Genomic DNA, 576716 nt, shown 5'->3' on the forward strand with positions numbered 1-576716 from the left:
CAGCAACTTCAGCAACAGCTCTCGGTGGCCTGGAAACAGCCGGATAAGCGGTTCCAAATTCCGCGCCAGTTTTCGTCTAGCTACCCGTTTCCATCATCCATGATGGAGAAGTGGGAAACCCCTCCTCCAGTAGATGCATCTGTCTCCCGTCTCTCAAAGTAAACAGCACTCCCAGTACCGGGAGCTACAGTACTAAAAGATCCGTCGGATCGTAAGTTGGAGACAACGCTAAGATCTATTTATACTGCAGCGGGTGCTCAACTTAGGTCCACACTTGTTACCGCTTTGGTTAACAAGGCTGTAGTTTGCTGGGCCGACCAATTGATTACAGGTTTGGACTCAGGTACTTCCAGAGAAGAGTTACGTCTACTAGCAGCACATCCGTGAATCTGCAGCTTACATGGGAGTTGCTTCAAAAGATATAAGTCAGATTAGTGCTCGCATATCTGCTTCGGCAATTTCGGGCTGCAGAGCCCCTGGCTGCGTGCTTGGCAAGATGATGCAGAATCGAAGCTTGCGGTGCAAGGTCTACCATTCACTGGCAACATGCTGTTCGGACTGGAATTAGACAAATGGATATCCCAGGCCACGGGGGGTAAGTCTTCCTTCCTCCCGTCAACTGCACCGGCTCCCAGAAGATCATACACTGGACCTTTGTTTAACTCCTTTCGTGCGCCACATTCCTTTTGTGGTAGGGCCAGAGGTGCGCCCACACAACCAAGAGGTGGCAGAGGTAGAGGTCGCCCACACACGGTTGCTCTTAGACAGGAGCCTAAACCAGCCGACAAACAGGTGGCATGACGGTCTTCTGTCCCACCTGGGACCATCTGCAGTGGGAGCCCACCTGCAAGGATTTCAGCAAATTTGGATCCAGACTTCTACAGAACCATGGATCCGCAGACTAATTTCCCTGGGGTACCGAATAGACTTCGAAGCACCCCCTCCAGCTCGGTTCTTCACTACAAGTCTGCCAATTCAGGCAGACAAAGCCAGGGTTCTACAGGAGGCTATCCAGTCTCTAGTAGTATCTTCTGTGCTAGTTCCGGTTCCGGAACTTCAACGAGGTATGGGGTTTTACTCAAACCAGTTTGTAGTACCCAAGCCGGATGGCTCGGTAAGGCCCATCTTAAACCTAAAGTCTTTGAACCTGTATCTGAGGATGTATCATTTCGGGATGGAGTCTCTGCAGTCGGTCATAGCGAGCTTGGAACCAGGGGAGTTCCTGATATCCCTAGATATCAGGGACGCCTATCTCCATGTTCCCATTTGGGAACCTCACCAGGCCTGTCTGCGTTTCGCCATTTTGATAGATCATTACCAGTTTCGGGCATTATCGTTCGGGTTATCCTCGGCTCCCCGCATCTTCACCAAACTCATGTCAGTCATGATCGCTCTCCTTCGGTCATTAGGAGTGAACATAGGCCCTGATTCAGAGCCGGACGCCCTGTCAGAGCGCTCGCTCTGAATCAGGGCCATCCCTCTGAAATTAAGAGCGGCCTCATGGACGCTCGCATAGCTGTGGCTTACCACCCACAGCTTATGCGAGCGTCCATGATGATGGTCGCGATGGTCAAGACCATTGCGACCATCGGGCTTGCGACGAGACCCTTGCGGTAGGGTCTCGTTGCCGCAAGCCCTGGAGTGTTTTTATCTCTATCAGAGCCAAAAGCACTCCCACTGACATCACTAGTGATGTCAGTGGGGCCGGCCCCAGACGGTAGGCGTTCCCATGGGAACGCCTCCGTCTGGGCAGCAACGCCCCTGGCACACCCACCAATGGGGGCATGCTGTCACTCACCATCGACAGCACGCCCCCTTTGGTGCGAGACCCATAACGACGGCTTGGCCGTCGTTATTCGGGTCTCACGCATGCGCACGATGGAGCAGCCAACGTCGTGCGCATGCGCACCTGCCCAACATCGACCCGCTTGTGAGCGGGTCTGATTTAGGCCCATAATACCTTATTTGGACAACCTGTTACTCAAGGCTCCATCGGTGTCTCTTCTATCAGATAATGCCATTATTGACATATCATACTCTAATCCAACACGGTTTGATAATCAACTTCATGAAGTTGAATCTCAATCCGTCCCAGAAACTTCTGTTTTTGGGCATGATATTGGATACGAAATCACAGAAGATTTTTCTTCCAACAGACAAGGCCAGAGATATCCGGTTGTTAGTTCAGCTGGTCCTGAGAACAAAGGGGGTGTCCATGCTTCTTTGTCTGCGTCTCTTGGGGAATATGGTAGCTGCTTTCGAGGCACTACAGTTCGGCCGGTTCCACTCAAGGGTGTTTCAGCTGGACCTGTTAGCACAGGTGTCAGGGTCTCATCTGCTTCTACATCAACAGATCCGTCTGAACCCGGTTACCAGAGTAGCTCTTCTTTGGTGGACACAATCCAGCAATCTGTTAGCGGGCAGAAGATTCGGATTGTGGGACTGGATCATCATAACAACGGATGCCAGTCTGCGAGGATGGGGAGCAGTAGTCCTCGATTATCACTTTCAGGGTCGATGGTCCCCTCTAGAACAGAAGTGGCCCATAAATGTGTTGGAACTCAGAGCGATTTACAATGCTCTGATAGAGGCGACAGAGTTTCTAAAGGCTCGTCCGGTAAGAGTTCAGTCCGACAACGCGACGGCCGTCGCTTACATCAACCACGAAGGAGGGACTCGGAGTCGCATGGCTATGCGAGAAGTAACTCAGATCCTCCGATGGTCCGAGAATCAGTCAGTAATACTGTCGGCGGTATTCATCCCGGGTGTGGACAACTGGGAAGCAGATTACCTAAGTCGACAGGATATCCATCCCTGGGAATGGAAGCTTCATCCAGACGTGTTCAACGCGCTGATACGTCGTTGGGGATGTCCTCAGGTGGACCTCATTGCGTCACGATTGAATAGTCAGCTTCCAGTATACGTGTCAAGAACTCGAGATCCGCAGGCGGAAGCAGTAGATGCTCTGACAAGTCCGTGGATCTACAACGTCGTTTACCTTTTTCCTCCGATTCCACTTCTTCCTCGTCTTCTAAAAAGTATAAACCAAGAGATAGCCTCTGTAATTCTCGTGGCCCCGAACTGGCCTCGGAGAAGTTGGTTCTCGGACCTTCGGTCCCTATTGTCAGACAATCCGTGGCCCCTTCCTCTGCGCCCGGATCTTCTACAGCAGGGCCCTTTCAGACACCCCAACTTAGCGCAGCTGCGTTTAACGGGGTGGCTCTTGAAACCGATATCCTAAGACGTAGAGGCATTCCAGACGCGGTTATTCTCACCATGCTATGTGCCAGGAAACCAGTTTCGGCTGCGCATTATCATCGCATCTGGCGTGCTTATATATCATGGGGTCTTCCGTCTAGGACCTTTCGTTTGTCCCGGTTTCTGCTTTTCCTTCAGACGGGTCTGGATTCTGGCCTTCGTCTGGGAACCTTAAAGGTGCAGGTTTCTGCCCTTTCCATTTTCTTTCAAAGGAAATTGGCCCTCATTCCTGAGGTGTAGATGTTTCTTCAAGGGGTATTGCGCGTGCAACCTCCTTTTGTACATCCAATAGATCCCTGGGACCTAAACTTAGTGCTTCTGTTTCTTCAGTCACCCATGTTTGAACCTTTGGAGGAGATTGATCTTAAGTATCCGTCTTGGAAGACGGTCCTCCGCCTGGCTCTCGCTTCGGCTCGTAGGGTTGGCCAGCGTCTAAACAGACTCTGGCACGTTGGATCCGGCTGACTATTCATCAGGCTTATGTGAGTGCCAACCGTCGGCCTACTTCGTCCATTTCAGCTCATTCCACACGTTCTGTGGGTGCGTCATGGGCGGCCGGTAGAGGAGCCTCCACGTCACAATTGTGCCGTGCTGCCACTTGGTCTTCAGTTCACATGTTTGTCAAGTTTTACAAATTTGATACGTTTGCTTCTTCGGCATCACGTTTTGGCCGCCTTGTTCTGCAAGCGCCACAGAGCACTCCCGCCCGTGGGGATTACTTTGGGACGTCCCCAGCGTAAGCATCTCCAGTGTCCCCTAGTGGATGAAAGAGAAAATGGGATTTTGGTACCTACCAGTAAATCCTTTTCTCTGATTCCACAGGGGATACTGGACGCCTACCTCTGCGCTCTTTGCCTCCCTGTTCGGTTTGTTCCGTATGTTGTATGATTCAGTTATTGTGTGTTCTTCTCTCCTTTTTACTCCATTTGTTCTCCATCTCCTCTAGGTCTTCATTTTCTAAACTGAGGGCTGGTGGGGCATAGAGGGGGAGGAGCTTCACACTTTTAAATTATTGAAGTGCCAGCTCCAGCTATCCACGCCTCTATACCCCAGTGTAAGCATCTCCAGTGTCCCCTGTGGAATCAGAGAAAAGGATTTACCGGTGGGTACCAAGATTCCAATATATATATATATATATATATATATATATGTCCAAAAGGGCGGCACTACAGCAATCGAACAGTGTAGGCCCCGGTGCCCTCCTCAACAGACTCAGCCCGTGAGTCCAAAATATACAAGCAGACCAGGCGGCACTCGGGTCAATAAAGAATCACAATAGCAGGTAGATGTAATTAACATTTTGGAGATTTAATTCTCCATCTACAGGATACAAAGATACAAACAAAATCACTTACTTTTATCACCACCCCACGTGAAATCAATTCTCCAGGCATCCAGCAGGACATCGCGTCGATTGACTTCACATTCAATAAAGATATACAATATAGACATAAATATCCATTCTAGCCATCAATCTTATCAGAATCATTATGAAAAACATCATATCAAAATGCACTTAAGACATAAATGTTTTTCATAATGATTCTTAGAAGATTGATAGCTATAATAGATATTTATGTCTATAGTGTATATCTTTATTGAATGTGAATATGTAAATGTTGATGTTTGATTGCGTTATCTTTATATGCTCATACTGCTCCGCATAGCACTATGTTCGTTCTGTATGTATTGGTCTCCTAGGAGACGGTCGGGTGGCTGAGACGTCAATGTGATGCGCCGTCCCGCCGGATGCCTGGAGAATTGATTTCACGTGGGGTAGTGCTGGTGATAAAAGTAAGTGATTTTGATTTGTCTGTTTGTATCCTGAAGATGGAGAATTAAATCTCCGAAACGTTGATTACATCTACCTGCTATTGTGATTCTTTATTGATCTCAGTGCTGCCCGGTCTGCTTGTGTGTGTGTGTGTGTGTGTATAGATATATAGATATATATATACACAGTACCAGTCAAAAGTTTGGACACACTTTCTCATTCAATGGTTTTTGTTTATTTACATTTTCAACATAGTAGATTAATGCTGAAGACATCAAAACTATGAAAGATCACATATGGAATTATTTTGTAAACAAAAAAGTGTTAAACAGATCAAACTATGTTTTATATTTTAAATTCCTCAAAGTAGCCCCCTTTTGCTCGGATGACAGCTTTGCACACTCTTGGCATTCTCTCACTCAGCTTCATGAGGTGTCTCCTGGAATGGTTTTGAATTACCTGGTGTGCCTTGTCAAGAGTCAATCTGTGGAATTACTTGCCTTCTTAATGTGTTTGAGACCATCAGTTGTGTTGTGCAGAGGTAGGGTTAGTACACAGTGGACACCACTATTTGACTACTGTTGTAATCCATATTATGGCACCAACCACTCAACTCAGTAAAGAGAAACGACAGTCCATCATTACTTTAAGACATGAAGGTCAGTTGATAAGGAAAATTTCAAGAACTTTGAATGTATCCTCAAGTGCAGTTGCAAAAGCCATCAAACGCTATGATGAAACTGGCTCTCATGAGGACCGCTCCAGGAAAGGAAGACCAAGAGTTACCTCTGCTGCAGAGGATAAGTTCATTAGAGTTACCAGCCTCAGAAACCGCTACTTAACAGCACCTCAGATTAGAGACCACATAGAGTCTTCACAGAGTTCAAGTAGCAGACAAATCTCTACATCAACTGTTCAGAGGAGACTGCGTAAATCAGGCCTTCATGGTCATATTGCTGCGAAGAAGCCACTACTGAGGATGAATAACAAGAAGAAGAGAATTGTTTGGGCCAAGAAACACAAGGAATGGACATTAGACCAGTGGAAATCTGTACTTTGGTCTGATGAGTCCAAATTTGAGATTCTTGGTTCCAACCGCTGTGTCTTTGTGAGACGCAGAGAAGGTGAGCGGATGGTTTCTGCATGTGTGGTTCCCACTGTGAAGCATGGAGGAGGAGGTGTGATGGTGTGGGGGTGCTTTGCTGGTGACACTGTTGGTGATTTATTAAAAATTCAAAGCTCACTTAACCAGCATGGCTACCACAGCATTCTGCAGCGCCATGCCATCCCATCTGGTTTGCGCTTACTGGGACCATCATTTGTTTTTCAACAAGACCATGAAACCAAACACACCTCCAGGCTATGAAGGGCTACTTGACCAGGAAGGAAAGTGATGGAGTGCTGCGTCAGATGACCTGGCCTCCACAATCACCCGATCTAAACCCAATTGAGCTGGTTTGGGATGAGATGGACGGCAGAGTGAAGGAAAAGCAGCCAACAAGTGCTCAGCACCTCTGGGAACTCATTCAAGACTGTTGGAAAACCATTCCAGGAGACTACCTCATGAAACTGAGTGAGAGAATGCCAAGAGTGTGCAAAGCTGTCATCCAAGCAACAGGGGGCCACTTTGAGGAATCTAAAATATAAAACTTATTTTGATTTGTTTAACACTTTTTTGTTTACAACATAATTCCATGTGTTCTTTCATAGTTTTTATGTCTTCTGTCGTGAAAACCCGCTTTTTTGCTATAAGACTAGTAGTAACCTCAAAGACAATATTGCCAAGTCTGATATAGGTCCGATTAAGAACACCAGCTGGTTACAACCTAAGAAGGGGGTATTTAAATGTCACGGGTGTGTCAATTGTCAATATCTTTGCCTTGGGGACTCCTTTATCAATCCCAGGAAGGGAATTAAATATAACATTTACCACCACCTGGACTGTGATAGCCGATATGTGGTGTATTTAATCAAATGCCCATGCAATCTGCTTTATGTAGGTAAGACTATGCAAGAGCGCATAGCACTACATCGTTCTTCTATCAAAAAAGCCTTGCTAACCTTGGATTCCAACACACCACCAGTAGCTAGACACTTTATATTATTTAAGCATTCTCTAAAGGATTTTCGCTGTATGCCAACTGACTGTATCCCACCACTTAGAAGTGGGGATTGCAATAAGTTACTCCTGCAAAGGGAGTGCCAGTGGATTAACCGTTTGGATACCATTGTTCCCAATGGGCCGAATGAGGGACAGAATTTGAGTTGCTATCTATAAATTAATACTCACTGAATAATATTGTTGCGTTATGATACTAATATGTGTTTCAAGGAATTTTTTCACTTGTTCCGTATCTGTTTTTGTCCCATCGTGTCTATGTATGTATTTGTTGATGTTTGAATCTTATGCTTACGGCCATCACTTTGACTGCCCACCTGTTTTTTCTAGTATTTTTTCTAAGTTGGCTGACATGCGCAGGATCCTATTTTGTTTGGCTTGTGTGTTGCCTAGTGATGTTCTCCTGCGTCGGCTAGATCAGTGTAGCGTCTGTGTTGCTAGGCAACGTGTTGCCGAGCAGCGATGACGCGGTCTGATTCTTGCTGGGTTTGCACTTCCGGTTAGCTGACTGGCGTGTCACGCGGTCTCCGGAGGGTAAGGTGAAGTTGGCGCTCTGACAGGTTAGTGCATTCTTATTGATGGCTGTGGGTATAAGTTTAGCTTCTGGAGTCCTCTTAAGTTAGTTCATGATTAAGGTGCAACGAATAGCACCAAAACAACTGTCGGACTGAGAGTGACATCTACACAAGGATGATATGATGGATTGAATAGGAACTCCTGTGATCTTTATGACCACCCTGACATTTCATGCTGAGTACCCTTTTTATCATACCTCGTCATTCATGTGTTCATGCTGCTACATTTTTATGTCTTTATAAAAAGATATCACTTTTGCAATTAAACTGGATGTGCTGGCTCTTTTCTGGATTTTATATATATATATATATATATATATATATATATATATATATATAAATATATATATATATTTTTTTTTTTCCTATATATTTATCACTTATCTTTATTTAATTATTATTTATTTTTTCAATAATACTTTTGATTTCATAACTATGTATTGCTGTTTCTACTATTAATGATATTATTAACACCACTATTAGTATTATTATTATTAATCTTATGGTATTATTATGATATGTATGGCCTGTTATTATTAGTATTAATATTTGATGTTAGTAGGAATATTATGATTATTAGTACTATTGTTGGTGTTATTAAATGCCATCAATATCAGCACTTTAGTTTATTATTATTAATTCTTATTTTATTTACCATATATACTGATTATCTAATTCCTTATGTGAATATCTATATTACGACATTATTAATAGTATTATAGTATTATTGGTCATATACATAATCTATCATAACCCTATATGTAGATCTCCTGACAATATTAGGTAATATTTCTTGCTGGGACATTAGACTAAATAAACTATATTATTCTAAATGTTTAATTACATTATGTATGTTTTTCATTATCGATTTATGGCAAGATATGTCAAAAATATTTTGCAACAGTTGCTGGCCGTGACCTCAGGCAGTATTTAAATAATCGTGCTTGAATTTTTGAGTCTCTGTGGGTTAAATGAAACCTCAAACTAAATTGATTGACTAATTAACTAAATCTGTTCTAGTGTTATTTGAACTGAACCAGAGACAAGGGAACGTTTTTGGCTTGAAAAAGGCTACGGTGGTAGCCGAAACGCGTTGCTGTTCCCTGGATTTAATACTGGAGATCCATATTGGAGTCAGCTCTATTCATATACCAGACTGTGTGCTATTTGATGCGGTTCCACATATGCCGCTTATTGACTTCCGCTAGATTGCCGCGAGACGGGAGCTGAACTTAAGACTGCAGTGCCGGCATATACGGTCAGAGCACGGACCCTTCTCACACATCATCCACGCCGACATGTTTCCGAGGCGGTTTCCCAGCGGGTGCACCTCGAGTGACTATCACCGCTAACAGCCGTCTCCCTGCAGCGTCCCGGTTATGCTTAAGGTGCAGCATTTATAACGAGGTGTCAGCAAACACTCCACTGACATATCACCCGTTTACCGACGTGATATATGGGTTCCCTCTAAGAACACACAGAGACCTGGTGATTTAGGTGCAGCTCTATATACGGGGAGTCAGTGAATTATCCCTGCTTTTACCCCGCAGTGTTAATTGCAATACGAGACCTATATCACAGTAAGTGTGACAGAAAGAGCACTATTATGCTTTGTGACTGACCACAGATACTATAACTATTTTTGACGGGCTACTGCTAATGCTACCAAACTATTTATTACATTAAGGAGAATGGCTACATTGATTCCTTAAAGGATCTCCAGGGATATCATAACTGATACATTTCAGTATACTTACCATTCGGTCACAATTAATTCAGTACTGTGTTTATTACTTTTGTATATATTTTTTATTCCAACATAATTTATGTCCATTGCATTCATTTAGCTTTTTCTTTTTCTTATTTTTCTATGAGAGTCTGCTCATCTCCATGTAGATGTTGTTGGTTATTTATGTACACCTGTGCTCATTTTCAGCTTCGTTTTTTAATAAATGTATTCTTTATTTATTATTGTGTGAGCTACTAATGTCTCAGTATAGGTAATAGATATACAGGTGTCACATATCACATTACTCAGCGCAGTCCTAGTGCTCCATATACTGACAGTCACACACAGATATACAGGTGTCACATATCACATTACTCAGCGCAGTCCTAGTGCTCCGTATACTGACTCAGTCACACACAGATATACAGGTGTCACATATCACATTACTCAGCGCAGTCCTAGTGCTCCGTATACTGACTCAGTCACACACAGATATACAGGTGTCACATATCACATTACTCAGCGCAGTCCTAGTGCTCCGTATACTGACTCAGTCACACACAGATATACAGGTGTCACATATCACATTACTCAGCGCAGTCCCCTAGTGCTCCGTATACTGACAGTCACACACAGATATACAGGTGTCACATATCACATTACTCAGCGCAGTCCTAGTGCTCCGTATACTGACTCAGTCACACACACAGATATACAGGTGTCACATATCACATTAATCAGCGCAGTCCCCTGTATACTGACTCAGTCACACACAGATATACAGGTGTCACATATCACATTAATCAGCGCAGTCCCCTAGTGCTCCGTATACTGAGTCAGTCACACACAGATATACAGGTGTCACATATCACATTACTCAGCGCAGTCCTAGTGCTCCGTATACTGACTCAGTCACACACAGATATACAGGTGTCACATATCACATTACTCAGCGCAGTCCTAGTGCTCCGTATACTGACTCAGTCACACACAGATATACAGGTGTCACATATCACATTACTCAGCGCAGTCCTAGTGCTCCGTATACTGACTCAGTCACACACAGATATACAGGTGTCACATATCACATTACTCAGCGCAGTCCTAGTGCTCCGTATACTGACAGTCACACACACAGATATACAGGTGTCACATATCACATTACTCAGCGCAGTCCTAGTGCTCCGTATACTGACAGTCACACACACAGATATACAGGTGTCACACATCACATTACTCAGCGCAGTCCTAGTGCTCCGTATACTGACTCAGTCACACACACAGATATACAGGTGTCACATATCACATTACTCAGCGCAGTCCCCTAGTGCTCCGTATACTGACAGTCACACACAGATATACAGGTGTCACATATCACATTAATCAGCGCAGTCCCCTGTATACTGACTCAGTCACACACACAGATATACAGGTGTCACATATCACATTACTCAGCGCAGTCCCCTAGTGCTCCGTATACTGACAGTCACACACAGATATACAGGTGTCACATATCACATTAATCAGCGCAGTCCCCTGTATACTGACTCAGTCACACACACAGATATACAAGTGTCACATATCACATTACTCAGCGCAGTCCCCTAGTGCTCCGTATACTGACTCAGTCACACACAGATATACAAGTGTCACATATCACATTACTCAGCGCAGTCCCCTAGTGCTCCGTATACTGACAGTCACACACAGATATACAGGTGTCACATATCACATTACTCAGCGCAGTCCTAGTGCTCCGTATACTGACAGTCACACACACAGATATACAGGTGTCACATATCACATTACTCAGCGCAGTCCCCTAGTGCTCCGTATACTGACAGTCACACACACAGATATACAGGTGTCACATATCACATTAATCAGCGCAGTCCCCTAGTGCTCCGTATACTGACAGTCACACACAGATATACAAGTGTCACATATCACATTACTCAGCGCAGTCCCCTAGTGCTCCGTATACTGACTCAGTCACACACAGATATACAGGTGTCACATATCACATTACTCAGTGCAGTCCCCTACTGCTCCGTATACTGACTCAGTCACACTGGGTAACTTGCGCAGTATGGCGTATTAGGGCTATCTGTATAATTATACATTTGTATAACCGCACATGACCGGAATGGACCAATCTCTGCAGAGCGCCAGAATGAACTATAGAGAGGGTCTGGATTATCTGGAGATATCTGTGACAAAAAACCCAGAGAGAGACCTGGATGGTGCCTCCACATGGTGATGATATACAACTACAAGTCTCCGGGCACATAGCATGAGAACAATGTCATGTGATGGAGCGGACCAATCCCAGTCAATACATGTTATATCTCCTAAATTATAACACAATAAGGTATAAATAACACACATGATATAGTAAGATAACGGATTAGTGATCTGTATAACGGCAGCGTCACTGGGATCTAGGTCATGTTATAAACACAACATACCATATTGTATAGTGATTATGTTGATATTAGTAATAACGTGCGATAGTGTCCACTAGTGAGTCACATGATATGATCACACCCATGCGCCCAATTACACTAATAAGGGTAGATATAATATATATGTATAAGCAAATTATTCATCCTAGGACCCAATTGGAGACTTATTCTGCAAATATATAGAATATGAAGATCTTAGATTTAAGCATAATGAGAACCACCTGTAAAGTATCACAGTATATTCTGATATTGGAATCATACTGATATATATATATATATAAATAATTCCCTGGGTGTATTCATATTAAAAATAGTATATATTTTAATGCATCTTTACAAGATCTATATTATTTATTGTTGTTTAGATTTCTCTAGCACTGTAAATTCCTCCTCTTTTTATATTAATGACACACATACCAATTATCTGGGGTTTGATAACTTAAAATACTGTGTGACTGGAGTGTTACTAAAACCCTGTTTTGCATCAGCTCATTGAAATACTTTTCTCATGTGTAACATCTGATGTCTAACAAGGCTCATTTTTCGTGTAAAACATTTCCCACACTCAGAGCATGGAAATGGTTTCTCACCTGTGTGAGTTCTCTCATGCATAACAAGATCAGATTTCTGTGTAAAACATTTCCCACACTCAGAGCATGGAAACGGTTTCTCACCTGTGTGACATCTCTGATGTTTAACAAGAGCCGATTTATGTGTAAAACAATTCCCACACTCAGAACATGTAAATGGTTTCACACCTGTGTGACGTCTTTGATGTGTAACAAGAACTGATTTATTTATAAAATATTTCCCACACTCAGGACATGGAAATGGTTTCTCACCTGTGTGACGTCTCTGATGTGTAACAAGATCTGATTTAAATGTAAAACATTTCTCACACTCAGAACATGGAAATGGCTTCTCCCCTGTGTGACATCTCTGATGTATAACAAGATATGATTTCCGTGTAAAATATTTCCCACACTCAGAACATGGAAATGGTTTCTCACCTGTGTGACTTCTCTGATGCTTAACAAGATATGATTTATCTTTATAACATTTCCCACACTCAGAGCATGGAAATGGTTTCTCACCTGTGTGACTTCTCTCATGTATAACTAGACGTGATTTCTTTTTAAAACATTTCCCACACTCAGAACACGGAAATAATTTATCAGGTGCATGAGTTGCACTATGTGTAACAAAAGCTGAGGTATCAGAAGACCAGTCCGGACTATTATAAAAGACAGATGATATAGCTGCACTGTGAGGTACTGAATGTATATTTAGTGTAACTGATCTGTCTTCTGGAGATTCGTGGGTGATGTTATCTTCGGTTTTAATATCTGCTCTCTCCAAGGCATTCCTGCTTGTGCGTCCATCTGCTGGAAATCAAATAACTGTATTATTATTAATCACAGCTCTTCATACAGCGCACACACATTACACAGCACTTTACAGAGAATATTTGGCTATTCACATCAGTTCGCACCAGTGGATCTTACAATCTATATTTCCTACCACATCTACTCTCAAATTTATTATGGTTAATTTGTGTCAGAAGCCAATCAACCTACCACTATGATATTTGGAGCATTAAATGAAACGCATACAAACTACACATAGTATATTGGTTTGGTCTCAAAGTCATGACTTCAGCAATACTAACCACTACACCACCGTGTGATATGTAACTATTATGAGTAAAGATTTTAATTTGCATGTACAAACTATGACCACACTATTACATTTACAAATATACAAACTACAAATAAGACTCTAGATGAACAGATAAAATATTGGCATAAAATGGCACAAGCACATTATCGGCACATGTCATAGACCCAACACCAGGGACAGGCAGATGGAACATCACCAATGTATACCTCCCCCAAATGCAGTCATTGCTGGGTAACGTTCCCTAGCCATCATCGCAGAGCAGGAAGCCTCATTAGCCAGTGACATTGGTGAACCACAATACCCATCTAGACCGCCCTCACACATACACATGGGAAACTTGTGGGCTAATTACCAATATCCACACTACACAAAGTTCCCCAGGTGAATATATATGTAGCAAAAGCAGCCTCTATATGGTCCTCTGGTCATCCTCAGGGAGAGTATCCCCACCAGAGTCATGTTACTAAATTAGGGTAATGAGTCACTGTATATAACCGCTGAGAGGGAAGGATAGCGATAGGACAGAGCAACACAGAGTGATGGCGGCACAGAGTGGGGGAGGCAGCAGGACACAGAGCGGGGGGAGGCAGCAGGACAGGGTAGAGGAATGGTGCAGGGCACAGAGCGGGGGAGGCAGCAGGACACAGAGCTGGGGAGGCAGCAGGATAGGGTAGGGGAATGGTGCAGGGCACAGAGCTGGGGAGGCAGCAGGACAGGGTAGAGGAATGGTGCAGGGCACAGAGCAGGGGAAGCAGCAGGACAGGATAGGGGAATGGCACAGGGCACAGAGCAAGGGAGGCAGCAGGACAGGGTAGGGGAATGGTGCAGGGCACAGAGTGGGGGAGGCAGCAGGACAGGATAGGGGAATGGTGCAGGGCACAGAGCAAGGGAGGCAGCAGGACAGGGTAGGGGAATGGTGCAGGGCACAGAGTGGGGGAGGCGGCAGGACAGGGTAGGGGAATGGTGGAGGGCACAGAGCGGGGGAGGCAGCAGGACAGGGTAGGGGAATGGTGCAGGGCACAGAGCGGGGGAGGCAGAAGGACAGGGTAGGGGAATGGTGCAGGGCACAGAGCGGGGGAGGCATCAGGACAGGGTAGGGGAATGGTGCAGGACACAGACAGGCAACAGCAAAAAGAGGAAGAAAGCAGAAGGGCAGAGCAGGATACAGAGACAGATCAGCAGATAAAGCGCGACAGTACAGAGCACCGAAGCACAGAGACTGGAGGGAGCCATTGTGCAATTACAGGTGTGTGGTTATAGCTGTGTGTGTGTGACAAGTTGGAGTTCATGTGACGTGTGTTGTGATGTGTTGTATACAGTGTATTGAAAAACAGTCAGTCGTGTAATATTACTAAAGGAAGATAATGGGTATTATCACATGTGGTAGTGCACAAGGAGGATCATGGGTAATGTCACATAGGGTATCATTACATTAACCAGTGATTTATCCACTATAGTGACATCTCTTGTACTGTATGAGATACACCAGAGAGTGTGGGGAGGAGACTGGTCAGATCTCTGGGCTGGTAACACACAGTGACATGATGTGAGGGGGAGAGCAGGAGTATAATAGGGGCTGATGGCTCCTGGTGTATGAGATACACCAGAGAGTGTGGGGAGGAGACTGGTCAGATCTCTGGGCTGGTAACACACAGTGACATGATGTGAGGGGGAGAGCAGGAGTATAATAGGGGCTGATGGCTCCTGATGTATGAGATACACCAGAGAGTGTGGGGAGGAGACTGGTCAGATCTCTGGGCTGGTAACAACACAGTGACATGATGTGAGGGGGAGAGCAGGAGTATAATAGGGGCTGATGGCTCCTGATGTATGAGATGCACCAGAGAGTGTGGGAGGAGACTGGTCAGACCTCTGGGCTGGTAACACACAGTGACATGATATGAGGGGGAGAGAAGAAGTATAATGGGGGCGGAGTAGGATGTAGAAGAAGATGATTGTGTTGACTGTATTATTTTTTATTTATAATTAGCCAATCAGTGATGTATGCAAGATATGTAGTCATACCCAAGTTCCATACACATAGGAGTTTACTATCCAAATACCCGAACACACAGGTACATTGTGTCAAAAGTCAATTAACATACCAGTATATTTTTGGTTGGGGGAAGGAAATCCACACCAAACTTGGAGAACAGAAAAACTCCACACATATAATACACTGGTTACAATTAAACCGAACAATATATCATGGTGCAGAGAGAGAATGTGACTATTTTCTGTAATAAGTGTTTTTTACTCACCTGTGCTGATATGTGTAGGGATTTCCTCCTCCTTACACTGATCACTCCTCACATACGTGTCTTCTTCTCCCTCTATATCTTCTGCCTTATTATCAGTCACATACGTCTCTTCTCCTTCTATAACTTCAACCTTTAAAAATGTCAGACCTTCTCCCTAAATAACCCACAACAGAAAAAAAGAACAATTTTAGAAAGTTTGATGAAATTAGATGAAATAAAACAAAAAATATCTGTATAAGACACACACAGCTTCATATAGTGACAGTCACTTTGGTATATTGGTGAGACCCTAAATCCCATCTACCTGATGCTCCTGTGGGATCCTGTGATTCTCCTCTGTACAGTGCTGGGAATAAAGAGAACGGGGACATCTCTCTGGGGTATTTCTGTTACTGGATCCATCTGTAGGAGACACACAGTGACTGAGTACATGGTATATATGTGATTATCAGGTGATGTGTATATAGGGGGCTCCCATACCCGCTCTCCCCTGTACAATAAATAACAGTCTCCTCTTACCCAGTGATGTGAGGGGCCGGTGATTCTCCATCATCACGTCCTTGTACAGAGCCCTGTGTTCCTCTATATACTCCCCCTCCTGCATGGAGACATAGACAGTGACATCCTGACACCTTATAGGAACCTGACACATACAATGATACAGTCATCACCCAGACACATCCCCTGGTGTTACTGTATAATGTCCCATTCCCAGCAGTCACCTCTCCAGTCATCACCCAGACACATCCCCTGGTGTTACTGTATAATGTCCCATTCCCAGCAGTCAATCTCCAGTCATCACCCAGACACATCCCCTGGTGTTACTGTACAATGTCCCCTTCCCAGCAGTCACCTCTCCAGTCATCACCCAGACACATCCCCTGGTGTTACTGTATAATGTCCCATTCCCAGCAGTCACCTTTCCAGTCATCACCCAGACACATCCCCTGGTGTTACTGTATAATGTCCCATTCCCAGCAGTCACCTCTCCAGTCACCACCCAGACACATCCCCAGGTGTTACTGTATAATGTCCCATTCCCAGCAGTCACCTCTCCAGTCATCACCCAGACACATCCCCTGGTGTTACTGTATAAAGTCCCATCCCCAGCAGTCACCTCTCCAGTCATCACCCAGACACATCCCCTGGTGTTACTGTATAATGTCCCAATACCAGCAGTCACCTCTTCAGTCATCACCCAGACACCTCCCTTGGTGTTACTGTATAATGTCCCAATACCAGCAGTCACCTCTCCAGTCATCCCCAAGACACATCCCCTGGTGTTACTGTATAATGTCCCAATACCAGCAGTCACCTCTTCAGTCATCACCCAGACACCTCCCTTGGTGTTACTGTATAATGTCCCATTTCCAGCAGTCACCTCTCCAGTCATCACCCAGACACATCCCCTGGTGTTACTGTATAATGTCCCATTCCCAGCAGTCACCACCCAGACACATCCCCTGGTGTTACCGTATAATGTCTCATTCCCACCAGTCACCTCTCCAGTCATCACCCAGACACATCCCCTGGTGTTACTGTATAATGTCCCATTCCCAGCAGTCACCTCTCCAGTCAGCAGCTGAATGATCTTGTTGGTGAGTTCCAAGATCTTCTGGTGATTGTGTCTCTCATGTATCAGTGAGTGAGGTGGAGGCACCGTGATGGGGCTCTGGTTCCTGCTCAGTCCTCCTGACACATGGGGACGGCTGCTGGGTGTCTCATACTTACCGGATGTCTTCTTCACTATTGTGTAACCCTGTGTATTGGGGAATACATCAATTAGAAGATAAAATTACAAATTCCCCTATTTGTCTTTATAATTTTTAGTGGTTAATTGTTAATACTTTAACATGAAAATGTATACAACCACTAACCTACATGTAACCTATATATATATATCCCCCTATCCTACATGTAACCTATATATCCTCTATACAACCCCCTATCCTACATGTAACCTATATATCCTCTATACACTCCCCTATCCTAAATGTAACCTATATATCCTCTATACACACACCCCTATCTTACATGTAACCTATGTCCTCTATACACACACCCCTATCTTACATGTAACCTATATATCCTCTACACACACCCCCTATCCTACATGTAACCTATATATCCTATATACACCCACCCATCCTACATGTAACCTATATATATTATATACACCCCCTATCCTACATGTAACCTATATATCCTATATACACCCACCCATCCTACAATTAACCTATATATCCTATATACACCCCTCCAGCCTACATGTAACCTATATATCCTATATACACCCCCCAGCCTACATGTAACCTATATATCCTATATACACCCCCCAGCCTACATGTAACCTATATATCCTATATACACCCTCCAGCCTCCATGTAACCTATATATCCTATATACACCCACCCATCCTACATGTAACCTATATATCCTATATACACCCCTCCAGCCTCCATGTAACTTATATATCCTATATACACCCCCCAGCCTACATGCAACCTATATATCCTATATACACCCTCCAGCCTACATGTAACCTATATATGCTATATACACCCCCCAGGCTACATGTAACCTATATATCCTATAATCTTCTGCCATCCCCAGTAGATGGACTGATCTGTGAGCCGGATTCAGCACAGGACAGAACTGCAAATTCTGGAAATGGAGCAGGTGTCCTGACATCTGCAATCCCTGCGGTGCCTCCAAGGTCATAGCTTGGGATCACGATGGTTACCCCATTGGTCAGGCTGCAGTAGCTGAAGCTTACCACAGCATGGCCGGGACCAGTCAGCCTGCAAGGCCAAGAAGTCTGCTTCTATGGATGCATATTCTTGCCATGCCAGACATGGAAGAAGGAGGCACCACGCGCCTATTTCCGGGAACACAGGCCGACATTCCCCGCACCTCCCCTGCCTGTAAATCCGGCAATGGCATACGGGGGCCTGTGTGCGATTTCGTAGGACTCGTTCTGCATATATGTAGAGCAGGTCCTGCACATGCGCAGCCTCCCGATAATTGGGAATCTGCGATCGGCAGTGCAGGCTGATTCAGGCCCTGTGTCCTCTGTCTATGGCAGGCTCCCACAGATGACTCCTATGCTTTATACAGAGTAGTGCAAACAGCGATACTGTAGTGTAAGATTAATAAGAGGACTCAGAACTGCCGCCCACTACACATGGCAGAGACTGCGGCAGAGGTAGGCTAAGACTAATACAATTGATGCTATAAAAGGATTTCACAGAAGCGAATGGACAAAAATAAAATTCACATGCACACGCATGATATACAAAACAGCTATGTAATACTTCCTAAATGTGTCTGACTGGATGCATCCCAGACACCAGAATCGCAAGGGGTAAAGCATCCAAGAATACCTCACCTCCCTAGTCATGTCCCTTTATTATTACTATAGATATAAATGACGTCACTGTGACTCTCCCAGATCCCCTCACCTCCCCAGTCATGTCCCTGTATTATTACTATAGATATAAGTGATGTCACTGTGACACTCCCAGATCCCCTCACCTCACTAGTCATGTCCCGGTATTATTACTATAGATATAAGTGATGTCACTGTGACACTCCCAGATCCTCTCACCTCCCCAGTCATGTCCCTGTATTATTACTATAGATATAAGTGATGTCATTATGACTCTCCCAGATCCCCTCACCTCCCCAGTCATGTCCCTGTATTATTACTATAGATATAAGTGATGTCACTGTGACACTCCCAGATCCCCTCACCTCACTAGTCATGTCCCGGTATTATTACTATAGATATAAGTGATGTCACTGTGACACTCCCAGATCCTCTCACCTCCCCAGTCATGTCCCTGTATTATTACTATAGATATAAGTGATGTCATTATGACTCTCCCAGATCCCCTCACCTCCCCAGTCAGCAGGTAGATGATCTCCAGGGTGAGATTTAGTATCCTCTCCGTCATGTGTTTCCTGTCCTTGTCCATCAGGACACCTCTCACCCTCACCTGACTTCTTGTAAAGACTCTGATTCTTCTTGTGCCTAGGAATAAATATAATACTTATCACAGATTACATATATCTCTGAGTTATCATTAGGGCCATCTTCTTTCCTCAGGTCACATCGATACTACATACGTGAACACACTGATCAATAAACACAGGTCACATTGATATCACAAACTGATCATTATATACAGGTCACAGATATCATACACCTGATACACACTGATCACTATACACAGGTCACACTATCATACACCTGATACACACTGATCACTATACACAGGTCACACTATCATACACCTGATACACACTGATCACTATACACAGGTCACACTGATATCACACACCTGATACACACTGATCACTATACACAGGTCACACTATCATACACCTGATACACACTGATCACTATACACAGGTCGCACTATCATACACCTGATACACACTGATCACTATACACAGGTCACACTGATATCATACACCTGATCATCACTATACACACTAATCACTATACACGTCACACTATCATACACCTGATACACACTGATCACTATACACATATCACACACCTGATACACACTGATCATCACTATACACACCTGATACACACTGATCACTATACACAGGTCACACTGATATCACACACCTGATACACACTGATCACTATACACAGGTCACACCAATATCATACAACTGATACACACTGATCATCACTATACACAGGTCACACTATCATACACCTGATACACACTGATCACTATACACAGGTCACACTATCATACACCTGATACACACTGATCACTATACACATATCACACACCTGATACACACTGATCATCACTATACACACCTGATACACACTGATCACTATACACAGGTCACACTGATATCACACACCTGATACACACTGATCACTATACACAGGTCACACCAATATCATACAACTGATACACACTGATCATCACTATACACAGGTCACACTATCATACACCTGATACACACTGATCACTATACACAGGTCACACTATCATACACCTGATACACACTGATCACTATACACATATCACACACCTGATACACACTGATCATCACTATACACACCTGATACACACTGATCATCACTATACACAGATCACACACCTGATACACACTGATCATCACTATACACACTGATCACTATCATACACCTGATACACACTGATATACACTGGGCCTGATTCAGACTCGGATGGTATCTGCAGTCCGTTCGCTATTGCCGATGGTTGCTAATCTGCGCATGTGCGAACTACACTGTGCGATCACAGATCCCTCGCTCGCCCAGCAAAACCAGCCCAGCACAGCACAGCCCAGCCCAGCCCAACACAGCACAGCCCAACACAGCACAGCCCAACACAGCACAGCCCAACACAGCACAGCCCAACACAGCCAGCCCAGCAGAGGGAGTGACAGGAGAGGCCGTTTGTGGGTGGTGACAGGGGCAGTCCAGTAAAAACGGGGAGTTGGAGATGCGAACGGAGGCGTGCCCGAGTGTTTCAACGCCGTTTTAGAGGCGTGCATAATTAACAGGCAGCGTCATAGTACACGTCACCAGCCATTTTTTTCCTCTGTTTTCCTCGCAATGCTTGCGGTAAAAAAAAGCTACCACAAGCACTGGGTTCACATCCGATAGTGGTCGATGTACCAATGTTTTCATAAACTTCCAGGGGATGACGTGGGGCAGTGGGCGTCTCTGCATACGCTAAGGGGAGTCTGCATACACAAAGTGAACGCTCGTACAGGTACGATGGGCGTGTCTATGCCTTGGCGAGCGATCGCTACCCGCTGCGTCACTTTCAGATATTTGCATACATATCATGCGAGCGTACGTTCATAGCGACCGGGTCTGAATCAGGCCCACTGATCACTATACACAGGTCACACACCTGATAACCAGTGATTATTATATATAGTATAATATACACAACACCATATGACAAGATATTTCCCCAGGCCAGATCCCTCACAACCCACCCACCTTTTCCTCCTCATTCCACCCTCAGGTCTTCTCCCCAGTAACCTAGGATAAAGGACCTCATTCAGAGGCGGTCGTTAGATGCAAGCGGTCGCTCTGAATGAGGGCGGCCGCTAACATCTTGTAGTGCCGCCTCTTGGTCGATCGCTAAGCTGCGGGTTACCACCCACAGCTCTAGCGACCGACCAGGGTGGTCGCGATGGTCAAGACCATTGGGGCTTGTGACAAGACCCTAAGGTTGGGTCTCGGCATTCGCAAGGCCAAGGGAGCTCCCTGCTCTGATCGAGCAGGAAGCTCCCCACTGACATCACTGCTGATGTCAGTGTGCTCTGATCGAGCAGGAGGCTCCCCAGTGACATCACTGCTGTCAGTGGGACCGCCCCCAAAAGGCAGGCGTTCCTTCGGGAACGCCTCCGTTTGGCCGGCCAAGCCCCCTGCCCGCCTCCCAAACGGGGCGAGCTGTCACTCACCATCGACAGCTCGCCCCCTTTGGTGTGAGACCCCTAGCGATAGAGCACCCTTCGCTAGCCGGGTCTCATGCATGCGCATGTCGGAGCCGGCACAGATGTGCAAATGCCCAGTGGGGGAACATCGAGCCGTTTGTGAGCTATCAACGCTTTCGACCGGGTCTGAATGACCCCCAAAGTCTCTGCCCCCATCACCTTACCCTACTTCTCTGCTCCCCCTCCCCCATTATACCTCCGATAGCGCACCACATCTCCCAGCCCAACCTCTGCCCCCCACTACTGCCCTATTCCTCTGTCTCCTAATATCTGGGCGACTTGTGTACAATCACCCATCTTATTATCTCTGCTCCCACATCTGTAATAATTACTGAGTGTCAGCGGTGTTGTACAGTCTGTGACTCTGGAACTGTAGCGGCACCATAAGTCTCAGCATGCCCTGTCATGCTGTAATTCACAGTTATTCTACCACTGTAGGATGTACGTACCATGTGTGACATTCCTGCCGGCCATGTTTATGTAGCATCGGGAAGAGGCAGAAGCATTTCTAGGGGGATAATCACTCACACACTGAAGATCTAGATGCACTGTCATGGTTCCCCGAGGACTGGAGCTGGAAAACGCTGGTCCCCTACACACAGGGCAGTAATAGAGACAGTGCGGGGAGCAGAGGGAGCTCCAAACAGGTTGGTGATAGTTATCTCACTGGTGACTCTGTAAGGAGACCTGGAAAACATGAGCTGTTCCCTAAGAACTGGCACTGGGAAACGCTGGTCCCCTACACACAGGGTACTAAGCACCCTTTATACCAATACCAATACAAAGCCTCAGACAGGTGAGGAGTCAGCAGGGCCTATTACAGAGGTCGTCTGTGCATCTTATACATCACCCGGTGTACACTATGGTGTCTCTGTGTGTATTCTGTCACTTCCACACTAATAACCACCTACTGAGGGTACTGACCGCCAGCTACAGCTGCTACGTTCTGTATGGGGGGTCTGAGTGCTCCGGACACCTCCCTATCTCTATAGTCTGTTACCTACCGAGCACTGACTGCTCCAGCTGTATTATATGTAACACCAGGGTCTGCTCCAGCTGTATTATATGTAACACCAGGGTCTGCTCCACCTGTATTATATGTAACACTAATAACCACCTACTGAGGGTAATGACCACCAGCTACAGCTGATACGTTCTGTATGGGGGGTCTGAGTGCACCGGTCACCTCCCTTTCTCTATAGTCTTTTACCCACCGAGCAGTGACTGCTCCATCTGTATTATATGTAACACCAGGGTCTGCATCACCTGTATTATATGTAACACTAATAACCACCTACTGAGGGTACTGACCGCCAGCTACAGCTGATACGTTCTGTATGGGGGGTCTGAGTGCACCGGACACCTCCCTTTCTCTATAGTCTTTTACCCACCGAGCAGTGTCTGCTCCAGCTGTATTATAGTAACACCAGGGTCTGCTCCACCTATTTTATATATATATATAACAGGGTCTGCTCCACCTGTATTAAATATAACACTAAAGTCGGCTTCACCTGCATGATAATAATGCAGCAGCACCACTGACTGCTCCACCTGCATTATTGTAATAGGGTCTGCTACATCTGTATTATATGTAACACTGGAAGCTGATCTACCTGTATGACAAAAACACAACACTATAGACAGATCTACATGTATTATGATAATGAGGCACCACAGTCTGCTCCTCCTGTACCATCATAATAATAATAATAATAATAATAATAATAATAAACATCTTTACCTGTTACTAGACACAACAATGGTCGCTCTCTGCATCTCACCCGGAAGTTGCTGTTTATAGAAGACACGCCCCTCTGGATAGCCACGCCCCGCCCCTCTCATCTCCTTATAGCTATGGCTCCTGTCTGCCCCGCCCCTCCTATCATAGTGACCGCCCTCCTCTTATTCCCCTCAGTGCGGTGATTGGAAGCAGCGAGTAACCAGGCGGTTACCGCTCACAGCTTCATCACTAGAGTAACAGCTTAATAGTCTAATGGTGTCCTCATGTACGGTGACCGGCGGCCATATTCTTATAGTCTACCAGTCACAGAGCAGAGGGGGCGGGGCCACAGGGGCTTAAGCTGCCATTTTGTCATAGACATTCCTGGCACAGCCGGAGCCAGGTAACGTGTCCTGTGTATAGTATATTATTATTATATAGGGGAGAGGGGACCGTACAGTGATATATGAGGGGGAATAACACAGCTCCCAGCACACACTGATATGTGGTATTATTATATAAGGAGAGGGGACTGTACAGTGATATATGAGGGGGAATAACAGCTCCCAGCACACACTGATATGTGGTATTATTATTATATAGGGGAGAGGGGACCGTACAGTGATATAAGAGGGGGAATAACACAGCTCCCAGCACACACTGATATGTGGTATTATTATTTTATAGGGGAGAGGGGACTGTATAGTGATATATGAGGGGGAATAACACAGCTCCCAGCACACACTGATATGTGGTATTATTATATAGGTGAGAGGGGACTGTACAGTGATATATGAAGGGGAATAACAGCTCCCAGCACACACTGATATGTAGTATTATTATATAGGGGAGAGGGGACCGTACAGTGATATATGAGGGGGATTAACACAGCTCCCCGCACACACTGATATGTGGTATTATTATTATATAGGGAGAGGGGACTGTACAGTGATATATGAGGGGCAATAACACAGATCCCAGCACACACTGATATGTGGTATTATTATTATATAGGGGAGAGGGAACCGTACAGTGATATATGAGGGGGATTAACACAGCTCCCAGCACACACTGATATGTGGTATTATTATTATATAGGGGAGGGGACTGTACAGTGATATATGAGGGGGAATAACACAGCTCCCAGCACACACTGATATGTGATATTATTATATAGGGGGAGGGGACCGTACAGTGATATATGAGGGGGATTAACACAGCTCCCAGCACACACTGATATGTGGTATTATTATTATATAGGGGAGGGGACTGTACAGTGATATATGAGGGGGAATAACACAGATCCCAGCACACACTGATATGTGGTATTATATAGGGGAGAGGGAACCGTACAGTGATATATGAGGGGGAATAACGCAGCTCCCAGCACACACTGATATGTGGTATTATTATATAGGCGAGAGGGGACTGTACAGTGATATACGGTATTATTACAGTGTTTGCAAATACGCGCTATAGCGCGTATTTTACCCACAAACGAAGCCCGGTGACTCACTTTGTCAGAGTGGGTGGGTCCCCGGGGACGCGCTCCGCTGCTGACCATTCCCCTGGCTCCTGCTATGATTGATGTCTCAGGGAGCACTATTAAAGGAGCCATTACGCGGGAGCTGGGGTGTAACTCTGCGGGAGACTTTAGTATTACCGGCCTGTATGTCACACATCCCACACTCGCCGGGAACACCTGGACACCCGCCTGGAACACTTAACTCGCTGTTATTGGTCCTCGGCCTCTTCTGGGTGTTGTACAGACACGTCCCGTGGTTCTCCTCCGTACCGGGCAACTCCGGGGTAGCTGCAGCTTTCGCACCGCGTGAAAGGGCTGCTGTTGGTGTAGGGTCTGCCATCTAACAGGTTGCCCTTCTGGCTGTCTATCAGCCCCTCGCTGTCCTGCTCTCCCTTCTCCAAGTGCGGAGATGTCTCTCTCCGCCGTGGCAGTCTTGCTCTCCCGCCGGCTGCATGTGGTGGTAAAGGGTGCAGCTGCCGGATAGGACGATGATGATGATCAGAGGATAGCGTGAGGAGTAATGTGCCCGACACCCCTGGCCCGAAGACTGGTCCCGGCGGCCCCCCGGCCCGAAGACTTGCCTGGTCCTGGAGGCCCACCTTGCAAGAAAGACTGTGCCCCGCCCCAGCATGAACACTCCGCCCCCTCCGGGTTGAAGGTACTTGTAAAGAGGGGTAGCGAGGCGGGTGGGGAATGGTGAGGCCGCGGGAATTACTGTCAGACACAGACTTCATCCTGTCGAGGTTCATGCTTCTTGCAGCTCCCTGGAACAGTAGGAGCGGAGGTGCTGTCACGCCGCCGCATGCCGCTGGTCTTGCTCGACGGCATGTGGTAGCGTAACAGCACCTCCGCTCCTATTGTTCCAGGGACCTGCTAGGAGCATGAACATCACGCTCTGGCAGTGGGTATGTAGGGGAGCCTGGGGTGCTGGGGCCGGGCGCACTTATCATGTCCCTCCCTAGCTGTATTCACCACTCCTGCCTCCTCCTCTGTAAAAACAGAGCAACGGGGGTAGTTATTGAAGCAGTGAGTAGTTGAGGGAGGGTTAATAATTGATGTTGTGAGTAGTGGTGGGAGGGGTAATAATTGATGTTGTGAGTAGTGGAGGGAGGGGTAATAATTGATGTTGGGAGTAGTGGAGGGAGGGGTAATAATTGATGTTGGGAGTAGTGGAGGGAGGGGTAATAATTGATGTTGGGAGTAGTGGAGGGAGGGGTAATAATTGATGTTGGGAGTAGTGGAGGCAAGGGTAATAATTGATGTTGGGTGTAGTGGTGGGAGGGGCAATAATTGATGTTGGCAGTAACGGAGGGAGGGGTAATTGATGCAGGGAATAGTGGAGGGAGGGGTAATAATTGATGTTGGGAGTAGGGGGGTTGTTATTGATGCAGGAAGTAGTGGGGGGGTTGTTATTGGTGGGGGGGTTGTTAGTGAATCAGGGAGTAGTGGGGGAGATGTTAGCGATGCAGGGAGTAGTGGGAGGGTTGTTAGTGATGCAGGGAGTAGTGGGGGAGTTGTTAGTGATGCAGTGAGTAGTGGTGGAGATGTTAGTGATGCAGGGAGTAGTGGGGGGGTTGTTAGTGAAGCAGGGAGTAGTGGGGGGGGTGTTAGTGATGCTGGGAGTAGTGGAGAAGGGTGGGTTGTTAGTGATGCTGGGAGTAGTGGGGGGATTGTTAGTGATGCTGGGAGTAGTGGAGAAGGGGGGGTTGTTATTGATGCTGGGAGTAGTGGAGGGGATGTTAGTGATGCTGGGAGTAGTGGGGGGGATGTTAGTGATGCTGGGAGTAGTGGGGGGGATGTTAGTGATGCTGGGAGTAGTGGGGGGGATGTTAGTGATGCTGGGAGTAGTGGGGGGGATGTTAGTGATGCTGGGAGTAGTGGGGGGGATGTTAGTGATGCTGGGAGTAGTGGGGGGGATGTTAGTGATGCTGGGAGTAGTGGGGGGGTTGTTAGTGATGCTGGGAGTAGTGGGGGGGATGTTAGTGATGCTGGGAGTAGTGTGGGGGATGTTAGTGATGCTGGGAGTAGTGGAGAAGGGGTGGTTGTTACTGGTACTGGCAGTAGTGGGGGAAGTCCCAGGACTTCTCCCCATTGATGTGCAGCCTCTGTTTCCTATAGATGGGCTCTTTGTATATCATGTGCCTGCATGATAAGCTGCTGATGGTGAAATCAATATTATTAATGGCGTTAGCTGAGGGGCCAATATCTGGAATGCATCGCATTCTGGATATTGATATATCTGGCAGCAATACGTCCCCCATAGAAACCTATGGGGGATGCGGCTGTCAGCGGGAATGGAGGGATCACAGCAGGTATTGGAGATACCTGTTGAGGTCCCTCCTTGACACATCCGGGGGAAACTTAATATTTGAGGTAAACCTCCGAAAACAGGTGTTTATATTATATTATATTCAATAATAAATGGGCCCCTAAAACTTTAGTTGGTTAACACTGGCAGCTCTAATGTTCATTACCAGCACCTGACTCTATTATGGAAAAATGTCTCATTGTGCACTAAAGATTAAAAACTTTAATTCCGACGGGACCCAGAAAAGGTCAGGTAGGACCCCAAATTAGCAAAGTGAGGGCTCCCAGGGACCCACACTTTTTTTGGCTCACCACGATCACTGTATTATTATATAGGGGGAGGGGACTGTGGTATATGAGGGGGAATAACACAGCTCCCAGCACACACTGATATGTGGTATTATTATTATATAGGGGAGAGGGGACTGTACAGTGATATATGAGGGGGAATAACACAGCTCCCATCACACACTGATATGTAGTATAATTATTATATTGTGGAGAGGGGACCGTACAGTGATATATGGTATTAATATATAGGGAGAGGGGACTGTACAGTGATATATGAGGGGGAATAACACAGCTCACAGCACACACTGATATGTGGAATAATTATTATATAGGTGGAGAGGACTGTTCAGTGATATGAGGAGGAATAACACAGCTCCCATCACACACTAATATGTGGTATAATTTTTACATAGGGGGGAGGGGACCGTACAGTGATATATGGTATTATTAATATATAGGGGGAGGGGACTGTACAGTGATATATGAGGGGGAATAACACAGTTCCCAGCACACACTATGTGATATAATTACTATATAGGGGGAGAGGACTGTACAGTGATATATGAGGAGGAATAACACAGCTCCCAGCACACACTGATATGTGGTATTATTATTATTATATAGGGGGGAGGGGACTGTACAGTGATATATGAGGGGGAATAACACAGCTCCCAGCACTGATATGTGGTATTATTATATAGGGGAGAGGGGACCATATAGTGATATATGAGGGGGAATAACATAGATCCCAGCACACACTGATATGTGCTATTATTATTATTATTATATAGGGGAGAGGGGACTGTACAGTGATATATGAGGGGGAATAACACAGCTCCCAGCACACACTGATATGTGGTATTATTATTATATAGGGGGGAGAGGACTGTACAGTGATATACGAGGGGGAATAACACAATTTACAGGTACCTCCGGTTCCACAGCAGTCTGTAATCCCCCTTCAGGTACTACCACAGGCTTTACAGCCACCTTGTTTGGATGCTTTTTCAAATTCAGTACAGAGTTTGGCAGGCTCTATGGCTTTGTAGTCTATGTTACAGGATGCCAAGCCTAGGAAGGCATCTAAACGCCCAGTGGTGTCATCACAATCTACACAGACACAGACGTGTCATCAGATGACGGCGCAGTAGATGATGATTCTGATTCCTCTCCACAGGAGGTGGAGCCTAAGGGGGCGTACACATTGGGCGATATTACTGAGCGATTGCACAATTACGACATTCTAATCGTGCAAATTGGCATGTCCAGGAATGGACTATGGGTCTGATTCAGAGCCGGACGCTATTTGCGCTCGCTCGTTCAGAAAAGGGGGTTGGCTATTTAAATTGACCGTTCGCTCTTTGCGGTCTGTTGACGCTTCCATGTCTGAACGAGCGAACAAAACATGTGGTCGTTATTCTGAAAAAACGCCCCCCTGGTCGCTCGCATCATACGTCATGTCCGCTATTTATGAGATTAATCGAGTACATCGAACGGCGTATGAACTGCTCGCTATTCTTGTGGTTGGTTTTTCCTACCGCAATCATGCGAGCAGTTCTGGCTAAAATACACCCAACTGACGTGGTCGATGACGCTTCTTTGTTAATTATGCACACCCTTAAAACGCCTGTTTTGACCTTTTGGCACGCCTGCGTTCTGATTTCCACTCCCCGTTTTCAAGCACCTTCCCCTGTTACCACCCACAAACGCCTCATCCTGTCACTCAAATTAGTAGGCTTTCGCTATTTTGTGAGCACACGATTTTCGGCCGCACTGACTAGTTCGCGCATGTGTACTAAAACCCGTACACATGCGCTGTTGTGCGAACATCGCTCGGAGCGAACGAGCGGCCGCTTACGAGCGGCTCTGAATGAGGTCCTGTGCCTGCACTGAACGACTGATCGTTCAGTGCAGACACTACAGGTGATCAGGAACGACGGAACGGTTACGATGTCGTATTCGTACATTCTTTCCTGATCGCCCAGTGTTTACACACCTTAAGTTGAGTATTAATGTTCCTGCTTTGGTGCGAGTGGTCCATTCCATTCTACTTATAGAGGATGAAGAACCTACCCCTAAATCCAAGCACCCTCAGTTTAAGCAGGTTAAGGTGACCTCAGCTGTTTTTCCTCTTTCTGACCAGCTAGTTGACCACATGGCGGAAGCCTGGCAATCTTCTGGTAAGAGGTATCTGCTGCAAAAGCGTTTGGTCTCATGTTACCCATTTCCTGAAGGTCACTGCAAGAAATGGGAATCACAGCCTGCGGTAGATTCTCATGCTACGCGCTTAATACACAGTGCTACGTTACCAATGCCTTTCATCTCTTCCCAAAAGGATTCTACAGATAGGAAGGTGGAGTCGATTTATTCTCCCTCAGGAGCCGTTAAACATCCGTCCATGGCTATATCATGGGTAGCCAAGGCGATAGAAAGCTGGGTATATGGTATGGAGGACACCTCCCGGGGTACGCTCCCGACACCCAGAGAGGTTTGGTAAGCCACATTAGAGATGCGGCTGCTTATATTGGTGAGGCCGCTCTGGATTCCAGTTTACTGATCTCAGGAGTCTCAGCTGCAGCAGTGTCTGCTCGCCGCTTCTTGTGGCTACGCTCCTGGAGGGCGGATGCGGATTCCAAAAACTGCCTGGAAACCTTGCCCTTCAATGGGGAGATGTTGTTTGGCCCAGACTTGGACAAAATTGTAGACACATTGGCAAAATTTAAGTCCGCTTTTCTGCCATCAGCACCTTCATAGGCCAGATCCTCTTCCTTTCTGTCCTTTCTTTCTCAAAGAAAGACCAAAGGACAGTCCTTTCCTAGACAGTCAGCGGCTAAATCGACCTCCAGACCTAAGAAACTGGCCTGGAGTGCCAGACGCCCTACTTCCAAGTCAGTGGATAAGTTCTCAGCCTGATGGGATGGGCCCCCTCTGGGGAATCTCAGAGTGGGAGGCTGACTTCTTCAGTTTGCCCAATATTGGTGTCTCACCACCAGGGATGCTTGGGTAAGAGAAGTGGTCTCTCAGGGGTATGCCCTCTCATTCCACCGAAAACCTCCCCACCAGTTTTTCTGCACAAGCCCTCCTGTGGACAAGACCAAGGCCTTGCATATCCCCAGGAGGCCATAGAGTCCTTGCTGAAAGCAGAGGTAATTGTACCAGTGTCACTATCTCAACACAGGACTGGTTACTATTCTACTCTGGTTCAAAAGCCGAATGGGTCTCATGGGCCTATCCTCAACCTTAAATCTCTGAACAAGTTCCTCAGAGTGCCCAGGTTGAGGATGGAAACTTTATGATCCATCATACTGGCTATGGAACCTGGGGATTACATGGTTTCCCTGGATATTCAGGATGCATACCTACATGTACCCATAGCGCCTTCTCACCAGCGTTCTCTGCGATTTGCTATTCTGCACCGTCATTCCAGTTTCGGGCGCTGCCATTTCGTTTTGTTGGGTTCTCAGGAAGTGCTACAACACCTGCACCTGACGATTGCTTGTCTTCGGGCACACGGGTGGCTGATCAATTGGAAAAAGTCCTCCCTAATACCCTCGCAGAGGATGGTTCATTTGGGAGCCTTCCTGGATTCTCATCAGCAGAGTATCTTTCTAACTCCAGAAAAGATCTCCTCACTGCAACAGGGAGTGCGCAGTTGCCTCGGCAGTCACCGGGTTTCGGTACACTCGGCGATGCAGGTTCTGTGGTCCATGGTGTTCACATTCGACATGGTGGAATATGCTCAGTTCCATTCAAGGCCCCTGTAGGGGTTGATACTATCCAAGTGGAACGGATTACCCCACCAGATCAATACTTAGAAGCTGGTACTTTCTTCGGAGGTGTGTCTGTCTCTATCTTGGTGGCTGCAAACGGCTCATCTCACCAACGGTCACCCCTTTTGGATCCCGGACTGGGTTCTCCTGACAACGGACGCCAGAGTTCGGGGCTGGGGCGCAGTGACCGGTCCTCACACCTTTCAGGGTCATTGGACTGCTGTCGAGACAATACTTCCAATCAACATATTGGAACTCCAGGCGGAGTACAAGGCCCTCAAGATGGCTCAGCACTTTCTTCAAGGAAAGCCCGTGCAGGTACGACAATGCCATCATGGTGGCTTACATCAACCATCAAGGAGGCACTTAAAGTCAGGCAGCAATGGCAGAAGTGTCCCGCATTCTGACATGGGTAGAGTGTCACCTCCCAGCAATTTCGTCAGTGTCCATCCCGGGAGTTCTCAATTGCGAACAGACTTCCTCAGCCGTCACAACGTGCATCCAGGAGAGTGAACTCCTACTGGACAAATGGGGGCTCCCAGAGGTGGACCTCATGGCATCCCGACACAATCATAAGTTAACGGTGTACAGGTCCAGAACAAGAGATGCCGAAACAAGCTTAGTGGATGCTCTGTCAGTGAAATGGACCTTCCAGTTTGTTTACCTATTTCCTCCAGTATCCCTGCTTCCTCGGTTCTTCGGAAGTTCAAGCAGCACGGAGGCATGGTCCTGCTGGTGGCTCCAGCTTGGCCAGACGTCATTGGTACTGAGATCTTTGGAGTCTTTCCATCGTCACTCCATTCCTGCTACCTTAACGTCCGGACCTGTTATCTCAGGGTCCTTGCCTTTACCCGGACCTGGATCTTCTGTCTTTAATGGCGTGGCTCTTGAGACATCCCTCCTAAGGTCCAAAGGATTCTCTAGTTCTGTCATCACCACGATGCTTAAAGCACGTAAACCTGCCTCTGCCAGGATCTTCCACAGAGTGTGGCATACATATTTACAGTGGTGTCACTCTCGGGATTACGATCTCAGGTGTTTTTGGTATATCCAGGATATTGGCATTCCTTCAAGCTGGATTGGACCTGAAAGTACATGTCTCTGCACTTTGTTTGGTTCCAACGAAGAATTGCTTCGCTACCGGATGTCCTCACCTTTCTCCAGGGTGTCTTCCGGATTCAACCTCCCTTTGTTCCCCCAGTGGCTCCTTGGGATTTGGCAGTAGTTATTCGGGCCCTCCAGGGTTCTCCATTTAAACCCCTGGATTCAGTTGAACTTAAGTGGTTAACAGCTAAGACTTTTTCTCCTGGCTATTGCATCTGCTCTGCCAGAAGGGTGTCACAATATGGAGCGCTCTCCTGTCATCCTCCTTTTCTGATATTTCACCTGGACCGGGCTGTGCTTCGCACTTGCCCTGAGTTTCTTCCCAAGGTGGTTTCTAATTTCTATATTAACCAGGAGATTATTGTACCGGCCTTTCAGTCACCTGACCTCTCAGCAGGTGAGGCCTCATTGGATGTGTTCTGTGCTCTCAGGATGTATGTGGACCGTACCAGTTCCTTAGGAAATAAGACTCCTTGTTTGTGCTCTATGGATTTCACCAGAAAGGATGGCCGGCCAATAAACAAACATTGGCCAGGTGGCTTTGTATGATTATCTCAGATACACGCAGGCAGGCCTTCCGGTTCCGCCTTCTGTGACTGCTCATTCTACTTGGTCTGTGGGCCCCTCATGGGCAACTCGCAGTGGCGCCTTGGCTGTTCCGCTTTGTAAGGCGGCCACGTGGTCTTCCTTTCAGACCTTTCTAAGGTTCTATGCATTTGATACCTTTGCTTCTCAGGATGCTTTCTTTAGGCGCTGGATTCTCCTCCGAGCACAGGAGCTTCCCCACCCTTTAAAGGACTGCTTTGGGACATCCCCAAGGTCTCCCTGTGGAGCCTATGGACCCTGAAGAAGAAAATGAGAGATATGGTAAGAACTTACCTTTTGTTAACTCTTTCTTCGAAGCCCATAGGGTCCACAGGGCACCCACCCTGACACACCTGGCTTCATATGGGCTATGTTACTGGTCACCGGTTTCCCGTCTCCTTCTCTGCGAGTGTGATTCTTGAGTGTTCCACTCTTCCTTCTCTCTCTTTTTACTCCTCCGGCATGAGGCTGTATAAGGTGTGCCCAGGACTGTATGTATGAGGTGTAATGCTGGGCAGTGACTGGGTATGGGGGGTATATGTGCTGGACATGAGGCTGTATAAGGTGTGCCCAGGACTGTATGTATGAGGTGTAATGCTGGGCAGTGACTGGGTATGGGGGGTATATGTGCTGGACATGAGGCTGTATAAGGTGTGCCCAGGACTGTATGTATGAGGTGTAATGCTGGGCAGTGACTGTGTGTATGGGGGGTATATGTGCTGCACATGAGGATGTATAAGGTGTGCCCAGGACTATATGTATGAGGTGTAATGCTGGGTAGTGACTGTGGGTATGGGGGGTATATGTGCTGGACATGAGGATGTATAAGGTGTGCCCAGGACTGTATGTATGAGTGTAATGCTGGGCAGTGACTGTGGGTATGGGGGGGTATATGTGGTGCACATGAGGATGTATAAGGTGTGCCCAGGACTGTATGTATGAGTTGTAATGCTGGGCAGTGACTGTGGGTATGTGGTATATGTGCTGGACATGAGGCTGTATAAGGTGTGCCCAGGACTGTATATATGAGGTGTAATGCTGGGCAGTGACTGTGTGTATGGGGGTATGTGTGCTGGACATGAGACTGTATAAGGTGTGCCAGGACTGTATGTATGAGGTGTAATGCTGGGCAGTGACTGTGTGTATGGGGGTATATGTGCCGGATTCTTTGATTATGTTTCCCAGCCTGTGTTTCATTTTTGCAATTACTACTTATGTTCTTTGTGATATTTATTATAATTATTATATTCATTCTTAGACGATTGAGCTGTGGTGAAATCACTGTTTCACTGAAGATGGACAAGGACCAGAGTCACAAAAGCCAGAAGATTTTACACCTCACCCTAGAGATAATCTACCTGCTGACTGGGGAGGTGAGAGGTTCTGGGGGGGAAGGGTCACATTGATCTCACTTATATCTATAGCAATAATACAGAGACATGACTGGGGAGGTGAGAAGATCTGGGAGTGTCACAGTGACATCACTTATATCTATAAGAATAATACAGGGACATGACTGGGGAGGTGGGGGGATCTGGGAGTGTCACAGTGACATCACTTATATCTATAGTAATAATACAGGGAGGTGACTGGGGAGGTGGGGGGATCAGGGATTGTCACAGTGACATCACAAATCTATAGTAGTAATAGAGGGATATGATTAGGGAGCTGAGGGGGATGTGGGAGTGTCACAGTGACATTAATTACATCTATAGTAATAGTACAGGAATATTACTGGGGAGGTGAGGGGTTCTCGGAGTGTCACAGTGACATCACAAATCTATAGTAATAATATATTGACATGACTGCGGAGGTGAGGGGATCTGGGAGTGTATGTAGTGATGTTTGCTGTCTCCCCCAATACATAGGAGTACACAGTAGTGAAGAAGACATCTGGTGAGTGTAAGACACCCAGCAGCCATACCCATGGGTCAGGAGGACTCAGCACGACCCAGAGCCAAATCACGGTGCCTCCACCTCACTCACTGATACATGAGAGACACAATGACCAGAAGATCTTGGAACTCACCAACAAGATCATTCAGCTGCTAACTGGAGAGGTGACTGCTGGGAATGGGACATTGGGTGTATAATACAGCCATCACAGCAGCGGGTGTATAATACAGCCATCACAGCAGCGGGTGTATAATACAACCATCACAGCAGCGGGTGTATAATACAGCATTCACAGCAGCGGGTGTATAATACAGCATTCACAGCAGCGGGTGTATAATACAGCATTCACAGCAGCGGGTGTGTAATACAGCATTCACAGCAGCGGGTGTGTAATACAGCAATCAGCAGCAGCTGTGTAATACAGCATTCACAGCAGCGGGTGTGTAATACAGCAGTCACAGCAGCGGGTGTGTAATACAGCATTCACAGCAGCGGGTGTGTAATACAGCCATCACAGCTGCGGGTGTGTAATACAGCCATCACAGCAGCGGGTGTGTAATACAGCCGTCACAGCAGCGGGTGTGTAATACAGCCGTCACAGCAGCGGGTGTATAATACAGCCGTCACAGCAGCGGGTGTATAATACGGCAGTCACAGCAGCGGGTGTATAATACGGCAGTCACAGCAGCGGGTGTATAATACGGCAGTCACAGCAGCGGGTGTATAATACGGCAATCACAGCAGCGGGTGTATAATACAGACGTCACAGCAGCGGGTGTATAATACAGCATTCACAGCAATACAGCATTCACAGAAGCGGGTGTATAATACAGCATTCACAGCAGCGGGTGTGTAATACAGCATTCACAGCAGCGGGTGTGTAATACAGCATTCACAGCAGCGGGTGTGTAATACAGCATTCACAGCAGCGGGTGTGTAATACAGCCATCACAGCTGCGGGTGTATAATACAGCCATCACAGCAGCGGGTGTATAATACAGCCGTCACAGCAGCGGGTGTATAATACAGCCGTCACAGCAGCGGGTGTATAATACAGCCGTCACAGCAGCGGGTGTATAATACAGCATTCACAGCAATACAGCATTCACAGCAGCGGGTGTGTAATACAGCAGTCACAGCAGCGGGTATATAATACAGCAATCACAGCAGCGGGTGTATAATACAGCCGTCAGAGCAGCGGGTGTATAATACAGCAATCACAGCAGCAGGTGTATAATACAGACGTCACAGCAGCGGGTGTATAATACAGCATTCACAGCAATACAGCATTCACAGCAGCAGGTGTGTAATACAGCATTCACAGCAGCGGGTGTATAATACAGCATTCACAGCAGCGGGTGTGCAATACAGCAATCACAGCAGCAGCTATGTAATACAGCATTCACAGCAGCGGGTGTATAATACAGCCGTCACAGCAGCGGGTGTATAATACAGCCGTCACAGCAGCGGGTGTATAATACGGCCGTCACAGCAGCGGGTGTATAATACGGCCGTCACAGCAGCGGGTGTATAATACGGCCGTCACAGCAGCGGGTGTATAATACGGCCGTCACAGCAGCGGGTGTATAATACGGCCGTCAGAGCAGCGGGTGCGTATAATACAGCCGCCACAGCAGCGGGTGTATAATACAGCCGTCACAGCAGCGGGTGTATAATACAGCCGTCACAGCAGCGGGTGTATAATACAGCATTCACAGCAATACAGCATTCACAGCAGCGGGTGTGTAATACAGCAGTCACAGCAGCGGGTATATAATACAGCAATCACAGCAGCGGGTGTATAATACAGCCGTCAGAGCAGCGGGTGTATAATACAGCAATCACAGCAGCAGGTGTATAATACAGACGTCACAGCAGCGGGTGTATAATACAGCATTCACAGCAATACAGCATTCACAGCAGCAGGTGTGTAATACAGCATTCACAGCAGCGGGTGTATAATACAGCATTCACAGCAGCGGGTGTGTAATACAGCAATCACAGCAGCAGCTGTGTAATACAGCATTCACAGCAGCGGGTGTATAATACAGCCGTCACAGCAGCGGGTGTATAATACAGCCGTCACCGCAGCGGGTGTATAATACAGCCGTCACAGCTGCGGGTGTATAATACAGCCGTCACAGCAGCGGGTGTATAATACAGCCGTCACAGCAGCGGGTGTATAATACGGCCGTCACAGCAGCGGGTGTATAATACGGCCGTCACAGCAGCGGGTGTATAATACGGCCGTCACAGCAGCGGGTGTATAATACGGCCGTCACAGCAGCGGGTGTATAATACGGCCGTCAGAGCAGCGGGTGTGTATAATACAGCAATCACAGCAGCGGGTGTATAATACAGACGTCACAGCAGCGGGTGTATAATACAGCATTCACAGCAATACAGCATTCACAGCAGCGGGTGTGTAATACAGCATTCACAGCAGCGGGTGTATAATACAGCCATCACAGCAGCGGGTGTATAATACAGCATTCACAGGAGCGGGTGTATAATACAGCAATCACAGCAGCGGGTGTATAATACAGCATTCACAGCAGCGGGTGTATAATACAGCCGTCAGAGCAGCGGGTGTATAATACAGCCGTCAGAGCAGTGTGTGTATAATACAGCATTCACAGCAGCGGGTGTATAATACAGCATTCACAGCAGCGGGTGTGTAATACAGCAATCAGCAGCAGCTGTGTAATACAGCATTCACAGCAGCGGGTGTGTAATACAGCAGTCACAGCAGCGGGTGTGTAATACAGCATTCACAGCAGCGGGTGTGTAATACAGCCATCACAGCTGCGGGTGTGTAATACAGCCATCACAGCTGCGGGTGTGTAATACAGCCATCACAGCAGCGGGTGTGTAATACAGCCGTCACAGCAGCGGGTGTGTAATACAGCCGTCACAGCAGCGGGTGTGTAATACAGCCGTCACAGCAGCGGGTGTGTAATACGGCAGTCACAGCAGCGGGTGTATAATACGGCATTCACAGCAGCGGGTGTATAATACGGCAGTCACAGCAGCGGGTGTATAATACGGCAATCACAGCAGCGGGTGTATAATACAGACGTCACAGCAGCGGGTGTATAATACAGCATTCACAGCAATACAGCATTCACAGAAGCGGGTGTATAATACAGCATTCACAGCAGCGGGTGTGTAATACAGCATTCACAGCAGCGGGTGTGTAATACAGCATTCACAGCAGCGGGTGTGTAATACAGCATTCACAGCAGCGGGTGTGTAATACAGCCATCACAGCTGCGGGTGTGTAATACAGCCGTCACAGCAGCGGGTGTATAATACAGCCGTCACAGCAGCGGGTGTATAATACAGCCGTCACACGAGCGGGTGTTTAATACAGCATTCACAGCAATACAGCATTCACAGCAGCGGGTGTGTAATACAGCAGTCACAGCAGCGGGTATATAATACAGCAATCACAGCAGCGGGTGTATAATACAGCCGTCAGAGCAGCGGGTGTATAATACAGCAATCACAGCAGCAGGTGTATAATACAGACGTCACAGCAGCGGGTGTATAATACAGCATTCACAGCAATACAGCATTCACAGCAGCAGGTGTGTAATACAGCATTCACAGCAGCGGGTGTATAATACAGCATTCACAGCAGCGGGTGTGCAATACAGCAATCACAGCAGCAGCTATGTAATACAGCATTCACAGCAGCGGGTGTATAATACAGCCGTCACCGCAGCGGGTGTATAATACAGCCGTCACCGCAGCGGGTGTATAATACAGCCGTCACAGCAGCGGGTATATAATACGGCCGTCACAGCAGCGGGTGTATAATACGGCCGTCACAGCAGCGGGTGTATAATACGGCCGTCACAGCAGCGGGTGTATAATACGGCCGTCACAGCAGCGGGTGTATAATACGGCCGTCAGAGCAGCGGGTGTGTATAATACAGCAATCACAGCAGCGGGTGTATAATACAGACGTCACAGCAGCGGGTGTATAATACAGCATTCACAGCAATACAGCATTCACAGCAGCGGGTGTGTAATACAGCATTCACAGCAGCGGGTGTATAATACAGCCATCACAGCAGCGGGTGTATAATACAGCATTCACAGGAGCGGGTGTATAATACAGCAATCACAGCAGCGGGTGTATAATACAGCATTCACAGCAGCGGGTGTATAATACAGCCGTCAGAGCAGCGGGTGTATAATACAGCCGTCAGAGCAGTGTGTGTATAATACAGCATTCACAGCAGCGGGTGTATAATACAGCATTCACAGCATTCACAGCAGCGGGTGTGTAATACAGCAATCAGCAGCAGCTGTGTAATACAGCATTCACAGCAGCGGGTGTGTAATACAGCAGTCACAGCAGCGGGTGTGTAATACAGCATTCACAGCAGCGGGTGTGTAATACAGCCATCACAGCTGCGGGTGTGTAATACAGCCATCACAGCTGCGGGTGTGTAATACAGCCATCACAGCAGCGGGTGTGTAATACAGCCGTCACAGCAGCGGGTGTGTAATACAGCCGTCACAGCAGCGGGTGTGTAATACAGCCGTCACAGCAGCGGGTGTGTAATACGGCAGTCACAGCAGCGGGTGTATAATACGGCATTCACAGCAGCGGGTGTATAATACGGCAGTCACAGCAGCGGGTGTATAATACGGCAATCACAGCAGCGGGTGTATAATACAGACGTCACAGCAGCGGGTGTATAATACAGCATTCACAGCAATACAGCATTCACAGAAGCGGGTGTATAATACAGCATTCACAGCAGCGGGTGTGTAATACAGCATTCACAGCAGCGGGTGTGTAATACAGCATTCACAGCAGCGGGTGTGTAATACAGCATTCACAGCAGCGGGTGTGTAATACAGCCATCACAGCTGCGGGTGTGTAATACAGCCGTCACAGCAGCGGGTGTATAATACAGCCGTCACAGCAGCGGGTGTATAATACAGCCGTCACACGAGCGGGTGTTTAATACAGCATTCACAGCAATACAGCATTCACAGCAGCGGGTGTGTAATACAGCAGTCACAGCAGCCGGTATATAATACAGCAATCACAGCAGCGGGTGTATAATACAGCCGTCAGAGCAGCGGGTGTATAATACAGCAATCACAGCAGCAGGTGTATAATACAGACGTCACAGCAGCGGGTGTATAATACAGCATTCACAGCAATACAGCATTCACAGCAGCAGGTGTGTAATACAGCATTCACAGCAGCGGGTGTATAATACAGCATTCACAGCAGCGGGTGTGCAATACAGCAATCACAGCAGCAGCTATGTAATACAGCATTCACAGCAGCGGGTGTATAATACAGCCGTCACCGCAGCGGGTGTATAATACAGCCGTCACCGCAGCGGGTGTATAATACAGCCGTCACAGCAGCGGGTGTATAATACGGCCGTCACAGCAGCGGGTGTATAATACGGCCGTCACAGCAGCGGGTGTATAATACGGCCGTCACAGCAGCGGGTGTATAATACGGCCGTCACAGCAGCGGGTGTATAATACGGCCGTCACAGCAGCGGGTGTATAATACGGCCGTCACAGCAGCGGGTGTATAATACGGCCGTCACAGCAGCGGGTGTATAATACGGCCGTCACAGCAGCGGGTGTATAATACAGCATTCACAGCAATACAGCATTCACAGCAGCGGGTGTGTAATACAGCAGTCACAGCAGCGGGTATATAATACAGCAATCACAGCAGCGGGTGTATAATACAGCCGTCAGAGCAGCGGGTGTATAATACAGCAATCACAGCAGCAGGTGTATAATACAGACGTCACAGCAGCGGGTGTATAATACAGCATTCACAGCAATACAGCATTCACAGCAGCAGGTGTGTAACACAGCATTCACAGCAGCGGGTGTATAATACAGCATTCACAGCAGCGGGTGTGTAATACAGCAATCACAGCAGCAGCTATGTAATACAGCATTCACAGCAGCGGGTGTATAATACAGCCGTCACAGCAGCGGGTGTATAATACAGCCGTCACCGCAGCGGGTGTATAATACAGCCGTCACAGCTGCGGGTGTATAATACAGCCGTCACAGCAGCGGGTGTATAATACGGCCGTCACAGCAGCGGGTGTATAATACGGCCGTCACAGCAGCGAGTGTATAATACGGCCGTCACAGCAGCGGGTGTATAATACGGCCGTCAGAGCAGCGGGTGTGTATAATACAGCAATCACAGCAGCGGGTGTATAATACAGACGTCACAGCAGCGGGTGTATAATACAGCATTCACAGCAATACAGCATTCACAGCAGCGGGTGTGTAATACAGCATTCACAGCAGCGGGTGTATAATACAGCCATCACAGCAGCGGGTGTATAATACAGCATTCACAGCAGCGGGTGTATAATACAGCAATCACAGCAGCGGGTGTATAATACAGCATTCACAGCAGCGGGTGTATAATACAGCCGTCAGAGCAGCGAGTGTATAATACAGCCGTCAGAGCACCGGGTGTATAATACAGCATTCACAGCAGCGGGTGTATAATACAGCATTCACAGCAATACAGCATTCACAGCAGCGGGTGTGTAATACAGCAATCACAGCAGCGGGTGTATAATACGGCAGTCACAGCAGCGGTTGTATAATACGGCATTCACAGCAGCGGGTGTATAATACGGCAATCACAGCAGCGGGTGTATAATACAGCCGTCAGAGCAGCGGGTGTATAATACAGCAATCACAGCACCAGGTGTATAATACAGACGTCACAGCAGCGGGTGTATAATACAGCCATCACAGCAGCGGGTGTATAATACAGCATTCACAGCAATACAGCATTCACAGCAGCAGGTGTATAATACAGCATTCACAGCAGCGGGTGTGTAATACAGCATTCACAGCAGCGGGTGTGTAATACTGCATTCACAGCAACGGGTGTGTAATACAGCCGTCACAGCAGCGACACCAGTCACAGCAGCGGGTGTATAATACAGCATTCACAGCAGCGGGTGTATAATACCGCATTCACAGCAGCGGGTGTGTAATACAGCCGTCACAGCAGCGACACCAGTCACAGCAGCGGGTGTATAATACAGCCGTCAGAGCAGCGGGTGTATAATACAGCCGTCACAGCAGCGGGTGTATAATACAGCATTCACAGCAATACAGCATTCACAGCAGCAGGTGTATAATACAGCATTCACAGCAGCGGGTGTGTAATACAGCATTCACAGCAGCGGGTGTGTAATACTGCATTTACAGCAACGGGTGTGTAATACAGCCGTCACAGCAGCAACACCAGTCACAGCAGCGGGTGTATAATACAGCATTCACAGCAGCGGGTGTATAATACAGCATTCACAGCAGCGGGTGTATAATACAGCATTCACAGCAGCGGGTGTGTAATACAGCAGTCACAGCAGCGGGTATATAATACAGCAATCACAGCAGCGGGTGTATAATACAGCCGTCAGAGCAGCGGGTGTATAATACAGCAATCACAGCAGCAGGTGTATAATACAGACGTCACAGCAGCGGGTGTATAATACAGCATTCACAGCAATACAGCATTCACAGCAGCAGGTGTGTAACACAGCATTCACAGCAGCGGGTGTATAATACAGCATTCACAGCAGCGGGTGTGTAATACAGCAATCACAGCAGCAGCTATGTAATACAGCATTCACAGCAGCGGGTGTATAATACAGCCGTCACAACAGCGGGTGTATAATACAGCCGTCACCGCAGCGGGTGTATAATACAGCCGTCACAGCTGCGGGTGTATAATACAGCCGTCACAGCAGCGGGTGTATAATACGGCCGTCACAGCAGCGGGTGTATAATACGGCCGTCACAGCAGCGAGTGTATAATACGGCCGTCACAGCAGCGGGTGTATAATACGGCCGTCAGAGCAGCGGGTGTGTATAATACAGCAATCACAGCAGCGGGTGTATAATACAGACGTCACAGCAGCGGGTGTGTAATACAGCATTCACAGCAGCGGGTGTATAATACAGCCATGACAGCAGCGGGTGTATAATACAGCAATCACAGCAGCAGCTATGTAATACAGCATTCACAGCAGCGGGTGTATAATACAGCCGTCACAACAGCGGGTGTATAATACAGCCGTCACCGCAGCGGGTGTATAATACAGCCGTCACAGCTGCGGGTGTATAATACAGCCGTCACAGCAGCGGGTGTATAATACGGCCGTCACAGCAGCGGGTGTATAATACAGCCGTCACAGCAGCGAGTGTATAATACGGCCGTCACAGCAGCGGGTGTATAATACGGCCGTCAGAGCAGCGGCTGTGTATAATACAGCAATCACAGCAGCGGGTGTATAATACAGACGTCACAGCAGCGGGTGTATAATACAGCATTCACAGCAATACAGCATTCACAGCAGCGGGTGTGTAATACAGCATTCACAGCAGCGGGTGTATAATACAGCCATCACAGCAGCGGGTGTATAATACAGCATTCACAGCAGCGGGTGTATAATACAGCAATCACAGCAGCGGGTGTATAATACAGCATTCACAGCAGCGGGTTTATAATACAGCCGTCAGAGCAGCGAGTGTATAATACAGCCGTCAGAGCAGCGGGTGTATAATACAGCATTCACAGCAGCGGGTGTATAATACAGCATTCACAGCAATACAGCATTCACAGCAGCGGGTGTGTAATACAGCAATCACAGCAGCGGGTGTATAATACGGCAGTCACAGCAGCGGTTGTATAATACGGCATTCACAGCAGCGGGTGTATAATACGGCAATCACAGCAGCGGGTGTATAATACAGCCGTCAGAGCAGCGGGTGTATAATACAGCAATCACAGCACCAGGTGTATAATACAGACGTCACAGCAGCGGGTGTATAATACAGCCATCACAGCAGCGGGTGTATAATACAGCATTCACAGCAATACAGCATTCACAGCAGCAGGTGTATAATACAGCATTCACAGCAGCGGGTGTGTAATACAGCATTCACAGCAGCGGGTGTGTAATACTGCATTCACAGCAACGGGTGTGTAATACAGCCGTCACAGCAGCGACACCAGTCACAGCAGCGGGTGTATAATACAGCATTCACAGCAGCGGGTGTATAATACAGCATTCACAGCAGCGGGTGTGTAATACAGCATTCACAGCAGCGGGTGTGTAATACAGCAATGACAGCAGCGGGTGTGCAATACAGCCGTCACAGCAGCGGGTGTGCAATACGGCCGTCACAGCAGCGGGTGTGCAATACGGCCGTCACAGCTGCGGGTGTGCAATACGGCCGTCACAGCAGCGGGTGTGCAATACGGCCGTCACAGCAGCGGGTGTGCAATACGGCCGTCACAGCAGCGGGTGTGCAATACGGCCGTCACAGCAGCGGGTGTGCAATACGGCCGTCACAGCAGCGGGTGTGCAATACGGCCGTCACAGCAGCGGGTGTGCAATACGGCAGTCACAGCAGCGGGTGTGCAATACGGCAGTCACAGCAGCGGGTGTGCAATACGGCAGTCACAGCAGCGGGTGTGTAATACGGCCGTCAGAGCAGCGGGTGTGTAATACGGACGTCACAGCAGCGGGTGTGTAATACGGCCGTCACAGCAGCGGGTGTGTAATACAGCATTCACAGCATTACAGCATTCACAGCAGCAGGTGTATAATACAGCATTCACAGCAGCGGGTGTGTAATACAGCATTCACAGCAGCGGGTGTGTAATACAGCATTCACAGCAGCGGGCGTGTAATACAGCATTCACAGCAGCGGGTGTGTAATACAGCCGTCACAGCAGCGACACCACTCACAGCAGCGGGTGTATAATACAGCCGTCACAGCAGCGGGTGTATAATACAGCCGTCACAGCAGCGGGTGTATAATACAGCATTCTCAGCTGCGGGTGTATAATACAGCCGTCACAGCAGCGGGTGTATAATACAGCATTCTCAGCTGCGGGTGTATAATACAGCCATCACAGCAGCGGGTGTATAATACAGCAATCACAGCACCAGGTGTATAATACAGCCGTCACAGCAGCGGGTGTATAATACAGCATTCACAGCAATACAGCATTCACAGCAGCAGGTGTATAATACAGCATTCACAGCAGCGGGTGTGTAATACAGCATTCACAGCAGCGGGTGTGTAATACTGCATTCACAGCAACGGGTGTGTAATACAGCCGTCACAGCAGCGACACCAGTCACAGCAGCGGGTGTATAATACAGCATTCACAGCAGCGGGTGTATAATACAGCATTCACAGCAGCGGGTGTGTAATACAGCATTCACAGCAGCGGGTGTGCAATACAGCAATGACAGCAGCGGGTGTGCAATACAGCCGTCACAGCAGCGGGTGTGCAATACGGCCGTCACAGCAGCGGGTGTGCAATACAGCCGTCACAGCTGCGGGTGTGCAATACGGCCGTCACAGCAGCGGGTGTGCACTACGGCCGTCACAGCAGCGGGTGTGCAATACGGCCGTCACAGCAGCGGGTGTGCAATACGGCCGTCACAGCAGCGGGTGTGCAATACGGCCGTCACAGCAGCGGGTGTGCAATACGGCCGTCACAGCAGCGGGTGTGCAATACGGCCGTCACAGCAGCGGGTGTGCAATACGGCCGTCGCAGCAGCGGGTGTGCAATACGGCAGTCGCAGCAGCGGGTGTGTAATACGGCCGTCAGAGCAGCGGGTGTGTAATACGGACGTCACAGCAGCGGGTGTGTAATACGGCCGTCACAGCAGCGAGTGTGTAATACAGCATTCACAGCAATACAGCATTCACAGCAGCAGGTGTATAATACAGCATTCACAGCAGCGGGTGTGTAATACAGCATTCACAGCAGCGGGTGTGTAATACAGCATTCACAGCAGCGGGTGTGTAATACAGCATTCACAGCAGCGGGTGTGTAATACAGCCGTCACAGCAGCGACACCACTCACAGCAGCGGGTGTATAATACAGCCGTCACAGCAGCGGGTGTATAATACAGCCGTCACAGCAGCGGGTGTATAATACAGCATTCTCAGCTGCGGGTGTATAATACAGCCATCACAGCAGCGGGTGTATAATACAGCCGTCACAGCAGCGGGTGTATAATACAGCCGTCACAGCAGCGGGTGTATAATACAGCATTCACAGCAGCGGGTGTATAATACAGCCGTCACAGCAGCGGGTGTATAATACAGCCTTCACAGCAGCGGGTGTATTATACAGCCTTCACAGCAGCGGGTGTATAATACAGCCGTCACAGCAGCGGGTGTATAATACAGCCGTCACAGCTGCGGGTGTATAATACAGCCGTCACAGCAGCGGGTGTATAATACAGCATTCACAGCAGCGGGTGTATAATACAGCCATCACAGCAGCGGGTGTATAATACAGCCTTCACAGCAGCCGGTGTATAATACAGCCGTCACAGCAGCGGGTGTATAATACAGCCGTCACAGCAGCGGGTGTATAATACAGCATTCACAGCAGCGGGTGTATAATACAGCATTCACACAGCGGGTGTATAATACAGCAATCACAGCAGCCGGTGTATAATACAGCATTCTGAGCAGCGGGTGTATAATACAGCAATCACAGCAGCAGCTGTGTAATACACCATTCACAGCAGCGGGTGTGTAATACAGCAATCACAGCAGCGGCTGTGTAATACAGCCGTCACAGCAGCGGGTGTGTAATACAGCCGTCACAGCAGCGGGTGTGTAATACAGCCGTCACAGCTGCGGGTGTGTAATACAGCCGTCAGAGCAGCGGGTGTGTAATACAGCCGTCAGAGCAGCGGGTGTGTAATACGGCATTCACAGCAGCGGGTGTATAATACAGCCGTCAGAGCAGCGGGTGTATAATACAGCATTCACAGCAATACAGCATTCACAGCAGCGGGTGTGTAATACAGCATTCACAGCAGCGGGTGTATAATACAGCCATCACAGCAGCGGGTGTATAATACAGCATTCACAGCAGCGGGTGTATAATACAGCAATCACAGCAGCGGGTGTATAATACAGCATTCACAGCAGCGGGTGTATAATACAGCCGTCAGAGCAGCGAGTGTATAATACAGCCGTCAGAGCAGCGGGTGTATAATACAGCATTCACAGCAGCGGGTGTATAATACAGCATTCACAGCAATACAGCATTCACAGCAGCGGGTGTGTAATACAGCAATCACAGCAGCGGGTGTATAATACGGCAGTCACAGCAGCGGTTGTATAATACGGCATTCACAGCAGCGGGTGTATAATACGGCAATCACAGCAGCGGGTGTATAATACAGCCGTCAGAGCAGCGGGTGTATAATACAGCAATCACAGCACCAGGTGTATAATACAGACGTTACAGCAGCGGGTGTATAATACAGCCATCACGGCAGCGGGTGTATAATACAGCATTCACAGCAATACAGCATTCACAGCAGCAGGTGTATAATACAGCATTCACAGCAGCGGGTGTGTAATACAGCATTCACAGCAGCGGGTGTGTAATACTGCATTCACAGCAACGGGTGTGCAATACAGCCGTCACAGCAGCGACACCAGTCACAGCAGCGGGTGTATAATACAGCATTCACAGCAGCGGGTGTATAATACAGCATTCACAGCAGCGGGTGTGTAATACAGCATTCACAGCAGCGGGTGTGTAATACAGCCGTCACAGCAGCGACACCAGTCACAGCAGCGGGTGTATAATACAGCCGTCAGAGCAGCGGGTGTATAATACAGCCGTCACAGCAGCGGGTGTATAATACAGCATTCACAGCAATACAGCATTCACAGCAGCAGGTGTATAATACAGCATTCACAGCAGCGGGTGTGTAATACAGCATTCACAGCAGCGGGTGTGTAATACTGCATTTACAGCAACGGGTGTGTAATACAGCCGTCACAGCAGCGACACCAGTCACAGCAGCGGGTGTATAATACAGCATTCACAGCAGCGGGTGTATAATACAGCATTCACAGCAGCGGGTGTATAATACAGCATTCACAGCAGCGGGTGTGTAATACAGCAGTCACAGCAGCGGGTATATAATACAGCAATCACAGCAGCGGGTGTATAATACAGCCGTCAGAGCCGCGTGTGTATAATACAGCAATCACAGCAGCAGGTGTATAATACAGACGTCACAGCAGCGGGTGTATAATACAGCATTCACAGCAATACAGCATTCACAGCAGCAGGTGTGTAACACAGCATTCACAGCAGCGGGTGTATAATACAGCATTCACAGCAGCGGGTGTGTAATACAGCAATCACAGCAGCAGCTATGTAATACAGCATTCACAGCAGCGGGTGTATAATACAGCCGTCACAACAGCGGGTGTATAATACAGCCGTCACCGCAGCGGGTGTATAATACAGCCGTCACAGCTGCGGGTGTATAATACAGCCGTCACAGCAGCGGGTGTATAATACGGCCGTCACAGCAGCGGGTGTATAATACAGCCGTCACAGCAGCGAGTGTATAATACGGCCGTCACAGCAGCGGGTGTATAATACGGCCGTCAGAGCAGCGGGTGTGTATAATACAGCAATCACAGCAGCGGGTGTATAATACAGACGTCACAGCAGCGGGTGTATAATACAGCATTCACAGCAATACAGCATTCACAGCAGCGGGTGTGTAATACAGCATTCACAGCAGCGGGTGTATAATACAGCCATCACAGCAGCGGGTATATAATACAGCATTCACAGCAGCGGGTGTATAATACAGCAATCACAGCAGCGGGTGTATAATACAGCATTCACAGCAGCGGGTTTATAATACAGCCGTCAGAGCAGCGAGTGTATAATACAGCCGTCAGAGCAGCGGGTGTATAATACAGCATTCACAGCAGCGGGTGTATAATACAGCATTCACAGCAATACAGCATTCACAGCAGCGGGTGTGTAATACAGCAATCACAGCAGCGGGTGTATAATACGGCAGTCACAGCAGCGGTTGTATAATACGGCAGTCACAGCAGCGGGTGTATAATACGGCAATCACAGCAGCGGGTGTATAATACAGCCGTCAGAGCAGCGGGTGTATAATACAGCAATCACAGCACCAGGTGTATAATACAGACGTCACAGCAGCGGGTGTATAATACAGCCATCACAGCAGCGGGTGTATAATACAGCATTCACAGCAATACAGCATTCACAGCAGCGGGTGTATAATACAGCTTTCACAGCAGCGGGTGTATAATACAGCATTCACAGCAGCGGGTGTGCAATACAGCATTCACAGCAGCGGGTGTGCAATAGAGCCGTCACAGCTGCGGGTGTGCAATACGGCCGTCACAGCAGCGGGTGTGCAATACGGCCGTCACAGCAGCGGGTGTGCAATACGGCCGTCACAGCAGCGGGTGTGCAATATGGCCGTCACAGCAGCGGGTGTGCAATACGGCCGTCACAGCAGCGGGTGTGCAATACGGCAGTCACAGCAGCGGGTGTGCAATACGGCAGTCACAGCAGCGGGTGTGTAATACGGCCGTCAGAGCAGCGGGTGTGTAATACGGCCGTCAGAGCAGCGGGTGTGCAATACGGCAGTCACAGCAGCGGGTGTGCAATACGGCAGTCACAGCAGCGGGTGTGTAATACGGCCGTCAGAGCAGCGGGTGTGTAATACGGCCGTCACAGCAGCGGGTGTGCAATACGGCAGTCACAGCAGCGGGTGTGCAATACGGCCGTCACAGCAGCGGGTGTGTAATACGGCCGTCAGAGCAGCGGGTGTGTAATACGGACGTCACAGCAGCGGGTGTGTAATACGGCCGTCACAGCAGCGGGTGTGTAATACGGCATTCACAGCAATACAGCATTCACAGCAGCAGGTGTATAATACAGCATTCACAGGAGCGGGTGTGTAATACAGCATTCACAGCAGCGGGTGTGTAATACAGCATTCACAGCAGCGGGTGTGTAATACAGCATTCACAGCAGCGGGTGTGTAATACAGCCGTCACAGCAGCGACACCACTCACAGCAGCGGGTGTATAATACAGCCGTCACAGCAGCGGGTGTATAATACAGCCGTCACAGCAGCGGGTGTATAATACAGCATTCTCAGCTGCGGGTGTATAATACAGCCGTCACAGCAGCGGGTGTATAATACAGCATTCTCAGCTGCGGGTGTATAATACAGCCATCACAGCAGCGGGTGTATAATACAGCAATCACAGCAGCGGGTGTATAATACAGCCGTCACAGCAGCGGGTGTATAATACTGCCGTCACAGCAGCGGGTGTATAATACAGCATTCACAGCAGCGGGTGTATAATACAGCCGTCACAGCAGCGGGTGTATAATACAGCCTTCACAGCAGCGGGTATATTATACAGCCTTCACAGCAGCGGGTGTATAATACAGCCGTCACAGCAGCGGGTGTATAATACAGCCGTCACAGCTGCGGGTGTATAATACAGCCGTCACAGCAGCGGGTGTATAATACAGCATTCACAGCAGCGGGTGTATAATACAGCCATCACAGCAGCGGGTGTATAATACAGCCTTCACAGCAGCCGGTGTATAATACAGCCGTCACAGCTGCCGGTGTATAATACAGCCGTCACAGCAGCGGGTGTATAATACAGCATTCACAGCAGCGGGTGTATAATACAGCATTCACAGCAGCGGGTGTATAATACAGCCATCACATCAGGGGGTGTATAATACAACCATCACAGCAGAGGGTGTATAATACAGCACTCACAGCAGCGGGTGTATAATACAGCACTCACAGCAGCGGGTGTATAATACAGCATTCACACAGCGGGTGTATAATACAGCATTCACACAGCGGGTGTATAATACAGCAATCACAGCAGCCGGTGTATAATACAGCATTCTGAGCAGCGGGTGTATAATACAGCAATCACAGCAGCAGCTGTGTAATACGGCATTCACAGCAGCGGGTGTGTAATACGGCCGTCACAGCAGCGGGTGTGTAATACGGCCGTCACAGCAGCGGGTGTGTAATACGGCCGTCACAGCAGCGGGTGTGTAATACGGCCGTCACAGCAGCGGGTGTGTAATACGGCCGTCACAGCAGCGGGTGTGTAATACGGCAGTCACAGCAGCGGGTGTGTAATACGGCAGTCACAGCAGCGGGTGTATAATACAGCAATCACAGCAGCGGGTGTATAATACAGCAATCCCAGCAGCGGTTTTATAATACGGCATTCACAGCAGCGGGTGTATAATACGGCAAACACAGCAGCGGGTGTATAATACAGCCGTCAGAGCAGCGGGTGTATAATACAGCAATCACAGCAGCGGGTGTTTAATACAGCCGTCACAGCAGCGGGTGTATAATACAGCATTCACAGCAATACAGCATTCACAGCAGCGGGTGTGTAATACAGCATTCACAGCAGCGGGTGTGTAATACAGCATTCACAGCAGCAGGTGTGTAATACAGCCGTCACAGCAGCGACACCAGTCACAGCAGCGGGTGTATAATACAGCCGTCAGAGCAGCGGGTGTATAATACAGCCGTCACAGCAGCGGGTGTATAATACAGCATTCACAGCAATACAGCATTCACAGCAGCGGGTGTGTAATACAGCAGTCACAGCAGCGGGTATATAATACAGCAATCACAGCAGCGGGTGTATAATACAGCCGTCAGAGCAGCGGGTGTATAATACAGCAATCACAGCAGCAGGTGTATAATACAGACGTCACAGCAGCGGGTGTATAATACAGCATTCACAGCAATACAGCATTCACAGCAGCAGGTGTGTAATACAGCATTCACAGCTGCGGGTGTATAATACAGCATTCACAGCAGCGGGTGTGTAATACAGCAATCACAGCAGCAGCTATGTAATACAGCATTCACAGCAGCGGGTGTATAATACAGCCGTCACCGCAGCGGGTGTATAATACAGCCGTCACCGCAGCGGGTGTATAATACAGCCTTCACAGCTGCGGGTGTACATTACAGCCGTCACAGCAGCGGGTGTATAATACGGCCGTCACAGCAGCGGGTGTATAAAACGGCCGTCACAGCAGCGGGTGTATAATACGGCCGTCACAGCAGCGGGTGTATAATACGGCCGTCAGAGCAGCGGGTGCGTATAATACAGCAATCACAGCAGCGGGTGTATAATACAGCCGTCACAGCAGCGGGTGTATAATACAGCATTCACAGCAATACAGCATTCACAGCAGCGGGTGTGTAATACAGCAGTCACAGCAGCGGGTATATAATACAGCAATCACAGCAGCGGGTGTATAATACAGCCGTCAGAGCAGCGGGTGTATAATACAGCAATCACAGCAGCAGGTGTATAATATAGACGTCACAGCAGCGGGTGTATAATACAGCATTCACAGCAATACAGCATTCACAGCAGCAGGTGTGTAATACAGCATTCACAGCAGCGGGTGTGTAATACAGCAATCACAGCAGCAGCTATGTAATACAGCATTCACAGCAGCGGGTGTATAATACAGCCGTCACCGCAGCGGGTGTATAATACAGCCGTCACCGCAGCGGGTGTATAATACAGCCGTCACAGCTGCGGGTGTTTAATACAGCCGTCACAGCAGCGGGTGTATAATACAGCCGTCACAGCAGCGGGTGTATAATACGGCCGTCACAGCAGCGGGTGTATAATACGGCCGTCACAGCAGCGGGTGTATAATACGGCCGTCACAGCAGCGGGTGTATAATACGTCCGTCAGAGCAGCGGGTGTGTATAATACAGCAGTCACAGCAGCGGGTGTATAATACAGACGTCACAGCAGCGGGTGTATAATACAGCATTCACAGCAATACAGCATTCACAGCAGCGGGTGTGTAATACAGCATTCACAGCAGCGGGTGTATAATACAGCCATCACAGCAGCGGGTGTATAATACAGCATTCACAGCAGCGGGTGTATAATACAGCAATCACAGCAGCGGGTGTATAATACAGCATTCACAGCAGCGGGTGTATAATACAGCCGTCAGAGCAGCGGGTGTATAATACAGCCGTCAGAGCAGCGGGTGTATAATACAGCATTCACAGCAGCGGGTGTATAATACAGCATTCACAGCAATACAGCATTCACAGCAGCGGGTGTGTAACACAGCAATCACAGCAGCGAGTGTATAATACGGCAGTCACAGCAGCGGTTGTATAATACGGCATTCACAGCAGCGGGTGTATAATACGGCAATCACAGCAGCGGGTGTATAATACAGCCGTCAGAGCAGCGGGTGTATAATACAGCAATCACAGCAGCAGGTGTATAATACAGACGTCACAGCAGCGGGTGTATAATACAGCCATCACAGCAGCGGGTGTATAATACTGCATTCACAGCAATACAGCAGTCACAGCAGCAGGTGTATAATACAGCATTCACAGCAGCGGGTGTGTAATACAGCATTCACAGCAGCGGGTGTGTAATACTGCATTCACAGCAACGGGTGTGTAATACAGCCGTCACAGCAGCGACACCAGTCACAGCAGCGGGTGTATAATACAGCATTCACAGCAGCGGGTGTATAATACAGCATTCAAAGCAGCGGGTGTGTAATACAGCAATGACAGCAGCGGCTGTGCAATACAGCCGTCACAGCAGCGGGTGTGCAATACGGCCGTCAAAGCAGCGGGTGTGCAATACGGCCGTCACAGCAGCGGGTGTGCAATACGGCCGTCACAGCAGCGGGTGTGCAATACGGCCGTCACAGCAGCGGGTGTGCAATACGGCCGTCACAGCAGCGGGTGTGCAATACGGCCGTCACAGCAGCGGGTGTGCAATACGGCAGTCACAGCAGCGGGTGTGCAATACGGCCGTCACAGCAGCGGGTGTGCAATACGGCCGTCACAGCAGCGGGTGTGCAATACGGCCGTCACAGCAGCGGGTGTGCAATACGGCCGTCAGAGCAGCGGGTGTGCAATACGGCCGTCAGAGCAGCGGGTGTGTAATACGGACGTCACAGCAGCGGGTGTGTAATACAGCCATCACAGCAGCGGGTGTATAATACAGCATTCACAGCAATACAGCATTCACAGCAGCAGGTGTATAATACAGCATTCACAGCAGCGGGTGTGTAATACAGCATTCACAGCAATACAGCATTCACAGCAGCAGGTGTATAATACAGCATTCACAGCAATACAGCATTCACAGCAGCAGGTGTATAATACAGCAATCACAGCAGCGGGTGTGTAATACAGCCGTCACAGCAGCGACACCTGTCACAGCAGCAGGTGTATAATACAGCCGTCACAGCAGCGGGTGTGTAACACAGCATTCTCAGCTGCGGGTGTATAAGACAGCCGTCACAGCAGCGGGTGTATAAGACAGCCGTCACAGCAGCGGGTGTATAAGACAGCCGTCACAGCTGCGGGTGTATAATACAGCCGTCACAGCAGCGGGTGTATAATACAGCATTCACAGCAGCGGGTGTATAATACAGCCGTCACAGCAGCGGGTGTATAATACAGCCGTCACAGCAGCGGGTGTATTATACAGCCTTCACAGCAGCGGGTGTATAAGACAGCCGTCACAGCAGCGGGTGTATAAGACAGCCGTCACAGCTGCGGGTGTATAATACAGCCGTCACAGCTGCGGGTGTATAATACAGCATTCACAGCAGCGGGTGTATAATACAGCCATCACAGCAGCGGGTGTATAATACAGCCATCACAGCAGCGGGTGTATAATACAGCCATCACAGCAGCGGGTGTATAATACAGCCTTCACAGCAGCTGGTGTATAATACAGCCGTCACAGCTGCCGGTGTATAATACAGCATTCACAGCAGCGGGTGTATAATACAGCATTCACAGCAGCGGGTGTATAATACAGCCATCACAACAGGGGGTGTATAATACAGCCATCACAGCAGGGGGTGTATAATACAGCACTCACAGCAGCGGGTGTATAATACAGCATTCTCAGCGGGTGTATAATACAGCCGTCACAGCAGCGGGTGTATAATACAGCCGTCACAGCTGCGGGTGTATAATACAGCCGTCACAGCAGCGGGTGTATAATACAGCCGTCACAGCAGCGGGTGTATAATACAGCCGTCACAGCAGCGGGTGTATAATACAGCCTTCACAGCAGCCGGTGTATAATACAGCCGTCACAGCTGCCGGTGTATAATACAGCCGTCACAGCAGCGGGTGTATAATACAGCATTCACAGCAGCGGGTGTATAATACAGCCATCACAACAGGGGGTGTATAATACAGCACTCACAGCAGCGGGTGTATAATACAGCACTCACAGCAGCGGGTGTATAATACAGCATTCACACAGCGGGTGTATAATACAGCATTCTGAGCAGCGGGTGTATAATACAGCAATCACAGCAGCGGGTGTGTAATAGAGCAATCACAGCAGCAGCTATGTAATACAGCATTCACAGCAGCGGGTGTATAATACAGCCGTCACAGCAGCGGGTGTATAATACAGCCGTCACCGCAGCGGGTGTATAATACAGCCGTCACAGCAGCGGGTGTATAATACGGCCGTCACAGCAGCGGGTGTATAATACGGCCGTCACAGCAGCGGGTGTATAATACGGCCGTCACAGCAGCGGGTGTATAATACGGCCGTCACAGCAGCGGGTGTGTATAATACAGCAATCACAGCAGCGGGTGTATAATACAGACGTCACAGCAGCGGGTGTATAATACAGCATTCACAGCAATACAGCATTCACAGCAGCGGGTGTGTAATACAGCATTCACAGCAGCGGGTGTATAATAAAGCCATCACAGCAGCGGGTGTATAATACAGCATTCACAGCAGCGGGTGTATAATACAGCAATCACAGCAGCGGGTGTATAATACAGCATTCACAGCAGCGGGTGTATAATACAGCCGTCAGAGCAGCGGGTGTATAATACAGCCGTCAGAGCAGCAGGTGTATAATACAGCAATCACAGCACCGGATGTATAATACAGCCGTCACAGCAGCGGGTGTATAATACAGCCGTCACAGCAGCGGGTGTATAATACAGCATTCACAGCAATACAGCATTCACAGCAGCAGGTGTATAATACAGCATTCACAGCATCGGGTGTGTAATACAGCATTCACAGCAGCGGGTGTGTAATACTGCATTCACAGCAACGGGTGTGTAATACAGCCGTCACAGCAGCGGGTGTATAATACAGCATTCACAGCAGCGGGTGTATAATACAGCATTCTCAGCAGCGGGTGTGCAATACAGCATTCACAGCAGCGGGTGTGCAATACAGCAATGACAGCAGCGGGTGTGCAATACGGCCGTCACAGCAGCGGGTGTGCAATACGGCCGTCACAGCTGCGGGTGTGCAATACGGCCGTCACAGCAGCGGGTGTGCAATACGGCCGTCACAGCAGCGGGTGTGCAATACGGCCGTCACAGCAGCGGGTGTGCAATACGGCCGTCACAGCAGCGGGTGTGCAATACGGCCGTCACAGCAGCGGGTGTGCAATACGGCCGTCACAGCAGCGGGTGTGTAATACGGCCGTCACAGCAGCGGGTGTGTAATACGGACGTCACAGCAGCGGGTGTGTAATACGGACGTCACAGCAGCGGGTGTGTAATATAGCATTCACAGCAATACAGCATTCACAGCAGCAGGTGTATAATACAGCATTCACAGCAGCTGGTGTGTAATACAGCATTCACAGCAGCGGGTGTGTAATACAGCATTCACAGCAGCGGGTGTGTAATACAGCCGTCACAGCAGCGACACCAGTCACAGCAGCGGGTGTATAATACAGCCGTCACAGCAGCGGGGGTATAATACAGCCGTCACAGCAGCGGGGGTATAATACAGCCGTCACAGCAGCGGGTGTATAATACAGCATTCTCAGCTGCGGGTGTATAATACAGCCATCACAGCAGCGGGTGTATAATACAGCATTCTCAGCTGCGGGTGTATAATACAGCCATCACAGCAGCGGGTGTATAATACAGCACTCACAGCAGCGGGTGTATAATACAGCACTCACAGCAGCGGGTGTATAATACAGCATTCACACAGCGGGTGTATAATACAGCAATCACAGCAGCCGGTGTATAATACAGCATTCTGAGCAGCGGGTGTATAATACAGCAATCACAGGAGCAGCTGTGTAATACAGCATTCACAGCAGCTGGTGTGTAATACAGCAATCACAGCAGCTTGTGTGTAATACAGCCGTCACAGCAGCTTGTGTGTAATACAGCCGTCACAGCAGCGGGTGTGTAATACAGCCGTCACAGCAGCGGGTGTGTAATACGGCATTCACAGCAGCGGGTGTGTAATACGGCATTCACAGCAGCGGGTGTGTAATACGGCAGTCACAGCAGCGGTTGTGTAATACGGCAGTCACAGCAGCGGGTGTGTAATACGGCATTCACAGCAGCGGGTGTGTAATACGGCCGTCACAGCAGCGGGTGTGTAATACGGCCGTCACAGCAGCGGGTGTGTAATACGGCCGTCACAGCAGCGGGTGTGTAATACGGCCGTCACAGCAGCGGGTGTGTAATACGGCAGTCACAGCAGCGGGTGTGTAATACGGCATTCACAGCAGCGGGTGTGTAATACGGCATTCACAGCAGCGGGTGTGTAATACGGCATTCACAGCAGCGGGTGTGTAATACGGCAATCCCAGCAGCGGGTGTGTAATACGGCATTCACAGCAGCGGGTGTATAATACAGCCGTCAGAGCAGCGGGTGTATAATACAGCCGTCAGAGCAGCGGGTGTATAATACAGCATTCACAGCAGCGGGTGTATAATACAGCATTCGCAGCAATACAGCATTCACAGCAGCGGGTGTGTAATACAGCCATCACAGCAACGGGTGTGTAATACAGCCATCACAGCAGCGGGTGTGTAATACAGCATTCACAGCAGCGGGTGTATAATACAGCAATCCCAGCAGCGGGTGTATAATACAGCATTCACAGCAGCGGGTGTATAATACAGCATTCACAGCAGCGGGTGTATAATACAGCATTCACAGCAGCGGGTGTATAATACAGCATTCACAGCAGCGGGTGTATAATACAGCCGTCAGAGCAGCGGGTGTATAATACAGCCGTCAGAGCAGCGGGTGTATAATACAGCATTCACAGCAGCGGGTGTATAATACAGCATTCACAGCAATACAGCATTCACAGCAGCGGGTGTGTAATACAGCCATCACAGCAGTGGGTGTATAATACAGCAATCACAGCAGCGGGTGTATAATACGGCAATCACAGCAGCGGGTGTATAATACGGCAGTCACAGCAGCGGTTTTATAATACGGCATTCACAGCAGCGGTTTTATAATACGGCATTCACAGCAGCGGGTGTATAATACGGCAAACACAGCAGCGGGTGTATAATACAGCCGTCAGAGCAGCGGGTGTATAATACAGCAGTCACAGCAGCTGGTGTATAATACAGCCGTCACAGCAGCGGGTGTATAATACAGCCGTCACAGCAGCGGGTGTATAATACAGCATTCACAGCAATACAGCATTCACAGCAGCGGGTGTGTAATACAGCATTCACAGCAGCGGGTGTGTAATACAGCATTCACAGCAGCGGGTGTGTAATACAGCCGTCACAGCAGCGGGTGTATAATACAGCATTCACAGCAATACAGCATTCACAGCAGCGGGTGTGTAATACAGCAGTCACAGCAGCGGGTATATAATACAGCAATCACAGCAGCGGGTGTATAATTCAGCCGTCAGAGCAGCGGGTGTATAATACAGCAATCACAGCAGCAGGTGTATAATACAGACGTCACAGCAGCGGGTGTATAATACAGCATTCACAGCAATACAGCATTCACAGCAGCAGGTGTGTAATACAGCATTCACAGCAGCGGGTGTGTAATACAGCATTCACAGCAGCGGGTGTGTAATACAGCAATCACAGCAGCAGCTATGTAATACAGCATTCACAGCAGCGGGTGTATAATACAGCCGTCACCGCAGCGGGTGTATAATACAGCCGTCACAGCTGCGGGTGTATAATACGGCCGTCACAGCAGCGGGTGTATAATACGGCCGTCACAGCAGCGGGTGTATAATACGGCCGTCACAGCAGCGGGTGTATAATACGGCCGTCAGAGCAGCGGGTGCGTATAATACGGCAGTCACAGCAGCGGGTGTATAATACAGCCGTCACAGCAGCGGGTGTATAATACAGCATTCACAGCAATACAGCATTCACAGCAGCGGGTGTATAATACAGCATTCACAGCAGCGGGTGTATAATACAGCCATCACAGCAGCGGGTGTATAATACAGCCATCACAGCAGCGGGTGTATAATACAGCCTTCACAGCAGCCGGTGTATAATACAGCCGTCACAGCTGCCGGTGTATAATACAGCATTCACAGCAGCGGGTGTATAATACAGCATTCACAGCAGCGGGTGTATAATACAGCCATCACAACAGGGGGTGTATAATACAGCCATCACAGCAGGGGGTATATAATACAGCACTCACAGCAGCGGGTGTATAATACAGCATTCTCAGCGGGTGTATAATACAGCCGTCACAGCAGCGGGTGTATAATACAGCCGTCACAGCTGCGGGTGTATAATACAGCCGTCACAGCAGCGGGTGTATAATACAGCCGTCACAGCAGCGGGTGTATAATACAGCCGTCACAGCAGCGGGTGTATAATACAGCCGTCACAGCTGCCGGTGTATAATACAGCCGTCACAGCAGCGGGTGTATAATACAGCATTCACAGCAGCGGGTGTATAATACAGCCATCACAACAGGGGGTGTATAATACAGCACTCACAGCAGCGGGTGTATAATACAGCACTCACAGCAGCGGGTGTATAATACAGCATTCACACAGCGGGTGTATAATACAGCATTCTGAGCAGCGGGTGTATAATACAGCAATCACAGCAGCGGGTGTGTAATAGAGCAATCACAGCAGCAGCTATGTAATACAGCATTCACAGCAGCGGGTGTATAATACAGCCGTCACAGCAGCGGGTGTATAATACAGCCGTCACAGCTGCGGGTGTATAATACAGCCGTCACAGCAGCGGGTGTATAATACGGCCGTCACAGCAGCGGGTGTATAATACGGCCGTCACAGCAGCGGGTGTATAATACGGCCGTCACAGCAGCGGGTGTATAATACGGCCGTCAGAGCAGCGGGTGTGTATAATACAGCAATCACAGCAGCGGGTGTATAATACAGACATCACAGCAGCGGGTGTATAATACAGCATTCACAGAAATACAGCATTCACAGCAGTGGGTGTGTAATACAGCATTCACAGCAGCGGGTGTATAATACAGCCATCACAGCAGCGGGTGTATAATACAGCATTCACAGCAGCGGGTGTATAATACAGCAATCACAGCAGCGGGTGTATAATACAGCATTCACAGCAGCGGGTGTATAATACAGCCGTCAGAGCAGCGGGTGTATAATACAGCCGTCAGAGCAGCAGGTGTATAATACAGCATTCACAGCAGCGGGTGTATAATACAGCATTCACAGCAATACAGCATTCACAGCAGCGGGTGTATAATACATCAATCACAGCAGCGGGTGTATAATACGGCAGTCACAGCAGCGGTTGTATAATACGGCATTCACAGAAGCGGGTGTATAATACGGCAATCACAGCATCGGGTGTATAATACAGCCGTCAGAGCAGCGGGTGTATAATACAGCAATCACAGCACCGGGTGTATAATACAGACGTCACAGCAGCGGGTGTATAATACAGCCATCACAGCAGCGGGTGTATAATACAGCATTCACAGCAATACAGCATTCACAGCAGCAGGTGTATAATACAGCATTCACAGCATCGGGTGTGTAATACAGCATTCACAGCAGCGGGTGTGTAATACTGCATTCACAGCAACGGGTGTGTAATACAGCCGTCACAGCAGCGGGTGTATAATACAGCATTCACAGCAGCGGGTGTATAATACAGCATTCACAGCAGCGGGTGTGTAATACAGCATTCACAGCAGCGGGTGTGTAATACAGCAATGACAGCAGCGGGTGTGTAATACAGCAATCACAGCAGCAGGTGTATAATATAGACGTCACAGCAGCGGGTGTATAATACAGCATTCACAGCAATACAGCATTCACAGCAGCAGGTGTGTAATACAGCATTCACAGCAGCGGGTGTGTAATACAGCAATGACAGCAGCGGGTGTGTAATACAGCAATCACAGCAGCAGGTGTATAATATAGATGTCACAGCAGCGGGTGTATAATACAGCATTCACAGCAATACAGCATTCACAGCAGCAGGTGTGTAATACAGCAATGACAGCAGCGGGTGTGTAATACAGCAATCACAGCAGCAGGTGTATAATATAGACGTCACAGCAGCGGGTGTATAATACAGCATTCACAGCAATACAGCATTTACAGCAGCAGGTGTGTAATACAGCATTCACCGCAGCGGGTGTATAATACAGCCGTCACCGCACCGGGTGTATAATACAGCCGTCACCGCAGCGGGTGTATAATACAGCCGTCACAGCTGCGGGTGTTTAATACAGCCGTCACAGCAGCGGGTGTATAATACAGCCGTCACAGCAACGGGTGTATAATACGGCCGTCACAGCAGCGGGTGTATAATACGGCCGTCACAGCTGCGGGTGTTTAATACGGCCGTCACAGCAGCGGGTGTATAATACGGCCGTCACAGCAGCGGGTGTATAATACGGCCGTCACAGCAGCGGGTGTATAATACGGCCGTCACAGCAGCGGGTGTATAATACGGCCGTCACAGCAGCGGGTGTATAATACGGCCGTCACAGCAGCGGGTGTGTATAATACAGCAGTCACAGCAGCGGGTGTATAATACAGACGTCACAGCAGCGGGTGTATAATACAGCATTCACAGCAATACAGCATTCACAGCAGCGGGTGTGTAATACAGCATTCACAGCAGCGGGTGTATAATACAGCCATCACAGCAGCGGGTGTATAATACAGCATTCACAGCAGCGGGTGTATAATACAGCAATCACAGCAGCGGGTGTATAATACAGCATTCACAGCAGCGGGTGTATAATACAGCCGTCAGAGCAGCGGGTGTATAATACAGCCGTCAGAGCAGCGGGTGTATAATACAGCATTCACAGCAGCGGGTGTATAATACAGCATTCACAGCAATACAGCATTCACAGCAGCCGGTGTGTAATACAGCATTCACAGCAGCGAGTGTATAATACGGCAGTCACAGCAGCGGTTGTATAATACGGCATTCACAGCAGCGGGTGTATAATACGGCAATCACAGCAGCGGGTGTATAATACAGCTGTCAGAGCAGCGGGTGTATAATATAGCAATCACAGCAGCAGGTGTATAATACAGATGTCACAGCAGCGGGTGTATAATACAGCCATCACAGCAGCGGGTGTATAATACTGCATTCACAGCAATACAGCAGTCACAGCAGCAGGTGTATAATACAGCATTCACAGCAGCGGGTGTGTAATACAGCATTCACAGCAGCGGGTGTGTAATACTGCATTCACAGCAACGGGTGTGTAATACAGCCGTCACAGCAGCGACACCAGTCACAGCAGCGGGTGTATAATACAGCATTCACAGCAGCGGGTGTATAATACAGCATTCACAGCAGCGGGTGTGTAATACAGCAATGACAGCAGCGGCTGTGCAATACAGCCGTCACAGCAGCGGGTGTGCAATACAGCCGTCAAAGCAGCGGGTGTGCAATACGGCCGTCACAGCAGCGGGTGTGCAATACGGCCGACACAGCAGCGGGTGTGCAATACGGCCGTCACAGCAGCGGGTGTGCAATACGGCCGTCACAGCAGCGGGTGTGCAATACGGCCGTCACAGCAGCGGGTGTGCAATACGGCCGTCAGAGCAGCGGGTGTGCAATACGTCCGTCAGAGCAGCGGGTGTGTAATACGGACGTCACAGCAGCGGGTGTGTAATACAGCCATCACAGCAGCGGGTGTATAATACAGCATTCACAGCAATACAGCATTCACAGCAGCAGGTGTATAATACAGCATTCACAGCAGCGGGTGTGTAATACAGCATTCACAGCAGCGGGTGTGTAATACAGCCGTCACAGCAGCGACACCTGTCACAGCAGCGGGTGTATAATACAGCCGTCACAGCAGCGGGTGTGTTACCCAGCATTCTCAGCTGCGGGTGTATAAGACAGCCGTCACAGCAGCGGGTGTATAAGACAGCCGTCACAGCAGCGGGTGTATAAGACAGCCGTCACAGCAGCGGGTGTATAAGACAGCCGTCACAGCTGCGGGTGTATAAGACAGCCGTCACAGCAGCGGGTGTATAATACAGCATTCACAGCAGCGGGTGTATAATACAGCCGTCACAGCAGCGGGTGTATTATACAGCCTTCACAGCAGCGGGTGTATAAGACAGCCGTCACAGCAGCGGGTGTATAAGACAGCCGTCACAGCTGCGGGTGTATAATACAGCCGTCACAGCTGCGGGTGTATAATACAGCATTCACAGCAGCGGGTGTATAATACAGCCATCACAGCAGCGGGTGTATAATACAGCCATCACAGCAGCGGGTGTATAATACAGCCATCACAGCAGCGGGTGTATAATACAGCCTTCACAGCAGCCGGTGTATAATACAGCCGTCACAGCTGCCGGTGTATAATACAGCATTCACAGCAGCGGGTGTATAATACAGCCATCACAACAGGGGGTGTATAATACAGCCATCACAGCAGGGGGTGTATAATACAGCACTCACAGCAGCGGGTGTATAATACAGCATTCTCAGCGGGTGTATAATACAGCCGTCACAGCAGCGGGTGTATAATACAGCCGTCACAGCTGCGGGTGTATAATACAGCCGTCACAGCAGCGGGTGTATAATACAGCCGTCACAGCAGCGGGTGTATAATACAGCCGTCACAGCAGCGGGTGTATAATACAGCCTTCACAGCAGCCGGTGTATAATACAGCCGTCACAGCTGCCGGTGTATAATACAGCCGTCACAGCAGCGGGTGTATAATACAGCATTCACAGCAGCGGGTGTATAATACAGCCATCACAACAGGGGGTGTATAATACAGCACTCACAGCAGCGGGTGTATAATACAGCACTCACAGCAGCGGGTGTATAATACAGCATTCACACAGCGGGTGTATAATACAGCATTCTGAGCAGCGGGTGTATAATACAGCAATCACAGCAGCGGGTGTGTAATAGAGCAATCACAGCAGCAGCTATGTAATACAGCATTCACAGCAGCGGGTGTATAATACAGCCGTCACAGCAGCGGGTGTATAATACAGCCGTCACCGCAGCGGGTGTATAATACAGCCGTCACAGCTGCGGGTGTATAATACAGCCGTCACAGCAGCGGGTGTATAATACGGCCGTCACAGCAGCGGGTGTATAATACGGCCGTCACAGCAGCGGGTGTATAATACGGCCGTCACAGCAGCGGGTGTATAATACGGCCGTCAGAGCAGCGGGTGTGTATAATACAGCAATCACAGCAGCGGGTGTATAATACAGACGTCACAGCAGCGGGTGTATAATACAGCATTCACAGCAATACAGCATTCACAGCAGCGGGTGTGTAATACAGCATTCACAGCAGCGGGTGTATAATAAAGCCATCACAGCAGCGGGTGTATAATACAGCATTCACAGCAGCGGGTGTATAATACAGCAATCACAGCAGCGGGTGTATAATACAGCATTCACAGCAGCGGGTGTATAATACAGCCGTCAGAGCAGCGGGTGTATAATACAGCCGTCAGAGCAGCGGGTGTATAATACAGCATTCACAGCAGCGGGTGTATAATACAGCAATCACAGCAGCGGGTGTATAATACGGCAGTCACAGCAGCGGTTGTATAATACGGCATTCACAGAAGCGGGTGTATAATACGGCAATCACAGCATCGGGTGTATAATACAGCCGTCAGAGCAGCGGGTGTATAATACAGCAATCACAGCACCGGGTGTATAATACAGACGTCACAGCAGCGGGTGTATAATACAGCCATCACAGCAGCGGGTGTATAATACAGCATTCACAGCAATACAGCATTCACAGCAGCAGGTGTATAATACAGCATTCACAGCATCGGGTGTGTAATACAGCATTCACAGCAGCGGGTGTGTAATACTGCATTCACAGCAACGGGTGTGTAATACAGCCGTCACAGCAGCGGGTGTATAATACAGCATTCACAGCAGCGGGTGTATAATACAGCCGTCACAGCTGCCGGTGTATAATACAGCATTCACAGCAGCGGGTGTATAATACAGCCATCACAACAGGGGGTGTATAATACAGCCATCACAGCAGGGGGTGTATAATACAGCACTCACAGCAGCGGGTGTATAATACAGCATTCTCAGCGGGTGTATAATACAGCCGTCACAGCAGCGGGTGTATAATACAGCCGTCACAGCTGCGGGTGTATAATACAGCCGTCACAGCAGCGGGTGTATAATACAGCCGTCACAGCAGCGGGTGTATAATACAGCCGTCACAGCAGCGGGTGTATAATACAGCCTTCACAGCAGCCGGTGTATAATACAGCCGTCACAGCTGCCGGTGTATAATACAGCCGTCACAGCAGCGGGTGTATAATACAGCATTCACAGCAGCGGGTGTATAATACAGCCATCACAACAGGGGGTGTATAATACAGCACTCACAGCAGCGGGTGTATAATACAGCACTCACAGCAGCGGGTGTATAATACAGCATTCACACAGCGGGTGTATAATACAGCATTCTGAGCAGCGGGTGTATAATACAGCAATCACAGCAGCGGGTGTGTAATAGAGCAATCACAGCAGCAGCTATGTAATACAGCATTCACAGCAGCGGGTGTATAATACAGCCGTCACAGCAGCGGGTGTATAATACAGCCGTCACCGCAGCGGGTGTATAATACAGCCGTCACAGCTGCGGGTGTATAATACAGCCGTCACAGCAGCGGGTGTATAATACGGCCGTCACAGCAGCGGGTGTATAATACGGCCGTCACAGCAGCGGGTGTATAATACGGCCGTCACAGCAGCGGGTGTATAATACGGCCGTCAGAGCAGCGGGTGTGTATAATACAGCAATCACAGCAGCGGGTGTATAATACAGACGTCACAGCAGCGGGTGTATAATACAGCATTCACAGCAATACAGCATTCACAGCAGCGGGTGTGTAATACAGCATTCACAGCAGCGGGTGTATAATAAAGCCATCACAGCAGCGGGTGTATAATACAGCATTCACAGCAGCGGGTGTATAATACAGCAATCACAGCAGCGGGTGTATAATACAGCATTCACAGCAGCGGGTGTATAATACAGCCGTCAGAGCAGCGGGTGTATAATACAGCCGTCAGAGCAGCGGGTGTATAATACAGCATTCACAGCAGCGGGTGTATAATACAGCAATCACAGCAGCGGGTGTATAATACGGCAGTCACAGCAGCGGTTGTATAATACGGCATTCACAGAAGCGGGTGTATAATACGGCAATCACAGCATCGGGTGTATAATACAGCCGTCAGAGCAGCGGGTGTATAATACAGCAATCACAGCACCGGGTGTATAATACAGACGTCACAGCAGCGGGTGTATAATACAGCCATCACAGCAGCGGGTGTATAATACAGCATTCACAGCAATACAGCATTCACAGCAGCAGGTGTATAATACAGCATTCACAGCATCGGGTGTGTAATACAGCATTCACAGCAGCGGGTGTGTAATACTGCATTCACAGCAACGGGTGTGTAATACAGCCGTCACAGCAGCGGGTGTATAATACAGCATTCACAGCAGCGGGTGTATAATACAGCATTCACAGCAGCGGGTGTGCAATACAGCATTCACAGCAGCGGGTGTGCAATACAGCAATGACAGCAGCGGGTGTGCAATACAGCCGTCACAGCAGCGGGTGTGCAATACGGCCGTCACAGCTGCGGGTGTGCAATACGGCCGTCACAGCAGCGGGTGTGCAATACGGCCGTCACAGCAGCGGGTGTGCAATACGGCCGTCACAGCAGCGGGTGTGCAATACGGCCGTCACAGCAGCGGGTGTGCAATACGGCCGTCACAGCAGCGGGTGTGCAATACGGCCGTCACAGCAGCGGGTGTGCAATACGGCCGTCACAGCAGCGGGTGTGTAATACGGCCGTCACAGCAGCGGGTGTGTAATACGGCCGTCAGAGCAGCGGGTGTGTAATACGGACGTCACAGCAGCGGGTGTGTAATACGGACGTCACAGCAGCGGGTGTGTAATACGGACGTCACAGCAGCGGGTGTGTAATATAGCATTCACAGCAATACAGCATTCACAGCAGCAGGTGTATAATACAGCATTCACAGCAGCTGGTGTGTAATACAGCATTCACAGCAGCGGGTGTGTAATACAGCATTCACAGCAGCGGGTGTGTAATACAGCATTCACAGCAGCGGGTGTGTAATACAGCCGTCACAGCAGCGACACCAGTCACAGCAGCGGGGGTATAATACAGCCGTCACAGCAGCGGGGGTATAATACAGCCGTCACAGCAGCGGGGGTATAATACAGCCGTCACAGCAGCGGGTGTATAATACAGCATTCTCAGCTGCGGGTGTATAATACAGCCATCACAGCAGCGGGTGTATAATACAGCATTCTCAGCTGCGGGTGTATAATACAGCCATCACAGCAGCGGGTGTATAATACAGCACTCACAGCAGCGGGTGTATAATACAGCACTCACAGCAGCGGGTGTATAATACAGCATTCACACAGCGGGTGTATAATACAGCAATCACAGCAGCCGGTGTATAATACAGCATTCTGAGCAGCGGGTGTATAATACAGCAATCACAGCAGCAGCTGTGTAATACAGCATTCACAGCAGCGGGTGTGTAATACAGCAATCACAGCAGCTTGTGTGTAATACAGCCGTCACAGCAGCTTGTGTGTAATACAGCCGTCACAGCAGCGGGTGTGTAATACAGCCGTCACAGCAGCGGGTGTGTAATACGGCATTCACAGCAGCGGGTGTGTAATACGGCATTCACAGCAGCGGGTGTGTAATACGGCAGTCACAGCAGCGGTTGTGTAATACGGCAGTCACAGCAGCGGGTGTGTAATACGGCATTCACAGCAGCGGGTGTGTAATACGGCCGTCACAGCAGCGGGTGTGTAATACGGCCGTCACAGCAGCGGGTGTGTAATACGGCCGTCACAGCAGCGGGTGTGTAATACGGCAGTCACAGCAGCGGGTGTGTAATACGGCATTCACAGCAGCGGGTGTGTAATACGGCATTCACAGCAGCGGGTGTGTAATACGGCATTCACAGCAGCGGGTGTGTAATACGGCATTCACAGCAGCGGGTGTGTAATACGGCAATCCCAGCAGCGGGTGTATAATACGGCATTCACAGCAGCGGGTGTATAATACAGCCGTCACAGCTGCCGGTGTATAATACAGCCGTCACAGCAGCGGGTGTATAATACAGCCGTCACAGCAGCGGGTGTATAATACAGCATTCACAGCAGCGGGTGTATAATACAGCACTCACAGCAGCGGGTGTATAATACAGCACTCACAGCAGCGGGTGTATAATACAGCATTCACACAGCGAGTGTATAATACAGCATTCTGAGCAGCGGGTGTATAATACAGCAATCACAGCAGCGGGTGTGTAATAGAGCAATCACAGCAGCAGCTATGTAATACAGCATTCACAGCAGCGGGTGTATAATACAGCCGTCACAGCAGCGGGTGTATAATACAGCCGTCACCGCAGCGGGTGTATAATACAGCCGTCACAGCAGCGGGTGTATAATACGGCCGTCACAGCAGCGGGTGTATAATACGGCCGTCACAGCAGCGGGTGTATAATACAGCATTCTCAGCTGCGGGTGTATAATACAGCCATCACAGCAGCGGGTGTATAATACATCATTCTCAGCTGCGGGTGTATAATACAGCCATCACAGCAGCGGGTGTATAATACAGCACTCACAGCAGCGGGTGTATAATACAGCACTCACAGCAGCGGGTGTATAATACAGCATTCACACAGCGGGTGTATAATACAGCAATCACAGCAGCCGGTGTATAATACAGCATTCTGAGCAGCGGGTGTATAATACAGCAATCACAGCAGCAGCTGTGTAATACAGCATTCACAGCAGCGGGTGTGTAATACAGCAATCACAGCAGCTTGTGTGTAATACAGCCGTCACAGCAGCTTGTGTGTAATACAGCCGTCACAGCAGCGGGTGTGTAATACAGCCGTCACAGCAGCGGGTGTGTAATACGGCATTCACAGCAGCGGGTGTGTAATACGGCATTCACAGCAGCGGGTGTGTAATACGGCAGTCACAGCAGCGGTTGTGTAATACGGCAGTCACAGCAGCGGGTGTGTAATACGGCATTCACAGCAGCGGGTGTGTAATACGGCATTCACAGCAGCGGGTGTGTAATACGGCCGTCACAGCAGCGGGTGTGTAATACGGCCGTCACAGCAGCGGGTGTGTAATACGGCCGTCACAGCAGCGGGTGTGTAATACGGCAGTCACAGCAGCGGGTGTGTAATACGGCATTCACAGCAGCGGGTGTGTAATACGGCATTCACAGCAGCGGGTGTGTAATACGGCATTCACAGCAGCGGGTGTGTAATACGGCATTCACAGCAGCGGGTGTGTAATACGGCAATCCCAGCAGCGGGTGTGTAATACGGCATTCACAGCAGCGGGTGTATAATACAGCCGTCACAGCTGCCGGTGTATAATACAGCCGTCACAGCAGCGGGTGTATAATACAGCCGTCACAGCAGCGGGTGTATAATACAGCATTCACAGCAGCGGGTGTATAATACAGCACTCACAGCAGCGGGTGTATAATACAGCACTCACAGCAGCGGGTGTATAATACAGCATTCACACAGCGAGTGTATAATACAGCATTCTGAGCAGCGGGTGTATAATACAGCAATCACAGCAGCGGGTGTGTAATAGAGCAATCACAGCAGCAGCTATGTAATACAGCATTCACAGCAGCGGGTGTATAATACAGCCGTCACAGCAGCGGGTGTATAATACAGCCGTCACCGCAGCGGGTGTATAATACAGCCGTCACAGCAGCGGGTGTATAATACGGCCGTCACAGCAGCGGGTGTATAATACGGCCGTCACAGCAGCGGGTGTATAATACGGCCATCACAGCAGCGGGTGTATAATACGGCCGTCACAGCAGCGGGTGTATAATACGGCCGTCAGAGCAGCGGGTGTGTATAATACAGCAATCACAGCAGCGGGTGTATAATACAGACGTCACAGCAGCGGGTGTATAATACAGCATTCACAGCAATACAGCATTCACAGCAGCGGGTGTGTAATACAGCATTCACAGCAGCGGGTGTATAATAAAGCCATCACAGCAGCGGGTGTATAATACAGCATTCACAGCAGCGGGTGTATAATACAGCAATCACAGCAGCGGGTGTATAATACAGCATTCACAGCAGCGGGTGTATAATACAGCCGTCAGAGCAGCGGGTGTATAATACAGCCGTCAGAGCAGCAGGTGTATAATACAGCATTCACAGCAGCGGGTGTATAATACAGCAATCACAGCAGCGGGTGTATAATACGGCAGTCACAGCAGCGGTTGTATAATACGGCATTCACAGAAGCGGGTGTATAATACGGCAATCACAGCATCGGGTGTATAATACAGCCGTCAGAGCAGCGGGTGTATAATACAGCAATCACAGCACCGGGTGTATAATACAGACGTCACAGCAGCGGGTGTATAATACAGCCATCACAGCAGCGGGTGTATAATACAGCATTCACAGCAATACAGCATTCACAGCAGCAGGTGTATAATACAGCATTCACAGCATCGGGTGTGTAATACAGCATTCACAGCAGCGGGTGTGTAATACTGCATTCACAGCAACGGGTGTGTAATACAGCCGTCACAGCAGCGGGTGTATAATACAGCATTCACAGCAGCGGGTGTATAATACAGCATTCACAGCAGCGGGTGTGCAATACAGCATTCACAGCAGCGGGTGTGCAATACAGCAATGACAGCAGCGGGTGTGCAATACAGCCGTCACAGCAGCGGGTGTGCAATACGGCCGTCACAGCTGCGGGTGTGCAATACGGCCGTCACAGCAGCGGGTGTGCAATACGGCCGTCACAGCAGCGGGTGTGCAATACGGCCGTCACAGCAGCGGGTGTGCAATACGGCCGTCACAGCAGCGGGTGTGCAATACGGCCGTCACAGCAGCGGGTGTGCAATACGGCCGTCACAGCAGCGGGTGTGTAATACGGCCGTCACAGCAGCGGGTGTGTAATATGGCCGTCAGAGCAGCGGGTGTGTAATACGGACGTCACAGCAGCGGGTGTGTAATACGGACGTCACAGCAGCGGGTGTGTAATACGGACGTCACAGCAGCGGGTGTGTAATATAGCATTCACAGCAATACAGCATTCACAGCAGCAGGTGTATAATACAGCATTCAAAGCAGCTGGTGTGTAATACAGCATTCACAGCAGCGGGTGTGTAATACAGCATTCACAGCAGCGGGTGTGTAATACAGCATTCACAGCAGCGGGTGTGTAATACAGCCGTCACAGCAGCGACACCAGTCACAGCAGCGGGTGTATAATACAGCCGTCACAGCAGCGGGGGTATAATACAGCCGTCACAGCAGCGGGGGTATAATACAGCCGTCACAGCAGCGGGTGTATAATACAGCATTCTCAGCTGCGGGTGTATAATACAGCCATCACAGCAGCGGGTGTATAATACAGCATTCTCAGCTGCGGGTGTATAATACAGCCATCACAGCAGCGGGTGTATAATACAGCACTCACAGCAGCGGGTGTATAATACAGCACTCACAGCAGCGGGTGTATAATACAGCATTCACACAGCGGGTGTATAATACAGCAATCACAGCAGCCGGTGTATAATACAGCATTCTGAGCAGCGGGTGTATAATACAGCAATCACAGCAGCAGCTGTGTAATACAGCATTCACAGCAGCGGGTGTGTAATACAGCAATCACAGCAGCTTGTGTGTAATACAGCCGTCACAGCAGCTTGTGTGTAATACAGCCGTCACAGCAGCGGGTGTGTAATACAGCCGTCACAGCAGCGGGTGTGTAATACGGCATTCACAGCAGCGGGTGTGTAATACGGCATTCACAGCAGCGGGTGTGTAATACGGCAGTCACAGCAGCGGTTGTGTAATACGGCAGTCACAGCAGCGGGTGTGTAATACGGCATTCACAGCAGCGGGTGTGTAATACGGCCGTCACAGCAGCGGGTGTGTAATACGGCCGTCACAGCAGCGGGTGTGTAATACGGCAGTCACAGCAGCGGGTGTGTAATACGGCATTCACAGCAGCGGGTGTGTAATACGGCATTCACAGCAGCGGGTGTGTAATACGGCATTCACAGCAGCGGGTGTGTAATACGGCAATCCCAGCAGCGGGTGTATAATACGGCATTCACAGCAGCGGGTGTATAATACAGCCGTCAGAGCAGCGGGTGTATAATACAGCCGTCAGAGCAGCGGGTGTATAATACAGCATTCACAGCAGCGGATGTATAATACAGCATTCGCAGCAATACAGCATTCACAGCAGCGGGTGTGTAATACAGCCATCACAGCAACGGGTGTGTAATACAGCCATCACAGCAGCGGGTGTGTAATACAGCATTCACAGCAGCGGGTGTATAATACAGCAATCCCAGCAGCGGGTGTATAATACAGCATTCACAGCAGCGGGTGTATAATACAGCATTCACAGCAGCGGGTGTATAATACAGCATTCACAGCAGCGGGTGTATAATACAGCAATCCCAGCAGCGGGTGTATAATACAGCATTCACAGCAGCGGGTGTATAATACAGCCGTCAGAGCAGCGGGTGTATAATACAGCCGTCAGAGCAGCGGGTGTATAATACAGCATTCACAGCAGCGGGTGTATAATACAGCATTCACAGCAATACAGCATTCACAGCAGCGGGTGTGTAATACAGCCATCACAGCAGTGGGTGTGTAATACAGCAATCACAGCAGCGGGTGTATAATACGGCAATCACAGCAGCGGGTGTATAATACGGCAGTCACAGCAGCGGTTTTATAATACGGCATTCACAGCAGCGTTTTTATAATACGGCATTCACAGCAGCGGGTGTATAATACGGCAAACACAGCAGCGGGTGTATAATACAGCCGTCAGAGCAGCGGGTGTATAATACAGCAGTCACAGCAGCGGGTGTATAATACAGCCGTCACAGCAGCGGGTGTATAATACAGCCGTCACAGCAGCGGGTGTATAATACAGCATTCACAGCAATACAGCATTCACAGCAGCGGGTGTGTAATACAGCATTCACAGCAGCGGGTGTGTAATACAGCATTCACAGCAGTGGGTGTGTAATACAGCCGTCACAGCAGCGACACCAGTCACAGCAGCGGGTGTATAATACAGCCGTCAGAGCAGCGGGTGTATAATACAGCCGTCACAGCAGCGGGTGTATAATACAGCATTCACAGCAATACAGCATTCACAGCAGCGGGTGTGTAATACAGCAGTCACAGCAGCGGGTATATAATACAGCAATCACAGCAGCGGGTGTATAATACAGCCGTCAGAGCAGCGGGTGTATAATACAGCAATCACAGCAGCAGGTGTATAATACAGACGTCACAGCAGCGGGTGTATAATACAGCATTCACAGCAATACAGCATTCACAGCAGCAGGTGTGTAATACAGCATTCACAGCAGCGGGTGTGTAATACAGCATTCACAGCAGCGGGTGTGTAATACAGCAATCACAGCAGCAGCTATGTAATACAGCATTCACAGCAGCGGGTGTATAATACAGCCGTCACCGCAGCGGGTGTATAATACAGCCGTCACAGCTGCGGGTGTATAATACGGCCGTCACAGCAGCGGGTGTATAATACGGCCGTCACAGCAGCGGGTGTATAATACGGCCGTCAGAGCAGCGGGTGCGTATAATACGGCAGTCACAGCAGCGGGTGTATAATACAGCCGTCACAGCAGCGGGTGTATAATACAGCATTCACAGCAATACAGCATTCACAGCAGCGGGTGTATAATACAGCATTCACAGCAGCGGGTGTATAATACAGCCATCACAGCAGCGGGTGTATAATACAGCCATCACAGCAGAGGGTGTATAATACAGCCTTCACAGCAGCCGGTGTATAATACAGCCGTCACAGCTGCCGGTGTATAATACAGCATTCACAGCAGCGGGTGTATAATACAGCATTCACAGCAGCGGGTGTATAATACAGCCATCACAACAGGGGGTGTATAATACAGCCATCACAGCAGGGGGTGTATAATACAGCACTCACAGCAGCGGGTGTATAATACAGCATTCTCAGCGGGTGTATAATACAGCCGTCACAGCAGCGGGTGTATAATACAGCCGTCACAGCTGCGGGTGTATAATACAGCCGTCACAGCAGCGGGTGTATAATACAGCCGTCACAGCAGCGGGTGTATAATACAGCCGTCACAGCAGCGGGTGTATAATACAGCCGTCACAGCTGCCGGTGTATAATACAGCCGTCACAGCAGCGGGTGTATAATACAGCATTCACAGCAGCGGGTGTATAATACAGCCATCACAACAGGGGGTGTATAATACAGCACTCACAGCAGCGGGTGTATAATACAGCACTCACAGCAGCGGGTGTATAATACAGCATTCACACAGCGGGTGTATAATACAGCATTCTGAGCAGCGGGTGTATAATACAGCAATCACAGCAGCGGGTGTGTAATAGAGCAATCACAGCAGCAGCTATGTAATACAGCATTCACAGCAGCGGGTGTATAATACAGCCGTCACAGCAGCGGGTGTATAATACAGCCATCACAGCTGCGGGTGTATAATACAGCCGTCACAGCAGCGGGTGTATAATACGGCCGTCACAGCAGCGGGTGTATAATACGGCCGTCACAGCAGCGGGTGTATAATACGGCCGTCACAGCAGCGGGTGTATAATACGGCCGTCACAGCAGCGGGTGTATAATACGGCCGTCAGAGCAGCGGGTGTATAATACGGCCGTCAGAGCAGCGGGTGTGTATAATACAGCAATCACAGCAGCGGGTGTATAATACAGACATCACAGCAGCGGGTGTATAATACAGCATTCACAGCAATACAGCATTCACAGCAGCGGGTGTGTAATACAGCATTCACAGCAGCGGGTGTATAATACAGCCATCACAGCAGCGGGTGTATAATACAGCATTCACAGCAGCGGGTGTATAATACAGCAATCACAGCAGCTGGTGTATAATACAGCATTCACAGCAGCGGGTGTATAATACAGCCGTCAGAGCAGCTGGTGTATAATACAGCCGTCATAGCAGCAGGTGTATAATACAGCATTCACAGCAGCGGGTGTATAATACAGCATTCACAGCAATACAGCATTCACAGCAGCGGGTGTGTAATACAGCAATCACAGCAGCGGGTGTATAATACGGCAGTCACAGCAGCGGTTGTATAATACGGCATTCACAGAAGCGGGTGTATAATACGGCAATCACAGCATCGGGTGTATAATACAGCCGTCAGAGCAGCGGGTGTATAATACAGCAATCACAGCACCGGGTGTATAATACAGACGTCACAGCAGCGGGTGTATAATACAGCCATCACAGCAGCGGGTGTATAATACAGCATTCACAGCAATACAGCATTCACAGCAGCAGGTGTATAATACAGCATTCACAGCATCGGGTGTGTAATACAGCATTCACAGCAGCGGGTGTGTAATACTGCATTCACAGCAACGGGTGTGTAATACAGCCGTCACAGCAGCGGGTGTATAATACAGCATTCACAGCAGCGGGTGTATAATACAGCATTCACAGCAGCGGGTGTGTAATACAGCAATGACAGCAGCGGGTGTGCAATACAGCCGTCACAGCAGCGGGTGTGCAATACAGCCGTCACAGCAGCGGGTGTGCAATACGGCCGTCACAGCAGCGGGTGTGCAATACGGCCGTCACAGCAGCGGGTGTGCAATACGGCCGTCACAGCAGCGGGTGTGCAATACGGCCGTCACAGCAGCGGGTGTGCAATACGGCAGTCACAGCAGCGGGTGTGCAATACGGCCGTCACAGCAGCGGGTGTGCAATACGGCCGTCACAGCAGCGGGTGTGTAATACGGCCGTCAGAGCAGCGGGTGTGTAATACGGCCGTCAGAGCAGCGGGTGTGTAATACAGCAATCACAGCAGCGGGTGTATAATACAGCCGTCAGAGCAGCGGGTGTATAATACAGCAATCACAGCAGCAGGTGTATAATACAGACGTCACAGCAGCGGGTGTATAATACAGCATTCACAGCAATACAGCATTCACAGCAGCAGGTGTGTAATACAGCATTCACAGCAGTGGGTGTGTAATACAGCATTCACAGCAGCGGGTGTGTAATACAGCAATCACAGCAGCAGCTATGTAATACAGCATTCACAGCAGCGGGTGTATAATACAGCCGTCACCGCAGCGGGTGTATAATACAGCCGTCACAGCTGCGGGTGTATAATACGGCCGTCACAGCAGCGGGTGTATAATACGGCCGTCACAGCAGCGGGTGTATAATACGGCCGTCAGAGCAGCGGGTGCGTATAATACGGCAGTCACAGCAGCGGGTGTATAATACAGCCGTCACAGCAGCGGGTGTATAATACAGCATTCACAGCAATACAGCATTCACAGCAGCGGGTGTATAATACAGCATTCACAGCAGCGGGTGTATAATACAGCCATCACAGCAGCGGGTGTATAATACAGCCATCACAGCAGAGGGTGTATAATACAGCCTTCACAGCAGCCGGTGTATAATACAGCCGTCACAGCTGCCGGTGTATAATACAGCATTCACAGCAGCGGGTGTATAATACAGCATTCACAGCAGCGGGTGTATAATACAGCCATCACAACAGGGGGTGTATAATACAGCCATCACAGCAGGGGGTGTATAATACAGCACTCACAGCACCGGGTGTATAATACAGACGTCACAGCAGCGGGTGTATAATACAGCCATCACAGCAGCGGGTGTATAATACAGCATTCACAGCAATACAGCATTCACAGCAGCAGGTGTATAATACAGCATTCACAGCATCGGGTGTGTAATACAGCATTCACAGCAGCGGGTGTGTAATACTGCATTCACAGCAACGGGTGTGTAATACAGCCGTCACAGCAGCGGGTGTATAATACAGCATTCACAGCAGCGGGTGTATAATACAGCATTCACAGCAGCGGGTGTGTAATACAGCAATGACAGCAGCGGGTGTGCAATACAGCCGTCACAGCAGCGGGTGTGCAATACAGCCGTCACAGCAGCGGGTGTGCAATACGGCCGTCACAGCAGCGGGTGTGCAATACGGCCGTCACAGCAGCGGGTGTGCAATACGGCCGTCACAGCAGCGGGTGTGCAATACGGCAGTCACAGCAGCGGGTGTGCAATACGGCCGTCACAGCAGCGGGTGTGCAATACGGCCGTCACAGCAGCGGGTGTGCAATACGGCCGTCACAGCAGCGGGTGTGTAATACGGCCGTCAGAGCAGCGGGTGTGTAATACGGCCGTCAGAGCAGCGGGTGTGTAATACAGCAATCACAGCAGCGGGTGTATAATACAGCCGTCAGAGCAGCGGGTGTATAATACAGCAATCACAGCAGCAGGTGTATAATACAGACGTCACAGCAGCGGGTGTATAATACAGCATTCACAGCAATACAGCATTCACAGCAGCAGGTGTGTAATACAGCATTCACAGCAGCGGGTGTGTAATACAGCATTCACAGCAGCGGGTGTGTAATACAGCAATCACAGCAGCAGCTATGTAATACAGCATTCACAGCAGCGGGTGTATAATACAGCCGTCACCGCAGCGGGTGTATAATACAGCCGTCACAGCTGCGGGTGTATAATACGGCCGTCACAGCAGCGGGTGTATAATACGGCCGTCACAGCAGCGGGTGTATAATACGGCCGTCAGAGCAGCGGGTGCGTATAATACGGCAGTCACAGCAGCGGGTGTATAATACAGCCGTCACAGCAGCGGGTGTATAATACAGCATTCACAGCAATACAGCATTCACAGCAGCGGGTGTATAATACAGCATTCACAGCAGCGGGTGTATAATACAGCCATCACAGCAGCGGGTGTATAATACAGCCATCACAGCAGAGGGTGTATAATACAGCCTTCACAGCAGCCGGTGTATAATACAGCCGTCACAGCTGCCGGTGTATAATACAGCATTCACAGCAGCGGGTGTATAATACAGCATTCACAGCAGCGGGTGTATAATACAGCCATCACAACAGGGGGTGTATAATACAGCATTCACAGCAGGGGGTGTATAATACAGCACTCACAGCAGCGGGTGTATAATACAGCATTCTCAGCGGGTGTATAATACAGCCGTCACAGCAGCGGGTGTATAATACAGCCGTCACAGCTGCGGGTGTATAATACAGCCGTCACAGCAGCGGGTGTATAATACAGCCGTCACAGCAGCGGGTGTATAATACAGCCGTCACAGCAGCGGGTGTATAATACAGCCGTCACAGCTGCCGGTGTATAATACAGCCGTCACAGCAGCGGGTGTATAATACAGCATTCACAGCAGCGGGTGTATAATACAGCCATCACAACAGGGGGTGTATAATACAGCACTCACAGCAGCGGGTGTATAATACAGCACTCACAGCAGCGGGTGTATAATACAGCATTCACACAGCGGGTGTATAATACAGCATTCTGAGCAGCGGGTGTATAATACAGCAATCACAGCAGCGGGTGTGTAATAGAGCAATCACAGCAGCAGCTATGTAATACAGCATTCACAGCAGCGGGTGTATAATACAGCCGTCACAGCAGCGGGTGTATAATACGGCCGTCACAGCAATACAGCATTCACAGCAGCGGGTGTGTAATACAGCAATCACAGCAGCGGGTGTATAATACGGCAGTCACAGCAGCGGTTGTATAATACGGCATTCACAGAAGCGGGTGTATAATACGGCAATCACAGCATCGGGTGTATAATACAGCCGTCAGAGCAGCGGGTGTATAATACAGCAATCACAGCACCGGGTGTATAATACAGACGTCACAGCAGCGGGTGTATAATACAGCCATCACAGCAGCGGGTGTATAATACAGCATTCACAGCAATACAGCATTCACAGCAGCAGGTGTATAATACAGCATTCACAGCATCGGGTGTGTAATACAGCATTCACAGCAGCGGGTGTGTAATACTGCATTCACAGCAACGGGTGTGTAATACAGCCGTCACAGCAGCGGGTGTATAATACAGCATTCACAGCAGCGGGTGTATAATACAGCATTCACAGCAGCGGGTGTGTAATACAGCATTCACAGCAGCGGGTGTGTAATACAGCAATGACAGCAGCGGGTGTGCAATACAGCCGTCACAGCAGCGGGTGTGCAATACGGCCGTCACAGCAGCGGGTGTGCAATACGGCAGTCACAGCAGCGGGTGTGCAATACGGCCGTCACAGCAGCGGGTGTGCAATACGGCCGTCACAGCAGCGGGTGTGTAATACGGCCGTCAGAGCAGCGGGTGTGTAATACGGCCGTCAGAGCAGCGGGTGTGTAATACGGCCGTCAGAGCAGCGGGTGTGTAATACGGACGTCACAGCAGCGGGTGTGTAATACGGACGTCACAGCAGCGGGTGTGTAATATAGCATTCACAGCAATACAGCATTCACAGCAGCAGGTGTATAATACAGCATTCACAGCAGCTGGTGTGTAATACAGCATTCACAGCAGCGGGTGTGTAATACAGCATTCACAGCAGCGGGTGTGTAATACAGCATTCACAGCAGCGGGTGTGTAATACAGCCGTCACAGCAGCGGGTGTGTAATACAGCCGTCACAGCAGCGGGTGTATAATACAGCCGTCACAGCAGCGGGTGTATAATACAGCATTCTCAGCTGCGGGTGTATAATACAGCCATCACAGCAGCGGGTGTATAATACAGCATTCACAGCATCGGGTGTGTAATACAGCATTCACAGCAGCGGGTGTGTAATACTGCATTCACAGCAACGGGTGTGTAATACAGCCGTCACAGCAGCGGGTGTATAATACAGCATTCACAGCAGCGGGTGTATAATACAGCATTCACAGCAGCGGGTGTGTAATACAGCATTCACAGCAGCGGGTGTGTAATACAGCAATGACAGCAGCGGGTGTGCAATACAGCCGTCACAGCAGCGGGTGTGCAATACGGCCGTCACAGCAGCGGGTGTGCAATACGGCCGTCACAGCAGCGGGTGTGCAATACGGCCGTCACAGCAGCGGGTGTGCAATACGGCCGTCACAGCAGCGGGTGTGCAATACGGCCGTCACAGCAGCGGGTGTGCAATACGGCCGTCACAGCAGCGGGTGTGCAATACGGCCGTCACAGCAGCGGGTGTGCAATACGGCCGTCACAGCAGCGGGTGTGTAATACGGCCGTCAGAGCAGCGGGTGTGTAATACGGCCGTCAGAGCAGCGGGTGTGTAATACGGCCGTCAGAGCAGCGGGTGTGTAATACGGACGTCACAGCAGCGGGTGTGTAATACGGACGTCACAGCAGCGGGTGTGTAATATAGCATTCACAGCAATACAGCATTCACAGCAGCAGGTGTATAATACAGCATTCACAGCAGCTGGTGTGTAATACAGCATTCACAGCAGCGGGTGTGTAATACAGCATTCACAGCAGCGGGTGTGTAATACAGCCGTCACAGCAGCGACACCAGTCACAGCAGCGGGTGTATAATACAGCCGTCACAGCAGCGGGTGTATAATACAGCATTCTCAGCTGCGGGTGTATAATACAGCCATCACAGCAGCGGGTGTATAATACAGCATTCTCAGCTGCGGGTGTATAATACAGCCATCACAGCAGCGGGTGTATAATACAGCACTCACAGCAGCGGGTGTATAATACAGCACTCACAGCAGCGGGTGTATAATACAGCATTCACACAGCGGGTGTATAATACAGCAATCACAGCAGCCGGTGTATAATACAGCATTCTGAGCAGCGGGTGTATAATACAGCAATCACAGCAGCAGCTGTGTAATACAGCATTCACAGCAGCGGGTGTGTAATACAGCAATCACAGCAGCTTGTGTGTAATACAGCCGTCACAGCAGCTTGTGTGTAATACAGCCGTCACAGCAGCGGGTGTGTAATACAGCCGTCACAGCAGCGGGTGTGTAATACGGCATTCACAGCAGAGGGTGTGTAATACGGCATTCACAGCAGCGGGTGTGTAATACGGCAGTCACAGCAGCGGTTGTGTAATACGGCAGTCACAGCAGCGGGTGTGTAATACGGCATTCACAGCAGCGGGTGTGTAATACGGCCGTCACAGCAGCGGGTGTGTAATACGGCCGTCACAGCAGCGGGTGTGTAATACGGCCGTCACAGCAGCGGGTGTGTAATACGGCAGTCACAGCAGCGGGTGTGTAATACGGCAGTCACAGCAGCGGGTGTGTAATACGGCAGTCACAGCAGCGGGTGTATAATACGGCATTCGCAGCAATACAGCATTCACAGCAGCGGGTGTGTAATACAGCCATCACAGCAACGGGTGTGTAATACAGCCATCACAGCAGCGGGTGTGTAATACAGCATTCACAGCAGCGGGTGTGTAATACAGCAATCCCAGCAGCGGGTGTATAATACAGCATTCACAGCAGCGGGTGTATAATACAGCATTCACAGCAGCGGGTGTATAATACAGCAATCCCAGCAGCGGGTGTATAATACAGCATTCACAGCAGCGGGTGTATAATACAGCCGTCAGAGCAGCGGGTGTATAATACAGCCGTCAGAGCAGCGGGTGTATAATACAGCATTCACAGCAGCGGGTGTATAATACAGCATTCACAGCAATACAGCATTCACAGCAGCGGGTGTGTAATACAGCCATCACAGCAGTGGGTGTGTAATACAGCAATCACAGCAGCGGGTGTATAATACGGCAATCACAGCAGCGGGTGTATAATACGGCAGTCACAGCAGCGGTTTTATAATACGGCATTCACAGCAGCGGTTTTATAATACGGCATTCACAGCAGCGGGTGTATAATACGGCAAACACAGCAGCGGGTGTATAATACAGCCGTCAGAGCAGCGGGTGTATAATACAGCAGTCACAGCAGCGGGTGTATAATACAGCCATCACAGCAGCGGGTGTATAATACAGCCGTCACAGCAGCGGGTGTATAATACAGCATTCACAGCAATACAGCATTCACAGCAGCGGGTGTGTAATACAGCATTCACAGCAGCGGGTGTGTAATACAGCATTCACAGCAGCGGGTGTGTAATACAGCCGTCACAGCAGCGACACCAGTCACAGCAGCGGGTGTATAATACAGCCGTCAGAGCAGCGGGTGTATAATACAGCCGTCACAGCAGCGGGTGTATAATACAGCATTCACAGCAATACAGCATTCACAGCAGCGGGTGTGTAATACAGCAGTCACAGCAGCGGGTATATAATACAGCAATCACAGCAGCGGGTGTATAATACAGCCGTCAGAGCAGCGGGTGTATAATACAGCAATCACAGCAGCAGGTGTATAATACAGACGTCACAGCAGCGGGTGTATAATACAGCATTCACAGCAGCGGGTGTATAATACGGCCGTCACAGCAGCGGGTGTATAATACGGCCGTCACAGCAGCGGGTGTATAATACGGCCGTCAGAGCAGCGGGTGCGTATAATACAGCAGTCACAGCAGCGGGTGTATAATACAGCCGTCACAGCAGCGGGTGTATAATACAGCATTCACAGCAATACAGCATTCACAGCAGCGGGTGTGTAATACAGCAGTCACAGCAGCGGCTATATAATACAGCAATCACAGCAGCGGGTGTATAATACAGCCGTCAGAGCAGCGGGTGTATAATACAGCAATCACAGCAGCAGGTGTATAATATAGACGTCACAGCAGCGGGTGTATAATACAGCATTCACAGCAATACAGCATTCACAGCAGCAGGTGTGTAATACAGCATTCACAGCAGCGGGTGTGTAATACAGCATTCACAGCAGCGGGTGTGTAATACAGCAATCACAGCAGCAGCTGTGTAATACAGCATTCACAGCAGCGGGTGTATAATACAGCCGTCACAGCAGCGGGTGTATAATACAGCCGTCACAGCAGCGGGTGTATAATACAGCCGTCACAGCAGCGGGTGTATAATACAGCCGTCACAGCAGCGGGTGTATAATACAGCATTCACAGCAGCGGGTGTATAATACAGCCATCACAGCAGCGGGTGTATAATACAGCCTTCACAGCAGCCGGTGTATAATACAGCCGTCACAGATGCCTGTGTATAATACAGCCGTCACAGCAGCGGGTGTATAATACAGCCGTCACAGCAGCGGGTGTATAATACAGCCGTCACAACAGGGGGTGTATAATACAACCTTCACAGCAGGGGGTGTATAATACAACCATCACAGCAGAGGGTGTATAATACAGCACTCACAGCAGCGGGTGTATAATACAGCACTCACAGCAGCGGGTGTATAATACAGCATTCACACAGCGGGTGTATAATACAGCAATCACAGCAGCCGGTGTTTAATACAGCATTCTGAGCAGCGGGTGTATAATACAGCAATCACAGCAGCAGCTGTGTAATACAGCATTCACAGCAGCGGGTGTGTAATACAGCAATCACAGCAGCGGCTGTGTAATACAGCCGTCACAGCAGCGGGTGTATAATACAGCATTCACACAGCGGGTGTATAATACAGCAATCACAGCAGCCGGTGTTTAATACAGCATTCTGAGCAGCGGGTGTATAATACAGCAATCACAGCAGCAGCTGTGTAATACAGCATTCACAGCAGCGGGTGTGTAATACAGCAATCACAGCAGCGGCTGTGTAATACAGCCGTCACAGCAGCGGGTGTGTAATACAGCCGTCACAGCTGCGGGTGTGTAATACAGCCGTCACAGCAGCGGGTGTGTAATACAGCCGTCACAGCAGCGGGTGTGTAATACGGCATTCACAGCAGCGGGTGTGTAATACGGCATTCACAGCAGCGGGTGTGCAATACAGCAATGACAGCAGCGGGTGTGCAATACAGCCGTCACAGCAGCGGGTGTGCAATACGGCCGTCACAGCAGCGGGTGTGCAATACGGCCGTCACAGCAGCGGGTGTGCAATACGGCCGTCACAGCAGCGGGTGTGCAATACGGCCGTCACAGCAGCGGGTGTGCAATACGGCCGTCACAGCAGCGGGTGTGCAATACGGCCGTCACAGCAGCGGGTGTGCAATACGGCCGTCACAGCAGCGGGTGTGTAATACGGCCGTCACAGCAGCGGGTGTGTAATACGGCCGTCAGAGCAGCGGGTGTGTAATACGGCCGTCAGAGCAGCGGGTGTGTAATACGGACGTCACAGCAGCGGGTGTGTAATACGGACGTCACAGCAGCGGGTGTGTAATATAGCATTCACAGCAATACAGCATTCACAGCAGCAGGTGTATAATACAGCATTCACAGCAGCGGGTGTGTAATACAGCATTCACAGCAGCGGGTGTGTAATACAGCATTCACAGCAGCGGGTGTGTAATACAGCCGTCACAGCAGCGACACCAGTCACAGCAGCGGGTGTATAATACAGCCGTCACAGCAGCGGGTGTATAATACAGCCGTCACAGCAGCGGGTGTATAATACAGCATTCTCAGCTGCGGGTGTATAATACAGCCATCACAGCAGCGGGTGTATAATACAGCATTCTCAGCTGCGGGTGTATAATACAGCCATCACAGCAGCGGGTGTATAATACAGCACTCACAGCAGCGGGTGTATAATACAGCACTCACAGCAGCGGGTGTATAATACAGCATTCACACAGCGGGTGTATAATACAGCAATCACAGCAGCCGGTGTATAATACAGCATTCTGAGCAGCGGGTGTATAATACAGCAATCACAGCAGCAGCTGTGTAATACAGCATTCACAGCAGCGGGTGTGTAATACAGCAATCACAGCAGCGGCTGTGTAATACAGCCGTCACAGCAGCGGGTGTATAATACAGCATTCACACAGCGGGTGTATAATACAGCAATCACAGCAGCCGGTGTTTAATACAGCATTCTGAGCAGCGGGTGTATAATACAGCAATCACAGCAGCAGCTGTGTAATACAGCATTCACAGCAGCGGGTGTGTAATACAGCAATCACAGCAGCGGCTGTGTAATACAGCCGTCACAGCAGCGGGTGTGTAATACAGCCGTCACAGCTGCGGGTGTGTAATACAGCCGTCACAGCAGCGGGTGTGTAATACAGCCGTCACAGCAGCGGGTGTGTAATACTGCATTCACATCAGCGGGTGTGTAATACGGCATTCACAGCAGCGGGTGTGTAATACGGCCGTCACAGCAGCGGTTGTGTAATACGGCCGTCACAGCAGCGGGTGTGTAATACTGCCGTCACAGCAGCGGGTGTGTAATACGGCCGTCACAGCAGCGGGTGTGTAATACGGCCGTCACAGCAGCGGGTGTGTAATACGGCAGTCACAGCAGCGGGTGTGTAATACGGCAGTCACAGCAGCGGGTGTGTAATACGGCAGTCACAGCAGCGGGTGTGTAATACAGACGTCGCAGCAGCGGGTGTATAATACAGCATTCGCAGCAATACAGCATTCACAGCAGCGGGTGTGTAATACAGCCATCACAGCAGCGGGTGTGTAATACAGCCATCACAGCAGCGGGTGTGTAATACAGCATTCACAGCAGCGGGTGTATAATACAGCAATCCCAGCAGCGGGTGTATAATACAGCATTCACAGCAGCGGGTGTATAATACAGCATTCACAGCAGCGGTTTTATAATACGGCATTCACAGCAGCGGTTTTATAATACGGCATTCACAGCAGCGGGTGTATAATACGGCAAACACAGCAGCGGGTGTATAATACAGCCGTCAGAGCAGCGGGTGTATAATACAGCCGTCAGAGCAGCGGGTGTATAATACAGCCGTCACAGCAGCGGGTGTATAATACAGCCGTCACAGCAGCGGGTGTATGATACAGCATTCACAGCAATACAGCATTCACAGCAGCGGGTGTGTAATACAGCATTCACAGCAGCGGGTGTGTAATACAGCATTCACAGCAGCGGGTGTGTAATACAGCCGTCACAGCAGCGACACCAGTCACAGCAGCGGGTGTATAATACAGCCGTCACAGCAGCGGGTGTATAATACAGCATTCACAGCAATACAGCATTCACAGCAGCGGGTGTGTAATACAGCAGTCACAGCAGCGGGTGTATAATACAGCCGTCAGAGCAGCGGGTGTATAATACAGCAATCACAGCAGCAGGTGTATAATACAGACGTCACAGCAGCGGGTGTATAATACAGCATTCACAGCAGCGGGTGTATAATACGGCCGTCACAGCAGCGGGTGTATAATACGGCCGTCACAGCAGCGGGTGTATAATACGGCCGTCAGAGCAGCGGGTGCGTATAATACAGCAGTCACAGCAGCGGGTGTATAATACAGCCGTCACAGCAGCGGGTGTATAATACAGCATTCACAGCAATACAGCATTCACAGCAGCGGGTGTGTAATACAGCAGTCACAGCAGCGGCTATATAATACAGCAATCCCAGCAGCGGGTGTATAATACAGCCGTCAGAGCAGCGGGTGTATAATACAGCCGTCAGAGCAGCGGGTGTATAATACAGAATTCACAGCAGCGGATGTATAATACAGCATTCACAGCAATACAGCATTCACAGCAGCGGGTGTGTAATACAGCCATCACAGCAGTGGGTGTGTAATACAGGAATCACAGCAGCGGGTGTATAATACGGCAATCACAGCAGCGGGTGTATAATACGGCAGTCACAGCAGCGGTTTTATAATACGGCATTCACAGCAGCGGTTTTATAATACGGCATTCACAGCAGCGGGTGTATAATACAGCCGTCACAGCAGCGGGTGTATAATACAGCCGTCACAGCAGCGGGTGTATAATACAGCATTCACAGCAGCGGGTGTATAATACAGCATTCACAGCAGCGGGTGTATAATACAGCCATCACAGCAGCGGGTGTATAATACAGCCTTCACAGCAGCCGGTGTATAATACAGCCGTCACAGATGCCTGTGTATAATACAGCCGTCACAGCAGCGGGTGTATAATACAGCCGTCACAGCAGCGGGTGTATAATACAGCCGTCACAACAGGGGGTGTATAATACAACCTTCACAGCAGGGGGTGTATAATACAACCATCACAGCAGAGGGTGTATAATACAGCACTCACAGCAGCGGGTGTATAATACAGCACTCACAGCAGCGGGTGTATAATACAGCATTCACACAGCGGGTGTATAATACAGCAATCACAGCAGCCGGTGTTTAATACAGCATTCTGAGCAGCGGGTGTATAATACAGCAATCACAGCAGCAGCTGTGTAATACAGCATTCACAGCAGCGGGTGTGTAATACAGCAATCACAGCAGCGGCTGTGTAATACAGCCGTCACAGCAGCGGGTGTATAATACAGCATTCACACAGCGGGTGTATAATACAGCAATCACAGCAGCCGGTGTTTAATACAGCATTCTGAGCAGCGGGTGTATAATACAGCAATCACAGCAGCGGCTGTGTAATACAGCATTCACAGCAGCGGGTGTGTAATACAGCAATCACAGCAGCGGCTGTGTAATACAGCCGTCACAGCAGCGGGTGTGTAATACAGCCGTCACAGCTGCGGGTGTGTAATACAGCCGTCACAGCAGCGGGTGTGTAATACAGCCGTCACAGCAGCGGGTGTGTAATACGGCATTCACAGCAGCGGGTGTGTAATACGGCATTCACAGCAGCGGGTGTGTAATACAGCAATGACAGCAGCGGGTGTGCAATACAGCCGTCACAGCAGCGGGTGTGCAATACGGCCGTCACAGCAGCGGGTGTGCAATACGGCCGTCACAGCAGCGGGTGTGCAATACGGCCGTCACAGCAGCGGGTGTGCAATACGGCCGTCACAGCAGCGGGTGTGCAATACGGCCGTCACAGCAGCGGGTGTGCAATACGGCCGTCACAGCAGCGGGTGTGTAATACGGCCGTCACAGCAGCGGGTGTGTAATACGGCCGTCAGAGCAGCGGGTGTGTAATACGGCCGTCAGAGCAGCGGGTGTGTAATATGGACGTCACAGCAGCGGGTGTGTAATACGGACGTCACAGCAGCGGGTGTGTAATATAGCATTCACAGCAATACAGCATTCACAGCAGCAGGTGTATAATACAGCATTCACAGCAGCGGGTGTGTAATACAGCATTCACAGCAGCGGGTGTGTAATACAGCATTCACAGCAGCGGGTGTGTAATACAGCCGTCACAGCAGCGACACCAGTCACAGCAGCGGGTGTATAATACAGCCGTCACAGCAGCGGGTGTATAATACAGCCGTCACAGCAGCGGGTGTATAATACAGCATTCTCAGCTGCGGGTGTATAATACAGCCATCACAGCAGCGGGTGTATAATACAGCATTCTCAGCTGCGGGTGTATAATACAGCCATCACAGCAGCGGGTGTATAATACAGCACTCACAGCAGCGGGTGTATAATACAGCACTCACAGCAGCGGGTGTATAATACAGCATTCACACAGCGGGTGTATAATACAGCAATCACAGCAGCCGGTGTATAATACAGCATTCTGAGCAGCGGGTGTATAATACAGCAATCACAGCAGCAGCTGTGTAATACAGCATTCACAGCAGCGGGTGTGTAATACAGCATTCACAGCAGCGGCTGTGTAATACAGCCGTCACAGCAGCGGGTGTATAATACAGCATTCACACAGCGGGTGTATAATACAGCAATCACAGCAGCCGGTGTTTAATACAGCATTCTGAGCAGCGGGTGTATAATACAGCAATCACAGCAGCAGCTGTGTAATACAGCATTCACAGCAGCGGGTGTGTAATACAGCAATCACAGCAGCGGCTGTGTAATACAGCCGTCACAGCAGCGGGTGTGTAATACAGCCGTCACAGCTGCGGGTGTGTAATACAGCCGTCACAGCAGCGGGTGTGTAATACAGCCGTCACAGCAGCGGGTGTGTAATACGGCATTCACATCAGCGGGTGTGTAATACGGCATTCACAGCAGCGGGTGTGTAATACGGCCGTCACAGCAGCGGGTGTGTAATACTGCAGTCACAGCAGCGGGTGTGTAATACGGCCGTCACAGCAGCGGGTGTGTAATACGGCCGTCACAGCAGCGGGTGTGTAATACGGCAGTCACAGCAGCGGGTGTGTAATACTGCAGTCACAGCAGCGGGTGTGTAATACGGCAGTCACAGCAGCGGGTGTGTAATACAGACGTCGCAGCAGCGGGTGTATAATACAGCATTCGCAGCAATACAGCATTCACAGCAGCGGGTGTGTAATACAGCCATCACAGCAGCGGGTGTGTAATACAGCCATCACAGCAGCGGGTGTGTAATACAGCATTCACAGCAGCGGGTGTATAATACAGCAATCCCAGCAGCGGGTGTATAATACAGCATTCACAGCAGCGCTTGTATAATACAGCATTCACAGCAGCGGTTTTATAATACGGCATTCACAGCAGCGGTTTTATAATACGGCATTCACAGCAGCGGGTGTATAATACTGCACTCACAGCAGCGGGTGTATAATACAGCACTCACAGCAGCGGGTGTATAATACAGCATTCACACAGCGGGTGTATAATACAGCAATCACAGCAGCCGGTGTATAATACAGCATTCTGAGCAGCGGGTGTATAATACAGCAATCACAGCAGCAGCTGTGTAATACAGCATTCACAGCAGCGGGTGTGTAATACAGCATTCACAGCAGCGGCTGTGTAATACAGCCGTCACAGCAGCGGGTGTATAATACAGCATTCACACAGCGGGTGTATAATACAGCAATCACAGCAGCCGGTGTTTAATACAGCATTCTGAGCAGCGGGTGTATAATACCGCAATCACAGCAGCAGCTGTGTAATACAGCATTCACAGCAGCGGGTGTGTAATACAGCAATCACAGCAGCGGCTGTGTAATACAGCCGTCACAGCAGCGGGTGTGTAATACAGCCGTCACAGCTGCGGGTGTGTAATACAGCCGTCACAGCAGCGGGTGTGTAATACAGCCGTCACAGCAGCGGGTGTGTAATACGGCATTCACATCAGCGGGTGTGTAATACGGCATTCACAGCAGCGGGTGTGTAATACGGCCGTCACAGCAGCGGGTGTGTAATACTGCAGTCACAGCAGCGGGTGTGTAATACGGCCGTCACAGCAGCGGGTGTGTAATACGGCCGTCACAGCAGCGGGTGTGTAATACGGCAGTCACAGCAGCGGGTGTGTAATACGGCAGTCACAGCAGCGGGTGTGTAATACGGCAGTCACAGCAGCGGGTGTGTAATACAGACGTCGCAGCAGCGGGTGTATAATACAGCATTCGCAGCAATACAGCATTCACAGCAGCGGGTGTGTAATACAGCCATCACAGCAGCGGGTGTGTAATACAGCCATCACAGCAGCGGGTGTGTAATACAGCATTCACAGCAGCGGGTGTATAATACAGCAATCCCAGCAGCGGGTGTATAATACAGCATTCACAGCAGCGGGTGTATAATACAGCATTCACAGCAGCGGTTTTATAATACGGCATTCACAGCAGCGGTTTTATAATACGGCATTCACAGCAGCGGGTGTATAATACGGCAAACACAGCAGCGGGTGTATAATACAGCCGTCAGAGCAGCGGGTGTATAATACAGCCGTCACAGCAGCGGGTGTATAATACAGCCGTCACAGCAGCGGGTGTATAATACAGCCGTCACAGCAGCGGGTGTATAATACAGCATTCACAGCAATACAGCATTCACAGCAGCGGGTGTGTAATACAGCATTCACAGCAGCGGGTGTGTAATACAGCATTCACAGCAGCGGGTGTGTAATACAGCCGTCACAGCAGCGACACCAGTCACAGCAGCGGGTGTATAATACAGCCGTCACAGCAGCGGGTGTATAATACAGCATTCACAGCAATACAGCATTCACAGCAGCGGGTGTGTAATACAGCAGTCACAGCAGCGGGTGTATAATACAGCCGTCAGAGCAGCGGGTGTATAATACAGCAATCACAGCAGCAGGTGTATAATACAGACGTCACAGCAGCGGGTGTATAATACAGCATTCACAGCAGCGGGTGTATAATACAGCATTCACAGCAGCGGTTTTATAATACGGCATTCACAGCAGCGGTTTTATAATACGGCATTCACAGCAGCGGGTGTATAATACGGCAAACACAGCAGCGGGTGTATAATACAGCCGTCAGAGCAGCGGGTGTATAATACAGCCGTCACAGCAGCGGGTGTATAATACAGCCGTCACAGCAGCGGGTGTATAATACAGCCGTCACAGCAGCGGGTGTATAATACAGCATTCACAGCAATACAGCATTCACAGCAGCGGGTGTGTAATACAGCATTCACAGCAGCGGGTGTGTAATACAGCATTCACAGCAGCGGGTGTGTAATACAGCCGTCACAGCAGCGACACCAGTCACAGCAGCGGGTGTATAATACAGCCGTCACAGCAGCGGGTGTATAATACAGCATTCACAGCAATACAGCATTCACAGCAGCGGGTGTGTAATACAGCAGTCACAGCAGCGGGTGTATAATACAGCCGTCAGAGCAGCGGGTGTATAATACAGCAATCACAGCAGCAGGTGTATAATACAGACGTCACAGCAGCGGGTGTATAATACAGCATTCACAGCAGCGGGTGTATAATACGGCCGTCACAGCAGCGGGTGTATAATACGGCCGTCACAGCAGCGGGTGTATAATACGGCCGTCAGAGCAGCGGGTGCGTATAATACAGCAGTCACAGCAGCGGGTGTATAATACAGCCGTCACAGCAGCGGGTGTATAATACAGCATTCACAGCATTCACAGCAGCGGGTGTGTAATACAGCAGTCACAGCAGCGGCTATATAATACAGCAATCCCAGCAGCGGGTGTATAATACAGCCGTCAGAGCAGCGGGTGTATAATACAGCCGTCAGAGCAGCGGGTGTATAATACAGAATTCACAGCAGCGGATGTATAATACAGCATTCACAGCAATACAGCATTCACAGCAGCGGGTGTGTAATACAGCCATCACAGCAGTGGGTGTGTAATACAGCAATCACAGCAGCGGGTGTATAATACGGCAATCACAGCAGCGGGTGTATAATACGGCAGTCACAGCAGCGGTTTTATAATACGGCATTCACAGCAGCGGTTTTATAATACGGCATTCACAGCAGCGGGTGTATAATACTGCAAACACAGCAGCGGGTGTAGAATACAGCCGTCAGAGCAGCGGGTGTATAATACAGCAATCACAGCACCGGGTGTATAATACAGCCGTCACTGCAGCGGGTGTATAATACAGCCGTCACCGCAGCGGGTGTGTAATACAGCCGTCACCGCAGCGGGTGTGTAATACAGCCGTCACCGCAGCGGGTGTACAATACAGCCGTCACAGCTGCGGGTGTACATTACAGCCGTCACAGCAGCGGGTGTATAATACAGCCGTCACAGCAGCGGGTGTATAATACGGCCGTCACAGCAGCGGGTGTATAATACGGCCGTCAGAGCAGCGGGTGTATAATACGGCCGTCAGAGCAGCGGGTGCGTACAATACAGCAATCACAGCAGCGGGTGTATAATACAGCCGTCACAGCAGCGGGTGTATAATACAGCCGTCACAGCAGCGGGTGTATAATACAGCATTCACAGCAATACAGCATTCACAGCAGCGGGTGTGTAATACAGCAGTCACAGCAGCGGGTATATAATACAGCAATCACAGCAGCGGGTGTATAATACAGCAGTCACAGCAGCGGGTATATAATACAGCAGTCACAGCAGCGGGTGTGTAATACAGACGTCGCAGCAGCGGGTGTATAATACAGCATTCGCAGCAATACAGCATTCACAGCAGCGGGTGTGTAATACAGCCATCACAGCAGCGGGTGTGTAATACAGCCATCACAGCAGCGGGTGTGTAATACAGCATTCACAGCAGCGGGTGTATAATACAGCAATCCCAGCAGCGGGTGTATAATACAGCATTCACAGCAGCGGGTGTATAATACAGCATTCACAGCAGCGGTTTTATAATACGGCATTCACAGCAGCGGTTTTATAATACGGCATTCACAGCAGCGGGTGTATAATACGGCACTCACAGCAGCGGGTGTATAATACAGCACTCACAGCAGCGGGTGTATAATACAGCATTCACACAGCGGGTGTATAATACAGCAATCACAGCAGCCGGTGTATAATACAGCATTCTGAGCAGCGGGTGTATAATACAGCAATCACAGCAGCAGCTGTGTAATACAGCATTCACAGCAGCGGGTGTGTAATACAGCATTCACAGCAGCGGCTGTGTAATACAGCCGTCACAGCAGCGGGTGTATAATACAGCATTCACACAGCGGGTGTATAATACAGCAATCACAGCAGCCGGTGTTTAATACAGCATTCTGAGCAGCGGGTGTATAATACAGCAATCACAGCAGCAGCTGTGTAATACAGCATTCACAGCAGCGGGTGTGTAATACAGCAATCACAGCAGCGGCTGTGTAATACAGCCGTCACAGCAGCGGGTGTGTAATACAGCCGTCACAGCTGCGGGTGTGTAATACAGCCGTCACAGCAGCGGGTGTGTAATACAGCCGTCACAGCAGCGGGTGTGTAATACGGCATTCACATCAGCGGGTGTGTAATACGGCATTCACAGCAGCGGGTGTGTAATACGGCCGTCACAGCAGCGGGTGTGTAATACTGCAGTCACAGCAGCGGGTGTGTAATACGGCCGTCACAGCAGCGGGTGTGTAATACGGCCGTCACAGCAGCGGGTGTGTAATACGGCAGTCACAGCAGCGGGTGTGTAATACGGCAGTCACAGCAGCGGGTGTGTAATACGGCAGTCACAGCAGCGGGTGTGTAATACAGACGTCGCAGCAGCGGGTGTATAATACAGCATTCGCAGCAATACAGCATTCACAGCAGCGGGTGTGTAATACAGCCATCACAGCAGCGGGTGTGTAATACAGCCATCACAGCAGCGGGTGTGTAATACAGCATTCACAGCAGCGGGTGTATAATACAGCAATCCCAGCAGCGGGTGTATAATACAGCATTCACAGCAGCGGGTGTATAATACAGCATTCACAGCAGCGGTTTTATAATACGGCATTCACAGCAGCGGTTTTATAATACGGCATTCACAGCAGCGGGTGTATAATACGGCAAACACAGCAGCGGGTGTATAATACAGCCGTCAGAGCAGCGGGTGTATAATACAGCCGTCACAGCAGCGGGTGTATAATACAGCCGTCACAGCAGCGGGTGTATAATACAGCCGTCACAGCAGCGGGTGTATAATACAGCATTCACAGCAATACAGCATTCACAGCAGCGGGTGTGTAATACAGCATTCACAGCAGCGGGTGTGTAATACAGCATTCACAGCAGCGGGTGTGTAATACAGCCGTCACAGCAGCGACACCAGTCACAGCAGCGGGTGTATAATACAGCCGTCACAGCAGCGGGTGTATAATACAGCATTCACAGCAATACAGCATTCACAGCAGCGGGTGTGTAATACAGCAGTCACAGCAGCGGGTGTATAATACAGCCGTCAGAGCAGCGGGTGTATAATACAGCAATCACAGCAGCAGGTGTATAATACAGACGTCACAGCAGCGGGTGTATAATACAGCATTCACAGCAGCGGGTGTATAATACGGCCGTCACAGCAGCGGGTGTATAATACGGCCGTCACAGCAGCGGGTGTATAATACGGCCGTCAGAGCAGCGGGTGCGTATAATACAGCAGTCACAGCAGCGGGTGTATAATACAGCCGTCACAGCAGCGGGTGTATAATACAGCATTCACAGCAATACAGCATTCACAGCAGCGGGTGTGTAATACAGCAGTCACAGCAGCGGCTATATAATACAGCAATCCCAGCAGCGGGTGTATAATACAGCCGTCAGAGCAGCGGGTGTATAATACAGCCGTCAGAGCAGCGGGTGTATAATACAGAATTCACAGCAGCGGATGTATAATACAGCATTCACAGCAATACAGCATTCACAGCAGCGGGTGTGTAATACAGCCATCACAGCAGTGGGTGTGTAATACAGCAATCACAGCAGCGGGTGTATAATACGGCAATCACAGCAGCGGGTGTATAATACGGCAGTCACAGCAGCGGTTTTATAATACGGCATTCACAGCAGCGGTTTTATAATACGGCATTCACAGCAGCGGGTGTATAATACTGCAAACACAGCAGCGGGTGTAGAATACAGCCGTCAGAGCAGCGGGTGTATAATACAGCAATCACAGCACCGGGTGTATAATACAGCCGTCACTGCAGCGGGTGTATAATACAGCCATCACAGCAGCGGGTGTATAATACAGCATTCACAGCAATACAGCATTCACAGCAGCGGGTGTGTAATACAGCATTCACAGCAGCGGGTGTGTAATACAGCCGTCACCGCAGCGGGTGTGTAATACAGCCGTCACCGCAGCGGGTGTGTAATACAGCCGTCACCGCAGCGGGTGTACAATACAGCCGTCACAGCTGCGGGTGTACATTACAGCCGTCACAGCAGCGGGTGTATAATACAGCCGTCACAGCAGCGGGTGTATAATACGGCCGTCACAGCAGCGGGTGTATAATACGGCCGTCAGAGCAGCGGGTGTATAATACGGCCGTCAGAGCAGCGGGTGCGTACAATACAGCAATCACAGCAGCGGGTGTATAATACAGCCGTCACAGCAGCGGGTGTATAATACAGCCGTCACAGCAGCGGGTGTATAATACAGCATTCACAGCAATACAGCATTCACAGCAGCGGGTGTGTAATACAGCAGTCACAGCAGCGGGTATATAATACAGCAATCACAGCAGCGGGTGTATAATACAGCCGTCAGAGCAGCGGGTGTATAATACAGCAATCACAGCAGCGGGTGTATAATATAGACGTCACAGCAGCGGGTGTATAATACAGCATTCACAGCAATACAGCATTCACAGCAACAGGTGTGTAATACAGCATTCACAGCAGCGGGTGTTTAATACAGCATTCACAGCAGCGGGTGTGTAATACAGCAATCACAGCAGCGGCTATGTAATACAGCATTCACAGCAGCGGGTGTATAATACAGCCGTCACAGCAGCGGGTGTATAATACAGCCGTCACCGCAGCGGGTGTATAATACAGCCGTCACAGCTGCGGGTGTATAATACAGCCGTCACAGCAGCGGGTGTATAATACGGCCGTCACAGCAGCGGGTGTATAATACGGCCGTCACAGCAGCGGGTGTATAATTCGGCCGTCACAGCAGCGAGTGTATAATACGGCCGTCACAGCAGCGGGTGTATAATACGGCCGTCAGAGCAGCGGGTGTGTATAATACAGCAATCACAGCAGCGGGTGTATAATACAGACGTCACAGCAGCGGGTGTATAATACAGCATTCACAGCAATACAGCATTCACAGCAGCGGGTGTGTAATACAGCATTCACAGCAGCGGGTGTGTAATACAGCCATCACAGCAGCGGGTGTATAATACAGCATTCACAGCAGCGGGTGTATAATACAGCAATCACAGCAGCGGGTGTATAATACAGCATTCACAGCAGCGGGTGTATAATACAGCCGTCAGAGCAGCGGGTGTATAATACAGCCATCAGAGCAGCGGGTGTATAATACAGCATTCACAGCAGCGGGTGTATAATACAGCATTCACAGCAATACAGCATTCACAGCAGCGGGTGTGTAATACAGCAATCACAGCAGCGGGTGTATAATACGGCAGTCACAGCAGCGGTTGTATAATACGGCATTCACAGCAGCGGGTGTATAATACGGCAATCACAGCAGCGGGTGTATAATACAGCCGTCAGAGCAGCGGGTGTATAATACAGCAATCACAGCAGCAGGTGTATAATACAGACGTCACAGCAGCGGGTGTATAATACAGCCATCACAGCAGCGGGTGTATAATACAGCATTCACAGCAATACAGCAGTCACAGCAGCAGGTGTATAATACAGCATTCACAGCAGCGGGTGTGTAATACAGCATTCACAGCAGCGGGTGTGTAATACTGCATTCACAGCAACGGGTGTGTAATACAGCCGTCACAGCAGCGACACCAGTCACAGCAGCGGGTGTATAATACAGCATTCACAGCAGCGGGTGTATAATACAGCATTCACAGCAGCGGGTGTGTAATACAGCAATGACAGCAGCGGGTGTGGAATACAGCCGTCACAGCAGCGGGTGTGCAATACGGCCGTCACAGCAGCGGGTGTGCAATACGGCCGTCACAGCAGCGGGTGTGCAATACGGCCGTCACAGCTGCGGGTGTGCAATACGGCCGTCACAGCAGCGGGTGTGCAATACGGCCGTCACAGCAGCGGGTGTGCAATACGGCCGTCACAGCAGCGGGTGTGCAATACGGCCGTCACAGCAGCGGGTGTGCAATACGGCCGTCACAGCAGCGGGTGTGCAATACGGCCGTCACAGCAGCGGGTGTGTAATACGGACGTCACAGCAGCGGGTGTGTAATACGGACGTCACAGCAGCGGGTGTAAAATACAGCATTCACAGCAATACAGCATTCACAGCAGCAGGTGTATAATACAGCATTCACAGCAGCGGGTGTGTAATACAGCATTCACAGCAGCGGGTGTGTAATACAGCATTCACAGCAGCGGGTGTGTAATACAGCCGTCACAGCAGCGGGTGTGTAATACAGCCGTCACAGCAGCGGGTGTGTAATACAGCGTCACAGCAGCGGGTGTAAAATACAGCATTCACAGCAATACAGCATTCACAGCAGCAGGTGTATAATACAGCATTCACAGCAGCGGGTGTGTAATACAGCATTCACAGCAGCGGGTGTGTAATACAGCATTCACAGCAGCGGGTGTGTAATACAGCCGTCACAGCAGCGACACCTGTCACAGCAGCGGGTGTATAATACAGCCGTCACAGCAGCGGGTGTATAATACAGCCGTCACAGCAGCGGGTGTATAACACAGCATTCTCAGCTGCGGGTGTATAACACAGCCATCACAGCAGCGGGTGTATAACACAGCATTCTCAGCTGCGGGTGTATAACACAGCCGTCACAGCAGCGGGTGTATAACACAGCCGTCACAGCAGCGGGTGTATAATACAGCCGTCACAGCAGCGGGTGTATAATACAGCCGTCACAGCTGCGGGTGTATAATACAGCCGTCACAGCAGCGGGTGTATAATACAGCATTCACAGCAGCGGGTGTATAATACAGCCGTCACAGCAGCGGGTGTATAATACAGCCTTCACAGCAGCGGGTGTATTGTACAGCCTTCACAGCAGCGGGTGTATAATACAGCCGTCAGAGCAGCGGGTGTATAATACAGCAATCACAGCAGCGGGTGTATAATATAGACGTCACAGCAGCGGGTGTATAATACAGCATTCACAGCAATACAGCATTCACAGCAACAGGTGTGTAATACAGCATTCACAGCAGCGGGTGTTTAATACAGCATTCACAGCAGCGGGTGTGTAATACAGCAATCACAGCAGCGGCTATGTAATACAGCATTCACAGCAGCGGGTGTATAATACAGCCGTCACAGCAGCGGGTGTATAATACAGCCGTCACCGCAGCGGGTGTATAATACAGCCGTCACAGCTGCGGGTGTATAATACAGCCGTCACAGCAGCGGGTGTATAATACGGCCGTCACAGCAGCGGGTGTATAATACGGCCGTCACAGCAGCGGGTGTATAATTCGGCCGTCACAGCAGCGAGTGTATAATACGGCCGTCACAGCAGCGGGTGTATAATACGGCCGTCAGAGCAGCGGGTGTGTATAATACAGCAATCACAGCAGCGGGTGTATAATACAGACGTCACAGCAGCGGGTGTATAATACAGCATTCACAGCAATACAGCATTCACAGCAGCGGGTGTGTAATACAGCATTCACAGCAGCGGGTGTGTAATACAGCCATCACAGCAGCGGGTGTATAATACAGCATTCACAGCAGCGGGTGTATAATACAGCAATCACAGCAGCGGGTGTATAATACAGCATTCACAGCAGCGGGTGTATAATACAGCCGTCAGAGCAGCGGGTGTATAATACAGCCATCAGAGCAGCGGGTGTATAATACAGCATTCACAGCAGCGGGTGTATAATACAGCATTCACAGCAATACAGCATTCACAGCAGCGGGTGTGTAATACAGCAATCACAGCAGCGGGTGTATAATACGGCAGTCACAGCAGCGGTTGTATAATACGGCATTCACAGCAGCGGGTGTATAATACGGCAATCACAGCAGCGGGTGTATAATACAGCCGTCAGAGCAGCGGGTGTATAATACAGCAATCACAGCAGCAGGTGTATAATACAGACGTCACAGCAGCGGGTGTATAATACAGCCATCACAGCAGCGGGTGTATAATACAGCATTCACAGCAATACAGCAGTCACAGCAGCAGGTGTATAATACAGCATTCACAGCAGCGGGTGTGTAATACAGCATTCACAGCAGCGGGTGTGTAATACTGCATTCACAGCAACGGGTGTGTAATACAGCCGTCACAGCAGCGACACCAGTCACAGCAGCGGGTGTATAATACAGCATTCACAGCAGCGGGTGTATAATACAGCATTCACAGCAGCGGGTGTGTAATACAGCAATGACAGCAGCGGGTGTGGAATACAGCCGTCACAGCAGCGGGTGTGCAATACGGCCGTCACAGCAGCGGGTGTGCAATACGGCCGTCACAGCAGCGGGTGTGCAATACGGCCGTCACAGCTGCGGGTGTGCAATACGGCCGTCACAGCAGCGGGTGTGCAATACGGCCGTCACAGCAGCGGGTGTGCAATATGGCCGTCACAGCAGCGGGTGTGCAATACGGCCGTCACAGCAGCGGGTGTGCAATACGGCCGTCACAGCAGCGGGTGTGCAATACGGCCGTCACAGCAGCGGGTGTGCAATACGGCCGTCACAGCAGCGGGTGTGTAATACGGACGTCACAGCAGCGGGTGTGTAATACGGACGTCACAGCAGCGGGTGTAAAATACAGCATTCACAGCAATACAGCATTCACAGCAGCAGGTGTATAATACAGCATTCACAGCAGCGGGTGTGTAATACAGCATTCACAGCAGCGGGTGTGTAATACAGCATTCACAGCAGCGGGTGTGTAATACAGCCGTCACAGCAGCGGGTGTGTAATACAGCCGTCACAGCAGCGGGTGTGTAATACAGCGTCACAGCAGCGGGTGTAAAATACAGCATTCACAGCAATACAGCATTCACAGCAGCAGGTGTATAATACAGCATTCACAGCAGCGGGTGTGTAATACAGCATTCACAGCAGCGGGTGTGTAATACAGCATTCACAGCAGCGGGTGTGTAATACAGCCGTCACAGCAGCGACACCTGTCACAGCAGCGGGTGTATAATACAGCCGTCACAGCAGCGGGTGTATAACACAGCATTCTCAGCTGCGGGTGTATAACACAGCCATCACAGCAGCGGGTGTATAACACAGCATTCTCAGCTGCGGGTGTATAACACAGCCGTCACAGCAGCGGGTGTATAACACAGCCGTCACAGCAGCGGGTGTATAATACAGCCGTCACAGCAGCGGGTGTATAATACAGCCGTCACAGCTGCGGGTGTATAATACAGCCGTCACAGCAGCGGGTGTATAATACAGCATTCACAGCAGCGGGTGTATAATACAGCCGTCACAGCAGCGGGTGTATAATACAGCCTTCACAGCAGCGGGTGTATTGTACAGCCTTCACAGCAGCGGGTGTATAGTACAGCCGTCACAGCAGCGGGTGTATAGTACAGCCGTCACAGCTGCGGGTGTATAGTACAGCCGTCACAGCAGCGGGTGTATAGTACAGCATTCACAGCAGTGGGTGTATAGTACAGCCATCACAGCAGCGGGTGTATAATACAGCCTTCACAGCAGCGGGTGTATAATACAGCCTTCACAGCAGCGGGTGTATAATACAGCCTTCACAGCAGCGGGTGTATAATACAGCCATCACAACAGGGGGTGTATAATACAGCCATCACAGCAGGGGGTGTATAACACAGCACTCACAGCAGCGGGTGTATAACACAGCATTCTCAGCTGCGGGTGTATAACACAGCCATCACAGCAGCGGGTGTATAACACAGCATTCTCAGCTGCGGGTGTATAACACAGCCGTCACAGCAGCGGGTGTATAAGACAGCCGTCACAGCAGCGGGTGTATAAGACAGCCGTCACAGCAGCGGGTGTATAATACAGCCGTCACAGCTGCGGGTGTATAATACAGCCGTCACAGCAGCCGGTGTATAATACAGCCGTCACAGCAGCGGGTGTATAATACAGCATTCACAGCAGCGGGTGTATAATACAGCCGTCACAGCAGCGGGTGTATAATACAGCCTTCACAGCAGCGGGTGTATAATACAGCCGTCACAGCAGCGGGTGTATAATACAGCCGTCACAGCTGCGGGTGTATAATACAGCATTCACAGCAGCGGGTGTATAATACAGCCATCACAGCAGCGGGTGTATAATACAGCCATCACAGCAGCGGGTGTATAATACAGCCTTCACAGCAGCCGGTGTATAATACAGCCGTCACAGCTGCCGGTGTATAATACAGCCGTCACAGCAGCCGGTGTATAATACAGCATTCACAGCAGCGGGTGTATAATACAGCATTCACAGCAGCGGGTGTATAATACAGCCATCACAACAGGGGGTGTATAATACAACCATCACAGCAGAGGGTGTATAATACAGCACTCACAGCAGCGGGTGTATAATACAGCACTCACAGCAGCGGGTGTATAATACAGCCATCACAGCAGCGGGTGTATAATACAGCATTCTGAGCAGCGGGTGTATAATACAGCAATCACAGCAGCGGGTGTGTAATAGAGCAATCACAGCAGCAGCTATGTAATACAGCATTCACAGCAGCGGGTGTATAATACAGCCGTCACCGCAGCGGGTGTATAATACAGCCGTCACCGCAGCGGGTGTATAATACAGCCGTCACAGCTGCGGGTGTATAATACAGCCGTCACAGCAGCGGGTGTATAATACAGCCGTCACAGCAGCGGGTGTATAATACGGCCGTCACAGCAGCGGGTGTATAATACGGCCGTCACAGCAGCGAGTGTATAATACGGCCGTCACAGCAGCGGGTGTATAATATGGCCGTCAGAGCAGCGGGTGTGTATAATACAGCAATCACAGCAGCGGGTGTATAATACAGACGTCACAGCAGCGGGTGTATAATACAGCATTCACAGCAATACAGCATTCACAGCAGCGGGTGTGTAATACAGCATTCACAGCAGCGGGTGTATAATACAGCCATCACAGCAGCGGGTGTATAATACAGCATTCACAGCAGCGGATGTATAATACAGCAATCACAGCAGCGGGTGTATAATACAGCATTCACAGCAGCGGGTGTATAATACAGCCGTCAGAGCAGCGGGTGTATAATACAGCCGTCAGAGCAGCAGGTGTATAATACAGCATTCACAGCAGCGGGTGTATAATACAGCAATACAGCATTCACAGCAGCGGGTGTGTAATACAGCAATCACAGCAGCGGGTGTATAATACGGCAGTCACAGCAGTGGTTGTATAATACGGCATTCACAGAAGCGAGTGTATAATTCGGCAATCACAGCAGCGGGTGTATAATACAGCCGTCAGAGCAGCGGGTGTATAATACAGCAATCACAGCACCAGGTGTATAATACAGACGTCACAGCAGCGGGTGTATAATACAGCCATCACAGCAGCGGGTGTATAATACAGCATTCACAGCAATACAGCATTCACAGCAGCAGGTGTATAATACAGCATTCACAGCAGCGGGTGTGTAATACAGCATTCACAGCAGCGGGTGTGTAATACTGCATTCACAGCAACGGGTGTGTAATACAGCCGTCACAGCAACGACACCAGTCACAGCAGCGGGTGTATAATACAGCATTCACAGCAGCGGGTGTGTAATACAGCATTCACAGCAGCGGGTGTGTAATACAGCAATGACAGCAGCGGGTGTGTAATACAGCCGTCACAGCAGCGGGTGTGTAATACGGCCGTCACAGCTGCGGGTGTGTAATACGGCCGTCACAGCAGCGGGTGTGTAATACGGCCGTCACAGCAGCGGGTGTGTAATACGGCCGTCACAGCAGCGGGTGTGTAATACGGCCGTCACAGCAGCGGGTGTGTAATACAGCAATCACAGCAGCGGGTGTGTAATACAGCCGTCACAGCAGCGGGTGTATAATACAGCCGTCACAGCAGCGGGTGTATAATACAGCATTCACAGCAATACAGCATTCACAGCAGCGGGTGTGTAATACAGCATTCACAGCAGCGGGTGTGTAATACAGCATTCACAGCAGCGGGTGTGTAATACAGCCGTCAGAGCAGCGACACCAGTCACAGCAGCGGGTGTATAATACAGCCGTCACAGCAGCGGGTGTATAATACAGCCGTCACAGCAGCGGGTGTATAATACAGCTGCCACAGCAGCGGGTGTATAATACAGCATTCTCAGATGCGTGTGTATAATACAGCCATCACAGCAGCGGGTGTATAACACAGCATTCTCAGCTGCGGGTGTATAACACAGCCATCACAGCAGCGGGTGTATAACACAGCCGTCACAGCAGCGGGTGTATAATACAGCCGTCACAGCAGCGGGTGTATAATACAGCCGTCACAGCAGCGGGTGTATAATACAGCCGTCACTGCAGCGGGTGTATAATACAGCATTCACAGCAGCGGGTGTATAATACAGCCGTCACAGCAGCGGGTGTATAATACAGCATTCACAGCAGCGGGTGTATTATACAGCATTCACAGCAGCGGGTGTATAATACAGCCGTCACAGCAGCGGGTGTATAATACAGCCGTCACAGCAGCGGGTGTATAATACAGCCGTCACAGCTGCGGGTGTATAATATAGCAGTCACAGCAGCGGGTGTATAATACAGCATTCACAGCAGCGGGTGTATAATACAGCATTCACAGCAGCGGGTGTATAATACAGCATTCACACAGCGGGTGTATAATACAGCATTCACAGCAGCCGGTGTATAATACAGCCGTCACAGCTGCGGGTGTGTAATACAGCCGTCACAGCAGCGGGTGTGTAATACGGCATTCACAGCAGCGGGTGTGTAATACGGCATTCACAGCAGCGGGTGTGTAATACGGCCGTCACAGCAGCGGGTGTGTAATACGGCCGTCACAGCAGCGGGTGTGTAATACGGCCGTCACAGCAGCGGGTGTGTAATACGGCCGTCACAGCAGCGGGTGTGTAATACGGCCGTCACAGCAGCGGGTGTGTAATACGGCAGTCACAGCAGCGGGTGTGTAATACGGCAGTCACAGCAGCGGGTGTGTAATACGGCAGTCACAGCAGCGGATGTGTAATACGGCAGTCACAGCAGCGGGTGTGTAATACAGACGTCGCAGCAGCGGGTGTGTAATACAGCATTCGCAGCAATACAGCATTCACAGCAGCGGGTGTGTAATACAGCCATCACAGCAGCGGGTGTGTAATACAGCCATCACAGCAGTGGGTGTATAATACAGCATTCACAGCAGCGGGTGTATAATACAGCAATCCCAGCAGCGGGTGTATAATACAGCAATCCCAGCAGCGGGTGTATAATACAGCCGTCAGAGCAGCGGGTGTATAATACAGCTGTCAGACCAGCGGGTGTATAATACAGCATTCACAGCAGCGGATGTATAATACAGCATTCACAGCAATACAGCATTCACAGCAGCGGGTGTGTAATACAGCCATCACAGCAGTGGGTGTGTAATACAGCAATCACAGCAGCGGGTGTATAATACGGCAATCACAGCAGCGGGTGTATAATACGGCAGTCACAGCAGCGGTTTTATAATACGGCATTCACAGCAGCGGTTTTATAATACGGCATTCACAGCAGCGGGTGTATAATACGGCAAACACAGCAGCGGGTGTATAATACAGCCGTCAGAGCAGCGGGTGTATAATACAGCAATCACAGCAGCGGGTGTATAATACAGCCGTCACAGCAGCGGGTGTATAATACAGCCGTCACAGCAGCGGGTGTATAATACAGCATTCACAGCAATACAGCATTCACAGCAGCGGGTGTGTAATACAGCATTCACAGCAGCGGGTGTGTAATACAGCCGTCACAGCAGCGGGTGTGTAATACAGCCGTCACCGCAGCGGGTGTGTAATACAGCCGTCACCGCAGCGGGTGTACAATACAGCCGTCACAGCTGCGGGTGTACATTACAGCCGTCACAGCAGCGGGTGTATAATACAGCATTCACAGCAGCGGGTGTATAATACAGCATTCACAGCAGCGGGTGTATAATACAGCATTCACAGCAGCGGGTGTATAATACAGCCATCACAGCAGCGGGTGTATAATACAGCATTCACACAGCGGGTGTATAATACAGCATTCACAGCAGCCGGTGTATAATACAGCCGTCACAGCTGCGGGTGTATAATACAGCCGTCACAGCAGCGGGTGTATAATACAGCCGTCACAGCAGCGGGTGTATAATACAGCATTCACAGCAGCGGGTGTATAATACAGCATTCACAGCAGCGGGTGTATAATACAGCATTCACAGCAGCGGGAATATAATACAGCCATCACAGCAGCGGGTGTATAATACAGCATTCACAGCAGCGGGTGTATAATACAGCACTCACAGCAGCGGGTGTATAATACAGCACTCACAGCAGCGGGTGTATAATACAGCATTCACACAGCGGGTGTATAATACGGCCATCACAGCAGCCGGTGTATAATACTGCCATCACAGCTGCCGGTGTATAATACAGCATTCACAGCAGCGGGTGTATAATACAGCAATCACAGTAATACAGCATTCTTAGCAGCGGGTGTATAATAACCTCCAGGTCCCCATGTATCCGCGGCTCCACCCCCAATTCTTCCCGATCACTGCAGGTCACAGTGATTGGGTAGCCCACGGCACCCCCCACACAGCCCTGTATTCACAGCGCGGCTCTGGTCACAGTGATCGAGCACTTGCAAGACACCCCCCCCCCACCTGGTGCTGGTTGCAGTTTCGCCCCCACAGTGTCCTGATCACTGCTGGTCACAGTGATCGCACAGCCTCTCAGTGTCACCCCCACCCCAGTATCATCACACCAGAAGCAGACCTATGTATATGTGTATAAATGTATGTGTGTGTATAAATGTATGTGTGTGTGTATATATATTTCTACTTCAGGGTCCATAGGGTATCCACAGGATACCTTGGGGTATAGGTGTGACGTCAGTCGCAGGGCACCAAAGAGTTAAGCTTTCAGCCTCCCAGGATGCACTAGGTCCCCCTCCTATACCCCGCCCCCGGGCCAAGGCACCTCAGTTTAGTTTGGTGCCCGGCCGGAGTCGGGTGCACCTGTTGGAGTGGGGGCTAGAAGAGCCCCTGAAGCTTATTCTTCATGCAGCTGTGGCTGCACAACTGGATGAACAGCATGGACAGTCAGTCCTGACGTCCATGCTGTCTTCCCTACACCCCGCCGGTACCAGAACGCCGGTACTGATCCGGGGATGCTGGTGGGCGTCTGGGGTCACAGCTAGCGGTGACCCCAGATGCTCCGGACCATGGCCGGATTCAAGGGGGACAGAGGTAAGCAGCGGGGTCCCGCGGTGGGTCCCCGCTGATCACATGGTCCTAAGTCCCCAGGCAGGGGGCTCCCTGGGGACTGGCTGCAGCGTGGAGCCAGGCGACCAACCTGCGCTTCCACTACCCCCTGGGACAGCGGACCGCAGCAGAGCGGTAGCGCTGCGGCGTCCCAGGGGTTAAATGCATGCCAGGGGAGCGCGCCTTCCCTGTCTCACAGCCGGCGCCTCCCCCGCTGCACACAGCCCTCTCTGCATGTGCCGACTGGTCCTGTGGCAGCGCTCCTCCCCCAGGCCAGCCTCCTCTCTGCTCCTCGGCGGCCATCTTCTCCAGAACGCATGGTGAACGCTGCTGGAAGCGCTGGACGGAAGCATCGTGGTCTGGGTCCCCCCGCATACCTCTCCTCCGCTGTGGTCAGGTCTGTGTATGCAGCGCTGTGTCCTACCAGGCCCTGTGTCTGTGTAGTTGAGTGATCAGCGCTGTTAGTGCAGGAATTGTTATTTTTCTGCATTGTATGTGACTGTGCTAGCGCTGCTGCCTGTAATCTTTTTTTCTCTAAACTGTCAGCTTTATTACTGTCCCTGTTCTTTCTGCTAAAGCCCTTGCGGTGCGGTGCTGCAGGGTGGTCTCTCGCCTATTTAATACTTAATTGGTGAGAGAGGTCACATACGTGGTGCCATCATGTCTGAAAGTGATTTTCCCCTCCGGCTACAGTGTACCACGTGCAAAGTACCGTTAGCGGAGGGGGAGGGTAGCGCGGAGGACCTTTGCCGGCAGTGTTTGTCCATGGCGCGGCCTATTACGGTTACAGCACCGGTACAGGAGCCGCCCTGGGCTTGTTTCGCTCAGGCGTTAACAGCTTTAGTGGGCCAGTTAGCTCCGCAGCCCGCGTTTACTCCGATGGGTTTGTCCCAGCAGTCTGTGGTGTCGTCACCCATGCAGGGGTTCCCACGACAATTGGTGGTACCCCACAGTCTCCCTATTTCCCCGCTCCCGGGTTCTCAGGAGCCAGCGTGGGTTAACTCCCTGACGAGTTCTGTACAGCACTTGTCGGATGTGTTGCAAGGGGAGTCTGTGATGCGGTCTCATAAAAGGCCGGTGGCGTCTCTGTCCGCTCCTTATGAGGATGACGAAGGGACGTCTGATGATGGGGAGATTCTAGATCCTTACGATCAGGAACCTCTCCATACTAAGGACGCTGATGCTAAGTCCAAAGTATATATTCCTGGACTTATTCGGGCGGTCCGCACAGCCTTGGTGATTGAGGACGAAGTTCCCCCAGCGGCTAAATCTAAGTATGCCTTTTTCAAAGATGTGAAGGGCGATGCCACAGTCTTTCCTCTTTCGGGTCAGTTGGTGGACCATTTAGAGGAGGCGTGGAAACAACCTGGCAAAAGATACCAGCCGCAGAGACGCCTGGCGGTGGCTTATCCGTTCGCGGATAATTATTTTGCGAAGTGGGAATCCCCTCCACAGGTGGATTCCCACGTGACCCGTCTTGTCCGTAGTGCCACATTGCCGATGCCATCCATGTCCTCCCTTAAGGATGCTACGGACCGCAAGGTAGAAATCTGCCTGAAGTCCGCTTATTCCCTTGCAGGGGGGGCAGCACGGCCGGCTATGGCCATTTGCTGGGTTGCCAGAGCGATGGAGCGCTGGGCGGATTCATTAGAGGCTTCTTTTGAATCCGACTGTCCGGCCGATCAGGCGGAGTTGATTGGCAATCTCCGTGATTCGGCCACCTACATCAACGAGGCGGCTCTAGACATTAGTACTCTGGTGTCTAGAATTTCTTCAGCAGTGGTAGCTGCTCGTCGCACCTTGTGGCTGCGATCCTGGAAGGCGGACGCAGATTCCAAGAAAGGTCTGGAAGCGTTGCCGTTTACCGGAGAAGTTCTCTTCGGTCCGGATCTGGATAAGATTGTGGCCACGCTGGCGGCAGCCAAATCTGCCTGTCTCCCGTCGGCCGCTGCTCCTTCTGGTTCGGGACCATCGTCCTTTCGGTCATCTAGGGCCCAGGGCAGGCCCAAACCACAGTCGTTTCCTCGACAGGCTGGCCCTAAGAAATCGGTCAAGCCCCGGAAGCAGGCATGGAGTACCAGACGTCCGGCCCCCAAGCCAGATGACAAGCCTGCGGCCTGACGGTCCGGGCCTCCCTTTGGGGGATCCCAGGGTGGGAGGCCGCCTGCTACAGTTCGCCCAGTGTTGGTCGACCACTACGACAGACACTTGGGTTCTGGAGGTGGTTTCCCACGGATACGCCCTCTCCTTCCGGCACAGACCCCCGGCTCGCTTCTTCACCACGGGTCTCCCATCAGACCGGAACAAGGCTACGGAGCTGCGGAAGGTATTGCACACTATGCTCCAGGCTGGAGTTATAGTGGCGGTTCCATTCTCCCAGAGGGGCCAGGGTTTCTATTCAAATCTATTTTTGGTACAGAAACCCAATGGGTCATATCGTCCGATTCTCAACCTCAAAGCACTCAACAAGTCTTTGCGGGTCCCGAAGTTTCGGATGGAGACCCTACGGTCCATCATTCTGGCGCTGGAACCTGGGGACTACTTGGTGTCATTGGACATACAGGACGCTTACCTGCATGTCCCTATTCTTTGGCGCCATCAACAGTTCCTCAGGTTTGCAATCAGCAGCGACCACTTCCAGTTTCGGGCGTTACCTTTTGGCCTGGCAACAGCACCACGTGTTTTCACCAAGGTGATGGCGGTCATGGCGGCTTCTCTGCGGCTGCAGGGAGTCCGCATGTTGCCATATTTGGACGACCTGTTATTGGTGGCAGGATCTCCAGAGCTCCTGTTACGCCACTTGGACCTGACCATTGCACTGCTGCAACGGCACGGCTGGCTAATCAACTGGCAGAAGTCCACTCTAATCCCGTCTCGGAGGATTCTGCATCTTGGAGCCTTATTGGACTCGGGACAGCAAAGGATCTTCGTGACGGAGGACAAGATCTCTGCTTTACAGTCAAGGGTGCGCAGTTGTCTGCACAGCCGCCGGGTGTCCTTACACTCGGCGATGAGGTTACTGGGCTCCATGGTGTCGGTGTTCGACATGGTGGAATACGCCCAGTTTCACTCCAGACCTCTGCAGCACCTGATCCTGTCCAAGTGGAACGGGCTGACTCAGTCTCTGAAGTCCCAGACGATTGTGCTCACCCAGGAAATTCGCCTGTCCCTTACGTGGTGGTTACAGACGACCCACCTCAACAAGGGACGTCCGTTCTGGGTTCCAAATTGGGTCCTGTTGACAACGGACGCCAGTCTTCGGGGCTGGGGAGCAGTTTCGGGTCCACACTTGTTCCAGGGCAGGTGGACGCCGACAGAAGCGGAGCTTCCAATAAATATCTTGGAACTCCGTGCGGTCTTCAATGCTCTCCAGCAGGCACAGCGGTTTCTCCAGGGTCGCCCGGTGCAGGTCCAGTCGGACAACGCTACCACCGTGGCCTACATAAACAGGCAAGGAGGAACTCGCAGTCGGGCGGCTCTCGTAGAGGTCTCTCGGATCCTGGTTTGGGCGGAGCGCAATCTTCCGGCCATATCAGCGGTCTTCATCCCGGGAGTGCTCAATTGGGAGGCGGACTTTCTAAGTCGCCAGGACGTTCATCCGGGGGAGTGGTCCCTGCACCCGGACGTTTTTCAACTACTGGTGGACAGGTGGGGTCTTCCAGAAATTGACCTCATGGCGTCCCGGCACAACAACAAGTTGCCGGTGTACGGGTCTCGCACAAGAGACGAAGGGGCGTCTCTGGTGGATGCTCTGTCCGTCCGGTGGACGTTCCGGTTTGCATACCTGTTCCCTCCGGTCTCCCTTCTTCCACGGGTAATCCGGAAATTCAAACAGGAAGGAGGGACGCTCCTGTTGATAGCTCCCGCGTGGCCCAGACGGCACTGGTTCTCAGACCTTCAGGGTCTGTCCGTGGACATTCCTCTGCGGTTGCCGCTACGACCGGACCTTCTGTCTCAGGGTCCTTGCCTTCACCCGGACCTGACTCGGCTGTCTTTGACGGCGTGGCTGTTGAGACGGCCATGCTGAGGTCCCGGGGGTTTTCCAGCTCTGTGGTGCGTACCATGTTACGAGCTCGGAAACCGTCTTCCGCGAGGATATACCATCGCGTGTGGCATACGTTCTTCCAGTGGTGTCGACCGAGAGGTTATGCACCGCGGGAGTTTCGTCTGTCTCGGATTCTCGCCTTCCTGCAAGCGGGACTAGATCATGGGCTTCGCCTTGCTTCTTTGAAGGTACAGGTTTCGGCCCTATCTGTCTGGTTTCACCGTAGGATTGCTACAATCCCGGATGTGCGCACCTTTATGCAGGGTGTTCTCCGCATTCAGCCGCCCTTTGTTCCACCTGTGGCGCCTTGGGATTTGGCTGTGGTCCTGAGGGCTCTCCAAGGACCGCCGTTTGAACCACTGGGCTCAGTGGATCTTAAATGGCTAACAGCTAAGACTGTTTTCCTTCTGGCTATTGCTTCGGCCAGACGTGTTTCTGAGTTAGGGGCTCTTTCTTGTAGACCCCCTTTCTTGGTTTTTTATGGGAACAGGGCAGTGCTCCGCACTCGGCCCGAGTTTCTTCCCAAAGTTGTTTCCCAGTTTCATATTAACGAGGAAATAGTTGTTCCGGCCTTTAACTCACCGGGTCTTTCCGTGGGTGAGGCCTCTTTGGATGTTGTGCGGGCCTTAAGGACTTATGTTGACCGCACTTCTTCGTTTAGGAAGTCGGACGCTTTGTTTGTCCTCTTTGGCTTCCGTAAAAAGGGTTGGCCTGCTTCAAAGCAAACTTTGGCAGCCTGGATCCGTATGGCTATTTCTGAAGCTTATCTTCATGAAGGCCTACCGGTCCCTCCTTCTCTGAAGGCTCATTCCACTAGGTCTGTGGGTCCTTCGTGGGCAGCTCGACGTGGTGCCTCGGCAGTTCAGATCTGCAAGGCTGCTACGTGGTCTTCTGTCCATACCTTCGTGAGGTATTACAGGTTTGACACCTTCGCCTCTCAGGATGCTTCCTTCGGGCGGCGGATTCTCCTTTCTGCACAGGAGCGTCCCCACCCTTAAAGGATACTGCTTTGGGACATCCCCAAGGTATCCTGTGGATACCCTATGGACCCTGAAGTAGAAAATATGAGATATGGTAAGAACTTACCCTTGTTATCTCTATTTCTACGAAGTCCATAGGGTTCCACAGGACTCCCGCCCTGTCGCACCTGTGCTGCAGATGGGCTTTGCTCTGGTCACCGGTTTTCCGTCTCCCTCTGGTGAGAATGTGATTCTTGTATGTGTCCAGATCTTTGTTCTCTCTCTTCCTTCTCCTCCTCCGGCCTATGGCTTGGTAACTAACTGAGGTGCCTTGGCCCGGGGGCGGGGTATAGGAGGGGGACCTAGTGCATCCTGGGAGGCTGAAAGCTTAACTCTTTGGTGCCCTGCGACTGACGTCACACCTATACCCCAAGGTATCCTGTGGAACCCTATGGACTTCGTAGAAATAGAGATAACAAGGGTAAGTTCTTACCATATCTCATATTATATATATATATATGTAGTTGGATCGCATCCAATTCACCAATCAGCAAAGCTTTGGAGCTCCCAGCATGCATTGCTCCTGCTCCCTATATACTCCGCCCCCAGCCACAGGCATTCAGTTTTTTTGTTTGCCGCGCAGCAAGACGCACCTGTTATACAGCGGGACTGCCCAGGGACTGCCCAGGCAGTCCTAGGCTTTTCTTTTATGATTTACATTAAGTTTTGAATTTCAGAGTTTAGCGGTACCAGGCGCCGTGAATGACACTTGTACTGCGACTCCTTCTACCTCCGCCGATGCCGAAACACCCGTTCCGCTATATGCCCTGAGGTTTTTGGCAGGCCTCAGCGGCTTTTGCTGAGGTCCGGGACTGCAGTCGGGTCACGGAGATGACAGGTAAGTGATTTCCCCCATGGGAATCGTGCGCGAAGCAGTCCTCGTTTCCAGTGTTGAGACTCATCGGAGGCGGCTGCGGGTGAAGGCCTCGTGTAACGTGTCCTCACTAAGGCGGCCGGGGCCATATCGTCTGTCGCCGGGGATGGGTGGTAAGACAAACTAGAGCGCACTAGTTCCCGTCTTACTACTTTAAGATCAGCGTACCCCGCTGTCAAAATGGCAGTCTAGGGGAGATAGGCTGTCCCCAGGCCGCTCCTCCCCCCAGACACAAACTTCCAGGTATAGATACCTGCGTCTGGCGTGCTATAATTGACCACCTCGTGTGTGAGACGCTCGCAGTTTAGCGTTTGTCCCGTGTACTGCTGAAGTGGTTGGTCTCAGAGGTTTAGTCTGTATATACCTCTCCCTTGGGTTTGGTATACAGCGCACTCTATATCCTACCATTTTCCTGGCAGGGCTGGTTAGTTGATTCAGAGTCCATATTGCTTAGGAAAAGTGCGTATTTATGCATTGTATGTGACTGTGAATACTAGCTGCTGTGTGTACACTGCCTGTATATTCAAAGCTGTCAGGTATATCTATCACTGTGTTTCTCCTTATCCCTCTGAGGTGTGTGTGGGGTGTCTCATTGATAAAAGGTCACATTGCATTTATACTGTACACCTTATACCATTTATACATTGTCTGAAGGTAAAGGTGAGGATGAGAACCCTCCAGTGCTTATGTCCTGTAAGTCCTGTTCTGCAGGCCTGTCTGACCAGGATGTTAACCAGAATGGATTGTGTAATAACTGTTGCAAATAGCTACCTAATATATCCGGTATATATCTGCACCAGCACTGGAGTCATCTTGGATGGCCATTACGCCTCAGGTTTTGTCCTATTTAATAGACAAAGCCACAGAGGTACGAACTCCTGCTGCTGTGGTGCCTCATGCTATGGGGTGTTCACAGCATGTGCATCACCCTATGTGTATGCCCCCCATGAATTCATGTTGGGTTAATTCTGCTGATCACTCTAGTCAGAGTATACTGCCGTCTTCAGCCTCTCCGCAGGTGGATAGAACCGTGGTAGTAATAGAGCAGGGGTATAAAAGAGGTTCTCGTCATGTGTTGCCTCAGGAGCTTGACTCGACCTCCTCATCAGACTCTGATACTCACAGTTCTGGGTCTGTCTCAGTGAAAGAAGACCATTGGTCCCTAGTGGATGTTCCCTCTCTAGTAAGAGCAGTTAGATCTGTCCTCAATATAGAGGAGGAGGTTCCTCTGACATCTAAGGAGCCAAACTTTAGACGTCAGAGAGTGACTAAGGATTATTTCCCTCAGTCTGGGCAGCTGACAAATCTCATGTCTGAAGCATGGAGTACTCCTAATAAGCATTTTCTTGCTACAAGGAATATAGCCTCTCGGTACCCATTTGCACCAGGGGAGTGTAACAAATGGGAAGTTCTCCCAACAATAGATGCTTATGTTACAAGATTGATCAGGAGCGCTACGTTACCCATTCCTGTAGCATCCTCTTTGAAAGAGGTTACAGATAGAAAACTTGACATTTATTTGAAATCAATGTTTTCATTGTCTGGAGCTATTACCAGGCCAGCTGCATCTGTAGCCTGGGTGGCCAAGGCTATGGCGAATTGGATAAATTCTCTGGAAAATACTATGCCTGATGCAACCAGAGAGCAGCAGTCTCTTCTCGGTCAAATACGAGAAGCAGATGTGTATATTGGGGAAGCGGCTATTGACGCAGGTATCCTGGCTTCTAAGGTCTCTGCAAGCTCAGTTGCAGCCCGAAGATCCCTCTGGCTAAACACCTGGAAGTCGGATGCAGGGTTCTAAAAGGCTCTAGAATCTTTGCCTTTTACGGGGAAGGTACTGTTTGGACCAGAGCCGGATGACATAATGACTTCTTTGGCAACACCGAAGTCTGCTGAATTGCCATCTACAACTACTCCTAGGAGGCAGTCGTCTTCTCGGTCCTTTCGTCTACAAAAGACAAAAAAAACAGTCCTCCTCCAGACAAAGTCAGTCCTATAGGAAACCGCAGCCCAAGAAATCTTGGTCAAGAAAGCACCCTGCTTCCAAGCCAGACGGTAAGTTTACTGTCTGATGGGGCGGGCCTCCCCCGGATGTCTGGGTTGGAGGCTGACTTTTACAGTTCACCCAGGCCTCGCATCAGACAACTACAGATGCCTGGGTGCGAGAGCTGGTCTCAGGGTTATGCCATCACATTCCTGAGGCATCCCTCTCAAAGGTTTGTGGGTCCAAACCTCCTTCAGACCCGGTCAGAGCTTTGGGCTACCGGGAGTCTATTGGGTCCCTCTTGAGGTCAGGAGTCATAGTCCCCATTCCTATGACGCCACAGGTTAGGGGTTATTCAAATTTATTTGTTATTCAAAAACCCAATGGGTTGTACCGCTCTATCCTGAATCTGAAGTCTCTCAACAGATTCATTAAGGTGCCCAAATTCCCTATGGAAGCCCTACGGTCAATTATGCTGGCGATGGAGCATGGAGACTTCATGGTCTCAATGGATATACAGGATGCATATCAGCATGTCCCGATTGCAAGATCCCACCAGGCCTTTCTCAGGTTGGCGGTAAATCAGCAGCATTACCAATTTCAGGCTCTACTCTTCGGTCTGGCCACAGCACCTCGGGTATTTACCAAGATAATAGCAGTCATGATGGCTGATCTCAGGCAACAAGTAGTCAGGACACTGCCATATCTAGATGACTTTCTGATATTGGAACAGTCTCAGGAGATGTTGCAAGGTCATCTACGGTTGACCATTGCCTGCTTACAGAAGCACGGCTGGGTAATCAATTGGAAAACGTCTTTTTTTCCAACTCAGCAAATGGTGCACTTGGGGGTCTCTCTGGGACAGAGGATTCTTCTACCAGAGGACAAGATTGTAGCACTACAGTCTCGTGTCCACAATCTACTGTGCAAGCAAACTGTCAGTTCACTTGGCTATGCAGGGCCTGGGCTCCATGGTTGCCACATTGAACATATTGGCTTATGCCCAGTTCCACTCCAGTTCCCTACAGCTGTGGATCCTGGCCCAGTGGGATGGTCAGTATCATCGGATAGACATTTAGACAAGGGTCGTCCGTTAAGGATCCCGAAATGGTTACTCCTCACCACGGACGAAAGTCTGCGAGGATGAGTAGCAGTGACGGGTCATCACACCTTTCAGGGAAGGTGGATGGACCAGGAAAGTCACCTGCCAATAAATATATTGGAGCTTCAAGCAGTGCACAAAGCACTCATACTGGCACAGGACCTCCTACAGGGCAGGCCTGTCCAGGTTCAGTCCGACAATGCGACAGCAGTGGCCTACATCAATCATCAAGAAGGCACATGAAGTCCGGCAGCCATGAAGGAAGTGGCAAAGATTCTGCTGTTGGCAGAAGGCCATCTTCCAGCAATCTCGGCAATATTCATCCCAGGTGTTCTCAACTGGGAAGTGGACTTCCTAAGTCGCCAGGACATACACGCCGAAGAATGGGCTCTTCATCCGGATGTATTCCAACTTCTGGTGACAGGTGGGGATTACTAGACATAGACCTCATGGCGTCATGTCACAACCACAAGGTGCCCAGGTATGGGTCCAGAACAAGGGATGCTGAGAGCAAGGAAGCCTGCTTCTGCTCGCATTTATCACAGAATTTGGCATTAATTTTTTCTTTGGTGCTCCCACAGAAAATATGAGTTTTTCAAGTTATCAAGAGTACTTGCTTTTCTTCAGGCTGGATTAGACTTAGGTCTTTGCCTGGCTACCTTGAGCGTCCAAGTTTCTGCTTTGACCGTTCGGTTCCAGTGCAAGATTGCCCCTTTGCAGGGTGTTAGTACATTCTTTCAGGGGGCTCTTCGGGTGCAACCTTCATTTCTCCCACCGGTGGCACTGTGGGATTTGTCTTTGGTTCACAGGGCGCTGCAGTAGCATCCTTTTGAACCCTTGGATAAGGTGGACTTGATATGGCTGAAAGGGAAAACACTTTTGCTCCTCGCCATCTCATCAGCTCGCAGAGATTCTCACTTGGCAGCTCTGTCATGTCGCTCTCCATATTTGATTTCTCATCAAAATAGAGCTGTCCTCCATACCAAGACGGGCTACCTCCCAAAGGTTGTTTCCCATTTTCATATAAATGAGGACATTGTAGTCCCAGCCTTTCAGTCTTTAGACCTGTCTGCAGGTGAAGCTTCCCTGGATGTGGTTTGAGCCCTTCGTATTTACGTGGATCGGACCAGTTCCATCAGGAAATCAGACTCTCTTTGTGTTATATGGATTTCACAAATGAGGTTGGCCAGCAAACAAACAAATGTTAGCTCGCTGGCATCATATGACTATTTCTCAAGTCTATACACAGGCTGGTCTCCCTGTTCCTAACAAGGTGACAGCACATTCCACTCGGTCTGTTGGATCATCGTGGGCGGTAAGACATGGTGCCTCGGCTGAACAGCTTTGCAAGGCAGCCACTTGGTCTTCTGTTAATACGTTTATCCAGTTTTATGTTTTTGATACGTTTGCCTCCCAGGATGCTTCCTTTGGGCGGCGGACTCTCCTCTCTGCGCAGGAGCGTCCCCACCCTTAAGGGAACTGCTTTAGAATGTCCCCAAGGTAATTCCTGTGGACCCTATGGAACCCGAAGAAGAAATACAGAATTTTGGTATAACATACCTTTGATAATTCTCTTTTCTTCAAGGTCTATAGGGTCCACAGGGCGCCTACCCTGACGCACCTGGCCTCGGGATCTGTTCTTTAGCCTTTTCTTCACAGATTCCCTCTTTGAATGTTGAGTGTTTCTTGTGTCATTTTTCTTCCTTCTCCACTCTCCGTCTCATGCCGTGGCTTGTTTACAAATGAATGCCTGTGGCTGGGGGCGGGGTATATAGGAAGGAGGACCAGTGCATGCTGGGAGCTCCAAAGCTTTGCTGTTTGGCACAACTTCATATCCCAAAGTAATTCCTTTGGACCTCGAAGAAAAATAATTATCAATATGTATATAAAAACACAAAACTCGGGCCCAATTCAGACCCGCTCGCTAAGCCGCGATTGCACGCAGCCAAATGGGGCCGGGTGTGCAAATTTTGTGATCACAAGGCCTGGCTTAAGGACACCCTTTATGTCTTAGCGTGCGGCGGCTGTGTGATCGCAAGCTGGTCTAATGCCGCCCCCTTTCCCTTTGCAACACACGTCATCTCCAGGAAGTGTATTAAACCATTGAGAACCATCGAAGGCAAACGCAGTGCTTGTAGTAGACCCTACCCTACCGCAAGCACTGCGAGTGCCTCAGTCAAAAAAAGAGCCAGGTGACGTGTACAATGACGCTCCCATTGAAGTATGTATGCCCTGTAAATGCCATTTTGACGGTCAGACACGCCTGCATTCGCAGCACACCTCCCCCGTTCACAAGCACCTTCCCCTGTTACCACCCACAAACGGCACTTTCTGTCACTCAAACTAGCGGACTGTCTGTGTATTAAGGGCAATCGTTTCCCGATCGCAATGACTGGTACATGAACTGCGAACCATACACATGCGCAGAACACAAAAATCGCCAGCTAGCGTCAAACTTAGCGAGTGGGTCTGAATCGGCCCCTCAGCACTCTGGTCCCGGAAATGGGGTCCCGTGATGTGGGCTGCAGGCTTAAATGCATTGATCAATCCATGAACCAGAACCCCATTATTTATGTATTATAGTGAGTGCTGAGTTTTGTGTTTTTATTTATTTAAGCAATGTGGTCACAAGCCACTTGCACCCCAGGCCTGGGAGTGGCGAGTGCAGGTCTGCTGCACCCCAAATCTGGGAGTGGCGAGTGCAGTGGATTTCTGATAGATATATATATATATATATATATATATATATATATTCCCTCCGCACTGCCATGGCTCCGTTGTAAATATATTAAAGTTAATACAGTGGGGGGTTTTTAAACTATATTATTATTTTTCAATAATTGTTGATTTTTTTATTATCACATTCATCATGTAATTAATAGCTATTTAAACTTGATTTTGCATTTTTGTTAAAAAAAAAATATATATTTTAAATCAGGTTTAAATAGCTATTTAATGTGATCATAAAAAAATGTACAATTTTGGTGACATTTTAGGGAAAAATTTTAACCAGTTAAGTGGTTACATTTTTCCAAGATGCCTCTGCATAACTAGTCTAGACTATGCTATCTGGATTCTTTTTCTTGAAGCATTTGGTTATTGGCGCTGCTTTGGTCACAAAATCCAGATAGTAGCCCACTAACAAAATAGAGGTCCTAAGTTGTGTTTTCCTTTCTGGTTTAGGCCATGAGGATACGGTATCCACTTTATTCATTTAGGGCTTTACTTGTCCATGGCTAACTACATTCTGATGGTGCATTTCTCAGGGTTGGCAGTAAACCTATCAAACCTATTGCCTGGCCGACTTGTTCAGCATCAGGATCCTTGATCCTTGTTCTCAGGAAATCTTTAAGTCAAGCTCTCAGGTGCTGATCATTACCTGACTGATGATCTGAGCAAGCTGCATAACGTCCTACACCCAGGTAACGAGGTGGTGAGTATGTCCCAACTCACTCTGCACCTGAATGGCCTCAGCTGTGGCTCCGGGACTCTCCTTCCACATACCCTCTTTGTGAGATATATTTCTTAACTTTAACTTAACCTTAACTTAGGTGAAGCTGACCGACTTCCAGGCGAGCTTGCCCATTCGCCTACCCGGACGTTACTCCGCATTTGTGATCCACCTTTCCTTCTCCTCCCCTCTGACAAACTGATGGCGCATTTCTCAGGGTTGGCAGTAAACCCATGCGCCCGGAGGGAGTCAAGAACGGCCTCCACCTTTTGAGAGGTGTGACTCGCAGTCTTGACTTCAAATGACAATATGATCTAAGTATGCAGCTGACTTCTCTTGATGAGGCCTCAGCAGTTTATTCATTGCTCTTTGTAATGTCGCAGGGGCACCATGTAAACTAAATGATAATATTCAGTATTGAAACAATCCCTCTGGCGTTTCTGCTAATGGGATTTGCTAAATGCCCTTAGCAGTGGTGGGCCCAGGTGCCAGAATATGCTTTGGGCCCCCCTCTCATTCCTGGCTCTCTGCACCCCAACATCTGACACAAACGCATAGAATATAGGCATGCCGCATATCATAGTAATCAGCAGAAGCTGCTTGGGCTAACAATTCACACAGCTGTGCAAAAAAGTCGCACGCAAAGATGCTCGGCGCTACCGGGTCACGGCATGGCTCGACTAGAAGGGCTGTTTAGCACGCAAGGAGGCTTGATATATGACTCATACAGTATGAGGACACATCTGTAGCTGGCCCCTGCTTAGATCATCTTCGCAGGGGCCAGCTACCAGAAGCACAGCCAGCAGCTGGCCGTGGATCATCACTTTGGTAATCCGATCGCTTCATCACTCCATAGATGAGAGGGGAGGAGATTACAGAATCTCAAAGCTCCCGAGGGTTTGGGCACTAACACCATGGGATTGTTCCACTTACTACTCGTCTCTTCTATTACACCCAGTCGAATCATGTCCTCTACCTCCTATTTATGGCTCCCCGTTTAGCGACAGTTATTCAATAAGGTCCTTGATACACAACAAACCCCAGTGGGGTGACAATATAATGTTTTATAATTTGGGTTCTACCCAGAATGGGGGAGAAAGCATTTTGATTCCGTTTTACCATATCTATGGCTTGTTGATTTTGGTTGTAACGTCTCTTTAATTGGTACAACGCAGTTTATTGAGTTTTATAGTGAAACCTGAGGTTCAGATCATACTCTCTCACCAGGGTTGTATACAGGATAACGTGATAAACCTGTTCTACCTTTCTTTTACCTTCTTGGTGTACCTTGTAATTGAGTTGTCCTACTGCTTCAATAACCTCATATGGTCCTTGCCAAAGGGCATACAATTTACTTTCTTCAATGGGAACATGGACTAACACCTTGTCACCAGGTTTAAAGGACCAAACTACTGCAGTTGTATCATAGTTGTGTTTCTGTCGCTGCTGGGCTTGGTCCATAAGGTCTTTTACCAAGGGATTTATTAGTCCTAAACAGTTTTACAGCTGGGACACAAACTGCACAACGTTAGGGTCCTGGGCTGGTGGCTGTTCCCATCCCTGTTTTAACAAGTCTAGAACTCCCTGGGGCTGTCTCCCATAAAAATGGGCTTAAAGCTGTAGAAGATTGTGGCACTTCCCGGACTGCAAACATCAAATAGGGCAGCAACAGATCCCAGTCTCAACTGTCTTGACCTACAGCTCGTTTAATCGTTTGTTTAAGAGTGTGGTTGAACCGCTCTACCAAACCATTAGCTGTGGGTAGTACACCGAATTCATTATCCTTTCCACCCCTAACCAACAAAGGTCTTTCATCAGATTTAATATTTCAATTTGGTATTTCTTTGGGATATCTAGTAGCATAGTCTAATTTCAACAATATATATTGGTGACCTCGAGCTGACTTCTTAACCGTACCTACTAGATCTATCCCAATCCATTCAAACGGGACTGCAATGACCGGCAGGGGTACCAAGAGCGCTCTAAATTGTGGCCAGGGGACTATTACTGCAAAAAATTACTTTACTGCTGCATAGATGCGAGGCCTAAAAAATCTACATTGTATTCACTGAAGAGTTTTTACTGCCCCCCCCAAATGCCCTCCCCAAATCCGCGTGAGCCATCTGAAGTACCAACGGTTCATGTACCAGGGGAACCAACAACTGGTCTAACTTTGTACCTTGCACATAGGCAACCCGATACAATAAGTCACCTTTCAATGCAAAATATGTGGTGCTCACTGGCATTAGTGTTGTCTTTATTCTGCCATTTATCTTAACCACATTTTGGAAAGCATTCACCAAGTTACTATCATTTAGCTAACCCTGTGAAAAGACCTGTAAAGACATCCTTTTCTATAGGCGACCAGTTATTGTCCATACAATGTTCCCCTGGCCATTCTGTGGCCATTACTGGTTTCACTATGCCCTTGGACAATGGACAGGACGATATGTTAGCCAATTCCTTATCTTCCGGAATATTTCTGAGTCTCCTCCTCAGTTCCCACTTCATGAGCACATTCAAAGGTACTGTGTCCGAAGGGCGTCTTTTTTCGATTGTCGATCTCTGGCTTATCTTTATTGGCCCGACCCATAACAAGGGAAAATCCATCCCTATATTAGGAGGTATGGTGATTTTTGAAAAACTGCTGTTACAATTGTACTCAGGAATGTTCTTCAGTAGCCCCATGTAAACACAGCACCCTCACAGGAGGTTAATACTTGGTCCGCTTCTTTTGTAACTAATTCTCTGGACACCATAAATAGTTTGCTCCCTGTATCCACAAGGGCCCAGACCTCATGGCCTTCAATTTGTAGTGCCACTCAGGACAGAGTCAAGTCCTTAGGAGAGGAAAGCCTGATGCACATGCTGATAGTTGGTCTGGCCACTTGGCCTGTGGCACATTCCACGGGTTAAGAATGCTTTGGACAATGGCGATGAACATGCCCTTACTCCCCTCATTCGCCCCCTAAACCGCATTTGCCTTGGGTTTTAAACATGCTTTACCCAATCTGGCCAACTCTGCTAACTGTATTTGGGGAGCCTGTGAAGGGGAAAACTCCCAGTCATGGAAACTTTAAGCATTGCCAGGTCCCATCACCCTTATCCTAGCAAGTATAGCTGCCTTTAGGTGGGTATATGAAGCTGCTTGCTGCTCAGGTAGGTCAGTGTAAGCTCTTTGAGCTGCTCTTTTAAGTATGGCGCCAATCTACTTACCCATTCCTCCGTAACCCAACCTAGGCGTGTCATAGTTCTCTCAAAGGTGTTGAAGAACGCCCCCGTGTCCTCAGACGCTGTCATTTTCTGGTGTATAATACAGCAATCAGAGCAGCAGGTGTATAATACAGCAATCACAGCAGTGGGTTTATACCTTCGGTCACAGCCGATATACATAAGATCAGTGGACCCTCCTGGTCCCGGCACCATGATGCTAACCACACTCCTACCCAGCATATCGCCTGGCCGACTTTTTCAGCACCAGGAGCCCTGATACTTGTTCTCAGGAAAGCTTTAAGCCATGCTCACAGGTGCTGTTACCTTGCTGATATCTCAGCAAGCTGCAAGACCTGCACCAGACCTGCAAAGCATCCTACACCCAGGTAATCAGGCGGTGAGTATGTCCCAACCCACTCTGCTCCTAAAAACCATCCTACTCAGCTGTGGCTCCGTGACCCTCCTGCCACAAGATGGATTTAGATTTTGAGGGGGGGGGGGTTATCCAAACTGAAATCTAAATTACTGTGTAACAAAGCTGTTCAGTATTTACCCTGCATGCAAAAATTAAATGTTTTTGCCCCCCTGTAATGCAGCATGGTTTGTCTTGGTGCAAAGTTACTTGTTTTTGCTTTACCCCCTCCCCCAGAATCAGGCCCTATATGATGTGCAGAGGAGCTGTGTGTCTATGGCACTGATATTATACTGTTACATTTCATGTAATGACATCAGATATTATGTGATTGTTTTTTCTATGATTTAATTAGGGTGAAGATCTGACTAATATTACAATAAATGATATAGACAGAGAAGAAGAGACATATGAGACTGATAATAAGGCAGAAGATATAGACAGAGAAGAAGAGACATATGAGACTGATAATAAGGCAAAAGATTTAGAGAGAGAAGAAAAGACGTATGTAATGAAGGATCAGCAGTGTGAGAAGGAAATCCCTACAGATATCAGCACAGGTGAGTAATGATCACTAAGTACAAAACAGAGTCACATATTTGCCTTGGTCAGTCACTACAGCAATCTCTTATCCTACACACTCCTCTGTCAGTACAGACTAATGAGGGAAATGTATCAGCCCAGTGGGGGAGTCAGGAGCCATCAGCTCCTATTATACTCCTTCTCTCCCCCTCACATCATATCACTGTGTGTTACCAGCCCAGAGATCTGACCAGTCTCCTCCCCACACTCTCTGGTGTATCTCATACATCAGGAGCCATCAGCCCCTATTATACTCCTGCTCTCCCCCTCACATCATATCACTGTGTGTTACCAGCCCAGAGATCTGACCAGTCTCCTCCCCACACTCTCTGGTGTATCTCATACATGAGGAGCCATCAGCCCCTATTATGCTCCTGCTCTCCTCTTCACTTAATGTGTGTTGCCAGCCCAGAGATCTGACCAGTCTCCTCCCCACACTCTCTGGTGTATCTCATACATCAGGAGCCATCAGCCCCTATTATACTCCTGCTCTCCCCCTCACATCATGTCACTGTGTGTTACCAGCCCAGAGATCTGACCAGTCTCCTCCCACACTCTGGTGTATCTCATACATCAGGAGCCATCGGGCCCCTATTATACTTCTGCTCTCCCCCTCACATCATATCACTGTGTGTTACCAGCCCAGAGATCTGACCAGTCTCCTCCCCACACTCTGGTGTATCTCATACATCAGGAGCCATCAGCCCCATTTATATTCCTGCTCTCCCCCTCACATCATGTCACTGTGTGTTACCAGCCCAGAGATCTGACCAGTCTCCTCCCCACACTCTCTGGTGTATCGCATACATCAGGAGCCATCAGCCCCTATTATACTCCTGCTCTCCCCCTCACATCATGTCACTGTGTGCTACCAACCCAGAGATCTGACCAGTCTCCTCCCCACACTCTCTGGTGTATCTCATACATCAGGAGACATCAGCCCCTATTATACTCCTGCTCTCCCCCTCACATCATGTCACTGTGTGTTACCAGTCCAGAGATCTGACCAGTCTCCTCCCCACACTCTCTGGTGTATCTCATACATCAGGACCCTATTATACTCCTCTCCCCCTCACATCATGTCACTGTGTGTTACCAGTCCAGAGATCTGACCAGTCTCCTCCCCACACTCTCTGGTGTATCTCATACATCAGGACCCTACTATACTCCTGCTTTCCCCCTCACATCATGTCACTGTGTGTTTCCAGCCCAGAGATCTGACCAGTCTCCCCACACTCTCTGGTGTATCTCATACATCAGGAGCCATCAGCCCCTATTATACTCCACCTCTCCTCCTCACATCATGTCACTGTGTGTTACCAGCCCAGAGATCTGACCAGTCTCCCCACACTCTCTGGTGTATCTCATACATCAGGAGCCATCAGCCCCTATTATACTCCTGCTCTCCCCCTCACATCATGTCACTGTGTGTTACTAGCCCAGAGATCTTACCAGTCTCCTCCCCACACTCTCTGGTGTATCTCATACATCAGGAACCATCAGCCCCTATTATACTCCTGCTCTCCCCCTCACATCATGTTACTGTGTGTTACCAGCCCAGAGATCTGACCAGTCTCCTCCCCACACTCTCTGGTGTATCTCATACATCAGGAGCCATAAGCCCCTATTATACTCCTGCTCTCCCCCTCACATCATATCACTGTGTGCTGGCGGACGGTATACTGGAGCCGGGATCCTGACTACTGTTTGGAATCCGGCGCCTGTAGTTAGACCGTCGGCATCCCGTAAGGTGGGATGCTGACTGTATCCCGTTTCTCCATAGTGCCGGCTTCTAGCTGTTCTCAGCCTCGGGGTCTCATTCTCACCTGCACGGCCAAAATTACACAAGCTTGTATCAGTCTGCTGTAATAACAAACTACATATATGGAGTTATTTCTAATTCACATCATATTTTCTATTATATATAGCATTGTGACTTATGGTATTTTATCTCCATACAGCTGCCATTCATTTACTGTTTATATAACGGCTACTTTTATATTGGTCTCTTATTATTCCTAGGATCATCATTCTCTTGTTTCTGCTCTCTGTCTGACTTCAGCTTAATGACATAACAATATGCAGGTTATTCTGTAGGCACCAAGGTCACAGTACCGGCTACTGGTCTCAGCAAGATATCACACATAACTATGAGCATGTGTGACTAACAATATCCTCCCCAGCAAGCTAGCCCACATAACTATGAGCTTGTGTGACTAACAATATCCTCCCCAGCAAGCTAGCCCACATAACTATGAGCATGTGTGACTAACAATATCCTCCCCAGCAAGCTAGCCCACATAACTATGAGCATGTGTGACTAACAATATCCTCACCAGCAAGCTAGCCCACATAACTATGAGCATGTGTGACTAACAATATCCTCCCCAGCAAGCTAGCCCACATAACTATGAGCATGTGTGACTAACAATATCCTCCCCAGCAAGCTAGCCCACATAACTATGAGCATGTGTGACTAACAATATCCTCCCCAGCAAGCTATCACCCATAACTATGAGCATGTGTGACTAACAATATCCTCCGCAGCAAGCTAGCCCACATAACTATGAGCATGTGTGACTAACAATATCCTCCCCAGCAAGCTAGCCCACATAACTATGAGCATGTGTGACTAACAATATCCTCCCCAGCAAGCTATCACACATAACTATGAGCATGTGTGACTAACAATATCCTCCCCAGCAAGCTAGCCCACATAACTATGAGCATGTGTGACTAACAATATCCTCCCCAGCAAGCTGGCCTAACTATGAGCATATGTGACTAACAATATCCTCCCCAGCAAGCTAGCCCACATAACTATGAGCATATGGGACTAACAATATCCTCCCCAGCAAGCTATTACACATAACTATGAGCATGTGTGACTAACAATATCCTCCCCAGCAAGCTAGCCCACATAACTATGAGCATATGGGACTAACAATATCCTCCCCAGCAAGCAGCCCACATAACTATGAGCATATGTGACTAACAATATCCTCCCCAGCAAGCTAGCCCACATAACTATGAGCTTGTGTGACTAACAATATCCTCCCCAGCAAGCTAGCCCACATAACTATGAGCATGTGTGACTAACAATATCCTCCCCAGCAAGCTAGCCCACATAACTATGAGCATGTGTGACTAACAATATCCTCCCCAGCAAGCTAGATCACATAACTATGAGCATGTGTGACTAACAATATCCTCCCCAGCAAGCTGGCCCACATAACTATGAGGATGTGTGACTAACAATATCCTCCCCAGCAAGCTAGCCCATTACTATGAGCATGTGTGACTACCAATATCCTCCCCAGCAAGCTAGCCCACATAACTATGAGCTTGTGTGACTAACAATATCCACCCCAGCAAGCTAGGCCACATAACTATGAGCATATGTGACTAACAATATCCTCCCCAGCAAGCTAGCCCACATAACTAAGAGCACGTGTGACTAACAATATCCTCCCCAGCAAGCTAGCCCACATAACTAAGAGCACGTGTGACTAACAATATCCTCCCCAGCAAGCTAGCCCACATAACTAAGAGCATATGTGACTAACAATATCCTCCCCAGCAAGCTAGCCCACATAACTATGAGCACGTGTGACTAACAATATCCCATTGTGCTGATGAAATATCTATATTCCAATTAGCTAGCATTAAAGTGCAAGGACACAATCCTCCTCCTACGTAGAATGCAGGGCAAAGGTAACATTACCTAATATATACATACGACAGACAAGATGGGGTCTATAAAGCTGGAAAACCTTCATAATATTTTTGTCTGTTATATTATGACAGAAATCAGACATTGATGTGTAATTACTCGGGATAATAGGTACTGCAGGAATAGGTGAAAGATCCTTCATTCACTCAGCAGGCCCTGGACTTATGGGTAATGACTGTGGAGCGCAGCTTACCTGGAGGACATCTTAGTGAATTAAGCAGTAAGCGCTATTCGAAATGAATACTAAATTAAGCTATATATCTGGTGTAATGTAAAGCGAACGCTAATTTGTTTATGATTAAACATGCTTACCCTATATTTTCTCTTTACCAGTGTTCATAGAGACTCATATTTGTTGTACATTTGTAATTATAATACAGTGGTCACAGTTTACAAGTTGAAATTAAACAAATAAACATATTCATTATAGTAACATGTTGGTGTAGTGGTCAGCATTCCTGTCTCACAGAACTGAGTTCCCAACCAAGGCGTTATCTGTGTGGAGTTTGTATGTGTTTACTCCAACGCTCCAAAAATCATACTGGTAGGCTAATTGGCATCTGAAACAAATTAACCATAATTTGTATATGTATGTACATGTGATAGCGAATATAGATGGTAAGCTGCATTTGGGCAAGAACTGATGTGAATGAGTATATATTCACAGTGTGCACTATATAAAGAGCTGTGAATAATAAGTGATATTTTATTTCTAGCAGATGGACGCACAAGCATCAAGCTGGAGGGAGATCTCATTTTGTCTAAAGATATTGAAATAGAAGATAACATCACTCAAGTTTATCTAGGAGACAGCCCTATTATACTAAATATACATCCAGTACATCACAGTACAGCAATATCATCTAACCCCTCTAACCGTGAGGACTGTTCACCTGATACCTCAGCTTTTGTTACACATAGTGCAGCTCATATCGGTGATAAAAACTCTCCCTGTTCTAACTGTGGGAAATGTTTTTCATGTAAATCTCTTCTTGTGACACACCAGAGAAGTCACACAGGTGAGAAACAATTTCCATGTCCTGAATGTGGGAAATATTTTCCACATAAAAAAGCTCTTAATAGACATAAGAGACGTCACACAGGTGAGAAGCCATTTTCATGTTCTCAGTGTGCGAAATGTTTTACAGAGAAATCATATCTTGTTATACATGAGAGAACACACACAGGTGAGAAGCCATTTTCATGTTTTCAGTGTGGGAAATGTTTTACATATAAAGCAGCTCTTGTTATACATCAAAGAAGTCACACAGGTGAGAACCCATTTCCATGCTCTGAGTGTGGGAAATGTTTTACACAGAAATCAGCTCTTGTTGAACATCAAAGAACTCACACAGGTGAGAGGCCATTTTTATGTTCTGTGTGTGGGAAATGTTTTACATATAAATCAGTTCTTGTTACACATCAGAGACATCACACAGGTGAAAGGCCATTTCCATGCTCTGAGTGTGGGAAATGTTTTATATATAAAAATGATCTTGTTAGACATAAGAGAACTCACACAGGTGAGAAACCATTTCCATGCTCTAAGTGTGGGACATTTTTTAGATATAAATCAGCTCTTGTTAAACATCAGAAAACTCACATAGGTGAGAAACCATTTCCATGCTCTGAGTGTGGGAAATGTTTTAGATATAAATTAGATCTTGTTAAACATCAGAGACGTCACAAAGGTGAGAAACCATTTCCATGTTCTGAGTGTGGGAAATGTTTTACATATAAATCAGATCTTGTTAGACATCAGAAACGTCACACTGGTGAGAGGCCATTTCCATGCTCTGAGTGTGGGAAATGTTTTATAAATAAATCAGATCTTGTTAAACATCAGACAACTCATACAGGCGAGAAACCATTTTCATGCTCTGAGTGTGGGAAATGTTTTCAACATAAATCAAGTCTTGGTAGACATCAGATGTCACACAAGAGAAAAGCATTTCTATGAGCTAATACAAGACAGGGCTGTAGCAACACCCCAGTCACATAGTATTTTGAAAATAAATAAGATTATACAATAATTTAAAATGGCTATTATAGCACAGCAGATGTAAATAAACAGACACAATACACAGTATATATTAGCATAAGACATGTTACACAAGCGACTGACATTATATCAAAAACAGGATATACATCATAGTCTTCATCATATATGTAAAGAATATGAAGAGCCCGAACGCGCCTTTCGGGATCATATATCCGTAGATACACATACAAAGAAACTAACCACTTCTAAATATATTGATTGCATATGTAACATTATAGAGTGTCAAATATAAGAGAAAAAAAAGGGGAAACTCCCAGATCTGCCTGGATATCAAAACTACACACATAAATAGAAGAAATTAAAAGAAAAAGATCAAAACAACCCACCCCAAAACCCCCCACCCTTTATAACCTAACCTCAACCTAGGTATACCTGGATCCCTAATTCCCTTCCCCATTCTACACAAACTACCTAACCCCCCCACCTCCATCCACAGAAATACAGGATAACAGAAATCCATGTATCTGATGAGAGCAATAGACTAATGACCCTAAGCTAGGTTCTGCCCAGCTCTACCACATTTCAAAGGAATGGTGTTTCTTCCATATAAAATATGTAACATTGTACTTATATATATGAAAACCAAATAAGAAAAGTAATTAAATAATTCAAACAACTGGATAAATAATAAACAAAATGAAAATATCCAAAGACTTTAGAACTAAATATTAGGTTTCAAATTATTAATCTTAGTCTGTCCAGGCCTCAGCCTCTTGTGAAATTATAGAAATAGTCCCGTCTCCATCTCCCCAAGGAGACACTATGGAGCATGGGAGCAATAAATTCTGTAAACTTTCTGGCATTGAAGAGTAAATAAAAAGGGGCATGAAGTACTTTAACGCTAAGTCCCGGAACTTTAACTTGTATGTTGGAAGTGGGGAACGGATCTCTGTACGAACCTCATCAAATTTGAGACATCCATAAGCCGAGAGGGCTTCAGAATCGGAGGTTAACACAGACCTTGGACAGAATACATCCAAATATTGCACTGTTGCAGGAGACATGTGAACAGCAGCTGCAGAACTCACAGACACGATCATCACATCCTCAAGCTTGGAAGGCAGCCCCAGAGTAAGGGCATTAATAGCCTGGATAATTTGCTGCATAGAGCCAGCCATCTTTGAGGTACGTAGCCACCAGTATAATAATCACAGCAAGGCAGGATAACCTGAGCAGCAGCCAGGAGGGAAATCATTGGCAAGATGATGGAGGCTAGCACACCACCAGAGCTTACCAGCACACAGCCACAAGGAGATCGACAGCTGGGAGGTAGCAGGCAGCAGGTATAAAGGAGAAATCCCAGGAAAAATCCTCAGATGACCACTGAAGTCGAGAACAACAGGGCAGATCAGCCGCAGCAGCAGAGATGTTGGTGCGCAGGGACACTTGCAGCCACCGCCCAAGAAGACAAGATGGCTGATGTCCGCTTCCAATACTCCTCAACTGATACAAATAAGAACCAGCAGGAGACACATACCGGATCCCACAGGACGCAGTCAGGCACCAGGATAGAGTCCACAGGTAAGTATAACAACAGGAGACAGCCCCGGGAGCTGGAGATAAGAGAAACGGGCCCCAGTGAGAGAGGACCTGGCCACTGCAAACTCCTGGAAATACACTGGGAGACACTACTGCAAACTTCCACCTCAGAGCCCAGTTAGTCTAGAAAGGGTAAAACACTGGAATATCCAGTTTGGGGGAGAAACAACCAGGAAAAACAGGATAATTGAAGGATATATACAGGAGATCTGGTAAAATGCTTCCTTCTCCTAGCTACTCCAGGCCACTCCCCTATAGTATTGTCTTTAGTCTATTAGATATCGTCACCACTCCGCAGTAATAACAGACCACGTCATTGTTATATAGGGGATACATATTATGTATATCAGTCATACACAGAGAAGATAAATACATTATTATACTATTAGATATCAGCACCAATCTCTGCAGTAATAACAGACCACGTCATTGTTATATAGAGGATACATGTTATGTATATCAGTCATACACAGAGAAGATAAATACATTATTATACTATTAGATATCAGCACCACTCTCTGCAGTAATAACAGACCACGTTGTTGTTATATAGGGGTTATATTTTATGTATATCAGTCATACACAGAGAAGATAAATACATTATTATACTATTAGATATCAGCACCACTCTCTGCAGTAATAACAGACCACGTCATTGTTATATAGGGGATACATTTTATGTATATCAGTCATACACAGAGAAGATAAATACATTATTATACTATTAGATATCAGCACCACTCTCTGCAGTAATAACAGACCACGTCATTGTTATATAGAGGATACATTTTATGTATATCAGTCATACACAGAGAAGATAAATACATTATTAGTCTATTAGATATCAGCACCACTCTCTGCAGTAATAACAGACCACGTCATTGTTATATAGAGGATACATTTTATGTATATCAGTCATACACAGAGAAGATAAATACATTATTAGTCTATTAGATATCAGCACCACTCTCTGCAGTAATAACAGACCACGTCATTGTTATATAGGGGATACATTTTATGTATATCAGTCATACACAGAGAAGATAAATACATTATTATACTATTAGATATCAGCACCAGTCTCTGCAGTAATAACAGACCACGTCATTGTTATATAGGGGATACATTTTATGTATATCAGTCATACACAGAGAAGATAAATACATTATTATATTATTAGATATCAGCACCACTCTCTGCAGTAATAACAGACCACGTCATTGTTATATAGGGGATACATTTTATGTATATCAGTCATACACAGAGAAGATAAATACATTATTATACTATTAGATATCGGCACCACTCTCTGCAGTAATAACAGACCACGTCATTGTTATATAGGAGATACATTTTATGTATATCAGTCATACACAGAGAAGATAAATACATTATTATACTATTAGATATCAGCACCACTCTCTGCAGTAATAACAGACCACGTCATTGTTATATAGGGGATACATTTTATGTATATCAGTCATACACAGAGAAGATAAATACATTATTATACTATTAGATATCAGCACCACTCTCTGCAGTAATAACAGACCACGTCGTTGTTATATAGGGGATACATATTATGTATATCAGTCATACACAGAGAAGATAAAATACATTATTATACTATTAGATATCAGCACCACTCTCTGCAGTAATAACAGACCACGTCGTTGTTATATAGGGGATACATTTTATGTATATCAGTCATACACAGAGAAGATAAATACATTATTATACTATTAGATATCAGCACCACTCTGCAGTAATAACAGACCACGTCGTTGTTATATAGGGGATACATTTTATGTATATCAGTCATACACAGAGAAGATAAATACATTATTATACTATTATATATCAGCACCACTCTCTGCAGTAATAACAGACCACGTCATTGTTATATAGGGGATACATATTATGTATATCAGTCATACACAGAGAAGATAAATACATTATTATACTATTAGATATCAGCACCACTCTCTGCAGTAATAACAGACCACGTCGTTGTTATATAGGGGATACATTTTATGTATATCAGTCATACACAGAGAAGATAAATACATTATTATACTATTAGATATCAGCACCACTCTCTGCAGTAATAACAGACCACGTCATTATTATATAGGGGATACATTTTATGTATATCAGTCATACACAGAGAAGATAAATACAATATTATACTATTATATATCAGCACCACTCTCTGCAGTAATAACAGACCACGTCATTGTTATATAGGGGATACATTTTATGTATATCAGTCATACACAGAGAAGATAAATACATTATTATACTATTATATATCAGCACCACTCTCTGCAGTAATAACAGACCACGTCATTGTTATATAGGGGATATATTTTATGTATATCAGTCATACACAGAGAAGATAAATACATTATTATACTATTAGATATCAGCACCACTCTCTGCAGTAATAACAGACCACGTCATTGTTATATAGGGGATACATATTATGTATATCAGTCATACACAGAGAAGATAAATACATTATTATACTATTAGATATCAGCACCACTCTCTGCAGTAATAACAGACCACGTCATTGTTATATAGGGGATACATTTTATGTATATCTGTCATACACAGAGAAGATAAATACATTATTATACTATTAGATATCAGCACCACTCTCTGCAGTAATAACAGACCACGTCATTGTTATATAGGGGATACATTATATGTATATCAGTCATACACAGAGAAGATAAATACATTATTATACTATTATATATCAGCACCACTCTCTGCAGTAATAACAGACCACGTCATTATTATATAGGGGGATACATATTATGTATATCAGTCATACACAGAGAAGATAAATACATTATTATACTATTAGATATCAGCACCACTCTCTGCAGTAATAACAGACCACGTCATTATTATATAGGGGATACATTTTATGTATATCAGTCATACACAGAGAAGATAAATACAATATTATACTATTATATATCAGCACCACTCTCTGCAGTAATAACAGACCACGTCGTTGTTATATAGGGGGATACATTATATGTATATCAGTCATACACAGAGAAGATAAATACATTATTATACTATTAGATATCAGCACCACTCTCTGCAGTAATAACAGACCACGTCGTTGTTATATAGGGGATATATATTATGTATATCAGTCATACACAGAGAAGATAAATACATTATTATACTATTAGATATCAGCACCACTCTCTGCAGTAATAACAGACCACATCATTGTTATATAGGGGATACATATTATGTATATCAGTCATACACAGAGAAGATAAATACATTATTATACTATTAGATATCAGCACCACTCTCTGCAGTAATAACAGACCACGTCATTGTTATATAGGGGATACATTTTATGTATATCAGTCATACACAGAGAAGATAAATACATTATTATACTATTATATATCAGCACCACTCTCTGCAGTAATAACAGACTACGTCATTGTTATATAGGGGATATATTTTATGTATATCAGTCATACACAGAGAAGATAAATACATTATTATACTATTAGATATCAGCACCACTCTCTGCAGTAATAACAGACCACGTCATTGTTATATAGGGGATACATATTATGTATATCAGTCATACACAGAGAAGATAAATACATTATTATACTATTAGATATCAGCACCACTCTCTGCAGTAATAACAGACCACGTCATTGTTATATAGGGGATACATTTTATGTATATCTGTCATACACAGAGAAGATAAATACATTATTATACTATTAGATATCAGCACCACTCTCTGCAGTAATAACAGACCACGTCATTGTTATATAGGGGATACATTTTATGTATATCAGTCATACACAGAGAAGATAAATACATTATACTATTATATATCAGCACCATTCTCTGCAGTAATAACAGACCACGTCGTTGTTATATAGAGGATACATTATATGTATATCAGTCATACACAGAGAAGATAAATACATTATTATACTATTAGATATCAGTACCACTCTCTGCAGTAATAACAGACCACGTCATTATTATATAGGGGATACATTTTATGTATATCAGTCATACACGGAGAAGATAAATACATTATTATACTATTAGATATCAGTACCACTCTCTGCAGTAATAACAGACCACGTCATTATTATATAGGGGATACATTTTATGTATATCAGTCATACACGGAGAAGATAAATACATTATTATACTATTAGATATCAGTACCACTCTCTGCAGTAATAACAGACCACGTCATTGTTATATAGGGGATACATTATATGTATATCAGTCATACACAGAGAAGATAAATACATTATTATACTATTAGATATCAGCACCACTCTCTGCAGTAATAACAGACCACGTCATTGTTATATAGGGGATACATTTTATGTATATCAGTCATACACAGAGAAGATAAATACATTATTATACTATTATATATCAGCACCACTCTCTGCAGTAATAACAGACCACGTCATTGTTATATAGGGGATACATATTATGTATATCAGTCATACACAGAGAAGATAAATACATTATTAGTCTATTAGATATCAGCACCACTCTCTGCAGTAATAACAGACCACGTCATTGTTATATAGAGGATACATATTATGTATATCAGTCATACACAGAGAAGATAAATACATTATTATACTATTAGATATCAGCACCACTCTCTGCAGTAATAACAGACCACGTCATTGTTATATAGGGGATACATTTTATGCAGTTTATTTATAAAATACATTATTATTTGAAAAAAATACATTCTATTAGGGAAAGTAATGGGTAGTATCCAGCTTTTGCTGCTTTGGAATGCTGGGTTAATGGTGATGCACTAAGTATTGGTTGGAGGTGGTTAGAAAAACAAAATAAAAATATTCACTTTCTTGCAATTTAATTTAAAAAAATGCCTTTTTGGGGAGATTATCTTTGGCCTTTTTAGGAGAAATAAGGAAACTAATGATTTAAAAAAACAAACCAAGGTATTGTGTGGGCACTGTATAAATAATACAAAGCAGAGACAATTATTGTCATCACCACTGTAACTCTGTATTATCTAGCAAATGACACCATGGTCAGCCCAACGTCCAGGGTTCCTACTCTATGAAATACTCTGCTTACCCCATTAATATGAAGGTAAGATGTGGTCACCTCCCAGATACAGATGGTAACATCTAGGTAAGGGCTGGCGTGTGAGCCCTCTGTATTCGTTAATGGCATTACTAGTGTCACACAGATGGTACCATGTATAATATGGGTAACACCATCCATAGACATTTCTCTTCTGTTACTGCATAAATAAATACTGACATTGAAATGTAATCACCCCAAATAGTGTCAGAATAGGTTCCGCAGAGAAGGGGGTAAAGGATGGAGCATGTGTGTAATTACAGGAACCATCCCGGGTTAGTGGGTGTTGCAGGGTCTATTTTCCCACCGGTAAGAGGACTAGACTATTGCACATGCTTAGAGGTGGTGCAGGTCAATCCTCAGCCTATGCTGTGTTTGGAACCTATTTTGTACCTTCCAGGCTGTATTACTGCAGAAAAGCACATGTGCAAGGACATGAATAGCAAATATGGAATCCCCCAATGACCCCCATGATGCCTGAATATTTGTGTAAGAAAACCATCCTCACCTGCTCGCACATTTCAACCATTATGGTCTTCATCCAAGGCCTTCCCAATGCTGGTTCAAACGCGTCGGCAGGTGAGGGTGGTTCTCTTTCACAACTAGCTGGCTGGGAAAGGCAGCATAGTATAACTGAAGTCCCGGGATGTAACGGTGCTGGTTTATGTGTTTTCTGCGCTCACAACAGCCTAAATCTGGTAGACTGAGATTCAAAGACTAATTATATGCTGTAATTGTGTTTTGAATATTTTTTGTGCTATTAGTATGATTTTTGTGCTTTTGACAATAAAACGGTAATGCATGAGATGGACTCTATTTTCCTGTTTCAAAAATTGAGATGTCTTGGAGAAACATTTAATGTGTGATGACACATTTTTGGAGTCTTGATCTGAGAGGTGAGTTGGAGCTGGGAAAGTTACATATTATGCATCACTGTCACTCAGAATTTATTTTGTATTATAAGTGGACAATTCTAACATCACTGTCATACACACATTAGTTCTTCAGGAGATTGCCCCCTAGCACCAGCAGGTAGCCACATGCAGCAAGCCTCTGCTGGAAGGCAGGGGAGTAATATCATTTATCAGTAACATGCACACGGTTAGCTGGCCCTGGCTACTGCATCACTGAGGCCGCTCTCTCAGGGCTGGATGATGGAGGACACAATGGAGGCTGTGATGGACACGGTATTTCTACCCATGTACAGTATGAATGGATCACTTTCTGCAAAAATAATCCCAAGGCTTAACAGGTGGCGGCCCCATCACATTACATCAGCCATCACCTGCTCATACCTCACTCTGCATAAAGGGTCATCCCAAGACTTACAGGGGACGGCCCCGTCACATTACAGCAGCCATCACCTGCTCATACCTCACTCTCTGCATAAAGGGTCATCCCAATACTTACAGGGTGCGGCCCCGTCACATTACAGCAGCCATCACCTGCTCATACATCACTCTCTGCATAAAGGGTCATCCCAATACTTACAGGGGGCGGCCCCGTCACATTACAGCAGCCATCACCTGCTCATACCTCACTCTCTGCATAAAGGGTCATCCCAATACTTACAGGGTGCGGCCCCGTCACATTACAGCAGCCATCACCTGCTCAGACCTCACTTTTTGAAGATTGGGAGTCTTCCTCATTGGGCTTCTCCCTGAACATGTCAGCTTCACATGACCCCACAGAACAGGGTATCAAGCTATGTCCACTGAGCATAGAGACAGCCAATCCAAAATTGGACAACAGTAACATGAGTTACGTCATATCACACATCTCATTCCATCACACTGATGATGGCAGATTACCTTAGACAAGTGGATACTAAATACTATCCAGCATGGCCTCTATCTACCAGTAATACAGTTCCCATATCAATGATGCCTGGGTGACAATTCATACAGTCATCTATGTGACTATTGGCAGATACTACGATGGTGGAAGGTGGCAGCGGTGTGCGATGGAGGTCAGTACACAGCAGATAGACTTTAGATAGGAAATTGTTTATAAACCGGTAGAAGCAGGTACAGAATAATGAATGGGTAATGCAATACTCAGCAGGTACAGGATACAGTGATAACCAGTTACAACTAGGAGCATGTAAGGGTTATGCTAGTACCTGTAGTGCGCCTATGTTCACACACAGTGGGGCCAGTGGGATGTTGGTATTATACAGAGGTGACAGTGGTATTTGGAGTCTCTGTGGGGCCTCTATATGGTGAGCACTCGGTCACGTCCTATATGCTGAGAGGAGAATGACACGCAGGGAATCAAGCATGCACAGTAGTGCACTTGGCAGGTTGGAGGTAGCTACTTCAGGTCCTAGTGCCCATAGGATAAGGGAGACAGGGTGCAGACCACACTCTCTGTGACATTGGTATCATACAATACAGAAACCAGATGGCTCAGCAGGGAAGAAACTTTAAACAGGTTTTACACCCATAAAGATACAATATGGAGGGTTACAGTACATTACTGCTCTCCCAAATACATAGTTACTTTGTAAACTAGACATCAGAGATTTACCATTCTGTACCAATGCACCCCCATCACAGACACCAACTATGCTGCTACTGGATGGAGCTCCTATACTAATAGGCCATTATAATTATCTGATCAGATGCCCCGTACACATTGTCACAGTGATGGAAGCAGCCATTACTCTGTCAGTAAGGAAGCCAATGCATAGTCTAGCTGACATTCTCACGGCACCTTGAAGTGGGGGTATGGAAATTTCAGTTGAACCCCCCCAAACTTTAGGTATTTTGATAATGGGAATTAGCCTCTGCTTCCTTTTCAATCTCCTTCACCTCTCACTGCCTGTTTTCCTCTCCCACCTCCTTCATCTCTCACTGCCTACTTCCCTCTCACTGCCTACTTCCCTCTCCCACCCCCCTGCTTCTCTCACTGCCTACTTCCCTTTAACACCCCCTGTACCTGACACTACCTGCTTCCCTCTTTCAACCTAACACCTCACAGTGCTCACATTACCTCACCCCAGTACCTCTCAGGCCATCTGCACTGATAGAGACTGGCTGCATCTCTTCCCCATCCCCCTGGCTGGCAGTGGGCTCTCCACGGATGGCTCGGCCCCAAGCAGGGGCATTTCTTTGATCAGCACTGGCTGAGACCAGCTGCTTCGCCCCATCTGGCAGGGAGTGGTCTTTCTGTGGTGGAACGGCACCCAGCAGGAACACACACACATCTTTGATCGACGCTTGGACCGAGTATTGAATCCCCAGCACCAGGGTATGAGGGCAGATGCAGCGACAGTTTAAACATTGTGCTGGCCATGAACCAATCAAAGGTGAGTACCGGCAGCCAATCAGAAGCAGCCGTGCAACTGCTTCTGATTGACTGCTGGACCACAAGCCGTGATTGGCTAGCGGCCAGCGTCGAATTTAAGACAATCGCTGACTTCTCTTTTTAATTGGCTGCCGGTCCACAATTGGTTCACAGCCGGCTACAAGTATACACTGCTGCTGCATCCGCTCTGGCGCTGGATCTGATCCTTCATTAAGCCAGTGCTGATCAGTGGGACACATCTCCAAATAATGCTGCCGCTACAATTTTGGCTCTGGGATTCCATATTTAGTCCCAGCGATGACTGCCAATTGGAACACTGAATGAAGTGGCGGTATGGCATACTACCCTATACTGGCTCACTTTGAGCCCTGCTCATACCTCCTCACAGCATCAGCCTGAATTTATTAGCACCTGGGGTTTATCATACAATTACAGTCAATCTATTTTGATTTTTTTCCAACAGATATTTTTTGGGGAGGAGGGTTCCAGTTAAATACACCTGTTTCTCAGTGTACCCTCAGAGATAGAGCATGTTGAGTTATCCCCAACTGCAGCCATTATGTACAGAACCTCACCATTAGACATCATAGATTACATTAGGGAGGGTGGTGCCAGTTACATAACCCTATTTCTCTCAGAGTATCCTCTTAGAAAGGGCACATGGTAATATATCCAACTGAAGCCATTATGTACAGAATCTCACTCACTCTGATAAGCCAGCTCAGGTTCGGTCTGAGAAATCCCCTCAGGCTCTCCAGGGAAGGTCTCAGGGAGCAACAGAGGTGCTGGAACCCCTCACACAATATAAATGAGAGGCAGATAGATTTAGTTCCAGTCTGATATACTTTTGGCATCTTCCACTAAAGCTGCAATTTATGCATCTATAAGGCCACAAACTACAGCAAGATACAGAGCTGCACATAATGAGCTTATCAGATGGCATTCCCAAATACTGACCTCCTTCTCTACTGCAACTTGTTGTATATTCTCTGGCTTAGACATGGCCTCAGCCACCGTTAGATCATTTGGCTCTGCTCTCTTGCCTTCTCATCAGTGCCGGCTTTACATTCAGCACAGACATTAGATGTGTCACCAATGATATCTCTGGAGTACCGGGCTTTATATTCAGCCACAGACATTAGATGGTCTCACCGATGATATCTCAGCAGTGCCGGATTTACACCTGCAAACACGATTGTAGCATCATTTATGGGGATGTAATGCTGACACTGTAACAATGCTATAGTCACAATATTAGCATGTCAGCATGGCGTGTTACACCTGACCTGGCTGATGTGACCATACATTAGGGTTACGGGAAACCATCGCACCTTGCTGTCATGCCCTGGCCATCACCACACAGGGGTAGACTGAAAATCAGAATAATCATCTATAGCTGGAGACTGCAATATTTTACAGCCATATGAGTTTCTTCCTTCAGGAGATATCATGTTGTGTGAAGCAGCAAATTCATTCATATTATACAAAGCTGATGGTCCAGTGTGGGCAAAAGGGCTCAAATAAGGGGAGACTAAGCCTGTTAGGAGGATGGCGGTGCGCTGGTGCGCAGCGGTTATGGATATAGACACTGTCAGGCATAGAAGTTCAAGCAGCTTACTTTCATGTTGCTGTTGGTTGGTGCATTTTGGTGGAGCTGGGCTGCGATCGTATATCCCTGGGAAGAGCTGTTGTGGCTGCGATGCTGTAGCAGGATGCCGGGTGGTATGGTGCTGGAGGTTGAGTGGAAGTGCACTCGGGACCCGGAGTGGAGACTGCCAGGACAGCAGACCCTACCCCTAGAGACCTGGAAGTTGGGGAGGAAGTGTTCTCAGGACTCCAAGTGGGGGCTGCTGGGATGGCTGATGCTGCCCCTAGAGGCCTGGAAGTCAGGGCAGAAGTACGCTCGGGACTCAGAGCGGGGGCTGCTGGGATGGATGACCCCACTGACGCTGTCCCAGGAGGTGAGGTGCTGCATCTGTCCCAGGATTGGGGATTTTGGGAGCAGGCTGCTAAGCAGGCATGGCAGCGGCTAGCTCCTGGTGGAGAGAATTATAGCCACAACAGTGGTAGAAATGAGCACAGATCAAGGTACGGGGGTCGCAGTTGGTGACCTAGTATGGCAAGTGCTTATAGTTGGAAGCGTTATCCATTTGAGGGAAAGGTTGCAGAAGCAGGGGGAAGAGGGCTGGAGTTAAAAATCAAACTACTGCTGCTCTGCCTCCTAAATCCCCCTTTACCCAGTTTATTTTTAGCAAATGTTCAGTCTCTTCCCAGTAAATTGGATGATATACAAGTGGATCTAGCAAGCAAATTTAAGGAACTGCTCCATCATAATCTTTACTGAGACTTGGTTAAACAGTTTGGTCCCGGATTCTGCTATATGTCTTGTAGATAGGTCATTATTTAGGGCAGACTGGACTGAGCTTCGGGTAAGCTCAGAGGCGGTGGACTCTGTATAGATGTGAACAATAAGTGTTGTTCTAATGCTACGTTTATTGAGTTTCTGTTCAGCAGATTTAGAATTAATTACCTGTTGATTAAATGCAGGCCATTTTATTTGCCCAGGGAATTTGCAATTGTTATAGTGATAGCTGTCTATATTCCCCCACAGGTAAATGTGGGACGCGCACTGGACACTTTATATGTTTTAAAAAAATTGCAATCTACTTATGTAAATGGTATATTTATTGTGGCAGGTGATTTTAACCAGGCGGATTTATAAGTGGTACTGCCAAAGTTTTTTAAGAATGTTATGGTTCCAACACGGGGGCAAATACTTTGGATCAAGTCTATACAAATCTTAAAATGGCCTATGAGACTGTTGTGTGTCCCCATATTGGAAAATTGGACCATGTCTCCTTGTTCATGATACCTTTATATAAGCCCTTGGTCAGACGTGTTAGGCCTATTAGGAGATCTGTTTTAGTTTGGCCAGAGGGAGCAACTGAGAGGTTACAGGACCACCTAACATTTACTAATTGGGAAATGTTAATTGAGGACTCCATGGTAGAAGGGTCTATAAACCTTGATCTTCTGACCATTATGGTCTTGGGCTATATTAGTTGCTGTGTTGAGAGTGTGACATTAAGGAAAACGTTTAGGGTATTCCCAAATGAGTAACCATGGCTAAATAGTGAGGTACGTTCCTTATTTAAAGCTCGGGATAGAGCCTTAAATCTAGTAATAAGGAACTGTATACAAAGGTGAGGTCTGACTTGAGGAGAGGTATTAAAAGGGCCAAAATAGAGTATTCAACTAGGATGGAGAATAAATGTAATCAGTGTAAAGACCCCGAGTATGTGGCAGGGTCTACGTGATATCACTGATTATAAAACCAAAGCGATTGAGTTATGTGGTGTTAGCAGTGCTTTGGTGGAAAACCTGAATATATTTTATTCTAGCTTCGACAAGGAAAATGTGTCCAAAATTATGGTCCCGGAAATTCAACCTAAGGAGTTACCCTTAGTGTTAGATGAATTATTAATACGGAAGTGTTTGCATAGGGTAACCCCGGGTAAAGCTGCAGGTCCAGATGGGATGTTGTAATGAGTTAGGGGAGACTTTTACGTTAATATATAATGTGTCCCTTGCATATTGCCAAGTCCCAAAATGTTTTAAAGAAACAACCATTGTTCCTGTCCCAAAAAAATCTGTGCCTAAATGTCTAAACAACTATCGCCCGATTGCTTTTACTTCCATTGTTATGAAATGTTTTGAGCTTTTAGTGCTGAAACATATTAAATCCCCCTTTGCTGCTGGATTTGATCCTTACCAATTTGGTTATAGGGTAAATCGTTCTACAGATGATGCTGTTTTATCAGTTTTACACACGGTGCAGACTCTCTTAGAGCAGAAGAGGTCTTACTGTATGTTAGAATTTTATTTATTGATTTTAGTTCTGCTTTTAATACTATTATTCTGGCATCTTTGGTCTCAAAGCTTTTTCAGTTAGGTCTAAATGGGCATTTGTGCAATTGGGTTTTGAATTTTTTGACAGATAGGCCCCAAGTGGTTAAGTTAGGGGGATGTGTTTCTGGGGAAGTTTTGTGAAAACCGGTGCCCCACAGGGGTGCGCTTTGAGCCCTATTTACTTATGACTGTGTTACTTTCAACTTCACAGTCTGTGAAGATTGTGAAGTTTGCTGACGACATCGCCATTGTGGGTCTGATAGGAAATGAGGGGAGGAAGCCTATCGGTATGAGGTGCAAAGATTGCTAGAATGGAGTAAGGATAATTATTTACTCCTAAATACAACAAAAACTAAAGAGATGGTAATTGACTTCAGGAGGGTGGATTGTGGACCCAAATTACCAGTGGTTTTGGATGATATGGTCATTGAGGTGGTGGATTCCTTAAGCTTTTATCGTTGTATAATAGAGAGTGTCCTGACCTATGGGATTATTATATGGTGTGGAAATTGTACTGCTGCTGATCGGGGGGCTCCTGAGCGGGTGGTCAAGACTGCAAGCAAAATAATAGGTGTAAAACTGCCCCAAATTCTAGTTCTCTATGAGAGTATTTAAGCAGACTAGAAGCATCTAAGCTGATCCTAGTCATCCCAACTACATGGTTTTTGAAAGATTACCATGAAATGTACTCTTTAGGAGTGTGCGCACACATACAAAGTGGTTATATAATGGCTTCGTTCCATGTCGCTGTTCTCTATTGAACTGTCACAATGCACTGACCTGAGTATTATGGAAATGTTTTACTGGTTTGTTTTATATGCTGAAGTGTTTGTAATTTACATTTCATTGACAATCTAACATGTTTTGTTTTGTTGTTGATGACAATAAAGTGTGTATTGTATTGTATTGTATAACTGCAGGATAGATACAGTATTCATATGAAGAGTATAATAAGAGATACATTGTACAAAACGTTATACTCTGGCTAATATGTCTGTACTGTAAAAGGAATCAGATGATATTCTCTATGAAAAATCTGTGTTGGGATCACCAATGAATGTGATATAGACATAACAGTACAGAGAATAAAACGCTGATAAATATTGAGGAATTTAGAAGAAATAATTTATTATCTCAATATATAACAATATACAAGTCAGAAAGACACGTATATACAGTATATATACATAAATATGAGCAATTAATGGTAGGGCCGTACGGCTCAGAATTTCCTTATTACACACGCTTCATTCTATATCCACATCTCTAATTCTTTCTTTTATTATATCACTGACTGCATATAATCTATGCATGTTACAGCTAACAATAAGTTATATATTATACATGTGCATCAATGACAGACAACCTCTTCTAGTTCTTCCTTGGTGTTAGCAGAACAAGGCAGTGACCCTCCTGATGAGTAGAGGAGACCATTGGGAGAGGCTGAGAGAGGAGGTTACAGAGAGTAGATTGGAGACATGAGGAGATTGGGGACTGTCAGTAGCAATACTGAAATCACCCATGATGATGGTGGAGATGTCTGAGGATAGGAAGTGAGGGAGCCGGGCAGAAATATGTAACAGAAATTGTTGGGGTGGCCCAGGTGGGCGATAGACAGCAACACGCAGAGAAAGGGGTGACAGTCCTGACAGAATGTACAAATGATGTAAATGTGAGTGATGGTACCTGTGGGAGAACTGTGTATGTGATAGATTGGGACAGTAATATTCCAACCCCACCTCCTTTACTAGTACCAGGCCTGGAGGTGTGTGTGATAGTGCTGGTCACTATTTTACTATTACCAGGCCTGGAGGTCCCCGTGTGACAGTGCTGCAGGGGAGGGAGTGTCTGATTGTGTGAGCTATGTTTCTGTTATCACCAGAAGGTTGAGGTTTTTTTAGATAAAGGTCATGGATGGATGTAAATTTGTTGCAGACAGAGCGTGCATTCCATAAGGCACATTATAGTGACTGGGAGGGTGATGGGAGAAACATGATGTTTATGAGGTTTCCTGGATTTATAGTCCATTATGAGTGGGGCCTGGATTTGGAGATATGTTACCAGCTAATAGAAGCAGGAGAGATAATTATAGTTGTAGGAGGTGTATAAAAGATTTTTATGGCGACAGGTTAAGGATGTTTGTCAGTTAATTCAGTGTATATAGATAACAAGAAATCTCATGTGTGTACATAAGAGAAGAGTAGATTCATTTGGTGGCAATGTGTACAGAGGGGTAAGATACAGGGAGAGTGATGGATGTAATAGAGAAGATACCATGGAGTGATAAGAAAAATCTATTTTTTAACACATGTTGATTTTGGATTAAATGTTGAAATTTGTAGGTCAGTACAATACTGTCAAGTTTGATTATTAAATTACCTGATCACGGATGGTTTTCAATGTTTGTTACACTTTTTTTAACTGTTTAGGAGACCCACTTAGTTATTCCACACTTTATGTATTACCACAGTTAGTTGCCCCCTCAGCTAGCTGCCCCCTAAGACTGAATGGTAAGATATAATCTGGCTGATAAGACACAGGCCTACATCTGAGCCAATTGGTCAGTGGAATGAAATGCAGAGTGATGAGAGGACATACATAGCACTGTGTGTGTGTGAGTATATAACAGGCAGTGTGCTACTATAATCTATGCTTCACTGATCCCCATCACACACAGGTAATGACAATTACAGCAACTCATTACATCACATACGTATAACATCAGATGGAAGATGTGATGTACTCCACGATGGACTGACATTGGGAATGTGTCACCACATGGCTTTCTTGGCTAAAATTCAAGGAGACTGAGGACTACTTGCTTTTGATTAGCAATACAAAAGACATCTTTCCCTCCCTGTTCCCTTCAGTTGTCCATGACTGCGTAATATATACTTTCTTTTTATTAAGATTGATTGCTGTGTGGAAAATGTACCAATGTTTGTCCACGGATGGCACTGTGTATTGTCCATTCTGCTATTACTGGTACTCAAAACACAATAGATTATCCAAAAGATTTGAAGCATTTGAATTGCTTAAAGTATTCTGTTTTATGTCTTAAGCTCATGTTTTTTATGTATTATTTGATGTGTAACAAGATTTGATTTCTGTGTAAAACATTTCCCACACTCAGAGCATGGAAATGGTTTTTCACCTGTGTGACGTCTCTGATGTTTAATAAGAACTGATTTTCTGGTAAAACATTTCCCACACTCAGAGCATGGAAATGGTTTCTCACCTGTGTGACTTCTCTGATGTATAACAAGTTCTGATTTCTGTGAAAAACATTTCCCACACTCAGAGCATGGAAATGGTTTCTCACCTGTGTGACGTCTCTGATGTGTAACAAGTTCTGATTTCTGTGTAAAGCATTTCCCACAGTCAAAGCATGGAAATGGTTTCTCACCTGTGTGATTTCTCTGATGTCTTACAAGATTTGATTTATGTGTAAAATATTTCCCACAGTCAGAGCATGGAAATGGTTTCTCACTTGTGTGACGTCTCTGATGTCTAAGTAGACTTGATTTTCTTGTAAAACATTTTCCACACTGAGAGCATGAAATTGGTTTCTCACCTGTGTGACTTCCCTGATGTATAACAAGAAGTGATTTTCTGGTAAAACATTTCCCACACTCAGAGCATGGAAATGGTTTCTCACCCATGTGACATCTTTGATGTCTAACAAGATATGTTTTGTCTTTGAAACATTTCCCACACTCAGAGCATGGAAACGGTTTGTCACTTGTATGACGTCTCAGATGTATAACAAGAGCTGATTTATAAACAAAACATTTCCCACACACAGAGCATGGAAATGGCCTCTCACCTGTGTGACTTCTCTGATGTGTAACAAGATCTGATTTATAGGTGAAACATTTCCCACACTCAGAGCATGTATGGGGCTTTGTACTGTTCTTAGTTGGTTGATCATTAATGACTTTTGTGTTCTGTTGGGCATCTATAGAACAGGAAAATATTGTATCTACTGCAGATGTAATAAGTATACCAATATCTGAGGTATCAGGAGAACATTCCCCATAATCAGAGGGATCAGATGACACATGTGCACTGTGAGGTGCTGGATGTATTATTGTGGTGTTAGGAGTTTGTCCTAGAGAATCTCGGGTGATGTTGTGATCTTCTATGTCACCATCTGTAGATGAGATGAGATGTCCCTCTGAGATCTTCCTTCTGTTACATCCATCTGCTGGGAATAAAATAAATATAAGATAAAAGTAATGTTTCCCTGTAACAGGGATAGCTTTCTAATAGAGACTACGGTGACAGGTCCCCAAATTAGTAACAAATGGGGAAGTTCTGTTGTGTCATGGTACAATGTATAACGGTCACATATTATGCTATGTTATAGTTATCACAGGGGTTACATGTTTATTCTAATACAAAACATAAAGACAATTGTTGTCGGCATTGGCGCCATCACTACAAACCTGGGTACATCTAGCAATCCAAGCACAAGGACGTAAGCAAAAGATTTAAGCTTGCATCCCAGTATCAAGCTTCCTGCAAGTATTTATATTGTATATGCATCAAACACCATTACACTGCTGGTAACATGTGCTCACCTCCCAGATCCAAAGGCTATTGCCTAAACAAGCATAGGCTAGTGAGCCACACACAAAACGGCCTCATATTGGCATGATTGACAGCATTCAGGACTTTAGGTGCAATTTTCAAACAAAATAAAATAGGCCAGTCCTGGATGTTACCCATACGTTACATGGTACCAGCCGCGTGGCAATCGGTTTTTGTTTCACAATGAGCTTCTGTAGCTGGGAGGCGAAGAAGATGTAACTACAAGTTAGTGGTGTATGAAGGATCAGTCATAGAGTAGGAACTAGCAGAAAATTAGGAACTCCTGACGCCGGGCTGCAAGCTTAAATGTTTTGAGCAAAATATGAACAAATCTCTATACTGTCCTTTGCTGGATACACACACAGATTGTCAGCAGAGGTGACAAGCCCCGAAGTGCCAGATGTCCTTGTTCCTCCAAGTGATCGTAGAATTTTTTTGGGCTTCAACACTCCTAGGGATTCCTTCTGTCAGCAACCGCCTGTTACTGACTCCTCCCAATGCCTCCTGGGTGGTGCTGGCTAACTGCCACTGATCTGTCACTGTGGACCAGTCTGCACAGGGTATCTGGCAGAGAGACTGAGCTTGGAGACAATGGGCTCAAACCAGAACAGCTGGAAGTAGTGTTTGGTGCTACTCTGGTAGTCACAGGATATGAGCAGATGCAGGTGTCTAAGGCAATTGGGTATTTATTGCTCATAGGATATGTCTATACAAAGACAGTTACTCCAAAGCATACAAGGTGTTACACAGGTTCTCTCCTCTCAGATAGTCAGAGCGTATACACCTTACAGAGCCACATCAGTTCTTTACATCCAGATAATGTATATAACACAGCCCAAACCTCTACATAAAGTTATCACATCAGGAAACCAAAATTAAATATAATTTCAATATCACAGTAACAGGATAATTATATTCCTCCTGTGATATACCTGACACTTATTACACAGAATATTTACTCATCATGAAGAAAACTAAACTACTGTGACTTACACACAACATGTTACATGACTGGTCTCCTTAGTACAGAAGGCATGAACAGGAAACTCCAATATGCAGGAAGACCAAAAGACAAAGGTGTCACCGGGCAAATGGACAATATGGGTAACCCAGGCGCGGACATGTTTGTTTTAATAATTTACTTGCGCTGGAGATTATTTAGTGCCATCAATGAAGAGTATATCTCATAAAATAGAGATATAATGTTTTCTGACATACTACACCAGGCCTGACCCACCTGTGACTCTCCAGCTTCTGTGAAACTACAAGTCCCAGCATGACCTGCCGCATTTTGGCTATTAGGAAATGCTAAAACTGTGGCAGGGCATGCTGGGATGTGTAGTGTCACAACAGCTGGAAGGTCACAGGTTGGCCAGGTCTGTACTAGACCATGAAAGCTGAAGGCACGTGAACAAGACACTGCTGCCTCAAGGCTTGCAGGAAAGATGCGCAATATCCATGGGATGTACGGAGAGAGAAGCTGGGAATGTGCAGAGGTCACCATTTTGGGGAATGTTTACATGAATTATTTTTGTTATTGCAAATTTCCATTAAGAAAAAGCAGGAGAGTAGTGTGGGTGGCTTTTCATTTCAAAAGACGTGTTCCCCACCCTCATGGTGATCCCTTCAGTGTATAGATATGTTACTAGTCCTTCTTATTAGGAAGTGAGCAAATATATTCAGCATATTATCCTATGTAGTATCAGTAGGGCAGGCCAAGCTTTGGCTGAGCGTGTAGAATAAGGGATTGTTGTAGCAGGGCTGTAGCAGGGCATGGTTACGTCCTGTGCCAGCCCCACCCATTGAGCATGCAACGTCATTACATTACATGGAAGAGGCGTGACCCGCTGCTTCAGTAAGTGCAATAAATGGCTGCATATACTAGCAAGGGATGCTCGTCTGAAGCTTCCACAGGATGCTCCCCGGGTACTGCAGCAGCAATCATGGCTGCATGCATACTGCTAGCCAGGAGCATGGGGCCGGTGGGGGGAGGTTAAAGGTGCTGCCCACAGAGCCTCTGCAACCGGTTGCCCATAGCTAGTTACGGCCCTGTGTTGTAATGCAAGGAGTATGTGACTCTTTTCTGTAATAAGTCTTTATTACTCACCTGTGCTGATATCTGTAGGGATTTCCTCCTCCTTACACGGCTGACCACTCCTCACGTACATCTTTTCTTCTCCCTCTAAATCTTCTGCCTGCATATTAGTCACATACATCTCATCCTCTCCCTCTATATCTTTTGTCTTCATATCAGTCACATATGTCTCTTCTCCTCCCTCTGTATCTTCTGCCTTAATATCAGTCACATACATCTCTTCTTCTCCCTCTATATCTTCTGCCTTCATATCAGTCACATACGTCTCTTCTTCTCCCTCTATATCTTCTGTCTTCATATCTGTCACATACATCTCTTCTTCTCGCTCTATGTCTTCTGCCTTCATATACGTCACATATGTCTCTTCTCCCTCTGTATCTTTTGCCTTCATATCAGTCACAAAAGTCTCGACTTCTCCCTCTATATCTTCAGCCTTACTATCAGTCACATATGTCTCTTCTTCTCCCTCTATATCTTCAGCCTTAATATTAGTCGCAACATCAACCTAAAAAAATTACAAAACACAAAAATATAAAATCCATCCTTCTAGAAAGAAACCCTACTGTGGAAGCAACAAACTTGTGGTGAAACACGTCCTACACCATTATTTATACATATTTTTATTAATTAGAAATGTATGGAGATATATATATATATGTGTGTGTGTTAAATAAACATGCCCCTGATAGTGTAATATAATTAATGAAAGTGGCAACTGATGCTCAAATCAAATGTGCGTGCCAAAAGAATAACTTTAAAGCTTATTTGAATTCCAAGTTGCAAAGTTCACACAGAATGGGATGGGCTCAGGTTGTCATCAGCTGGATCACCTTAAAAGAGCTCATTCAAGCCCATAAGGGGAAGGGATAATATAGTGTATTTCCTTTATATATATTATGGAAAATGTAATAAAGGTTGTGTACCAAATAATGCTATATTTATAGCCTGTAGTAATGTATTTCCAAAGATCTCCTAGTATCCCTTTTAGTACTCCACAGGAATGTATATGATGAGTATACACGAGCTATAGGGACTTCCTCAGGAGTGACCACTCCTGAGGAATGAGTTTCATCCTATAGGGACTTTCTGAGCAGTGACCCCTCCTGAGGAAGTCCCTACAGGACAAAACATGTTGAGGCCAGCTGACCCAGGCTCTCTTTTTGTGGACATTAGTACCTAAGAGGACTGGATACCCTTCTAAAAGATAAGCACACTTTTTATCTTATCTATTTATCTTTGCAAAGTTGTCTTCCTGTGTTATTGTAGCCAAATAAAACCCATGTTAAAAAATGTACTGATAGGGGATCACTTGTATTTGATTTGAAGCTTGTCTGTACTCATATACATTGCTTGCCTGTGTCCACTCTACTCTGTGTTTGTCTGTGTAAATCAGCACCTGCATATATAGCAATCCCCAGTACATGCCTGTGTCCACTTCTCTCTGTGTCTCTCTGTGTAAATCAGCACCTGAATCTGTTGCAGTTCCCAGTACATTTCCCTGTGTGTTCTAGCAAGCCTGCGACTAGGATTTTTACACTCTCAAGTCCACCTCCATTGTTTATATACAATTCATTTAATATAATTCTGATCTTTCTGCCACTCCCAGGTACCTGTTCAGAGGGCCGCAACCTGCCCGCTTGGTGCAGCATAACCCAAATCCCGATTGGAGGGAAGACCACCAAGTGGGTTAGACTCCGTGCCTCTGGGCAGGTCTAGCCAAACCTGGGTTTGGTTGCAATAGGGAGACCTAGTTGTTCCCTAGTCACCCTAACCCCCTAGCTCACTGTCCTCCACAGAGGAACTCTTGCAATTTATACATTGGGCTGAGGGGGAAGACACGGAACATGGTAACAGGATCACCCCAGCTTCAGTTTATACATAAGGCTGAGGGGGAAGACACAGAACATGGTAACAGGATCACCCCAGCTTCAGTTTATACATAAGGCTGAGGGGGAAGACATGGAACATGGTAACAGGATCACCCCGGACCCAGTTTATACATAAGGCTGAGGGGGAAGACAAGGAACATGGTAACAGGATCACCCCGGACCCAGTTTATACATAAGGCCGAGGGGGAAGACAAGGAACATAGTAACAGGATCACCCCGGCTCCAGTTTATACATAAGGCTGAGGGGGAAACATGTAAATAAAGATGATAAAGTGAGAGAACCAGAAACGCTCTGTGATCTAAACATTCTTTATAGAAGAAACCACAAAACTCTATCAGAGGCCTCTGGGTAACCGGGCTAATCGGCAGGTTAGACGCTACGTGGGCACAGTGGTGGAAGGCTGCAGCAATGGCTGTGCGGACTACTGACTGTGGGTGAGCCCCAGGTAAAGGTGGGGTGTGAGTGTGTGGGTGTGGGGGGAGGGGGGGTGATGAGATTGGGCAGAATGGTGTAGAAGTGGTTGGCTCAGATTGTCACCAGGATTTTAAAGTCCTGGTTGGATAAAGTCATTGGTCGGTCAGAAGAGAACATCTCTGAATTTTCTGAGGAGGGTTCATATAGGCTTTATATTACATAGGATATGACGGACCTTCAGTATGGAGGGTAAGTAAAATAGCAGTAAGGAAGGGAACAATGTTGGGGAGCAAGATTGTATAATATTCTGCAATAAAGCCATCAGAGCTGGATAGCTTACCATTATGAAGTGTAAAGATCACCCCCACCTGTTCCGAGATGTCCGAAATCATTTCCAGCTGAGAGGAAGAAAGCTTTGCTAGGCATGGCTCCGGCAATCATTTGTAATGTAATGCAAAGGCGTCCGGGCCAGAATACATATTACATAATAGGACTGATATACTGCAGCTATGGAAAACGCTGTGACCGGCAATCTGATGCAATGCAAGTTAGACAAAGAAACAGAAAGGGGGATGTTCCCCAACACACTAAATTGTACCTGCAGCAATACTTTAAAACTACATGGCAATAGAAATTCAGAGATATATGTTGCATGCATTTGCCAATACGTGGTAAGCCACCAGGCCAACTTCACGGCTTCTCTGATACTGGGGGTCCCTACACTGCCTGATAACAGTACTCACTCTGGGCCATGTAATTGTCTATTGTAAGGCCTCATGATAAAGGCACATACAGAAATACATCCAAATTGAGAGCTAGCTTACCTGGGAGTCACCCCTGGAACCTACAATTAGCACTACAAGTGCCAGCATACCCTCCAATTGCAATACTCTTCAGGTGCATGAAAAAAGAATAGGTTTCAAGTATTGTTGCAGGTACAGCTTAGTGTGCTGGGGGACATCCCCCGTTCTGTTTTTTTGTTTAGTATAACCCCTCCCTTCCATGCACCTGAAGGGTTTTGCCAAATTGATTTCAGCAGCTTCCACTTTGCTTGCAATGTAGGTTAGATAAGATAGCTAGAAGCTTGCCAGCCTGGCATCTACAGCGGGTGAACTTGTGTATGGAGACAAACAGGAACCATTGTGCACATAGCTTCCACTAGTAACTTTCTAGGTGTCGCTCTGAGCTGTAAGTGCCTATATTGGGTTTGATGAGTCCAACACTTCTCTACAATAAACACGTTATCATTCCTCCAGTCACTTACTATATATCCATATATTCTCCTCTCTCTCCACTTATTACATATTATACTTATCATCCCTCCAGTCACTTACTATATACAGTGTTATTATCCATATATTCTCCTCTCTCCCATCTCCATCCACTTATTACATATTATACTTATTATTCCTCCAGTCACTTACTATATACAGTGTTATTATCCATATATTCTCCTCTCTCCCATCTCCATCCACTTATTACATATTATACTTATTATTCCTCCAGTCACTTTCTATACACACAGTGTTATTACCCATATATTCCCCTCTCTCTCCACTTATTACATATTATACTTATCATTCCTCCAGTCACTTACTATACACACAGTGTTATTACCCATATATTCTCCTCTCTCTCCACTTATTACATATTATACTTATTATTCCTCCAGTCACTTACTATATACACAGTGTTATTGCCCATACAGTATATTCCCCTCTCTCTCCACTTATTACATATTATACTTATCATCCCTCCAGTCACTATATACACAGTGTTATTGACCAAAAATTCTCCTCTCTCCCATCTCCATCCACTTATCACATATTATACTTATCATCCCTCCAGTCACTTACTATATACACAGTGTTATTGCCCATATATTCCCCTCTCCATCCACTTATTACATATTATACTTATTATTCCTCCAGTCACTTACTATATACACAGTGTTATTATCCATATATTCTCCTCTCCCTCCACTTATTACATATTATACTTATTATTCCTTGAGTCACTTACTATATACACAGTGTTATTACCCATATATTCTCCTCTCCCTCCACTTATTACATATTATACTTATTATTCCTTGAGTCACTTACTATATACACAGTGTTATTACCCATATATTCCCCTCTCCATCCACTTATTACATATTATACTCATCTCTCCAGCCACTTACTATATACAGTGTTATTATCCATATATTCTCCTCTCCCTCCACTTATTACATATTATACTTATTATTCCTCCAGTCACTTACTATATACACAGTGTTATTACCCATATATTCCCCTCTCCATCCACTTATTACATATTATACTAATCATCTCTCCAGCCACTTACTATATACACAGTGTTATTCTCCATATATTCCCCTCTCTCCACTTATTACATATTATACTTATCATTCCTCCAGTCACTTACTATATACACATTGTGATTACCCATATATTCCCCTCTCTCTCTCCACTTATTACATATTATACTTATTATTCCTCCAGTCACTTAATATATACACAGTGTTATTACCCATATATTCCCCTCTCCGTCCACTTATTCTTATTACATATTATACTTATTATTCCTCCAGTCACTTATATATATATATATATATATATACATACATAGTGTTCCCTCTAGCTCCGGCGGGAGGCAGGGCGCCGGAGCTAGAGAGGGCATGCCCGTGCCGAAGGAAAAGGGGGCGTGTCTATAAGACGCGTCCCCTCTTCGTCACTCTTGGGGGCGTGCCCGGCACTTACGGACACACCGGGCAGCCCCCAAGCCCTGCAGACAGGGAGAATAGATGCCGGGCGCATGCGCCCCGGCGTCTATTCTCCGGCGGTGACCGGGTCACTGCATGTTTCTCCACCCGCGGGACACTGCGTCCCGCGGGTGAGAACGGCTCCCGCAGGCTGTGAGGGCAGGGCGCTTTTTGCCCTCCTCCTGGAGGGCAGGGTGCTTTTTGCCCTCCAGAAGGAGGGCAGGGCGCCGCGCCCTGCTAAAACAGCCTAGCGGGAACGCTAGTGTTATTGCCCATATATTACTAGCGTTCCCGACACTACAGCCCCGATGTAGCCCGCACAGCAACAAGCGGGTGAAACGCTTTGGCCACACCCCATCTTCACTCAGTACACGGACTCCAGAGACGGCCACGCCGACGGTGAACTAGCGTGCACACTCACCACCGGAGCACCCGCCACAGCCGCTGCACCTGGCGCTCAATTCCACCTGAGGTAACACTGCAGCGCATCGGAGGACAGACCGCAGACTGAGAAGTGCACTACCACTGCAGCCGCACAGACGGGAACTCTGCATCAAGCTGACCACACCGCACTTCACTAAGAGGTATGAGGTGCGCGCACCCTCCCACCTCACACACAGCTGTCAAGGACTGTCCATTTGCTACATATTGGGACACCACCACCACCACTCCATATTTACCTAATCTGGACCAACATTTGGACATTGAACCTTTTATTATACCCAGTTTATGTTCAAAGCTACATTGTGGAACATACTGCAAGTACTGCATATGGAATGTATACTGTATCTACTGTACCCTGTCTTATTGTAGTATGCAGACCGGCTTTCATTTAGATCTAAATACAGAGCTACCCTTATATTTATTGTCATTATTATTCATTATTACATACCACTGTTTACCTACTATATGCTGCGCTGATATATTAGACACAGCTGTTACTTTTCACATTACTAGCGTTCCCGCTAGGCTGTTTCAGCAGGGCGCCGTATCCTGCTCTATTTCTAAAGGGCAGAATGCACCCTGCCCTCTGGTGCAGCACCCCGCCGAAACGGCCTGCAGGTTCTGTCCCCTCCCCCGGGCCGCAGTGTCCCGCGGATGGGGAAAACAGTGGTGCAGCGGTCGTCGCCAGTGAATGGATGCTTGGCGCATGCGCCCGGCATCCTTTCACAGTGACCGCAGCGCTTGGGGTCTGCCCGGCATGTCCGTAAGTGCCGGGCACACCCCCAAGAGTGACGAAAAGGGGACGAGTCTTAAAGACACGCCCCTTTTCAATGGACACGCCCCATTGTTGGGCGCGCGAGCAGAAGTGCCCTTTCTCTAGGTCCGGCACCCTGCCTGGCGCCGTACCTAGAGTGAACACTATATTCCCCTCTCTCTCCCGTCTCCATACACTTATTACATATTATTCCTAAAGTCACTTTGTGCAACTTTTCCACTGTTCCTCTCTCCCAGGCTTGGTAGATCTCTCCCTGTGTCACCTGCCCTCAGTGTCACTGTTATCCTGTCAGTGTAATGTTACCTGGACTTATTTAGGCCTAATGGTTACATTCAGTCAGTGTCATTATCTCTTACACCCATCTGAGCCATATTGTCATCTATATTGTTATGTAAACTTTATCCTCTATATATTATATTCCATGTATGTCACATTCCCCCATGTGGTGATTATATAATAATTACCCTTCTGTCCTTACTCCTGTCTGTTATGTATACTTTATCCTCTATATATTATATTCCATGTATGTCACATTCCCCCATGTGGTGATTATATAATAATGACCCTTCTGTCCTTACTCCTGTCTGTTATGTATACTTTATCCTCTCCATATTATATTCCCTGTATGTCACATTCCCCCATGTAGTGACTATATAATAATGACCCTTCTGTCCTTACTCCTGTCTATTATGTATACTTTATCCTCTATATATTATATTCCCTGTATGTCACATTCTCCCATGTTTTGATTATATAATAATTACCCTTCTGTCCTTACTCCTGTCTGTTATGTATACTTTATCCTCTCCATATTATATTCCATGTATGTCACATTCCTCCATGTGGTGACTATATAATAATGACCCTTCTGTCCTTACTCCTGTCTGTTATGTATACTTTATCCACTCCATATTATATTCCATGTATGTCACATTCCTCCATGTGGTGACTATATAATAATGACCCTTCTGTCCTTATTCCTGTCTGTTATGTATACTTTATCCTCTCCATATTATATTCCATGTATGTCACATTCCCCCATGTGGTGATTATATAATAATGACCCTTCTGTCCTTACTCCTGTCTGTTATGTATACTTTATCCTCTCCATATTATATTCCATGTATGTCACATTCCCCCATGTGGTGATTATATAATAATGACCCTTCTGTCCTTACTCCTGTCTGTTATGTATACTTTATCCTCTCCATATTATATTCCATGTATGTCACATTCTCCCATGTGGTGACTATATAATAATGACCCTTCTGTCCTTACTCCTGTCTGTTATGTATACTTTATCCTCTATACATTATATTCCATGTATGTCACATTCCTCCATGTGGTGGCTATATAATAATTACCATTCTGTCCTTACTCCTGTCTGTTATGTATACTTTATCCTCTCCATATTATATTCCATGTATGTCACATTCCTCCATGTGGTGGCTATATAATAATTACCATTCTGTCCTTACTCCTGTCTGTTATGTATACTTTATCCTCTCCATATTATATTCCATGTATGTCACATTCTCCCATGTGGTGATTATATAATAATTACCCTTCTGTCCTTACTCCTGTCTGTTATGTATACTTTATCCTCTCCATATTATATTCCATGTATGTCACATTCCCCCATGTGGTGATTATATAATAATTATCCTTCTGTCCTTACTCCTGTCTGTTATGTATACTTTATCCTCTCCATATTATATTCCCTGTATGTCACATTCCCCCATGTGGTGACTATATAATAATGACCCTTCTGTCCTTACTCCTGTCTGTTATGTATACTTTATCCTCTCCATATTATATTCCATGTATGTCACATTCTCCCATGTTTTGATTATATAATAATGACCCTTCTGTCCTTACTCCTGTCTGTTATGTATACTTTATCCTCTCCATATTATATTCCCTGTATGTCACATTCTCCCATGTTTTGATTATATAATAATGACCCTTCTGTCCTTACTCCTGTCTGTTATATATACTTTATCCTCTCCATATTATATTCCATGTATGTCACATTCCCCCATGTGGTGACTATATAATAATTACCCTTCTGTCCTTGTTCCTGTCTGTTATGTATACTTTATCCTCTCTATATTATATTCCCTGTATGTTACATTCCCCCATGTGGTGACTATATAATAATTACCCTTCTGTCCTTACTCCTGTCTGTTATGTATACTTTATCCAGTACATAATATTTTCCCTGTATGTCACATTTCCCCATGTGGTGACTATATAATAATGACCCTTCTGTCCTTACTCCTGTCTGTTATGTATACTTTATCCTCTATATATTATATTCCCTGTATGTCACATTCCCCCATGTGGTGATTATATAATAATGACCCTTCTGTCCTTACTCCTGTCTGTTATGTATACTTTATCCTCTCCATATTATATTCCCTGTATGTCACATTCCCCCATGTGGGGATTATATAATAATTACCCTTCTGTCCTTGTTCCTGTCTGTTATGTATACTTTATCCTCTCCATATTATATTCCCTGTATGTCACATTCCCCCATGTGGTGACTATATAATAATGACCATTCTGTCCTTACTCCTGTCTGTTATGTATACTTTATCCTCTCCATATTATATTCCATGTATGTCACATTCCTCCATGTGGTGATTATATAATAATGACCCTTCTGTCCTTACTCCTGTCTGTTATGTATACTTTATCCTCTATACATTATATTCCCTGTATGTCACATTCCCCCATGTGGTGATTATATAATAATGACCCTTCTGTCCTTACTCCTGTCTGTTATGTATACATTATCCTCTCCATATTATATTCCCTGTATGTCACATTCCCCCATGTGGTGACTATATAATAATGACCATTCTGTCCTTACTCCTGTCTGTTATGTATACTTTATCCTCTCCATATTATATTCCATGTATGTCACATTCCCCCATGTAGTGATTATATAATAATGACCGTTCTGTCCTTACTCCTGTCTGTTATGTATACATTATCCTCTCCATATTATATTCCCTGTATGTCACATTCCCCCATGTGGTGACTATATAATAATGACCCTTCTGTCCTTACTCCTGTCTGTTATGTATACTTTATCCTCTCCATATTATATTCCCTGTATGTCACATTCCCCCATGTGGTGATTACATAATAATGACCCTTCTGTCCTTACTCCTGTCTGTTATGTATACTTTATCCTCTCCATATTATATTCCCTGTATGTCACATTCCCCCATGTAGTGATTATATAATAATGACCCTTATGTTCTTACTCCTGTCTGTTATGTATACTTTATCCTCTCCATATTATATTCCATGTATGTCACATTCCCCCATGTGGTGATTATATAATAATGACCCTTCTGTCCTTACTCCTGTCTGTTATGTATACTCTATCCTCTATATATTATATTCCCTGTATGTCACATTCTCCCATGTTTTGATTATATAATAATGACCCTTCTGTCCTTACTCCTGTCTGTTATATATACTTTATCCTCTCCATATTATATTCCATGTATGTCACATTCCCCCATGTGGGGATTATATAATAATTACCATTCTGTCCTTACTCCTGTCTGTTATGTATACTTTATCCTCTCCATATTATATTCCATGTATGTCACATTCCCCCATGTGGTGATTATATAATAATGACCCTTCTGTCCTTACTCCTGTCTGTTATGTATACTTTATCCTCTCCATATTATATTCCATGTATGTCACATTCCTCCATGTGGTGACTATATAATAATGACCCTTCTGTCCTTACTCCTGTATGTTATGTATACTTTATCCTCTCCATATTATATTCCCTGTATGTCACATTCCCCCATGTGGTGATTATATAAAAATGACCCTTCTGTCCTTACTCCTGTCTGTTATGTATACTCTATCCTCTATATATTATATTCCCTGTATGTCACATTCTCCCATGTTTTGATTATATAATAATGACCCTTCTGTCCTTACTCCTGTCTGTTATATATACTTTATCCTCTCCATATTATATTCCATGTATGTCACATTCCCCCATGTGGGGATTATATAATAATTACCATTCTGTCCTTACTCCTGTCTGTTATGTATACTTTATCCTCTCCATATTATATTCTCTGTATGTCACATTCCTCCATGTGGTGACTATATAATAATTAACCTTCTGTCCTTACTCCTGTCTGTTATGTATACTTTATCCTCTCCATATTATATTCCATGTATGTCACATTCCCCCATGTGGTGATTATATAATAATGACCCTTCTGTCCTTACTCCTGTCTGTTATGTATACTTTATCCTCTCCATATTATATTCCATGTATGTCACATTCCCCCATGTGGTGATTATATAATAATGACCCTTCTGTCCTTACTCCTGTATGTTATGTATACTTTATCCTCTCCATATTATATTCCCTGTATGTCACATTCCTCCATGTGGTGACTATATAATAATGACCCTTCTGTCCTTACTCCTGTCTGTTATGTATACTTTATCCTCTATATATTATATTCCATGTATGTCACATGTAGTGACTATATAATAATTACCCTTCTGTCCTTACTCCTGTCTGTTATGTATACTTTATCCTCTCCATATTATATTCCCTGTATGTCACATTCCCCCATGTGGTGATTATATAATAATGACCCTTCTGTCCTTACTCCTATCTGTTATATATACTTTATCCTCTCCATATTATATTCCCTGTATGTCACATTCTCCCATGTGGTGATTATATAATAATGACCCTTCTGTCCTTACTCCTGTCTGTTATGTATACCTTATCATCTCCATATTATATTCCATGTATGTCACATTCCCCCATGTGGTGATTATATAATAATGACCCTTCTGTCCTTACTCCTGTCTGTTATGTATACTTTATCCTCTCCATATTATATTCGATGTATGTCACATTCCCCCATGTGGTGACTATATAATAATGACCCTTCTGTCCTTACTCCTGTCTGTTATGTATACTTTATCCTCTATATATACTATACTATACTACATATTACTGCAGTAATCTGTCTGCAAGACATAAAGGCACCGCCCACAGCGCTCCCCCACAAACACAGCAACGTAACACTGGGTTCTAGGTATTACTAGGTGTATGACACAGTGCTGATAGCACACACCACACACTACAGCAGCTATACAACACGTTACTAATGTCAAAGACAGAGATTACACAGTATAATATCATTGTATAAGACACACACAGCTTCTGTACACATCATATAGTGACAGTCACTGTGGTATATTGGTGAGACCCTAAATCCCATCTACCTGATGCTCCTGTGGATTCCTGTGATTCTCCTCTGTACAGTGCTGGGAATACAGAGGACGGGGACATCTCTCTGGGGTATTTCTGTTACTGGGTCCATCTATAGGAGACACACAGTGACTGAGTACATTGTATATATGTGATTATCAGGTGAAGTGTGTATATAGGAGGCCCCCATACCTGCTCTCCCCTGTACAATAAATGACAGTCTCCTCTTACCCAGTGATGTGAGGGGCCGGTGATTCTCCATCATCACATCCTTGTTCAGACCCCTGTGTTCCTCTATATACTCCTCCTCCTGCATGGAGACATAGACAGTGACATCCTGACACCTTATAGGAACCTGACACACACAATGATACAGTCATCACCCAGACACATCCCCTGGTGTTACTGTATAATGTCCCATTCCCAGCAGTCACCTCTCCAGTCATCACCCAGACACATTCCCTGGTGTTACTGTATAATGTCCCATTCCCAGCAGTAACCTCTCCGGTCATCACCCAGACACATCCACTGGTGTTACTGTATAATGTCCCATTCCCAGCAGTCACCACCCAGACACATCCCCTGGTGTTACTGTATAATGTCCCATTCCCAGCAGTCACCTCTCAAGTCATCACCCAGACACATCCCCTGGTGTTACTGTATAATGTCCCATTCCCAGCAGTCACCTCCCCGGTCATCACCCAGACACATCCCCTGGTGTTACTGTAAAATGTCCCATTCCCAGCAGTCACCTCTCCGGTCATCACCCAGACACATCCCCTGGTGTTACTGTATAATGTCCCATTCACAGCAGTCACCTCTCCGGTCATCACCCAGACACATCTCCTGGTGTTACTGTATAATGTCCTATTCCCAGCAGTCACCTCTCCGATCATCACCCAGACACATCCCCTGGTGTTACTGTATAATGTCCCATTCCCAGCAGTCACCTCTCCGGTCATCACCCAGACACATCCCCTGGTGTTACTGTATAATGTCCCATTCCCAGCAGTCACCTCTCCGGTCATCACCCAGACACATGCCCTGGTGTTACTGTATAATGTCCCATTCCCAGCAGTCACCTCTCCGGTCATCACCCAGACACATCCCCTGGTGTTACTGAATAATGTCCCATTCCCAGCAGTCACCTCTCCGGTCATCACCCAGACACATGCCCTGGTGTTACTGTATAATGTCCCATTCCCAGCAGTCACCTCTCCAGTCATCACCCAGACACATCCCCTGGTGTTACTGTATAATGTCCCATTCCCAGCAGTCACCTCTCCAGTCATCACCCAGACACATCCCCTGGTGTTACTGTATAATGTCCCATTCCCAGCAGTCACCTCTCCAGTGAGCAGCTGAATGTTCTTTTTGGTGAATTCCAGGATCTTCTGGTCATTGTGTCTCTCATGTATCAGTGAGTAAGATGTGGGCACCGTGATGGGGCTCTGGGTCCTGCTCAGTATACCTGACACAAGGGGAAAGCTGCTGCATGTCTCACACTCACCGAATGTCTTCTTCACTATTGTGTAACCCTGTTTATTGGGGAAGAAACCAAATATCATTGCATACAGTACCAGATTCCCTCACCTCTCTAGTCATGTCCCTGTCTTAGTACTATAGATATAAGTGATGTCACAGTGACACTCCCAGATCCTCTCACCTCTCCAGTCATGTCCCTGTATTATTACTATAGGTATAATTGATGTCACTGTGACACTCCCAGATCCCCTCACCTCCCCAGTCATGTCCCTGTATTATTATTATAGATATAGGTGATGTCACTGACACTCCCATATCCCCTCACCTCCCCAGTCATGTCCCTGTATTATTACTATAGATATAAGTGATGTCACTGACACTCCCAGATCCCCTCACCTCCCTAGTCATGTCCCTGTATTATTACTATAGATATAAGTGATGTCACTGTGACACTCCCAGATCCCCTCACCTCCCCAGTCATGTCCCTGTATTATTATTATAGATATAGGTGATGTCACTGACACTCCCAGATCCCCTCACCTCCCCAGTCATGTCCCTGTATTATTATTATAGATATAGGTGATGTCACTGACACTCCCATATCCCCTCACCTCCCCAGTCATGTCCCTGTATTATTATTATAGATATAGGTGATGTCACTGACACTCCCATATCCCCTCACCTCCCTAGTCATGTCCCTGTATTATTACTATAGATATAAGTGATGTCACTGTGACACTCCCAGATCCGCTCACCTCCCCAGTCATGTCCCTGTTTTATTACTATAGATATAAGTAATGTCACTGTGACACTCCCAGATCCTCTCACCTCCCCAGTCATGTTCCTGTATTATTACTATAGATATAAGTGATGTCACTGTGACACTCCCAGATCCCCTCACCTCCCCAGTCATGTCCCTGTATTATTACTATAGATATAAGTGATGTCACTGTGACACTCCCAGATCCCCTGACCTCCCCAGTCATGTCCCTGTCTTAGTACTATAGATCTAAGTGATGTCACTGTGACACTCCCAGATCCCACTCACCTCCCCAGTCATGACCCTGTATTATTACTATAGATATAAGTGATGTCACTGTGACACTCCCAGATCCCCTCACCTCCCCAGTCATGTCCCTGTATTATTACTATAGATATAAGTGATGTCACTGTGACACTCCCAGATCCCCTCACCTCCCCAGTCATGTCCCTGTATTATTACTAAAGATATAAATGATGTCACTGTGACACTCCCAGATCCCCTCACCTCCCCAGTCATGTCCCTGTATTATTACTAAAGATATAAATGATGTCACTGTGACACTCCCGGATCCCCTCACCTCCCCAGTCATGTCCCTGTATTATTACTATAGATATAGGTGATGTCACTGACACTCCAAGATCCCCTCACCTCCCCAGTCATGTCCATGTATTATTACTATAGATATAAATGATGTCACTGTGACACTCCCAGATCCCCTCACCTCCCCAGTCTTGTCCCTGTATTATTACTAAAGATATAAATGATGTCACTGTGACACTCCCAGATCCACTCACCTCCCCAGTCATGTCCCTGTATTATTACTATAGATATAGGTGATGTCACTGTGACACTCCCAGACCCTCTCACCTCCCCAGTCATGTCCCTGTATTATTACTATAGATATAAGTGATATCAATGTGACACTCCCAGATCCCCTCACCTCCCCAGTCATGTCCCTGTATTATTACTATAGATATAGGTGATGTCACTGTGACACTCACAGATCCCCTCACCTCCCCAGTCATGTCCCTGTATTATTACTAAAGATATAAATGATGTCACTGTCACACTTCCAGATCCCCTCACGTCCCCAGTCATGTCCCTTTATTATTACTATAGATATAGGTGATGTCACTGACACTCCCAGATCCCCTCACCTCCCCAGTCATGTCCATGTATTATTACTATAGATATAAATGATGTCACTGTGACACACCCAGATCCACTCACCTCCCCAGTCATGTCCCTGTGTTATTACTATAGGTATAAGTGATGTCACTGTGACACTCCCAGATCCCCTTACCTCCGCAGTCATGTCCCTGTATTATTACTTTGGGTATAAGTGATGTCACTGTGACACTCCCAGATCCTCTCACCTCCCCAGTCATGTCCCTGTATTATTACTATGGGTATAAGTGATGTCACTGTGACTCCAAGATCCCCTCACCTCCCCAGTCATGTCCCTGTATTATTACTATAGATTTAAGTGATGTCACTGTGACACTCCCAGATCCCCTCACCTCCCCAGTCATGTCCCTTTATTATTACTATAGGTATAAGTGATGTCACTGTGACACTCCCAGATCCGCTCACCTCCCCAGTCATGTCCCTGTTTTATTACTATAGATATAAGTGATGTCACTGTGACACTCCCAGATCCGCTCACCTCCCCAGTCATGTCCCTGTATTATTACTATAGATATAAATGATGTCACTGTGACACTCCCAGATCCCCTCACCTCCCCAGTCATGTCCCTGTATTATTACTATAGATATAGGTGATGTCACTGTGACACTCACAGATCCCCTCACCTCCCCAGTCATGTCCTTGTATTATTACTAAAGATATAAATGATGTCACTGTGACACTTCCAGATCCCCTCACCTCCCCAGTCATGTCCCTGTCTTAGTACTATAGATATAAGTGATGTCACAGTGACACTCCCAGATCCTCTCACCTCTCCAGTCATGTCCCTGTATTATTACTATAGGTATAATTGATGTCACTGTGACACTCCCAGATCCCCTCACCTCCCCAGTCATGTCCCTGTATTATTATTATAGATATAGGTGATGTCACTGACACTCCCATATCCCCTCACCTCCCCAGTCATGTCCCTGTATTATTACTATAGATATAGGTGATGTCACTGACACTCCCAGATCCCCTCACCTCCCTAGTCATATCCCTGTATTATTACTATAGATATAAGTGATGTCACTGTGACACTCCCAGATCCCCTCACCTCCCCAGTCATGTCCCTGTATTATTATTATAGATATAGGTGATGTTACTGACACTCCCATATCCCCTCACCTCCCCAGTCATGTCCCTGTATTATTACTATAGATATAAGTGATGTCACTGACACTCCCAGATCCCCTCACCTCCCTAGTCATGTCCCTGTATTATTACTATAGATATAAGTGATGTCACTGTGACACTCCCAGATCCGCTCACCTCCCCAGTCATGTCCCTGTTTTATTACTATAGATATAAGTAATGTCACTGTGACACTCCCAGATCCTCTCACCTCCCCAGTCATGTTCCTGTATTATTACTATAGATATAAGTGATGTCACTGTGACACTCCCAGATCCCCTCACCTCCCCAGTCATGTCCCTGTATTATTACTATAGATATAAGTGATGTCACTGTGACACTCCCAGATCCCCTCACCTCCCCAGTCATGTCCCTGTATTATTACTATAGATATAAGTGATGTCACTGTGACACTCCCAGATCCTCTCACCTCCCAGTCATGTCCCTGTCTTAGTACTATAGATCTAAGTGATGTCACTGTGACACTCCCAGATCCCCTCACCTCCCCAGTCATGTCCCTGTCTTAGTACTATAGATCTAAGTGATGTCACTGTGACACTCCCAGATCCCACTCACCTCCCCAGTCATGACCCTGTATTATTACTATAGATATAAGTGATGTCACTGTGACACTCCCAGATCCCCTCACCTCCCCAGTCATGTCCCTGTATTATTACTATAGATATAAGTGATGTCACTGTGACACTCCCAGATCCCCTCACCTCCCCAGTCATGTCCCTGTATTATTACTAAAGATATAAATGATGTCACTGTGACACTCCCAGATCCCCTCACCTCCCCAGTCATGTCCCTGTATTATTACTAAAGATATAAATGATGTCACTGTGACACTCCCGGATCCCCTCACCTCCCCAGTCATGTCCCTGTATTATTACTATAGATATAGGTGATGTCACTGACACTCCAAGATCCCCTCACCTCCCCAGTCATGTCCATGTATTATTACTATAGATATAAATGATGTCACTGTGACACACCCAGATCCACTCACCTCCCCAGTCATGTCCCTGTATTATTACTATAGATATAAGTGATGTCACTGTGACACACTCAGATCCCCTCACCTCCCCAGTCATGTCCCTGTATTATTACTATAGATATAAGTGATGTCACTGTGACACTCCCAGATCCCCTCACCTCCCCAGTCTTGTCCCTGTATTATTACTAAAGATATAAATGATGTCACTGTGACACTCCCAGATCCACTCACCTCCCCAGTCATGTCCCTGTATTATTACTATAGATATAAGTGATGTCACTGTGACACACTCAGATCCCCTCACCTCCCCAGTCATGTCCCTGTATTATTACTATAGATATAGGTGATGTCACTGTGACACTCCCAGACCCTCTCACCTCCCCAGTCATGTCCCTGTATTATTACTATAGATATAAGTGATATCAATGTGACACTCCCAGATCCCCTCACCTCCCCAGTCATGTCCCTGTATTATTACTATAGATATAGGTGATGTCACTGTGACACTCACAGATCCCCTCACCTCCCCAGTCATGTCCCTGTATTATTACTAAAGATATAAATGATGTCACTGTCACACTTCCAGATCCCCTCACGTCCCCAGTCATGTCCCTTTATTATTACTATAGATATAGGTGATGTCACTGACACTCCCAGATCCCCTCACCTCCCCAGTCATGTCCATGTATTATTACTATAGATATAAATGATGTCACTGTGACACACCCAGATCCACTCACCTCCCCAGTCATGTCCCTGTGTTATTACTATAGGTATAAGTGATGTCACTGTGACACTCCCAGATCCCCTTACCTCCGCAGTCATGTCCCTGTATTATTACTTTGGGTATAAGTGATGTCACTGTGACACTCCCAGATCCTCTCACCTCCCCAGTCATGTCCCTGTATTATTACTATGGGTATAAGTGATGTCACTGTGACTCCAAGATCCCCTCACCTCCCCAGTCATGTCCCTGTATTATTACTATAGATGTAAGTGATGTCACTGTGACACTCCCAGATCCCCTCACCTCCCCAGTCATGTCCCTTTATTATTACTATAGGTATAAGTGATGTCACTGTGACACTCCCAGATCCGCTCACCTCCCCAGTCATGTCCCTGTTTTATTACTATAGATATAAGTGATGTCACTGTGACACTCCCAGATCCCCTCACCTCCCCAGTCATGTCCCTGTATTATTACTATAGATATAAATGATGTCACTGTGACACTCCCAGATCCCCTCACCTCCCCAGTCATGTCCCTGTATTATTACTATAGATATAGGTGATGTCACTGTGACACTCACAGATCCCCTCACCTCCCCAGTCATGTCCTTGTATTATTACTAAAGATATAAATGATGTCACTGTGACACTTCCAGATCCCCTCACCTCCCCAGTCATGTCCCTGTGTTATTACTATAGATATAAATGATGTCACTGTGACACTCCCAGATCCCCTCACCTCCCCAGTCATGTCCTTGTATTATTACTAAAGATATAAATGATGTCACTGTGACACTCCCAGATCCCCTCACCTCCCCAGTCATGTCCCTTTATTATTACTATAGATATAGGTGATGTCACTGACACTCCCAGATCCCCTCACCTCCCCAGTCATGTCCCTGTATTATTACTATAGATATAGGTGATGTCACTGACACTCCAAGATCCCCTCACCTCCCCAGTCATGTCCATGTATTATTACTATAGATATAAATGATGTCACTGTGACACACCCAGATCCACTCACCTCCCCAGTCATGTCCCTGTATTATTACTATAGATATAAGTGATGTCACTGTGACACTCCCAGATCCTCTCACCTCCCCAGTCATGTCCCTGTATTATTACTATAGATATAAGTGATGTCACTGTGACACCCCCAGATCCCCTCACCTCCCCAGTCATGTCCCTGTATTATTACTATAGATATAAATGATGTCACTGTGACACTCCCAGATCCTCTCACCTCCCCAGTCATGACCCTGTATTATTACTATAGATATAAGTGATGTCACTGTGACACTCACAGATCCCCTCACCTCCCCAGTCATGTCCCTGTATTATTACTATAGATATAAGTGATGTCACTGTGACACTCCCAGATCCCCTCACCTCCCCAGTCATGTCCCTGTATTATTACTATAGAGATAGGAGATGTCACTGACACTCCCAGATCCCCTCACCTCCCCAGTCATGTCCCTGTATTATTACTATAGATATTGGTGATGTCACTGACACTCCAAGATCCCCTCACCTCCCCAGTCATGTCCCTGTATTATTACTATAGATATAGGTGATGTCACTGTGACACTCCCAGATCCCCTCACCTCCCCAGTCATGTCCCTGTATTATTACTATAGATATAGGTGATGTCACTGACACTCCAAGATCCCCTCACCTCCCCAGTCATGTCCATGTATTATTACTAAAGATATAAATGATGTCACTGTGACACTCCCAGATCCCCTCACCTCCCCAGTCATGTCCCTGTATTATTACTAAAGATATAAATGATGTCACTGTGACACTCCCAGATCCCCTCACCTCCCCAGTCTTGTCCCTGTATTATTACTATAGATATAAGTGATGTCACTGACACTCCAAGATCCCCTCACCTCCCCAGTCATGTCCCTGTATTATTACTATAGATATAAGTGATGTCACTGTGACACACCCAGATCCCCTCACCTCCCCAGTCATGTCCCTGTATTATTACTATAGATATAAGTGATGTCACTGACACTCCAAGATCCCCTCACCTCCCGTCATGTCCATGTATTATTACTATAGATATAAATGATGTCACTGTGACACACCCAGATCCTCTCACCTCCCCAGTCATGTCCCTGTATTATTACTATAGATATAGGTGATGTCACTGTGACACTCACAGATCCCCTCACCTCCCCAGTCATGTCCCTGTATTATTACTATAGATATAGGTGATGTCACTGTGACACTCACAGATCCCCTCACCTCCCCAGTCATGTCCTTGTATTATTACTAAAGATATAAATGATGTCACTGTGACACTTCCAGATCCCCTCACCTCCCCAGTCATGTCCCTGTGTTATTACTATAGATATAAATGATGTCACTGTGACACTCCCAGATCCCCTCACCTCCCCAGTCATGTCCTTGTATTATTACTAAAGATATAAATGATGTCACTGTGACACTCCCAGATCCCCTCACCTCCCCAGTCATGTCCCTTTATTATTACTATAGATATAGGTGATGTCACTGACACTCCCAGATCCCCTCACCTCCCCAGTCATGTCCCTGTATTATTACTATAGATATAGGTGATGTCACTGACACACCCAGATCCACTCACCTCCCCAGTCATGTCACTGTATTATTACTATAGATGTAAGTGATGTCACTGTGACACTCCCAGACCCTCTCACATCCCCAGTCATGTCCCTGTATTATTACTATAGATATAAGTGATGTCACTGTGACACTCACAGATCCCCTCACCTCCCCAGTCATGTCCCTGTATTATTACTATAGATATAAGTGATGTCACTGTGACACTCCCAGATCCCCTCACCTCCCCAGTCATGTCCCTGTATTATTACTATAGAGATAGGAGATGTCACTGACACTCCCAGATCCCCTCACCTCCCCAGTCATGTCCCTGTATTATTACTATAGATATTGGTGATGTCACTGACACTCCAAGATCCCCTCACCTCCCCAGTCATGTCCCTGTATTATTACTATAGATATAGGTGATGTCACTGACACTCCAAGATCCCCTCACCTCCCCAGTCATGTCCATGTATTATTACTAAAGATATAAATGATGTCACTGTGACACTCCCAGATCCCCTCACCTCCCCAGTCATGTCCCTGTATTATTACTAAAGATATAAATGATGTCACTGTGACACTCCCAGATCCCCTCACCTCCCCAGTCTTGTCCCTGTATTATTACTATAGATATAAGTGATGTCACTGACACTCCAAGATCCCCTCACCTCCCCAGTCATGTCCCTGTATTATTACTATAGATATAAGTGATGTCACTGTGACACACCCAGATCCCCTCACCTCCCCAGTCATGCCCCTGTATTATTACTATAGATATAAGTGATGTCACTGACACTCCAAGATCCCCTCACCTCCCGTCATGTCCATGTATTATTACTATAGATATAAATGATGTCACTGTGACACACCCAGATCCTCTCACCTCCCCAGTCATGTCCCTGTATTATTACTATAGATATAGGTGATGTCACTGTGACACTCACAGATCCCCTCACCTCCCCAGTCATGTCCCTGTATTATTACTATAGATATAGGTGATGTCACTGTGACACTCACAGATCCCCTCACCTCCCCAGTCATGTCCCTGTATTATTACTAAAGATATAAATGATGTCACTGTCACACTTCCAGATCCCCTCACCTCCCCAGTCATGTCCCTTTATTATTACTATAGATATAAGTGATGTCACTGACACTCCCAGATCCCCTCACCTCCCCAGTCATGTCCATGTATTATTACTATAGATATAAATGATGTCACTGTGACACACCCAGATCCACTCACCTCCCCAGTCATGTCCCTGTGTTATTACTATAGGTATAAGTGATGTCACTGTGACACTCCCAGATCCCCTTACCTCCGCAGTCATGTTCCTGTATTATTACTTTGGGTATAAGTGATGTCACTGTGACACTCCCAGATCCTCTCACCTCCCCAGTCATGTCCCTGTATTATTACTATGGGTATAAGTGATGTCACTGTGACTCCAAAATCCCCTCACCTCCCCAGTCATGTCCCTGTATTATTACTATAGATTTAAGTGATGTCACTGTGACACTCCCAGATCCCCTCACCTCCCCAGTCATGTACCTTTATTATTACTATAGGTATAAGTGATGTCACTGTGACACTCCCAGATCCGCTCACCTCCCCAGTCATGTCCTTGTTTTATTACTATAGATATAAGTGATGTCACTGTGACACTCCCAGATCCCCTCACCTCCCCAGTCATGTCCCTGTATTATTACTATAGATATAAATGATGTCACTGTGACACTCCCAGATCCCCTCACCTCCCCAGTCATGTCCCTGTATTATTACTATAGATATAGGTGATGTCACTGTGACACTCACAGATCCCCTCACCTCCCCAGTCAAGTCTCTGTATTATTACTATAGATATAAGTGATGTCACTGTGACACTCCCAGATCCCCTCACCTCCCCAGTCATGTCCCTGTATTATTACTATAGATATAAATGATGTCACTGTGACACTCCCAGATCCCCTCACCTCCCCAGTCATGTCCCTGTATTATTACTAAAGATATAAATGATGTCACTGTCACACTTCCAGATTCCCTCACCTCCCCAGTCATGTCCCTTTATTATTACTATAGATATAAGTGATGTCACTGACACTCCCAGATCCCCTCACCTCCCCAGTCATGTCCATGTATTATTACTATAGATATAAATGATGTCACTGTGACACACCCAGATCCACTCACCTCCCCAGTCATGTCCCTGTGTTATTACTATAGGTATAAGTGATGTCACTGTGACACTCCCAGATCCCCTTACCTCCGCAGTCATGTCCCTGTATTATTACTTTGGGTATAAGTGATGTCACTGTGACACTCCCAGATCCTCTCACCTCCCCAGTCATGTCCCTGTATTATTACTATGGGTATAAGTGATGTCACTGTGACTCCAAAATCCCCTCACCTCCCCAGTCATGTCCCTGTATTATTACTATAGATTTAAGTGATGTCACTGTGACACTCCCAGATCCCCTCACCTCCCCAGTCATGTCCCTTTATTATTACTATAGGTATAAGTGATGTCACTGTGACACTCCCAGATCCGCTCACCTCCCCAGTCATGTCCCTGTTTTATTACTATAGATATAAGTGATGTCACTGTGACACTCCCAGATCCCCTCACCTCCCCAGTCATGTCCCTGTATTATTACTATAGATATAAATGATGTCACTGTGACACTCCCAGATCCCCTCACCTCCCCAGTCATGTCCCTGTATTATTACTATAGATATAGGTGATGTCACTGTGACACTCACAGATCCCCTCACCTCCCCAGTCAAGTCTCTGTATTATTACTATAGATATAGGTGATGTCACTGTGACACTCACAGATCCTCTCACCTCCCCAGTCATGTCCTTGTATTATTACTATAGATATAAATGATGTCACTGTGACACTCCCAGATCCCCTCACCTCCCCAGTCATGTCCCTGTATTATTACTATAGATATAAGTGATGTCACTGTGACACTCCCAGATCCCCTCACCTCCCCAGTCATGTCCCTGTGTTATTACTATAGATATAAATGATGTCACTGTGACACTCCCAGATCCCCTCACCTCCCCAGTCATGTCCTTGTATTATTACTAAAGATATAAATGATGTCACTGTGACACTCCAAGATCCCCTCACCTCCCCAGTCATGTCCCTGTATTATTACTATAGATATAAATGATGTCACTGTGACACTCCCAGATCCTCTCACCTCCCCAGTCATGTCCCTGTGTTATTACTATAGGTATAAGTGATGTCACTGTGACACTCCCAGATCCCCTTACCTCCGCAGTCATGTCCCTGTATTATTACTTTGGGTATAAGTGATGTCACTGTGACACTCCCAGATCCTCTCACCTCCCCAGTCATGTCCCTGTATTATAACTATGGGTATAAGTGATGTCACTGACACTCCCAGATCCCCTCACCTCCCCAGTCATGTCCCTGTATTATTACTATAGATATAAGTGATGTCACTGTGACACTCCCAGATCCCCTCACCTCCCCAGTCATGTCCCTGTATTATTACTATAGATATAAGTGATGTCACTGTGACACTCCCAGATCCCCTCACCTCCCCAGTCATGTCCTTGTATTATTTCTATAGATATAAGTGATGTCACTGTGACACTCCCAGATCCTCTCACCTCCCCAGTCATGTCCCTGTATTATTACTATAGATATAGGTGATGTCACTGACACTCCCAGATCCCCTCACCTCCCCAGTCATGTCCCTGTATTATTACTATAGATATAAATGATGTCACTGTGACACTCCCAGATCCCCTCACCTCCCCAGTCATGTCCCTGTATTATTAATAAAGATATAAGTGATGTCACTGTGACACTCCCAGATCCCCTCACCTCCCCAGTCATGTCCCTGTATTATTACTATAGATATAAGTGATGTGACTGTGACACTCCCAGATCCCCTCACCTCCCCAGTCATGTCCCTGTATTATTACTATAGATATAGGTGATGTCACTGACACTCCCATATCCCTTCACCTCCCCAGTCATGTCCCTATATTATTATTATAGATATAGGTGATGTCACTGACACTCCCAGATCCCCTCACCTCCCCAGTCATGTCCCTTTATTATTACTATAGGTATAAGTGATGTCACTGTGACACTCCCAGATCCGCTCACCTCCCCAGTCATGTCCCTGTATTATTACTATAGATATAAGTGATGTCACTGTGACACTCCCAGATCCCCTCACCTCCCCAGTCATGTCCCTGTATTATTACTATAGATATAAATGATGTCACTGTGACACTCCCAGATCCCCTCACCTCCCCAGTGATGTCCCTGTATTATTACTATAGATATAAGTGATGTCACTGTGACACTCCAAGATCCCCTCACCTCCCCAGTCATGTCCCTGTATTATTACTATAGATATTAGTGATGTCACTGTGACACTCCCAGATCCCCTCACCTCCCCAGTCATGTCCCTATATTATTACTATAGCTATAAGTGATGTCGCTGTGACAATCCCAGATCCCCTCACCTCCCCAGTCATGTCCCTTTATTATTACTATAGGTATAAGTGATGTCACTGTGACACTCCCAGATCCCCTCACCTCCCCAGTCATGTCCCTGTATTATTATTATAGATATAAGTGATGTCACTGTGACACTCCCAGATCCCCTCACCTCCCCAGTCATGTCCCTGTATTATTACTATAGATTTAAATGATGTCACTGTGACACTCCCAGATCCCCTCACCTCCCCAGTCATGTCCCTGTATTATTACTATAGATATAAGTGATGTCACTGTCACACTCCCAGATCCTCTCACCTCCCCAGTCATGTCCCTGTATTATTACTATAGATATAAGTGATGTCACTGTGACACTCCCAGATCCCCTCACCTCCCCAGTCATGTCCCTGTATTATTACTATAGATATAAGTGATGTCACTGTGACACTCCCAGATCCCCTCACCTCCCCAGTCATGTCCCTGTATTATTACTATAGATATAAATGATGTCACTGTGACACTCCCAGATCCTCTCACCTCCCCAGTCATGTCCCTGTATTATTACTATAGATATAAGTGATGTCACTGTGACACTCCCAGATCCCCTCACCTCCCCAGTCATGTCCCTGTATTATTACTATAGATATAAGTGATGTCACTGACACTCCCAGATCCCCTCACCTCCCCAGTCATGTCCCTGTATTATTACTATAGATATAAGTGATGTCACTGTGACACTCCTAGATCCCCTCACCTCCACAGTCATGTCCCTGTTTTATTACTATAGATATAAGTGATGTCACTGTGACACTCCCAGATCCCCTCACCTCCCCAGTCATGTCCCTGTTTTATTACTATAGATATAAGTGATGTCACTGTGACACTCCCAGATCCCCTCACCTCCCCAGTCATGTCCCTGTTTTATTACTATAGATATAAGTGATGTCACTGTGACACTCCCAGATCCCCTCACCTCCCCAGTCATGTCCATGTATTATTACTATAGATATAAGTGATGTCACTGTGACACTCCCAGATCCCCTCACCTCCCCAGTCATGTCCCTGTATTATCACTATAAATATAAGTGATGTCACTGTAACACTCCCAGATCCCCTCACCTCCCCAGTCATGTCCCTGTTTTATTACTATAGATATAAGTGATGTCACTGTGACACTCCCAGATCCCCTCACCTCCCCAGTCATGTCCCTGTATTATTACTATAGATATAAGTGATGTCACTGTGACACCCCCAGACCCTCTCACCTCCCCAGTCATGTCCCTGTATTATTACTATAGATATAAGTGATGTCACTGTGACACTCCCAGACCCTCTCACCTCCCCAGTCATGTCCCTGTATTATTACTATAGATATAAGTGATGTTACTGTGACACCCCCAGATCCCCTCACCTCCCCAGTCATGTCCCTGTATTATTACTATAGATATAAGTGATGTCACTGTGACACTCCCAGATCCCCTCACCTCCCCAGTCATGTCCCTGTTTTATTACTATAGATATAGGTGATGTGACTGTGACACCCCCAGACCCTCTCACCTCCCCAGTCATGTCCCTGTATTATTACTATAGATATAGGTGATGTCACTGACACTCCCAGGTCCCCTCACCTCCCCAGTCATGTCCCTATATTATTATTATAGATATAGGTGATGTCACTGACACTCCCAGATCCCCTCACCTCCCCAGTCATGTCCCTTTATTATTACTATAGGTATAAGTGATGTCACTGTGACACTCCCAGATCCGCTCACCTCCCCAGTCATGTCCCTGTATTATTACTATAGATATAAGTGATGTCACTGTGACACTCCCAGATCCCCTCACCTCCCCAGTCATGTCCCTGTATTATTACTATAGATATAAATGATGTCACTGTGACACTCCCAGATCCCCTCACCTCCCCAGTGATGTCCCTGTATTATTACTATAGATATAAGTGATGTCACTGTGACACTCCAAGATCCCCTCACCTCCCCAGTCATGTCCCTGTATTATTACTATAGATATTAGTGATGTCACTGTGACACTCCCAGATCCCCTCACCTCCCCAGTCATGTCCCTATATTATTACTATAGCTATAAGTGATGTCGCTGTGACAATCCCAGATCCCCTCACCTCCCCAGTCATGTCCCTTTATTATTACTATAGGTATAAGTGATGTCACTGTGACACTCCCAGATCCCCTCACCTCCCCAGTCATGTCCCTGTATTATTATTATAGATATAAGTGATGTCACTGTGACACTCCCAGATCCCCTCACCTCCCCAGTCATGTCCCTGTATTATTACTATAGATTTAAATGATGTCACTGTGACACTCCCAGATCCCCTCACCTCCCCAGTCATGTCCCTGTATTATTACTATAGATATAAGTGATGTCACTGTCACACTCCCAGATCCTCTCACCTCCCCAGTCATGTCCCTGTATTATTACTATAGATATAAGTGATGTCACTGTGACACTCCCAGATCCCCTCACCTCCCCAGTCATGTCCCTGTATTATTACTATAGATATAAGTGATGTCACTGTGACACTCCCAGATCCCCTCACCTCCCCAGTCATGTCCCTGTATTATTACTATAGATATAAATGATGTCACTGTGACACTCCCAGATCCTCTCACCTCCCCAGTCATGTCCCTGTATTATTACTATAGATATAAGTGATGTCACTGTGACACTCCCAGATCCCCTCACCTCCCCAGTCATGTCCCTGTATTATTACTATAGATATAAGTGATGTCACTGACACTCCCAGATCCCCTCACCTCCCCAGTCATGTCCCTGTATTATTACTATAGATATAAGTGATGTCACTGTGACACTCCTAGATCCCCTCACCTCCACAGTCATGTCCCTGTTTTATTACTATAGATATAAGTGATGTCACTGTGACACTCCCAGATCCCCTCACCTCCCCAGTCATGTCCCTGTTTTATTACTATAGATATAAGTGATGTCACTGTGACACTCCCAGATCCCCTCACCTCCCCAGTCATGTCCCTGTTTTATTACTATAGATATAAGTGATGTCACTGTGACACTCCCAGATCCCCTCACCTCCCCAGTCATGTCCATGTATTATTACTATAGATATAAGTGATGTCACTGTGACACTCCCAGATCCCCTCACCTCCCCAGTCATGTCCCTGTATTATCACTATAAATATAAGTGATGTCACTGTAACACTCCCAGATCCCCTCACCTCCCCAGTCATGTCCCTGTTTTATTACTATAGATATAAGTGATGTCACTGTGACACTCCCAGATCCCCTCACCTCCCCAGTCATGTCCCTGTATTATTACTATAGATATAAGTGATGTCACTGTGACACCCCCAGACCCTCTCACCTCCCCAGTCATGTCCCTGTATTATTACTATAGATATAAGTGATGTCACTGTGACACTCCCAGACCCTCTCACCTCCCCAGTCATGTCCCTGTATTATTACTATAGATATAAGTGATGTTACTGTGACACCCCCAGATCCCCTCACCTCCCCAGTCATGTCCCTGTATTATTACTATAGATATAAGTGATGTCACTGTGACACTCCCAGATCCCCTCACCTCCCCAGTCATGTCCCTGTTTTATTACTATAGATATAGGTGATGTCACTGTGACACCCCCAGACCCTCTCACCTCCCCAGTCATGTCCCTGTATTATTACTATAGATATAGGTGATGTCACTGACACTCCCAGGTCCCCTCACCTCCCCAGTCATGTCCCTGTATTATTACTATAGATTTAAATGATGTCACTGTGACACTCCCAGATCCTCTCACCTCCCCAGTCATGTCCCTGTATTATTACTATAGATATAAGTGATGTCACTGTGACACTCCCAGATCCCCTCACCTCCCCAGTCATGTCCCTGTATTATTACTATAGATATTAGTGATGTCACTGTGATACTCCCAGATCCCCTCACCTCCCCAGTCATGTCCCTTTATTATTACTATAGGTATAAGTGATGTCACTGTGACACTCCCAGATCCCCTCACCTCCCCAGTCATGTCCCTGTATTATTATTATAGATATAAGTGATATCACTGTGACACTCCCAGATCCCCTCACCTCCCCAGTCATGTCCCTGTATTATTACTATAGATATAAGTGATGTCACTGTGACACTCCCAGATCCCCTCACCTCCCCAGTCATGTCCCTGTTTTATTACTATAGATATAAGTGATGTCACTGTGACATTCCCAGATCCCCTCACCTCCCCAGTCAGCAGGTAGATGATCTCCAGGGTGAGATGTAAGATCCTCTCAGTCCTGTGACTTTCATCCATGTCCATCCTCAGTGAATCAGTGAGAATGCAGAACGTGTGACGTGAAATAAATACTTTGGTTCCTCACAGCAGGACAGTCTAGGAATAAATATAATACACATCACAGAGAACACACATAACACAGTCAGACATGTAACACTGAGTGACCAGTAAGTCTCCCCGTCCCCCCCAGCCATAGAGCCCTGGTCAGTGTCTGTCAGAGGTTCCTGTGACCCAACCCCATAAGGCTCCTCAGAGGCCGTCACACAACGCTGTACTGCATAAGGTTACACCAATGCTCCTCTCCTGGCCGGGGGTCTTATTCCTCCAAGACATATATTTGGTGCAATTTGCTCCACGTGAATCTTTTACAAACACATGAATTAGGGATTTGGGGATTTTTTACTTTTGTTTTAAATTTATTCCAGATACTGAGAGAGTCTGTGACTATACTGAGGTCATACAGATAACAGGGGTGTGAGGGGAGAGTACACAGGAGAGCAGAAGGGGTGCAGATATGGGGAGAGGGGAAGTAACATAGGAATACAGAGCACACAACAGGGGGTATAACAGCTGTACAGAGGTGTCAGTAACACAGGGGAGGGGGAAGGGAACAGAAGAGGTTAATAACACAGGGATAGGACAGCAGGCAGCCCAGGGGACACACAAAGGGTTACACAGTACAGAATCCCATCAGTCACTCTGCACAAATGATGAAATGACAAATGACCGCACCTCAGATGTATGTTACATGTGTGACCAGCCTGCCGGCCGTGTGTGTGCAGCGTAGGGTGGGGTGAGACATGTCCTGGGGGATAATCAGTGACACTCTGAGGATCTGGGGACTGTCACAGCCACTGGCTGTCTCTGAGAGAGTCTCTATTGCTCAGGATAACAAGACGCCATGACAGACAGTCTCAGCTCAGGGAGTGCAGCCCTTTATTACATGGCCTGTCTGTGTCCTTCTCACACATCCTTCCCCAGCTCCTGTTATGTATCATATGGTATATACTGTACATACGTATTATACCTATTATGTATTATTCCCTGACCACTCATTACTGTTATTATCACTCTGCAGCTATAAACACAGGCTGCTCCCCCTGTAAAATAATAATAACAGGACACCACAGGCTGCTCCCCCTGTATAATAATAGTAACAGGACACCACAGGCTGCTCCCCCTGTATAATAATAGTAACAGGACACCACAGGCTGCTCCCCCTGTATAATAATAGCAGGACACCACAGGCTGCTCCTCCTGTATAAAAATAATAACAGGACATCACAGGCTGCCCCCCCTGTATAATAATAACAGGACACCACAGGCTGCTCCCACTGTATAATAATAGTAACAGGACACCACAGGCTGCTCTCCCTGTATAATAATAATAACAGGACACCACAGGCTGCTCCCCCTGTATAATAATAATAACAGGACACCACAGGCTGCTCCCCCTGTTTAATAATAGTAACAGGACACCACAGGCTGCCCCCTGTATAATAACAGTAACAGGACACCACAGGCAGCTCTCCTGTATAATAATAACAGGACACCACAGGCTGCTCCCCCTGTATAATAATAATAATAACAGGACACCACAGGCTGCTCCCCCTGTATAATAATAATAATAACAGGACACCACAGGCTGCCCCCCTGTATAATAATAGTAACAGGACACCACAGGCTGCTCCCACTGTATAATAATAGTAACAGGACACCACAGGCTGCTCCCCCTGTATAATAATAATAGCAGGGCACCACAGGCTGCTCCCCCTGTATAATAATAACAGGACACCACAGGCTGCCCCCTGTATAATAATAGTAACAGGACACCACAGGCTGCTCCCCCTGTAAAATAATAATAACAGGATACCACAGACTGCTCCCACTGTATAATAATAGTAACAGGACACCACAGGTTGCTCCCCCTGTATAATAATAGCAGGACACCACAGGCTGCTCCCCCTGTATAATAATAATAACAGGGCACCACAGGCTGCCCCCTGTATAATAATAGAAACAGGACACCACAGGCTGTTCCCCCTGTATAATAATAATAACAGGATACCACAGGCTGCTCCCACTGTATAATAATAGTAACAGGACAACACAGGCTGCTCCCCCTGTATAAAAATAATAATAACAGGACACCACAGGCTGCTCCCACTGTATAAAAATAGTAACAGGACACCACAGGCTGCTCCCCCTGTATAATAATAGTAATAACAGGACACCACAGGCTGCTCCCCCTGTATAATAATAGTAATAACAGGACACCACAGGCTGCTCCCCCTGTATAATAATAACAGGACACCACAGGCTGCTCCCCCTGTATAATAATAATAATAACAGGACACCACAGGCTGCCCCCCTGTATAATAATAGTAACAGGACACCACAGGCTGCTCCCACTGTTTAATAATAGTAACAGGACACCACAGGCTGCTCCCCCTGTATAATAATAATAGCAGGACACCACAGGCTGCTCCCCCTGTATAATAATAATAACAGGACACCACAGGCTGCCCCCTGTATAATAATAGTAACAGGACACCACAGGCTGCTCCCCCTGTATAATAATAGTAATAACAGGACACCACAGGCTGCTCCCCCTGTATAATAATAGTAATAACAGGACACCACAGGCTGCTCCCCCTGTATAATAATAGTAATAACAGGACAGCACAGGCTGCTCCCCCTGTATAATAATAGTAATAACAGGACACCACAGGCTGCTCCCCCTGTATAATAATAGTAATAACAGGACACCACAGGCTGCTCCCCCTGTATAATAATAATAATAACAGGACACCACAGGCTGCTCCCACTGTTTAATAATAGTAACAGGACACCACAGGCTGCTCCCCCTGTATAATAATAATAGCAGGACACCACAGGCTGCTCCCGCTGTATAATAATAATAACAGGACACCACAGGCTGCCCCCTGTATAATAATAGTAACAGGACACCACAGGCTGCTCCCCCTGTATAATAATAGTAATAACAGGACACCACAGGCTGCTCCCCCTGTATAATAATAGTAATAACAGGACAGCACAGGCTGCTCCCCCTGTATAATAATAGTAATAACAGGACACCACAGGCTGCTCCCCCTGTATAATAATAGTAATAACAGGACACCACAGGCTGCTCCCCCTGTATAATAATAATAATAACAGGACACCACAGGCTGCTCCCCTGTATAATAATAGTAACAGGACACCACAGGCTGCTCCCACTGTTTAATAATAGTAACAGGACACCACAGGCTGCTCCCCCTGTATAATAATAATAGCAGGACACCACAGGCTGCTCCCCCTGTATAATAATAATAACAGGACACCACAGGCTGCCCCCTGTATAATAATAGTAACAGGACACCACAGGCTGCTCCCCCTGTATAATAGGAACAAGACACCACAGGCTGCTCCCCCTGTATAATAATAGTAATAACAGGACAGCACAGGCTGCTCCCCCTGTATAATAATAACAGGACACCACAGGCTGCTCCCCCTGTATAATAATAGTAATAACAGGACACCACAGGCTGCTCCCCCTGTATAATAATAATAATAACAGGACACCACAGGCTGCTCCCCTGTATAATAATAGTAACAGGACACCACAGGCTGCTCCCACTGTTTAATAATAGTAACAGGACACCACAGGCTGCTCCCCCTGTATAATAATAATAGCAGGACACCACAGGCTGCTCCCCCTGTATAATAATAATAACAGGACACCACAGGCTGCCCCCTGTATAATAATAGTAACAGGACACCACAGGCTGCTCCCCCTGTATAATAATAGTAATAACAGGACACCACAGGCTGCTCCCCCTGTATAATAATAGTAATAACAGGACAGCACAGGCTGCTCCCCCTGTATAATAATAGTAATAACAGGACACCACAGGCTGCTCCCCCTGTATAATAATAGTAATAACAGGACACCACAGGCTGCTCCCCCTGTATAATAATAATAATAATAATAACAGGACATCACAGGCTGCTCCCCTGTATAATAATAGTAACAGGACACCACAGGCTGCTCCCACTGTTTAATAATAGTAACAGGACACCACAGGCTGCTCCCCCTGTATAATAATAATAGCAGGACACCACAGGCTGCTCCCCCTGTATAATAATAATAACAGGACACCACAGGCTGCCCCCTGTATAATAATAGTAACAGGACACCACAGGCTGCTCCCCCTGTATAATAGGAACAAGACACCACAGGCTGCTCCCCCTGTATAATAATAGTAATAACAGGACACCACAGGCTGCTCCCCCTGTATAATAATAGAAATAACAGGACACCACAGGCTGCTCCCCCTGTATAATAATAGTAATAACAGGACAGCACAGGCTACTCCCCCTGTATAATAATAGTAATAACAGGACACCACAGGCTGCTCCCCCTGTATAATAATAGTAATAACAGGACACCACAGGCTGCTCCCCCTGTATAATAATAGTAATAACAGGACACCACAGGCTGCTCCCCCTGTATAATAATAATAATAACAGGACACCACAGGCTGCTCCCCTGTATAATAATAGTAACAGGACACCACAGGCTGCTCCCACTGTTTAATAATAGTAATAGGACACCACAGGCTGCTCCCCCTGTATAATAATAATAGCAGGACACCACAGGCTGCTCCCCCTGTATAATAATAACAACAGGACACCACAGGCTGCTCCCTGTATAATAATAGTAACAGGACACCACAGGTTGCTCCCCCTGTATAATAGGAACAAGACACCACAGGCTGCTCCCCCTGTATAATAATAGTAATAACAGGACACCACAGGCTGCTCCCCCTGTATAATAATAGTAATAACAGGACACCACAGGCTGCTCCCCCTGTATAATAATAATAATAACAGGACACCACAGGCTGCTCCCCTGTATAATAATAGTAACAGGACACCACAGGCTGCTCCCACTGTTTAATAATAGTAATAGGACACCACAGGCTGCTCCCCCTGTATAATAATAATAGCAGGACACCACAGGCTGCCCCCTGTATAATAATAGTAACAGGACACCACAGGTTGCTCCCCCTGTATAATAGGAACAAGACACCACAGGCTGCTCCCCCTGTATAATAATAGTAATAACAGGACACCACAGGCTGCTCCCCCTGTATAATAATAGTAATAACAGGACACCACAGGCTGCTCCCCCTGTATAATAATAATAATAACAGGACATCACAGGCTGCTCCCCTATATAATAATAGTAACAGGACACCACAGGCTGCTCCCACTGTTTAATAATAGTAACAGGACACCACAGGCTGCTCCCCCTGTATAATAATAATAGCAGGACACCACAGGCTGCTCCCCCTGTATAATAATAATAACAGGACACCACAGGCTGCCCCCTGTATAATAATAGTAACAGGACACCACAGGCTGCTCCCCCTGTATAATAGGAACAAGACACCACAGGCTGCTCCCCCTGTATAATAATAGTAATAACAGGACACCACAGGCTGCTCCCCCTGTATAATAATAGAAATAACAGGACACCACAGGCTGCTCCCCCTGTATAATAATAGTAATAACAGGACAGCACAGGCTACTCCCCCTGTATAATAATAGTAATAACAGGACAGCACAGGCTGCTCCCCCTGTATAATAATAGTAATAACAGGACACCACAGGCTGCTCCCCCTGTATAATAATAGTAATAACAGGACACCACAGGCTGCTCCCCCTGTATAATAATAATAATAACAGGACACCACAGGCTGCTCCCCTGTATAATAATAGTAACAGGACACCACAGGCTGCTCCCACTGTTTAATAATAGTAACAGGACACCACAGGCTGCTCCCCCTGTATAATAATAATAGCAGGACACCACAGGCTGCTCCCCCTGTATAATAATAATAACAGGACACCACAGGCTGCCCCCTGTATAATAATAGTAACAGGACACCACAGGCTGCTCCCCCTGTATAATAGGAACAAGACACCACAGGCTGCTCCCCCTGTATAATAATAGTAATAACAGGACAGCACAGGCTGCTCCCCCTGTATAATAATAGTAATAACAGGACACCACAGGCTGCTCCCCCTGTATAATAATAGTAATAACAGGACACCACAGGCTGCTCCCCCTGTATAATAATAATAATAACAGGACACCACAGGCTGCTCCCCTGTATAATAATAGTAACAGGACACCACAGGCTGCTCCCACTGTTTAATAATAGTAACAGGACACCACAGGCTGCTCCCCCTGTATAATAATAGCAGGACACCACAGGCTGCTCCCCCTGTATAATAATAATAACAGGACACCACAGGCTGCCCCCTGTATAATAATAGTAACAGGACACCACAGGCTGCTCCCCCTGTATAATAATAGTAATAACAGGACACCACAGGCTGCTCCCCCTGTATAATAATAATAATAACAGGACACCACAGGCTGCTCCCCTGTATAATAATAGTAACAGGACACCACAGGCTGCTCCCACTGTTTAATAATAGTAATAGGACACCACAGGCTGCTCCCCCTGTATAATAATAATAGCAGGACACCACAGGCTGCCCCCTGTATAATAATAGTAACAGGACACCACAGGTTGCTCCCCCTGTATAATAGGAACAAGACACCACAGGCTGCTCCCCCTGTATAATAATAGTAATAACAGGACACCACAGGCTGCTCCCCCTGTATAATAATAGTAATAACAGGACACCACAGGCTGCTCCCCCTGTATAATAATAATAATAACAGGACATCACAGGCTGCTCCCCTGTATAATAATAGTAACAGGACACCACAGGCTGCTCCCACTGTTTAATAATAGTAACAGGACACCACAGGCTGCTCCCCCTGTATAATAATAATAGCAGGACACCACAGGCTGCTCCCCCTGTATAATAATAATAACAGGACACCACAGGCTGCCCCCTGTATAATAATAGTAACAGGACACCACAGGCTGCTCCCCCTGTATAATAGGAACAAGACACCACAGGCTGCTCCCCCTGTATAATAATAGTAATAACAGGACACCACAGGCTGCTCCCCCTGTATAATAATAGAAATAACAGGACACCACAGGCTGCTCCCCCTGTATAATAATAGTAATAACAGGACAGCACAGGCTACTCCCCCTGTATAATAATAGTAATAACAGGACAGCACAGGCTGCTCCCCCTGTATAATAATAGTAATAACAGGACACCACAGGCTGCTCCCCCTGTATAATAATAGTAATAACAGGACACCACAGGCTGCTCCCCCTGTATAATAATAATAATAACAGGACACCACAGGCTGCTCCCCTGTATAATAATAGTAACAGGACACCACAGGCTGCTCCCACTGTTTAATAATAGTAACAGGACACCACAGGCTGCTCCCCCTGTATAATAATAATAGCAGGACACCACAGGCTGCTCCCCCTGTATAATAATAATAACAGGACACCACAGGCTGCCCCCTGTATAATAATAGTAACAGGACACCACAGGCTGCTCCCCCTGTATAATAGGAACAAGACACCACAGGCTGCTCCCCCTGTATAATAATAGTAATAACAGGACAGCACAGGCTGCTCCCCCTGTATAATAATAGTAATAACAGGACACCACAGGCTGCTCCCCCTGTATAATAATAGTAATAACAGGACACCACAGGCTGCTCCCCCTGTATAATAATAATAATAACAGGACACCACAGGCTGCTCCCCTGTATAATAATAGTAACAGGACACCACAGGCTGCTCCCACTGTTTAATAATAGTAACAGGACACCACAGGCTGCTCCCCCTGTATAATAATAGCAGGACACCACAGGCTGCTCCCCCTGTATAATAATAATAACAGGACACCACAGGCTGCCCCCTGTATAATAATAGTAACAGGACACCACAGGCTGCTCCCCCTGTATAATAATAGTAATAACAGGACACCACAGGCTGCTCCCCCTGTATAATAATAGTAATAACAGGACAGCACAGGCTGCTCCCCCTGTATAATAATAGTAATAACAGGACACCACAGGCTGCTCCCCCTGTATAATAATAGTAATAACAGGACACCACAGGCTGCTCCCCCTGTATAATAATAATAATAACAGGACATCACAGGCTGCTCCCCTGTATAATAATAGTAACAGGACACCACAGGCTGCTCCCACTGTTTAATAATAGTAACAGGACACCACAGGCTGCTCCCCCTGTATAATAATAATAGCAGGACACCACAGGCTGCTCCCCCTGTATAATAATAATAACAGGACACCACAGGCTGCCCCCTGTATAATAATAGTAACAGGACACCACAGGCTGCTCCCCCTGTATAATAGGAACAAGACACCACAGGCTGCTCCCCCTGTATAATAATAGTAATAACAGGACACCACAGGCTGCTCCCCCTGTATAATAATAGAAATAACAGGACACCACAGGCTGCTCCCCCTGTATAATAATAGTAATAACAGGACAGCACAGGCTACTCCCCCTGTATAATAATAGTAATAACAGGACACCACAGGCTGCTCCCCCTGTATAATAATAGTAATAACAGGACACCACAGGCTGCTCCCCCTGTATAATAATAGTAATAACAGGACACCACAGGCTGCTCCCCCTGTATAATAATAATAATAACAGGACACCACAGGCTGCTCCCCTGTATAATAATAGTAACAGGACACCACAGGCTGCTCCCACTGTTTAATAATAGTAATAGGACACCACAGGCTGCTCCCCCTGTATAATAATAATAGCAGGACACCACAGGCTGCTCCCCCTGTATAATAATAGTAACAGGACACCACAGGTTGCTCCCCCTGTATAATAGGAACAAGACACCACAGGCTGCTCCCCCTGTATAATAATAGTAATAACAGGACACCACAGGCTGCTCCCCCTGTATAATAATAGTAATAACAGGACACCACAGGCTGCTCCCCCTGTATAATAATAATAATAACAGGACACCACAGGCTGCTCCCCTGTATAATAATAGTAACAGGACACCACAGGCTGCTCCCACTGTTTAATAATAGTAATAGGACACCACAGGCTGCTCCCCCTGTATAATAATAATAGCAGGACACCACAGGCTGCCCCCTGTATAATAATAGTAACAGGACACCACAGGTTGCTCCCCCTGTATAATAGGAACAAGACACCACAGGCTGCTCCCCCTGTATAATAATAGTAATAACAGGACACCACAGGCTGCTCCCCCTGTATAATAATAGTAATAACAGCACACCACAGGCTGCTCCCCTGTATAATAATAGTAACAGGACACCACAGGCTGCTCCCACTGTTTAATAATAGTAATAGGACACCACAGGCTGCTCCCCCTGTATAATAATAATAGCAGGACACCACAGGCTGCCCCCTGTATAATAATAGTAACAGGACACCACAGGTTGCTCCCCCTGTATAATAGGAACAAGACACCACAGGCTGCTCCCCCTGTATAATAATAGTAATAACAGGACACCACAGGCTGCTCCCCCTGTATAATAATAGTAATAACAGCACACCACAGGCTGCTCCCCTGTATAATAATAGTAACAGGACACCACAGGCTGCTCCCACTGTTTAATAATAGTAACAGGACACCACAGGCTGCTCCCCCTGTATAATAATAATAGCAGGACACCACAGGCTGCTCCCCCTGTATAATAATAATAACAGGACACCACAGGCTGCCCCCTGTATAATAATAGTAACAGGACACCACAGGCTGCTCCCCCTGTATAATAGGAACAAGACACCACAGGCTGCTCCCCCTGTATAATAATAGTAATAACAGGACACCACAGGCTGCTCCCCCTGTATAATAATAGAAATAACAGGACACCACAGGCTGCTCCCCCTGTATAATAATAGTAATAACAGGACAGCACAGGCTACTCCCCCTGTATAATAATAGTAATAACAGGACACCACAGGCTGCTCCCCCTGTATAATAATAGTAATAACAGGACACCACAGGCTGCTCCCCCTGTATAATAATAGTAATAACAGGACACCACAGGCTGCTCCCCCTGTATAATAATAATAATAATAACAGGACACCACAGGCTGCTCCCCTGTATAATAATAGTAATAACAGGACACCACAGGCTGCTCCCCCTGTATAATAATAATAATAACAGGACACCACAGGCTGCTCCCCTGTATAATAATAGTAACAGGACACCACAGGCTGCTCCCACTGTTTAATAATAGTAATAGGACACCACAGGCTGCTCCCCCTGTATAATAATAATAGCAGGACACCACAGGCTGCCCCCTGTATAATAATAGTAACAGGACACCACAGGTTGCTCCCCCTGTATAATAGGAACAAGACACCACAGGCTGCTCCCCCTGTATAATAATAGTAATAACAGGACACCACAGGCTGCTCCCCCTGTATAATAATAGTAATAACAGGACACCACAGGCTGCTCCCCCTGTATAATAATAATAATAACAGGACATCACAGGCTGCTCCCCTGTATAATAATAGTAACAGGACACCACAGGCTGCTCCCACTGTTTAATAATAGTAACAGGACACCACAGGCTGCTCCCCCTGTATAATAATAATAGCAGGAAACCACAGGCTGCTCCCCCTGTATAATAATAATAACAGGACACCACAGGCTGCCCCCTGTATAATAATAGTAACAGGACACCACAGGCTGCTCCCCCTGTATAATAGGAACAAGACACCACAGGCTGCTCCCCCTGTATAATAATAGTAATAACAGGACACCACAGGCTGCTCCCCCTGTATAATAATAGAAATAACAGGACACCACAGGCTGCTCCCCCTGTATAATAATAGTAATAACAGGACAGCACAGGCTACTCCCCCTGTATAATGATAGTAATAACAGGACAGCACAGGCTGCTCCCCCTGTATAATAATAGTAATAACAGGACACCACAGGCTGCTCCCCCTGTATAATAATAGTAATAACAGGACACCACAGGCTGCTCCCCCTGTATAATAATAATAATAACAGGACACCACAGGCTGCTCCCCTGTATAATAATAGTAACAGGACACCACAGGCTGCTCCCACTGTTTAATAATAGTAACAGGACACCACAGGCTGCTCCCCCTGTATAATAATAATAGCAGGACACCACAGGCTGCTCCCCCTGTATAATAATAATAACAGGACACCACAGGCTGCCCCCTGTATAATAATAGTAACAGGACACCACAGGCTGCTCCCCCTGTATAATAGGAACAAGACACCACAGGCTGCTCCCCCTGTATAATAATAGTAATAACAGGACAGCACAGGCTGCTCCCCCTGTATAATAATAGTAATAACAGGACACCACAGGCTGCTCCCCCTGTATAATAATAGTAATAACAGGACACCACAGGCTGCTCCCCCTGTATAATAATAATAATAACAGGACACCACAGGCTGCTCCCCTGTATAATAATAGTAACAGGACACCACAGGCTGCTCCCACTGTTTAATAATAGTAACAGGACACCACAGGCTGCTCCCCCTGTATAATAATAATAGCAGGACACCACAGGCTGCTCCCCCTGTATAATAATAATAACAGGACACCACAGGCTGCCCCCTGTATAGTAATAGTAACAGGACACCACAGGCTGCTCCCCCTGTATAATAATAGTAATAACAGGACACCACAGGCTGCTCCCCCTGTATAATAATAGTAATAACAGGACAGCACAGGCTGCTCCCCCTGTATAATAATAGTAATAACAGGACACCACAGGCTGCTCCCCCTGTATAATAATAGTAATAACAGGACACCACAGGCTGCTCCCCCTGTATAATAATAATAATAACAGGACATCACAGGCTGCTCCCCTGTATAATAATAGTAACAGGACACCACAGGCTGCTCCCACTGTTTAATAATAGTAACAGGACACCACAGGCTGCTCCCCCTGTATAATAATAATAGCAGGACACCACAGGCTGCTCCCCCTGTATAATAATAATAACAGGACACCACAGGCTGCCCCCTGTATAATAATAGTAACAGGACACCACAGGCTGCTCCCCCTGTATAATAGGAACAAGACACCACAGGCTGCTCCCCCTGTATAATAATAGTAATAACAGGACACCACAGGCTGCTCCCCCTGTATAATAATAGAAATAACAGGACACCACAGGCTGCTCCCCCTGTATAATAATAGTAATAACAGGACAGCACAGGCTACTCCCCCTGTATAATAATAGTAATAACAGGACACCACAGGCTGCTCCCCCTGTATAATAATAATAGCAGGACACCACAGGCTGCTCCCCCTGTATAATAATAATAACAGGACACCACAGGCTGCCCCCTGTATAATAATAGTAACAGGACACCACAGGCTGCTCCCCCTGTATAATAGGAACAAGACACCACAGGCTGCTCCCCCTGTATAATAATAGTAATAACAGGACACCACAGGCTGCTCCCCCTGTATAATAATAGAAATAACAGGACACCACAGGCTGCTCCCCCTGTATAATAATAGTAATAACAGGACAGCACAGGCTACTCCCCCTGTATAATAATAGTAATAACAGGACACCACAGGCTGCTCCCCCTGTATAATAATAGTAATAACAGGACACCACAGGCTGCTCCCCCTGTATAATAATAGTAATAACAGGACACCACAGGCTGCTCCCCCTGTATAATAATAATAATAACAGGACACCACAGGCTGCTCCCCTGTATAATAATAGTAACAGGACACCACAGGCTGCTCCCACTGTTTAATAATAGTAATAGGACACCACAGGCTGCTCCCCCTGTATAATAATAATAGCAGGACACCACAGGCTGCTCCCCCTGTATAATAATAGTAACAGGACACCACAGGTTGCTCCCCCTGTATAATAGGAACAAGACACCACAGGCTGCTCCCCCTGTATAATAATAGTAATAACAGGACACCACAGGCTGCTCCCCCTGTATAATAATAGTAATAACAGGACACCACAGGCTGCTCCCCCTGTATAATAATAATAATAACAGGACACCACAGGCTGCTCCCCTGTATAATAATAGTAACAGGACACCACAGGCTGCTCCCACTGTTTAATAATAGTAATAGGACACCACAGGCTGCTCCCCCTGTATAATAATAATAGCAGGACACCACAGGCTGCCCCCTGTATAATAATAGTAACAGGACACCACAGGTTGCTCCCCCTGTATAATAGGAACAAGACACCACAGGCTGCTCCCCCTGTATAATAATAGTAATAACAGGACACCACAGGCTGCTCCCCCTGTATAATAATAGTAATAACAGCACACCACAGGCTGCTCCCCTGTATAATAATAGTAACAGGACACCACAGGCTGCTCCCACTGTTTAATAATAGTAATAGGACACCACAGGCTGCTCCCCCTGTATAATAATAATAGCAGGACACCACAGGCTGCCCCCTGTATAATAATAGTAACAGGACACCACAGGTTGCTCCCCCTGTATAATAGGAACAAGACACCACAGGCTGCTCCCCCTGTATAATAATAGTAATAACAGGACACCACAGGCTGCTCCCCCTGTATAATAATAGTAATAACAGCACACCACAGGCTGCTCCCCTGTATAATAATAGTAACAGGACACCACAGGCTGCTCCCACTGTTTAATAATAGTAATAGGACACCACAGGCTGCTCCCCCTGTATAATAATAATAGCAGGACACCACAGGCTGCCCCCTGTATAATAATAGTAACAGGACACCACAGGTTGCTCCCCCTGTATAATAGGAACAAGACACCACAGGCTGCTCCCCCTGTATAATAATAGTAATAACAGGACACCACAGGCTGCTCCCCCTGTATAATAATAGTAATAACAGCACACCACAGGCTGCTCCCCTGTATAATAATAGTAACAGGACACCACAGGCTGCTCCCACTGTTTAATAATAGTAATAGGACACCACAGGCTGCTCCCCCTGTATAATAATAATAGCAGGACACCACAGGTTGCCCCCTGTATAATAATAGTAACAGGACACCACAGGTTGCTCCCCCTGTATAATAGGAACAAGACACCACAGGCTGCTCCCCCTGTATAATAATAGTAATAACAGGACACCACAGGCTGCTCCCCCTGTATAATAATAGTAATAACAGCACACCACAGGCTGCTCCCCTGTATAATAATAGTAACAGGACACCACAGGCTGCTCCCACTGTTTAATAATAGTAATAGGACACCACAGGCTGCTCCCCCTGTATAATAATAATAGCAGGACACCACAGGCTGCCCCCTGTATAATAATAGTAACAGGACACCACAGGTTGCTCCCCCTGTATAATAGGAACAAGACACCACAGGCTGCTCCCCCTGTATAATAATAGTAATAACAGGACACCACAGGCTGCTCCCCCTGTATAATAATAATAATAACAGGACACCACAGGCTGCTCCCCTGTATAATAATAGTAACAGGACACCACAGGCTGCTCCCACTGTTTAATAATAGTAATAGGACACCACAGGCTGCTCCCCCTGTATAATAATAATAGCAGGACACCACAGGCTGCTCCCCCTGTATAATAATAGTAACAGGACACCACAGGTTGCTCCCCCTGTATAATAGGAACAAGACACCACAGGCTGCTCCCCCTGTATAATAATAGTAATAACAGGACACCACAGGCTGCTCCCCCTGTATAATAATAGTAATAACAGGACACCACAGGCTGCTCCCCCTGTATAATAATAGTAATAACAGCACACCACAGGTTGCTCCCCTGTATAATAATAGTAACAGGACACCACAGGCTGCTCCCACTGTTTAATAATAGTAATAGGACACCACAGGCTGCTCCCCCTGTATAATAATAATAGCAGGACACCACAGGCTGCCCCCTGTATAATAATAGTAACAGGACACCACAGGTTGCTCCCCCTGTATAATAGGAACAAGACACCACAGGCTGCTCCCCCTGTATAATAATAGTAATAACAGGACACCACAGGCTGCTCCCCCTGTATAATAATAGTAATAACAGCACACCACAGGCTGCTCCCCTGTATAATAATAGTAACAGGACACCACAGGCTGCTCCCACTGTTTAATAATAGTAATAGGACACCACAGGCTGCTCCCCCTGTATAATAATAATAGCAGGACACCACAGGCTGCCCCCTGTATAATAATAGTAACAGGACACCACAGGTTGCTCCCCCTGTATAATAGGAACAAGACACCACAGGCTGCTCCCCCTGTATAATAATAGTAATAACAGGACACCACAGGCTGCTCCCCCTGTATAATAATAGTAATAACAGCACACCACAGGCTGCTCCCCTGTATAATAATAGTAACAGGACACCACAGGCTGCTCCCACTGTTTAATAATAGTAATAGGACACCTCAGGCTGCTCCCCCTGTATAATAATAATAGCAGGACACCACAGGCTGCCCCCTGTATAATAATAGTAACAGGACACCACAGGTTGCTCCCCCTGTATAATAGGAACAAGACACCACAGGCTGCTCCCCCTGTATAATAATAGTAATAACAGGACACCACAGGCTGCTCCCCCTGTATAATAATAGTAATAACAGCACACCACAGGCTGCTCCCCTGTATAATAATAGTAACAGGACACCACAGGCTGCTCCCACTGTTTAATAATAGTAATAGGACACCACAGGCTGCTCCCCCTGTATAATAATAATAGCAGGACACCACAGGCTGCCCCCTGTATAATAATAGTAACAGGACACCACAGGTTGCTCCCCCTGTATAATAGGAACAAGACACCACAGGCTGCTCCCCCTGTATAATAATAGTAATAACAGGACACCACAGGCTGCTCCCCCTGTATAATAATAGTAATAACAGCACACCACAGCTTGCTCCCCTGTATAATAATAGTAACAGGACACCACAGGCTGCTCCCACTGTTTAATAATAGTAATAGGACACCACAGGCTGCTCCCCCTGTATAATAATAATAGCAGGACACCACAGGCTGCCCCCTGTATAATAATAGTAACAGGACACCACAGGTTGCTCCCCCTGTATAATAGGAACAAGACACCACAGGCTGCTCCCCCTGTATAATAATAGTAATAACAGGACACCACAGGCTGCTCCCCCTGTATAATAATAGTAATAACAGCACACCACAGGCTGCTCCCCTGTATAATAATAGTAACAGGACACCACAGGCTGCTCCCACTGTTTAATAATAGTAATAGGACACCACAGGCTGCTCCCCCTGTATAATAATAATAGCAGGACACCACAGGCTGCCCCCTGTATAATAATAGTAACAGGACACCACAGGTTTCTCCCCCTGTATAATAGGAACAAGACACCACAGGCTGCTCCCCCTGTATAATAATAGTAATAACAGGACACCACAGGCTGCTCCCCCTGTATAATAATAGTAATAACAGCACACCACAGGCTGCTCCCCTGTATAATAATAGTAACAGGACACCACAGGCTGCTCCCACTGTTTAATAATAGTAATAGGACACCACAGGCTGCTCCCCCTGTATAATAATAATAGCAGGACACCACAGGCTGCCCCCTGTATAATAATAGTAACAGGACACCACAGGTTGCTCCCCCTGTATAATAGGAACAAGACACCACAGGCTGCTCCCCCTGTATAATAATAGTAATAACAGGACACCACAGGCTGCTCCCCCTGTATAATAATAGTAATAACAGCACACCACAGGCTGCTCCCCTGTATAATAATAGTAACAGGACACCACAGGCTGCTCCCACTGTTTAATAATAGTAATAGGACACCACAGGCTGCTCCCCCTGTATAATAATAATAGCAGGACACCACAGGCTGCCCCCTGTATAATAATAGTAATAACAGGACACCACAGGCTGCTCCCCCTGTATAATAATAGTAATAACAGCACACCACAGGCTGCTCCCCTGTATAATAATAGTAACAGGACACCACAGGCTGCTCCCACTGTTTAATAATAGTAATAGGACACCACAGGCTGCCCCCTGTATAATAATAGTAACAGGACACCACAGGCTGCTCCCCCTGTATAACAATTATAAATACCATTACCTGCTTTTTCTTTCTGCTGGGATCATCCGGAAGCTGCAGTAATAGGGTTGAAACGCCCCCTACACATAACCACGCCCCTCTCATAACCACGCCCCAACCCTCATTTCTCCGTGTAGCTATGGCTCCGGTTTGCCCCGCCCCTCCTATCATAGTGACCGCCCTCCTCTCATTCCCCTCAGTGCGGTGATTGGCAGCAGCGAGTAGCCAATCAGGCGGCACAGAGTAGAAAGACGTTCTGTAACTTAGCAGCCACCGGCACCTGCCGCTCACAGCTTCATCACTAGAGTAACAGATTTATAGTATAATGGTGTCCTCATGTACAGTGACCGGCGGCCATATTCCTATAGTCTCCCAATCACAGAGCAGGGGGGCGGGGCCACAGGGGCTTTAGCTGCCATTTTGTCATAGACATTCCTGACAGCCGGAGCCAGGTAACGTGTCCTGTATATATTATATTATTATTATATAGGGGGAGGGGACGGTACAGTGATATAAGAGGGGGAATAACACAGCTCCCAGCACACACTGATATGTGATATTATTATTATATAGGGGAGAGGGGACTGTACAGTGATATATGAGGGGGGATAACACAGCTCCCAGCACACACTGCTATGTGGTATTATTATTATATAGGGGAGAGGGGACCGTACAGTGATATATGAGGGGGAATAACACTGGTGTGATATGTATTACCGCCTGCCCGACAAAGGAGTAAATCCCGATCGTCCAAAAGGTAAGTATTTACTAACCTAACACCCCTAACCCTCCTAAGGGGTGCCTAACCCTAACCTCCCCCCTCTAAGTGCCTAACCATAACCTCCCCCCGGGGGTGCCTAACCCTCCCTCCCCCTAGCCTAAGCCTAGCCTCCCGGGGGGGTACCTAACCCTAAGTCCCCCCCCCGGGAGCCCTAAACCTAACCCCCCCCCGTGCTCGGCTGTCCGCTGCGGCGCCTGGAATCCGCCCCATCGGGATGCCGGTCTCCGACGTCGGGCAAATGACAGGCGTCTAAAATTAGACGCCTGTCATTCGTCCCTAGTCGGGATAAAGTAGTCTGGAAGCCGGCGGTCGGCATTTAGACCGTCAGCTTCCTGACTACATCCCAATAACACAGCTCCCAGCACACACTGATATGTGGTGTTATTATATAGGGGGGTGGGGACTGTACAGTGATATATGAGGGGGACTAATACAGCTCCCAGCATACACTGATATGTGGTGTTATTATATAGGGGGAGAGGGGACCATACAGTGATATGAGGGGGAATAACACAGCTCCCAGCACACACTGATATGTGGTATTATTATTATATAGGGGGAGGGGACCGTCCAGTGATATATGAGGTGGATAACACAGCTCCCAGCACACACTGATATGTGGTATTATTATATAGGGGGAGAGGGGACTGTACAGTGATATATGAGGTGGATAACACAGCTCCCAGCACACACTGATATGTGGTGTTATTATATAGGGGGAGAGGGGACTGTACAGTGATATATGAGGTGGATAACACAGCTCCCAGCACACACTGATATGTGGTATTATTATATAGGGGGAGAGGGGACTGTACAGTGATATATGAGGTGGATAACACAGCTCCCAGCACACACTGATATGTGGTATTATTATATAGGGGGAGAGGGGACTGTACAGTGATATATGAGGTGGATAACACAGCTCCCAGCACACACTGATATGTGGTATTATTTTTATATAGAAGGGAGGGGACTGTTCAGTGATATATGAGTGTGGATAAAGCAGCCCCCAACACACACCAATATGTGGTATTAGTATTTCATAGAGGGGAGTGGACTGTACAGTGATACACCTCACGGACACAGTATCCTCACCTCCTGGCCTCAGTATGTCACCTCAGGTTTGCTGTAGGTGCAGGGTGCTAGAATGATGACTAGTAATGTCAATGCTGATGAAATGTAGACGTGATTAGAATGTCAACAAATCATTGCTGGTGGTTCAGCGGTGTAACCGGCTCTGGCGATGTTTTGTGGTTTGCTGACGCGGAGTGCCAGCGGAGGCATCTGATGAAATAGTTCTGGTGGTGATAGTTCTGTCCCTAACCCTCATCTACCGCAGCCTAACCCTAATGTTAGCATTGTGCAGAATGTCAGCAGTTCATTAATGTCAATATTAGAGATTATTCTAGCACCCTGCACCTGTCACAACCCATGCACTTCCTCTTTTCTGCCTGGGGTGTCGCTCTCTGTTTCTGATGAAAGAAACTGCTTTGATACAGACTAGACTGTGCTAGAAGCACCAGAGCAGACAGCGACACCCCAGACAGGAAAGAGGAACAGCATGGGTTGTGACAGGTGCAGGGTGCTAGAATGAACACTAGACATTATAATCTGGGAGAGGGGTAGTCTGCACTGAGCTAGCCAATCAGGACTAGGAGTGACTGGACTAGTGCATAATGTGAGCAGTGTGGCCAGTCTGGGAGAGGGGTAATTTGAACTGAGCTAGCCAATCAGGACTAGGTGTTACTGGACCAATCCTAGTGCTCAGTGTGATCAGTGTGGCCAATCTGGAAGAGGGGTAGTTTGCACTGGGCCAGTATTTGGGGTACAGTATGGTAACGGATAGAATAGGGGCTGTTAATGTAAACGATAATTTCCACCTTTTAAGTCGTTAAAACAACTCACAATAAAGTTTATTTCCATTTTATATTCTATCTCCCCCAATACACAGGATTACACAGTAGTAAAGAAGACATCCGGTGAGTGTGAGACACCCAGCAGCCATCCCTGTGTGTCAGGAGGACTGAGCAGGACCCAGAGCCCCATCACGGTGCCTCCACCTCACTCACTGATACATGAGAGACACAATGACCAGAAGATCCTGGAACTAACAAACAAGATCATTCAGCTGCTGAATGGAGAGGTGACTGCTGGGAATGGGACATTATACAGTAACACCAGGGGATGTGTCTGGGTGATGACTGGAGAGGTGACTGCTGGGAATGGGACATTATACAGTAACACCAGGGGATGCGTCTGGGTGATGACTGGAGAGTTGACTGCAGGGAATGGGATATTATACAGTAACACCAGGGGATGTGTCTGGGTGATGACTGGAGAAGTGACTGCTGGGAATTGGACATTATACAGTAACACCAGGGGATGCGTCTGGGTGATGACTGGAGAGGTGACTGCTGGGAATGGGACATTATACAGTAACACCAGGGGATGCGCCTGGGTGATTACTGGAGAGGTGACTGCTGGGGATGGGACATTATACAGTAACACCAGGGGATGCGCCTGGGTGGTGACTGGTGAGGTGACTGCAGGGAATGGGACATTATACAGTAACACTAGGGGATGCATCTGGGTGATGACTGGAGAGGTGACTGCTGGGAATGGGACATTATACAGTAACACCAGGGGATGCGTCTGGGTGATGACTGGAGAAGTGACTGCTGGGAATTGGACATTATACAGTAACACCAGGGGATGCGTCTGGGTGATGACTGGAGAGGTGACTGCTGGGAATGGGACATTATACAGTAACACCAGGGGATGCGCCTGGGTGATTACTGGAGAGGTGACTGCTGGGGATGGGACATTATACAGTAACACCAGGGGATGTGTCTGGGTGATGACTGGTGAGGTGACTGCAGGGAATGGGACATTATACAGTAACACCAGGGGATGTGTCTGGGTGATGACTGGAGAGGTGACTGCTGGGAATGGGACATTATACAGTAACACCAGGGGATATGTCTGGGTGATGACTGGAGAGGTGACTGTTGGGAATCAGACATTATACAGTAACACCAGGGGATGTATCTGGGTAATGACTGTATCATTGTGTGTGTCAGGTTCCTATAAGGTGTCAGGATGTCACTGTCTATGTCTCCATGCAGGAGGGGGAGTATATAGTGGAACACAGGGGTGTGTACAAGGACGTGATGATGGAGAATCACCAGTCCCTCACATCACTGGGTAAGAGGAGAATGTAATTTATCGTACAGGGGAGAGCAGGTATGGGGGACCCCCTATATACACACATCATCTGATAATCACATATATACAATGTACTCAGTCACTGTGTGTCTCTTGTAGATGGATCCGGTAACAGAAATACCCCAGATATATGTACCCGTCCTCTTTATTCCCAGGATGGTACAGAGGAGTATCAAAGGATCCTACAGGAGCATCAGGTAGATGGGATTTAGGGTCTCACCAATGTACCAAAAGTGGCTGTCACTATAGGATCTATATACACTGTCTTATACACTGATTTTATACTATATACTCAGTTAATGAAATTAGACATTAGTAAGGTCTTATTTTATTGTTTTGTGGGTTACTTAGGGTGAAGGTATGACTGATATTAAGATTGAAGTTATAGAGGAAGAAGAAACATATGTGATTGATATGAAGACAGAAGATACAGAGGGAGAAGAAGAGACGTATGTGACTGATGTGAAGGCAGAAGATATAGAGGGAGAAGAAGAGACATATGTGACCCATATGAAGGCAGAAGATACAGAGGGAGAAGAAGAGATGTATCTGCAAAGTGATCAGCAATGTAAGGAGAAGGAAATCCCTAAAGATATCAGCACAGGTGAGTAATAAACAGTTATTACAGAAAATAGTCACATACTCTTCTTGCTCAGTCACTACAGCAATCTCTTATCCTACACCCGCCTCTGTCAGTACAAACTATTGAAGTAAATATATCTGCCCAGTGGGGGTGTCGGGAGCCATCAGCCCCTATTACACTCCTGCTCTCTCCTTCACATCCTTTCACTATGTGTTACCAGCCCAGAGATCTGACCAGTCTCCTCCCCACACTCTCTGGTGTATCTCATACATCAGGAGCCATCAGCCCCTATTTTACTCCTGCTCTCCCCCTCACATCATGTCACTGTGTGTTACCAGCCCAGAGATCTGACCAGTCTCCTCCCCACACTCTCTGGTGTATCTTATACATCAGGATCCATCAGCCCCTATTATACTTCTGCTCTCCTCCTCACATCATGCCACTGTGTGTTACAAGACCAGAGATGTGACCAGTCTCCTCCCCACACTCTCTGGTGTATCTCATACATGAGGAGCCATCAGCCCCTATTATACTCCTGCTCTCCCCCTCACATCATGTCACTGTGTGTTACCAGCCCAGAGATCTGACCAGTCTCCTTCCCACACTCTCTGGTGTATCTTATACATCAGGATCTGTCAGCCCCTATTATACTTCTGCTCTCCTCCTCACATCATGCCACTGTGTGTTACAAGACCAGAGATGTGACCAGTCTCCTCTCCACACTCTCTGGTGTATCTCATACATCAGGAGCCATCAGCCCCTATTATACTCCTGCTCTCCCCCTCACATCATGTCACTGTGTGTTACCAGCCCAGAGATCTGACCAGTTTCTTTTCCACACTCTCTGGTGTTTCTAGACCTCCATTAGAGATGTTCTTTGCTAGCGAGATACTGTTACTTTTGCAGAAACTGAGATGGAGAAGCAGAGTGCAGCTAGTATGACCTGTGTATGAGATAATGTATAGACCATACCTGCACTTTGTTAGTAGTGACAGTTTTAGATTCTTGTAATTTCCATTACAGTTTGGTGTAATCAATCAATTACTGAAATTGCATAGATGCAAAATAATTTTTTTTTTGTGGGGGACTCTTTTTATTAATATTTGTATATATTTAAAACATTTTATTGTTGTACCCAGTGGTCGAAGTCGGGCGGTATACGGCGGTATGATATACCGCCAATTACTTTTAGCTACAGAAGAGAATACCAGAACTGGGGTCCAGTATGAGATTCCAGCGCTGGAACAGCAGTGGCATTGTGTAGAGATGTGTCCCGTTGTGGACACATCAGGATCGGTGGTGGTGGTGCTGGCACATAGCCGGGACGGAGTATCTGGTCCCTGCTGCACTGCAGATTAGAGTAAGCACTTGCCAGCCAATCGCGCTCATGGGCCACCATGCCAATGAGAAGCTGCCAAGTGCAGCTTCTCATTGGTTCGCACCCGGTGCCGGATTTAAATAGCCTCTCCTTTTTTTTATTGACTTTTTGAGCCGGTCCGCGAGCCAGGATTGGCTGACAGCTGGTCGTACTGTAAACTGCAGTGCAGGAGCTGCTAGGACCCGATGTTCCTGCGGTGGCTCCATTCCCGCGCTGACTCAGAAAGACAGGTTAGAGAGAATTAGAAGGAGGGTGTGAGAGAGGGAATAGAGAGAGGGGCAGACAAAGGGAAGCAGGCAGTTAATGGTGTTGGGGGTGAGGGAATCCGTTAGTGAGAAGGACAGAGGTGAGAGAGGGGAGCAGGCAGGGAGAAGTGTGAGGGGTAAGAGGTGCAGGGGATGATATGGAAGCAGGGGCCATAGGTAGGCAGAGAGATTCAAATCTCCATATCCCCCACCTCTAAATTCCCACTCTGAGTACTGATTGTACCTCTAATCATATTTTTGTTGTTGTTGATTATAACATTATTTTAAGTATAATCAACAAAAAAGTATGATTTTTTTGAAGACTGAAAATCCCAACATTTTATCACCTGGCAAAATTACATAAGGGCAAGAATCACCCTCCTGGACATCCTATATTTTCGAGAATAGGGTCCATTGCTTACAACTTATCAAAATATACTAATATTTTTTTCCAACCACTTGTAACCAAGCAGTGAAGTTATCTAAAGGATATTATGAGTATTCTGCAAGAATAAAAGAATCATACATTTTGGGAACAAGTGATGTGAAGTCCCCTTATATATGCATCGACCACAGGATTCTTTCACCCCAGACATTACCTTTCCTCCATGAGCAACATTCCAAATCAACAGATACATTTCCTTATGTAATTAGAAATGTTAAATTTGAAAATATTGCATTTATTTTAACCTATAATTATATTTGGTTCAATGGAGTGTTCTTCCTCCAAAAATGTGGTATAGCCATGGGTACTTCATTTGTACCCTGTTTTGCCAATTTATTTGTGGCAAAATGGAAGGAGTTTGGCAGATCAATGCATACAGTAAAAACTTAATTTGTTGGTATAGATACACCGACGATATATTCTTCATCTGGAACGGATCAGAGAAAGACCTACAAGGCTTAATCAAAAAATTAATGATAATAACTTGAAACAAACACGAGCAAAGAAAAGGTAAAATTTCTTGACTTGGAAATTCATATAAAAGAAAACGGTAAACATACAAAAATCTACATAAAGGAGGTGAATGACAATAACTTACTACAGGTTGAGTCTCCCATATCCAAAATGCTTGGGACCAGGGGTATTTTGGATATCGGAATATTCCGTATTTTGGAATATTTGCATAATATAAAGAAATATCTTGGGTATGGGACACATATCTAAACACATAATGCATTTATGTGTTATATACACCTTATACACACAGCCTACAGGTCATTTTATACAATATTTTTAATAATTTTGAGCATCAAAAAAAGTTTGTGTACAAACATGAAATTCATTTACGTTTCATATACACCTTATACACACAGCCTGAAGGTTATTTTATACTGTATTTTAATGATTTTGTGCTTTAAAAAAAGTTTGTGTACGTTGAACCATCAGAAAGCAAAGGTTTCACTATCTGTCATGCTAAAAATCTTCCGTAATTCGGAATATTCCGTATTTCGGAATATTTGGATATGGGAGACTCAACCTGTACCAAAATCCAGCAATCACCATAGAAAGTGGGTTGCCAATATTCCAGGCAACCAGTTTAGACGTGTTAAGCAAAACTGTACTGAAGAAGCCAATTTCATGATCCAAAGCAAAGAAATGAAAGACAAATTCATTGAAAAGGGATATGGTGGGAAGTTTCTTGAAGAAATTGGGAAACAGCCGAGATGGATAGAAGTTCACTTATACAATACAAAAACAAAAATATGGCAGAGGGGAAATAGTCCACTGCTTTCATCACACAATATAGTAGCAATCTCTATTTTATAGAATCAATTTTACAAAAACATTGCAGCATACTACTTCTGGATTAGGAGCTTAAAACTATCCCCACATAGAAACCCAGAATTATTTTTAAAAAGGCAAAGAACCTCAAACAGGAAATGGTTAGAAGCTACACTGAAACAGAAAAATATTAAAACAAAATGAAAAACAGATTCTACCATTGCTTAAATTGTCTAGCTTGTACAAATGAAAGTATCAGAAGCGCTAAACCCTTAACAAGCCTTTAAATCAAACCAAACAGGAAAACATATTACTGTACATTACGGAGCACCTCACTTGTAAAACAGAGGAGGCCATATATCTGCTTGAAAGCCATTGTGGATATCAGCAAAAAGAAAAGTCAAAACATGCCTGGCCAAGCATATTTATAACATCAAAAGAGGACTTACCACTCATAGGAGTCAATTCTATTAGTTGCGAAGTGCGAGTTGCGATTTTCACTTCAAAATCGCATAGCGAATTCATTTTACAATCCAATTAACAACTCGCACTGATCAGTCAGACTGAATTCGCAACTTTCCACTCGCACCTCCCTTAGGGTGAGAGATGGAAAGGAAAATCTTTATTTTAAGGTTAACATGTGGGAACACTGAGCTCAACCCCTTGGAAACCCCCCCCCCTAATGACCAATTAGGCAATTGGATGTTTCTAATTAGGTTATTTAGTCCAATAATTACATGTCATTTTTTGAGGTTAGAAAAAAAAAAATGCCCTCAAATTACCCCAAAAATCAACTTTTTTCGTTAGTTTAGGCACCCCAAATTTAATTACAATAATTTTTTAGTTGAAAAATAATTGTTTTAATAATTTTTTTTCCATTTTTCAAGGTGCCCTCAAAGTTCCCCAAAATCACCTTTTTCAACTTTTTTTTGTATTATTCGTTTAATTCGTTTAAGATTAAACGAAAAAAGTTTGTTTTTTTATCATTTTCTTACCTTTAAAATAGAAAAAACACAAATCAGCCATTTGACACCATTTCAAAACCTACAGTAACTTCCTAATGGCCACAAACAGCCGTCTATACAGTCCTGCTAACGAAATTATCCATTTTGGGGGGTCCAGAATGGTCTCCCCATATTTTTATGCATTTCTCGCAATTCTCATTTGGCAGTCAATTCGCACCCCTCCGCTGCGAGTAGTGCAAATAGGCATTTTTCATTGGATTGGAGAATTCATGGCGAAGTGTGCCAGTTTAAAGAAACAAACTCGCTACTTGCAATTCGCACCTAATTGGATCGAGCCCATTGTGTTTCAAAACACTTCCTAGAAGTACAAAGACACTATGAGACTCAAATGCCTCACCCTACAAAAAGTCAATCAGATTTGGAGAGGAGGAAGTCTTACGAGAAGTTTAAAACAAGAAAACCCAAATAGATTTATAAGCTGAAAACGCTACAACCTTCTGGTCTTAACATTGACTTAGTACTGAATGCATTTTTATAACCTTTTACGATACTGATGCTTTTTAATACAATTCCTACAACATTATACATTTTTTTTTAAAAACAGTGGCACTTTAATTGTTTATCTTTATACATTTATATTTATTTTTTAACAAGCATTTTTTACATATATGGATTCCTATGTTGGAACCTAATGTGCTTGCGCTAACGCTATATAAGGACCATGCATGTGGAGAATAGGCCTACTTGAGAAAGTGCCAACATGGCACAAAACATGATGGAAGCCTGAGGGACATCAGGGAAGTACGTGCATGTCGTGTTCCGGGACCCATGGTGACATCGTGAAGAGCGACCAATCGTCGCCAGACACACCCCGAATTTCAACTCCATGGAGTTTTGAATTGGAAATCACCATAAGTAGGGTAAAATAGGGCTAGTTTCTTGCCATTCTATTCAGACTCCTTCCAAACTATCACCAGAAGGGCTATAAACATAACCTTTGCTTTACAGGTGCCATTACATATTATTCTTTTTAGTGCTCATCGTCCTCATCTTTTATATTATATTTTAATGATCTGCTTTTACATTACATTTTAGCGCAGAAATATATAAATTTTTATAGTAACACAGTGTGGTATAGTTCTGCAGGGAGGCTAATTCCCATATAATTATTCTGTTCCCAGCAGATGGACACAGCAGCAGGAATAACTCGGGGAGACGTCTCATATTATCTCCAGATTGTGATCTAGACAATGATAACTTCTCACAGGACTCTCCAGGAGAAAACCCCATTATCCCCAGGATACATCCAGCATCTCACAGTGCAGATATATCATCTGATCCCTCTAACCATGAGGAATGCTCCCCTGATAATCCCAGTAGTGTTACACACAGCTCAGATCACACAGGTGATAAACCATTTTCATGTTCTGAATGTGAGAAAAGTTTTACCAAGCAGATGATTCTTTCTATACATCAGAAGAGAGTTCACGCAGCTGAAAGGCCTTTTCCGTGTTCTGAATGTGGGAAATGTTTTATACTGAAAGGTGCTCTTTCTAGACATACAAAGATTCACACATATGAGAGACCATATTTATGTTCTGAGTGTGGGAAATGTTTTGCACAGCAGAGAACACTAGATGTACATCAGAGAACTCACACAGGTGAGAAACCATTTCCGTGTTCTGAATGTGGGAAATGTTTTACACAGCAGGGAACACTTGATATACATAAGAGAACTCACACAGGTGAGAGGCCATTTCCGTGTTCTGAGTGTGGGAAATGTTTTACACACAAATCAGCTTTTGTTGCACATCAGAGATATCACATAGGTGAGAAACTATTTCCATGTTCTGAGTGTAGAAAATGTTTTACACATAAATCAGCTCTTGTTAGACATCAGAGAAGTCACACAGGTGAGAAGCCATTTTCATGTTCTGATTGTGGGAAATGTTTTACACAGAATTCACATCTTTTTACACATCAGATAAGTCACACAGGTGACAAACTATTTCCATGTTCTGAGTGTGGGAAATGTTTTAGACAGAAGTCAGATTTTGTTAGACATCAGAGAAGTCACACATGTGAGAAACCATTTCCATGTTCTGAATGTGGGAAATGTTTTAGAGAAAAATCAGAGCTTACTAAACATCAGCGAGTCCACACAGGTGAGAAACCATATTCGTGTTCTGAGTGTGGGAAATGTTTTACACGAAAACCATATCTTGTTTCACATCAGAAAAGTCACACTGGTGAGAAACGATTTCCGTGTCCTGAGTGTGGGAAATATTTTACACACAAATCAGATCTTGTTAGACATCAGAGAAGTCACACATCTGAGAAGCCATTTTCATGCACTGAGTGTGGGAAATGTTTTGGACAGAAATCACATCTTATTGTACATCAAAGAACTCACACAGGTGAGAAGCCATTTCCATGTTCTGAGTGTGGGAAATGTTTTACAAAGAATTCTGCCCTTTGTAGTCATCAGAAACATCACACAGGAGAAAAACAATGCGTGTGATCATATAGAAATTGCAGCGATATTTGCAGTACTGTAATTTTATTGAAAATTTTCATTACCATAAATACAATTTTAGCCTAGATTACTGTCTGTGCTTAATGAAGGGTAAATGGCATTTACATTATCATACTATATACTAGTATATTATAATTTAACAAAAATCCACACTAATGTCAACCAACATAGGGCTCCAACAGATTCCTCATGTAAATGGCTTTGTTTCCTTATTCTATCACAGTTTTCCAAATTCCTCTTTCTTCATCACTCCATAGGGGACACAGGCAGAGACCATGGGTATAGGGTGGAGCAGGAGGAGCCTGGGCACCAACTAGTTAAGCTCTTGACAGCCTCATCTACTTCCCCCTCCGCTCCTCCCCCCGATGCTGGACACCAAGGGGAGCATGGACGGTGCCCAGAAGGTGAGAGCGGCTCCCTGCTAGACCACCAGGGCACAGGCAATGGGGCAGGGCCGCAACTAGGGAGGGGCTAGAGGTGCACGTGCACTGGGTGCCAGAATGCAGGGGGTGAAAAAGGGATGACTCACGGTGGCTTGGGGGCTGGAGAGTCAGAAAACGGTCATCCAAAAATGGCCACCACCAAGGAGTTGACAGATGCTAGAGGTCCTTACTGGACTTCTAGTGTCTGCAAGGCCAGCGCAAGTGCCAGGAGAAGATGCTGAAAGCTGCATCTTCTCCTGTATAAACTCCATGGCAATGAGCATGTAACCCCTGTCAATGAGCATAAACCTCATAGCAACGAACATAAACCCCATAGCAACGAGCATGAATCCCCCTGGCAACGAGCATGGAACCCCCTGGCAATGAGCATAAAACCCTGACAACGAGCCTGTAATTTTAAAGTAATTAGAAGCCTTACTGTGGGGCATAAAATGGTGTCAGGCAAATATGTAAGTGGCACTTTGGTAATAGGCATTACAGTGTGTGGCATAATGTGTAATGGGCATTATTGTGTGTGGAATAATGTCACTATACCAGGGATGTTTGACTAGTGCACTGCCTTATGGAGGAGCAAGGACAAAATCCAGGTACGGGAAGGGAGGGGGCGCAAAATTGCTACCTTGCACCGGGTGACAGATATCCTAGTTTCGGCCCTGAATGGGGCACTCCATTAGAAGCAGCCATTGCCCTGGGGGTTCTTATTCAGCAAGGGGAGGGGGAGGTAAGCTCTCCCCATCAGCCCCCCACTCACTTGGTGCACTTGCTCATTGCGAAAGCCATGCCATAGAGATTCTCCATTCCTCTCCCCTCATAATTGGGATGCTTAGCAGCCATTTTATCCTGTGCCTGCTTCAGTCAGTCTCTGGAGAACAGTAACGGGCTCCTGTCTGTCTGTATACCTATCCCTCTGTGGTCAGGTTATACACTAAGCTCCTTCCTGCCAAGTGGGGTTTGGATTGTTGAGCATTAACTACCCATTGTTGCTGCATTAGTTTTTGTGTGCCTGTATTTTTGTTTAGGAGTACAGTTTATTTCTCACCTGTTCTGTTTAGAGCTATTTAATAAACCCTCATCTGTAAAGCCCCACTTATTGTTGTGGTGAGGTCACATTCACTCCCCCTTTTATTGCCCACAGTTGTTTTCCTACTGGGGACTGCCCTGAATTGCGGTACCATGTTTCAAAAGGACAAAGCACCCAGGGATGGGTGTGTTTCAGTATTGTGTAACTGCAGGACTTGTACCACTCTACTTTCTCCTCAGGTTCTGGACCACGATGGTCTCTGTGTCTGATGATTTGCAGATTCGCAGACAGAGGGTCAGTCAGCCATAACTTCCACCTGGAACCTGCTTGAGCTACCTCTCACAGGTAAGGTTGCAGTTGAATAACAGACTGGCAACCCCAGAGCCTGCTCCCCCACTAGTATCCCTACAGGGGCCCAGCTTTCCCTAGTTGTACCATCTTAGAGTAGCTTACAGCATTCTGCCTTAGGACCACCATGGATGCTGTTCCCGCATTTAGCGTAGGCGCCTGCATCTTTCTAGCAGGGGCTGGACAGGGATCGCACTTCAGGCACAGACCCTACAGTCGAGATAGTTCTGCACCTCTGTCCGGTTATGATTTGGACTCTAAGGTTCCTCAGCTCATTAGACATTATTTCTAATATTTCAGATGCTGAGACCTTCGTCAATCCTGGAGGACTCCCTACCGCAGATAGATGTAGCAGCCCTGTTCTTCACATCAAGGATGCAGAGCAGGCCCCTAAGGCTAGTGCTCCAGTCTTCAAGCATCAGTAGATGGTTTCTGCAGAATTCCTTTTTCCAATTTCAGGCATTGCCAAGTCATGGCAGCTCATTTATGCCACAGGGGTATAAGAATTCTACATTTTCTAGATGACCTTCTGATCCTTGCCCATTTTCTGGATGATCTCAGGGAAAACATCAGCCTCTCAATAGATCTCCAGTCCTTTTGGATCATGGTTTATCACTGGGGGTTGCCAGATATCACCTTGATGGCATCTTGGCACAAACACAAGCTATAAAGTACTGCTCCCATGCCAGGTATACGGGAGCCCTTAAGGTGAACACCTTGGTGATCTGGAGGGAGTTAATTTCTTGTATGTCTTTCCTCCGATCTCGTGGATTCCATGGGTCTTCCACAAATTGCTGTGGTAGGGCGGCAAGCTAATCCTATTTGCCCCCTATTAGCCATAGCAAGCTTGATATGCAGGTCTTCTATCAATGGTCCACGGTATTCCTCTGCGGCCAAATCTTCTGTCTCAGGGCCCGTGCTTCCATACGAATCTGGCCCTTCTGATTATTCTTGACACCTCAGTCTTGAGTGCTAAAGGGTTCTACAGTTTGGTCATTCGTACAATGCTATAATGCCTGTAAGTCCTCCTCTGCAAGGCTTTGTCACTGCTTTGGCAGATTTACTTTGCTTGGTGTTCTGACAGGAATTTTATTCCCAGAGTGTTTCTCTCTCTTGGGTCATCTGCCTTCTGCTGGTGGGTCTGGACTTAGCCCTCCCTAAGGTGCAGACTTCCGAACTTTCTGTCCTCTTTCGGAGACAGATTTCTCCGATGCCTGGCGTACAAACTGTCCTTCAATGTGTTCTCGTATGGCGTTCCTTGGCTGCTCGGACCTTGTCTTTGGTGCTTTGAGCTCTTCAATCATTGCCCTTGGACTCTGTTGACATTTGTTGGCTTACGTGGATGACAGTTTTCCTTCTGGCTAAGCCTTCGTCCTGGTGGGTATCTCACTGGGGCTCGTCCTATCTCCATTGTAGGATTTTTGCTTGGACCAGACCATTCTTTGAACTTGCTTAGGCTACCTACCTATGGTAGTCTCTTGGTTCTCATCACCCAGGACATTGTGGTCCCTGTGTTTGAGGCACCTGATTGCTCTATGGAGGAGGCCTCTTTGGATGTTGTGGGGGCCTTCCAGATCTCTGTGGATTGGACCCCCTTTTTGTCCTCTACAAATTTCATAAACATTACTGGCTGGTCACCATACGGACTTTGGCCAGTTGGCTCCATTTGATTATCCATCATGCTTCAGCTGTGGCGGTCCTCCCTGTTCAATCTTTGATGTTGGATCATTTCACAAGATTGGTTGGTACTTTTGGCAGCTCACCAGGGGCGCCTCGGCTGAGCAGCTTCTTAGAGCTGCCCTATGGTCCTCCTCCCATACTTCCCTCCAGTTCTGTTCATTTGACACCTTCGCTACAACGGAAATGGCTTTTAGCCAAAGGATTCTCAGCGCCGCTTCGGCATGTCCCCTCCTGTAATAGGATAGCTTTGGGACATCCCATGATCACTGCCTTTGTCCCCTATGGAGTGATGAGATTTATGAGCTTACCTGGTTAAATCCTTTTCTACGAGATCCATAGGGAACACAGGCCGCCCACACTAATGCACTGGGCTTGCAGGGTTTTTACTTTGTTCCAGTCCTCCTTTTAGTGTTTCTAGGTGTTTGGACCTGTATGTGTGTGTTGGTCTTTCTTCTCATCTTTCTCGCTCCTGCCTTGGGCTTACTAACTTGACTGGCCTGCCTGGGGCTGGGTATAGGAGGGAGGATCCGGGGCTAATGGGAAGCTTAACTAGTTGGTGCACAAACTCCTGCACAACCCTGTACCCATAGTTTCTGCCTGTGTTCCCTATGTATCTTGAAGAAAAGGATTTAACCAGGTAAGAACATAAATCTCCCTATCAATGTCCAGGTCTTCATGCTTTAGTGCAGGGGGCATAATTACTATCTCAGTCAATTTGAATTAACCATTTGGACTCAAGCATGAATATCCTTAAAACCTGACCTGTAATGGTTGAGATTGGGAAGCTCTGTATTAGATTATCATTGTGCTATTGGCCTATTTGTGCAGTAACAAGACCACATGATGTAATATAAGGACATAACTAATCTGTCATCATGACAATGTGCTGGGGATGTAATATGGGAAGTGGGAAACTATGACATCATGTGATGACTGGGCTGTAAGTGACGGGGTGAGATGGGCGATATAATGACATCTGTAACCTCTGATTTTATCTCACTGGATCCAGTATTCTCTGGTTGGGTTTCCTGGTAAATGGATCTCTAATCTCCTTACAGCAGTCTGATGTCTGGTTCCTTCTAACTAGATCCTCTGTAACCTACTATTTACACTATTCCAAAAGTTAAGAACATTAAAATCATGATCCCTTATGTAATTTATACATTATTAGATAATGTAACTTGTGTTGGGGCACAGGAAGTGTCATGGTCTTAGTATTCTGTAGATGCGGCTCAGGACCCTCAGGTGTCATGATTGTGCATAGGAAACGAAAAGGTTTAATAATACTTTGGCTCATGGGTATGAACAGGAGTAAAGGAACATTAGTGATGGTGTAGAAACCACAGACGTGTGATATTATTATTATCCTTTATTTATATGGCACCACAAGTGTTCCGCAGCACCTTACATAGTACATAGAACTAATAAGTGAACAAGAAACAAGTAACTTGCAGGACAAGGACACAATTTATATACATTGCTGCAATAGCGATTAAACACTCACAATAAGCAGCAGGGGGTTGGCAGTAACGTGTTAGGTGCCCTTATGGGGAGTAAGGAGTAGAAGAAAATGTAAAGAGAAGCACATGAGGGAAGAGGTCCATGCTCATGTGAGCTTACATTCTAAAGGGGAGGACTGCAACCGGAGTGAACAGACCAGGTCCACTTGGCGACCCCTCGTTTAGTGACCAGTGAAGACCAGCAAGACCAGGCATACACTCCAGGGACAAAGGTGACCTCAGGAACTCAGAACAGTATAGTACGGGTAGATAGGAACTCAGAACTCAAAGAATCGGAGTCTAATGTAATCAGAGTACAGCTTAAGAAAGCTGCAACTCTGGTACTGCTCTGACACTAGACTTGGAACTAAAACCCAATGAGGAACTCAGGTACTGAGAGTCAGGAGAAGTAATACAGCTTCCTGAGTGCACCACAGTGCACAGCCCATATACTGCACACTAAACTCCAGCCCTGGAACCAGCACCCTTCTCTGTACTAGCCCAATACAATTGCACACAGTGCAGGGAAACCAATACATGGTCAGCACAATAGTATAACCCAACAACCAGAACAAGCACAGAATAATACAGCATGCACTGTCCCAGCGATATGATGGAATGAAGACCACGGTTGCACTCGCCATCTCTGCACTGAGTAGTAGCAAGTTGGTATGCAGGGTAGAAGCTGCCATGCTGACAGGTGATGATACTCAGCTGCAGATGGTAAATAGTGAGAAATCCACGAAGTTGCAGATAGAGTCACAGAGAACACGATCACAGGAATAAACCTTGAGCCTAGAATTATCCTGGGAAAGGTACTGTTCAGGCAATGGGTTACTCCCAGGAACTGGTTTAGGAAGTGGTGACTAGCCATAGACCTGGCTGAGCATTTAGTTAATCACAGGGAGGCGTCCCTGAGATGTCCTGGAAACAGAAATAAAAGAATGAGCTTGTAAGGGATGCTAAGACCACGATTCCTGACGGGAAGATTCTGGTTTCAGTATAAACAATTAACAGTAATGTCCATTAAGTGCATCAGGCTCCCGATATCCCCAGCAGAATACAGATGTGAGCAGGGTACGTAGTAATAGAGGAATAATACAGAGACATCACAGGATAAGTAGGATCAGTACAGATTGTCCTCAGTATGTCCTGCACTGTCTCATCTCCCACAGTGGTGACACCACCAGTAATGTGCATCCAGCTCCCGATATCCCCAGCAGAATACAGATGTGAGCAGGGTACGTAGTAATGGAGGAATAATACAGGGACATCACAGGATAAGTAGGATCAGTACAGATTGTCCTCAGTATGTCCTGCACTGTCTCATCTCCCACAGTGGTGACACCACCAGTAATGTGCATCCAGCTCCCGATATCCCCAGCAGAATACAGATGTGAGCAGGGTACGTAGTAATGGAGGAATAATACAGGGACATCACAGGATAAGTAGGATCAGTACAGATTGTCCTCAGTATGTCCTGCACTGTCACCTCCCACAGTGGTGACACCACCAGTAATGTGCATCCAGCTCCCGATATCCCCAGCAGAATACAGATGTGAGCAGGGTACGTAGTAATAGAGGAATAATACAGAGACATCACAGGATAAGTAGGATCAGTACAGATTGTCCTCAGTATGTCCTGCACTGTCTCATCTCCCACAGTGGTGACACCACCAGTAATGTGCATCCAGCTCCCGATATCCCCAGCAGAATACAGATGTGAGCAGGGTACGTAGTAATGGAGGAATAATACAGGGACATCACAGGATAAGTAGGATCAGTACAGATTGTCCTCAGTATGTCCTGTCTCACATCCCACAGTGGTGACACCACCAGTAATGTGCAGGGTCAGGAGATGGAGATTATTTGGTAGTGAGGAAATCACAGAAAGAATAATACAAGCTTTGTTATACACCTACAAATATATGAGTTAAAGAGTTTGGTAACAAGTAAGAAAACCAAACGCTGCACAGACCTCTCTGACGTCCATGTGGGGTAACACAGCTGCGTGTGGCGCTTGTTTGTTAGTATTTACCACACTTTTTGACCTGAACGTTTTTGTACATTGTTAGTAAAGCTGGAATAGTGACCAGTTGTCCTCTCGGTGGTGCACATGTTCTGTGATGGCCTAGGTGTAAGACTTAGTGATTTGCTATAAGACGGGGATTAGTGGTAACACTGATGTTACCAGAGATGTCACAAGGAAGTATAGAGGTTTCTGCAATGAGGGTGAGTTGTGTCTCACGGACTGGTCACACTAGGCCACAGCTGGCAGGAGAAAATAACATAGATAGGGCCAGGGCAGTCAGCTATAGACCAGGGTACGAGCCGAAGTCAGGGCCACAGAAGAACAAATGTCAGTCATAAGCCGGGTCGCTATTGGTCAGTCAGACAATTACTATGACTCATTCAGAACTGAATATAAACTGACATAAAGCCGTATTACTCTGTCACTTTAGGTACCGGTGATTATAGATATATATATATATATAGGTGATTATAGGTATATATTGGGGTGATTATAGGTATATATTGGGGTGATTATAGCTATATATTGGGGTGATTATCGGTATATATTGGGGCTGCACCAGCTCTTCCTATTCCCAGGTTCTTGTTATGCAGTTTTTATTCTTTTGTGTTTTAGCTTTATCCTAACTTTGCTCTTAGTACCTTTATACTGTGACTGTCTTAGTATCCATTTCTCATACCCAAACAAGAAAGGTTTTGTCTTACACGTGTGCCCCTCTCTCCTGTCACTGTGACACCGCTCTGGTGTTGGGGATTTGCTCTCTGATGGGCACCTGCATGGATACACTGTCCTGTCCTGTTATTACCTCCTATCATGATATATATCAGCATTATGTTAGTACATATGTATTAGATAATATGTCATCTCTATTGTATGTGTGTCATGGAGGGAATGACAGCACTGTGCGAGTATCATATCCTGCAGCTTATAATACATGAGTAATACAGAAATGACACATTGTACACAAGCCATGAATAATAACAGGAATTGCTCTGTATGAGTAACTGGACGTTACAGGACTATTATGTGCAGGATGTTACTCTCATCATTAATGTAAGGACCATATTATACCAAAGAGAGAAAGCCAGGACAGCTATTCCTCATGGATGCTCCTAATACGTACAGACCCCACCTGATGGAAAATGCCAGGATGCTGCACATCTCTGAGCGTTGGATGTATGATCTGTTATCTATATACAGGTGCACAGCACAGCATCACTACTCCAGTATGCCGGGAGCCTCACATCATTACTCTGTTCTGTTACCTAGCTGTATCCATGTCAGTCTTGTCTGATCATAGTTGTAATGGAGTTATATGAGCTGACATACTCTGTGCTGCTGTTACCATTCTCTTTTTAGTTACAGATATCCATCTTCACCCACCTTATCTGCTGCTTGTGTGTCTGCCCCCAGGTTTGCAGGATACAGCAGCTGCTCATTTTATATTCTGCTTTTCTTGCTGCTTTCAATAACACAATATTATAGTAAATAGTCATAAATATTCAATAAATAACATTCCAAGTGTTACTACAGAAGGAAACTATATTCTTGTAAACTTGCAATAAAATGACTCTGATGTAGAAAATTCTGCCTCACTGCTGTGTTTAGTTATAACTTGTGTATAAAGGAAAAGGTGGGGTGTGGGGGGAATGAGGGAGACCTGTAGCCATTATTATATTGGGATGTAGTCGGCAGCGCTGCGGCAAGATGCTGGTGGTCAGAATCCCAGCACCGGAATTACCGCTGACATCCTGATGGTAAGTATTAGGTTAGGTACAAGGAGGAGGCTGAGGGGGGATTAGGGTACTTACCTCCAGGCATCGGGATTCTGACTGGATGCCACTGTTAATATACTGACCGCCAGCATCCGAACCGCGAATATCCCATCCCCAACCTATTAATACCGGGGTTCCCATGTAGTGTATAGTAATGCCGGGGTTCCCGTGTAGTGTATAGTATAGTAATGCCGGGGTTCCCATGTAGTGTATAGTATAGTAATGCCGGGGTTCCCGTGTAGTGTATAGTGTAGTAATACCGGGGTTCCCATGTAGTGTATAGTATAGTAATACCGGGGTTCCCATGTACTGTAAAGTATAGTAATGCCGGGGTTCCCATGTAGTGTATTGTATAGTAATACCGGGGTTCCCGTGTAGTGTATAGTATAGTAATATCAGGGTTCCCATGTAGTTTTTTGGATTGTAATACCGTGGTTCCCGTGTAGTGTATAGTATAGTGTTACCGGGGTTCCCGTGTAGTGTATAGTATAGTGTTACCGGGGTTCCCGTGTAGTGTACAGTATAGTAATACCGGGGTTCCCGTGTAGTGTACAGTATAGTAATTCCGGGGTTCCAGTGTAGTGTATTGTATAGTAATACCGGGGTTCCAGTGTAGTGTATAGTATAGTAAAACCGGGGTTCCCGTGTAGTGTATTGTATAGTAATACCAGGGTTCCCCTGTAGTGTATAGTATAGTAAAACCGGGGTTCCCGTGTAGTGTATAGTATAGTGATACCGGGGTTCCCGTGTAGTGTATAGTATAGTGTTACCGGGGTTCCCGTGTAGTGTACAGTATAGTAATACCGGGGTTCCCGTGTAGTGTACAGTATAGTAATTCCGGGGTTCCAGTGTAGTGTATTGTATAGTAATACCGGGGTTCCAGTGTAGTGTATAGTATAGTAAAACCGGGGTTCCCGTGTAGTGTATTGTATAGTAATACCAGGGTTCCCCTGTAGTGTATAGTATAGTAAAACCGGGGTTCCCGTGTAGTGTACAGTATAGTAATACCGAGGTTCCCGTGTATAGTATAGTGATACCGGGGTTCCCATGTAGTGTATAGTATATGATATTGTTCAGTAATGAAGAAATGTGTAACATGGGAGAATCTACCACACGGGATCCATAACAGCCCATATGGGGGATCATGTAATGGGTACAAGGACCTGTGTATGAGCCTATCTGATGGGTCACAGCGTCTCCCTATGTCAGTAATGTGTCTGCTCTATGTCAGTCATACAGATATAATAGGACAGTTCCCCCTTATACATGGACTAATGTACCTTCCCCTCTGCACATCCCCAGCTTTGGTCTGAGGACTGGAGGAGGATGCTGGGAATTGTCACTGGAACCATCTCTGGTAAATCATCTCCACATTTTCTCTGATGACAACTTAGATACTATTACTGATGTCTGTATTACAGTAAGAAATGGACATAAAGAAAACATTGATAGTGCCGATGTATTTAGCTTTGGTCACAAAACATTTAGTTTTGATGTCTCTGCACAGGACACTTCATGGTTACAGCAGGACTGGCTGAGCTGACCCACCACCTCCTAATAATGGTAGGCTGGCTGTTACTGTGCTTCATGCTCAGCAGTGATCACACACTACTCCACCACCTGTAACACCCATGAGATTGCCCTGATCGACTCTGAGCTTAGCCAATCAGCAGTGATCACACACTGCTCCACCTCCTGTGATACCCATGTGACTGCCCTGACAGTTTCAGAGCTTAGACAATCAGAATGTGCACTTCATAATTGCCAAGCAGAGTTGCTCTGTAGTGACATGCTGAGTTACCGTCATGTCATAGACACCTGGCCACCGCCCAAGATGTGAGTCTGGTGGAAGAGTCTCTGGAGTAAGTGGGTGATGACCAGGCCATGGGAGTCAGCCACAGTGAGCCAACATTGGAACTAAATTGTCGATGATGAGGAAACATTGGAACCTCAGCCTTGTTGGGTAAACCATTGAACATTGGAACCAAGCCATCGATGGTGTAATCTGGCCACATGTATAATGTTGACATGAGAATGATGACATTAGCCATGTCGATAGTCATCATGTAGATCTGTAGAAAGTCACCATATTCTCCATGGTGGCCCAGCAGCTACTTACCTACTCCTGATGGCTGCAGCGGCTTCTGTGCCCCGGGGGTCGTGACTTCACACCTGGCATCCTCCTGCATTCCAGTAAGTATCCTACTAATCCTCCATATAGTGACAAACTCTACCCCCTCACAGCCTAACTATCCCCCCACAGCCTAACCCTATCCCACCACAGCCTAACCCTATCCCACCACAACTTTACCCCATCACAGTCTAACACCATCCCCCACAGCCTAACACTACCCTACCACAGCTTAACCCTACCCCTCACAGCCTAGACCTCACAGATTAACCCTAACCCCCACAGTCTAACCCAATCCTCCCACAACTTAACCCTAGACCCCCCACAACCTAACCCCCCAAAGCCTAAGCCTTGCACTCACAGCCTAACCCTTTCCCCCCACAGCTTAACTCTAACCCCCCCAAAGTCTAAGTCTCACACCCACAGCCTAACCTTAGTTATTACAGTGCCCTGTATAGACTATGAAATAAATTCTAGGCATTGTCCTCACTAGCATATGAATAACAATAATATTACCCTATACTTTTATTCTATGCAATCCCAATACCAAATTCTTACCCCAATAGCGCAAACATTATTCATAGCAAAGTTTTTTACAAAATTAAAGATATTATATCTTCAATGTCTAAATATACTAATATACTGCTGTTACACTGACACATATTCATTACCCATTATCATTAAGGATAAAATGTGTGTCTGTGCATGTATGCATGTGTGTGTGCTGTAATAGGATCGGGGTAGGAGGTCCCTCTCCTGGGGTAGATGGACACCTCCAAACACACAACTGCCAGGAAATAACACACCAGACCAGGGTTTTCGTGCAAACTAGCCGCAGCTAGTTTTTATTGTGTAGTATAAAAAATAAATAAATAAATAAATCTTTTCCCGTCTAGGCACTAACTAGACAATAAATTCCCTCTCTCAAAGTGGTAGGGCCTACTGCCTTAACCACCAACATAGGCATATGCCCAGTACTTACAAGTGGTACATCACAGTGTCTGTGAACAAGCCTGCTGCCTGCTCTCCCAGGTATGAGACCCTGAGCCAAACCCTGACACAGCCATTAGCCTCTCACAGCTGCAGTCACTAATTAGACTGCTCTCAGGCTGAAAGCCTCAACACCTGAACCGGCCTTGTGGATGGAGCCCTCCCTTCTCTCTCACATCCTCACCCCCAGGACCCATTATCTGGCTTTTACTTAAAGCCCAAACTGTAATCAAGCAGACACAGACATTTCCTGGGGGTTTAATACACATAGGTCAGAAACCTTGGACACACATAAATGCCATTTATCACTTTACCAGTGCTTCTCTCACAGTATATACACTCTCTAATGATATGTAACAATGTACATTGTAATCAAACATTTGTCACAGTTCACTGTAACTTGCAGGAAACGAGTATAAGAAATCTGGGGTTTCTGCTATTTATACTTTAGTGCAGATTTTATACAATGCAGACAGCCTCCCCTCCCCCACCCTTATCTGCAGCTGACTGACCCCTCTCCCCTTCATCAGGGGCAGGCAGCTGTCTGCTATCACTCAGTCACAGTGGCCTCCGCATCTTGCTGGTGCTGCTGTCACTGTGACTGTGAGGCTCCTCATCGCTCTTCTCCAGCAGCACAATGTGACTGAGCACACACAGAGAGCTCATGTGCAGTGACATCACCATGTGCAGTGACATCACCATGGGAGTTAGCAGCTGAATGCCCAGTGATTGAGGTGGGGAGGTGGAGCTTGGGAGCTACTAGGCAGACTCTTTCCTCCCGGGCCAGGATGTGTATGTAAATCCTTTCCTGACCGGGTGGATGGTAATTACATTTATTTACAGGGAATTGGGTGATCTGGCTAATGGGGGGCTCAGTGCACACCCGGACCACCCCTTAGTCTCACCTATGATGCTATAATAGCTATAATCCCAGGCTGTAATCAGTGTAATAGGGATAGATGTGACTGTATAGATCAAATGGGTTTATTATAAGGGGAAATTAATGAATTAACAGTTTGGAATGGGGTAAAATGGCCGCCACCATGTGGCTAAACAAAAGGATTCCATGCTGTCCTCCCCCTTACATTTCACTGTATTATAAGGGCACAGTCATGTATATACATAGGCATAGTGGTGTATAGACATAGGCACAGTGGTGTGTAGACATAGGCACAGTGGTGTGTAGACATAGGCACAGTGGTGTGTAGACATAGGCACAGTGGTGTGTAGACATAGGCACAGTGGTGAGTATACATAGGCACAGTGGTGTGTAGACATAGGCACAGTGGTGTGTAGACATAGGCACAGTGGTGTGTAGACATAGGCACAGTGGTGTGTAGACATAGGCACAGTGGTGTGTATACATAGGCACAGTGGTGTATATAGCCTATGGGGGATATTTGGGAAGGTGTAACTCGGGGTAGGGGTGGAATTTAGACTTGGGGTTTGTTTTATTAGGTAGCTATTGTGCCAGGGTAGGGCCTTTTGGGGTTCAGGTAAATTAGAAAGTTACAGTTTTTAAACTATTACCTCAAGAATGCGCTATTGAATAGATCGGACTTTTCAACTTGTTGCGCAGCTGCAGGAGCCTCCAGCAGGTGTAATCACTGTGGCTTCACCTGGGTGCACAAAGATGGCCGTCGTTTGCGGGCTTTAGTAGTGGGCTTTGGGGAAAGAAGCTGGCGTTAGATGCAGCGGGAGCCAGCGGAAAGGTGCGGAGGTAGCGGGCGTTAGCTGCGGCTAGAACCTGGGTACAGTAACGTGCTTTAGCAGTGGCGGTGTGCGTGGCAGTGTGGGTGGTGGTGGGGCAGACGTTAGGACCTGGGGGGAGGCAGCACACAGATGGAATAGCCATAATACCTGCATCTATGTTTACAAAAAACAAACACAGAAGCAGGGACAGGTCAGTGAGATCCCTCTGTGCTTCTGTGTTTAATTAAAATAAAAAACCTGTGAAAAAAAATATGGCGTAGCCCCCTCCCCAAAAACAACAACCAGCACCGGGCTTTGGAAAGCCAGTACTGGTTGTGCTAAATACGGGGGACAAATGACATAAGGGTCCCCCCGTATGAAGCACAACAAGCACTGGCTCTGAAAAATACAGGTGGAAAAATGCAAAGAGTCCCCCTGTATTTACCAGAACCAGCACCAGACTTTCTACCGGGGGGTGATGCCACAGCCAGGGGAGCCCTTTCACCAGGCCCCCCAGCCAAAGCATCACCCCTGACCGCTAGTCAGCCCAGGTTGATGATCCCTGGGGACCCGGGGACCCCCCTAATAAAGGAGCGCCCCTCTCCAGGGCACCCCAGGCCCAGGCTGATAGCCTGAGGCTATCCCCGGCACCCCTGGGCGGTGGGTGCCGGGTTGATTGCGTAAAGTGTGATGCAAGTAAAGTTAAAATATTGTCTTTTGCTGTGGAACTACAGTTCCCAGCAACCCTCCCCTGCATGCTGGTACTTGGAGAACCACAAGTACCAGCATGTGGGGCATTACGGTACTGCTGGTACCTGTACTTCCACAGCAAAACCATACAAAACACACACTGTAAAAAAGTAAAATTTTATTAAAACATACATGCACACACACATGTACTCACACATGCACACACTATCTCATATACTCACCTATGTATCCCTGGAGGGAGTGATAAAAGGTGAATTGAACCTAGAATTTAAAACAAAATGGTTTTTGTAATTTTATATGCATCATGGGTTATTAGTTCATTTGAGAGCTTTTTTTAAAGTTCCCTTTGTATATTATCTTTATTGCCTTTTTGACTTTTGATGTAGTCTACAATTTTTATATGAAAAACACCTGATTTGGGAAAGTCTTTTAATAGTTTTATTGTATTTTTCCATATCCCTTTTTATGTGAGTTGTAGATATTATAATAGTAGTTGTTTCATTTGTATGTTTTGTATAAGATTTATGGTTACAAATGAGTATGCATAAGACTTGGTGGAACGCACAGACATCACTTCTGCTTGCCGTGTGTTCCGGGATGTGGAATGCACAGACAGGTTCTCCAGACATTAGGAGCCGGTATGATGAGGGTTTTTACCCACAAGGGAGCTGATGGTAGGCTGACCCTTTCTATGTTCCAAGTTACAATTTTGCTATTTTTTTATTGGTTTAATTATACGAAAACCACAACCCCCATTATTACAACTTCTGGTATAGGGGTATATAAGTCTGCTCCATTACCCTAACACACCAGGAATCTGTGACCATTGGAGGACTGTCCGGACCTAGAACCTCTAACAGGTCATATTGTTCCATCTCTTCCTGTTAGATCACCCAGTGCACCTTTGTATATATCTGTTGATTTTGTTATGAATAAAGAAACTACCTTTTATCACTCCCTCCTGATCTGACCTTTTATTCAGTTGAAGGTTATGGACACTTGGTGGATTGGGGAAAGAAAAGGGACACAAACGATACCTTTATGTGAATTATCGGCCATCATTAATTGTGAGTAGCGTACGTCCCACTTACATTTGTGTTACTGTCTTGCCACATGGGTGGTGCACTTTTTTTGAGTCTTAATGATACGTATTCTGCACACAAAGATATCTTCATGGGAGGTTTCCTCTGTGTCACAGGGTGAGTACGGTATAGTTATTGGCCTTTTTATGGATTGACGATTCACATCCTTTTATAAAGGATTTCTCATGGTTACAGAACTACTACACTATTCTTTTCCTTATTATCTTTGAGGATGAGCATTTGAGAAGTACCTGAAGGAAAAAGGTCGTTGAGTTCATCATTGTGACAATAAGGAAACATCACATACTGTCCATCAAGTAGTATAGTGGATTTGGGTTGAAGATCTCACTTCTTTAGACCCATTGTGACTTATTGTTGTTGTTTATGTCGTCTTCCCACTTAGAAGATTCAGTATTTTGTGTTTAGGTTATTGTTTTCTGTAACAAGGAAAGCGCGGAGAGTCTATTTGCCTTTTACTTAAGACACCCATATATGTTTGGCATCACTACTGTCAGTGTAAGTGAGGTACGCCATCATCACTGACTGCTAATACCAGTCACATTACTTATACCAGCTAATGATACCTGTATATTAGAGGCAGAGTATGCATAGTGGTGAGTACTGTACACATGTGATTTCCATCTGCCATTTGCATAGACACACATACATGTTTGGTATCACTACTGTCAGTGTAAGTGAGGTATGTCATCATCACTGACTGCTAATACCAGTAACATTACTTATACCAGCTAATGATACCTGTATATGAGAGGCAGAGTAGGCATAGTGGTGAGTACGGTGCACATAATAATTTCAGACCCTCCAACTATACCGATTTAGCCGGTACAGTCGTTTTTTAACGGTCTGTACCAGCAAACAGGGGCAGTACCGTTTGTACCAGGTTAGTACAAACACCCGATATCAATAGCAGCGCTGCAGGAGTCTTTGTTCTGTGCACTTGTTCCCCTAGAGAGGTAGGTAGTCCGCCCACTATTTACATAGTAAATGTAAAAAAATTATAAACACCCCAAGTGAAATATATAAAATTGTAGGCACTCAAAAAAAACAGCCAGCAGTGAACCAGCTGCCTCCAGTGTACAGTGCCTGTGGACACGCCCCTTTTTGGTGACCACGCCCCCAATATATGTGGCCACGCCCATGTACCGGTTTTTACCTTTGAAATGTTGGAGGGTATGTAATTTGCACCTTGGGGGTGATACACGTCACCTGTACAATACCCCAAATGAAGAACTGAGGTTACTGTGATCAGCCTAAAACACTACACATTGCTGGATCCTCTTATATATTACATGTATCTGTGACGAGCACACGCTGATCAGTATAATCCATCCATGGGAGAGAAATGGGGAATAATGACCTCGGGATGAGTAATATATATAAGGAACGTACAGTTACAGTCATTATCTGTATCACCATAATATACATCACATAGTCTATGTACCTTCACCAGTGACCACCTTGGCAGCACCGCTCTTCAGCACTATACACATTATATCACATAGTCTATGTACCCTCACCAGTGACCACCTTGGCAGCGCCGCTCTTCAGCACTATACACATTATATCACATAGTCTATGTACCCTCACCAGTGACCACCTTGGCAGCGCCGCTCTTCAGCACTATACACATTATATCACATAGTCTATGTACCCTCACCAGTGACCACCTTGGCAGCGCCGCTCTTCAGCACTATACACATTATATCACATAGTCTATGTACCCTCACCAGTGACCACCTTGGCAGTGCCGCTCTTCAGCACTATACACATTATATCACATAGTCTATGTACCCTCACCATGACAACCTTGGCAGCACCGCTCTTCAGCACTATACACATTATATCACAGTCTATGTACCCTCACCAGTGACCACCTTGGAAGCGACGCTCTTCAGCACTATACACATTATATCACATAGTCTATGTACCCTCACCAGTGACCACCTTGGCAGTGCCGCTCTTCAGCACTATACACATATCACATAGTCTATGTACCCTCACCAGTGACCACCTTGGCAGTGCCGCTCTTCAGCACTATACACATTATATCACATAGTCTATGTACCCTCACCATGACAACCTTGGCAGCACCGCTCTTCAGCACTATACACATTATATCACATAGTCTATGTACCCTCACCAGTGACCACCTTGGCAGCGCCGCTCTTCAGCACTATACACATTATATCACATAGTCTATGTACCCTCACCAGTGACCACCTTGGCAGTGCCGCTCTTCAGCACTATACACATTATATCACATAGTCTATGTACCCTCACCAGTGACCACCTTGGCAGCGCCGCTCTTCAGCACTATACACATATCACATAGTCTATGTACCCTCACCAGTGACCACCTTGGCAGCGCCGCTCTTCAGCACTATACACATATCACATAGTCTATGTACCCTCACCAGTGACCACCTTGGCAGCGCCGCTCTTCAGCACTATACACATTATATCACATAGTCTATGTACCCTCACCAGTGACCACCTTGGCAGTGCCGCTCTTCAGCACTATACACATTATATCACATAGTCTATGAAGGTCTGCGGGATGGATCTTGTAGTGTTATTAGGAGACAGCAGCCAGATCACTGAGGACTTTATTCCCGGCCCTTGTAGTGTAGATTTGTGGTGCTGACAATAATTGTCTCTCTGCTTTGTATTATTTATGCAGAATACACACAATTATTACCTTGTTTTGTCAAGAAATTACCATAAGTTTCCTTATTTCTCCTAAAAAGGCCAAAATAATCTCCCCAAAACAGGCAAAAACATTTTTCATTGAATTGCAAGAAATTGATAAAAAGTGAATGTTTTTATTTATGTTCAGTAACCACCACCATGAAATACTTTGTGGTTTGTGCGTCACCATAAATCCACCATCCCAAAGCAGCAAACAGCTGGATTCTACCCATAAGTTTCCATAATAAAATCTTTCAGAAACGATAATGTATTTTATCTTCTCTGTGTATGACTGATATACATAAAATGTATCCCCTATATAACAATGACGTGGTCTGTTATTACTGCAGAGAGTGGTGCCGATATCTAATAGTATAATAATGTATTTTATCTTCTCTGTGTATGACTGATATACATAAAATGTATCCCCTATATAACAATGACGTGGTCTGTTATTACTGCAGAGAGTGGTGCCGATATCTAATAGTATAATAATGTATTTATCTTCTCTGTGTATGACTGATATATATAATATGTATCCCCTATATAACAATGACGTGGTCTGTTATTACTGCAGAGAGTGGTGCTGATATATAATAGTATAATAATGTATTTATCTTCTCTGTGTATGACTGATATATATAAAATGTATCCCCTGTATAACAATGACGTGGTCTGTTATTACTGCAGAGAGTGGTGCCGATATCTAATAGTATAATAATGTATTTTATCTTCTCTGTGTATGACTGATATACATAAAATGTATCCCCTATATAACAATGACGTGGTCTGTTATTACTGCAGAGAGTGGTGCCGATATCTAATAGTATAATAATTTATTTTATCTTCTCTGTGTATGACTGATATACATAAAATGTATCCCCTATATAACAACGATGTGGTCTGTTATTACTGCAGAGAGTGGTGCTGATATCTAATAGAATAATAATGTATTTATCTTCTCTGTGTATGACTGATATACATATAATGTATCCCCCTATATAACAACGACGTGGTCTGTTATTACTGCAGAGAGTGGTGCTGATATCTAATAGTATAATAATGTATTTATCTTCTCTGTGTATGACTGATATACATAAAATGTATCCCCTATATAACAATGACGTGGTCTGTTATTACTGCAGAGAGTGGGGCTAATATCTAATAGAATAATAATGTATTTATCTTCTCTGTGTATGACTGATATTCATAAAATGTATCCCCTATATAACAATGACGTGGTCTGTTATTACTGCAGAGAGTGGTGCTGATATCTAATAGTATAATAATGTATTTATCTTCTCCGTGTATGACTGATATACATAAAATGTATCCCCTATATAACAACGACGTGGTCTGTTATTACTGCAGAGAGTGGTGCTGATATATAATAGTATAATAATGTATTTATCTTCTCTGTGTATGACTGATATACATAAAATGTATCCCCTATATAACAACAACGTGGTCTGTTATTACTGCAGAGAGTGGTGCTGATATCTAATAGTATAATAATGTATTTATCTTCTCTGTGTATGACTAATATACATAAAATGTATCCCCTATATAACAATGACGTGGTCTGTTATTACTGCAGAGAGTGGTGCTGATATCTAATAGTATAATAATGTATTTATCTTCTCTGTGTATGACTGATATACATAAAATGTATCCCCTATATAACAATGACGTGGTCTGTTATTACTGCAGAGAGTGGTGCTGATATCTAATAGTATAATAATGTATTTATCTTCTCTGTGTATGACTGATATACATAAAATGTATCCCCTATATAACAACGACGTGGTCTGTTATTACTGCAGAGAGTGGTGCTGATATCTAATAGAATAAAGACAATACTATAAGTGTCACTCGAGTGATCTATTCCAGTCTTATATTAATGACACATGGAGGATTAGGAAAGATTAGATCTGATAGGTGATGCCTGAGGAGTTATACAGCAGCTATACATAGATGGGGGGTCATCCTCTAATAAGATATAACACATTATACAAATCTAAAAACAATAATTAATTCACATGTGGCTTAATAAAGATGCATTATAAATGAAATGTACAGTATTTAATATGAAAATATTAATGATAGAAATTACAAACATAATACATATAGATCATATAAAACACAGGTCACTGATATTCAGGCTAATTCTGATTACAAATAAGTGGGCACCAATAATAGTAAATAGAGAACCAGATATTAATGGTAACGTCACAAGCTAATAGGTGATGGAAAGAAGTTTGGTGCATCCGGGTAATGGCCAGTTGGCAGATAGTTATATTACCAGGTTGCTGTGACAGAAGTCCGTCCAGTCTTTAGCAGGAAAGCTCGCAGTGGGTGATGGTTGGCCGGTGTAATCGCTGGATGTCCCAACATTCCTGCTTTCAGTCCTGGTCCAGATAAGGAAGGACAAGTGGCCCAACCGTGTCCAGTGGATAAAGTTACTAACGCATTTCGGTGTGGAATTAGACCCACAACCTCATCAGAAGCGTGTATTATACAGTATAATATGGCTGCCTTATATACCCAAGGAGCACATCAAACAAGCATCAGGAGGGGAACCATAATTAGTCATGTGATATGTAAGACCAATAAATATATTACATAGAAAACAATCAGTATCTAATGTATAATCAGCAAATGAGTTTGTAAAAACAATATAAACCCTAAGAATAAAAAGGTCCATTTACCAATTAATGCAGCACAGCAGCCGGGCCCAAGTCCGTGTCACATGATGTATTCAACAGCACATGATCGGAACAAACCAATCATGTTAATCTCTGCAGAGTTCCAGAATGAACTAGAGAGGGAGTCTGGATAATCAGATCCACCCGGTCATGTGATATAAACACACACACATGACTGGAATGGACCAATCAAGGAGATATCTGTAGAAAAACCAGCAAGAGGCTTGGATGATTTGTTCCACCCAGTCACATGGTAAACCGCAATCACATGACCGGTTACACCAGTAACAGTGAGTAAGAGTTGTCATGGGGAAGATATAGAAATACAGGTCTCCAGGAACATAGCATGTGTACAATGTCACATGATGGAGCTGACCAATTCCAATTATCACATGTTATATATATCATAGCGATTCTCCTAAGTTATAACACCATAAGGTATAAATTACATACATGATATAGTAAAGATAACGGATTTGTGATCTGTATAGCGGCAGCATCACCGGGATCAAGATCACGTTATAAACACATTATAATATCATATTGCATAGTTATAAGGTTGATAATATTAGTAATAACGTGCGATAGTGTCCACTAGTGAGTCACATGATATGATCACACCCACGCGCCCAATTACACTAATGAGGGCAGATAGATAGATATCTATCTAAGCAAATTAATATTTGTCCTAGGTCACTATTGGAGACTTATTCTGCAAATACTTAGAATATGAAGAGCTTAGATTTAGGCATAATGAGAACCACATGGAAAGTATCACGGTATATTCTGATACTGGAATCATACTTATATAAATATATATAATTTCCTGCGTGTATTAATATTAGATAGTATACATTTTAATGCATCTTTACCAAGCCCTATATTATTTATTGTTGTTGAGATTTCTTTAGCGCTGCACGTTCCTCCTCTTTTTATATTAATGACACATACCAATTATCTGTGGATGAAGAACTTAAAATGCTGTGTGACTGGAGTGTTACTAAAACCATGTTTTGTATTAGTTCATAGAAAAACTTTTTTCATGTGTGACATCTGATGTGTAACAAGGTTCGTTTTACGTGTAAAACATTTCCCACACTCAGAACATGGAAATGACTTCACAACTGTGTGACTTCTCTGATGAATAACAAGATCTGATTTATATGTAAAACATTTCTCACACTCAGAACATGGAAATGGTTTCTCATCTGTGTGACTTCTCTGATGCACAACAAGATTTGATTTCTGTGTAAAACATTTACTGCACTCAGAACATGGAAATGGTTTCTCACCTGTGTGTGTGACGTCTCTGATGCACAACAAGATATGATTTCCGTGTAAAATATTTCCCACACTCAGAACATGGAAATGGTTTCTCACCTGTATGACTTCTCTGATGTGTAACAAGAACAGATTTCTGTGTAAAACATTCCCCACATACAGAGCATGGAAACAGTTTCTCACCTGTGTGACTTTTCTGATGAATAACAAGATCTGATTTATATGTAAAACATTTCTCACACTTAGAACATGGAAATGGCCTCTCACCTGTGTGACTTCTCTGATGCACAACAAGATATGATTTCCGTGTAAAATATTTCCCACATTCAGAACATGGAAATGGTTTCTCACCTGTGTGACTTCGCTGATGTGCAACAAGATATGATTTCTGTGTAAAACATTTCCCACACTCAGAGCATGGAAATGGTTTCTCACCTGTGTGACTTCTCTGATGTGTAACAAGATGTGATTTCAGTTTAAAATATTTCCCACATTCAGAACATGGAAATGGCCTCTCACCTGTGTGACATCTCTGATGTGTAACAAGATTTGATTTCTGTGTAAAACATTTACTACACTCAGAGCATGGAAATGGTTTATCACCTGTGTGACGTCTCTGATGAAAAACAAGATCTGATTTATATGTAAAACATTTCCCACACACAGAACAGGGAAATATTTTATCAGGTGTATGAGCTGCACTATGTGTAACAAAAGCTGAGGTATCAGGAGAACATTGGTCACAATTAGAGGGATCAGATGATATAGCTGCACTGTGAGGTACTGGATGTATATTTAGCATAACGGGATTATCTCCTGGAGATTCCCGTGTAATGTTATCTTCTATTTTAATATCTGTAGACAAGATGAGATCTCCCTCCAAGTCATTCCTGCTTGTGCGTCCATCTGCTGGAAATACAATAACTATTATTATTATTATTATTCAGAGTTCTTCATAAAGCTCACACATTTCACAGCGCCTTACAGAGAATATTTGTCCAATAGGCTTACAATCTATATTCACAACCATATCTACTAGCACACACAATATGCTTTATTTGGGTCAGAGGTCAAACTCCACTCATCACTTTAATTTTCTACCAAACTCATGAACTTAGTGCTGTGAGGCAGCAATCCTAACCCCACTACACCACCATGTTATAAATGAAGAGGTTTAGCTGTTTAATTTTATGTATAATTTGCATATACAAACAGTGACCACATTATTACATTAACAAATGAACCAACAAGAAACAAGACTCTCATTGAACAGATAAAATGACACAAGCACATTATCTGCACAAGTCATAGATCCAGCCACAAGGACAATCTCAACCAGTGATGTTGGTGAACCACAATATCCATCTAGACCACCCTCACACATAAACAGGGGAAACTTGTGGGATAATTACTAACAGCTGCGTCCACACTACACAAAGTTCTCCAGGTGGATACATAAATAGCAAAAACAGCCTCTATATGGTCCTCTGGTCATCCTCAGGGAGAGAAGCCCCACCAGAGTCATGCTACTAAACTAGGGTAATGATACACTGTATTTAATTGCTCAGAGGGAGGAAGAGCGATAGGACAGAGCTACACAGAATGATGATGGAACACAGAGGGGGAGGCAGCAGGACAGGGTAGGGAATGTCCAAGGGCAGAACGGGGGAGGCAGCAGGACAGGGTAGAGGAACGGCACAGAGCGGGGGAGGCAGCAGGACACAGTAGGGGAATAGAGCAGGGCACAGAGGCAGCAGGACAGGGTAGGGGAATAGAGCAGGGCACAGAGGCAGCAGGATAGGGTAGGGGAATAGAGCAGGGCACAGGGCAGGGGAGGCAGCAGGACATGGTAGGGGAACGGCACAGAGTGGGGGAGGCAGGACAGGGTAGGGGGAACGGCACAGAGCGGGGGAGGCAGCAGGACACAGTAGGGGAATAGAGCAGGGCACAGATGCAGCAGGACAGGGTAGGGGGAATAGAGCAGGGCACAGAGCGGGAGAGGCAGCAGGACGGGGTAGGGGAATAGAGAAGGGCACGGAGAGGGGGAGGCAGCAGGACAGGCTATGGGAACGGAGCAGTACGCAGAGTAAGGGAGGCAGCAGGACAAGGTAGGAGAACGGCAGAGGGCACAGAGTAGGGGAGGCAGCAGGACGGGTAGGGGAATGGCACAGAGCGAGGGAGGCAGCAGTACAGGATAGGGACTGTCCAAGGGCAGAGTGGGGGAGGCAGCAGGACACAGCAGAGGAAAGGCACAGAGCAGGGGAGGCAGCAGGACAGGGTAGGGGAATGCCCAAGGGTACAGAGCGGAGGAGGCGGAAGGACAGGGTAGGGAATGTCCAAGGGCAGAGCGAGGGAGGCAGCAGGACACAGTAGAGGAAAGGCACAAAGCAGAGGAGGCAGCAGGAGAGGGGAATGGCACATAGTAGGGGAATGCCCAAGGGTACAGAGCGGGGGAGGCAGGACAGGGTAGCGGAATGCGCAAGCGTACAGAGCGGGGGAGGCAGCAGGACAGGGTAAGGTAATGCCCAAGTGAACAGAGTGGGGGAGGCAGCAGGACAGGGTAAGGTAATGCCCAAGTGTATAGAGAGCGAGGGAGGCAGCAGGACAGGGTAGGGAATGTCCAAGGGCAGAGCGGGGGGGCCGCAGGACAGGGTAGGGAATGTCCAAGGGCAGAGTGGGATAGGCAACAGGACACAGTAGGGGAATGACACGGAGCAGGAGAGGCAGCAGGACAGGGTAGGGGAACGGCACAAAGGCAGTAGGACAGGCTAGGGGAATGGCGCAGGGCACAGAGTGGGAGATGCAGCAGGACAGGTTAGGGGGAATAGAGCAGGGCACAGAGCAGGGGAGGCAGAAGAACAGGGTAGGGGAATGGTGCAGGGCACAGAGCAGGGGAGGCCGAAAGACAGGGTAGGGGAATGGCACAGAGCGGTGGAGGAAGCAGGACAGGGTAGGGGAATGGCATAGAGCGGGGGAGGAAGCAGGACAGGGGAGGGGAATGGCATAGAGCGGGGGAGGAAGCAGGACAGGGTAGGGGAATGGCATAGAGCGGGGGAGAGAGCAGGACAGGATAGGGGAATGGTGCAGGACACAGATAAGTAACAGCAAAAAGAGGAAGACAGCAGGATACAGAGACAGGTCAGCAGATAAAGTGTAACAGTACAGAGCATCTAGGCACAGAAAGTGAAGAAGGAACTGTGCAATTACGGGTGTGTGGTTGTATCTGTGTGTGTGATGGGTAGTACACAGTATACTGACAATCACATAATATTCAAAAAACATAGTGGGTGCTGTCACATGTGGTAGTGCACAAGCCAGAATCATGGCTGTTATATGGGGTTTCATCAAATTGACCAGTGATTTATTTAGTATAGCTACATCCTTTGCACTGATGTATGAGATACACCAGAGAGTGTGGGGAGGAGACTGGTCAGATCTCTGGGCTGGTAACACACAGTGACATGATGTGAGGGGAGAGCAGGAGTATAATAGGGGCTGATGGCTCCTGATGTATGAGATACACCAGAGAGTGTGGGGAGGAGACTGGTCAGATCTCTGGGCTGGTAACAGACAGTGACATGATGTGAGGAGGAGACCAGGAGTATAATAGGGGCTGATAGCTCCTGATGTATGTTACACCAGAGAGTGTGGGGAGGAGACTGGACAGATCTCTGGGCTGGTAACACACAGTGACATGATGAGGGGGAGAGCAGGAGTACAATAGGGGATGATGGCTCCTGATGTATGAGATACACCAGAGAGTGTGGGGAGGAGACTGGTCAGATCTCTGGCCGGGTAACACACAGTGACATGATGTGAGGGGGAGAGCAGGAGTATAATAAGGACTGATGGGTCCTGATGTATGAGATACACCAGAGAGTGTGGGTAGGAGACTGGTCAGATCTCTGGGCTGGTAACACACAGTGACATGATGTGATGGGGAGAGCAGGAGTATAATAGGGGCTGATGGCTCCTGATGTATGAGATACACCAGAGAGTGTGGGGAGGAGACTGGTCAGATCTCTGGGCTGGTAACACACAGTGACATGATGTGATGGGGAGAGCAGGAGTATAATAGGGGCTGATGGCACCTTATGTATGAGATAAACCAGAGAGTGTAGGGAGGAGACTGGTCAGATCTCTGGGTTGGTAACACACAGTGACATGATGTGAGGGGGAGAGCAGGAGTATAATAGGGGCTGATGGCTCCTGATGTATGAGATACACCAGAGAGTGTGGGGAGGAGACTGGTCAGATCTATGGCCTGGTAACACACAGTGACATGATGTGAGGGGGAGAGCAGGAGTATAATAAGGACAGATGGGTCCTGATGTATGAGATACACCAGAGAGTGTGGGGAGGAGACTGATCAGATCTCTGGGCTGGTAACAGACAGTGACATGATGTGATGGGGAGAGCAGGAGTATAATAGGGGCTGATGGCTCCTGATGTATGAGATACACCAGAGAGTGTTGGGAGGAGACTGGTCAGATCTCTGGGCTGGTAACACACAGTGACATGATGTGATGGGGAGAGCAGGAGTATAATAGGGGCTGATGGCTCCTTATGTATGAGATAAACCAGAGAGTGTAGGGAGGAGACTGGTCAGATCTCTGGGTTGGTAACACACAGTGACATGATGTGAGGAGGAGAGCAGGAGTATAATAGGGGCTGATGGCTCCTGATGTATGAGATACACCAGAGAGTGTGGGGAGGAGACAGGTCAGATCTCTGGGCTGGTAACAGACAGTGACATGATGTGAGGAGGAGACCAGGAGTATAATAGGGGCTGATAGCTCCTGGTGTATGTTACACCAGAGAGTGTGGGGAGGAGACCGGTCAGATCTCTGGGCTGGTAACACACAGTGACATGATGTGAGGGGGAGAGGAGGAGTATAATAGGGGCTGATGGCTCCTGATGTATGAGTTACACCAGAGAGTGTGTTGAGGAGACTGGTCAGATCTCTGGGCTGGTAACACACAGTGACGTGATGTGAGGGGGAGAGTAGGAGTATAATAGGGGCTGATGGCTCCTGATGTATGAGATACACCAGAGAGTGTGGGGAGGAGACTGGTCAGATCTCTGGGCAGGTAACACACAGTGACATGATCTGAGGGGGAGAGCAGGAGTATAATAGGGGCTGATGGCTACTGATGTATGAGATACACCAGAGAGTGTGGGGAGGAGACTGGTCAGATCTCTGGGCTGGTAACATACAGTGACATGATGTGAGGGGGAGAGCAGGAGTATAATAGGGGCTGATGGCTCCTGATGTATGAGATACACCAGAGAGTGTGGGGAGGAGTCTGGTCAGATCTCTGAGCTGGTAACACACAGTGACATGATCTGCGGGGAGAGCAGGAGTATAATAGGGGCTGATGGCTACTGATGTATGAGATACACCAGAGAGTGTGGGGAGGAGACTGGTCAGATCTCTGGGCTGGTAACACACAGTGACATGATGTGAGGAGGAGAGCAGGAGTATAATAGGAGCTGATGGCTCCTGATGTATGAAATACACCAGAGAGTGTGAGGAGACTGGTCAGATCTCTGGGCTGGTAACACACAGTGACATGATGTGAGGGGGAGAGCAGGACTATAATAGAGGCTGTTGGCTCCTGATGTATGAGTTACACCAGAGAGTGTGGGGAGGAGACTGGTCAGGGCTGGTAACACACAGTGACATGATGTGAGGGGGAGAGTAGGAGTATAATAGGGGCTGATGGCTCCTGATGTATGAGATGCACCAGAGAGTGTGAGGAGGAGACTGGTCAGATCTCTGGGCTGGTAACACACAGTGACATGATGTGAGGGGGAGAGCAGGAGTATAATAGGGGCTGATGGCTCCTGATGTATGAGATACACCAGAGAGTGTGGGGAGGAGACTGGTCAGATCTCTGGGCTGGTAACACACAGTGACATGATGTGAGGGGGAGAGCAGGAGTATAATAGGGGCTGATGGCTCCTGATGTATGAGATACACCAGAGAGTGTGGGGAGGAGACTGGTCAGATCTCTAATTAGGAAACACACAGTGACATGATGTGAGGGGGAGAGCAGGACTATAATAGAGGCTGTTGGCTCCTGATGTATGAGATACACCAGAGAGTGTGGGGAGGAGACTGGTCAGATCTCTGGGCTGGTAACACAGTGACATGATGTGAGGAAGAGAGCAGGAGTATAAAAGGGGCTAATGGCTCCTGATGTATGAGATACACCACAGAGTGTGGGGAGGAGACTGGTGAGATCTCTGGGCTGGTAACACACAGTGACATGATGTGAGGAGGAAACCAGGAGTATAATACGGGCTGATGGCTCCTGATGTATGAGTTACACCAGAGAGTGTGGGGAGGAGACTGGTCAGGGCTGGTAACACACAGTGACATGATGTGAGGGGGAGAGTAGGAGTATAATAGGGGCTGATGGCTCCTGATGTATGAGATGCACCAGAGAGTGTGGGGAGGAGACTGGTCAGATATCTGGGCTGGTAACACACAGTGACATAATGTGAGGAGGAGACCAGGAGTATAATAGGGGCTGATAGCTCCTGATGTATGAGATACACCAGAGAGTGTGGGGAGGAGACTGATCAGATCTCTGGGCTGGTAACACACAGTGACATGATGTGAGGGGGAGAGCAGGAGTATAATAGGGGCTGATGGCTCCTGATGTATGAGATACACCAGAGAGTGTGGGGAGGAGACTGGTCAGATCTCTAATTAGGAAACACACAGTGACATGATGTGAGGGGGAGAGCAGGACTATAATAGAGGCTGATGGCTCCTGATGTAAGAGTTACACCAGAGAGTGTGGGGAGGAGACTGGTCAGGGCTGGTAACACACAGTGACATGATGTGAGGGGGAGAGTAGGAGTATAATAGGGGCTGATGGCTCCTGATGTATGAGATGCACCATAGAGTGTGGGGAGGAGACTGGTCAGATCTCTAATTAGGAAACACACAGTGACATGATGTGAGTGGGAGAGCAGGACTATAATAGAGGCTGATGGCTCCAGAAATATGAGAAACACCAGAGAGTGTGAGGAGGAGACTGGTCAGATCTCTGGGCTGGTAACACACAGTGACATGATGTGATGGGGGAGAGCAGGAGTATAATAGTGACTGATGGCTCCTGATGTATGAGGTACACCAGAAAGTGCATGGAGACTGGTCAGTTCTCTGGGCTGGTAACACACAGTGACATGTGAGGGGGAAAGCAGGAATATAATAGGGGCTGATGGCTCCTGATGTATGAGATACACCAGAGAGTGTGGGGCGGAGCCTGGTCAGATCTCTGGGCTGGTAACACACAGTGACATGATGTGAGGGGGAGAGCAGGAGTATAATAGGGGCTGATGGCTCCTGATGTATGAGATACACCAGAGAGTGTGGGGAGGAGACTGGTCAGATCTCTAAGTAGGAAACACACAGTGACATGATGTGAGGGGGAGAGCAGGACTATAATAGAGGCTGATGGCTCCTGATGTATGAGATACACCAGAGAGTGTGAGGAGGAGACTGGTCAGATCTCTGGGCTGGTAACACACAGTGACATGATGTGATGGGGAGAGCAGGAGTATAATAGGGACTGATGGCTCCTGATGTATGAGGTACACCAGAAAGTGCGTGGAGACTGGTCAGTTCTCTGGGCTGGTAACACACAGTGACATGATGTGAGGGGGAGAGCAGGAGTATAATAGGAGCTGATGGCTCCTGATGTATGAGATACACCAGAGAGTGTGGGGAGGAGTCTGGTCAGATCTCTGGGCTGGTATCACACAGTGACATGATCTGAGGGGGAGAGTAGGAGTATAATAGGGGCTGATGGCTACTGATGTATGAGATACACCAGAGAGTGTGGGGAGGAGACTGGTCAGATCTCTGGGCTGGTAACACAGTGACATGATGTGAGGGAGAGAGCAGGAGTATAATAGGGGCTAATGGCTCCTGATGTATGAGATAAACCACAGAGTGTGGGGAGGAGACTGGTCAGATCTCTGGGCTGGTAACACACAGTGACAGGATGTGAGGAGGAGACCAGGAGTATAATAGGGGCTGATGGCTCCTGATGTATGAGTTACACCAGAGAGTGTGGGGAGGAGACTGGTCAGGGCTGGTAACACACAGTGACATGATGTGAGGGGGAGAGTAGGAGTATAATACGGGCTGATGGCTCCTGATGTATGAGATGCACCAGAGAGTGTGGGGAGGAGACTGGTCAGATCTCTGGGCTGGTAACACACAGTGACATGATGTGAGGAGGAGACCAGGAGTATAGTAGGGGCTGATAGCTCCTGATGTATGAGATACACCAGAGAGTGTGGGGAGGAGACTGGTCAGATCTCTAATTAGGAAACACACAGTGACATGATGTGAGGGGGAGAGCAGGACTATAATAGAGGCTGTTGGCTCCTGATGTATGAGTTACACCAGAGAGTGTGGGGAGGAGACTGGTCAGGGCTGGTAACACACAGTGACATGATGTGAGGGGGAGAGTAGGAGTATAATAGGGGCTGATGGCTCCTGATGTATGAGATGCACCAGAGAGTGTGGGGAGGAGACTGGTCAGATCTCTGGGCTGGTAACACACAGTGACATGATGTGAGGAGGAGACCAGGAGTATAATAGGGGCTGCTGGCTCCTGATGTATGAGATACACCAGAGAGTGTGGGGAGGAGACTGGTCAGATCTCTGGGATGGTAACACACAGTGACATGATGTGAGGGGGAGAGCAGGAGTATAATAGGGGCTGATGGCTCCTGATGTATGAGATACACCAGAGAGTGTGGGGAGGAGACTGGTCAGATCTCTAGTTAGGAAACACACAGTGACATGATGTGAGGGGGAGAGCAGGACTATAATAGAGGCTGATGGCTCCTGATGTATGAGTTACACCAGAGAGTGTGGGGAGGAGACTGGTCAGGGCTGGTAACACACAGTGACAAGATGTGAGGGGGAGAGTAGGAGTATAATAGGGGCTGATGGCTCCTGATGTATGAGATGCACCAGAGAGTGTGGGGAGGAGACTGGTCAGATCTCTAATTAGGAAACACACAGTGACATGATGTGAGGGGGAGAGCAGGACTATAATAGAGGCTGATGGCTCCTGAAATATGAGAAACACCAGAGAGTGTGAGGAGGAGACTGGTCAGATCTCTGGGCTGGTAACACACAGTGACATGATGTGATGGGGGAGAGCAGGAGTATAATAGTGACTGATGGCTCCTGATGTATGAGGTACACCTGAAAGTGCGTGGAGACTGGTCAGTTCTCTGGGCTGGTAACACACAGTGACATGTGAGGGGGAAAGCAGGAATATAATAGGGGCTGATGGCTCCTGATGTATGAGATACACCAGAGAGTGTGGGGAGGAGACTGGTCAGATCTCTAAGTAGGAAACACACAGTGACATGATGTGAGGGGGAGAGCAGGACTATAATAGAGGCTGATGGCTCCTGATGTATGAGATACACCAGAGAGTGTGAGGAGGAGACTGGTCAGATCTCTGGGCTGGTAACACACAGTGACATGATCTGAGGGGGAGAGTAGCAGTATAATAGGGGCTGATGGCTACTGATGTATGAGATACACCAGAGAGTGTGGGGAGGAGACTGGTCAGATCTCTGGGCTGGTAACACAGTGACATGATGTGAGGAAGAGAGCAGGAGTATAAAAGGGGATAATGGCTCCTGATGTATGAGATACACCACAGAGTGTGGGGAGGAGACTGGTCAGATCTCTGGGCTGGTAACACACAGTGACATGATGTGAGGAGGAAACCAGGAGTATAATACGGGCTGATGGCTCCTGATGTATGAGTTACACCAGAGAGTGTGGGGAGGAGACTGGTCAGGGCTGGTAACACACAGTGACATGATGTGAGGGGGAGAGTAGGAGTATAATAGGGGCTGATGGCTCCTGATGTATGAGATGCACCAGAGAGTGTGGGGAGGAGACTGGTCAGATCTCTGGGCTGGTAACACACAGTGACATGATGTGAGGAGGAGACCAGGAGTATAATAGGGGCTGATAGCTCCTGATGTATGAGATACACCAGAGAGTGTGGGGAGGAGACTGATCAGATCTCTAATTAGGAAACACACAGTGACATGATGTGAGGGGGAGAGCAGGACTATAATAGAGGCTGATGGCTCCTGATGTAAGAGTTACACCAGAGAGTGTGAGGAGGAGACTGGTCAGATCTCTGGGCTGGTAACACACAGTGACATGATGTGATGGGGGAGAGCAGGAGTATAATAGTGACTGATGGCTCCTGATGTATGAGGTACACCAGAAAGTGCGTGGAGACTGGTCAGTTCTCTGGGCTGGTAACACACAGTGACATGTGAGGGGGAAAGCAGGAATATAATAGGGGCTGCTGGCTCCTAATGTATGAGATACACCAGAGAGTGTGGGGAGGAGACTGGTCAGATCTCTGGGCTGGTAACACACAGTGACATGATGTGAGGGGGAGAGCAGGAGTATAATAGGGGCTGATGGCTCCTGATGTATGAGATACACCAGAGAGTGTGGGGAGGAAACTGGTCAGATCTCTAAGTAGGAAACACACAGTGACATGATGTGAGGGGGAGAGCAGGACTATAATAGAGGCTGATGGCTCCTGATGTATGAGATACACCAGAGAGTGTGAGGAGGAGACTGGTCAGATCTCTGGGCTGGTAACACACAGTGACATGATCTGAGGGGGAGAGTAGCAGTATAATAGGGGCTGATGGCTCCTGATGTATGAGATACACCAGAGAGTGTGGGGAGGAGACTGGTCAGATCTCTGGGCTGGTAACACACAGTGACATGATGTGAGGAGGAGACCAGGAGTATAATAGGGGCTGATAGCTCCTGATGTATGAGATACACCAGAGAGTGTGGGGAGGAGACTGATCAGATCTCTAATTAGGAAACACACAGTGACATGATGTGAGGGGGAGAGCAGGACTATAATAGAGGCTGATGGCTCCTGATGTAAGAGTTACACCAGAGAGTGTGAGGAGGAGACTGGTCAGATCTCTGGGCTGGTAACACACAGTGACATGTGAGGGGGAAAGCAGGAATATAATAGGGGCTGCTGGCTCCTGATGTATGAGATACACCAGAGAGTGTGGGGAGGAGACTGGTCAGATCTCTGGGCTGGTAACACACAGTGACATGATGTGAGGGGGAGAGCAGGAGTATAATAGGGGCTGATGGCTCCTGATGTATGAGATACACCAGAGAGTGTGGGGAGGAGACTGGTCAGATCTCTGGGCTGTTAACACACAGTGACATGATGTGATGGGGAGAGCAGGAGTATAATAGTGACTGATGGCTCCTGATGTATGAGGTACACCAGAAAGTGCGTGGAGACTGGTCAGTTCTCTGGGCTGGTAACACACAGTGACATGATGTGAGGGGGAGAGCAGGAGTATAATAGGAGCTGATGGCTCCTGATGTATGAAATACACCAGAGAGTGTGAGGAGGAGACTGGTCAGATCTCTGGGCTGGTAACACAGTGACATGATGTGAGGGAGAGAGCAGGAGTATAATAGGGGCTAATGGCTCCTGATGTATGAGATACACCACAGAGTGTGGGGAGGAGACTGGTCAGATCTCTGGGCTGGTAACACACAGTGACATGATGTGAGGAGGAGACCAGGAGTATAATACGGGCTGATGGCTCCTGATGTATGAGTTACACCAGAGAGTGTGGGGAGGAGACTGGTCAGGGCTGGTAACACACAGTGACATGATGTGAGGGGGAGAGTAGGAGTATAATAGGAGCTGATGGCTCCTGATGTATGAAATACACCAGAGAGTGTGAGGAGGAGACTGGTCAGATCTCTGGGCTGGTAACACAGTGACATGATGTGAGGGAGAGAGCAGGAGTATAATAGGGGCTAATGGCTCCTGATGTATGAGATACACCACAGAGTGTGGGGAGGAGACTGGTCAGATCTCTGGGCTGGTAACACACAGTGACATGATGTGAGGAGGAAACCAGGAGTATAATACGGGCTGATGGCTCCTGATGTATGAGTTACACCAGAGAATGTGGGGAGGAGACTGGTCAGGGCTGGTAACACACAGTGACATGATGTGAGGGGGAGAGCAGGACTATAATAGAGGCTGATGGCTCCTGAAATATGAGAAACACCAGAGAGTGTGAGGAGGAGACTGGTCAGATCTCTGGGCTGGTAACACACAGTGACATGATGTGATGGGGGAGAGCAGGAGTATAATAGGGACTGATGGCTCCTGATGTATGAGGTACACCAGAAAGTGCGTGGAGACTGGTCATTTCTCTGGGCTGGTAACACACAGTGACATGTGAGGGGGAAAGCAGGAATATAATAGGGGCTGATGGCTCCTGATGTATGAGATACACCAGAGAGTGTGGGGAGGAGACTGGTCAGATCTCTGGGCTGGTAACACACAGTGACATGATGTGAGGGGGAGAGCAGGACTATAATAGAGGCTGATGGCTCCTGACGTATGAGATACACCAGAGAGTGTGAGGAGGAGACTGGTCAGATATCTGGGCTGGTAACACACAGTGACATGATGTGAGGGGGAGAGTAGGAGTTTAAGAGGGGCAGATGAGTCCTGACTTCCCCTCTTGGCAGACACATTTAATGCCTTAGTTTGTACTGAAAAAAGATGGTGTAGAATAAGAGATTGTTGTAGTGACTGAATGAGGAGAATTTGTGACTTTTTTTCAGTAATAAGTGTTTATTACTCACCTGTGCAGATATCTGTAGGGATTTCCTCCTCCTTACACTGCTGATCACCCCTCACATACGTCTCTTCTTCTCCCTCTATATCTTCTGCCTTCATATCAGTCACATACATCTCTTGTTCTCCCTCTATATCTTCTGCCTTTATATCAGTCACATATGTCTCTTCTTCTCCCTCTATATCTTCTGACTTCATATCAGTCACATACGTCTCTTCTTCTCCCTCTATATCTTCTGCCTTTATATCACTTACATAAGTGTCTTCTTCTTCTTCTTCTTCTATATTTTCAACCTTTATAAATGCCAGACCTTCATCCTAAATAACCCATAACACAAAAAAATTATTTAAGTCTGATGTAATTACATGAAATAAAACAATAGAATATCAGTGTATAAGACACACACCGCTTCTCTACAGATCATATAGTGATAGTCACTGTTGTATATTGGTGAGACCCTAAATCCCATCTACCTGATGCTCCTGTGGTATCCTGCGATTCTCCTCTGTACAATCCTGTGAATACAGAGGACGAGGACATCTCTCTGGGGTATTTCTGTTACTGGGTCCATCTGTAGGAGACACACAGTAACTGGGTACTAATATATATATATATATATATATATATATATACATACACACATACTGTATATGTGATTAATAGATTACATGTATATAAGGAGCCCCCATACCTGCTCTCCAGTACAGAAAACGAGTCTCCTCTTACCCAGTGATGTGAGGGGCCAATAATTCTCCATCATCAAGTCCTTGTACAGAGCCCTGTATTCCTCTATATACTCCCCTCCTGTATGGAGACATAGACAGCGACATCCTGACATCTTATAGGAACCTGACACACACAATGATAGTGTCATCACCCAGACACATCCCCTGTGTTACTGTATAATGTCCCATTCCCAGCAGTCACCTCTCCAGTCATCACCCAGACACATCCCCTGTGTTACTGTATAATGTCCCATTCCCAGCAGTCACCTCTCCAGTCATCACCCAGACACATCCCCTGGTGTTACTGTATAATGTCCCATTCCCAGCAGTCACCACCCAGACACATCCCCTGTGTTACTGTATAATGTCCCATTCCCAGCAGTCACCTCTCCAGTCATCACCCAGAACCATCCCCCGGTGTTACTGTATAATGTCCCATTCCCAGCAGTCACCTCTTCAGTCACCAGACACATCCACTGGTGTTACAGTATAATGTCTCATTCCCAGCAGTCACCTCTCCAGTCACCACCCAGACACATCCACTGGTGTTACTGTATAATGTCTCATTCCCAGCAGTCACCTCTCCAGTCATCACCCAGACACATCCCCTGGTGTTACTGTATAATGTCCCATTCCCAGCAGTCACCTCTCCAGTCATCACCCAGACACATCCCCTGGCGTTACTGTATAATGTCCCATTCCCAGCAGTCACCTCTCCAGTCATCACCCAGACACATCCCCTGGCGTTACTGTATAATGTCCCATTCCCAGCAGTCACCTCTCCAGTCATCACCCAGACACATCCCCTGGCGTTACTGTATAATGTCCCATTCCTAGCAGTCACCTCTCCAGTCATCACCCAGACACATCCCCCGGTGTTACTGTATAATGTCCCATTCCCAGCAGTCACCTCCCCAGTCATCACCCAGACACATCCCCTGGTGTCACTGTATAATGTCCCATTCCCAGCAGTCACCTCTCCAGTCATCACCCAGACACATCCCCTGGTGTTACTGTATAATGTCCCCTTCCCAGCAGTCACCTCTCCAGTCATCACCCAGACACATCCCCTGGTGTTACTGTATCATGTCCCCTTCCCAGCAGTCACCTCTCCAGTCACCACCCAGACACATCTACTGGTGTTACTGTATAATGTCTCTTTCCCAGCAGTCACCTCTCCAGTCACCACCCAGACACATCCACTGGTGTTACTGTATAATGTCTCATTCCCAGCAGTCACCTCTCCAGTCATCACCCAGACACATCCACTGGTGTTACTGTATAATGTCTCATTCCCAGCAGTCACCTCTCCAGTCATCACCCAGACACATCCCCTGGTGTTACTGTATAATGTCCTATACCCAGCAGTCACCTCTCCAGTCATCACCCAGACACATCCCCTGGTGTTACTGTATAATGTCCCATTCCCAGCAGTCACCTCTCGAGTCAGCAGCTGAATGATCTTGTTGGTGAGTTCCAGAATCTTCTGGTTATTGTCTCTCATGCATCAGTGAGTGAGGTGGTGGCACCGTGATGGGGCTCTGGGTCCTGCTCAGTCCTCCTGACACACAGGGACGGCTGCTGGGTGTCTGACACTTACTGGATGTCTTCTTCACTACTGTGTAATCCTGTGTGTGCAGAAGCCATCAATAGAAGGCTAAAATTATAATTCACTTATATGGAAGTTTTTAATAGTTAATTGTGCATAACTGATATCACTGTGACATTCCCAGATCCCCTCACCTCCCAAGTCATATCCCTCTATTATTACTATAGATATAAGTGATGTCACTGTGACACTCCCAGACCCTCTCACCTCCCAAGTCATATCCCTCTATTATTACTATAGATATAAGTGATGTCACTGTGACACTCCCAGACCCTCTCACCTTCCCAGTCATGTCCCTGTATTAGTACTATAGATATAAGTGATGTCACTGTGACACTCCCAGATCCCCTCACCTCCCCAGTCATGTCCCTGTATTATTACTATAGATATAAGTGATGTCACTGTGACACTCCCACATCCCCTCCCCTTCCCCAGTCATGTCTCTGTATTATTACTATTGATATAAGTGATGTCATTATGACACTCCCAGACCCTCTCACCTCCCCAGTCATGTCTCTGTATTATTACTATAGATATAAGTGGTCATTATGACACTCCCAGACCCTCTCACCTCCCCAGTTAGCAGGTAGATGATCTACAGGGTGAGATTTAGTATCCTCTCAGTCATCTGAATTCTGTCCTTGTCCATCATCAGTGATCAGTAATTTATACAGTACACATCTAACCCTCACATGACTTCTAGTAACAAGGATCTGACTGCACCCTGCACAGAAATCTAGAAATAAATATAATTATTAAAAGCTATTTCTTACCAGTTATTTATCTAGTGAGCACATATTACACAGTGCTTTACAGGGGATATTTAGTCACATCTGTCTCTGCCCCAGGGGAGCTTACAATCTACATTTCCTACCACATGGACAGCGCACACACACACACAATTTATGAAAGAAGCGAACTAACCTACCAGTGTGGCTTTGGAGAGTGGGAGGAATCCAGATCACCTGGAAGAAACCAATGCAAACAGGGGGAGAACATACAGAATCCACACATACAGCACCTTGGTTTGGAATTAAAGTCACGACCCCAGAGCAGAGTAGAAGTGCTGTCCACTACGCTATAGTGTTGCCTATATAAACATAATAGTACACTGAGTGACCACTAATCCCCTCATTCCCGGAGACATAGTCTTGGTCAGTGTTTCTCAGAAGTCCCTCAGACCCAGCTTCATAGGGCTGCTCAATGACCACCAGACGGCATTGCTGGAGGTCACAAAAATGGTCCTCTCATGGCCAAGAGTCCAGGACCTCCACGACACATACTTGATGCAATTTGCCTAAGGATGCGGACCTGATCAGACACTTGTATTATAGTAAGAACGAAGTCTGCACCACCTGTATTATAGTAACAACTGGGTCTGCACCATCTGTATTATAGTAACAACTGAGTCTGCACCACCTGTATTATAGTAACAACTGGGTCTGCACCATCTGTATTATAGTAACAACTGAGTCTGCACCATCTGTATTATAGTAACAACTGAGTCTGCACCACCTGTATTATAGTAACAACTGGGTCTACACCACCTGTATTATAGTAACAACTGAGTCTGCACCACCTGTATTATAGTAACAACTGAGTCTGCACCACCTGTATTATAGTAACAACTGAGTCTGCACCACCTGTATTATAGTAACAACTGGGTCTGCACCATCTGTATTATAGTAACAACTGAGTCTGCACCACCTGTATTATAGTAACAACGGGGTCTGCACCACCTGTATTATAGTAACAACGGGGTCTGTACCACCTGTATTATAGTAACAACTGAGTCTGCACCACCTGTATTATAGTAACAATGGGGTCTGCACCACCTGTATTATAGTAACAACAGGTTCTGCGCCACTTGTATTATAAGAACAACAAAGTCTGCGCCACCTGTAATATAGTAACAACAGGGTCTGCTCCACCTGTATTATAGTAACAACGAAGTCTGCTCCACCTGTATTATAGTAACAATGGGGTCTGCTCCACCTGTATTATAGTAACAATGGGGCCTGCTCCACCTGTATTATAGTAACAATGGGGCCTGCTCCACCTGTATTATATTAACAACAGGGTCTGCACCACCTGTATTATAGTAATGGGGTCTGCGCCACCTGTATTATAGTAACAACAAAGTCTGCACCACCTGTATTATACAAATAGAAGACTTGAGTGCAACTCTCCTGCACAATGACAATGCAGCACCAGAGTCAGCTCCATCTGTACTACAGTAAAGTAACACAAGAGTCTGCTCAGCCTATAGAATAATAACATAATTACCTCCTGCCAAATACAACAATTGCTGCTTCCTGTATCTGCAGTCGTTGGGAATGATAGAGAGACTGTATGGGCGTGTAACGTCACTTCCGCCCTCACTCCTACGTCACTTCCAGGGAACAAACACTGAAGGGGATCTATAGTCACCCGTTGTTCTTCATGAAGTGATTTGGGCCTCGGGAAAATGGCCGCCGCCTCCGTCTCTTTTGCACACTGGGGACACTTGCTGTAGCTGTACATAGAGTCCTGCTCTAGTGCCCGGAGCTCCTCCCCCTTACTCCAGCAGCAGCATCAGCGTCACATGACCGGCTGCCGTGTGATCCTGTTCTAGCGGCGGCTCCTGCTGTATCCCTGGTAATGTCATCTACTATTATTATACAGGGGGAGCAGCCTGTGGTGTCCTGTTATTACTATTATTATACAGGGGGAGCAGCCTGTGGTGTCCTGTTATTACTATTATTATACAGGGGGAGCAGCCTGTGGTGTCCTGTTATTACTATTATTATACAGGGGGAGCAGCCTGTGGTGTCCTGTTATTACTATTATTATACAGGGGGAGCAGCCTGTGGTGTCCTGTTATTACTATTATTATACAGGGGGAGCAGCCTGTGGTGTCCTGTTATTACTATTATTATACAGGGGGAGCAGCCTGTGGTGTCCTGTTATTACTATTATTATACAGGGGGAGCAGCCTGTTGTGTCCTGTTATTATTATACAGGGGGAGCAGCCTGTGGTGTCCTCTTACTATTATTATACAGAGGGAGCAGCCGGTGGTGTCCTGTTATTATTATACAGGGGAGCAGCCTGTGGTGTCCTGTTATTACTATTATTCTACAGGGGGAGCAGCCTCTAGTGTCCTGTTACTATTATTATATGGGGGAGCAGCTTGTGGTGTCCTGCTATTACTATTATTATACGGGGGAGCAGATTGTGGTGTCCTGCTATTATTATTATTATACAGGGGAAGCAGCCTGTTGTGTCCTGTTATTACTATTATTATACAGGGGGAGCAGCCTGTGGTGTCCTATTATTATTATTATACAGGGGGAGCAGCCTGTGGTGTCCTGTTACTATTATTATACAGGGGTAGCAGCCTGTGGTGTCCTGTTACTATTATTATACAGGGGTAGCAGCCTGTGGTGTCCTCTTACTATTATTATACAGGGGAGCAGCATGTGGTGTCCTGTTACTATTATTATACAGGGGGAGCAGCATGTGGTGTCCTGTTACTATTATTATACAGGGGGAGCAGCCTGTGGTGTCCTGCTATCACTATTATTATACAGGGGGAGCAGCCTGTGGTGTCCTGTTGCTATTATTATACAGGGGGAGCAGCCTGTGGTGTCCTGTTATTATTATTATACAGGTGGAGAAGCCTATGGTGTCCTGTTATTATTATTATGCAGGGGGAGCAGCCTGTGGTGTCCTGTTAATGTTATTATGCAGGGGGAGCAGCCTATGGTGTCCTGTTATTATTATACAGGGGGAGCAGCCTGTGGTGTCCTGTTACTACCATTATACAGGGGGAGCAGCCTGTGGTGCCCTGTTACTGTTATTGTACAGGGGGAACAGCCTGTGGTGTCCTATTATTATTATTATACAGGGGGAGCAGCCTGTGGTGTCCTGTTATTATTATACAGGGGGAGCAGCCTGTGGTGGCCTGTTACTATTATTATACAGGGGGAGCAGCTTGTGGTGTCCTGTTATTACTATTATAATACAGGGGAAGCAGCCTGTTGTGTCCAATTACTATTATTGTACAGGGGGAGCAGACTGTGGTGTCCTGCTATTATAGTTATACAGGGGGAGCAGCCTGTGGTGTCCTGTTATTATACAGGGGGAGCAGCCTGTGGTGTCCTACTACTATATTTGGGGGAGCAGCCTGTGGTTTCCTGCTATTATTATTATACAGAGGGAGCAGCCTGTGGTGTCCTCTTACTATTATTATACAGGGGGAGCAGCCGGTGGTGTCCTGTTATTATTATACAGGGGAGCAGCCTGTGGTGTCCTGTTATTACTATTATTCTACAGGGGGAGCAGCCTCTAGTGTCCTGTTACTATTATTATATGGGGGAGCAGCCTGTGGTGTCCTTTTACTATTATTATATAGGGGGAGCAGCCTGCGGTGTCCTGTTGTTATTATTATTATACAAGGGGAGCAGCCTGTGGTGTCTTGTTCCTATTATACAGGGGGAGCAGCCTGTGGTGTCCTGTTACTATTATTATACAGGGGGAGCAGTCTGTGGTGTCCTGTTACTATTATTATACAGGGGGAGCAGCCTGTGGCCTCCTGTTACTATTATTATACAGGGGGAGCAGCATGTGGTGTCCTATTACTATTATTATACAGTGGGAGCAGCCTGTGGTGTTCTCTTATTACTGTTATTATACAGGGGGAGCAGCCTGTGGCGTCCTGTTATTATTATACAGGGGAAGCAGCCTGTGGTGTCCAATTACTATTATTGTACAGGGGGAGCAGACTGTGGTGTCCTGCTATTATAGTTATACAGGGGGAGCAGCCTGTGGTGTCCTGTTATTATACAGGGGGAGCAGCCTGTGGAGTCCTACTACTATTTTTGTACAGGGGGAGCAGCCTGTGGTGTCCTCTTACTATTATTATTATTATTTTTTTTTTTTTTTTCATCATAGTCAGTTCTCCCCCACTCATGCAGAGCACTAATGCTTACCGCCGGCCGGCTGGTATATGGAGTAGTTCGCTCTGTCGGCAATAAGTAGTCCCAATAATATTTTGCAATGATATCATATTGTCAGCTATTATCACCCATTGTGAGCGCCTGAATGTTATATTTTGTATATTTACAAAATATATTAATCTTCATTATACAGTAACACCAGGGGATGTGTCTGGGTGATGACTGGAGAGGTGACTGCTGGGAATGGGACATTATACAGTAACACCGGGGGATGTGTCTGGGTGATGACTGGAGAGGTGACTGCTGGGAATGGGACATTATACAGTAACACCAGTGGATGTGTCTGGGTGATGACTGGAGAGGTGACTGCTGGGAATGGGACATTATACAGTAACACCGGGGGATGTGTCTGGGTGATGACTGGAGAGGTGACTGCTGGGAATGGGACATTATACAGTAACACCGGGGGATGTGTCTGGGTGATGACTGGAGAAGTGACTGCTGGGAATGGGACATTATACAGTAACACCGGGGGATGTGTCTGGGTGATGACTGGGAGAGGTGACTGCTGGGAATGGGACATTATACAGTAACACCGGGGGATGTGTCTGGGTGATGACTGGGAGAGGTGACTGCTGGGAATGGGACATTATACAGTAACACCGGGGGATGTGTCTGGGTGATGACTGGGAGAGGTGACTGCTGGGAATGGGACATTATACAGTAACACCGGGGGATGTGTCTGGGTGATGACTGGAGAGGTGACTGCTGGGAATGGGACATTATACAGTAACACCGGGGGATGTGTCTGGGTGGTGACTGGAGAGGTGACTGTTGGGAATGGGACATTATACAGTAACATCGGGGGATGTGTCTGGGTGATGACTGGAGAGGTGACTGCTGGGAATGGGACATGATACAGTAACACCGGGGGATGTGACTGGGTGATGACTGGAGAGATGACTGCTGGGAATGGGACATGATACAGTAACACCGGGGGACGTGTCTGGGTGATGACTGGAGAGGTGACTGCTGGGAATGGGACATGATACAGTAACACCGGGGGACGTGTCTGGGTGATGACTGGAGAGGTGACTGCTGGGAATGGGACATGATACAGTAACACCGGGGGACGTGTCTGGGTGATGACTGGAGAGGTGCCTGCTGGGAGTGGGGCATGATACAGTAACACCAGGGGACGTGTCTGGGTGGTGACTGGAGAGGTGACTGCTGGGAATGGGACATTATACAGTAACACCAGGGGACGTGTCTGGGTGATGGCTGGAGAGGTGACTGCTGGGAATGGGACATTATACAGTAACACCAGGGGACGTGTCTGGGTGATGACTGGAGAGGTGACTGTTGGGAATGGGACATTATACAGTAACACCAGGGGACGTGTCTGGGTGATGACTGGAGAGGTAACTGCAGGGAATGGGACATTATACAGTAACACCAGTGGATGTGTCTGGGTGATGACTGGAGAGGTGACTCCTGGGAATGGGACATTATACAGTAAAACCAGGGGATGTGTCTTGGTGATTACTGGAGAGGTGACCGATGGGAATGGGACATTATACAGTAACACCAGGGGATGTGTCTGGGTGATGACTGTATCATTGTGTGTCAGGTTCCTATAAGCTGTCAGGATGTCACTGTGTATGTCTCCATGCAGGAGGGGGAGTATATAGAGGAACACAGGGGTCTGTACAAGGACGTGATGATGGAGAATCACCGGCCCCTCACATCACTGGGTAAGAGGAGACTGTAATTTATTTTACAGGGGAAAGCAGATATGGGCCCCCCTCTATATACACATCACCTGATAATCACATATATACAATGTACTCAGTCACTGTGTGTCTCCTACAAATGGACCCAGTAACAGGAATACCCCAGAGAGATGTCCCCATCCTCTTTATTCACAGGTTTGTACAGAGGAGAATCACAGGACCCCACAGGGGCATCAGGTAGATGGGATTTAGGGGCTCACCAATATACCACAGTGACTGTCACTATATGATCTGTAGAGAAGCTGTGTGTGTCTTATACAATGATATTCTACTGTGTAATGTCTATTAACAATATCAAACATTATTAAAAAACTATTTCTGTTTAGTGTGCAGCGCTGACTAATATTAAGATAGAAGATATAGAGGGAGAAGAAGAAACATATGTGACAAATAATAAGGCAAAAGATATAAAGGGAGAAGAAGAGACGTATGTGACTGATATGAAGGCAGAAGATATAGAGGGAGAAGAAGAGACGTATGTGACTGATATGAAGGCAGAAGATATAGCTGGAGAAGAAGTGACGTATGTGACTGATATGAAGGCAGAAGATATAAAGGGAGAAGAAGAGACGTATGTAACTGATATGAAGGCAGAAGATATAGAGGGAGAAGAAGAGATGTATGTGACTGATATGAAGGTAGAAGATATAGAGGGAGAAGAAAAGACGTATGTGACTGATATGAAGGCAGAAGATATAGAGGGAGAAGAAGAGACGTATGTGACTGATATGAAGGCAGAAGATATAGAGGGAGAAGAAGAGACGTATGTGACTGATATGAAGGCAGAAGATATAGAGGGAGAAGAAGAGATGTATGTGACTGATATGAAGGTAGAAGATATAGAGGGAGAAGAAGAGACGTATGTGACTGATATGAAGGCAGAAGATATAGAGGGAGAAGAAGAGACGTATGTGACTGATATGAAGGCAGAAGATATAGAGGGAGAAGAAGAGACGTATGTGACTGATATAAAGGAAGAAGATATAGAGGGAGAAGAAGAGACGTATTTAACTGATAATAAAGCAGAAGATATAGAGGGAGAAGAAGAGACATATGTGACTGATAATAAGGCAGAAGATCTAGAGGGAGAAGAAGAGATATATGTGAGGGGTGATCAGCAGTGTAAGGAGGAAATCTCTACAGATATCAGCACAGGTGAGTAATAAACATTGATTACAGAAGCATCACATATTCTCTCTTTTCAACCACTAATATAATTTCTTATTTTACACCCTCCTCTGTCAGTACAGACTAATGAGGGAAATGTTCCTGTCACTGTGTGTGATATAATACATTGCCCATGCCTGCACTCTATTACACATACTGAGATGAATATACAGAGAGTGTGAGGACATAGGGTGCAGCTAGTATGACCTGTGTGTGATATGTATAGACCATGCCTGCACTCTACTACACATACTGAGATGAATATACAGAGAGTGTGAGGACCTAGCAGGGTGCAGCTAGTATGACCTGTGTGTGATATAATGTATAGACCATGCCTGCACTCTATTACACATACTGAGATGGAGATCCGGAGAGTGTGAGGACACAGCAGGATACAGCTAGTATGACCTGTGTGTGATATAATGTATAGACCATGCCTGCTCTCTGTTAGACGCCTGACATTTCCCTAACGCCGGGAGACTGGCGCCCGGCATCCCAATCGAAGGGATGCCGGGCGCCGCGAGCTGGCATCCGCGGGGGGGGAGGGTTAGGTTTAGGGCACCCGGGGGGATTTAGGATTAGGCACCCCCCCCAGGAAGGTTAGGGTTAGGCACCCCCGGGGGGACTTAGGGTTAGGAACCCCCCTGGGGGACTTAGGTTTAGGCAGCGTGTAAGGGGGGTTAGGGTTAGTCACTTAGAGGGGGGATTAGGGTTAGGCACTTGGGGGGGAGGTTAGGGGGTTAGGTTAGGGGGTTAGGTTAGGTTAGTCAGTACTTACCTATACACGATCGGGATTTCCAGCGCTGTCGGGCTTCCGCTGCCGGGAACTCTGCTGTTGCCGGCCATGCGCCCGGCGGTATTTCATACCGATTCCGTTCTGTGTGTGATATAATGTATAGACCATTCCTGCACTATGTTACACATACTGAGATGGAGATACGGAGAGTGTGAGGACAAAGCAGGGTGCAGTTAGTATGACCTCTGTGTGATATAATGTATAGACCATGCCTGCACTCTGTTACACATACTGAGATGGAGATATGGAGAGTGTGAGGACACAGCAGGATACAGCTAGTATGACCTGTGTGTGATATAATGTATAGACCATGTCTGCGCTCTGTTACACATAGTAAGATGGAGATCGGAGAGTGTGAGGACACAGCAGGATGCAGCTAGTATGACGTGTGTGCTATAATGTATAGACCATGCCTGCACTCTGTTACACATACTGAGATGGAGATACGGAGAGTGTGAGGACACAGCAGGATGCAGCTAGTATGACGTGTGTGATATAATGTATAGACCATGCTTGCACTCTGTTACACATACTGAGATGGAGATATGGAGAGTGTGAGGACACAGCAGGATACAGCTAGTATGACCTGTGTGTGATATAATGTATAGACCATGTCTGCGCTCTGTTACACATACTAAGATGGAGATCGGAGAGTGTGAGGACACAGCAGGATGCAGCTAGTATGACGTGTGTGCTATAATGTATAGACCATGCTTGCACTCTGTTACACATACTGAGATGGAGATACGGAGAGTGTGAGGACACAGCAGGGTGCAGCTAGTATAACGTGTGTGATATAATGTATAGACCATGCCTGCACTCTGTTACACATACTGAGATGGAGATACGGAGAGTGTGAGGACACAGCAGGATACAGCTAGTATGTCCTGTGCGTGATATAATGTATAGACCATGCCTGCACTCTGTTACACATACTGAGATGGAGATACGGAGAGTGTGAGGACACAGCAGGATACAGCTAGTATGACCTGTGTGTGATATAATGTATAGACCATGCCTGCGCTCTGTTACACATACTGTAATGGAGATATGGAGAGTGTGAGGACACAGCAGGGTACAGCTAGTATGACCTGTGTGTGATATAATGTATAGACCATGCCTGCGCTCTGTTACACATACTGAGATGGAGATATGGAGAGTGTGAGGACACAGCAGAGTGCAGCTAGTATGACCTGTGTGTGATATAATGTATAGACCATGCCTGCGCTCTGTTACACATACTGAGATGGAGATATGGAGAGTGTGAGGACACAGCAGAGTGCAGCTAGTATGACCTGTGTGTGATATAATGTATAGACCATGCCTGCGCTCTGTTACACATACTGAGATGGAGATATGGAGAGTGTGAGGACACAGTAGGATACAGCTAGTATGTCCTGTGTGTGATATAATGTATAGACCATGCCTGCACTCTGTTACACATACTGAGATGGAGATATGGAGAGTGTGAGGACACAGCAGGATACAGCTAGTATGTCCTGTGTGTGATATAATGTATAGACCATGCCTGCACTCTGTTACACATACTGAGATGGAGATATGGAGAGTGTGAGGACACAGCAGGATACAGCTAGTATGTCCTGTGTGTGATATAATGTATAGACCATGCCTGCACTCTGTTACACATACTGAGATGGAGATATGGAGAGTGTGAGGACACAGCAGGATACAGCTAGTATGACCTGTGTGTGATATAATGTATAGACCATGCCTGCACTCTGTTACACATACTGAGATGGAGATATGGAGAGTGTGAGGACACAGCAGGGTGCAGCTAGTATGTCCTGTGTGTAATATAATGTATAGACCATGCCTGCACTCTGTTACACATACTGAGATGGAGATAAGGAGAGTGTGAGGATACAGCAGGATGCAGCTAGTATGTCCTGTGTGTGATATAATGTATAGACCATGCCTGCACTCTGTTACACATACTGAGATGGAGATATGGAGAGTGTGAGGACACAGCAGGATACAGCTAGTATGTCCTGTGTGTGATATAATGTATAGACCATGCCAGCACTCTGTTACACATACTGAGATGGAGCATGCATGCCGACATTTAGCCCCCTCCTTCCGGGAGGGAGCTGTCGGACTTACAGGGCTGGGGGCGTGACGCGGCCAAAGGGGGCGGGACCCGGCACATGACGCGGCGTTGGAGGCGGAGCATGGGGCGTGAACGCGTCATCGTGGCTCCGCCCCCTCTTCATAATGCCGTGATTCATGGCATTGTGCAGCCGGGGGCGGAGCCGCGGTGACGCGATTCAGCGCGAATCGCGTCACCGGCCCCCCTGCTGCCGGTGTTTCTATTTAAAAGCGTGGGGGGGTCCGGACACATCGCCGGGGCCGGGAGGATTGCCTGCCTTCCCGGGAGGTCGGGAGCGGCACCCGATTTTCGGGAGGCTCCCGACCAAATCGGGAGGGTAGGCAAGTATGAGATGGAGATATGGAGAGTGTGAGGACACAGCAGGATACAGCTAGTATGTCCTGTGTGTGATATAATGTATAGACCATGCCTGCACCCTGTTACACATACTGAGATGGAGATATGGAGAGTGTGAGGATACAGCAGGGTACAGCTAGTATGTCCTGTGTGTGATATAATGTATAGACCATGCCTGCACTCTATTACACATACTGAGATGGATATATGGAGAGTGTGAGGACACAGCAGGATACAGCTAGTATGTCCTGTGTGTGATATAATGTATAGACCATGCCTGCACTCTGTTACACATACTGAGATGGAGATATGGAGAGTGTGAGGACACAGCAGGGTACAGCTAGTATGTCCTGTGTGTGTGATATACTGTATAGACCATGTCTGCACTCTGTTACACATACTGAGATGGAGATATGGAGAGTGTGAGGACACAGCAGGATACAGCTAGTATGTCCTGTGTGTGATATACTGTATAGACCATGCCTGCACTCTGTTACACATACTGAGATGGAGATACGGAGAGTGTGAGGACACAGCAGGATGCAGCTAGTATGTCCTGTGTGTGTGATATAATGTATAGACCATGCCTGCACTCTGTTACACATACTGAGATGGAGATATGGAGAGAGTGAGGACATAGCAGGATACAGCTAGTATGACCTGGGTGTGATATAATGTATAGACCATGCCTGCACTCTGTTACACATACTGAGATGGAGATATGGAGAGTGTGAGGACACAGCAGGATACAGCTAGTATGTCCTGTGTGTGTGATATAATGTATAGACCATGCCTGCACTCTGTTACACATACTGAGATGGAGATATGGAGAGTGTGAGGACACAGCAGGATACAGCTAGTATGTCCTGTGTGTGATATAATGTATAGACCATGCCTGCACTCTGTTACACATACTGAGATGGAGATACGGAGAGTGTGAGGACACAGCAGGATGCAGCTAGTATGTCCTGTGTGTGTGATATAATGTATAGACCATGCCTGCACTCTGTTACACATACTGAGATGGAGATATGGAGAGTGTGAGGACACAGCAGGATACAGCTAGTATGTCCTGTGTGTGATATAATGTATAGACCATGCCTGCACTCTGTTACACATACTGAGATGGATATATGGAGAGTGTGAGGACACAGCAGGATACAGCTAGTATGACCTGTGTGTGATATAATGTATAGACCATGCCTGCACTCTGTTACACATACTGAGATGGAGATATGGAGAGTGTGAGGACACAGCAGGATGCAGCTAGTATGTCCTGTGTGTGATATAATGTATAGACCATGCCTGCACTCTGTTACACATACTGAGATGGAGATATGGAGAGTGTGAGGACACAGCAGGATGCAGCTAGTATGTCCTGTGTGTGATATCATGTATAGACCATGCCTGCACTCTGTTACACATACTGAGATGGAGATATGGAGAGTGTGAGGACACAGCAGGGTGCAGCTAGTATGTCCTGTGTGTGATATTGTGTATAGACCATGCCTGCACTCTGTTACACATACTGAGATGGAGATATGGAGAGTGTGAGGACACAGCAGGGTACAGCTAGTATGTCCTGTGTGTGATATAATGTATAGACCATGCCTGCACTCTGTTACACATACTGAGATGGAGATATGGAGAGTGTGAGGACACAGCAGGATACAGCTAGTATGACCTGTGTGTGATATAATGTATAGACCATGCCTGCACTCTGTTACACATACTGAGATGGAGATATGGAGAGTGTGAAGATACAGCAGGGTGCAGCTAGTATGACCTGTGTGTGATATAATGTATAGACCATGCCTGCACTCTGTTACACATACTGAGATGGAGATATGGAGAGTATGAGGACACAGCAGGATACAGCTAGTATGTCCTGTGTGTGATATAATGTATAGACCATGCCTGCACTCTGTTACACATACTGAGATGGAGATATGGAGAGTGTGAGGACACAGCAGGATGCAGCTAGTATGTCCTGTGTGTGATATAATGTATAGACCATGCCTGCACTCTGTTACACATACTGAGATGGAGATAAGGAGAGTGTGAGGACACAGCAGGGTACAGCTAGTATGACCTGTGTGTGATATAATGTATAGACCATGCCTGCACTCTGTTACACATACTGAGATGGAGATATGGAGAGTGTGAGGACATAGCAGGGTGCAGCTAGTATGTCCTGTGTGTGATATAATGTATAGAACATGCCTGCACTCTGTTACACATACTGAGATGGAGATATGGAGAGTGTGAGGACACAGCAGGATACAGCTAGTATGTCCTGTGTGTGATATAATGTATAGACCATGCCTGCACTCTGTTACACATACTGAGATGGAGATATGGAGAGTGTGAGGACACAGCAGGGTGCAGCTAGTATGACCTGTGTGTGATATAATGTATAGACCATGTCTGCACTCTGTTACACATACTGAGATGGAGATACGGAGAGTGTGAGGACACAGCAGGATGCAGCTAGTATGACCTGTGTGTGATATAATGTATAGACCATGCCTGCACTCTGTTACACATACTGAGATGGAGATATGGAGAGTGTGAGGACACAGCAGGATGCAGCTAGTATGACCTGTGTGTGATATAATGTATAGACCATGCCTGCACTCTGTTACACATACTGAGATGGAGATATGGAGAGTGTGAGGACACAGCAGGGTACAGCTAGTATGTCCTGTGTGTGTGATATACTGTATAGACCATGTCTGCACTCTGTTACACATACTGAGATGGAGATATGGAGAGTGTGAGGACACAGCAGGATGCAGCTAGTATGTCCTGTGTGTGATATAATGTATAGACCATGCCTGCACTCTGTTACACATACTGAGATGGAGATATGGAGAGTGTGAGGACACCGCAGGATACAGCTAGTATGTCCTGTGTGTGATATAATGTATAGACCATGCCTGCACTCTGTTACACATACTGAGATGGAGATATGGAGAGTGTGAGGACACAGCAGGATACAGCTAGTATGTCCTGTGTGTGATATAATGTATAGACCATGCCTGCACTCTGTTACACATACTGAGATGGAGATATGGAGAGTGTGAGGACACAGCAGGATACAGCTAGTATGACCTGTGTGTGATATAATGTATAGACCATGCCTGCACTCTGTTACACATACTGAGATGGAGATATGGAGAGTGTGAGGACACAGCAGGATACAGCTAGTATGACCTGTGTGTGATATAATGTATAGACCATGCCTGCACTCTGTTACACATACTGAGATGGAGATATGGAGAGTGTGAGGACACAGCAGGATACAGCTAGTATGTCCTGTGTGTGATATAATGTATAGACCATGCCTGCACTCTGTTACACATACTGAGATGGAGATATGGAGAGTGTGAGGACACAGCAGGGTGCAGCTAGTATGACCTGTGTGTAATATAATGTATAGACCATGTCTGCACTCTGTTACACATACTGAGATGGAGATACGGAGAGTGTGAGGACACAGCAGGATGCAGCTAGTATGACCTGTGTGTGATATAATGTATAGACCATGCCTGCACTCTGTTACACATACTGAGATGGAGATATGGAGAGTGTGAGGACACAGCAGGGTACAGCTAGTGTGTCCTGTGTGTGATATAATGTATAGACCATGCCTGCACTCTGTTACACATACTGAGATGGAGATATGGAGAGTGTGAGGACACAGCAGGGTACAGCTAGTATGTCCTGTGTGTGTGATATACTGTATAGACCATGTCTGCACTCTGTTACACATACTGAGATGGAGATATGGAGAGTGTGAGGACACAGCAGGATGCAGCTAGTATGTCCTGTGTGTGATATAATGTATAGACCATGCCTGCACTCTGTTACACATACTGAGATGGAGATATGGAGAGTGTGAGGACACCGCAGGATACAGCTAGTATGTCCTGTGTGTGATATAATGTATAGACCATGCCTGCACTCTGTTGGTAGTGACAGTTTTAACGTTGGTATCTACCAGTGTAGCATATAGATAAGGTGTCTGAATACATTTCAAGAAATCCCAGGTTTATGCCCATATGTTGCGCCCATTGTACATAACATGTCATAAGAGAGAGATTTTGGGGGAAATGTATCAAACCTTAGAGAGAGAGATACAGAGGAGAAATTGCCCACATCACCCAATCAGCTTGTAGCTTTTATTATCAAGTACAGTTTGTAAATGACAGAAGCTGATTGTTGCAAAGAGCAACTTCTCCACTTTGCCTCTGTGAGGTTTGATACATCTCCCCCTTTAGTAACTACTCCCCAGCCAGTGTTACTCCTAAACCCTAATCCTCCTCATGACAATCATCAGTACATACACAATGAAGTCACTGACTGTATGGAGATATTGGGGTACAGCCGGGCATGTCTTATTATAGTTACACAGTATGGAGATGTTGGGGTACAGCCGGGCACGTCTTATTATAGTTACACAGTATGGAGATGTTGGGGTACAGCCGGGCACGTCTTATTATAGTTACACAGTATGGAGATGTTGGGGTACAGCCGGGCACGGCTTATTATAGTTACACAGTATGGAGATGTTGGGGTACAGCCGGGCACGTCTTATAGTTACACAGTATGGAGATGTTGGGGTACAGCCGGGCACGTGTTATTATAGTTACACAGTATGGAGATGTTGGGGTACAGCCAGGCACGTCTTATTATAGTTACACAGTATTGAGATGTTAGGGTACAGCCAGGCACGTCTTATTAGAGTTACACAGTATGGAGATGTAGGGGTACAGCCAGGCACGTCTTATTATAGTTACACAGTATGGAGATGTTGGGGTACAGCCGGGCACGTCTTATAGTTACACAGTATGAGATGTTGGGGTACAGCCGGGCACGTCTTATTATGGTTACACAGTATGGAGATGTTGGGGTGCAGCCGGGCACGTCTTATAGTTACACAGTATGAGATGTTGGGGTACAGCCGGGCACGTCTTATAGTTACACAGTATGGAGATGTTGGGGTGCAGCCGGACACATCTTATAGTTACACAGTATGAGATGTTGGGGTACAGCTGGGCACATCTTATAGTTACACAGTATGAGATGTTGGGGTACAGCCGGGCACGTCTTATAGTTACACAATATGAGATGTTGGGGTACAGCCGGGCACGTCTTATTATAGTTACACAGTATGAGATGTTGGGGTACAGCCGGGCACGTCTTATAGTTACACAGTATGAGATGTTGGGGTACAGCCGGGCACATCTTATTGTTACACAGTATGGAGATGTTGGGGTACAGCCGGGGACATCTTCTAGTTACACAGTATGGAGATGTTGGGGTACAGCCGGGGACACCTTATAGTTAGACAGTATGGAGATGTTGGGGTACAGCCGGGCACGTCTTATAGTTACACAGTATGAGATGTTAGGGTACAGCCGGGCACGTCTTATAGTTACACAGTATGAGATGTTGGAGTACAGCCGGGCACGTCTTATTGCTACACAGTATGGAGATGTTGGGGTACAGCTGGGCACATCTTATTATAGTTACACAGTATGGTAAAGTTCTGCAATAAGGCTAATTCCCATATAATTATTCTTTTCCCAGCAGATGGACACAGCAACAGGAATAACTCGGGGAGACGTCTCATATTATCTCCAGATTGTGACCTAAATGATAACAACTTCTCACAGGACTCTCCAGGAGAAAACCCCATTATCCCCAGTATACATCAAGCATCTCACAGAGCAGATATATCATCTGATCCCTCTAACCACGAAGAATGCTCCCCTGATACTCCCAGTAGTGTTACACACAACTCAGATCACACAGGTGATAAACCATTGTCATGTTCTGAATGTGGGAAAAGATTTACCAAGCAGATCAGTCTTTCTATACATCAAAAGAGAGTACACACAGCTGAAAGGCCTTTTTTATGTTCTGAGTGTGGGAAATGTTTTACATGTAAATCATATCTTGTTAGACATAAGAGACATTACACAGGTGAAAAACTATTTTCATGTTCTGAGTGTGGGAAATCTTTTACACAGAAATCAGATCTTGTTATACATCAGAGAAGTCACACAGGTGAAAAACCATTTCCATGCTCTGAGTGTGGGAAATGTTTTACACATAAATCAGTTCTTGTTACACATCATAGAAGTCACACAGGTGAGAAACCATTTCCATGCTCTGAGTGTGGGAAATGTTTTACACGGAATTCAGAACTCGTTCAACATCAGAGATGTCACACAGGGGAGAAACCATTTCCATGCTCTGAGTGTGGGAAATGTTTTACACGGAAATCATTTCTTGTTATACATCAGAGATCTCACACAGGTGAGAAACCATTTCCATGCTCTGAGTGTGGGAAATGTTTTACACATAAATCAGTTCTTGTTACACATCATAGAAGTCACACAGGTGAGAAACCATTTCCATGCTCTGAGTGTGGGAAATGTTTTACACAGAAATCAGAACTTGTTAGACATCAGAGACGTCACACAGGTGAGAAACCATTTCCATGCTCTGAGTGTGGGAAATGTTTTACACGGAAATCATTTCTTGTTATACATCAGAGATGTCACACAGGTGAGAAACCATTTCCATGTTCTGTGTTTGGGAAATGTTTTACACAGAAATCAGAACTTGTTACACATCAGAGACGACACACAGGTGAGAAGCCATTTCCATGCTCTGAGTGTGGGAAATGTTTTACAAAGAAATCACATCTTGTTACACATCAGAGACGACACACAGGTGAGAAGCCATTTCCATGCTCTGAGTGTGGGAATTTTTTACACGGAAATCATTTCTTGTTATACATCAGAGATGTCACACAGGTGAGAAACCATTTCCATGTTCTGTGTGTGGTAAATGTTTTACACAGAAATCAGAACTTGTTACACATCAGAAACGTCACACAGGAGAAAAGCAAAGTATATGAGCCTATAGAAATATATAGAAATTGCAGCGGTATTTGCAGTAGTGTAATATCATTGGGAATTGTCAGAACAAGCATAAATACAATGTTAGACTAGATTGCTGTCCATGTTGATGGAAGGTAAATGACATTTACATTATCACACTATGGACCTAATTCAGCAGTGGAAGCAAATGCAGCTGCACTCTCTTACAGATCGCAGGTGCTAATATATGCTAATGCTGAGGCACAGCCGCCATAACCGCGCCCACTGCTGCCTTCTCCTTACCGTCCAATGTCGACCTCCTGTGTAATAATCGGTACCATCGCCGCACATCACGCAGTCACAGCATTTACATCATGTCTGACCAGCCGCAAACACTGCAGCTCTCCTGACACGCAGAGAGGTCTCATGCTGCAGCTGCCATCGTTATGGCTAATTTATACACGCCCATGACATGGCGATCACACGGACAGACATGCCTGCAGGACATGGCGATCACATGGACAGACAAGCCCATGACATGGCAATCACACGGACACACACGCCTGCAGTTTTCTGTCCACCCCCGTTACCTCCCCCAAACGCTGTCACCCTGCAGCTCACTATGTGATGAATTCCTCTGTGCGTCCATAATAGCAATGTGATCGCTGTGTGTGCGCAGTGTGACTTATACGCAGGTGTGATCGTAAACATTCGCTCTATCTGCGTAACTATCGTCATTGTGTCCTCTGCTGAATCAGCCCCTATATACTAATATATTACATTATATTATATATCCACAGGGATGTCACCAACATAGGGCTCCAACATGTTCCTCATGTAATGGCTTTCAGTTTCCTTATTCTATCAGATCAGAGGTTCCCAAACTCCTCTTATTACAGGCCAAGTATTAAGGATATCCATGCTTGAGCACAGGTCACTTAATTAGTGCCTCAGTCAGTTTGAATTAACAATGTGGATTAAAACATGGATATCCTTAAACCTTGGATTGTAATGGCAGAGTTTGGGAAGCTCTGTATTAGAATATTATTGTGCTATTGGCCTATTTGCACAGTAACAAGACCACATGATGTAATATAGGGACATAACTAATCTGTCATCATGACAATGTGCTGGGAAGTGGGAAACTATGACATCATGTGATGACTGGGCTGTAAGTGATGGGGTGAGATGGGTGATATAATGACATCTGTCACCTCTGATTTTATCTCGCTGGATCCAGTATTCTCTGGTTGGGTTTCCTGGTAAATGGATCTCTAATCTCCTTACAGCAGTCTGATGTCTGGTTCCTTCTAATTAGATCCTCTGTAACCTACTATTTACACTGTTCCATAAGATAAGGACATTAATATCATGATCACTTATGTAATTATACATTATTAGATAATGTAATTCGTGTTGGGACACAGGAAGCTGCTGGTCCTGGTATAAACCACTAACAGTAATGTACATTAGGTGCATCAGGCTCCCGATATCCCCAGCAGAATACAGATGTGAGCAGGGTACGTAGTAATGGAGGAATAATACAGGGACATCACAGGATAAGTAGGATCAGTACAGATTGTCCTCAGTATGTCCTGCACTGTCTCACCTCCCACAGTGGTGACACCACCAGTAATGTGCATCAGGCTCCCGATATCCCCAGCAGAATACAGATGTGAGCAGGGTACGTAGTAATGGGGGAATAATACAGGGACATCACAGGATAAGTAGGATCAGTACAGATTGTCCTCAGTATGTCCTGCACTGTCTCACCTCCCACAGTGGTGACACCACCAGTAATGTGCAGGGTCAGGAGATGGAGATTATTTGGTAGTGAGGAAATCACAGAAAGGACAATACAAGCTTTGTTATGGAGCATACAAACGGTCAGATTTGTCAGATCTGTCAGATGAACGATTTTACCAAAGATTTGAGCGATTTGAACGATTTTTGACTGCATTAAAATGAATGGAATCGTCCAAGTCTGACTGCAAACACATCAGATGTCAGATATTGTTATCTGACCATCGGGAACGCGCATCGTTCAAATCGTTCATCTGACAGATATGTCAGATTTTCCTTCAGATATGAACGATTGATTGATTTTTGAAATCGTTATCGTTCAGATCTGAAGAAAAATCTGGCCGTGTGTATACTCCATTATAGACCTACAAGTATATGAGATAAAGAGTTTGGTAACAAGTAAGAAAAGCAAACACTGCACGGACCTGTCTGACGTCCATGTGGGGTAACACAGCTGCGTGTGGCGCTTGTTAGTATTTACCACACTTTTTAGTACATTGTTAGTAAAGCTGGAATAGTGTCCAGTTGCCCTCTCGGTGGTGCACATATTCTGTGATGACTGTCAAGGAGAAAATATAATTTCCCTTATGATCAAAAGCATTTGTATGAAGTGAGTTATGCTATTAAAATGATTAGAAATGATACAAATATTGATAGGTAATATTACCATATATATCTTAACTAGAAGTAATGTTTTACATTAATAAAACTTAACATATAGATGCACATTGTAAATATTTATGTATTTTAAACTTCCAAGAGGGCAAGTTGCCTAAAAAGTTGAGTGATATATAAATCATGTTTCTCCTTCATCCACTAGGGGACACTGGAGTCTTCATGACAGTGGGGTATAGATGGTGCTAGGTGGGAGCTAGCACTTTACATTTTAGAAGTGTGACTAGCTCCTCCCCCTCTATACCCACTACAAGTCTTAGATTGTCCCTCGTTAGTTAAAACCGCCACTGGCAGCCAGGCAGTTTGTAAGTATGCCCTGGCTACCTTGATTAGCGAGGTAGCCAGGTTAAACACACAGGCAGTGTTTAAGGCAGCAGTGGCTCCGATTGGTGGAGTAAGAACAGACAGGCTGGGTGGGGTCTCCTTCACACAATGTGCATTTTGCTTTGAAGTGAGCACCATAGCGGGGGCGGAGCCTAACTCCAGACTCCTGCTCCTTCCTTCCAGTGCTTCTCAGAAGTGTGCTGGCGGCCATTAAATGGAGGAGACTATACTGCTGGTGCTGCACTGAGACTGAGAGCCAGACCTGTCCTGTAAGTGCACAGTAGGATTTAGGCTGGTTAGGAGAGCATTTAGGCACAGTAACTACTTTATTCGCAATATAGTTACTTGGTAAAAGTGCCTAGCATTTTTCTGCCCTCTCCTACCTCTGCATATCTCAGTCTTTACCTGTTAACCCTCTCCACTACACTTTACCGTTGTTTGTGTGGGGTTTGTATGTACCATGGCTGGAAGGGGCTCTAAAGCTTATCAGAAATCATTTACCTGTGTGCAGAAAAGTATACACGGGCAGTCATCTAGCCCCATATTCTGTGACAAGTGTAATCCACAGCAAGAGTCTCCACGGATGACAGAACCGCCGTCTTGGGCGGAAGAGTTTGCATCCGTTATGTCACATCTCTGCTGAGCTGGAGGCTTCTCATAAAGAGAGAGACATTTCTAGGTCAGCTACTATAGAAGTACCTAAAGACCATGCCTATGCCGGTTCATCTATGGAGGGAATGACAAAATCCATGTTGTTGTCTTGTGCCACGTCGTCGGGACCTTCACCGCAGGTCTCAAAAAAGAGACTATTACCCTCAGTTCTCCAGTCGGACGACTCAGAGGAGGAGGAAATGCCGGCTCTAGAGGATGGCGAATATACTCAGGATTCACCTGAGGAGCTCCAAGAGGAGATTGAGCCTGTGTCCTAAGGGATAGAAGGGTTAATCTGCAATCCGACAAGTATTGCAGATAGATGATGAGGAAAAGGGGCCTGCACGGCAGTCTTTTTAGCGAAACAGAGGCAGGTTACTTTTCCAATTTCAGAAGAACTAGATTCTCTCCTGGTTTCAGCTGGGAACATCTGGATAAAAAATTTCAGATGCCCCGACGATTGTTATCTTCCTATCCTTTTCCTGCAGATAGCAGAAAATCTTGTGAGACTCCTACAGTAGATTCTTTGTTCTCTTCTATCTGAAAAGACTATTCTACCGGTCCCTGGTGCCATGTCTTTGAAAGAGACATTGGACAGGAGGCTGGAGAATACTGTCAAGTCCATTTTTATTGCTGAGGGGGTGACTTTCCGTCCTGCGATTTTAAGCTGCTGGACTAACAAAGCTATTGAGGTTTGTGCAAAACGATTAGCTGAAGGGATGAGACAGGCTCCCGGTGGAACTTATTCCTCTAGAACACATAGGAGAAGCTGCAGCCTACCTTGGAGAGGTGTCCAAGGATGTTTGTAATCTCGCCTCCAGAACTTCAGCTCTGGTGGTTTCAGCGCGCAGGGCGCTTTGGCTTCATCAATGGCAGGCGGACGTGGATACGAAAAAAGCTGTGGAAGCTCCTTCCTTCAAGGAAAAAATCTTATTTGGAGCGGAACTTGATAAGTGGATTTCTGATGCTACTGGTGGTAAATCCACTTATTTTCCATCACGGGGTCCGCCTCCTAGAAGGCCCTACTTGGGGCCCTCGTTTCGGTCCTTTCGTTCCCCAGGTCGTTTCCATGGTCGCTCAAGAGGACCTACTACCCGTGGTTCCAGAGGTCATGGCAGATTTGCAGCAATAGCTGCTCAACAGGAGAATTAGTCTGCCACCCAATCGAGTGCATGACGGGCTTCCCTCTCACCTGGGGGACACCAGGGTGGGAGCACGTTTTCAGGACTTCATAGAAGTATGGACAGAATCTTGTACAGACACTTGGTTTCTGGACCTCATCACCCAAGGATTCAAGCTCGATTTTCAGTTTCAACCTCCCCTCCAGTTTTTCACAACAAGTTTGCCAGTTTCCAATGACAGGAGTGTCATATTACAGCAGGCAATAGACAAACTTCTATCCGCGAGGGTTTCAGTCCAGGTTCCCAGGCATCAAACTGGACAAGATTTCTACTCCAGTTTGTTCGTGGTTCTGAAGCCGGACGGCTTGGGCAGACCTATTCTGAACTTAGATCTCAATCCCTACCTGATGATTTTCAAGTTCAAGATGGAGTCCCTTCAGTCTGTTATTGCAGGTCTGGAGGAAGGCGAATTCATGGTATCTTTAAATATCAAGGACGCCTACCTTCACATTCCTATCTGGCCGCCTCACCAGGCGTTTTTTAAATTTGCCTTTCAGACCTTACCCTTCGGCTTATCAGCCCCCAGGGTATTCACGATGGTCAGGTCTCCTTCGGATACAAGGGATCACAATCATCCCTTACCTAGACTATCTCCTTCTGAAGGCTCATTCCAGAGAACAATTACAGCAGAACATAGTGACTCACAAGCTCCTCATAGGTCACGGGTGGATCCTGAACTTTCCCAAGTCTCATCTGCAACTGACACAAAGGCTCCAGATTCTAGGAATGATTCTGGACATGCTATGTCAGTGGGTTTTCCTTCCCCAGAGAAAGGCAGCCTCCATACAGCAAATAGTGAGGTCAGTCCTTCGACATCATCTGGTATCGGTGTACGTCTGCATTCAACTCCTGGGAAAGATGGTGGTGGCATTCCAGGCCATTCCTTACAGACATTTCCACTCCAGACCGTTTCAGCTCAACCTTCTCTCCCAATGGTCAGGATCCCATCTTTTCCTCCACCAACGTGTGAGGTTAAGTCCCAAAACTCAGATATCCCTTCTATGGTGGCCGAAATCGTCGCAGCTATTGGAGGGCAAGAGATTCGGAGAGTAGGATTAGACTCTCCTCAGCACAGATGCAGATCTGAGAGGGTAGGGGGCAGTGATTTGGGAACACCACTTCTAAGGTCACTGGACCTCACGGGAAGCGAATCTGCCGATAAACATCCTGGAATTACGAGCAGTGTTCTACACTCTTCAACTAGCACATCACCTGTTGCGGAGCCGAGCAGTTAGAGTCCAGTCGGACAACGCCACGGCAGTGGTGTACATAAACTGATGGGGCGGCACTTGAAGTCAGGCGGCAATGAAGAAAGTAAGCCGCATCCTACTCTGGGCAGAAAAGTTTGCGGTGGCAATTTCAGCAATTTTCATTCCAGGCGTCGACAATTGGGAGGCAGACTACAGGACTTGCTCCCAGGGGAATGGGCGCTCCATCCTTAGGTGTTTTCGACAGCTTGTCCAATGGTGGGGTCTTCCACAGGTCGACCTCATGGCATCCAGACAAAATCATCAACTGCCTCTGAACTGCTCTCGAACGAGAAAGCGGGAGGCAGTGGCAGTGGACGCACTTTCAACACCATGGTGATTCCGTTTTTGTTCCTCCTCTCCCTCGGATTCTACAACGCATCAAGAGGGAGAGCTTGGTATTCCAACCTTCGCCTTCTACAGATCGACAATCCGTGGCCCATACCTCTGATAGAGGATCTCTTACTACAGGGTCCTTTAATCTATCCATACTTAATGTGGCTACCTTTGACGGTGTGGCTGTTGAAAGAGTCATATTACGATGAAAAGGAATCACATCCAGGGTAATCCCTGCTATGCTTTGAGCTCGGAAAGAAGTTACTTTGAAACATTACCACAGTATTTGAAAGGGTTGTTTCATGGTGTGAAAGGCGAGAGTCACCTCCTACAGTTTTTAATCTAGCCAAACTCCTGCTTTTTCTGCAAGCAGGCTTCTCGGCCGGCCTACACCTGGGTTCTCTGAAAGTTCAGATTTCAGCACTGTCTGAATTTTTCCAGAAGAAGCTGCCCTTGATACCAGATGTTCAGACCTTTCTGCAAAGAGTTATTTGGTTACAACTACCCTTTGTGCCTCCTACAGTTCCATGGGATCTGTATCTGGTCATTTTCTTCTTACAATCTCTTCTGTTTGAACCTTTGGAGGCTGTGGAGTTTAAATTTGGTACTTTTACTTGCGCTGGCCTCAGCCAGACGGTTGTCAGAGCTTGGGGCTCTATCCTTTCGTCCTCTATACTTGGTATTTCATTCAGATAAGGCAGAACTTTTCCCAAAGTGGTTTCAGCTTTCCACATTAATCAACCTATTGTGGTACCGATTCTTCCACAGGACTCGCCAACTTCAAGATCCTTGGATGGCTCTTTGGATCTATGTGAAATGGACAGCAGCAATATGTAAGACAGACGATCTGTTTTGCCTTATATGGTGCTGCTCATCCTGGTTGGCCAGATTCCAAACAAATGCCTGCTAGATTAGTCTGACCATCAGTCACGCATATGTGACCTCCTCCAAGGAGTGTCCTTTTTCTATTATTGTGCATTCCACTCGTTCAGTGGGTTCCTCATGGGTGGCTGCTCGCGGGTTTCCATGTAGTTACTTTGTCGGCTATTTGGTCTGGCCGACATACTTTTCTTTGTTTTTAGAGTTGACATGTTTGTGGCCTCTGCAGCGCAGTACGGCCGTGCTGATTTTCAGGGTTCTCAAGCTCGCCCGCCCTTAATGGGAGCTCTGGGACTTCCCCACTGTCATGAAGACTCCAGTGTCCCCTAGTGGATGAAGGAGAAAACAAGATTTTGGTACTTAACGATAAATCCCTTTCTCCGATTCCATAGGGGACACTGGACGCCCACCCTGCACTGTTCCTTCCTGCCATGGTTATAGTCATTATGTTATGACTGATGTTTTCTTTGTACTGTAATTTCAAACTTGTGACACGTTCCGTGTTGTGGTTGTTATGTGTACATGCTTCACCTCCTTCTCTTACGTTTGTTTCTTCCAGCTCTCCTCGGGCACAGTTTCCTAAGACTGGGCTTGTAGGGGGGTATAGAGGGGGAGTAGCTAGTCACACTTCTAAAATATAAAGTTCCAGCTCCCACTTAGCACAATCTATACCCCACTGTCATGAAGACTCCAGTGTCCCCTATGGAATCAGAGAAAGGGATTTATCGGTAAGTACCAAAATCCTGTTTTCTGAGACTCACATAAACTTGTGACCGTCTGAGAGCCCATAGATAAGATCTGCTCTGGTGGGTCACACCAGTGACTAAGTACAATCACAATGACCACCTTAACAAGCCCTGTGTGACCATCTGTGACCAAGTGACTTCATTTCCTGATATTATGGAGAAGCCAAACCAAGCTGGCACAATATTAGCCGATCCCCTGTATGATGTATGAGACATTCCTGGAATCCAAGAGGACTCTGGACCTATGGAGATTGAGTTACAGCCTAGGACATTTGCATACAAGCAATAGGAATTAGGTAATGTTACTTTACAGTCTCCAAGATGAAGACTGAGGACACCGATTAGATGTTGGCACTGGTTACTTATGAATATTGTAATGAGATAATTAGCTTTTAGAATTCAAGCTGAAACATGCATGTAGCTGCTGCTGACTGCACAATATCTATATGCCAATGACTGCTGACTTGTAATTCCCTGATATAGAAACATCATATAAAGATGATTTATGTTTACCTTTTGCATGGTGTTCAAGTTATTTATGTATCACTGATATGTGGTATTAGTTTTATTATATAGGGGGAGAGGGGACCGTACAGTGATATATGAGGGGGAATAACACAGCTCCCAGCACACACTAATATGTGGTATTATTATATAGGGGGAGGGGACTGTACAATGATATGAGGAGGAATAACAGCTCCCATCACACACTGATATGTGGTATTATTATATAGGGGGAGGGGACTGTACAGTGATATATGAGGGGGAATAACAGCTCCCAGCACACACTATGTGGTATTATTATTATATAGAGGGAGGGAACTGTACAGTGATACATGAGGGGGAATAACAGCTCCCAACACACACTGATATGTGGTATTATTATATAGGGGGAGGGGACTGTACAGTGATATGAGGAGGTATAAGAGCTCTCGGCACACTGATATGTGGTATATAGAGGGAGGGGACCGTACAGTGATATATGAGGGGGAATAACAGCTCCCAGAACACACTGATATGTGGTATTATTATATATAGGGGAGAGGGGCCCATACAGTGATGTGATAGGAGGAATAACAACTCCCAGCACACACTGATATGTGGTATTATTATATAGGGGAGAGGGGACAGTACAGTGATATATATTAGGGGGAATAACAACTCCCAGCACACACTGATTTGTGGTATTATATAGAGGAGGGGACTGTACAGTGATATATGAGGAATTGCACAACTCCCGGCACACACTAATGTGTGGTATTATTATATAGGGGGAAAGGGGACTGTCAGTGATATATGAGGGGGAATAACATTACTCCCAGCACACAATGATATGTGGTATTATTATATAGGGGGAGGGAATTGTACAGTGATATGAGGAGGTATAACAGCTCTCGGCACACTGATATGTGGTATTATATAGTGGAGAGGGGACCGTACAGTGATATATGAGGGGGAATAACACAGCTCCCAGCACACACTGATATGTGGTATTATATAGTGATATATATTAGGGGGAATAACACAGCTCCCAGCACACACTGATTTGTGGTATTATTATTATATAGAGGAAAGGGGACTGTACAGTGATATATGAGGGGAATAACAGCTTCCAGCACACACTGATATGTGGTATTATATAGGGGGAGAGGGGACTTGTACAGTTCTATATGAGAGGTAATGACACCTCTCAGCACACACTATGTGGTAGTATTATTAGAGGAGAGGGGACTGTACAGTGATATATTTGGGGGAATAACAGCTCCTGGCACACACTGATATGTGGTATTATATAGGGGAGGAACTGTACAGTGATATATGATGGGGAATAACACAGCTCCCAGCACACACTGATATGTGGTATTATTTTATAAGGGGGAGGGGACTGTACAGTGATATATGAGGGGAAATTACAGCTCCCAGCACACACTGATATGTGGTATTATATAGGGGGAGGGGACTGTACAGTGATATATGAGGGGAATAACACAGCTCCCAGCACACATTGATATGTGATATTATTATATAGGGGATAGGGGACTGTACAGTGATATATGAGGGGAATAACACAGCTCCCAGCACACACTGATATGTGGTATTATTATTATATAGGGGGAAGGGGACTGTACAGTGATATATGAGGGGGAATAACACAGCTCCCAGCACACACTGATATGTGGTATTATATAGGGAGAGGGGACTGTACAGTGATATATGATGGGGAATAACACAGATCCCAGCACACACTGATATGTGGTATTATTTTATAAGGGGGAGGGGTCTGTACAGTGATATATGAGGAGGAATAACACAGCTCCCAGCACACACTGATATGTGGTATTATTATATAGAGATAGAGGGGACTGTACAGTGATATGAGGGGGAATAACACAGCTCCCAGCACACACTGATATGTGATATTATTATATAGGGGATAGGGGACTGTACAGTGATATATTAGGGGGAATAACACAGCTCCCAGCACACACTGACATGTGGTATTATATAGGGAGAGGGGACTGTACAGTGATATATGAGGGGGAATAACAGCTCCCAGCACACACTGATATGTAGTATTATATAGGGAGAGGGGACTGTACAGTGATATATGAGGGGGAATAACAGCTCCCAGCACACACTGATATGTGGTATTATTATATAGGGGAGAGGGGACCATACAGTGATATATGAGGGGGGATAACACAGCTCCCAGCACACACTGATATGTGATATTATATAGGGGATAGGGGACTGTACAGTGATATATGAGGAGCAGCGGCGGGCTGGGCCGGGGGGCAGGGTGACAGATGCCCCCCGGGCCGGTCCCATTTTCAGCACTTTGGGCCGGTTGCGCCAGCGACATGTGCAGTAAACTTCCATTGGGCAGACTGTGCCAGTCAGTATGACACAGCTGCCCGTACAGCACCGCGGCATCCAGCCCCGCCCCTTACAAGTCAATGGAACGGACTCCTGTCAGCCCAGACCCTGCTGCCTGAGTCCCGCATGCTGATTCAACCAATAACCGCTACCGTTTCCTCCGCTGGAGGGAAAGGTAGTGGTTATTGGTTGAATCGGCATGCGGGAATCAGGCAGCAGGGTCTGGGCTGACAGGAGGCCGTTCCCGTGACTTGTAAGGGGCAGGGCTATGGCTTTGCCCTCAGTCTCTCGTTTCCCCTGCCAGAGGACAGCGCGGCCATAGCTTAAAATGTTATGAAATACAGGTGCCTGCTGCGAATGCGGGTGAGAGTACCGCAGCGCACCTGGCCTCCAGTAATCCCCGGCTTTCTGCCTGTAATGCCCGCCTCCCCTCCATTCCTAATACCCAGTCACCCAGCTCCTTCTGCTGCCCCTGTCTATTCCTTTTGTCCCCAGCTCCCCTCCCCCTCTAATACCCGGTGGCACCCAGCCCCTTCTTCTGTCCCTGCCTACTCTTCCTGTTCCTAGTTCCCCTACACCTCCTCCTGTACAGTATGTGGCTTCCCTTAACATTTAATACCCAGAACCCAGCTTTCTCCTGTCCCTGCCTACTCCCCTTGTCCCCAGGTCCTCTCCACCTCCTCTGTATGTAGCTCCTAACCCACTCTAATGCCCAGTGGCACCCAACCCCTTTTCCTGTTCCTACCTACTTCTTTTATCCCCAGCTCCCCTCTACCATCTCCTTTATGGGGTTCCCCTTCCCCTCTAATACTAAGTTGCACCCAGTCCCTTTTCCTGTCCTTGCCTACCCCTCCTGCTCCCAGTTCCCCTCCCCGATTCCTCCTATAACCGGCTCCTCACCTCCTATTCCCTGCTCTCCACCTCCTACTCCAGTCCCTGACTTCCCACCTCCTATTCCTTTCCCCTACTTCCACCTACTACTCCTGTTCCCGGCTCCCCACCTCCTACTCTTGTCCCCGACTCCCCATCTCCTACTCCTGTGCCCGGCTTCCTACCTCCTACACCTGTCCCCAGCTCTGCCTCCCACACATCAAGAAGACGAGGAGCCATAAGGACCTGTAGCATGAGCGCAGCCACCCTCATCCAGCTCCCACAGAATAAAAGGACAGAAGAGTGCACAGCTAGATGCAGAGAATTCCTTGAGCATATTTGTTCAAAGGTAAGAGAACAAAATCTTTTTGGCATATTTTTATAATGTACGGTATTTATTGGTTTGTCGCTTTTCATAAAATTATGCTACAGTTTCTGCATAATTTTATGCATCACCGCATGTAAGAACAGTCTAATGCAGAAGATTTCACAGAAATCTCTTGCAGAAGGCTAACTACCATAGCAGACTGCAGTCCCCATTAATGTCAATGGGGACTACAATCTGACCTCTAGGTATAAAGCTGATGCTATTGGGTAGAGCTGATTTCCCCTTGGCGCTAGGGACCTGGAAGTGATGTGAGTGAGGGTGGAAGTGCAGTTCCATGCCCATAAAGGCCACCTAAAGAAGAAACTTGTTCCCTCGCTATGCTCGCCACACTTTGGGCTCGGTGGCTCGCTGCAGTATTGCATTTCCCCTCTATGCCCACTTGGATGGTAGGGAATAACGTTGGACAGTAGCTGAAAACATCAGGGCCCTCTCCTTGAAGTGAATCTAGACAATACCATGCTATTGGGGGTATCAGCTTGGCATTCTAGGGGTATGTGGGGATGTGTAGTGGTATATGGGGAACGCTAAAACATAAATTGTGATGGGACCCAGAAATGGTCAGGTAGGGCCCTATTTTTTTTAAGTGGAGGTCCCTGGGACCCACATATTTTGTCACTCAGCGCAATCACTGGGCCAGTGATTTTTTTTTGTGTGAAACAAAGCGTCAATACCAGAAAAAGCTCATATATAAGCCCTGTCATCACCCATATAGAGCATTCCCCCTTGTCACGTTACCACCTAGTGTGTGAGGAAAAGCAAAGTAGGTCTGTGATTTCACTTTTACATGTAAAGCAGAAACCTCTGACCTGTAAGGTTCAAAAAGAAACATATGGCTGGAGGGGCCCCACATAACTGCTTACAGAGGGTCGGATATCAGGGTGCCATCCATACTTGCCAGGGCCGCTTGCATGCATTTGCCCCCCAGGCTAAAAGTTGCCAGCCAGCCCCTGATGAGGAGGAATAACAGCTCCCAGCACACACTGATATGTGGTATTATATAGGGGGAGGGGACTGTAGTGGTGATATATGAGGAGGAATAACAGCTCCCAGCACACACTGATATGTGGTATTATTATTATATAGGGGAGAGGGGACTGTACAGTGATATATTAGGGGGAATAACACAGCTCCCAGCACACACTGATATGTGGTATTATTATATAGGGGGAGGGGACTGTACAGTGATATATGAGGAGGAATAACAGCTCCCAGCAAACACTGATATGTGGTATTACATAGGGGGAGGGGACTGTAGTGGTGATATATGAGGGGGAATAACAGCTCCCAGCACACACTGATAATGTGGTATTATTATATAGGGGTAGAGGGGACTGTACAGTGATATTTTAAGGGGTTGCTGCCTAAAAAGGCTTATTTCATGGACACAGGGATCGCGGTCACACAGAGGATTGTCTGCTCACGTATCTCCTGCCAAGGTTTATATACAGGGTGCGGCATATGCAGTCTGCCGATAAAGGTAATATCCTATACACAGTAGTGGACATCTCACTCTCCTGATGGAATGATGGAAAGAATTAGTAATGACTACATCTGTATGCTGGAGAGAAGAGGATGAGAAATGCAATGACAAGCTGTTGCCATAATGACACAGCTTCCCCACCTCCCCTGTAGCCTCCTATATGTCTACTGCAGGAACTGGGGACAGATAAAGATTAGATAAGTAGACTTATTTTACAAACCCTCTCCATTGTTCAAATGTCTAATAACCCTTTCACACAGCCAAAAACCCAGGTGTTTGCATGTGACTGTGCATCGACCCGGGTCTGGCATATGTGTGAAAGGTCCAACCATGCTTGACAGTCCTGGGTCCACAACCATGGTCCCTATCAGGGTTTTTCACGGAACTTGCAACCAGGGTCAAAGACCCGGCTCAAGTCTGAGAGGTGCGACCTGGGTCTTGATTACCAGGGTCATACCTCAAAGAATTTGATTGGCCGGGGACAGTAACGCTTGGAGATTACATAATCTATATACATGTAGGGAAGGGGAAGATGAGTTCAATTGCACAGGAGATATGGTTCCTAATAACACACAGACTTGGGTTGGGTGGGTGTAAGGAGGTGCCCCCTAGTGTATATACTGTATATAAGGGAGAGAGAAAAGAGAATTACTCCTTTGGTAAGGGGAAAGTGAATGGGAGGGTTTATATAGTAAAACTTACCTTTATTGGTTTAAATTAAAAATACGGCATGGCACATATATTAACAACAGACTGGTGTGCACAGAACACAGTAATGATAATAATATGTGCATCTATGCACTGGATTATAGATGAATTAGTCACATACTGATAATGCCACTATTAGTGTGTATTATGGATGTGATATACCGGTGTAGACCATGTGCGGCTGGGTTACTATCAGCAGTAGTATATGTATAGATACAGTATGTTTATACAAACAGTCAAAACCTTCCTATTGGTTACATTGAATGTGTAAGTATATAATACATAAATAAAGCTGAGGAATCACACGTCGCACACCCACAACAGGTTACACTCAGCTAAGCCGCTGTACAAATAAGAGATATCACATGTCACACACCCATAACAGGTTACACTCAGCTAAGCCGCTGTACAAATGAGAGATATCACGTCACACACCCATAACAGGTTACACTCAGCTAAGCCGCTGTACAGATGAGATATCACATGTCACACACCCACAACAGGTTACACTCAGCTAAGCCGCTGTACAAATAAGAGATATCACGTCACACACCCACAACAGGTTACACTCAGCTAAGCCGCTGTACAAATAAGAGATATCACATGTCACACACCCACAACAGGTTACACTCAGCTAAGCCGCTGTACAAATAAGAGATATCACATGTCACACACCCACAACAGGTTACACTCAGCTAAGCCGCTGTACAAATGAGATATCACATGTCACACACCCACAACAGGTTACACTCAGCTAAGCCGCTGTACAAATAAGAGATATCACATGTCACACACCCATAACAGGTTACACTCAGCTAAGCCACTGTACAAATAAGAGATATCACGTCACACACCCACAACAGGTTACACTCAGCTAAGCCGCTGTACAAATAAGAGATATCACATGTCACACACCCATAACAGGTTACACTCAGCTAAGCCACTGTACAAATAAGAGATATCACACGTCGCACACCCATAACAGGCTACACTCAGCTAAGCCGCTGTACAAATAAGAGATATCACATGTCACACACCCATAACAGGTTACACTCAGCTAAACCGCTGTACAAATGAGATATCACATGTCACACACCCATAACAGGTTACGCTCAGCTAGGCCCTGACAAATGAGATATCACATGTCACACACCCATAACAGGTTACGCTCAGCTAAGCCGCTGTACAAATAAGAGATATCACATGTCACACACCCATAACAGGTTACACTCAGCTAAACCGCTGTACAAATGAGATATCACATGTCACACACCCATAACAGGTTACGCTCAGCTAGGCCCTGACAAATGAGATATCACATGTCACACACCCATAACAGGTTACGCTCAGCTAAGCCACTGTACAAATAAGAGATATCACGTCACACACCCACAACAGGTTACACTCAGCTAGGCCGCTGTACAAATAAGAGATATCACATGTCACACACCCATAACAGGTTACACTCAGCTAAACCGCTGTACAAATGAGATATCACATGTCACACACCCATAACAGGTTACGCTCAGCTAGGCCCTGACAAATGAGATATCACATGTCACACACCCATAACAGGTTACGCTCAGCTAAGCCGCTGTACAAATAAGAGATATCACATGTCACACACCCATAACAGGTTACACTCAGCTAAACCGCTGTACAAATGAGATATCACATGTCACACACCCATAACAGGTTACGCTCAGCTAGGCCCTGACAAATGAGATATCACATGTCACACACCCATAACAGGTTACGCTCAGCTAAGCCACTGTACAAATAAGAGATATCACGTCACACACCCACAACAGGTTACACTCAGCTAGGCCGCTGTACAAATAAGAGATATCACATGTCACACACCCATAACAGGTTACACTCAGCTAAGCCGCTGTACAAATAAGAGATATCACACGTCGCACACCCATAACAGGCTACACTCAGCTAAGCCGCTGTACAAATAAGAGATATCACATGTCACACACCCATAACAGGTTACACTCAGCTAAACCGCTGTACAAATGAGATATCACATGTCACACACCCATAACAGGTTACGCTCAGCTAGGCCCTGACAAATGAGATATCACATGTCACACACCCATAACAGGTTACGCTCAGCTAAGCCGCTGTACAAATGAGAGATATCACACGTCACACCCACAACAGGTTACGCTCAGCTAGGCCCTGACAAATGAGATATCACATGTCACACACCCACAACAGGTTACACTCAGCTAAGCCGCTGTACAAATGAGAGATATCACATGTCACACACCCACAACAGGTTACACTCAGCTAGGCCCTGACAAATGAGAGATATCACATGTCACACACCCATAACAGGTTACACTCAGCTAAACCGCTGTACAAATGAGAGATATCACATGTCACACACCCATAACAGGTTACACTCAGCTAAACCGCTGTACAAATGAGAGATATCACACATCACACACCCATAACAGGTTACGCTCAGCTAGGCCCTGACAAATGAGATATCACATGTCACACACCCATAACAGGTTACGCTCAGCTAAGCCGCTGTACAAATGAGAGATATCACACGTCACACCCACAACAGGTTACGCTCAGCTAGGCCCTGACAAATGAGATATCACATGTCACACACCCACAACAGGTTACACTCAGCTAGGCCCTGACAAATGAGATATCACATGTCACACACCCATAACAGGTTACGCTCAGCTAAACCGCTGTACAAATAAGAGATATCACATGTCACACACCCATAACAGGTTACACTCAGCTAAACCGCTGTACAAATGAGAGATATCACACATCACACACCCATAACAGGTTACGCTCAGCTAAACCGCTGTACAAATGAGAGATATCACATGTCACACACCCATAACAGGTTACACTCAGCTAAACCGCTGTACAAATGAGAGATATCACATGTCACACACCCATAACAGGTTACACTCAGCTAAACCGCTGTACAAATGAGAGATATCACATGTCACACACCCATAACAGGTTACACTCAGCTAAACCGCTGTACAAATGAGAGATATCACATGTCACACACCCATAACAGGTTACACTCAGCTAAGCCGCTGTACAAATGAGAGATATCACATGTCACACACCCATAACAGGTTACACTCAGCTAAACCGCTGTACAAATGAGAGATATCACACATCACACACCCATAACAGGTTACGCTCAGCTAGGCCCTGACAAATGAGATATCACATGTCACACACCCATAACAGGTTACGCTCAGCTAAGCCGCTGTACAAATGAGAGATATCACACGTCACACCCACAACAGGTTACGCTCAGCTAGGCCCTGACAAATGAGATATCACATGTCACACACCCACAACAGGTTACACTCAGCTAGGCCCTGACAAATGAGATATCACATGTCACACACCCATAACAGGTTACGCTCAGCTAAACCGCTGTACAAATAAGAGATATCACATGTCACACACCCATAACAGGTTACACTCAGCTAAACCGCTGTACAAATGAGAGATATCACACATCACACACCCATAACAGGTTACGCTCAGCTAAACCGCTGTACAAATGAGAGATATCACATGTCACACACCCATAACAGGTTACACTCAGCTAAACCGCTGTACAAATGAGAGATATCACATGTCACACACCCATAACAGGTTACACTCAGCTAAGCCACTGTACAAATGAGAGATATCACATGTCACACACCCATAACAGGTTACACTCAGCTAAACCGCTGTACAAATGAGAGATATCACACATCACACACCCATAACAGGTTACGCTCAGCTAGGCCCTGACAAATGAGATATCACATGTCACACACCCATAACAGGTTACGCTCAGCTAAGCCGCTGTACAAATGAGAGATATCACACGTCACACCCACAACAGGTTACGCTCAGCTAGGCCCTGACAAATGAGATATCACATGTCACACACCCACAACAGGTTACACTCAGCTAGGCCCTGACAAATGAGATATCACATGTCACACACCCATAACAGGTTACGCTCAGCTAAGCCACTGTACAAATAAGAGATATCACATGTCACACACCCACAACAGGTTACACTCAGCTAAGCCGCTGTACAAATGAGAGATATCACATGTCACACACCCACAACAGGTTACACTCAGCTAGGCCCTGACAAATGAGAGATATCACGTCACACACCCACAACAGGTTACACTCAGCTAGGCCCTGACAAATGAGAGATATCACATGTCAAACACCCACAACAGGTTACACTCAGCTAGGCCCTGACAAATGAGATATCACATGTCACACACCCATAACAGGTTACGCTCAGCTAAGCCACTGTACAAATAAGAGATATCACATGTCACACACCCACAACAGGTTACACTCAGCTAAGCCGCTGTACAAATGAGAGATATCACATGTCACACACCCACAACAGGTTACACTCAGCTAGGCCCTGACAAATGAGAGATATCACGTCACACACCCACAACAGGTTACACTCAGCTAGGCCCTGACAAATGAGAGATATCACATGTCACACACCCACAACAGGTTACACTCAGCTAGGCCCTGACAAATGAGAGATATCACGTCACACACCCACAACAGGTTACACTCAGCTAAGCCGCTGTACAAATGAGATATCACATGTCACACACCCACAACAGGTTACACTCAGCTAAGCCGCTGTACAAATGAGAGATATCACATGTCACACACCCACAACAGGTTACACTCAGCTAGGCCCTGACAAATGAGAGATATCACATGTCACACACCCACAACAGGCTACACTCAGCTAAGCCGCTGTACAAATGAGATATCACATGTCACACACCCACAACAGGTTACACTCAGCTAAGCCGCTGTACAAATGAGATATCACATGTCACACACCCACAACAGGTTACGCTCAGCTAGGCCACTACAAATGAGAGATATCACATGTCACACACCCACAACAGGTTACGCTCAGCTAAGCCACTGTACAAATGAGAGATATCACATGTCACACCCACAACAGGTTACGCTCAGCTAAGCCATTGTACAAATGAGAGATATCACAAGTCACACACCCACAACAGGTAATGCTCAGCTAAGCCGCTGTACAAATGAGAGATATCACACGTCACACCCACAACAGGTTACACTTAAGCAAAGCCGCTGTACAAATGAGAGATATCACATGTCACACACCCACAACAGGTTACACTCAGCTAAGCCGCTGTACAAATGAGAGATATCACAATTGGACTCGTATTCACTGCAATTATATACTAGAAAAGAACAGGCTCTTTACACATATCAGCAGTTTGCTATAATAACATATTATGTTATGTACATAACCAAATTGGTGATAGTCCTTATATGCACTATCCTGATACACAGGTAACACAAAAGTATATACATGCAATAGCAATCAGCAAGCATTTGCAATGTATGTGTACCTTTGGCAGTAGTGGGCATTCAAAGGCAAACAATGAGAGACATGAAACAAAGTGCATCAGGGAGGGACCCTCGTGTGACAAAGGCGAAAATAAAGAGAATACAACAATAAACAAAGGTGCAAAATACACAATATATTAAACGGCTGTTCCCCAGGAACCCATCCCAATTAGTTATCTCAATGAATATATAATAGTTAGAGGCGTACCTCCATTCTACCCGGGAGAATACGATACAAACCTTTTAATCTATCAGATGTGAAAATCAGAGGCTGTGCACTTATAGGTCAGGGATCTACTTTCCAATGTCTTACTGAGTATAGGAGGAAGAATGAGAGTCACTGGCACATAGAGAACAGTGCAGACGGCTTCTGCTGTTAGTGTCTGGACACTCTGACATCCCTGATGCACGTAGTAGCGCAGGGAATCAGGTGACGGCAACTAATGAGAGAGCAGTGAGAAGATAAAGTAAAAGATTCCTGTAGCTGATCTCTCCCAAGGAATAGGTTTGCGGTGTGGGGGTCCGCAGTGCGCATTGAGGTACCCCCCTATCTGGCTGGCTGACTTGCGTTTTGCCAGAGGCTTTGTCAGCTAAGTTGTTGGCACTGTGTATGAGAGCTGTTGGTGAGTGCGCACTCTGTACAGCAGTTACTAATTCCTGTGTATCGGGCTTTGAGCTGGCTACCGAGCAGCAAACACAAATCCAGCTACTGCATGAAGATGAGGGAAATAAGAAAAGGTGGCAGATCGTGGAGTTTTTCACAGCTTCAAGTGATATTGAGGCATTCTTGTGCACTTTTGAACGTACCGCCGCCCGATTAAAGTGGCCAGAGGAGGAATGGGCTGCCCGGTTAGCTCCCTGTCTCACAGGGGAATCACAGCAAGCCTATACTGAGACTGACAATAGCGGAGGCTAGCTCATATCATCCTCTAAAGCAGGCCATTCTTAGCAGGATCGAGGTGATTGGCCCCAGTAAAGCTCAGGAGTTCCATGATTGGCGGCTGAACCCCTCTGTGCCTCCCAGAGTTCAACCGGCTAAGCGTGAAAGGGTGGTTACAGCCAGAAAAACATGCAGCGCTATGCATAGTAGAAATTGTTGCCTTAGACCATGCTATACGGTTATTAGACCATGGGGTACAACACTGGGCCCTGCAAGCTGACCCCCAGACATTTGAGGAGTTAGCTGTGGTAGTTGAGCGGCATTCTACCTTCGGAAAATTAACCAAAACTAAGCAAGGGTGGCAACCAGTGCCGAAGCCCAGAACCCAGGTACCCATTGCTAAGGACAAAACCCTGTTTCCTGTGGTGTGTTTCAACTGCGGTGCGTCCTGTCATATGCGGCGGGACTGTCCAAAACAGGATGAAACGATGGACTGCAGCTCTGGGAAAGTAACCCAATCTATGGTCAGCATGGCTGCTGAGACCATCTCTCCGGCAGAAACCACCCTGTTCTGTATGATGGTACAAGTGAATGGCCGGCAGATCTGGGAACTAGTTGATACTGACTAGATTAGAATATGACTAGCCATAACGTAAACATTAATATTTAGACATATAACACACATAAATACCGTATATAAAAAAAATGTATTGGTTGTACGTATTTTTTTTTATATGCGGTATTTGTTGGTATTTATGTATGTGTTACATGTCTAATTATTAATGTTTACATTATGGCTAGTCATATTCTAGTCAATAAATATACATTGCATATAAAATATACTAATAAATGTATATATATTTTTTAGTGAACATCAGACCCCCCGATTATTCTATTTTTATTTAATAATAAATGGTGTCGTATTAGCGCAAATAGACCTTTCTCTTTGTAATTCATGAGAAGGGGGCAACAGTATAAGAGACAGGGGATGGGTGAGACGTCCACCACTATCCAGAAAGACGTCATTTTTAACCTCTCCTCCTACGATCTGTCCGATAGTGAATATAGTTTATTATCTAAAGGACTATCGTTTGTACCCAACACAAATTTTGATGAATTTACATGGAATATTGGGAAACGTGAACTAACATGCAAGTTGAAGTTAAAAGAATTAAGGATGAGAAAACATTAACTACAAACCCGATCCCACAACAGCTAAAAAATTTAAAAATAAATCATCGTTTGAGCCTCAGTCACACAATCTGAGTATAAAAACTTTTTCTAGTTTATTGGAACCGGAAGTAAAAAACAATATGAAAATAATACCACCACCACATCCTAATTTGTCTACATTGGAACGGCAGGCCTTAAACAATCTGTCACGCAACAATAAACCGATAATTCGCCCCGCTGATAAGGGGGCGCCATTGTACTTCAAGATTTAGCAGACTATAACAAAGAAATTGTGCGACAATTACCGGAACCATTGGTTTATAAGAAACTTAGTGGCGATCCAACTAACATCTGTAAGAAAAAGCTGTTTAATACTCATAACTAATACATTAGCAGTGGATTGTGGTCTTGTTACTGAACAAATCAAAGAAATATTGTTACCAGAATTTCCTCGAGTACCAACTCTACTATCCCTAAAATAAATAAGGGCTTAGACCCGCCTCCAGGTCGCCCAATTGTGTCAGCCCAAGGCTCTTTATTTCAGCCCACAGTGACATTTTTGGACTCTCTACTTCAACCATTAATTAAAAAATAACCTACATTTCTTTTGGATACAACTAGATTGTTGAATAAACTGGGTACACTATCAGAACTTCCTGATGAAGGTTGGTTCTTTAGTGTTGATGTTACCAATCTATATACCATAATTCCGCATGACATGGGCCTTATGTCTTAAGATTTTTTTTACACCAAGAAAGTAATTATGACATGACACAAATTGAGATTACACTTTATTTGATTTGCTTTTGAATAATAATTATTTTGTGTATGATGACCATTTTTTTCTTCAAACTCAAGGCTGCGCTATGGGTTCTGATGTGGCTCCGTCATATGCAAATATATTCATGTTTGCAGTTGAACATCAAATATTGTTTTGCAAATAAGAAAATGGTTGATCAAATTTTACTGTTTAGTAGATTCATATATGATCTCTTAATTCTTTTGTGTGGAGATAAACAAATTATTTGTGATCTGACAGATGATCATAATAGCTCAGACAGCCTAGTGAAATTCACATATCAATTTAGTTGTAATAATATTGATTTTCATGATGTAAACCTTGTAATTCTAAATAAGCATATTAAAACCACCGTATATTCCAAACCTACCGATCACAACACATTTTTGAAAGCTCAAAGTTATCACCCTGGGAGACTTATCAATGGCTTACAATATTCCCAGTTGATTCGGATTAGACGAATAAATAGTGATATAGGCACAGCGGAACTACAAATTGACTCATTAATAAAAAAAAAATCTAAAAAGGGGATATGATAGAAATAACCTGTATACATGTAAAAATAAAGTATTAGCTCTGGAAAGACAAACATTACTGCAGAAACCAGACTGTAGAAGAAGATCTAGCAAAATTTCCATGGGTTAATAAATACCATTCTGCTTCATATATTATCAACAAAATGGCTAAAAAGGTTTGGTTTAGTGCACTCAGATGAGGCAGTTCATGTGTCCGATTATAATTTATTGCCTTGTTATACCAGAGGCCGTAATCTCAGAGACATTTTAATAAAAACTGAAATTTCAACTAAAGTGCAGTGAAACAATACTTTCTGCGCAGAACTAAATTAGACTGCTTTAAATGTACATGCATTAAGTGCCAGTATTAACTGGGGATACATTTGCACACCCCCATACAGGTAAAATGTTTAAAATATGACATTACTTTAATTGTGATTCAACTTTTGTAGTTTATCGAATAATTTATCCATGTGGGCTGAACTATATCAGTAAAACTGAACAAAAATGTAAAGAACGCATGGAACAACATAGAGCGGCTATTCGTGCCGCACTTACAAGTGGTGGGAGCAAACTGTTGCTCGCCACTTCCAGGAATTTAAACATGCGCTAAGAAGTCTCAGATATTGAATGATTGAGTTTCCATCGTTAAGAGGTGGGAATCGCCCTCTTAAGTTATTATAGAGGCGAGATGGATACATCACCCTAAAGGATTGAATGATAGTATCCCATATTCATGTTTCCAATAAAATTACAAAGTGTATTTTTGTGAAGCGACGTAACCATTAAACTATAGGACATATGTTTTATGATATTACATTGTATGGTGACTATAAGCCTCATCTCTGCTACAATGTATATTTTTGTATAGCTATGTTACTTGATTTTGCTGTTCCTTTAACTTTGTAACCATGGTGATGGGTAAACACTTCTGTATCATTGTAGTGTTCTTTGTTGATGAGGTCTACAATGAGCACGCTGCTGGGGCGGGAATGTGATCCCAGCCTGGAAGCCACCATTACACTTGGTTGATAAGGTATATAAGGTATGTTGTTGTGTTACTTATTTATCCTGATGACAATATGATAAATATATTGAAATGTTGAGAAAGTATCTCCGTAGCTGTGATCATTTCTAGTTTATGCCTGGAGTGCCGCACCTTTATGGTTATTATCTCAGTATTTGTGAGGGCACCTGCAGTAGCATTGAAAGCAAATTGGAGTGCCAGACCTTGAACTGATTTATATATATATATATATATATTACAGTATAATATTGTACAATGGGGATTGAAATGAGGACTCCAAACAGGCAGGTACTTGGTAAAGCAATGTCATTTTAATGGTAGCAGACACTGCAGCTTAGCATACATGAGGCTAGGCCTGGGCACATACAGGCACATAACAAAAACAAACATAAAAGTCTCAGCACTCCTTGTGCTAATCAGTCAGCAGTGGCTTGCAGCCACAATTTGGGCATGCTCTCCCAGCATACCCCTTTGACCTTCCAGATCCTGGCAACTTAATGCTAACCACCACCCCCTGTCTATCGCCTGGCTAGCTTATCCAGCATCAGGAGCAATGAGCAATAGGTGTGTGAGAGTTTTAAACCCTTCCTATGCTGCTGACTTCCTAGTGGCTCTGGGAGACCAGGAAAACCCGGAATTCTATATTACCAGTTTGAGCTGTGCAGCCCAGAAAACCTGGAATTCCAAACTTCTTTTGTAGGTGCAGAATGTGCTAATCTTGTTTTCCTCTCCCTTGGAGGGAGTTGATCATACCAGAATGTGGGCAATTAAGATGAGAGACAACCCCTCTCACCACAGTATATTATATACATATAGCAAATTAATATTCATCCTAGGTCCCTATCGGAGACTTAGGGGTGAATTCAATTACTCACGATATTGCTTTAACTTAACGGGTGTTAAGTTATCGCACACTTCATGACGTTTGTGCGATCATTTCGTCTTTCTGCTATGCTCGCCCCATTATTCGCACAGATCTATTACAAAAGTCACAAAGCCGCACACACGTGATCATCTTTCATGTATTTTGCTAGGATAATTATAAGAAAAAAATAGGTAAATCTGCCTGTACCCCAAAAAGGCAAAGTGATGTAGGATAATAATATAAAAGTGTATTAGTGGCCCTAATAGAAGCATTTGGGGTTCTTATAAAGGGTGAATGACTGTTATAGGCACGTTTCTAAAACAGTTAAATAATGACAGTAAGTTTTTTTTCCTGCAAAATAAATGTACTGCTTTCTTAGGGGGGGGGGCATAAAAATGCATATAAGTATATTTTTGGGTTCTTATAGGCAACTTTTAAAAAACATTAAAAATACACTTGTAACGCCTATCTGCAAACTAAAAAACACCTGTCCCATCCATACAGCCCCCCCAAAAAACCTGTCCCACTACTTTAAACCCACTTTTTCCAACATGTCAATATTGGCCAAATTAAGCTAATTATAACATTCTTTTTTCCTAATTAGTCATACAGGAGGGTGTCCCAGTGGTTCTAAACCAAGTCCTGACATTTTTGGCCTAAAATAGGAGTTGTGCACTTTTTATCACCTACTCAGGAGGTGCTGAAAACTTTTTGTGGATTTTTCCTATGGAGCAAAAAGCGGCTAATTGAATTCCCTCCTTAATCTTTAGTGATCTATTAAATATACAGTATAACCAAGTTATTCAATTATTATTCATCCTACGTCCGTATTGAAACCTTCATCTGTAATTATGTAGAATATGGATAGCTTAGATTTAGGCATAATGAGAACCTCCCGTAAGATATCTTGGTATATTCGAATATGGAATCATACTGATATATAATATATACATACACAGATGGTGTAATGGTTAGCATTACTGCCTCACAGCACTGAGGTCATGGCTTCAATTCTTAATATGGCCCTAACTGTGTGGAGGTTGTATATTCTCCCTGTGATAGCGTGGTCTTCTCCGGGTACTCCGGGTTCCTCCCAAAGTTCCAAAAATATACTGGTAGGTAAATTGTCTCCAAACAAAATGAACTCTAGTGTGTGAGCAAATGGTAGGGAATATAGTGTAATATCCACTGATGTGAATGGCCAAATATTCAAAGCATTCCAGAATATGTGTGCGCGCTATATAAGTAACTGATAATAAATAAATAATATACATACATACACATATAAACAAAAAGGTATAAAATCACATAAGTGAAGTCACACAGAGGATTATAACATATCTTGGGGGTCGGTAGGACCCGGTGACTCTTGTCTATCTAGTCTAGAAGACCACAGAGATATCAGGTGATAGTGATGAGTTTGATTAGTTGAAACCATCTTAGTGAAGCGAATTCAGTTAGCACATCCAGATCACCTACTGATGACACAGTGAAATCTGTCACTGCCCCTAGGGGTGTTACTATTAAATACTATAAATTTTTATTGCATCTTTATCAAGCCCTATATTAATTATGTATCATTGTTTAGTTTTCTCTAGCACTGTATAGCCCTCCTCTTTTTATATTGACACACATCCCAATTATCTGCGGATGGATAACTTAAACTGTTACTGTGTGGCTGGAGTGTTGCTACAACGCTGTTTTGTATCAGCTCAGAAAAATGCTTTTCTCCTATGTGATAGGTGATGTCTAACAAGATGCGATTTTTGTGTAAAACATTTTCCACACTCAGAGCATGGAAATGGTTTCTCACCTGTGTGACTTCTCTGATGTGTAACAAGATCTGATTTCTGTGTAAAACATTTCCCACATTCAGAACATGGAAATGGCTTCTCACCTGTGTGACATCTCTGATGTATAACAAGACCTGATTTCCGTGTAAAATATTTCCCACATTCAGAACATGGAAATGGTTTCTCACCTGTGTGAATTCTCTCATGTCTAACAAGATATGATTTCCGTGTAAAACATTTCCCACACTCAGGACATGGAAATGGCCTCTCACCTGTGTGACGTCTCTCATGTGTAAGAAGAAACAATTTACATGTAAAACATTTCCCACACTCAGAACAGGCAAACACTGTAGCAGGTGTATGAGCTGCACTATGTGTAACAAAAGCTGAGGTATCAGGAGAACAGTCCTCATGATTAGAGGGATCAGATGATATATCTGCACTGTAAGGTACTGGATGTTTATTAAGTATAACTGATTTGTCTCCTGGAGATTCCTGTGTGATGTTATCTTCTATCTTAATATCTGTAGACAAGATGAGATCTCCCTCCAAGTCATTCCTGCTTGTGCGTCCATCTGCTGGGAATACAATAAATGTATTATGAGATCTTTATACAGCTCACACACATTACCAGCACTTTACAAAGAATATTTGTCCGTTCACATCAGTCCCTGCCCCAGTGGAGTTTAAAATCTAGAATCCCTACCACATGGATACACATGTACCCACACTAAGATAATTTTGTGTCAGAAGCCAAGCAACCTACCACTATGATTTTTGGAGGGTTTGAAGGAAAAACATACAAACTCCACATAGATATGAAGATGATACATCACCAATGGAAATCTCACCCCGAATGCAGACTTTGCTGGGTAACGTTCCCTAGCCTTCATCACAGAGCAGGAAGCCTCATTAGCCACAATATCCATCTATACCGTCCTCACACATACACACGGGAAACATGTGGGCTAATCACCAAATGCGTCACTACACAAAGTTCCCCAGGATATATATGTAGTAAAATCAGCCTCTATATGGTCCTCTGGTCATCCTCAGGGAGAGTAGCCCCACCAGAGTCATGTTACTAAATTAGGGTAATGAGTCACTGTATATAACCGCTGAGAGGGAAGGAGAGCGATAGGACAGAGCAACACAGAATGATGGCGGCACAGAGCGGGGGGCAGCAGCACAGGGTAGGGGAATGGTACAGGGCACAGAGAGGGGAGGCAGCAGGACAGGGTAGCGGAATGGCGCAGGGCACAGAGTGGGGGAGGCAGCAGAACAGGGTAGGGGAATAGCACAGGGCACAGAGTGGAGGAGGCAGCAGGACAGGGTAACGGAATGGCGCAGGGCACAGAGCGGGGGAGGCAGCAGAACAGGGTAGGGGAATGGCACAGGTGTAAAGCGGGGGAGGCAGAGGGACAGGGTACTAGAAAGGCGCAGGGCACAGACGGGCAACAGCAGAAAGAGCAAAACAGAAGGACAGAGCAGGATTCAGAGACAGGTCGGCAGAAAAAGCGCAACAGTACAGAGCATCTAAGCAGAGAGACTGGAGGAAGCCATTGTGCAATGACGGGTGTGTGGTTATAGCTCTGTGTGTGTGTGAGAAGGTGGAGTTCATGTGACGTGTGCATTGTGATGTGTAGTATGCAGCACATTGAAAATCAGTCACATATTACTCAAGTAAGATAATGGCTATTACATGTAGCTGTGCATGAGAAGGATCATGGGGTCTCATTACCTTAGCCAGTGATTTAATCATTATAGTGACATCCCATGTACTGATATACAAGATACACCAGAGAGAGGAGACTGGTCAGATATCTGGGCTGGTAACACACAGTGACATGATGTGAGGAGGAGAGCAGGAGTATAATAGGGGCTGATGGCTCCTGATGTATGAGATACACCAGAGAGTGTGGGGAGGAGACTGGTCAGATCTCTGGGCTAGTAACACATAGTGACATGATGTGAGGGGGAGAGCAGGAGTATAATAGGTACTGATGGCTCCTGATGTATGAGATACACCAGAGAGTGTGGGGAGGAGACTGGTCAGATCTCTGGGCTGGTAACACACAGTGACATGATGTGAGGGGGAGAGCAGGAATATAATAGGTGCTGATGGCTCCTGATGTATGAGATACACCAGAGAGTGTGGGGAGGAGACTGGTCAGATCTCTGGGCTGGTAACACACAGTGACATGATGTGAGGGGGAGAGCAGGAGTATAATAGGGGCTGATGGCTCCTGATGTATGAGATACACCAGAGAGTGTGGGGAGGACACTGGTCAGATCTCTGGGCAGGTAACACAGTGACATGATGTGAGGGGGAGAGCAGGAGTATAATAGAGGCTGATGGCTCCTGATGTATGACATACACCAGAGAGTGTGGGGAGGAGACTGGTCAGATCTCTGGTCTGGTAACACACAGTGACATGATGTAAGGGAGGAAAGCAGGATTATAATAGGGGCAGAGGAGGGTGTAGAATAAGAGATTGTAGTGACTGAATTATTATTCATGTTTACTTATAATAAGCCAATCTTAGTGCTATATGCAAGATATGTAGTTATTAACATGTGCCACACACATTGGAGCTTACTATCTAAATACCCGAACACACAGGTGCATTGTGTGAGAAGTCAATTAACATACCAGTATTTTTGGGGGATTTGAAAGGAAATCCACTCAAAACGGGTAGAACACACAAACTCCACACATATAATAAGATGGTTAAAATCTAACTGAACACTATATCATGGTGCAGAGAATGTGACTATTCTGTAATAAGTGTTTATTACTCACCTGTGCTGATATCTGTAGGGATTTCCTCCTTCTTACACTGCTGATCACTTCTCACATACGTCTCTTCTTCTCCCTCTATATTTTCTGCCTTTATATCAGTCATATACGTCTTTTCTTCTCCCTCAATATCTTCTACTTTGATATCAGTCACATACATCTCTTCTTCTCCCTCTATATCTTCTGCCTTCATATCAGTCACATACGTCTCTTCTTCTCCCTCTATATCTTCTGTCTTCATATCAGTCACATACGTCTTTTCTTCTCCCTCTACATCTTCTACTTTGATATCAGTCAGATCTTCACTCTAAATGACCCATAAAATAATAACACATTAAAAATGTATGTTCCATTAAGAATATTAGTGTATTAGATGCACACAGGTCAGAAAATAAAATATTGGATTTCTATACTTACATTATGTATCCTTCTATCTCAGTCCTCTGAGGGACACTGGATACTATGAGGTACAGTGGGCTTCATTCAGAGGCGGCCGTACGGTCTACGACCGCACGGCCGCCTCGATGTTTGTCCAGTGCGCATGCGCACGAGGGAGCCGGCTCCTTCGTGCGCATGCGTGAGACCCGCTACGACCGACAGCGCCGGTCGTAGTGGGTCTCTTTCCAAAGGGGGCGAGCTTTCGATGTTGATTGACAGCTTGCCCCGTTTGGAAGGTGGGCTGGGGGGGTGGCAGCCCAAACGGAGGCGTTCCCATGGGAACGCCTGCCGTTTGGGGGAGGCCCCACTGACATCACTAGTGATGTCAGTGGAGAGCTTCCGGCTCTGACAGAGCCAGAAGCTCTCCAGGGCTTACGACAAGTGAGACCCTACCCTAGGGTCTCGTCGTAAGCCCCGATGGTCGCTGACCATCGCGACCATCACCCTAGCGGTCATTAGAGCTGTGGGTGTAAACCCACAGCCTAACGACTGAAACAGAGGCGGCCGGTCAGGATGCAAGCGGTCGCCCAGTTTCTGAGCGACCGCTTGCATCCTCCGACCGCCTCTGAATGAGGGCCAGAGTGTGGAGACAGAAGCATGGTCACTTTATATTAACTGGAAAACATCCATAAGTGCTGGTGTTTCTGCACTGTGTACAGATCCCAGCTGGTGTGTGACTACCCGCTTCTGCTCTTCCTGCTGATACAGTGTACAGATCCCAGCTGGTGTGTGACTACCCTCTTCTGCTCTTCCTGCGGATACAGTGTACAGATCCCAGCTGGTGCGTGACTACCCGCTTTTGCTCTTCCTGCTGATACAGTGTACAGATCCCAGCTGGCGTGCGACTACCCGCTTCTGCTCTTCCTGCTGATACAGTGTACAGATCCCAGCTGGTGTGTGACTACCCGCTTCTGCTCTTCCTGCTGATACAGTGTACAGATCCCAGCTGGTGTGTGACTACCCACGTCTGCTCTTCCTGCTGATACAGTGTACAGATCCCAGCTGGTGTGCGACTACTCGCGTTTGCTCCTCCTGCTGATACAGTGTACAGATCCCAGCTGGCGTGCGACTACCCGCTTCTGCTCTTCCTGCTGATACAGTGTACAGATCCCAGCTGGTATGTGACTACCCGCGTCTGCTCTTCCTGCTGATACAGTGTACAGATCCCAGCTGGTGTGTGACTACTCGCGTTTGCTCCTCCTGCTGATACAGTGTATAGATCCCAGCTGGTGTGTAACTACTCGCTTTTGCTCTTCCTGCTGATACAGTGCACAGATCCCAGCTGGTGTGTGACTACTCATTTCTGCTCTTCCTGCTGATACAGTGTACAGATCCCAACTGGTGTGTGACTACCCGCTTCTGTTCCTCCTGCTGATACAGTGTACAGATCCAAGCTGGTGTGTGACTACCCGCTTCTGCTCTTCCTGCTGATACAGTGTACAGATCCCAGCTGGTGTGTAACTACTCGCTTTTGCTCCTCCTGCTGATACAGTGTACAGATCCCAGCTGGTGTGTGACTACCCCCTTCTGCTCTTCCTGCTGATACAGTGTACAGATCCAAGCTGGTGTGTGACTACCCGCTTCTGCTCTTCCTGCTGATACAGTGTACAGATCCCAACTGGTGTGTGACTACCCGCTTCTGTTCTTCCTGCTGATACAGTGCACAAATCCCAGCTGGTGTGTGACTACCCGCTTCTGCTCTTCCTGCTGATACAGTGTACAGATCCAAGCTGGTGTGTGACTACCCGCTTCTGCTCTTCCTGCTGATACAGTGTACAGATCCCAGCTAGTGTGCGACTACCGGCTCCTGCTCCTCCTGCACATAGTGTACAGGTCCCAGCTGGTGTGTGACTACCCGCTTCTGCTCTTCCTGCTGATACAGTGTACAGATCCCAGCTGGTGTGTGACTACCCTGTTCTGCTCCTCCTGCAGATAGTATACAGGTCCCAGCTGGTGTATGTCTGCCCGCTATTGCCACTGAAATCCGCCCCTTAACCTCACTGGTTAAGTTTACACCCAGGTTATTTGACACACTGTGCGCCTGATTCAGAGCTGGCGTTTTTCTTTTTTTTTTTTGTGCGGTCTCCTGGTCGGTCGCTTAGCTGTGGGTGACCACCCACAGCTATTGCGAGCGGCCAGGTGATGGTCTCGACCATCGCGGCTAGCGACTAGACTCTTGTGGTAGGGTCTCGTTCCCGCAAGCCCCAGTGCGCTTTCGGCTCTATTAGAGCCGGAAGCTCACCCACTGACATCACTCGTGATGTCAGTGGGGCCGCCCCCAAATGGCAGGCGTTCCTTCGGGAACGCCTCCGTTTGGCCAGCCACCCCCCCTGCCCGCCTCCAAAATGGGGCAAGCTGTCAATCAAAATCGACAGCTGCCCCGCTTTGGTGCGAGACCTGTAGTGACAGAGCGCCTGTTGCTATCCGGGTCTCGCACATGCGCACGTCGGAGCCAGCTCCGGTGTGCGCATGCGCAGTGACCAAACATTGACCCGCTCGCGAGCGCATAGCGCTTGCGAGCGCGTCTGAATCAGGCCCTGTGTCTTTGAAAAACTTCCCAAGCTAGAAATATATAATATGAACCAAGATAGGTGGGAACACTGGGCCGCCATGGAGTGCTGGGAGAAATAGGAATTATCAGGTACATAAATCACTATTTTCGCCTTTAGTCCTCCTTGGCAGCCCTGACCATAGGACGTACAAAGGCTATACAATAGCGAGGACTACAAAGAAACATATAAAGCAACATATGCTGCATACTAATAATTTTTTTTCTACGATCCCCCGTGACAACCGTTACAATGGGATAACATTCCATCTCCTATAGTTTAGACAGGATGTTTTCTAGGGACCACCCACCTGCTGGTATATAGCCTCACTCCTCTTCTTCCCTCTGTGTCTTTTCTTCTGTCTCGTAGTGAGTGGAGATTGTGTAGGAAAGTTTATTTTTTTCTGTCAGGGGTTACCTCCCTTTTTTAGCCAGCATATGCGTGTTTTCCGTGACTGTGCGGGGTGGCACCTCGAGGGAGAGAATACAGCACCTGGGAGTGTGGCCTTTACAGAATCCTGCCCAAAAAGTGTGCTGCCGGGACTGTACCAACAGTCACCCTGGACAATGGCCACGGTGTTGGGAGCGTGGCCTTTTCAGATTCCTGCCCATACTGCCGCTGGAGGGGCTGGAACTTTCTATCCAAGCGGCCATTTGACTTACCCATGTGGCTGCTGTAGAGCCGGGCCATCGGGTGTATGAACAGAGCAGTTCCCTGCTACTTCAGGGATCGTGGAAGACCCACAGTGCACAGCGGGTTAGATGTGTCCTAGGATGCCGAGCGGGTCAGGTCGCGCATGTGCAGCAGCTAACCAAGGGAACTCTGCCTCTTTATAGATGACGCCGGCTACCACAGAGCAAACATAGTAACTGAGTTGTGGCTGTGAATTGCTACTGAGCTGCTTACTGGATTGAACCTCTGCTAAGAAATGGATAAAGAACCTTTCCCCATAAGCCTTATAATGCCCACAAGTGGTAAGTCCTTTTCTAAAGAGCTTGGTTTTACTCTGTTATTTTTAGGTAGTGACAGGTTTTATTGTTATATTCAGTGTGTCTGCAGTAACTTTAGGACCTAGGAAAAAGGGGCTAAGGAGAAGCATTTATCCTTAACATGTGCTGTCTGTGATACGATTTTTCCTGGGACTCTGGATAAAACTTTGTGTGGGGATTGTGAGGACAATCCAGTTTCTATTGCTAATCAGTCTAAGCAGCTTCAGGAGTCAATGGAATGGATGAAGAAAACTTGTGTGTCCAGAGAAGAGCTTTTGGGGATGCAGAGTGTTAAAAGGTCTAGATCTCAGATCTTGGATCTCCTCCGAATGATGAGGCTTGGGGCGACATGAGACTGGGATAGCCAAAGTTCTATTGCAACCAAAATCAAGGAGACTGCATATAAAATTTATTATAGGTGGTATTATACTCCTGAAAGACTTCATAGAATGTTTCTATCTTCTTCACCCGATTGTTGGCGGGACTGTGGCTGCAGGGGCACTATGGCCCTCATTCAGAGCCGTACGCTCTGAGCAGAGCGCACGCTCTGAATGAGGGCCGGGCTCCATTTTCATGGAGCGTCCTCCTGGACGCTCGTATAGCTGTGGGTCACCACCCACAGGCTATACGAGCGTGCATTGTGATGGTCGCGATCGTCGAGACCATCGCGACCATCGAATTTGCGAGCCGGAGCCTGCGGTTGAGGTTTTCAACCGCAAGCTCCGGAGTGATTTTGGCTCTATCAGAGCCAAAATCACTCCCACTGACATCACTAGTGATGTCAGTGGGCCGGCTTCTGACGGGAGGCGTTCCCGTGGGAACGCCCCCGTCAGGGAGGCACGCCCCCGGCACGCCCACCAAAGGGGGCGTGCTGTCAATCAACATTGACAGCACGCCCCCTTTGATCGGACACAACGAGCGAAGGACTTTCCTTCGCTCGTCGCGTCTGGCGCATGCGCACGACGGAGCTCCCTCCGTCGTGCGCATGCTCAGTCCATAACATCGACCCACTTGCGAGCGGACAGCCGCTCGCGAGTGGGTCTGAATCAGGCCCTATGATCCATATCTGGTGGACCTGTCCAATTATTGTCCCCTTCTGGGACTCGGTTCATGGACTACTAAATTCTCTTCTGGAAGCTCCAATTTCAAAAAGATCCTTGGATATTTTTATTGTTCTATTCACCCCCGAATATTGGCAAATTTTCAAAAAAATTGGCTGCACACATCCTCGCAGCAGCAAAATCCCTTATCGCTCTAAATTGGAAAAAGACCTCCCCACCACTCCTCTCTTATCAGATTTGGCATGTTGCGACCATGGAGGAGATAACTTATTACCTCCATGATCGAGGGCATGTTTTTTCTCAAGTTTGGACTCCTTGGCTGACTGCTGAGTATAGTCCCCCTTTTTCTTCCACACACTCTGTACAGCGACCCATGGGCAACGACTGATGATTACCGTCCAGAAGATATTTGATATGTATTGGTTCTTTGGAAGATGTGTCGTCTCCTCTTCCCCCCTCCCCCCCTACTTCCTCCTCTCTTACCCTCTGTTTACCCCTCTCTTTTCTACCAAGTATTTTGAGTAGCTTTTATTTTTCTTTTCTTTGTTTAGTATTGTTTATAAAATTTGGTCTGTATTGGGTCTCTCTGACCCGTTTTTTTCTTATGTACTAAATTGTATTTTGAATGATCAAAGAATTATGAAAAAAAAGGTCTAGATCTCAAACTATCCTAAATTAGGGATAGGTATGGGAAAACGACAGCGGCATTCAGATGCTCAGAATCCCGAAAGGGGCCAGATAAGTATCAACCCAGCCCATTCACACCCTAACCCTCCTTCCTGCATCCTAACCCTCCCTACCCCAAACTCTAATTCTTCCGGTTAGTGCCTAACCCTCCCCCCTTTGTGATTAACCTTAACTCCCCCTGGGGGTGCATAACCCTAAGCCCCCCTCTTCACAGCCTAACCCTAGCCTCCCCGTGGTGCCTAAACATAACCTTCCCCCGCTGCAAACAACTACCCGGCCCGCTATACTTACGATCGGGCTGCTGGCTGTCAGGATTCCAGGCGTCGGCATCTCAACTGATGTCGGGATTCCAGCACTGGGATTTTGACTGCCGGCATCCTGATCGGAGGTAAATTGACTACATCCCCCTAAATTATGATGGTGCAGTTTCCTCAGAGGAGCCTTTGGAAGATGAATTATGTGACATTTCCAGTGAATAATCCGGTGAGATAAGGGAATAAGCTAGAATGTTTAATGTTGACCTGGTTGAAAGTATGCTAAAAAAAATATCTAGAAAACCATGAATTATAAAGCAGCTGTGGTTCCTTCAGGGGAACACGATCCGTTATTTGAGGATAGGATAGAAAAAGGTCAATGATTTTCTGTGCATAGAGTAATGAAAGAGTGAATTTCTAAGGAGTGGCAGAATTTGGATAGGAGACAAGAAAAATTGTCCTGGATAGAGCATATGTATCCCTTTAGGGGTGATCAGTTCCTTAATTGGTGTGTAGTGACTAAGGTAGATGCAGCTGTGGCAGAATTAACTTCTAGAACTACGATACCCTGGGAAGATGGTGCAACATTTTGTGGTTCTATGGACAGAAGAATGGAAAATTCTCTTAGAAGATTGCACATTTCTTCTGTGGCGTCTTTAAAATCTGGAGTGGCGACAGCCTCAGTAGCTAGGTCCCTTAGGCTGCGGAGTTCTAATATGCATATGGATCTAGAGGAGAAGATTTCTAAGCCTTATATAATGAGACATTTGTAGATTATGCAAAAGGCCATAGAATTCCTATGTGAAGCATCTCTGGATGTGACATCTTTCTCAGCAAGGTCTCTAGTGTCTGGTGTGTACCAGAAAGGAGAGCTTTATGAATACGAGCTTGGGTGGCAGATGCCCATTCCACGAATAGGCTGGCAACATTACCGTTTGAAGGTACCTTACTATTTAGCGCTGAACTTGATGCTATGACACAGAGATCATCTTTTGAAAAATCAGTCAGGCTGCCGCAAGATAGAAGGAATAGATTTTCTTTGCCTACATCCTCCAGACAACAATTGAGGCTAAAAGTTATAGGCCATGAGTTCCTGCCGGTCAAGATGCCGCTGGTCAGAATACCGACAGTGGAAGTTCAACAGTGAGAATCCTGACACCCATATGTAAGTATAGTAACACTAACCCCTACCCTAACCCTCCCTCCCCAGTGCCTAAACCTAACCTCCCCCTCCCCGCATCCTAAACCTAACCCTCCCCCCTTAGTGCCTAACCCTAACTGTTATGGGGCATCTGAATCATAAACAAGAAGTATTTTATTAATGCAGGACACAGCAAAAATTATGAGATTGGCAGAAAAGAATCTGAAATCTCTAACAGCAATGCATGTGCCTGGGAAACAGAATGTATTGGCAGAATTCCTCAGCAGGAAAGTTCTTCTTCCAGGAGAGCGGGAGATGAATGGCGACGTGTTCCGAATTATTGTAAACAAATTTGGCCAGCCTGATGTGGACTTGATGGCAACACATCTCAACAGGAAGGTAGAAAACTCATTTTCCAAATATTATCTTCCTGAGACAAAAGCAGTGGATGCTCTCTCAATACAATGGAAGTTCCAACTGGGTTATATCTTCCCGCCATTCCCAATAATAGCTTGAGTTTTAAAACAGATGAGAAGACCAGGTGGAGGTAGTGGCGATTCTTTCTTTCTGGCCAAGGAGAGTGTGGTTTGCAACTGCCATGTTCTTGGCAGTACAGGAGCTGTGGACTCTGCCAGTGAGGCCAGATCTTCTACATCAGGGGCCAGTTAACCACCCATACCCACAAAAACTCTGAAGGCATGGAGATTAGGCGGAACCAGTTGAAGGATAAAGGCCTAACCGACCAAGTAATCCAAGTCCTGCTGCAAGCAGGGAAGAAATGATAAAGTCTGGAAGAGATTTATTACCTGGAAAGGGTCTGCTGAGGAGGTTACCAAGCCAATAACTCTGCAAGTCTTGCAATTCCTACATGAGAGGTTTTCAAAAAGTCAGACAATTTCACCTATCAAGCAGCATTGAGTGTCCTATTGGATAGAAGGCTGTCAGAAGAAGATTTCATTAAAAGATTCTGCCAGGCTATTAAAAGAATCCGTCCAACCATCAAATCTTTTGTAGCTCATTGGGACTTGAACTTGGCTTTAAATTCCCTAATGATGCATCCATTCCAACCTTTACAGGATGTTCCATTAAAATTTCTGACTTGGAAAATTGTATTTCTTCTCAGTGAGTTGCAACCTTTGTGGGCAAAACAACCTTACTTGATTTTATGTATTATTGAATAAATATTTTGTTATGAATACACCAATCATACCAGCGCAGAATTATATTTGTATAGTCTAGTCTAGTGTTTGTATGAGGTGGGCAATTACCTCTTAATGATTCTGCAGCAGGTGTGGTGGTAATTGAGCTTAGGCATGGAACAAGCACTGAGAATAATTATTCTTGATTTACTTAAATGTTCTGCCCGATAAGGTGGTATTGAGAACAAACCCAGCCTTTCTACCTAAGGTGGTAACATCTTTCAATTGAAATCAAGGGATCATATTACCCTCATTTTATCCTGAGCCTCAGAATGAAAAGGAGGAAAAATGACAAACGTTGGACCTTGTCAGAGAAACAATGAAAGATATTAGAAAATTCAAACACTTGTTGGTTATTCCAGGTGGAATTATAAAAGGTTATGCTCCCACAAAACCATTTCCAGATGGATTAGAGAGCTGATCATATTCCTGTACAAAAATGACGGTCGGAAGGTTCCAGTTGTGATGAAGGCACACTCAACTAGAGCAATGGCTACTTCATGGGTAAGGAAACTCAAGCTTCAGTGAGGGATATGTGTGAAGCAGCCACATGGTCTTCAATTCATATGTTCTCTAAACATTATGCTCTTATGAGTCTTTGTACTAAGCCTTATAGAGAGATAAAGTTCCAACCAATCAGCTCCTGTCACTTTACAGGCTGTTTGAAAAATGGCATTTAGGAGCTGATTGGTTGGTACTTTATCTTCATCCACTTTACCTCTTTCTCTCGAAGTCTTAGTACATAGACCCCTTAATATTTCTACCGCCCACTTTGGGGGTCATGTTCTGCACAGGGCACTTGCTGAATAAGTTGGCATGATAAAGTATCTTGTTGGCGTTACTGACCCGACCCTTATTCTGCTTTGGTATTTCCCATTGTGATGTCTGCCATGGGGGGATCAGAGAAGAAAGTAGCAAATTACACTCACCGATAATTCCATTTCTTCATAGAGACCCCATGGCAGCCTTCAGAATATCCTCCCCTTGTAGTGTTTTCCAGGAACCAATTATACGGAGACACTGGAAAGACACAGAGGAAGGGGGGAGTGAAGATATATACCAGCAGGTGGGCTGTCCCTAGAAAATGTCCTATCTAAACTATAGGGGGAGGGATGTTATCCCATTGTAAAGGCTGACATGGGGTCTCTATGATGAAATGTAATTATCAGTGAGTATAATAATACATTTATTACATGGCTGTGTGGAGAACGTGTCGCACACTGAGAATCAGCAGAGGATAATATATCCCAGTGGTAATGACTAGTGAGGTCATCCAGCTGCCTCTGCTAAGTTCTGTCACTGAGGGCTGTGCTTCCTTTGTCCAAAAAGTTACCTCTGCTCCAGTATAGGGGCTTATTACCACCTCTGGTACCTTATGTGCACATTTCCTGTATCCCTGTGTCATTACTTCTGTGCAACGTATGGAAGGGGCACAAACTTATACACCAGATACACTGTCACAAAGATGAGGTAATCAGTGACCCTGAGAAAAATGTACCCATTGAAGCAAGGTGTGTCAGGGTGGGTGCCCTGTAGACCCTCGAAGACAAAGAGTTAACTAAGGTAAGTCTATCATAACTCTTATTTTCTTCTTCAGGCTCCATGAGGATAAACAGGGATACCATGGGCAGTAAAGCAGTTTTCCCTAAGGGTGAGGACACTCTTGAGCAGAAAGGAGAATCCACCGCCCAAAGGAAGCATCCTGAGAGGCAAACATATCAAAAGCTTAAAACCTGATGAAGGTGTGGACAGAAGACCACACGGCCACCCCCCACCCACAAATGGATGCAGCCTGTCAATCAGGCGAAGGTGTCCAGGGCACTGTAATCCGGGGTGGCAGTGATTTCGCAGTACATGCGCCGTCCACCCACCATCGGGTTTGTGTACAGGTCTAAATCAGACCCCAGGCTTCTAAGAGACCTTGGGGAGATTTATCATAGCCTCTTAAGAGTGAACGAGTAGAGAAGTTGCCCATAGCAACCAATCAACATCCACCTTTTATTTTATAGAATGTATATGATAAATGCTAGCTCACAGCTGATTGGTTGCTCTGAGAAACTCTCCACTCTTTAGGAGCTTTGATATCAGGGCTGTGGGGTCGGGAAGCCAAACCTTCAAGTCAGACTCCTATTAGTAACACCGACCCCACAGCCCTGTGTAATACATCTCCCCCTCCTGCATGGAGACATAGACAGTGACATCCCGACACCTTATAGGAACCTGACATACACAATGTTACAGTCATCACCCAGACACTTCCCCTGGTGTTACTGTATAATGTCCCATTCCCAGCAGTCACCTCTCCAGTCATCACCCATACACATCCCCTGGTGTTACTGTATAATATCCCATTCCCAGCAGTCACCTCTCCAGTCATCACCCAGACACATCCCCTGGTGTTACTGTATAATGTCCCATTCCCAGCAGTCACCTCCCCAGTCATCACCCAGACACATCCCCTGGTGTTACTGTATAATGTCCCATTCCCAGCAGTCACCTCTCCAGTCATCACCCGGACACATCCCCTGGTGTTACTGTATCACGTCCCATTCCCAGCAGTCACCTCCCCAGTCATCACCCAGATACATCCCCTGGTGTTACTGTATAATGTCCCATTCCCAGCAGTCACCTCTCCAGTCATCACTCATACACATCCCCTGGTGTTACTGTATAATGTCCGATTCCCAGCAGCCATCTTTCCAGTCATCACCCAGACACATCCCCTGGTGTTACTGTATAATGTCCCATTCCCAGCAGTCACCTCTCCAGTCATCACCCAGACACATCTCCTGGTGTTACTGTATAATGTCACATTCCCAGCAGTCACCTCTCCAGTCAGCAGCTGAATGATCTTGTTGGTGAGATCCAGGATTTTCTGGTCATTGTGTCTCTCATGTATCAGTAAGTGAGGAGGAGGCACAGTGATGGGGCTCTGGGTCCTGCTGAGTCCTCCTGACACACGGGGACGGCGGCTGGGTGTCTCACACTCTCTTGTTGTCCTCTTCACTGCGGTGTAATCCTGTGTATTGGGGGAGACATCAATTAGGAGGTAAAATAAAAAATGTTGGTGTTATAATTTTTAGTGGTTAATTGTTAAAATTGTGTAAATCTGCACATGCCAATAAGGCCCTGTGTCCTCTGTCTATGGCCGACTCCCATAGATGACTCATATGCTTTGTACAGAGTAGTGCAAACAGCGAGAGGATACTGTAGTGTAAGATCAATAAGAGGATTCAGACCAGCCGCCCACTACACATGGCAGAAACTGTGGCAGAGGTAGGCTAAGCCTGTAATACAATTGTTACTATAAAGGATCTCACAGAAGCTAATGTCCAAAAATAAAATTCACATGTACTCACATGATATCCTAAATGCCTGAGTGCATCACAGAGAAAATAATTGGAGGGGAAAGAGCATCCCAGGATACCTTACCTCCCCAGTCATGTCCCTGTATTATTACTATAGATATAAGTGATGTCACTGTGACACTCCCAGATCACCTCACCTCCCCAGTCATGTCCCTGTATTATTACTATAGATATAAGTGACGTCACTGTGACACTATCAGATCTCCTCACCTCCCCAGTCATGTCCCTGTATTATTACTATAGATATAAGTGATGTCACTGTGACACTCCCAGATCCTCTCACCTCCCCAGTCATGTCCCTGTATTATTACTATAGGTATATAAGTGATGTCACTGTAACACTCCCAGATCCTCTCACCTCCCCAGTCATGTCCCTGTATTATTACTATAGATATAAGTGATGTCACTGTGACACTCCCAGATCCTCTCACCTCCCCAGTCATGTCCCTGTATTATTACTATAGATATAAGTGATGTCACTGTGACACTCCCAGATCCCCTCACCTCCCCAGTCATGTCCCTGTATTATTACTATAGATATAAGTGATGTCACTGTGACACTCCCAGATCCTCTCACCTCCCCAGTCATGTCCCTGTATTATTACTATAGATATAAGTGATGTCACTGTGACACTCCCAGATCCCCTCACCTCCCCAGTCATGTCCCTGTATTATTACTATAGATATAAGTGATGTCACTGTGACACTCCCAGATCCTCTCACCTCCCCAGTCATGTCCCTGTATTATTACTATAGATATAAGTGATGTCACTGTGACACTCCCAGATCCTCTCACCTCCCCAGTCATGTCCCTGTATTATTACTATAGATATAAGTGATGTCACTGTGACACTCCCAGATCCCCTCACCTCCCCAGTCATGTCCCTGTATTATTACTATAGATATAAGTGATGTCACTGTGACACTCCCAGATCCTCTCACCTCCCCAGTCATGTCCCTGTATTATTACTATAGATATAAGTGATGTCACTGTGACACTCCCAGATCCCCTCACCTCCCCAGTCATGTCCCTGTATTATTACTATAGATATAAGTGATGTCACTGTGACACTCCCAGATCCTCTCACCTCCCCAGTCATGTCCCTGTATTATTACTATAGATATAAGTGATGTCACTGTGACACTCCCAGATCCTCTCACCTCCCCAGTCATGTCCCTGTATTATTACTATAGATATAAGTGATGTCACTGTGACACTATCAGATCTCCTCACCTCTCCAGTCAGCAGGTAGATGATCTCCAGGGTTAGATTTAGTATCCTCTCAGTCATGTGAGTCCTGTCTGTGTCCATCCTCAGTGATTTATACAGGACACGTCTCACCCTCACATGACTTCTAGTAAAGACTCTCTGGTTCTTCTTGTGTCTAGTAATAAATATAATAATCATCACAGATTACATGTATCTCTGAGTAATCAATATATTATAATAAATATCACAGGGTATTTGTAATATATACCTGTTAAGTCCTCCTCTTCCCTGAGCCATTTCACACACCTGATACACACTGATCACTATACACAGGTCACACACCTGATACACACTGATCACTATACACAGGTCACACACCTGATACACACTGATCACTATACACAGGTCACACACCTGATACACACTGATCACTATACACAGGTCACACACCTGATACACACTGATCACTATACACAGGTCACACACCTGATACACACTGATCACTATACACTGATCACACACCTGATACACACTGATCACTATACACAGGTCACACACCTGATACACACTGATCACTATACACTGATCACACACCTGATACACACTGATCACTATACACAGGTCACACACCTGATACACACTGATCACTATACACAGGTCACACACCTGATACACACTGATCACTATACACTGATCACACACCTGATACACACTGATCACTATACACAGGTCACACACCTGATACACACTGATCACTATACACTGATCACACACCTGATACACACTGATCACTATACACAGGTCACACACCTGATACACACTGATCACTATACACAGGTCACACACCTGATACACACTGATCACTATACACTGATCACACACCTGATACACACTGATCACTATACACAGGTCACACACCTGATACACACTGATCACTATACACAGGTCACACACCTGATACACTCTGATCACTATACACAGGTCACACACCTGATACATACTGATCACTATACACAGGTCACACACCTGATACACACTGATCACTATACACAGGTCACACACCTGATACACACTGATCACTATACACAGGTCACACACCTGATACACACTGATCACTATACACAGGTCACACACCTGATACACACTGATCACTATACACTGATCACACACCTGATACACACTGATCACTATACACAGGTCACACACCTGATACACACTGATCACTATACACTGATCACACACCTGATACACACTGATCACTATACACAGGTCACACACCTGATACACACTGATCACTATACACAGGTCACACACCTGATACACACTGATCACTATACACTGATCACACACCTGATACACACTGATCACTATACACAGGTCACACACCTGATACACACTGATCACTATACACTGATCACACACCTGATACACACTGATCACTATACACAGGTCACACACCTGATACACACTGATCACTATACACAGGTCACACACCTGATACACACTGATCACTATACACTGATCACACACCTGATACACACTGATCACTATACACAGGTCACACACCTGATACACACTGATCACTATACACAGGTCACACACCTGATACACTCTGATCACTATACACAGGTCACACACCTGATACATACTGATCACTATACACAGGTCACACACCTGATACACACTGATCACTATACACAGGTCACACACCTGATACACACTGATCACTATACACAGGTCACACACCTGATACACACTGATCACTATACACAGGTCACACACCTGATACACACTGATCACTATACACAGGTCACACACCTGATAACCAGTGATTACTACACACAGTATAAAATACACAAGTACACAACACCATATGACAAGATATTTCCCCAGGCCAGATCCCTCACAGCCCACCCACCTTTTCCTCCTCATTCCACCCTCAGGTCATTCTCCCCAGTAACCTGGGATAAAGTCTCTGCCCCCATCATCTCTCCCTACTTCTCTGCTCCCCCTCCCCCATTATATGCCCCCGATAGCGCACCACATCTCCCAGCCAGCCTCTCTCCCCCACTACTGCCCTATTCCTCTGTCTCCTAATATCTGGGCGACTTGTGTACAATCACCCATCTTATTTTCTCTGCTCCCACATCTGCAATAATTACTGAGTGTCAGCAGTGTTTTATGGTCTGACTCCGCACCTGGAGTGGGACCATAAGTCCCAGCATGCCCTATCATGCTGGAATCCACAGTAAGCCTACCACTGTAGGATGTACGTTCCATGTGTGACAATTCTCCAGGCCATATTTATGTAGCACAGGGGAGAGGCTGAAGCATTTCTTGGAGGATAATCACTTACAAACTGAGAATCTAGAACAGTGTTTCCCAGCTCCAGCCCCGAAAGGTTCTTAAAAGGGCATGTTTTCCATATCTTCTTGCAGAAGCAGAGGTGCCTGCATCACTGACTAACACAATCTAAACGATCCATAGGTGGTACTTATGATCTCACTGGTGATTCTGGAAGGAGACCTGGAAAACATGCACTGTCATGAATCCCTGAGGACTGGCGCTGGTCCTTACACACATGATGGTAAGAGAGAAAGTGCTGGGAGCAGAGGGAGCTCCATACAGGTTGGTGATAATTAGAGGAATGAAAAGAAAGCTAAGAAAGCCTCAGACAGGTGAGGAGTCAGCAGGGCCTATTACAGAGGACGTCTGTGCATCTTATACATCACCCGGTGTACACTATGGTGTCTCTCTGTGTATTCTGTCACTTCCACACTAATAACCACCTACTGAGGGTACTGACCACCAGCTACAGCTGATACGTTCTGTATGGGGGGTCTGAGTGCACCGGACACCTCCCTATCTCTATAGTCTGTTACCCACCGAGCAGTGACTGCTCCAGCTGTATTATATGTAACACCAGGGTCTGCTCCACCTGTATTATATGTAACACCAGGGCCTGCTCAACCTGTATTATATGTAACACTAATAACCACCTACTGAGGGTACTGACCGCCAGCTACAGCTGATACGTTCTGTATGGGGGTCTGAGTGCACCGGACACCTCTCTTTCTCTATAGTCTGTTACCCACCGAGCAGTGACTGCTCCAGCTGTATTATATGTAACACCAGGGTCTGCTCCACCTGTATTATATGTAACACTAATAACCACCTACTGAGGGTACTGACCGCCAGCTACAGCTGCTACGTTCTGCATGGGGGGGTCTGAGTGCACCGGACACCTCCCTTTCTCTATAGTCTGTTACCGACCGAGCAGTGACTGCTCCAGCTGTATTATATGTAACACCAGGGTCTGCTCCAGCTGTATTATATGTAACACCAGGGTCTGCTCCAGCTGTATTATATGTAACACCAGGGTCTACTCCAGCTGTACTATATGTAACACCAGGGTCTGCTCCACCTGTATTATATGTAACACTAATAACCACCTACTGAGGGTAATGACCGCCAGCTACAGCTGATACGTTCTGTATGGGGGGTCTAAGTGCACCGGACACCTCCCTTTCTCTATAGTCTGTTACCCACCGAGCAGTGACTGCTCCAGCTGTATTATATGTAACACCAGGGTCTGCTCCAGCTGTATTATATGTAACACCAGGGTCTGCTCCAACTGTATTATATGTAACACCAGGGTCTGCTCCACCTGTATTATATGTAACACCAGGGTCTGCTCCACCTGTATTATATGTAACACTAATAACCACCTACTGAGGGTAATGACCGCCAGCTACAGCTGATACGTTCTGTATGGGGGGTCTAAGTGCACCGGACACCTCCCTTTCTCTATAGTCTGTTACCCACCGAGCAGTGACTGCTCCACCTGTATTATATGTAACACCAGGGTCTGCTCCACCTGTATTATATGTAACACTAATAACCACCTACTGAGGGTACTGACCGCCAGCTACAGCTGCTACGTTCTGCATGGGGGGGTCTGAGTGCACCGGACACCTCCCTTTCTCTATAGTCTGTTACCGACCGAGCAGTGACTGCTCCAGCTGTATTATATGTAACACCAGGGTCTGCTCCAGCTGTATTATATGTAACACCAGGGTCTGCTCCAGCTGTATTATATGTAACACCAGGGTCTACTCCAGCTGTACTATATGTAACACCAGGGTCTGCTCCACCTGTATTATATGTAACACTAATAACCACCTACTGAGGGTACTGACCGCCAGCTACAGCTGCTACGTTCTGCATGGGGGTCTGAGTGCACCGGACACCTCCCTATCTCTATAGTCTGTTACCGACCGAGCAGTGACTGCTCCAGCTGTATTATATGTAACACCAGGGTCTGCTCCACCTGTATTATATGTAACACCAGGGTCTGCTCCAACTGTATTATATGTAACACCAGGGTCTGCTCCACCTGTATTATATGTAACACCAGGGTCTGCTCCACCTGTATTATATGTAACACCAGGGTCTGCTCCACCTGTATTATATGTAACACTAATAACCACCTACTGAGGGTAATGACCGCCAGCTACAGCTGCTACGTTCTGTATGGGGGGTCTAAGTGCACCGGACACCTCCCTTTCTCTATAGTCTGTTACCCACCGAGCAGTGACTGCTCCACCTGTATTATATATAACACCAGCGTCTGCTCCACCTGTATTTGATAAGTAATAAAATGGTCTGCTCCACCTGTAGTATATGAAACACTGGAAGCTGATCCACCTGTATGATGGTAATGCAGCACATAGGTCTGCTCCAGTTGTACCTACCCTCCAACATGAGCCCTTCCATCCGGTACAAAATGCTCTGCTCCTGGTCGTCCTTCTTAACTGATGAATGCAGACACCTGTGTTGAACTATTTAATAGATGAGACGGGTGTTTCACCACAGGAGTCTGCAATCATCAATTAAGAAGGACGTCCAGGAGCAGAGCATTTGGTACCGGATGGAAGAAGTCATGTTGGAAGGTCTGTTTGTATTATATGTAGCACTGGAGTCTGCTCCACCTGTAATATATGTTACACTGAAATCTAACCTACCTGTATAATGTTAATGCAGCGCCAAAGCTGTATTATAATAACAACAGTCTGCAGTGCAGCACCTGTCATATATAACATTGGAGTCTGCTCCCCCTATATAACACAAATAAACACCATTACCTGCTGCCAGACACAACAATGGCCGCTCTCTGCCTCCTCCTCCTCCTACTGACACTGTATCCAGTAACGTAAGTTGCGATTCTGGAAGAAACGCCCCTCTCATCTCCCTGTAGCTATGGCTACTGTCTGCCCCGCCCCTCTTATCATAGTGACCGCCCTCTCATTCCCTTCAGGGCGGTGATTGGCAGCAGCGAGAAGCCAATCAGGAGGCATATAGTAGGAAGGACGTCCTGTAACTAGAAGCCACCTGCTCCTACCGCTCCATCACTAGAGTAACAGCTGTATAGTCTAATGGTGTCCTCATGTGCGGTGACCGGCGGCCATATTCTTATAGTCTCCCAGTCACAGAGCAGAGGGGGCGGGGCCACAGGGGCTTTAGCTGCCATTTTGTCATAGATATTCCTGACAGCCGGAGCCAGGTAACGTGTCCTGTATATATTATATTATTATTATTATTATTATATAGGGGAGAGGGGACCGTACAGTGATATATGAGGGGGAATAACACAGCTCCCAGCAAACACTGATATGTGGTATTATTATTATATAGGGGAGAGGGAACTGTACAGTGATATATGAGGGGGAATAACACAGCTCCCAGCACACACTGATTTGTGATATTATTATATAGGGGAGAGGGGACCGTACAGTGATATATGAGGGGGGATAACACAGCTCCCAGCAAACACTGATATGTGGTATTATTATTATATAGGGGAGAGGGGACTGTACAGTGATATATGAGGGGGGATAACACAGCTCCCAGCACACACTGATAAGTGGTATTATTATTATTATATAGGGGAGAGGGGACTGTATAGTGATATATGAGGGGGAATAACACAGCTCCAAGCACACACTGATATGTGGTATTATTATTATATAGGGGAGAGGGGACTGTACAGTGATATGAGAGAGAATAACACAGCTCCCAGCACACACTGATATGTGGTATTATTATATAGGGGGAGGGGACTGTACAGTGATATATGAGGGGGAATAACACAGCTCCCAGCACACACTGATATGTGGTATTATTATTATTATATAGGGGAGAGGGGACCGTACAGTGATATATGAGGGGAATAACACATCTCCCAGCACACACTGATATGTGGTATTATTATTATATAGGGGAGAGGGGACTGTACAGTGATATATGAGGAGGAATAACACAGCTCCCAGCACACACTGATATGTGGTATTATTATTATTATATAGGGGATGGGACCGTACAGTGAAATATGAGGGGAAATAACACAGCTCCCAGCACACGCTGAAATATTGTATTATTTAGGGGAGAGGGGACTGTACAGTGATATATGGGGGGGAATACCACAGCTCCCAGCACACACTGATATGTGGTATTATTATTATATAGGAGAGAGGGGACTGTACAGTGATATATGAGAGGGAATAACACAGCTCCCAGCACACACTGATATGTAGTATTATTAGTATATATGGGGGAATGGGACTGTATAGTGATATATGAGGGGGAATAACACAGCTCCCAGCACACACTGATATGTGGTATTATTATTATTATATAGGAGAGAGGGGACTGTACAGTGATATATGAGGGGGAATAATACAGCTCCCAGCACACACTGATATGTAGTATTATTATTATATAGGGGGAGGGGACCATACAGTGATATATGAGGGAATAACACAGCTCCCAGCACACACTGATATGTGGTATTATTATTATATAGGGGAGAGGGGACTGTACTGTGATATATGAGGGGGAATAACACAGCTCCCAGCACACACTGATATGTGGTATTATTATTATATAGGGGAGAGGGGACTGTATAGTGATATATGAGGGGGAATAACACAGCTCCCATCACACACTGATATGTGGTATTATTATTATATAGGGGGAATGGGACTGTATAGTGATATATGAGGGGGAATAACTGCTTCCAGCACTCACTGATATGTGGTATTATTAGTGTTCATTCTAGGTCCGGCAAGGGGTATGTCACTCAAGCGCTCGCCTGCAAAGGGGGCATGATGCGGCCTGTTCATCACTCTTGGGGATTTGCCCAGCTAGGCTGCCCCCAAGCTCTCCTTTCTCTGTGAATATTCACCAGCGTTGAGCGCTGCACCGCAATTTTTCCCACCCGAGGGGCACTGCAGTCCGCAGGTGGGGTCACCACCCGGCATGATGTTTTAGCGGTTTGCCAACAGGGCGCCGCCAAAGGGGCAGGGTGCATTCTGCCCTTTGAAATTGGCCCACTAAAACAACCTAGTCAGAATGCTGTATTATTAATATTTAAAGGATAAGGGACTACAGTGATATATAATGGGGATTAAATCAGATGTTACCACAGACTGATATGTTGTAATAATATAAAGAGCTGTGGGAACTGTTTAGTGATACTTCAGCGTGGAAAAACAGATCTCACCACACACTTATATGTGGTAGTATTATTATATAAGGGAGAAAGGATTTGACGGAAGAGTTTTTTAATTCAAGCGCGAAAAATGCAACCTTGCTGTGTCAAACGGCAGAAGGTAATGGTATTTTACTGTACAGAGGGAGTGGCCTGTGGTGTCCTACACTATATAGGTGGAGCTGCCGGTGGTGTCCTACTTTACAGGGGGAGTGGCCTGTGGTGTCCTATACAGTGGTAGCAGCCTGCATTGTCCTACTGCACAGGAGGATCGGCATGTTTTGTCCAACACTTTACAGGGGGAGCGGACTGTGATGTCCTACTACCCAGGAAGAGCGGCCTATTGTGTCCTACTATACAAGAAGAGCGGCCTATTGAGTCCTACTGTGGTGTCTTATACAGGGGGAGCAGTCTGTAGTGTCCTACTATACAGGGGGAGCATCCAGTGGTATCCTACTATACAGGGGAAGCTGCCTGTTGCACTCTACTATACAGGGGGAGCAACATGTATTGTCCTACCCTACAGGGGGAGCAACCTGTGGTGCCTTCCTATACAGGGGGATCAGCCTGTTGCACTCTACTATACAGGGGGAGTGGCCTGTGGTGTCCTACTTTACAGGGAAGTGGCCTGTGTTGCCCTACTATACTGGTCGAGTAGCCTGTGGTGTCCTACTTTACAGGGAAGTGGCCTGTGTTGCCCTACTATACTGGTCGAGTGGCCTGTGGTGTCCTACTATACACTGGGAGTGGCCTACGGTGTCCTACTTTACAGGTGGAGCGGACTGCGGTGTCCTATTATACAGCTAGAGCAGCCTGCAGTGTGTCCTGCTATACAGGAGGAGCAGCCTTTGGTGTCCTACTATACAGGGAGAGCGGCCTGTGGTGTCCTTATATATAGGGGAGTGACCTGTAGTGTCCTACTATACAGGGGGAGCAGCCTGTGGTGTCCTACTATAGAGGGGGAGTGGCCTGTGGTGTCCTATTGAACAGGAGGAGTGGCCTGTGATGTACTATACAGGGGGAGCAGCCTGTGGTGTCCTATACAGGGGGAGCAGGCTGTGGTGTCCTGTTATAGCAGCAGCTGCAGAGTAATAATAACAGTAATGAGTGGTCAGGGAATAACACATAATAGGTATAACACGTATGTACTGTGTATACCAGATGATACATAACAGGAGCTGGGGAAGGATGTGTGAGAAGGACACAGACAGGCCATGTAATAAAGGGCTGCACTCCCTGAGCTGAGACTGTCTGTCAGGGCGTCTTGTTATCCTGAGCAATAGAGACTCTCTCAGAGACAGCCAGTGGCTGTGACAGTCCCCAGATCCTCAGAGTGTCACTGATTATCCCCCAGGACATGTCTCACCCCACCCTACGCTGCACACACACGGCCGGCAGGCTGGTCACACATGTAACATACATCTGAGGTGCGGTCATTTGTCATTTCATCATTTGTGCAGAGTGACTGATGGGATTCTGTATTGTGTAACCCTTTGTGTGTCCCCTGGGCTGCCTGCTGTCCTATCCCTGTGTTATTAACCTCTTCTGTTCCCTTCCCCTCCCCTGTGTTACTGACACCTCTGTACAGCTGTTACATCCCCTGTTGTGTGCTCTGTATTCCTACGTTACTTCCCCTCTCCCCATATCTGCACCCCTTCTGCTCTCCTGTGTACTCTCCCCTCACACCCCTGTTACCTGTATGACCTCAGTATAGTCACAGATTCTCTCCGTTTCTGGAATAAATGTAAAACAAAAGTAAAAAATCCCAACATCCCTAATTCATGTGTTTGTACAAGATACACGTGGAGCAAATTTCACCAAATATGTGTCTGGGAGGAATAAGACCCCCGGCCAGGAGAGGAGCATTGGTGTAACCTTATACAGTACAGCGTTGTGTGACGGCCTCTGAGGAGCCTTATGGGGCTGGGTCACAGGAACCTCTGACAGACACTGACCAGGGCTCTATGGCTGGGGGAAAGGGGAAACTTACTGGTCACTCAGTGTTACATGTCTGACTGTCTTACATGTGTTCTCTGTGATGTGTATTCTATTTATTCCTAGATAATCCTGCTGTGAGGAACCAGAGTCTTTATTACACATCACACGTTCTATATTCTCACTGATTCACTGAAAATGGACATGGATGAAAGTCACAGGACTGAGAGGATCTTACATCTCACCCTGGAGATCATCTACCTGCTGACTGGGGAGGTGAGAGGGTCTGGGGGTGTCACAGTGACATCACTTATATCTATAGTAATAATACAGGGACATGACTGGGGAGGTGAGAGGATCTGAGAGTGTCACAGTGACATCACTTATATCTATAGTAATAATACAGGGACATGACTGGGGAGGTGAGAGAATCTGGGAGTGTCACAGTGACATCACTTATATCTATAGTAATAATACAGGGACATGACTGGGGAGGTGAGGGGATCTGATAGTGTCACAGTGACATCACTTATATCTATAGTAATAATACAGGGACATGACTGGGGAGGTGAGAGGGTCTGGGGGTGTCACAGTGACATCACTTATATCTATAGTAATAATACAGGGACATGACTGGGGAGGTGAGAGAATCTGGGAGTGTCACAGTGACATCACTTATATCTATAGTAATAATACAGGGACATGACTGGGGAGGTGAGGGGATCTGATAGTGTCACAGTGACATCACTTATATCTACAGTAATAATACAGGGACATGACTGGGGAGGTGAGGGGATCTGGGAGTGTCACAGTGATATCACTTATATCTATAGTAATAATACAGGGACATGACTGGGGAGGTGAGAGGGATCTGGGAGTGTCACAGTGACATCACTTATATCTATAGTAATAATACAGGGACATGACTGGGGAGGTGAGAGGATCTGGGAGTGTTACTGTGACATCACTTATATCTATAGTAATAATACAGGGACATGACTGGGGAGGTGAGGGGATCTGGGAGTGTCACAGTGACATCACTTATATCTATATTATTAAACAAGCAGCAGGGAGCTGGTCTCAGATATTAGTATCAGTCCCACAGTCCTCACTGGAGTTGGGAATTATATGTTGTTTTCTTTCTGTCACTGACACAAAGATGTTGGAGCTGCAGGAGATACTATATACTCTACATTTTTCTGTATATAGGAGATTGCTATAATATTTGCTTTAGTGAAATAGTCTTTTTGTATATTATGCAAAGTGATCATCTAAATAAACAGCCCCATTTAGGTGGAGTTTAATTGACCTCCTCATTGATGTCTCCCCCAATACACAGGATTACACAGTAGTGAAGAAGACATCCGGTGAGCATGAGACTTCCAGCAGCCGTCCCCATGTGACAGGAGGACTGAGCAGGACCCAGAGCCCCATCATGGTGCCTCCACCTCACTCACTGATACATGAGAGACACAATGACCAGAAGATGCTGGAACTCATCAACAATAACATTCACCTGCTGACTGGAGAGGTGACTGCTGGGAATGGGACATTATACAGTGACACCAGGGGATGTGTCTGGGTGATGACTGGAGAGGTGACTGCTGGGAATGGGACATTATACAGTGACACCAGGGGATGTGTCTGGGTGATGACTGGAGAAGTGACTGCTGGGAATAGGACATTATACAGTAACACCAGGGGATGTGTCTGGGTGATGACTGGAGAGGTGACTGCTGGGAATGGGACATTATACAGTAACACCAGGGGATGTGTCTGGGTGATGACTGGAGAGGTGACTGCTGGGAATGGGACATTATACAGTGACACCAGGGGATGTGTCTGGGTGATGACTGGAGATGTGACTGCTGGGAATGGGACATTATACAGGAGATGTGTCTGGGTGATGACTGGAGAGGTGACTCCTGGGAATGGGACATTATACAGTAACACCAGGGGATGTGTCTGGGTGGTGACTGGAGAGGTGACTGCTGGGAATGGGACATTATACAGTAACACCAGGGGATGTGTCTGGGTGGTGACTGCTGGGAATGGGACATTATACTGTAACACCAGGGGATGTGTCTGGGTGATGACTGGAGAGGTGACTGCTGGGAATGGGACATTATACAGTAACACCAGGGGATGTGTCTGGGTGGTGACTGCTGGGAATGGGACATTAAACAGTGACACCAGGGGATGTGTCTGGGTGGTGACTGGAGAGGTGACTGCTGGGAATGGGACATTATACAGTAACACCAGGGGATGTGTCTGGGTGGTGACTGCTGGGAATGGGACATTATACAGTAACACCAGGGGATGTGTCTGGGTGATGACTGTATCATTGTGTGTCAGGTTCCTATAAGGTGTCAGGATGTCACTGTCTATGTCTCCATGCAGGAGGAGGAGTATATAGAGGATGACAGGGGTCTGTACAAGGACGTGATAATGGAGAATCACCGGCCCCTCACATCACTGGGTAAGACGAGACTGTAATTTATTGTACAGGGGAGAGCAGGTATGGGGGCCTCCTATATACACCCATCACCTGATAATCACATATATACAATGTACTCAGGGCCTGATTCAGCTTTGGGAATAGAGTGAGAATTAGCATGTAACTGACAATCTTGGTGAAACCATGCTGCACTGCAGGTGCGGCAGATGTATAATGAGCAGAGAGATTTAGAGTTGGGAGGGAGGTGTCCAAACTGACTTCTAAATTGCAGTGTAAAAATAAAGCTGTGCAGTATATGTGGGCTACATGCAAAAGCAGCCAGTATTTACCCTAAATGCAAAATAATGTATGTATTTGCACCCCTTGCATTGCAACATGGTTTGTCCTGGTTCACAGTTACATGCTCTTTCTCACTCTGAATCAGCCCCTCAGTCACTGTGTGTTTCCTACAGATGGACCCAGTAACAGAAATACTCCAGAGAGATGTCCCCGTCCTCTTTATTCACAGGATTGTACAGAGGAGAATCACAGGACCCCACAGGAGCATCAGGTAGGTGGGATTTAGGGTCTCACCAATATACCAAAGTGTCTTTATAGGATCTGTAGGAAGCTGTGTGTGTCTTATTAACCAGAATTCTTCTAATTAGTGTGATTTAATGAAATATGACATTTCTAAATTGTTATTTTATTGATTTGTTGGTTTCTTAGGGTGAAAGTCTGGCTAATATAAAGGCAGAAGATATAGAGGTAGAAGAAGAGACGTATGTGACTGATATGAAGGCAGAAGATATAGAGGGAGAAGAAGAGACGTATGTGACTGATATGAAGGCAGAAGATATAGAGGGAGAAGAAGAAACGTATGTGACTGATATGAAGGCAGAAGATATAGAGGGAGAAGAAGAGACGTATGTGACTGATATGAAGGTAGAAGATATAGAGAGAGAAGAAGAAACGTATGTGAGAGGTGATCAGCAGTGTAAGGAGGAGGAAATCCCTACAGATATCAGCACAGGTGAGTAATAAACACTTACTCAATCAATACAACAGTACAAACTAATGAGGGAAATGTATCTGTCCAGTGGTGGAGTCAGGAGCCATCAGTCCCTATTATACTCCTGCTCTCCTCCTCACATTATGTCACTGTGTGTTACCAGCCCAGAGATCTGACCAGTCTCCTCCCCACACTCTCTGGTGTATCTCATACATCAGCAGCCATCAGCCCCTATTATACTCCTGCTCTCCCCCTCAATTCATGTCACTGTGTGTTACCAGCCCAGAGATCTGACCAGTCTCCTCCCCACACTCTCTGGTGTATCTCATACATCAGGAGCCATCAGCCCCTATCTATTTCAGGGTCCATAGGGGGTCCACAGGGTTGACCTTGGGATATAGGTTGGGAACCAAATCCGGGCACCACGCAGTTAAAGCTTTTAGCTCCCAGGATGCACTTGGGTCCACTCTCCCTATAACCCCACCCCCAAGCCAGAGGCACCTCAGTGTAAGTTGGTGCCCGGCCGGAGTCGGGTCACCGTTAGTGCAGGGGGAGCTGATTAGCAGCCCCTAAGCTTATTTTATTTTTATTTTTTAGGGACAAAGTTTTTTCCAACTTTGGACTCTTCAGAGCGGCAGCGTCGGACTGTCCATAGGACGTCTAACCTGCCGCTCCGTCACCCCGCTGGCGCTGAGACGCCAGTACAGATCTGGGGATCTCAGCGGGGCCCCAGAGTCTGTACTAGCCGGACTCTGTGGGCGCCCAGGACTGCTGCCGAATCCACGGGGAGCAGGTAAGGTCGCGGATCACCGCTTGCGGTGATCCGCGCATTTCAAATGCAGTCCTGTGCCTCCGGTCTCTGGGGACAGACCGGAGGCGCCGGCAGTGGCGGCGGGCCCCCCATACCCCGTGTGTCCACTAGACCACCAGGGACTTAACGATCGGCGCAGGGAGCCGGCTTCCCTGGGGTTAATAGCCGGCCAGGGGAGCAAGCCTTCCCTGTTACAGCGGCTCCTCCCCTCAGCTCAGCTCGCCTTTCAGTATTATAGTCTGGCGTCGCTGAGCTGCTTCCTCCGCGGGCTACGCTTCTTCTGAGGTCTCCAGGCGGCCATTTTCTATGTGCAGCAGCAGAGCTCCGGAGATGGCAGTGAGTCCAGTCCCCCTGCGTACCTCACCATCAGGTCAGTGTACACAGCGCTGTAACCTTCCCAGACACTGAATCTGGGCAGTTGAATGCAGTGACATAGTGCAGTATATTATATGACATGTTTATGTATATATATGTATATATCTGCATGGTATGTGACTTATGCTAGTGCTGACTGTCTGTACTTTATTATCTCACCTGTCAATATATATCTATCCCTTTTCTTTATCTGCCCTAATACAGCTGTACTTAGGGTGGTTCTGAGGCCTCACATTTATATACTTGTTAATATTTGTGAGGTTTGTCACATACTGTTGCGTGCTGCACGTTGCCATATTTTCGATGGAACTGTGTGTTGCATACGCTGAAAATGGGTCCCTGCAGCTAATTTTGGCATCAGTCAGGACCAGTATATTGCTGCTTGATATTTCCGCCAAGATTGGTCAGATATGTCTGACCAGGAGATAGAGCGTTATACTGCATCCATTTTTACTATCCTGCAAGTCATGTGCTGCAGGTGTTAGTGCGGAGGATTTGACTCATAAAGGGTTCTGTATGCGGCGCCATCTGGTGCCGAGCCCCTTACACGACCCCCTTGGGCGGTTTGTTTTCTTGGGATCCTCTCAATTGCGGATAGCCGGGTGGGCCCCATTGTTGTACCTCACCTGGGGGTTACTTCACCATACTGCCCTCTTCATCTCAGGGTATCTCGCAGTTTCTTGCACTCTTCCCCTGTGACACAGACTACCGCTCCCTGCAGGGGTTTTTCCAAGTATATGAATTCCCCCTGGTGCCACAATAGTCTGTCATTCCCCTTGCAGGGATTACCACAGCCACCCTGGGTGGATGTCGTTTTCTATGAAACGCAAATTGGCGTGGTTGGCGCCCTGTGGTTACTTCCCAGTTGGCTCTGCCGTCTACTGGATACTGTTTTGGGCTCTTTCCCTCTTACACGGGGGGAAGCCTATTTCAGGTTTTATTATCCCTGCTTTAGGGCTGGTAGCAGGTCCATTCTGGTTAGAGTGAATGTTGACCTGCACCTGTATCATACACCCTCCGTCTTACATGCCTTCGGGTTCCCTGTTGCTGACTAGCGGTTGGATCGCATGGCGGGACTCTGGCTGTTGCCAGATACGAGGTATTACAACAGCGTTTGGCCTCCTGTCCCAAATTCCCTGAGGGTCATCACGAGACCCTCCTGGGGTGGATGGGCGTGTTACTCATCTCATTACAGATGTTACTATGCCTCCCATTCCGGCGTGGTCGGATTCTTCGGATCCATAGGTGGTAACTCTACCTGAAATCAGTATACTCGCTTTCAGGGGTTGTTACCCATCCTACCATGGCTATAGCATGGTTGGTTAATACTATTGCATACTGAGCTGATGCATTTGTAATGTTTTTTCCCTTCCAAAACGTCTGGGGTTCAAATGTATTTGGTCGCTCACGTAATATATGCAGTTGTCATAGGTGGAAATGCCTATATTGGATACCAGTCTCCTAACTTTCAGAGTTCCGGTTGCGACTGTATCCTCCGTCATACCCTATGGCTACGCTCTGGGAATGCAGAGGTGCAGATACCATCTATAGGGTAGATCTTGTTTGGTCCTGACCTTGACAAGATTGTAGTAACATTGGCAGTATTACTAACGACCAGTTTACCGCCTTCAGCTATGCCCACTACAAGGCCTCAGACTAAGTCTGTTAAGTCTTTGTGTCCTCTGGGTCAGCTGTAAAGGTCTGTTTCTTCGTAGACTGTCGGCCTCTACAAGGGCCGACATATCCAGTCCCGAGCAGGCCTGGACTGCCAGCCGATCCTGCTTCTGAACCTACGGATATATCTTCAGCCTGACGTGACAGGCCTCCCACTGGGAGATAGCGAATTTCTCAGTTAGCCTGGTACTAGTGTCAGGTTGCCGCGGCTACGTGGGTAGGAGGATACGCCCTCTCTTTGCTCAGGCGGCCTCTTTACATGTGATGGTAGCGGGCCCTTATTCAGACCCGAACAGGGCCTTACAAATCCAGAAAGCTATACAGTTGTTGCGGTCAGCGGAGCTGATTAGGCCATCCCCACTTTCTCAGCGAGGGACTGGTTGTTCTGCTTTCTTTCTGGTGTGGTGGCTGAATGGTTCTCTTTGGCCTATTCTCTGTCTCAATTCCCTGAACCAGTTCCTAAAGCTACCTGGGCTCAGGAGGCAATCCCTATGCTCCATCATACTATGTTTGGAACCTGGGGACTTTATGGTATCACTGGATATACAGGACGCCTGCTTACGGGTACTTACAGAGACCTTTCCTCAGCATGGACTGAGGTTTGCTATATCACAGCAACACTTACAATTTTTCGGGCTCTGCCTCTTGGGACTGTCCTCAGCCCCACAGGGGTTTACCAGCGTTTTGGATTTTCTGACAGTTCTCTTGTTCAGTATATCCCAATGCTCCTGTACCTGGACGGTCTCCTGCTCTTAGCAGGATCACCGGGGTACTTTACTGCCAGATCAGGATGACCGTGGCTTCTTCAGGGTGCAGACGTTTAATCAACGGGGAATAAGTCCTCCCTCTCTGGGTATTCTTCATCTAGGAGCCCTGCTGGATTCTCAGAATCTGAGAATTCTTCTGGCGTAAGACGGAGTCTCCACTCTTCCATTAGGAGTCCATGGATGTCTACGCAGTCGACATATGTCTTTACACTCTGGGATGCATGATCAAATATTCAGTGTCTGCCTTTGGAAGGGTGGAATGGGCTCAGTTCCATTCCAGGCCTTTCCATAATTGGCTTATCTCCAGATGGAACGAGTTTTTTCTGTCAGATCACTGTTCGAACGATGTGCTCTCTCCGGAGGCAAGTCGGTCCCTTTCCGGGTGGCTATGGCCATCTCGTCCAGGGTATTCTTTGCTATGGACAGTGTCTGGTTCGCATCCATTTCAGTGCAGTTGGACGTCTGTCGATTCTACCCTGTCAATTAACTTGTTGGACCTTTAGCCTGTCTTGGGCCTTCACTCTGGCATAATTCTTGTTTCCCGGTGAACTTGAAAAGGTTCAGTCCGACAGGGTCAGGACAGTGGCTTCCTTTTTAGCAACACTGTAGGTTGGGTGGCAATGACAGGTATGTCACACATTCGGACATAGTCCGAGGGTCTCCTCCCGACCATCTTGGCAGCGTTCATTTCAGGAGCTCTCCATTGGGAAGCGGGAGTCCTCAGCCGTCACGACGTGCATCCCGGGGACTAGTCTCTTCCCCAAGAGAGGTTTCATCTCCTGGTGAGCAGGGGGGGCCCCTGAGGTGGCCCTCATGGCCTTCTGACTTTATCACACTATGGTGTTACAGTCCAGCTCTCGGGATTCTGAAGCAACTTTCAGTGACTCTTTGTCGGTGAAGTGGTCCTTCCACTTTGCGTACCTGTGTTCTCCGGTCTCCCTTCTTCCTCGAGGGAAGTGTTTCAATCAAGACGGAGATGCTTTCCTGCTGGTGGTTCCTGATTGCCCCAGATGTCAGGGGTACTTGGATTTTTGGAGTCTCTCCATCGATACTCCATTCCTGATGCTTCACTGCCCGGACCTGTTGTCTCAGGGTCCTTGGTTTTGCCTAGGACCTGGGTCGTTTGTCTTTGACTGCGTCCCTACAGTGGTCTTACGGCTTCCCTGGCTTTGTCATCGTTGGAATGATTAGAGCACATAGATCAGCTTTTGCTGGGACCTACAAACAAACTGTGGCAGCCATAATTCTTATGGTATTGTACCTGTTGATACAATCCTCCGGTGTCCAGGATTTCCAGATATTCTGGCATTCCTTCCGGCTGGCTTGGGTTTCTCCCTCGGCCTGGCCTTCCTGACAGTGCGGATCCCTACACTGTCAGTAGGGTTAAGATATGGAATTGCTCCACTCTGGTATCCAGTTCATCCTTTGGAGTGTTTTCTGGATTATGCCTCCTTTTGTCCTCCCTAGGGACTCCTTGGGAGTTAGTAGTGGTTCTTCGTTCCCTCCGGGGACAGTCAATGGAACTGCTGGTTGTGATAGCCATTACATGGTCTATTGCTTAGGCTCTCTCTTTCTCTCAGGGTGTTTATATCAACCAGGAGAGTGTCTGAATTGGGAGCGTTCTCATGTGGTTCCCTCTTCTGGAGGGCATCATGTCAGGGTGTGAGTTGCTCCGCCCTGTGTTTCTTTTTAAAGTGGTTTTTAGGTACCATATTCTGGAACTTATGGTACGGCCATTCAGTCCCCAGTCCTCTCGGCTGGTGTGGCCTCATTGACTGTGGTCCGGCCTCTTGGGATTTATGTGATCCGTTCAAGGTCCTTACGGAAATCGGACCCCTTATTGGTGGTCTGCGATTTCTGGTTTTCACAGGAAAGGATGGCCGGCCTATAGCCAAATGTTGGCTCGATGGCCTTGTATGTCTTCCTCAGGGGCCTACCCATGGGTAGGCCTTTCTGTTGAGGCTTGTTTTCTCGGGCCATGTAACCCTCGAGGGCGGCCCGCTGTGGCGCCTCGCTGTTTTGCCTTACTAGGTGACCACGCCTTTTTAAGGTTCTAGGCATTGGTTTCCTTTGCCTCTCAGGATGCTTCCTTTTTGGCGACGGATTCTCCTCTCAGCACAGGAGCGTCCCCACCCTTGGTTGAACTGCTTTGAGACTGAAGTAGAAAACAAGAGATATGGTAAGAACTTACCTTTGTTATCTCTGTTTCTACGAAGTCCATAGGGTCCACAGGGCGCCCGCCCTGACGCACCTGGCTTCGTATGGGCTGTGTGGCTGGTCACCGGTTTTCCATCTCCCATTTCTGTGAGTATGGTTATTGAGTGTTCCAGTTTTCTCTCTCTTTTTCTCTCCTCCGGCCTTTGGCTACTTACAAACTGAGGTGCCTCTGGCTGGGGGGTGGGGTTATAGGGAGAGTGGACCCAAGTGCATCCTGGGAGCTAAAAGCTTTAACTGCGTGGTGCCCGGATTTGGTTCCCATCCTATACCCCCAAGGTCAACCCTGTGGACCCTATGGACTTCATAGAAACAGAGATAACAAAGGTAAGTTCTTACCATATCTCTTGTTATTCATGTAAATATTCCCCAAAATGGCGACGTCTGTGCATTTCCAGCTTCTCTTTCTGTACATCCCATGGATATTGCGCATCTTTCCTGTAAGCCTAGAGGCAGCAGTGTCTTGGTCACGTGCCTTCAGCTTTCATGGTCTAGTACAGGCCTGGCCAACCTGTGGCCCTCCAGCTGTTGTGTAACTACACATCCCAGCATGCCCTGCCACAGTTTTAGCATTTCCTTATAGCCAAACTACAGCAGGGCATGCTGGGACTTGTAGTTTCACAGCAGCTGCAGAGCCGCAGGTTGGCCAGGCCTGGTCTAGGTTATCAGAACACATTATGGCCCTCATTCAGAGTCGGGCGCTTGATGCAAGTGATCGCTCTGAGGGTGGCCGCTTGCATTTTTTAGTGCGGCCTCCTGGTCGCTAGCTGAGCTGTGGGTTACCACCCACAGCTCTAGCGAGCGACCAGGTTAATGGTCGCAATGGTCAAGACCATCACGACCATCGGGGCATGCGACGAGATCCTAAGGTTGGGTCTCGGCATCCGCAAGCCCCAGGGAGCTTCCTGCTCTGATCGAGCAGGAAGCTCCCCACTGACATCACTGGTGATGTCAGTGGGGCCGCCCACAAACGGTCAGGTGTTCCTTGAGGAACGCATCCGTTTGCTCAGCCACCCCCCCTCGGCCCGCCTCCCAAACGGGGCGAGCTGTCACTCTCCATCGTTTGGTGCGAGACCCATAGCGATGGAGCGCCCGACGCTAGTCGGTACCGACGTGCGCATGCCCAGTAGTAAAACATCAACCCGGTTGCGAGCGCTCAGCGCTTGCGACTGGGTCTGAATGAGACCCTATATCTAAAGTATATGAGATATACTCTCCAGTGATGGCTCAAAGCAATCTCCAGCGCAAGTAAATTATTAACACAAACATGTCCGCACCTGTGTTACCCATATTGTCCATTTGGCCTAATGACGCCTTTGTCTTTTGGTCTTCATGCATATTGGAGTTTCCTGTTCATGCCTTCCGTACTAAGGAGACCAATCATGTAACACGTCATGTTTAAGTCACAATAATTTTGTATTCCTTCATAATGACTAAATATACTGTAATAAGTGTCAGGCTTATCACAGGAGGAATGTAATTAACCTGTTACTGTGAAATTGAAATTCTATTTAATTTTGGTTTCCTGATGTGATAACTGATGTAGAGTTTGGGCTGGATCCCTGCTGTGATATATACATTATCTGTATGTAAAGAACCGATGTAGCTCTGTAAGGTGTATACGCTCTGACTATCTGAGAGGAGAGAACCTGTGTAACACCTTGTATGCTTTGGAGTAACTGTCTTTGTATAGACAAATCCTGTGAGCAATAAATATCCAATTGCCCCAGACACCTGCATCTGCTCGTATCCTGTGACTACCAGAGAAGCACCAAACACTACTTCCAGCTGTTCTGGTTTGAGCCCAGTGTCTCCAAGCTCAGTCCCTCTGCCAGCTACCATGTGCCAACTGGTCCACAGTGAGAGATCAGTGGCAATTAGCCAGCACCACCCAGGAGGCATTGGGGGGAGTCAGTAACAGGCGGTTGCTGACAGTCCCTAGGAGTATTAAAGTAAGCCCAAAATAATTCTACAGTCACCTGGAGGAACATCTGACACTTTGGGGCTTGTCACCTCCACTCACAATCTGTGTATCCAGCAAAGGCAGTGATCGCGGTGTTGACAAAATATGTGGGTCCCAGGGACCCTCCACTTTAAAAAAAAAATGGGGTCCTACCTGACCATTTCTAGGTCCCATCATAATTTATGCTTTAGAGCTCCCCATATGCCTCTCAGACCTCCCCTAACCCCTTACAAATGATGCCACACAGCCATGCCCGGCCTTTACACATTATGCCGCACATTAATGCCCTTTACACATTATGCCGCACAGCAGTGCCCGGTCTTTACACATTATGCCGCACATTAATGCCCGATTTTTAAACATTATGCCACACATTAATGCCCCGTCTTTACACATTATGCCATGCAGTAATAGACCTTACAAATGATGCCACACAGCCATGCCTGGCCTTTACACATTATGCCACACATTAATGCCCTTTAGTCCCACTATGCATTGCCCCAGTAGTAGTCTCCCCCATGCATTGCCCCTAGTAATTGACTCCCTATGCATTGCCCCCAGTAGACCCCCTATGCATTGCCCCAAGTAGGAATCCCCCTATGCATTACCCCTAGTAATAATCCCCCTATGCTTTATCCTTAGTAGTAATCCCCCTATGCATTGCCCCTAGTAGTAATCCCCCTACGCATTACCCCTAGTAGTCCCCCTATGCATTGCCCCCAGTAGTAATCCCCCTATGTATTGCCCCAGTAGTAATACCCCCATTCATTATCCCTAGTAGTCCACCTATGCATTGTCCCCAGTAGTAATCCCCCTATGCATTGCCCCAGTAGTAATACCCTCATGCATTATCCCTAGTAGTCCCCTTATGCATTGCCCCCAGTAGCAATACCCTAATACATTACCCCTAGTAGTAATCCCGCTATGCTTTATCCCTAGTAGTAATCCCCCTATGCATTGCCCCTAGTAGTAATCCCCGTATGCATTACCCCTAGTAGTCCCCCTATGCATTGCCCCTAGTAGTCCCTCTGTGCATTGCCCTCAGTAGTAATCCCCCCTATGCATTGCCCCCAGTATTGGCGTCACTCACACCTTCAATTGGGCCTAATGACCCCTATGTAGCCCAGGCCTTGTGCCCACCTATATACCTACAGGCCTATTGCCTGAAATTATTCCACGGGCCTAGTGCCCGACAACCCTGGTGGTCTAGGGAAGGGGGTAAATAACGGTGGCCGAAGGCCGCCTACCCGTAAGGTGGAAGAGGCTTCAGTCCTCAGCTTCAGTCTTCTGCCGTTGGCCCATCCTGGCCAGCGGCACCGCCTCTTCCTTTCTTCCTCCTTGATCACGCCGTCTTCTGGCCTCTTGCGTGGCCGCCGGAACTGTTGCCGCGCCGCTCTTCTCTTGTCTTCGGAAGGTCTTCACTCCTCCCCTCCACCACCGGACTGAACTTTCCCTCTCAGCGGCGTCTGATTCAAGACGCCGCGATTGGCTCGTCGCATCTGCCTCCGATTGGCTGCTGGACCGCGAGCCGTGTTTAGCTTGTGGCCAGTGCCAAACAACCGCCGCTTCTGGGCAGCGAGCTCCGCTTAGCTTGCGCCTGGAGCCAAGCTTCTCCCGCCGCCACTTTACCACTGACGCTGGTGGAAGGGACCAGGCGGCCCCTTCACCAGGTACCTGCCATGGTGGCTTACCCGGCGCTGGGAACAAACACTATCCCAGCGCCCGGCACGGATGCTGTGCCGATGCTGGGATCAGACACTTGATCCCAGCATGGCTTTCCACAGCAGCAGCAGCCAATAACAGACAGCATTGTGTCTTTCTCAGGGGGACGCGCTGTGCTGCAGCCAGCTGTCAGGGATTGGCCACAGCACAACGCGTCCCCGGGGACCCGGCTACTTGTTAAAAGTGAGTCCCCATTGCTCAATAGCGGGTAAAATACGTTCTATAGCGCGTATTTGCGAACACTGAAAGGACAGTATAGGGATTTGTTCATATTTTGGTCAAAACATTTAAGCTTGTAATCCGGCATCAGGAGTTCCTAATATTCTGCTAGTTACTCTATGACTGATCCTTCATACACCACTAACTTGTAGTTACATCTTTCTTGTCTCTCAGCTACAGAAGCTAATTGTGAAACAAAAACCTAATGCCACGCGGCTGGTACCATGTAACGTATGGGTAACATCCAGGACTGGCCTGTTTTATTTTGTTTGAAAATTGTGCCTAAAGTCCTGAATGCTGTCAATCATGCCGATATGAGGCTGTTTTGTGTGTGGCTCACTAGCCTATGCTTGTTTAGGCGTTAGCCTCTGGATCTGGGAGGTGAGCACATGTTACCAGCAGTCTAATGGTGTTTGATGTATATACAATATAGATACTTGCAGGAACCTTGATACTGGGCTGTAAGCTTAAATGTTTTGCTGAAGTCCTTGTGCTTGGATTGCTAGATGTACCCAGGTTTGTAGTGGTGACTCCAATGCCGACAACAATTGTCTTTATGTTTTGTATTAGAATAAACATGTAACCCCTGTGATAGCTATAACATAGCATAATATGTGACCGTTATACATTGTACCATGACACAACGGAACTTCCCCATTTGTTACTAATTTGGGGACCTGTCACCGTAGTCTCTATTGGAAAACTATCCATGTTACAGAGAAACAATACTTTTTTAATATATTTAATTTATTCCCAGCAGATGGATGTAACAGAAGGAAGATCTCAGAGGGACATCACATCTTATCTACAGATGGTGACATAGAAGGTCACAACAACACCCGAGATTCTCTAGGACAAAACCCTAACACCACAATTATACATCCAGCACCTCACAGTGCACATGTGTCATCTGATCCCTCTGATTATGGGGAATGTTCTCCTGATACCCCAGATAGTGGTACACCTATTATAGCTCATGCAGTAGATAAAATGTATTCCTGTTCCATAGATCCCCAACAGAACACAAAAGTCATTAATGACCAACCAACTAAGACCAGTGCAAAGCACCATACATGCTCTGAATGTGGAAAATGTTTCATCTATAAATCAGCTCTCGTCACACATCAGAGAAGTCACACAGGTGAGAAACCGTTTCCGTGTTCTAGGTGTGGGAAATGTTTTACACATAAATCACATCTTGTTATACATCAGAGATGTCACACAGGTGAGAAACCATTTTCATGCCCCGAGTGTGGGAAATGTTTCGTCTATAAATCATCTGTTGTTATACATCTGAGACGTCACACAGGTGAGAAACCGTTTCCATGCTCTGATTGTGGGAAATGTTTCAGAGACAAAAGATATCTTGTTAGACATCAAATATGTCAAACAGATGAGAAACCATTTCCATGCTCTGAGTGTGGAAAATGTTTTACAAGAAAATCAAGTCTACTTAGACATCAGAGATGTAACACAAGTGAGAAACAATTTCCTTGCTCTGACTATGGGAAATGTTTTACACATAAATCAAATCTTGTAAGACATCAGAGAAATCACACAGGTGAGAAACCATTTCCATGCTCTGAGTGTGGGAAATGTTTTACCAGAAAATCAGTTCTTGTTATACATCAGAGAAGTCACACAGGTGAGAAACCATTTCCATGCTCTGAGTGTGGGAAATGTTTTACCAGAAAATCAGTTCTTGTTATACATCAGAGAAGTCACACAGGTGAGAAACCATTTCCATGCTCTGAGTGTGGAGTATGTTTTACAAGAAAATCAAGTCTACTTAGACATCAGAGACGACACATAAGTGATAAACCATTTCCTTGCTCTGACTGTGGGAAATGTTTTACAAGATTTGATTTATATGTAAGACATCAGAGAAATCACACAGGTGAGAAACCATTTCCATGCTCTGAGTGTGGGAAATGTTTTACACAGAAATCAAATCTTGTTACACATCAAATAATACATAAAAAAAACGAGCTGATAGACATAAAACACAATACTTTAAGCAATTCAAATGCTTAAAATCTTTTGGCTAATTTATTGTGTTTGAGGGTATGAAGTTGTGGATGCTGATGGTCTAAATGCCGACCGTCGCCATCCCGACTGTCTAATCCCGGCTAGGCTCCAATGACAGGTGTCGAAATCCCGACAGCTGTCATTTTACCTTCGCCGGGAGCCCGATGCCCGGCATACTGATCGAAGGTAAGCCAGGCACGGACAGCCGTGGGAGGGAGGGTTAGGTTAGGGGCTCCCATGGGGACAACTTCCCCCCCGGGAGACTTAGGGGTAGGCTGCGGGGAAGTTGGGGGTTAGGTTTAGGCACTTAGAGGGGGGGTTAGGAGCGCCTAAGGAAGGTTAGGAGGGGGTTAGGTTAGCGTTATTTATCTTAATGAACGATCAGGATTATCACCTCTGCCGGGCTATTGCTGTCGGGATTAAGTATTACACACTGATTCCGTTTTGAGTACCAGTAATAGTAGAATGGACAATACACAGCGCCATCAGTGCACAAACATTGCTACTTTTTTTCACATAACAATCAACCTTAATAAAAGGAAAGTATATATCACACAGTCATGGACAACTGAAAGGAACAGGGAGGGAAAGTTGTATTTTGTGTTGCTAATCAAAAGCAAGTAATCCTCAGCCTCCTTGTACTCTAGCTAAGAGATCCATGTGGTGACAAATACCCAATGTCAGTCCATCGTGGAGAACATCACATCTTCCATCTGATGTTATACATATGTGATGTAATGAGTTACTGTTATTGTCATTACCTGTGTGTGATGGGGATCAGTGAAGCATAGATTATAGTAGCACACTGCCTGTTATATACTCACACACACACAGTGCTATGTATGTCCTCTCATCACTCTGCATTTCATTCCACTGACCAATTGGCTCAGATGTAGTCTTATCAGCCAGACTATATCTTACCAATCAGTCTTAGGGGGCAGCTAGCTGAGGGGGCAACTAACTGTGGTAATACACAAAGCATGCAATAACTAAGTGTGTTTTCTAAACAAGTGAAATAAAAACAGTGTAACAAACATTGATCACCATATGTGACCAGGCAATTTCGTATTCAAACCTGACATTTGTTTATGTCCTGTCCTACAAATTTCACCTTTTAATAGAAAAAAAACATTTGTTAAAAATTTGTTTTTTTTTATATCGCTCCTTGGTATCTTCTCTAATGATATTACATCCATCACTCTCCCTGTATATCACACCTCTGTACACATTCCCTCCTCATTACTCCCCTCTTATAAACACACATGAGCTTTTCCTATATCACTCCATGGTATATTCTCTAAGGCTATTACATCTGTCACTCTCCCTGTATGTCACCCCTCTGTACACATTGCCTCCTCATTACTCCCCTCTTATATACACACATGAGCTTTTTCCTATATCACTCCATGGTATCTTCTCTAAGGCTATTACATCCATCACTCTCCCTGTATGTCACCCCTCTGTACACATTGCCACCTCATTACTCTACTCCCCTCTTATATACACACATGAGCTTTTTCCTATATCACTCCATGGTATCTTCTCTAAGGCTATTACATCCATCACTCTCCCTGTATATCACCCCTCTGTACACATTGCCTCCTCATTACTCTACTCCCCTCTTATATACACACATGAGCTTTTTCCTATATCACTCCATGGTATCTTCTCTAAGGCTATTACATCCATCACTCTCCCTGTATATCACCCCTCTGTACACATTGCCGCCTCATTACTCCCCTCTTATATACACATGAGCTTTTTCCTATATCACTCCATGGTATCTTATCTAAGGCTATTACATCCATCACTCTCCCTGTATATCACCCCTCTGTACACATTGCCTCCTCATTACTCTACTCCCCTCTTATATACACACATGAGCTTTTTCCTATATCACTCCATGGTATCTTCTCTAAGGCTATTACATCTGTCACTCTCCCTGTATCTCACCCCTCTGTACACATTGCCGCCTCATTATTCTACTCCCCTCTTATACACACATGAACTTTTTCCTATATCAATCCATGTTATCTTCTCTAAGGCTATTACATCCATCACTCTCCCTGTATCTCACCCCTCTGTACACATTGCCTCCTCATTACTCTACTCCCCTCTTATATACACACATGAGCTTTTTCCTATATCACTCCATGGTATCTTCTCTAAGGCTATTACATCCATCACTCTCCCTGTATCTCACCCCTCTGTACACATTGCCTCCTCATTACTCTACTCCCCTCTTATCTACACACATGAGCTTTTTCCTATATCACTCCATGGTATCTTCTCTAAGGCTATTACATCCATCACTCTCCCTGTATGTCACCCCTCTGTACACATTGCCTCCTCATTACTGTACTCCCCTCTTATATACACACATGAGCTTTTTCCTATATCACTACATGGTATCTTCTCTAAGGCTATTACATCCATCACTCTCCCTGTATCTCACCCCTCTGTACACATTTCCTCCTCATTACTCTACTCCCCTCTTATATACACACATAAGCTTTTTCCTATATCACTCCATTGTATCTTCTCTAAGGCTATTACATCCATCACTCTCCCTGTATGTCACCCCTCTGTACACATTGCCTCCTCATTACTCTACTCCCCTCTTATATACACACATGAGCTTTTTCCTATATCCCTCCATGGTATCTTCTCTAAGGCTATTACATCCGTCACTCTCCCTGTATCTCACCCCTCTGTACATATTGCCTCCTCATTACTCTACTCCCCTCTTATATACACACTCGGGCTTTTCCTATATCACTCCATGGTATCTTCTCTAAGGCTATTACTTCCGTCACTCTCCCTGTATATCACCCCTCTGTACACATTGCCACCTCATTACTCTACTCCCCTCTTATATACACACATGAGCTTTATCCTATATCACTCCATGGTATCTTCTCTAAGGCTATTACATATGTCCCTCTCCCTGTATGTCACCCCTCTGTACACATTGCCTCCTCACTACTCTACTCCCCTCTTGTATACACACATGAGCTTTTTCCTATATCACTCCATGGTATCTTCTCTAAGGCTATTACATCCATCACTCTCCCTGTATCTCACCCCTCTGTACACATTACCACCTCATTACTCTACTCCCCTCTTATATACAAACATGAGCTTTTTCCTATATCACTCCATGGTATCTTCTCTAAGGCTATTACATCCGTCACTCTCCCTGTATGTCACCCCTCTGTACACATTGCCTCCTCATTACTCTACTCCACTCTTATATACACACATGAGCTTTATCCTATATCACTCCATGGTATCTTCTCTAAGGCTATTACATATGTCCCTCTCCCTGTATGTCACCCCTCTGTACACATTGCCTCCTCACTACTCTACTCCCCTCTTGTATACACACATGAGCTTTTTCCTATATCACTCCATGGTATCTTCTCTAAGGCTATTACATCCATCACTCTCCCTGTATCTCACCCCTCTGTACACATTACCACCTCATTACTCTACTCCACTCTTATATACACACATGAGCTTTTTCCTATATCACTCCATGGTATCTTTAAGGCTATTACACCCGTCACTCTCCCTGTATATCACCCCTCTGTACACATTGCCACCTCATTACTCTACTCCCCTCTAATATACACACATGAGCTTTTTCCTATATCACTCCATGGTATCTTCTCTAAGGCTATTACATCTGTCACTCTCCCTGTATCTCACCCCTCTGTACACATTACCACCTCATTACTCTACTCCCCTCTTATATACAAACATGAGCTTTTTCCTATATAACTCCATGGTATCTTCTCTAAGGCTATTACATCCGTCACTCTCCCTGTATGTCATCCCTCTGTACACATTGCCACCTCATTACTCTTCTCCCCTCTTATATACATACATGAGCTTTTTTCTTATCTATTTACACTGACAAACATCCTTATCCTGTCACCATAAAAATCTTTTATACACCGCTTACAACTATAGTTATCATTCTCTCCCTCTTCTATTTGCTGGTGTCATATCTTCAAATCCAGGCCCCACTCATAACGGAATATAAATCCAGTAAACTACATCATGTTTTTCCCATTACCCTCCCAGTCACTATAATGTGCCTTATGGAATGCTGCTCTGTAACAAATTTACATCCATCCATGATTTTATCTCAAAAAACCACAACCTTCTAGTGATAACAGAAACATGGCTCACACAATCAGACACTCCCTCCCCTGCAGCACTGTCACACAATCAGACATTACCTCCCCTGCAGCACTGTCACACAATCAGAAACTCCCTCCCCTGCAGCACTGTCACACAATCAGACACTCCCTCCCCTGCAGCACTGTCACACAGTCAGACACTCCCTCCCCTGCAGCACTGTCACACAATCAGACACTCCCTCCCCTGCAGCACTGTCACACAATCAGACATTACCTCCCCTGCAGCACTGTCACACAATCAGACACTCCCTCCCCTGCAGCACTGTCACACAATCAGACATTACCTCCCCTGCAGCACTGTCACACAATCAGACACTCCCTCCCCTGCAGCACTGTCACACAATCAGACACTCCCTCCCCTGCAGCACTGTCACACAATCAGACACTCCCTCCCCTGCAGCACTGTCACACAATCAGACACTCCCTCCCCTGCAGCACTGTCACACAATTAGACACTCCCTCCCCTGCAGCACTGTCACACAATTAGACACTCCCTCCCCTGCAGCACTGTCACACAATCATACACTCCCTCCCCTGCAGCACTGTCACACAATCAGACACTCCCTCCCCTGCAGCACTGTCACACAATCAGACACTCCCTCCCCTGCAGCACTGTCACACAATCAGACACTCCCTCCCCTGCAGCACTTTCACACAATCAGACACTCCCTCCCCTGCAGCACTGTCACACAATCAGACACTCCCTCCCCTGCAGCACTGTCACACAATCAGACACTCCCTCCCCTGCAGCGCCGTCACACAATCAGACACTCCCTCCCCTGCAGCACTGTCACACGGTGACTATACGTCACACACACCTCCAGGCCTGGTAATAGTAAAGGAGGAGGGGTTGGAATATTACTGTCCCAATCTATCACATACACAGTTCTCCCACAGGTACCATCACTCACAGTTACATCATTTGTACATTCTATCAGGACTGTCACCCCTTTCTCTCTGCGTGTTGCTGTCTATCGCCCACCTGGGCCACCCCAACAATTTCTGTTACATATTTCTGCCTGGCTCCCTCAACTTCCTATCCTCAGACATCTCCACCATCATCATGGGTGATATCAGTATCACTACTGACAGTCCCCAATCATCTCATGTCTCCAATCTACTCTCTGTAACCTCCTCTCTCAGCCTCTCCCAATGGTCTCTACTCATCAGGAGGTTCACTGCCTTGTTCTACTAACACCAAGGAAGAACTAGAAGAGGTTGTCTGTCATTGGTGCACATGTATAATATATAACTTATTGTTAGCTGTAACATGTATAGATTATATTAGATTATATACAGTCAGTGAGATATTAAGATAATTAGAAATGTGACTATATAATGAAACGTGTCATAAGGAAATTCTGAGCCATACAGCCCTAACATTAATTCCTCATATATATGATATATATATATATATATATATATATATATATACGTATCTTTCTCACTTGTTATATATCATTATATATTGTGATAATAAATTCTTTATTCCAAATCCCTCAATATTGATCAGCGTTTTATTCTATGTGCTCTTATGTCTATTTAAATCACATTCATTGGTGATCCCAAAACATCTTCCATAGAGAATATCATCTGATTCCTTTTACAGTACAGACAAATTAGCCAGAGTATAACGTTTTGTACAATGTATCTCTTTGTTGAAGCTTAATTTATAAGGAACATATTTTACATAATTCTATACTTACATATGCTTTATAGTGAATACAGCTCATGAAATTCAATATGGCCATTGCACAGCCATTTTGCTTTGTACAAACTTAGTAATAATAAGTAAAATGAGTTGAGATATCTTTAAGGACAACTCTCTATGAAAGTGTTTATCTGAAGAATGGTACAAGAGCTTGTCCATTTACATATAATTCTGGTCTAAGAGAAATGTACGCACCAAATATAGTGATAGAGCATCTCATAAATGAATCTATTTCTTTTTGTTTGCCAAAGGAACGAGCCAACAAGAATAAACTATGTCTAACTGCTGAATGTTATATCTGAATATGCCAAATGTCGTTATATGCTTGCATAATGTGGAATAATGTAAAATGTTCTAGATGGATGATGTAAGGGGGCGTATTACCTGAATATTGTAATAGAAAGATATAATAAACTCTGTAATAAAGTCAATCATTGTTATTTTGCATTATAACCCTGGGGGATATGCGATCCCAGTTAAGGGCTAGATCTATTTATTTAATTAATAAATGACAAATTCTTAAGTGTACTGGATTGGAGTCTATATTACTTTGTGCAACAATGAAACACCAGGTAAAAGGATTAAACAGCTGGAGGCACTGCTGAGATACCTTTACAACACCTACACCTGTCGTTTCTTCACTTCCTCAACAAGTGGAGAGAAGTGTCTGTGCCTGCTGTGTGGCCAGCAGCTGGAACATCCCATCTTATATATCGGTGAGTATAGAAATGTTTGTATTCATATACGTATTCTGTGCTCCAAGATGTTATGTGAGAGGAAACAGGTGACCAGTGGATGTAGCTAAAGTTGAACTCAGAGATGATTTTACATTGTTGTTGCATTTAAGTAATATTGCTAAAAATAAAGTTCATTGTATTGAGATACTGTAATAATTTTAGAATGTGGACTGATCACCCACAGCTCAGGTGAGAAGAATAATTAATTTAGAGATTATGTATTTTAATATTTGTGTAGTGAAGACTATGTGAAGTTATTCTGGAGTGGGTGCCTGTGTTTCGTAAGACAGATGTGTCCCAAGTGGTAATACAGACTGTAAATCAGTATGAGTGCTGGTATTTGCTTGGAGAAAAAAGGCGATCATAGAACAGCTTATCCTGAGTACGTGCAGTACTATGATGAGTTATGTTAAATGACAAGAGATGATAAAATGTGTTTTCCATTATATGGAACATTTAGTAGAAATAGTTTAACTTGGGTAGAATAAATAATAATTAAAGAAATACTGTAAATAATAGCAAACTGCATCTCTTTAAAAGTGCAGCAGAAAGTGTGAATTTGTAATGTTTACATAATTGGTATGAGTAATCTAAATGCAGAGATCAGCCTGTGTGCATGCGTAGTTCTAGTCCTTAAACCCTACACTTTCCTAAATAAATACATGATACATGCTGCTGGGACAAGTATAGCAGACTCTTTTTTTGCTGCTGTAGATACTTAGAGATTTCTTACATTGTCATTGTTACATGAACCTATTGGAAAAGATTGGAAATGTGATTTATGAGATAAAAGTGTTGATATTATTACTGCCAATAAACCAAATCTTTAATGCTACGTTATACTGGACTAAATAAGAAATGTTTGAACCAGTTGCTGATAATTATTAGAGATTATTGGTAAATCTTAAAGATTACATAGGTTGCTTATATAATTAAGGGACTTTTTATGGATAGGTTGAATGATGCATTACGTTATGTAATAGGGTAACAATTCAATATCTGGAGTGAAAAGAACAATCCTTTAACATAATTGTTAACTTTAGAACGGCATAGGAGTAATATCTTACAGCGAAGAGAAACAGGAAAAAAACGTATGAATTTTTAGATAAAGAGTTTTTAGAAAAATGTAGTTGAAAGTGGACTATTAGTGACAGAAATATGATCCTATATACTTCTTATATACAGAGCAGGATTGTAAACTTTCATGCAGATAAATGTAACCATAATTGTAATTGTTTTACTTGTTTGAATATTTTCAGAGTGAGAAATTGTCCGTCTGTGTACTTAGTACATCAGTGTATGTTACCACCATATATGTATATCCCTCCCAGATCTGAGAAAAGTTTGTTTCAAGGGGATAAAATGCTTTAACTCTTTTATAGCATAGGATTGTGTTGTATTCTTGCATCATAGTTTTCTTTTGTACCTGAGCAGAGTACTAATGAAAGAAGGTTATGAGACATACTTTTTTATTAGATACACAGTATCTACAAAGTGTTTTAAAGAGACAGAGGTAATATGTTTTATAATGTCACAGTTTACAATATGTAAAGAAGAATCTGCAATCTTTTTTTGCTCTTACAGATGACTCAGTCCTAATCTAACAGTGATTTATTGTTATATTCTAAGTTGTTTCAGACTTCAGTAAGAGATACTAAGCTGTTGTGGTTTTTTTGCAGAAGCAGGTTACAAAGTTTAATGAGACAAAATCCAACTGTATACTGATGAGTTTAAATGTACAGGACATTGTTTACCATCAGGTCGAAGACATTTATATCCTTAAAGGGTGGTATTTATTGTTAAGATGAATTGCATCTATTTGTGTTACATACTATTGTTCAGATATTTAATAATGCTCCACTTAAACATGTTCCTACAGCCAGATTTTCTCGATGGGAGATCACAGATGTCATATTTTGAATTGTGCTACATTGATCGTCTTTATCCTCAACAGGGGGGAATATGGTTGATGGTGAGGAAAAAGGAAGACAATGAACATGTTTGCAATAATGAAATATAAAAATAGTTTTCAACAATGGAAACTTCAGCAATGTTTGTTTTAGCTGAAGCTTAATTAGATAATCCTGACTTGGTTCTCTTTACTGATGAGAGCTGTTACAGACAGACACATGAAGTTTGTTTGGTGACAGGATATGTAGTAACTACCATACTCAATGTAGTTAGCTGAATGTACAGCATTGATTAGAGCAACTGGAAGCATAGGGGTTACCGCATAGCTCAGGGAACTCTCATTTCACATGCACAAACAGGTAAAGAACTGATAGAAGCGATATGTTTACCAAAGTAAGTTGCAGTAATTAAGTGTCAGGCATATACTAGACAGACTGATATTATTTCCATGGGGAACATATTAGCTGACAGGGTAGTATGAGAGGCAATTTAGTATATATGACGAGCCAGATGTAGAAACTCAGTTGATGGTGTTTAAGGATATCACATTTGACAAACTGAGACAATATTAGAAAAATACAGTGAGGGCAATGTTAGGAAATTAAAGCTTTTTACAAAAGAATATCGTATTGGGTTTTTGAGAGGAATTAAAAATATGAGCAGCCCTTGTAGAATGTGTTCATGGGTTAGTACAGTTAGGAGCAGATAATATGAGTTGCATTGTACAATCTTACTAGTATGCTCCAGCCAGAGCTAAATGTGAAAGTTGATAAACAATGTAGAGAAGAAGGTAACTACTAAAACATTTGCTAAGTATTACAGATACTGTAAATTGATTTTATTCACTTACCAAAGTAAAAGGGGATTAAAGTATGCTCTTGTCAAGTTTTCAGGATGTTTTCAAGTATGTTGTTGACATGTTTTTAGATACTGCGGAGTTTACAGCTCCGAGATGCTTAGAAAGAGATTTTGCAGGAATTTGTATGTAGACATGGTTTACCGAGTGTTATTGATAGTAAAAGGGGAACTCATTATGTCAGGGGAAGTGTTTCAGAAAATGTGTGAAATTATGGGAATAGAATTAAAGTTACACGTCATATTAGACTTAATGGTGTTATAAAAAATAGGCTAGTTAAACTTACAAAGGAGACAGGAATGGCATTGTCTGAAGGCCTACATTTGGTGCTTCATAGTATTAGAATCACACCTAAGCCTCATCTCAATCTCTCTCCTTATTTACTGTTTATTTGGACTACAATCAAGATGTTACTAAACCAAAGTCTGATTTGAAATTGCAACATGATTTGACTGTTCAATATGTTATACCATTGTCTAAGCAGCTATAAGAAGATCTTTGGAAGCTCAACAGGATATTCAACAAATCCCGGCATTTGTTCCAGAAGATGAAATACAGCCTAGAGACTATGGTATGATGAGAAGTTTTCCTTATGTTCTGGTTCCGTTACAGATCAATGGGATGGTCCTTGGCATGGCAAAGTAATGCTGACAACAGGTACAGCTATAAAGGTTGCTGAGAAGGACACCTGGATCCACGGCTCACATTGAAAAAGGTCAGAGAGATCCGAGCTTAAAGGGGACTAAAAGACTCAGACTCAAGTGCTGATATAAAGACTGAGATATAGAGACTGAGTTGCATTTATGAGAACTCTTCCATCAAGATTGAGATGATTGCTTACAATAGACTCTGCCTATAGACTAACAAAGAAAACTTTTAATTTTCCTTAGCTAGTAGCTGAAACATTCGTGTTTATTGTAACATTGACTTTTTTTTTCTGGAGAGAGGGTGAGCAAAGGTTTATGGTATGAGTACACATCCAGTAGTGTGGATAATGGGGTTTATTCTAATAAGTCCTTTCCTTCCTCTTTTATAAGCAGGGAATATGAACGGTGTCGGGAAGCTATTGAAAAGTGAATTTGTGATTACTGTACTAAATCACCAGAACAAAGGTGTATACTATGAATATTACTCAAAAGAATATCCAATTCTACAAACTTATTCATTGATGGGTAAAGTATTAAATGCTACTAATAGTTGAATTTGTGCCATTGTTGAGTTGAAATATACTGAAATTACTAAGATAGTTACCATAGAAACAGAGTGAGGATTGTGTAATTAAAAGTTGTGAAGAAAAAGGGTTACTGATAACTATAACGTGACAAAACCACTAGTGATTGTGTTAGATCCATATGTAAGTGAACGCATTCCTTTTTATTGTAATAAGATAGTTTATGAAATGAAGCAGACTACACCTCAGATTTGGATGACTGCAGGAATGGTTACTATTCCAATGCTAGAACACTCCATACAAGTAGGAAAATGTTGAGTCAGAATATTTTAATAAGATCATTACTGTGTACAAACTCTAAGTTTATCGCTGTATTGAACAATGTAAGGAAGATTTTAAAAGAGCTGAAAGCTTATTATGTGTAATAGACTTTTACAATGAGGCATTTGATTGTACACTGCTAGTGATTAGTTCTAATAGTGAGTTTTCCAAATAGTGAGACAGATTATATAAGTCAGACATATTGGCTATTGAATGATAGTTGTTACCATGATATTTGGGTTTTATGTTCTTCTACTAAATAATATTTATTATATATGTGGAAAGTATGCCTACAAATGTTTGCTAATTAATTTTGAAGATATTTTCTATTTAAGCAGACTGATACTACAATTTTATGTTATAACTCATGATAATGTGTGAAAAGTTCTTTTGCAGGATGCCAGACGTTCTAAAAGGTTCATTGATCCAGTGAATAAAAGATCAATTTCCCGGATTGATACTTGTGAGACATCGTGTTGGCACCACCTTTGCTAACATCCGTACGTATGGTAATTTGGGATATTTGGATAATCAACATGAAATTATTGAACTGGACAATTTTATTGACAATGAGACTGAACTTTATGATAGGACTTTATAGTTATGTTGGACATGAATTAAAAACATTCCTGAATGAACTGTTACTACAGCACTGTCCATAATTGATCGCTTAATTGTGCAGACTGGAGGATATTGTCTAATTTTTTTATACAAATCTTGGAATTCGTTGTTGAAAGTATTTGACCAATGATACTACAGATGAAGAAGTCATTATTATCAATTACATAAATGAGGCTTATAATATACAAAGAAGAATTTGAATGAATACATTTTGATAAAGATTTTGAAAATAATTTATGATGATCATGATTAGATTCTAGTTTTTGATTTCTCAGGTTTAGAAAAGTGGTTTTTCAAACATATTTTATCTACTGACAAAGTTTATTCTTGAGATTTTAATCCTGGTTCTATGCATTCTATAGTTTTGGCCTATGCTGTATTCAGATGGTTACTTAAAAAATGAGAACCGACAAAAGTGAAAACATCCAAGAAATGGAGGTTGATGAACATTACATTCCGATGTAATTTACAAGATATAGCACATGTAAAATGTGTATACCTAAGGGTGGAATTGTGGAAACTTAATTTATAAGAAACATTATATTTTATATAATTCCATATTTACATATGCTTTATAGTGAATACAGCTCATGAAATTCAATATGGCCTTTGCACAGCCATTTTGCTTTGTACAAACTTAGCAATACTAAGTAAAATGAGTTGAGATGTCTTTAAGGAGTTTGATCATTTACGTATAATTCTGGGCTAAGAGAAACATAGTGACCAAATATAGTGATGCACAGCACAATGAGCATTTCATAAAGGAATCTATTTCTATTTGTTTGCCAAAGGAACAAGGCAACAAGAGTAAACTATGTCTATCAGGATAAATGTTATATTTGAATATGCCAAATGTTATTTGCTTGTATAATGTGGAATAATTAGAAAATTTAGGAGTATGATGTAAGTGGGCATATTACCTGAAGATTGTAATAGAAGGTATAAAACCTCTGTACTCTAATCAATCATGTTTATTTGCTGCATTATAACCGTAGGGATATGTGCTCCCAGTTAAGGTCTAGATCTATTTATTTAATAAATGACAAATTCTTAAGTGTACTGGATTGGAGTCTATTACTTTATGCAACAATGGAACACCAGGTAAAAGTTAGGATTCAACATCCTATATGTCACACTGTAATGATATAATACACTACAGGGATATAGTGATTACAGACATGCTCTCAGTATATGATGTGCAATCACACACACATGGAATGACAAATGAGAGTTACCTTTGTCTATGTGTCACACTGTAATTATATAATACACTAGAGGGATATAGTGATTACAGACATGCTCTCAGTATATGATGTACAATCACACACACATGGAATGACAAATGAGAGTTACCTATGTCTATGTGTCACACTGTAATGATATAATACACTAGAGGGATATAGTGATTACAGACATGCTCTCAGTATATGATGTGCAATCACACACACATGGAATGACAAATGAGAGTTACCTATGTCTATGTGTCACACTGTAATGATATAATACACTAGAGGGATATAGTGATTACAGACATGCTCTCAGTATATGATGTGCAATCACACACACATGGAATGACAAATGAGAGTTACCTATGTCTATGTGTCACACTGTAATTATATAATACACTAGAGGGATATAGTGATTACAAACATGCTCTCAGTATATGATGTACAATCACACACACATGGAATGACAAATGAGAGTTACCTATGTCTATGTGTAACACTGTAATGATATAATACACTACAGGGATATAGTGATTACAGACATGCTCTCAGTATATGATGTGCAATCACACACACATGGAATGACAAATGAGTTACCTGTGTCTGTGTCACACTGTAATTATATAATACACTAGAGGGAAATAGTGATTACAGACATGCTCTCAGTATATGATGTACAGTCACACACACATGGAATGACAAATGAGAGTTACCTATGTCTATGTGTAACACTGTAATGATATAATACACTAGAGGGATATAGTGATTACAGACATGCTCTCAGTATATGATGTGCAATCACACACACATGGAATGACAAATGAGAGTTACCTATGTCTATGTGTCACACTGTAATGATATAATACACTAGAGGGATATAGTGATTACAGACATGCTCTCAGTATATGATGTGCAATCACACACACATGGAATGACAAATGAGTTACCTGTGTCTATGTGTCACACTGTAATTATATAATACACTAGAGGAGTATAGTGATTACAGACATACTATCAGTATATGATGTGTAATCACACACACAGGTAACTCTCATTTATCATTCCATGTGTCTATGTGTCACACTGTAATGATATAATACACTAGAGGGATATAGTGATTACAGACATGCTCTCAGTATATGATGTACAATCACACACACATGGAATGACAAATGAGAGTTACCTATGTCTATGTGTCACACTAATTATATAATACACTAGAGGGATATATTGATTACAGACATGCTGTCAGTATATGATGTGCAATCACACACACACATGGAATGACAAATGAGAGTTACCTGTGTCTATGTGTCACACTGTAATTATATAATACACTAGAGGGATATAGTGATTACAGACATGCTCTCAGTATATGATGTGCAATCACACACACATGGAATGACAAAAGAGAGTTACCTTTGTCTATGTGTCACATTATAATTATATAATACACTAGAGGGATATAGTGATTACAGACATGCTCTCAGTATATGATGTGCAATCACATACATATGGAATGACAAATGAGAGTTACCTTTGTCTATGTGTCACACTGTAATTATATAATACACTAGAGGGATATAGTGATTACAGACATGCCCTCAGTATATGATGTGCAATCACACACACATAGAATGACAAATGAGAGTTACCTGTGTCTATGTGTCACACTGTAATTATATAATACACTAGAGGGATATAGTGATTACAGACATGCTCTCAGTATATGTGCAATCACACACACATGGAATGACAAATGAGAGTTACCTTTGTCTATGTGTTACACTGTAATTATATAATACACTAGAGGGATATAGTGATTACAGACATGCTCTCAGTATATGATGTACAATCACACACACATGGAATGACAAATGAGAGTTACAAATACTTTGAATGAATGTATAATCACTTTATTACAGGATTGCAGCATATAGAGGATGAGCGTTTTATAAAACATCACTTTTCTAATCATTACTGTTCACCATCTTAGGTCCGTATTCAATCAGACGCGAAAAGTCGGAGAGGTTTCACCTGTCTGATTTTCAGCCTCATTAACCAGTTTCAAAGGTGAAAACTTTTTGCACACGTCCCGGCTTTTCGCCTTATTCAATTCCAAAGCAGGCGAAAACGGGAAACGGCGAATGCGGAACAGGCAGAAAGTACTGAAACAAATGGGGGAATCAGTCTGTTCCCCCCAAAAACATGCCCCGACAAAGGAAATGAATATACATGTGTGCTAATTTGGGGTACTTACAGTAAGTTGGGTAAATTGCTTGCTTTTAGCGTCTTTGTAAAAGTGGTGAAAAATGATTTAAAGCAGTATTTGTAGGTGGAAATATGTGCTCCAGGCAAATTTTGGGTACTTGAAAATGGGTGCTAGCATATTTTAAGGCTCTAAAGTGAACTTTTTAAAAAATGTGAAAAACCCACCTACAATCCTAAAAACACCTGACCCATCCTTGCAGACCAACAAGAAGTCTATTTTGCTAGTTTTTATGCTTGACCCCCACTTTGGGGTATTTTGGTTTTTTAAAAAAAAGTTTTTTGGTTGATTTGTCCTTTGGGGGCTGTCCCAAGGGGTCTGAGTCGTTTCCCCATGTTTGAACCCCAAAATAAAGATTTTGCACTTCTTTTCACCTGCTATTTATAGGAGATACTTTTCCGCCTATTACAATGCATTGAGTTACCGCGAAGGCGAAATCCGCCTGGAATTGAATTTGGAAATACTTTGAAAACAGGCGGAAAGTCCGAACCCGCGGAAACTTATCTCCAAACTGCACTTTTTGCCTCTTATTGAATCCGGCCCTTAGACTCTATCTAATTGATTTTAATATTTTTCTAAGCAAGGTCTTTAATAACTTAATAATAAAAGTTACATTTTATGTATGATTACTTCTATTTATGTGCACCATTATAGGAACATTCCTTCTCCCTCTGTCTGTGTGTTATACTGTAATCTGGTATTATAGATGTATCATAGATGTATATGCATATTCCTGCCTCTAATATATTTCAGTAACTGGTTCAGGCTCAGCGGCTCCACCTTCTTCTTATATTGTATATGATGGTAGCGCAATAAATACCAATTGGTGGGATCTATTGGGGCCCTGTGAGGATGTAGAAACTCCAGCTAGGATGAGTCTCCCCAGAATGGTTGTTATTACGCTGCCATCATATACAGTTACAGTGTTATTATCTCTGTACCATCATGTATAGTTAGTGTTATTATCTCTGTACCCTCATATACAGTTAGTGTTATTACGCTGCCATCATATACAGTTAGTGTTATTACGCTGCCATCATATACAGTTAGTGTTATTATCTCTGTACCCTCATATACAGTTAGTGTTATTACGCTGCCATCATATACAGTTAGTGTTATTATCTCTGTACCATCATATACAGTTACAGTATTATCTCTGTACCATCATATACAGTTACAGTGTTATTAGCTCTGTAGCATCATATACAGTCACAGTGTTATTATCTCTGTACCATCATATACAGTTACTGTGTTATTAGCTCTGTACCATCATATATACAGTTAGTGTTATTATCTCTGTACCATCATATACAGTTACAGTGTTATTATATGTGTAACATCATACACAGTTCCAGTGTTATTATCTCTGTACCATCATATACAGTTAGTGTTATTATCTCTGTACCATCATATACAGTTATAGTATTATCTCTGTACCATCATATACAGTTACAGTGTTATTATCTCTGTACCATCATATACAGTTAGTGTTATTATCTCTGTACCATCATATACAGTTAGTGTTATTATCTCTGTACCATCATATACAGTTACAGTGTTATTAGCTCTGTACCATCATATACAGTTAGTGTTATTATCTCTGTGCCATCATATACAGTCAGTGTTATTATCTCTGTACCATCATATACAGTTACAGTGTTATTACGCTGCCATCATATACAGTTAGTGTTATTATCTCTGTACCATCATGTATAGTTAGTGTTATTAGCTCTTTATATGTGACCTGCAGACACTCCTGGTGACTGATGACGCTGTGATCAATGCTCTCACTGCGTCGCCTCCACTTCCCGCTGCTGTACTTCGTTTACGGGTGACTATAGCGTATGTAGTGTTCATTCTAGCACCCTGCACCAGTCTTAACCCGTGTAGTTCCTCTTTCCTGCCTGGGGTGTCGCTCTCTGCTCTGGTGACTCTACCACTCTCAGCTGATGCAACAAACTGCTATGATACAGACCAGAGTTTGCTAGAAGCACCAGAGCAGAGAGCGACACTCCAGGTACAAAAGAGGAACTACACAGGCTGTGAGGGTGCAGGGTGATAGAATGAACACTACGTATGGATTAGCAGCATTGCATTGACTGTCACTAGATACCGCCTACATAATGTTCTTTACTTAATTTTTAAACTCTATTCATTGTGTTTTTCCTCTACACATCTGGATTGTGCTCTGAGCAGCAAGTAGGGTCAATGAATATTAGCTAACTGAAATTGTATTCTCCCTGTGTCGAGTTCTCTGATGTCTCAGAACATGTGATTTATTCTTAAAACATTTCCCACATTCAGAGCATGGAAATGGTTTCTCACCTGTGTGACTTCTCTGATGTTTAACAAGAGATGATTTCCGTGTAAACCATTTCCCACACTCAGAGCATGGAAATGGTTTCTCCCCTGTGTGAGCTGTCTGATGTATAACAAGTTCTGATTTATAAGTAAAACATTTCCCACACTCAGAGCATGGAAATGGCTTTTCACCGGTGTGTGTCATCTTATGTCTAACAAGAAGTGATTTCTGTGTAAAACATTTCCCACACTCAGAGCATGGAAATGGCCTCTCACCTGTGTGACTTCTCTGATGTGTAACAAGACTTGATTCATGTCTAAAACATTTCCCACACTCAGCACATGGACATGGTTTCTCACCTGTGTGACTTCTCTGATGTCTAACAAGATATGATTTCTGTGTAAAACATTTCCCACACTCAGAGCATGGAAATGGCCTCTCACCTGTGTGACTTCTCTGATGTGTAACAAGTTTTGATTTCTGTATGAAACATTTACCACAGTCAGAGCATGGGAATGGTTTCTCCCCTGTGTGGTGTATCTGATGTCTAGCAAGTTCTGATTTTAGAGTAAAACATTTCCCGCACTCAGAGCATGGAAACAGTTTCTCCCCTGTGTGACTTCTCTGATGTATAACAAGAAATGATTTCCGTGTAAAACATTTGTCACACTCTGAGCATGGAAATGGTTTCTCCCCTGTGTGACTTCTCTGATGTATAACAAGAGTTGATTTAGCTCTAAAACATTTCCAACACTCAGGACATGAAAATGGTCTCTCACCTGTGTGACTTCTCTGATGTATAACAAGATATGATTTCTGTGTAAAACATTTCCCACACTCAGAGCATGGAAATAGTTTCTCACCTGTGTGTGTTACCATATGTCTGACAAGATGTGATTTATGTGTAAAACGTTTGCCACACTCAGAACATAGAAATGGCCTCTCACCTGTGTGACTTCTCTGATGTGTAACAGAAACTGACTGACATATAGAACTTTTACCAGATTTAGAACAAGATAATATATCACCTATATGAGCTGTACTGTGTGTAACAAGATCTGATTTATCTGGAGAAAGTTCCTCATGATTAGAGGGATCAAATGACATATCCGCACTGTGAAGTGCTGGATGTATATTTAGGGTAATTGGAGTTTCTCCTGAAGAATCTTGTCTTATGTTCTTATCTTCTATTTTAAAATCTGGTGACGTGATGAGATCTCCCTGCGAGGTATTCGCGCTTGTGTGTCCATGTACTGGAAACAAATATATGAGAATAGAAAAAATTGTTTACATTGAGGAGCAAATTATCTTGACGTCTCAGCACTTTCTTAACATGTCTAAGACCGAGCTGATTTTCTTCCCACCATCTGCGTTCCCTGACCTTCCTCAATTTTACTGTCCATTGACAACCTCACTACCTCTTCTATCCCATAAGGCAACGGTCTTGGAGATATCCTTAACTCGCCCTCTGCTTCAATTCCCACATTCAGGGCCTGATTCAGACTTGAGATTAGAGTGAGATATCTCTCTCAACTGATCATCTTGGTGAAACCATGCTGCACTGCTGGTGGGGCAGATTTAAAATGTGCAGAGAGATTTAGATTTGGGAGGAGAGTTTCCAAACTGACATCTAAATTGTAGAGTAATAATAAAGCTGTGCAGTATTTGTGGGCTACATGCAAAAGCAGCCAGTATTTACCCCACATGTAAAATTTTTTATGTATTTACACCCTTTGCATTGCAATATGGTTTGTTCAGGTTCACAGTTGAGAGTGATATTTCTCTCTATTCCCAAGTCTGAATCAGGCCCTCAGTCCCTCTCCCACACCTTCAATATATCTTCAGATCAGACCCTCTCTCACCCTGTAGGTAACTAAGACCCTCATCCACTTACTGTTCAACTCCAGACTGGGCTACTGTAACCTCCTCAACACCCATCTCTCTTCACTGTAATCTGTCCTCAATGCTGCTGCCTGGCACTTCTTAAAATTACAGCTTCTGCCTCCCCTCTACTACAGGTCCTACACTGGCTCTCCATCCCTCTCAGAACCCAATTCAAACTCCTCACACTCACCTATATAGCCCTCACCCAATCATCACCCCCTACATCTCCAACTGCATCTCCCTCCACTCTCCCATCACCTACTTTGCTCTACCAATGCCTGGCGCCTCTCCTCCCAAATCAGTATATCCTCCCACTCCTGCCTTTAAGACTCTGTCCCTGTTGCTCCCCACCGCTGGAACTCTCACCCTCTCAGATTCTCCACCTCTCTCCAAAGCATCCCACAGACTTTCAAAACCTACTTCTTTACTAAAGCTTCCCTGCTCTCATCCTAACCCACCGCGCTATGCTCCTCACTCAGTCTCTCCTGTGTGACCCATCTATCAGCCCCTCCTCCTATAGATTGTAATCTCTAATGAGCAGGGCCCTCTTCCCTTCTGTGCTTTCGCTCCCCTGACCTATACTATCACCTCCTCCCCAATACTAACAGCGGCACCGAACCATTGGGCTCAGCCCGTGCTGCTTCTGTGATTACTGTGACTGTATAAGCTGCAGTGTTGTTATAGCTGGTGTCCCATATGCTACAATGTTTGGTACTGTAAGTCTTTTGTACTATTCCCTTGTTAGGCTTCCAATGTGTTCTGTTTATATACTGTGTAAGGCAATGCTGAACCCATATAAATAATGGTAAATAATACTATTAGTGAGTCCACGATGTATAATTTGAATTTGTAAACTACTGTACAGCTACTTTATTACAATAATAAATGTACATACACAATATATGGCTCTTGCTGCACAGATAAAGTGTTGTGATAAAAATACGATCTTACCGTAAAATCCCTTCCTTGGAGTCCATCTGGGGGATGCCTTACATCTGGTTTATGTGTAGTGATGGGTGGTGTAGATCTGGGGGATGCCTTACATCTGGGTTATGTGTAGTGATGGGTGGTGTACATCTGGGGGACGCCTTACATCTGGGTTATGTGTAGTGATGGGTGGTGTATATCTGGGGGACGCCTTACATCTGGGTTATGTGTAGTGATGGGTGGTGTACATCTGGGGGATGCCTTACATCTGGGTTATGTGTAGTGATGGGTGGTGTACATCTGGGGGATGCCTTACATCTGGGTTATGTGTAGTGATGGGTGGTGTACATCTGGGGGATGCCTTACATCTGGGTTATGTGTAGTGATGGGTGGTGTACATCTGGGGGATGCCTTACATCTGGGTTATGTGTAGTGATGGGTGGTGTACATCTGGGGGACGCCTTACATCTGGGTTATGTGTAGTGATGGGTGGTGTACATCTGGGGGACGCCTTACATCTGGGTTATGTGTAGTGATGGGTGGTGTACATCTGGGGGACGCCTTACATCTGGGTTATGTGTAGTGATGGGTGGTGTACATCTGGGGGACGCCTTACATCTGGGTTATGTGTAGTGATGGGTGGTGTACATCTGGGGGACGCCTTACATCTGGGTTATGTGTAGTGATGGGTGGTGTACATCTGGGGGACGCCTTACATCTGGGTTATGTGTAGTGATGGGTGGTGTACATCTGGGGGATGCCTTACATCTGGGTTATGTGTAGTGATGGGTGGTGTACATCTGGGGGATGCCTTACATCTGGGTTATGTGTAGTGATGGGTGGTGTATATCTGGGGGACGCCTTACATCTGGGTTATGTGTAGTGATGGGTGGTGTACATCTGGGGGACGCCTTACATCTGGGTTATGTGTAGTGATGGGTGGTGTACATCTGGGGGATGCCTTACATCTGGGTTATGTGTAGTGATGGGTGGTGTACATCTGGGGGATGCCTTACATCTGGGTTATGTGTAGTGATGGGTGGTGTACATCTGGGGGACGCCTTACATCTGGGTTATGTGTAGTGATGGGTGGTGTACATCTGGGGGACGCCTTACATCTGGGTTATGTGTAGTGATGGGTGGTGTACATCTGGGGGACGCCTTACATCTGGGTTATGTGTAGTGATGGGTGGTGTACATCTGGGGGACGCCTTACATCTGGGTTATGTGTAGTGATGGGTGGTGTATATCTGGGGGACGCCTTACATCTGGGTTATGTGTAGTGATGGGTGGTGTACATCTGGGGGACGCCTTACATCTGGGTTATGTGTAGTGATGGGTGGTGTACATCTGGGGGACGCCTTACATCTGGGTTATGTGTAGTGATGGGTGGTGTATATCTGGGGGATGCCTTACATCTGGGTTATGTGTAGTGATGGGTGGTGTATATCTGGGGGATGCCTTACATCTGGGTTATGTGGAGTCGGACACTAATTAAAAAACGTCTCCCACCCGGTTCCCATCGGCTCCCATCCCCTATATAACTACTCCCAAGCCACCGTAAGCTCAATCTAATGTTTAACAAAGCCGGAGGAGAGCCACGGAAGAACTGAGAGAACCAGAAACCAACAGTTATCCAGTATGAAAAACAAGGGAGGGATCCCGGCATCCCCCAGATGGACTCCAAGGAAGAGATTTTATGGTAAGTAAAAATCGTATTTCCTTTATCATCCATCTGGGGGATGCCTTACATATGGGTGATATACCATATACCAAAGCAAGCCAATTAAGGGCAGGGGAAGCATAGAACTGACCGCACTAAGAATTTTCTGCCCAACACTAGCATCTCTTGCGCTGAATGTATGGAAGCGGTAACATTTTGTAATCTTGTGAAAGTGTGTACGGATGACCAGGTCCTGTAGATGATTTTCAGAGTTGCTCAACTGAGGCACCATGCCGTACAGCCCAAGAAGCTCCAACAGCACGAGTAGAATTAGCCCGAATTGAGGCTGGAACTGTCATATTCGAGGAAAAACATGCCTGTCTAATAGCAGAAGTGACCCATCTAGCGATTGACCATTTTGAAGCAGGCCAGCCTCTAATTTGGTGCATCGATCAACACCAACAAAAACATTTTGTACAAGTAAAAACAGTGACTTGTTTCTTAGAACACTTGTCTGGCTTATCCATACTGAGAAAGACAAGTCTACTCCAAACAGAGAGCTACCTAACTTCCCATAGAAAGAGCTCCGGGGTTACGGCTTAGCTTGTCAGGCCTCCATCACGCAGTGCCTGCTCTGACTTCCACCAGACCTCAGCGCTCTGGCTTTGCAGGAGCCTGTATTTTAATCAAAATAAATACCTGGGGGAGTGGATGCGTGGCCGGGCGCCGGGTCCTGCTAATTCCGGACACCTGTGAACATAGCATCCAGCATCTGCGGCTCAGCCTAATGATATCACCGCTGCGCGATTACACGTGCAGCAGTCATTTACTCTTTGACACATAGCCTCCGGCGCTTGCCAATGACGCCACCCGCCGCAGGCTCTATGTGCAGCAGCGCTCTATCTATCCGGCCACCTGTTTAATCTCTGGCCTGGAAACTACTTGTGGCCCCTCCTGATGACATCACTGCTGTGCGCCTGAACGTGTCAGCGACGGCCTGGAACCAGCAAAGTCTCTCTCCTTTAAAAGCAGCAGCATGTCTCTGCTGCTGTAACCCTCAAACCAAATGCAGCGCTGAGGATTGAAGCAGTGTTGTGCTGAGCAGCCTCTGGAGGTGTGAGACAAGCCGACTCTACAGGATCTGTAATAACAAGGCCCAGCCAATCTGCTCTACAGCACTGTGCAGTATAATGGTAACAAGATTCTTATACTAGTAACATATATGACCTTTATGCCTGCGGCCCCCTCAGATGTGTGTCTGGCATGGAGAGAGACCCAAGGACATGGTAGTTTGGTGACTCTCTCAGTGGCCGTCTTTAAAGTGGGATCCAGGTTCATACAAACCATCTAATCTATATAACTCCCTCTCTGTTGGTGCTTCTCCAGGAACCAAGCTCCCAAATCCAAAGCTTTAACATAAAGAAATAAAACCTAACTAAAAGCTAGGACCTATCTAGCTAGTGCCTTACTCCAAAGGCACTAAACACAAGACTGAGCTTATGGTGGAAAGTTATTATATATATATTTTTATTCTTTATTTTTTATTTTCATTATCCCATTAATATGTCATTTTAGCATTTCCTATCCTATATGTATTTTTATTAATTTTTTGAGTGTTTAATTTTACTATTTACTGTGGTCTTCTTATTAAATATTAGTATCTTTAGCGCCTGTCTATCTGTGCTTTCGATTTCTTGGTAATTGTTGGGAGGGTCCAGATTCCTCCACCTCTATGATGGCTGCTTTATACTAATTAATCCCCTGGTCCTCTACACACTCCCTACATTTATCCTGGTCCACTGAGGTGGTTATAGTCCAGCGCCTATTTTTTGTCTGTGTGTTATGGTGGAAAGGGAGGAGTTATATAGGGGTGGGAGCCAGTTTTCAATTAGCTAGTGTCCGACTCCATCCTTCACTATATATAACCAGATATAAGGTGTCCCCCAGATGGATGATAAATGTATATTATGCAGCTGGGTCCAGCCCAAAACCACTCTACATAAGTTAACAAATCATTAAACAAAAATTAAATATAATTTAAATTTCACAGTAACAGGTTAATTGCAAATTGAGCAATAATATTCCGCATATAATCCTATGTAGTATCAGTAGGCCAGGCCAAGCCCTTTGGCTGAGCGTGTAGAATTAGGGTTTGTTGTAGCAGGGCATGGTTGCACCCTAAGCCGGCCCCATCCACTGAGCGTGCAACACCATTACCTCATGCGGAAGGGGCGTGACACACTGCTTCACTAAGTGCAACAATGACCGTCCTAAGGACGCCCGATTGCCCGCATATACTGGCCAGGGAGCCAGTCAGTCCACAGGATACTCTGCGGGTGATCCAGAAGCAATCCTGGCTGTAGGCACCCTGCTAACCAGGAACAGGGACCAGCGGGGTAGACAGTGCTGCACACTGAGCCTCTGCGCCCTTTGCGACGACACAGGTCATCCACAGCTAGTTACAGCACTGTCTACAACACAAGGAGAATATGCAACTCCTTTCTGTAATAAGTCTTTATTACTCACCTGTGGCGATATCTGTAGGGATTTCCTCCTCCTTACACTGCTGATCACCCCTCACATACGTCTCTTCTACCTCTGTATCTTCTGCTTTATTATCAGTCACATACGTCTCTTCTTCTCCCTCTGTATCTTCTGCCTTCATATCAGTCACATACGTCTCTTCTTCTCTCTCTGTATCATCTGCTTTATTATCAGTCACATACGTCTCTTCTTCTCCCTCTGTATCTTCTGCCTTATTATCGGTCACATACATCTCTTCTTCTACCTCTGTATCATCTGCCTTATTATTAGTTACATACGTCTCTTCTCTCTCTGTATCATCTGCTTTATTATCAGTCACATACGTCTCTTCTTCTCCCTCTGTATCATCTGCCTTATTATCAGTCACATACGTCTCTTTTTCTTCCTCTATATCTTCTGCCTTCATATCAGTCACATACGTCTCTTCTCCCTCTGTATCATCTGCCTTATTATCAGTCACATACGTCTCTTCTTCTCCCTCTATATCTTCTGTCTTCATATCAGCCAGAATTTCACCCTAAGTAACCCACAAAACAATTAAATAACATTTTAAAAATGTCAGATTTCATGAAATTACATTAAGTAGAAGAATTCTGGATAATAAGACACACACAGCTTCTCTACATATCATATAGTGACAGTCACTTTGGTATATTGGTGAGACTGTAAATCCCACCTACCTGATGCTCCTGTGGGATCCTGTGATTCTCCTCTGTACAATACTGGGAATTAAGAGGATGGGGACATCTCTCTGGGGTATTTCTGTGACTGGATCCATCTGTAGGAGACAGACAGTGACTGAGTACATTGTATATATGTGATTAGCAGATGATAAGTGTATATAGGAGGCCCCCATACCTGATCTCCCCTGTACAACAAATGAGTCTCCTCTTACCCAGTGATGTGAGGGACCGGTGATTCTCCTTCATCATGTCCTTGTGCAGACCCCTGTGTTCCTCTATATACTTCTCCTCCTGCATGGAGACATAGACAGTGACATCCTGACACCTTATAGGAACCTGGCACACACAATGATACAGTCATCACCGAGACATATCCCCTGGTGTTACGGTATAATGTCCTATTCCCAGAAGTCACCTCTCCATTCATCACCCAGACACATCCCCTGGTGTTACTGTATAATGTCCCATTCCCAGCAGTCACCTCTCCAGTCATCACCCAGACACAACCCCTGGTGTTACTGTATCATGTCCCATTCCCAGCAGTGACCTCTCCAGTCATCACCCAGACACATCCCCTGGTGTTACTGTATAATGTCCCATTCCCAACAGTCACCTCTCCAGTCAGCAGCTGAATGATCCTGTTTGTGAGTTCCAGAATCCTCTGGTCATTGTGTCTCTCATGTATCAGTGAGTGAGGTGGAGGCACCGTGATGGGGCTCTGGGTCCTGTTCAGTCCTCCTGACACACGGAGACGGCTGCTGGGTGTCTCACATTCACTGGAAGTTTTCTTCACTACTGTGTAACCCTGTTTATTGGGGGAGACATCAATAAAAGGGTAAAATTATACTCATGGAGCTGTTTATTAAGGTTTCATCAGTCCATAATATGCATGAAGGGTCTGTCTTACAAATAAAACCCCTATCCCATCTGTAACTATTTACCATATATAGGAAAGTGGACAGAATATAGCACATCTCCTGCCATCTTCATTTCAGTGATAGAAAAGAAACAAAACAAGATACCATGAGCAATGTAATATATCCCAGCTCCTATGATAACTAAGGCACTGATACTATATCTCTCTGTATTATTACTATAGATATAAGTGATGTCACTGTGACACTCCCAGATCCTCTCACCTCCGCAGTCATGTCCCTGTATTATTACTATAGGTATAAGTGATGTCACTGTGACACTCCTAGACCCTCTCACCTCCCCAGTCATGTCCCTGTATTATTAGTATAAATATAAGTGATGTCACTGTGACACTCCCAGATCCCCTCACCTCCCCAGTCATGTCCCTGTATTATTACTATAGATATAAGTGATGTCACTGGGACACTCCCAGACCCTCTCACCTCCAGTCATGTCCTTGTATTATTACTATAGATATAAGTGATGTCACTGTGACACTCCCAGATCCCCTCACCTCCCCAGTCATGTCCCTGTATTATTACTATAGATATAAGTGATGTCACTGTGACACCCCCAGACCCTCTCACCTCCCCAGTCAGCAGGTAGATTATCTCCAGGGTGAGATTTAGTATCCTCTCAGTCATGTGACTCCTGTCCTTGTCCATCCTCAGTGATTTATACAGGACACGTCTCACCCTCACGTGACTTCTAGTAACAAGAATTTGACGCCTCACTGCACAGAAATCTAGGAATGAATATAATTATTAGAAGCTATTTATTACCAGTTATTTATGTAGTGTGCACATATTACACAGTGCTTTATAGGGAATATTTAGTCACATCTGTCCCTGCCCAGATGAGCTTAAAATCTACATTCCTACCACATAGACAGCCCATACACACACGTTCTAGAGGTAGTTTAGAAAGAAGCGAGCTAACCTACCAGTGTGGCTATGGAGAGTGGGAGGAAACCAGAGCACCTGGAAGAAACCAATGCAAACTCAAAGAGAACATACAAAATCCACACAGACAGAGCCTTGTTCAGTAATTTAATTCATGACCCCTTGTGCTGTGAATTACTAATGCTGTCCACTATGCTATCACGTTGCCCATAAAAATACATGAGTGACCACTAAGGGGCCGATTCAGACCCAGACGCTGAAGGTGCCCACACACATACCGATGTCCTCACGATACGATTTTATGGCCAATTTCCTCATGAGCTTTCACGGGAGCTCCCTTGCCGTCGTGATCACGATTTGGAGTTAAAAATGTCCAATCTGACTAAAGATCTATCTTGCAGCCAATTTATTAATCTGCCCTACAGCACGGCTGATCAGAAGATGCGATATACGACGAGCGGGGGACGCGCATCGGCATCGTGCTTGTGAGTATAAACTCACGATTTGTAGGTTTTTTTTTTACCAGATTCGTTACCAAATCGTGTAAAATGTCGCTATGTGTGTGGGCACCTTAAGCCGCATTCACTCGCTATGGGCGATTGTCGCCCATCAGCACATGCATGTGTGGCAAAATACACATGCGCAAACTAGTCTGTGCGATGGGGAAGTGCTCGCTCGAAGAACACAGACAGGCCGTTCCTTTGAGTGACAGAGAGTGCCGTTTGTGGGTGTAATATGGGATGATCCGGGAAAAAGGGTATGCAGTCAAGAAGCCAGCGGCTTCCCGACTGTCATATCCCGGCGAGGGTTAAACGACCGGCATCTACATCTAGACACCTGTCATTTCACACACGCAAGGAGACTGACGCCCGGCAACCCGATCAAAGTGATGCTGGGCGCCTCTGCGTACAGCCGTGCGCGGGGGGGTTAGGTTTAGGGCTCCCGAGGGGGACTTAGGGTTAGGCTAGGGGGAGGGAGGGTTAGTTTTAGGCACCCCTGGGGGGACTTAGGTTTAGGCGGCGGGGAAGGGGGGGTTAGGTTTAGGCACTTAGAGGGGGGATTAGGATTAGGTACAGGGGGGAAAGGTTAGGGTTAGGGGGTTAGAAATAGGTTAGTCTATACTTACCTTCGACGATCGGGATTTCCTCCTCTGCCGGCCTCCTGGTGTCGGGATTCCAACCACCGGGCAGGGGTCCAGCGGTAAATAATACCGATTCCGGAAAAAGGGGGAGTGGATGTGCGAACGCAGGCGTGTCCGAGCGTCAAAACAGCGTTCTTTGGGCGTGCATAATTAGCATGTCAGCGTCACTGTACACTTCACCTAGTTTTATTTCAGCCTGCAGTGATCGCAGTGCTTGCGGCGGGGTAGGGTCTACCTTAAGGTCTGCGAGCAGCTGTGATGGCTCTTGATGTTACAGATTAATCATACTGTTCCTGGAGATGACGTGTGCTAAGAAAGAAAAGTGCGCGTCCTTACACCTGCGAGTGTTCACTCTGCCGTCGCTCTCTAAGACATAGAGAGCATAATTTAGCCTGGCTGTGCGATCGCGAAATTTGCATATCCGCCCCCTGATGGCTGCGAGAGAGCGCAGCTTAGCGTCCGTGTATGAATGAGCTTCTAAGTTCCATCATTCCCAGAGCCATAGAGACTAAGGGGGTCATTCAGACCCACTCGCAAGCGACAGTACGCTCGCAAGTGGGTCGATGTTCCCCACTGTGCATGCGCACGACGGAGGGAGCTCCATCGTGTGCATGCGCGAGACCCGGACTGCGACAGCCAAGCTGTCGCTCCGGGTCTCGCAGCAAAGGGGGCGTGCTGTCGATGGTGACTGACAGTATGCCCCCTTTGGTGGGCGTGCCGGGGACGTACCTGCCAGACGGAGGCGTTCCCATGGGAATGCCTACCGTCTGAAGTCGGCCCCACTGACATCACTAGTGATGTCAGTGGGAGTGATTTTGGCTCTGATAGAGCCAAAATCACTCCAGGGCTTGTGGCTGGGAGACCCTACCGCAGGGTCTCCGTCGCAAGTCCGATGGTCAAGACCATCGCGGCCATCTTTTTGGACGCTCGTATATGCTGTGGGTGGTGACCCACAGCTATACAAGCGTCCAGGGGGACGCTCCATTATAATGGAGGAGGGCCCTGATTCAGAGCGAGCGCTCTGGTCAGAGCGTCGGTTCTGAATCAGGCCCTAAGTCAGTGTTTCTCAGATGTTCCTCTGACCCAGCTTCATAGGGCTGCTCAGTGACCACCACACGGCATTGCTGGAGGTTACACCAATGTCTCTCCCTCATGGCCAGGAGTCCTGGACCTCCAAGACACATACTTGATGCAATTTGCCTGAGGAAGCGGACCTGATCCAAGTAAAGGAGGTTACACCGACACTCCCAGGTGCCCCCCTCTATTAGTGACTTGGTAACCATGGTTGGGCTGAGCCTTCCTGGATGAGAGGGTTATTAGTCCCTTCCCTAGATATGATGTTGTCCCCAGTGTTGGGGTAAAAGTGAAGGATGACTTGTTATTGTGGCCCTTTGTATGCAGATGCTCTCCCTCTGGGTGTGTGTTTTGCAGGGGCCCCTTCAAAATGTTGCTGTGGGGCCAAATTCTCTATTTACATCCATGGTACTGAGACACCTATTCTCGGAGCTGGAAGAGATGGAATTGGTAACCTAACATCTATTCTGACAACTCAAACAGATAGAACTACTGCTCCAGCACAAATTCCAGCAGCTGGAATGAAGGGATCAGGTAATTACAGCCCTAGTCTTGAACCCAGAATGGATGGCTAAGGCACTGGTAGAACCAATTGGGGCAGCTATAAGGAATGGCCAAGGTTCTCGTAGCCCTATACCAGCACCTAGAATTGCTGGCTATTGTACACAGAGCTACATTCTGGCTCCCAGAACAGATAGCTAAAATACTCAGGGCTCCGTTGCGGTAGCCCAAACACCTGCCTAACATACTCAGTGCTCACCCCAACACCCAAAACCGTTGGTTAAGGTTATCAGAGCTCTAATCCAGAACCAGGAACAGATTGCTAATGTACTCAAAACTCCATTCTGGCACCCAGAGTAGATGGCAAACATACTCTAGCTCTGTTTGAGCACCCAGAATGGCAGGCTAACATACTGTAGCTCCATAATGGCACCTCTTCCGGTTTATCGATGCCAGCTGCATACTATCACACTATCACTGAGTCACACTTTCAGGCAACCAATGTAAAATGGTCCAAGGGGGCTCTAAAGCATAAAAAAGGGTGTGAGGAGGCTCTGAGGCATATAAAGGTGCATGTGGGGGCTCTGGGGTGGCATATAATGGCATAAGGAGCTCTGAGGTATATGAAGGGGCTTTGAGGCTTATGAAGGGGCACAAGGGGGCAAGAGTCATATAAAAGGGCATGAGCGGCCTTTATGGCATTTACAGTGCTGTTTTTGGCAACGTCTCAGGAACCTGTAAAATGAAGAGGTGGTAACCCTACCCTCAGATCTGGTCACAGTGATGGAGAAGGCACGGTAGTGGTGAGGGGGCATGTTTCCCCACCGTGTATGCAGATAGTGCTGAGGAGCAGAGCTGGCTCCTTGCAGGGATTCTGGGCTGCACTCTGTCCTGAGCAGCAGCAGCTTCCTACGAGGAGGCTGTAATTTCTCCCTTTCTGTCAACCACCCCCAAATGAGGACGTGTACTGATAGCTCCACAGAGGCAGGGGGCGCTGCAGTGAGCTGAGCCGTTCAGGAGGATTCCATGTGGTAGTGGATAGATCCCCGTCTGTAGATGTACCGACATCATCAGTTACTGTCCAATGTCATTCCCTACTATGCACGTGGACATAGATGGAGAATACAAACCTGTGGGAAGCGAAGCGAGCCCCCGTGCCCGAAGCGTGGCGAGCAAAGAGATCCTGCGAGGGGACAAATACTTCTTTTGGTGGCCTTTATGGGCATGGAATCGCACGTCCGGACTCACTCCACATCACTTCCAGGTACAACTAGTGAATGGGATCTATACACTACCGTTATACACAGTCGAGTCACATTATTATGACCACCTCTTGCATTTGACGTCGTCAGCGCGTAGCCCATGAAGTACGTCACGTGGCGTGCGCTGGCTTGGTGGGTATATAAGGTGTGCGATAGGCCGTCTGCACACATATCACCCGTTGCGGTCATGGGTAAAAGGGGCGATTTATCCGAGTTGCAGAAAGGGATGATTACTGGCTCTCTGGCCAAGGGTGGCAGTATTTCTGACACAGCGCAGTTTGTGAACTCGCGTGCTGCTGGGGTGAAGGTGTATCGTGACTGGACAAATGGCACCATTGGGTATAACTGACTTGGAAACTGCGGAGCACCACGTGCCATTGATGTGAGAGGTGAACGTCGGCTACGAAGGTGCGTGTGGGCCAACCGACACGCTACAGTGGAGCAGCTCACCGTCAAAATGAACCTGGGGGGGTCACCAAACGTGTGTCTAAAATGACAGTTCAGCAAATCCTGCTGCGTATGGGGCTCCGAAGCAAACGGATGGTCACTGCACCTATGCTAATGAAGGTGCATCGCCAGAAAAGGCCTCAATTTTCACACCTGTATCGGAATTGGATCTCTGCTAATTGGTGAAGGGTTGTCTTCTCTGATGAGTCACGTTTTCTGCTTCATCGAACGGATGGACGCTGGTGTGTCAGTCGAGGAACATCGGAGAACAAACACCCTGCAACCATTGTTGTGTTCGCTCTATGGATACTCCACCATGCACCCTCCAGCAGCTGTGGGATGTACTGCAGTCAGCATGGCTCCATATACCTGTGCCCACCTACCAGCACCCTCTAGCTGCTGTCTGTGCTGGACACGGTGGCTACTCTGGCTATTAGCTGGTGCTCATAATAATGTGACTCCACTGTGTATATTTACCAGATATTGCTGACTAATTGTATTCTACCAAGACACCAGAAAGCAGTCTCTTACCAAGCAAGGTCTGTGCTATCTGTATTATAGTAATAATGGAGACTGCACCACCTGTATTATAGTAATAATGGAGACTGCACCACCTGTATTATAGTAACAACGGAGACTGCACCACCTGTATTATAGTAATAATGGAGACTGCACCACCTGTATTATAGTAACAACGGAGACTGCACCACCTGTATTATAGTAATAATGGAGACTGCACCACCTGTATTATAGTAATAATGGAGACTGCACCACCTGTATTATAGTAACAATGGAGACTGCACCACCTGTATTATAGTAACAACTGAGTCTGCACCACCTGTATTATAGTAACAACTGAGTCTGCACCACCTGTATTATAGTAACAACTGAGTCTGCACCACCTGTATTATAGTAACAACGGAGACTGCACCACCTGTATTATAGTAATAACAGAGTCTGCACCACCTGTATTATAGTAACAACTGAGTCTGCACCACCTGTATTATAGTAACAACTGAGTCTGCACCACCTGTATTATAGTAACAACGGAGACTGCACCACCTGTATTATAGTAACAGATCCTGCACCACCTGTATTATAGTAACAACTGAGTCTGCACCACCTGTATTATAGTATCAGAACCTGCGCCACCTGTATTATAGTAACAACTGAGTCTGCACCACCTGTATTATAGTAACAACAGAGCCTACACCACCTGTATTATAGTAACAACAGGGTCTGCACCATCTGTATTATAGTAACAATGGAGTCTGCACCACCTGTATTATAGTAACAACGGAGTCTGTGTTACCTGTATTATAGTAACAACAGGGTCTGCTCCACCTATATTATAGTAACAACAGGGTCTGCTCCACCTGTATTATAGTAACAACTGGGTCTGCACCACCTGTATTATAGTACCAACTGAGTCTGTGTTACCTGTATTATAGTAACAACAGGGTCTGCTCCACCTATATTATAGTAACAACAGGGTCTGCTCCACCTGTATTATAGTAACAACTGAGTCTGCCCCACCTGTATTATAGTAACAACTGAGTCTGCACCACCTGTATTATAGTAACAACAGGGTCTGCGCCACCTGTATTATAGTAACAACTGAGTCTGCCCCACCTGTATTATAGTAACAACTGAGTCTGCACCACCTGTATTATAGTAACAACAGGGTCTGCGCCACCTGTATTATAGTAACAACTGAGTCTGCCCCACCTGTATTATAGTATCAACCGAGTCTGCTCCAACTGTATTATAGTATCAACCGAGTCTGCCCCACCTGTATTATAGTACCAACTGAGTCTGCCCCACCTGTATTATAGTAACAACTGAGTCTGCACCACCTGTATTATAGTAACAACAGGGTCTGCACCATCTGTATTATAGTAACAACAGGTTCTGCCCCACCTGCATTATTGTAACAACGGGGTCTGCACCACCTGTATTATAGTAATAACAATGTCTGTACTCCGAATGTAGACAAGCAACAATAATAATAATAATGATAATAATAATAATAATAATAATAATAATAATAATAATAATAATAATAATAATAATAATGATATTACCTGGCTGCTGTCAGAGTCAGACAGAACAATACAATGGCTGCTCTCTCCGTCTCTCCTGTTCCTGTGCTGGGAATAGATCAGAGGAGACAGAGCTCAGACCAGGGGAAAATGGCCGCCGCTCCCATAATAACTGTTATTACTGTATGCTGCCTGACTGGTATACAAGAAAATGGCCGCCGACCCCCGCACTGAGGACATGTATGGTAACCTTATTGGAGGAGAGATTACCAGGAGGCAGGGCTGAATAAAGCGGCTCCGCCCACCCGCCGTCTCTATGGCTGCAGCCATCGCCTCCTCTCTGATGATGAGGTGAGTGACGTTTCGAGGAGCCAATCAGATTGTTAAAAAAAAAAAAAGCCGAGCGTAGACCTCCTAAAGGTAAACACGTGACGCTGGCTGGGGAGCTGAGGCCTGGCAGTGACAGGGTTACATAGAGCGCACAGAAGGCGACGTCTCTGTGTCCGGCATCAGCAGGTAATGCTGTCCTACTATACAGGTGGAGCAGCCTGTGGTGTCCTACTATACCGGGGGAGCGGCCTGTGGTGTCCTACTATACAGGGGGAGCGGCCTGTGGTGTCCTACTATACAGGTGGAGCAGCCTGTGGTGTCCTACTATACCGGGGGAGCGGCCTGTGGTGTCCTACTATACAGGGGGAGCGGCCTGTGGTGTCCTACTATACAGGGGAGCGGCCTGTGGTGTCCTACTATACAGGGGGAGCTGCCTGTGGTGTCCTAGCCTGCGGTGTCCCACTATACAGGAGAAGAGGCCTTTGGTGTTCTAACATACAGAGTGAGCAGCCTGTGGGGAGCTGCCAGCGGTATCCATACTATACAGGGCGAGTGGCCTGTGGTGTCCATACTATACAAGGGGAGTGGGAGGGGCCTGCAGTATCAAGGTCCTATACAGGGGGAGTGGCCTGCGGTGTCCATACTATACAGGTGGAGCGTTCTGTGGTGTACTACTATACAGGGGAAGCGTTCTGTGGTTTACTACTATATAGGGGGAGCAGCCTGTGATGTCCTACTATACAGGGGAGCAGCAATACGGGAGGAAAGGCCTGTGGTCTCTGTCCCTAGAGTATATACCAGTGAGGGGAGGCCTGGGCTATATACTCTGTACTGTCACACAGTCTCCTCATACAGCAGCACTGGGGGTCTCTGTACCTATAGCATATACCAGTGAGGGGAGGCCTGGGCTATATACCCTGTACTGTCACACAGTCTCTCATACAGCAGCACTGGGGGTCTCTGTACCTATAGTATATACCAGTGAGGGGAGGCCTGGGCTATATACCCTGTACTGTCACACAGTCTCTCATACAGCAGCACTGGGGGTCTCTGTACCTATAGTATATACCAGTGAGGGGAGGCCTGGGCTATATACCTGTACTGTCACACGGTCTCATACAGCAGTACTGGAGGTCTCTGTACCTATAGTATATACCAGTGAGGGGGAGGCCTGGGCTATATACCCTGTACTGTCACACGGTCTCTGTACCTATAGTATATACCAGTGAGGAGAGGTCTGGGCTATATACCCTGTACTGTCACACAGTCTCCTCATTCAGCAGCTCTGTATATATCAGTGAGGGGTATATACCAGCCTGGGCTAAATACCCTGTCCTGTCTTATGGTCTCCTCATACAACAGCACTGGGGGGTCTCTGTACCTATAGTATATACCAGTGAGGGGAGTCCTGGGATATATTACCTGAATGGGACATTATACAGTAACACCAGGGGATGTGTCTGGGTGATGACTGGAGAGGTGACTGCTGGGAATGGGACATTATACTGTAACACCAGGGGATGTGTCTGGGTGATGACTGGAGAGGTGACTGCAGGGAATGGGACATTATACAGTAACACCAGGGGATGTGTCTGGGTGATGACTGTGTCATTGTGTGTGTCAAGTTCCTATAAGATGTCAGGATGTCACTGTTTATATTTCCATACAGGAGGGGGAGTATATAGAGGAATACAGGGCTCTGTACAAGAACGTGATGATGGAGAATTATTGGCCCCTCACAACACTGGGTAAGAGGAGACACATTTTTTGTACTGGGGAGAGCAGGTATGGGGGCTTTCCCTATATATAATCTATTAATCACACATATATATTAGTACCCAGTTACTGTGTGTCTCCTACAGATGGACCCGGTGGCAGAATTGCCCCAGAGAGATGTCCCCGTCCTCTGTATTCACGGGATTGTACAGAGGAGAATCGCAGTATCCCACAGGAGCATCAGGTAGGTGGGATTTAGGGTCTCACCAATATACCACAGTGACTGTCACTATGTGATCTGTAGAGAAGTTGTGTGTGTCCTATACCCTGATATTCTTATGTTTTTATTTCATGTAATTTCATCAGACTTTCTTAAATAATTTTTTTTGTGTTGTGGGTTATTTAGGATCAAGGTCTGGCATTTATAAAGGTTGAACATATAGAAGAAGACATGTATTTAAGTGATATAGAGGGAGAAGAAAAGATGTATGTGACTGATAATAAGGCAGAAGATATAGAGGGAGAAGAAGAGACGTATGTGACTGATATGAAGGCAGAAGATATAGAGGGAGAAGAAGAGACGTATGTGACTGATATGAAGGCAGAAGATATAGAGGGAGAAGAAGAGACGTATGTGACTGATATGAAGGCAGAAGATATAGAGGGAGAAGAAGAGACGTATGTGACTGATATGAAGGCAGAAGATACAGAGGGAAAAGAAGAGACGTATGTGACTAATATAAAGGCAGAAGATATAGAGGGAGAAGAAGAGACGTATGTGACTGATATGAAGGCAGAAGATACAGAGGGAAAAGAAGTAACGTATATGACTTATATGGAGTCAGAAGATATAGACAGAGAAGAAGAGCCGTATGTGAGGGGTGATCAGCAGTGTAAAGAGGAGGAAATCCCTACAGATATCAGCACAGGTGAGTAATAAACACTTATTACAGAAAAAAGTCACAATCTCCTCATTCAGTCACTACAACAGTCTCCTATCCTACACCACCTTTTTCAGTACAAACTAAGGGCCTGATTCAGACCCACTCGCGAGCGGCTGTCCGCTCGCAAGTGGGTCGATGTTATGCACTGAGCATGCGCACGACGGAGGGAGCTCCGTCGTGCGCATGCGCCAGACGCGACGAGCGAAGGAAAGTCCTTCGCTCGTTGTGTCCGATCAAAGGGGGCGTGCTGTCAATGTTGATTGACAGCACGCCCCCTTTGGTGGGCGTGCCGGGGGCGTGCCTCCCTGACGGGGGCGTTCCCACGGGAACGCCTCCCGTCAGAAGCCGGCCCACTGACATCACTAGTGATGTCAGTGGGAGTGATTTTGGCTCTGATAGAGCCAAAATCACTCCGGAGCTTGCGGTTGAAAACCTCAACCGCAGGCTCCGGCTCGCAAATTCGATGGTCGCGATGGTCTCGACCATCGCGGCCATCACAAAGCACGCTCGTATAGCCTGTGGGTGGTGACCCACAGCTATACGAGCGTCCTGGAGGACGCTCCATTAAAATGGAGCCCGGCCCTCATTCAGAGCGTGCGCTCTGCTCAGAGCGTACGGCTCTGAATGAGGGCCTAAGGCATTAAATGTGTCTGCCAAGTGGGACCCCTCCCACCTTGTCGCTGTGTGTTACCAGCCCAGAGATCTGACCAGTTTCCTCCCCACACTCTCTGGTGTATCTCATACATCAGGAGCCATCAGACCCTCTTATACTCCTACTCTCCTCCTCACATCATGCCCAGTGACTTGGCCAGTCACCACCTCACACTCTCTGGTGTATCTTATACATCAGGAGCTATCAGCCCCTATTATACTCCTGCTCTCCCCCTCACATCATGTCACTGTGTGTTACCAGCCCAGAGATCTGACAGTCTCCTCCCCACACTCTCTGGTGTATCTCATACATTAGTGTAAGGGATGTAGCTATACTAAATAAATCACTGGTCAATGTGATGAGACCCCATATAACAGCCATGATTCTGGCTTGTGCACTACCACATGTGAGAGCACCGACTATGTTTTTTGAATATTATGTGATTGTCGGTATACTGTGTACTTTCCATCACACACAGACACACAACCACACACCCGTAGTTGCACAGTTGCTTCTCCACTTTCTGTGCTTAGATGCTTTGTACTGTTACACTTTATCTGCTGACCTGTCTCTGTATCTTGCTCTGCCCTCCTGCTGTCTTCCTCATTCTGCTGTTAATTATCTGTGCCCTGCACTATTCCCCTACCCTGTCCTGCTCTCTCCCCCGCTCTGTGCCATTCCCCTACCCTGCCTTTCTGCCTCCCCCGCTCTCTGCCCTGCACAATTCCTCTACCCAGTCCTACTGCCTCCCCTTCTCTGTGCCCTGTGCCATTCTCCTAGCCTGTCCTGCTGCCTCTGTGCCCTGCTCTATTCCCCTACCCTGTCCTGCTGCCACCCCAGCTCTGTGCCCTACCCTGTCCTGCTGCCTCCCCCGCTCTATGCCCTGCACCATTCCCCTACTCTGTCCTGCTGCCTCCCCCGCTCTGTGCCCTGCACCATTCCCCTACCCTGTCCTGCTGCCTCTCCTGCTCTGTGCCCTGCACCATTCCCCTGCCTGCTGCCTCTCCTGCTCTGTGCCCTGCACCATTCCCCTGCCGTGTCCTGCTGCCTCCCCCACTGTGTGCCCTGCACCATTCCCCTACCCTTTCCTGCTGCCTCCCCCGCTCTGTGCCGCCATCATTCTGTGTTGCTCTGTCCTATCGCTCTTCTTCCCTCTCAGTGTTTATATGCAGTGAGTCATTACCCTAAGTTAGTAACATGACTCTGGTGGGGCTACTCTCCATGAGGATGACCAGAAGACCATATAGAAGCTGCTTTTGCTATATATATATATATATATATATATATATATCCATATCCACCTGGAGAATTTTGAGTAGTGTGGATGCAGCTGTTAGTAATTATCCCACAAGTTTCCCATGTGTATGTGTGAGGGTGGTCTAGATGGATATTGTGGTTCACCAACATAACTGGTTGAGATTGTCCATGTGGCTGTATCTATGACTTGTGCAATTAATGTGCTTGTGTCATTTTACCTGTTCAATGAGAGTCTTGTTTCTTGTTGGTTCATTTGTAAATATAATAATGTGGTCATCGTTTGTACCTGCAAATTAAACAGCTAAACGACTTCATTTATAATAACATGGTGGTGTAGTGGGGTTAGGATTGCTACCTCACAGCACTAAGTTCATAAGTTTAATTTTCAACCAAAGTGATGTGTGGAGTTTGTATGTATTTCCTGGAAAAATCATACTGGTAGGTTAATTGGCTTCTGACCCAAATAAAGCATATTGTGTGTACTAGTAGATATGGTTGTGAATATAGATTGTTAGCCAATTGGCCAAATATTATCTGTAAAGTGCTGTGAAATGTGTGAGCTTTATGAAGAACTCTGAATAATAATAATAGTTATTGTATTTCCAGTAGATGGACGCACAAGCAGGAATGACTTGGAGGGAGATCTCATCTTGTCTACAGATATTAAAATAGAAGATAACATCACACAGGAATCTCCAGGAGATAATCCCGTTATGCTAAATATACATCCAGCACCTCACAGTGCAGCTATATCATCTGATCCCTCTAATTGTGACCAATGTTCTTATGATATAGCTTTTGTTACACATAGTGCAGCTCATACACCTGATAAAATATTTCCTTGTTCTGTGTGTGGGAAATGTTTTACACTGAAATCAAATCTTTTAACACATCAGAGAAGTCACACAGGTGAGAAACCATTTCAATGCTCTGAGTGTGGGAAATATTTTACTTATAAATCAAAGCTTGTTACACATCAGAGCTATCACACAGGTGAGAGGCCATTTCCATGTTCTGAGTGTGGGAAATGTTTTATTGATAAATCAAATCTTGTTATACATCAGAGAAGTCACACAGGTGAGAAGCCATTTTCATGCTCTAAATGTGGAAAATGTTTTACTAATACATCACATCTTGTTATACATCAGAGAAGTCACACAGGTGAGAAACCATTTCCATGTTCTGAGTGTGGGAAATGTTTTACACAGAAATCACAGCTTGTTACACATCAGAGACATCACACAGGTGAGAAACCATTTCCATGTTCTGAGTGTGGGAAATATTTTACTTCTAAATCAAAGCTTGTTACACATCAGAGCTATCACACAGGTGAGAAACCATTTTCATGTTCTGAGTGTGAGAAATGTTTTATACAGAAATCAGCTCTTGTTAGACATCAGAAATGTCACACTGGTGAGAAACCATTTTCATGCTCTGAATGTGGGAAATGTTTTATTGATAAATCAAATCTTGTTATACATCAGAGAAGTCACACAGGTGAGAAGCCATTTCCATGCTCTGAATGTGGAAAATGTTTTACTAATACATCACATCTTGTTATACATCAGAGAAGTCACACAGGTGAGAGGCCATTTCCATGCTCTGAGTGTGGGAAATGTTTTACACTGAAATCACAGCTTGTTATACATCAGAGACATCACACAGGTAAGAAACCATTTCCATGTTCTCAGTGTGGTAAATGTTTTACACAGAAAGCAGATCTTATACATGAGAGAAGTCACAGAGATGAGCGGCCATTTACATGCTCTGAGTGTGGGAAATGTTTTACATATAAATCGGCTCTAGATATACATCAGAGAAGCCATTTCCATGCTCAGAAAGTTAAAAAATGTTATACACAAAAAGATCATCTTGTTACATATCAGAGATCACAAAGGTAAGAAACCATTTTCATGCTCTGAGTGTGGGAAATGTTTTAGACCGAAGTCACATCTTGGTAGACATATATCACACAGGGGAAAGCATTTCCATGAGCTGATACAAAACAGGGCTGTAGGAACACTCCAGTCACACAGTATTTTAAAATTTGAAGTTCTCTATCTGCACATAATTGGGATGTGTAACATTACTATACAAGCGGAGGGATGTACAGCGCTAGGGAAATCTGAACAATAATAAATGATTAATATAGGGCTTGATATAGGTGCAATTAATCATTTATACTATTTAATTTGAACTCTCACAGGGGCTTATCTGGATGTTCTAACTGAATTCAATCCACCCAGATGGTTTGAATGAATAAGTAGAACTGACCACTATTTCCTGATATTTCATCGCTATCATGTTAGTGGGTTAAACAGTTAAACCTTGTCTGCTGTAATTGTGATCCTGGAGGAAGGAATGTAATAACATAAATTACTGCAGCCTGGCATCTCTACAAAAGGATTTTTATTTATTAGATACAATTGATCTCTAATACTTATAAGAATAGTTGATGTGCAATAAGGGTCAATTCAATCATATAAGCTGAATACAAAAGTGTAAAGAGGCGTATCCACTAGGCGATATATGCAGGCGATTACACAATAACGATGTAGTTATCGTGCAATCGCTTGCAAATCGCACATGAATCAGGCAGGTTTAGGTCAGAAACAACCAGTGATGCGTGCGCCCGATGGTTGTTTCTGATATCTATCATCGCCCGTACATGCTGGTCAACCTGATTGCGTCAGGTTCAGCATGTACGGGGATGATGGATGTGCCTGGACTGAACGAGTGAACGTTCAGTCTAGGTACATCACAAGACATACAAACGATAGCACGATTGCAATGTCGTAATTGTGCTCTCATTTGTATATCTATAAGTGGATACGCACCTTAAGCCTATAACACCCCAAAGAGCAAAAACAAACAACCAGAAAACAAACAGTAGAGATTACCGTACATAGTTGTGCACTGTAGGAGAGCAGGCTGGGGTAGGAAGGGAAATTATGGCCAAAATAAGGTGCTAGCATAGAGACCTTGTGGGTTAAGTCAATGGCTGATGCTGCAGGGTCTCCATGGTGAACTCCTGAGTATCCTTGGTGATTATAGGTGGTATGTAGCTGCCGGCGGAATCTGTATGACATACTGCCAGACCTAAGCTCGGCGAATGAAATACCAATACCAGAAATCCAGTAGATGAAGATTTCGACTGTGCCTGGTAAGTATCCTAACCCTCTCCCCTCCTAACCCTCCCTTAGTCCCTAAACCTAACCCCCCCGTGGCCAACAGGTCCTGGCACCTGGCTTACCTACGTTCGGTATGCTGGGCTTTGGGATTTTGGCGTGGGACTGATGATAGGCGTCGATATTTAGATGCCTATCATTAGTCCCATGCCGGGAGAGTCTGGAGGTCGGCATTTCAACCGCCGGTTTCCTGACTGCATACTGCTGCCGGCTAATGGTGATTGTATTTAGTGTCAGTACAATCCCTGGACATCTGCATTATTAACGCTGTAAGGAAGGGTGTGACCACAGCTGCTAGAATAGGAATTCATTGCGCAACTAAACAGCACCACGAGAAATTTACACTTCACCACGCAATACTGTAACACAATGGTACAGTTCCTAGACCTGGATGTACATATACAAGAAGGGAGGATACAAAGACCCACTACACAAAAGTAGTCATGAACAGTTTTATCCTGGCAAATAGGGAGCATCATCCACAGTGGTTGGACAACATTCCAAAGGGTCAGTTTATCCGTATAAGAAGAAGAAGAAGAAATTGTTCCACGGTAGATAACTTCAAGAAACAACAGAAGATTTAAAGAAACAACTAAAGGAGAAGAAATATATGTATATAAAAAAAAGCAATAATATAGACAGCGTATGAAGAAGTCCATTTCAATGAAAGAGAAACATTGCTACAATATAAAAACGGACAAGAAATGCTGTAAACAAATCAGTTTATTTCTTAACGGAATACAACGCGAAATCTCTCAGCATAAAAATAATATGTAATAAACACTGGAACATACTACTAAAGGATGAGACACAATTCTACCGCTGAGACTTAGTAATATTCAGAAAGGCTCCTGATATCAGGAAACGACTGGTTCACAATCACATAAACCCAGGAAACTCCCAACAAACGTCAGTAATTAACCTATGGAAAACCAGGGGCTTCTTTTACTGTGGTAAATGTAAAAACAACACAACACAACCAGTGACACTGTATATCTAATGTAACGAGAGAACTTTAGCATCCGACACTTCATGATGTGTGACACAAAGGGCATTATCTATTTACTAGAATGCCCGGGGTTGAATGTAGTATGTGGGTATATTGATTCCTAATAGTCGCTATTTAGCGCTGCAAGTCGCTTAAGAAAGAATTGCTTTCCAGTCCAATCGTGTGGTTCCAAAGCACAAAAAGTTATTTATGTAAAGAAAAAGTAACACGATTAAAGATTTAACAATTAGAGTAAAAAGCAATAAAATAGTACAAGCCGATACATACGCATGCACACTGGTCCCCGTATACAGTCATCAATCCAGACGTCTGTGATCATCAAAGAGGATGAGTGTACACTGAGATCGGGACACAGCCTATATACATTACAAGTTTCAGAGTTAACAAAGGGACAAATTGACAGGTTCTCATTGGTTCTTGCTTCTGGTCATTGGTCAGTTCATACGGTGTCAGGGGTATAGCTCAGCTCTCCAACAGTCCCTTTGTGTATCTTTTCTGCTGAAGAACTGGTTAAAACTGGCTACAACACTACATACAAGAAATAACATTCTATTCAATAACTGCCTATCCATAAGTAGCGGACGCATGATGCGATTTCCTTTCCGATAGAAACGGATGTCTGCAAATAAACAGGGATTTAGTATGATACCAAACATGACATGTCCACTGTATTCCATACTTTAGATCTTGTTAAAGTACATATTAAATCATAATTATTACATAATACCTTTAATAACTCTGGTTATCAACTATAGTGTGTGGGAACCATTTTATACATATGCGTTTGCTTATGTGCGTCTGCATTGAAATAGCAAATGTGCGTATGTATGTATGTGAATACGCATATGAGCGTCTATATGTACGTATGTGGATACACATATGAGCGTCTATATGTATGCATATATGTATGTGCATCAGTGTATGTGTGTGGTGGATGCGCAATTGTGCGCATCAGATTGCGCCGATTCAGAGTAGTGTTCAATTTACTCGCCATCAGACTATAGATGACTAGATCATCAGATAATAATTGCAAACGATCATATCCAATTATTTGACTTTGACTGTCCACCTTTTGATAGCAAACATAAAACAATCACATTCTATTCTTAACCTTTATAGCCATGCATAATAAATCATTCAATGTTCTGAATGGTGTGACACAAATTGGTCATTGAACCGTCAATAATGCATTTCAGAAAGGGTAAAACAACCCTTATACGCACTCAGCAGATCTATAGGGGATCATTGGTAGAATGTGGGACCTCATCAAACCTATAAAGGAAGTTTGGGGGAATTGAGACTACATTATCTATGATGTTTAAAAGAACACTTACAATAATTATTATTATACATGACTTAGCGTATTCACATATTATTATCCGATGGTACACTCAATTTCAGGATTGTAATGCAGTTCTTTATCAACCTTAGTACCTACACCACCACTATTCACCATCATGATTTAATTTTTACTGTTTACCTTAGTGGTACTTTTTCCACACTTCAACACAGCTAGAACACATCTGGCACATAAACCAATTACTAAAATAACAATCAGTATAAGAATAAGGAGCTTACCTATACTAGCAAAAATTTCCTGTACCCACTCTCCCAGACCGGTGAACCATTTTACAGGGTTTAACCATGAGAACCATTTCTCTACCCTTTACCTCTGACTCATACAACAAAGTATTATGGTCCTTCCGAAACTCCCACTTCAGTTGTAGGATTTCATCCATTTTCCGGTCAATCACCTCTTTGGGGTCACTAGTATTATTGGTAATGTACGTGCAACACTTGACACCAAATTGGGTGGCCAAAGTCACACAATATCCACCAGTAATAGATGTTAAGTAGTTTAAAACTAGCCTATGTTGTACCAACTCCTTTTTATAAGTCTGTAGCTCCTTACCAGTATACCTGGAAGTGTCATTATACATCTCTGTGATGTTGTCTATTAATTTAGCCAAGTCTTGGATATATGATAACAACAATGTAGACAGACCAACATAATTCCATTGGTTCTTGGTCTTTGTAGTACACTGTAGTTCATAGGACAGTTCACTAGGGGTATGTCCCAATTCTCCAAATTACATTGTCTTTCTTTAATTGATTTAAACTAGATAGAGACACTACAGTTTATACAGTCTAACCAATAATTTCCTATATTCCATAACCATCGAACGCAAGATGTGACTCCCTCGCTGATAGATTCGGATATCTGGAAATAAACAGTGTTAGTTTAGTACCAAACATGCCATGTCTATCATGTTGTATACCATTAATATCAAATACATTTTACATCATAACTTTAATATAAATCATAATGCGCAGGAACCTTTTATGAGTGCATGTATATTTATGGTTATATGTAAGTATGCATTGTGTGTCTACATGCAGCATAAAAGGTGCACTGTATGCAGGGGTTGTGTACAGCGCAAAACATGCACTGTGTGTGATTATTTACAATGGAAACTATATGTGTACACACATTGTGGATACACATGCGATTGTGTGTGTATATATATATATATATATATATATATATATATATATAGCTTTAAACAGTAACTGGTTATTATTATTACTTCTGTCTGAACTAGAAAATGACAGACAATGGAGTTTCTCCCATTCACAGGTGGAGCAAGCCTTGGAAAGATGTCTGATAATTTTAACAAATACAATCTAGAATACAATTGTTAATTCTGCTTAACCACATCAGCATTGGACACAAGGCTTACAATTGCTAACGATAGCTAAACGTCTGACAATTGTTTCCAAATCTATATTCAGAACACTCCCTCTGAGCATATCAGTGTCTGTGTTATACTTCAATCGCCACAGGCATACTGTGTATGCAGAGCAAACACTTACAGTATCTGTGTATTCTTAATTATTTGTCACAGACATGTCCTCAAGACTTGTCTGTCATCACTGAATATATGAAGTCTTTAAAAATATATATATGTGTATTTGTGCACATTTATTATATAAAGACTTTAACAGTGTGCAGTAACACAGCAGATGTACACAATGCTAAAATAGCACCATGCACAATGATATTATACTGACTACGCCAGATGGCGTCATGCAGACAATGCAAACATGGCGTCTTCAGATATTAATTTTACAATTTAGGTCTCAGCCAACCATCCAGCTTCAACAGTCCACCCTTTGATAGAAACAATATGCTATCACACTCTGGGCCTGACTCAGAGATGGACGCTCTGAAAGAGCGCTCGCTCTGAATCGGGGCATTTTTTTTATTTTTGGAGTGGCCTGGCCGCTCGCATAGCTGTGGGTGACCACCCACAGCTATAGCAAGCGTCCAAGTTGATGGTCGCGATGGTCAAGACCATCGCGACCATCGGGCTTGCGACGAGGACCCTTGTGGTAGGGTCTCATGGCCGCAAGCCCCAGAGAGCTTCTGGCTCTAATAGAGCCGGAAACTCTCTTAATGACACCTCTGGTGATATCAGTGGGGCCGCCCCCAAACAGCAGGCATTCGCTTGGGAACACCTCCATTTGTGAAGCCACCCCCCGGCCACGCCTACCAAATGGGGCGAGCTGTCAATCACCATCGACAGCTCGCCCCCTTTGGTGCAAGACCCAGAGCGACAGAGCACCCATAGCTAGCTGGGTCTCGCGCATGCGCACGACGGAGCCGGCTCCATCGTGCGCATGCCCAGTGGGCAAACATCGACCCGGTTGCGAGCGCTCAGCGCTTGCGACTGGGTCTGAATCAGGCCCTCTGATCTTAACCTGTTGTAGTCATGCATGATAATGGATTATTTATGGTTATACATGGTGTGACACAAGTAGGTCACTGAACCATTAAATAATGCGTTATCAAGAAGGTAGAACAACCCTTACATGCCATCTGCGGATCTATAGGGATCATTGGTGGGATGTGGATCGAACCTATAAAGGAAGTTTGGGGACTTGAGAATACATTATCTAGGATGTTTTAAAAATAACCTTAATATATCTATGCATGACCACACGATTTCATATTTCATCATCTGATGGTACACTCTAATTCAGGGTTGTAATACAGTTCTTCCTTGACCTTGGTATCCATAATATCATTGCTCACCACCATCATCTCTGTTGCTCTGTTCACCCTTGTACATTTTCCACACTTCAATACATTAGGAACACATCTGACACACAAGCTAATTACTAAGATGACGATCAGTATAAGGATCAGGAGTTTACCCACAATAGCAACCAGTTCCTGGACCCACTCTCCTAGACCGGAGAACCATTTCACAGGATTCAAACAAGTGAACCACTCTTCTACCTTTTCCTCTATTTCAACCAGTGAAGCATTATTGTTCTTTCAAAATTCCCATTTCAGCTGCAGAATTTCATCCATCTTCCAGTCTATCACCTCCTTGGGGGTCACTTGTGTTATTGGTGATGTATGTGCAAGACTTGACACCAAATTGGGTGGCCAGAGTCACACAGTATCTGCCAGTGACAGCCATTACATAATTTAACACTAGCCTATGTTGCACAAGTTCTTTCTTATAAGCTTGTAACTCCCTATTGGTATACCTGAATGTGTCATCATACATCTCGGTGATATTATCTATTAATTTAGCAAGATCTTGGATGTCACCAGGTGTCATGTTTCTTTTCTCACGGTGTTCATAATGCGTATGAAGATATTGAGATGGTGTGTTTTTATGGATGCCAAGCATTTCACCATGTGTAAGGGTCATAACCTCTGTGTGAGGGTCTGGGTTTGTTGTGGACCCGTGGTGTGACAGGAGCAGACACAGAAGCAGATTTAAATAAAAAGGTGGAGTTTTAATAAGTGACTTAGCAGACATGAGAATGGCAAAAGAAAAAGTCCACTAAAGTGCACTTGATAACTGTGGTGAAGCAAATGGGAGAATGTCCAGATAATGAGAGGCAGGAAATGTCCAGTATGCAGGTTTTGGTGAGCTGTAGCGAAGTGCAGGCAGAGGTAATAAAGTCCAGCTGGGAGTTAGAGTGTGAGGCAAGGTGCAGGGAAACAGCAGGTTCAGGTACTCAGGCAGGGGAAAGGTAAATGGAGGGTGCAGGGTGAGTCAAGCAGGTTTGGAGCAGGCAAGGTAACAGGCTAGTAGCGCTTCCAGACGGACAGGTAAGGCACAGGTACTCTCAGCCGCAGCTGAGAAACACGTTGCACTGGCAATGAATGAAGACCTTCCTAAATACTAGATGCCGTGCTGTGACTGGCTGGAAAGGGCTCATGACCCACCAGGTTTGGACAGCTTGAATCACATGACCTGAGGCAAGATGGCGGCGCCCATGCCAAATGGAACGGAAACACCACCAGGCCTCAGTGACAATGTGGCCGCACAGAACCACGTGCAGCCAATGCCCCTCGCCAAACACCAGCACCACTGCGAGAGACCCCTCGCCACAATGACCTCACAGGTAATACTCAGTGACCACCATGCCAAGAAACGCTGGCCGTGACAGTACCCCCCCTTAAACCCCCCAGGTTTCTCCGGATGGGCAGCGTGGAACCTTTTGATGAGTGCAGGAGCATGGATATCACGGGCATCAGTCCAACAATGCTCCTCTGGGGTGAAACCCCTCCAATCCAAGAGGTACTGCAGATGTCCTTTGCGGATACGAGAGTCCAAGACTTGGGAAACCTCGAACTCCACGCCTCTTCCCATTTGGACACGGGGTGAAGCAGGAATGACACAGTGGAACTGATTCAACACTAGGGGTTTAAGCAGGGAGATATGAAAGGAGTTGGGAATTTTCAGGTAAGGGGTAACTGAAGGCAATAAGCCATGGGGTTAATAATTTCTATAATGGAGAAGGGCCTGAAGAAGCGTGGAGCAAATTTCATAGATGGTACTCTGAGCCGTAGGTTCCGGGTGGACAACCAGACTTGGTCTCCAACTTGCATACGTGGTAATATCCTACGCTTCTTGTCAGCTTGAAATTTGTAACGGGAGGATGCCTTTTCCAGGTCAGCATGAACTTGAGTCCAAATTGATGCAAATCTTTTTACAGTGTCTTCCACAGCTGGTACATCAAAGACGGGCAGGCTTTGAAATTGAGGAACCCAAGGATGAAGACCGTAGACCACTTAGAATGGGATTTGGTTCTTGGAAGAATGGTAGGAGGCTTTATGCGCAAATTCAGCCCATGGCAGCAATACACACCAATTGTCTTGGGAAGATATCATGAAAATCTTCAGGAAGGTCTCAAGGTCTTGATTAACCCTCTCAGTGGAACCATTGCTTTGTGGGTGATAAGCCGTAGAAAAATTTAGTTTTACTTACAACACTGAACATAAGGCTCTCCAAAATTTTGCTGTAAACTGAACACCATGGTCAGAGACTATCTCGGCAGGAAGACCATGGAGACGGAATATATGTTGTACAAACAAATTAGCTAGGTCAGGAGCAGAAGGTAATTTCTTTAGTGGTATGTAATGGACCATTTTTGAGAATCACTCTACTACGACCCAGATGGTAGTGAACCCTTGAGAATTCTGCAGATCCGTGATGAAGTCCATGGCGAGATGCGTCCATGGACGTGATGGAATAGGTAGCGACAACAACTCACCAGCCAGAGCCTGACATGAAGACTTATGCTGAGCACACAAGGAGCATGAAGAAATAAACTCCGACACGTCCGCTTTCATGGATGGCCACCAATAGCCTCTCTTCAGAAATTCCAGGACTTCCAGGTACCTGAGTGACCTGCAAAGCAAGAGGAGTGAGCCCAGGTGAGGAGCTACTTCCTTAACTCTGGGGCCACAAAGGACTTCCCAGTGGGAGGCTGTACTTGGGGTGTGGCAAATACTCTTGACTCCAAGAAAGGGGTATTTTGTTGATTCTCCGCTTTGTCATCACAGAGGAGAGATCTGGACAGAGCATCTGCCTTTTGATTAAGGGCTTCAGACTGGAAGGTCAGAGTGAACTGGAACCGAGCAAAAAATACTGCCCATCGGGCCAGACGAGGACTCACACACTGGAGGTTCTTGAGGAATAGAAGGTTTCTATGATCTGTGAAAACAGTGAAGGGGAACTTAGCCCCTTCCAGCAGGTATCTCCATTCTTTTAATGCCAATTTCACTGCCAGGAGTTCTTGTTCACCTATGGCATAATTTCTTTTGGCAGGCAAGAATTTGTTGGAGAAAAACCCACAGGGATGAACTCAATTATCCTCATAACGCCTGGAAAGAACTGCACCCACGGCCTCTGAAGACGCATCCACTTCCAATAGAAAAGGCCTGTCGAAATCTGGTTGAAGTAAGACTGGAGCAGAAATAAAAGCCTGTTTTAAAAGCTGGAAGGCAGTCTCTGCCTCATGTGATCATAGGGCAGGATTAGCGTCTTTATGGGTCAGAGTGGTGAAGGGAGCCAATAATGAGGAGAATCCTTTAATAAAACATCTATAGTAGTTGGCGAACCCAAGCAATCAATGGCTTTCAAGGTTTGAGGTCGGGAGCAATCCAAAATTGCCTACACCTTCTTGGGATCCATTTCAAGACTGGAGCCGGAGATGACTTAACCAAAGAATGGCACACTGGGTACCCCAAAGACACATTTCTCCAATTTGCAGTAAAGGTGGTTCTTTCTTAGATGGAATAATACTTCCTTCACATGTTCATGATATTTCTCTATAGAAGACAAAAAAATCAGTATATCGTCCAGGTAAACTACAACCGAGACATACAACAAGTCCCGGAAATTTTCATTAACAAAGCCCTGAAATATGGCAGGGGCATTGCACAACCCAAGGGCATCACAAGGTATTCAAAATGTCCATCTCTAGTATTAAAGGCAGTCTTCCATTCATCACCAGCACGAATATGGATGAGATTATAAGCCCCTCTCAGATCCAATTTTGAGAATATGATGGACCCCTTAACTCTGTCAAACAACTCTGTGATCAGTGGAAGAGGATTCTTGACCGTTATATCATTTAGGCCCCTGTAATCTATACAAGGCCTCAGGCCACTGTCCTTTTTGCTGACAAAAAAGAAGCCAGCTCCAGCAGGAGAGGTGGAAGGATGAATAAATACTTTTGCTAGGTTGTCCTGGATGTATTCAGACATGGCTTGAGTCTCGGGCAAGGATAGAGAATAGGTGCGACCACGGGGTGGCATCTTGTCAGGCATCAGCTGGATTGGACAATCCCATTCTCTATGGGGAGGAAAGACATTCGCCTGTTGTTCGGATAAAACATCAGAGAACATCTGGTACTCCTTGGGAATAGCTGGAGATATTAATGAAACTGTCTTTCTTACAGGTCGTATTTTGGGAAGAAAGGATTTCTGACAGTCAGTTCCCCATGACAGAATCTGCATAGAACATCAGTCTATCTTGGAATTATGCTGGTGTAACCAGGGTAGTCCTAAAATGATTTCTTGGGAGGCCTCATGTATCACTAAGAATTTTAAAGACTCGGAGTGGTATGCCCCAACACGGACCAATACTGGTTGAGTCTCCTTGGTGACCACTCCTTTAGCTAGAGGCCATCCATCTACAGAGGTCAGGGAGATTGCGTGATTGAGAGATGAACAAGGAATCTGTAGTTTATCAACTAGGCTGGAAGTCATGAAGTTTCCGGCTGCTACAGAGTCCAGTAGAGCAGAAACAAAAACAGGCTTAGGCTTAAGATCCAAAGCTAAGGAAATTTTGAAATCTTTAGTATTTGGGGATGGGCTCATAACTCCTAACTTGATGTCCCCAGGGTCAGTTAGGAATGGGTGTTTTCCCGATTTACAGGAGCAGAAGGCCACCAGGTGACCCGAATCTCCACAGTATAGATAGAGGTTTTTTAGCATCCTTCTCTGACGTTCCTCTTTGGAGAGATGGGTTTGGTTCACCTGCATAGGCTCCTCATCTATTGGAGGCTCTTCATCTATAAGAGGATGGGGTGGATGGGTAGGCAAGGGAGGAGTAAATGACCTTTACCAGTCAGTTCTGTGCTATGCAGCCTGACATTCTCTGAAGCGTAGGTCAATTTTGTTGCAGAGTGAGATCATCTCATTTAAATTAGTTGGAAACTGACGGGTGATCAGATCATCCTTTAGTTGGTCCGAAGGCCATGCCAAAAGGCTGAGGTGAGGGCCTCCTCATTCCATTTAAGCTCTGATGCCAAAATTTTAAACTGTACAGCATATTGGCTGACAGGACGGGTTTCTTGTCTCAGGGTCATGATACTGGTCGATGCTGGCACAGTGCATCCAGGTTCATCGAAAATCCTCCTGAATGATGATACAAAGTCCGCATAGTTATCCAGCAGCGAGTCTGAACGCTCCCAGAGTGGTGAGGCCCAATCCAAAGCTTAGCTGGACAACAAAAACACAATGTATGAAACTTTAGTTCTAGCAGTGGGAAAATTATCAGGCTGTAAGATAATGTGTATATTACACTGATTTAAGAAACCACGACAGAGCTTGGGATTGCCGTCAAATATGCTTGGCATAGGTAGGTGTAAACGAGGGGATACCCTGGTCCCTGTATTACCAGGCACAGGAGGAGGTGTAGTTGCTGATACCCCAGGGGTGGATAACGAGGTTTGCATATTATCTTGTCACTTACACATCTCCTGTATAAACGGAGCCATTTGGTTCTGCATAGTTTCCAGGTTTTCTAAACGACCAGCAATACTCTGGAATAAATCCACTCCAGACTCCTGTTCCGTGGCCAGATCCATGGGGCCAGTGCAAACTGTGAGGGTCTGGGTTGGTTGTGGACCCGGGGTGTGACAGGAGCAGACACAGAAGCAGATTTAAATAAAAAGGTGGAGTTTTAATAAGTGATTTAGCAGACATGGGAATGGCAAACTAAAAAGTCCAGGTTTAGCACTAAAGTGCACTTGATAACTGTGGTGAAGCAAATGGGAGAATGTCCAGATAGTGAGAGGCAGGAAATGTCCAGTATGCAGGTTTTGGTGAGCTGTAATGAAGTGCAGGCAAAGGTAATGAAGTCCAGCTGGGCGTTACAGTGTGAGGCAAGGTGCAGGGAAACAGCAGGTTCAGGTACTCAGGCAGGGGAAAGGTAAATGGAGGGTGCAGGGTGAGTCCAGTAGGTTTGGAGCAGGCAAGGTAACAGGCTAGTAGCACTTCCAGACGGACAGGTAAGGCACAGGTACTCTCTCTCAGCCGCAGCTGAGAAACACATTGCACTGGCAATGAATGAAGGCTCTGGACCTTCCTAAATACTAGGTGCCGTGCTGTGACTGGCTGGAAAGAGCACATGACCCACCAGGATTGGACAGCTTGAATCACATGACCTGAGGCAAGATGGCAGCAAACATGCCAAATGGAACGGAAACACCACCAGGCCTCTGTGACATTGTGCCTGCACAGAACCACGCCAGGCAATGCCCCTTGCCAAACACCAGCACCGCTGCCAGAGACCCCTCGCCACAGTGACCTCACAGGTAATACCCGGTGACCACCATGCCGAGAAACCCTGGCTGTGACACTCTGGAAGTATCCTTCCCAGATAACATAAACCTTTGGGAACTCAGAGAGAGCCACTTACACGCTTTCCTTCCACATATAAAATACACATCATCTGGGAGTACATAAGGAATAGAATGCATCATTATCTACACAATTCTCTAACAAATAATCTTACTCCAGATTTTCCCATCTGACTAATACATGTTTTAGGTTGTACAATAACTGCACAGTACCCTTCTGGTACTCTGCCAACCATTACCTTGGTGGAACTGAGGGTATATCTATATCGGAAGTGTCTCCCACCTAATCTAATGGAGCGTAAAAGTAAAAAATTGGTGATATTCAAACATAAAAGTGATCTATCTACTTGGTACTGGTGGAGTTTAAAATGGGGTGGTTTGGACATAAAAAATTTTCCATCCAGTGTCTCCCCTTTTTGTAATTCTAAAACCTCAGAGACATTCAATGGAAATGGCACTAACCCTACTACATTATGCTGTCCCTGAGACATGTGAGAGCACACCCAACAGTCAGTTTGGTTTAAAACTTTGCCCACCATGGTATGATAATCCTCTAAAGGATACCCATCCCAATACGGGTTATACTTAGGCTGGCACCCACAGAACTCACAAATACAATATTCCTCAGACAATAACCCTTCACACTGCCTCCGAGTTTCCAAAATGACAGATCTCTTGGTAATTACTGTACTGAGTTTGGTCAGATACTCCCCCGATTGGTTTAGCACTCCTTTTGCCGACTCCACTCCATCAATATCACCATCATCCTCTCTCTCCATCATCTGCCCCCCGTTACAGAAACAGGACCTCCCGAACCAAACAAGGATCATGAGAACTCTGGAAGAAAGAACACAAACCCAGCCCACCACTTCATTGCTGGAACAGTGGGCTGCAAATTTCCCTAGCTCAGATTATCTCACTACAGTCTTTAACTCTCCCAGAACAAGCTCGCGATTGACAGGGCTATGTTATCTGCCTCGACACCGCCTTGTATCTTCACGGGTTGGTTGACCTTTCTGCAGTAAGTGGAATGGACCCAGGTATCTCTCTCTGCCAATTTTAAGGATGTTGTACTAATCGGCAACACTTGATACGGACCTTTGAACCGATCTGTCAAACAACCTGAACATAAGAAATTTTTGATCATAACAAATCTCCAGGTTTGACATCATGACAGTTTGTTTCTGGCATATCAGGTGACTTCAGTTTCTGCTGCTGCTGTTTCAACTGTTTACTCATTGTTATAAGATACTTTACAGTAACCTTGTTGTTACTCTTCAATCTTCCTGTGGACTTGCAATCAAATGAGGTTGTCTACCAAACAGTATTTCAAAGGGGGAAAGCTCAAGAGGGGGTCTAGGAGTTGTCCTGATGCTATGAAGGACTAGCGGTAATGCTTCTAGCCATCACAATCCACTTTCTGCCATGATCTTACTACCCATCAACTTACAGATGTTCTGGAAGACATCACCTATGAAATGAGTACCTCTATCACTTTCAATAATTCTAGGGATACCGTATCTGCATACAAACTCCTGTACAATCTTTTTAGCAATGAACACAGCAGTATTAGTGGCAGCTGGGTATGCCTCTACCCAGTTAGAAAACACATCTGTACAAACTAATACATACTTGGGGCTCCTGCAGAGAGGTAATTGGATGAAATCGAATTGTATTACCTGAAAGGTCCATCTGTCAGAGGGATGTGGGATGGCTCGGTTGGTATTGTTTTTCCAATGTTCTTCCTCAAGCATGTCAAACAGGACATTGCCCTCTTTTTAGCTTGAGAAAACCCGGTGCACAATAATACGCCCTGACCAACTTGCACATACCTTGCTTTCCCAAGTGAGTCAGACCGTGCGCTGTCTCAGCCAAGCTTGGGTAGTATGCCTTAGGTGCCACCGGCTTACCTTGTCCATCTCTCCAGAGTCCAGAGGACTCCTGTCCACATCCCTTGGATCTCCAGACTACCTTTTCCTGAATGGAACACAAATTTTGCATCTCAATTAACTTCTGCATATCAATAGTTTGAAAAAAAAAACATCATCTGATCAATTGGTATATTTATTTTCAACCCTGCTGCCCATTTGGCAGCTTCATCTGCTCTGTTATTTCCCAGTGACACCGGATCATCCTCGCATGTATGGGCTTTACACTTAATGATGGCCACTGCCTTAGGCATTTGAATCGCTATTCGGTCAGTAGTCAGATGACATAGCCCCTGGGTTAGGCAGTGTCCCAAGTATTTAACCCTGATCTGGCATGGCTGTAATTTGTCCTTTGCAACCTTGTGCCCTGCTTGTCTATTGTATTAGAACAGATCCAGTGGCAGGTTGAAAAGATTGTAAACAGTCGTGTATTGAAAGATTGTTGTGTGGGTTGGGGAGTGTGGAAAGATTGTGGTTGTGTATGGGGATATGGGTTTGGAGGTTGTGTGGGACATGTGTATTGTGGCTGTGTGTGATAAGAGTGCTGCGGTGGTATTTGCATTCCTTCCAGAGCTTGGATACTAACAGCCATTAGTTTCTCGCTCTGCATTTCTCTCTTCCTAAGGATGTTTTATCATGTTCAATTGTAGATTACCTGAGTGTGTCTACTGTAACTCCCCTCCATCCAGGAAGTGAGGTCTGAACCCTGGTCTTTATAGTGTTTTTAAGAATATAAATTAGCACCGTGATTTTCATTTCCCTGTGATGGGTGTTGTCTTTGATATCTTCTATACCTGTGTAATGGGTAATAGTCTGCAGTGCTCTGGAGAAATAATCTGCTGCAGACTCACCCTCTTTCTGCTTAATTGTAAAAATGTTACTCCAGTTAACTACTACTGGGAAATATACGGCCAATTGGGTGACAATGCTGGTTATGTTGTCCTGATTGCCTTCATCAGTTATGGGACTATCTCCATCCAATACACAGGCCATGATCAACTTTTTTCATGTCGGTATTGTGTGGAAGACATGCCCGTAATACCACTTGCCAATTTGTTGGTTGGCTCATGAGCATTACATAAATCCTTTACAAATCTCTGGCACTTTGCTAATTCTTTCCTAGGATCAGGAAAATCTGTCATTATGGAATGTAGCTCCGCTCTTGTCCATGGACAATGCATCGCTACTTCCCTTGTGGCCACTACACCATGTGCGTCTGGATTCCCATCGGGAACAGTTATTGTCCGGATGGGATGGATGCCTACTGCACCGCTACCTATGGCCTTGTTACCTGGTGGAGGGTTCAGCCTACTACTACTACGTATGGTATTAGTAACTCCGCTATGGTTACAGCGGGTGTTAATACTTCCTGCACTATCACTGGTGGGGCTACCTCTACTACTGGTACTGGTGGGGTAGCTAGCTGTGCTTGTTGTGATGGTGAATTTAACATTTGGGCAACATGGGAAAGAGCGGACATTACAACAGGTTCATCATCTGCACTATAAACATGTTCCTTATAGTTACTCAAGAGAGGGTACAAGTTGTTACATTTTTATGATTTTTTTAGATCGACTGTACCTTCACCCCCATCTGCATAGGGCAGAGGAAGTGCGCCTGCACTATTAACATTTCCTTCGGCAACGCTACCTTGCCATACGTGCTTGCTCCCCTGAGGTGCGCTCACAATGCTATTTAGCGTTGCGTATGCGTTCCCTTGCGTCGTAAGCGCGACACTAGTTTCCGCCGCATGCACACCGCTAAGCCACATACTCCCCTCGTGCTGCCACAACTTTAAGCAATCATTGAACTTTATCCTTTTCCTTAGAGATTTCACTAAACATATACCATCTCTAACTTATTTAGTATCTCTGAATCAAAGCTACCAATCTTAGGAAAAGGTTTTCTACATGTCTTGGTCATCTTGACCCATATGTCACAGTACACCGTAATGCACGCACCATACTTTTAAACATGATAAACCTTGCTGAGCCAACTGGCCATTCCACCAGCAGCACATCATCAACCATTAAAATAGAGGGCTTCGCACCCATCTGAGAAAACGCTTAGCAATTTCTAGAGAATTTCGATTGGTGAACAATTTTTAGTGAGCTACGTTCACGCACTCCCTCCGGTTTATGCACAGCCATCCCGTTAGCGTTTCAGACAGCTTGCACAATGAGGAGCAGAATAACCACCTATTAAATTAGTCTACCTGCGGCGATTTCAACCCAAGCTTCAGCCGCTCGCTTCTTCCCTTTTATGCACCACCTTCCCGATAAGCGAAATGGTCAGTGTGCATAAACGAGGAGTAAAATAACCACCTAGCTGATTATTTTACTTGTGGTGAATTTATCTCAAGCTTCACCACTCGCTTCCTACTTTGAGTTTACTCCAAGCTGGTAGCATCTAGGAGTTCCAATAACTCCTAACCTTGCCAGCAAGTTAACTCCCACAACAACCCACTTCATAATCTCAGTTTATATAACCATGCGGTCCGATCGCATTGCCCAAAGACCCTAACTGATCAACGGACTTTGCCATTAATGGGTGTCGGACTGAGAACCCCCTTAGTTTCTCGATAACCACAATGTACCTGCTTTGTACACTGGCCCAGTAGTTTGCACGGCCTCGTCAGGCCCCTACTGAGTTTCCACTTTAGGCTTAACAGACAGAAGCCTCCACTTTATAATAACACGTTTCAATCACATACACCCTTTTCTGCGCAGAAAAAAAATAATCCTTTTCCCCAAATATAGTAGTGTAATTCAAAGGTTTAACAAGGAATCACATTATAAATATAATGAATGTTTGAACACGTGGCAGCAATACAGGAAATATGCGTACGCTATTGTGCGAATTACCCTCTAACACAAAACTTTAACAATGAAAGAAAACAACTTTTCCTTCCTTGTCCCTAGGTCCTAGTTAGCGTTCCTTTAAATCACACAATAACGGATAGCGGACTCTCAACATTAGCTGGACTTTGTAGTACGCTGTAGTTCATAGGACAATTCACTAGGGGTATGTCCCAATTCTCCAGATTACATTGTCTTTCTTTAATTGATTTAAACTAGATAGAGACACTACATTACAGTGTATACATTCTAACCAATAATTTCCTATATTCCATAACCATCGAACGCAAGATGCGACTCCCTCACTGGTAGGTTCAGATATCTGGAAATAAACAGTGTGTCAGTTTAGTACCATACATGCCATGTCTATCATGTTGTATACCATTAATATCAAATACATACGTTTATACATCATAATTAATAACGTTAATATAAATCATAATGTGCAGGAACCTTTTATGAGTGCATGTATATTTATGGTTATATGTAAGTATGCATTGTGGCTACATGCAGCGTAAAAGGTGCGCTGTATGCAGGGGTTGTGTACAGCGCAAAACATGTGCTGTGTGTGTTTCTATTTACAATAGCAACTGTATATATGTGTGCATGCATTGTGGATACACATGCGATCGTTTAAGTGTATATATACATATATATATTAATATATATATATATATATAGCTTTAAACAGTAACTGGTTATTATTATTACTTCTATCTGAACTAGAAAATGACAGACAATGGAGTTTGTCCCATTCACAGGTGGAGCAAGCCTTGGCAAGATGTCTGATAATTTTAACAAAAGGTTTTCCTATGCTTATCTAGAATACAATTGTTAGTTCTTAACCACATCAGCATTGGACACAAGGCCTACAATTGCTAACAATAGCTAAACATCTGACAATTGTTTGAAAATCTACATTCAGAACACTATCTCTGAGCATAGAAGTGTCTGTGTTATACTTCTATCACCACAGGCATACTGTATCTGTATGCGGAGCAAACACTCACAGTATCTTTGTGTATTCTTATTTATTTGTCACAGACATGTCCTCAAGACTTGTCTGTCATCACTGAATTTATAAAGTCTTTAAAAATATATATATATGTGTATTCATGCGCATTTATTATATAAAGACTTTAACAGTGTGCAGTAACACGGCAGATGTACACAATGCTAAAATATCACCGTGTACAATGACATTATACTGACTACGCCAGATGGCGTCGGGCAGGCAATGCAAACATGGCGTCTTCAGATATTAATTTTACAATTTAGGTCTCAGCCAACCATCCAGCTTGACAATATCTGCACAGTACCCTACTGATACTCTTGCCAACCATTACTTTGTCATAACTACGCATGTACCTGTACCGGAAGTATCTCCCACTTGCAATAATTCTGCATACAAGTTCAGAATCGATAGGCTCATTATCAGCTCTGGTGAATAGGTCATTGTTTGATTGTTCCAGATCACCTCCCAATTTCCCAGTTTTCTGAAATTTGTGAGATTTAAGCATAACAGGGATCTATCTACTTCGTACTGGTGGAGCTTAAAATTAGGGGGTCTAGATATATTATATTTCTTGTCCACCGGCCTTCCCCCATGTAATTCACGGACCTCAGAGAAATTTAATGGGAATGGTACTAATCCTACATTATGTTGTCCCTGAGGCACACTGAACATTCAGTCTGGTTTAAGACCTTACCCACTAAGGAATTGTAATCCTCTAAAGGATGCCCACCCAAATACAGATTACTCTTGGACTGGCATCACTGGATGACTTTTCATCAACTAGGGATCCACAGTACTCACAAATACAGTATTCCTCAGACAATAACCCCTCACACTGTCTCCGAGTTTTCATGGCTAACAGATCTCTTAACAATTCCTGTACTGAGTTTGACCGTATACCGCCCTGATTGTTTGATCAATCCCTCTTCCGACTCCACTCCATCGACATTACTATCGGCCTCCCTCTCCATGATCTGTCCTCTGTCACAGAAACAGGAAATCCTGAAACAAATAAGGATGAGAAGAACCCTGGAAGGAGGAAAAGACAGAAAAACAGTCCGCCACGCCATTGCTGGAATAGTAGTCTGCACATGTCTCTGGCTCAGGTGTTTTCACTGCAGTCTCTAGCTCTCCCAGAACAGGCTCGCAATCAACAGGTCCACATTATCTGTCTCGGCTCCGCCTTGTACCTACTTCGGGTGGTTGACCTTTCTGCAGTGAGTTCAATGGACCCAGGTATCTCTCTCTGCTACTTTCAAGGATGTGGTACTCATCATCAGCACCTGATAAGGACCTTCCCACCGGTCTGTCAAGCAATCTGAGCATAAGAAATTTCTGATCATAACATATTCTCCAGGTTCAACATCATGATGTCAGGGTTCAGCCTAGGATCGGCCTCTCTCACCTCCTTGCCGGCTTCCACTGACTTCCTTGCGGTCAGATGTCTGGTGCAGTGATGAATGTGGGGCTGAGTATTCTGCCTTAGGTGCTTTTGCGAGCTTCCATGGTCGGCTGTGTGCTGGGGTTCGAAGTTCCCATCATGGGTGCCGCCATGACAGTTCCTCTCATGTGACAGTACTCCTAACCTATGGTAGCATGATTAGAGTCAGCTGATGCTGTGCTCCAGTAATCTGCTACCCCTGGGTATAAATCCACCTCCAGAACTCCAGGAAGTTGCTGTTCAACTTCTTCTCTGTTCCAGTGATACCAGCATTGCTCTGTGCTAATCTTTCAGAGTTACTTCAGCCTGTTCACAGTTCTCCAGTTTCCAGTATTAGCTTCCAAGCTATTCTTAGTCTGAGAGTAGTTCTCTCCCAGTATCCAGACTGTTTTGTTTTCTGTCTGTGTGTCTTTGTATATGTGCTGCTAGTATTGCAGCTTCCTTGTGTCACTGAGGTGTCAGATTACCTGCTGGTATTAATTAGCTCTCAGCTGGACCTCCCAGCACATATCTGTGTCAATCTGCCCTGTGTCTTGTCAGTGCAAATCTGCACTTGCATTTAGCACTCTCCTAGTGTATGCCTGACTTCTCTTTGTGTCTTGTCTCTGCCAATCATTTCCAGCATTCCCATATATTCCCTGAGTCCACTCTGCTCTTGTCTGTACAATCTCCAGTATATGTCTGTGTTCTTTGCTCAGTGTCTTGTCTCTGGTAATCAGCTCCAATCATTTCTAGCATTCCCATATATTCCCTGAGTCCACTCTGCTCTTGCCTTTGCAATCCCCAGTATATGTCTGTGTTTTTCTGCATACTTAACTGTTTACAGTCCATGCCTGTGTTATAGCATTCAGTTCCATTTCCAGAGTTCATTCATTCCATTCACCTCCAGTGCTATTGCATTCATTATAGTTTCTGGTCTTCTGCCATTCCCAGGTACCTGTCCAGAGGGCCGCGACCTGCTCACTTGGTGCAGCTGAAAACCAAATCCCAATTGGAGGGGTCACTGGAGAAAACCACCAAGTGAGTTAGACTCCACGCCTCTGGGCAGGTCTAGCCAAACCTGGGTTTGGCCACAACTAGGAGACCTAGTCTAGTCACTCCCCTAGTCACCCGAACCCCTCGGCTCACCGTCCTCCACAGAGGAATTCTTGCACTGGATCATGACACATGACAGTTTGTTTCTGGCATATCAGGTGACATTTTCAATTTCTGTTGCTGCTGTTTCAGCTGTTTACTCATCTTTAAAAGATATCACACAGTAACCTCATTATTACTCTTCAAATCATCTCAAACAGTATCTTAAAGGGAGACAGATTAAGAGGAGATCTAGGAGTGGTTCTGATGCTATGGAGGACGAGCGGTAAGGCTTCTGGCCATCCTAATCCACTTTAAGCCATGATCTCACTCAGTTTGTTCTTAATAGTACCGTTTACCCTCTCCACCTTGGCACTGGCATGTGGTCGGTAGGGGGTGTGAAGTCTACTATTGATACCCATAAGCTTACACATGTTCTGGAAAACATCACCAGTGAAATGAGTACCCCTGTCACTTTCTATGATTCTAGGGATACCGTCTCTGCATACAAACTCCTGAACAATATTCTTATTAGTAAAAACAGCAGTATTAGTGGCAGCTGGATATGCCTCTACCCAATTAGAAAATACATCTGTATAAATTAATACATACTTGAGATTCCTGCAAGGTGGTAATTGGATGAAGTCAATTTGTATTACCTGAAAAGGCCCGTCTGTCGGAGGGATATGGGATGGCTCAGTGGGGATTGTCTTCCCGACATTTTTCCTCAAGCAAGTCAGACAGGACATGGATCTCTTTCCAGCTTGAGAAGAAAAGCCTGGTGCACACCAATATGCTCTGACCAACTTGCACATACCTTCTATTCCCAGGTGAATCAGACCATGCGCTGCCTCAGCCAAGCTTGGGTAATATGCCTTGGGAGCAACAGGCCTACCTTGTCCATCTCTCCAGAGTCCGGAGGACTCCTGAACACATCCCTTCGATCTCCAGAGTGCAGGCTGAAGAGGTTGTGCAGGTACCATGGAGGCTGCACAGGCAGCGTTTTTTAGGGGGCGTTTGAACCTGATTGCGTTGGCCAATGGCGAGGTCATACAGATGTTCAGGCTCAATAGAGCCAACATATTCCATCTGTATGATCTTGCCTAGACCCTGAGACAGGTCGCTCATGTGCTGTCTCAGGAATGCATAAGCTTTTGAGTGTATTGCACTTTTTTGCTACAGGAAACTTCCAGTCTATCACTGGTAGGGTCATTGGAATTTCCCAGTCCACATTTTCCAGGTATTTAACAGGTCATGGCCTCATTTCAGCCTCTGCTCCAAGCCTTAATCTGCTTCCCTAACCAAGAGTCACACTGGCATGCAGTCAAGGTTGCTTTTCATGGCACTGCAGGCATGCCAAATGTCCTTGGTGCAATAGACTGCACAAACATTGAGCTAAGACCACCTCGGGCTAGGGCCCATATGTTTTTGAATAGGCACCATGCCCATTCTACCAATGTCCAGGTGGTTTGTGATGAAAAACTCAAAATCATGAGTGTTGTAGTTGGCTACCCTGGCTCATGTCACGATGCCTTTATCCTCAGCCAGTTATCCCTCCATGACAAATTTGAGGCTGGTCAAATGCCGGAAGGATGGCTGCTGGGTAAGTATTTTCAATTTTGGTTTTGTCTAAGTTACATAGAAATACACATATAGTTCTAAATCTAATTTCTCTCTTCTGCACAATAGGTGACTTTGGTTATGGGTTTTGCTCTTGGTCACTGACTCCACTGTTGCTTCCAAATTCGCCAGCTGAGCACAAGTATAATGATGCACATAAGTCCACCAGGTGTGTGATAGAACGTACATTTGGCTTGTTAAAGTCTAGATTCCGTTGTCTAGATAAATCTGGTGGTATTTTATTATATGCGCCCAATAAAGTGTCAGATATTGTGCTCTGCTGCCGTCTTTTGCATAATATGTGTTTGCAGCAGCCTTTAACCGCTGATTATGTGGAGGACAGCCAGCAGGCTGGCTTTTTGGACACATCAGGCGACAGCGTGAGCACAGGAACTGGAAGACAGGTGAGGCAGAATCTGATTGAGGAGCATTTTACTGTCATTCCTCACCTGGTTTATTAAATGTGTCCTATGTTTTTATGTTCCAAATTTATGCTTAAGTGTTTTTAATGGCTTTTTTGTTGTCCAATTTTTTTGGGCTTATTCTAATACCTACATTGTTTGTTTTTTTTGTCATTTAATTAGGAATTAACATATTTGGCCAGTATGTTTTTTTCCCTAGAGTTTTCTGCTAGCTATTTTTTTCGGTATGTTTGTAACCTGCTGTTTTGGTCCCCTGAGTTTGTGTGTTCTGCCCACACCCTTGGGCCAACATTGCTGCTTTTACTGTTATTTGTTATTATGTTTTGTTGGTCAACCTTTGATGGAACCTGTACCTTTCTCATCTTTAACCAAAGCTTAATACATATTTACCACGTCATTACACCCATTTTGTGATGTCTAACTCAAAAATAGTCTGGTCTTTGGCATTCCAAAAATTGTTTTTCTTTTTTTATTATTTTCGAAGCAACCAATATAACCTATTTGGTCATTTGAAATGTATATTTGCAAAGTAAACAATCTGCTTGGTCTTTTTGACAAAAATATTACACAACGTCTTTGTGAAATAAACAAACACATAATTACATAAAAAATGGACAAAGAAGAGGACTTCCGGTTGGCGGCGCATCGTGTATGGCCGCTTTTTACCAGAGCTCCTCCAACTTATTTGAAATCCTGGTCTATCTGTCCTCCCACACAGCCTCTGTCTGTGATACTTTCACAAGAAACTGATAAGGAAGACTAGAGGCTGCTGCTGGACTCTTTATTTTTGGAGGAGCTGCTTTATTCCCCGGAACCCAGCCTTTACTTCTAAGGTGTTTATGACCGCCAGTGTTTGGCGCAAAACTATGCTGTGACTTGTTTCTCCTACTCATCACAAGCTAAGATACCTCTTGCTCTCCCTCAATAACTGCCCAGTAGCTTTCTTCACTGGTTGCTTCCCAGTTTGGCCCCGTTGCCAGTGTGGTACCTCCTACCTCTGAAGTCTGGCTTGCTGTGCGGTGTCGGGAAGACGCTGTCAGTGGAGGAAGCACTGTGTGCTTCTTCCCCTGTGCCTGCTGCTGATGGGAAGATCTGACTGCATCTGTTGCTCTGTGCTCCCTCTGTCTTCCAGGCTGGTTATTGCTGTGATCTTTCCTGCCACCGCTGGATCATACTCCCTGGACAGTGACCCTCTTATTCATTTGGCACCATCTTGTCACCGCTGCTGACTTCCTGAGGACTTATCTACAATGCGCCTCCTAGATGGTGGCTTCAACTTCTGTATCTATCCGGCTTCTGCACTCTCGGCAGCATCTAACTCTGAGTCTTTCAGGTAATCTGTGCAATGCTGCTGCCTGCTGATACTCTATTGGATGTCCGTCTGTGAAACTGTGACCCAGCTGTTTGTGTCTGCCTGATTCTACACCTATCTACTGGATTTATATTCTCAGGTATATCTGAGTCTATATTACTGATCAACTTCAGACCAAGGACACTGTCAACAAAATTATAATATTGCTGGACTCGTAGCTTATCAGTTTTCTAGTATTGCTGTGATTGCATATAACAAATACGCCATCTAGTGGTGAATTATATTCAATACAACTTACTGGTTAAACTTTTATTACAGTGTCATTGATATATTCAAACCTGCCAACTTTATGGTTACTGTTTATGGTTTCAGTTGACCTGGGTTATAACTGTACTTTACTGCTCATGTAATATTGCTTTTGTACTGTTTTGTATTATCTGTGTTACTTGGTCTGTACCTTTATTGGCTATGGATTCCTTGCCCAAATTTCCCATTGTAAACACGCCACAACTGACTGATTTTGTATCTCAGCTCTGTAACAGGCTGGATGTTATCTGGGTTTCACTCCAAGCAGTGATGTTACGATTAAGCTCTGTCGCACCACCTGTCTCCGACTTACAGCAGAAGCTAGAGGATGGTGATAGCGTACTGCCTTTACTGACAAATATTGCTCAGTCTAATTCTCTGGTTCTTGTTTTCCCACCCACTGATCTGGTTGACCTGAGTAATTATGATGCTCGTCCTAACCTTGAAATCCCTGGTGTGCCTGGGGGAATCGGGAGATCTGAGCTGCCTGATATGTTTAATGATTTCTCTCTCCCTCCCATTTCCATCTTTGGCTATACACGTGTGCTTCTTGGTGACGGAGTCCTCCTGGGGCTCCCCAAATTTAGGTTTGGTTTCCCAATTTCTCTGGCTACACAGGGCTCTGCTTGCCTAATTTCCTTGGATGCTCCCAGGTTGGTTTCAAGCACTCCCATTCCTTACTTAAATCGCCCCTTTTTATTCCCTAGAAACGGTATGGGTTGATGCATATATTTATTTTACTTTTGCCTAGTCCATTTCCCACTGGATGCTTTATTGTTGCCTAATACAATTTATTCGATTTCATGCTGGCTGCATTTAAACCACGATTAATGTCTCACTCCTCAAATATTTGTTTACTTGTCACTATCTGCAACTAACATTTTATTTCTCAAAGTTCACTGCATATACAAAATGTATCTAACATACTGTTAAATGTTTTAAAATCTATGACATTTGTCATTTTGACCACATTTGTGTTATTTCTGCTTTCCTTGTTTCTCCTTCCCATGACTCCTCTTATCCGATTATTATGCTAGTTTTGCATATATAGAAAATTGAGAAAGTTTCTTGTTCTGCTATCATCCTTTGTTAAATATCTATCTGGATGTACCACTTTGTTTCTCCTTATTTTTTTGGGGGGGATAACGTGTTTTTTTTGTGTGTATGTTACACAACCATGATGTATATCTCTCTCTATGTTTGTACATCTGTAGGAACTTTCTTGCAATAAAAACATTTTGGAAAAAAAAAAAAATGGACAAAGAAGTGTATTAAAATACACTTGAAACACAACACACAAAACTGTCCAATCCCCTTTTCATGTTTTCAGGTAGATTAACACATACAAATTTCCATCAATACTAGCAATTCTATCAAAACATAGCAATTCTTTACAAATGTACGTAAGGATAAAGGGGCCTATTCATTAAACCTAAAAATTCTCTGGAGATAATTAGCTTTAGAACTCTCATGGAGTTCTACCTAATTATAGGTGGAATTCATCCTTCCTCCTCTCCATAAGTATCTATTCCAAAAAGCTGTCATTTTTGCGATGACAGCTTTTCGGGAAATAGATACTTTTCCCTGCCTACACCACCTTATCGCATCTGGAAACAGTGCTGCGCATGCGCTGTTACATCTGTAAAACCAGCGCATGCGCAGCACTGCCTACAGATGCGTTACACCCTACACCCCCCTCCGCTCACCTCCCCCCCCCGACTTACCTGTCCGCGCAGCAGCCTCCGGCTCCGTCCTGCTGGTCTGTCATGTGGTTTCCCAGCAGACCACATGACAGATTAGAAAAAAAAAAACTTTTTAGTTTTTGTCTAAACTTTCTTGTGCTCTGCTGGGGAGCACACATGTCCGATCAGCCTCCGGAGCCTGAGGACGGAGCAGAGCGCCGGAGGGACTCGTTGGGGGACCTGCACACGCGGATACAGGTAAGTTTCACCTGCTATTCACCACCTCACAGTGGCGAATAGTAACTGCATCAAATTCCGAAAATTGATAATTGTCGGAATTTGATGAATACCACAATTTCCACATCCCCATACTAATGTACTAATGTACCCATACTAATGTACTAATGTATGGGGAGTGTGGAAATTAACACAAGGGAACTTAGCAAGGAGATATCTGTGATATCTCCTGTGCTAAGTGGCTACATGAATACCAAAATAACGTTATTTAAGGAAAATGTCCTTAAAAACGTTATTTTAGTGTTGATGAATAGGCCCCAAAATCTGATTTGTCTATTCACCATAGTTTTTACATCTGGCTTTTGTTCAAGAAATCAGTTAGAGTGACCCCTCCCTGACTTGGTTTGCCACCCTGACTTGGTTTGCTGCCACCTCTGGTTCGCAGTGTTTGTCTAGGTGGTTTTAATTGGTGTTGATGCCAGTGAAGTGCTGCTCGAGGTCAGGCTTGCTGTTGTTTCGTGTAAGCGACCTAACATTTGTGTGCCTAAATTTTGCAAAACAGCACAATACTCCCTAAAGGCAGCGGTTTGGTTTGCCATGATCATGAAATGATTGTTGTATGTGTGCAGCCTCCAATCTCACAATGCTCTGTCTTATTTGTTCTAAAGAGTTGGCCATTCGTGTAAGCTCCACCCTCTGAGCCATCTGGATTTTGATATGCCTATGACCAATTTTGTTTATGGTCTGATTTTGGGAAATGTGCTGTTGCAATCAATCAATTTGTTGTTGTTGACAAATATACATTTCTTGCCAGTATGTGGTTTCTGGCTGTGGTGGTGGAGGTTGAGATGCTGGTTGTGCTTGTGGTGTCCCCAACAAAATTGGGGGAGTGGAGGATAGAAAATTTGATGCTGGCATCACTGGTGTTGGAGGTATGATGGTTAATGTAAATGTGTTTTCAGGTTCAGAAAGTCCGTCTTCAGTCGAAATGGTGTCTGCAGGAAGATCAGGTTGTTCCAGAGAATCTAGAAGAGAGTTTCTGGTAAGTTTTTTTGAAATCACCTTCACATTTCTAAAGTTTTACCCGCAAGAATAAAGTTTTAGTAGGTATTGTCCTCCAAACCTAAGAACATGAGCCACATTATCTTGGTTTACACACATTTAAAAGCCAAATTATGGAGAATGTTTGGTGTCCTTAAAAACAGAAAAATTGTTTAGGTAAATAAGACAAAACTAGCATGGGCCCAAAAAAAAAAAAACCCCAACAGGTGCAACATGACATACCCAAGCCAAAAAAATAAATAACAACGTATGATGTAGGTTTCACAACATACAAATCTATTTTTGGAAAAATAGAAGGCACATAGGTAACAAAAACAACTTTTTTTTTGTGATAAAGTCAGCAATTAAGGTTCGTACATTTTAAAAATGTGTAATGTATGTTTTTAAAACACATACGAAGTCAATATAATATATGAACAGAGTAACTTTTAGGAAAATAACAAAGTTATCCTTTTTAAAATGCAAAATCACAGGTATGATCTTACATTTAAGTACCTAACTAAGTTGAGAAACCAACACAATACTGCAAATGAAAGGCACAACAGAACTCGCCAGTGTGTTTCCATGGGACGAATTAAAAGTAAAAAAAGAAGACCCTTAAAATTAGTGTTAATTTGTCCAAACTTCTAAAAGCAAAACCATGTAAGTAAACCTCTAAAATTACTGAGACCTTAAACTAACAATGTCAACCATGAAAAAGTATTAGAAAAAAATGGAAAAAAAAAATACTAACAATTATGCATATATTTTCCCAAAACAGATCCACAACAACTCACCATACAGAAGAGGTGAAGAGGGGCCTCCAGAAAACAAATCAACTTTATCACATATTGGTGTTGCAAAAACTGGGGGGTCAGATGCCTCTTTTTGGGAGGGCAGATTTGATGATCCTACAGAACAACATTAACATTGTCATGGTCTCATTTACATTACTGTGGGTCTACACACAACTCCAGCTCCACAACTCACCAGCCTCCTCGGCCTCTTCATGCTGCTGTGTTATTTGGAGCTGCTGCTCTTGTTGCTTCTGCTGTTGCTGGGGTGGTTGCTGCTCCTTTTGGGGGAGTGATTTTTTACTCTTTTTCTTGGCTCTTTGTTAAAAAGAAAAATATTTTTTTTACACCAAAATGCATGCCATTTCTATGTGCTAACAAGGTACCATCAGACAAAAATGAGTGATGCCTCATTAATGACATAGGGCTTTAAAGAAATTAATCAAGTTGCATTAAGTGTGTTGCAGGGGTATTTCCATTACATTTCCAGGATTTGGGAACCTGATCTTTGTTTTAATTAATTGTACTTTGGACCATTTAATAAAAAAAAAAACACATTATGTTGTTAACTCCAATATCTAAAAAAACATTTGTGGTTGACTTATTTAGTGCTTGGTATTTGAAAGCGTATACCAAGAACAAATCCAGGATGAAATGACAAACATGTTCGAACCTACCAACTGCAAAATACACTGCAAGCTGGGTGAAAACACCTAACACAATGCATGTGATTGTAGGGTCCAAATACTTTCTGCAAAATGGTTGCTGTTGGTTACCACACTCAAATTAGTAAATTCATTTATAAAAAACGTAAAATAAAACAATGACACTGGACCATTAAGTGAAAACAATACACTTTTTACATGTTGAAATTAACTATTGTGAAGAAAATGTTAAGCTTAGCGCTCTATGGTACTGCAATAAGTATTCTATTCACGTCCTAATGTATGTCGTGGTCTATCTATAGAGCGTCCTAATGATTGTGTGTAGTTCCTAGTAGGCTTATGTCAGGTAGGCAATATCTATAGGCTGGATATTCCTTAATAATGCAAAAAGACCTTGCACTTCAGTCCTATATCAGCTCAGCAATATCTTTGGGCAGTGTGTTCTGATGGCGAAATATGCAACAACTCTGTTCTTACACCAGGTGGACAATAACTTTGGGCAGTGTGTTCTGATAGCGATATATGCAACAACTCTGTTCTTACACCAGGTGGACAATAACTTTGGGCAGTGTGTTCTGATGGTGATATATGCAACAACTCTGTTCTTACACCAGGTGGACAATAACTTTGGGCAGTGTGTTCTGATGGTGATATATGCAACAACTCTGTTCTTACACCAGGTGGACAATAACTTTGGGCAGTGTGTTCTGATGGTGAAATATGCAACAACTCTGTGTTCTTACACCAGGTGGACAATAACTTTGGGCAGTGTGTTCTGATGGCGAAATATGCAACAACTCTGTTCTTACACCAGGTGGACAATAACTTTGGGCAGTGTGTTCTGATGGCGATATATGCAACAACTCTGTGTTCTTACACCAGGTGGACAATATCTTTGGGCAGTGTGTTCTGATAGTGATATATGCAACAACTCTGTGTTCTTACACCAGGTGGACAATAACTTTGGGCAGTGTGTTCTGATGGTGATATATGCAACAACTCTGTTCTTACACCAGGTGGACAATATCTTTGGGCAGTGTGTTCTGATGGCGAAATATGCAACAACTCTGTTCTTACACCAGGTGGACAATATCTTTGGGCAGTGTGTTCTGATAGTGATATATGCAACAACTCTGTGTTCTTACACCAGGTGGACAATAACTTTGGGCAGTGTGTTCTGATGGTGATATATGCAACAACTCTGTTCTTACACCAGGTGGACAATAACTTTGGGCAGTGTGTTCTGATAGCGATATATGCAACAACTCTGTTCTTACACCAGGTGGACAATAACTTTGGGCAGTGTGTTCTGATGGTGATATATGCAACAACTCTGTTCTTACACCAGGTGGACAATAACTTTGGGCAGTGTGTTCTGATGGTGATATATGCAACAACTCTGTTCTTACACCAGGTGGACAATAACTTTGGGCAGTGTGTTCTGATGGTGAAATATGCAACAACTCTGTGTTCTTACACCAGGTGGACAATAACTTTGGGCAGTGTGTTCTGATGGCGAAATATGCAACAACTCTGTTCTTACACCAGGTGGACAATAACTTTGGGCAGTGTGTTCTGATGGCGATATATGCAACAACTCTGTGTTCTTACACCAGGTGGACAATATCTTTGGGCAGTGTGTTCTGATAGTGATATATGCAACAACTCTGTGTTCTTACACCAGGTGGACAATAACTTTGGGCAGTGTGTTCTGATGGTGATATATGCAACAACTCTGTTCTTACACCAGGTGGACAATATCTTTGGGCAGTGTGTTCTGATGGCGAAATATGCAACAACTCTGTTCTTACACCAGGTGGACAATATCTTTGGGCAGTGTGTTCTGATAGTGATATATGCAACAACTCTGTGTTCTTACACCAGGTGGACAATAACTTTGGGCAGTGTGTTCTGATGGTGATATATGCAACAACTCTGTTCTTACACCAGGTGGACAATAACTTTGGGCAGTGTGTTCTGATGGCGAAATATGCAACAACTCTGTTCTTACACCAGGTGGACAATATCTTTGGGCAGTGTGTTCTGATAGTGATATATGCAACAACTCTGTTCTTACACCAGGTGGACAATAACTTTGGGCAGTGTGTTCTGATGGCGAAATATGCAACAACTCTGTTCTTACACCAGGTGGACAATATCTTTGGGCAGTGTGTTCTGATGGCGAAATATGCAACAACTCTGTTCTTACACCAGGTGGACAATAACTTTGGGCCGTGTGTTCTGATGGCGAAATATGCAACAACTCTGTTCTTACACCAGGTGGACAATAACTTTGGGCAGTGTGTTCTGATGGCGAAATATGCAACAACTCTGTGTTCTTACACCAGGTGGACAATAACTTTGGGCAGTGTGTTCTGATGGTGATATATGCAACAACTCTGTTCTTACACCAGGTGGACAATAACTTTGGGCAGTGTGTTCTGATGGTGATATATGCAACAACTCTGTTCTTACACCAGGTGGACAATAACTTTGGGCCGTGTGTTCTGATGGCGATATATGCAACAACTCTGTTCTTACACCAGGTGGACAATAACTTTGGGCAGTGTGTTCTGATGGTGAAATATGCAACAACTCTGTTCTTACACCAGGTGGATAATAACTTTGGGCAGTGTGTTCAATAGGTGGTGAAATAAACGCATAGACAACTGTGATCCAACTCTCCTTGTATGCAGGAAGTCTCTGAGTGTTTCTTCCCTCCTCTCTGTATAACATCATGGATACCTCAAAGTGAAATGAGTGCAGTATCAGGGTACTTGGACACTATATATGCAGATTGTTAGTAGATTGGAAAGTACTCACCAAATAGTGGCTTCTGCTGGTCCCCCAGCTTGCTGACTTGTAACTTCATGCATATGGGGCTAAATGATGTGACTATGGAGCTGATGTTAATCTGAATAAAACCTTTTATTGTACGCTTGTACTAAAAAAACAGCTGTGTGTTGCTGCTATTAACAAAAAAGTCCAGATATTTAAAGTCAATGCAACAAATGTCCTGGTGGTCCCAACGCATATCGTCCCCGTTTTGGGACTTTTTCAAGGGCAAATGGGGTGGTGGTGTGACTTACCCTGCTTTATACCCACTGTAATTAACCTGGGAATCCCTTCTGTGTGTGTATCAGCCTTACTTCCGGGTTCCGTCAGTATTGCCGCTCACGTGACTCATCACATGTCCATGTATTCCTACTGCACATGCTCCGATAGGTGTATGTGGTCACAATGTGTAGCGCTGGTCTATCTCTAATACCTCCCCTATATTTCTCATTAACAGTGCTTTGTATGGTATTTAGACCTGCCTAGTGGTTAGGCTTCGGTCTCTACCCTTGAGGCGGCCATTTTTGAAGTGATATTTACAATGCCACAGACTCGAATACAGTCTGCCTTTTGTTAATGTTTATTTTTTGTGTTTGGGAAATCTCTATTACCTCACAACTAACCACCTTTTATAAATGTGGTTACATAACAAGTAAATTTCTTTATCTCCATCATCTGCATAGCTAGAGTCGAATAAATATACTGAATAAAATGAAGTGTGGAATATTCTATTCCGATATATAATATTCTATATGCATATTCAATTGAGATTTATTGGTGGCTCACATATATACACATATATATATATATATATTACACATACATATCGCATGACATCTTCTGCATGTTGCATGCTAAGTTAACTGATTAACTAATGTGTCTTAGTCTTACACGTGGGGTATTCCCCCTAGGATATTTGGAGTATAAATTTAAACAAGTAGGATTGTATTATTGGGGGACAGGTCAATCCTTCATTGGATCTAACTTGTCATATAGAGAGTAGGGTTGTTGTTCATGAATCTATATGACATAATCACTAACTCAGGGATTAAGATTAAGTTCGATGCCTATCCAATGCCTAGGGTGGATTTCTGCACCAGAAGGGTTGTTCCAATACAAGATGTTGCCATTTGGCTTACATGGGGCACCTGCTACCTTTCAAAGGATGATGGATAAAATTCTAAGGCCCCATAGACAGTATGCTGCTAATTTAGCAGTCTCACTTACCCAGAGTACAAGCAGTGTTGGTCTACATCTATAAAGCTGGATTGACAGCCAAAAAGTGTTGTCTAGGGATGGAAGAAGTAAAGTGTATTGCATACACCATTGACAGGGGTTTGATGAAGCCCCAACTTAATAAAATCAAGGCACTACAATATTGGCCACAACCCCTAAATAAGAAGCAGGTGTGAACATTCTTAGGAATCACGGGGTAGGAGTTTATACCCAATTTTGCCACCATTGCAGTCCCACTGACAGACCTTACCAAAGGCAAAGAAACAGTTATGGTTAAATGGAGTCCTGAAGCAGAAAAGGCTTTTCAAGAGTTAAAAGTAGCATTGTGCACCCAACCAGTTCTGACGATACCTATATCTGACGAAATTCAGGTTGATTACTGGTCATGCCCCTTTAAAATGGTCAGAGAATAAAGAGAGCAATGGGAGAATAACTAGGTGGTTCTTGGTACTGCAAAATGTTACATTTTCAGTAGAGCACAGGCCAGGAAGCCAGCTGGCCAATGCAGATGCTTTGTCTCATGTGTTTTATATGGTGGCTGCAGTTGTTCCGTCCCACAGGTCAAAATAAAGGGGGGGGGGATATGTGACAGAAGCACTGGTAAAGTGCTAAATCACATATATGTATCTAAGGTTTTTGACCTATGTATTTTAAACCCCCAGGAAATGTATGTGTCTGCTTGATTAGAGTTTGGGCTTTAAGTAAAAGCCGGATAATGGGTCCTGGGGGTGTGGATGTGAGAGTGAAGGGAGGGCTCCATTCACGAGGCTGGTTTATGTGTTGGGGCCTTCAGCCTGAGAGCAGGCTAATTAGTGACTGCAGCTGTGAGAGGCTGATAAAGGCTGTGTCAGGGTTTGGCTCAGTGTCTCATACCTGGGAGACAGGCAGCAGACACACTATGATGTACCACTTGTAATACTGTGCATATGCCTATGTTGGTGGTTAAGGCAGTAGGCCCTATCACTTTGAGAGAGGGAATTTATTATCTAGTTAGTGCCCAGACAGACTAAGATTTATTTTTGTTTTACATTTTTATACTGCACAATAAAAACTAGCTGTGGCTAGCTTGCACGAAAATCCTGGACTGCTGTGTTGTTTCCTGGCAGGTGTGTTTTGAGGTGCACATCTACCCTAGGAGAGGGACCTCCTACCCCAATCCTATTACAGCACATACATACACACACATACTTTCTGTGATCATTTTATCCTTAATGATAATGGGTAATGAATATTTGTCAGTGTAACAGCAGTATATTAGTATATTTAGACATTGAAGATATGGCTTTAATTTTTATAAAAAATTTGCTATGAATAAAATTTGTACTACTATTGGGGTAAGAATTTGGTATTGGGATTGCGTAGAATAAAAGTATAGGGCAATATTATTGTTATTCATATGCTACTGAGGACAATGCCTAGAATTTATTTCATTGTCTATACAGGAAACTAATAACTGAGGTTAGGTTGTGGGTGAGATACTTAGACTTTGGGGGGGTTACAGTTAAGCTGTGGGGGATAGTTAGGCTGTGGGTGGAAGGCTTAGGCTGTGGGGGGGTTAGGGTAAATCTGTGGGGGGTTATGGTTAGGCTGCGGGTGGAAGGCTTAGGCTTTGGGGGGTTATGGTTAGGCTGTGGGGTGGTTAGGGTTAAGGCATAAGGTTTAGACTGTGCAGGGTTAGGGTTAATCTGTGGGGGTCAGTGTAAGTCTGGGAGTTATGGTTAAACTGTAGGGGATAAAGTTGGGCTGTCGGGGTAGGGTTAAGCTGTCAGGGGGTAGTGTTAGGCTGTGGGGGTTAGGGTTTAGCTGTGGGGGATAGTTAGAGTTAGGCTGTGGGGGATAGGGTTAGGCACCTTATGGAGGATTAGCAGGATACTTACTGGAATGTTGAAGGATCACAGGTCTGAAGTTACATGACAGCTGGGACACGGAAGCTGCTGCAGTCATCAGGAGCAGGTAAGTAGCTGCTGGGCCACCAGGGAGAATATGGTGACATTCAACATGGTTCATATTGACATTCTCATTGCAGCATTATAAATGTTGCCAGATCACACCATCGATGGCTTGGTTCCAATGTTAAGTGGCTTACCCAAAAAGGCTGAGGTTCCAATGTTTCCTTATCATTGACAATTCAGTTCCAATGTTAGCTCACTGTGACTGACTCCCGCGGCCGACCTTCCCCCACTAACTTCAGAGAATCTTCAACCAGACATGCAGCTTGGGCAGCGGCCAGTTGTCTGACGTGATGGTAACACTCATTATGTCACAACAGAGCAGCTCTGCCTGGCAATGACAAAGTGCACTGCTGATTGGCTAATCTCAGAGTCCATCAGGACAGTCACATGGGTGTCACAGGAGGCAGAGCAGTGTGTGATCACTACTGATTGGCTAAGCTCAGAGTCCATCAGGGCAGTCACATGGATGTCACAGGAGGCAGAGCAGAGTGTGATCACTGCTGAGAATGAAGCATAGTAAAAGCCAGCCTACCATTATTAGGAGGTGGTGGGTCAGCTCAGCCAGTCCTGCTGTAACCACGAGAAGTCTTGTGTAGAGACATCAGAACACACTGATATTTCATAACCAATGTTTAACGTTAAAATTTTTTGACCAAAGCTAAATACATCGGCTCTATCAATGGTTTCTTTATGTCCATTTTTTACTGTAATACAGACATCAGTAATATTATCTAAGTTGTCATCAGAGAAAATGTGGAGATGATTTACCAGAGATGGTTCCAGTGACAATTCCCAGCATCCTCCTCCAGTCCTCAGACCAAAGCTGGGGATGTGCAGAGGGGCAGGTACATTAGTCCATGTATAAGGGGGAACTGTCCTATTATATCTGTATGACTAACATAGAGCAGACACTTTACTGACATAGGGAGACGCTGTGACCCATCAGATAGGCTCATACACAGGTCCTTGTACCCATTACATGATCCCACATATGGGCTGTTATGGATCACGTGTGGTGAATTCTCCCATGTAATACAATTCTTCATTGCTGATCAATACCATATACTATACACTACACGGGAACCCTGGTATTGCTATACTATACACTACACGGGAACCCCGGTATTACTATACTATACACTACACGGGAACCCCGGTATTACTATACTATACACTACACGGGAACCCCGGTATTACTATAATATACACTACACGGGAACCCTAGAATTACTATATTGTACACTACACGGGAACCCCAGTATTACTATTCTATACACTACAGGGGAACCCCAGTATTACTATACACTACACACAGAAAAAAGAAAATTGCCCTCCAGCACACTGCAGATAATTCAAAAATACTTGAATCCTACATGATAATAGAAATTCAGAGGTATTGGTTTACATACATTTGCAAATATATGAATAAGCGCTGGGCCGTCGTCAAGGCTCCTCTATACCAGCGTCCCTAAAATTAAGGGGTTCACGTCCGAGAAGCAAGGCACCCCAAAAAATTCCAGCCAAGGACCACCCCCAGGGCATCACACGAAAAGGGGAAAAAAGGTGATAGTGAAGTGTTAAAGGATAGGTGTGTAAAGATAAATCAATAAGTGTTAATGAGACGTAAAAGAATTAAAATGACATAAATAATACACAAACGCATAGAAAAGTGAAAAAATATTCTATGTGAATTAAGTGGTGATGCCATGAGCAAGGTCCAGCCAGAACAATCCCGGGGGCCCCACTCCCAAACGCTCACCCCCAAATAATTATTGCTACATAATAGTAGCACCCACTCTGGGTCATATAATAACAAATTGATGTACTGCATGATAACAGTACATGTATGAGCTGAGAGCTAACTTACCTTGGAGGTACCCCAAAAAACCTCCACATGGCACTATAAGGATCAGCACCTCCTCCTAATGCTGACTCCTTTCGTGCCTCCAAACTGCAAGCAAAAAATATGGTAGTTGCTCAATCAGCTTGTAAAGGGCGGGGTTTACACTGAACACAGAAAAAAGAAAATTGCCCTCCAGCACACTGCAGATAATTAAAAAATACTTGAATCCTACATGATAATAGAAATTCAGAGGTATTGGTTTACATACATTTGCAAACATATGAATAATATAATTTTTTGGGGTGCCTTGCTTCTCGGACGTGAACCCCTTAATTTTAGGGACGCTGGTATAGAGGAGCCTTGACGACGGCCCAGCGCTTATTCATATATTTGCAAATGTATGTAAACCAATACCTCTGAATTTCTATTATCATGTAGGATTCAAGTATTTTTGAATTATCTGCAGTGTGCTGGAGGGCAATTTTCTTTTTTCTGTGTTCAGTGTAAAGCCCGCCCTTTACAAGCACCTGTAGTATATTAAGCTGATTGAGCAACTACCATATTTTTTGCTTGCAGTTTGGGGGTGAGCGTTTGGGAGTGGGGCCCCCGGGATTGTTCTGGCTGGACCTTGCTCATGGCATCACCACTTAATTCACATAGAATATTTTTTCACTTTTCTATGCGTTTGTGTATTATTTATGTCATTTTAATTCTTTTACATCTCATTAACACTTATTGATTTATCTTTACACACCTATCCTTTAACACTTCACTATCATCTTTTTTCCCCTTTTCATGTGATGCCCTGGGGGTGGTCCTTGGCTGGAATTTTTGGGGTGCCTTGCTTCTCGGACGTGAACCCCTTAATTTTAGGGACGTTACTATACACTACACCTGAACCCCGGTATTACTATACTATACGCTACATGGGAACCCCAGTATTACTATAATATACTCTACACCTAAACCCCGGTATTACTATAGTATACATTACACGGGAACCCCGGGATTATTATACTATACACTACACGAGAACCCCGGTATTACTATACTATACTCTACACGGGAACCCCGGTATTACTATACTATACACTACATGGGAACCCCGGTATTACTAAACTATACGCCACACGGGAACCCCGGTATTACTATACTATACACTACACGAGAACCCCGGTATTACTATACTCTACACGGGAACCCCGGTATTACTATAATATACTCTACACCTAAACCCCGGTATTACTATAGTATACATTACACGGGAACCCCGGGATTATTATACTATACACTACACGAGAACCCTGGTATTACTATACTATACTCTACACGGGAACCCCGGTATTACTATACACTACACAGGAACCCCGGTATTACTATACACTACACGGGGACCCCGGTATTACTATACTATACACTACATGAGAACCCCGGTATTACTAAACTATACTCTACACGGGAACCCCGGTATTACTATACTATACACTACACGGGAACCCCGGTATTACTATACTATACACTACATGGGAACCCCGGTATTACTAAACTATACGCCACACAGGAACCCCGATATTACTATACTATACACTACACGGGAACCCTGGTATTACTATAATATACTCTACACCTAAACCCCGGTATTACTATAGTATACATTACACGGAAACCCCGGGATTATTATACTATACACTACACGAGAACCCCGGTATTACTATACTATACTCTACACGGGAACCCCGGTATTACTATACACTACACGGGAACCCCGGTATTACTATACACTACACGGGGACCCCGGTATTACTATACTATACACTACATGGGAACCCCGGTATTACTAAACTATACGCCACACGGGAACCCCGGTATTACTATACTATACACTACATGGGAACCCCGGTATTACTATACTATACACTACATGGGAACCCCGGTATTACTAAACTATACGCCACACAGGAACCCCGATATTACTATACTATACACTACACGGGAACCCTGGTATTACTATAATATACTCTACACCTAAACCCCGGTATTACTATAGTATACATTACACGGGAACCCCGGGATTATTATACTATACACTACACGAGAACCCCGGTATTACTATACTATACTCTACACGGGAACCCCGGTATTACTATACACTACACGGGAACCCCGGTATTACTATACACTACACGAGGACCCCGGTATTACTATACTATACACTACATGGGAACCCCGGTATTACTAAACTATACGCCACACGGGAACCCCGGTATTACTATACTATACACTACACGGGAACCCCGGTATTACTATACTATACACTACACGAGAACCCCGGTATTACTATACTCTACACGGGAACCCCGGTATTACTATACACTACACGGGAACCCCGGTATTACTATACACTACACGGGAACCCCGGTATTACTATACTATACACTACATGGGAACCCCGGTATTACTAAACTATAAGCCACACAGGAACCCCGATATTACTATACTATACACTACACGGGAACCCTGGTATTACTATACTATACACTACATGGGAACCCCGGTATTACTAAACTATACGCCACACAGGAACCCAGATATTACTATACTATACACTACACGAGAACCCCGGTATTACTATACTCTACACGGGAACCCCGGTATTACTATACTATACACTACACGGGAACCCCGGTATTACTATACACTACACGGGAACCCCGGTATTACTATACTATACACTACATGGGAACCCAGGTATTACTAAACTATACGCCACACAGGAACCCCGATATTACTATACTATACACTACACGGGAACCCTGGTATTACTATACTATACACTACATGGGAACCCCGGTTACTATACACTACACGGGAACCCCAATATTACTATACTATACACGGGAACCCTGGTATTACTATACACTACATGGGAACCCTGGTATTAATATAATAAGTTGGGGATGGGATGTTGGCCGTCAGAATACCAACAGCAGCATACAGTCAGAATCCTGATGCCTGGAGGTAAGTACCCTAATCCCCCCTCAGCCCCCTCCTTGTACCTAACCTAATACTTACCATCAGGATGTCAGCGGTGATTCTGGTGCTGGGATTCTGATCGCCAGTATTTTACCGCAGAGCTGCCGACTACATCCCAATAAAAAAATGGTTACAGGTATATCCCTCATTCCCCCCACACCTCGCCTTTTCCTTTATACACAAGTTATCACTAAACATAGCAGTGAGGCAGAATTTTCTACATCAGAGTCATTTTATTGCAAGGTTACAAGAATATAGTTTCCTTCTGTAGTAACACTTGGAATGTTATTTATTGAATATTTAATACTACAGATTACTATAATATTGTGTGAATGTTTTGCTGCTAGAATAGTGCAAGAAAAGCAGATTATAAAATGAGCAGCTGCTGTATCCTGCAAACCTGGGGGCAGACACACAAGCAGCAGATAAGGTGGGTGGAGCTGGAAATCTTTAACTACAAAGAGAATGGTAACAGCAGCACAAAGTAATTCAGCTCATATAACTCCATTACAACTATGATCAAACAAGACTGACATGGATACAGCTAGGTAACAGAACAGAGTAATGATGTGAGGCTCCCGGCATACTGGTGCAGTGACTCTGTGCTGTGCACCTGTATATAGATAACAGATCATACATCCAACGCTCAGAGATGTGCAGCATCCTGGCATTTTCCATCAGGTGGGGTCTGTACGTATTAGGAGCCATCCATGAGGAATAGCTGTTCTGGCTTTCTCTCTTTGGTATAATATAGTCCTTACATTAAAGATGAGAGTAACATCCTGCACATAATAGTCCTGTAAAGTCCAGTTACTCATATAGAGCAATTCCTGTTATTATTCATGGCTTGTGTACAATACGTCATTTCTGTATTACTCATGTATTATAAGCTGCAGGATATGATACTCGCACAGTGCTGTCATTCCCTCCATGACACACATACAATAGAGATGACATATTATCTAATACATATGTACTAACAATATACTGATATATACCATGATAGGAGGTAATAACAGGACAGGCCAGTGTATCCATGCAGGTGCCCATCAGAGAGCAAATCCCCAACACCAGAGCGGTGTCACAGTGACAGGAGACAGGAGAGAGGGGCACACGTGTAAGACAAAACCTTTCTTGTTTGGGTATGAGAAATGGATACTAAGACAGTCACAGTATAAAGATACTAAAAGCAAAGTTAGGATAAATCTAAAAAACAAAACAAAGATCTTACACCTAGGCCATCACAGAATATGTGCACCACCAAAAGGACAACTGGTCACTATTCCAGCTTTACTAACAATGTACAAAAAGTTGCAGGTCAAAAAGTGTGGAAAATACTAACAAGCGCGACACGCAGCTGTGTTACCCCACATGGACGTCAGACAGGTCCGTGCGGTGTTTGATTTTCTTACTTGTTACCAAACTCTTTGAACTATTTTTGTAGGTTAATAACAAAGCTTGTATTGTCCTTTCTATGCTCACTACCTCACTACCAAATAATCTCCATCTCCTGACCCTGCACATTACTGGTGGTGTCACCACTGTGGGAGGTGAGACAGGACATACTGGGGACAACCTGTACTGATCCTACTTATCCTGTAATGTCCCTGTATTATTCCCCAATTACTTCGTACCCTGCTCACATATGTATTCTGCTGGGGATATCGGGAGCCTGATGCACTTATTGTACATTACTGTTAGTGGTTTATACCAGGACCAGCAGCTTCCTGTGTCCCAACACTAATTACATTATATAATAATGTACAAATTACATAAGTGATAATCATTGTAATGTCCTTATCTTTTGGAATAATGTAAATAGTAGGTTACAGAGAATCTAATTAGAAGGAACCAGACATCAGACTGCTGTAAGGAGATTAGAGATCCATTTACCAGGAAACCCAACCAGAGAATACTGGATCCAGTGAGATAAAATCAGCGGTTACAGATGTCATTATATCGCCCATCTCACCCCATCACTTACAGCCCAGTCATCACATGATGTCATAGTTTCCCACTTCCCATATTACATCCCCAGCACATTGTCATGATGACAGATTAGTTATGTCCCTATATTACATCATGTGGTCTTGTTACTGTACAAATAGGCCAATAGCACAATAATATTCTAATACAGAGCTTCCCAAACTCTGCCATTACAATCCAAGTTTTAAGGATATCCATGTTTTAATACACATTGTTAATTCAAACTGACTAAGGCATTAAGTGACCTGTGCTCAAGCATGGATATCCTTAATACTTGGCCTGTAATAGTGGAGTTTGGGAAACTCTGATCTGATAGAATAAGGAAACTGACAGCCATTACATGAGGAATGTGTGGGAGCCCTATGTTGGTGACATCCGTGTGGATATATAATAAAATGTAATATATTAGTGTATAGGGGCTGATTCACCAGCGGACACAATGATGATAGTTACACAGATAGAGCGAATGTTTGCCATCACACCAGCATCTAAGTTACACTGCGCACGTACAGCGATCACATTGTGATTACGGAAGCACAGAGGAATACATCGCATAGTGAGTGGCAGGGTGACAGCATTTGGGGGGGAAGTAACAGGGGGGTGGACAGAAAACTGCAGGAGTGTCTGTCCGTGTGATTGCCATGTCATGGGCGTGGCTGTCCGTGTGATCGCCATGTCCTGCAGATGTGTCCGTGTGATCTCCATATCATGGGCGTGTGTCCGTGTGATCGCCATGTCATAGGCGTGTCTGTCCGTGTGATTGCCATGTCATGGGTGTGTATAAATTAGCCATAGCGATGGCAGCTGCAGCATGAGACCTCTCTGCGTGTCAGGAGAGCTGCAGTGTTTGCGGCTGGTCAGACCTGATGTAAATGCTGTGTGACTGCTTGATGTGCGGCGATGGTACCGATGATTACACAGGAGGGCGACATTGTACGGTAAGAAGACAGCAGTGGGCGTGGTTATGGAGGCTGTGCCCCGCCATTAGCACCTGCAATCTGTAAGAGACTGCAGCTGCATTTGCTTCCACTGCTGAATCAGGCCCATAGTGTGATAATGCAAATGTAATTTAACCTTCACTAAGCAGGGACAGCAATCTAGGCTAACATTGTATTTATGCTTGTTCTGATAATTCCCAATATTACAGTACTGCAAATACCGCTGCAATTTCTATATATTTCTAGATGCTCATACACATCGTTTTTCTCCTGTGTGACGTTTCTGATGACTAAAAAGAGCAGATTTATTTGTAAAACATTTCCCACACTCTGAGCATGGAAATGGTTTCTCACCTGTGTGACTTCTCTGATGTCTAACAAGATATGATTTCTCTGTAAAACATTTCCCACACTCTGAGCATGGAAATGGTTTCTCACCTGTGTGACTTCTCTGATGTCTAACAAGATATGATTTCTGTGTAAAACATTTCCCACACTCAGAACATGAAAATGGTTTCTCACCTGTGTGAATTCTCTGATGTATAACAAGATCTGATTTCTCTGTAAAACATTTCCCACACTCAGAGCATGGAAATGGTTTCTCACCTGTGTGAATTCTCTGATGTCTAACAAGATCTGATTTCTGTGTAAAACATGTCCCACACTCAGAGCATGGAAATGGTTTCTCACCTGTGTGAATTCTCTGATGTCTAACAAGATTTGATTTCCCTGTAAAACATTTCCTACACTCAGAACATGAAAATGGCGTCTCACCTGTGTGACATCTCTGATGTATAACAAGGTTTGATTTCTTTGTAAAACATTTCCCACACTCAGTGCATGGAAATGGTTTCTCACCTGTGTGACGTATCTGATGTACATCAAGTGTTCCCTGATGCAAAAAATATTTCCCACATTCAGAACATGTAAATGGTCTCTCACCTGTGTGAATCTTTGTATGTCTAGTAAGAGCTCCTTTCAGTGTAAAACATTTCCCACACTCAGAACATGAATATGGTCTCTCACCTGTGTGACTCTTTGTATGAATAGTAAGAGTTCCTTTCAGCGGAAAACATTTCCCACACTCAGAACACAGAAAAGGCCTCTCAGCTACGTGAACTCTCTTCTGATGTATAGAAAGACTGATCTGATTGGTAAAACCATTCCCACATTCAGAACATGACAATGGATTATCACCTGTGTGATCTGAGCTGTGTGTAACACTACTGGGATTATCAGGGGAACATTCTTCATGGTTAGAGAGATCAGATGATATATCTGTACTGTGAGATGCTGGATGCATACTGGGGATAATGGGGTTTTCTCCTGGAGAGTCCTTTGAGAAGTTATCATCTACGTCACCATCTGGAGATATGAGACGTCTCCCCGAGTTATTCCTGTTGCTGTGTCCATCTGTTGGGAACAATGAGTGTTATGGTAAGAACTTACCTTGATTAATGCTTGGTTTCGAAGTCCATAGGGTCTAGAGGGAGATCTTGGGGTATAGCTGGATCTGAATCCCGTGCACCACACAGTTAAAAGCTTTGCTCCCAGGATGCACTGGACCATCCTCCTCTATACCCCGCCCCCGAGGCACCTCAGTTGGTAAGTAGCCAAAGGCCAGAGGAGGAAAAAAGAGAGAAGACTGGAACACTCAAAAATCACACTCACAGAGGAGATGGAAAACAGGTGACCAACATAAGAACCCACATGAAGCCAGGTGTGTCGTGGCGGGTGCCCTGTGGACCCTATGGACTTCGAAGAAAGAGTTAACCAAGGTATGTTCTTACCATAACTCATTTTCTTCTTCAGAATCCATAAGCTCCACAGGGAGACTGCCCACGAGGGGGGCTCACAGACCGAGTAGAATGAGCTTTAACAGAAGCCGGAACAGGCAGGCCTGCCTGTGTGTAAGCCTCTGGAGACAGTTATACGAAGCCATCTAGCCAATGTTTGTTTGTCGGCTGGCCATCCCTTTTTGTGAAATCCAAAGAGCATAAATAATGATTCCAATTTCCAAAGGGAACTAGTCCGGTCCACATAAATTTTGAGAGCACGGACCACAGCCAAGGAGGTCTCGCCCGCTGAGAGGTCAGGTGACAGAATGGCCGGTCCTATAATTTCCTGATTAATGTGGAAATTAGAAACCACTTTAGGAAGAAACTCAGGGCGAGTGCGAAGCACAGCCTTATCCTTGTGAAATATCAGAAAGGGAGAACAATAGGAGAGAACCCACAATTCCGACACCCTCCTGGCAGATGCATTTGCCAGAAGAAAAAGAGTATTAGCTGTTAACCACTCAATTTCCACCGAATCTAGTGGTTCAAATGGAGGGCCTGAAGAACTACAACCAAATCCCTAGGAGCCACCGGAGGGACAAAGGGAGGTTGAATCTGGAGAACACCCTGGAAAAAGGTGTGGATATCCAGGAGCGGAACCACACAGATAGTGCAGAGACATGCACTTTCAACGAGGCCAGTGAGGAGGTCCAAACCAGATTAAAGGAATGCTAATATTCTGGAAATACGAAACACTTGAGGGTCGAATGCCTTGTGCGACACCACTAAGAATATGTATGCCACACTCTGGTAGATCCTGGCTTAAGTGCTCGAAGCATCATGCCGATGACCAAGCTAAAGAATCCCTCGGAGCTTAAGATGGATGTCTCAAGAGCCACACCGCCAAAGACAGATAATCCAGGTCTGGGTAAAGACAAAGACCACGAGACAACAGGTCCTGATGTTGAGGCAGCAGGAACGGAGTGTCGATGGAGAGACTCCGAAGATCTGATTACCAATTACGTCTGGGCAAAGCTGGAGCCACTAGCAGGACCATGCCTCCGTCTTGCTTGAAATTCCAAAGAACCCGAGGAACCAGGGATACTGGAGGAAACAGGTACGCAAACTGGAAGGTCCACTTCACTGACAGAGCATCCATTTGCTTCGGCATCTCTTGTCTTGGACCCGTACACTGGCAACTTGTGATTGTGATGGGAGGCCATGAGGTCCACCTCTGGGAGGTCCCATTTGTCCACTAAGAGTTGAAACATCTCTTTGTGAAGAGATCATTCCCCTGGATGCACGCTGTGATGGCTGAGGTAGTCCGCTTCCCAAATGAGGACTCCCGGAATGAACACTGCCGAGATGGCCAGGAAGTGACTCTCTGCCCAAGTCAGGATGCGTGACACTTCTGTCATTTCTGCCCAACTTCGAGTGCCTCCTTGATGGTTGAAATAAGCCACCGTGGTGGCATTGTCGGACTGAACCTGCACGGCTTTTCCGTGAAATATGTGTCTTGTCATCCTGAGGGCCCTGTACACAGCCCAAAGTTCCAATATGTTGATTGGAAGGAAAGCTTCGTCCACTGTCCAACGGCCCTGAAACAAATGCGGGCCATTCACCGTGCCCCATCCCCGGAGACTGGCGTCCATTGTGAGAAGTACCCAGTCCGGGATCCAAAAGGGGCAACCCTTGGTGAGAGAATTTGTCTGTAGCAGCCAAGGCAGAGACAGGCGCACCAGCGTCTGAGTCCTGATTTGGTGGGGTAATCTGTTCCACTTGGATAGTATCAGTCGCTGCAGGGGCCTTGAATGAAACTGGGTATATTCCACCACGTGGAATGTGGACATCATGGATCCTAGAACCTGCATTGCCGAGTGTACCGACACCCAGCGACAGAGCAGGCAATTGCGCACCCACAGTTGCAGAGAGATCTTTTCCGGAGATAGAAAAATCCTCTCTGATGAGGATCCAGAAAGGCTCCCAAATTAACCATTCTCTGAGGGAATGAGGACTTTTTCCAACTGATCAGCCACCCGTGCGCTTGTAGACAAGCGATCATCAGGTGCAACTATTGCTGAAGTACCTCTGGAGAGCACGCCAACTACAGGTGGTCGTCTAGGTACGGCAGGAGTTGTATACCCTGACTCCGTAGGTGGGCTGCCATGACCGCCATAATTTTGGTAAATACCCTTGGAGCCGTGGAAAGGCCAAAGGGCAGCGTCCGAAACAGGAAGTGTTGTTGCAGTATAGTAAACCACAGATAATGCTGGTGGGAAGGCATTATGGGGACATGTAGGTATGCATCCTGAATGTCCAGTGATACCATGTAATCCCCAGGTTCCATAGCCAGTATGATGGATCGTAAAGTTTACATCCTGAACCTGGGCACCCGGAGGAACTTGTTCAGAGATTTGAGGTTGAGAATAGGCCGGCCCATTCGGCTTTTGAACCAGAAACAGAGTACAGTAGTAACCAGTCCCGCGCTGAGATAGTGGAACTGTAACAATAACCCCTGCTTTCAGCAAGGACTTTATGGCTTCCTGAATCTGTAAGGCCTTGGTCTTGTCTATAGGAGGGCTCCTGCAGAAAAACTGGTGGGGAAGTCTTTGATGAAAATGAGAGACCACTTCTTTTATCCATGCATCCTTGGTTGGGTGACACCAGTACTGGGCAAACTGAAGAAGTCGGCCTCCCACCCTGGGATCCCCCAGAGGGAGGCCCGTTCCATCAGGCTGAGGGTTTATCCTCTGTAGGTAGTAGGGCTTCTGGCACCCCAGGCCTGTTTCTAAAGCTGCGTACACACACAATGATTTTTTGAACGATTATCGTTAAACGATATCGTTTGAAAAAATCGTTCACTTTCTGAGTCAAACGATGAACGATTATCGTTCATGTGCGTTCACGTTTGTAGTTCAGGCAGACTTGTCAACTCAACGATTTTCATTAAGGGAAAAAAATGTTCATTACACTTTAAAAAATCTGACAGATAATCTGACAGAAAATCATTCATAAAATCGTTGGTAACAAAATCATTGTGTGTGTATGTAGCTTAAGGCTTAGAGGTCGACTTGGCCGCTGATTGTCTAGGGAAAGACTGTCCTTTGGGCTTTCCTTGAGAACGAAAGGACCGAAAGGAAGAGGTTCTAGCCTTTGAAGGAGCAAATAGCAAAATGCCTTTGATGCAAATGGCAGAAAAGCTGAGTTAGATTTTGCCAGAGTGTCCACAATTTTGTCCAGGTCTGGGCCAAACAATATCTCCCCATTGAAGGGCAAGGCTTCCAGGCCCTCTTTGGAATCAGCATCCGCCGTCCAGGAGTGTAACCACAAAGAGCAGCGAGCAGAAACGGCTGCGGCCGAGACTCTGGAGGTCAGTAAGCTGGTATCCAAAGCAGCCTTACCAATATAGTCGGCTGCATCCATCATGTGGCCCACTAGAGACCTTTGAGTCTCAGAGGCCTCCTTGGCGAAGGTGTCCTCCAGAACATTTGCCCAGTTCTCAATGGCCTTAGCCACCCAAGAGATAGCCATGGACGGAAGGGCCACAGCTCCAGAGAGAGAGTAAATAGATTTCAGACATGGCTCCACCTTCCTGTCTGTAGAATCCTTCAGAGAAGAAATGGAAGGCACAGGCAGAGTAGTTCCCTTAATCAGGTGAGTAACATGAGAATCCACCGCAGGTGGCGATTCCCACTTCTTGCAATGACCGTCAGAGAACAGATAACATGAGGCCAAATACTTTTGCGGTTGATACCTCTTACCAGGCGATTGCCAGGCCATGTGGTTTGCCAGCTGGTCATAAAGAGGGAAAACTGCTGAAGTCACCGTAGCCTGTTTAAACTCAGGGTATTTGGATTTAGGGGCAGGAACGTCATCCTCTAGATCTAGTATGGATCGGACCACCCTTACCAATGCTGGAACATTAATAGCGGATTTGGGCTCCACCTACAATGCAGGGGAATCCGAATCAGACACCCCAGCCATTTCCCCATCATCTGATGACAAGTCCGAGAGTTGCGTAGACTGGGATGACAATACAGGACGCCTTTAGATGCCTTCTGAGGTCTTTCATTCCGCAACATGGTCTGACAGGCCATAGACGAAACTGCCAAACTCTGAACTGAACTAGGGAAAACATCCACCCAGGGTGGTTGCACAGCTTGCGTAAGACCCTGGAAGGAAATGACATTGTTGTGGTACCAGAGGGGATTGCATATAGAGTGGTAACCCCCGAAAGGGAACAACAGTTTGAGGCCCAGGAGTAGACTGCAATATTTGCGGGATACCCAAAGAGAGAAGGATGGCTGTTTGGTGTATTCCAATGAGGATACAATTCTGTGAATTAGCAGCTCCACCATTTTGTGGGTGACAGCAATCTCATTCTGTGAGAGTGCTGAATCTGCAGTTAACCACATTGTGTCATGGCATTCCATATCTGTATTATGCAAGGAACATGTAAAGTAAGGCGTCAGCCTTAATGATCGTAATTTCATTGCTTTTTAGAGTTTGAGTGGCAGAAATTCAGTAGGTTTTGTGAAATTTGAGATCATGTCTAAGAAGCCCTAATGGGACATGTGAAACCTTAAGGTTTTTTGGCTATGGAATTTCATTGCTTTTTTAAAATGTATTAACAATCAGGGTTTTTAGGAGCAAACCGGGTCACCTGTAGGGAAGAAGGGCAACAAAATGATACACTAGCGCAGGTGGAAGAGGGGCCGGAACACAGGAGACGAGAGTCGGCTGCAGGGGTGGACTGTATGTGTGCGGGGTAGCAACAGCAGCATGGGTGCGGAGGGGCAGCAGCGGGCGACAGAGTGCTCACCGGTACTGGGCATGCGCCTGAGAAAATAAAATCAATAAGTCACAAATGCACGGGCGCATCTGTGAGATCCATCTATGGGCCATTCAATTTGGAACGAAAAGTCCGTTATCAGCAATAATTCATCGCCGATGTCATTTTCACTTATCCCCATATTCAATTTTAAAGACTTTTCGCACGTGAGAAAAGTCTTTGTAAAAAAACGGGGATAAGTTTTCACCACTGCATAGGTGGCGAAAAAAATTGCAGAATTGGGGTGTAGAATTAAAAAAAGTACCCTGCAGCCTTTGGAATCTCCCCTTAAAGTAATCTGTGTAAAAATTTTTTAAAAAAAACAAGCATAGGACAGCCCAAAAAAAGGGGTTAAAAACTAGCGAAATTGACTCAGGGGGGTCCCCAAGTATGCTGCAGGTGTTTTCTAGAATGCGGGTGGTTGCGGCAGGTGGATTTTTGAATAATTTTTAAAAATCATTTTAGGGACTTAAAAATATGCTTGCACCCATTTTCATGTACCCCAAATTTGATGGGAGTAGTTATTTTTACAAAAAAAAAAAACTAAATGCTATTCTTCACCACTTCTTCAAAGACGCATTAATGCACCTGCCGCAGCTGGTTAAAACCCCCCATTACCTTCAGCATGCCAAATCGGGGGTACCCATAGTGATCCCCCATGTCAGACCATCTTTGGTTGTTGACAGGAAGATTTCCCCAAAAGTGACAGGATTTTTTGATACTTACCTTTTTTTATCCCGTTTTCGCCGATTCCTAACTGAATACGGGGATAAGTGGGCACGCGCCCGATACTTTATCCCATTGAAAAACGGCGATGATGGTGAAAAGTCTGACCACGGACTTTCTGCCTCTGAATATGGCCCTATGCATTTATGTTAAAAATTGAATGTGTAGTGTCCTTAGAGGACACTACTAATGTTCGTGTTGTTGTGTTTTTTATTTGCCAAGACCCTGGATTGCCTACTTTGGAACGAAGAAGACAGATCCACGTATAGGAGGAGGAGAGTATGGATTTTTTATTACAGGTACTCCATAGGATTATCTACTGGGGAAGAGGACAGATTGGCTACAGGGATACATAGGTGAGTATGTGAGATAGTGAGTACGTGTGTGTGCATGTTAGTTGTAATAAAATTTTACTTTTCTACGGTGTGTGTGTTCTGTGGTCTTTTAATATTGATTTTGCTATGGTTCTCCAAGTACCAGCATGCAGGGGAGGCTTGCTGGGAACTGTAGTTCTGCAGCGAAAGATAATATTTTAACTTTAATTGCACCACACTTTACATAATCAACCCGGCACCCACCGGCCAGGGGTGCCGTGGATAGTCCCGGGCTATCAGCCTGGGATGCCCTGGAGAGGGGGACCCCTTTATTAGGGGGGTCCCCAGCTCTCCAGGGATCCCCGGCCTGGGCTGATGCTTTGACTGGGGGGGGGCTCGGTGAAAGGGCTTCCCTGGCTGTGGCATCACCCCCCCCCCACTAGAAACGGTCCGGTGCTGTTTCTGGTAAATCCAGGGGGACCCTACACTTTTTTGCCCTGTATTTCCAGAACCAGGGACGGCTCAGAGCCCAGTGCTGGTTGTGCTGAATACGGGGGACCCCTAGGTCATTTGTCCCCAGTATTTTGGCAACCAGGACTGGTTATGAAAAGCCTGATATGGGTGAGCCCCACGTTTTTTGTCCCCTGTATTTAGCAAAACCTAGCCCGGAGCTGGTTGTTGTTTTTGGGTGGAAGGCCACGCCATTTTTTTATTTTTAAACAAGTTTTTTTTTTAAATTAAACACAGATGCACAGACGAATCTTAAGGGGCGTACACACTGGGCGATATTACTGAGCGATTGCACGATTACAACATCGTAATTGTGCAATCGCTCAGTAATCGTGCACTAAAATGTAGGAAATGACCAGCGATGCGCGCGCCCGCTGATCGTTTCCGACATTGCAGGCCAATCTGCCGATAACCACAGATTGGCCATGTTCAGGAATGATGGAGTGTGCCTGCACTGAACGACTGATCGTTACATGATTACAATGTCGTACTCGTACTGTTGTTCCTGATCGCACAGTGTGTACGCACCTTTACTGATCCCGTATTTTGTTTCTGTGTTTGTTTATTTAAACACAGATGCAGGTATCACAGATCTTTCAGATCCGAGCATCTGTGTGCTGCTACCTCCCCCGGGGCCTAACGCCTGCACCACTGCCACTAATACACGCTACCGTCCCCAGGTCCCGCCAGGAGCTAACGCCAGTCTAATTCCCCTGAGCTCATCGCCGCTACCGCCCGCAGAGGACAGCCATCTTGGTGCACCCGAGTGAAGCCACAGTGAGTACACCTGCTGGAGGCTCCTACTGAGGCTGCGCAACAAATTGAAACTTTCTATCTGTATAATGGCGGGTTCCTGAGGTAATAGTTTTAAAACTGTAACTTTCTCAATTACCTGAACCCCAAAAGGCCGACTGTGCCCTTATAATATATATATACGGGAAATCAGGAAGCGCAAAACTGAGTACCCACAAGGGATGTAAAACACTGGTCCAACAATACGGCACCGTGCAGCACACATGTGACAGACTCACAAATATTTGCTATATAGAGATATATAATCAAGAAAACCTCCCCCCACACACCGGTCAGGGCTGTAGGAAAAGGAAAGGGATAGATACAGACTGACAGAATTGAGAAAAAAAAAAGTCAGCGCTGGCATAAGTGACATACAATGCAGATAGAAAATACCTACTGCAACTTGGCACTACAATCAGCTGCCCAGATTCAGTGTCTGCTGTATACACTGACCCCAGGGGAAAGGTATACAGAGGGACTGGTCCGCACGCTTCTCCAGACAGATCTGTACTGGCGTCGGCGGGGTGAAGGAGCGGCAGTGTAGACGGCCTATGGACAGTCCGCTGCTGCCGCTCTGAAGAATGAAAAGAAAAAAAACTATCAACTCATAAAAATAAAATAGCTTTGTGGCTGCTAATCAGCCCCCCTGCGCAAACAGTGACCCGACTATGGCCGGGCACAACTAGAACTGAGGCGCCTCTGGCTCGGTCGCGGGGTATAGAGGTCGATGGTTCAGTGCATCCTGGGAGAAAAGCTTTCAACTGTATGGTGCCCGGGATCCAGATCCAGGTATACCCCAAGGTCTCCCTGTGGAGCCTATGGACCCTGAAGAAGAAAGAATAATTATATGGGAATTAGTGCCCCTGCATAACTATACTATACTGTGAAACTATTATAAGTTGTGCCCGGCTGTACCCCAACATCTCCATACTGTGTAACTATAATAAGACGTGCCCGGCTGTACCCCAACATCTCCATACTGTGTAACTATAATAAGACGTGCCCGGCTGTACCCCAACATCTCCATACTGTGTAACTATAATAAGACGTGCCCGGCTGTACCCCAACATCTCCATACTGTGTAACTATAAGACGTGCCCGGCTGTACCCCAACATCTCCATACTATGTAACTATAAGATGTACCCAGCTGTACCCCAACATCTCATACTGTGTAACTATAAGACGTGACCGGCTGTACCCCAACATCTCCATACTGTGTAAGTATAATAAGTCATGCCCGGCTGTACCCCAACATCTCCATACTGTGTAACTATAAGATGTACCCAGCTGTACCCCAACATCTCATACTGTGCAAGTATAATAAGACATGCCCGGCTGTACCCCAACATCTCCATACTGTGTAACTATAAGACGTGCCCGGCTGTACCCCAACATCTCATACTGTGTAACTATAATAAGATGTGCCCGGCTGAACCCCAACATCTCCATACTGTGTAACTGTAATAAGACGTGCCCGGCTGTACCCCAACATCTCCATACTGTGTAACTGTAAAGACGTGCCCGGCTGTACCCCAACATCTCCATACTGTGTAACTGTAATAAGACGTGCCCGGCTGTACCCCAACATCTCATACAGTGTAACTGTAATAAGATGTGCCCGGCTGTACCCCAGCATCACCATATTGTGTAACTATAATAAGACGTGCCCGGCTGTACCCCAACATCTCCAAACTGTGTAACTATAATAAGACGTGCCCGGCTGTACCCCAACAACTCCATACTGAGTAACTATAATAAGACGTGCCCGGCTGTACCCCAACATCTCCATACTGTGTAACTATAATAAGACGTGCCCGGCTGTACCCCAACATCTCCATACTGTGTAACTGTAATAAGACGTGCCCGGCTGTACCCCCAACATCTCCATACTGTGTAACTGTAAAGACGTGCCTGGCTGTACCCCAACATCTCCATACTGTGTAACTGTAAAAAGACGTGCCCGGCTGTACCCCAACATCTCCATATTGTGTAACTATAATAATACGTGCCCGGCTGTACCCCAACATCTCCAAACTGTGTAACTATAATAAGACGTGCCCGGCTGTACCCTAACATCTCCATACTGTGTAACTATAATAAGACGTGCCCGGCTGTACCCCAACATCTCCATACTGTGTAACTATAATAAGACGTGCCCGGTTGTACCCCAACATCTCCATACTGTGTAACTATAATAAGACGTGACCGGCTGTACCCCAACATCTCCATACTGTGTAACTATAATAAGACGTGCCCGGCTGTACCCCAACATCTCATACTGTGTAACTATAATAAGACGTGCCCGGCTGTACCCCAACATCCCCATACTGTGTAACTGTAAAGACGTGCCTGGCTGTACCCCAACATCTCCATACTGTGTAACTATAATAAGATGTGCCTGGCTGTACCCCAACATCTCCATACTGTGTAACTATAAGACGTGCCCGGCTGTACCCAAACATCTCATACTGTGTAACTATAATAAGACGTGCCCGGCTGTACCCCAACATCTCCATACTGTGTAACTATAATAAGACGTGCCCGGATGTACCCCAACATCTCCATACTGTGTAACTATAATAAGACATGCCCGGCTTTACCCCAACATCTCCATACTGTGTAACTATAAGATGTGCCCGGCTGTACCCCAACATCTCATACTGTGTAACTATAATAAGACGTGCCCGGCTGTACCCCAACATCTCCATACTGTGTAACTATAATAAGACGTGCCCGGCTGTACCCCAATATCTCATACTGCGTAACTATAAGACGTGCCCGGCTTTACCCCAACATCTCCATACTGTGTAACTATAAGACGTGCCCGGCTGTACCCCTACATCTCCATAATGTGTAACTATAAGACGTGCCCGGCTGTACCCCAACATCTCATACTGTGTAACTATAAGACGTGCCCGGCTTTACCCCAACATCTCCATACTGTGTAACTATAATAAGACGTGCCCGGATGTACCCCAACATCCCCATACTGTGTAACTATAATAAGACGTGCCCGGCTGTACCCCAACATCTCATACTGTGTAACTATAATAAGACGTGCCCGGCTGTACCCCAACATCTCCATACTGTGTAACTATAATAAGACGTGCCCGGCTGTACCCCAACATCTCCATACTGTGTAACTATAATAAGACGTGCCCGGCTGTACCCCAACATCTCCATACTGTGTAACTATAATAAGACGTGCCTGGCTGTACCCCAACATCTCCATACTGTGTAACTATAATAAGACGTGCCCGGCTGTACCCAACATCTGCATACTGTGTAACTATAATAAGACATGCCCGGCTGTACCCCAACATCTGCATACTGTGTAACTATAATAAGACGTGCCCGGCTGTACCCCAACATCTCCATATTGTGTAACTATAATAAGACGTGCCCGGCTGTACCCCAACATCTCATACTGTGTAACTATAAGACGTGCCCGGCTGTACCCCAACATCTCATACTGTGTAACTATAATAAGACGTGCCCGGCTGTACCCCAACATCTCCATACTGTGTAACTATAATAAGACGTGCTCGGCTGTACCCCAACATCTCCATACTGTGTAACTATAATAAGACGTGCCCGGCTGTACCCCAACATCTCCATACTGTGTAACTATAATAAGACGTGCCCGGCTGTACCCTTACATCTCCATACTGTGTAACTATAATAAGACGTGCCCGGCTGTACCCCAACATCCCCATACTGTGTAACTATAATAAGACATGCCCGGCTGTGCCCCAACATCTGCATACTGTGTAACTATAATAAGACGTGCCCGGCTGTACCCCAACATCTCCATACTGTGTAACTATAATAAGACGTGCCCGGCTGTACCCTTACATCTCCATACTGTGTAACTATAATAAGACGTGCCCGGCTGTACCCCAACATCTCCTCCCGGAGCAATTAAATTCAGCGCAGTGTTAAGTCAGAGAATGCCAGCTCTCACGACGTAACCTGGGTATTTAGTCATGAGAACCGGCATTCTCCGACTAAAGTGCTGGCTGTGAGGCTGTTAGTGCCGGGCTAAGCCGTCAAACAGCCGCGCGGTCGGAACTTTCATCAGAGTTCCTCTTCCACCCTCAGAAACATTGCGCTATACTGAATGGCGGCCAATGACTTCATCATATATTTGGCGATGTTTCTCATGAGGAGGATTAGGGTGCAGCAGTAACACTGGCCGGGGAGTAATCACTAAAAATTACAAAGGGGGAGATGTACCAAACCTTTCAGAAGGTTTGTGGAGAAGTTGCCCTTAGCAACCAATCAGCTTCTGTCATTTCACTTACTGTACTTGATAATGATAGCTAGAAGCTGATTGGCTGCTGTGGGCAATTTCTCCTCTGTATCTCTCTCTAAGGCTTCATACACTTCCCCCAGATTCTCTCTCTTATGATATGTTATGTACTATGGGTGCAACATCAGGGCTTAAACCTGGGATTTCCTGCACTGAATTCAGACACCTTATCTATAATCTACACCAGTGGTCGAAGTGTGCCGGTATGCGGCGGTATGACATACCGGCACTTCGATTTGCACTGACCCAGAAGTTGCTGTGTCTGTACACTACAGTGAGCTTCTGGCCTTCTGCACAGCGGGGGAGTGGCTGCACGTGTGACTCATACAGCCACACACTCCAGAGCCCGGCTTGCCACTTGCCTGTATAATGCTGCTTCTCGCCGGAAGTTCTGCTGCTCACAGGGCTGGGAGGCTGGATGGCCCTTGTCTGCTGTTGCTACTGGATGGATCTCCGGCGCTCCCCTCTTCATAGACACAGATACACTCCCTCTGTGCCTCCACTCCTCCTCAATTGACTGCTGCCCTTGTCTCCCGCGGTGTTGCAGATTACCGATGGACACTGTGGTCCCTGCTCCCCGCTCCCCACATCATCTCCACTCCCTCAGTGCCTCCCCACCCATCCTTCTCAATTAATTGCTACTGCTGCTCCTGTCTCCCACGCGGTTGCAGATTACAATGGTCGGAAATGCGGTCCCTGTTCTCCGCTCCCCTCCCCTTCTCCTTATTTGACAGCTGTTGCTCCTGGCTCCCACAGGGTGTGGGTTGCTGCTTGATGGAACTCCGGTCCCTGCTCACAACCACATCTCCTTTCCCTCTGTGCCTAACCTCCCCTGCTCCTCAATTGACTGCTGCTGCTTCATGCTCCTTTGGGGTTGCGGGTTGAAGGTCGGAACTCCACTCCCTGCTCCTCTTCTCATCTCCACTCCTTCTGTGACTACACACTGCCTCTGGACAGACACCATCCTAGGAGACAACCTGCCTACCTGTACCATGTCTCCGCAGCTCTGTTGACTGATTAGTGAGTAATACCTTCTATGGTGTATGTTTTTCCTGTGGGGCCTATGTCTGTGTATTTATTACTGTGGGGGCCTGTGTGTGTGTGTGTGTGTGTGTGGTTATTACTGTGGGGGCCTGTGTGTGTATTTATTACTATGGGGGCCTGTGTGTGTGTATTTATTACTGTGGGGGCCTGTGTGTGTATATTTATTACTGTGGGGGCCTATATGTGTGTATTTATTACTGTGGGGGCCTGTGTGTGTATTTATTACTGTGGGGGCCTGTGTGTGTGTATTATTGCGGGGGCCTATGTGTATGTGTATTTATTACTGTGGGGGCCTATGTGTGTGTGTATTTATTACTGTGGGGGCCTATGTGTGTGTGTATTTATTACTGTGGGGGCCTGTGTGTGTATTTATTACTGTGGGGGCCTGTGTGTGTGTGTATTATTGCGGGGGCCTATGTGTGTGTGTATTTTATTACTGTGGGGGCCTGTGTGTGTGTATTTATTACTGTGGGGGCCTGTGTGTGTGTATTTATTACTGTGGGGGCCTGTGTGTGTATTTATTACTGTGGGGGCCTGTGTGTGTGTGTATTATTGCGGGGGCCTATGTGTGTGTGTATTTTATTACTGTGGGGGCCTGTGTGTGTGTATTTATTACTGTGGGGGCCTGTGTGTGTGTATTTATTACTGTGGGGAATGTGTTTGTTTGTATTTTGTTATTGGTGACAATGTGTGTTTTTTTCATGTGAATTCTATGGGGGGAATTCAAAGTGCATAATGTGTAATGGGCACTACTGTGTGTACAGAGGCGTAACTAGGGTATTTGGAGCTCAGGGCAAGCCCCCTCTATGCGCCGAAAAATGGGTATGGTCATGAGGGCATGGTCACTTTAAAATGGACGTGCCAACATGACACACCCCTTTCTCATCACTCTGCACCTTAATGTGTGGTCCCCCCTATGCAGTGCCACTTATATAGTGACCCCAGTAGTAGTCCCACCCATGCAGTGTCCCCAGTAGTGGTGCCCCCTATGCAGTGCCCCTTATATAGTGACCCCAGTAGTAGTCCCACCCATGCAGTGTCCCCAGTAGTGGTACCCCCTATGCAGTGCCCTTTATATAGTGCCCCCAGTAGTGATCCCCCGTATGCAGGCCCCCAGTATTGATCCCCCCTATGCAGTGCCCCTTATACAGTCCCCCTGTAGTGGTCCTCCCTATTTAGTGCCCCCAGTAGTGGTCCCTCCAAGTGCAGTGGCCCTTGTGCCCCCAGTAGTAAGCCCCCCCAGTAGTAGTCCCCAGTAGAGGTCTCCCTTCCCGATGCAGTGCCCCCAGTTGTAGTGCCCCCAGTAGTAGTTCCCCCCCCAGTAGTGCCCCCAGTAGTAGTCCCCCCCACCAGTAGTGCCCCCAGTAGTAGTCCCCCCCCCCACAGTAGTGCCCCCCAGTAGTGCTGACAAAAAAATAATAAAAATAAATAAAATAAAAAATTACCTGAATCCCCGCTCCGGCTCCCGCATTCATCCACGCATCAGTCCTCCCGGGCTGGCGCGCTCTGCATTATGGGAGCTACGTCATGACGTCTCTCCCATTACCCACTGCAGGAGCTGGAAGGCCAGCTCATGAGTTAGCTCCAGCCCGGCTCTTGCAGTGGGCGCTGCAGAAGTCAATGAGAGTCTGTCTGACTCTCTTCGGCTGCTGATTAACACACACATTGCCGCCGCGCTGGCGGCAATGTGTGTGTAAATACACAGCCTGAGCCCGCATATTTACAACCTTACTTTTTCCATACCCCCACTACAAATTCCCACTTCGACCACTGATCTACACTGTAATGGATGTTACACTGAGCTAAAACAGTCACTACTAATAGAGTGCAGAGTGCTCTATACATTATATCACACACAGGACATACTAGCTGCATCCTGCTGTGTCCTCACACTCTCCATATCTCCATCTCAGTATGTGTAACAGAGTGCAGGCATGGTCTATACATTATATCACACACAGGACATACTAGCTGTATCCTGCTGTGTCCTCACACTCTCCATATCTCCATCTCAGTATGTGTAACAGAGTGCAGGCATGGTCTATACATTATATCACACACAGGTCATACTAGCTGCACCCTGCTGTGATCTCCATCTCAGTGTGTGAGATACACCAGAGAGTGTGGGGAGGAGACGCATTCGGTATGGAATGCCGGCTGCCGCATGACCGGCAGTTCGAATCCCGGCTACGGCAGCCCGACAAAACAGCATAACCCGGCAGCGGAAGACCGACAGCGCTGGAAATCCCGATCGTCTAAAGGTAAGTATAAACTATTCTATTCTAACCCCCTAACCCTCCTTAGGGGTGCCTAACCCTAACCTCCCCCCTCTAAGTGCCTAACCCTAACCCCCCCTTCCCCGCTATCTAAACCTAAATCCCGGGGGGGGTGCCTAACCCTAAGACCCAGTGGGGGTGCCTAGCCCTAACACTCCCTCCCCTAGCCTAACCCTAACCCTCCCGGGGGGGTGCCTAACTCTAAGTTCCCCCCAGGTGGCCTAAACGTAACCCTCCCCCACCCCTGCGGCTGTCCGCTTGCAGCGCCCGGCATCCCTTCGATCGGGATGCCGGGCGCCAGTGTCGGGAAAATGACAGGCGTCTGGATTATAGACGCCTGTCATTTAACCCTAGCCGGGATTAAGGATTCTAGATGCCGGCAGTCGGGATTGCGACCGCCGGCATCTTAAACATATCCCGGAGGAGACTGGTCAGATCTCTGGGCTGGTAGCACACAGTGACATGATGTGAGGGGGGAGAGCAGGAGTATAATAGGGGCTGATGGCTCCCGACTCCCCAACTAGGCAGATACATTTCCCTCATTAGTTTGTACTGACAGTGAAAGGTGTAGGCTAAGAGATTGTTGTAGTGACTGAGAAAGGAGAATATGTGACTGTTTTCTGTAGTAAGTGTGTATTACTCACCTGTGCTATCTGTATGGATTTCCTCCTCCTTACACTGCTGATCACTCCTCTCAAATGTCTCTTCTTCTCCCTCTGTATCTTCTGCCTTCATATCAGTCACATACGTCTCTTCTTCTCCCTCTATATCTTCTGCCTTCATATCAGTCGCATACGTCTCTTCTTCTCCCTCTGTATCTTCTGCCTTTATATCAGTCACATACGTCTCTTCTTCTCCCTCTGTATCTTCTGCCTTTATATCAGCCACATACGTCTCTTCTTCTCCCTCTGTATCTTCTGCCTTCATATTAGTCACATACGTCTCTTCTTCTCTCTCTATATCTTCTGCCTTCATATCAGTCACATAAGTCTCTGCTTCTCCCTCTATATCTTCTGCCTTTATATCAGTCACATACGTCTCTTCTTCTCCCTCTGTATCTTCTGCCTTTATATCAGCCACATACGTCTCTTCTTCTCCCTCTGTATCTTCTGCCTTCATATCAGTCACATACGTCTCTTCTTCTCCCTCTATATCTTCTGCCTTATTAGTATGAGCTGCACCCTAAACAGAAATAGTTTTTTTAAATAATGTTTGGTTTCAATAATTGAGAATAAACAGTAGAATATTAGTGTATTAGACACACACAGCATCTCTACACATCATATAGTGACAGTCCCTTTGGTACCTGATGCTCCTGTGGGATCCTGTGATAGTCCTCTGTAAAATCCTGGGAATAAAGAGGACGGGGACATATCTCTGGGGTATTACTGTCACTGGGCCCATCTGTAGGAGACATACACTGACTGAGTACATTGTATATATGTGATTCTCCTCTGTACAGTGCTGGGAATACAGAGGACGGGGACATCTCTCTGGGGTATTACTGTTACTGGGCCCATCTGTAGGAGACATACACTGACTGAGTACACTGTATATATGTGATTCTCCTCTGTACAGTGCTGGGAATACAGAGGACGGGGACATCTCTCTGGGGTATTTCTGTTACTGGGCCCATCTGTAGGAGACACACAGTGACTGAGTACATTGTATATATGTGATTCTCCTCTGTACAGTGCTGGGAATACAGAGGACGGGGACATCTCTCTGGGGTATTACTGTTACTGGGCCCATCTGTAGGAGACACACAGTGACTGAGTACATTGTATATATGTGACTCTCCTCTGTACAGTGCTGGGAATACAGAGGACGGGGACATCTCTCTGGGGTATTACTGTTACTGGCTCCATCTGTAGGAGACACACAGTGACTGAGTACACTGTATATATGTGATTCTCCTCTGTACAGTGCTGGGAATACAGAGGACGGGGACATCTCTCTGGGGTATTACTGTTACTGGGCCCATCTGTAGGAGATACACAGTGACTGAGTACATTGTATATATGTGATTCTCCTCTGTACAGTGCTGGGAATACAGAGGACGGGGACATCTCTCTGGGGTATTACTGTTACTGGGCCCATCTGTAGGAGACACACAGTGACTGAGTACAGTGTATATATGTGATTCTCCTCTGTACAGTGCTGGGAATACAGAGGACGGGGACATCTCTCTGGGGTATTACTGTTACTGGGCCCATCTGTAGGAGACACACAGTGACTGAGTACATTGTATATATGTGATTCTCCTCTGTACAGTGCTGGGAATACAGAGGACGGGGACATCTCTCTGGGGTATTACTGTTACTGGGCCCATCTGTAGGAGACACACAGTGACTGAGTACAGTGTATATATGTGATTCTCCTCTGTACAGTGCTGGGAATACAGAGGACGGGGACATCTCTCTGGGGTATTACTGTTACTGGCTCCATCTGTAGGAGACACACAGTGACTGAGTACATTGTATATATGTGATTCTCCTCTATACAGTGCTGGGAATACAGAGGACGGGGACATCTCTCTGGGGTATTACTGTTACTGGGCCCATCTGTAGGAGACACACAGTGACTGAGTACACTGTATATATGTGATTCTCCTCTGTACAGTGCTGGGAATACAGAGGACGGGGACATCTCTCTGGGGTATTACTGTTACTGGGCCCATCTGTAGGAGACACACAGTGACTGAGTACAGTGTATATATGTGATTCTCCTCTGTACAGTGCTGGGAATACAGAGGACGGGGACATCTCTCTGGGGTATTACTGTTACTGGGCCCATCTGTAGGAGACACACAGTGACTGAGTACATGTATATATGTGATTCTCCTCTGTACAGTGCTGGGAATACAGAGGACGGGGATATCTCTCTGGGGTATTTCTATAACTGGGTCCATCTGTAGGAGACACACAGTGACTGAGTACATTGTATAAACAGTGTTCTCCCCAGAATTTTTTTCCAGCCGGGTGGCATCATGAAGTAGCCGGGTGAGGGCCTTCGCAATAATAAAATGTTTTAAACCCTGACCTTACAATTAAACTTGAAATAACAATTCATATAGTAATTTTCTTATTATTAGAGGTCCAGGGGCCTATTCATGATGTTAATTATCAGGGTCTGAATGGACCCCTACAATTAACATTCTGACTCACCGCGGCTACCGGAGCAACTCATCATTGCTCCGGCGCAATGACAGCTGATGCGATATCAGTTGTCCCCGGGAGCCGCTTCATTGCTCCTTTTCGGAGCAGTGAATCTTTTTACTGCTCCTAGCAGAGCAGTGACGGGACTGCGCATGTTTAACCTACAGGTCACGCATGCGCATAAGAGTCCCGACATCCAAAGGAAGGAGCCAGACAGGGGCGAAGGGATCTGAAAACATCCCTCATCGCAACCTGGACCTCCTTACCATAGGGAAGGAGCGGGTTGCAATGCCATAGCAGGAGCATTCGCCATCTGAAGATGGCGAATGCTCCCACAGTCAAGCTCTGAAAATATTATATTTCCGGAGCTTGATGAATTCTGTCCCCATACTAGTGTGTGGGGACAGCAGGCCGTTCCACAAAAGGAAGGTAAGTAGGAGATAGCTGTGATATCTCCTGCTTTACCTACTTGATGAATGGCACGATAACTTAATTTTTACAATTGCAGGTGAAAATGTGCACTTTCACTTTCTTTTGTGAAAATTAAGTGATGATGAATAGGCCCCTCAGTCATCTGATTATGAAAAATCTGCAAAGTCTGTAGGATCTGGTCCTTTTTATATAGCTCCCAGATACTGTCCCCACTTGCAGGATCTCAAAGTGCCGGGTGGTGCCTGGGGAGAACACTGATATATGTGATTATCAGGTGATGTGTGTATATAGAGGTCCCCATACCTGCTCTCTCCTGTACAATAAGTTATAGTCTCCTCTTACCCAGTGATGTGAGGGGCCGGTGATTCTCCATCATTACGTCCTTGCACAAAGCCCTGTGTTCCTCTATATACTCCCCCTCCTGCATGGAGACATAAGACAGTGACATCCTGACACCTTATAGGAACCTGACACACACAGTGATACAGTCATCACCCAGACACATCCCCTGGTGTTACTGTATAATGTCCCATTCCCAGCAGTCACCTCTCCAGTCATCAACCATACACATCCCCCGATGTTACTGTATAATGTCCCATTCCCAGCAGTCACCTCTCCAGTCATCACCCAGACACATCCCCTGGTGTTACTGTATAATGTCCCCTTCCCAGCAGTCATCCCTCCAGTCATCACCCAGACACATCCCCTGGTGTTACTGTATAATGTCCCATTCCCAGCAGTCACCTCTCCAGTCATCACCCAGACACATCCCCTGGTGTTACTGTATAATGTCTCATTCCCAGCAGTCACCTCTCCAGTCATCACCCAGACACATCCCCTGGTGTTACTGTATAATGTCCCATTTCCAGCAGTCACCTCTCCAGTCATCACCCAGACACATCCCCTGGTGTTACTGTATAATGTCCCATTCCCAGCAGTCACCTCTCCAGTCATCACCCAGACACATCCCCTGGTGTTACTGTATAATGTCTCATTCCCAGCAGTCACCTCTCCAGTCATCACCCAGACACATCCCCTGGTGTTACTGTATAATGTCCCATTCCCAGCAGTCACCTCTCCAGTCATCACCCAGACACATCCCCTGGTGTTACTGTATAATGTCCCATTCCCAGCAGTCACCTCTCCAGTCATCACCCAGACACATCCCCTGGTGTTACTGTATAATGTCCCATTCCCAGCAGTCACCTCTCCAGTCATCACCCAGACACATCCCCTGGTGTTACCGTATAATGTCCCATTCCCAGCAGTCACCTCTCCAGTCACCACCCAGACACATCCCCTGGTGTTACCGTATAATGTCCCCTTCCCAGCAGTCACCTCTCCAGTCATCACCCAGACACATCCCCTGGTGTTACTGTATAATGTCCCATTCCCAGCAGTCACCTCTCCAGTCATCACCCAGACACATCCCCTGGTGTTACTGTATAATGTCCCATTCCCAGCAGTCACCTCTCCAGTCATCACCCAGACACATCCCCTGGTGTTACTGTATAATGTCCCATTCCCAGCAGTCACCTCTCCAGTCACCACCCAGACACATCCCGTGGTGTTACTGTATAATGTCCCATTCCCAGCAGTCACCTCTCCAGTCATCACCCAGACACATCCCCTGGTGTTACTGTATAATGTCCCATTCCCAGCAGTCACCTCTCCAGTCATCACCCAGACACATCCCCTGGTGTTACTGTATAATGTCCCATTCCCAGCAGTCACCTCTCCAGTCATCACCCAGACACATCCCCTGGTGTTACTGTATAATGTCCCATTCCCAGCAGTCACCTCTCCAGTCATCACCCAGACACATCCCCTGGTGTTACTGTATAATGTCCCAATCCCAGCAGTCACCTCTCCAGTCATCACCCAGACACATCCCCTGGTGTTACTGTATAATGTCCCATTCCCAGCAGTCACCTCTCCAGTCATCACCCAGACACATCCTCTGGTGTTACTGTATAATGTCCCATTCCCAGCAGTCGCCTCTCCAGTCATCACCCAGACACATCCCCTGGTGTTACTGTATAATGTCCCATTCCCAGCAGTCACCTCTCCAGTCATCACCCTGACACATCCCCTGGTGTTACTGTATAATGTCCCATTCCCAGCATTCACCTCTCCAGTCATCACCCAGACACATCCCCTGGTGTTACTGTATAATGTCCCATTCCCAGCAGTCACCTCTCCAGTCATCACCCAGACACATCCCCTGGTGTTACTGTATAATGTCCCATTCCCAGCAGTCACCTCTCCAGTCATCACCCAGACACATCCCCTGGTGTTACTGTATAATGTCCCATTCCCAGCAGTCACCTCTCCAGTCAGCAGCTGAATGATCTTATTGGTGAGTTCCAGGATCTTCTGGTCATTGTCTCTCTCATGTATCAGTGAGTGAGGTGGAGGCACCGTGATGGGGCTCTGGGTCCTGCTCAGTTCTCCTGACACAATGGAACAGCTGCTGGGTGTCTCACACTCACCGGATGTCTTCTTCACTACTGTGTAATCCTGTGTATTGGGGGAGACACAAAATATCACTGCATACACTCCCAGATCCCCTCACCTCCCCAGTCATGTCAGTGCACAACAGGGGGTGTAACAGCTGTACAGAGGTGTCAGTAACACAGGGGAGGGGGAAGGGAACAGAAGAGGTTAATAACACAGGGATAGGACAGCAGGCAGCCCAGGGGACACACAAAGGGTTACACAATACAGAATCCCATCAGTCACTCTGCACAAATGATGAAATGACAAATGACTGCACCTCAGATGTATGTTACATGTGTGACCAGCCTGCCGGCCGTGTGTGTGCAGCGCAGGGTGGGGTGAGACATGTCCTGGGGGATAATCAGTGACACTCTGAGGATCTGGGGACTGTCACAGCCACTGGCTGTCTCTGAGAGAGTCTCTATTGCTCAGGATAACAAGACGCCCTGACAGACAGTCTCAGCTCAGGGAGTGCAGCCCTTTGTTACATGGCCTGTCTGTGTCCTTCTCACACATCCTTCCCCAGCTCCTGTTATGTATCATCTGGTATATATAGGAGGGTGGTTCAATACATAAAGTAACAAGACCTCTCATTGTGTAAATGTAGTCACCTTGTACATATACATATAATAAATAGCATGGCCTTAGTACAGATTATTTATCCACATAGAGCCCGTACTTGTCTAAGCATTTGTTCCAACGTTACACCAAGGCATCTATTCTGGCCTAGAAGAAATCAGGGTCAAGCGTCTGAAGCCAGGATATGACAAATGCTGAATTTCACCATCGGCTGTGAATCACCTTCCACCCAGGTACTTCCTCAATAGTCCAAAGAGATGGAAATGACTTAGTACCAGGTCAGGACTGTAGGGAGGATGGTCCAGTATCTCCCAATGGTAGCGCTGTAACAACACATGCATGCGGTTGGCTGAGTGGACGTGCTTGGCTGCTCATCTTGAATGTATGTCCTGCTGTTATCAAAGGCACCAACCCCAAACCTGTTACCATGACATTATCACCGTACACTCCAATAAGCTGGTGATGAATTACAGCTGCTGATGTGCCCTTTATACACAGAAATCTGATCACACTATGCACCTTAATGTGTGCCCATGTTACCGCCAGCCCCGCCATCTTACACCTGATGCTGGGACAGTATGACTGATATGAGGCGCAGTGTAATGGGTGTGAGGGGAAGCAGTGGTCTACCTGCTCTGTCCTGGTGGGTAATTAGAATGAAATAGAGAACATTACACATGAGAGGTCTTGTTACCTTATTGACCACCCTCGTACATAAGGGGTTGGGTTCAACATCCCGATGGTCAAAATGCAGATGGTTGGAATGCCAGAATTGGAATCCCGACACTGAAAATCTCGACATTTTCACTAAGTATCCTAAGGTTAACTCTAAACCCAATCCACCCTCCCGCAGCCTAACCCTAACCACCTCCTCTCCTCCCGCAGCCTTACCATAAACCTCCCCTCTGGTACCCTAACCCTCCACTCCCACAGCCTAACCCTAACACTCACCATTTGAAGTTGTCGGCATTTTGACCCGTCCGGATCCTGCAGACAGTATAGGGCGCATCAGGATTCTGACTGTCGTGATACAAACTATTTCCCATACATACATGTTATACCTATTATGTGTTATTTCTTTATCTGACAGCTCATTTGTGTTATTATAACTCTGTATCTGCTGCTATATAATAACAGGACACCACAGGCTGCTCCACCTGTAAAATTATTGTAGCAGGACACCACAAGCTGCTCCCCTGTATATAATAATAACAACAATTAATAACAACAACAACAATAACAGGACACCACCTGCTGCTCCCCCTCTATAATGATAATAAAAAGGAAATCACAGGCTAATCCACCTGTATAATAATTTTAACAGGACACCACGGGCTGCTTCTCCTGTATAATAATAATAATAATAACAGGACACCAGAGGATGCTCTCCCTGTATAATAATAATAACAGGACACCACAGGCTACTCTCCCTGTATAATAATAATAATAACAGGACACCACAGGCTGCTCCCCCTGTATAATAATAATAATAACAGGACACCACAGGCTGCTCCCCCTGTATAATTATAATAATAACAGGACAATACAGGCTGCTCCCCCTGTATAATAATATTATAAATAACAAACAAAAAGACACAGTATTCCTTTATGGGGCACTCACGGACCTATATCAGTTCAATATGACAAAATTTTGTCATTCAGTTATTTGGGAATATGATAACTATATTAAAATATAACCTTTATTCATATTAATGTGTAAAAAATGTTGTCCTCGAAATATAAAGTATACAATGAAAAGAAAATAGTATGAAATTAAACCAGTTAATAAAAGTTGTGTTACCACATCAAGTTCTTAACGTATTATTTATTATTATATGAATATTATGTCATGACATTTTAATAATCCATGATTAGTGTATGAATAGGGTGTCAGTAGACAATGGACACTTCACAAATAATAATTCACATAGATCTAATTAAACTCAACTCACATCAACTGTTAGTATCCACAGTGACTGTGTGCAGACGTATTCACAAACCCTCCTCACTGTCTGATTACAGCACTAGCTATGTAAGGGCTCAATATATAAAGGTATTATATCTATATAACCCACAGTATAGTGAGTAATTGTAATGCTGTCCTCTAATGGAAGATCTCATAAGATGCTCTATCAGGCATTTGGAATGACGTTCCCTAATAATCTAATGCACTGTTGTATGAGGAATCACCAATCACAGTTATATAATATAATAAAGGGAGGCTTGTATTTATATGCACTGGTCTGAGTGGTATAAGGTCAGAGAGCGTATTCTAACAGTGCCTTATCTGCACTAGCTCCTATAACTTCAGTCTCACATAGAACTGATCTTAGTCAGATTATATAACGTGCAGATAGCTGAGGTGATCTTGTGCCCATTGTAATTAGAATAGGCAAAAAGATCCAGAGTAGAGGTACCTTACTAACAGGTAGGATCATTCTATGGCAGAGGTTCCCAAAGTACGCCATTACAGTCCATGTTTTAGAGATATCCAAGCTTGAGTCCAGATGGGTAAATCAAATGGATTGAGGTACTAATTAAGTCACCTGTGCTCAAGCATGGATATCCCTAAAACGTGGACTGTGAAGGTGGACTTTGGGAACCTCTGTTCTTTGGGATGGTCCGATCTAATTGTTTTTTGAGTTCATCAGAGTTCTCGATACTAACGATTTGAACGTAACACTTTCCTGTGAGACTAGCCACACAGAAGTCACGTTCCCGGATCTGAGAATACAAAGATCACCAGACGGCAAAATACAAACGGATCTTTTCAGGAAAAAGACAGCTAGGAACAGTTTAGTACATAACACAAGTGCACACTTTCCTCCAGTATTACATAACACAAGTGCACACTTTCCTCCTGTACTACATAACACAAGGGCACACTTTCCTCCTGTACTACATAACACAAGTGCACACTTTCCTCCTGTACTACATAACACAAGTGCAAACTTTCCTCCTGTACTACATAACACAAGTGCACACTTTCCTCCAGTATTACATAACACAAGTGCACACTTTCCTCCTGTATTACATAACACAAGTGCACACTTTCCTCCTGTAATACATAACACAAGTGCACACTTTCCTCCTGTATTACATAACACAAGTGCAAACTTTCCTCCTGTACTACATAACACAAGTGCACACTTTCCTCCAGTATTACATAACACAAGTGCACACTTTCCTCCTGTATTACATAACACAAGTGCACACTTTCCTCCTGTAATACATAACACAAGTGCACACTTTCCTCCTGTATTACATAACACAAGTGCACACTTTCCTCCAGTATTACATAACACAAGTGCACACTTTCCTCCTGTACTACATAACACAAGTGCACACTTTCCTCCAGTATTACATAACACAAGTGCACACTTTCCTCCTGTACTACATAACACAAGTGCACACTTTCCTCCTGTACTACATAACACAAGTGCACACTTTCCTCCTGTACTACATAACACAAGTGCAAACTTTCCTCCAGTATTACATAACACAAGTGCACACTTTCCTCCTGTATTACATAACACAAGTGCACACTTTCCTCCAGTATTACATAACACAAGTGCACACTTTCCTCCTGTACTACATAACACAAGTGCACACTTTCCTCCAGTATTACATAAAACAAGTGCACACTTTCCTCCTGTATTACATAACACAAGTGCACACTTTCCTCCTGTACTACATAACACAAGTGCACACTTTCCTCCAGTATTACATAACACAAGTGCACACTTTCCTCCTGTACTACATAACACAAGTGCACACTTTCCTCCTGTACTACATAACACAAGTGCACACTTTCCTCCAGTACTACATAACACAAGTGCACACTTTCCTCCTGTATTACATAACACAAGTGCACACTTTCCTCCTGTATTACATAACACAAGTGCACACTTTCCTCCAGTACTACATAACACAAGTGCACACTTTCCTCCAGTATTACATAACACAAGTGCACACTTTCCTCCAGTATTACATAACACAAGTGCACACTTTCCTCCAGTATTACATAACACAAGTGCACACTTTCCTCCTGTACTACATAACACAAGCGCACATTTTCCTCCTGTACTACATAACACAAGCGCACCCTTTCCTCCTGTATTACATAAAACAAGTGCACACTTTCCTCCTGTACTACATAACACAAGTGCAAACTTTCCTCCAGTATTACATTACACAAGTGCACACTTTCCTCCTGTACTACATAACACAAGTGCACACTTTCCTCCTGTATTACATAACACAAGTGCACACTTTCCTCCAGTATTACATAACACAAGTGCACACTTTCCTCCAGTATTACATAACACAAGTGCACACTTTCCTCCAGTACTACATAACACAAGTGCACACTTTCCTCCTGTATTACATAACACAAGTGCACACTTTCCTCCTGTACTACATAACACAAGTGCACACTTTCCTCCTGTACTACATAACACAAGTGCACACTTTCCTCCAGTATTACATAACACAAGTGCACACTTTCCTCCAGTATTACATAACACAAGTGCACACTTTCCTCCTGTATTACATAACACAAGTGCACACTTTCCTCCTGTATTACATAACACAAGTGCACACTTTCCTCCTGTATTACATAACACAAGTGCACACTTTCCTCCTGTATTACATAACACAAGTGCACACTTTCCTCCAGTATTACATAACACAAGTGCACACTTTCCTCCAGTATTACATAACACAAGTGCACACTTTCCTCCTGTACTACATAACACAAGTGCACACTTTCCTCCAGTATTACATAACACAAGTGCACACTTTCCTCCTGTACTACATAACACAAGTGCACACTTTCCTCCAGTATTACATAACACAAGTGCACACTTTCCTCCAGTATTACATAACACAAGTGCACACTTTCCTCCTGTATTACATAACACAAGTGCACACTTTCCTCCAGTATTACATAACACAAGTGCACACTTTCCTCCTGTACTACATAACACAAGTGCACACTTTCCTCCAGTATTACATAACACAAGTGCACACTTTCCTCCTGTACTACATAACACAAGTGCACACTTTCCTCCTGTACTACATAACACAAGTGCACACTTTCCTCCAGTACTACATAACACAAGTGCACACTTTCCTCCTGTATTACATAACACAAGTGCACACTTTCCTCCAGTACTACATAACACAAGTGCACACTTTCCTCCAGTATTACATAACACAAGTGCACACTTTCCTCCAGTATTACATAACACAAGTGCACACTTTCCTCCAGTATTACATAACACAAGTGCACACTTTCCTCCTGTACTACATAACACAAGCGCACATTTTCCTCCTGTACTACATAACACAAGCGCACCCTTTCCTCCTGTATTACATAAAACAAGTGCACACTTTCCTCCAGTACTACATAACACAAGTGCAAACTTTCCTCCAGTATTACATTACACAAGTGCACACTTTCCTCCTGTACTACATAACACAAGTGCACACTTTCCTCCTGTATTACATAACACAAGTGCACACTTTCCTCCAGTATTACATAACACAAGTGCACACTTTCCTCCAGTATTACATAACACAAGTGCACACTTTCCTCCAGTACTACATAACACAAGTGCACACTTTCCTCCTGTATTACATAACACAAGTGCACACTTTCCTCCTGTACTACATAACACAAGTGCACACTTTCCTCCAGTATTACATAACACAAGTGCACACTTTCCTCCAGTATTACATAACACAAGTGCACACTTTCCTCCTGTATTACATAACACAAGTGCACACTTTCCTCCTGTACTACATAACACAAGTGCACACTTTCCTCCTGTATTACATAACACAAGTGCACACTTTCCTCCAGTATTACATAACACAAGTGCACACTTTCCTCCAGTATTACATAACACAAGTGCACACTTTCCTCCAGTACTACATAACACAAGTGCACACTTTCCTCCTGTATTACATAACACAAGTGCACACTTTCCTCCTGTACTACATAACACAAGTGCACACTTTCCTCCAGTATTACATAACACAAGTGCACACTTTCCTCCAGTATTACATAACACAAGTGCACACTTTCCTCCAGTATTACATAACACAAGTGCAAACTTTCCTCCTGTATTACATAACACAAGTGCACACTTTCCTCCTGTATTACATAACACAAGTGCACACTTTCCTCCTGTATTACATAACACAAGTGCACACTTTCCTCCTGTACTACATAACACAAGCGCACACTTTCCTCCTGTACTACATAACACAAGCGCACACTTTCCTCCAGTATTACATAACACAAGCGCACACTTTCCTCCAGTATTACATAACACAAGTGCACACTTTCCTCCAGTATTACATAACACAAGTGCACACTTTCCTCCAGTACTACATAACACAAGTGCACACTTTCCTCCAGTATTACATAACACAAGTGCACACTTTCCTCCAGTATTACATAACACAAGTGCACACTTTCCTCCAGTATTACATAACACAAGTGCACACTTTCCTCCAGTACTACATAACACAAGTGCACACTTTCCTCCAGTACTACATAACACAAGTGCACACTTTCCTCCTGTATTACATAACACAAGTGCACACTTTCCTCCTGTACTACATAACACAAGTGCACACTTTCCTCCAGTATTACATAACACAAGTGCACACTTTCCTCCAGTATTACATAACACAAGTGCACACTTTCCTCCAGTATTACATAACACAAGTGCACACTTTCCTCCTGTATTACATAACACAAGTGCACACTTTCCTCCTGTATTACATAACACAAGTGCACACTTTCCTCCTGTATTACATAACACAAGTGCACACTTTCCTCCTGTACTACATAACACAAGTGCACACTTTCCTCCTGTACTACATAACACAAGTGCACACTTTCCTCCAGTATTACATAACACAAGCGCACACTTTCCTCCAGTATTACATAACACAAGTGCACACTTTCCTCCAGTATTACATAACACAAGTGCACACTTTCCTCCAGTACTACATAACACAAGTGCACACTTTCCTCCAGTATTACATAACACAAGTGCACACTTTCCTCCAGTATTACATAACACAAGTGCACACTTTCCTCCAGTATTACATAACACAAGTGCACACTTTCCTCCAGTATTACATAACACAAGTGCACACTTTCCTCCAGTATTACATAACACAAGTGCACACGTTCCTCCAGTATTACATAACACAAGTGCACACTTTCCTCCTGTATTACATAACACAAGTGCACACTTTCCTCCAGTATTACATAACACAAGTGCACACTTTCCTCCTGTACTACATAACACAAGTGCAAACTTTCCTCCTGTACTACATAACACAAGTGCACACTTTCCTCCAGTATTACATAACACAAGTGCACACTTTCCTCCTGTATTGAGAGGGATTCCAAAAGGCGAATTTTTACACCTAAGAAGGAACTGCTCGAGTTATCTGCACGTTATATAATCTGACTAAGATCAGTTCTATGTGAGACTGAACTTATAGGAGCTAGTGCAGATAAGGAACTGTTAGAATACGCTCTCCCCCTGTAAAAAAAAATAATAACAGGACACCACAAGCTACTCCCCCTGTATAATTATAATAATAATGGGACACCACAGGCTGCTTCTCCTGTATAATAATAACAATAGAACACCTCAGGCTGCTCCCCCTGTATAATAATAGTAACAGGACACCACAGGCTGCTCCCCCTGTATAATAATAGTAATAACAGGACACCACAGGCTGCTCCCCCTGTATAATAATAGTAATAACAGGACACCACAGGCTGCTCCCCCTGTATAATAGTAATAACAGGACACCACAGGCTGCTCCCCCTGTATAATAGTAATAACAGGACACCACAGGCTTCTCCCCCTGTATAATAATAGTAATAGCAGGACACCACAGGCTGCACCCCCTGTATAATAATAGTAATAACAGGACACCACAGGCTGCTCCCCCTGTATAATAATAGTAATAACATGACACCACAGGCTGCACCCCCTGCATAATAATAGTAATAACAGGACACCACAGGCTGCTCCCCCTGCATAATAATAGTAATAACAGGACACCACAGGCTGCTCCCCCTGTATAATAATAGTAATAACAGGACACCACAGGCTACTCCCCCTGTATAATAACAGGACACCACAAGCCGCTCCCCCTGTATAATAATAGTAACAGGACACCACAGGCTGCTCCCCCTGTATAATAATAGTAATAACAGGACACCACAGGCTTCTCCCCCTGTATAATAATAGTAATAACAGGACACCACAGGCTGCTCCCCCTGTATAATAATAGTAATAACAGGACACCACAGGCTGCTCCCCCTGTATAATAATAGTAATAACAGGACACCACAGGCTGCTCCCCCTGTATAATAATAGTAATAACAGGACACCACAGGCTGCTCCCCCTGTATAATAATAGTAGATGACATTACCAGGGATACAGCAGGAGCCGCCGCTAGAACAGGATCACACGGCAGCCGGTCATGTGACGCTGATGCTGCTGCTGGAGTAAGGGGGAGGAGCTCCGGGCACTAGAGCAGGACTCTATGTACAGCTACAGTAAGTGTCCCCAGTGTGCAAAAGAGACGGAGGCGGCGGCCATTTTCCCGAGGCCCAAATCACTTCATGAAGAACAACGGGTGACTATAGATCCCCTTCAGTGTTTGTTCCCTGGAAGTGACGTAGTAGTGAGGGCGGAAGTGACGTTACACGCCCATACAGTCTCTCTATCATTCCCAACGACTGCAGATACAGGAAGCAGCAATTGTTGTGTTTGGCAGGAGGTAATTATGTTATTATTCTATAGGCTGAGCAGACTCTTGTGTCACTTTACTGTAGTACAGATGGAGCTGACTCTGGTGCTGCATTGTCATTGTGCAGGAGGGTTGCACTCAAGTCTCCTCTATTTGTATGATACATGTGGTGCAGACTCAGTTGTTACTATAATACAGGTGGTGCAGACCCTGTTGTTACTATAATACAGGTGGCGCAGACCCCTTTGTTACTATAATTCAGGTGGCGCAGACCCCATTGTTCCTATAATACAGGTGGCGCAGACCCCATTGTTACTATAATACAGGTGGCGCAGACCCCATTGTTACTATTATGCAGGTGGTGCAGACCCCGTTGTTACTATAATACAGATGGCACAGACTCCGTTGTTCCTATAATACAGGTGGCACAGACCCCGTTGCTGTTATAATACAGATGGTGCAGACCTTGCTTGGTAACTGATTGCTCTGATGCCTAGGGATAGGGATTATAAAATGGGTCAGCGGAATTTGGTAAATATATGGAATTCTCCTGAACGGCTCAGCTCACTGCAGCGCCCCCTGCCTCTGTAGAACTGTCAGTGCACGTCCTTATTTGGGGATGCGTGACTTAGGGATGGACATCGGAAGCCAACCATCAAATGTTTGAAACTTACGATGTGAAGGTAACTAACCATCGCATCAAAAGAATTCAATGGTAAAACTATATGATATGCACATACGCAATAATAACTGCAGCTTGGTAGGCAGGGGGTGGGATTGGGGGCGGGGTCTGGAGTAACAACATAATACTGTGTACTCTCTAATGTGCGGATTCAGACCCGCTCGCGAGCGCAGGAAGCTCGCAAGCTGGTCGATGGTGCAGAATTGCGCATGCGCACTACGGAGGGAGCTCCGTCATGCGCATGCGCGAGACCCGAATAACGACGGCCAAGCCGTCGTTATGGGTCTCGCACCAAGGGGGGCGTGCTGTCGATGGTGAGTGACAGCACGTCCCCTTTGGTGGGGGTGCCGGGGGCGTGGCTGCCAGTTTGAGGCGTTCCCATGGGAACGCCTACCGTCTGAGTCCGGCCCCACTGACATCAGTAGTGATGTCAGTGGGAGTGATTTTGGCTCTGATAGAGCCAAAATCACTCCAGGGCTTGCGGTCACCGAGACCCTACTGCAGGGTCTCGTCGCAAGCCCGATGGTCGCGATGGTCTTGACCATCGCGACCATCATCATGGACGCTCGCATAAGCTGTGGGTGGTAACCCACAGCTATGCGAGCGTCCATGAGGCCGCTCCAAGTTGAGGGAGGAGGGCCCTGATTCAGAGCGAGCGCTCTGGTCAGAGCGTTCAGCTCTGAATCAGGCCCTCAGTCTTTGCATATAAATGAAGGGACATAAATAAGTGAACAAGAAACCAGTGACTTACAGTACAATACAATGCAGGACAAGGGTTATACACATTGCTGCATTAGTGATCAGAGTACTCAGATACACAACAAGGCGTGTTAGGTGCTCTAGTGGGGAGTGAGAGGTATATGTAAGTATAAGTAAGTAGAAGCACAAGAGGGATGAGGGCCCTGCTCGTCAGAGCTTACATTCTAATGGCTGTCCCTGCGTTATGCTGCTGGGACTGTAGGGTACACTACATACCCAGGATGAACCCATGAAGATTCCCTGATGCTGGCAGCAGACAAGGAGCCAGGGGAGGCATAGCTATTAGCAATTCAAAAAAACAAGCCACCACCGGAACACCACTGAATGATTACCACCCGATGGTGACAAACAATCGAAGGCCGCCATCGAATGGTAAAAAGCACTACCATAAAAACAAACATTGATGGTGAGTAAACATCGGATGTCAGTGTCCATCCCTAGTGTGACAGGCAGAAATTACAGCCTCCTTGTATGAAGCTGCTCAGGGCAGAATGGAGCCTGGGAGCCCTGCTCGGAGCCAGCTCTACTCCTTGGCGTGATCTGCATACACGGTGGGGATACATGCATCCTCACCACTACCGTGCCTTCTCTATCACTGCACATTGTGACCAGATCTGTGGGTTGGGTTACCACCTTTTCATTTTATGGGCAAAAACAGCACTTTATATGCTATAAAGGCCCCTCGTGCTCTTTTATATGACTTAGAGCCCCCTTGTGCCCCTTTATAAGTCTCAGCGGACAATCGCACCCCTTCATATGCCTCAAAGCCCCCTTATGCCGCTATATGCCAGCCAAGAGGCCACACGTGCCTTTATATACCTCCAGAGCGCTCTCACACCCCTTTTTATGCCTATGAACCCACTTGCACCCCTTTATATTGGTGGCCTGCAAGTGTGACTAAGTGATATGCAGCTGACATCGATAAACAGGAAGAGGTGCCAGTATGGAGCTACAGTACGTTAGCATGCCATTCTGGGTGCTCAAACAGAGCTAGAGTATGTTTGCCATCTATTCTGGATGCCAGAATGGAGTTTTAAGTGCATTAGCAATCCGTTCCCGGTGCTGGATTAGAGCTCTGATACCCTTAACCAACCATGGTGGAGGGAGCTCTGAGTATATTAGCCAGGTGTTTGGGCTGCCAGATTGGAGGTCTGAGTACGTTAGCCATCAATTCTAGACCCAGAGTAGGGCTACAAGAACCTTGGCTATCCCTTTAAGCTGCCCTAATTAGGTTTCCCAGTATCTCAGCCATCCATTCTGGGTGCCGGTATGGGGCTCTAAGTTGCCGAGCCGTTCATTCCAGCTGCTGGAATAGGTGTTGGAGCAGTAGTTCTATCTGTTTGAGAACAGGTGTTAGGTTACTAATTCCATCTCTTCCAGCTCCCGGAATAGGTGTCCCAGTACCATGGTTGTAACTAGAGCTTTGTGGCCCCACAGTAACATCTTGAAGGGGCCCCTGCAAAACACTCACACCCAGAGGGAGGGCATCTGCATACAAGACAATAACAAGTCATCATTTACTCTGCCCTCAATACTTAAACACTGGGGGGCAACATCATCATATCTAGTGAGGGAGCTATTAACCCTCTCACCAAGGAAAACTCAGGCCAGCCTTGGTTACCAAGTCACTAATAAAGAGGTGCACGTGGGAGTGTCGGTGTAAGCCCCTATACACGAATCAGGTCCACTTCCTCAGGCGATTGCATCAAGTATGTGTTGTGGAGGTCCAGGACTCTTGGCCACGAGAGGACTATTGGTGTAACCTCCAGCAATGCCGTGTGGTGGTCACTGAGCAGCCCTATGAAGCTGGGCCAGAGGAACTTCTGAGAAACACTGACCTAGACTCTATGGCTCTGGGAATGAGGGGATTAGTGGTCACTCAGTGTACTCTTACATTTATATAGGCAACACAATAGCGTAGTGGACAGCATTTCTACTCTGCTCTGTGGTCGTGAATTTAATTCCCAACCAAGGTCCTGTATTTGTGGATTCTGTATGTTCTCCCCCTGTTTGCATTGGTTTCTTCCACTCCAAAGAGACACTGGTAGGTTAGTTGACTTCTTTCATAAATACCCCTAGTGTGTGTGTATGGGCTGTCCATGTGGTAGGAAATGTAGATTGTAAGCTCCCCTGGGGCAGGGATAGATGTGACTAAATATTCCCTGTAAAGCGCTGGGTAATATGTGCGCACTACATAAATGACTGGTAAGAAATTGCTTCTAATAATTATATTTATTTCTAGATTTCTCTGCAGTGAGTCGTCAGATCCTTGTTGATAGAAATCACGTGAGAGTGAGATGTGTCCTGTATAAATCACTGATCACCGACGATGGACAAGGACAGGAGTCAGATGACTGAGAGGATACTAAATCTCACCCTGGAGATAATCTTCCTGCTGACTGGGGAGGTGAGAGGGTCTGGGAGTGTCACAGTGACATCACTTATATCTATAGTAATAATACAGGGACATGACTGGGGAGGTGAGGGGATCTGGGAGTGTCACAGTGACGTCACTTATATCTATAGTAATAATACAGGGACATGACTGGGGAGGTGAGAGGATCTGGGAGTGTCACAGTGACATCACTTATATCTATAGTAATAATACAGGGACATGACTGCGGAGGTGAGAGGATCTGGGAGTGTCACAGTGACATCACTTATATCTATAGTAATAATACAGTACAGGGACATGACTGGGGAGGTGAGAGGATCTGGGAGTGTCACAGTGACATCACATATCTATAGTAATAATACAGGGACATGACTGGGGAGGTGAGAGGATCTGGGAGTGTCACAGTGACATCACATATCTATAGTAGTAATACAGGGACATGACTGGGGTGGTGTAGGGATCTGGGAGTGTCACAGTGACATCACTTATATCTATAGTAATAATACAGGGACATGACTGGGGAGGTGAGGGGGATCTGGGAGTGTCACAGTGACATCACATATCTATAGTAATAATACAGGGACATGACTGGGGAGGTGAGAGGGTCTGGGAGTGTCACAGTGACATCACTTATATCTATAGTAATAATACAGGGACATGACTGGGGAGGGGAGGGGATCTGGGAGTGTCACAGTGACATCACTTATATCTATAGTAATAATACAGGGACATGACTGCGGAGGTGAGGGGATCTGGGGGTGTCACAGTGACATTACTTATATCTATAGTAATAATACAGGGACATGACTGTGGAGGTGAGAGGATCTGGGAGTGTCACAGTGACATTACTTATATCTATAGTAATAATACAGGGACATGACTGGGGAGGGGAGGGGATCTGGGAGTGTCACAGTGACATCACTTATATCTATAGTAATAATACAGGGACATGACTGGGGAGGTGAGGGTCTGGGAGTGTCACAGTGACATCACTTATATCTATAGTAATAATACAGGGACATGACTGGGGAGGTGAGAGGATCTGGGAGTGTCACAGTGACATCACATATCTATAGTAGTAATACAGGGACATGACTGGGGTGGTGTAGGGATCTGGGAGTGTCACAGTGACATCACTTATATCTATAGTAATAATACAGGGACATGACTGGGGAGGTGAGAGGATCTGGGAGTGTCACAGTGACATCACATATCTATAGTAGTAATACAGGGACATGACTGGGGAGGTGAGAGGATCTGGGAGTGTCATAGTGACATCACATATCTATAGTAGTAATACAGGGACATGACTGGGGAGGTGAGGGGATCTGGGAGTGTCACAGTGACATCACATATCTATAGTAATAATACAGGGACATGACTGGGGAGGTGAGGGGATCTGGGAGTGTCACAGTGACATCACTTATATCTATAGTAATAATACAGGGACATGACTGGGGAGGTGAGGGGATCTGGGAGTGTCACAGTGACATCACATATCTATAGTAATAATACAGGGACATGACTGGGGAGGTGAGGGTCTGGGAGTGTCACAGTGACATCACTTATATCTATAGTAATAATACAGCGGCATGACTGGGGAGGTGAGGAGATCTGGGAGTGTCACAGTGACATCACTTATATCTATAGTAATAATACAGGGACATGACTGGGGAGGTGAGGGGATCTGGGAGTGTCACAGTGACATCACTTATATCTATAGTAATAATACAGGGACATGACTGGGGAAGTGAGGGGATCTGGGAGTGTCACAGTGACATCACATATCTATAGTAATAATACAGGGACAGGACTGGGGAGGTGAGAGGATCTGGGAGTGTCACAGTGACATCACTTATATCTATAGTAACAATACAGGGACAGGACTGGGGAGGTGAGAGGATCTGGGAGTGTCACAGTGACATCACTTATATCTATAGTAATAATACAGGGACATGACTGGGGAGGTGAGGGGATCTGGGAGTGTCACAGTGACATCACTTATATCTATTGTAATAATACAGGGAGATATGGTATCAGTGCCTCGGTCCTCACAGGAGCTGGAATATATCACATTGCTCACAGTATCTAGTTTTGTTTCTTTTCTATCACTGAAATGAATATGGCAGGAGATGTGCTGTATTCTGTCCACTTTCCTATATACAGTTACAGATAGGATAGGGGTTTTATTTGTAAGACTGACCCTTCTTGCATATTATGCGCTGATGACATTAAACAGCTCCATGAGTATAATTTTCCCCTTTTATTGATGTCTCCCCCCATACACAGGGTTACACAGTAGTGAAAAAGACATCCGGTGAGTGTGAGACACCCAGCAGCCGTCCCCATGTGTCAGGAGGACTGAGCAGGACCCAGAGCCCCATCATGGTGCCTCCATCTCACTCACTGATACATGAGAGAGACAATGACCAGAAGATCCTGGAGCTCACCAACAAGATCATTCATCTGCTGACTGGAGAGGTGATAGCTGGGAATGGGACATTATACAGTAACACCAGGGGATGTGTCTGGGTGATGACTGGAGAGGTGACTGCTGGGAATGGGACATTATACAGTAACACCAGGGGATGTGTCTGGGTGATGACTGGAGAGGTGACTGCTGGGAATGGGACATTATACAGTAACACCAGGGGATGTGTCTGGGTGATGACTGGAGAGGTGACTGCTGGGAATGGGACATTATACAGTAACACCAGAGGATGTGTCTGGGTGATGACTGGAGAGGTGACTGCTGGGAATGGGACATTATACAGTAACACCAGAGGATGTGTCTGGGTGATGACTGGAGAGGTGACTGCTGGGAATGGGACATTATACAGTAACACCAGAGGATGTGTCTGGGTGATGACTGGAGAGGTGACTGCTGGGAATGGGACATTACACAGTAACACCAGGGGATGTGTCTGGGGGATAACTATCATTGTGTATGTCAAGTTCCTATAAAGTGTCAGGATGTCACTGTCTCATGTCTCCATACAGGAGGGGAAGTATATAGAGGAACACAGGGGTCTGTACAAGGACGTGATGATGGAGAATCACTGGCCCCTCACATCACTGGGTAAGAGGAGAATGCAATTTATTGTACAGAGGAGAGCAGGTATGGGGGCCTCCTATATACACATCACCTGATAATCACATATATACAATGTACTCAGTCACTGTGTTCTACAGATGGACCCAGTAACAGAAATACCCCAGAGAGATGTCCCCGTCCTCTATATTCACAGGATTGTACAGAGGAGAATCACAGGACCCCAGAGGAGCATCAGGTAATATAGGCTCTTCCCAATGACCACAAAAAACAAAGTGACTTTTCACTAATTGACCTGTATTTATTACTTATTCTGCATCTACGATATTTTAACATGCTGATATTATACTATTTATTCTCAAATAATGTACTCAGACATTATTAAGGTGTTATTTTATTGTTTTCTGTGAAATTTAGAGTAAAGATCTGACTGATATGAAGGCAGAAGATATAGAGCGAGAAGAAAAGACGTATATGACAGAAATGAAGGTAGAAGATATAGACAGAGAAGAAGAAATGCATGTGACTTATATTAAAGCTATAGAGGAAGAAGAAAAGATGTATGTGACTTATACGAAGGCAGAAGATACAGAGGGAGAAGAAGAGACGTATGTGACTGATATGAAGGCAGAAGATATAGAGGGAGAAGAAGACACGTATGTGACTGATATGAAGGCAGAAGTTACAGAGGAAGAAGAAGACACGTATGTGACTGATATGAAGGCAGAAGAACAGACGTATGTGACTGATATAAAGGTAGAAGATATAAATGGAGAAGAAGAGACGTATGTGACTGATTTTAAGACAGAAGCTACAGAGGGAGAAGAAGAGATAAATGTGTCTGATATGAAGACAGAAGATACAGAGGGAGAAGAAGAGATGTATGTGGCTGATGATAATAAAGCAGAACATACAGAGGGAGAAGAGATGTATGCAAGAGAAGATCAGCAGTGTAAGGAGGAGGAAATCCCTACAGATATCAGCACAGGTTAGTAATAAACACTTATTTTTTTGCAGAAAAAAGTCACATATTCGCTTTGCTCAGTCACTACAGCAATCTCTTCTACACAATCCTCTTCCAGTACCAACTAAAGAGGGAAAAGTATCTGGACAGTGAGGAGTCAGGAGCCATCAGCCCCTATTATACTCCCTGCTCTCCCCCTCACATCATGTCACTGTGTGTTACCAGCCCAGAGATCTGACCAGTCTCCTCCCCACACTCTCTGGTGTATCTCATACATCAGGAGCCATCAACCCATATGAGATTCTTTCTCCCCCTCACATCATGTCACTGTGTGTTACCAGCCCAGCGATCTTACCAGTCTCCTCCCCACACTCTCTGGTGTATCTCATACATCAGGAGCCATCAGCCCCTATTATACTCCTGCTCTCCCCCTCACATCATGTCACTGTGTGTTACCAGCCCAGATATCTGACCAGTCTCCTCCACACACTCTCTGGTGTATCTCATACATCAGGAGCCATCAGTCCCTATTATACTCCTGCTCTCCCCCTCACATCATATCACTGTGTGTTACCAGCCCAGAGATCTGACCAGTCTCCTCCCCACACTCTCTGGTGTATCTCATACATCAGGAGCCATCAGCCCCTATTATACTCCTGCTCTCCTCCTCACATCATGTGTTACCAGCCCAGAGATCTGACCAGTCTCCTCCCCACACTCTCTGGTGTATCTCATACATCAGTAGAAGGGATGTCAGCTTTATCGTACCTGTGTTCAGGGCCGTAAAGAGCTGCGCTGAATCCCAGTGGGGGGCATTGGCTAATCACTGGAGGTGTGGCCATGACCCCTTAGGGTTTAAAAAGGAACATTTTTGCAGTGCCGCGTAGTGGTGCGCTGAGAGCCCCTCAGCTCTGCGCAAAGCCTGGTGGAGGCACGATTAGTGTGATCGCCCACCAATCCCCCCCAACAGGCAAGAGGCTATTCAGTGTGTGGTGGGCTGATGTGAGGTAAGAGGGAGCGGAGGGGGTGGGGCCGAGCCTGAGCCAGGCCCCTCCAGCAAGCCCGGGTCTGGGTAATTAGTACCCGGTCTCACCCCTCTGCCCCCATACCTGTGTTCTACCACATGTGAGATTATCCTCTTGAATAATAATACCTTACTAGTTCATTCTTTATATGTGTATACTAATACTTCAATACTAAAGCTGAATAAAACTTACCACACATCTAAAGATTATCTGTCCAACCAGCCAACTAGTTGATTGGTTGGAATGAAAGTCTGGTAACGTATGGGAGTAAATGATGATCAGCAATTTGCTCCTAAATGCCAGAAAACAGATGAAAATGGCCGTCAGTTATGTTTGATCTAAACAATTTGTTCAAACAACAGTTTTTGTCCATTTTCCGGCGTTTGTGAGCAAATAACTAATTGTTATTTGCTTTCATACTTTACCAGATTTTCATTCCAACCAATCAACTAGTTGGCTGGTTGGACAGATAATCTTTAGATGTGTGGCCAGTTTAAGAGGCGTGACTTTATATTGCATTCTAGTGTAGCAGAGTTAGTGCACATTTTGTGATGTTTTTACAAAATGTGCACCAACCCTCCACTGTATTAGAGGGCTGCCAGAATTGTGCCCCCGCTTATATACCGTGACCATCATCTAATATTAGAGACTAGTGTAAAACATCAGCAATAAGGTCAAAATGGCCGCAAGAGGATTTCCTATGACTCCACCTTAATAGAGTTGCCATGTTCTAGATATGGAGGTCTTAGGACTCCGGATATACGTTTTAAAACAAAGTATTTACACTGGTATCTAATTTTAGATGATGATCACAGTGTAGAAGAACTTAGGCTTGTTATTATTGTATATAACCCTGAGGAAGTCATACAGACCACACTGGTGGTCAGGACGAAACGCGTTGTGAAGACTGATGGAGGTTGTGTCAGTGTCTATTATCTGCAGTCTTTTAGAAAGATTTTTCAGATAAGTGATTCATAGGGCTCGATTCAATTGATCGAAAAGTAAATAGTGCCTGGAGGGAGCTCCCGGCGCTATTCAATTCTGCGCCGTTAGGTCAGGGAATGCCCCTTCTCCCACCCCTTGTGCCTTAAACAGGGTGTTTAGTAACGAGAACGGTCATTCTCCGACTAAACTTCCCGGCACGTGCTGTTTTCTCAGCACTAAGGGCAGAAAACAGCAGTAGCGCGTAGACTTTTGTCGGATTTCTTCTCGCATCCCAGGAAGGGTGAGAGAAGAAATCATTATCCGGGCTTTGCAGCGCGCTGAATTGAATAGCTTCGGGAGCTAATTTCCGGAGCTATTCAATTCACGTTGAATTGAATCGAGCTCATATATTTTAATCATAGTACGTTTGGATTTATCTTGTTTTTCCAGTTATATTGGCTGCACTAGAATGGATATTTTCACCATTTTTGTGAGATGATCATGTGACCTGTTTATTTTTGGGACGGGACCATGTGGTTATTACACATTCTCCTTTGGATGTGTTGTTGATTTTATGTGGACAATATTGCACAAATATATAGAGACACACTATTGCACAAATATATAGAGACACACACACATATAGTAATGTATGTGAGGCTTTGTCTTTTTGGGACATCGCAAGACAACTGCAGATGGAGTAAGAAGGCGCTTATTAATTATCTTGGAAGAGTAAAGCTTGATTCTCTATAGCCCTGAGGATGTTGTATTATACAATGAAACGCGTAAGGAATAGTGCACATGCTGGAGGGTCCTCTTATTCTGGATGAGGATTTAGGTTTCCTGAATCCAGAAAGATCTTTTTTCTGCTATTTTGTTCTTTATTATTGTATATTATTTATAAGACAGCACAAAGTGCTCACAGGACCATACAAACAGGGTAAACAAAAAAAAACCATGTCATTGGGATATTTCCCGTAAGGACAGAAGAAAGGATCCTTTTTGGGGGCACACTGTTTTAATGATTGCAGAAAAAAATAATAAATAAAAATGATAGGTAATATCTCCATGTATTAAGATTAAAAAATGTCCGATTTAAAATAAGTATTAAATGTAGTATATTTTGTAAGGGATATCAATACTTGCCGTAGTCTGAGAAATGGCGAAAATATTTAACGCATATATATGAAAACGGGTAAATACCTATAAAAGTCAATGGTTCTAGAATAATAAATGATGATCGAAGAGGCTGGTAGAGAATTTTTAGATGCTTAGAATATATGGAAAATTTTGGGGAAAGAGGGCCTGGCCTGCACACCCTAGCTCTAATGGGATGTGTTACCTAGTTGAGACTTATTACAACAAAGAAAAAAGAGAAACCAGATGCACCCGAAACCACGCTGGGGGGGGGTTGGGGGTGCCCCGTGCCCTAGACATGAACCCCTATAGTGTTAGGGACTTACCCGATGAGGTTTATTTTGACGATGGTGGGTAAGCTCATATATTTGGCCTAATTTCTGCCAAAAACCTCATATATTATGCATAATTATTAATGGTTGTATGGTGCATCTGGTTTCTCTTTTTTTTTTTTTTAATATATGGAAAATACCAGAATATATTAAGATTAGAGCAGCATGTCAAAGTTTGACAGATAAATACAAATGAAAGATCTAATTTACTCCCAGATTTAGTATAAAATACAATTGAGCAGCTGGATCTGCTCAAGGCTTGGCAAAAAAAATAATTTAAACACATGAAGTTTCTGCAGCCCATAAATTGTAACGTTTGTAGCTGATAATTGACAATGGCCCGTATTCTATTTGAGGTGAAAAGTCCAGACTTTTCACCTGCTGGACTTTTCGCCTCCTTCACCTGTTTTCCTGGCGGAAAAGTATCGCGCGCGTTCCTGCTATTCCCCATATTCAATTCCAAAGTAGGCGAAATTGGGAACCGGCGAAACTGGGATCCGCGAAATAAAAAATGGGAATTTCCGGGAATTAATCCTAGGACCCCCTAAAGATGTCCAGACATGGGGGATCACTATGGGTACCCCCGTTTTTGCCTGCAGAAAAAAGTCGGGTTTTTAAATAGCCGCGGCAGGTACATAAATGCGGCTTTGAAGAAGGTTAAAAAAAATAACTATGCCCATCACATTTGGGGTACTTGAAAATGGGTGCATGCATATTTTTAAGTCCCGTAAATGATTTTTAAAAATTCAGCAAAAATGCACCTCCCGCAATGAAGAAAACACCTGCCGCATATAAGGGAACCCCTCTGGACTCCATTCCGCTAATTTAGAAATGTGATTCCTATTTCTTTTTTTTTTTAAACCAAAAATTTTAATAAATTTTTTGGGGTGTCCCTATTTTTTTTTAAACTTAACACAGATTATTTTTAGGGACTATTCCCAGGGGTGCAGGCTATTTTTTTTTTAAACCTGCACCCTTAGACCCCATTTGTACACTTTTTTTCGCCTGCTAAAGGCGAGCGATAAATTATCCCCGTTTTTTTACATTGACTTTTCGCACCGGCGATAAGTCAGTGAAATTGAATACGGGCATAATGGAAATAGGCAAAAATTACAGACTTTTCGCCCCATTTTGAATATGGCCCTATGTGTATTATGTAATCGCAGCCCTGTGATGATAGGAGAGGTGCTGTCCTGAAGTAGGAGTTGAAAGGTGTAGTTCCAATACCTATGTCCCGCTTCTGCTTTCATACCATGTGCAAGCAGTGAACGGGAGGAGGAGAGAGCGGGTCATAGGATTGAAGTCACAGGAGGAGGAGAGAAGTCACTTATGGTGCAGGGCGAGTGTAGCTGTGAGCACCGATATCCAGGAGCATGGAGGGAAAGGCAAAGGGCCTGATTCAGCTGCGGAAGTAGTTACTATTGCAGCTGCTAACATGATAGCAGTTGTGAAGCTTTATTATGGTAATGATGCAGGAGGCATCCATTTGTTCTGCATGCATTACTTTTCCAAGCATAGTCCAAGGATGCAGCATCGGATCATCTGCGATCACATTGGCTGGCCTTGCTGACCATGGGGTCAGGCAAACCACGCAGATGCTCAAAAGAGACCTGGCCTCTCCAATCCTTCCCACACCGTGGTGACACTCCTTAATATCGGGAAAACAGAGGCCGTTGCTGCCGCAGACTGTTAATCATTGACAGTCTGCTGCCAAACTCCGTCCAACAGACGTGTACTGCACATTTGCATTATGGGTCTGGCGCATGCGCATATTCCTGATCCTTGGGAGTCTGTGATCAGGCTCAAAGTACCTGATCGGGTTGTGCTATATATGCTGCAACCCATGTGCCCCATGGGGCAGGTTGGAGGTCCCACCACTCACTGCTGGGATCACCCCATGTGTAGGGGCCGGTTGGAGGTCCCACCGCTCACTGCTGGGATCACCCCATGTGTAGCGACATGTGTTTCGCTTAAAAATATTTTTTTAATTTACAATCATTAAGTTATTTCTTCCATACAGCTCCACAGGGCGACAATGGGGTGTAGGTGGTACTTGGAGGACCAGACACCAACAGCAAAGTTTTTTTCTATAACAGGATGCTCCAGTCCTTCCCCCTATGCCCCGCCCAAATCCCAAAGGCAACTCAGTTTCTTTGGTGTCCAGCAGAAGCTGGATCACCGTTATACAGTGGGGCTGTTATAAGGCCAAGCTTTATTTTTATTATTTCTTCTTTGGGGTCCTTGGGGTCCACAGCCATTACGTTGGGGTATGAATCCCGGTCACCAAACAGTTAACACAAACGAGCTCTCTGCTCCCAGGATGCACCGGGGTTCCTCCTCATATACCCCACCCCCTGCCTCAGGTAGCCAGTTCTTCCTGTTTGGTGTGTACAACACATAGACAGTGGGACTGCAGGAGCAGTCCTGCAGACGAGTAAAAAAGAAAAGAGAGTTCTACTCTCTGTCTCAGCGGGTGGTCCGAGCTGTCCTGGAAGCAGCCTCGTGCCTGACCGGAGACGCACCGGCCACGCGCTGCAACTACCTTCCCCGGCGCCGCACCGCTAGCCTTGGCTGGGCTTCGGCAGGGGCTCTCATGCCCTGGACCGCACCCGGATCAAGGGGATGGCGGTTAAGCAGGTGGTTGCGGCAGCCGCTGACGCCGGGACCACGTGGCGGTCCTGCCTCCGGTGGTGAGACTGGCCGGAGGCGCGCTGCAGTCGGGAGGCATACGGCTTGTTTCCTACACTAGACCGCCGGGATATGATGTTCCTGACCAGCCGGGGCTTGTGGCAGGGGCCAGGTCAGTTTACCGGGCAGGTCCAAGCAGCATAGGGGAGGTATGCTTCCCCAGCGGCCCCTCCCCCAATCCACATGCTAGTTCAGTACTCTGGCACAGTGATTGTGGGTTGCTCCTCCCAGCCTCCATATAAGGCAGCCAGCGTGTATGTCAGTTGCTCTCTGATCGCTGCTGCTGCAGGACGCTGGGCAGTCTCCCTGTTTACCTTTCCTACTGCTACTTCAGGTTTTACAGGGCTCTATCCTACCTAAGCCTAGGCTGATTGTTGGTAGTGAGAGCTTATATGCGTATGACTCATAGAAGTGTTTATGCATGACATGTGATTGTTGTCTATATGGATACTGTAATTCCTGTATACTGTCACTCTCTCCCCTTCCCTTGCTATGGGTGTGTGGGTTGAGAGTAGAACGCAGCACATATACACTCAGAACCATTGGCATAGTGTTATGTGTAAGGAGTCTGAGGGTCAGGTGGCGGGAGCCCCGTTGCTGATATCCTGTATAGCCTGCAAGGCAGGATTGTCCCCACAGGACTTTCTACAAAATGGGCTTTGTGGGAACTGCTTTAGACAGCCACCACACCAATTAACTCTGCCTGTTACAGGCCCTGAGCCACCTTGGGCATCATTTTCTTAGGTTATGGCTCAGGTGGCGGAGCGGCTGGCTGCTCCGGTACCACCAGTGTGGGGTTTGCCTCAGCAGATGCATCCTATGCCCATGATGTGGCCGCCTTGGATGGACCCTGGTGCTGGTAAGGTTATGGCATCCTCGGGGGTTTTTCAGCCTCAGGCTGTCAAACCAAAGCAGCCTAAATCTAGGTGCCATTTGCCTTCTCGCATGGGTGAGTACTCCAGTACCTCCTCCGAGGAGAAATAGGCACAGGACTCTTCACAGGAGTCTAGCTGTAAGGACCTGGTGCTGGTAAGGTTATGGCATTGACTTGGATGGATCCTGGTGCTGAAAAGATTATGGCATCCTCGGGGGTTTTTCAGCCTCAGGCTGTCAAACCAAAGCAGCCTAAATCTAGGTGCCATTTGCCTTCTCGCATGGGTGAGTACTCCAGTGCCTCCTCCGAGGAGAAATAGGCACAGGACTCTTCACAGGAGTCTAGCTCCGAGGAGGGTGATGATCATTTCCCAGTAGCCGATGTCCCCTTTCTAATAAGGGCTGTAAAATCAGTGTTAAATATCGAAGAAGGGGATCCTCCGCTTAGGAAGGCCCCCTGTTTAAGCGCCAGAAGGTGGTTAACGCAGAATTCCCAAAGTCTGAACATTTGTCAGAACTTATGGAGGAAGCGTGGGTCTGTCCAGATAAGAAAATCCATTCTTCTAAAAGAATGGCGCTTCTATATCCTTTTCCAGCAGAGGACTGTGCCAGGTGGTAGAATCCACCGTCAGTTGAGGCACATGTGGCGCAGCTGATTAAACGTACCACACTGTTAATCCCAGCGGCTTCGCTGAAGGAAGCCACGGATTGGAGACTTGTCTCAAATCAATTTTCTCACTGACAGGAACGGCCACCCGCCCAGCTATGGCCACTGCCTGGGTAGCAAGAGCTATTGAGGAGTGGGCCAAAACTTTAACGGAGTCTTTACCAGATGCCTCTAAGAAGCAACTGGATATGATCTCCTTTATTAGAGAAGGGGCCTCTTATTTGGCGGATGCCGCCTTGGATGCAGGGATCCTTTCCACCAGGGTTTCTGCGGAGTCCGTGGTGGCATGTAGGATTCTCTGGTTAAAGGATTGGAAGGCAGATGCCGGGTCCAAAAAGGCCCTTCCATTCACAGGGGGTGTTCTCTTTGGTCCAGAATTGGACAAAATTGTATCCTCCATGGCAGCCTCAAAGACGGCAGGTTTGCCATCAGCAACCTCGTCTAAACTGAGAGGGGCGTCCTTTTGGGGGTTTTGGCCGCAGGGCAAGGCCAAGGGTCAGCCCTCAGTGAGATTTCCACCAAAAAAGGCAGGACCCAGGAAGCCTTGGCAGAACAAACGTCCAGGATCTAGGGTCCAGGATAAACCAGTGGCCTGATGGGACGGGCCTCCCCCTGGGGGATCCCAGAGTGGGGGGCCGACTGCTTCGGTTCTCGGGCGCCCTGGCACCTCACGATGGAGGATGCCTGGGTTCGAGGAATTGTCTCCCGAGGGTACGCCCTGATGTTTTGGAGGACTCCTCCTCAAAGGTTTTTTTGTGTAAACCCACAGGAGGGTTCAGAAAGAGCTTTGGCCCTTCAGAAAGCAATTCTTGTCTTACTAGCATCGGAGGTAGTGATTCCGGTGCCAGAGAATCAGTTCCGAGAGGGGTTTTACTCCAATCTGTTCTTGGTTCAAAAGCCGAACGGGTCGTACTGGCCTATTCTGAATCTGAGAGAGCTCAACACATTTGTTCGAGCCCCCGGGTTCAGGATGGAAACATTGCAATCGATTGTGTTTGCAATGGAGCAGGGGAACTATATGGTATCCTTAGATATACAGGATGCCTACCTCCACATAACAATCACACAGGCTCATCAAAAATGTCTTCGTTTTGCGGTAGGAGGGGAACATTTTCAGTTCCAGGCCCTACCTTTTGGCCTGTCCACAGCCCCTTGGGTATTCACCAAGGTGATGGCGGTGATGATGGCATGCCTCAGACGCCAAGGCATCAGGATTTTGCCTTACATGGACGACCTCCTGTTGCTAGGGCAGTCCCCGCAGCAGTTACAGGATCATTTGAGGCTGACAGTATCATGTCTGTACAGTCACGGCTGGATCATAAACTGGCAAAAGTAGTTACCCTGTCCGGTAAAACAGTTGTGTCATTTGGGAGCAAGATTGGACTTCGTGGTGCAGAAAATATATCTGCTGGAGGAGAAGATTCTTGCCTTACAATCACGAATATGCAGGTTGCTTCGCAACAGGCAGATATCTGTTCTAGTGGCCATGCAAGTCCTGGGGTCGATGGTGGCAACCTTCAGGATGGTGGAATATGCTCAATTCCACTCCAGACCTCTGCAGCAATTAATTCTGTCTCACTGGGACAAGGATCATCGCACGATCAGGTCTCAGTTGCTGCGTCTCTCTCCAGAGCTGCGGTTGTCCCTGTCCTGGTGGTTGCAGACAAAGCATCTCAGGCAGGGTCACCCCTTTTGGGTGTCGGATTGGACATTGGTCAAAACCAACGCCAGTCTTCAAGGTTGGGGGGCGATGACGGGGTCACACACTTTCCAAGGAAAGTGGTCAGTGGCGGAAAGCCGGCTACCGATAAACATCCTGGAACTAAGAGCTATATTCAAAGCTTTAGTGCAGGCTCAGGAAATCTTAAAGGGCAGGCCGGTGCAGATACAGTCGGAACAATCGCACCGCGGCTGCCTACCTACATCATCAAGGGGGCACAAGGAGTTGGGCTGTCTTGGCAGAGGTATCAAAAATCTTGGTCTGGGCAGAGACTCGTCTTCCCACGATATCTGCTGTGTTCATTCCGGGGATTCTGAATTGGGAGGCCGACTTTCTCAGTCGGCAGGAGCTAAATGCAGGAGAGTTGGCCCTACATCCACAGGTTTTTTGGAATCTTGTGGACAGGTGGGGTCTACCAGAAATAGATCTGATGGCATCAAGAAGGAACAACAAGGTTCCCAGGTACGGATCCTGGACAAGAGATCCGAGAGCTGAGTTTGTAGATGCACTGACAGTAAAGTGGCGTTACAAGCTGGTATATCTGTTCCCCCCCATTTGCTCTTCTTCCCAGAGTGGTCAGACAGATCAAACAAGAGGGCAGCACCGTGATATTAATAGCTCCGACGTGGCCGAGACAGCACTGGTTCACAGATCTACGGTCTCTCTCCATAGACACTCCATGGCCTCTGCCATTGAGACCGTATTTGTTGCTGCAGGGTCCCTGCTGGTACCCGGATCTTCATCGGCTATCGTTGACGACATGGCTCTTGAGGAAGAAGGGGTTTTCCGAGTCTGTTATATGGGCGATGCTGAAGGCACGGAAACCATCTTCAGCCCGTATATACTATAAAATTTGGCATACTTTCTTTCAGTGGTGTGAACTGAAAGGGTAAGACCCACAGAAATTTCTGATATCCAGAGTGCTTGATTTTCTTCAAAGCGGTCTGGAAAAAGGGCTCCGCCTGGCCTCTTTGAGAGTACAGGTGTCTGCTCTTTCAGTCTGGTTCCAACATAAAATTGCTCTGAGACCAGATATAAAGACCTTTTTTCAGGGGGTGTTGAGGTTTCAGCCTCCCTCCGTTTCCCTGGTTGTTCCGTGGGACTTGACTCTAGTTCTGAAGGGTTTACAGGCTCCTCCGTTCGAGCCTTTAAATTCAGTAGACATCAAGTGGCTAACAGCAAAGACGGTATTTCTTCTTGCTATGGCATCTGCACGTAGAGTGTCGGATTTAGCTGCGCTTTCCTTCCGTGAGCTGTTCTTGATATTTCATCAAGATAGAGCAGTACTACGTACTAGGGAGGGTTACCTTCCGAAAGTGGTGTCTAAATTTCCTATTAATGAAGAAATAGTAGTTCCAGCATTTCAGGGCTCTAGTCTCTCACCAGGTGAGGCTTCCCTGGATGTGGTCCGTGCATTGAGAATTTATGTGAGACGCACAAGCAAATGGATTGTGTTTCTGTTTGTTGTTGGTTTTTTGAGTTGTAATTATTTAGTTATTTTCTTCTATTTTTGAGATATTGTCTATTTGTTCTTGTAATTCTGTTTCTTTGTAGCCCTTTTGGATAATTAGTTTTCTTCATTTCTCTGCAATGTTCAATGAAGATGTGGTCACCTGTACAGTTTTGTCTTAAGCATTGGAATTGTCCTTCTGGAATATTTACCCATTGTCTATGGTAATTACTGTTGTATGCCAACATATTGTTTCCATTCACTTTCTTGATATGGGGTCTTGTTTGGATACTGTTTTCTTTTATGTGAATTTCAAGATCCAGGAATACCACCATATCTGTGCTGTAGGTGGTTGTGAACTCCAGATTTAGAGAATTCCTGTTCATATAAATAAGAAATTCCTTCAGCTCTTCATGGGACCTGTGGCCGGAGGCTGGCCACACGTGAATCATGGCCGCGGCTCTGAAAGGGTTAACCCCCTGTGCTGCGGCGCCATTTTTAAATGTAACAATAGGTGCTAGGCGCTCTGTATTTAAATGTTTTAACGGTGCTAAGTGCTGGGTGAGTATTAAAATGTATTTATATAGTCTTCCGCGGCCCGGACCTCCTCTGATGACCGAGGCAGTATTAACCCCTCGTTGCACGGTGTCAGGGGGGAGGTTGTAAGGAGCCATTGAGTGCTTCATGCTGGGGATGGGAGCTTAGCTCCCCGGTGGCACAGCTACACAGCAAGGCTGCAGTGCTGTGTGCTGACTGCCTGGAGCCGTAAGCACAGCTCCCTGGGCTCCAGGGCAGCAGGAAGCCGCTGCAGCCAGGACAAGTGTCCCAGACTGCAGGGCTAAGCACTGCATGCAGGGGGGACCAGGCTAGCCGTCTCCCTCCATGGCGCTGATTAACCCCTGGTGCACGGTATCACGGGGCACTGTGCGCTGACGCTGGGGGTTGGCGGCCTACCTCCCGGCGCCCCAGATCCACGGCTCAGCGTGGATGCCAGTTAACCCTTGATGTGCTGCACCGATGGGAGGACTGCGGCAGCTGCACGCTGGGGGTCGGTACCCCAGTACGGAGGAGAAGCCGAGGGGGCTGTGTGCCAGCTACTGGGGACCGGTGCGCTGTCCCAGGAGTCAACGGTGCCACCAGCCCCAGGAGCTCCAGAGGCTGCGACTAACAAGTGGGGGTGGGAGCGCTGGGGGACCAGGCAAGCAAGCTTCTGGTAACCCCCGGTACTGAGAGAGCCCCAGCCCTGAGCTCAGTCTGCAAGAGTTCCGGGCTAGGAAAGCCCAGCGCTTAGCCCAGAGTATACAAAAACAAATGGGTTTAAATGAAAATGTCTTTAAACTGTATGTGCAGCACTGAGCTGGGCTCACAGAACCCAAGCTGCAGTGATTAGAGCCTGATGGGGGGCACAGGCACAGAGTGCATATGTGTACAATATAAACATTTATTTTAACGGTATATACTTAATGTATGATTTTAAATGTATTATTTAAGGAAAATTGCACTTACCTTTGATTTCCCTGGTTGGCCAGGGATTCCAGAGTTCTCAGAGGGCTGCTGGATCCTCCAGCCCCTTCCAGAGCAATAAATGTGCCACCTATGCAGCCTAATGCCTGGAAGTGGTATGAGGATGTGCATAGGAAGCTGGCTAATGCAGCCAGATAATTGTTCTCAGTGAGCTCCAAAAGAGCTTCCCCTCTGTGGCCAGGAAACCATGCCTAGGGACCCTGCTTGTCCACCTCTGGAGCTCGGATTCAGGCAGGGGTGGCAGGCTTGGTCCCTTAGCAGATTCCTGGAAGACGGTTTTGGGGGTAAACCTCCCCTGGCCCTAGATGAGCCGACTCCTGGGTGGCGACTAAAACACCAGGTAGGCTCAGGCACAGGGGAGTGATCACTCCTCCTTGTCCATAGGGGACAATGTTAAATGTGCATGTGGCCAGCACATGCACAGGACATGTACTTAAGGTGATTGGCTGGAAACCACAGGGTGGACTTACCCCCTGTGGTAATGTGTATTTGAGTGGCATAAAAGAAGGCTGCATACCTGGTAAAAATGTGAAACCTTGTATATCTTTGGAATATCAAGACTGCTGTATCATCTATGTATACTATACCCCTGTAAAGCTAAAGGGAAGATCTTTTTCAAGTCTGTGAGCAATAAACATCTTTGCCGTACAACTGCATCTGAATCTTGCGACCAACAGAATTGCAAAAAGTGCTATTCTGTTCTCCAGCTGTTCTTTATTGATCCAAATGTCTCCAAAGCTCAAACCCATTGCCAGCTACCCTGCAGAGTCTGGTCCTTTGCGTGGGATAAGGAGGAATCAGCCGACACCAATCAGGGGGTGTGGCCGCAGCTAGCTAACGCATACGCAGCAGAAGCGGTTCCAGGTGCCGGAGGTAGGAGTCTGAGTGTACATAAGGAAAAGCGGTTCCAAACGACAATGGTGGGAGTTCGGTGGTGGCAGTTATATACCCACCCACTGCGCAGTGGTTGGAGTCAGTGACAAGCGGTCACTGATGGTAAGCAGGGATCCCTGATACCCCAAGGTCCAGTAATCTGTGATCGGGAGTAGAGGCTGCAGCCATCTGGTCACAGGACCAATTCTAGACGAAAAACAGATGGTCTATATACTTTACCTATTCACTATTTTATCTATGTAGATAATGCAATGATACCAGCATCTATGCTTTTTATTGTATTTCATGAGGCTTATATAAGCTAGAAGTTCTTATAGTCTTGAATCATTTTTTTTTTATATATATTTTCTATCTTTGTATATTCTTATTAAATTTATATTATTCATTTGCAATCATGGGTGCTTCCTGATTTCTCACTGCCCTACCATATGTATGGTACTCTGTAATGCTGGCACACCCATGCTTGCCTCCGGTACTGCGCCCGGTGACCTTCAATTACCTCTCCCAGTCAGGAGAGGCATAAATATATAGCATCTATATATAGCAGCACTCAGGACGACTACTAAAATAGATATACTGTGACAGAAGCACCGGTAAAGTGCTAAATGGCAAATATATTTCTCCAAGGTTTCTGACCCATGTATTTTAAACCCTCAGGATTAGTGCCTGAAGCTGTGAGATAAGCTGTGTCAGGTTTGGCTCTTGTACTACTTTTAAATACTATGCCTATGCTTGTGGTGAGGGAAATAGACCCTACCACTTTGAGAGGGGGAATCTGTTTCGTGCTAGGATTTTTATATTTTCCATTTTATACTGCACAATAAAAACTAGCTGAGGCTAGCTTGTAGGAAAATCCTGGACTCATGTACTGTTTCCTAACTGCTGTGTGTTTGCAGGTTGCATCTACCCCAGGAGTGGGACCTCCTGCCCCAATCTTATTACAATAGGTAGAGCTATATAACTAGACAGATAAAGTTATTTATATATATATATATATATATATATATATATATATATATATATACATACAGATTCGGAGGTATAGGCGGCACTTATCCAGACTTGTAATAAGTATAGAATACGTCCATTATTTCCAACGTTTTGGAAGGAGTACCTCCATCTTAAGATGGAGGTACTCCCTCTGAAAAGTTGAAAATAAAGGACGTATTTTATACTTATTACAAGTCTGGATAAGTGCCGCCTATACCCCCGAATCTGTATATTGAGTGGGCAGACACTCTAGGAGGGCACCACAGCAAGATATATGATTGAAACCACACAGAGTGCCAGCCTCGCAGGGTTCGTTTATCTTTATTAGTACAGTTTTCATCTTTTTTTTTACTTTTTGTGGGACTAGCACTACTCCTCATTTTACCTAGCCGCTGTTTTTTCCCCTATAGACTAATATACAATTTTCTATTAAATTTATATATAGGATATATTACATCCTTAATCAATTAGTATTTTGTACGTTTTTTATTAGCACTAAGGAATTTTTTCTGCCTTTTGTGTCAATAGTGAGGGATAGATCTATCACCCTTTGCCTAGAACTTGGGAACCGGGTGAAAGTTCCCCCTTGGGCATTATCTAGGGCTGGCCGGCTCCTGGGATAGTAAAATGAGCCTAGAGTTCTAGGGTTCTGATCTATTTAGTAAGGTTTGTTTCTTCTCCTATATTATGTGTATGAGTGTGAACGGTAGAAGCCCAGAGTGTTCTGCATGATGTTGTACTAAGCACAAATCTCTGGGAATAGGGGTGAGAATAATATTAATTAATGATGCCTTTTCTGTGGGATACTTGGATAACTATTTTATTTCTACCAGGTGGAGAGAATACAAGGAAGACCTCGGAGGGACATCTTGTTTTGTCTCCAGATTTTAAATTAGAAGATAACCACACACAAGGATCTCTGGAAGAAAATTACATAACCCTAAATATACATCCATCACTTCTTAGTGCAGATATACCATCTGATCCCTCTATTTTTGAAGAATGTACTTCTGGTTACTCACATATTGTTGCACATAGTACAGATCATAGCAGTGATACAGTCACTTCTGATTGTGGAAAATGTTTTACTCCCAAATCAGCTCTTGTTAGACATCAGATAAGTCACACAGGTGAGAAACTATTTCCATGTTCTGAGTGTGGGAAATGTTTTACAAAGAAATCAAATCTTGTTATACATCAGAGAATTCACACAGGTGAGAAACCATTTCTATGTTCTGAGTGTGAGAAATGTTTTACAAAGAAATCAAATCTTGTTATACATCAGAGAATTCACACAGGTGAGAAACCATTTCTATGTTCTGAGTGTGGGAAATGTTTTACAAAGAAATCAAATCTTATTTCACATCATAGAAGTCACACAGGTGAGAAACCATTTCCATGTTCTGAGTGTGGGAAATGTTTTACAGAGAAATCATCTCTTGTCACACATGTGAGAAGTCACACAAGTGAAAAACCATTTCCATGTTCTGAGTGTGGGAAATGTTTTACACAGAAATCACATCTTGTTATACATGAGAGAAGTCACACAGGTGATAATCCATTTCCATGTACTGAGTGTGGGAAAATTTTTCCAAGCAAATCAGAGCTTATTGCACATCAGAGAAGTCACAGGTGAGAAACCATTTTCATGTTCTGAGTGTGGGAAATGTTTTACACAGAAATTAAGTCTTGTTACACATCAGAGAAGTCACACAGGTGAGAAACCATTTATTCTAATCAAGTATTAACCAATTTGGTATGAAAGGAATAAGTGCTAAAGCTCCCGTTCTCCATTCCTATAAATGGAGGAGAATCTAATAGTGGTTATAATTCTCGATCGAATCCTTACCATATAGTGTGTTCCAACACTTGAAACGCTTCCACCACGTGGTGGAGCACCGGAAATACATCATCTAAAGTGAGTCTTCGGCATCGAGCATTTTGTGAACACGTGGATCGTTCCGCTCACGTGATGTCCACACGCCTGGAATGTATCATGCATGTGTGGGGCTTCATGCCCATCAAGTCACATGGGCAGTATGGGGGGAAGACCTTCCATCTATTTAGACAGGATGGGTAATGTACTTAGGAGACAACACTTTTCTATAAGAAATGGGATAGATAATAAAAACCTCCCACATTAAAATGACATCACCATGGTTTAACAGTTTAAATACACTGAATAACATCACCAATTTAATAAACATTTAAATGATATATAAAAGGAGAATACATTTGTCATAGTGAATTCCATATCTACTATAGAGAAAAATCATCTAGTATTACATACGATTACATAAATACTTATAAATATGAGTAAAAAATATTTAAAAAAAAAACGTAAGAAGCCGATAAGATAATTCATGAATTTAAAAAAACCATTTGAGCTCAAAATCGCTGTTTCACCCTAAAGGTTCCAGGGTCCTCAGCTCATATATGGTTTTCATTTCCGTTTTGGCTAGACATATCTGATTTTTATTATTCTCCAGTTTCCCTCAACTTTTTTAATACCTATAATATGTTTGATACCTGCCGTAGAACATGCATATTTTAATTTAAAATGTTTAGTGTGTGATTTTAGTACCCTCTTTTAATACTCCTCATGTTCCCCCATCTATCTTTTAATTTCCTTTTTTGTTTTTCAAATATATTGGAGATTACAAGTGCATTCTATAATGTATATACAATTAGTGCTTTCACAGGTAATGAAATCCTGTATTTTAAAAACCTGTCGTGGTTGTTGATTAATAGGTCTCTTACATTTTTGATGTTGATGGGTCCTACATGGGATGCACTTTCCACATCGATGGAATCCAGTGGTTTTTATTCTATTGCGCCTTTTTTCTGGGATTGCACTTTTCACAATTTTATTTTTCATATTTTGCGCTTTTCTTTATGTGAAAGCAGGTACAGGGGTAATATCTTTTAAAAGGTTAAAATATGCCAATGTTTTTTAAAAATCTGTTCTACTGAATGATACTGATTGTTGAAAGTGGACACGAAAGGGAGTCTTGGATGATTATTCTGCGATTGTGGTTTTCTGCATTCCAGCAAATTTCTCTGGGGGATTTTTTTCATCTCTTCAATATTGTCTTCAATTGATTTTGTATCATATCTTTTTACAATGAACTTATTTTTGAGTTCTGCTTGTTGGAATACATTTTCGTTGGTACAATTTCTTCTAATTCTCTGAACCTGGCCCTTTGGGACATTTTTTAGCAACCTCGGGTGATGATTACTGGTGGTGTATATGTAGGCGTTACTGTCAGTTTGTTAACTATCATTTTTGGTGTTTAATTTATCTCCTTTATAAATTAAGTCTGAAAAATTCATCTCATATTTATTCTTGTTAAAAACTAAATTAATATTAAAGAGAGTTTTTTAAAATGTCACAAACTAAAAGAAGGTTGTCCTCTGTCCCGTTCCAGATAAAAAATATAAACATCGATATATCTAACCCATAAAACTGTATATTGTGAATAAAATCATTATTTTCCCATATTGTTGACTCCTCCCACCATCCCATAAATAAATTGGCATAAGATTGTGCAAAAGGGTGCCCATAGCAGTCCCCCTAAGTTGTAAATAGAACTGTCCATCAAACCAGAAATAGCCATTTTGTAAAATGTATAAAATGGCTTCTTTAATAAAATTTATCTTTTTATCATTAAAAAGAGGATTCTTTCTCAATGCATATTCTACACCCTTAACTCCTGCCTCATGGTCAATAATGGTGTACAATGCACTTACATCTGCTGTAAACAAGAAGCTTCTTCCATAAGGTTAATTCCCTATATTTTTCTAATTACATCCATTGTATCCTTTACATAGGATTTCAGTTTGATAACTTCTGGTTGTAAAAATGAATCGAAGAAGTGTGATAGGGTAGAGGAAACTAAGTCAGTTCCCGCAATGGGGCGTCCCGGTGGGTTTTGTTGATCCTTATGTATCTTTGGTAAGATATAAATTACTGGGAGAACTGGATCTTACTTAATTACATATTTGGATTCTTGTTCACTTATCTCATCATTTACTGATCTTTGTATCATGATTTTTATATATTAAATTTTTTCACTGGGATTTCTGTTTAGAAGTTTGTCTCTACATCGGACCCATGCACACAATAGTGGTTGACCTGACCCTCCCACAGAATTGCTAAACTTCCTGCACGCAGTAAGAGCTCAGGCTGCATCTTCCATCGCAGGGGCTTAATTATTAATGTACCTGTAATGGCCGAACGGTCACTTCCTGTCAATCAATGTGCAATGAGACTGCGTGCTCACTGTGATCGGTATCCAATCGCATTGGGCAGTTTGCGCGGGTGCACTGCCACTCATACGCATGCGCAGTGCAAAACAACTGGGTGCGTGCAAATTCGCATCTGTGTCCTTTGCTGAATCAGGCCCATAGTGTGTTGTAAACAAACAGTGAAGGGTTAAAATGTGTTATAAAATTTTAACCCTTCACTGTTTATTATATATGTACTTCACTTTTTATTTTCATTCTTTATATGCAGCCTAGGCTGCTCTTAGCTATCTTTTACACTGCACTTTTCTTACTATGGTGGTGCCCTGGGGTGGCTTGGCTGGGCCAGTTTGGGGATGTCCTGCGCTCTGGATTTGAATCCTAGTATGTTAGGGACCTACCTGGCAGCGGTGGATAGGCCCATAACCTTGGCCAAGATTATGCCAAAAACATCTATTCATTGCAAAAATGTATTTATTTATATACAATCAGTTAATTTGGAGTTGAGCACCTGTACTTCTTTTTTTTGTGCATATATCAATTGTCTCCACAGGTAGTACGTCCAATTATATATATATATATATATATATATATATATGTTCAAGGTGTGCAGTCTGAAGCCCATTTCCCATATAAACATCCATAACTATGACAATACCGATCACAATACTGACAAGTAAACAATCTCCCTTCACTGTCACAATACCGACAAAAGCCAACCAAGAAGTCACATCAGTCAGAGGAGTCTCGCTAAGTCCCGTAATTGTCCAGATCCGCCATGGAACAGACGGCAATGTAGATGGCTAACCCCAGGCTAATGCGCGAGTTCTGCCTTCATATACCATCTAAAAATAGCCGGCCATCCCGTTTACAACGGCCATACCTGTCCCTTAGTAGAGGGCAAGTAATACCCCTTTTACACCGGAGCTAAAACCCGGGTTTTTGAAGGGTTAACCCGGGCAGCTCCCTGGTGTAAAAGGGGAGAGGGTTGGATCGCCGGGTCGAGTGACCCGGCAATCCAACCCAGTTAACTAGCAGGGTTTAACACGGGCGTAGCCCGTGAAACCCTGCTGTGAGAACAGCGCACTCCGGGTCACGATGACCTCGAGTGCGCAGTTAGCCGGCCGATTGGTCCGGCTTCAGTGGCGCTTGGAGATGACGTCATCTCCAAGCGACCACTTTCACTCCGCAAAAGCCGGGTCTATGCAGACCCGACTGCGGTGTGAGCGGCGCTGACTCGGGAATATCCTCACATACTGTGTATACGGGATACGTATCCTAATCCTACAAGGGAGATGTCTAAACATCATCCCCCCCCTTCCCCTAGCCTAATCTTAAACCTCATGCGGGGCCTAAAACTAACCCTCCCCCCATAGCTAACAGCTACTATAGTTTTGCTAACCTGCATTTTGGAAGCCATCCGTCGGGGTTCTGGCATCTAGATCTAGACAGACCTTTGAATATAGATGTCTGTCTTTAGTCATGCCTCTAGCTTTAGAAGCAAATATGTAGTAGGCCTGCTTTTCTGCTGTGGGCATTTTTAATACCTCTCTCTCTCTCTCTCTCTCCTCCCCCCCCCAGATAATGGTGCACTCCATGACCCATCGATAGCATGTCCCAGTGCCTTCTTTATCCCTGGCGGAGTCCAATATTGCAATTGTGGAAGCCGTCGCTCAGCCCAAAAAAATTTAACAGCAGGTAAATTAAACGTTTTGAAATCCAGAACCACATAAAATACATTGAAAGAGCAAAGTTCACCTAATACACACTTCAGCTCCTCCATGTGTCACTCCAGCCCCCTCCCTTACCATTCCAACCCTACAGCTCACAGGCGGCCTCCCCCAATGGCTCTCAGGCAATAGTGCCCCCGTGTATTTGTGGCCCTTATGCAGCGCCTCCTGTATTTGTGGCCCTTATGCAGCGCCTCCTGTATTTGTGGCCCTTATGCAGCGCCTCCTGTATTTGTGGCCCTTATGCAGTGCCTCCTGTATTTATGCCCCTTATGCAGTGCCTCCCATTTTTGTGGCCCTTATGCAGTGCCTCCTATATCTTTGGCCCTTATGCAGTGCCTCCTGTAGCTTTGACCCTTTTGCAGTGCCACTTATGCATTGTCCCCTGTTGTTTTTATCACATATAGTAGTGCCCCGTATGCTGCGCCCCCAGCCTACTTAGTATAACTTACCTGACCACTTTGTCTTCTCCAGCCTCCGAGCGTCTCTACTGCTGCTGCTGCCTTGCGCCTCTGACTTGATCTAACTTTATCCATCGGGTGTGCAGGGTAGGCTCTGCACCGCGTGGGTAACAATGATTTCACCCTCGCAGTGCACTACTGGGAACGCTGCTGTTCTCTGAAGTAAATGCTTCTTTAGCCTTCGGTAGCTTCAGAGGCCAGCGTTCCTGTAAGCAGGGGTAGGAGCGGAGCGCCCTAGGCAATTGCATGGGTCGCCTGCCCCTATAAACGGACCTGCATTTGTGTATACACAAACACACGCATGTTTAATTTTATATGGCAAGTCGATATTACATATTTTGATAAAAATACAATAAAGTTATGTTTATTATTATTTATTTAAAGTTAAAAAAATGCAAGCCATGTTTTATTCACAAAGCAAATCAACATAAATTTAGCAAATCAACATAAAATTTTAGTTTAACATTTACAAGCTAAAAAATATGAAATATACATTATTTCTTATTCATGCAAATAAAAAAAGAAATACTTTGCTTAAGACAAATTAAACAATACATTATATGTTTTTCTTTGTATAATTTTGTTATTGTATTTGTATAAATGTTTTTTATTTATTGACTTGTATTTTTTAAATCCATTTTCACTAGTTCAAATTCCTCTATTAGCTATGAAAAAAAATAAGATTAAAATCTAACTATACTCCAATATGTTATTTAAATCAATAACACACAGTCCTAAATTATTGAAACAGTTCTTCTTTCGTATAATAAATATTTAGCCAACTATTTTCTATAGCTTTGTGTATGAAATTCTGACGGCTGGTAAGTATCTCACTAAATACTGACGTTGCAATCACAAACTCTGAAGATCCTGACTGGGCATGGTAAGTATACTAACCCTCCCCTTCTCCCCCAACCCCTAACTGGAACCCTCCCTTAGTGGTGCCTAACCTCCCCCCTATGGTACCTAACCTCCCCCACTGTGGTGCCTAACCCCAAGTCCCTCTTGGTGGTGCCTCAACCTAAAATCCCCCTCCCGCAACTTAACACTAACGCACCGGTTGTGCCTAGACCTAACACTCCCTTAACCTCTGAAACTTACCTTCTGCATGCCTACATTTTGCATTCTGTAGCTGGGAAGCTGACACTGGGCTTGATTCAGCACGGATAGCAATCCTGCACACGCTGAAAAGTTTTTGAAATGAATGCCATCACAATACACTCGCAGCTCAATACTTAGAGACGCAGCACAACATAAATCCTCCCCCTTCACACAGTGATTGCTCAGGCTGCATATAGGTTTGCAATGGATAAATTATACATACCCCTGCAACTTTATTCATATACAGTGACACGCCTGCACTTGCTTGACCACACTCCCACACCACCCACCAATGATACTTGGTGTCAATCACTTCCAGGTGGGCCTGTGTATACATTGCAATCGCATTCCCTATTTTAGTGACTAGTTTGCATACACACTGTAACTAAGATGTATATACGAAGAATGCAAGAATCATCTGACTGCAGAGTTGCACTTGTGTTACTTGTAGAATTAGGGCCACTGTTTGTATTCTAGTAATGGTAATTACAGTGAGCATCCCTTAAGCTGGGATGATGACTATCCCTTTTTTATTCAAGTATTACTTTATCTTAAAACAAAATGTTGTGGGGGAAGCCCCAGAGAATCTTTGCGCTTACCGTCTGCCCACCGCCTTTTCAGCTCTATGCCAGCCTCATTGGTTCCTCCCCGTCTAGTGGCAGGCTGGTCCCTTCATACCGCCCCGCTTCTCCTGGACACAATGGCGGAGGAAAACAAACATGGCATGAAACTTCAATCTTCCCGAAAGAAAAAACAACCAGCACCTTGTCCCCAAGTCCTACTCTCAGCCCGATATCCTCATGCTGTCATCACAGGGTCCTGCGCACCAAAGTAGGATGCAGACCCCTTACGCCCAGTCTAACTCCAAAAAAATATACCGCCCAAAAAAACATCTTTTACCCCCAAAAAATAAAAGGAGTGTAACAAAACACATCCTCAGCCCCCGGCAAAAAATAAATCAATACATTTATAGGGTTACAATCAAATATCTATTTTACCTTTATAAATCATGGTTCATCAGTTCTTGGTTCCGGGTCCTGTTCTTCCTGGCTTGAGAATTGCATCCGTTCCATTTCCATCCTCATCTGAAGCTCTCTATTTTCTTCATGCATTTGCTGGACTACACTGTATGTTGATGGCATTGCAACCTGATCAGTTTGTATACATATGCATATATGTGTGTGTATATATATATACAATGGATACAATGGCAATGGCGGCGCGTGTATACGCTGCGGCTGCACTTACCGTTGGTGCCGGTGATGGCGATTCCTATGGTCCGGGTGTCCGTGTGTTGCACGCTCCGGATGTGGTGTGGTTGTTCCTGCTTGTCGGAGTCCTGTGTGGTGACGGCGGCCGGTGTGGGATCACATACCCCCGCGAGGTGCTCCTTGGTCTCCGCCTGACTGGAGTTTGGAGTGGAGTGGCAGGTTCCGGAGCTGGTGGAGTGGAGCCGCTTGCGGGAGCTGTTGGGTCCGGCGCAGAGGCTGTGCAGGTTTCTGAGGGAGGGACAGCCCCGGGTAACCCCTCAGCCACAGGCATTGTGGGTGGAGCGGGGGTGGCTGGGATTGCTGCCGCTTCTGGAGCCTGTGTGTCTGCTGCCCCTGGAGTTACTGTGCCTGCAAGCGTGGCGGCCCTGGATGGGTCTGTCGCAGCTGGGGTGGTGAGTGGTGGCTGGTCTGGAGACTGGAGTTGTGAGAAGAGCCATGTGCACGGCAATGGAAGTAGAGATTATGGGGGTGGGCAGCGCTCTGGAGGGGGGCATTTCTGGAGACTCGGTTATCCCTGGAGATGCAGGCAGGGTTGGAAGAGGCATCGGAGGAGGGAGAGGAGGCAAAAAAGGGGTAAACGAGCTGGTACTAGAGCCAGGCTCAATTTATGTTTTATCAAACCCCCTTTGCCTAGCTTATTTCTAGCAAATGTTCAGTCCCTGACTAGTAAACTGGACGAATTACATGTAGTTCTTTCATACATGAAGCATCTGGAGTCCTGCTCTGTATTAATTTTTACCGAGACTTGGCTAAATGACTTAGTTCTGGATACTGCGGTCTCTTTTGGAAACAGGATTCTGTTCAGAGCAGACAGAACTTCTTCATCAGGGAAAAGTAGGGGTGGGGGGCTGTGTTTGTATGTCCTGCGTACCTGGTGTATTGATGCTATCTGTATTGGTAATCATTGCTCAGTGGATATTGAATATCTGTCTGTCAAATGTAGACCCTTTTATTTGCCCAGAGAAGTTTCGGTGGCAATTATCATTGCCGTTTATATTCCCCCTCAGGCTAATGTGACAATTGCCCTGGGAATTCTTTATGAGAAAATTGCGAAATTACAATCTGTGTATGTTGAGGCAGTTTTTATTATAGCAGGTGATTTCAACCTGACCTGAGGAAAGTATTGCCTAAGTTATATAAAAATGTATCGGCTCCAACTAGGGGCATGCGTACCTTGGACCAGGTGTATACAAACCTCAAGTCAGCTTATGAAACTGTTGTTTGCCCCCATATTGGCAGATCCGATCACATGTCCCTGTTTCTCATACCTGTTTACAGGTCATTAGGAGAGTGCGACCGGTCAGACGTCTGGTAACTATATGGCGGGAGGATGCACTGATTAGATTACAGGATATGTTGGAATTCACAAACTGGGATTTGTTTATTGATGAGAGTAGGGTAAATGGCGATATAGATATTGACTCTCTAGCATCATTGGTATTAGGTTACATCGGTTGCTGTACAGATAGTGTTACAGTAACAAAGAGTATTAAAATATTTCCCAACGTGAAGCCTTGGTTGAACGGGGAAGTTCGATCTCTACTCAAGGCTCGTGATAGAGCGTTTAAATCTGGTGATTTAGAAATGTTGAAATCTTCCAGGTGTGAATTGCGGAAAGGTATTAGGAGGGCTAAAATTAGTTACTCCGCAAAGATTGAAGCTAGAAGTCATGATAACAGGAATCCGAGAAGCCTGTGGCAGATGATCCAGGATATTACTGGTTGTAAAATAAAAAAGGAGGTGATTAGCAATGACAATAATCTATTAGCTGAAGATTTGAACCTGTTCTACTCTAGGTTTGATCAAGAGAATAGTTTTTCTGTTACGCCCCAAATTCCCCGGGTGGGGGAGTCTCCTCTTATGTTGGAGGAGTATGATGTGATTAAATGTCTACGTCGGGTTGATTTGTGTAAATCAGCCGGCCCGGATGGGATTAGCGGTAAAGTCCTCAAGGGGTGTGCAGACCAGTTAAGTTGGATATTAACGGTCTTATTTAATTTGTCCCTTTTTAATTGTGTAGTGCCGAGATGTTTTAAGAAGGCAAATATTGTTCCAGTTCCAAAAAAGGGGGTAGTAAAATGCCTTAATGATTATCGCCCAATTGCACTAACTTCATTGATAATGAAATGCTTTGAAAGGCTGGTATTAGGACATATTCAATCTTTTTTCCCAGCAGATTTTGATCCTTTTCAGTTTGCATATAGGAAAAATCGTTGCACTGATGATGCGGTACTTGCAGCACTTCACTCTATTTTAGCTCATTTGGAAGTGAGGGATTCTTATGTTCGGATACTCTTTGTTGATTTTAGTTCTGCTTTTAATACGGTCATTCCCGTCTCACTAACATCTAAGTTGTTTGACTTGGGGTTAAGTGGGTCTATTTGTAACTGGGTTTTAAACTTTTTAACTGATAGACCACAAGTAGTTAGAATTGGAGGTGCTGTGTCGGGGGAAGTGTTGATTAAGACTGGTGTTCCTCAGGGTTGTGTTCTCAGCCCCCTATTATACTTGCTATTTACCCACGACTGCGTGTCGACTTCTGATTCTGTGAAAATCATCAAATTTGCTGATGATATTGCAGTCGTTGGGTTAATTAGCGGGAACGATGAGTCCCATTATAGGAAAGAGATCAAAAATTTGGTTTCTTGGAGTGGTGATAATCACTTGCTCCTAAATGGCGACAAGACAAAAGAACTGGTAATTGATTTTCGTAGGAGATGTTTAGAGCAGAAATTGCCAGTGTCTATTAACAACCAGGATGTTGATACAGTCGAGTCTTTTAAATTTCTGGGTATCCAGGTTGCGGCAGATTTGACATGGTCTTTAAATACACTGTCCCTAATTAAAAAGGCGCAACAGCGTTTGTTTTTCCTAAGACGTTTGAGGGCCTCGGGAGTTAGCAAAGTAACTATGCTAAACTTTTACAGATGCTCAATTGAGAGCATTCTGACGTTTGGTATCATTATCTGGTATGGCAACTGCACAGCGAGTGAAAGAAGTGCACTGGAACGGGTTGTTAGGGCTGCCAGCAAAATCATTGGCGTGCAGTTGCCAACTATTCATGATGTTTATGGGCTTAGGGTTCTAAAGAGAACCAAAGGTATCATATCGGATCCAAGCCATCCATTTCATGAATCTTTTGATAAGCTCTCATTTTTAAAACGGTTCAGAGTACTTCGGGCACGTAGGAGTCGCTTGAGGGTTAGTTTTCTTCCATCTGCTGTGCGCATGCTGAATGCTATAAATGTATCTCTTTAGTTAATTTAATTTTATTATTTTCGTGAAATTGTTTGTGATAACCTTTACCATGGATTGCTATTCACTGTTTTTTTTAAAAAAAGTGCAATGTAATTTCGTCTGTCAAACTTGTTTTGCTGATGACAACAATAAATACAATACAATACAATAGATGTGGATCTACTTCAGAGGGTCTTATTTTTATATTGTCCGTCAACAGCTACAGTTGGTTGGCAATCAATCTTGTGTTTGTGTTGCCTTGATGCTGCCACATTACCATATGGTTAAAGTGGCTGTCCATCTGTTGGAGACGACTAAAAAGCACATCAATCGTAGTCATTTGACGAAGTACTGGCCTACCGTTTCCCAACTGCATGAGTGATTTAGCTGTATATTTGAAATTTGGTTCATGCTCTGCGCTAGGCTGTTAAAATGTCGTCCCATCCTTTCCCGATCTTCTGTCCTTTGTTCTTCTATCCAATCCCGATCTTCTCTTCTCCTTTGTTCAAACCGTTCCCGATCTTCTCCTTTGTTCAAACCATTCGTGTTCTCATGTTTTCTGTTCCATCCATTCACGATGCTCTATTATTGCATTATTAATATAACAAAGTTAAAGTTTTGTAAATAAAAATAAAGATATTAAAAAATTTAAACTTTTTAATTTTTTTTTATGTATAATATTTTTTGGGTCCTTACCAATAATCTCTCTTTGAGGTGCATTTTCTTCATTTGATTGCAAGTTTGGTGAGGATGGTCCTCCAGATGCAGTATCTATGTTACTCTCTATTGTACTTTATTCTCCTGCAATTATAAAAAACAATTATATAGATATATATATATATTTTAATGTAAAAAAACAAATTTTTTTATGTTGATTAATAGAAAAAATAAACAATTTTAAAATATTAAAATTTAATAACATTACATTATAACAACGGTATGTAGTGATAATGTTGATGTAGAACAGTACAATGAAAGAAACTTAGTCTTTGATTAGTTTAGAAACAGATATACCTGTGTTTTTTCCTTTAAGCTTCCAACATATTAATGTTTTACCAATGTCATAAAATTATATTCTGTTATGAGTATTGATAGCCCAAGAAAAATCACTAGTGGAGTGTGTACTAAATATGTACTAAATCAGATTCCCTTTATGTAATCATCAGTTCTTGCAGAATCCCACAGTGAAGATTGGATGAATAAAAAAGTTGTGTACTCCACTCACTATGCAATAGGTGTTCTCAGGTATTTTAAGTTTAATTTAAACAAATGTGTACTGAACTCACGTATAGTCTAGATGTTTATTTCCATAAGTCTTTTTCATTGATGAGACAGCTTTGTGATTTCCCAAAAATATTGTGGATATTCACCAGAGTTAATTATAAATGTTCATTAAAAAAAATATACTGCTGGGTGTAAGCACAACAGATAACAGGAGTTCTCATACACTTTTACAATCTACTGAGAATAAGAAAACATTATATTCCTGTGCCTTAGTTGAAGTCCAGTATATTATATAATCTTGCATCATGCTGCAATCATTTCATAGTAAACACGATTACTATTCTCCCTGCGCTTGTCCCTGAGGGACAGATGTACTAAGCTGTGAAAAGTTATACACTGGAAAGTGATAAACAGCCAACAACTCAGCTGCTAACTGTCATGTTTCAGGCTGTGTTAGAAAAATGATAGTTAGGAGCTTATTGGCTGTCGTTTATCTCGGTCCAGTTAATCACTTTCCAGAGCTTAGTACATCTGGAGCAAAGTGTTCGAGTGCACAGCTTCCCCGTTTCACAGTTACATTTTATCCACAAGTCTTTAAATGATAAAATTCTCTCAGCAATGAAAGATACTTTTATGGGAATAGAGCATCTGTCTTGTTTTGGATGAACTAACCACTATGAAGATGAAAAGTTAACCATATCATTCAGTTTTTACATATTTATGTCCAATTTATACATATACCCAGAATGCAGTTTTCTTTAACTTGTGAATGAACTTTCTAAAAATAAATGCTCCCCACTCCAATTAACTAATGTAGTTGGGGTAGGGTTGGATTTAGGCACTAAGGGACAGAGGGCCTGATTTAGACCTGCTCGCAAGCACATAGTGTTCGCAAGCGGGTTGATGGTTGGCCATTGCACACGCACGGCATGTGCAATGCACGTGCACGAGCCCCGGAGCGAGTGAGAATTCACTCATTCTGGGGCTCGCTACAAAACGGGATGGCTGTCGATGTTGATCGACAGCTCGATCTGTTTTGTAGGGGGGGTCTTAAACTCGTGAATGAACTCTCTAAAATGTAAATGTAGTAAATGTTCCCCACTCCAATTAACTAATGTAGTTGGGGATAGGGTTGGATTTAGGCACTAAGGAACAGGGTTAGGTATAGGGTATGGTGAGTGTTAGATTAAGTGTACTTACTAGGTGAGATTTTAGGCTCTATCACTAGGTAATGAGGGTTAGAGTAATGAGAGGGCGAGGCATATAATATCGACCAAAATGTGTAGTAATGTTTGCATTGTAATTCTGACTGACTATTTCAAGCACAACCATAATGGACAAAACACTGCTTTAAATTTTATAGCTTAAAAATTAATTATAATCAATAATTATTCAATGTCTCTACTAAGTAAATACATTGTACATTTTGGTTAAACATGCATACCTGTGTCCAACGTGGTTATTGCCCTGTCCGCTGTCCTTGGTTCACTTTCGCTGTCATGTTCTTCCTCAACAAAAGAAATTCTTCTCTTTCTCTCTTCTCCTGTATATATATATATATATATATATATTTTTTTTAAATCATTTAATAATTTTATGTATAATGTTCAAACATTTTTAAAGCAAAGTAAATAACTATATTATTTACTTTCTGTTTCTGATGGTGTCGTTGCATGTTTCTTTCTTGTAATTGTTTCCTTCTTTGTTGGTCTGGTTTTTTTACTGCTCTTCTTTAGCGTTCCTATACAATAACCACAATGAAAATTGGACATTTAGTTCTGACAATTACAAGTCTTAAACCTCACTACTTATAAAAAAAGAAAAAAACAACCATATAATAATTATAAATTACATACATACCTTGTGAGCTAGTGCCTGGAACTTCTTCCTCCCTGACCATATCGAAGTTTGTCTGTATCTTCTTTTCTCATTCTTCCTACAGGTCATTTCCATCTTGGATTTTGGTATTTGTTGTCCTTTTACAGTCACAAAGCCTCTTCTTGCATTTTTCCGGTGTGCGTTCTGTTTTAATGACTGAGGAAACGGCTTGTGAAATCTTTTCCCATGTTGAATTTTTGAATTTGTGGTGCATGTTCTTTGCCTGCGAACCAAAAGCAGAGAGGTGTGAAGAAATACCTGGTAGATGAGGATCTCCATTTGCCTTGTGCTGAAATTCAGGGCTCTCTGCCTTGATCCTTTATCTTCAGACTCATCTTCATCATGTGAAACATTGACAGTCTCCATTGTTGAGGTGTCTTGGTTTGCTTCTTCTGGACCGATCCTCTGGTCATGCTCAGTTTCTTCTTGTGTCCTCACCTCCACGGACATGGTTTAAATAGCTATTTAAAAATAAACATTATTTAAAGACTTACTCAAAAAAAAGCAAAAAATTAAATGACTATTCAAACAGTTTCAAAATTACGCATACACGTTTCTAAAGTAAAAAGGCCTTAAACAAGGTAAATCAGGTTGTGTACTGGATCACAGACCAGGAATACTCAGTGACATCCCACACATCTAAAGTTAATTAACAAATCCCCTTCCACTAACCTTTAATAACCTTACATCAATACGTAACCCTTCACTTCACCCTTGCGATTAACCCTACCCCACAAAATTTAACAGTATAATTTGACATAACTGGATTGTAGCCACAGTTATACTGGCGGCAACATTCAAGCTCCATAATGGTGAGCGTTGGTATGATGAGATCCTGATACAAAATTGCATCCTGTTAAAAATAAATATATTTATATCCCTTAAAAGCGATGAAAAAATAATGCAATATCAAACATTAAATATATGTAACAAACTAAACTTATTATTTTAAATGTTTTCAAAATTTAAAATGTTGAACTTATAACATTGTTTACTATACTAATTTCTTAATGCATTTATACAGGTCATGGTTTAAGGATATCCATGGTTTAACTACCTGTCTAAGTAAAACATCAAATTCTTCATTATGTATTTTCTTTAAACTAGGACTGTTAGACTGGCTTAAGGATTGAGGGCTTCTTTTAAGCAGACGGCACCCTGGCCTTCAGTATTACAACTACATTACATTTCAAATATATACATTCATCCAATTATAAATGTATATCTCTCCCATGTTACCAGGCATGCATCTGTGCATTAAACATGTTTTGCAGGTGCTAAAAGTGTATTAAGATTTTTGTTGTACAAAAATATAAATGTATTTTTAAACTTTTATCATTTAAAAAAAATTAAAATATTTTGTTTTCTCAATACCATATTTTTGGATACATGCATTAGATTATCTATAACACACACACACACACACACACACACACACACACACACACACACACACACACACACACACACACACACTAATCAATATTCCCACCAACAACAGAAACAAAGAATATTCATTTATATATTATATAGACCATTGATTATCAAACTGAGTAACCACATAATACACATTTTCAATCTCACACATCAGGTGCAGATCTGTGTTCATTAAATTGACTAACACAATTCAAATTATCCATAGGTATAGCTAATTATGGGATCTATTTACTAAGCATTGTTAGGAGACAGAGTGAAAAGTGATAAAGTGCCAGCCAATCAGCTCCTAACTGTCACCTCACAGGCTGTGTTTGAAAAATGACAGTTGGAAGCTGATTGACTGGCACCTTATCACTTTCTTATCACTTTTCACTCTGTCTCCTAACACAGCTTAGTAAATATACCCTTATATGAGGAAACCTAGAAAATAGGCACAGTATGGGGTGCTAATTCCAGAGTATGATAACATTTCAATGAACTAACATATAAGGGATGTAGTTAATATACCACCGGACTAAATGCCAGCAGTATATTTACTGACACCTAAATTCCAGAGGATTAAGAATAGGCGTCAAAATACCAATGCCTTTCTCAAGACCGACGCTGGAATGCTGAAGGACGCCAGACCGAACGAAGTGTCCGGCGTCCATCTGTATGGCACCGGTTGGGGGGGAGGGTTTGATTTACTGTGGGTTAGGCACCACTAAAGGATGGTGTGGTGGGGGAACAGGGGATACATGTAATATTTATAATAGTATTTTATTAACTCTCCCAAAAATTATTTTTAATAACAGTAAATACTTACGTTGATTAAAAAAAAACTTTCAGAAGCAATATGGTATTTGCTATCTCGATCAGTTAATCACCAGTTAGCAGTTGTCAATAAAAGAGCCGATTCCCTCAATGCTGTCACCATCAGTTTCAGTGGAAGGAAAATGGCAACTGTGCTAAGCTTTTATATTAAACACAAAGTGCGCGAAAATATTAGCAATCCCCTTGTTCAAATCTAGACGTTGTTATTGGTTATCTCACAGGCTACAGAACATGTCACTTAATTCATCCCCCAGGAACGGCAAAAATAATCGATTAAGGAAAAATAGGTTCTGAAAATGTTTGGTTTGCAGGCGGCCATTTTATCAGTGCTGTGAATAAAATTTCACATTTGCTTCCAAAATATTTATGTATTATCTAAATAATTCATACATCACCGCAGCTCATAGCTAGGATGGTGGATTATTAAAAGATGGCATCGTAATTTTGGCAACTATATTTTATCAGTGGTGAGGCTAAGGGGTGAGGGGTTACGGACCCTTGGTACCACCGGGGGGAGACTTAGGGTGGGGTGGGTTAGGGTGTTGGTATTTCACTTCATATAAATTGATTTCCTGGCATACGTGATGCTGTACATCTAAATATCGACTACTTCTACATCTACTACTAAAGACAGATGCATAAACCTAGATGGGTGTACCTAGAAGGGGGGTGGGATGCTGACATCTAAATCGAGACGCCCGGCATCCCTTACCATGCTTCAGCGGATTAGTATAGTTTACGGGGAGGTATTAATATACCGTCAGACTAAATGCCGTCATTAGATTTATTGATGCATAAATTTATATGAGATCATTAAGATAGGCGTCTAAATACCGACACCTATCTTAAGAATGACTTGCCAAAAGACGCCAGACCGAACGAAGTCAGTCCGGCGTACTTCTGTATCCGTGGGTGGGAGGGGCATGTTAGATTTAGGCACTCCCGGGGTGAATAAGCATTAGGCAACCCCTCCGGGAGTTTGAGGTTTATGGTGTGGGGGGAGGTTAGGTTTATTCAACCCTGGTGGGGGGGACTTTGAGTCAGACACCACCCCTGGAATTTTATGGTTAGACACCCTAAGGGATGGTTAGAGTTAGGGGGGTGGAGGGTTAGGGTACGTAACAGCTGGCATTGGGATCTCCTCTTGTCGGGATTTGAACCGGCGGCTTCACAGCCTTCGGCCGTAGTGGGGCGAGCAAGGTTTAGGAAACCAGGGGAGATGGGTTAGGATCAAAATCATTGTGACTAACACTGTATGTACAGCTGCTAGGGTTATCCATCTAGAATACACAGGATATGCATGGTTTAGCGGTTTAGAGACTGGAAGATGACAGATATCGTTAGCCGTCTACAACATGTTGGATATATATATTTAGTTGCCTATCTGATTTCCACAATGGGGATTTGAGTGTTGGAATATAGACCCCGATGGCATCTCTGGCGCAGGTTTATTATCTACATTCCACACATACACAGACTTGTCTGTACTGTAGGTGCAAAACAGGGAACATAAGTCAGGTGTTTTGTAATTAAACACAACCAAATTATAAAAATTAATACTGATTCACCTATACTTTGTCCACATACCTTGCATTACTTATTTAATCCTAGAAAAAGATGGTGGCTTCGGTAATAAAATATAATACTTAATTTTTTAAACAAACAAAAACAATTGGAGTATGATTGACATTTTAATTATAATCATAATAAATAAGTATTAAAATATAAATATATATTTTAAACTAAGTGTACATTTAAAAAAAAAACCAAAGCATTAGTAAAATCAAATCATTTATTTAGTATTTATACCTTAGGCAATATTCTGTAAAGTGCATCTTCCATAAAATTTAGATTTTAAAGTGAAGAAATTAAGTTATAATCACATTATGAAAGAAAATAAACAATCTAAGAACTCAAGCATAACACAGGTAAACTTTTACTTAACATATGCAGAAAAGTGCAGCAGATTTATGCTATATTTTAGCATTAAAATATTTAAGGTTTCAAATTGTGTGCAATGCCTCTTAGAAATGTCATTGTGTCCACTGTATCTCTAGTGTGGATGCAATTCTGCAATGCTCTTTCTTTAGTGACATTTTCTTTACGTGGGGGGTTTTGGACACATTGGCTACAACTCTTTCGCATTGAATGATTGTATTGCACTGTTCCTTGATTAGATTTGTAATAAGATTATAAATTCCCAATTTGTTGTGTCCTAGAATAGTGTTCCAGCGGTGATGCCAACCTTCTCATTTATTTTGCGTTCTGGGTATACCCAGGTCATTATTTACTGTTACCGACCAAATTTAGGGGGGAAAAGTTGGAGGGATTCTGGCTGAGTTGCTCCACGTTCCTGTTTTGCCAAGTACATAATTTTCCTCAGAGTATCGAAGTACTGGTTGAGCGTTAGCAGGCATCTGAGTTTTTCATTCAATGAAGGCAGATGGGATTTCACTTTCTATCAAGAAAGCAAGTGCTTGTAAATGTCTCATTTTTAATGAAAATTCAGGGTCTGACCCATATTGTTCTGCTAGTCCGGTGTCCTGTATGTTTTTCGAAATACTTTGGGATAAGTGGAAAAGACAGCATTTGTGTACACTGCTCCCAAACTCATTCTTAGCTGCATGAATGACACCCAATTCCAAGTCAGTCATGAAATATTGTGGTGCCAATTGGATTTCATTTTCATCAGCAAAATCCTGCAAATCCGAAAATAATAGCTTGTAGCATTCCAGGGATGTGCTGGAGAGTAAACCATACACCTAAGGTAGGAATCTTTGGGAGGACTCATCTGTCCCAACCATGAAGTTTAATTAAGTTCTCTACTGTACAAAACAATAATATTCTGTTACCAGCAAAGGTTGTATCTTTAGCCAGGAAAACAGCACCATCAATTTCTCTTACATTTTGGAGCACATTTATATCTATCAAAGACTGGGCTTCTGTAGGTAAATTCTCTCTTCTGGCCCTTTTTATAACTTGCCTCAAAGCATCTTGATTAGGTATGGCAATAGCACTGGTAGTTGACATTTCTGTGGTGACATTCTGAATTATTTGTGCAGGAGATTCTGTTGTACATCTTGCCCTTTGTTTCAGAGCAGCTCTGGCGATTAATACATCAGTCTGCGGCACGAGGAGGATGATTGTGCTCTCCATGTGAACGCACTGCTGGTTCTCCACAATCAATGGTTCTGGCATATGACAAACAGTAGCCACTTCTTTTCTCCACACAATTCCAATAAGAAGTGTCACCTCTCGTCTTGTTTTTAGCAAACAAATATCCATGTATGTTCAATAACACCTCCCTTTTGTGAAGGAACAAGCTTGCAGGAGGGTTATTGTTGCTGTTGTTGTTGTTCCATTTTTAGGTCGTTAAAATTCTTGTCCAACTCAAAAGCAAAATTTTCCAGTTTGGACTATTTGTGGTGAAAGGCGTGGTGTTTATAGGTAGGCTGTATCTGACAAAATTATTCGGAATATGCTGCGCTATATAAGAAACTGTTAATTATAAATTGGTTAATGAATATTAAACAATAAAGTTATTTATACAGATATACTCCTAGTGGGATGTAACTAATACACTGGTGGAAAAGATTCCACTGGTCTATATCCTGATGCCCAAAACACGAAGCTGGAATTAAGTTATGGGTCTAAATCCCGACGCCCAAAACACGAAGCTGGAATTAAGTTATGGGTCTAAATCCCGACACCTATCTTTAGCTAGATGCCAAAATCCAGACTGTCTGCATCCTTAACAAAAGTAAAAGAATAAGTTAGCCGCATGGGGGGGAAGGTTAGATAGGCACCCCCCTTGTAGGATTAAGATACGTATCCCCCATATATACAGTATGTGTGTAGTAGGTAATACCGCAGTTTGGGCGTCTAACTTTCTGTCTAATAAGGGACGGCTATTTTCATTTTTAGATGGGATATGAAGGCGTACTCCCGTATTAGCCTAGGGTCAGCCATCTACATTGCCGTCTCTTACATGGCGGATCTGGACAGTTATTACGGGACTTAGCGACTCCTCTGACTGATGTCACTTGTTGGTTGTTTACTTGTCGGTATTATGAGGATCGGTATTGTCATAGTTATGGATGTGTCGAGATTAGGTTTGTCGGTATTTCATTTGGCGATATTTTGGTTCCTGATTATTATGATAATGAATGGAGGTTATTTATTGTCGGTATTGTAAATATCGGTATAATAAAAGTTTTAGGTGTGTTGAGATTATTTTTGTCAGTATTTCAGTTGCCGATATCTTATAACCGGAAATTATTGTCGGTATATTAAATGTTAGGTTTATGATATGTCAGAGTTTTGTTGGCAAATTCATTTGTCAGTAAATCAGTTGTCAGTTTTCTCTCAAGGAATATTAATGTCGATATTATATTTGTAGGTATTTTAACCTACTTACATTGTGGTTTTCGGTCTTGTGGGCTGTTGGATTTATTGCAATTTTGATATTTCAACTTTGTGAGCATAATGAATTGTTGTTATTTCATTCAAATCGAGTTTATTACCCGTCTGAGTCTTGACGTTGGGGATAACAATATATTGGTATAATGATACTGTCTGTATTTTACATTTTGGTATAATGATTGTAGGTCTATGTTAAGTGTCTTTGTTACGGTGTTCAGTATTTTAACACAATCGGGATTCCACTGTGGCCAGGTTTAATGACGGTATTAGCTTTGTCGGCAAATAGTATCACACCCGGTATAAGAAATGTTACTGGTATTAGCAGTCAGTGATGATGGCGTACCTCACTTACACTGACAGTAGTGACACCAAACATGTATGTGTGTCTATGCAAATGGGAGATGGAAATCACATGTGTACAATACTCACCACTATGCATACTCTGCCTCTCATATACAGGTATCATTAGCTGGTATAAGGAATGTTACTGGTATTAGCAGTCAGTGATGATGGCGTATCTCACTTACACTGACAGTAGTGATGCCAAACATGTATGTGTGTCTATGCAAATGGGAGATGGAAATCACATGTGTACCATACTCACCACTATGCATACTCTGCCTCTCATATACAGGTATCTTTAGCTGGTATAAGTAATGTTACTGGTATTAGCAGTCAGTGATGATGGCGTACCTCACTTACACTGACAGTAGTGACACCAAACATGTATGTGTGTCTATGCAAATAGGAGATGGTAATCACATGTGTACTATACTCACCACTATGCATACTCTGCCTCTCATATACAGGTATCATTAGCTGGTATAAGTAATGTTACTGGTATTAGCAGTCAGTGATGATGGCGTACCTCACTTACACTGACAGTAGTGACACCAAACATGTATGTGTGTCTATGCAAATGGGAGATGGAAATCAGATGTGTACTGTACTCACCACTATGCATACTCTGCCTCTCATATACAGGTATCATTAGCTGGTATAAGTACTGTTACTGGTATTAGCAGTCAGTGATGATGGCGTACCTCACTTACACTGACAGTAGTGACACCAAACATGTATGTGTGTCTATGCAAATAGGAGATGGTAATCACATGTGTACTATACTCACCACTATGCATACTCTGCCTCTCATATACAGGTATCATTAGCTGGTATAAGGAATGTTACTGGTATTAGCAGTCAGTGATGATGGCGTACCTCACTTACACTGACAGTAGTGACGCCAAACATGTATGTGTGTCTATGCAAATGGGAGATGGTAATCACATGTGTACTGTACTCACCACTATGCATACTCTGCCTCTCATATACAGGTATCATTAGCTGGTATAAGTAATATTACTGGTATTAACAGTCAGTGATGATGCCGTACCTCACTTATACTGACAGTAGTGACACCAAACATGTATGAGTGTCTATGCAAATGGGAGATGGTAATCACATGTGTACTGTACTCACCACTATGCATACTCTGCCTCTCATATACAGGTATCATTAGCTGGTATAAGAAATGTTACTGGTATTAGCAGTCAGTGATGATGGCGTACCTCACTTACACTGACAGTAGTGATGCCAAACATGTATGTGTGTCTATGCAAATGGGAGATGGTAATCACATGTGTACTGTACTCACCACTATGCATACTCTGCCTCTCATATACAGGTATCATTAGCTGGTATAAGTAATATTACTGGTATTAACAGTCAGTGATGATGGCGTACCTCACTTATACTGACAGTAGTGACACCAAACATGTATGTGTGTCTATGCAAATGGGAGATGGTAATCACATGTGTACTGTACTCACCACTATGCATACTCTGCCTCTCATATACAGGTATTATTAGCTGGTATAAGTAATATTACTGGTATTAACAGTCAGTGATGATGGCGTACCTCACTTATACTGACAGTAGTGACACCAAACATGTATGTGTGTCTATGCAAATGGGAGATGGGAATCACATGTGTACTGTACTCACCACTATGCATACTCTGCCTCTCATATACAGGTATCATTAGATGGTATAAGAAATGTGACTGGTATTAGCAGTAAGTGATGATGGCGTATCTCACTTACACTGACAGTAGTGATACCAAACATGTATGTGTGTCTATGCAAATGAGGAATGGGAATCACATGTGTACCATACTCACCGCTGTGCATACTCTGCCTCTCATATACAGGTATCATTAGCTGGTATAAGTAATGTTACTGGTATTAGCAGTCAGTGATGATGGCGGACCTCACTGACACTGACAGTAGTGATACCAAACATGTATGTGTGTCTATGCAAATGGGAGATGGAAATCACATGTATACCGTACTCACCACTGTGCATACTCTGCCTCTCATATACAGGTACCATTAGCTGGTATAAGGAATGTTACTGGTATTAGAATATTATAGTGCATGGATATGCCTGACACATATAAACAAATACAAAATGTATTACCCAGGGGGTTTCATGCTCCCCCTGGAGCAAAGTGAGCAGTGATGATGTTAGGAATCACTAATATCATTTTCAAGAAACTAGATGGTGCAAACAAGGGTCTTACCTCCTTCCAGGGTATAAGTATGCAGCGCCAGCGCGCTGTACTACAGCCAACGCATTTCTAGATATTATGGGCCTCATTTATAAACAAGTTTTATCATTTATTCAAAACTCATTGCATATGATAACGGTGCTCCAGCCAATCAGCTCCCATCTGTTTAAACAGTGACAGTTGGGAGCTGATTGGCTGGAGGACCATTAATCATACACAGTCACTCGTTGTGAATAATAAAACTCATTGATAAATAAGGCCCTATATATCTTTATCACGGCATGGAGGGTAACTTCCTAAGTGCTCACTTCTATATTAACAGTTTTCTCTTTAAAATGGTGTCACTTCAGGTTCCGGTGCTGCAGACTGGAAGTGGAGGTCCATCTTCATGTATAAAATAAGCATCTTCAGGGGTGTGGGGCAGTAGTGACTTGTATCATAGTGCCGGTCTCCTGTCAATCTGGGGATCTTCAAGGTAATAAAAACCCTGAGTGGGATGGCGGAAGTGATGTCACCATGATGATTAGGTCTGATATTGGAGGCATCTTCAGGGAATTATGTAATATGTAGTTTTCTCATGGGAAATGTAGTTTAATGGGACATTTCTTTTAGGATCATGCTGAAATTAGTTCTGAGACAACTGGAGTATCTTATTCCATAATAAAATAGGTTAGACATTTATACATTTGGAATAAAATTAAAGTATACAGTATGAGTAGTGTCAAAAATCTGTATTATCTAAAAAAGGATCCATGCAATGTGGTACATGTAAGGTGTGCCCAGTGATGGTACCTACTAATAATAATGTGATAGGTAGAACAAAACATGGTACATATATTAATATATTACCTGTAACACAGCAGCAATTATCTATAATGTACAATGCCCATGCAAGAATAATGAGAGGACCACTGAAAAAGAGGACTTTGGAACACCTGGGGAACATACACAATGCCAAACGTGACCAACAACTGATGGGGCCACTAACACCAGGGGATAGACATTTTATACTATACCACAAATGTCACCCTAATGTACTAACACCAGGGGACAGACATTTTATACTATACCACAAAGTAACCCTAATGTACTAACACCAGGGGATAGACATCTTATACTATACCACAAAGTAACCCTAATGGACTAACACCAGGGGATAGACATCTTATACTATACCACAAAGTAACCCTACTGGACTAACACCAGGGGATAGACATTTTATACTATACCACAAAGTAACCCTAATGGACTAACACCAGGGGATAGACATTTTATACTATACCACAAATGTCACCCTAATGTACTAACACCAGGGGACAGACATCTTATACTATACCACAAAGTAACCCTAATGGACTAACACCAGGGGATAGACATTTTATACTATACCACAAAGTAACCCTAATGGACTAACACCAGGGGATAGACATCTTATACTATACCACAAAGTAACCCTAATGTACTAACACCAGGGGATAGACATCTTATACTATACCACAAAGTAACCCTAATGGACTAACACCAGGGGATAGACATCTTATACTATACCACAAAGTAACCCTAATGTACTAACACCAGGGGATAGACATCTTATACTATACCACAAAGTAACCCTAATGTACTAACACCAGGGGATAGACATCTTATACTATACCACAAAGTAACCCTACTGGACTAACACCAGGGGATAGACATTTTATACTATACCACAAAGTAACCCTAATGGACTAACACCAGGGGATAGACATTTTATACTATACCACAAATGTCACCCTAATGTACTAACACCAGGGGACAGACATTTTATACTATACCACAAAGTAACCCTAATGTACTAACACCAGGGGACAGACATCTTATACTATACCACAAAGTAACCCTAATGTACTAACACCAGGGGATAGACATCTTATACTATACCACAAAGTAACCCTAATGTACTAACACCAGGGGATAGACATCTTATACTATACCACAAAGTAACCCTAATGTACTAACACCAGGGGATAGACATTTTATACTATACCACAAAGTAACCCTAATGTACTAACACCAGGGGATAGACATTTTATACTATACCACAAAGTAACCCTAATGTACTAACACCAGGGGATAGACATTTTATACTATACCACAAAGTAACCCTAATGTACTAACACCAGGGGACAGACATCTTATACTATACCACAAAGTAACCCTAATGGACTAACACCAGGGGATAGACATCTTATACTATACCACAAAGTAACCCTAATGGACTAACACCAGGGGATAGACATTTTATACTATACCACAAAGTAACCCTAATGGACTAACACCAGGGGATAGACATTTTATACTATACCACAAAGTAACCCTAATGGACTAACACCAGGGGATAGACATCTTATACTATACCACAAAGTAACCCTAATGTACTAACACCAGGGGACAGACATCTTATACTATACCACAAAGTAACCCTAATGTACTAACACCAGGGGACAGACATCTTATACTATACCACAAAGTAACCCTAATGTACTAACACCAGGGGACAGACATCTTATACTATACCACAAAGTAACCCTAATGGACTAACACCAGGGGACAGACATTTTATACTATACCACAAAGTAACCCTAATGGACTAACACCAGGGGATAGACATCTTATACTATACCACAAAGTAACCCTAATGTACTAACACCAGGGGATAGACATCTTATACTATACCACAAAGTAACCCTAATGTACTAACACCAGGGGATAGACATCTTATACTATACCACAAAGTAACCCTAATGTACTAACACCAGGGGATAGACATCTTATACTATACCACAAAGTAACCCTAATGGACTAACACCAGGGGATAGACATCTTATACTATACCACAAAGTAACCCTAATGTACTAACACCAGGGGATAGACATCTTATACTATACCACAAAGTAACCCTAATGGACTAACACCAGGGGATAGACATCTTATACTATACCACAAAGTAACCCTAATGTACTAACACCAGGGGATAGACATCTTATACTATACCACAAAGTAACCCTACTGGACTAACACCAGGGGATAGACATTTTATACTATACCACAAAGTAACCCTAATGTACTAACACCAGGGGACAGACATTTTATACTATACCACAAAGTAACCCTAATGTACTAACACCAGGGGACAGACATTTTATACTATACCACAAAGTAACCCTAATGTACTAACACCAGGGGACAGACATTTTATACTATACCACAAAGTAACCCTAATGGACTAACACCAGGGGACAGACATCTTATACTATACCACAAAGTAACCCTAATGGACTAACACCAGGGGATAGACATTTTATACTATACCACAAAGTAACCCTAATGGACTAACACCAGGGGATAGACATTTTATACTATACCACAAAGTAACCCTAATGGACTAACACCAGGGGATAGACATTTTATACTATACCACAAAGTAACCCTAATGTACTAACACCAGGGGATAGACATTTTATACTATACCACAAAGTAACCCTAATGGGATAACACCAGGGGACAGACATCTTATACTATACCACAAAGTAACCCTAATGGACTAACACCAGGGGATAGACATCTTATACTATACCACAAAGTAACCCTAATGTACTAACACCAGGGGACAGACATTTTATACTATACCACAAAGTAACCCTAATGGGATAACAGCATTTGGCATGAGGAAAATAACATGGACATTAGAGGGAGCGATATCGATAGTGAACTATTAAGATGAGAAACAAGACTCATATGTGTAATGGGCACCTGGGCACCAGTGGGCCTAAATGAGGAGAACAATTATACGGCATTTCTCATGTAATCCTGGGGATTTAAAAGAATTATTTTAAAAACAACTAATATTTCACAAACAATCCTATTAGTGGAGGGGGCTCCCCCACATCTGCTTAGGAACAATTACTTAAATCTGTCCCATTCCACTTAAATATAAGGAACAATTACTTCAATTTGTCTTATGTTGGTGAATATTGGGACTATTTTTATCCTTATTCTGACATAAGATTTGGTATTTGTGTTTGATATTAAGAAAATTGACACCAAAATCAGATTGGAAAATGAAGATAGGGATAGATAAATTTATGGCAGACACCTCTCCCTATTACATGTAAGAGAATTACAGTAATATATCAGGAATATACTTATTTATTATACTTCTATTTGTAAAATGCAATGTTGATCATCATAATTGTTTTACACAATTAGGTTTTTGTAAAATTCTTTTCACCTTCCCTTCATTACCTAAATGGGTGTCAATAATCCCATTTATTCACACACACACACATTTATATCTACACACTATATGGAAAACAGTATTATATATCTATCTCTACACACTATATGGAGAAAAGTATTATATATCTATCTCTACACACTATATGGAGAAAAGTATTCAGATGCCTGATCATTATACCAACAGGGACTGTAATACATATACTGTAATATGGAGTTGGTCCCCCTTTTGCAGCTATAACAGCTTCAGCTCTTCTTAGAAGGCTTTCTGCAAGTGTTTGGGGGGTTTCTGTGGGAATTTGTACCCATTCATTCTGTAGAGCATTTGTGAGGTCAGGCACTGATGTTGGATGATAACTCCTCACAATCTCCATTCCAGTTCAACCCGAAGGTGCTCGATGGGGTTGATGTCAGGGCTCAGTGTGGGCCAGTCAAGTTCTTCCACCATATCAAACCATGTCTTTATAATCCTTGCTTTTTTGCACTTGGGCAGTCATGTTGGAATAGAAACGGCCTTCCCCAAACTTCTCCTTCCCTCTAGCATTAAAAATGTTCACAAGGTTTATTACATCCCCTTATTGACACAGTTGACGTCCTTAGCCACAGCTTGGATGTGTCACGATGTCTCCTGGTTAGGCCGTCTGGCGGCGTTTAAAATTATGTTGTTACCAAAACTGATGTACATATTTTGTGCCATTCCCTATGCAATCCCCCGTACATTACTACAACAGATGAGATGATTGATGTTTTCTTATGTGTGGAAACGTAAGCCCCCCAGAATGGCTTATAATGTTACGATTCACTCAGAACCGCAGGGTGTCTTACCCTTCCTGATCTTATTAGATATCATGAGACTGTCCTACTCTCCCAATTATGTGACTGGTTTCTGCCCCCTCATTTTAAGTCCTGGGTGGATTTGGAACATGCTCTCGTTAAAGGTTTCCCTCTCCCTGACCTTCCTTGGCTACCCAGTCAGCTCCGTCCACACCCTCCACTGTTCCCCGCAGCTGTCCTCGATTACCTAGTTTGGGATCTTAAGCACAAGACCCATTTTGAGTTTACCAATCTCAAAAGGAATGTTTCCCTCCAGGCATTAGATAGAACTCTGCCCCATCTGCATATCTCTTATTGGATGCGCCTAGGTATCAGGTCTCTGACAGATTTCCTTTTCCCATCTTCCATCTTACCATTGTCTGACCTTTGTGTTAAATTGAATTTAAGTCCCTCGTCCTGGTTCTATCACCTTCAACTTAAACACTGGGTTTATAGTATGTATACAGATCCCAATGTGTTTCAATCACCCACGGATCGAGTTCTAGGCAGGTTGACTAGACCTTCCCGTGATGCCATCGTACTGGTATTGACGGATAAGTCCCTAGTTCAACTTAAGTGGGAGACTGATCTCCAATGTACTTTCACCATTAAACAGTGGGAATCTATTCACCTTTCTTCCTTCTCCCTCTCTAAATGCACCAATCATACTGAAATGCTGTCAAGCTCTTAAATAGATTGTACTTCACTCCCTCTAAACTCCATAAGATATGGCCTGCGACGTCAACATTTTGCTGGCGTCTCTGCCGCTAAGACGGCTCTATTTTCCATGTTTTTGGGAATGTCCTGTTCTACACTCTTTTTGGTTGTAAGTGTTTACCCTTATATATGATGTATTAGGCCTCACCTTAACCCCAGACCCCCCCCATAGCCCTCCTACATTGGTATCCTTCCACTGTTCCTAAATCTGCCTGCTATGTCCTTGGTCACATTATAGTATCTGCCAGGGCCACCATAGCCCAGCATTGGTAATCCCCTTATCTTCCTCTATTTGCAAAAGTTATTTCTAATGGTGCGTACACACGGGTCGATTTTTTGGACAACTGAACGTCCATAGGTATCCACAGGAGACCTTGGGCTATAGGTTGATGATGTCAGTCATCGGGCACCTCATAGTTAAACTTGTGCTCCCAGGATGCACCGGGCCCCTCTCCTATACCCCGCCCCCAAGCCAAGGCACCTCAGTTTCGTAACAAGACAATGGCCGGAGGAGGAGAAGAGAGAAGGAAGAATTTCTGGAACACATAAAGTATCACACTCTCACAAAATCCTGGATAATCCAAATGTCCAAGGATTATAACCTCTGGGACGACACCATTCAAAGAAGGTGTGCCACACTCTATAATCCTCGCAGAAGCAGGCTTGCGAGCTCTAAGCATGATGTTTACCACCGAGCTGGAAAAACCCCTGGAACTCAAGAAGGTAGTCTCAAGAGCCAAGCCGTCAAAGACAGATGACTCAGGTCTGGGTAGAGACAAGGACCTTGAGACAACAAGTCCAGATGTTGTGGCAACAGCATCGGAGTGTCTATTGATAGACTCTGAAGATCTGCGTATCAGTGACGTCTGGGCCATGCTGGTGCCACCAGCATCAGCATACCTTCTTGCTTGAACTTCCGGATCACCAGAGGCAGACGGGAGAATGGAGGGAACAAATACGTGAACTGGAAGGTCCATTTGACCGACAGAGTGTCTACCAGCAGAGCCTCCACGTCTCTTGTCCTGGAGCCGTACCATGGCAGCATGTGGTTGAGCCGAGATGCCATTAGATCTACTTCGGGAAGACCCCACTTGTTCACCAGAAGCTGAAATACTTCCTGGTGAAGTGACCACTCCCCTGGGTGTACGTCGTGATGGCTTAGGAAGTCCGCTTCCCAGTTTAGTACTCCCGGGATAAACACCGCCGATATGGCTGGTATATTACCTCCGCCCAAGTCAGGATGCGGGACACCTCTATCAGTGCCGCCCAGCTTTGAGTGCCTCCTTGGCGGTTTATATAGGCCACTGTGGTGGCCTTGTCTGACTGGACTTGCACAGGATTTCCATGAAGTATGAGCCTTGCTTGTTGAAGAGCCCTTAGAACCACCCTGAGTTCCAATATGATTATTGGAAGTACTGACTCCTCTATTGACCACCTTCCCTGGAAGAGGTGTGAACCTGTCACTGCACCCCAACCCCGGGGACAGGCGTCCGTTGTAAGAAGGATCCATTCCAGAATCCAAAAGGGATGGCCCTTGGTAAGGTGACTTGTGAGCAGCCACCAAGTTAGAGACAGACATACCTCCAGAGACGGTACCAATGTCTGTGTTCTTATCTGGCATGGAGATCCATCCCATCTGGAAAGGATCAGAGTCTGTAGAGGCCGGGAATGAAACCATCATGTTGAAGGTCGACACCATGGAGCCCAGTAACTGCATTGCAGAGTGCATCGACACCCGGTGACTGTTCAGACAGCTGCGAAACCGCTGCTGCAATGTGGTTATCTTGTCCCTAGTTAAGAAAATCCACTGTTGTTGAGAATCCAACAATGTCCCCAGATGTAACATCCTCTGTGAGGGCGTCAGTGAAGACATCTTCCAGTTGATCAACCAACCGTGGCTCTGTAACTCTGTTATTGTCAGCTGTAGATGCTGAAGAAGCAATTCCGAGACCTGGCTAGCAATAACAGGTTGTCCAGGCAGGGTAAAAGACGGACCCCCTGCAGCCACAGTCGGGCCGCCATTACCGCCATAAGTTTGGTGAACACTCTGGGTGCCGTGGACAGTTCAAACGGCAGGGCCTGAAACGAAGTGTTGATGTAACACTGCGAACCTGAGGTACTTCTGGTCAGCCGCAGCTATCAGGACGTGCATGTAGGCATCCTGTATGTCCAGAGACACCATAACATCCCCAGGTACCATAGCCAGTATAATTGACCGCAGGGATTCCATTTTGAACCGAGGCACTCAGAGAAATTTGTTTAGGGACTTGAAATTTAGGATAGGCCTGTATGTACCATTCAGTTTTGGAAACAAAAATAGAGTGGGATAATACCCCATTCCCCTCTGGGGAGTAGGTACCGTAACTATAACTCCCTGTAGAAGCATAGATCGAATAACGTTCTTCAGTTCCAATGCCTTTTCCTGATCCATCTGATGTCCCATAAGGCAGAATTGATGAGGAGGCCTGTATTGAAAGGAAAGGGCGTACCCATAGCGACGTCGCTTTTTGATCCTTCGCTGTCGGCTCTTCCTATCATTGTGAAGCAGAATTCACCAAGCGTTGGATGGTTCACCCACTAATAGGGAACGTGAGCTGGGTTTAGACCGTCGTGAGACAGGTTAGTTTTACCCTACTGATGAGGTGTTGTCGCCATAGTAATCCTGCTACTTCCCTTACCCATGTGCCTGTCGTTGTATGACACCAACACTGGGTGAACTGAAGTCGGCCTCCCATCTTCGGGTCCCCCAAGGAGAGGCCCGTCCTGTCAGGCTGAGGGTTTGGCATCGGGCTTGGCAGCTGGACGCCTAGCACTCCAAGCCTCTTCTTGGGCTTTGTGACTTTCTTAGTTCCAGACGGTCTGGGAAAGGACTGACCCTTGGCCTTACTCTGAGGATGGAAGGTCCGAAAGGACTGAGGGCCTGATTCAGAGCCGGACGCTCTGAAAGAGCGCTCGCTCTGAATCAGGGCCGTCCTTGTTTTTCAGAGCGGCCTCCTGGCCGCTCGCATAGCCGTCCGGTCAGCGCTACAAACGCGGTGCAGTCTGTGTCACAGTGACACAGACTGCACCGGCCCGCGGGCACATGGCACCCTGCCCCCCGGCCCAGCCCGCCACTGCACTACCACATGTATCTTCTTTACCTATTACAGGAAATATACCACTAGTTACACCACTCTAACCGCAATGTGTTTTAGTGGTACATCTATTACTGCTGAACAGACCTAAATACAGAGAATTACATGTCTTATCCTGCACATCCCATCATTATAGGCTGGTCTCCTATCAGTTATTCATGTCATCCTGGTATTGTGTTACCTACACATGTGGGGAATATGGGTAACAGACCTAAATACAGAGAGAATTACATGTCTTATCCTGCACATTCTAGCATTGTAGGCTGGTCTCCTCTATCAGTTATTCATGTCATCCTGGTATTCTGTTACCTACACATCAGGGGAATACAGGTAACAGACCTAAATACAGAGATAATTACATGTCTTATCCTGTACATCCCATCATTGTAGGCTGGTCTCCATCAGTTATTCATGTCATCCTGGTATTGTGTTACCTACACATGTGGGGAATACGGGTAACAGACCTAAATACAGAGAGAATTACATGTCTTATCCTGCACATTCCATCATTGTAGGCTGGTCTCCTCCATCAGTTATTCATGTCATCCTGGTATTGTGTTACCTACACATGTGGGGAATACGGGTAACAGACATAAATACAGAGAGAATTACATGTCTTATCCTGCACATTCCATCATTGTAGGCTGGTCTCCTCCATCAGTTATTCATGTCATCCTGGTATTGTGTTACCTACACATCAGGGGAATACAGGTAACAGACCTAAATACAGAGAATTACATGTCTTATCCTGCACATTCCAGCACTGTAGGCTGGTCTCCTCTATCAGTTATTCATGTCATCCTAGTATTGTGTTACCTACACATATGGGGAATACGGGTAACAGACCTAAATACAGAGAGAATTACATGTCCTATCCTGTACATCCCATCATTGTAGGCTGGTCTCCTCCATCAGTTATTCATGTCATCCTGGTATTGTGTTACCTACACATTTGGGAATACGGGTAACAGACTCCGCACACAAGTCATGTAACCCCTATTTGTACAGAAAGAGTTGCAGTTATGGCCCCATATACAGGTCCAGCTGACCAGGCTGACTACACCAACATCTAAGCACAGGACTCAATCTTTATCATGGGTGGCCAACCAGTCGGAGGCAAAGAGCCAAAAAATATATGTAGTCAACCGAAAGAGCTGATAGCATACGCGCGTGTCCTAGCTGACACAAGGCCACGACCCACTTTTGTGCACACGCCTTTGGTATGACATTGCAGGAGCATGACCTTGTGTCACACCACCCTTTTTAGTCACGCTGGGGGCAAGCCCAGGACATTGAATATACACATTTTACATAATCTTCCCAATATACATTTTCACTGCTAGAGTGAAAGAAAAAGCCAGAGCAATATAGAAAACATTGAAATAGACACATTCACATAAACAAGGCAGATCCACATAAATCACACATCCACACAAAATACACAGAAACAAGCCAGATCCACATAAACATATTGAAATCCAGAACCACATAAAATACTTTGAGAATGCCAGTGCCCATTATGCTGTGCCCCCCTGTAGCTCTGCACATTATGCAATGCCCCCAGTAGTTGTGGTCATTAAGCAATGCCCCCATTATGCAATGTCCCCTGTAGCTGTGTCCATTCTGCAATGCCGCTTGTAGCTGTGCCCCTTCTGCAATGCCCCTGTAGCTGTGCCCATTCTGCAATGCCGCTTGTAGCTGTGCCCCTTCTGCAATGCCCCTGTAGCTGTGCCCATTATGCAATGCCCTCTGTAGTTGTGCCCCTTCTGCAATGCCCCCTGTAGCTGTGCCCATTAAGCAATGCCCCCATTAGTTGTGGCCCTTATGCAATGCACCATTTGGAGCTGGCCCATTAAGCAATGCCTGCAGCTATTGTGCCCCTTCTGCATTGACCCTTGTAGCAGTGCCCATTAAGCAATGCCGCCTCTAGCTGTGCCCCTCCTGCAATATCCCTGTAGTCGTGCCCCTAAGGAAGTGCCCCCAGCACTAGCTACCCCTCCCAGCACACACCCCTATGAAGAAACTTCCTTTCATGCTGGCACCGCTCCAAGCCATCAGGGCTCCCGACTCCCGCCGTCACTGCTGCTTCCGCCGCCTGCTGGATCTAACTGGATCCAGCAGACGCGTGGGCTCCTCACATCGCGGGTGACATCATGACGCCACCTGTGCATTGCATTACTGGTAACGCTGGCCTCTGAAGCGATCAGAGGCTTCTTCAGTCTCCGATGGCTTCAGAGACCAGTATTCTCAGTAATAATGGGGGTCTGCCCAGCTGCATTAAAAGCTCAAAATAGCCTCATGCGGCTCGAGAGCCGCAGGTTGGCCACCCCTGATCCATAGTATCACTGAGCCCTTGTGGGAACAAGGTATGTAATGTAAACACCCATAATGCCTCTTTAGCACATAAGTACCTGAGCCTGTCTGCGCCCCTGCTTGTCCTCCTCACATGCTGCACCCCTACATGTGACAGGTCTTCAGGACCACAGCTGTGATTGGTAGCAAAGTGCTGCGACACACTGTGCGGCTGGTGACCCTTTACCATGTTCATCTGTGTTCCCTGAATCGAGCTTTCAGGGAGTGAATGGTACATCCAGCATATTGTATGACACAAAGGCTTTTATTATATACATTAATATACACAGCTATTACAGTATATAGTATCGATGCAGTACCTAATATACATTAGTTGCATCAATCGGCCATAGTGTAAATATTCAGCAGCTATTCAATATCCAAAGCATATAAATGTGATATAGGTGAATAAAATGAGAGCATAGACCACACTGCGATCAGTCACCAGGAGCGTCTGCAGGTCACATATACAGAGCTGATAACACTGTAACTGTATATGATGGTAGCGCAATAAATGCCAATTGGTAGGAACTATTGGGGTCCCATGAGGCTGTAGAAACTCCAACTAGGATGAGTCTCCCCAGATTAGTATTTATTGTGCTCATTATTCAGATGCTATTCATTGTGTTTTCCCTCTACACACCTGGATTGTGCTCTGTGCAGCACTTTGGGTCCATGAATATCAGCTCATTGAAATTGTATTTCTCCTGTGTCTAGTTCTATGATGTCTATGAAGGGCTGATTTCTGATTAAAACATTTCCCACACTCAGAGCATGGAAATGGTTTCTCCCCTGTGTGACATCTCTGATGACTATCAAGATCTGATTTCTGTGCAAAACATTTCCCACACTCAGAACATGGAAATGGTATCTCCCCTGTGTGACTTCTCTGATGACTATCAAGACCTGATTTATATGAAAAACATTTCCCACACTCAGAACATGAAAATGGTTTCTCCCCTGTGTGACTTCTCTGATGACTATCAAGACCTGATTTATATGAAAAACATTTCCCACACTCAGAACATGGAAATGGTTTCTCACCTGTGTGAGTTCTCAGATGTCTAACAAGATCAGATTTTACTGTAAAACCTTTTCCACACTCAGAGCATGGAAATTGCTTCACACTTGTGTGATGTCTCTGATGACTATCAAGACCTGATTTATATGAAAAACATTTCCCACACTCAGAACATGGAAATGGTTTCTCACCTGTGTGACTTCTCTGATGTATAACAAGAGCTGCTTTATATGAAAAACATTTCCCACACTCAGAGCAAGTAAACGGCTTCTCACCAGTGTGTGTAATCTGATGTCTAACACAAAGAGATTTCTGGGTAAAGCATTTCCCACACACAGAGCATTGAAATGGCTTCTCTCCTGTATGAGTTCTCTTATGTGTAACAAGAACAAATTTACGTGTAAAACATTTACGACACTCAGAACATGAAAATGACTTCACACCTGTGTGAGTTCTCTGATGTGTAACAAGATCAGATTTTACTGTAAAACATTTTCCACACTCAGAACATAGAAATGGCTTCTCACCTGTGTGACATCTTTGATGTGCAACAAGATCAGATTTCTGTGTAAAGCATTTTCCACACTCAGAGCATGGAAATGGTTTCTTACCTGTGTGACTTTTCTGATGTCTAACAGAAACTGACCGACATATAGAACTTTTACCAGATTTAGAACAAGATAATATTCTATTACCTATATGAGCTGTACTGTGTGTAGCAAGTTCTGAAATATCAGGAGAAAGTTCCTCATGATTAGAGGGACAAGATGACATATCCGCACTGTGAAGTGCTGGATGTATATTTAGGGTAATTGGAGTCTCTCCTGGACAATCTTGTCTTATGTTCTTATCTTCTATTATAAAATCTGGTGACACGATGAGATCTCCCTGCGAGGTATTCCTGCTTGTGTGTCCATCTACTGGAAACAAATGTATAAGAATAAACAATTTACAATGAGAGCAAATGTTCTTGGATATCACAGTGCTTTCTTAAGCTTAACATGTCTAAGACTGAGCCGATTGTTTTCCCACCATCTAGAGTCCCCTCACCTCCATCGACAACCTCACCACATCCCACAAGTCTGCTGTCTTGGAGATATCCTTAACTCTGCCCTCTGCTTCAATATCCAAATTCAGTCTCAGTCTTGCCACTTCCACCTTCAAAATATCTCCAGGATCAGAGCCCCTCTCACCCTAGAGGTAACGAAGACCCTCATCAACTCACTGTTCATCTCTAAACAGGACTACTGTAACCTCCTCCTATGTGGCCTCCCCAACACCCATCTCTCTCCAATGTAATCTGTCCTCAATGCTGCGGTCCAGCTCATCTTCTCCATACTACTGCTTCTACCTCCCCATCAATACATTCAAGCTCCTTACAATCACCTATAAAGCCACCTTATGTCTCCCCCCTTCATCTCTTTCTACATCTCCCTCCACTCTCTCATCACCTACTTTGCTCTGCCAATGCCTGGCGCCTCTCCGCCCAACTCATTATATCCTCCCACTCCTGCCTCCAAGACTTTGCCTGTGCTGCTCCCCACCACTGGAACTCTCACTCTCTCAGACTCACCACCTCTCTCCAAAGCGTCACATAGACAGTACTATTATAGGTTGAATTATTCATTGTAGACAAGCATTGGTGGAAGGACTGTGCAATAATAAGTGTGTGCTTATAGCTGGTGTGTGTGTATACATGAAGTTTGTTGTGATGTGGGAGTATATGGTTTTATAGTGCAGGGAGGAGACACTGGTCAGATCTCTGGGCTGGTAACACACAGTGACATGATGTGAGGGAGAGAGCAGGAGTATAATAGAGGCTGATGGCTCCTGATGTATGAGATACACCAGAGAGTGTGGGGAGGAGACTGGTCAGTTCTCTGGGCTGGTAACACACAGTGACATGATGTGAGGGAGAGAGCAGGAGTATAATAGAGGCTGATGGCTCCTGATGTATGAGATACACCAGAGAGTGTGGGGAGGAGACTGGTCAGTTCTCTGGGCTGGTAACACACAGTGACATGATGTGAGGGAGAGAGCAGGAGTATAATAGGGGCTGATGGCTCCTGATGTATGAGATACACCAGAGAGTGTGGGGAGGAGACTGGTCAGATCTCTGGGCTGGTAACACACAGTAACATGATGTGAGGGGGAAAGCAGGAGTATAATAGGGGCTGATGGCTCTTGATGTATGAGATACACCAGAGAGTGTGGTGGGGAGGAGACTGGTCAGATCTCAGGGCTGGTAACACACAGTGACATGATGTGAGGGGGAGCAGGAGTATAATAGAGGCTGATGGCTCCTGATGTATGAGATACACCAGAGAGTGTGGGGAGGAGACTGGTCAGTTCTCTGGGCTGGTAACACACAGTGACATGATGTGAGGGAGAGAGCATGAGTATAATAGGGGCTGATGGCTCCTGATGTATGAGATACACCATAGAGTGTGGGGAGGAGACTGGTCAGATCTCTGGGCTGGTAACACACAGTGACATGATGTGAGGGAGAGAGCATGAGTATAATAGGGGCTGATGGCTCCTGATGTATGAGATACACCATAGAGTGTGGGGAGGAGACTGGTCAGATCTCTGGGCTGGTAAAACACAGTGACATGATGTAAGGGGGAGAGCAGGAGTATAATAGGGGCTGATGGCACCTGACTCCCCCACTGTGCAGATACAATTCCCTCATAAGCTTGTACATTGATGTAGTGACTTAGCAAGGAGAATATGTAATGTGTTTATAACTCACCTGTGCTGATATCTGTATGGATTTGTTCCTCCTTACACTGCTGATCACCCCTCACATACGTCTCTTCTTCTCCATCTATATCTTCTGCCTTCATATCAGTCACATACGTCTCTTCTTCTCCCTCTATATCTTCTGCCTTCATATCAGTCACATACGTCCCTTCTTCTCCCTCTATATCTTCTGCCTTCATATCAGTCACATACGTCTCTTCTTCTCCCTCTATATCTTCTGCCTTCATATCAGTCACATACGTCTCTTCTTCTCCCTCTATATCTTCTGCCTTCATATCAGTCACATACGTCTCTTCTTCTCCCTCTATATCTTCTGCCTTCATATCAGTCACATACGTCTCTTCTTCTCCCTCTATATCTTCTGCCATATTATCAGTCACATACGTCTCTTCTTCTCCCTCTATATCTTCTGCCTTCATATCAGTCACATATGTCTCTTCTTCTCCCTCTGTATCACTCACATACGTCTCTTCTTCTCCCTCTATATCTTCTGCCATATTATCAGTCACATGCGTGTCTTCTCCTCCATCTGTCTCTTCTGCCTTAATATCATCAAGATCTTCACTCTAAATGATCCATATAACAATAATGTCTGATTTAATTGAGACTAAACAGTATAATATCAGTGTATAAGACACACACAGCTTATCTATGCATCATGTAGTGACAGTCACTGTGGTATACTGGTGAGACCCTAAATCCCACCTACCTGATGCTCCTGTGGGGTCCTGTGATTCTTCTCTGTACAATCCTGTGAATAATGAGGACAGGGACATCTCTCTGGGGTATTTCTGTTACTGGGTCCATCTGTAGGAGACACACAGTGACTGAGTACATTGTATATATAGATGTGCCCTTACACATCTTTGCTGCAGTCGAGACAAAAAGCCCCTTACGGAGCGCCAAGTCCCATTAGACACAAAGCGCCAGGTGACTTTTTTGCAACTATTTTTGCTGAAAATGCGTCTAAGTCACAATGCGATGTGATCAGCAGATTAATTGACATGCAACATATGTATATCTGTGTGTGACTGAGTCTCTGAATCTCTATACGAAGTGCTACAACCTGGCGAAAGCAGCTTTTTTCATTCCAAGTTCAGCTGTGCATCATATAAAGACATAGGTGCAAACAGATATACAAGTGTCACATATCACATTAATCAGCACAGTCTGCTGGTGCATACTAGTAGCACAGGACCTGTTGGTTCATGCATGCCAGGCAAGTCGCACTGCGTGCTGTTATTTAGGTTAGATTTGAGGACACATCTCTATGAAAGACGCCCAACGTTAGCAGAGTAGCACGGGATCTAAGTGAGCTGCCAGGCAAATCACAATGTGTGGCATATTGAGGACAGATGTATGAGAACACATCTATAAGCGATTATCAGGTGATGTGTCTGTGTATATAGGGGGCCTCCATACCAGCTCTCCCCTGTACAATGAATGACAGTATCGTCTTACCCAGTGATGTGAGGGGCCAGTGATTCTCCATCATCACGTCCTTGTACAGACCCCTGTGTTCCTCTATATACTCCCCCTCCTGCATGGAGACACAGATAAGTGACAACCTGACACCTTATAGGAACCTGACACACACAATGATACAGTCATCACCCAGACACATCCCCTGGTGTTACTGTATAATGTCCCATTCCCAGCAGTCACCACCTAGACACATCCCCTGGTGTTACTGTATAATGTCCCATTCCCAGCAGTCACCTCTCCAGTCATCACCTAGACACATCCCCTGGTGTTATTGTATAATGTCCCATTCCCAGCAGTCACCTCTCCAGTCATCACCCAGACACATCCCCTGGTGTCACTGTATAATGTCCCATTCCCAGCAGTCACCCCTCCAGTCATCACCCAGACACATCCCCTGGTGTTACTGTATAATGTCCCATTCCCAGCAGTCACCCCTCCAGTCATTACCCAGACACATCCCCTGGTGTTACTGTATAATGTCCCATTCCCAGCAGTCACCTCTCCAGTCATCACCCAGACACATCCCCTGGTGTTACTGTATAATGTCCCATTCCCAGCAGTCACCTCTCCAGTCAGCACCCAGACACATCCCCCGGTGTTACTGTATACTGTCCCATTGCCAGCAGTCATCACCCAGACACATCCCCTGGTGTTACTGTATAATGTCCCATTCCCAGCAGTCACCTCTCCAGTCATCACCCAGACACATCCCCTGGTGTTACTGTATAATGTCCCATTCCCAGCAGTCACCTCTCCAGTCATCACCCAGACACATCCCCTGATGTTACTGTATAATGTTCCATTCCCAGCAGTCACCTCTCCTGTCAGCAGATGAATGATCTTGTTGGTGAGTTCCAGGATCTTCTGGTCATTGTGTCTCTCATGTATCAGTGAGTGAGGTGGAGGCACCATGATGGGGCTCTGGGTCCGGCTCAGTCCTACTGACACACGGGGACGGCTGCTGGGTGTCTCACACTCACCGAAAGTCTTCTTCACTACTGTGTAATCCTGTATATTGGGAACATATCAATGAGAAGGTCAATTAAACTCCACCGAAATGAGGCTGTTTATTCAGGTGATCAAATTGCATAATATACAAAAAAAAAAAATCTTATAACAATCTCCCATATATATGAAAATGTGGAGTATATAGTATCTCTTGCACCCCAAAAACTTTTTTGTAAGTGACAGAAAAAGAACAATATATTGATAGCAATGTAATACCAACTCCAGTGAGAACTGTGGGATTAATACTATATCTGAGACCGACTCCCTGCTGCTCGGATATTACTATAGATATAAGTGATGTCACAGTGACACTCCCAGAATCCCTCATCTCCCTGTATCATTACTATAGATATAAGTGATGTCACTGTGACACTCCCAGATCCTCTCACCTCCCCAGTCATGTCCCTGTATTATTACTATAGATATAAGTGATGTCATTGTGACACTCCCAGATCCCCTCACCTCCCCAGTCATGTCCCTGTATTATTACTGTAGATAGAAGTGATGTCACTGTGACACTCCCAGATTCCCTTACCTCCCTAGTGATGTCCCTGTATTATTATTATAGATATGTTATGTCACTGTGACACTCCCAGATCCCCACACCTCCCCAGTCATGTCCCTGTATTATTACTATAGATATAAGTGATGTCACTGTGACACTCCCAGACCCTCTCACCTCCCCAGTCATGTCCCTGTATTATTACTATAGATATAAGTGATGTCACTGTGACACTCCCAGACCCTCTCACCTCCCCAGTCATGTCCCTGTATTATTACTATAGATATAAGTGATGTCACTGTGACACTCTCAGACCCTCTCACCTCTCCAGTCATGTCCCTGTATTATTACTATAGATATAAGTGATGTCACTGTGACACTCCCAGATCCCCTCACCTCCCCTGTCATGTCCCTGTATTATTACTATAGATATAAGTGATGTCACTGTGACACTCCCAGACCCTCTCACCTCCCCAGTCAGCAGGTAGATGATCTCCAGGGTGAGATTTAGTATCCTCTCAGTCATGTGACTCCTGTCCTTGTCCATCTTCATTGATCAAGATCTGACTCCTCACTGCACAGAAATCTAGGAATAAATATAATTATTAGAAGCAATTTCTTACCAGTTATCTATGTAGTGCGCACATATTACACAGTGCTTTACAGGGAATATTTAGTCACATCTGTCCCTGCCCCAGGGGAGCTTACAATCTACATTTCCTACCACATGGACAGCCCATACACACACCAGGGGTATTTATGAAAGAAGCCAACTAACCTACCAGAGCACCTGGAAGAAACCAATGCAAACACAGAAAAACATACAGAATCCACACATACAGGACCTTGGTTGGGAATTGAATTCACAACCCCAGAGCAGAGTAGAAATGCTGTCCACTACACTATCGTGTTGCCTATATAAATGTAATACACTGAGTGACCACTAAGTCCCCTCATTCCCAGAGCCATAATGTCTAGGTCAGTGTTTCTTAGACGTTCCTCTGACCCAGCTTCATAGGGCTGCTCAGTGACCACCACACGTCATTGCTGGAGGTTACACCAATGGTCCTCTTGTGGCCAATAGTCCTGGACCTCCACAACACATACTTGATGCAATTTGCCCGAGGAAGCGGAACTGATCCATGTATTGGGGGTTACACTGACACTCCTGGGTGCCCCCCTCTATTAGTGACTTGGTAACCATGGTTGGTCTGAGCTTTCCTTGGTGAGAGGTTAATAGCTCCCTCCCTAGATATGATGATGTTGCCCCCCAGTGTTCCAGTATTGGGGGCAGAGTACTGGATGACTAGTTATTGTGGACATCTTGTATGTAGATGCCCTCCCCCTCTGGGTGAGTGTTTTGTAGGGACCCGTCAAAAAGGTTACTGTGGGGCCACAAAGCTCTAGTTACACCCATGGTACTGAGAAACCTATTCCGAGAGCTGGCGGAGATGGAATTAGTAACCCAACACCTGTTCTCAAGCAGATAGAACTACTGCTCCAATACCTATTCCAGCAGCTGGAATGAACGGCTCGGCAACTTAGAGCCCTATTCCGGCACCCAGAATGGATGGCTGAGGCACTGGGAGACCTAATTGGGGCAGCTTGAAGGGATGGACAAGGTTCTTGTAGCCCTATTCTGGCATCTAGAATTGCTGGCTAACTACTCAGACCTCCAGTCTGGCAGCCCAAACACCTGGCTAACATACTCAGAGCTCCCTCCGCCATGGTTGGTTAAGGGTATCAGAGCTGTAATCCAGCACCGGGAACGGATTACTAATGCACGTAAAACTCCATTCTCCAGAATAGATGGCAAACATACTCTAGCTCTGTTTGAGCACCCAGAAAGGCAGGCTAACATACTGGAGCTCCATACTGGCACCTCTTCCTGTTTATCGATGTCAGCTGCATATCACTTAGTCCCACTTGCAGGCCACCAATACAAAGGGGTGCAAGTGGGTTCATAGAGATAAAAAGGGGGTGAGAACGCTCCGAGGTATATAAAGGCACGTGTGGCCTCTCGGCTGGCATATAGCGGCATAAGGGGGCTTTCAGGCATATGAAGGGGTGCGACTGTCCGCTGAGACTTATAAAAGGGCACAATGGGGCTCTAAGTCATATAAAAGAGCACGAGGGGCCTTTATAGCATATAAAGTGCTGTTTTTGCCCATAAAATGAAAAGGTGGTAACCCAACCCACAGATCTGGTCACAATGTGCAGTGATAGAGAAGGCACGGTAGTGGTGAGGGTGCATGTATCCCCACCGTGTATGCAGATTGTGCCAAGGAGCAGAGCTGTCTCTGTGCAGGGCTCCCAGGCTCCACTCTGCCCTGAGCAGCTTCATACGAGGAGGCTGTAATTTCTGCCTGTCACACTAGGGATGGACCCTGACATCTAATGTTTACTCACCATCAATGTTTGTTTTTATGGTAGTGGTTTTTACCATTCGATGGCGGCCTTCGATTGTTTGTCACCATCGGGTGGTAATCATTCAATGGTGTTCCTATGGTGGCTTTTTTTAATTGCTAATAGCTATGACTCCCCTGGCTCCTTGTCTGCTGCCTGCATCAGGGAATCTTCATGGGTTTATCCTGGGTATGTAGTGTACCCTACAGTTCCCGCCGCATAACGCAGGGACAGCCATTAGAATGTAAGCTCTGACGAGCAGGGCCCTCATCCCTCTTGTGCTTCTCTTTACTTATACTTCTCACTCCCCACTAGAGCACCTAACATGCCTTGTTGTGTATCTGAGTACTCTGATCACTAATGCAGCAATGTGTATAACCCTTGTCCTGCATTGTATTGTACAGTAAGTCACTGGTTTCTTGTTCCCTTATTTATGTCCCTTCATTTATATACAAAGACTGAATCCGCACATTAGAGAGTACAGTATTATGTTGTTACTCCAGACCCCAATCCCACCCCCTGCCTACCAAGCTGCAGTTATTATTGTGTATGTACATATCATATAAATAGTTTTACCATTGAATTCTTTTGATGCGATGGTTAGTTACCTTCACATCGAAAGTTTCAAACATTTGATGGTTGGCTTCCGATGTCCAGTCCCAAGTCCCCAAATGAGGATGTGCACTGAGAGTTATACAGAGGCAGGGGGCGCTGCAGTGAGCTGAGCCGTTCAGGAGAATTCCATATATTTACAAAATCCTGCTGACCCATTTTATAATCCCTATCCCTACGCATCAGAGCAACCAGTTACCAAGCAAGGTCTGCGTCACCTGTATTATAACAGCAACGGGGTCTGCGCCACCTGCATTATAGTAACAACGGGGTCTGTGCCACCTGTATTATAGTAACAACGGGGTCTGCACCACCTGTATTATAGTAACAACGGGGTCTGCGCCACCTGTATTATAGTAACTACGGGGTCTGTGCCATCTGTATTATAGTAACAACGGGGTCTGCGCCACCTGTATTATAGTAACAGGGTCTGCGCCACCTGTATTATAGTAACAACGGGGTCTGTGCCACCTGTATTATAGTAACAACGGGGTCTGCACCACCTGTATTATAGGAACAACGGGGTCTGCGCCACCTGTGATATGGCAACAACGGGGTCTGTGCCATCTGTATTATAGTAACAACGGGGTCTGCGCCAACTGTATTATAGTAACAAAGGGGTCTGTGTCACCTTTATTATAGTAACAACTGAGTCTGCGCCTCCTGTATTATAGTAACAACGGAGTCTGCGCCACCTGTATTATAGTAACAACGGGGTCTGCGCCACCTGTATTATAGTAACAACTGAGTCTGCGCCACCTGTATTATAGTAACAACGGAGTCTGCCCCACCTGTATTATAGTAACAACGGGGTCTGCGCCACCTGTATTATAGTAACAACAGAGTCTGCGCCACCTGTATTATAGTAACAACGGAGTCTGCGCCACCTGTATTATAGTAATAACGGAGTCTGCGCCACCTGTATTATAGTAATAACGGAGTCTGCACCACCTTTATTATAGTAACAACTGAGTCTGCACCACCTGTATTATAGTAACATCGGGGTCTGCACCACCTGTATTAGAGTAACAACGGGGTCTGCGCCACCTGTGATATGGCAACAACGGGGTCTGCACCACCTGTATAATAGTAACAACGGAGTCTGCACCATCTGTATTATAGAAGCAATGGAGTCTGCACCACCTGTATTATAGTAACATCAGGGTCTGTGCCACCTGTATTAGAGTAACAATGGGGTCTGCGCCACCTGTGATATGGCAACAACGGGGTCTGCACCACCTGTATAATAGTAACAACGGAGTCTGCACCACCTGTATTATAGAAGCAATGGGGTCTGCGCCACCTGTATTATAACAACAACTGAGTCTGCGCCATCTGTATTATAGTAACAACGGGGTCTGCACCACCTGTATTATAGTAACAACAGAGTCTGCACCACCTGTATATTAGTAACAACAGAGTCTGCGCCACCTGTATTATAGTAACAACAGGGTCTGCGCCACCTGTATTATAGTAACAACTGAGTCTGCGCCACCTGTATTATAGTAACAACGGGGTCTGCGCCACCTTTATTATAGTAACAACTGAGTCTGCACCACCTGTATTATAGTAACAACGGAGTCTGCACCACCTGTATTATAGTAACAACGGAGTCTGCACCACCTGCATTATAGTAACTGAGTCTGCGCCACCTGTATTATAGTAACAACTGAGTCTGCGCCACCTGTATTATAGTAACAACGGGGTCTGCGCCACCTGTATTATAGTAACTGAGTCTGCGCCACCTGTATTATAGTAACAACTGAGTCTGCGCCACCTGTATTATAGTAACAACGGGGTCTGCGCCACCTGTATTATAGTAACTGAGTCTGCGCCACCTGTATTATAGTAACAACTGAGTCTGCGCCACCTGTATTATAGTAACAACTGAGTCTGCGCCACCTGTATTATAGTAACAACAGAGTCTGCGCCACCTGTATTATAGTAACAACTGGGTCTGCGCCACCTGTATTATAGTAACAACTGAGTCTGCGCCACCTGTATTATAGTAACAACGGTGTCTGCACCACCTGTATATTAGTAACAACAGAGTCTGCGCCACCTGTATTATAGTAACAACTGGGTCTGCGCCACCTGTATTATAGTAACAACTGAGTCTGCGCCACCTGTATTATAGTAACAACGGTGTCTGCACCACCTGTATTATAGTAACAACGGAGTCTGCACCACCTGTATTATAGTAACAACGGAGTCTGCACCACCTGCATTATAGTAACTGAGTCTGCGCCACCTGTATTATAGTAACAACTGAGTCTGCGCCACCTGTATTATAGTAACAACGGGGTCTGCGCCACCTGTATTATAGTAACTGAGTCTGCGCCACCTGTATTATAGTAACAACTGAGTCTGCGCCACCTGTATTATAGTAACAACGGGGTCTGCGCCACCTGTATTATAGTAACTGAGTCTGCGCCACCTGTATTATAGTAACAACTGAGTCTGCGCCACCTGTATTATAGTAACAACTGAGTCTGCGCCACCTGTATTATAGTAACAACAGAGTCTGTGCCACCTGTATTATAGTAACAACTGGGTCTGCGCCACCTGTATTATAGTAACAACTGAGTCTGCGCCACCTGTATTATAGTAACAACGGTGTCTGCACCACCTGTATATTAGTAACAACAGAGTCTGCGCCACCTGTATTATAGTAACAACTGGGTCTGCGCCACCTGTATTATAGTAACAACTGAGTCTGCGCCACCTGTATTATAGTAACAACGGTGTCTGCACCACCTGTATATTAGTAACAACAGAGTCTGCGCCACCTGTATTATAGTAACAACGGGGTCTGCGCCACCGTCTGCGCCACCTGTATTATAGTAACAACTGAGGCTGCGCCACCTGAATTATACAAATAGGAGACTTGAGTGCAACCCTCCTGCACAATGACAATGCAGCACCAGAGTCAGCTCCATCTGTACTACAGTAAAGTGACACAAGAGTCTGCTCAGCCTATAGAATAATAACATAATTACCTCCTGCCAAACACAACAATTGCTGCTTCCTGTATCTGCAGTCGTTGGGAATGATAGAAAGACTGTATGGGCGTGTAACGTCACTTCCGCCCTCACTCTACGTCACTTCCAGGGAACAAACACTGAAGGGGATCTATAGTCACCTGTTGTTCTTCATGAAGTGATTTGGGCCTCGGGAAAATGGCCGCCGCCTCCGTCTCTTTTGCACACTGGGGACACTTGCTGTAGCTGTACATAGAGTCCTGCTCTAGTGCCCGGAGCTCCTCCCCCTTACTCCAGCAGCAGCATCAGCGTCACATGACCGGCTGCCGTGTGATCCTGTTCTAGCGGCGGCTCCTGCTGTATCCCTGGTAATGTCATCTACTATTATTATACAGGGGGAGCAGCCTGTGGTGTCCTGTTATTACTATTATTATACAGGGGGAGCAGCCTGTGGTGTCCTGTTATTACTATTATTATACAGGGAGAGCAGCCTGTAGTGTCCTGTTATTACTATTATTATACAGGGGAGCAGCCTGTGGTGTCCTGTTATTACTATTATTATACAGGAGGAGCAGCCTGTGGTGTCCTGTTATTACTATTATTATACAGGGGGAGCAGCCTGTGGTGTCCTGTTATTATTATTATTATACATGGGGAGCAGCCTGTGGTGTCCTGTTACTATTATTATACAGGGGGAGCAGCCTGTGGTGTCCTGTTATTACTTTTATTATACAGGGGGAGCAGCCTGTGGTGTCCTGTTATTACTATTATTATACAGGGGGAGCAGCCTGTAGTGTCCTGTTATAACTATTTTTATACAGGGGGAGCAGCCTCTAGTGTCCTGTTACTATTATTATATGGGGGAGCAGCTTGTGGTGTCCTGCTATTACTATTATTATACAGGGGGAGCAGCCTGTGGTGTCCTGTTATTACTATTATTATACAAGGGGAGCAGCCTGTGGTGTCCTGTTATTACTATTATTATACAGGGGGAGCAGCCTGTAGTGTCCTGTTATTACTATTATTATACAGGGGGAGCAGCCTGTGGTGTCCTGTTATTACTATTATTATACAGGGGGAGCAGCCTGTGGTGTCCTGTTACTTTTATTATACAGGGGGAGCAGCCTGTGGTGTCCTGTTATTACTATTATTATACAGGGGGAGCAGCCTGTAGTGTCCTGTTATTACTATTTTTATACAGGGGGAGCAGCCTGTGGTGTCCTGTTATTACTATTATTATACAGGGGGAGCAGCCTGTGGTGTCCTGTTACTATTATTATACAGGGGGAGCAGCCTGTGGTGTCCTGTTATTACTATTATTATACAGGGGGAGCAGCCTGTAGTGTCCTGTTATTACTATTTTTATACAGGGGGGTGCAGCCTGTGGTGTCCTGTTATTACTATTCTACAGGAGAAGCAGCCTGTAGTGTCCTGTTATTACTATTATTATACAGGAGGAGCAGCCTGTAGTGTCCTGTTATTACTATTATTATACAGGGGGAGCAGCCTGTGGTGTCCTGTTATTACTACTATTATACAGGGGGAGCAGCCTGTGGTGTCCTGTTATTACTATTATTATACAGGGGGAGCAGCCTGTGGTGTCCTGTTACTATTATTATACAGGGGGAGCAGCCTGTGGTGTCCTGTTACTATTATTATACAGGGGGAGCAGCCTGTGGTGTCCTATTATTATTATTATTATACAAGGGAGCAGCCTGTGGTGTCTTGTTGGTATTATTATACAGGGGGAGCAGCCTGTGGTGTCCTATTATTATACAAGGGAGCAGCCTGTGGTGTCTTGTTGGTATTATTATTATCATCAACAACAAGACACCACAGGCTGCTCCCCTGTATAATAATAATAATAATAACTGGACACCACAGGCTGCTCCCCTGTGTAATAATAATAATAACTGGACACCACAGGCTGGTCCCCTGTATAATAATAATAACAGGACACCACAGGCTGCTCCCCCTGTATAATAATAACAGGACACCACATGTATATTTGGGAAATAGTCTGTGTCCCGACAGTCAGAACCCTGATGCGCCCTATACCGTCTGCAGGATCCGGTTGGGTCAAAATGCCGACAACTTCAAACGGTGAGTGTTAGGGTTAGGCTGCAGGAGTGGAGGGTTTGGGTCCTGGAGTGGAGATTTCTGTGTATAAAGGGCACATCAGCAGCTGTAATTCACCAAGATCTTATTGGGGTGAACGGTGATAATGTCATGGTAACAGGTTTGGGGTTGGTGCCTTTGATAACAGCAGGACATATATTCTAGATGAGCAGCCAAGCACGTCCACTCAGCCAATCACATGTATGACTTGTTACTGCGCTACCATTGGGAGGTACTGGACCATCCTCCCTACAGCCCTGACCTGGTACTTAGGGGTTTATTTACTGAGCAGTGTTAGGAGACAGAGTGAAAAGTGATAAGAAAGTGATAAGGTGCCAGCCAATCAGCTCCCAACTGTCATCTCACAGGCTGTTTGAAAAATGACAGTTGGGAGCTGATTGGCTGGTACCTTATCACTTTCTTATCACTTTTCACTCTGTCTCCTAACACTGCTCAGTAAATAGACCCCTAAGTCATTTCCATCTCTTTGGACCATGGAAGAAGTACCTGGGTGGAAGGTGATTCACAGCCGATGGTGAAATTCAGCATCCATCATGTCCTGGCTTCAGGCCTTGAACAAATGCTTAGACAAGAACGGGGACTATATGGATAAATAATCTGTACTAAGGCCATACCATTTATTATACGTATATGTAGAAGGTGACTACATTTACACAATGAGAGGTCTTGTTACTTTATGTATTGAACCACCCTCCTATATACCAGATGATACATAACAGGAGCTGGGGAAGGATGTGTGAGAAGGACACAGACAGGCCATGTAACAAAGGGCAGCACTCCCTGAGCTGAGACTGTCTGTCAGGGTGTCTTGTTATCCTGAGCAATAGAGACTCTCTCAGAGACAGCCAGTGGCTGTGACAGTCCCCAGATCCTCAGAGTGTCACTGATTATCCCCCAGGACATGTCTCACCCCACCCTACGCTGCACACACACGGCCGGCAGGCTGGTCACACATGTAACATACATCTGAGGTGCGGTCATTTGTCATTTCATCATTTGTGCAGAGTGACTGATGGGATTCTGTATTGTGTAACCCTTTGTGTGTCCCCTGGGCTGCCTGCTGTCCTATCCCTGTGCTATTAACCTCTTCTGTTCCCTTCCCCCTCCCCTGTGTTACTGACACCTCTGTACAGCTGTTATACCCCCTGTTGTGCACTGACATGACTGGGGAGGTGAGGGGATCTGGGAGTGTATGCAGTGATATTTTGTGTCTCTCGCAATACACAGGATTACACAATAGTGAAGAAGACATCCGGTGAGTGTGAGATACCCAGCAGCCGTCCCTTTGTGTCAGAAAGACTGAGCAGGACCCAGAGACCCATCACGGTGCCTCCACCTCACTCACTGATACATGAGAGACACAATGACCAGAAGATCCTGGAACTCACCAACAAGATCATTCAGCTGCTGACTGGACAGGTGACTGCTGGGAATGGGACATTATACAGTAACACCAGGGGTTGTGTCTGGGTGATAACTGGAGAGGTGACTGCTGGGAATGGGACATTATACAGTAACACCAGGGGATGTGTCTGGGTGATGACTGGAGAGGTGACTGCTGGGAATAGGACATTATACAGTAACACCAGGGGATGTGTCTGGGTGATGACTGGAGAGGTGACTGCTGGGAATGGGACATTATACAGTAACACCAGGGGATGTGTCTGGGTGATGACTGGAGAGGTGACTGCTGGGAATGGGACATTATACAGTAACACCAGTGGATGTGTCTGGGTGATGACTGGAGAGGTGACTGCTGGGAATGGGACATTATACAGTAACACCAGGGGATGTGTCTGGGTGATGACTGGAGAGGTGACTGCTGGGAATGGGACATTATACAGTAACACCAGGGGATGTGTCTGGGTGATGACTAGAGAGGTGACTGCTGGGAATGGGACATTATACAGTAACACCAGGGGATGTGTCTGGGTGATGACTGGAGAGGTGATTGCTGGGCATAGGACATTATACAGTAACACCAGGGGATGTGTCTGGGTGATGACTGGAGAGGTGACTGCTGGGAATGGGACATTATACAGTAACACCAGGGGATGTGTCTGGGTGATGACTGGAGAGGTGATTGCTGGGCATAGGACATTATACAGTAACACCAGGGGATGTGTCTGGGTGATGACTGGAGAGGTGACTGCTGGGAATGGGACATTATACAGTAACACCAGGGGATGTGTCTGGGTGATGACTGGAGAGGTGACTGCTGGGAATGGGACATTATACAGTAACACCAGGGGATGTGTCTGGGTGATGATGTATCATTGTGTGTGTCAGGTTCCTATAAGGTGTCAGGATGTCGCTGTCTATGGCCCTGATTCAGAGCCGGACGCTCTGACCAGAGCGCTCGCTCTGAATCAGGGCCCACTTCCATAAATATGGAGCGTCCTCCTGGACGCTCGTATAGCTGTGGGTCACCACCCACAGCCTATACGAGCGTGCAGGATGATGGTCGCGATGGTCTTGACCATCGCGACCATCGCCAGTGCGACCAGAAGCCTGCGGTTGAGTTTCTCAACCGCAAGGCCAGGAGTGATTTTGGCTCTATCAGAGCCAAAATCACTCCCACTGACATTCCTTTGGGAACGCCTCCGTCTGGCTGGCACGCCCACCAAAGGGGGCGTGCTGTCAATCAACATCGACAGCACGCCCCCTTTGATCAGACACAATGAGCGAAGGAAAGTCCTTCGCTCGTCGCGTCTCGCGCATGCGCACGACGGAGCTCCCTTTGTCGTGCGCATGCGCAGTGCACACCATCGACCCACTTGCGAGCGGACAGTCGCTCGCGAGTGGGTCTGAATGAGGCCCCGTGTCTCCATGCAGGAGGGGGAGCATATAGAGGAACACAAGGATCTGTACAAGAACGTGATGATGGAGAATCACCGGCCCCTCACATCACTGGATAAGAGGAGACTGTCATTTATTGTACAGGGTAGAGCAGGTATGGGGGCCCCCTATATACACACATCATCTGATAATCAAATTTATACAATGTACCCAGTTACTGTGTGTCTCCTACAGATGGACCCAGTAACAGAAATACCCCAGAGAGATGTCCCCATCCTCTTTATTCACAGGATTGTACAGAGAGTCACCGGTTTACCAAGGAGGATCAGGTAGGTGGGATTTAGTTCTCCCCAAATAGCAATATACAAAGTGACTTTCTCTGTCAGTGCTCCATGGCAGTCCCCACAAAGGGTAATGTCTATAAGGAGGCTTCTCCACATCACCTGTATCTTTTCCTGTTTAGGTCAGTTAGTGTGTATGGTCTCTTAAACAGAGGCTTACTTCTCTCATCATTCCGGGCTGTAACAGAGACTTACCTCTTTCATCATTCCGGGCTGTAACAGAGGCTTACCTCTTTCATCATTCCGGGCTGTAACAGAGGCTTACCTCTTTCATCATTCCTGGCTGTAACAGAGACTTACCTCTTTCATCATTCCTGGCTGTAACAGAGGCTTACCTCTTTCATCATTCCTGGCTGTAACAGAGACTTACCTCTTTCATCATTCCTGGCTGTAACAGAGGCTTACCTCTTTCATCATTCCGGGCTGTAACAGAGGCTTACCTCTTTCATCATTCCTGGCTGTAACAGAGGCTTACCTCTTTCATCATTCCTGGCTGTAACAGAGGCTTACCTCTTTCATTGTTTCTGGTGGTAACTAGGGAGGTGCAGGCTCGGATAGGTTCGAATTTGCACGCCGAGTTCGGATTTTTTGTCCAGGAATGATGATGTTTGTCCATGCAAGATGACGTTTTGCCCGTTTCTGAGTCCCGTTTTTTTGAGGGAAAAATCCGAACTCGGCGTGCAAATTCGAACCTATCCGAGCTTGCACATCCCTAGTGGTAACAGAGACTTATCTCTCTTCTCGTTCCTGGCAATGCACCATATCAGTTCTACAAGCTGAGGACGGGCAGTGTGACCCGCGTGCATCACTGTAAGTGAGTGATGTAACATAAAGCACCTAAACTAAACAGATCGATGCACTGAGGATGCACACGCTCCGCAGCACGATGGTAGCGCCAGGCCGGATGCCAGAAGCCGGGAACCTTGAGCTCTCTACAGTGATACCGTTCTTGCTGCAAGGGTGTAAAAAAAACCATGTCTGGAAGCCGTTTGGAGCCAGAGCCTGATCTCACACACTTGGAAGTCCCCCGCCAAAGGTAATTCCCTAAATTAGGGGGTGTCCATATGCTGTACCCTGATACATATTGATTAGTGTTTCTCTTCAGTGCCCGTGAAGAGTCTTTGGGGGAGAAGACAAACAAGTGACCACATAATAAGCTCTGTGCGGCCTGTGATGGGAGGTTTCCTGCACACAATGAAGGAGTACTGTGTAGCACACACAGGGCCTGATTCAGACCCGCTCGCAAGCGGGTCGATGTTGCCCAAGTCCGCATGCGCACGACGGAGGCTGCTCCGTCGTGCGCATGCGCGAGACCCGGTTTTCGTTGGGGAAGCCGTCACTCCGGGGTCTCGCACCAAAGGGGACGTGCTGTCGATGGTGATTGACAGAACGCCCCCTTTGGTGGGCGTGTCGGGGGCGTGGCTGCCCAGACGGAGGCGTTCCCATGGGAACGCCTACCGTCTGGGTCCGGCCCCACTGACATCCCACTGACACTAGTGATGTCAGTGGCAGTGTTTTTGGCTCTGATAGAGCCAAAAGCACTCCGGGCTTGCGGACAACGAGACCCTACCGCAAGAGTCTCGTCGCAAGCCCGATGGTCGCGATGGTCTTGACCATCGCAACCATCTTTTGGCCACTCGCATAAGCTGTGGGTGGTCACCCACAGCTATGCGAGCGGCCAGGAGGCCGCTTCAATTTTAATTAGGACGGCCCTGATTCAGAGCGAGCGCTCTTGTCAGAGCGTCCGGCTCTGAATCAGGCCCACAGATCCCAGGATATGGGATGGAACCAGCCTCCAGGACAATTTATACAATAATTTATATGAATGAGAGAAGCTTTTATTACTAAGGAAGATCTTTGTTACACAGGGAGGATAGAAGAACAAGGGGGAGATGTATCAAACAGGGCTGTTGAGTTGGTAACCGAAACCTTAGACTCTGAGTCCTCGATTTTACTTAAAAGTCATTGTTGAAGGTTTGGCTTACCGACTCCATAGGTAAATGCTGATTGGTTGCTATGGGCAACTTCTCTACTTGACCACACTTAAGAAGCTTTGATACATCTCCCCAAAGCCTGGACTCAGGGATTCCCCTGATTAGTAGAAGATTCCTCTATAGCTGGATCTGATGACAGTGAGGAAACACTGATGATCTTTAGCTTAGATAATGAGGAATCTTTGCTGAGTAACATAAATCTATGGGAATGACGGCACTAATAACACCCACATTAGCAGGAGAATCTCTGAGGATTGCAGCCACAAGAACAAAGGTTCCCGGGAACATCAAGAGGTGGAAGATTTAGTCATTTGGGAATGGAATCCTGTGGAGAACACCAGTATAATGCTAAAAGACTTGTATGTATCCATATCTGTGTGAAGCTATTTTAAGCACCACAGCTTCATCATGAAGATCAGCATTAGTGGCCAGATGAACCACCTAGTTACGTTCTTTTGCAGCTGTTGCCCAATCAGAGACCTTTTGGATAATCTGTTTATTGCATGAAACCTTTTAGTCTAAGGAAAACTGGATAATGAAACCCTCTGGAGAAAAATCTTCTGAAAAGATCCCAGCTCTTCTAGGCTCTCTCCTCATGTTTACAATTCCTTCTACCTCAGCCCTTTTGGATCTTCAAAATGAAGACTAATACGCCAAAGCGTAGAAACCCACAATGTCTATTGTTATCCAATCTAACACCTGTAGGAGGCAGATTTTTGTACTATACACACATAGTTTATATGGATAATAGATAGTTTCCTCAGTGTCTCTCCAGCCCCCAGTGTCCCTCCAGCCCCCAGTGTATTTCCAGTCCCCACAGTGTCTCTCCAGCCCCCAGTGTATTTCCAGTCCCCACAGTGTCCCTCCAGCCCCCAGTTTATCTCCAGTCCCCAAACTGTACAGAATCCAGCAATAATTGTTTTCATACAAACTAAGAATCCTTCAGAATTCATGGAACTAGACAATCTACAGAACTGCCTACAACATTTACTAAGAACAGCAACAGTTGTCCCAGTTCCTTCAGGACAGAAGAGCAAAGGCTTTTCCTTATAGGAGGACATCAGGATCCTTTAGAGGAGACTAAACAACTATGTCAGTGTCAGACCGGTTTTGCATGGGAACAGTGAATTTGATCCTCTCTGCTATTGGCCAGGAGGATTTCCTCACACCATAGACCTGCAGGACGCTTCCTCTTATGTTGTAGTTTACCACAGGAAGTGTCTCAGGTGCTGGATCAGGGACGACATTACCAGTTCACCGGTCTTCCTTTTGGCCTGGCAACTGCTCTATGAACCTTTACAGAAATGCTGGTGCAGCGATAAGAGATCTGGGGCACAGATGTGGCACATCTATACATCATCCTGGTTATAGGAGAATCAGGACATGTGACAGACACCAAGAAAATACAGGTGATGGCCTTATTGCAGAAACATGGCCGGATTGGGAGGACAGAAAGTCAGCTTGTTCCCTCACAGCAAATACAATATCTGGGAGCACAAATACCATAGAGTACACAGTAACTCTGTCAGAGGAAAGGTATCTCACACTACAGCACTTAGCGCATGATGTACGGATTCATCACTGGTCACCAATAAGGAGAGTGCTGCAATTATCGGGAATGTTCTCAGCCATAGGAATAGTTCCTCCCGGGCAAGATGGTACCTGCACAGTCTCCAGCTGGGATTGGTTACTCTTTGGTATCACAGACAGCCTGTCATCACCTACCAGGAGATCTCTAATCTGGTGACAAGACCCAGGACTGAGGACACAGGGTATGTCACTCTCAGATCCATGGGCAACATCGATGACAGATTCCAGCTTATGTAACTAATATGATCACACAAAGGACTTGGTCACAGAAAGAAAGGAGACTCTATGTAGATGTACTAGAAATGAGAGTTGTATGGAATGCAGTTTAGCAATTTCATCCATAGTTATTGGAAAAGTTCTCAGGAGTATTTATAGAGAAGATACCTGGGGTGTCCATCATATATCACCAAGGAGGCACCAGAAGCAAAACTGTGATGTTTGAAGTAGAAAAACGAATAACCTTGGGCAGAAGAAACCCTACGATCTCTTTCAGAGTTCCATGTCTCAGGCAAGGAGGATAATGTGACAAATTGCCTGAGCTGTAGGTAAGTGGCCCCAGGATAATGGTCCTTGCACATGCACAGATGAACTTCCATAATGCTGGAGACTAGTGCTGCCCTGGTTACACTTCCTCTCAGCCAGCCGCTTTCTCACCAGCTTCTCATAGTGCCCAATTGGTACAGTTTACACAAAACATCGGTAACACATTCTGACATGGGAGGAGGAGCCGCATTATGGACCTAATTCAGCACTGATCGCTAATGGAAACGTGGTTCTGCTGCAAAATTATGCAAATGAATGCGAACACAATGACACCGCAGCACGATATAAAGATGCCAACTTCCCTTTACTCACATCCGTAAAGTCTGCAAAAACATCAGTAACATCTGAGCCTCCCGCACAAGGACAGACCTTACTCAGAAATTGTTAAACTTCCTGCACGCAGTGAGACCTCAGGCTGCATATGCCATCGCAAGGGCTAATTTATGCACGCCCCTGTGATAGCGTTCAAACCCAATGGCTAGCCTGCATTTCACCGACCACCCACACGGTACTTTGTCAATCACTCTTCCTCAGGTCTATGGACTGGCTGCGATCACTTTCCCAATCGCAGTGAGGAGTTTGCGCACGTGTACTGAGATGCATACGCATGTGCAGAACGTGAACATCGGCCATCTGAATGAGTTTTACCACTTGCGATCCATGCTGAATTAGGCCCCTAGAGAGAAAAAGATTTATAATGCAAGCACAGAGATCCAGTATTTCATATTATCATTATATTACACTAATATTCTACTAGATAATCTCAATGGAAAAGAAATTACTAGCGTGTAATTTTATTATTTTGTGGGTTATTTAGAATGAAAATATGAGTGATAATAAGGACGAGGTTATGGAGGGAGAAGAAGAGACGTATGTGACTGATATGAAGGCAAAAGATACAGAGGGAGAAGAAGAGATGTATGTGACTGATATGAAGGCAGAAGATATAGAGGGAGAAGAAGAGATGTATGTGATTGATATGAAGACAGAAGATATAGAGGGAGAAGAGACGTATGTGATTGATACGAAGGCAGAAGATATAGAGGGAGAAGAAGAGACGTATGTGATTGATATCAAGATAGAAGATATAGAGGGAGAAGAAGAGACTTATGTGACTGATATGAAGGCAGAAGATATAGAGGGAGAAGAGACGTATGTGACTGATATGAAGGCAGAAGATATAGAGGGAGAAGAAGAGACGTATGTGACTGATATGAAGGCAGAGGATACAGAGGACGAAGAAGAAAAGACATATGTGACTGATATAGTGGCAAAAGATACAGAGGAAATAGAGACATATACGATGGGTGATCAGCAGTGTAAGGAGGAGGAAATCCCTACATATATCAGCACAGGTGAGTAATAAACACTAATTACAAAAGAGTCAATTATTTTCTCAATTGTAACCGGTGTCTTAAATGTGTAGAGTTTGTATGTACTCCCATTTGTTGTATGCCTTTCCTTCCCCAGTCCAAAAATATACTTCTATGTTAATTATTCAGCCCGTACAATGATCTTTTTCTACACTGTCTTCAGCCCCTATTATACTCCTGCTCTCCCCCTCACATCATGTCACTGTGTGTTACCAGCCCAGAGATCTGACCAGTCTCCTCCACACACTCTCTGGTGTATCTCTTACATCAGGAGCCATCAGCCCCTATTATACTCGTGTGTGTGTGTGTGTGTAGTGTGAGTGTAACACAGACAAGACTGTCTGAGATCATGCAGCCACTGCCAGTTCCAAACTGGCTAATGCCATCTTAAGCTGTTTAGAAGAATGCTGTACACCCCAATAGTTAGAGCGTAGAAACACAGGATTATAATGATACATGTTATAGAGAAATTATAATACAGTCAATATAACAGGTGCAAAAACATGGTAATCACCATTCACAAGATCTGATTGGAAAGTTCAAATGATGCATCCGAATGCCTAGATCCTTGGTCACTGTGTGTAAAATCCAAATAAAGCACAAACAGCTGTTACAGGGTCTCCTAGTGAGAACGTGTGTGTGTGTAGTTTTGGGAGAAACTCCATATACAATACTGTGCAAAAGTTTTAGGCAGGTGTGGAAAAAATGCTGCAAAGTAAGAAAGTTTTCAGAAATAGAAATGTTATTAGTTTATTTTTATCAATTAATAAAATTTATAAAATGCAAAGTGAATGAACAGTAGCGACATCTAAATAAAATCAATATTTAGGGTTACATTTACTAAAGTGAGAGTTTTTAGAAGTGAGTTTTAAAAGTGATGTTGCCCATAGCAACCAATCAGAAACTAGCTATTTTCTTCTAGAAGGTGCTAGTTAAATGTTAAGTAGAATCTGGTTGCTATGGGCAACATTACTTTTAAAACTCACTTCTAAAAACTCTCACTTTAGTAAATTTACCCTATAGTGTGACCACCCTTTGCCTTTAAAACAGCATCAGTTCTTCTAGGTACACTTGCACAAAATCAGGGATTTTGTAGGATTATAGTCAAGTGTATGATTAACCAATCATACCAAGAAGGTGATAATGAACATCTTTTTTATATGTAGGTTGAAACAAAGTAATTAATTAACAGAAACAGTGTAGGAGGCTTAAAACTGGGTGAGGAACTGCCACACTCTGCTACAAAGGTGAGGTTGTGGAAGACTGTTTAATGTCACAGGTCATACACCATGGCAAGACTGGGCACAGCAACAAAACGCAAGGTGGGTATACTGCATCAGCATGGTCTCTCCCAGGCAGAGATTTCAAAGCAGACTGGGGTTTGAAGATGTGTTATTCAAGCTCTTTTGAAGAAGCACAAAGAAACGGGCAACGTTGAGGACCGTAGACGCAGTGGTCTGCTGAGAAAACTTTGTGCATCAGATGAAAGACACATCATCCTTACTTCCCTTCAAAATCGGAAGATGTCCAGCAGTGCCATCAGCTCAGAACTCGCAGAAACCAGTGGTACCTAGCTACATCTATGAGTTCGGAGAAATCTGTCCAGAAGTGGTCTAAATGGAAGAATTGCGGACAAAAAGCCATACCTTCCACGTGTAAACAAGGCCAAGTGACTCGACTATGCAGGAAAACATAGGAACTGGGGTGCCGAAAAATGGCAGCAGGTGCCCTGGACTGGTGAGTAAAAATTTCAAATATGTGGCTGTAACAGAAGGCAGATTGTCGCAGGGCTGAAAAGTGGTACAATAATGAGTGTCTGCAGGCAACAGTGAAGCATGGTGGGGGTTCCTTGCAAATTTGGGGCTGCATTTCAGCAAATGGAGTTGGGGCTTTGGTCAGGATTAATGGAGTCCTCAATGCCAAGAAATACAGGCAAGTACTTATCCATCATGTAATACCATCAGGGAGGCGTTTGATTGGCTCCAAATATATTCAGCTGGACAACGACCCCAGAAATATAGCCAATGTCATTAAGAACTATCTTCAGAGTAAAGAAGAACAAGGAGTCCTGGAAGTGATGATATGGCCCCCACAGAGCCCTGATCTCACCATCATCCAGTCTGTCTGGGATTACATGAGACAGAAGGATTTGAGCAAGCCTACATCCAGAAGATCTGTAGGTAGTTCTCCAAGATGTTTGTAACAACCTCCCTGCCGAGTTCCTTCAAAAACTGTGTGCAAGTGTACCTAGAAGAATTGATACAGTTTTGAAGGCAAAGGGTGGTCACACCAAATATTCATTAGATTTAGATTTCTCTTCTGTTCATTCACTTTGCATTTTGTTAATTGATAAAAAAATAAACTAATAACACTTATATTTGTGAAATCATTCTTACTTTGCAGCATTTTTATCACACCTGCCTAAAACTTTAGCACAGTACTGTATATTCATCATATATCCTCCGAACTCATAGCCTCATCTCACACAGCCCCACCTTGTACTGGCCGTTGCTTTGCTACCAGGACCCTGCATGATGTCATCACATCGGCTGCCCTGCCTTCTTGTCCCGGCTATTGCCTGGCTGTTTCCCATACAGCCCGGCAGCTGCAGCACGTTTACACAGCTTTGGGGGCTTGTCCCAGTGGGCATGCTGATTGGGTGTCTGCTTAGGTAAGAGGCAGTGAGGACATAACTTCTTTGTTATAGTATCCTGTCTGCCCTGGGTGCTGACCTGCTCCCTGAAACCTCCTGTCTGTTACTGGAATCCTGACTCCCCTGCACCTGTTCCTGCCTTTGTGTGCCTCCTGCTTGTTCCTAAACATCCGGACCTTCCTGCACCCTGTCCCTGGCTCCTGACCTGCCTCCTGTCCTGATTTCCTGACCTTCCAGCTGAGTACGTGGTTCATTCTCTGCCTGTTTGCTGACCCTGATCTCAGCTTCTGTTTCCTGGTTTTCAGCACTGGTCACCTGGCTCTGGTTTAATTGCACCCTGTTTTCCACTTCAGCTTACTCTCTGCTGCCACCTAGTTTCCATCATAAGGTTCTTCTATCTTAAGTATAAGACCTGAGGACATCCAAGTACCTGTGCGAATATAAATCTCTATGGGAAAGGTGGTTGCTATAGGTGAAGACCTCTCTGGCCAGACTCTAGAAGTTTGTGGATCCCTGGGTATGCCCTAACAAAAGGGACTTTCATTAGTACAAGATATTATATGTAATAAGTTATTAGCGCATTTATTTAGAGGATATAAAACCTCTACCTACAATAACACAATACAATACAACATGTTAAAATCAACATAATATTATCACTACAAATTTTCTCACTTTAACAATCACTTACATACAGTTACTGCATTAATGGAACACTAATAAAACCTGCTCCCGGCTCTATGATCCTGCGAGTCTCACTGAGAAAGAAATCTAATTCTGCTATAAATGTGCAGAGAACATGCACTGTTATACAAGAGCGGTAAGCATTTGCAGTTACAGCTCTTCTTTAATTACATCTCATGGATATTGCACATCTGGAGGCAGAATTATTTTATTCACCTTTATACATCTTAAATGTGAGGTTTTTTTTAATTAACCTTATTTTGTTAAAACCGTATATTTATTATATTCCCAACAGATGGCTGTAACAGATGGAATATATTGCAGGACCATCTAATTATATCTCCAGATTCTGAAATAAAAGATGACATCAGACAAGATTCTCCAGTTCTCCACAGTACAGATATGTCATCCCACTCTTCTGATATGTCATGTTCCCCTGATAACTCAGATATTGGTACATCTATTACAGTTCTCAGAGTAGATAATATATTTCCCAATAATATAGATGCCACATGTTCTACAAAGAGAACAAAGCTTATTGCCCATCAGCCAGCTAATATATTTGCAAAGCCACTTTCATGTCCTGAGTGTGGGAAAGGTTTTCCATATGAATCAAATCTTATTACACATCAGAGATGTCACACAGGTGAGAGGCCATTTCCATGCTCCGAGTGTGAGAAATGTTTTACACAAAAATCACATCTTGTTAGACATCAGAGTAGGCACACAGGTGAGAAACCATTTCCATGCTCTGAGTGTGGGAAATGTTTTACATATAAATCCAATCTTGTTATTCATGAGAGACATCACACAGGTGAGAGGCCATTTCCATGCTCTGAGTGTGGGAAATGTTTTACGCAGAAATCAGATCTTGCTACACATCAGAGAATTCACACAGGTGAGAAACCATTTCCATGCTCTGAGTGTGGGAAATCTTTTAAACGGAAATCACATCTTGTTATGCATCAGAGAAGTCACACATGTGAGAGCCCATTTCCTTGTTCTGAGTGTGGGAAATGTTTTACACAAAAATCACATCTTGTTACGCATCAGAGAAGCCACACAGGGGAGAGCCCATTTCCATGTTCTGAGTGTGGAAAATGTTTTACACAGAAATCATATCTTGTTAGACATCAGAGTAGACACACAGGTGAGAAACCATTTCCATGTTCTGAGTGTGGGAAATGTTTTATGCAGAAATCAGATCTTGTTACACATCAGAGAATTCACACAGGTGAGAAACCATTTCCATGTTCTGAGTGTGGGAAAACTTTTACACAGAAATCAGTTCTAGTTACACATAAGAAGAGTCACACAGGTGAGAGGCCTTTTCCATGCTCTGAGTGTGGGAAATGTTTTATACAAAAAGCAGCTCTTGTTATTCATGAGAGACATCACACAGGTGAGAGGCCATTTCCATGCCCTGAGTGTGGGAAATGTTTTATGCAGAAATCAGATCTTCTTAAACATCAGCGAATTCACACAGGTGAGAAACCATTTCCATGCTCTCAGTGTGGGAAATCTTTTAATCGGAAATCACAGCTTGTTACACATCAGAGAAGTCACACAGGTGAGAAACCATTTCCATGTTCTGAGTGTGGGAAATGTTTTACGCAGAAATCATATCTTGTTAGACATCAGAGAAGTCACACAGGTGAGAGGCCTTTTCCATGTTCTGAGTGTGGGAAATGTTTTACACAGAAATCAGATCTTGTCAGACATCAGCTGTCACACAGGAGAAAAGCATTTCTATGAGCTGATACAAAACAGGGTTGTAGTAACACTCCAGTCACACAGTATTATACCGTTTTAGGCTATCCATCTGCCGATAATTGGGATGTGTGCCATTAATATAATATTTTATTTTGAAACCTTATGGGTAGAATTGAGCTTTTTGCTGTTTTGGAATGGTGGAATAATGAACCAAAAAACTATTTCTTGACAGTGGTTAGAAAAAATAAAATAAAAAAATTCACTTTCTTCAATAAAAACTTTTTTTTGCCTATTTTGAGGAAATTGTTTTTCTTTTTAGGAGAAATAAGGAAATTAATGGTTTTTTCTTGAAAAAAATAAGGCATTTATTGTGTGAGCACTGCATAAATAATACAAAACAGAAAGACAGCTATTGTCACCACCACTGCAAATGAATTATCAAGCAAAATACACTATAATCATGTTTAAGGGGCTTATCCAAGCAGATAAATTTGAACAACGAACGATTTATCGTTCAGTCGTTAAATTTATCTACTAATGGATAGGCTCTGATCGATAAAAATGCACGCTCCCGCAGCCGACAAATTGGGTCTTTTGCCTCTCCAACATGTTGGTCAATTATCGTTTATCGCTGACAGATATTAGAAATATCTGTCGCGGTGAACGATGAACGATTTTTTTATGAAAATGAATAGAAACATAAAAAAAATCCACTCTCAGAATGATGTCATGCGATATCGTTCATCATTTGCAAAAACTGTCATGTACATGTCAGATATCTGTCACAGCAGCCCCAGGAATTTTCAATAGATAAATCTTTTGTCTTTCAGAAAGATCTGGTAATGGATAGGTCCCTTTATATTTCCATCAAAACATCTAAGCTTGTAGCCCAACGTCCAGGGTTCCTGTTTATCTGCAAGTTCTCCTAACGCTTTATACACAAACAGAGCAAAGAGAAAGAAAGCAGACTCTTGTTTTAGGGCATTACTTGTTATGTAATTTGAAAGTAGGTAACACAACATTTATTATCACTGTTTAAAATAAGTTCGGACAAACATTAAACATGTAACATATATTAGTACATAATAGGGTAAATCATGAATCAACATCCCCTTAAATGTGATCTAATACCCTGCTGCGAAAAATAAAGAGAATTTACATCTATATCTCTTATTTAAGGCTAATTATATGTTTAAAAACTGTGCCTTTCATGTAAAGGTCCCTGATGGTATGCGACCACTTTTTATTTTATACTTGTTTTAATAAATGTTTTATGGTTTTACAATATATACTTTCCCTACTCTTGTATTTTATGGCCTTCTGATATTGAGGGGTATGGTGTAAGGACCAAGTGGAGAGACCAGGTTGTTTTAAGCTTTGAAGAGGAATCGTTATTGGAGCACAGGCCATTATTGGACTACAAAAGAGTGACTATTGAAGCATAAGATTGCTGTATCGTTATTTATTTTCATATTTATGGGACAAACTGGACATATTTGCACCCGCACCTTAACCTAAGCGCTTTTTACCACTTTTTTATTATGCACATATATTTGTGATTGGTGAAGATCACGCAGGTCATCAGCTGCTGGGTGTGGCGTGGATTGCAAACATTTAATACTGTTTTTTATCGAGTTTGAGAAACAACGCGCTGTATCATTAGGATCAGTGACCTTAGCTCCCCTTGAATTAAAGATCGCCCGAATCTGTTCCCTAGCCATTTTGTCTCTTAACTTCTGAGCTAGCATTCTTCCTGCTGTCTCCATGAACATAATATCTCTGTTTCAATTTAAATATAGTCCTATGAACCCCCCCCAAAGCCAACACATTCCAGTCTTCCTTAGCTTTAAGAAGTTAGCGATAGATTTTATTGTTAAGGGGGGAATTTTTATGTCTAGCATCTAGATCAGCTAGTTTTACTTCTAAGTCTGCCTGGGTTTTAATAGCTGCTTCCCTAAGTCTTGCCACCGATTTGATTGCTGTAACTCTCGCCACCGCCTTTAGTGTGCACCAATGGTTAAATAATGAGGTGTCCTCTGGTTTATTGGTGTCCAAATATGTTGTAAGAGAATTAAGAATATTTTGTATAGCCTCTGAATTAGTCAACAAATGGTCACCTAGATGCAACGTTCTAGGGGGTGGTCTTGTGAGAATCCACATCCCAGTGTAAAACAAGAGCCGAGTGGACTGACCACGCTACAGGTAAAATGGTAGCCTTTCTAATTTCCCATAAGGTCCATTTATCTGACAGTGCTAGGTCTATCCTCGAATAGGAGTGATGTACATGTGAGTAAAATGTATAATCCCTGGCCGTAGGATTCTTCACCCTCCAAACATCATATTCTAATAATATTCTATTAAACTCTTTAGAATGATGCTTGACCTATTGGGGATGTAATTTACTAGTGGGTGTAGATTTATCTAGTGTTGGGTCTAGCACCATGTTAAAGTCCCCGACCAGTATAACTGGACCCTTGCAGCATTTTTGGAGGATGGAGCAGAATGTCCTACAGAATAAAGTTTGTTTAGCATTTGGGGCATATACCGTAGCTATTGTAACCACTTGATTTTCTAATTTCCCTATTAAAATAAGGTACAGGCCATTTGGGTCTGTAATTTGTTCATCTAACGTAAATTGACAGGAGGTGATCATAGTATGGCCACTCCAGCTTTTTTTTGCGGACCATTTGACATATAAGATTGGGGGTAATAAGAATTAAAGAATTTCGGAGGGGCTGAACTAATGAAGTGGGTTTCCTGAACTGCCACTATGTGTGCCTTATGTTTGTGGAAAAAGTGAAGGGCCAGTCGCCTCTTGTTGGGAGAGTTCAGCCCTTTAACATTTAAGGACAGTAAATGAACCATTGTGTCATGTTGAAATAACGATGTAGTGACCCATAGACTACAGTAAGTTGTACTAGATCTGCATATTTTGTACCATTTAAAAAAAAAAAAAAGCAAAATAGGAAACACAGATGTATAATAATAGCAGGAGAAAAAAACAGAAACATAAAAAAGAGAACAAAACATACAGGGGGAAAAAACAGAATAGCACCATATAGGAGCTAGAAAGGACCACCTCCTAAGGCGGTACATATGAGAAAAGTAGGGGGTAGCGGCCACCCCCCACCACTCCAAATTACAACAAAGTTAAACTATATGTCAACATATAATTACCAATTATGGAATAGAATAAAGATAAAAGAGGAAATTTACAAACTGATCCGGCATTATCTTAATTTACTATATAGGTATTGGTATCAGATTAACAAGAACTGTGTTGCTTACAAGATGAGCAACAATTGAATCGTACAAATACTTTGTATAATGTCCACTTAGCTTATTATAGCAAGAGCCGGCATTATGTGCTCGGAACACGGCGTCTTTGTTTAAGACCAATCACGTTCAATCCGCGGACTTTTGGATAATTTTGCTGAAATGTCCTCTGGAGTTTAAGAAACCAGGAGTTGGATACCATCATCTGGTGAAAAAACAACTGTGGTGGAACCGTTTTGACTATCAGCAGTTTAGTAGGAAAGTCCCACCGATATTCTCCTTCTGAAGAGCCCTTGTAACAAGATAGAATGATCTGCGTTTGGCTAGTGTAGGAGCAGATAGATCTCCAAAGGGTTGAAGATTACCCAGAATAGACACGGAAGTTTCCGAGGGTCTAGCAGCTCGCAGGACAGCTTAATTTATGTGAAAGTAATGCATTCGCATAAGAGTGTCTCTGGGTGAGCTTTCCGGGGCACTTCTTGGTTTAGGTATGCGGTGGATGCGGTCTATCAGAAAATCAGTAATGGACACTGTAGGAAGTAGTTTCATAAACAGATTTGTGACATATTCCTTGAGATCTGTATATGATACTGATTCGGGAATACCTCGTATTTTTAAATTGTTACGTCGGGACCTATCTTCCATATCCCCGACTTTATCTCTCAGAGTGGTGACCTCTGTTTGGCGCTGCTTATGTAACGTTATAAGATCATTGTGTGATTTACTGTAACTACTTCTTAATTATTTTCTAAATGATCTGTCCGATCTCCTAAAATGTCCACTGATTGCTGACAGGACTGCAGTGCTGCTTTACATTCTGAGGAAATGTCCGACTTGAAGGAAGCCAGGAGAAGCTTCATGGAGTCCACCGTTAAGGATCTCCCCTGCTCATGACAGCGTTACTAGACGCAGCTATGTGCCTCTCAAGTTTAGTCCCCGGCTCCCTGCTGGTAGCTAGGCTGCAACCCGCAGGTTCGACTAAACGACCCCTGATTCCATGGTCTTCTGTAGTCGCTGCCGCTGGGTATGTGTGGGGACCTCTGGGGAAAAGGATGTGTTTCACTGGTCTCCATCTGGCGTTAATAGCCAGTTATCTCCGTGGCTGCCTGTTACAAGTGCCAGTTGCTAGGAGACCCAGACGTCAGAGGATGTCACATGTTTCCTCCTAGTGCTGCCTGATTGGCAGCTGATCCTATTTGAACTTTCTGGACTGTCACCGCCCTGTCAGCTATAGAGTTTTCATGTGAACTTTTGGTTATGCAACTTGCTTTCTGTGCATCCAGACTTCCAGTTATAATCAGTACATGCTGCGTGTACTCTGTTCACCGGCTTCTAGGTGACCCATGTTCCTCGGCTTCAGCCACATCGCTGTCTACTAGGCCCTGCAGGCTATCCAGCAATCATGTTACAATACCTGTTTCAAGCATCACTGTCTACTAGGCTCTCCAGGCCATATAGCAATCCTTAGAGGTTTTTAGCATAATCATGGCCAAGGTTATGGGCCTACCCACCACATCCAGGTAACCTCTTTAGGGTAGGTCCCTAACATACTAGGGTTCAAATCCAGAGCGCAGGACACACCCAAATCGGCACAGCCGAGGCACCCCAGGGCATAGCCATAATGAAAAAAGTGAAATGTGAAGTAAGAAAGGTAAGAGCAGCTATGGCTGCATAGAAAGGTGAAAATACAAATATAATAAAAACAAACAGTAAAGTGTTAAAATAGTGCAAAAAAGAAAGAATGTGTTATAATGTGATGGCCTGGAGCAGACCAACCAAAGCAATCCAAGGGACCCACACCCCAAAAATCAACCCAAAGTTGCACTACAGTATATAACTTGTAGGACTTACCTAAAATTGTGCCTATTACTAGTTGTCAGGACAGCGACTGTTTCAGTACATAAAGATAGATTACTATTTCCAAAGTTCCTTTGTGGTCATTGGAGGAGCTATCCTGCTTGCTGGCATTCTTCACATACAGGGAATAGAGAGTTAAAGTGATCATCTGTTTCCAAGGTGTTGTCAGGTAGTGGGATCCCTAGATTGCTCATTATTTCAAACCTGATTCCATTTGGGTCACATGTTCTGAACGTCCTATGGATCACATACCTCTAGTATAAAGCCTGTTACTAACTGTGTCTCAGTGTCTGTGCAACGTTACTTTCAGGTCTTTCTTGGACTCCTGCCAGATCCCTGCTGGGCCTGTGGGTTGCTGTGGACTTTGCTATATCTCTGCCCATGTTCCGGTTAAACTTCTGATGCCAGTTACCAGCCGCACTACAGAACTCAGCATAGCCATTGCCTAAGTATTGCTTTTGCTCCATTGCTGTGGTTTCACCTTTTGCTGCACTATTTACTTTGCCTGTTGTCTCTCACTCCTGTGGACATCGAACCCATCTTCGTTACGGTTGTCAACTGCACTGTTACAGTTATCATCACCGCATTGTGGGGCTCAAGCCCATTCTGGATTCTAGTCACGCCGCAGGGCTCAACCCCGTTCCCGGTACCACACCGCTTCACAGGGCTCAACCCTGCTTCAACCTTCATTGCATCATGGGGCTCAACCCCGCTCCGGATTCTAGTCACACCGCAGGGCTCAACCCTGATCCGAAACCTCACCGCTTCACAGGGCTCAACCCTGCTTCAACCTCGCAATCACAGGGCTCAACCCTGCTCCGACCTCATCGCATCACAGGGCTCAACCCTGCTCCGACCTCATCGCATCACAGGGCTCAACCCTGCTCCAGATCTCCATCACTACAGGGTTCCACCCAGGTGAAGCTCCTCTATACCATCCTGAGGTGTTAGCCTCATACTGGACTCGGGGTTCCCTACCATATTAACTTTTCTGTGGTTAAAGACTATATGGGGGGTTTTCTCCTATATTCATTATTGCTTATGTGAACCTCAGTGTTGTTGAGACTTTGTGTGAGACGTTGCCATTATATTTCTCCTGTGAATAAATTCTATTTACTTTTATTCTGAGATTTCATGAAAAGGTCATTCCTAAAGCCACCCCAGTTTATTGTGCCTAGTAGGCCTGCCTCCTCCCAGGAGTCTCAAGTGTCGGCAGCCGTGACACTAGTGTGCATATACAATACCAGACTCCATGCTTTTAAACCAATAAGGGAGGGGCGCTAGTCCAGGCTGAAGGCGTCTCCTTTCCTTCAGGTGTGCAATAAAGTACATTAAATGGAGTATATAGGAAAGGTTCCTGGACTGCACAACCTGACTATATATATAATGGGAGGTGCTACCTGTTGAGACTTCTTGCAGGCACAGGAACAGACAAATCACAGGTGCACAACTCCAAATTACTGATTATATATAAATCCATTATTCAATAAAATTTTGCAATCAATAGTGGTTTTTAGCATAATCATGGCCAAGGTTATGGGCCTACCCACCATATCCAGGTAACCTCTTTAGGCTAGGACCCTAACATACTAGGGTTTAAATCCTGAGCGCAGGACACTATACAATCAGCACAGCTGACCCACCCCAGGGCGTCGCCATAATGAGAAAAGTGAAATGTGAAGTAAGAAAGGTAAGAGCAGCTATGGCTGCATGGAAAGGTGACAATACAAATTCCTCCTAGTGCTGCCTGATTGGCAGCTGATCCTATGTGAACTTCCTGGACTGTCGCCGCCCTGTCGGCTATAGAGTTTTCATGTGGAACTTTTGGTTATGCAACTTGCTTTCTGTGCATCCAGACTTCCAGTTATAATCAGTACATGCAGCGTGTACTCTGCTCACCGGCTTCTAAGTGACCAAAGTACCCCGAGTTCAAGCATCGCTGTCTACAGGGCCCTCCAGGCCATACAGCTTTCCTGCTTCTATACCACGTTCCAAGCATCGCTGTCTACTAGGCCCTCCAGCACTCCTGCTTCTACACCACGTTTCAAGCATCGCTGTCAACTAGGCCTTCTGGCCATTCAACAACTTTAGTTTGGGCTGTAAGTCTACAGTATATTCTATTGCCTGTCCTATGGTATCAGCTCCTTACTGCACCATTGACATGTTGTGTTTGTACTGGCCCTCCAGGTCCACCATATAATTTATAAAGTAAACTGCCATGATTTTAATATTCTGCTCGTGACTGTTCTTGGATGTGCCTCGTACCTCCAATACCTTCATCTCGGTCCTAGCAATTGTTAGGGGATTGTAACAGTATTAGAATATCAATATTTGGCAACTGCCTTGAGTGATATATTACTGTATAATCTCTCTGATGGCTTAGATATTACTATCCTTACCCACTGTCCCTGTAGTACCATAGACATAAATCTTTTATCCCTCTATAGAGTCACCACTTATACACGACTCACTCCGTACACTATCTGGATTTTTCAGTATATATATTTTTTTCTCATATTAAGGGTACACACTATTCATTGTCACAACACCATACTTAGGTTTATATATGTACTGTTATATATATATATATATATATACACACACACACATTATAACTAGGGGTGAGCGGGTTCGGATTTCTGAAATCCGAACCCCCCCGATCCGAGTCCGATCCGAGTCAGGCTTGACTTTTCCCGCCTGACTCGGATCTGAAATCGAGGCAAAACGTCATCATCCCGCCTTCCGAGTCTCGCGGGTTTTGGATCCTATATAAGGTACCCGCGTCGGCGCCATTTTCTCACTCGGCTGTGGACAGTGAAGAGGGAGGGTGGGAGTTAGGGCTGTGTAGTGTAGTGTAGTGTAGTGCTGCTGTTGTCCACTACTTCAAAGTCCATAGGGGCTGGCTGTGTTGTGCTGTGCTGCTGTTGTTAATAGGGGCTGTGTCCACTACTTCAAAGTCCATAGGGGCTGGCTGGACTGTGTTGTGCAGTCAGTTCTCCATAGGGGCTGTGTCCACTCCAAAGTCCTGTGCAGTGTCCCAGTCCTAAAGGAGTGCTGTAGTGTTGTCCAGGGGGTGCTCTGTCCATCAGGGGTGCTCCCCCCAAGTGCTAAAAAAATAATATATTTTCTGTGTTTGTGAATTGTGTGCGCAGTAGCCGCACGTGCATCAACAAAGTAGTGCCAAGCGTGCGCCTGTGTCATAAGTAAAGGGCCGGCTGGCTTGACCGTTAAAGGGTGCTGTAACCCCCGAAAGTACACTCCAGTCCAAACCAAAAAAAAAATTATTTTCTGTGTTTGTGAATTGTGTGCGCAGTAGCCGCACGTGCATCAACAAAGTAGTGCCAAGCGTGCGCCTGTGTCATAAGTAAAGGGCCGGCTGGCTTGACCGTTAAGGGTGCTGTAACCCCCGAAAGTACACTCCAGTCCAAACCAAAAAAAAAAATTATTTTCTGTGTTTGTGAATTGTGTGCGCAGTAGCCGCACGTGCATCAACAAAGTAGTGCCAAGCGTGCGCCTGTGTCATAAGTAAAGGGCCGGCTGGCTTGACCGTTAAAGGGTGCTGTAACCCCCGAAAGTACACTCCAGTCCAAACCAAAAAAAAATTATTTTCTGTTTGTGAATTGTGTGCGCAGTAGCCGCACGTGCATCAACAAAGTAGTGCCAAGCGTACGCCTGTGTCATAAGTAAAGGGCCGGCTGGCTTGACCGTTAAGGGTGCTGTAACCCCCGAAAGTACACTCCAGTCCAAACCCAAAAAAAATTATTTTCTGTGTTTGTGAATTGTGTGCGCAGTAGCCGCACGTGCATCAACAAAGTAGTGCCAAGCGTGCGCCTGTGTCATAAGTAAAGGGCCGGCTGGCTTGACCGTTAAAGGGTGCTGTAACCCCCGAAAGTACACTCCAGTCCAAACCAAAAAAAAATTATTTTCTGTGTTTGTGAATTGTGTGCGCAGTAGCCGCACATGCATCAACAAAGTAGTGCCAAGCGTGCGCCTGTGTCATAAGTAAAGGGCCGGCTGGCTTGACCGTTAAAGGGTGCTGTAACCCCCGAAAGTACACTCCAGTCCAAACCAAAAAAAAATTATTTTCTGTGTTTGTGAATTGTGTGCGCAGTAGCCGCACGTGCATCAACAAAGTAGTGCCAAGCGTGCGCCTGTGTCATAAGTAAAGGGCCGGCTGGCTTGACCGTTAAAGGGTGCTGTAACCCACAAAGTACACTCCAGTCCAAACCAAAAAAAAAATTATTTTCTGTGTTTAGCCGCACGTATATATCAAATCGATATAACATAAATGGAGGACCAAACTTTCTCCGATAAAAATAAAATAGAGAAAGATCAAGAACCACTTCCTCCTAGTGCTGAAGCTGCTGCCACTAGTCATGACATAGACGATAACATGCCATCAACGTCGTCTGCCAAGGCCGATGCCCAATGTCATAGTAGAGGGCACATACAATCCCAAATGGCAAAGTTCAGGAAAATGACCTTGAAAAAGACATTTAAATCAGCTGAAGAGAAACGTAAACTTGCCAATATGCCATTTACGACACGGAGTGGCAAGGAACGGCTAAGGTCGATCCCTAGTATGTTCATGACTAGTGGTTCAGCTTCACATGACGATGGAAGCACTCCTCCCACTAAAAAAATCAAAAGAGTTAAGCTGGCAAAAGCACAGCGAAGAACTGTGCTTTCTAAGAAGATATCACAAATCCCCAAGGAGAGTCCAAGTGTGGTGGTGGTTGCGATGCCTGACCTTCCCAGCACTGGACGGGAAGAGGTGGCTCTTTCCACCATTTGCACGCCCCCTGCAAGTGCTGAAAGGAGCACCCACAGTCCACTTGCTGATATGCAAATTGAAGATGTCACTGTTGAAGTACAACAGGATGAGGATACTGGTGTAGCTGGCGCTGAGGAGGAAGTTGGCGAGGAGGATTCTGATGGTGATGTGGTTTGTTTAAATCAGGCTCCGGGGGAGACAGTTGTTGTCCGTGGGATGAAAAAGCCCATCACGGTCATGCCTGGGCAGAAGACCAAACATTCCACCTCTTTGGTCTGGCAATATTTCTATCCAAATCCGGACAACTGTCTTGCCATATGTACCATATGTAAAGGTGAAATAAGTAGGGGTAGGGACGTCAACCACCTAGGAACATCCTCCCTTATACGGCACCTGCAGCGCGTTCATAAAAAGTTACTGTCAAGTTCAGAAACTTTGGCTCAGACCGTAAGCAGTCCAGGGACACCTAAATCCCGTTGTCCTGTTGTATCCAAGCGCCTGCAAACCACACCGTCAACTCCCTCCTCGTCAATTTCCTCCTTAGGATCGGAAGTAGTCCTGCAGGCCATATCACTGGCATGACTGACTCTCCTATCCGGGATTCCTCCGGAGGATCCTGCATTGCTACGCCTACTGCTGCCGCTGCTGCTGTTGCTGCTGCTGGGAGTCGTTCATCATCCCAGAGAGGAAGTAGGAACACCACTACTTTTACTAAACAATTGACCCTCCAACAGTCCTTAGCGAGGAGGATGAAGTACGACAGCAGTCATCCTGAAGCAAAACGTATAACTGAGGCCTTGACTGCTATGTTGGTGTTAGACGTGCGTCCGGTATCCGCCATTAGTGCAGTGGGATTTAGACAATTGATGGAGGTAGTGTGTCCCCGGTTCCAAATCCCGTCTAGATTCCACTTCACTAGGCAGGCGATACCGAGACTGTACAGAAACGTCAGAAAAAGTGTCCTCAGTGTCCTGAAAAATGCCGTTGTACACAATGTCCACTTAACCACGGACATGTGGACAAGTGGAACAGGGCAGACTAAGGACTATATGACTGTGACAGCCCACTGGGTAGATGTATCACCTTACGCAGCAACAGCAGCAACGTCACCAGTAGCAGCATCTCAGAAACGCCAGCTCGTTACAAGGCAGGCTACGCTGTGTATCACCGGTTTCAGTAAGAGGCACACCGCCGACAACCTCTTAGAGAAACTGAGGGAAATCATCGCCCAGTGGCTTACCCCACTTAGACTCTCCTGGGGATTTGTGATATCTGACAACGCCACCAATATTGTGCGGGCATTACATCTGGGCAAATTCCAGCACGTCCCATGTTTTGCTCACACAATAAACTTGGTGGTGCAGAATTTTCTGAAAAGCGACAGGGGCGTGCAGGAGACGCTTTGGGTGGCCCGAAAAATTTCTGGCCACTTTCGCCATTCAGCGACTGCGTGCCGAAGACTGGAGCGCCAGCAAACACTCTTGAACCTGCCCCGCCATCACCTGAAGCAAGAGGTTGTGACGCGGTGGAACTCAACCCTCTATATGCTTCAGAGGATGGAGGAGCAGCAAAAGGCCATACAAGCCTATACATCCACCTATGACATAGGCAAAGGAGGGGGTATGCACCTGACTCAAGCGCAGTGGAGAATGATTTCCGTGTTGTGCAAGGTTCTTCAGCCCTTCGAACTTGCCACACGTGAAGTCAGTTCAGACACTGCCAGCTTGAGTCAGGTCATTCCCCTCATCAGGCTTTTGCAGAAGCAGCTGGAGAAAGTGAAGGAGGAGCTAAGACGGAGCGATTCCGCTCGGCATGTGGGACTTGTGGATGAAGCCCTTCATTCGCTTTGCCAGGATTCCAGGGTGGTCAATCTGTTGAAATCAGACCACTACATTTTGGCCACCGTGCTCGATCCTAGGTTTAAAGCCTATGTGGTGTCTCTCTTTCCGGCCGACACAAGCCTGCAGAGGTGCAAAGACCTGCTGGTGAACACACTGTCAGCTGAAGCGGAACGTGACACGTCAACGGCTCCTTCTTCATTTTCTCCTGCAACTGGGGCTGCCAGGAAAAAACTTAGGTATCCTAAGCAACCCGCTGGCGGTGATGCAGGGCAGGCAGGACCAAGTTTGGACATCTGGTCCGGACTGAAGGACCTGGCAACAATTTCTGACATGTCTACTGTCACTGCATATGATACTGTCACCATTGACAGAATGGTGGAGGATTACATCGGTGACAGCATCCAAGTAGGCATGTCAGACAGTCCATACCTGTACTGGCAGGAAAAAGAGGCAATTTGGAGGCCCCTGTACAAACTGGCTCTATTTTACCTGAGTTGCCCCCCCTCCAGTGTGTACTCCGAAAGAGTGTTTAGTGCAGCCGGGAACCTTGTCAGCGAAAGGCGTAGGAGGTTGCTTCCACAGAATGTGGAGAAGATGATGTTCATCAAAATGAATTATCAGCTCTTCCAGGGAGACCAGCCTCCAGAAGGTACAGAGGGACCTGTGGTGGTGGATTCAAGTGGGGACGAGTTAATACTTTGTGAGGATGAGGATGTACACACTGAAGAGGGTGAGGAATCGGTGGATGAGGAGGATGAGGATGACATCTTGCCTCCGTAGAGCCAGTTTGTGCAGGGACACATTAATTGCCAGCTTGTTTTGTGGGGGCCCAAACGAACCAATCATTTCAGCCACAGTTGTGTGGCAGACCCTGGCGCTGAAATGATTGATTTGTTAAAGTGTGCATGTCCTGTTTATACAACATAAGGGTGGGTGGGAGGGCCCAAGGACAATTCCATCTTGCACCTCTTTTTTTCTTTGCATTATGTACAGTTTGGGGCCTAGTTTTTCTAACTGCCATCCTGTCTGCCACTGCAGTGTCACTCCTAGATGGGTCACGTGTTTGTGCCGCCCACTCGTGTCACTTAGCATAGTCATCCAGCTACCTCGGTGCAACCTTTTGGACATAAAAACACTATTGTGAGGTGTGAGGTGTTCAGAATAGACTGGAAATGAGTGGAAATTAAGGTTATTGAGGTTAATAATAGCATAGGAGCAGAAAAACCTACAAATTCTGTGATTTTAGCTGTTTTTATGCTTTTTTTCAAAAAAATACAGATCCAAAACACAAAACCCAGAACCCAAAACACGGAAGGGTGGTTTTGGCAAAACCAATCCAGATCCAAAACACGAAGAAAAATCCAGATCCAAAACCAAAACACAAAACACGAAAAGTGGCCGGTGCACACCCCTAATTATAACATTGTTCCTACATTTTCACACATACATCGTATTTACAGATGTAATTATTGTACATAATAATGTTACACTTACACAACAATTTTATTATGATATGAGATTTTCACACTCACTTATCCACCTGAGGGTGTGCAGACAACACTTTCCTCCTTTTTATTTTTCACTTATGGTCCCTCTTTTCCCAGTAATCTCACCATTCATCAATGTGTCTCACCATTCATCAGTGTGTCTCACCATTCATCAGTGTCTCACCATTCACCAGTGTGTCTCACCGTTCATCACTGTGTCTCACCGTTCATCACTGTGTCTCACCGTTCATCACTGTGTCTCACCGTTCATCACTGTGTCTCACCGTTCATCAGTGTGTCTCACCGTTCATCAGTGTGTCTCACCATTCATCAGTGTCTCACCATTCATCAATGTGTCTCACCATTCATCAATGTGTCTCACTGAGTCATCAGTGTGTCTCACCATTCACCAATGTGTCTCACCATTCATCAGTGCGTCTCACCATTCTTCAGTGCGTCTCACCATTCATCAGTGTGTCTCACCCATTCATCAGTGTGTCTCACCCAGTCATCAGTGTGTCTCACCCAGTCATCAGTGTGTCTCACCCAGTCATCAGTGTGTCTCACCATTCATCAGGGTGTCTCACCAATCATCAGTGTGTCTCACCATTCATCAGTGTGTCTCACCATTCATCAATGTCTCACCAAGTCATCAGTGTGTCTCACCATTCATCAATGTCTCACCCAGTCATCAATGTGTCTCACCAGTCATCAGTGTGTCTCACCGAGTCATCAAATCATTTTTTGACCATTTATTCCTATTTACCACTGATTTTCATGCAATATTGTGATAGAGATTTACAGATACTTGTTATGTCCTCTTGACTGGACCAATTCTCTGTATAAATGCATGTCACACAGAGAGCAGCAGCTGCCTCCATGATGTCTGTAATTGGGGTAGCGTTATTTATAAAAAAAAAAAAAAGAAAAATGTTTTTTTGGCGATACCTCTACACACTACCATATTTTTGGCAGAAGCTATTTTTCTTTATAAATAGCCAATAGCTATATTTTGTATAGCAGCCAACATAACTATTACATAATACTTAGTTTAATACATTAGACCAACCTTTCTACATAGTTGTCAGTACCATCTATTGATCCGCTCTAATTGGTGAGTAGTAGTGAGTGCTAAAGAGGGATTATCAGCCAATAGGGTTTAGTGTAAATCTATAATACATAGTATTTATCACCTTCCCCTGTGACGCTATCCAGACCTAATATTATTTACCCATTCATGGCAATAACAGTAACTTTCTATATGTGATTACTATAGGTTACAGTGAATGGTGAACTATAACAGCTGTGTGCTGACTGCACACACCCCTCATTTGCATATCCTATTAGACTCCTTTATAGATCAAGAGGTTCTCCCCCAATCAGGGCTCATGTAACATATCTTACTGATCTTCCGGGGATTCCTGATTGGTCCATCCTGCAGATAAGAATGACAGTCAGGACAGATCTCCTGATACACACCGAGGAAGCGGTTCAGCGAAACGTCCGTCTGTGACTCAGTGGACACCGGCTGTGTACGAGCAGGGTGTCCCGTACCAGGCAGCAGCAATAATTTTATTTTCTCTTACCTGCTCTCCACTTCACCACCGCTGGGCTACAGACCTGTGTTCCCGGCAACCTGCTCAGGTATCGCCTTCAGGTAGGTGTTTTGCTGGCACGGGTGTGAGCTGTGACCCTGCAATGTCCTTCACTGCCCCATTTAGCGATCCACCCGGCCTAGATCTTATCTCTTCTAAATGCCACTCACAGCGGTGTACCGCTCACATTCCCGTCGCTGCTTTATAGTACATAGGGAGCAGCAGCACGATTGTGACATTATTTCCCTTTATTCATACTTTATTGTCTAATCTACATTCTACACTTCCTGTTATTTCTTTGTGTTCTCTCGTTGGGTCGGTGATTTAGGAGATCCCTGCGCTGATTCAACAGAGTTCCCCTCTATCTACTTCATAAAAGCAGATGCCCTATAAAATTATTCACACCCTAGGACGATCCGAGGGTACGCTCACTCTCTGTATAAATACATGCCACACCCTAGGACGGTCAGAGGGTACGCTCACTCTCTGTATAAATACATGCCACACCCTAGGACGGTCAGAGGATACGCTCACTCTGTGTATAAATACATGTCACACCCTAGGACGATCAAAGGGGAAGCTCACTCTGTATAAATGCATGTCACACCCTAGGGCGGTCAGAGGGTACGCTCACTCTCTGTATAAATGCATGTCACATCCTAGGGTGGTCAGAGGGTACGCTCACTCTGTATAAATACATGTCACACCATAGGATGGTCAGAGGGTACGCTCACTCTCTGTATAAATACATGTCACACCCTAGGACGGTCAGAGGATACGCTCACTCTGTGTATAAATACATGTCACACCCTAGGACGGTCAGAGGATACGCTCACTCTGTGTATAAATACATGTCACACCCTAGGACGGTCAGAGGGTATGCTCACTCTCTGTATAAATACGTCACACCCTAGGACGGTCAGAGGGTACACTCGCTCTCTGTATAAATACATGTCACACCCTAGGACGGTCAGAGGATACGCTCACTCTGTGTATAAATACATGTCACACCCTAGGACAATCAAAGGGGAAGCTCACTCTGTATAAATGCATGTCACACCCTAGGGCGGTCAGAGGGTACGCTCACTCTCTGTATAAATACATGTCACACCCTAGGACGGTCAGAGGGTACGCTCACTCTGTGTATAAATACATGTCACACCCTAGGACGGTCAGAGGGTACGCTCACTATGTGTATAAAATAAATGCATGTCACACCCTAGGACGATCAGAGGGTACACTCACTCTCTGTATAAATACGTCACACCCTAGGACGGTCAGAGGGTACACTCGCTCTCTGTATAAATACATGTCACACCCTAGGATGATCAGAGGTTACGCTCACTCTGTGTATAAATGATGTCACACCCTAGGACGGTCAGAGGGTACGCTCACTCTGTGTATAAATACATGTCACACCCTAGGACGATCAGAGGGTACGCTCACTCTGTGTATAAATGCATGTCACACCCTAGGACGGTCAGAGGGTACGCTCACTCTCTGTATAAATACGTCACACCCTAGGACGGTCAGAGGGTACACTCGCTCTCTGTATAAATACATGTCACACCCTAGGATGATCAGAGGTTACGCTCACTCTGTGTATAAATGATGTCACACCCTAGGACGGTCAGAGGGTACGCTCACTCTGTGTATAAATACATGTCACACCCTAGGACGATCAGAGGGTACGCTCACTCTGTGTATAAATGCATGTCACACCCTAGGACGGTCAGAGGGTACGCTCACTCTCCGTATAAATACATGTCACACCCTAGGACGGTCAGAGGGTACGCTCACCCTCTGTATAAATGCATGTAACACCCTAGGATGGTCAGAGGGTACGCTCACTCTCCGTATAAATGCATGTCACACCCTAGGACGGTCAGAGGGTACGCTCACTCTCCGTATAAATACATGTCACACCCTAGGACGGTCAGAGGGTACGCTCACTCTCCGTATAAATGCATGTCACACCCTAGGACGGTCAGAGGGTATGCTCACTCTCCGTATAAATGCATGTCACACCCTAGGACGGTCAGAGGGTACGCTCCCTCTGTGTATAATACATGTCACACCCTAGGATGGTCAGAGGGTACGCTCCCTCTGTGTATAATACATGTCACACCCTAGGACGGTCAGAGGGTACGCTCACTCTCCGTATAAATGCATGTCACACCCTAGGACGGTCAGAGGGTACGCTCCCTCTGTGTATAAATACATGCCACACCCTAGGGTGGTCAGAGGGTACGCTCACTCTGTGTATAAATACATGTCACACCCTAGGATGGTCAGAGGATACGCTCACTCTGTGTATAATACATGTCACACCCTAGGACGGTCAGAGGGTACGCTCACTCTGTGTATAATACATGTCACACCCTAGGATGGTCAGAGGGTACGCTCACTATGTGTATTAATGCATGTCACACCCTAGGACGGTCAGAGGGTACGCTCCCTCTGTGTATAATACATGTCACACCCTAGGACGGTCAGAGGGTACGCTCACTCTCCGTATAAATGCATGTCACACCCTAGGATGGTCAGAGGGTACGCTCACTCTCCGTATAAATGCATGTCACACCCTAGGACGGTCAGAGGGTATGCTCACTCTCCGTATAAATGCATGTCACACCCTAGGACGGTCAGAGGGTACGCTCCCTCTGTGTATAATACATGTCACACCCTAGGATGGTCAGAGGGTACGCTCCCTCTGTGTATAAATGATGTCACACCCTAGGGTGGTCAGAGGGTACGCTCCCTCTGTGTATAATACATGTCACACCCTAGGACGGTCAGAGGGTACGCTCACTCTGTGTATAATGCATGTCACACCCTAGGGTGGTCAGAGGGTACGCTCACTCTGTGTATAAATACATGTCACACCCTAGGACGGTCAGAGGGTACGCTCACTCTCCGTATAAATGCATGTCACACCCTAGGACGGTCAGAGGGTACGCTCCCTCTGTGTATAATACATGTCACACCCTAGGACGGTCAGAGGGTACACTCACTCTCTGTATAAATACATGCCACACCCTAGGGTGGTCAGAGGGTACGCTCACTCTGTGTATAAATACATGTCACACCCTAGGATGGTCAGAGGATACGCTCACTCTGTGTATAATACATGTCACACCCTAGGACGGTCAGAGGGTACGCTCACTCTGTGTATAATACATGTCACACCCTAGGATGGTCAGAGGGTACGCTCACTATGTGTATTAATGCATGTCACACCCTAGGACGGTCAGAGGGTACGCTCACTCTGTGTATAAATACATGTCACACCCTAGGGTGGTCAGAGGGTACGCTCCCTCTGTGTATAATACATGTCACACCCTAGGACGGTCAGAGGGTACGCTCACTCTCCGTATAAATGCATGTCACACCCTAGGATGGTCAGAGGGTACGCTCACTCTCCGTATAAATGCATGTCACACCCTAGGACGGTCAGAGGGTATGCTCACTCTCCGTATAAATGCATGTCACACCCTAGGACGGTCAGAGGGTACGCTCCCTCTGTGTATAATACATGTCACACCCTAGGATGGTCAGAGGGTACGCTCCCTCTGTGTATAAATGATGTCACACCCTAGGGTGGTCAGAGGGTACGCTCCCTCTGTGTATAATACATGTCACACCCTAGGACGGTCAGAGGGTACGCTCACTCTGTGTATAATACATGTCACACCCTAGGGTGGTCAGAGGGTACGCTCACTCTGTGTATAAATACATGTCACACCCTAGGGTGGTCAGAGGGTACGCTCACTCTGTGTATAAATACATGTCACACACAGAGCAGCAGGTGCCTTCTTCATATGTCTGTAATGGAGTATCTTTATTTTCACTTTTTTGGCGATACCTCTGCAGACTACCATATTTTTGGCAAAAACTATTCTTCTCTATATATAACCAATAACTATTTTTGTATAATAACCAACATAACTATTACATGATACATTAGACCAACCTTTCTATATCTTTTTCAGTAACATATATTAATCTGCTCTAATTGGTATATAAGTGTATTTGTAGTTATACTGTATATAAGTGTATATGTAGTTATACTGTATATAAGTGTATATGTAGTTATACTGTATATAATGTGTATATGTAGTTATACTGTATATAAATGTATATGTAGTTATACTGTATATAAGTGTATATGTAGTTATACTGTATATAAATGTATATGTAGTTATACTGTATATAAGTGTATATGTAGTTATACTGTATATAAGTGTATATGTAGTTATACTGTATATAAGTGTATATGTAGTTATACTGTATATAAGTGTATGTGTAGTTATACTGTATATAAGTGTATATGTAGTTATACTGTATATACGTGTATATGTAGTTATACTGTATATAAGTGTATGTGTAGTTATACTGTATATAAGTGTATGTGTAATTATACTGTATATAAGTGTATGTGTAGTTATACTGTATATAAGTGTATATGTAGTTATACTGTATATAAGTGTATATGTAGTTATACTGTATATAAATGTATATGTAGTTATACTGTATATAAGTGTATATGTAGTTATACTGTATATAAGTGTATATGTAGTTATACTGTATATAAGTGTATATGTAGTTATACTGTATATAAGTGTATATGTAGTTATACTGTATATAAGTGTATATGTAGTTATACTGTATATAAGTGTATGTGTAGTTATACTGTATATAAGTGTATATGTAGTTATACTGTATATAAGTGTATATGTAGTTATACTGTATATAAGTGTATATGTAGTTATACTGTATATAAGTGTATGTGTAGTTATACTGTATATAAGTGTATATGTAGTTATACTGTATATAAATGTATATGTAGTTATACTGTATATAAGTGTATATGTAGTTATACTGTATATAAGTGTATATGTAGTTATACTGTATATAAGTGTATATGTAGTTATACTGTATATAAGTGTATATGTAGTTATACTGTATATAAGTGTAAGTGTAGTTATACTGTATATAAGTGTATGTGTAGTTATACTGTATATAAGTGTATATGTAGTTATACTGTATATACGTGTAAATGTAGTTATACTGTATATAAGTGTATATGTAGTTATACTGTATATAAGTGTATATGTAGTTATACTGTATATAAGTGTTTATGTAGTTATACTGTATATAATGTATATGTAGTTATACTGTATATAATGTGTATATGTAGTTATACTGTATATAATGTATATGTAGTTATACTGTATATAAGTGTATATGTAGCTATACTGTATATAAGTGTTTATGTAGCTATACTATATATACGTGTAAATGTAGTTATACTGTATATAAGTGTATATGTAGTTATACTGTATATAAGTGTATATGTAGTTATACTGTATATAAGTGTATGTGTAGTTATACTGTATATAAGTGTATATGTAGTTATACTGTATATAAGTGTATATGTAGTTATACTGTATATACGTGTATATGTAGTTATACTGTATATACGTGTAAATGTAGTTATACTGTATATAAGTGTATATGTAGTTATACTGTATATAATGTATATGTAGTTATACTGTATATAATGTGTATATGTAGTTATACTGTATATAATGTATATGTAGTTATACTGTATATAAATGTATATGTAGTTATACTGTATATAAGTGTATATGTAGTTATACTGTATATAAGTGTTTATGTAGCTATACTGTATATAATGTGTATATGTAGTTATACTGTATATAATGTATATGTAGCTATACTGTATATAAGTGTATATGTAGCTATACTGTATATAAGTGTATATGTAGTTATACTGTATATAAGTGTTTATGTAGTTATACTGTATATAAGTGTTTATGTAGTTATACTGTATATAATGTATATGTAGTTATACTGTATATAATGTATATGTAGTTATACTGTATATAAGTGTATATGTAGTTATACTGTATATAAGTGTTTATGTAGTTATACTGTATATAATGTGTATATGTAGTTATACTGTATATAATGTATATGTAGCTATACTGTATATAAGTGTATATGTAGTTATACTGTATATAAGTGTATATGTAGTTATACTGTATATAAGTGTTTATGTAGCTATACTGTATAAGTGTATGTGTAGTTATACTGTATATAAGTGTATCTGTAGTTATACTGTATATAATGTATCTGTAGTTATACTGTATATAATGTATGTGTAGTTATACTGTATATAAGTGTATATGTAGTTATACTGTATATAATGTATCTGTAGTTATACTGTATATAAGTGTATATGTAGTTATACTGTATATAAGTGTATATGTAGTTATACTGTATATAAATGTATATGTAGTTATACTGTATATAAGTGTATATGTAGCTATACTGTATATACGTGTATATGTAGTTATACTGTATATACGTGTATATGTAGTTATACTGTATATACGTGTATATGTAGTTATACTGTATATAAGTGTATATGTAGCTATACTGTATATAAGTGTATATGTAGCTATACTGTATATAAGTGTATATGTAGCTATACTGTATATAAGTGTATATGTAGTTATACTGTATATAAGTGTATATGTAGTTATACTGTATATAATGTATATGTAGTTATACTGTATATAAGTGTATATGTAGTTATACTGTATATAAGTGTATATGTAGTTATACTGTATATAAGTGTTTATGTAGCTATACTGTATATAAGTGTATATGTAGTTATACTGTATATAAGTGTATATGTAGCTATACTGTATATAAGTGTTTATGTAGTTATACTGTATATAAGTGTATATGTAGTTATACTGTATATAAGTGTATATGTAGTTATACTGTATATAAGTGTATATGTAGTTATACTGTATATAATGTATATGTAGTTATACTGTATATAAGTGTATATGTAGTTATACTGTATATAAGTGTATATGTAGTTATACTGTATATAAGTGTTTATGTAGCTATACTGTATATAAGTGTTTATGTAGTTATACTGTATATAAGTGTATATGTAGCTATACTGTATATAAGTGTAAATGTAGTTATACTGTATATAAGTGTATATGTAGTTATACTGTATATAATGTATATGTAGTTATACTGTATATATAGTTATACTGTATATAAGTGTTTATGTAGTTATACTGTATATAATGTGTATATGTAGTTATACTGTATATAATGTATATGTAGCTATACTGTATATAAGTGTATATGTAGTTATACTGTATATAAGTGTATATGTAGTTATACTGTATATAAGTGTTTATGTAGCTATACTGTATAAGTGTATGTGTAGTTATACTGTATATAAGTGTATATGTAGTTATACTGTATATAATGTATCTGTAGTTATACTGTATATAATGTATGTGTAGTTATACTGTATATAAGTGTATATGTAGTTATACTGTATATAATGTATCTGTAGTTATACTGTATATAAGTGTATATGTAGTTATACTGTATATAAGTGTATATGTAGTTATACTGTATATAATGTATATGTAGTTATACTGTATATAAGTGTATGTGTAGTTATACTGTATATAAGTGTATGTGTAGTTATACTGTATATAAGTGTATGTGTAGTTATACTGTATATAATGTATCTGTAGTTATACTGTATATAAATGTATATGTAGTTATACTGTATATAAGTGTATATGTAGTTATACTGTATATAAGTGTATATGTAGTTATACTGTATATAAGTGTTTATGTAGTTATACTGTATATAAGTGTATATGTAGTTATACTGTATATAAGTGTATCTGTAGTTATACTGTATATAAATGTATCTGTAGTTATACTGTATATAAATGTATATGTAGTTATACTGTATATAAGTGTATATGTAGTTATACTGTATATACGTGTATATGTAGTTATACTGTATATACGTGTATATGTAGTTATACTGTATATACGTGTATATGTAGTTATACTGTATATAAGTGTATATGTAGTTATACTGTATATAAGTGTATATGTAGTTATACTGTATATACGTGTATATGTAGTTATACTGTATATAAGTGTATATGTAGTTATACTGTATATAAGTGTATATGTAGTTATACTGTATATAATGTGTATATGTAGTTATACTGTATATAAGTGTATATGTAGTTATACTGTATATAAATGTATATGTAGTTATACTGTATATAAGTGTATATGCAGTTATACTGTATATAAGTGTATATGTAGTTATACTGTATATAAGTGTATATAAATGTAGTTATACTGTATATAAGTGTATATGTAGTTATACTGTATATAAGTGTATATGTAGTTATACTGTATATAAATGTAGTTATACTGTATATAAGTGTATATGTAGTTATACTGTATATAAGTGTATATGTAGTTATACTGTATATAAGTGTATATGTAGTTATACTGTATATAAGTGTAAATGTAGTTATACTGTATATAAGTGTAAATGTAGTTATACTGTATATAAGTGTATATGTAGTTATACTGTATATAAGTGTATATAAATGTAGTTATACTGTATATAAGTGTAAATGTAGTTATACTGTATATACGTGTATATGTAGTTATACTGTATATAAGTGTATATGTAGTTATACTGTATATAAGTGTATATGTAGTTATACTGTATATAAGTGTATATGTAGTTATACTGTATATAAGTGTATATGTAGCTATACTGTATATAAGTGTATATGTAGTTATACTGTATATAAGTGTATATGTAGTTATACTGTATATAAGTGTATATGTAGTTATACTGTATATAAGTGTATATGTAGTTATACTGTATATAAGTGTATGTGTAGTTATACTGTATATAAGTGTATGTGTAGTTATACTGTATATAAGTGTATGTGTAGTTATACTGTATATAAGTGTATGTGTAGTTATACTGTATATAAGTGTATGTGTAGTTATACTGTATATAAGTGTATGTGTAGTTATACTGTATATAAGTGTTTATGTAGTTATACTGTATATAAGTGTATATGTAGCTATACTGTATATAAGTGTATATGTAGCTATACTGTATATAAATGTATATGTAGCTATACTGTATATAAGTGTATATGTAGCTAAACTGTATATAAGTGTATATGTAGTTATACTGTATATAAGTGTATATGTAGTTATACTGTATATAAGTGTATGTGTAGTTATACTGTATATAATGTATATGTAGTTATACTGTATATAATGTATATGTAGTTATACTGTATATAAGTGTATATGTAGTTATACTGTATATACGTGTATATGTAGTTATACTGTATATAAGTGTAAATGTAGTTATACTGTATATAAGTGTATATGTAGTTATACTGTATATAAGTGTAAATGTAGTTATACTGTATATACGTGTATATGTAGTTATACTGTATATAAGTGTTTATGTAGCTATACTGTATATAATGTATATGTAGTTATACTGTATATAAGTGTATATGTAGTTATACTGTATATAAATGTATATGTAGTTATACTGTATATAAGTGTATATGTAGCTATACTGTATATACGTGTATATGTAGTTATACTGTATATACGTGTATATGTAGTTATACTGTATATACGTGTATATGTAGTTATACTGTATATAAGTGTATATGTAGCTATACTGTATATAAGTGTATATGTAGCTATACTGTATATAAGTGTATATGTAGTTATACTGTATATAAGTGTATATGTAGTTATACTGTATATAATGTATATGTAGTTATACTGTATATAAGTGTATATGTAGTTATACTGTATATAAGTGTATATGTAGTTATACTGTATATAAGTGTTTATGTAGCTATACTGTATATAAGTGTATATGTAGCTATACTGTATATAAGTGTTTATGTAGTTATACTGTATATAAGTGTATATGTAGTTATACTGTATATAAGTGTATATGTAGTTATACTGTATATAAGTGTATATGTAGTTATACTGTATATAATGTATATGTAGTTATACTGTATATAAGTGTATATGTAGTTATACTGTATATAAGTGTATATGTAGTTATACTGTATATAAGTGTTTATGTAGCTATACTGTATATAAGTGTTTATGTAGTTATACTGTATATAAGTGTATATGTAGCTATACTGTATATAAGTGTAAATGTAGTTATACTGTATATAAGTGTATATGTAGTTATACTGTATATAAGTGTATATGTAGTTATACTGTATATAAGTGTTTATGTAGCTATACTGTATATAAGTGTATATGTAGTTATACTGTATATAAGTGTTTATGTAGCTATACTGTATATAAGTGTAAATGTAGTTATACTGTATATACGTGTATATGTAGTTATACTGTATATAAGTGTATATGTAGTTATACTGTATATAAGTGTATATGTAGTTATACTGTATATAAGTGTATATGTAGTTATACTGTATATAAGTGTATATGTAGTTATACTGTATATAAGTGTATATGTAGTTATATGTTGGAGATAAGTAGTGAGTGCTAAAGAGACTACATATTGCTCTATATTAGTAGACTATACCAGGTAACTCTATGTAAGCAATTACCAGGTATTATATATTGTCTTACTATGGATTATATACAGAGTTGCCTATTTACTTGAACATGACTGCTGCCAATACTACTGAGTATTAACACTCAGTAATACCATATTATATTATTATTCCTATCTTTGCTGTATCATCGTTTGATACTTTATGTGTTGTACGTTGTTTGTTTGTTAATATCATTTCAACATATATAATAAAAGTTATAGTTTAATATTTTGTGAAAGAGTGCCCCCAGCAAGGATGAGAGTTACTTTTCTTCTTTTGTCTTCTTAACATTATGACATGGGAGAGACCGGACTCCAGACACTACGTGTAATGATTTCCTAGCACCTGTGGTAACGTGTGAGGGGTGATACATTGTATATTAGTACACACGATATTAGCGGATCCATTTGTTTGTTGTTTTATTTAAGTACATGACATATAAAACAATATAACCAGTACATAGAATGGCCATGTGAAACCGGTTGGGTGGACAATTTATGTGTTAGTTAGATCGGTCTATTTATTAATACTCAGAGATAAAAAATAAAATGTGATTAATGATACATCACTTAGTTACTTAGCACATGAGAAACATTCAGTCCCTGGAATCCCAGCACTGGGAAGTAGATGCTCGTCTGGCACCTTGTACATGGAAAACCAGGGAAATAAATATACACACTATCACAATGTATCAGTATAATATTGTGCAGTATGTACTAATATATTTATATTTTTGAGAAATACCTTTATAGCCTCATCCTCTAAGCTCAGGAAAGAGAAGTACAGAGTGAAAAGTGTAATTACATACACAGATATATACACATAGTGGGGACACCACCCGGAGCATCAGGGACACCCTTATACTATTTATATTATTACCAGTTATTTATATAGCGCACACATATTACACAGCGCTTTACAGAGAGTATCTGGCCATTCACCTCAGTCCCTGCCCCAGTGGAGCTTACACTCTATATTCCCTGCTACATGGACACTACAGTAAATGTTTAACCAGAACAGCCAGAGGAAACCCACACAAGCACAGGGAGAATATACAAACTCCACACAGTTAGGGCTGTGGAGGGAATCAAACCCACAACCTCAGTGCTGTGAGGCAGTAATGCTAACCATTACACCAACCGTGCTGCCCACAGGAGTCCTTACTCCTCACTGTTGCTGTGTCCTGATGGTGTGTGACAGCTTTTATATCTATCTCTAGCAAATCATTCTCTGATATAACTAAGTGTATATATCCTCCCATTACTCTGCCTCCCTGCAGCATATAATAGGTATTACATAGGGGGGAGGAGGTGGGTGGCAGGAACCTCTATTATTAGATGCCAGCACTCTGCTACTGCCCACTGTTCCTTGTGTCTTCCTTACACACTATTATACCATTCATGTGATCCAATTCCATATACTGCTATACACACTGCAGGGTAACTCTCCATACATATACCGCTATACACACTGCAGGGTAACTCTCCATACATATACTGCTATACATACATATACCGCTATACACACTGCAGGGTAACTCTCCCTACATATACCGCTATACACACTGCAGGGTCACTCTCCATACATATACCGCTATAAACACTGCAGGGTAACTCTCCCTACATATACCGCTATACACACTGCAGGGTAACTCATCATACATATACCGCTATACACACTGCAGGGTAACTCTCCCTACATATACCGCTATACACACTGCAGGGTAACTCTCCCTACATATACTGCTATACACACTGCAGGGTAACTCTCCCTACATATACCGCTATACACACTGCAGGGTAACTCCCCATACAAAATAGATTGAATATTAGAAACAATGAGGACAGTAATATAATACACTACTAGTTTACAACAGAAGAGGCCAATGAAGCAGCCGGGTCAGGAGAAATACTATCCTTAAGGATATTTTGGTTTTTATTATAAATAATTTCCACTTGTAAACATGCAAACTTTCAACAGGCTAAATAAAGGATGGTTTAATGAGATCAAATTTCTGTAATTTCTGACAATAAGAATATGAGAATAGCTAATCTGTGTGATTTTTCCGATGTCTAACAAGAGCTTTTTTCCATGAAAAGCATTTCCCACACTCAGAACATGGAAATGGCCTCTCACCTGTGTGACTTCTCTGATGTGTAACAAGCAATGATTTCTTTATGAAACATTTACCACAGTCAGAGCATGGAAATGGCCTCTCACCTGTGTGACTTCTCTTATGTGTAACAAGCAATGATTTCTGTATGAAACATTTACCACAATCAGAGCATGGAAATGGTTTCTCCCCTGTGTGATATCTCTGATGTCTAACAAGAGTTGATTTCTGTTTAAAACATTTCCCACACTCAGAGCATGGAAATGGTTTCTCCCCTGTGTGACTTCTCTGATGTCTAACAAGAGCTGATTTCCGTGTAAAACATTTCCCACACTCAGAGCATGTAAATGGTTTCTCCCCTGTGTGACATCTCTGATGTGTAACAAGATTTGATTTACACGTAAAACATTTCCCACACTCAGAACATAGAAATGGTTTCTCACCTGTGTGACGTCTCTGATGTCTAACAAGAACTGATTTCTGTGCAAAATATTTTCCACACTCAGAACAATGAAATAGTTTCTCACCTGTGTGACATCTCTGATGTGTAACAAGATTTGCTTTCCACGTAAAACATTTCGCACACTCAGAACATGGAAATGGTTTCTCACCTGTGTGACTCATCTGATGTGAAACAAGATCTGATTTCCGCTTAAAACATTTCCCACACTCAGAACATGGAAATGGTCTCTCACCTGCCTTAGCTGGTTGATGGAGAATGAGTTTTGTGTTCTGTGTAAGACATTTGGATTCTATAGAAGAGGTAAATATGTTATCTACTCTAAGAGCTGTGATAGATGTACCAGGAGAACATTCCTCATTATTAGCAGGATCACTTTGAGGTACTGGATGTATAATTGGGGTAATGGGGTTTTCTCTTGGATAATTCTCATTGATGTCATTATCTTCTATTTCACAATCTGGAGACAAAATTAGATTTTCCTTTGAGATATTCCTGCTGTTACCTCCATCTGCTGGGAATAAAATAAATATATGATTGATGCCACATAAATTTCATTTTTCAATAAAGACTGTTATCAAAGTTCCTTTTATCACCATTAAATGGATAAACTCACAATGATGTACAATGTAACACTCATCACCTGACATTTTATGTTCCGTTATATATAGGGCAGGGATTACAGCTTTATTATAGTCATATGTGCTGGGAATTACTCTGTAACATGACAGCAACGTGTGGTGATAATACAGCTATTACATGTGCTGGGAATTACTCTGTAACATGACAGCAACATGTGGCGATAATACAGCTATTACATGTGCTGGGAATTACTCTGTAACATGACAGCAACTTGTGGTGATAATACAGCTATAACATGTGCTGGGAATTACTCTGTAACATGACAGCAACATGTGGCGATAATACAGCTATTACATGTGCTGGGAATTACTCTGTAACATGACAGCAACATGTGGCGATAATACAGCTATAACATGTGCTGGGAATTACTCTGTAACATGACAGCAACATGTGGCGATAATACAGCTATAACATGTGCTGGGAATTACTCTGTAACATGACAGCAACGTGTGGAGATAATACAGCTATTACATGTGCTGGGAATTACTCTGTAACATGACAGTAACATGTGGCGATAATACAGCTATTACATGTGCTGGGAATTACTCTGTAACATGACAGCAACATGTGGCGATAATACAGCTATAACATGTGCTGGGAATTACTCTGTAACATGACAGCAACGTGTGGCGATAATACAGCTATAATGTGCTGTAATATATTAGACCGGTGTTTGTATAAAATTACAGCTGAAACGCGTGAGGATAATACAGCTGCCTCCAGGCTTGTAGGTAAGATGCACAATATCCAGGAACACTGTAACTGCAGCAATGCAGAGGTGTCACCATGTATATGTAATAGTTACACTTCTTATGTGCGCTCCTCTCATCCATAGCATCAATGAAGGAACATCTGACATAAAGATAGAGGTGACAGGATCGGACATATGTCAGCAGATTCTAAGTGACCTTAATCCTTGCTGGATCCAACACTTCCACATTGTTCATTATGGGTATGTCCCCCATTAGAAGATATAACAAACTATAGGCCTGCCGGTGACGTTGTAATTAAGGAGATGTCTCATTATGAAGTTGTATTACTGTAATTAGCTATACCACAATGAGGTCGGGTCCTTCTTTGTTGGAAATTCCACAATGGATGCCGGTCAGTGTAATGATGAGTATTTATGGGAAGAAAACAGTCAGATACAGGATAAACTGCATAAAGTGATGAAAAAATGTTCTAGACCATTCTCAAAATTGGGACCTTTAAAATGTTTGTGTGAGGAACATAACGATAATAACAAGATTGGTCATCCTTAGGTCCAGGCGCACACTATGCGTCATGTACAGTGCCTGGTCCACTCAAAGAGAAATGTGCAAAGACCGTATAAAAGCGTACAGAAGGAATGAGAGAACTTATTACACAGATTAGGAACATCTACACCCTACACAGGAGAGGTCTCCAACGGTTACTCCAAGTTACTTTCCTCCAGCTCTGGCTAATGACCTTTCTGCCTTACCACAACCAGAGAAGGTGACACAAAGAGGACTCCACTGAAACATTTGAAGATATCTAAAAAGCCCTCACTGAGGTCCGGCCATGGGGACTCCCAATTTATAGTAACAAGCTTTCCACCTACACAAGGCCCAAGGTAATGCAGCTGGCATCCTTACCCAGTTATATGGCAATAAGCTCCATCCTCTAGGCTATTTCAGCAACATGTTGGTCACCCATTGCCCAAGGTATTAATCCATGTGACAGGGGAAGCCATTGCTGTCTGCGTGGAAGATAAAACCAGTGGAGTAGTACTAGGACATTCTGTCCATGTACATGTCCCATAAGCTGTCAAACAAACTATGGCCTGCTCACAGATACAACATGTGACCGCCAATAGACGGACAAAAGTGTGAGCACTCACTGGCTGCCTAGACATTTGCTATAGCCCAGGGAAACAGACTGGCTGATGAGACTGCTGAGCAAGCAGACACTCTCCCTCCAAAGGATGGCGCACACATGCACTCACTTTCTGTACCACTTGTTACCCGTCACTGACATGGACAGGATCACTGCAATGCAACAATCAGTGCCAGCTGTGACAGCTCACTGTGCGAAAACAATTGGTGCAGTCACCTGCCACCAGCACTCTGGGTAGTCTGTTATGGTAAGCCCATAGCGCCCAGGCTTGTCTTCTGCCTACAGCACTCTGGGTAGTCTATTATGGTAAGCCCATAGCGCCAAGGCTCGTCTTCTGCCTCCAGCACTCTGGGTAGTCTATTGTGGTAACCCCATAGCGCCTTCAGCACTCTGGGTAGTCTATTATGGTAAGCCCATAGAGCCAAGGCTCGTCTTCTGCTTCCAGCACTCTGGGTAGTCGGTTATGGTAAGCCCATAGCGCCAAGGCTCGTGTTCTGCCTACAGCACTCTGGGTAGTTTGTTACGGTAATCCCATAGTGCCAAGGCTCGTCTCCTGCCTCCAGCACTCTGGGTAGTCTATTATGGTAAGCTCATAGCGCCAAGGCTTGTCTTCTGCCTCCAGCACTCTGGGTAGTCTGTTATGGTAAGCCCATAGTGCCAAGGCTCGTCTTCTGCATCTTGCCACATTAGCCCCCTGAAAGTAAGTATACAACGACACGTTCACTAATACTGGTACTGAGCTTTAAGGACAGAACGCGCCTCTTGGACACCATCCTGAAATGCGTTCTGTATTTTTTCTAAATTCCAACAGGACACCAGGAATGTCTGATTTAGTAGAGTGTGGCAATTGGTCCTCCATCCTCCAAATCTCTACCCGAAGCAGCACCTACAAAAGGGTAAGGGTTTTTTTTTCTGGAAAACTAAAGGTTTGGGTGGGTGGTGAGGGTTTAAAGAATAAACAATGTGGTGGAATCCAGATTTCTTACCCTTAGGCATGGAGGTAACCAGGGAGGCACAGCTAAGGAGATTGTACTGTTAATAGGCTCCTATCGACGGTATCATACACTCAGACAGGGACTCACAGGACATGACCCACAGTGGTATTATAAGGGCATTGATTAGAAGATACATCACGACCCTGGAAGCTACACGTAGCAGAGGACAACACAAAGAGAAATAATCATATGGGTGGGTGGGAGCAGCATTACAGGGAAGTCTTGTCAGCTGACACTAAGGCAACAAACCAGTGAGTGAGGTGGATAGAGCACAGTCTGAATAGTAGCCACAAATGTTGGTGGGGAAATCCTTATAATATAAGCTGTTGTTCATTCAGTTGGCCACCAGGAAACAGCAATGTGGCACAGATAGCTTGTAATAGCTGAAGACTGTGTTTGGCCTCCTATAGAGACATTACCACCTTTAATGAAGCGGAATGGACAAAGGTACATTGCGGTCAGTAGATAAAGCTGTGCCGTCAGGTCACTGATGAGTGGATAAAAAGGGTCTAAAGCTGGGCTTCTGGGTTCTTGGGTCCTGACCGGCGAGGCAGGACTGATGTTGAGTGGCTGAGGCACCTCCAGACCCAGCCAGGATTGCAGACCCTACCGACTTCCAGCAACGGACTTCATCAAAGGGAGACCTGGGACAGATACGCAGCCAAAACTTACTGCTCTATCCGGAGCTGTCTCAGGTTCGCGGTTTATGTGCCAGCTGGAGCTGGGTAACTTTTGCAGCGTGCCCTACTCTCGCGAGTAGCGGAATCCGTTCGGGCCAGGCGGCCGGGACCAGCAAGTCGTTCAGCATTACCTGTTGCAGCAGCACCGTGCCCACCGGAGACTCACAGCTGTGCAGCGGTCCGTGCTCACATAGTCCACCTGGTGATTATTGACTGTCTAGGTGGGAAGGGTTCCTTTGTATGGTTTTTATAATAGTCATAGTCTTTAAATGTGGTTGATGTTAGTGCTACCTGTATATACTGTACATAGTTTGGTTACGGTTTACATGTATAATTAGAGTGTATGAAATAAAGGTGCTCTTGTACCTTGCTATTGCGTGCTTACTGTGTGATCCTTGAACCCATAAAAGACCCGGGGTACCGTGCAGGAGCTATGTACCGTTGCCTTTCTCAAGGCGATGAGGGCCAGTAGGCGAGAATAACGCACACATAAACTCGGTGTCTTCACACCCATCATTGTCCCTGTATCCCCTAGTGGAGAAAGAAAGAGTCCAAGCATTCCAGACACAAAGATTTAAGAAGCCCTCACACCCTAATATTCTACTACCAGTGTTGACTTTTAAAATGTTTAAATACTGGAGAGCAGGAACTGATGGCTCCTGATGTATGAGATACACCAGAGAGTGTGGGGAGGAGACTGGTCAGATCTCTGGGCTGGTAACACACAGTGACATGATGTGAGGAGGAGAGCAGGAGTATAATAGGGGCTGATGGCTCCTGATGTATGAGATACACCAGACAGTGTGGGGAGGAGACTGGTCAGATCTCTGGGATGGTAACACACAGTGACATGATGTGAGGAGGAGAGCAGGAGTATAATTGGGACTGAAGGCTCCTGACTCCGCCACTGGGCGGACTTATTTTCCTCATTAGTTTGTAGTGACAGAGGAGGGTGGAGGAAACAAGATTTTTGTAGTGATTAAGCAAGGAGAATATGTGACTCTTTTCTGTAATGTGTTTATTACTCACCTTTGCTAATATCTGTAGGAATTTCCTCCTCCCTACACTGCTGAAGCGGCATCACATACGTCTCTTCTTCTCCCTCTATATCTTCTGCCTTTATATCAGTCACATACGTCTCTTCTTCTCCCTTTGTATCTTCTGCCTTTATATCAGTCACATACGTATCTTCTTCTCCCTTTGTATCTTCTGCCTTCATATCAGTCACATACGTCTCTTCTTCTCCCTCTATATCTTCTGCCTTCATATCAGTCACATATGTCTCTTCTCCCTCTATATCTTCTGCCTTTATATCAGCTATACGTTCACCCTAAGTAACCCACAAAACAATTAAATCACATTAAGGGCGGTATTCAATTAGTGGCGATATTATCATACCCGCGATAATATTGCCGACTTTTCGGCGATATTGTCACATCGGCTATAATTTATTGCCGATTTATCACGAAAAACTGGAGAAAACTTTCCTCCATTTTGAGAAATGGGGAAAAATTAGCAAAATCCCTATTTTGGGATAAAAATGTGGGCATTTCTTACAGAACCCTTTGGACAGTCCCCCTAATGATACTTTAGCGGAAAAAAAATTGTAAGTTGCGTACTTTGGCGAAAATGCGTTTAACAAATTTTGTCTGGTATTTCGAAAGGCGCGAAATGTTTTAAACATCGCACATGGCTGGCGCAGGTGTTTTTTAGCAGTTTTAAAAACAGTCTGCGCCAGCCACATGCGGTTTAAAACACTTGGTGCATCCTTATGGCCCTCCGAAATACCAGACCCAATATGTTTAAACGCACTTTTCATGGGAAAAAATAAATTTCGACCAAAATTTCAGCTGTCGTTTTTCGCCAAAGTACGCAACTTACGAGTTTTTTTTTTTTTACTCTAAAGTATCATTAGGGGGGCTGTCCAATCCCGACATTTTTACACAAAAATAGGGATTTTGCAAATTTTTTCGCCTGCCCTAGGCTAGAGAAAAGATTTCTTCAGTTTTTAGGCGAAAAACTAACGGTTTTCGCCGTCGTTGGCGAAATCGCCCGCCAAATCGACTGACTGGCGGGCCAATTTCGCCAACGACGGCGAAATCGGACAATTTTGCTTCTAATTGAATACCCCCTAAGTATAGGAATTCTGGTTAATAAGACACAGCTTCTCCACAGATCATATAAAGTCACTTTGCTAAATCGGTGAGACCCTAAATCCCATCTACCTGATGCTCCTGTGGGATCCTGTGATTCTCCTCTATACAATCCTGTGAATAAAGAGGACGGGGACATCTCTCTGGGGTATTTCTGTTACTGGGTCCATCTGTAGGAGACACACAGTGACTGAGTACATTGTATATATGTGATTGTCAGGTAATGTGTGTATATAGGGGCACCCATACCTGCTCTCCCCTGTACAATAAATGACAGTCTCCTCTTACCCAGTGATGTGAGGGGCCGGTGATTCTCCATCATCACGTCCATGTACAGACCCCTGTGTTCCTCTATATACTCCCCCTCCTGCATGGAGACATAGACAGTGACATCCTGACACCTTATAGGAACCTGACACACACAATGATACAGTCATCACCCAGACACATCCCCTGGTGTTACTGTATAATGTCCCATTCCCAGCAGTCACCTCTCCAGTCATCACCCAGACACATCCCCTGGTGTTACTGTATAATGTCCCATTCCCAGCAGTCACCTCTCCAGTCATCACCCAGACACATCCCCTGGTGTTACTGTATAATCTCTCATTCCCAGCAGTCACCTCTCCGGTCATCACCCAGACACACCACCTCGTGTTACTGTATAATCTCCCATTCCCAGCAGTCACCTCTCCGGTCATCACCCAGACACACCACCTCGTGTTACTGTATAATGTCCCATTCCCAGCAGTCACCTCTCCAGTCATCACCCAGAGACATCCCCTGGTGTTACTGTATAATGTCCTATTCCCAGCAGTCACCTCTCCGGTCAGCAGCTGAATGATCTTGTTGGTGAGGTCCAGGATCTTCTGGTCATTGTCTCTCTCTTGTATCAGAGAGTGACGTGGAGGCACCGTGATGGGGTTCTGGGTACTGCTCAGTCCTCCTGACACACAGGGACGGTTGTTGGGTGTCTCACACTCACCAGTTGTCTTCTTCACTACTATGTAATCCTGTATATTGGGGGAGACATCAATGAAAAGGTCAATTAAACGTCAACTAAATGGGGCTGTTTATTCAGGCGATAACTTGGATAACTTTGCATAATATGCAAGAAGACTATTTCACAATAACAAGTACTGTAACAATCCCCCATACACAGGAAAAAGTAGAGTATATAGAATCTCTTGCAGTTCTGACATATTTGAGTCAGTGACTAAAAGAAAAGAGCATACTGCGAGCAACATAATAAATCCCAACTCCAGTGAGAACTGTGGGACTTATACTATATCCGAGACCGGCTCCCTTCTGCTCGGTTATTACTTTAGATATAAGTGATGTCACTGTCATGCCCTCAGCCGTTCCTCTCCTCCTTGACCCTATCCCTTCCCGTCTCCTCTGTTACCTGTTTCTTTCTGCCTGTTCCCATCTTGCTCACCTCCTTAATCTCTCCCGATCATCTGGCACTGTCCCTTCTGCATTCAAACATGCCCTTGTCTCCCCCATTCTTAAAAAACCTACCCGTGATTCTAACATACTTTCCAACTATCGACCCATCTCTCTTCTCCCTTTTGCTTCCAAACTCCTTGAGCTTATTGTTTACAACCGCCTTACTAAGTTTCTTTCCTCCCACTCCGTCCTTGACTCATTTCAATCTGGCTTCCGTTCTCTCCACTCCACTGAAACTGCCCTCACGAAAGTCAGCAACGACCTCCTTGCTGCCAAATCTAAGGGCCACTACTCTCTGCTCATTCTCCTTGACCTCTCTGCTGCATTTGACACTGTAGACCACCCTCTCCTCCTGCAAAGTACTTACTCTCTCGGTTTACGTGGCACTGCCCTCTCCTGGCTGTCTTCCTACCTCTCTGATCGTTCCTTCTCTGTGTCCTCTCATGACTCCTCTTCCCTCCCCATTTCCACTAACAGTAGGAGTTCCCCAAGGTTCTGTTCTTGGACCCCTCCTTTTCTCCCTATATAAGACCTCTTTATGTGAACTCATAAACTCCTTTGACCTCCAATATCATCTCTATGCTGATGATACTCAAATTTACCTTTACACCCGTGAACTCTCCCCCTCGCTCCTTACCCGTATCTCCAACTGTCTCTCTGCTGTCTCTTCACGGATGTCCCAGCGCTTTCTTAAACTTAACATGTCTAAGACTGAGCTGATCATCTTCCCACCCTCTTCCACTACATCACTTCCCAAAATTTCATTATTTATTGATGGCACAACTATCTCCTCTAGCCCCAAAGTGCGCTGTCTTGGAGTTATCCTAGACTCCTCCCTCTCCTTTAAACCACACATTCAGCACCTTTCACAGTCCTGCCGTTTCCACATAAAAAATATCTCCAGAATTAGACCCTTCCTCACCTAGGATGCCACTAAAACCCTCATCCACTCACTGGTCATCTCCAGATTGGACTACTGTAACCTTCTTCTAGCTGGCCTCCCAGTCTCTCACCTCTCTACACTACAATCGGTTCTCAATGCTGCTGCTCGACTCATCTTAATCTAGTGTTCACTCTAGCTCCGGCGGCAGGCAGGGCACCGGAGCTAGAGAGGGCAAGTTTGTGTGAGCGCCGAAGGCGCGCGCGTCCGAAAAAGGGGAGTGGCAACAGAAAGGGGGCGTGTCTATAAGATGCGTCCCCTTTTTGTCAGACTTGGGGGCGTGCCCGGCACTTACGGACGTGCCGGGCAGCCCCCAAGCGCTGCAGACAGTGAGAATAGATTTCCGGCGACTATTCTCCGGCGGGGACCGGGTCACCGCACATTTCTCCACCCGCGGGACACTGTGACCCACGGGTGAAGACGGCACCCGCAGTTTGTGATGGCAGGGCGCTTTTTGCCCTCCAGAAGGAGGGCAGGGCGCCGCGCCCCGCTAAAACAGCCTAGCGGGAACACTATTAATCTCCAGACGTTCTACATCTGCTTCCCCTCTCCTTCAAGCCCTACACTGGCTCCCCTTCCCCTCCAGATGCCAATTCAAGGTTCTTACACTCGCCTACAAAGCCCTCACCAAATACTCTCCCACATACATTTCTGACCTTCTCTCCCTTCACACTCCCGCCTGTCCACTTCGCTCAACAAATGCATGCCGCCTCTCTTGCCAACTGATTACTTCCTCCCACTCCCGCATCCAAGATTTTGCCCGTACTGCTCCCTACCTTTGGAATGCTCTCTCTCTCCCTATCAGACTCTCCACCTCTCTACAAATGTTCAAATGGGCTCTCAAGATTTACTACTTCATCATAGCCTTCCAGCTCTCATCCTATCCCACTTCATGCTCTTTCCTCCCCATCTTTCCCTTCTGTGTCACACCTGTCTGTCTGCCCCTCCCTTTTAGAATGTAAGCTCTCACGAGCAAGGACCTCTTCCCTCATGTGCTTCTCTTTACATTTTCTTCTACTCTTCACTCCCCATAAGGGCACCTAACACGTGACTGCCTACTCTCGGCTGCTTATTGTGAGTGTTTTAATCACTATTGCAGCAATGTATATAAATCGTGTCCTTGTCCTGCACTGCAATTTACTGTGTTACACTAGGAGGCGTCATCAGGGTAATACAAAGACCTATAAGCGGAGAGCAGACCGTCACATACTGTGGTCAGATACTACAGAGGACAAGCACTAGAGGAGCTCTAATACACTAGGAGGTGTCATCAGGGTAATACAATGACCTATAAGCGGAGAGCAGACAGTCACATACTGTGGTCAGATACTACAGAGGACAAGCACTAGAGGAGCTATAATACACTAGGAGGTATCAGGGTAATACAATGACCTATAAGCGGAGAGCAGACCGTCACATACTGTGGTCAGATACTACAGAGGACAAGCACTAGAGGAGCTCTAATACACTAGGAGGTATCAGGGTAATACAATGACCTATAAGCGGAGAGGAGACCGTCACATACTGTGGTCAGATACTACAGAGGACAAGCACTAGAGGAGCTCTAATACACTAGGAGGTGTCATCAGTGTAATACAATGACCTATAAGCGGAGAACAGACCGTCACATACTGTGGTCAGATACTACAGAGGACAAGCACTAGAGGAGCTCTAATACACTAGGAGGTGTCATCAGGGTAATACAATGACCTATAAGCGGAGAGCAGACCGTCACATACTGTGGTAAGATACTACAGAGGACAAGCACTAGAGGAGCTCTAATACACTAGGAGGTGTCATCAGGGTAATACAATGACCTATAAGCGGAGAGCAGACCGTCACATACTGTGGTCAGATACTACAGAGGACAAGCACTAGAGGAGCTCTAATACACTAGGAGGTGACATCAGGGTAATACAATGACCTATAAGCGGAGAACAGACTGTCACATACTGTGGTCAGATACTACAGAGGACAAGCACTAGAGGAGCTCTAATACACTAGGAGGTGTCATCAGGGTAATACAATGACCTATAAGCGGAGAACAGACCGTCACATACTGTGGTCAGATACTACAGAGGACAAGCACTAGAGGAGCTCTAATACACTAGGTGTCATCAGGGTAATACAATGACCTATAAGCGGAGAACAGACCGTCACATACTGTGGTCAGATACTACAGAGGACAAGCAGTAGAGGAGCTATAATACACTAGGAGGTGTCATCAGGGTAATACAATGACCGAAAAGTGGATTTACCTTCCGTGGAAATATATGTTATTACAGTAATGGTTTATTGTACTGTAATTTCCCATCATGTAATACTGTATACACACGGTCACTGGACAGTCCGCCATGTAATACTGTATACACGCGGTCACTGGACAGTCCGCCATGTAATACTGTATACACGCGGTCACTGGACAGTCCGCCATGTACTACTGTATACGCGCGGTCACTGGACAGTCCGCCATGTACTACTGTATACGCGCGGTCACTGGACAGTCCGCCATGTACTACTGTATACACGCGGTCACTGGACAGTCCGCCATGTACTACTGTATACGCGCGGTCACTGGACAGTCCGCCATGTAATACTGTATACACACGGTCACTGGCTAGTATACCATGTAATACTGTATACACAGTCACTGGCTAGTATACCATGTAATACTGTATACACAGTCACTGGATAGTATACCATGTAATACTGTATACACACGGTCACTGGATAGTATACCATGTAATACTGTATACACACGGTCACTGGATAGTACACCATGTAATACTGTATACACACGGTCACTGGATAGTATAGCATACCATGTAATACTGTATACACACGGTCACTGGATAGTATACCATGTAATACTGTATACACACGGTCACTGGATAGTATACCATGTAATACTGTATACACACGGTCACTGGATAGTATACCATGTAATACTGTATACACACAGTCACTGGATAGTATACCATGTAATACTGTATACACACGGTCACTGGATAGTATACCATGTAATACTGTATACACACGGTCACTGGATAGTATACCATGTAATACTGTATACACACGGTCACTGAATAGTATACCATGTAATACTGTATACACACGGTCACTGGATAGGATACCATGTAATACTGTATACACACGGTCACTGGATAGTATATCATTATAATTGCAGGAGAAGGGTGAGGAGTTATTTGTGTATTACAGTAACTGTCTATGGGTGATATCTCTGTTGTATTGTGTTTATTGTAATGGAATATTGGTCATTGCTCTTATATAGTATAAAGATGCTGTAAATATACTATTATTGTGTAGTCAGTAACCTGTTATAAGAAGAAGCAGCCACTTGTACAACGACCCCTGACATAGAAGGAGCAGGTACTAAGGAAAGGTCTCCATATAGCTGTATATATTATTACACATCAGTACACTGCTCCCAGGTAAGTGCACACGGGATACTCACACTATCTATTAGATAAGCTGGGGTGGGGGCACTAATCACTAATTCCTCAAAAAGAGGGGTCCATCATCATTTAAGTCGCCCAATGATAGTAGTATAACGCTCTCTATGAGGGTTACACGGCGACTCTCCGTCCTGCCCATGGTGATCCGCGTAACCCCAACACTTCTCCAACATGATGGTGTGACAGCAGGTGCCCCAGAGCCCCCCACATTCTGTAATGCTGGGGAGGGGCTTTACTAGGCCACACCCACTGATGCTACATTTTAGCGGTGAGACCATGTGTCATTGCCCCATTTTCCGTCACACTGGGGGGAATCCCTGCACTCCGGCAGCTGACAGCCCCCAGCCCCCTCCCAACACTAAATAGCCGCCGCGCATATGCACAATGTAACAATTTTTAGGGAATCTCTATTCAAAAACATGTGGTTGTAGCTGGCGCTGCCAGGGGAGAGGGAATAGTACCAAGGGCAGGTGCTGGAATGGGCATCTCAGTGCTACACAGAGGGTACAGCTGCCCGTTCCTGCCATCACTTCCCCTCATTTTGTACCCTGACCCGTGCCCAGTCCCTGATCTGCTCAGTGTCAGTAATGCTGATGGGCAGGATGCGGGGGCCAGGGACAGAACCCATGTAATAGATGGTAGGGATCCTGACTGACTAGATATGGTGCGGCCATCTTGTCACAGGACTGCTCCCTGTGACCCCAGCTCTTACCATGGTGTCAGCCAGTGACCCTCAGTGATGTAACACCCCAGGGTAACCCCACACCTGCATAAGCCCCAGGCTGGCGGTGACGAAACTGTGCCAGTATACATGGTGGGTGCAATGGCTGGTGTCTCACATGTGAGACAGTGGGGGTTGGGCAGAGGGGGCACATGAGACAGTGGGGGTTGGGCAGAGGGGGCACTTGAGACAGTGGGGGTTGGGCAGAGGGGGCACTTGAGAGTGGGGGGTGGGCAGAGGGGGCACATGAGACAGTGACTTTATAGACAAAGCCTTGCCTAGCCTATGAATTCCATCATGCTATCTTACATCCCCATCCCTTCCATTGCATGGTACCCCTGCCCACCAGCTTCCCCCTCACACTGCCATCTGCCCCACATGCTCCCAGCTTCCCCCTCACACTGCTATCTGCCCCACATGCCCCCAGCTTCCCCCTACACTGCCATCTGCCCCCCATGCCCCAGCTTCCCCCCCCACACTGCATTTGCCCCAGCTCCCCCCCCCCACACACTGTCATCTGCCCCCCATGCCCCCAGCGCCTTCTCTGACCTTAGTCTCTTCCAACGCAGCCTGCAGGAACCGGGAACTCTGTGTGTGGTCTCATCCCATGATTCAACGCTACCTGATGACGTCAGAAGAAACGAACCAATACCCTGCCAATCACACCCAACTTCTCGGCTGTGCGTTCCACGTTACTTCCGGTCTGTGCATTCCACCTTACTTCCGGGCTGTGCATTCCACCTTACTTCCGGATTCTGCGTTCCACTTTTCTTTCGGGATGTGCGTTCCAATCTACTTCCGGGCTATGCGTTCCACATTACTTCCGGGCTGTGCGTTTCACACACAGGAAATGTGATCTCACCCATTGCTGCACCTTCCGGGTGTCCGGCCCAGAGTGTCCGGCAGCAGCAGGTAACGGTGTCCTACTATACAGGGAGAGCAGCATGTGGTGTCCTGTTTTTATTATTATACAGGGGGAGCAGCCTGTGGTGTCCTGTTATAATTACTATACAGGGGGAGCAACCTGTGGTGTCCTGTTATTATTTTTATTATTATTATACAGGGGAGCAGCCTGTGGTGTCCTATTATTATTATACAGGGGAGCAGCCTGTGGTGTCCTATTATTATTATACAGGGAGAGCAGCCGGTGGTGTCCTGTGATTAATATTATACAGGGGGAGCAGCCTGTGGTGTCCCGTTATTATTATTATACAGGGGGAGTGACCTGTGGTGTCCTGTTATTAATATTTTACAGTGGGAGCAGCCCGTGGTGTCCTGTTATTATTATTATATAGGGAGAGTGACCTGTGGTGTCCTGTTATTATTATTATATAGGGAGAGTGACCTGTGGTGTCCTGTTATTATTATACAGGGGGAGCAGCCTGGGGTGTCTTGTTATTATTCAATTAGTTTGGAAAACGGCAGGGTTTTTTTTCGACATTGGTGAAAACGGACAATTTTTGACAAAAGAAACATCGGAAATGGCTGATTTTCCCCAAATAACAGCGGAAACAGCAAACAGGTGAAAATGGAGAAAAAAGTTTTCTCCATCCGAGATCAGGAGAAAAAAAAGCCAAAACTCTATTTTTGGCTAAAAGTCTGGGGATTTCTTTCAGGAACCTTTGGACACCCCCCTCCCCCCTTCATGATAAATTAACCCCCCAAAAATGTGAAAGTTGCGCACGTTGGTGAAAAACGACTGTGCAAAATTTGGGTGGAAATGTTTTTTTTAACATGATAGAGCTATTTTTTTTCCAGGAAATTACTGTCCCACGTAAATTGGGAGAATGTTAAAATGGGCGCAAGTATATTTTCATGTAGTAAAAATGCAATTTTAAAAACCTTTAATAAACCGCCTGCTGCGTCTGCATGTGATGTTTAAAACACTTGACGCATCCATATTGCCCCCCCAAAAATTAGATCCAGTATGTTAAAATCATTTTTATTTATTTTTGTTTTCACCCAAGATTTGCGCTGCAGTTTTTTGCCAAAGTACGCAGCTTAAGAAACATATTGGGGGTAATTTATCATTAGGGGGATGTCCAAAGGGTTCTGAAAGAAATCCCCATATTTTTAGCAAAAAATAGGGATTTTTGTTTTTGCCGTTTTCTGGCGAATGTCGACCGTTTTCGCCGCTAATTGAATACGGCCCTAACTCTGCAGAGTGTTCCTGTAACAGAGTATTAGGATTCTAAACCAAATAAGCGAGGAGAAATAGACTGCGCACACTAGCGGCAGCAGTAAAGGAGTGCTAAAAAGAGGTCATCCACCTCTCAAAAGGTACAATAAAACAAAGACCAAGCACCCCTACTCCTACACACAGCTAATAAACAATTCAATATATATTGATCAAAGCTAATGGTATTTGAGTGAACTAATCAATATAAAATAGATGGTAGGCGCTCTCAGGGTATTCCTCTAACTTACTCAACCACTAGCAGCTTACTCTATGAGGTGTTCCAACCTCCTATGATTATGGTAGTAATTATGGGGGAAGGGTAAGCGCTCTGTGGTATAATAGATAATATGAATGTATACTATGAAATTACAGCCAACACACATAATTTCATAGTATACATTCATATTCTCTGTTATATTATAGAGCGCTTACCCTTCCCCCATAATTTGAGTGAACTAACTCTCAAAAGAAACATATAATAATCTCTATATCAAAGTCACTTCTTTTCAATTTGCTCCATATAATGTCGTTGGCCGATACGGGACTTCTCTTCTGTCAAACGTATAATGACCCAATCTTCAAAAGGTGGGGTGAATCTCAAAATATCCTCAGGAGAGGGGAAAAGAGAAGAAGGAAAACCAATGGTACATATACTTCCAGAGCCGTAACTAGACTTTTTGGTGCCCTGTGCCAGAAAGAGCATTGACGCCCCCTCATTTTTCAAAGGGACATAATGCACCCAAAAAAGAGCCAAACAGCGCCCCCTGACCTATAGTGCCCTGTGCGATGGCACCGGCCGCACTACCCTAGCTACGGCCCTGAGTACTTCTCAGACAGGCATGTGGCTGTAATGATTCTCTACTTCGAATATTTCAGTATATCAATCACATACCGAACTCACGTTAAAAACAGTGTATATACCACCCAAAAAGGTGAGACACACACACGACTGGTGAGTGACCTGTGGGGTGGTCTGCAGACCGAGATAAAGACCCTGGGGAGTCCTAAAGGTCCCTGACACATCATTACCCATACAATAAAAGCTGACAATAAGGACATATTATTACCCATACAGTACAAGCTGACAATAAGGACTTATCATTACCCGTACAGTACAAGCTGACAATAAGGACACATCATTACCGTACAGTACAAGCTGACAATAAGGACACATCATTACCCGTACAGTACAAGCTGACAGTAAGGACACATCAATACCCGTACAGTACAAGCTGACAGTAAGGACACGTCATTACCCGTACAGCACAAGCTGACAATAAGGACACGTCATTACCCGTACAGCACAAGCTGACAATAAGGACACGTCATTACCGTACAGTACAAGCTGACAATAAGGACACGTCATTACCCGTACAGAACAAGCTGATAATAAGGACACATCATTACCCGTACAGCACAAGCTGACAATAAGGACACGGCATTACCCGTACAGTACAAGCTGACAATAAGGACACATCATAACCCGTACAGTACAAGCTGACAATAAGGACACGTCATTACCCGTACAGCACAAGCTGACAATAAGGACACGTCATTACCCGTACAGCACAAGCTGACAATAAGGACACATCATTACCCATACAGTACAA

At 45.1% G+C, this 576716-nt stretch overlaps 8 protein-coding genes and 2 pseudogenes across 8 annotated transcripts in view; 4 read left to right on the plus strand and 6 right to left on the minus strand.

Annotated features, from left to right (window-relative positions):
• Positions 1 to 24446: 24446 nt before the first annotated feature.
• On the plus strand, positions 24447 to 370796 carry LOC148502505 (uncharacterized). The gene is made up of 12 exons (XM_088449785.1): positions 24447 to 24494; positions 34932 to 35046; positions 199612 to 199803; positions 200741 to 200864; positions 200985 to 201082; positions 201237 to 201441; positions 232713 to 232751; positions 245646 to 245662; positions 252560 to 253364; positions 262235 to 263408; positions 329729 to 330357; positions 369699 to 370796. Exons 2-12 carry the CDS (start codon positions 34969 to 34971, stop codon positions 370706 to 370708), a joined length of 4371 nt encoding a protein of 1456 aa, XP_088305911.1. The 5' UTR covers positions 24447 to 24494; positions 34932 to 34968; the 3' UTR covers positions 370709 to 370796.
• LOC148502506 (uncharacterized) lies at positions 145077 to 179916 on the minus strand. The gene is made up of 6 exons (XM_088449773.1): positions 179776 to 179916; positions 163483 to 163674; positions 162368 to 162446; positions 162151 to 162248; positions 150575 to 151067; positions 145077 to 148081 (listed from the first exon to the last, which is right to left on the minus strand). Exons 1-6 carry the CDS (start codon positions 179851 to 179853, stop codon positions 146925 to 146927), a joined length of 2097 nt encoding a protein of 698 aa, XP_088305899.1. The 5' UTR covers positions 179854 to 179916; the 3' UTR covers positions 145077 to 146924.
• Positions 228239 to 247812, minus strand: LOC148502507 (uncharacterized; annotated as a pseudogene).
• LOC148502508 (uncharacterized) lies at positions 287823 to 310685 on the minus strand. Its single transcript, XM_088449781.1, has 5 exons — positions 310639 to 310685; positions 305909 to 306059; positions 304134 to 304325; positions 292992 to 293295; positions 287823 to 290766 (listed from the first exon to the last, which is right to left on the minus strand). The coding sequence occupies exons 2-5, from the start codon at positions 305984 to 305986 to the stop codon at positions 290108 to 290110; spliced, it is 1233 nt and encodes a 410-aa protein (XP_088305907.1). The 5' UTR covers positions 305987 to 306059; positions 310639 to 310685; the 3' UTR covers positions 287823 to 290107.
• LOC148502509 (uncharacterized) lies at positions 347712 to 445467 on the minus strand. The gene is made up of 10 exons (XM_088449770.1): positions 445415 to 445467; positions 436189 to 436380; positions 434203 to 434281; positions 431821 to 431906; positions 431288 to 431431; positions 430915 to 431191; positions 417514 to 417538; positions 414881 to 415086; positions 413993 to 414541; positions 347712 to 348825 (listed from the first exon to the last, which is right to left on the minus strand). Exons 3-10 carry the CDS (start codon positions 434234 to 434236, stop codon positions 347837 to 347839), a joined length of 2310 nt encoding a protein of 769 aa, XP_088305896.1. The 5' UTR covers positions 434237 to 434281; positions 436189 to 436380; positions 445415 to 445467; the 3' UTR covers positions 347712 to 347836.
• Positions 349111 to 364048, minus strand: LOC148502510 (uncharacterized). Its single transcript, XM_088449788.1, has 8 exons — positions 363951 to 364048; positions 357127 to 357284; positions 356238 to 356429; positions 355837 to 355960; positions 355622 to 355719; positions 355309 to 355458; positions 352549 to 352749; positions 349111 to 349176 (listed from the first exon to the last, which is right to left on the minus strand). The coding sequence occupies exons 2-8, from the start codon at positions 357202 to 357204 to the stop codon at positions 349111 to 349113; spliced, it is 909 nt and encodes a 302-aa protein (XP_088305914.1). The 5' UTR covers positions 357205 to 357284; positions 363951 to 364048.
• A 208-nt stretch (positions 445468 to 445675) lies between the features above and the next one.
• On the plus strand, positions 445676 to 471598 carry LOC148502511 (uncharacterized; annotated as a pseudogene).
• A 32149-nt stretch (positions 471599 to 503747) lies between these two features.
• LOC148502512 (uncharacterized) lies at positions 503748 to 566714 on the minus strand. The gene is made up of 11 exons (XM_088449792.1): positions 566630 to 566714; positions 566414 to 566511; positions 565218 to 565518; positions 559490 to 560528; positions 558186 to 558207; positions 510739 to 510825; positions 509576 to 509767; positions 508736 to 508814; positions 507984 to 508081; positions 507264 to 507840; positions 503748 to 505431 (listed from the first exon to the last, which is right to left on the minus strand). The coding sequence occupies exons 1-11, from the start codon at positions 566712 to 566714 to the stop codon at positions 504173 to 504175; spliced, it is 3837 nt and encodes a 1278-aa protein (XP_088305918.1). The 3' UTR covers positions 503748 to 504172.
• LOC148502513 (uncharacterized) lies at positions 521441 to 532352 on the plus strand. The gene is made up of 3 exons (XM_088449771.1): positions 521441 to 521535; positions 526492 to 527029; positions 530680 to 532352. Exons 2-3 carry the CDS (start codon positions 526501 to 526503, stop codon positions 532137 to 532139), a joined length of 1989 nt encoding a protein of 662 aa, XP_088305897.1. The 5' UTR covers positions 521441 to 521535; positions 526492 to 526500; the 3' UTR covers positions 532140 to 532352.
• Positions 566715 to 573797: 7083 nt separating the features above from the next.
• Positions 573798 to 576716, plus strand: part of LOC148502514 (uncharacterized) — a 21651-nt gene continuing 18732 nt past the window's right edge. The window contains exon 1 of the mRNA XM_088449775.1: positions 573798 to 573839. The gene's annotated coding sequence lies outside the window, so the exon portion shown is untranslated. The remainder of the gene's footprint in view (positions 573840 to 576716) is intronic.

The sequence above is a fragment of the Taudactylus pleione genome, unplaced genomic scaffold, assembly GCF_031769625.1.
Source record: "Taudactylus pleione unplaced genomic scaffold, aTauple2 ptg000495l, whole genome shotgun sequence".
In the NCBI taxonomy this organism is placed as follows: domain Eukaryota; kingdom Metazoa; phylum Chordata; class Amphibia; order Anura; family Myobatrachidae; genus Taudactylus; species Taudactylus pleione.

Coding starts and splice junctions, on each gene's coding strand:
- LOC148502505 (XM_088449785.1), top strand. CDS start 34,969: ATGGACAAGGACCAGAGTCACAAAAGCCAGAAGATTTTACACCTCACC. Junction 263,409..329,728: donor AAGCCATTTCCATGCTCTGA/GTGTGGGAATTT, acceptor TCCGTGTTCTAG/GTGTGGGAAATGTTTTACAC. Junction 330,358..369,698: donor AAAATCAAGTCTACTTAGAC/ATCAGAGACGAC, acceptor ATCTTTTAACAC/ATCAGAGAAGTCACACAGGT.
- LOC148502506 (XM_088449773.1), bottom strand. CDS start 179,853: ATGGACATGGATGAAAGTCACAGGACTGAGAGGATCTTACATCTCACC. Junction 162,249..162,367: donor CCGGCCCCTCACATCACTGG/GTAAGAGGAGAC, acceptor TGTCTCCTATAG/ATGGACCCAGTAACAGAAAT. Junction 151,068..162,150: donor GGAATCCACAGGAGCATCAG/GTAGATGGGATT, acceptor TAATTTTTTTAG/GTTGATGTTGCGACTAATAT.
- LOC148502508 (XM_088449781.1), bottom strand. CDS start 305,986: ATGGACACAGACAGGACTCACATGACTGAGAGGATACTAAATCTAACC. Junction 304,326..305,908: donor TCTACCTGCTGACTGGAGAG/GTGAGGAGATCT, acceptor CCCAATACACAG/GATTACACCGCAGTGAAGAG. Junction 290,767..292,991: donor CCCTACAGATATCAGCACAG/GTGAGTAATAAA, acceptor TTGTATTCCCAG/CAGATGGACGCACAAGCAGG.
- LOC148502510 (XM_088449788.1), bottom strand. CDS start 357,204: ATGGACAAGGACAGGAGTCACATGACTGAGAGGATACTAAATCTCACC. Junction 355,459..355,621: donor GGATCCCACAGGAGCATCAG/GTAGGTGGGATT, acceptor TGGGTTACTTAG/GGTGAAATTCTGGCTGATAT. Junction 352,750..355,308: donor AGGAAGAAAAAGAGACGTAT/GTGACTGATAAT, acceptor CGAATATGACAG/TTCCAGCCTCAATTCGGGCT.
- LOC148502509 (XM_088449770.1), bottom strand. CDS start 434,236: ATGATGGAGAATCACCGGCCCCTCACATCACTGG. Junction 431,192..431,287: donor CGTATGTGACTGATATAAAG/GCAGAAGATATA, acceptor ACTAATATGAAG/GCAGAAGATACAGAGGGAGA. Junction 415,087..417,513: donor GTTGCACCTGATGATCGCTT/GTCTACAAGCGC, acceptor AGATGGACACAG/CAACAGGAATAACTCGGGGA.
- LOC148502513 (XM_088449771.1), top strand. CDS start 526,501: ATGAGTGATAATAAGGACGAGGTTATGGAGGGAGAAGAAGAGACGTAT. Junction 527,030..530,679: donor CCCTACATATATCAGCACAG/GTGAGTAATAAA, acceptor TATTCCCAACAG/ATGGCTGTAACAGATGGAAT.
- LOC148502512 (XM_088449792.1), bottom strand. CDS start 566,714: ATGCAGGAGGGGGAGTATATAGAGGAACACAGGGGTCTGTACATGGAC. Junction 560,529..565,217: donor TCCTACAGATATTAGCAAAG/GTGAGTAATAAA, acceptor TTTTATTCCCAG/CAGATGGAGGTAACAGCAGG. Junction 507,841..507,983: donor GGACCCCACAGGAGCATCAG/GTAGGTGGGATT, acceptor TGGATCATTTAG/AGTGAAGATCTTGATGATAT.